General features: G+C 41.8%; 22 protein-coding genes and 2 long non-coding RNA genes across 61 annotated transcripts in view; 15 read left to right on the top strand and 9 right to left on the bottom strand.

Annotated features, from left to right (window-relative positions):
• The first annotated feature begins 24,681 nt into the window (after positions 1–24,681).
• On the top strand, positions 24,682–35,401 carry cops8 (COP9 signalosome subunit 8). The gene is made up of 7 exons (XM_030429002.1): positions 24,682–24,843; positions 25,529–25,599; positions 26,501–26,549; positions 27,895–28,027; positions 33,503–33,610; positions 33,786–33,848; positions 34,770–35,401. The coding sequence occupies exons 1-7, from the start codon at positions 24,772–24,774 to the stop codon at positions 34,847–34,849; spliced, it is 576 nt and encodes a 191-aa protein (XP_030284862.1). The 5' UTR covers positions 24,682–24,771; the 3' UTR covers positions 34,850–35,401.
• On the top strand, positions 28,062–31,190 carry LOC115588390 (E3 ubiquitin-protein ligase TRIM63). Its single transcript, XM_075488182.1, has one exon. The coding sequence runs from the start codon at positions 29,712–29,714 to the stop codon at positions 30,762–30,764; it is 1,053 nt and encodes a 350-aa protein (XP_075344297.1). The 5' UTR covers positions 28,062–29,711; the 3' UTR covers positions 30,765–31,190.
• Positions 35,402–57,843: 22,442 nt separating the features above from the next.
• Positions 57,844–118,383, bottom strand: col6a3 (collagen, type VI, alpha 3). Of its 3 annotated transcripts, none has more exons than XM_030427962.1 (45): positions 118,102–118,383; positions 108,991–109,105; positions 107,848–108,480; positions 105,670–106,266; positions 103,199–103,792; positions 101,632–102,258; positions 100,936–101,523; positions 77,526–78,137; positions 76,695–77,315; positions 75,802–76,407; positions 75,043–75,651; positions 74,578–74,912; positions 73,880–73,958; positions 73,611–73,756; positions 73,428–73,520; positions 73,259–73,312; positions 73,060–73,131; positions 72,917–72,943; positions 72,772–72,816; positions 72,552–72,605; positions 72,333–72,395; positions 71,974–72,039; positions 71,791–71,844; positions 71,666–71,701; positions 71,499–71,561; positions 71,196–71,258; positions 70,620–70,682; positions 70,222–70,284; positions 69,779–69,829; positions 69,416–69,451; positions 69,239–69,301; positions 68,886–68,948; positions 68,271–68,303; positions 68,112–68,148; positions 68,004–68,015; positions 67,399–67,895; positions 67,186–67,288; positions 66,077–66,778; positions 65,158–65,263; positions 65,003–65,058; positions 64,439–64,699; positions 63,650–63,724; positions 61,107–61,166; positions 59,965–60,150; positions 57,844–58,712 (listed from the first exon to the last, which is right to left on the bottom strand). In XM_030427962.1, the coding sequence occupies exons 2-45, from the start codon at positions 109,073–109,075 to the stop codon at positions 58,672–58,674; spliced, it is 9,330 nt and encodes a 3,109-aa protein (XP_030283822.1). In that variant the 5' UTR covers positions 109,076–109,105; positions 118,102–118,383; the 3' UTR covers positions 57,844–58,671. The 3 variants fall into 3 exon arrangements, with proteins under 3 accessions (XP_030283822.1, XP_030283823.1, XP_030283824.1); XM_030427963.1 differs by lacking the exon at positions 107,848–108,480 and adding an exon at positions 62,127–62,312; XM_030427964.1 differs by lacking the exons at positions 105,670–106,266; positions 107,848–108,480 and adding an exon at positions 62,127–62,312 and having other exon boundaries at positions 118,102–118,382.
• A 10,715-nt stretch (positions 118,384–129,098) lies between these two features.
• LOC115587705 (uncharacterized) lies at positions 129,099–133,320 on the bottom strand. Its single transcript, XR_003985142.1, has 4 exons — positions 133,168–133,320; positions 132,762–132,921; positions 131,647–131,785; positions 129,099–129,116 (listed from the first exon to the last, which is right to left on the bottom strand). It is a non-coding gene; the product is annotated as an uncharacterized LOC115587705 (long non-coding RNA).
• Positions 133,321–140,869: 7,549 nt separating this feature from the next.
• Positions 140,870–181,678, top strand: mlphb (melanophilin b). 3 transcript variants are annotated; one of them, XM_030427393.1, is made up of 15 exons: positions 140,870–140,964; positions 143,513–143,679; positions 154,428–154,649; positions 156,254–156,393; positions 163,062–163,114; positions 165,044–165,136; positions 165,693–165,834; positions 167,202–167,437; positions 173,403–173,486; positions 175,676–175,933; positions 176,834–176,983; positions 177,097–177,165; positions 177,300–177,348; positions 177,742–177,836; positions 180,255–181,678. In XM_030427393.1, the coding sequence occupies exons 2-15, from the start codon at positions 143,555–143,557 to the stop codon at positions 180,279–180,281; spliced, it is 1,743 nt and encodes a 580-aa protein (XP_030283253.1). In that variant the 5' UTR covers positions 140,870–140,964; positions 143,513–143,554; the 3' UTR covers positions 180,282–181,678. The 3 variants fall into 3 exon arrangements, with proteins under 3 accessions (XP_030283253.1, XP_030283252.1, XP_030283254.1); XM_030427392.1 differs by having other exon boundaries at positions 163,059–163,114; XM_030427394.1 differs by lacking the exon at positions 177,742–177,836 and having other exon boundaries at positions 163,059–163,114.
• Positions 181,679–188,953: 7,275 nt separating this feature from the next.
• Positions 188,954–192,178, bottom strand: LOC115587631 (ras-related protein Rab-17). Its single transcript, XM_030427554.1, has 5 exons — positions 191,697–192,178; positions 190,359–190,510; positions 190,146–190,271; positions 189,947–190,040; positions 188,954–189,775 (listed from the first exon to the last, which is right to left on the bottom strand). The coding sequence occupies exons 1-5, from the start codon at positions 191,875–191,877 to the stop codon at positions 189,645–189,647; spliced, it is 684 nt and encodes a 227-aa protein (XP_030283414.1). The 5' UTR covers positions 191,878–192,178; the 3' UTR covers positions 188,954–189,644.
• A 3,244-nt stretch (positions 192,179–195,422) lies between these two features.
• lrrfip1a (leucine rich repeat (in FLII) interacting protein 1a) lies at positions 195,423–240,916 on the top strand. Of its 16 annotated transcripts, none has more exons than XM_030427852.1 (29): positions 195,428–196,005; positions 214,753–214,839; positions 221,278–221,295; positions 221,447–221,518; positions 223,058–223,099; positions 224,019–224,069; positions 224,293–224,328; positions 225,755–225,823; positions 225,912–225,953; positions 226,041–226,097; positions 226,729–226,788; positions 227,451–227,534; positions 227,681–227,725; positions 228,090–228,152; positions 228,665–228,742; positions 229,904–230,041; positions 230,554–230,580; positions 230,668–230,793; positions 231,237–231,308; positions 231,940–232,110; positions 232,240–232,332; positions 232,553–232,645; positions 232,827–232,919; positions 233,075–233,219; positions 239,059–239,108; positions 239,288–239,360; positions 239,497–239,576; positions 239,671–239,775; positions 239,865–240,916. In XM_030427852.1, the coding sequence occupies exons 1-29, from the start codon at positions 195,916–195,918 to the stop codon at positions 239,970–239,972; spliced, it is 2,268 nt and encodes a 755-aa protein (XP_030283712.1). In that variant the 5' UTR covers positions 195,428–195,915; the 3' UTR covers positions 239,973–240,916. The 16 variants fall into 16 exon arrangements, with proteins under 16 accessions (XP_030283702.1, XP_030283703.1, XP_030283699.1 ...); XM_030427851.1 differs by having other exon boundaries at positions 195,430–196,005; positions 239,288–239,408; XM_030427853.1 differs by lacking the exon at positions 231,237–231,308 and having other exon boundaries at positions 195,430–196,005; positions 239,288–239,408.
• Positions 240,917–242,468: 1,552 nt separating this feature from the next.
• Positions 242,469–244,630, bottom strand: LOC115588740 (tRNA wybutosine-synthesizing protein 5-like). The gene is made up of 3 exons (XM_030429511.1): positions 244,555–244,630; positions 242,872–242,988; positions 242,469–242,722 (listed from the first exon to the last, which is right to left on the bottom strand). The coding sequence occupies exons 1-3, from the start codon at positions 244,622–244,624 to the stop codon at positions 242,469–242,471; spliced, it is 441 nt and encodes a 146-aa protein (XP_030285371.1). The 5' UTR covers positions 244,625–244,630.
• A 488-nt stretch (positions 244,631–245,118) lies between these two features.
• On the top strand, positions 245,119–261,470 carry LOC115587829 (collagen alpha-3(VI) chain-like). Of its 5 annotated transcripts, none has more exons than XM_030427881.1 (12): positions 245,119–245,306; positions 247,279–247,393; positions 248,654–249,247; positions 250,189–250,815; positions 250,924–251,511; positions 252,570–252,653; positions 252,759–253,346; positions 258,130–258,179; positions 259,830–259,902; positions 260,039–260,118; positions 260,212–260,316; positions 260,405–261,470. In XM_030427881.1, exons 2-12 carry the CDS (start codon positions 247,309–247,311, stop codon positions 260,474–260,476), a joined length of 2,946 nt encoding a protein of 981 aa, XP_030283741.1. In that variant the 5' UTR covers positions 245,119–245,306; positions 247,279–247,308; the 3' UTR covers positions 260,477–261,470. The 5 variants fall into 5 exon arrangements, with proteins under 5 accessions (XP_030283741.1, XP_030283740.1, XP_030283742.1 ...); XM_030427880.1 differs by having other exon boundaries at positions 245,123–245,306; positions 259,830–259,950; XM_030427882.1 differs by lacking the exon at positions 252,570–252,653 and having other exon boundaries at positions 245,124–245,306; positions 259,830–259,950.
• Positions 261,471–262,084: 614 nt separating this feature from the next.
• On the bottom strand, positions 262,085–265,681 carry tyw5 (tRNA-yW synthesizing protein 5). Its single transcript, XM_030427934.1, has 8 exons — positions 265,514–265,681; positions 264,462–264,616; positions 264,298–264,367; positions 264,163–264,207; positions 263,942–264,079; positions 262,982–263,069; positions 262,723–262,839; positions 262,085–262,573 (listed from the first exon to the last, which is right to left on the bottom strand). The coding sequence occupies exons 1-8, from the start codon at positions 265,592–265,594 to the stop codon at positions 262,287–262,289; spliced, it is 981 nt and encodes a 326-aa protein (XP_030283794.1). The 5' UTR covers positions 265,595–265,681; the 3' UTR covers positions 262,085–262,286.
• Positions 265,682–265,864: 183 nt separating this feature from the next.
• Positions 265,865–268,887, top strand: maip1 (matrix AAA peptidase interacting protein 1). Its single transcript, XM_030427939.1, has 5 exons — positions 265,865–266,228; positions 266,871–266,942; positions 267,250–267,376; positions 267,844–267,994; positions 268,086–268,887. Exons 1-5 carry the CDS (start codon positions 265,914–265,916, stop codon positions 268,162–268,164), a joined length of 744 nt encoding a protein of 247 aa, XP_030283799.1. The 5' UTR covers positions 265,865–265,913; the 3' UTR covers positions 268,165–268,887.
• Positions 268,888–269,764: 877 nt separating this feature from the next.
• Positions 269,765–282,531, top strand: pgap1 (post-GPI attachment to proteins inositol deacylase 1). Its single transcript, XM_030427887.1, has 26 exons — positions 269,765–270,069; positions 271,951–272,104; positions 274,021–274,196; positions 274,760–274,931; positions 275,053–275,213; positions 275,457–275,509; positions 275,594–275,660; positions 275,827–275,932; positions 276,125–276,183; positions 276,343–276,426; positions 276,533–276,582; positions 276,694–276,745; positions 276,827–276,904; positions 277,730–277,805; positions 277,891–277,964; positions 278,050–278,101; positions 278,180–278,246; positions 278,323–278,428; positions 278,517–278,555; positions 278,670–278,854; positions 278,933–279,163; positions 279,264–279,399; positions 279,784–279,834; positions 279,918–280,129; positions 281,547–281,651; positions 281,746–282,531. Exons 1-26 carry the CDS (start codon positions 269,908–269,910, stop codon positions 281,882–281,884), a joined length of 2,847 nt encoding a protein of 948 aa, XP_030283747.1. The 5' UTR covers positions 269,765–269,907; the 3' UTR covers positions 281,885–282,531.
• A 9,196-nt stretch (positions 282,532–291,727) lies between these two features.
• On the top strand, positions 291,728–334,868 carry hecw2a (HECT, C2 and WW domain containing E3 ubiquitin protein ligase 2a). 4 transcript variants are annotated; one of them, XM_030427857.1, is made up of 30 exons: positions 291,728–292,435; positions 302,438–303,103; positions 306,979–307,086; positions 307,411–307,505; positions 308,098–308,164; positions 308,254–308,423; positions 308,515–308,654; positions 308,786–308,886; positions 308,965–309,809; positions 310,872–311,172; positions 311,291–311,341; positions 311,987–312,137; positions 312,267–312,373; positions 312,619–312,743; positions 312,984–313,169; positions 313,341–313,475; positions 314,268–314,388; positions 314,477–314,573; positions 314,858–314,941; positions 315,627–315,709; positions 315,983–316,103; positions 316,197–316,310; positions 318,225–318,377; positions 319,696–319,794; positions 321,079–321,208; positions 323,996–324,142; positions 326,370–326,484; positions 328,909–328,994; positions 329,898–330,010; positions 330,482–334,868. In XM_030427857.1, the coding sequence occupies exons 2-30, from the start codon at positions 302,725–302,727 to the stop codon at positions 330,591–330,593; spliced, it is 4,536 nt and encodes a 1,511-aa protein (XP_030283717.1). In that variant the 5' UTR covers positions 291,728–292,435; positions 302,438–302,724; the 3' UTR covers positions 330,594–334,868. The 4 variants fall into 4 exon arrangements, with proteins under 4 accessions (XP_030283717.1, XP_030283716.1, XP_030283714.1 ...); XM_030427856.1 differs by having other exon boundaries at positions 311,249–311,341; positions 314,286–314,388; XM_030427854.1 differs by having other exon boundaries at positions 311,249–311,341.
• A 1,182-nt stretch (positions 334,869–336,050) lies between these two features.
• stk17b (serine/threonine kinase 17b (apoptosis-inducing)) lies at positions 336,051–350,083 on the top strand. The gene is made up of 7 exons (XM_030427928.1): positions 336,051–336,665; positions 341,873–342,085; positions 343,440–343,578; positions 344,972–345,098; positions 345,489–345,537; positions 346,209–346,388; positions 346,479–350,083. Exons 1-7 carry the CDS (start codon positions 336,544–336,546, stop codon positions 346,714–346,716), a joined length of 1,068 nt encoding a protein of 355 aa, XP_030283788.1. The 5' UTR covers positions 336,051–336,543; the 3' UTR covers positions 346,717–350,083.
• Positions 350,084–351,382: 1,299 nt separating this feature from the next.
• Positions 351,383–364,151, bottom strand: c9h2orf69 (chromosome 9 C2orf69 homolog). Of its 2 annotated transcripts, XM_030427929.1 has the most exons (4): positions 364,013–364,151; positions 358,643–358,944; positions 354,254–354,492; positions 351,383–353,805 (listed from the first exon to the last, which is right to left on the bottom strand). In XM_030427929.1, exons 2-4 carry the CDS (start codon positions 358,937–358,939, stop codon positions 353,328–353,330), a joined length of 1,014 nt encoding a protein of 337 aa, XP_030283789.1. In that variant the 5' UTR covers positions 358,940–358,944; positions 364,013–364,151; the 3' UTR covers positions 351,383–353,327. The 2 variants fall into 2 exon arrangements, with proteins under 2 accessions (XP_030283789.1, XP_030283790.1); XM_030427930.1 differs by lacking the exon at positions 364,013–364,151 and having other exon boundaries at positions 358,643–358,970.
• On the top strand, positions 359,237–366,337 carry ftcdnl1 (formiminotransferase cyclodeaminase N-terminal like 1). 3 transcript variants are annotated; one of them, XM_030427932.1, is made up of 6 exons: positions 359,237–359,345; positions 361,017–361,136; positions 361,363–361,458; positions 361,880–362,035; positions 363,994–364,182; positions 365,304–366,337. In XM_030427932.1, exons 2-6 carry the CDS (start codon positions 361,022–361,024, stop codon positions 365,735–365,737), a joined length of 990 nt encoding a protein of 329 aa, XP_030283792.1. In that variant the 5' UTR covers positions 359,237–359,345; positions 361,017–361,021; the 3' UTR covers positions 365,738–366,337. The 3 variants fall into 3 exon arrangements, with proteins under 3 accessions (XP_030283792.1, XP_030283791.1, XP_030283793.1); XM_030427931.1 differs by lacking the exon at positions 359,237–359,345 and adding an exon at positions 359,406–359,913; XM_030427933.1 differs by lacking the exon at positions 359,237–359,345 and adding an exon at positions 359,939–360,118.
• A 2,155-nt stretch (positions 366,338–368,492) lies between these two features.
• LOC115587822 (nck-associated protein 5-like) lies at positions 368,493–449,082 on the top strand. Of its 7 annotated transcripts, XM_030427862.1 has the most exons (15): positions 385,847–385,993; positions 386,837–386,978; positions 387,278–387,414; positions 393,116–393,206; positions 394,827–394,994; positions 400,168–400,236; positions 403,618–403,656; positions 405,923–406,042; positions 427,652–427,831; positions 427,952–430,845; positions 431,189–431,303; positions 432,833–432,908; positions 438,553–438,939; positions 442,278–442,373; positions 444,616–449,082. In XM_030427862.1, coding segments are annotated over exons 3-15 (4,266 nt in total). In that variant the 5' UTR covers positions 385,847–385,993; positions 386,837–386,978; positions 387,278–387,385; the 3' UTR covers positions 444,618–449,082. The 7 variants fall into 7 exon arrangements, with proteins under 7 accessions (XP_030283721.1, XP_030283720.1, XP_030283724.1 ...); XM_030427861.1 differs by lacking the exons at positions 385,847–385,993; positions 386,837–386,978 and adding an exon at positions 368,493–369,287; XM_030427860.1 differs by lacking the exon at positions 386,837–386,978 and having other exon boundaries at positions 385,837–385,993.
• Positions 449,083–456,505: 7,423 nt separating this feature from the next.
• On the top strand, positions 456,506–471,560 carry LOC115587880 (ly6/PLAUR domain-containing protein 1). The gene is made up of 3 exons (XM_030427957.1): positions 456,506–456,681; positions 460,114–460,245; positions 469,971–471,560. Exons 1-3 carry the CDS (start codon positions 456,633–456,635, stop codon positions 470,204–470,206), a joined length of 417 nt encoding a protein of 138 aa, XP_030283817.1. The 5' UTR covers positions 456,506–456,632; the 3' UTR covers positions 470,207–471,560.
• Positions 471,561–472,394: 834 nt separating this feature from the next.
• On the bottom strand, positions 472,395–500,332 carry gpr39 (G protein-coupled receptor 39). The gene is made up of 2 exons (XM_030427912.1): positions 499,125–500,332; positions 472,395–473,380 (listed from the first exon to the last, which is right to left on the bottom strand). Exons 1-2 carry the CDS (start codon positions 499,906–499,908, stop codon positions 472,893–472,895), a joined length of 1,272 nt encoding a protein of 423 aa, XP_030283772.1. The 5' UTR covers positions 499,909–500,332; the 3' UTR covers positions 472,395–472,892.
• A 5,120-nt stretch (positions 500,333–505,452) lies between these two features.
• Positions 505,453–525,568, bottom strand: LOC115587847 (solute carrier family 35 member F5). 2 transcript variants are annotated; one of them, XM_030427910.1, is made up of 16 exons: positions 525,405–525,568; positions 523,455–523,559; positions 522,452–522,593; positions 521,316–521,465; positions 520,849–520,911; positions 520,266–520,347; positions 518,849–519,042; positions 517,837–517,918; positions 514,791–514,878; positions 513,974–514,038; positions 513,749–513,853; positions 512,669–512,828; positions 512,382–512,472; positions 511,932–512,086; positions 508,755–508,855; positions 505,453–507,126 (listed from the first exon to the last, which is right to left on the bottom strand). In XM_030427910.1, exons 3-15 carry the CDS (start codon positions 522,584–522,586, stop codon positions 508,774–508,776), a joined length of 1,452 nt encoding a protein of 483 aa, XP_030283770.1. In that variant the 5' UTR covers positions 522,587–522,593; positions 523,455–523,559; positions 525,405–525,568; the 3' UTR covers positions 505,453–507,126; positions 508,755–508,773. The 2 variants fall into 2 exon arrangements, with proteins under 2 accessions (XP_030283770.1, XP_030283771.1); XM_030427911.1 differs by having other exon boundaries at positions 518,849–519,039.
• An 18,207-nt stretch (positions 525,569–543,775) lies between these two features.
• LOC115587823 (uncharacterized) lies at positions 543,776–553,336 on the top strand. Its single transcript, XM_030427867.1, has 8 exons — positions 543,776–543,825; positions 543,935–544,062; positions 544,877–544,958; positions 547,704–547,757; positions 547,916–548,557; positions 549,004–549,063; positions 549,516–550,730; positions 551,162–553,336. Exons 3-8 carry the CDS (start codon positions 544,940–544,942, stop codon positions 552,919–552,921), a joined length of 3,750 nt encoding a protein of 1,249 aa, XP_030283727.1. The 5' UTR covers positions 543,776–543,825; positions 543,935–544,062; positions 544,877–544,939; the 3' UTR covers positions 552,922–553,336.
• Positions 553,337–560,583: 7,247 nt separating this feature from the next.
• On the top strand, positions 560,584–562,607 carry LOC115588739 (GTPase IMAP family member 5-like). Its single transcript, XM_030429510.1, has 3 exons — positions 560,584–560,602; positions 561,718–561,771; positions 561,930–562,607. Exons 1-3 carry the CDS (start codon positions 560,584–560,586, stop codon positions 562,592–562,594), a joined length of 738 nt encoding a protein of 245 aa, XP_030285370.1. The 3' UTR covers positions 562,595–562,607.
• Positions 562,608–566,839: 4,232 nt separating this feature from the next.
• The window catches only part of LOC115587888 (uncharacterized), a 12,187-nt gene continuing 2,310 nt past the window's right edge, over positions 566,840–576,716 (bottom strand). Inside the window, exons 2-3 of the long non-coding RNA XR_003985216.1 lie at positions 567,216–567,538; positions 566,840–566,977 (exon numbers count right to left, since the gene is read on the bottom strand). This is a non-coding gene — a long non-coding RNA (uncharacterized LOC115587888). The remainder of the gene's footprint in view (positions 566,978–567,215; positions 567,539–576,716) is intronic.
• The window catches only part of LOC115587828 (golgin subfamily A member 6-like protein 22), a 76,423-nt gene continuing 66,605 nt past the window's right edge, over positions 566,899–576,716 (top strand). For both annotated transcript variants that reach the window (XM_030427879.1, XM_030427878.1), the window contains exon 1: positions 566,899–567,925. In XM_030427879.1, the coding sequence (XP_030283739.1) occupies positions 566,914–567,925 (1,012 nt within the window). In that variant the 5' untranslated portion in view covers positions 566,899–566,913. The remainder of the gene's footprint in view (positions 567,926–576,716) is intronic.

Here is a 576,716-nt window from a genome sequence, read left to right as displayed (position 1 = left end):
ACATCATCATCCACTTGTGAGCATTTACTTTGGCGTAAAGAGGACGTGTGGGACCGTTCACCGCTCTGCTCGCGGTGAATTAGATGGGTCGACCTTCCTGCCTCCGTTCTGATGAGCTCTTCTGCTTCTCTTAAAGTGGAAGCTGATCTAATCAAAACGTCGTCCATGCAGCACCACGATCTGATTCGCTTCTTTTTTTACCTTTCTCACATTACCATTCTGTTTCAACACGCAACCCTTCAAGCCTGTTTCCAAGCTCGCTCTCTGGGGGTTCTTCCCTTCACCTTTTCATATGTCGCCCCATTAATTATGAATGAGGCAGAGGTCTCTGAGGAGAAGCGGAGGAGTGGGGATGGTATAGGACCGAGGGGAGGAGGAAACTGCGGGGTTGTGCACCTCCTTGAAGAGGAAATGGAGTGGAGGTCCTGCAGCGCTGCACGTCCAAGAGCTCAGTGTGATAAACATCAGGCAGTCTCTCTGTGGTGCAACCAGGCTTTCTCATGGAGCTCCCAGTAAAATGTCAATTCTGACTTATTACATAAAACTACGGGCTGGTCCAGATCTGCAGGGGCGCTGAGAGGATGTTAGAACGGAACAGAAAACTAATCTTGGACATAAAATAAAACCCTGACGGAAAATTATTAATCTTATGTCGACCTTTAAGAAAACAAAACAAGACTGCTAAAACCTTTAACTGCATTATTTGTTTACTATTTTATTTTTTGTTATGTTATTGTTTTTTCTTTGCGTATCTATGATCCATAAATTTGACATTAGAGATTTATTAAAGTCCGCAGAGAAGTTAATTTACTGAACAATGGAAGTGGCTGTGTGAGTATATCATAATATTCATGATTACTGTGATATTGAAAAATGAAACATTGATGTCACGATAATACAGTTGTGGTTACAAACTCTCCACGTACCCAAAAAAAGAGGAAAGAAAGCTCAGTAAACAGTCTTTAACTGTGATGTACTGTAACATAATTGTGACCTCTCATTTTAAATGTAAGTGAAGTCGAAGCCTCAGATTCAACCTTGAACTTCCCCCTCGCAGCGAGCAACGAGGTCACATCTCCTCTTTTCTGTGGATCCTCTGCTGCACGGAGGACCGACGCCGTGACACACTTCACTGTGCGTCGGTACGGCTGACAGGAAATGATTAATGCACCGGTCTATTTAAGACTCTTTGTAATTACAGAGAGAATAGAAGGAGAGAAACTGAACCCACAGAGGGAATAACCCTCGCAGTAAGACGTCTGTGATGAATCGAGGAGTGAGATGTATCACAGAGAAACGTTATAATATTTTAATGATGTTTGACCTCGTGGTTGAGAAACGTCTGTATTATATGTTCAGCTATGGCAACAGTACAACCGCAGTGATTATATGGGAATAAAAGAACCACGCTGGGAGTTCATGGTAATACGTTTAATTTAGTGGTTTTCATTTCATATTGATAACGCTTATTAAAGCACAATGGCTCCTCTCAAGATCCCATTCTCAATGAAACGACTATGAAATGACATTCACAACTGTCACGTTGTAACAGCATTCTTTAGTTTGAGGTTCAGACTTCTCTCGTTTTAAAGGGATATTCCGGTGTAAGTTTAATCCATGGTCTAAATCACCGTGAAACTGTGTTAGACTCCCTCTCGAGAGATCAAGTTAGCAGACTGTTAATTTACGGAGTTTTATCAACCTCAGAAACGACCGCACGACAACAATACACTGCAGTAAATGGATCCAAATATAAACCGCCACCAAAAAGCCACAAATAATGCTCAGAACACCGCCAAACTTCAGCAACAGAACAAATAGGGTCTCAGCACATAGTCCGGGGCATCTAACCTCCGCTAGCTTAGCTGGATTTCTATTGTGAAGCTAAAAACAGATTTCAACTCTCCTCCATCAGCTTCCGGGTCATGAAGTCCCGACAAGTCGATTACAGAGTGTGGTTAGAAATGCTCAATTCCGTTCTTTTCCCTGTCCGCTCTCGATAATAACTGTTATAAACTGGCAGGTGAGACACATATGAACTTTGATTGCTTTTCCATGGAATCATAATCATACATTTTCATCCATGAGCCGCGGAACTCTACTGCACTCGGTAATCGACTCGTCGGGACTTCCCGTCAACAGGAAGCTGCTGCAGAAGAGTGGTAAATTTAGTCAGCTTTTCAGTAGAAATCCAGCTAAGCTAGCGGAGGTTAGATGCCCCGGACTATGTGCTGAGACCCTATTTGTACTGTTGCTGAAGTTTGGTGCTGTTCTGAGCATTATTTGTGGCTTTTTGGTGGCGGTTTATATTTGGATCCATTTACTGCAGTGTATTGTTGTCGTGCGGTCGTTTCTGAGGTTGATAAAACTCCGTAAATTAGCGGTCTGCTAACTTGATCTCTCGAGAGGGAGTCTAACACAGTTTCACGGTGTGTTAGACCGTGGATTAAATTTACACCGGAATATCACTTTAATGACGCTGGCCTTTTAGACAAGATGAAAACACATTTACCCTCCTTACAGTGAGCAGTGGTGTCCACAAATCAAATCATCGATACATTTCACTTTTTGACTGTCTGTGAGATACATTTCTGACTACATTTGTCTGTCACGGTCGAAGTGATGCTGGATGATACCAGAGCGTCACAAAACAAGAAGTTACAGCAAAAGAGAAAGTACATTTGTTTGTGTGTGTGTGTGTGAAACCGTCACAAGGCCTCTGAGCAGCCTCCATTTTATTACACCCCTGTTTTTTCGAGCTGTGTTGTGTTTTTCTTTACTTTTGTGACCGCATTTTCAGCTGAAGGTCCGTTTTTTATGATAATCATCGTCATACGTTGCAAGAAACCTTCACCTGCAGACACCTGGACTTTTCTCGTGGTGGGATATTGTTTGCAGATGATGAAACGTCAGTAAAACATTATAATGTTAAATTGATGCAATAAACTAAAGACACCTGCAGAATAACAAGCACATTAAAGCAAAACTTTAATATCTTCTTAATGAAACAATAATATCACCACCAAGCCGCGAGTTAAAAGGAAGAATTAACGACCACATTTTAATTGTTTTATTTCAGCCCAGCAGCAGGTTCTGTTTGGAGATCACGGATCACATGACGGGCCGGTCCGGTGCAGAACCAAAGAGAGAGGCATCAACGGTAAAACTTGTCCCCGAGAGGCAATCTGGCTTACGGACAGCAGTCAGTGATAATACATGAAGAAGAAAACTGCAGCGAGTAAAACTGTCAATCAATAGAAAAATCAAAGAAGAAGAAGACGGAGGAGGAGGAGGAGGAGGAGGAGAAGATGAAGATGAAAGAAGAATAAGAAGACGAGATGTAGGAGACGATGAAGGAGGAGGAGGAGAAGATGAAGAAGGAGATGAAAGAAAAAGAAGATGAGATGTAGGAGACCATGAAGGAGGAGAAGAAGAAACAGATGAAAGAGAGGAAGATTAGAAGGAGGAGAAAGGAAAAGAAGGAGGAGGAGAAGAAGAAGAAACAGATGAAAGAGAAGAAGAAGATGAAAGAGAGGAAGATGAGAAGGAGGAGAAAGAAAAAGAAGAAGGAGGAGGAGAAGAAGAAGAAACAGATGAAAGAGAAGAAGATGATGAAAGAGAAGAAGATGATGAAAGAAAAGAGGACGAGAAGGAGGAGAAAGAAGATGAAGGAGGAGAAGAAGAAGAAACAGATGAAAGAGAAGAAGAAGGTGATGAAAGAGAAGAAGACGAGATGTAGGAGAAGATGAAGGAGGAGGAGGAGGAAGAAAAAGATGAAAGAGAGGAAGAAGAAGATGATGATGAAAGACAAGAAGACGGGATGTAGGAGACGATGAAGGAGGAGGAGGAAAAAGCAAAAGATGGAGGAAGAAGAAGAAGAAGAAGAAAAAGAAGACACAGCAGCTACAGACCAACTTGAAGAAAAAGCTCTCCGTACGTTCAGAGGAAAAAATAGATGAAAAATATCCAAACATAAAAAAGAACATGATATCTTAGAAAAGACGACCGTCAGGAATATCAGCCACAACTGAGTCTCATCACACAACATCCTGTTAGTCAAAGAAACACAGAACAGTCTCCCACTGAGCACACAACACAACCAGTAGTCGCGTTTTTGTGAAAACTAGATTTAGTCTGTGAGGAGACCCTGAGGAAGAGCAGAGTGAGGTGAGAAGCACTCACACAAACTCTCTGGTCTCTATTTGCCTAAAAATAACGTATAATAAAAGTGTTCACATGTGACAGCAGCCTGCGTGGAGCGATGATCACAATTAAAAGCTGAACCACTGAACTACATGTTCTGTGCTGTAACGGCCCCCTGGAGGCCTCGGCATCCTGCTCTCTGCGAGCAGATACAGTTTAATCAAGCAGGGCCGTTAATTGTAATGATTGTTTCAGCGCAGAGAGGATCTTAAAACTGGCCGACATGTTGGCGAAGCGTGCGGCGCGAACCGCAGCAGGTCACCGACTGAGCTCCTGACCGGCGGCCATTTTTATATCATACGTCATGATTAACCCCGGGGAGTGAACGCTGGACGCATCGTGTTCACGCTGCAGGAGTGAGCAGCAGCTATAACGCCGTATTGAGCGCTGAATAGGTGCCGTGTCAGCAGATCGCAGACGGACTTCAAAATAATCAATTATCAGTCCAGTTTGACACACGACGCTCGAGTAGAACCGAAGCTAATGGAGAGTGGAGTCTGATTTTATGTCCATCCAATACCATTACAATATACTGCTCCGTTCAGCCGGCTGAGGAGCCGATATATCATCTGTTCAGTTCAATTTTCCCTCAATAAACAGAACCTCTATCGCTAATTGATTAGCGTCGGGCCTGCGATAGATGGAGTATAAAGATGTCAGCGGCTGGTTTGACACTCTTCATTACACAGAAGTTGTTCCACCACGACATGCTGAGCCGGAGCAGTGAAGAGACGCTGACACACCAGTGATTCGACGTTTGGCTCGGTGTTGTTTGTGTGTGTTTTTTTTTAACAATTTCTACTTTTTTATCGGCCATATGTGAGCAGATTGTGACGTGACGTGAAAGATAAGACTCACTCTCTCACTCTCTCACCAGTGATGTGACGTTTGGCTCGGTGTTGTTTGTGTTTTTCTGCCAGATGAAGGTTGTAACGTGCATTTGTGCCCCATTTAAAGTGGCTCATTTAAACAATTTCTAGAAATATTAATGTATGAATCACTTTTTTATCACATTGTGACGTGAAGTGAAAGATTAAACCCTCCCCCTCTCTCTCAGTTGCCTGTGGACGATTTGTTTAACCGTTGAGAACAACTCGGGTGGATTTTCCAAGTGGCGACTTCTCCAAAATAAATCCTGAATCCGCTGAGTTATTCGTGGAAATATTCCAGCTCTACACGCCTCGTCTCAATGCCTCTCTTGGCTCCTCTAACGGAGAGCAACAGCAGCTAACATGAGCTTAGCAATGGAGTCTGCTAGCATTAACTAGCGAGCGTCTTCCAGGACGACACAGCAGGTCCACAGAGGGTCTTTAATTAGAAGAGTTAGAGTATCTAATCTGCCAGGATAGAACAAAAGTAGTCTTTTCTTTTTTACTATTCGGAAAATTCAGTTAATCAAGTCGTTCATTTGCGCTGCCTCTCGTCCAGATGGACCCACGTCGTGTCCTTGGAGTGATAAAACAATCAGGACAGGCTTATTTTTATGTATAATAACATAATATTTTTGTTTTTATTTGTTTTTGAGCACCTCAGCAGACGAAATATGAGTCTTAATCAGTCAATCAGGCCACAGTGGGACGTCCTTTCTGTTTTAAGACGGATGGTGAAGCGATCAGTAAAGGGACCCCTCATCCGTCCCTCCTGATGGAGGATGGTGGTGGGGGACGATGTGATGAAGATAAATGGCAGGAGATCTGGATGCGATGAGGTGGAGGAGGGTCACAACGACCCGCCACTCTCACTGAAACGACCGCCGCTCACAGCAGAGAGCAGATCAGATTTAGAGTCGGACGGCAACGACAGGATTGGTTGATTTAATCGTGGCTAAATGTGAAAACTGAAGCGTAGCTGAGAGAGCGTTGTGAAAGAACGTGCACAAGATAATCAACGCTGAGCTTTATTTGTGTTTCTGGTTCTACCCTTAAACGTTTAGAATGTCTGGTTCTGACCGGTTCTGTTCTCCTCCGGCCAAGTTTCTGGGATAAACAATCACATTCAGCATTTAAAGGGTTAGCAGGCGCTAATATTTTGCTTTGTTATCCTAAAGGTTTAAACCAGCTTTCTGGATTTTATTGATCCCTTCTGATCAGACCAGTCTCTACTGATTGATTTGGTTACGTGAGGCATTTTTGTTCTGATTGGGATATTATTCTGATTAATATTGGCAGACTCTGGATGTTTGAGGAGCAGGGGTGGAAAAATAATTAGAATGCAGGAGTTTGTCTCACACACACCTGTCTCCTGTAGTAGATGTACAAAGGAGTTCTTCTGTTTTTGGCTCTGTCTTGAAAAAAGAACAACTATAGTATAAAACTGGTGTGGAGCTGTCTCGAGACCGGAGCTGATGCAGGCCATATGTTTCTCCGCTCAGTCGGGATTCATTAAGTTTCTCTCTGGATGTGAAACAATCAGCCCCTGAAAACCTTTCTGCACATTGTTCACTCTGCTGTTTTTGAGGCAGCAGAGGATTCGTATTTACAAAAATGACACCCACGGAAACAGAAAACAATATTTTGCTTTGGCTCGTGCTGTTTGACGATGATGGTCGATCTAGTTTCTTCACACACCGCCGCAGCGCTGCACGACTGTTTACTGCCGCTTCAAGTGATCGTATAAAAGCAGCTTCCTTTGTCGACACGTGTGAAATAAATCACACTCTGCTCTGTTGGAGGATATCTGTCACCTTTTCTGTCGGATCTAAAGCTTCTCTCAATCTCCCCCGTAGCCTCTGTTGTCGTTCTGACTTCTTGAAGCTATTTCTGTTTTCCACATGTTGTGTTTACTCCCACATCCCACTGGCATGGTGTGTAAATAAATTAGCAATATGCACCTGCAGTGAGTCAATTTATGCGGCGCTAATATTCAGTCTGTGCTGCTATTTTGGGCGAGTTCACCCGCCGTGTTGTCAGATTTACATCTCTGCCTCCGAAGACAAACTCAGCATTCAGCAAGATGTTTGTAGAACGTGACACGACTCAAGTAAAGAGGAGTTTCTTTAAGATAATACAAAATATTAACTTCTCCGAGACAGTTTGAATATTTAACAACAAAGGAAACTCAACTCAAGGTCCAGTTCAACCAATTTTGTTAAATTCTCACCTGAGACAAAACACCTTTGGCTCTATCTGAGGGAGGCAGAGCTCCACAGAGGAGAGAGTGATGCAAAGACAGCCACAAAAAAAACAGTCGCCCCCCCTCGTGGCCCAATTGTTGAAAAACGTGTGCTAAAGTGCCCTCTTGGGAGTCAAAAAAGCGTGCCGAAGTGCCCTCTTGGTTGACATAACACACTAAACTGCCCCCTTGGCTGGTTAAAACATGATAAACTGCCCTCTTGGGAGCCAGAGCACTTGCTAAAGTGCTCTCTTGGGATCCAAAACACGTGCTAAAGTGCCCTCTTGGGAGCCAAAACACGTGCTAAAGTGCCCTCTTGGGAGCCAAAACATGTACTAAAGTGACCTCTTGGGAGCCAAAACACGTGCTAAAGTGTCCTCTTGGGAGCCAAAACATGTACTAAAGTGACCTCTTGGGAGCCAAAACATGTGCTAAAGTGCCCTCTTGGGAGCCAAAACGCGTGTTAAGGTGCCCTCTTGGGAGCCAAAACACAATCTAAAGTGCCCTTCTTTTCGCCCCTGCCCTTCAAAAAGTCTGTGTACGCCACTGCCGACGGGTACAAAACACAACAGCAAGTAAGAAAACTTGATCGCAACTTCCAAAAACAAGATGACATTAACCGGAAAACACATCACAATTTTGTCTATAGACACCGAACGAAATGGGCGGGACTTGTACTTGTTGAATCTGATTGGATAGATCAGTGGGAATGCGCGGAGGTCCACGCTGACCGGAAATCATACAGAAGAAGAAAAAGAAGACGTGCTTGGTAGTATAATTGTCCACATGGCGACATTTTAACGTTACTGAAAACATCATGAACGACGTGAGCTGTTGAGAAAGTCGATCAATGGATTGTTGTTGTGGCCACAAAAAATGAAAAAACAAAAGACCAAGTGAAGACAGAGATGATCTAACACGGTCAGGACTGCTCGGTCCGTTGAAGAGGAGAACTCCTGCTCCTCCACTCTCCCTTAAAAACAAGGTTATTACCTGATGGAGGAGCACAGAAGAGGGAGCAGGTAACTAACATCACTGAGCTCCACTGACCAGGATCATGAAGTGGATGAAGTGGAGTTAACTCAGGCTCTCCATTAGTGACCCTGAAGTGCAGCACGGCTCTTTCCTCAGTCCATCTGTCAGAACCTGGACATTTCAGTTACTGAACGGCTCTCAAAACGATGTTGGAAATATGATGGTCTGCAACCCTGATACCACAAAAGTCAGGATGCAATCATTCTGGAACAAACTGTGTTTACTGACGTGTTTTACCTGTGAGATGTTCTGTGGGCTTATAGAGACGGTTCACCATCAGCCACAGGAAGTATAAAGAACAGTCGTGGTTTGAACATGATGAAAATATATACACACTGTAGTGGTGCGAGTAGGAGGGAGAGAAACAATCAGCAGTTCACCAGGAAATAAAAACACAAGCTGTTAAACACACAGAGTAAGCCTCCTACACACCTCCACATCCTCACTGACAACATGTCACCGCGCTGCTATTTCTGGACATCTTCATCATTAATGCGTCTCTGCTTCTGAAGAATCCCAGCAGAGTTAAAAACAGGGTGTGTTTGTAAGACGTGACACATCTCGTAGTATTTCTCTCCAAGCGTTAAAGATCCAAACACTTAAATCACCGATGCGTGAATATCTATGTTGTTTACGAGGAGATGTTGAAGTGTGCGAGTTCAGATCAACTTGTGGAAGCACGCGTTCGAAACCGTAAGAAACAAAGAATAGTTCATGAAGATTTACAGATGTGTTGAGCACAAGAGACAGAAACAAGTCCGTACCTCTGAAGAGCTCCGGAAGTCTTAATTTGTGTCCATTCTTCAATAATTCATCCTCGTTTAGTCCTCCAGGGTCCTCTGATCAACAGAATCCAAAAAGGCTGTTGTGTTGTGAATATTATCCTGTGAAGTCCGTCGCTCAACTGAACAGGAGACGTATTTTCTTTTCCTCCTGCCTGCTGTTGGTTTTGTCACATTTCATCAAAAAAGCACACAGATAAACAACACACAAAGAGCTGACATCTAAATTCCCAAAAAACAAAAAGAGGAAGACGAAGTAAATCAGGAGGAGAGACACAAAACTGAAGACAAACCAGAAACCAGAGAACACAGACGAGCCGACGATGAGTGAGAGGAAAACACAGCGATGATTAATTAATGGAACGCAGCCTCGTCAGCGACAGAAAAGTAGTATAATCAGTATCAGTAATCACTCAAGTTACATATTACTTTCAAATGATAGCATCCAGTAATATGTAACACACGTATTTATATGTCTGAAACTAAACTTTAAAGTTAGGTTGGTCCTATTTTAAGCATTTGTTGGTGTATCACGGCCTTGTACGGTTAAAAATACAATAAGTTGTATAATTCACATTCGCTCTGTTAGATTCTGGGTTGGTAGAAAGCAGAAGTCTCAGCACTTTTGTTCCGGTAACTTTTGGAGGATTTGAGGCAGACATTCATGATTGGTTTTTATTCCTACTTAACGAACAGGAAGCAGAAAAACGGGGGCACCCGGAGTTCAGAGGAACCTTTTTCATTAACTCCAGTCATCCACAAAGCTTCCTGTATTCAAACAACCAAATGAGGAGGAAATCAAAAAAATGGTTGTTGCACACCAGTGTGCATTTTTGAATAGAAGGACACACAAACACACAACACGCAGCTCTGAGAATCAAATCTTTCAATGTGAATCATTTTCAGGGGACGTCTGCGCTGCCAGTAATTGGACGTCTGTCGGCGAAGTTACCTTCACGGAAAAAAGGCCCATTTTCAGTTTTTTTTTTGCAGAGTGCAGATAAGATTTTGCATTATTGATGCACTCTGAGAGACTGTCATCGGCTGCTGCGGCCGTCAACGCCGCCAGACGGCCCACTGACTGTAATCTACGAACTGATGCACGCAGACTTTGACTTCAGTTGACACACGCCGTGCTGCAGCGGCGACTGGCAGCCGACCAAAGAGCTTCTGTCTGGTTCTGCTGCTGGAACGTATAAAAATAAAACAGCTGCACGAGGAGCAGCGGTGACACACTGTACTCCACGGAGAGATGTAGATCTGCGGTGGCGCCGCTGCTGCATCTGCACATGTTTGGTACGTTTCTGTAGCTTGTGGAGGATTTGTTGTTCTCTGTTGCCAAAGGAAACAAAACCGGAGACTCCTTCTGTAAGAAACGCTGCATCCAAAGAAGGAGCGTCACGACAATGAAAACAAACCAAATCACACAAAAATCTTACTAATTACGCTCACTGTGCTATCTTTAGCACCACTGTCAGCATATTTAATGGATTATCTGTATGTCCTCATTTAATTACAGAGCATGAGCCAAGACTAACTACAGAGAAGAAAGAAAAAAAACAGCCCCCATGCAAACTGGAGCAAGGCTGCCACTGACACTTTCAGTGCACAAATTCGGGTCAGTTGCAAATCCCTGCTAAGCCACGGATCATCTGGTGGCTTGTTGGACGCTCTGGTGTCCTCAAATCCGGGCGATGCATCCAGCTGCCGCAGCCAGTCCCCTGGTAGACGCTGCCTGCAGCTCAGAGGGCTGAGGACGAGGCTCCGGACAGACTCTGCATCACGTTCCAGGGCAGCTTAGAGCGAATGAGGACTTTTATTTGCTTGATGGAGTCGCTGCAGAGGGATTTGATTTGACTCAGCAGTCGTCGGATGAGCTGTCTCATCTGAGGACTCGTCTGTGTGAACGCGTCTCTTCTTGTTTATACAGTTCTATGGCATGGATCTTTACAAGTTTTTCATGGATGTCTGCACGAGGCAGTGAGACCTGAATGTACACACACGTTGAGGGAAAAAGGACGTCACCAAAGAAATAGTTTGCAGTCAGGCAGGAGAAGGAAACCAAACTCAGAGAGCCTGCTGAGCTGTTTATAGACACTGAAGGACTGAGGACAGAATGAGATGCAGGTGTGTCAGCAGGTGTGGATGATTTGGGAGTGTAAAGAGGTGAGCAGGTGGATGAGGGAGTCAGGTAGGAGTCCCAGGGCATCTGGTGGACAGGTGGAGAACGGCAGCTCTGGGAAGATACTGGCTGTATCCCAATTCAGGGTCTGCATCCTTCGAAGGACCCGAGTCCTTCAGAGAGACCTTGTTAACCTCGTCAGCCGTTGTTAAATACGACGGTCTAGCCTTTAAAGCATTTCCTGGTTGCGTCACAAGATGTTTCATCCTTAGCCTACGTCAAGATTTCTGCCGCCAAGGTCTGTGAAAGTGACGATCTACGCCCACGATGTCGCCATTTTCTCTCTTTCTTTCTTCTTTTTCGGATCGTAGCGGTGCATCCTCCAAAAACAGGGAAACGAAGGAGCATTTGTGGGCTGCATCTGGAGGAGCCTTCGGATTGGGACAGCCTTTGTTCGGCGTTGTGACATAATTGGCCTTCAAATGCTCCTCCGAAGGATGCAGAACCCTGAATTGGGATAGAGCCACTCTGAGATGTACAGTGGGGTCGTCCTGGGGGAGGAGAGACGAGGCTGGAGGTTTTGGACAGAGGACAAAATAAAAGCAGCAGCACTACAGTAGTTCAGTTCCAGTCCATTAGCAATCTCTAAACCGTCCTTTCAAAAATAAAGAAGGCAGAACAAATACAAATAAATATTACAAACACGTCAGACTACTTCTGTGATTTTAAGATGTGGGAGTTTTGTGCTTGAGCGAGCTGCTGGTTCCGTCTCTGTAGAGTTTTAGATTAAATTTCCTCCTCCATTAAAGTGTCTTGTGTGGGAGTTCTCATAGTGGACAGATGTTGCTTATGATTTGTGTCCGTCACAACATGCTGGAACAAACTTGCTCAAAGTGAATCAGAAAACACAAAACTCAAAAGTTCAGTTTATCTCTCGTGAAGAAAACAACGGTATGACCTGATAACTGCGATGAAAGATGTGAGATGCATTCAAAGGGAATGTAGCTTTCGACGTGACCGAACTCTGCTTTATTGTAATATCTCTTGTGAGTCAACAGATGGTTTGTTGCTGCTGTTGTTGGACACTCTCAGCAAACACTTGGCAGCTGATTGGATGAACCATCTGTCTATCAGCGGCTTACTTCAATCAGTCAGATCAGCAGCGAGGGGAGAGCGTCCCACCAGCAGAACCAACTGGTGAATCAAACTCTCCATGAAAAGAAAAACACTTCAGACAGCTGCTGTTCCTCGCACGCTACGTCAAACTAGAAGCCTGACAGGATTGGTTCTCGCATGAGCTCGCAAATCCAGAAATGTAACGATAAACCTCCAGGATTCCTCGTTAACATTTGGCTAAAACTTTGCATTTTGTGCCTTGTTTGATCCCTGCGACAAATAATGTTTTCCGGTCGGCTCGGTGCAGTCAGAAAGATACAACATGCGAAGAAAACAGACTCCTCCTCCTCTGAGGACTAAAATAATCTCCATTGAATATACATTACAATTTTACGATATGCTGTATTATTTATATTGAGATAAAAACAAAAGCATGTAATGAAACAAGTCTGATTGTTTCCCAGCACGTCTTCTGCGGCTCCCTCAGAGACACTAAGCATTCAGTACATCGATGCATCTTTAGTTTTATATTCAACGCGGTGGTTGTTACTGTACCGGCAGCCCTGCAGTGAGTGAGGTCGGCTTTTATAGTGCAAAACACTGTAGAGTCAGTTTATCATCACGCTCTCACACCTGCAGTAACTTCAGACAGAGTTCACCTCTCTGTTCTGTCTCTTCTGATTTATGACTGCATGAGTGCAAAGAGTAGTCGGCTGCAGTTTTGAGGGAGCGACATCGTTACCTGTCATCGTCTGTTAGTGTTGGAGACACCTGAGACGCTAACTTTACTTTATCTACATTTAAGATTAGCTCAGCTGTGTTTTCAACAAGCAGGGCCGGAGACAGGATCGTCCTGAAGGAGTCCAGGTCCCCCCAACACAACCCCACCTCCCTCCATCTCCGTTTACTCAACCAGTTAACTGTTTAATTTATATTTTCGGTCATTTTATCATTTTATTTCCCTCCGAGGAGATACACATGTTTGAAATCTAGTATTACAATTTTATTTGGAAATACTGAATCCATTATTTGGCCTCGAGGTGGTGGATGTTTATTTTGAAGAGCCAACAAATACTAAAATCATCCTGTAAAATATCTGTCAGGTGTAAGTTTCAACTGAATGAATGTAGAGAAAGAGAAAAACACAGGGAGGAAGAGAAGAGGGGGAAGGTGGGTCAAAGTAGAAGGGTGGGAAGGGGGAGAAGAAGAAGGAAAGAGAGGGGAAGAAAAAGGAGAAGGAGGAAGAGGAGAAGGAAAGAGAGAGGAAGAAGAAGAAGAAGGAGGAGGAGGAGAAGGAAAGAGAGAGGAAGAAGAAGGAGGAGGAGGAGGAGAAGGAAAGAGAGAGGAAGAAGAAGAAGGAGGAGGAAGAGGAAGAGGAGAAGGAAAGAGAGAGGAAGAAGAAGAAGGAGGAGGAAGAGGAAGAGGAGAAGGAAAGAGAGAGGAAGAAGAAATAAGGGGAGAAGGGTAGAGAGGTAGAAGAAGAAGAAGAAGAAGAAGGAAAGAGAGACGAAGAAGAGAAAGGAAGAAGAAGAAGTAAGAGGAGAAGGAAAGAGAGAAGAAGAGGAAGAAGAAAGATGAGGAGGAGGAGGAGAGAGAGGGGCAGAAGGAGGAGCAGTGTCAGGTCAGCGTCCTGATAATCACATGAACGTCACCAGCAGCTTCTAAACTAGTTCACAACTTTAAGATTTGACTTAATTAAAACAGATTGCAGCTTTTATTTGTCCAAAACTTGATGATAATAAATGTAAAAAAAAGCCTTGAATATCTTTTTGACACAGATCAAAGAAAATCAGATCATTTTTATAACCATAATTCAGCTGAATCACATTTGCTGCATAAGAACAGTAATGAAATAAAGAAATCTCTGCTGGAACGCGTTTCTGATCCAAACACTTTGTGAAGTTTCTCGTCCAGCAGACCAGAAGAAACAAATCTGCTCACATTCTTTAAGTCTGTTGTCCGAAACCAGACGGTGAGGAGCGTCTCTTATTTTTAGAAAGCTTTGTTAGCACAGACCCAGAAGGCTGATCTGTAATAAACAGGCAGATGAAGTGTGTGTGCGTGTGTGTGTGTGCGTGTGTGTGTGTGTGTGTGTGTGTGTGTGTGTGTCGGTGTGTCCGTACATGTCTCGTCAGTGCAGTTTTCAGGTCACTATCACATTAAATCGAGCACAGCCGGCCTTCTGTGAGAGCTGAGAGCTTCACAAATAGTTTGAGTGTGCATGCGTTGGCTGCCGTGTGTGTGTGTCTGCGTGTGTGTGTGTTTTAGTCTTTGAAATAAAGCTGCATAAAATGTGTGTGCGTGTCCTCCACAAGCGAACCCACAGCGTGTGTGTCAGCTCCTACAGCTGAGTGCGTTTACGTGCTCTCAGGTATCTCTGCTCTGAATCTATATGATATTTAAATGACACAAACAGTAAACGGGTCATTTAAATGTGTGGATGAGGCAGATTGTAAAGTGCTTTGCATAAAAGCCTTGTGGAAATGCAGCCGTTAACCATTTGAAGAGAGAATGTGAGTGAACCTGTGTCAACACGCAGCATCAACATGTCGCCTGTAAGTGAGTTCATTTATATGTTGTGCAGTAAATGTGCAAAAATCAAAATATCATGCACAGACACTGAAAATGCTTTGATGGACGTACTGTTAAAAAAGAACATGTCGCTTCTGCTGGAAAAGAATCAGTTGTAGATGATTATGGGCAGGGTGGCTCTCCACCCTGCCCATAATCTGCTTTAAAATGTATTCAGATACACTCACTAAATACTAAATAATGTAGTTAGTAACCTAATCTAATTATCACAGTTTTAAAGGCGACATCTTCTGCTCATTTTCAGGTTCATAATACCAGAACAGGTTTAGATGCTGTAATGCTCAAAAAACACATCAGTATTCTCAGTCTGAAACACTGTTTTAGGTCTCCTGTCTCTTTAAGGCCCCTCCCTCTGCTCTGATTGGTCAGCTCACACACGCCTGAGTCAGCGTCTCTAACAACAACAGAGCAGCTGTGCTAAATCAAGTCCTGGAGCTCCAGACTAGCTTCTAGGCATAAATTATAAAAAATGTGTGACATGGTGACATAGTGTGATGTCACAAAGTCACAGAAATAAAGGAGGGACTACAGATGAGGCGTTCAGGAGCAGTGTTTTCTGTGGGAGAAAGGAGCTTCAGTTGGTGCAGACTTTAACTTTTTTACCTTTCAGGACCTTTTACATGCACAAGAACAAAAACAAAACACTGAAGAGAGAGAAAGGAAGGACAGGATAAAACGTGATAGTTCTCCTTTAAATGTAACTTGATTACTTTATTACTTTTGTATTACAAAGACACCGAATATACCCAAATAAAGAGAAAAGAAAGGGCAATTTGACTTTTAGCGATACATAAAACAGAATTTTTTCTGTAACTTTAAGGGAAAACAGTTACCTTTATTTAAATTCTACTCATGTAATCTGTTACATGTTCCATTACTCCCAACGCCTGATTATTAGAACATATGGAAAAAGCTGAATGTTCGCACTTCTATAGAAGCAGCAGGACGTCAACAAGAACGTGTGTTGTTTTCCCTCCACGTGCTTCTGTTCCGTTATTAGACGTCATTAACGCCTCCATGAAGAAAAGCATCCGTTCTGTTGTTCTGCCGATTCCGTTATAATTAGAAGCAAAGAGAATGAAATTGGAGAAATTGGATAAAACAATGGGAATGAGGCTGGGGCGATGCAACGAGCACAGCAGGGCGCCGAGCTGCAGGCCGACTGTGCTTTGTAGCTGCGTCGTCTCCCCACAGCGAGTTTCATCATCCTGAACTCAGCTGCTGTGAACAACACGGCCATTTTCAGTTTCTCCCTTCAAGCCTGCCAGATGATGTCTGCTGATATATTTTTAATTTTCAACGATTATTATGAGAAGAGTTAAACCGACAATGAGTTACCAACAGAAAATGTGCCTATTAGACGTCCTGGGGATGAGACTCAGCAACGTACTATCTTTGTGGTGCGTTCAGGAACAGCTGGGAGAAATCCTACTGATTCTTCCTTCAATATATTAATATTTTGCTGGAGTAAAGAAGTTGAATCAGTACTGAATCAGTCTGTTTCCACACAAGTATCTGAGAGCACATCCACACGGAAACGCTCTTTTGTGTAAACGCACATTTTTTTGGATTGTTTTGGCCGATCGTCCACACGGATCCTGTAAACACAGTGACCTTTTTTGGTGTGGGCCGCGAATCCGCATACTTTCCGAAACGATGCTGCCATCGCCCCGCCCCTCGACCTCTAGCCTTCGACTTCTGAACCCCGCAACGTCTCATAACAACAACAACAACAATGGCGGACTACATGCTTGTGTTCGTGTTTCTTGCAACTTACTCGCCTTGTAGTCAAGTGTGAGTCGCAGCAGCAGTTCGACCTCATTATCGGTCCACAAAAACGATTCTGGTTTCATTGCTCTAGCCATTCTCGTCTTCTTCTTGTTGTGTTTGGTGTCTCCATTTACTGTCTGTTTGTTAGTGATGGCTTGGTCGCGAACAAATCAGTTCGAACGAACAACTCTTTAACGTGAACGAACTGACCTGATTCCCCATTTCACTTCTGTCTCTCGTTCGTTTGTTCGTTCTCCCAGACTAGTCGCTGTGTTGTTCACTGTTTAGTTATCAGAGTGGTGAGGAGGACTGAGAGCCAGCCAATCGTATGCTGGGTCTAGGACACTGCCGTCGAATTTTAGCCAATGAGAAACAGGAATGCATAGCAACCGTTTCCATGAAAAAAAATAATAAAAAATCATTTCGTTCGTAGCTCTCGTTCTCGTTCGGTTACTGATTCCTCTCCTGTAATTCTCGTTCAGTCAGTCACGCGGTCTTGGCTAGTCGGCTTTAGCTGTTACCTGCTAACTGTCGTGTTCTCTAAAAGCACACATAATCATGAAGTTGCAGCTATGTATTGGCCATGAACTACAGTGTTATGTTGACCGTTAGCGCGATTGTTTGAGAACGAGGAGCTGAGAACTGTTTGTTACGTGATTCACCGCTGAACGACATTGTACCGGAAGTGCGACTGAACAGACGAACGATCGAACGAACTACATGAACGAGTCATCCAGCCGAACTGACCGACGGTAACTGAATCTCGACATTGAACAATGAAATCCACCTCTACTGTTTCATTACAGCTCGCGAGCTTTATGCGCATGCTCCGTCTCTTCTTCTCCGTTTTTGGTGAGTTTCAAGCGCCACCTATAGGCCTGGAATATGAACTACAGCGTTTTGAGTCGTTTTCAGTGGATCCGTCTGGATGCAGTTATTCTTGAAACGATGCCGAGGAAGACGGAGAAAAAAAAAATTGTTTTGGTACATGTGGACAAGGCCTAAACCTCTACTGGAGGAAAGGCTGTGTGGACGTTTGCCACCTCTGGAAAATACGGAATAATGGAAAAATGTAAACTTTTGACTTGTGAGATTTTCACATTCACAGCTCTCGGTTGTCTCTACAGCCTCGACTACACACTTAAAGTCTGTGTTGGACAAATTAAAAGCGAATGTGAAGCTGCACTTACACCAGCTCCACTAGAGATCGACCCAAACAGACGAGTGTTGACAACTGAGAGGAGATAACTGAGAAGATTGAAGTGCGAGGCGCCGACGTGTGAATTATTCAGATGTGTTCATTGTTTGTAGGTGTGTTTGTCTAAACTGCACAGATCTTTCACAACACACACACACACACACACAGATCATAAATACTGCATCGTTCCATCGCTTATGGGAATATCACAAAGATGTTGACATGCAGCCGCCCACCATCTGTGATTTTCACCTCTTAGAGAGAACTCGAACGGCGATGAGCGGCGCCGCTTCTTGGCGAGAGAACACAACAAACTGGAGGATCAAAGGAGTTCGGGGGTTGTGCCAGAGTGAAATAAGATTTAGCCGAGGCGAGCTTCATTTTGGATTTCATTCATGGGAAAAACCCTGGGAAACACACCAGCTACCGGGCAGCGAGGATCGAGGAGAAGTAAACATCTTTACCAGTTTAAAGGATCCACTAAGGAAAGTGAAGCAAGTCCACTAATTTTACACATTAAGTGTGTTTACAGGTCTTCAGGAGTACGACTGCACATGTGAATAAAGTCTTTTGTAGCTACTGAGGAAGCTGCATAATCTGATAGACGGCCTCCAGTGAGGTGCATTGTGGGTAGTGTAGGCACCAGGCTCCGATCACACTGTTGGACTCAGTATGGACAATTTATAATGAGATAATCAGAATCACTGCAGCAGATCCAGAGATATCATCGTTTTTAATCCAGGTGTTCTTCTTCCTGTTTATCACCTGTCGCCTACATTTCCCACAATGCAACTCTAATGTGCAAAATTGGTGAGACAGCAACTCAACACCAGGCTGAACAGCAGCGTTTCACTTTCCTCCACCCGTTGATGTAAAGATGGACGACAGATCCTCGAGAGGTGAAGCCGAAACATCTGGATCGACCTCTGCAGAACTGCTCCAAACTAAAAACAGTCAAATTTTTCCCAAAGATGATTTCTGATTTATTTACAGGGGAAGGGCTCCCTACAGGGCACTTTATTAAGTTTTATCTACCATTGGGGCGTCAAAGAGGGCACTTTAACTGTGTTTTTCATGGCAACAGGCCCCTCGATGTACTGAGACACCCTGGAGCACGCTCCTACGTCACGGCCCCACCACAGAAAATCAGAAATCCCTCCGGCAGCATCCTGTTTTTCTCTGAGGTGCGGATATATTTAGTTTTCTGACAGGTGTAGGTGACAGCCGCGGGGAAACAAAGAGAGAGAGAGAGAGAGTAAAGCAGAATACTTTTATTAATTCAGAAGAAAACTCTTCAATAAAACACTCTTGTCCTTGTTAGAATCTAAATTATACAAGCGTTGAGGTATAAACTTGAGATTTAAGGACCTCGGGCCCTGGTATCACTTTCAATGCATGCACACAAAAAGACAGAACAAAACAATTTCCTCTCGTCTTCTTATGAATAAAAAATAAGCTGTTTAGTGCATCTGCCTGTTTTTTTGTTTATCCTCCCCCCTCTTCCTCTTCTCCTCCACCCTTTCACCCGCCAGGCAGCGTCTCAGAAAACATCTCTAACACTGAAAATGTGGAGACGGACGGCTGCAGTAATGCGTGTTAGATTGAGATGACCTCAGCGGCGGATGTAAAGTGACAACGCAGCGTTTGACCTCATCTTTACACAAACAAAATGAGTCGCTCTGTCTAAAACACGAGAGCAGGTTTCCTCTCAGCCGGGAGCAGCAGTCAGCCTGTGATTTACAACAGGCGGATGATTTAAAGCGAGCAGAAGTAAACCAATCGGATGAATCAATAATATTTGTTAACGCAGCTTCCAGAGCTTGGAGCCCTCGCCTGGTGTTTGGTCACAAAGTCAATGGGTGGAAGTCAATTATGACGTTACCTTGTGTGGGGAAAAGGGGGGTTAGGTGCGTCTGGTTTAAGTGATGACGGATGGATTATCTGGAAAAGAGTCGACATCGTGTTCTGTCTCAATTTAGGAGCGATATTCTGCGCAGGTCTAATGAATCGAGCTGGGCCGAGACAAATGAGTGGAAGCAGGATGAATAGAACGAGCTGCTGTTCTTTGTTCGTTAAAACCAGAGGCGGAGGAAGTATTCACATCCTACATGTTCAGATCTTTAAAGTTATAAGTCCTGCGTTCAATCCCTGCTTCAGTGAAAGGATGGACGTTCTCTGGTGTTTTTAATATCTGTAGATGTTTCATTTTAACTCCTTTATGTTCTGTTGGCTGGTTTAATCTACAGCAATGCATCATATTCTATATATTGTGTTTGTGGCACAGCTGTCCTGTCAGAAACACGCTTTGTGGCTTTCAACTTTTTGTGTGGTGGCAGGAAATCACAACCCGATCAGACAGTAGGTGTGGGTTTTGGTTTGTTATTCTTAGCAGGAGAAAAATCAACTGCTTGCTGTAAATGACAAATGTTTTCCAGTTGTCCGTCTGTCCGTCTGATTCTTGTCAATGTGATTTGTCTATCTCAAGTACACCTCGATGGGGGATTTCTTCAAATTTGGCTCAAGAGTTGGAGGACGAAGTGATGAGATTGTGACGGTCAAAAGTTCTTTGTTACTCTCAACGTTGAGGCCATTTTCATTAAATGATAGATGGCAATTTTGTGTTGTGGTGATTGAAGATGGGGAACCCTAACATAAGTCTGGTTCACATGAGTTTTTAAAAAAAAATACACCGCTGTTATCCAGCTGCTCTCAGTATAAGCTAGATACAGGGTTCGTACACATTTTTCAAGGTCAAATTCAAGCACTTTTCAAGCACTTTTAAGGGTCATTTTTAAGATTTTCCAGCACATTATTGCTGTAAATTGCGGTAAAATATGTATCTAAAGGAATATATATACTTATGATTTTTTTCTTCACTTTTTATCACAATTATGTACATTGTATTGTGCTGTAAACATCTCAAATTATATTCTATAATAGCAAAAACTTCAGAAATTAATTATCCAGTCTGATCCCAATTTTGTGAAAGACACAGAGTTATAATGTCAAGCACTTTCAAGCATTTAAACTAAAATCCTTGAAAACCTTGAAAACACAACATTGTAATTCAAGCACTTTCAAGGATTTCAAGCACCCGTACGAACCCTGTAGATAGAAGTAGCAGCCAAGCAAAATGTCCAAGAAGAGTATAAATTCAATGAGAGACGGGAACACAAATACATGTTTGTGCTTCATGGAGTCAAGCTGGTATCACTTCTTTGTCAGGAGGCGGTGGTAGTCGACACTTTGACTCCAAACACAGAGACGTGCTAACTTTAGCCACCAAGAAAAGAAACAGACAGCCCGACAATCTGCGACGTCGACACAAACCGCAGCAGCAGTGATACGAGCGCTGCTGAGGCCGTAGAAACCGTCCGATCTTCAAAGTCTTTTTCAGAAGATATGCAAAGACGTTTAACCAGAAAACAGGCTGTTCGCAGAGTCAGCGTGTCAGCAAAGACCAAGTCAGGGAGCTCGTTAATTATGTAATATGAAATCAAGTAGATTCGTCTCCACCGTCGTACATTCACAATCAGCCCTCTGAGGGGAAACACAACGCTGATAAAAATTGAGTTTGACACCTCTGCAGCAAACTCTATTTACATATTCAGAGATCAGAGAACACCGTCAGCTATACATAGAACGAGCCGCATCACAGCTCCATATCATTAATGACCACACTTCTTCTACATGGGGGTTTTTATTAGGCTGCATTTTCCTTCACCGCTCCCTAAAAATCTGTTTGTGTTCGCTGCTCTCTGTTTTCTCTCTCTCTCTCTGTGTGTCAACATTTGCTTGGTTGTTCTAATGAACTCATTCTCCCGCTCTGAAACTCACACAACAGACTTGTTCATGTGTACAGAATGAACCGCGAGCGAGCTTTAAACTGAGAGCTGTCCCGCGGGAAGGGGAAGACCTGAGGGGGGAGCGGTTTCTGTAAAGGATGACTCGGTATGAATCCCATTGATGCTGCAGACTGTAGAGGCTAAACGCTCACATGCATCTGCAGCAGGAGAGGCTGTGTGAATACAAAAATCTGCGTATTAGAGATGTGTGTTTGTTATTTACATGTACAGCTGGATTTATTCTGTCTCCTCTATCGCCACCCTGCAGGCAGGCTGAGAAGAACGGAGGCTTTAGGAGGAAAATCCGAGGATTTGTCTCCCTGAAATGGCTGTTTTTATAAACTCGTGATCATCCCTCCATTGTAGGCCGCTCACGACTCCTGCACGGCTACGAAATCCACCGATATGTTCGTGCATTAATGTTTGATTGGCTCGTGTGTCTATTCTGTTTCAGGATTTTTTAAACTGTTTCTGCTTTGCATCCCTCTGATCCTCCTTTCTGCATCGGGACGACATCACAACAGGGATTCTGCTCTAAACACACTTTGATTAACCGAGATTGTGACCAGAGCGTCAACTCGATTATCTCAAGCACGAGATGAAGAATCCGATAAAAAAAAATGGGAAGATAAGAGAATGTAAGACTGGATGGTTCACAAAGTCTGCAGGAAATCAGAACTATTGTCTCCTCTTTCTAAACTCTTTGATGCTATTTTTAGTTTACAGTGTGAGACAATCGATGGTCTGCAGCGCGGGGAGGTCGAGGAGCTGCAGAACTGAGCGACACTGCTCGCAAGTGGACGACTCGAGTCATTGCAGAAATATGTGCAACACTCCTACGGTTCCCTCACAGTGCTGTCAGTAGATCACGTGGGTTATTTTAATAAAACTTTGCTTCACAAGACGTCCCATTTGCAAACGATGCCTAATGACTCAATCTGGCTTCCTCAGGTTGAATGTTGGAGTGTTTGAAGAATTTATTTCTAACAGCTTTTTCCTTCTTGTTGTGGCTGAACAGGCGCGGCAGGTTCCAGGAGCAATTCTCTTCAGGTGGATTGAGGCTTTTTGAAGTGCAGAAATGGTTTGAGAGCTCCTCAGGCTGCATGTTGCTTTTCACAGCGGGAGCTCGGACTGAGCCACCACCACCACCAGCGCCTAAAAGCACACAGTTTGTTGGAGTTGTCGAGTTGGAGCTCTGATTCTGATAGACACATCAAAAATATTTCCCACATGGTGAAATTACTGTGTCACTGTGACTGAAGCCACTTTTGAATTTCTATTTTGAATTTCTCGGCTCATAAAATGTAGTTTTAGAAGCAGAGATTCTTTATTGTATACATGTAAAACACTTGCTGTGGTAACATGAACAATATTTCTTTAATATGATTGAAATCATTATAATTATTCCAACTTAACTGCTTATAGGGACCATAAATGAAGTGATGCAATGTCAACATGATTCAGACGTTGATATTTTCTTATTGAATGATTATCAGAGGTTTACACCAAACTCCTACATCTGATTAAAAAGTAATTAAGATCAAATATATTTAATCTAATATCCTTGTATCAGATTTTCTGTCAATGAAATTGGTAAACTAGAATTGTGTTGTTCTTTTCTGCAACATCTACTGCACGTTAAGTTTCTATCATCTTTTTTATTATTCCTGTTAAAAGGTTCTGGTTTTTGTTCCTCGATATAGCAGTTTTTTCCTCACTCAAATCGAGGGTCTTAGTGTGAATTTGTGATTGTAATTTGGGGCTCTATGAATAGAATTGATTTGATTTGATTCGACCAGGCTGCATCGGGTCAGACGGGTCATAACTGAGATGGTTGCACGAGGTGTTATTATCATTGGGAGAAGCTTTTTTTGGTATCACTGAAAGTACAGTGGATCATATATGAGACAAACAAAAGACTGAAACTTAAAATAATGTGATTCTTTTTATTTAACTGTGTTGTTTTAAGCCAATAAATTATCACCATTCTGCAATAGAATATAAAATATGCATGGATTTTTGTTGTGATATCATTGCTGCATTCATGCGTATGTTGTATTTGCCTCTGAGTTGTCGTGCAGTGGGTGAATAAAGGTGCGTAAGATCAAAATACTCAAATAAAGTTGATTAAATTCACCCCACATTTGTATTTAAGTGCGCTGCACTCGCTGCAACATGTTCTCTCGTGCTGCCTGCAGAGATTCCAACACTTTAAAATGACTGTTCATGTTTTAATGTGTAACCAGGAGGAGACAGAAGGCGCACATCGTTAAACTGGAGCATCGTGGGGTGATTTTCAAAGACATTTCAAACAGCAGGTGGAGCATTATCTGGAAGAAACATCTGAAGAACTGCGACATTTTGAGAGGCAAATTAAAGTTTATGAGAAAGAGGTGGTGGTGTGTTCAAGGACCGTCTGAATACTATCAAACTCTTGAAAGAACAAATGAATACGTATAATAAATGGCTAAATAAAACATTACATTGAAAGACATTAAGAGGGTGAGGACCTAAAGCTCGGGACCAGATGAGAAGAGGATGCAGATGTTTCTCCATGGCAACTAAAACGTTGCCATGGAGAAACACAACTAATGGAAGCACGTTACAGCTCTGCCTGTGGAGCCTAGATGTTTATTTGGAAATGGCTGAGGAAAGTGCAGTTATATAGTAAACAACATCAAAAGAAAATGGAGCGATCAAACAGGATTAAAACAGAGGAATCCAGCATCGGCAGGCAGCAGAGGATCAATCATGGATTTAAGGAGGAAGGAAAAGTGTTTCTAATTTAATTTAATTTAATTCATTATTTAATCAATTTCATTAATTTATTCCTTCACTGTATTTATCAAAAACGTTATTAAAGTGGTGGTTAAAGGTCACATCTGTCGTTTGCGCTTCCTCCGCCTGGGGGCAGCACCGCCTCTGACGCGCTGCTCATCTACTGCTTTTACACAGACGAAGAAGAAAACGTTTCCGGTGCAACAGCTAGGCATCAACATGCCTACTGCTGTGATTATGGAGGAAAATTATGATAAATTGTTAGAGCAGTGTGAAGCTCAAGAGCTCGAGGTAAGCGTTGAGTCGCTCCGTATCATTGTGCCAACAGTAATTAGTGTCTTGCAGGCTGCCTGTCTCTAAAGGGATGTGTAGAAGAGTTAAATGTTTCTGACAGTTAGCTAACAGTTAGCTAGCTCATGATAAGTTCAGGCTAACATTGTGGCTAAGAAGCTAGCCTGACTTTACTCCTCTGGCGCTAGTTTCTCTTCTAAACACTGTTGAATTAAGCGAATTAGGAGTTCGCTCGTAAATGAGCCGAGAATCATCTTTATTTTGGCAGATTTAGCATCTATGTGCTGTTACTGCAGCTAGTAGCAGATACTAGCTAGTTAGCTAAGAGCTCTTCGTTCTGTTGGTAAACACAGCTACAGCTAGCACTTCTGTGTTGTTTTATAAACATTCCACAGGTCGTCTCACTGTATGTCAGTTAACATTAGGACCGACTGTTAACTATTACAGATATACGCTAGTGATCTTGTTTGGGATCGATGCTATTACATTAGCAGGAGCTACAGAAAATAATAATACTAGCTAACCGGCAGGCGAAAACAGCACAATCTGTATGTTAGCTCTTATTCATTAGCGAATAATCGTTTAAATATGCGACACAGATTGTTTATGGGAGCAACAAAAGCTTGTGTTTCTTCTTATTTTCAGCTTCAAACTTTAATGTTACACCTGCATGTATTTTTAACAGGCTCCAGGGGGCATTGCAACACCTCAAGTCTACGCTCAGCTGCTGTCGCTTTATCTACTTCACAATGACATGTAAGTCAAGTCTGTCTGTCTGCAGTGGTTTATAGGTTTCTGTGTCATTATGGGGGCATGGACCTGCTGTATGCTCCACATTTTGCAAAATATCCTGCTGTCATGCTTCCAAACAAACAGTTGGGATGATGTTTTTTCTCTCCAGTTTTCTGTGATATTCATATTTTAATGCAATATTACATTTAATCCACTGTGTATTAACCTCTCATCTGTGCAAACCTTGTTTCTTACATGTATTGCTGTGCATACACATAAATTCATTCAAATACTGCAACAACTCTGGGGCCATAATCCACGTATTCCAATGCTGTTTTTCCACATATTATCCGGCTGTAGACGTTCACTAGATGTTTGAGTACTGTGGCTGTTTTTGTTCCTATGCGTTTTATATTTAATTATACTTGTAATGGTGTCTTCCTGTACTGCACTGATCAGGAGTAGTGCTCGTATTCTTCACAATTATAGGAAAGGATTTCTATACTATTCTATTACACACATGCAAAACAACAGCCAAAGATAATATCCAGAAGTAAAACCTTGATCAGCAGTTATAGCTCTAAAGGTCACCTCTTGCAGGTGTTGCAGCTTAAACATACAGTCAGGCTTCATAATTCATCATAATTTAAATGTCCCTCAGAGCCATAATCCATCTGCCTTGTTTGAAGTGAAATGACACGACCTCCTTTAGCTGCTAGAAATAGTAATACCTTGAGTGAGCGTGTTCCCACAATAGCTGACTGAAATGGATGGCTTTACAAATAACACCCTTGGTTTAGGTAATGAATACATGTGTGGCACCTGAAGTCTCACTGAGAACTCGCTGCCTAGCTGTGATCTGTTGCTGACTGCACCCGTAACTTTATTATTTGTCTTGTCTAACTTGTTAATGTGGATCCAACAGGAATAACGCCAGGTATCTCTGGAAACGGACTCCCCAAGCAATAAAATCGGTAAGCATGCCCAAGCATATGTAGATGCTGTTAAGGAAATGCCACTAAAACTATTTCTGTGTAATGAATGTCATGTCCGACTACTGCTTGCTATTTCTTGCTTGTTTCCAAATACCATCATATCAACATGTGATGTTAATGTCCTGATTCTAAACTGAAACTTATGAGCTCAGTAGATAATAGAAGTGTGAAGAGTCTGAAGTCGGCCTGCACAAACATTTTGGAACAACTAACATTGCAATATTTTGAGTTTTCTATATGTATTGCAACATGGTTTATGGCTTTCAAGTGTACGATAAGAAATATAATAATGACAATGATAATAATAATATTGTAAGAAACTCAAAGTTTATATTCCCTAATTCCTACAAGGAGACATAAATAGGCGGTTCAGTATGTTTGCGGTGGAACCTCCCACTTTATAAATAGAGACCAGGACAAGGACTTGCTCCTCTCTGACTCCATAAACCTTCACCTCCTTCACCTTCAGCAGTATCATGATGAAGAAAATGTTTGGCTAATCAAAATGTTACTGTGCAAATACTTAACATGATTTAAAGCCTGTAGTTCCTTAAATCGTCTTAAATTCTATAAATATTGGGCCTCAGATGTTATTAATAAGTCTTTACATTTTATTTATGAGCTCTTAATCACCACAAATATTTTATCTTATTGTATTTATCCATCTTTTAATGTCTTTTTGTTAACTTAATGAGTCAAGTCCACATTTCAGGCGTAACAATTGATTAAAGCTGCCTCTGAACTTAATACTGTCTTTTTACTCTATACTTTAACTTCATTGTATAATAACCGTATTTCGATACAAAACCATGGATGAGAGGTGAAACATCTTCAGGAAACTGAACGTCCGGTTGTAATGGTGTACGTAGAATTACAATGACCCGGATGACTGAGAACCTTCGGCAACATCAACGTTCACATCGTTCTCTGGTTAAATGAACTGAACGATTGATTGCAGCTCTTGCTTCCTGGTAGTTTGTGGCTCCGGTCAAACTCTTAAATCCATAACGGATTGACACTTTATAAATAGAGGGCTGGATAAGAACTCCACTCCTCTTTGTCTGCTGTCTCCAAACACCCTCAGCTGTGAAATAACGATTAATCGTAATCAGTTCATAACTCCTTGACAGATGAGAAAAAGACATAACTTTGTAAACATAAAAGTATTTGCCGTATTTAAATGCACATGACAAAATGGAAGCACTGTGTTCAGTAGCTGAAGTATTTGGGTGTGACTGCTCTTCATAGTAGAATTGAAACCGCTGCCTCGTCAAGTGTAGCGTGCTGTACATATTTGAGATGCTTCTCCACTTCTTGTGTACAGGCGAACCCTGAATTAACAGCTATTTGGGCCGTCGGCCAGCGCATTTGGCAGCGAGACTTTCCAGGGATCTACACGTCCATCGCAGCTTTCCAGTGGTCAGAGAATATCCTCCCAGTCATGGAAGCCCTTCGAGGTAACAACAACAACAGTCACGTCTAATCCGACATTTCGCTCTGATTACTTTACATGCCATTTAGCTGTCGAGATGATGAAAACACTTGGAGATAATATTTATACGCCTTGCACATTTAACTGTTGCAACATGTCCTGCAGGGGCTCTGAAGTGATTTAAATATTTACATTTCGTCTGCAAGATGTGGAGTTGGAATCAGCAGGGGGCACCAGCTGAGCACAGTTTTAGCTATGATGCAATCAGCAGCCCAGGAGAAGTAACATGTTGGAAAATTAACGCTGAAATTAGCTGTTTTTATCACAGCAGTGTAACATGGAGGTATGATGAAGGCTCATTCTGGTGGACGAAACGCGATACTTTGAATGAGATGTAACTTAACGGACTCAGACGCACTGATAATCTTTCATAATGAAGCTGAATATTTGATTGTTTGTGTTGTGACTTGATTTCATACGTCACCTTCTTACATCAAACCTCCCTGTTTGAAATTATTTACATAATGCTCACGATCGTTGGACATCAGCGTGATGTGGCGGTTCACTTGTGTAACAGTTTAAGAATAGCTGCTACCTCATGTTTACTTGGTGTTTATCAGCCGCGCATGCTGACGTACAGTTATGTCATGAGACACTTGAGTGTGATAGTTTCCTCATAGTGGCCGTGGAAAGATCGAGTGTGTTTCAATCAAAATACAAAAATGTTCTCCTTTAAAAAGAGTTTTAAAGGCTGTTTAGGCAGCAAAACTTCCCATAAAGAGACTGTCTAAATGATGATGATAATGTTGAGTTTGGTATTTACGTTATTTGCACCAAAAATAACATTTTGCAATATAAAAAAATCGGATCACAGGCACCTGGCGAGTCCCAACTGCTTACTGGCCATGAACTTTAGCCTTTAAGATGAGAGAAATAACAACCAACAGATGTCACAAATGATTAGAGTCTAATTGATTATCTTAAAATGTCTAAAAATGTCCAAAAGTCCCAACATACATTTATAAATAAACAAAGAAAAGCAGGAGCATTTTCAAATTTGAGAAACAAAGAACGTTTGATATTTTTTCCTAAAAAACAAGTGACTTATGTAATTAACATAATCATCAAAACTGTCAATATTCTTTTGATTAATATCGTTGGTTAAAAAATTATGTTTTCAAAAGTACATGAAAACAATGAAGTAACTGTGTTTTCTGTAGTCAACAAATAGCATTCTAGGTAAATGCTGGAGATCAAACAGTCAAAACAACACTCGAGTTGCAGGATGTTGACATTGACTTGTTTACCATGAGACTGAGCTGCCTCCTCTGAGACGGTCACATGGACCCTGGTTGTCGCTGCCTGCCCACCGCTATCACTGCAGGAGGGTAAACAGTGCCCACTGGGACATGTGACACATGCAGCGCTGGGTAGGTGGGGGCCAATTCTTTGAAAAGATCCCAAGGCAGCAAGCCGGCAGGAATGTGTGCTCTGGTTGGTGGGAAGGATCGGGTGTCACCAGCTGTGAGGGGCTGGTATAAAGGACGGAGCTGCGAGCTCTCCACCAGAATAGATACCAGCATTTCACCAGCAACTGCACACACTGGGGATGAGTTCAGATTCTGGCCTCTTTGAAACCAGCTTTTAGTTTTCTCTTGTGAAATATAAGGACATTTACTGGTCTAATAGTAGACAAAGACTTCTGCATTATGGACGTCCAGAGGACAGGATCCACCATTCGGCCCCCGAGCCCCATGGATAGCCTAGAGAAGCAGCTAAGCTGCCCCATCTGCCTGGACATGTTCACCAAACCTGTGGTCATCCTGCCCTGCCAGCACAACCTGTGCCGTAGCTGTGCCAGTGACCTCTACGACTCACGCAACCCATACCGCTTTTCTGGTGGCGTCTTTCGCTGTCCTACCTGCCGGTTTGAGGTTGTGCTAGACCGCCATGGTGTGCATGGGCTCCAGCGAAACCTGTTGGTAGAAAATATCATCGACATCTACAAGCAGCAGCAGGAAGGCAGCGGCACTGGAAGCCCAGAAACCACCCTGAAGCCTAAAGAAGGCAAAGAACCGATGTGCCAAGAACACGAGGAAGAGAAAATCAACATCTATTGTGTGACCTGCCAGGTACCCACCTGCTCTATGTGCAAAGTGTTTGGCCAGCATAAGGACTGTGAGGTGGCGCCTTTAGCAAGTATTTACCAGGCTCAGAAAGGTGAACTGAGTAATGCTATTGATACCCTGGTGGCTAGCAATGGCCGCCTGCAGGCTCTGCTCAACCAGATGGAGGATGCCTGCCGTGCCGTGCAGGACAACGCTCAGCGTGCTAAACAAGGGCTAGCTGAACGCTTTGACCTGTTGTATGCTGTCCTGGAGGAGCGCAAGACCATTCTGCTTGAGCAGGTCGGTAAAGAACAAGATGAAAAGGTGGCAGCTCTGCGGGCGCTGGCCCAGCGTTACGGTGAGCGACTGCAGTCGAGTACAGAGCTCACAGATACGGCTGTGAGGGCGTTGGAGCAGGGTGGTGCTGCTGAGTTCCTGTTAGCCTCCAAGGGCCTTATCACGCAGACCAAAGATGCAGCCAAAGGCTCGCTGGGGGAAGAGAGGCCAGAGCCAGGCTTCGAGAAGATGGACCACTTCACTCTGTCAACAGAGCACGTTGAAACAGTCCTGTCAAAAATGGACTTTGGAATGGTCGATGATGATGAGTTTGAGGATGCAGAAGATGAGGAGGAAGAGGAGGAGGAGGAGGAATAATGAAAAGTGTTTACGGACTTGTAGGAAATCATCTAATGTGTGCTTTTGAAGGTTTTTGACACAAGTGTTCATGGCGGGGACTGATGTTGAAAGAAATGTAAGGTTACGGTGGATGTGGGCTGAAATGGCTTGCCCCTTTCTTTCAGTGCAATATTTAAATTCAACGTCTCATTCGTACTTTTTCGTAACTTGTTTTTATACTTTTGTACTTGTAAGCCATTTGAATGGAAAATGGGTCTAGATAAATGTAAATACGGAATGTCTGAAGATTGATTACACATCATTTTCCTCAAATGTAGCTTATAGAAATGTATTTTTCTCACATTGTTTAAAGGTTTTGTTGAATTGGCGGTCAGCTGATCTACCTGTAATCACCCAAATCTGTCTTTATTGGAACGTGGAATAAAGCTGCATGAAGTTAACCATCATTTTTGCTTTATTGCTCGACAAAGAAAGAAAACAAACGAAGATCTGATATTATTTTGGTCGTATGGAGTTTCGTTCGGGGGCTTTCCATCAAATTCTCCCCCGGTCTGCTGCTGCTCTTACTTGGCAATATACTGAATTTAAAAATAAAAGCCCTTGCCATGTCCTGTCTGCTTTGCCTTTGCCGGTGAAGAGTGGGGGGCTATTTTTAAAAGGTGAGAGGGTGAGAGATGATAGCGGCCCTGGAATAGCCCGTCAGGAAAGGACAGGCCAGATCCTGTTTCTCCTCCATAAAATATCCCGTCCTCACACTCATGGATGTCTTGCTCAGCAGCTCCAACCCCAACTGCACAGTGTCAGAAGGGCAAACTGAGAAAGGCCGGTCCAGTTGCCACACGAGTCATCTCCAAACGGTCAAGAGGCCAGTGGTAAAAATACACGACTGCCTGGGAGGTGGGAGGTGGGGGGTGAGGGGGGGGGGGGGGGGGGGGGATTACAAAAAGCCCCTTCAGATGACCTGCTTGTCTGTGTAGGGAACATTTGCTCAGAGACCTCATTTCTTTTCCAATGTGAAGCCAGTCCAGGTGCAGGAAAGTTGTTCCAACACCAGAAGCAGTTTTTATTAAGTGTGATCAGTGATTCACGTTTGAACAGATGGCAGTTTTCTACTGACTAGAGAGAGAAAACAACCTCTCTAGTTCTGTTTCAATGACAAAACAATCATAACTCATCCATATTTCTCTGTAAGCACCCCATTAAAGAAGTCTGCTTTAATCATCACAGTGCTTAAAGAACAACTAAATGACTCCACGAGCATAACTTTGATTGAAACCAGACCAAAATAAAACTTAAGTACCTTCAAACACAATGGATGCATAAACACAGCCTGACTGAGTTTCCAGGTTAATGTTTCTCCTCCTTTTTTCCTCCTTTTTAGACGAGTGCAATAACAGGGAGAACAGGAAGCTCCTTGGACGGCCGAATGGGAAAGTGCTCTTGACAAATCTCCGGCCTTCCCCTCACAGCTGTCTTTTCTCATCCCGCTTGTTATTGTTACCGCCGCAACAGACCGGGGGCCGACTGTTGGTACACATGAACCGTTGCTAGGCTATAAAACCTGAAAGGCCACAACCCCGAGGCTTTTACGTGACAGCCACAGGAGCAACAGCAGATACATGCCGGTGTACGTAGCCCCCGCGCTGTAGTGACGGCCCGGTCTCTTAAAGTTATCTCCACACACTGCAGCACCACGTCAAGTCGAGCCCGGTAAATGGGGTCAGTCGGTGCGTGCCGATAAAGACTCGAGTGGTTTGTTGTGTAAGCACCTCACAGCGTCCATGATTCATTAACAAGATCTATTATTAATTATGGAAGAAACAATCACAATCAAATCAAAAAGTTCGTAACAACAAAATGCCCCATTTGGTTCAGAACACATCCAGATGCTAACGGAACGTAGAGGCAGACAAACCAGACTTTAATTCACAATAGCTTCATTTTATTTAAATCCCAAACCGACTTCTGTGAGATGTTGAGTTGCTCGTGATTTGTGTGACTTCATAAACTCAAACACACAGAGTTACCAGCCTTAAAGAAAAGTTCACCCAATAATGGAAATAGAGTCATTATCTCCCCATATCCTCTCTGGAAGACCGGAGATCCCAAACTGATTTGAGAAGACATTGTTTGCACCCTCTTTCAAGCCGGAGCTTAACTGTAACTGCTCAGGATGTAAATAAAGTCCTTTCAAATCAATTTGGGATCTCGTGGCTTTCAGAGACTTTGACGAGCTGAATGGAGCCGTTTCACAAGGTTTTATTGTAATGTTGTAGAACAAGTCCCCAGCTGCTACTTCAGCTGAGTCCTTCGTGCTACATTTACAGACACAAACAGAACAACCTGTGTTATAAAATGAAGCGCTGATGATGAATTGTGGCGAAGGCATCAACCTTGCTCTGCTGTGAAGCTCCAGAAATGTTTGGTGGACTCTTAAACTTCATACGACTTGAATTTTACTGTCGACCTCGAGCATCCATTTGACATTTTACCAAATCACCTGTGACCTGTGAGGATCACCGCAGAGTCAAACTGCCCCGTCACTGTTGATTCATCGTCCTTCACAGTTTACAACCTCCAGCACTGTTACTAATTAGCAGCTGTGTTTACAGGAAACTTAACTCTTCAATTCCTTGTTAAATTTACAGAGTGAGCTGCTGCTGCTTCTGTGCACTGTATGCACTTTAAATAGAAGCAGACCGCAGCTGTAGCATGTGCTCCACATGTACCTGTCTGATATCATGTGTCCTTCACAGAGAGCACGCGACAGAGGGCGTACAGTCTAGTGGCCCAGGCGTACACTTCCATCGGGGCAGAAGACTTCGCTGCCTTTGTGGGATACTCCGTGGAAGAGGCAGTAAAAGGTGAGATTGAATGTACACCTCCTCAACCAGGGAATGTTTTCTAGTAAAATAAGAACAGCTGTAGCATTGCAGTGTTTCCACAGGGGCGTAATGAGGTCAATTTGTATTACATAAGCTTTAAAAACTTTGCTGACGAGGGTATTTTCTTCTCCTTTCCCACCTTCTTTGCCCAAAGGTGTGGTGAGCCAGGGCTGGCAGGCCGACCCTGCTACCAGGATGGTGATGCCCAAAAAGCCAGGTAGGTGGCAGTGTCGCTCTTTGAATTTTTATACCCATCATCAACCCCCTGTTCTGTCTCTCTTCATGAGTAACTCTGCACCCAGTGTCTTGTTACTATTCCTCCTAGATTTTATTACACACATAAAAATGTTGAGAGCAGGGATTTAAGAGTGAATTTAATCTGGATGAAAGATGGCTGACATTTCAGATTTTCCTAGAATCTCTTGAGAGTTCTGATTTGGTAAATCACTCTGATCCAGTTGCCATAATTCCAGCACTTGCCTCCATCTGTTCCTCTTCTTCTCCTGTGCTCCCTGATTTCATCAATTTGTTGTTTTTTTTTTAATCGCGTCATCACACGTCCTCGAGCCCAGAGAGTCCCTGCATTGATGCATCTCATTAGAGAAACCTACAGATTAATGTCGAGGAGGAGGAGGCCGCGGCCCGTCCTCCGCTCTGTAATCATCGGACGATGCTGCTGAAGCATCTGCTGCACACATGTCCTGCACAACACGCTAACCCCACTCACCAACCATCCTCACGTGTCGGCTTTTTCCGCCCCCCCCCCCTTTCCACACCTTAACATTGCCTGGTAATTTTGGTCATAGAGTTGATCTCACACAGGAAATCATTCTGCTTGGGTTCAAATGTAAAGTGTGTGTAATGATCTCTAGGCTGAATGTCTCACATGTTTCATGGGGGAGACTCTGTAGGTAGTGTTGTTAAACAGATCGGGGGAGGCGGGAGGCGGCGAGGTCACTTGAAACCAGCGACCTGCTGAGTCTCTCTGAGCTGAGGCACGTGGGCTGTGGCCGCCGAGCTGAAGCCGGGGAGATGCAAGAAGATCGATAGCACTTGGCAGCACGAGGAATCCCCGTCTGACTCAACTTCTCCTCTGTTTCTTTCTCCCCTCGCTCTCTCTCTCTCTCTCTCTCAACAGATCCTCCCCCCGTCTCATTGGTTCCAAATGAGCAGCAGTTGGCCAGACTCACCGACTACGTGGCTTTCCTCGAGAACTGATAACCCTCCACAACCACTGCCACCCATTTCTTTTTCGCTTGCTTGGTACAGAGGGGGAAGACACGTTTCGGATAGACTCTTCCTCCTTCCTGCAAAGACCCACTCCCTCGTAGAGACGTACCAAAAAACACACCCACCATCTCGCATGAAAGCTGCAAGCTCTTCTCCAACACCTGCATATTTATGTTCAATGACTAATATAAAGCTTCCCCCTGTTAATTCGTTGGTCATCTCTCAGACGCACTGTTGTATTATATTATTTTAAGCTCTCTTGGTCTCATTATGGGTCAGATTCTGAAGGAGGTATTACAGGAATTATGTTTCCCATCGCTGTCAGTATGTTTTTATCAACCTAACAAACCCTTCGCTCACAACACAAATGCAGACTAGCATGTACAGTACGTCCGTTCTGTTTCAGCACGCAAAGGTTGCCTTGAAACTCATTTGTCAGGTTGTAGAAGTCTTGGCGTGCATGCATCAACGTGTGGATTTCAGACCTCATATTTTGAAGTTTATGTTTTGACTGGTGAATAAATATTTTGCTGTTTCTAATTCCGTGCTATTTCTTTTATTCAAGAGTGCCTTCACAGGGCAGGCTGCGCTCAATCAAGGATGAATAATAATGTTCGGCCTTCGGGTGTTTTACCACGTCACTATTTGTCTCACATGAGAATTAGAACAGTGCCTGGGCTCCATTAAACACGTGCATGAGTCTGTCCACACGGGACGGCATTTCTGCTGCGGCACCAGATCTTTCTTCGTGGAGTTTGCCTTCAATAAGGATCAATAATGACGATCTGTGACATATTCTACAGATCTAAACATTGAGAGCTTAGTGAAGCATTCTTATGCTGTCGATATGACTAACCACACTGCTGAGAAATTCACCTGTGACGCAGAGAAATATACACGACTCCAAATCTGTAGACGGCCTCATGCAGGCTGTGTGGCTGCTCTACCTTGTTGACATTGTTGCTGAAATGATAAACAAGAGGATCAGTCATGCAGCGACTGGTTCCTGGGATCAACATTTCAACTTTTAGAAACATGTGCAGTGTAAGAGAGGAGCACATGCTGTCTGGGCTGTACCTGGAAAAACATGTTGTGCTGGTGACGTGTTGTCAGCGTGTCTCGGTGTGATCGGCCAGTCGCAAGTCACACACACGGGAAACTACAATGATTAAAGCCGCTAAATACATTTAGTACTGTACTTACATTCTTGAGATGCCTGTATCTATATTTTCTGCTACTTTATACTTCACTGCATTTATTTGGCTACCTTAGTGACTAGTTATTTTGCAGGTTTCATGAGGTTTCAGAGCCAAAGTAGCACATCTGTATATTATTTTATTAGATAATTGGATCAAAGAATACTTATTAAATATAAATTAAATATTGAATCAGATATTCTGCTTTTTTTGATTATCAGAATCACTTCTTTTAGCCTGATTGACGATAAAAATATCAAAATTAGCATTATTGGCTTTGATGCAATGTAATCAGTAAAGTAACTAGTAACTGAAGTTATAAATTGAGTGTAGTGGAGTAAAAGTACAACATTCACAAAGCAGCAGGAAATGGAAATGCTCCAAGTAAAATGCCTGCTTCAAAATTATAAAAGTATAATACTTAAATAAATCTACTTAGTTACTGTACTTTATGCTTTCATACATATAAATATATGTTATCTACTTTTGGTCGTAGTTTTGGTACTTTTAATATCAGATACGCGTATAAGAATTGTTCATATTGGTGAAATTTAACTTTATTAGTATTATGTTTTAACCTTTACCTTTACCTTACCTGTGCCTTCACCTTTACTTACCCAAGTTTGACTTTTGGGTACTTTCTACAACACTAGGGAATCTAATAATGCACGAGGAAGCACATTAATGCTGTTACAGCACAAAAGCACATAATGTGACTCAGAGCTGTTTCGGTTCAAACATGTTCACCTTAAATGCTCTGGATATTTAAAAGAGTTGCAGTTACATCCGCCTTGAAGTCCCGGCCCTTTTATGCAGAGATCTGAAATTGCTTTATGCTATTTTGCTTTAATTAACATCATAAAGAAGTGGTGGACATTTTATTTTGTAAAGGCGTGTCTGGCTGCCAGCTGTTCATCAGTTCTACAAAATAAAAGTCTGGTGGTTATTGTATTTTGTTTTGTTTTTTTCTGTCCCGACTGCATCCTGTTATGAAGAGGAATGTGAAACACGCTGCTTACTTACTTTGTAGTTATTTGATCTGCGGTGTAGCTCGACATTGAAGGGAAATGACGGACATTTGATGTGATTTAGTGTGAAACCACGTTCATCAGGGCCATCAGGGTCGTTCTCTGCGTGTCTGTGGAGGCGAGGAACTCATTTATTTCCTGACATGGTTGGCTTTGTTTTGAAAATAACACATTTGAGACGACCGCACACATGAAGAATCGACTCTCTGTTTTTATTAGCTGTGTTTGCGCTTCTTTCTTCCTTTAAATCTATTTAAGTGACAATCGAAGCTTCGTCTTCAGATATGAAAATGGAAATCTTTATTTTTGATAAAGCATCTTGCTGGTTCAGATTTCCCCTCTCCCTATATTTAGACATGATACAGCATATGTGTTTGTGCATTTGCTGTATCAACACGTGTTGACTCGACCCATCCGGGCATGTGTTGAAGCAGCATTGGCCCGCTGACAGACGGCACACAGCGAGCCAGGATCAGTCAGCACGAGCGTGAGGAGGTAACTGATCCTGATCGCTCTGCTGTCTGTGGCTCTGTTGACCTCCACTCTGTCACAGCGGCTCTAAATCAGAGTACAGCAGCACATGTACACACATACATATAGATACATATATATATATATATACACTTATCTGACTGAAGAAAGGCTGAGCTGAAGCTGCAAAACCAAAGTTACATCAGATTTTAACATTTAAACGAGAGTCTCTCCATGTTAACTGAAAAGGTGTCAGCAAAACTTTACATCTGATGTTAACAAGAAGTGGCCGGGTAAATAATGCATCCAATTAGTTAAAAGTGATGTTATTAATGAGACATCAAATGTGCATTTTTAGATTTATCAGATGTATAAAGTAATCTTTGAAGTGCCGTCATGAAAAAAGACAAACTGTATGTAAGCTAATGCAGAGGCTTTCTACCAGGATGTGAATGTAAACAAACATTGTGATTTGCGTCACATAAGTGATTATAATGCACAATAATTAAGCAGCAAAGTACCTAGAGTCTGAAGTTGTCATATAAATGTAGTGGAGTCAATGTATAAAATGGCATTTTACAGAAATACTGAAGTAAAGTACCTCAAAATTGTACTTAAGTAGAAAACTTGAGCAGTAGTTGGATTCCTGGACTGTGTGTCTGCACGGTTTATTGAATATATAGTAAATATCAAAGGGATAAAATAATTCCTCAGCGCTTCAGATGGACTTTAAACATTTTATTGAGGTTTGCACACTGACGACGTTCATACACACGGCTCCTGTTCAGCATTAAACTCCGGACATCTTCAAGGAAATCAATAAAGAGAACACGCTCATTTGGAAACTCTGATCTTGTACTTCATGTGGGTATAAATCAGTGTTGCTGCTCTTTGAACGCTCTCAGATCATTAATACTGAGTAACCCGATGCTTGTGGATAACCAGCGTCGTTTTACAGGTCTGTATGATATATACAATATGTCAGGGCCGCGTTGTGAAGCAGCTGGAGGAACGCTTTGAAGCGAGGACACGAGGTCAGGCTGCAGCGTTTTTTACTGCTGCGGGACCGGCAGCGACTTTAATAGTCGCATGCTGGTTGGTTCATTCGAGGCGCGCGAGGCTTTAGACTTTCTAAAATCGTGATCTCTTCTTCCAATGTATGCATGAGCTGTATGTCTCAGCCTGGAGGTAAAGTTCCCCTCGGAGGTAAACAGCGGTAAATACTGGCTCTCGTAAAGGCCAAAGGTTGCGTAGAGGTCGGGACTTCTGCGGGACAGAGTGCTGAGCTCCGGTGTGATTTTTCATTTTCACAGGTCGCTGCTTGTTTGTGCCAGACGTTCTGTAATCGATGAACCGAAGCCTCTGTTGCAAAACCAGCCTCATCCTCGCTGAGTTTCTCACAGCTCACCATACAAGTCTGAGTCATTCACATGTTTCCACTCCAATCTGCCGCCTTTCAAGTGGCTGAGAACACTGTTTTCTATTATTCCTACAATTACTTTTGTTTGCAGTGAGCCTCCAGACAGATAGCAGATTTTAGAGACGATTAACATGAGGATGGAAGAAACGGAGAAGCAGAACGTTTCTCTTCATCCCGTCTTTCCCTCTTTTTTTGTGGTATGTTTGAGTAAAACAGAACAAAGCTCTCGGGATCTCAGTGACCGAGTCAGTGTCCTCTGCGCAGATGCTCTCAGCGAGCCGGGGCTCTTCTTCATGAGGTAATGTTTTCCAGGGGTCAAAGGTTGACGTCTGCCTCGCCTCACGGAACATGCCACTGACATGATGTGACAGAGGCCGGTGAGGGTGGTGCGCGTACAGATACGCTAAAGCATTTGTTTTTCACCCCCACCCCCTGACAGCATTGTATTGTCTGTCTGTCGTGTAGCTGCGGGCTGCATCTGGAGCTGTTTGTTCTGTTTTTTAGCCTACATTTGTTTACAGTATGGCAATTTGGTAACTGTTAAAGGAAAAGTTCACCCAAAAATGAAAAGAAAACACCTCCTCCTTATGAAAATCATCCTGTTTTAAAGTTTTCTTCAGTATCAAAGTGATCTGAGGATTCAGCCAAAAAATAAAAATGCAGTCAGTATCAACTCTCCCTTGCGCTGACGGAAAGTCAGGTGAAGTTGTGAAGTCCACAAAACATTTCTGAAGCTTCACAGCAAAACAGCGTCAGAAGCATTCTCCCAAACAACTGATGCAGAAAATATCAACCAGAGGAAAACAAAACATGAGTAAAGGGTGCAAGTCACATCTTGTTTAATCAGTTTTAAATCTCAGGGCTTCTGGAAACTTGGATTATACCAGATAAGATCTGTTTAAAACAAGTCTCCAGGTACTGAAGTTGCTGCACTGTTTTGCCGTGAAGCTCCATAAAATGTTTTGTGGATTATGAAACTTCACCGACTCTCCATCACCATGAAGCCGAGTAGATAATGACTGAATTTTAATTGTTTGGATGCACTGTTCCTTTAAAAGTATGCTAAATTACCCACTTGTATTCCTGTTTGTAATGAACCCACGTATGCAGAGATAACTATCACTGGATTACTGTGATGCTGAAGAAAACATAAAAATGTGATGGATTTAAAGTCGCTCCTGCAGTTCTGAGGAGGAGGGGGAATCCTCTGAGCAGATTTACGGCTCCACATCTGCGCGCTCTGATTATGTTTTTGACCTATGATTCAGAGAAGTCTGATGAATTTTCCGGTAAACTGCAGCAACCGGACAGTCAGCGTTTTTTTTTAAATGATCTTTATCGCCTCCGTGTGCTGTGAATCACAACCACGGCTGCTCCTGACCACCAATGATGAGCAGAAGAAGAAGAAGAAAGCTCTGAATCTAAAATATTCTCATGTTTATCATTTGTTTTGCGGAACATTGTTCATTTAGAGCTTTAAAATCGCTCACATGAAGTTTTAGCAACACACTTTCTGGGAAAATGAATGAATTGGCACATGATAGTATGACTATATATACATTACACATCTATAATCTATTATCCTGACATGTGTTTGACAATGCAGATTATTTATGAAGTTGACTTTGTGCAGCTTGATGACACAGCTGTTCTGTCTGTGTACATCAGGTGGAGATAAGGTGGAGAGGTTTCATCCGACAGGAAGTTCCCGAGATGAACCAGCAGGGGGCGGCGTCCACTGACAGTCGGTGTGATCTCAGAGACGTGACACACACTGCTCTCTATTAGCAGATACTAAAAATGCATCTTAGAAGTTTATAAAACCTTCATCAAACGTGGCAATATTTGGATGAGAGGAGAAAAAGCTGATTTCCTGCTTTTTCCCCCCCCACCATCCACATTTTTTTTTTTCTGGTGGGGCTGGGCGGGGGCGGCGTTGTTTAAAATTTTCATTAACAGCAGTAAAAGCTCCCTCACATCCACAGAGAAAATGTTTCCATGTGGGATGATGAGTCATGAGCATGAGACCGAGAGCTGAGTCCAGGAGGATGTGGGAGACTGAAGAGAGAGAGAGAGAGGGTGATGAGAAAAAGAGGGAGATGGGAGAAGAGGAGGAGGAGGAGGAGAGAGGTAGTAACGAAGGGCCAGTAGGAAACCAAGAGAAGTGGGTGGGAGGAAGAGTGAAGGAAGCACTGCGGAGGCTGCAGGAGCGCCAAGTGGATGAATATCTGCTGCAAAGCGGATGTCAAACAAAGATGGAGATAGAGAGTTCAACGCAGCAGCTGAGGTCAAAGTGAATTTTCCAGCGAATGAAAAAACAAAAAAAAAAGTTCTGTAAGCACAAAAACGTGCAGCTTTACGACACGCTTTACAGTTTGTCTTATTAAAACCCAAATCCAAACACATTCAAGTTCGTGGAAGCATAAATCACACACGTTTGGCCTGAAAACTTTTTTTTTTTTTTTTTTCCACAGAAAAATAAAAGGTCCTCTCTTGTACACAGACAGAAAAACACAAAACAAATCTGCGCAGCATCGTCCGCGGGCTCATGAGAACCAACAGAACGTGAAAATTCATTCTCACGGACGGAGAATTAGATGCAGTTTTTCCCGCTGCAGCTGTTTTCCACGCCATGTGACCTCGGTAAGAGTTCCCAGATCATGACCACGGGCTCCTCGCATCTCTCATCCTGGTGCTTTCCTAATCCGCTGTTTAAAAAAAAAAGTCAAGATATCCAGCAGGACTCGATTTGGCTCGAGCTTTCCAGCTGCCAGCCAAAACTTTACCCCCCCGTGTGTCCTGCTGCTGCTGGAGAAGGAGGACACCTTTGTGTGATTGCAGGAAATGAAGGGCAGTAAAACGAGCACAGATCAGTGCAGAGAGGAGCTGCTCTTCTTTAAAAAGGAGACGTGGATGTAAGTTTAAATTTCCCCCTGGATGCCAAAAGTGTTTTTCAAATCAAGTCTTCTTCAGTGTTACATAACGGTTTGTGGAAAACATCGGGCCGCGGTCAAAGAGACGCAGCAGAGGCGGCTCCTGCAGCACGAAGCCTCGGCCAGCTGGATCGTACACATTTCTATTCCTTATTTCTTTTCTTCCTTTGCCTTCAGAAACAAAAGGACATTTTATACGTCTGGTAATGATCTGTATCTCCGTCTCACTGTCAGCAAATCCCATGAAAGCACTAAAACGAACCGTAAATAGATCCTCTTAACAAGTACGGTCTATCTGAAGCCATACGTATAATTTCTCTGAGCCTTAGAGCTCCGTTGTCGTCCAAAAAGATATTAATAAACCTCACTATTGTCCTGGTTGACACACACACTGTGTTTTAATTCAGACTCAGTCTAACAGACTCCTTTCTGCTGCCTCAAATACTCACTAGAGAACCAAAAATTGCCAAAATATACTCATATCTGTGGTTTTTACCCAATACTCAGCGGTAGAAATGCAGGTCAATTGTCACAATATTTCAGACGTTCATTGTCCTCTCAGGGTGATAACAACATACATTTGGTTTAAAGGGACAGTGTGTAATATATCAAGTATTTAGCGCCATCTAGCTGTGAGGTTCTACACTGCAACACTCCTTTGCTCACCCCTCCTGTTCTGAAGACGTTGGAGACGTTCCGGAAGCTACGGTGGCCCTGACGGACAAGAAACTCATTTTCAAAATATGGACTCTTTCCCAACAGCGTCGAGTATTTCTACTGATTCAAGTAATGAGGTAAAGATGTAGTTAGTTGTTGTTATTGTTAGTGACGAGCGCTTTCGCTGAGCTCCCTCTCAGTTCCGCAGTCAAGCTAGCTCTGAGCGAAAACACGTTTAGCCTTACTACGTAGTGTCACGTAGTGCTTTGTGTCCCTCTCGGCAGTCCATAGTTTTTTAAAACCAGAAAGACATGGCAGCCTCCATAGAGCTTGCCCGTGCTATGTATATTCAGATAGGTAATTCTTCGCTCAGGAGGATAAGTCAGATTGTTGGCAGAGGTAACTGTACACTAATGAGGACTTACTTATGAACAAAGACGCTGATTTGAGTTAATAAATTACTTAAATCGTTACACACTGTCCCTTTAAATTCCTGCCAAACCAGCGACATTCCCATCGGCTTCAGCTTTGAATTTAGAACGATACCAACTGGCTTCTTATCTAAGATGGTGAACAAGAAAAACATCTGTATTAAGTGAGCATTGTCATTGTGAGCATGACTGTGCAGGAGGGAACTGGAGTAAATGTTGAAATACGAATGTGTCAGTCATTTGCAGAAAAGTTAGGTGCTAGCATTTTATTCTATAGGTGCAAATTCAGTGGAGGAGTTTTAAGATATCGCAAGGACTTCATCACATTGTTGGTGTTGTTGCCACTTTCGTAGGATTTGTTGAAAATAATTAAACAGCCATAAGCTCGATTCCTGTTCCTTCAGGAGCACCGAAGCTCATCAGGCTCATCAGGACATTACTGTGCAGCGTAGCGTCTCTCTGCGCTGTCGGTTTCTTTAACTCACCATCCTGCAGCGTTCCCACAGGAAGAATCCAGCCGTCTCATTGTGGTTCGCAGCGCGCCACAGCTTCTCTGTCCCGTGTTATTATTTTTCACTTTCTCTGAATTCTCTGGATATCTGAAGGTACGAGTCACCCAGCGGGCTCAGGAGCGCGACGTCACGTTACGTCACGTTACACCGACACACAGGAAGTTCTATCTGATGTGAGGTTGCCAGATCTCTTCTCCGCCTCCCTTCTCCTCTTTGTTGGAAAGAAGATACGACCATGGAGGTTGTTCCAGTTCTTTAACCCTGGTGTTGAAGAGCTCGTTCTGCCTTTTTCCCTCCACCACAGGCTCCACCATGTGCAAAGGCACGAATCCAACTTCCTCCTTCAGGAAGCCGACTACAGTGCTATGAGTTTGATCTGTGTGCCACCTCAGGTCAGAGCATTTAACAGGAACCTGAACATGCTGAGAGAACATAATCTTTAATGTACAGGCTCACAGAGGAGGATAAACATTAAAGTTGCACTCTGCATATTTCACACATGTAGTTCAGTTAGCTCATCATGTTCAGTGCTACGCCTCAGGTTCTGGTGTGTGAGAGCCCGTTTCACCAACATGAATCAGTTGAGGTTTGCACACTGGACCACTCGGAGCATTTACATCCAACAAAAACTTGCAACTCTTTTACGTTTTGTGCATTGTGCAGCGCCCTCTGTTGTTGACGATCCTCGATTACAATGGTTCCACTCAAAACGGGTGGAAACGTCATTTTCTGTGTTGGATTTGTGCTCTGATGGTTTTTTTGTTTCTGTTGTGCTTGCAGAGCTGCACTGAGAGGCTGGGCGGGGTTTCCCCTCACCTGAGCTGCTGACACACACACACACACACACACACACCTGCAGCAGATTGCCAATCAGCACCTGTTAATAAGCTCTGGTCTTCATTCTACCTGCTCCCAGGTGACTCCGTCAGTACTGAGTGGTACATGGGCCCAAGAAGTGCTAATCTCTCGTCTCATGTTGCCTGTGTCCCAATTCAGAGGCTGCATCCTTCGAAGGACCCGGCCTTTGCAGCCTTTGAAGGTGAGTCCTTCGGAGAGACCTTCGAAGTCTGGGTCAAACGTTGTAAAATGGGACGGCCTAGCCTTTGGAGCATTTCCTGGTTGTGTCACCAGATGTTTTACCCTTACATCACGATTTCGATCTACGCCACACGATGTCGCCATTTTCTTTCTTTCTTTCTTTCTTTCTTGCTTCTTTTTTCGGGTGCGCAAAGAATCTTGGGATATGTGAGGCCGCGAAGAATAGTAGGGGCGCATCCTCCAAAAACAGGGAAAAGAAGGCTGCATTTGGAGGAGCCTTCGAAGGATGCAGCCCCTGAATTTTGGGATACAGCCGTTGTTCTATGTGCATGTTACTAAGAGATCGAACTTAGCTGCATTATGGGAAATGTAGGATCGAGCATTTTTGGAGCCAGATGATTCGACTGAAAGTCAAGATATCTCTGCTGCTTTGATTTCAGTGTGCCACCAGCTTGTCTCAGTTTAGTGGAATCATAGCAATATATTCAGGAGTATCTCTCTAAATCAACTTAAATTAAAGAAAAAGTAAAAAATTAACCAGACCAAAGTTTCAGGACTTTTTTCAGAAGGTTGTAGCTAATTTTTCCAGCTAAACTTTGGTAAATAATTAAGATTTATAAACTGTCGTTAATAGAAGCTGAATAAATGTGAAGAGTATCACGGAGTTTGTCTCCAAGTCTTAAAACTTTACACTCCTCGTGTTCACAGAGTGTCTGAGTTTAAGAGGTACAGCTGCTGAAGATACGAGTGTGTGCTTGTTTGTGTGTAAGGTTAGAGAATGTTTGTCTGAATCACATCTGTAGAAGTTCTGCTTTAAAACAATTACGGAATATGTGTTCAGACTCCCACTCTGCACAGAAGTGGAGACGACAGGAGGTTAACTCCCACAGACGAGGTCACACACTTCAGAAGACGAGGCTACTTTAAACAGTCCAAATGTAAAACACATTTTTATGTCATTTTCTATTTTTCCCTTTTAATTACGTCGTGGTCAGCGTGACTTTGATTGGTAAACATGTCTACGCCGCGTTTAAGATCAATCGCAGAATAATTACAATACGAGGACTCGCTAAACTGCTGCTCCCCAATTAAAATAATCAAAAATACATTAAAAACTTAAATATGTCTGTAGAAAGCAACTGGTTTCACAGAAAGGACATCTGGAAACATTTAGGTGTTGTGAGAAGTTAATTCCATCCAGTTTCTGCTCATTGTTTTTCTGCATTGCTTCATTCACTTCGTAACGTGTTAAAGACAAAGTGATGGAGCCGCGTGTCGAATACGTCACCTAGAAACAAACACCAGCAACGAGTTTTCCGAGAGTTTCCCTGCTCGCTCTAGTCCAAAAATTCAAGTCTGTTTCACGTCCAAACCCGTAAAAAACTCAAGATTAAATTTCCGCCATTCTCAGTCAAAAGAACAAACACATGGGAGTTGTTGTCTTCGTGTTACCACCAGCGGTGATTAAAATCTTTCTGACATCACTCAAGCAGAAACGTTCACAGGCGAAGTTTTATCCATGTTAAGTCACATTCGCCGACCTTCTTCCTCGTTCAATGACGCATCATCCGATGATCGATGTGACCCAATGAAACACAGATGGCTCTGGGTTTGGACATTGTTGGAAAGATTTGGGACTCATTCTCGTCTTATTTTAGACATTCAGTAGGACATCGGCAGCGGTAACGTCACGTCATCCTGGAGTAAACTTCAATATCGCTGCAGAAAGTGAAGTTAAACCCCTGGAGGTCAGCAGAGAGTCACTGACCCATTACACTCAAATCACACGGTCAGACTCACAGTGGATTTAAAAAAAAAACAATCAAAGGATCGAGCAGTGAGAGGAGATATCATCCTTCTTCTTCAGTGTCAAAATCTGGCACGTCATGACCCACAATGCAACTCGATCGCAAATAATATGCTCTGAGATTCTGGTGTGTTAGTTGCAGTCACACATGTGCAAAAAATCATCTACTTTACCCTAAATAGGACCATAATCTACTGAATGAACATGATGTGGTGATGAAGAAGACTTTAAACTAGAGTTTGAGACCATAAACTCATCAGGAAACTGTTCACTGAGGGAATAAAACAAGGGAGAAGTAGGTTCAGTTTCTCATAAGCTTACATAGATATCAGACCAATTTTGAAACCGGTGGCCATTGAAGAGACCACTTCTACACTGGCACCACTTTTCACTTTCATCCATGTTTTATTCAGGCGGTGTTGGCGATTAATTTATCCCCGAGCTTCAGGCAGCTGCAGACGTCTGGTTTCGCTTCACATCCGCAAATTTTTTTTCCAAACGTTTTATTCCTCAGCTGTAAACGCCATTTATTCAAGTCGCATCACTCGAGGACTCGATCTTCAACACCTGTAAGAAGACTTTGATGTGAGCGCATAGCTGACAGCTGAGCTAGCCGGTTAAATTGCTTTAGGAAATTCAATAGAGACAGAAATCTGGGCTGCAGACGGACGCTGCGAGGAGTCAACAGAACCTCCTCCAGAGGGTCGGCGCACACGTGACTCCACACCGGTCGGCAATCTGGCATCAATATCGCCGAGCCAGAAAACTTCAACTGACAGAGAGAGCTGGTGTTGTTCTCTGTTCTCTGTGTGCCAGTTTGCCCTCTTTGTTAGCACGATTGTTTCCAGTTGTGAATAATTCGACATCCCCCGACAAACTGAGGGCAAGTGTGGAAACCTGTCACTGACGTTTAATTTGTAAAGCCGATATATCTGCAGTCTCACCTCACATGAACTGTGACGTAAACGTTCACTCAGACCTGAAAATATTTGTCACGTAACACACAGACGGGGACACAGACGGGGACGGGACTCGTTATCAGCCCTCTTCTTTATTTGCAGACGGATAAAGACGTCTCGGATTAATCGCTTCATCTAATTAACTTCTCTGAGAACACGTTTCACGCCGCTGACTCAGGACGGAAAGAATGTTTTTCGTGAGGACTGAGGCTGAACTTCAGTTTTACTGCCGGCTGATTATTTTTTCCACGTCATGCTGCGGCGGTTTAGAGAAAAGAGAGACACGAAGGTGACACGAGAAGCATTTAAAAACAGCTGTTTTTTGGGATTGGGGATGGCAAAATTGCAGTGTAATTTGTTTTTAAGAGCAAATTGTTTTAAACGTGTCAAGAACCAGTCGACACGACACAGAACCGCCCTCTGTTCAGCTCTCACACACACACCTGTCATCTGAGTTCGTTGTAACTTTCCTAGTGGCCGCACTCTCACAGGTGTTTTCACTTCTGCTCAGCTGGGAGTTGGACAGAATTGTGCTGGAAATTACAGAGATCACCAAAAGTCCTGTTTCCACCGCGGGAACCTTTGGAGAAACTCAGGAGCAAAGTTTACACGAGCACAACATTCCTGTGTTTGCCCTCGTTCTGAAAAAATCAATACTCAGCCAATTTTCCCGTCTACATGCAGCCTCACGCACAGAATAATAACAGAGTGATGCACGTCCCATTAAAGCACCATGAAAAGGGAGTAAATTCCTTCATAGTGCAGTCGTGCTCCTCGTTGTAACCCTTCTGGAAGACTCTGCAAATCTGTGCTCGTCAAGAGATCCTGTTTACGGCCGTGCGCCAGAAAACACTCTGCAGCAGGCGGCCTCCTCTTTAATGATGCACGGCGAGCTTCCTGTAGAGATATTAACTGATGCATAAATGTACGGTGAAGAAGTTTGTATACTGTTTTTGCAGAGGCTCGTTTCAGTGTCTAGTAACTTTGTACACATGTCCAGAGGATGCTCCTGAAAAATGTTTCTCATCGGAAAATAATAAAATAGTCATATGTTTACATGCACACACCTAAAAAAAGCCCCTGCTTTGTGTGTAACGCTCCAAAAAACACTTTGGAATCTAATGTGAGCAGCCGGACTGAGACACATCTGTGGAGATCTGACCTGAACGTATTCCAAAACCGCCTAATGTGATCTGCAAAAATCTAATTTCATCCCTCTTTTTGTCTTTCCAGATTCACAAATTTAATCCTGAAATGCTATAAAAAGGAAGAAAAAAGACTTTGAGGGTGAAGAAACACCAGCAGTGAGTCAGTCAGGCTGTAAAGAAGCAACCGTTTATCTAAAACCACTTTATTTGAAGGTGAAGCTGAAAGTGGCACACGTTCATAAATCAGTATGTGCCGTGTTGTCATAACAGTATATAATAATTCATGGCCAAAACAATAAAAATAGCAGCTCAATTATAACAAACTGGAAATCAAAATCTATCACACAAACACAGTCGAGTCCAATCAGCAGTAAAAGCTTTCAGCTTCGTGTTAATACGACTGAAGAAGAAGCGCTGCTTGGCGCTCACACGCAGCAGGCTGTAGTGTTTTGTTTCCATCGTCTACATTTTCATGGCAACCTTCACACTCAGTCGAAGGATGTCGGAGTGAAAACATCTGTAGCCCTCGGGAGAATCTGAAGAATGCGCTCAGAAAAGATTCGTCTTATCAGAATGTGTTTTTAATCTCTCACTCTGGAGAACGAGGCTGAATTCCTCTCGCGATGACTCCCGTTACCTTAACTGGAGGTCAGGGGCCTCGAGGAGCCGCAGCGCCGCGGATAAACGGGAACCTCTTCGCGTCGCTGCTGCTTGAAGTCTCTTAACCGACCTCAGAGACGACAGTTCTCCTCACAAACATATGTTCAGGCCACATGTGTGTTTATGCTTTTTAATGTATGTGTTTTTGCCTTTTTTTTTTTTGAGGGAGCGCAGACAAACATCTTCTGATCTGTTCTGCGTTTGCTGTTGGAAACCTCAGCGGGAACTTAACGACGTGCAGATCATCGCACCAGACTAATAACACACGAACGTGGGAGAGAAAAAGAAATAAAAGACTGTTGAAATAATCCAATTGTACAGCGAGGTGTGTTTCACGGAGCGTAAAAACAATGAAGTATAAAAAAGTCCACGTCATAAACAAACTGACTGCAAACAGTTACCACTCGTCGATGTTTTCATGTTCCGATTTCAGAGTTGTGTTTATACTCTACGGCTGGATGAGACGCTTTTCACCGCCTCCCTCTTTAATTCCTTCAGCCACCTTCTTAAAAAGTTCAGTGTTGAGATCTTTGTGCATTTCTAAAGTCTTTCATAATGTTTCAAAGCAGGTGTGTTTCTCCCTCCGGACAGAATTATTGGCTTGTCTTGCGAATGCATCTTTTCCCTCCAGCTGTCTGTAAACAGGAGTGAGGCTGCGTGGCACAAACTGAAGTAAATACTCAGGATGAAACTGGGAAAGACTGAAGGTGTTTATATAGCGGCTCGGGTATCAAGAAGAGGTCGAGTTAAGATAAACAAGAAAGAAACCTGCAGGCATCAAGCTGAGAGGCAAGCAAATGATCCTGAGTTGAAGAGTGACTTTCAATTCTCACAGTTTCCCTCAACTGGGAAGAAAAATGACAACAAAATAATTATAACAAAGCCTCAACAGAGTAGAGTTTCTGTCTGACAATCTGTTTGGATGATGTCTGCAGCGTTTACAGAACAGAATCAGGATCAGAATCAGAGTGACCCAGGTGTTTCACTCCTGTCCTCTCTTAAGCTTTCACAAGAGGGCGTCATCACACCCTGATTGGCTGTGAGGGGAACAGGAATTACTGCATGTTAAAGGTGTAGATGACGTCTCCCAGTGAGGCTGTAATGAGCTTTATCAAATCAAATCAAATCAATTTTATTTATATAGAAGTCATTTTATGTTTTTTGGACAAACGTGTCTGAACCCTCAGATCGTGAGGCAGAGGAGGGAAAACAGCACAAGGAAACAGAGTTATACGTTTTTTTTTTTTATGGCAGTTTTATACCTGGAAACGTATCAAAATATTTCATTCATTTGCTCTACGCAGATAAAAATACATCCTACCCCCTCCCCAAGGCTGTGTGATGTCAGAAATCTGCTTCTTCTAGAAGTCAATGGATTTCTTTGAGTTTACTAACATGAATTCTGACTTTCAGTGGGGTTGCTTTGTCATTTTTCTTGCAGGAGGTCAGAAATGTTCAAGTCCAAAGATGTTTGGAATAAAAGAACAATGAAACATTCATACTACAGCCCTGTATCCTTGATATTTAAGCACCCAATCGTCTCCCAAACGGCTTCATATGTCCACAAAAACAAAATGAGGTTGGCTGCCAGGAGCGCAACAGCGTAGATGTTCTGCTGAAAAGGTGATTTGTTTGATTTGTTGTTTCAAACTGTCTTTAACACAAAATCTGCCTCTGCAGGAGCCAGAAGAGGCCTCGAGGCTGGAAAAGTCTCCACGAAACCTCACAAGAAGACGTCATGTTGTCTGGGCTGATACTGAATCCAGCGGTTTATGGTGGAGTCAGAACAAACTCCCTGAAAGTTGGCCGTGTTTTAACATTTCCTTCCGTAATGATTTGTCAGATAATACCAGAGCTGAGTGATAAGCTTCTGATAACAAGCCTCCTGGATTAGAGAGTAAATTAAGAGTCTTACATGAGAATTTGTGCGGCCAAAATAAAGAATATCTGTTTGTATTTTTACACCAGGGCCGGTTCCTGTGTTATTTTCTTGTTCTGCGGAGAAACAGACTAAAACAAGTATTTATTTTGTTTGAAAGAACTTTTGAGATCATGATGAAATCGTTGGATTTGCAATAAGCTTCCAAACATTCTCCAGGATGAATTTCATGTTCAATTTGGGTTGCATGCCGCCTGGATTTAATCACATGAGAATATTACAAGAAAAAGAAATAAAATAACATTTTCTGCCAACCGACAGATACTGAAAACACTTTTATCATGTCGTTGGATTTGAGTCATCCTGTGGGAACGTGCCGACCGTGTTGACCCTGCCGTCGCCACAACGTTATGACATTCTTGAGGACAGAACTTTTTTTTTTTTTTCCCCAGTCAAGCGACATCTTCTCCCTCTGTTCCCCTCAGATCATTTATGCCCTTTCATGTTTGACGTTTAACTTGGCAACACTCGGTCCGGGGAGATTTGCAGACTGCACGCTCAGCGTTTATCCCTGACCATGAATGGGCAGTAGTTGACAAGCATGTCGGAGATGCCACAGATTGCCCAGTTTTAGCTGAAGGGAGCCAGAGGAGGCGGTGGGAGAGGGAAGAGATGAGTCTGCTGGTGGTTTGCGCTGTGACTCAGGAGCTGCAGATAGTGGGAGTGCATTTACAGCTCTGCCGCTCAATGTGAAAGTCATTACAGGCCCCTGACTTTTATGGCTCTTGTGGAAAGATGCAGAGCCAGCGGTGTGAGTCATGGATGGAACGACTGCATGTGTGCAGCTACAGCAGTAAAAACCTCCTCGCCGCTCTCCCCTCCTCTTGTTCTTTTGGCCACATGGAGCATTAATCCACCAGCGCAGCTCCCACGCTCGTACTCCCACCTCGCCAAGTTCATCATTGGAAAGTAGTCGAGCAAAAACCGCAACTACACGATCCTCCACCGGCAGCTTCAAGGCCCCATAAAAGCCTCTTTTTCTTGGGTTTCCTCGCATCAAAACACAGTTTGAAACCCCAATTATTATTTCACTCGTCTACAGAAAACTTCATGCCGATGAAACCGACGCACTTTGGTTTTCAAAGTTTCTCCAGACTTGTTCAGAGAAACCGCTCATTTCTCAATTATGTCTCTGAACAGTTTGTGGCACAAAGCTCAGCGACCGTCTTTCCTCCGACAATGTTTACACTGGCACTCCCAGGACCTTATATGAATCATCGGCATGCGGAGGCGACCACACAACCACAGGTTTGGTGAAGGCAACATATGGGGGAACCAAAGGAGACTTTGAGTTTACTGGAAGAGATGAGAGCGCCTGTTGTCTGTTCAGCTCCTGATAATATGACGCTGTCACCCCGAGTAACAACAAAATAACAGTAATTCTCCAAATGAATATACAGTTTTGAGCTGTAATCTTACACGAGATGGTTAATTATAGATATTTCTACATGCTAAAAAACAATAAAATACAAATGGGTATACAAAGTGGGCTGTCATTAACTCTCAGCACCGTCTGCAGCAGGAGAAGCATCACAGCTGAGCACACGGTGGTGTTTGTGAAACACGTAGCAGAGAGAGTTCATTTTAAAAAATACACTCAACATTTTTGTTGTGGAAACGTCCATTATTTTACAAGATAGAGGAGACTTTGTGTGCTTTTTTTCCTTTCCTTCAGGGTGTTAAAAAAAAGTCCTGAAAAGCTCAAACTTCTCACCAACAGAAGCTCCTCCCTCCCACAGAAAAGACCGCTCCTGAAACACCTCGTCAGGAGCTGAATATAATACATGTAAAACAAAATATATCTACTAAACTAATGTTTTGATTTTGAGAGATTTGCAAGAATTTTTATGTGAAATAAAAGACAATTTTCTGGTTTTTCAGTGACAGACTTTTCATGACGTTTTACTTTTGACGTGCAAATTCCCATTTACCTTTATTTTGTTTCTACTTGTTGAGCTTTTCATGGTTTTAGTCTTCAATGTGTAATCGTGTAATCCCACTCTTGTTGTCCTGGAGCGTGTGTGACCGTATTTTATTTGTGTCTTGTGTGTTTGGTGTAACCGTTCTGCTTTTGTGCTGCCGTCTTAGCCAGGTCACTCTTGGAAAAGAGGTTTTAAATCTCAATGAGTTTTTTACCTGGTTAAATAAAGGATATCGAATATATTTATTGAATTCAACTGGAACAGCGACAGGAAACAGGATGAGAAAGAGAGACGGGAGGGATGATGTGCAGCAAAAGGCCACAGGTTGGAGCTGAACCCTCGGACAGCGAGGACAAAGCCTCTGTACATCAGGGGCGTCTACAGTATTTATTGCAATATTGCAGATTTGTTTTCACAGTGTGGCTAAGAGGACGTTGCACATGAGGACATGAATCTGAAATGTGTGTGTGTGTGTAATAGTCCGGCTCCAGATGCATTCAAACAAAATATGTGCAGCCTTTTTTCTTTTCTTTTTTTTACTTCAGAGCTCATATTCTTTATTTATAAAACACCCAAATGAAGGTATCCACCGGGAAATCTACTGTGGAAACTCTGAGCTGCGTTCACATCAGCAAAGATCTACAAAATGACTGGACGACCCCCAGCGGGTTATTATGTGAAACCGTGCGTACTGAAGTAATGGCCCAGAGTATCCAGAAACCGCCCCAACAATGGATGCAGCACATTCCTGCTCCCCAAGAATGTCCGACAGTTTGATAGAGAGGTTTGAAAGAAGAAAAAAAAAACAGCCAGAGAGAAATGTCGGCTTGTAAATGAAATAATAACGCTGGCGGTCGGGCTTGAAAGGGAGGAGAGGTTGGAGGAGGATTCCCGCTCTTTCTTTCACATGTTCTTTGTGACCCACTCATCACCTCACGGAAACCTTAATAACGATTCGCCCCGTTTAACGTCGCTGAGGTTATTTGTTTAATGCACATTCTGCTGCTGGGTGGCTGCATGCCGGAGGAGAGAAGGTGGTTTACGTTGGCATGTGCTGAATGCTTCGGCAGTGTACCACAGCGAGCTGCTGTTAGTCACTCGCTGCTCATTGTGGAAATTCTGACACAGAGTTACCGGTCGCTGTGGCCTCTGTTTTTACTTGTAAACGGGCAACTGGCAGGTTTTCTTTTCTTTTTTTTTCTGTATTCTCTCTGCTTTTTAACTCCTGCGGCTCAGACAGACTGTCACAACCAGGAGAAATTATAGATATATTTAAAGTGACAAGAAAAATGTCCTCTTGGAATGATGCAGTCGCAGCTCAACATCTGAGCGTTACTTCTGTCAGGATTGATGCTGATTATGTGCAGCTGAGCAACGTTTTAGTCGAGACATATTTTGGCTCCAACTCCAAATGTGCCATTTTAGATTTCTCATGTTACAGCTCGTAAAACTTATTTATAACCAGATATATTGTAGTAATTCAACTGTTTTGGCCTTGATCACGTTCAGTGTCAGCTTTTATTTGGCATATTGTTAACATGAAATACTGTGACTGCTAGCTCCAGCTTTGGGGGGGGGGGGGGGGGGGGGCACCATTTTTGTTTCTTTTTGCTTTAGTTGCTTGTCTGTCACAGTCACTCATGTTTCTGGGGTGGATTTGTGTTTTTTGTCTTGCAGACGTGCACTGAGAGGCTGGACGGGTTTCCCCCCTCACTGGAGCTGCTGACACAAACACACACCTGCAGCAGATTGGAAATCAGAGCCTGTTGATAAGCCCCGGTCACTCGCTGGCTGTGTCTCAATTCAGGGTCTGCATCCTCTGAAGGACTCGGCCTTTGAGGTCTTTAAAGGCGAGTCCTTCAGAGACCTGGTTGTGTCACCAGATGTTTCACCTTACGTCACGATTTCTGCCACTCAGGCCCGCGACAGTGACGATCTACGCCGTGCGATGTCGCCATTTTCTCTCTTTGTTTCTTCTTTTTTGGGCGCCCAAAGAATCTTGGGATATGTGAGGCCACGAAGGATCGTAGTGGTGCATCCTCCAAAAACAGGGAGAGGAAGGAGCATCTGGAGGAGCCTTCAGATTGGAACAGCCTTCGCGCGGCGTTGTGACTTAAATGGCCTTCAAATGCTCCTCCGAAGGATGCAGACCCTGAATTGAGACACAGCTTGTTCTTTTTGTCTGTCTCAACGAGATCTGACTTTGCTTTGTTTTTGCCTTCAGTGATCCTCCTCGTTTACAGCTACCTGTTTCCAGTGACCCAGCCCTCAGCACCTCTGCAGCCATCAGCTTTGCCCTGAGCTTTCCTGAGCCCATCACGCCACGCTATCCACCAGCGCCACCATGAGCTACTCCTCCTCCTCCTCCTCCTCCTCCTCCTCCTCCTCCTCTCCGACAGAGTCCCCAGCCAGAGCCTCTCTCTACTCTAACCTGCATACTCCCAGTGAAGCCTCAGTAAATCTCCTTGCACTCAGCTCCCTGCCTTGTTGCTCCTGCTTTTAGCCGAGATTCTTCCTGTTAAGTGCACCTTCCTGTTGAGTCTGTCATTCCTATTATTTAAGCTGCAGAGTTGTGATACCCTTCTGGGGTGGAGGATGGCTGTGTGTGTTACAATTTAACAACAATAAGGTCTGCGTTGGTGGTGGCATGTTGCCCCAGGTCAAAAGGAGCTCGGACATCTGGAGGGAGCTCAGAGTAGAGCCGCTGCTCGCATTCAAAAAGAGCCAGTTGGAGTGGCCCGGGAAGCTGATCAAGATCCTCCTGGGCGCCAACTGGGAGGCGACCCAAAACTCGCTGGAGAGATTACACATCTCCTCTGGCCCGGGAACGCCTCGGGATCCCCCAGGAGGAGCCGGAAAGCGTTGCTGGGGAGAGAAACATCTGGAACAACCTGCTGAGCCTGCTGCCGGCGTGACCAACCCCAGATAAGCATATGAAGATGGATGGATGGATTTGGAATGGTGATGACAGCAGTTGGTAATCACGACAAAGAGAAGTGTGTTGCTGATCAACCACCATGTCGGCCTACATGTTAACGTATGTTCGGTGTATAAAATGAGGTTTGCATGTGTGTACATGTCAACACGAGATATAAAAGTCCAAAACAGCTGTTTAGATATTCATCACATCTGTCCAAAAGAACAAATTCCCACCCACAGAGATGAGTACACAGCACAAGTGTAAATACGTCAAGTCTCACCACTAATTGGAAGCAGTTGTCTCGGTTTTGGTTTCAAGATTCGAATAATCATCTTCCAGTGTGAAGTTTTAATGTGTTAACGAGATTTTACTCGTTGCGATGTGGGACATTCAAAACAATGAGTCCCACAGTGCCGGAAGGCTTCAGCTGCTCACCGTGCAAAACCCAAACTACCAAATCAGATTTCTCACTCATCACGAAAGCTTTGCTCGTCCAAAAATTGTTCCACCCGTCTGTCATAAATATTTATATGTGCACTTCATGCTCATAAGTCTGTGGACACCTGAACATCTCGCTCCAAAACCGTGTGCAAAGTCAAACACTGATGTTTGGCTTTGAGGTCTGCCAGGTGGTCCAGGTCATCTCAAAGGTGCTGGATGGGGTTCAGGTCCAAACTCTGTGCAGGCAGGTCAAGTTTTTCCACTCAAACCTGAGAAAACCATTTCTCAAATGGACATCGTCATGTCGAAACACAAACGTTGACACTGAAATGTAACTGGACCTACTCACTGTGGACAAGTGTGTGAAAGTTTGAGTCCTTGTTTGTATCACAATATGATTTATTTACTCTTCATTACAAATGTCACAGTGTGTTCCACGTTGGGGGGGAAAAATTGACGGACCGTGGCGTCAGATGAAGTGTTGAAATTCTGAAGTGAAGTGATGATTTCAGAGGAAATCTGGTGAGTTTATTAGAACGATGAAGTCACTCAAACACCCAGCGGAAATGACATCTGGACGTTTTGCTGCTGTTGGACAGAGAACACGTTCCCAGGCTCTTAAAGTTTGAATTTACTGACTAAATATTTAATCTTCTCCTCTCCAGATAATGACACAGTTTCCACTTCTCTTATCTTGACTTCGACAGATTTAGTTCTGACCTCTGAGAGAATGTCTGCAGTAGATGTTTGTCCAAACCGTCCAAATCTTGAGTTATTGTTGCTGTGCCTGTAGTGACTTTTATTCAGCCTGTAAAACTGACCGTGGAATCAATGTTAATGTTTCAGGAGTAATGATGGCCGATCCTGAGTATTATGGCTGCTGCGAATATGTAGAGTTATGAAAGAAAAGGCCAACAAATCAAAAATGTTGAAACAATGTACTGGACTGTCATTAGAGGTCCATGAGGTCAGAAATTGTGGATCCAAATCTGGATGATATAAAGACACTCAGTCCAACAGACTGTTAGAATCATGAAGACCTCAACACCCAGTGAATTGTGGGTAATGTATGCACCAAGTTTGGAAAAGCAGTCCACTGGTCTAGCAACAAAATTGTTGTGGAACAAATGATCAGAATCGATACAGCAGAACCAGAGATATTACTTTTTTTTTATTCTACGTGTTCTTCAAAACATGTTGCCTATATTACCCACAATGCAACTGAACCACTGAGTGACATCACTGGAGTTACCCTTTAAAGAGTCTGGTATCAGGAGACCAACATCAATTCACTTAATAGCCAGAAAGATCATAATAACTCCACCTGAGGAGTAAAATAATCCTGAATAAATGAAAAATGAACTTTAGAGAAGTTTTATTTTCTGTTTTAAAAAGACTTTATCTCCTCTTTGAGCTCCACATGACGTCACATATCGTTTTTTTGCTTCTACAGTTCTGTAACTGTCTCATGTGTTTAATTCAAAACAAGAAAGAAAAGAATCAGTTGCTCATGTTTATTAGAAAGTCTAATTCATTTTTATTTCCCCTATACCCAGATGAAACACAAATTTCAGCAAAACCAAATGAAACAAAAATAAAAAAAACAGCTTGACAAGTACATTCCTCTTCTCGATGGCTGGAACGTGAGTGTGTGTTTGAGGCAGCGGATCCTGAAGTGCACTTAACGTTACGTCAATGATTTAGCATCCGAGCAGTCGTTTTAAAATACACACACCGCCGTACAAGACTTGTGTAAACATTAGTGTGGACTGTGTGACTGTAGCATAGTGAAGGAATGATTCCACAGGGATCAAGTGAGCTTAAAACAATATAAATCAATAGAAGCCGCTGTTGCTATGTGAATGTGGAATGTAAAAAAAAAAAAAAAACACAATACAAAAAAAAACGTTACTGCATCAATTAATGCCAGTCCTGCACGTACTAATTTATCTCTGTCCAAGATATTCATATATGCTTCTTGCTTAATCATAAAACTGCATTTAAAAAAAAAAAAAAAAAAAACTCATATGATGTCATTGTTCCAGGAAACTTGACTGAATGCACTTTTTTTTTTAACATCTCATCTGTAAAACAAACATACTATGTAGCACCAGTAGGTTAAAACAAATCATGCAGCAAATCGTGTTGCCTTCCTTCTCGTCGTGAAAAAGACTACTTCAAGAATTTTGGGGATAAAAGTCCATGTTTGTGGAATCCAGTGCAGCCACCATTGCTTCGGTATTGCATCCTGACAGTGCGGCCATTTTGGATGGTTCTCCTCAGAATCCCCTAAACGGAGGCGAAAGCTGGCCGTGCGTCACTTTGGTCCTATGTTCTTACTGCAGCGATGACGCCTTGGTTGATTTGTACTGGGGGTGAGTGGAAAAAAGGAAAATCATGGTTAGCCAGTTAATGGAAAGAAGCTTCTTTATTTACTAAGATGATGTCCTGAAAACCTTTTATGACCAGCTGATATCTGAACATGTTGGGCTGTGAAACTTTGCACAGCATTTCAGTTAATTAAAGGTGCTATATGTAAGAATTGGCTGTTGGATTTACACTTAAAAGCTAATAACTGTTTTCTCTTTATACATTCATGACTGTAGCTGCCATTAGCTGGTTAGCTTAGTTAGCTGAGCAGCCAGCTTGGCTAACTGAGCTGGACGATCAATCCAGGCTATCGTTGAGATATTCAGACAGTTTTACCTCTTTTGTGTTCAAACAGTTATTTCATGGAGGGACATATCGGACATTCACCAAACTATATAACATATATACTTGAAAAAACTTGAAAATCTCTTACTGCACCTGAGCGATTCAAGGTGATGATCTGAACACTTCACCTCAGTGTGCGGTTGTTTTTACAGAGTAATGTTTTAAATCTCGATATCATTGCTAAAATAAAGGTTTGCATTGGATTGCATTTGCTTTTGCTGCTGACAACTAAAAGACCAAATCTGAACTTTTTATTACTATTTTATAAACTTATCACATGGGTTTTCGTGTACAATCTTAGCAACTAAATTTGTTAAATAAATGTAGTGGATTGTACTTAAGTGCAGTTATTTTATGTTTATGTTTATTTTCTACTGGCAGATGCTGCGTACTAACTTGGTTTTACATCGTGCGAACAGATGGAACTTGTTTTTTACGGGAGACCAAATTATTACAGGTCACCATTAAATAGTTTTTCTTTGACAAATTAGGCTAATAGAAGACAGTGAGGCAGTTTTTGGCTGCATGACTCATACTGTACACAGTGAGTGCTGTAATTGTTTCCCCTGAGATGGTAAATTTGTTAATTCATGTTGGCAACTGTGCGTGCCAACTCAAATTGCATGATCTTAGATTATTTGGCTCACTGTTTCAGATAACTGCCAAAATAAGAATTGACAGCACAATAAAGTTTCTTTTAATATATTTTGTTGCAGGTTTTATGATGTTTGTAAATAAGATATTCCTCCTGATGGTTGATTGTCGGCTGTGTTTACTGTAACGTGTGTCCTCTACTGTGGAAAGGCCGCCATGCAGCTGTTTTCCCATCATTTGTCAAGCGTCCTGTGCTTTCACAATAACGTCTCACTGTCACTGGGAGATTATCACCATGAACAAGACACTCACCTGGTTTTCCACAGGCCTTCACACACTGCTCGTGCGTGTCGAAGCGGTTCTGGTTTCCGCCGCAGCCTCCGTACCAGAAGCGCGTGCAGCTCTTGCTGGGCGCGTCGAAGTGCCACTTGAGGACAAATTTGGCACACGTACCTTCCTCTTTGGGAAGCTGGCAAATGTCCACGGCTGTAGAGGCCGCTGTGGGGAGGAAGTGACGAAGAAAAACAATCAAGAAAAAGCACGAGAACACATGAGCGCACATACGTCTGGCAAGGCTGCCGCTAAATTAGATTTTTAGTATGTACAACAATGAGCGGTGCAATCAGCAGCGAATATATCATCACCATTATACATAATGAGCAGTAATGAAGACGTGATTGCAGAATTTAGCCGCTGACTTGTTTGTGTTGTGGGATGGAAATCAGTATAATCCTCATAAATGTTTCAAGGAAAAACCAAAAGCACTTCCATCCCCGCAAGACCTTTCTTCTTCCACAATCATGAGGTATAGCACATTTGGTTTAAAGCAGACTTCGTATTACTGTAAGCATGTCGTGCCAATTGCCTCCAACGCTGATGAGGCACTGACAAATTGAAGTTGCTCTGTGTGAGGACGGCTGCCAGAAAAACAATGAAGCAGTGAACAAGGCTTTCCATTCATTTTCTCCGTGGTTATGACTTGGCTCGCTCCTGTGACAAAAGCGTAACCTTCTCATTTTCCACGTTTGGCACTTCGCTTGTTCCGTCAGTCGTTTAGATCATCGGAGGGGCAGCAGAGGAGGAGGAGGAGGTGGAGGAGGAGGTGGGTGGGTTTTACACAAAGGAGCGGTTGTTTTTGCAAAGTGAGCAAAAGATTGTGGAAGTTATGTAACAGCGATATAACATGCAACACGTGTGGCTTGATATATGGCTGACATCTGGGGCGGTTCTGCAAGGTTTGATTCAAATTTTGAGGATTTGAGGATGTGGATTTGCTTGGAAGGAAGTGCTTTTTCTTTCCTATTGGCTGGCATTTGCATATCATAACACGTGCACAAGCATAATAGCCAGTTATGTCTTCAGAACCAGGAGCTGAAGGGAAGAGACGGTAACACAATACTGCAAGTCTACAGGAAACTATTCATGCTATGTGGTGACTGTATATCAGATCTCACCGGGGGCCGGGAGGATCTCCACCTGCTCAGTCTGCTGCACGTTTGGCTGAGGCTCCGGCTCTGTGGAAATATGAAAATAGCTTAAAGAAAAAGACTTTTACCAGCTGCAGATTTTTTTTTTAACATGTAATGCAACGTGGATCAAAATGACCACAGTCGTTTACACAGATGTAAACCTCATTATCTGACACAAGTGATCCGCGTTGGCAGGTCGCGTCTCTTTTCCGACTAAACTCCCCAGCGCACTTATCGCCCCTCTGTATTAAGATGTAATCCACATTTTCCCAATACCTCATGTGATTGGTGACAGTTGAAAAGTTATATCGGGAGTAAGATTTGGTTTCCTTTAGTCTCTATAAATTGTGTGACTGTTTGCCAAGCCCTGACTGTCGGTAGTTTCCATTAGAACAGATAAATGCATGTTTCAATTCTGTTTCTCTTCTTTGGTTTTTGCCTTTTCGAGTGGTATCGAGCCAAATCTCGAGTTTGCTTAGCTGTGTTTGGACTGTGAATTTCTGGGGGTTAAAGGGATATTCCGGTGTAAGTTTTATCCATGGTCTAACACACCGTGAAACTGTGTTAGACTCCCTCTCGAGAGATAAAGTTTGCAGACCGCTAGCTAACGTAGTTTTAGCATCCTCGGAAACGACCGCACGACAACAATACATTGCAGTAAATGGGTCCAGATATAAAACCGCCATCAAAAAGCCACAAATAATGCTTAGAACAGCACCAAACTTCAGCAACATTAGAAAGAGGGTCTCAGCACATATTTGGAGGCATCAAACATTTGATATCATTGCCGGATTTGTCGAAAAAGAAACAAATCTCACCTCAACACAGTTTCACGGTGTGTTAGACCACGGATTAAACTTACAACGGAATATCCCTTTAAGCAAACAGTCATTTGTCCGTTTCTGTATCTAGAGATGAAGCTTATAATGAGCTGCATTATATCACACCATCACACCAGGCGGAGGCTCGTCCCCTCAGAGGAACCTGACTCTGACAAACACTCACCTGACCTCATGCAGTTTTTCAAGCAGAGGGCCTCAGTGTCGAACCTATTGTCATTGCCTCCACAACCTCCGTACCAGAACTGTGTACAGATCCCGTTCTTTCTGTCAAAGAACCACTTAGCCTGATAGTCTTTGCACGGCATTCCAGGGTCATAGTCAAGTGAGCATGGGTCTGCAAACTCATTAACTAGAACATGCACAAAAAAACAAAGCAAAAAAAAGAAACAACAGCAGTGACGGAGGACAGACAGGGAGAGAGGATGAGTTTGTGTTAGAAATTAATGTACATATACATATCTGTATGAGGAAAACAGCAGTTACTGTGCGCTGGTAGTAGATAAATATCATAATATTAGAAGTTTAGGGGTTTTCTGAGGGGTCCAATGGGGTAAATGGGGTAGTACAGAGGAAATAGCATTCAGCATAACGACATAACATGCTGATTAAGGGGGTTTGGACAACTAAAAACTGACAGTCAGTGGAAGGAAAAGGGTTTAAAAACGGGTTTCCATGAGTGAATTGAAAAGTTAGTTTGTTGTAACTACAGTTTCTGCTTTCTGTTAGTTCATTCAGTCAGCCGGGATTTGAATGACTGTGTGGTCCAGCTGTGTTATCTGCATGGGACCAATTCAAGATATCGAACACCAGAAGTAATTCTCCACAGGTTATTATGATAGAAATCCTCTGGAGGTTTGGCTGCATGGTCAGTAAACTCCCTCCTGCTGCAGAGTGCTAGTAGAGAACATACTCTGCGCTCACACTGGAGTATCAAAGTACAGCACAAGACAACGTTGCTATTTTATTAATCAGCTGAATGATAGCGGGGGAGGGAAAAGCCGTCCTCCCTCCGTGTCTTTGTTAAGAAGCAGCAGCTGTGAGGCCTCACCCCTTAAACAAATTTGCGCACAATTAATCTTCTCCAGTACTAATAACACAACGCATTATTCTCCGAAGTGACTCGGATACTGCGACCTCAACTCTCCTCTTTGTCACAACATATTACAGAAAAGATTAAATCTACAAACCAGGACTCCGCGAGCTGAGCTGTAGATTTCGTAAGTTCTCCTGAATGAGCCACAGTATGTTTAGGCATTGTGCTAGTCGTGCTGATTAATAGCACATTTGTGTTGTGGTTGAGCTGAAACAATGCTGCATTAGAGCATAGCCTGTTATGTTCTTTGAGTTGAACCATCAGGTTTTATTTACATGACCAACTCTCTGCAGAGGAAACGCAGCCAAACACAACTCCACAGAGGCCATCAGCATTAACGCACCAGGCAGATACAGAGTAAATATTGAATAGATTTATATTCCTACATCTCTTGGATGAGTTAAATCTCATATTTACACTCTCAGAGAATCACTTCAAGCTGAAACACCCCAAAGTACAAGTTACTGGTCACTTCATATCAATTACATGAAGAAAACAAAACATTTTACAAGCTGTAAATATCAGTATATATGTTTACATGCATCTTTTCTACTAAAATATAAAAATATGCGCGTGCATGCACAGTCACTCACCAGTTTCTGGTTTGTCCAGTGGCGTGGTGTTTACAGTACGGGTGACTTGGCTGGGCGGCTTCACCGCTGCTGCTTCTGTAAAAGTGAAACCAACAGTCATGGAGCAGCTACAGTGACAGAGTGAAGGCGAGGCAACTGCCTGAGTGTTTTTAAGGAATAGTTCACCCAAAGTTTGTTTTAAAACGTCAAAAAACTGTCGAACAACACACACAAAAAGCCTCCATACAGTCTGCAGGAGCAGAAGTTATTTAGACTCTCAACACGTGGTTGTGCTGTGTACTCACGTCAGACGGGGTGCACGCTTTTAGCTTTGCAGCCACAGTGAAGACTTCATTAATATCTTTTGAAATCTGGGATATTAGGGCTTCAGAAGATTTGCTGTATGGAGCCAATTTATTATCATTTTTTGATTAGTTTTTTCCATTTTAAAACAAGTCCTCAGCTACTCTGTGTTTTTTAGGAGGATGCAGTTACACTGTTTTGCTCCAGAAGCACGAGGGTGAATACATAACAACTGAATTTACACTTTATGTACTTTTCCTTTGACGTTTAGGTTCGTTTTAGTTTAGTTTTGTGTTTAGTTCAGCTTTAGTTTACTTAATTGCAAAAATTACGACCCCTTCGCTAAAAAACTACAATGCATAAATAGGTAAAAGGCATGTATACCTCTATCTTTTGTGTCACGGGGCAGGAAAAATAATGCTTATCGCTGGTTTGCATATTATTATCATTTATCTTGTGGTATATAAAGAAGCTTACAACCTGTGTGTCGTGTGTTTATGCTCTTACTGGTAGTCATGATGCCTTTGCGGGTTGAGACGGCGTGACCCTCTGCAGTGTGAGCAGTGACCACGGCGAGATATGTTTGAGAACTCTCTAAGTTGTCCACGGAAAGCACGGTTCCTGAGACGTTGGTCTTCAGCACCAGGGCATGGTCGCTCAACCGTGTCACCGTGACCTCGAAGTAGACGAAGAGCTTGGGGTCCGGGCTGCTCCAACGCAGTTTCAAGCTGCTGGAGGTGACGTTGGAGATGTGCAGCACATCTGCATCTGAGGGGGGCGAGGCAAGGTGGTGTCAAGGCAGGACAAGGAGCGATACAAGAAAAGGAAACAACAGGAGGCGAGAAGCTGATGTGGATAAACATCAGAGCGATGGGAACGGTCATTTTAGAGTTTTCTGTTGCGATAACAAGTCTGAGAGAAGTGTGAGCAAGGGTGCTGACTGCTGATTTATGTGCAGCTAGTGTTAGCGGTTAGCTCTGTATGACTCATCGTAAAGAAAACAGTCCAACTCAAACAGCACTTTAAACCGACTTCGCCTGCTGAAGTAGTTAAATACATTCATAATCTTACCTTTGTGCTTTCTCTGATGGACTGCCTGGTGATTTTCATGATGTTTCTGGTGTTTCCTGTAAAAGGGCCAACGAACGGTGGATTAAACCATCAACGTTTCCAGGAAATTAACAGCAACCGATGATACGTCCATAAAGATCTCAGGATACACTTACTCCTGTTGCTCTGATGATGATGTGAAGGGGTTTTTTCGTGGCTGGTCGCTCTGGAACCACGAGCAGTTTTTGGAGACCTCAGGCGACATGTAGAAGGCATTTTCAACTGAAATGAAAAAAAAAACAAACCGCAGCATGTCACTCACAGTGACTTGGATTAACTATGCAGGATTTCCTCTAACAAGCTCATGACCGGTGGGAAGAATTTGCCGATGTCTCTCTCTGCCCTCTGCCTGTATTTTCTTATTTCCGTGCTGTTGTTTTTATTTGTTTTTTTGGTCTTTTGTGCCTTAAGAGAGACAGGAAATGGGATGATTAGGAGGGGGATGACATGCAGCAAAGGGCCACAAGATGAAACTGATCCTAGTCTGCTGCGGTGAGCACACAGCCTCTGTACGTGGGGTACACGCTCTACAAAATGAGCTCCTGGGCCGCCCTGTATTTTGCTGATTTAGGGATGTTTCTGTGACCTGACGGCCCAGTGGTTTGTTACACAGAACCACCTGGAAAGAAGCGACTAAAAGAAGTTTGGAAATCAAACTCTTACTGAAGTTTTACTTAAATCTTGTCCATCAGGAAAAGCCTTCAGTGCTGTTCTTTGCTCTTCAGTTAAGATATAACTGATGTTAGCATCTTTACAAAAAGCTCTTGAGGGGCCGCCATTAGTCTTTCAAAGTGAAGAAACTCATTAAAGAGTTTGACAGTTTGAGAGTTGATTGTTAAGTCTCATTCCCAGGCTGTCAAAAACCATCGCACTTGGTTTGCACACCTAGAAATGCTTACTGCACATTCGCATGGTGTGTTTACAAACCTAAAGGGAAAATCCTGCATAGCGTGGAGCCTGAACTTATAACTAAAAAAAAGTGAGCATAAAGTCATTGAAAATTGATTGAAAGATTAATATCTATCCTGAACTTACTGCTGATATACTTTGGCATCAGCTGGCCGAAGTTCAGCATGTGTTTGTCGTAGAATTGCGAGATGCTGTCCAGCCGCTTGAAGAAGACATCAGAAGGCTCGCTCGCCATGTGTGACAAGACACGAGCATCCTCTGCAGTCAACTTCTCACCCACACCCAGGATGACCAGGAAGTAGCCTCTGCACTTGACCTCAGTGGCGATACGCATCAGCTGCGCCTCCTCTTCCACCACGCTTCCTGTTACGAAGAGCACCAGGACTTTCCTGTCTCGTTGTAGAGGGGCCTTGTCAAACACCTGCTCCACTGTGGATTCGATAGCTGCTGCCAGTGCCCGGCCACCCTCCAACTGCGGCGTCTTCTCCAGCAGGAATTTGACAACGTCCTGACCTGAGTTGTGCTCGGTTAAACCGATATCCACCTGGATGGGAGATCCAGTTCTGTTGTTGATGAACCTGTAAGGTGCTTGCTGGATCACAGACACTCTGGCGTGATGAACAGATGATGTGGGATTTGAAGACACGTGTAGATGCTCCACTATGTGGGCTATGTAGCGTTTAATCTCTGTAAAGAATACTGGGTAGGTCGACTCTGAGCTGTCCATGATGAAAGCCATGTCGATGTCAACATCTGTGGTGGAAGATCTCCTGTCTCGGCCGGTCGACGGGGGCACGTAGTCACACATTTGGTCCGGAGCACAGGTGTCTACAAAAGGAAAACACATAATGTAACTTTAATTGCTACATTTCAAATCATTAAAAGATGTATTGAGATTTTCTTTCACCACCCTAAAGAGACTCAAAAATAAACTTTTCTTACAAATACGACCTGTAAGCTAATATATTGTCATACCCCTGAATTTTCTGTGCAACAGGTATGCAACATGAGGTTAAGAATATCAATAACATTAAGGCAAACTTTTCCTATTTTCCCTAAAACAAAAATTTGCTGCTTTGTCCATGTTTCTTCTTAAACAGGAAATAGAGTTACTACTGGATTACTGAGGCAACATCAGATCAGATCTTTAAAAAATGAGTACTCTTCTGTGTAAAACAGAAACTATAAGCTTTAACTGTGATGTCGGTGTTGGTGCACAGACACAGGGCTCTTACCCAGGCAGACATGGCAGTTCATAACCTTCTGGATGACTGAATCGTACTGTGCACTTCCAGGGTTGGGAAGGACAATAACCTGAGCCAGGGCTGTGTTGTTGACCTGGTGTAAATAAAAAAGAAGCAAAACATTTTTAAAAAGAACAATATGCATACAAATGTACGTAATGCAACTTCCCCTTTGTGATATCTGCCCTGTTTTGTTAGTCTTACCTGCAGTGCTCTGGTGAGTGCTCTGTCCTCACGATTGACCAAGAACAGAGTGGCGATGCCAGAATCATGGAGGCGAAGAGCTGCACTAGTGAGTGCTTGTGCCTGACCGGCCGACCCAGTACCGACGAAGAAGATGGCCACCTTCCTCATGAGGAAACCACTGCGCACTCTCTTGAAGGTGTTCTGGGCCAAAAAGTTCATGGCGTTGTCCAACTTGCGCTCCTTCCTCGTCTGCAGGGTCTGCAGTCCCTCGATTTGTTGCAGCAGGGCACGTTTCTTCATTGAATCAGCGAACCGGACCACGGTGGTCACTTCATCATTGTACAGGGTCAGAGCAACACGAGCTCCCCTTGGACAGTTGCTCTCAGAGATGGTGATGTCTTTGACGAGGCGCTGGACTGTGTCACGCATGTTGTTGAAGGATGGGCGTCCGTTGGCCTGAGAGACATCCAGGGCGAAGGCCAGCTCGGTGGGGTAGAGCGGACATTCCTGCTGACCTGATGGCGTCAACACAGATGATTTTACTCTCTATACTCGTGCATACAGTACATACACAGTCATGTAAACAGTAATTTGGCGATTGATAGTATCTTGTTTGTACTTACCAAAACAGCAAGCTGGTAGAAAAAAGAGACAAAATGTGGTGAGACATTTTTTTGTAACACTCGAACATTATTGCTTTTCATTGTGACAAGTTATTAAATCATACTTACGACAGTTGTCCCTGATTTTCTTGACCAGGTCACATTGCTGAGGACAGAGAGACATTTTGAGAAAAAAAGTTAAAAGATTTTGAAGAAGAGTTTTGCTCTGTTGATCAAATATAATCTAGTGAACAGTGTAATACAACAGTCTGACGTAAGTGCACGTACCACGACGCCTGGTCCTCTCGGTCCTTTCTGACCCTGTTGAAACAGCAGTAAAACTTGTGTGAACGGCTGAACACGCCTGATGCTTTATTCTTTTACATTTCTTAACATGATTATTTTTGTTCAGAACTTAAAGCTGCTACAAGGAACTTTCATTTTGTGTATATTCTGGCGGCCCCTGTGGACAAAAGTGGGATGAGCACGACGGCATCACGTCACTGGCCGGTGCATGCATTTAATTCGGAAACATTTTTTAGGGTATGTTTGCTCAGCGATGAGGTTTGTGAGATTACTAACTGCAATATGATGATGGTGAGACGAAGTTAACTTAAAGTTCTCAACATTTCGTTGTAATTTTATGTCTTCATAATAAGCTAATAGCGAGGTAAAGCTTGGTAGTTTTAGTTTACCCCTAAGCTACAGAGCTTTTGTTTTCCTCAGGGTGTAAGATATCTCATCATTTAATGATTTTGTTTGCTCATATAGAGTCATCAGTAAGCTTCCTTGTAACAGTGATAGTATCTATCATAAATCATATCCTGCTATGGTGGGACCATGTCAGTTAAATGGAAAAGAGTGTAAGCTGTTAAGAAAAGAGTGGAATTTAAATCTGCTTACATGTGGCCCGGGATATCCAACCTCTCCCTTCTGTCCGGGTGTACCAACATCCCCAGAGATACCCTGGAAAGAATAAACAGCGAGAGAAAAATGATTCACTGCATTAATAGTTCAAGTAGAGCTTGACTTTAACAACTCAATCTCTTCAAAGACTATTCCAACATGTTAATGCAGCCCGACCACTGCCAAGACTGCATACTATAAATCTGAAACAAATCCAGTCCTTTATTTTATTACCAAACATATGTGTCCAGTGAATTCGAGTCCAGTTGGATAACTTTAAGTGATACCATGCAGTACTGTACCCCTCCTATCTTCAATACATGAAATCTAACCAGGGTCTGAAAACATACCCTCTGTCCACGATTTCCTCTGGGTCCAGGTCCGCCCTTAGTGCCGGAGTCGCCAGCAGCTCCCTGCAGTGGTGGAAGTAAAGAGAATTATTGCAAATGACAAACATCAAAAGGAAGGCACGTTGCCAAAGTGTACAATGTAACAGTTTAGTTTGAATCCTCTGTGTTTTTCTTTACCTTCGGTCCTGGGAATCCTGGGAAGCCTTCATCACCCTGTGGAGGACAATGGATGCACACTTTAAGTATTAGCTACATCGTTATTGTCCCATTAAGTATACGTTTGCGCTAATACATGTATATTTAAATGGACCACAGCCAAGATCAAGGACTTTAGAGTCATTAACAATAATAGTCGTTACACTAACAATTCTATAACTCAGCTTATCATCATATCATTCCTGTCTGCTTCTCCAAATTCAATGTATAAATATCAATGGATGTTTGAAGTTAAATCAAATTGTAATTTTAACTTAAGAATGAAGACACAACTTTTGATTACCAAACATACATATATATCATTAGAGGTCAACATTCACTTGCCTTTCTTCCGTCAGGCCCTTGAGTGCCGAAGCCATCTCTGCCATCTTCACCCTATAAGAAAAAGAAATTGCTCTACTGATTTGTCTTTTTCAGAAGACCTTGTATCCAACGTTCAAGAGAGAGCTCAGCAACAATAACATTACCCTGATTAAAAACACACCACATACATTATCAGATATAAAACACAAAGCAACATAAGTCTTGTTTTAAACCGCACATGACAGCGATGCAAATGAAAACCTCCACAACTCGCAGGCTGAAGCAGCCGTTCTCCTGCCAGCGGTGTTCTCTTTCACAAGGACGGTTATTAAGTAGATCAGCAAATGACCGTCTACTACATCAGACAGTTGGTTTCATAAACAATGAGACTAACCATGCAAGTAATATTTTGGGTTAAGTCTTATTTTACAGTACATGCAGAGAAGATGTGGTTTAATTCTTACAGGCTCTCCACGAGGACCAAGAGGTCCAACAACACCCTTCGGTCCTGACTCTCCTGGCTCTCCCTACACAGGCAGAGATACAGAGAATGAGACAGAAATAGTTAAAAGTCGTTCCAAGAGTTTAAATTAAGAGTGAAATGTGACATTTTTTCTTTAAACTGCAGGGTCAGATTCTATAGATTTAATCTCATTATACGCGTTTTCTTTTCTTTCATTAAATCTCGCCTCAGAGCCTCGATGTTTTCTTACAGCCCTTTCATGTTTGCTCAAAGAGACTGCACATGTGTGTCCAGTAATGTGAGAGAGCGCGAGGCTTAGGCCAGCATGTTTTTAAATGAAACAAGGCTGTTATGGAAGAATATACTGTACGCCAGGCTAAGTTATCTTCCACTCAGTACCTTGCGACCAAGAGCTCCTCTCCTGCCCTTCTCTCCAGCGGGACCTGGGAGTCCTCCGGGACCCTAGAAAACACAACATTAGGACATTAGAAGACATTCCTTTTTCTCAACTTGAAATTAATGAGCAAATGATTATCAGTCATTTGAACCAGTGTGCCTCTGCAGCTGCAGTGTGTGGTCTGTGTCTGCTCTATGCTCCCCGTCTGCATCTAACCATATAAAGAAATGAATGCTGGCATGTGCTCAGTAAATATGTATGATTTGAATTAAAGCAACATATAAATAAAACGCAATACTTTACATGCATCTGTATTCACTGACACATGTTTTACAAAGTGTTTCCGAGCCCATGTAGTGATATCGCCACATCTTTGCATGTTCAAACTGAGCCTTTCGAGGCGGCCCAAACATTTTGCTGGCATCAAATTCAGAATAAGCAATTATTTACACAGTTCAATGAAACTGATGAGGTAAAACATTAAATAAACTGTCTTTTATCAATCGAGTGTATGTCACAAAAGATTTGGAAATGATCACAGACCTGATTTATAATAGAACTTTAATAGGTTCACTCACTCTGGGTCCAGGGTTTCCATCTTCTCCTCTGCCTCCTGGTGCACCAATCGGTCCAGGTGGACCCTGCAAGGAGATAAAAACCAAACACTGATGAGCCGCCAGTTTCTTTCTCATTTAACATGGACTTCAAAGAATGTAGTAAAGAATGAACACACATTTTCTAGATGTTTAAATAATCCAGCCCCAGTTCCGTCAAAACATTTTGTCATCTTGCTAAAAGCAGCTAAGAAAAATATCAACAGTGATGACAACATTCACTGTGATATATGTTTTGGCGAGTGAATTAAAGAATGGCAGACTTACTCTAGATCCTCCGACACCAGCCTCTCCAGCAACACCATCAGCTCCTGGCTTTCCGGGATTTCCCTTCAATGACATGCGAGCAGCACAGTGTTACTTACTGCAGTTACAAGAGTTACTGAAATACTACATAACAACTGTATTGTTGTTATCACCAAAACGAGACTTACAGCCTGTCCAGGTGGGCCTCTTCTGCCATCAGATCCCTAATGAAGTTTGAGTAGAAATAAATTAACAAAGACAGTGGCATCTGAGTATTAAGCACAGATAATGAACACATGGTACAAGTGTTTACCCTTCTTCCAGGTTCACCCGCTGTTCCCACCGTTCCATCATCACCAGGCTCTCCCTGTCGTTACAGAGCAGATATTAAAGTTAAACAAACCCACACAAACACAGTCGTGTGATATTAAACTTCCAAAGTACAAAATAGAAAAATTAATTGGTGGCAAGAAAATGTGTGAGGGGGAAATGTTACCGGTGGTCCAGCATCACCAGGGTCTCCTTTAGGTCCTGCGCGGTTGTTATCTTTTCCAGTTGCACCCTGTTGGACGGATATCACTTTGTCAATTACGGCTACTTTTAAACACCCTTAAATACTGTTTGTCCAGCAGAGATGAAAAGAAACATTCTTATTTATTTAAAATAACATTCTCAAGGATGGATGTTTACAGTCAGACACAGCAGTTTGTGTTGCTGGCTACTACTGAGAGTCTAGTTCAAGGCCACAACAGTCTAATCTGGTTTGGTTCAGGTATGCATGTTTAACACAATGTCACTTCAAAGACATTTATTAAGAAAGTAATTTGCATTATAACCAGTTCCCATCATACTCACTGGGTCTCCTCTGATTCCCATTTCGCCTTTGTCTCCTGCTTGTCCTTTGGCTCCTTTGGGACCCTGGAAGCAATGAACATGTTTAGTGAGCATTTGTCATTACTGGCCATTAGAGCTGCAACAGTAACTTAATTAATCAACACAATAGAGCAGCAAATCTGACCAAGATCAAAAGAAAACAGACAAAATGAATTGATAAAATGGCATCCAGACACTCACTGTTCTTCCAGGATTTCCTCTGTCTCCTGGGGGTCCAGCCACTCCACTTTTGCCCTGAAAGCATACATGAGATGCCAGTTAAAGCCCACAATCATGCATAAACCACAGCAGATTAACATGTTTTTGATATCTGAGTAAATATCATGTAAAAGTACATGATTCTACGTGTCCTCTAAAACAAATGGACTCAAAGACAAAATCTGCTGTAAAACACACTTACCTCTTCTCCGTTGATTCCATCGAGGCCAATTTCTCCAAATTCACCCTGCAACATGGAAGCAGTTGGTCAGGTAATCATTTTTTTTTACAGTTTGAATGTTTGAATTAATGATGAGAACTTTATTAAAACCAAGAAAAACACTCACCTTTTCTCCTGAATACCCACGACCACCCTGAACAGAGAAAGAAAAGAGTGTTGCATTATTATATTTGATAAATAACAAAACTGACAATTTACAAAAACAAATATGTTTAAATTGAATATTAATGTTAATATTAAAGTGCTTACCTTGACACCTCTCTGTCCTGGACATCCCTGGAAGCCCTGAGTTCCATTCACACCAGGAGGACCTCTCTCTCCCTGTAGTCACAGAGTAAGGACCATAAAACACTTCGACAAAATACAGGAGGGTTTTGATTATGGAGGCACATGAAGTGGTTTCATGGGAACATTGTCCACATATTATAAGCAAGGCATTCAAACTTACAGGTCCACCCTCGTCTCCAGGATGTCCTTGGCTTCCTGAAAATCCTGGACCACCCTGAAAGACGAAACAAGCAACTGTTAGCTTCTGATAATGATATGATTAAAGGAAGAGTTTTTGTATAGTTTAAAGGTGTTAAACAAATATGTTTTTCTGTTTTGACTTTGGGTACCTTAGACCCTGGAAGTCCAACTGCTCCTCTGTCTCCTCTGGTGCCAACACATTTGCATGGCACTCCACAGCACTCCCTCTCTGCAATATTGTCCTACACAGCAAAAAATTAGCAAATATTAAGTAAGGGGGGGGGGGGGGGTAAAGCTCCCCAAAGTCATCAGTCTGACTGATTAGTACTCACCAGTTCTTCCATAAGCTCATAGTCCAAGTCCATGATATTGACTCGTAGGGGTCTGGTGTACCTGAAGCCACGACCAAATTCCAGTTGTAGAGCCTCCTCAAAATTGGGCACCCGCTCCAGTCCGACCAGGATGAAACTCTTTACTCCTGTTTTGTACATAGAAGAATATCAGGACTAGATTTATCCTCACTGAGTATTTTAGTGTGATGTTGAAATAGTTTCACAGAGGTTTAAGGTTCAACGCTCATTTTGTGTCATCCTTTTTTTACCTGACTTCCGAAGTTCCTCAACTCGCCTTTTCATTTCAGTAGCTGGGGCATCAACACCATCAGTCAGGTGAATGACAACCTTCAGGGAAAAATCACAATTTAGTTTCATATGTTGTTATAATTCCCATTAATCTTCATTGATAAATTAAAACTAGAGATATCCTGAGGTAGATTTTTTTGTTTGTTTGTTTGTCCTGATACAAGTCCTTGAATAATTCCAGATTTGTACTTTGTGGGACTTACTGGAACTATTGTAAAGAAACACTCCACTCACGCTGTACTGCATATTAACTCACAAAACATTGCGGAGACCACCTCAACTAGAGTTTAAATTAGAAATTAATCATAGCCTGCAATCAAAGTTATTCGGAGAATTACTACGGAGAATTAGCTGATACGGCCTGCCATCTGCAAAAGTTATGAAAAACAAAGAAAAGAGTCACTCTCAGGAACTCACAAATACATTCACATACACTAATCTTTACTGGCATGCAGGCAAAAAACAGAAGTGTGCAATCAGGATGTTATGATGGAGAGAAACATTACAATACTTGCATGCTTAGGTGGACTTAACCAAGGAGGATCTTCTATTAATTTGCTTTATGTATATTAGCAATTACTGATCCTTTCAAATATGTGGCTACCATGCTAAGGATTTGCTCAGGATATCTCTAGTTGAAGCTGTTTGAGTATACAACCTTGATAGCGTTGTCCTGTCTGGTTTTGAACCTATTGGTGTAGGCTGATATGGTCTTGCCATTGAGGAGAAAGGGGCCACGAGTCCGCAGGGCTCTGAAGGCCTCAAAGAGCTCATCAGCATTGTCTGTGAAGTCCAGCTGGACAGGTTCGGAGGCAGAGTCCATGGCCAGCATGCCCACTTGGACAGAGGGAATTTGCCCAGAAGTGCAACTGATAGCTGCCATTTTGGAAATTCTCTGCAGAATAGCACCCATCTTGCTCTGGAGGTTGGTCTGAGCGCTGAAGATGTTCTGGGCATTAACATCGAAGCCCACCAACACCTCTATGTTGCAGACTGTAAAACAGAGCATAGTTTTACTTTTGTGAACGACAGAAAACAACTTTTGCTAACTACTGCAAATTAAATGTAAAATACTTCAGCTATAATATCCATTGGCAGGAAAACATAATAATATGCCCCTTACTTTTAGTAGTATCTGGTGTACCAGTACACAGCTTTCCCTTGACTTCATCATCCAAAGTCTCCAGAATTTGCTCGTTGAGTTCTGAAAGTTCCTGAATGGTGCTTGCTCGAGCCACAGTAGTAGACTCACTTGCCAGGTTTTCTAACTCAGCCTGAATGTCACCCACTCCTACAGCAAAGACTCTCACACCCTTTTGCTTCAGACCAAGGGCTGCAGATTTGCTGTCATCAGCCGAGGGTCCTCCAGTGATAACCATCAAGATCTGAGGAGTTCCTTCATCTGCCCTACTGCCTCTTTCTTTGGTAAAGTGAACATTTTGAACGTGGCGAATGGCTGCACCGGTGTTGATTCTATTTCCACCTTTGTAGTCTGCTCGGCTAATGGCCTCAACAATGTCTTCCCTGTTCTTGTGCGTGTTGAGGTAGAAGACGTCATTCACATCTGCAGTATAATGTGCCAGGCCAAACCTCAGGTCGTCTCTCTCAGTGAAGAACAGATCGATAAGATTGGAGATAAAACCCATTACTTCATTGAAGTTGTTCCTGCCAAAGTTTATGGAGCCATCCACTAAAAACACTATATCAGCCTTTTTGGGTGGAGGTAATCCTGCTATGAGAAGGAAGATGATAGATTGAAGAGGAGAAGATGAAGAAAGGTGACAACAGCAGAAGAAATGAAGAAACAGTTATTCATTAGACCATATTATTAACATTTGTTTATTAAATATCTGTAATATAATAACATTTGTTCACAACTTACTAGGTTCCCCGTTTGTGTATGGGTCTGTGGGTTCCTCTGGAATGGTCCCACTGAACCTGGCAATAAGCCTCTCCTTGATTGCTGGCAGACTAGGGAATGCAGGAACCTGAAGGACATCGTCTGGGCTGGTAGCAATTTGTGTTAGCTGCCTAGTGTTAGCACCACCAGCTCCGACACCAATGCAATTTACGCGGTTGCCCTTAAGCAGAGGTCCATAGAGGGAAACATCTTGAGGGGAACGACCACCTGTGAGGACTACAAGATGCTGGGAGGCCTCATACGGACGAACGCCAGAGGAGGGTTTTAACTCATTGTCTATGACGTACTGAATGGCATCAGCCAGATCTGATGAGCGGCCACCCATCTGACGAAGCCTTTTGATAGCAGATATAACAGCGGGCTTGTTGTTGTGTGAGTTGAGTGAGAACTCTGTTTTAACTCTGTCTGCATACTGGACAACGCCCACACGGACTTGATCAGGCTGCACCTCGAGTTGTTGGACAATGTTGAGGATGAAGTCACGGATATGAGCAATGCCATCAGAACCTGTATTGTCTGAGCCATCAATAAGGAAGAGAATGTCCTTTTTCCCAAGTCTTAGAATGTCTGAAGAAACAAACACAACAAAGAAAAGGGGAGACTTTATTTTGAGGTAAACTGGAAGAGACTAGCACATTATTTTAAAGATCTACCACTTTAACTACATAACAGAATCAAGCTCTAGGGCTAAGTCGTGGACAGGAACTTTATTCCTGCACCAGTAGTGTGCCGTAATGCAGTTTTTTTTTTATTATCATAGAAAAAGAGAGAAATTAAAAGCTTGATAAAAAGCAAATGAAGAAAACAACCGGTTATCATAACTTGCAGCTTCAATACAGATAGTATTTTCTTACCTAAGTCCACTATGGGAGGTTCATAAGTGCTGATGTCAGCGGTGGTTATTGTTTTGACTGAATCGATGAGCTGCGACTCCACTCTTGGAAGCTGCTGGAAACTGTCAACTGTATATACGAGTTCAGGCTTCAGGGAAATCTGTCTCAGTTCATTAGGGTCAGCATTCCTTGAACCAATGGCAAGAGGAGCAACCCGGTTTCTCTTCAGTTGGTCAGCTGCAGTGGATACGTCATCTGAAGACTTGCCACCTGTAACTACAATGAGGAACTGGGGCACAGCCTCCTCAATGCGGCTTCCCGCTGATCTCTGGTAGATGGTTCTGGAGACGTACTCAAGAGCACGGCCAGTGTTTAGGAGGTTCCCGCCTTTGCTTCGAAGTTTCTGTACGGCCTGACGTACCTCTTCTTTAGTGGAGAATTCATTCAGAAGAAATTCTAACTTGGGGTCATCACTGTACTGTACCACTGAAACTCGGACCTTATCCAATCCCACATCCAGCTTGTCCACTACTCTTCTTATCATTTCACGGATGGAGGGAAACTCACTACGCACAGCTGTCGTGCCATCAATTAGAAATACGACATCCCTCTTTTCTCCTTCCGTGGGTTCTGGTGTGATTACTGCTCAGAAAGAATTCAAGCACAATAACATGGTATGATTAAAAACTACAGAGTTCCTAATAGATGTAAAGGATATGCATTATGACCAGAGAATGAAATATGAAAACTTCAATTTGACTTTTACACTTACTGTAGTAAAATAATTGGTGTGTGAGGATGTGATATGGCTGTAAATTATTTTTCAGACATTATCTGGTTGAGTAAAATTACCTTCAGGTGCTGGGAATACAGGTACCATCCTGGCGATATCCTCATCTGACAACTCTGTGAGAGTGGTGATTAAGTTGTCTTGGACTGTGTACAAGCCAGGGAGGTCGTCTACAGTGTAGGCAAAGTTGGGCACGTATGACACTACCCGGAGCTCTGAAGGGTTAACATCCCTGGTCCCGATGCTGAAGGGAAGAACTCTTGATTGTTTGAGGGAAGAGGCTGCACGACGGATGTCATCTGTTGCAGGCCCACTGGAGACACTAATTACAAACTGTGGTACTCCTTCTTGCTTCCTGCTGCCACGTGCTGCTGTCAGAATATCCTGGTTGACAAACTGCAACGCCTGACCCAGGTTACGCTGTCTTCCTCCGCGCCGCGTCATTCCCCTGACGGCATTCAGAACCCCCTCTTTGGTTGTATGTGTGTTCAGATACATGTCAGCATGAGGATAGTCACCATACTGGACCACGCCAATCCGAATCTTATTCTCGCCCACATTGAGAGTCTCCACGATCCGGCGGATAAACTCCTTGATGATAGGGAATTCCAGTCCAACACCATCAGATCCGTCAACCAGGAAAATGATGTCCTTCCGGGGGCCCTGTGGCTCAGCTAAAAAAGGAAAAGATATATGAATATTATGTTTTGGGGAAAAAAAGTATGGGACTTAAGGTCAATTAATCAATTTTCTAATGGCCAGAAGACCATGTAAATTGTGGTAAACAATGTATTCTTGCAGCATAAATGTATGATAATTGCTTGGAAAAAGTGTGGAGAAGTTTGTGTAAGGGTGTCCGAAGAATCTCACATCCTCCCCCTGTATTAGCTTGGACTGAAAAACATTCACAGAGATTCTGAATCTAGCAGTTTTAAGTTATATTTATGGCTATCTAAGGCAAGCAGTTTTGTTTTCTAACATTTCTCCCACACATACAAGAAAACTTTTTGTCAACGTCTATTCAAAATATAGGTGATATATAAAACGAAGAACTTCACCTGGAAATTGTAGTGTTTTTTATTGTACTGTGAAATATTTAGCCAGATTCAAGATTCAATACTTTATTGCAACGTCAGTGTAATAGAATTTATCTCGCAAACCCAAACACAGACAAGGGAACCACTCACTCAGAAAATGTAAAAATATATAAAAATCGTGTGAACAGATACGAGAAAAAAAATTCTGATAAAAACATTAATACAATAAAACGGTATGGACAGAAGCACACACACTAGAACCCATTTCAAGGATAAGACACCCCACCACCGACCTACTAGATAAAGTGCATCAAATGCATTAAGCGTAAAGGAAAGCAAAATAATTTGCCACCTGCCCAATAATCAAAACCTACTGAAAATCCTGCCGGGGTGACTTAACAGTCTAAAGTAGGCACACAGCTTCAGGATTTGTGCTTTTCTTAAATCTACTTTTTCATGTCTGAGTGTTTTTCAGTCTTTTGTGAGAGGGGAGGAAATTAAAAAGGCTGTTAGCTGGATGGGAGGAGTCATTTAGAACCTTAAGGCCCTTTTCTGGTAGTCTAGCATTGTAGATTTTTAGCTGGAGTGAAAGGTCCCACCCAGTGATTCTTCATGCAGTGCCCACCAACTTACTCAATCACCTCTCATCCTTTTCTGATGAATTTCAAAAGCAGACAGTTATTTCAAAAGTAATTATGATCTTGGTTGATCATTTCTACTGTCAGAAACTTGTTAGGCCCAAAAGAAAACTTTTTTTTTATTTGAAATAAACACTACAATAAATCATATAACTGCAGTGCATTACCCGTTATATTTGTTGCCCATTGTGTCTAATAATCAAGTCAGTTGGCCTTGAACAAACTGCTTCTTGCGATAATATCTGCTTTATTGTGTTTAGTTTAGTCTTGAAAATGGATGGGAACCTTTTGTTTGCTAGTTATATATACAGTAGTCATCATTCATCACTGCTTGTGCTGCCATGTTAAAACTATGGTGATGAAAATAATTTTATTTGAAAAGGAGAGGAACTGCACATTTGTCATTTAACTTTTCTGGACTACAGTTATGTTGTTCCTATTATGAAAACAAGGAAACCAGTTTTGGGGGCTAGTTGTGCATGGTAAATACACCCCTTAATCTGAGCATGATTCAAAAATAAAACCGCAAAAATAGGTTAAAAAAGTAAGGGGTATCATTTTTCAAGAACACACCGCCTTCCTGGCAATGAGTTACAAGAAACTGGAAGAACCCTAACCCTATAGTAGAAAATTGTTTTACAAATATATATATACATATTGTCACAGATTGTGATGTGATGATAAATAGAAAAAAACAAAAGAGAGATTATAATGGAACATGAATAAGATGAAAATTGAATAATCAGCTGCAGGCAAAGAAGGAATGTGATGAATAATCCATTCTTGAGCGACTGTGAAATGTCTGTTGATGAGACTCAGAATCAAGAGCATCCTCGGGATCAAGAATGTCCTCACTGTTTGAAGAGTAAAGATCTTGAATAATATCTTCATCATCATTCTTGACCAAGATAAGAACTATTTTCTTTGCCCAAAAACTTGGCAAATCATGTGAGTTATCAGTTTCAAAAATTCCACACATGGAAATTTGATGAGAAAAGATAGAAATTAATAATCGCAATAAAGTAAAATCAAATAAATACAAAATTGAGAGGTCATTAGGTGGAACAGTGATCCATGCTGAAGAGATGGATGAAGTGAAAAGTAAATCATTAATTGTTGTGATACAGATACCACAATTGTAGATGCAAGACAGCATCGCAATGCATTTCAAGAATACACCACAGGAATGTAAATGACTGATGATGTTGGACGGAAAGCCATTACATAAGGAAAAACAGGGATACAAACTGAAAGCTTGGCATACACTGAGAATAAAAGTAATAATTAACAGTTCCTGTGAAAACAGAGGTGGGTGTGATTAATCTTATGACTGATGTATGTTAAAATAAATGATAAAAGTTGAGGGTGCTGTTGAAAACCACAAGAAAATATCAAATTCGGAAACATGATCCAAGTGAAGTGAAAAATGAAGACAGAGACGTGACAAAAGTTTGCGATTTAAGTTGTCATGTGACTAAATATTAAAAATAAGATATTAAAAGAAACCCTCAAAACACTGTTAGAAAACACTGTGTGGAAGGACTGTTACTATCATTCATCAAGTGTATGAAGCAAGAATAAATTGAAATACCAAAGCCAAAACTTTCATGGGCACAGGGGGCCCCAGTTTGTTAACATACCAGGTTCAATTGACGTTTCTGGAGTGACATCAATAACCACAGCCCCCACAGAGGACTGAAGTAGCTCTTGGACACCGGCTAGGTCAGTGAATTCAGGCACAGTTATAGCACTGCGGGAATCGTGGGATATCCTCTGCAGTTCTCTCAAATCAGAGCCTCTAGTTCCAACTGCAAACACCAAGACACCCATCTGTTTCAGAGCAGTGGCTGGAGCATCCACTCTGTCATAAGACCTTCCACCACTTAACAATATTAGGACTTGTGGAACTCCTTCCAGGCGCCTGCTTCCAGCAGAAGCCGTGAAGACATTATCCCTCAAGTACTGGAGAGCTTCTCCAGTCTTGAGGGGGCTTCCGCCTTTGTGCCTCAAACCTCTGACAGTGTCCAGGATATCGCCTTTTGTTGTGTACGTGTTCAGATAGAACTGGACAGCTGGATCTCTGCTGTACTGAACCACTGAGACACGGTCTTTGTTGTCATCCACACTGAGTTTCTCTACTGCCTTTTGGACAAAGTCTCGCATAGCTTGGAATCCACGTCTAGTACCATCAGATCCATCCAACAAGAACACAACATCCTTTCCTAAGGGCTGTCTCTCCACTGGGGAACATAACATTTGAGATGTATTTAGTTTCATGTGACCAACCTGTCCTGTATAAAAGTTAGATAATGAAAGCTAACCTCAACATTTACACATGACTCTATTCATGCTAGCACACCTGTATGCTGAGGGCGGCACTGCCTTACTTGGACTTAGTAAAATAAACCTGAATACAGTTCAATGTGCGTACTACAGTGACATCGGTGTGTAAAAGTCAGTCACTTTCTTACCAGTTACTGTTGGTGTCAAGGGTGTGGCCCTCACTCGCACTGTGCCCAATACAGTGGAGAGCTGTTCCTGGACACCGGGGAGGTCAGTGAACTCAGGCACCGAAAGAGCATAACTAGGATCAGATGATATTTTCTGCAGCTCACTTCTGTCAGAGTTCCTTGTTCCAATGCCGATCACAACAATACCCATCTGTTTCAGAGCAGAGGCTGGGGAATCAACTCTGTCATAAGACCTTCCACCACTTAACAATATTAGGACTTGTGGAACTCCCTCCAGGCGCCTACTTCCAGCAGAAGCCGTGAAGACATTATCCCTCAAGTACTGGAGAGCTTCTCCAGTGTTGACAGGGCTTCCACCTTTGTGCCTCAAACCTCTGACAGTGTCAAGGATGTCGCCTTTTGTTGTGTATGTGTTTAGATAAAACTGGACAGCTGGATCTCTGCTGTACTGCACCACAGAGACACGGTCGTTGTTTGGTCCCACATTAAGTTTTCCAACAACTCTCTCTACAAAATCACTCATGGCAGGGAAGCCATTCCGTGTGCCATCAGAGCCATCCAGAAGGAAGACAACATCCATTTTGCCGGTGTCAACTGAGAAAAGACAGCAGGACAAACAGTTTAAAACCTTTGCCAAAAGTACGCTGGTGGACTACTCATCAAGTTGTTGAATATTGTTTTCAAAGCACCTAAGACAGCCTGCTTCAATTTTAAACAGTAGTAAAGCAGACCACAACCTCTCCTTAAATGCAAACATAGAGCTAATCAAGCATCACACTAAATTTCTTTCCATCGGCGCAGGTGAAATAAGTCGGGCAGCCTTTCAAGCCAGCAAGGGGGCGCGCTTGTTAACATACCAGTTTCGGTTGGCGTTTCCGGGGTGACATCAACAACCACAGCCTCCACAGAGGACTGAAGTTGCTCTTGGACACCGGCTAGGTCAGTGAATTCAGGCACAGTTATGGCATTGCGGGAATCGTGGGATATCTTCTGCAGTTCTCCCAAATCAGAGCCCCTGGTTCCAACTGCAAACATCAAGACACCCATCTGTTTCAGAGCAGTGGCTGGGGCATCGACACTGTCATAAGACCTTCCACCACTTAACAATATTAGGACTTGTGGAACTCCCTCCAGGCGCCTGCTTCCGGCAGAAGCCGTGAAGACATTATCCCTCAAGTACTGGAGAGCTTCTCCAGTCTTGAGGGGGCTTCCGCCTTTGTGCCTCAAACCTCTGACAGTGTCCAGGATATCGCCTTTTGTTGTGTACGTGTTCAGATAGAACTGGACAGCTGGATCTCTGCTGTACTGAACCACTGAGACACGGTCTTTGTTGTCATCCACACTGAGTTTCTCTACTGCCTTTTGGACAAAGTCTCGCATAGCTTGGAATCCACGTCTAGTACCATCAGATCCATCCAACAAGAACACAACATCCTTTCCTGGTGGCTTTCTCTCGGCTAGGGAACATCAAATTTGAGACATATTTAGGTTCATGTGACCAACCTGTCCTGTATAAAAGTTAGATAATGAAAGCTAACCTCAACATTTACACATGACTCTATTCATGCTAGCACACCTGTATGCTGAGGGCGGCACTGCCTTACTTGGACTTAGTAAAATAAACCTGAATACAGTTCAATGTGCGTACTACAGTGACATCGGTGTGTAAAAGTCAGTCACTTTCTTACCAGTTACTGTTGGTGTCATGGGCGTGCCCCTCACTCGCACTGTACTCAGTACAGTGGAGAGCTGTTCCTGGACACCAGGGAGGTCAGTGAACTCAGGCACCGAAACAGCATATCTAGGCTCATGTGATATCTTCTGCAGCTCACTTCTGTCAGAGTTCCTTGTTCCAATGCCAATCACAAAGATGCCTTGCTGTCTGAGAGCAGAGGCTGGGGTATCTACATTGTCAGAAGACTTTCCACCATTTAGCAGGATCAACATTTGTGGGACACCTTGCAGGCGCCTACTCCCGGAGGAGTTTGTAAAGACGTTGTCCCTAACGTATCGGAGGGCTGCCCCGGTATTGAGGGGAATGCCCCCTCTGTGGTTCAGTCCTCTGACTGAATCCACAATATCCTCTTTTGTGGTGTATGTGTTCAGATAGAAATTAACTTCTGGATCTCTGCTGTACTGCACCACAGAGACACGGTCGTCGTTTGGTCCCACATTAAGTTTCCCAACAACTCTCTCCACAAAATCACGCATGGCAGGGAAGCCATTCCGTGTGCCATCAGAACCATCCAGAAGGAAGACAACATCCTTTTTGCCGGTGTCAACTGAGAAAAGACAGCAGGACAAACAGTTTAAAACCTTTGCGAAAAGTACGCTGTTGGACTACTCATCAAGTTGTTGAATATTGTTTTCAAAGCACCTAAGGCGGCCTGCTTCAATTTTAAACAGTAGTAAAGCAGACCACAACCTCTCCTTAAATGCAAACATAGAGCTAATCAAGCATCACACTAAATTTCTTTCCATCGGCGCGGGTGAAATAAGTCGGGCAGCCTTTCAAGCCAGCAAGGGGGCGCGCTTGTTAACATACCAGTTTCGGTTGGCGTTTCCGGGGTGACATCAACAACCACAGCCTCCACAGAGGACTGAAGTTGCTCTTGGACACCGGCTAGGTCAGTGAATTCAGGCACAGTTATGGCATTGCGGGAATCGTGGGATATCTTCTGCAGTTCTCCCAAATCAGAGCCCCTGGTTCCAACTGCAAACATCAAGACACCCATCTGTTTCAGAGCAGTGGCTGGGGCATCGACACTGTCATAAGACCTTCCACCACTTAACAATATTAGGACTTGTGGAACTCCCTCCAGGCGCCTGCTTCCGGCAGAAGCCGTGAAGACATTATCCCTCAAGTACTGGAGAGCTTCTCCAGTCTTGAGGGGGCTTCCGCCTTTGTGCCTCAAACCTCTGACAGTGTCCAGGATATCGCCTTTTGTTGTGTACGTGTTCAGATAGAACTGGACAGCTGGATCTCTGCTGTACTGAACCACTGAGACACGGTCTTTGTTGTCATCCACACTGAGTTTCTCTACTGCCTTTTGGACAAAGTCTCGCATAGCTTGGAATCCACGTCTAGTACCATCAGATCCGTCCAACAAGAACACAACATCCTTTCCTGGTGGCTTTCTCTCGGCTAGGGAACATCAAATTTGAGACATATTTAGGTTCATGTGACCAACCTGTCCTGTATAAAAGTTAGATAATGAAAGCTAACCTCAACATTTACACATGACTCTATTCATGCTAGCACACCTGTATGCTGAGGGCGGCACTGCCTTACTTGGACTTAGTAAAATAAACCTGAATACAGTTCAATGTGCGTACTACAGTGACATCGGTGTGTAAAAGTCAGTCACTTTCTTACCAGTTACTGTTGGTGTCATGGGCGTGCCCCTCACTCGCACTGTACTCAGTACAGTGGAGAGCTGTTCCTGGACACCAGGGAGGTCAGTGAACTCAGGCACCGAAACAGCATATCTAGGCTCATGTGATATCTTCTGCAGCTCACTTCTGTCAGAGTTCCTTGTTCCAATGCCAATCACAAAGATGCCTTGCTGTCTGAGAGCAGAGGCTGGGGTATCTACATTGTCAGAAGACTTTCCACCATTTAGCAGGATCAACATTTGTGGGACACCTTGCAGGCGCCTACTCCCGGAGGAGTTTGTAAAGACGTTGTCCCTAACGTATCGGAGGGCTGCCCCGGTATTGAGGGGAATGCCCCCTCTGTGGTTCAGTCCTCTGACTGAATCCACAATATCCTCTTTTGTGGTGTATGTGTTCAGATAGAAATTAACTTCTGGATCTCTGCTGTACTGCACCACAGAGACACGGTCGTCGTTTGGTCCCACATTAAGTTTCCCAACAACTCTCTCCACAAAGTCACGCATGGCAAGACTTAGGTAAAATAAAACCTGAATACAGTTCAATGTGCGTACTACATACAAGTGACATCGGTGTGTAAAAGTCAGTCACTTTCTTACCAGTTACTGTTGGTGTCATGGGCGTGCCCCTCACTCGCACTGTACTCAGTACAGTGGAGAGCTGTTCCTGGACACCAGGGAGGTCAGTGAACTCAGGCACCGAAAGAGCATATCTAGGCATCATGTGATATCTTCTGCAGCTCACTTCTGTCAGAGTTCCTTGTTCCAATGCCAATCACAAAGATGCCTTGCTGTCTGAGAGCAGAGGCTGGGGTATCTACATTGTCAGAAGACTTTCCACCATTTAGCAGGATCAACATTTGTGGGACACCTTGCAGGCGCCTACTCCCGGAGGAGTTTTGTAAAGACGTTGTCCCTAACGTATCGGAGGGCTGCCCCGGTATTGAGGGGAATGCCCCCTCTGTGGTTCAGTCCTCTGACTGAATCCACAATATCCTCTTTTGTGGTGTATGTGTTCAGATAGAAATTAACTTCTGGATCTCTGCTGTACTGCACCACAGAGACACGGTCGTCGTTTGGTCCCACATTAAGTTTCCCAACAACTCTCTCCACAAAATCACGCATGGCAGGGAAGCCATTCCGTGTGCCATCAGAGCCATCCAGAAGGAAGACAACATCCATTTTGCCGGTGTCAACTGAGAAAAGACAGCAGGACAAACAGTTTAAAACCTTTGCGAAAAGTACGCTGTTGGACTACTCATCAAGTTGTTGAATATTGTTTTCAAAGCACCTAAGGCAGCCTGCTTCAATTTTAAACAGTAGTAAAGCAGACCACAACCTCTCCTTAAATGCAAACATAGAGCTAATCAAGCATCACACTAAATTTCTTTCCATCGGCGCGGGTGAAATAAGTCGGGCAGCCTTTCAAGCCAGCAAGGGGGCGCGCTTGTTAACATACCAGTTTCGGTTGGCGTTTCCGGGGTGACATCAACAACCACAGCCTCCACAGAGGACTGAAGTTGCTCTTGGACACCGGCTAGGTCAGTGAATTCAGGCACAGTTATGGCATTGCGGGAATCGTGGGATATCTTCTGCAGTTCTCCCAAATCAGAGCCCCTGGTTCCAACTGCAAACATCAAGACACCCATCTGTTTCAGAGCAGTGGCTGGGGCATCGACACTGTCATAAGACCTTCCACCACTTAACAATATTAGGACTTGTGGAACTCCCTCCAGGCGCCTGCTTCCGGCAGAAGCCGTGAAGACATTATCCCTCAAGTACTGGAGAGCTTCTCCAGTCTTGAGGGGGCTTCCGCCTTTGTGCCTCAAACCTCTGACAGTGTCCAGGATATCGCCTTTTGTTGTGTACGTGTTCAGATAGAACTGGACAGCTGGATCTCTGCTGTACTGAACCACTGAGACACGGTCTTTGTTGTCATCCACACTGAGTTTCTCTACTGCCTTTTGGACAAAGTCTCGCATAGCTTGGAATCCACGTCTAGTACCATCAGATCCGTCCAACAAGAACACAACATCCTTTCCTGGTGGCTTTCTCTCGGCTAGGGAACATCAAATTTGAGACATATTTAGGTTCATGTGACCAACCTGTCCTGTATAAAAGTTAGATAATGAAAGCTAACCTCAACATTTACACATGACTCTATTCATGCTAGCACACCTGTATGCTGAGGGCGGCACTGCCTTACTTGGACTTAGTAAAATAAACCTGAATACAGTTCAATGTGCGTACTACAGTGACATCGGTGTGTAAAAGTCAGTCACTTTCTTACCAGTTACTGTTGGTGTCATGGGCGTGCCCCTCACTCGCACTGTACTCAGTACAGTGGAGAGCTGTTCCTGGACACCAGGGAGGTCAGTGAACTCAGGCACCGAAAGAGCATATCTAGGCTCATGTGATATCTTCTGCAGCTCACTTCTGTCAGAGTTCCTTGTTCCAATGCCAATCACAAAGATGCCTTGCTGTCTGAGAGCAGAGGCTGGGGTATCTACATTGTCAGAAGACTTTCCACCATTTAGCAGGATCAACATTTGTGGGACACCTTGCAGGCGCCTACTCCCGGAGGAGTTTGTAAAGACGTTGTCCCTAACGTATCGGAGGGCTGCCCCGGTATTGAGGGGAATGCCCCCTCTGTGGTTCAGTCCTCTGACTGAATCCACAATATCCTCTTTTGTGGTGTATGTGTTCAGATAGAAATTAACTTCTGGATCTCTGCTGTACTGCACCACAGAGACACGGTCGTCGTTTGGTCCCACATTAAGTTTCCCAACAACTCTCTCCACAAAATCACGCATGGCAGGGAAGCCATTCCGTGTGCCATCAGAACCATCCAGAAGGAAGACAACATCCTTTTTGCCGGTGTCAACTGAGAAAAGACAGCAGGACAAACAGTTTAAAACCTTTGCGAAAAGTACGCTGTTGGACTACTCATCAAGTTGTTGAATATTGTTTTCAAAGCACCTAAGGCGGCCTGCTTCAATTTTAAACAGTAGTAAAGCAGACCACAACCTCTCCTTAAATGCAAACATAGAGCTAATCAAGCATCACACTAAATTTCTTTCCATCGGCGCGGGTGAAATAAGTCGGGCAGCCTTTCAAGCCAGCAAGGGGGCGCGCTTGTTAACATACCAGTTTCGGTTGGCGTTTCCGGGGTGACATCAACAACCACAGCCTCCACAGAGGACTGAAGTTGCTCTTGGACACCGGCTAGGTCAGTGAATTCAGGCACAGTTATGGCATTGCGGGAATCGTGGGATATCTTCTGCAGTTCTCCCAAATCAGAGCCCCTGGTTCCAACTGCAAACATCAAGACACCCATCTGTTTCAGAGCAGTGGCTGGGGCATCGACACTGTCATAAGACCTTCCACCACTTAACAATATTAGGACTTGTGGAACTCCCTCCAGGCGCCTGCTTCCGGCAGAAGCCGTGAAGACATTATCCCTCAAGTACTGGAGAGCTTCTCCAGTCTTGAGGGGGCTTCCGCCTTTGTGCCTCAAACCTCTGACAGTGTCCAGGATATCGCCTTTTGTTGTGTACGTGTTCAGATAGAACTGGACAGCTGGATCTCTGCTGTACTGAACCACTGAGACACGGTCTTTGTTGTCATCCACACTGAGTTTCTCTACTGCCTTTTGGACAAAGTCTCGCATAGCTTGGAATCCACGTCTAGTACCATCAGATCCGTCCAACAAGAACACAACATCCTTTCCTGGTGGCTTTCTCTCGGCTAGGGAACATCAAATTTGAGACATATTTAGGTTCATGTGACCAACCTGTCCTGTATAAAAGTTAGATAATGAAAGCTAACCTCAACATTTACACATGACTCTATTCATGCTAGCACACCTGTATGCTGAGGGCGGCACTGCCTTACTTGGACTTAGTAAAATAAACCTGAATACAGTTCAATGTGCGTACTACAGTGACATCGGTGTGTAAAAGTCAGTCACTTTCTTACCAGTTACTGTTGGTGTCATGGGCGTGCCCCTCACTCGCACTGTACTCAGTACAGTGGAGAGCTGTTCCTGGACACCGGGGAGGTCAGTGAACTCAGGCACCGAAAGAGCATATCTAGGCTCATGTGATATCTTCTGCAGCTCACTTCTGTCAGAGTTCCTTGTTCCAATGCCAATCACAAAGATGCCTTGCTGTCTGAGAGCAGAGGCTGGGGTATCTACATTGTCAGAAGACTTTCCACCATTTAGCAGGATCAACATTTGTGGGACACCTTGCAGGCGCCTACTCCCGGAGGAGTTTGTAAAGACGTTGTCCCTAACGTATCGGAGGGCTGCCCCGGTATTGAGGGGAATGCCCCCTCTGTGGTTCAGTCCTCTGACTGAATCCACAATATCCTCTTTTGTGGTGTATGTGTTCAGATAGAAATTAACTTCTGGATCTCTGCTGTACTGCACCACAGAGACACGGTCGTCGTTTGGTCCCACATTAAGTTTCCCAACAACTCTCTCCACAAAATCACGCATGGCAGGGAAGCCATTCCGTGTGCCATCAGAACCATCCAGAAGGAAGACAACATCCTTTTTGCCGGTGTCAACTGAGAAAAGACAGCAGGACAAACAGTTTAAAACCTTTGCGAAAAGTACGCTGTTGGACTACTCATCAAGTTGTTGAATATTGTTTTCAAAGCACCTAAGGCGGCCTGCTTCAATTTTAAACAGTAGTAAAGCAGACCACAACCTCTCCTTAAATGCAAACATAGAGCTAATCAAGCATCACACTAAATTTCTTTCCATCGGCGCAGGTGAAATAAGTCGGGCAGCCTTTCAAGCCAGCAAGGGGGCGCGCTTGTTAACATACCAGTTTCGGTTGGCGTTTCCGGGGTGACATCAACAACCACAGCCTCCACAGAGGACTGAAGTTGCTCTTGGACACCGGCTAGGTCAGTGAATTCAGGCACAGTTATGGCATTGCGGGAATCGTGGGATATCTTCTGCAGTTCTCCCAAATCAGAGCCCCTGGTTCCAACTGCAAACATCAAGACACCCATCTGTTTCAGAGCAGTGGCTGGGGCATCGACACTGTCATAAGACCTTCCACCACTTAACAATATTAGGACTTGTGGAACTCCCTCCAGGCGCCTGCTTCCGGCAGAAGCCGTGAAGACATTATCCCTCAAGTACTGGAGAGCTTCTCCAGTCTTGAGGGGGCTTCCGCCTTTGTGCCTCAAACCTCTGACAGTGTCCAGGATATCGCCTTTTGTTGTGTACGTGTTCAGATAGAACTGGACAGCTGGATCTCTGCTGTACTGAACCACTGAGACACGGTCTTTGTTGTCATCCACACTGAGTTTCTCTACTGCCTTTTGGACAAAGTCTCGCATAGCTTGGAATCCACGTCTAGTACCATCAGATCCGTCCAACAAGAACACAACATCCTTTCCTGGTGGCTTTCTCTCGGCTAGGGAACATCAAATTTGAGACATATTTAGGTTCATGTGACCAACCTGTCCTGTATAAAAGTTAGATAATGAAAGCTAACCTCAACATTTACACATGACTCTATTCATGCTAGCACACCTGTATGCTGAGGGCGGCACTGCCTTACTTGGACTTAGTAAAATAAACCTGAATACAGTTCAATGTGCGTACTACAGTGACATCGGTGTGTAAAAGTCAGTCACTTTCTTACCAGTTACTGTTGGTGTCATGGGCGTGCCCCTCACTCGCACTGTACTCAGTACAGTGGAGAGCTGTTCCTGGACACCAGGGAGGTCAGTGAACTCAGGCACCGAAAGAGCATATCTAGGCTCATGTGATATCTTCTGCAGCTCACTTCTGTCAGAGTTCCTTGTTCCAATGCCAATCACAAAGATGCCTTGCTGTCTGAGAGCAGAGGCTGGGGTATCTACATTGTCAGAAGACTTTCCACCATTTAGCAGGATCAACATTTGTGGGACACCTTGCAGGCGCCTACTCCCGGAGGAGTTTGTAAAGACGTTGTCCCTAACGTATCGGAGGGCTGCCCCGGTATTGAGGGGAATGCCCCCTCTGTGGTTCAGTCCTCTGACTGAATCCACAATATCCTCTTTTGTGGTGTATGTGTTCAGATAGAAATTAACTTCTGGATCTCTGCTGTACTGCACCACAGAGACACGGTCGTCGTTTGGTCCCACATTAAGTTTCCCAACAACTCTCTCCACAAAATCACGCATGGCAGGGAAGCCATTCCGTGTGCCATCAGAACCATCCAGAAGGAAGACAACATCCTTTTTGCCGGTGTCAACTGAGAAAAGACAGCAGGACAAACAGTTTAAAACCTTTGCGAAAAGTACGCTGTTGGACTACTCATCAAGTTGTTGAATATTGTTTTCAAAGCACCTAAGGCGGCCTGCTTCAATTTTAAACAGTAGTAAAGCAGACCACAACCTCTCCTTAAATGCAAACATAGAGCTAATCAAGCATCACACTAAATTTCTTTCCATCGGCGCAGGTGAAATAAGTCGGGCAGCCTTTCAAGCCAGCAAGGGGGCGCGCTTGTTAACATACCAGTTTCGGTTGGCGTGTCCGGGGTGACATCAACAACCACAGCCTCCACAGAGGACTGAAGTTGCTCTTGGACACCGGCTAGGTCAGTGAATTCAGGCACAGTTATGGCATTGCGGGAATCGTGGGATATCTTCTGCAGTTCTCCCAAATCAGAGCCCCTGGTTCCAACTGCAAACATCAAGACACCCATCTGTTTCAGAGCAGTGGCTGGGGCATCGACACTGTCATAAGACCTTCCACCACTTAACAATATTAGGACTTGTGGAACTCCCTCCAGGCGCCTGCTTCCGGCAGAAGCCGTGAAGACATTATCCCTCAAGTACTGGAGAGCTTCTCCAGTCTTGAGGGGGCTTCCTCCTTTGTGCCTCAAACCTCTGACAGTGTCCAGGATATCGCCTTTTGTTGTGTACGTGTTCAGATAGAACTGGACAGCTGGATCTCTGCTGTACTGAACCACTGAGACACGGTCTTTGTTGTCATCCACACTGAGTTTCTCTACTGCCTTTTGGACAAAGTCTCGCATAGCTTGGAATCCACGTCTAGTACCATCAGATCCGTCCAACAAGAACACAACATCCTTTCCTGGTGGCTTTCTCTCGGCTAGGGAACATCAAATTTGAGACATATTTAGGTTTAAGTCACATTTGTTACATGGTAAATTTAGAGACTTAATGCCAGTCTCAACCTGTTTTGTCAAGCTCATACTGGTTTACCCCAACTAATTTAAATACACGTTTTTTTACATCCTACATGGACATGAGACCAGTCACTTCCTTCCTAGTATCTGTTTATAATGGTTGTGCATATGGTATTCAATAAAAGTAGCTTTCACTTTTCTGGTCTGTACTTTACCATACTGGCAGTTTAATACTAGCTGCACAACTGGCGCCTGTTACTCTCATTCTGATAGATTAAACTTTTTGTCAAGATTGATGCAATGATTGCCAGCTTAAGGATTAAACTAGTAAAAGACATGTTTTTCTCCTAAATCTTGATCAAATTAAACGCTCAAAAATTAGTTGAGACAAGCTAATTTAGAGATTGGATAAAATAGGAAGGTACACTGAAATATGTAGAAAAAAATTCACTGACAGCTTTTTAAATTTTTGCAACACAGAATAAATCAAATAAATGAAATACTTTAATGTTCCTCTTGAAATATTTCCTATGACTAACACAAACATTTTATGAGTCAAGGGAAAGTGTATTCCACACTCCTTTTCTGTCAGTGGTATCAATACTTGGCAATACAAAACATTAAGTCTTGAGTTTTAATACTAGAAAAGAAAGTGGATGCACTCTTTGCTCCTCTGCTGCGGTTGGGTGCATCTGCACCTTTGACCTAAATAGTTCTGAAAATTCACTCATGTAACACTTGCTTTTTAAATTTTACAAATGGCCCTGTGTTGAATAAGGTTTGGCAAAGGACATTGAAAAGAAATGATTAATGTTTGGAAAATACTCTTACAATATTTGTCTGAATCATAATGTGGTGATTCTGTCCCTTTCATTACCTACCCTTATTCTACATATAAGAGTAAAGGACAAAAGTATATCCGAGAGTGAGTTTGACTCAGGAACCATGTATTCAGACAATGTTGGAGATGAAAGTGGTCTTAATCATGTTTTAGAAAGTTTGAAATACTGAATCACGAAACATACAGTATGTATACAATTATTCTTACCAATCACTTCTGTTTCTGAAATTTCACTTTTCAGTTTATCTTCTGTAATTGCAGCAACAACTTGCTCTTGTATACTTGGAAGCTCAGCCATTTCAGCAACTGATAAAGTGTAACTTGGAGCATGTGACATCTTCTCCATTTCCTTGTGGTCAGAATTTTTTGTGCCAATGGTTAATATTCTAACACCACTTTCTTTTAGAGAAGCAACAGGCAAGTCCACACTGTCACTTGATGCTCCACTATTTAAAACAACAAGAATTTGTGGCACATTGGCAGTGTTTCTGCTTCCTGAGGCAGCTGTGAAAACCTTTTCTTTTACATATTTTAGAGCTGCACCCATTTTGACAGGTCTGCCACCTTTGTGGGAGAGTCTTCTGACAGCTGTTAGGACATCTTCCTTCCTCATGAATGAACTCAAAAAGAAATTGGCAAGTGCTTCATTGCTGAACTGAATCACAGCAGTTCTGTCTTTGTTCGGTCCAATGTCAAGTCTTTCTATCACTTTGTACAGGAAATCCTGAATGGCTGAAAATCCATTTCTTGTATTATCCGATCCATCCAAAAGAAAAACTATGTCCCTTCCTTTTTCATCACTTTGCTCTGTTAACAAAAATAGATGTAATTCTTATTAAAGTAATCACAGTCATTATAACTAAACACAGCTAATTTTAATAATTCTTTAAATAATCTAAATTCTTACCTTCTTTAGTTTCTTCCTCAACTCCCATTTGTGTAAGTTGACTCATCAAACTTTGTTGAATACGAGAGAGATTTACAAAGTCGGGGACTGAGTAAGCATAATTTGGGTCAGATGAAATGACTTGCATCTCAGCTGAATTTGCCATTCTTGATCCAATTGCAAATGTGACAACCCCTGCAGCCTTAAGCATACGTGCTGGGCCTCTGGGAGAATCTCTAGATCTTCCACCAGCCAACATGACAAGTATCTGCTTGGCACCTTCATGACGTCGACCTCCAGCATTTGAAACCAAGACTTTATCCTTCACAAACTGCAGTGCTGCTCCAATATTCTGCGGCCTTCCACCTTTTGGTTGTAGGCTTGCAACATGCTTAAGAACATCATCTCTTGTGTTGTAAGTATTCAGATTGAAACTGAGTTCGGCATTGTTGCTATACTGTACAACAGCAACTTTATCTTTTCCTTGGTTCAGGTCAAAGCTGTCAACCATTCTTTCAACAAATTCTCTTACAGCAGAGAAACTACTCCTGACATCATCAGAACCATCAATGAGAAAGACAATATCTCTACTCACACTGGAGAGTGAACCTAGAAAAGTCCACAGTCATATAAACTGTGTTAGTTTACAATTCCATAGAAATCTGATCACTGGTAAAAAATTTAAATAAATGCAGTTTTCAAGATTTGAATAAATATATTAATAGTTAATTATTTTTTTTCACTCACCTACACCAGGGGTGACAGTGTCTTTGTGGGATGTTATGGTTGATAGTAACTGTTCTCTCACAAGAGGAAAGTCAGAAATCTCCTTGATAAAATACTTGGCTTGTGGACTGTGTGCTAATTGCTCTATCTCCAACCTATCTGCATTGTTGAGTCCAATGCTGTAAAGGATGATTCCAGCATTTCTCAGTCTGTCTACTGCACCTGAGACATCATCTCCTGACTTTCTCCCACTTAACAGAATCAGTATCTGTGGGACTCCCTGTTGGGCTCTGCTTCCAGATGAAGCACTGAACACACTGTTTTTCACATAATCAAGGGCTACACCGGTGTTCAAACTAGTCCCTCCTTTCAGATTCACATTGCTCAAATGACTCAAGACATCATCCTTCTGTGAATATGTGTTCAGGAGAAAATCAGTGGTGGGCTCTGTGCTGTACTGAGTCAAAGCAACTTGTACTTTGCTTGGCCCAATTTCTATTTGCTTTACAATCTCTCTAACAAAATCCAAAATTTGTCTTTCACTTGCTCTCATATCATTAGATCCATCAAGAAGAAAAACAATATCGGCACTCTGGAGTTTTAAATCTGAAATTGTGGAAGAGTCTGAAATGGATAAAAACAAACACTTTACAAATCAATATAACCATGGAAATCATACAACTTTTATGTTGATGTAGAGGACATCTCAACAATTTTGAAATGCAAATTGTGTTTCTACTTCTTACCAATTACAGTTGGAAATTCAGTTGTTTCTTTAACACCCCTCAGTGTAGCCTCGACAGAAGGATGTATGCTTTGCAGATTGTTAAAGTTTGTGACATGAAAATAATGAGCTGGTGTGAAGGAGATGGTTTGCATTTCCAAGGTATCTGCATTCTTTGTTCCAATACTGAAAGTCTTAATCCCATTTTCTTTGAGTGACTGTGCTGGTCCTCTGACATCATCTCCAGATCTCCCGCCACTGAATAAATACAGATATTGAGGGACTGATTCTGCACGTCTGCCTCCCACTGAAGCAGCAAAGACACTGTCTCTGACAAAATCAAGTGCTTTGCCAATATTGAGGGGTCTCCCAAACTTATGCCTCATTGTTCCGATGGAATTGAGCACATCATTCTTGGATGAATAGGAATTCAAATAAAAATTGGCTGTGGCGTCACGGTTATATTGGACAACAGCCACTCTGTCTCTGTTCTCATCTAGATTTAAGCTTTCAACAATTTTTCCAATAAAGCCTCGTATCTCTTCAAAACCATTTCTTGAGTCATATGATCCATCAATGAGAAATACAACATCTTGTTTCTTAGAATCTGCAACAAAGACAAAAGATGTAGAAACAAAGGCAATATGATTTTCTGCTGGTAACTTATGTCAGTCCCCATAATTGAGCCATACCCCTAACTACAAATCATCAGCATTTTTTGAGCTGAAACGTAAAAACATTACATCTTACCAAAGCTCTCAGATGGAGCAGTTTGCTCTACATGGTGGGAAGTCTCTCTTAACAATGAAAACACATCCTGCTTAGCAGTTGGAAGCTCCTCGTAATCATTAATTGAGAATGCATAATTGGGCTCATGAGATATTGTCTGCAGCTCCAGGGTGTCGGCATCAGTTGTTCCAATGGCAATCGAAATTACGCCCATCTCTTTCAGCATTCTGACTGGGGTTCTTATGTCATCTTCAGATCTTCCACCACTCAACAGTATAAGTATCTGTGGAACTCCTTCATGGAGTCTACTTCCTGAGTCAGAAGTAAATATATAGTCCCTCACATACTGGAGAGCCGCTCCAATGTTGTGAGGATAACCTCCTTTGTGACGTAGGCCTCTTACTGCATCAAGAACATCATCTTCTGTTGAGTAACGTCTCAAGTTAAAACTTGTCTCTGCCGTGTTGCTGTACTGGACCACTGCCACACGATCTCTGTTGGCACTAACATTCAGGTCCACCACCACTCCCTGCACAAAATCTTTAATATCTGGGAATCTTCGCTGAGAATCATCAGAACCATCGAGCAAAAAAACAACATCCTTCCTGGTGGGATCTGTAACAACACAGGCATTTACACAATTTGTATGATGAAAAGGGTTTTATTGCCACAAATGATAGTAGCTTATTGTGCACATGTTCTGCTATTTTAGTGGGCCATTTTGTTGTCAACACAGCGCAGAGGAGCTGGACTGGATGTAACTATCAAAACAACATGGTGGAAAGTCTAGTCTAATAATAAAGACCAAAATGCAAAGCATCATTTGCTTGGCTTGGTTCTCATTGTTAGTAAAAAAAAAAAAAAAAAGTTTCAACAACGGCGAACAGAAAAAATGGTTAAAAAAAACGGAGGGTAACATTTAATCATCATTAAATCAAAATCAACTATAATTAAAATGTTCACTCTCAAAAAACTCAAAAGTATTCTCTTTTGCTTGAATTAAGCCCAAATATTTCCTTTACAATGGAGCTTCCATTTTCACTTGCAACTCACATTTGTACAGACTGTCTGGCTACAAGGAGATTATGACAATACATTAAGTTGTGTATATGGCATACAACATGAAGTCATTACAGTCTTACCATACGATGCTTTTGTGACAACAAGGGTTTCACTCGTTTTGATGGCAGAAAGTATTTGTTCTTCAATGTCTGGCAGATCACTGGAATCTGCAGCAAAGAAGGCATGACTGGCTTCCTGTGGCATAGACTGAATCTCAAGGGTATCTGCATTCTTTGCTCCCACCACAAATACCATCACACCCATTTGTTTCAAGCCTTCAATAGCATTTCTGATATCATCACTGGATCGTCCGCCAGTAAAGAGAACCAAAATCTGTGGGACACCCTGTTGGCGCCTACTTCCAGAAGAGGCTGTATAAACATTATCCTTGACAAACTGGAGCGCTGCACCAGTATTACGGGGTCTGCCTCCTTTATGCCTCAGAACTCCCACATTGCCAGCAAGGCTCTGCTTCGTTTGAAATGTGTTCAGTGAAAATTCAACGTTGGGTTCTCTGCTGTACTGCACCACTGAAACACGATCTTTGTCCTCATCCACATTGAGTTTCTCCACCATTCTCTCAACAAAGCCAAGCATTGCTCTGAAGTCATTTTGCATTTCATCCGAAGAATCCAGTAAAAATACAATATCACGCTGAATGGATTCAGCTTGAACTGCAGAAACTGACACACAGATCATACTCAATTTTAGTGAGACATGAAGTGATATATAAGAAACAGATTAGGATAGATAGATAGATAGATAGACAGATAGACAGATAGATAGATAGATAGATAGATAGATAGATAGATAGATAGATAGATAGATAGATAGATAGTCTTACCTAGACCATTCTGTGCTTTCAGTCTTGGCTGCTGTCGAGGCACCCTTTTCACAAGTGACACAAGCTGTGGATAGATGCTCCCAACATTGTCAAATCGCATCACAGAGAAAGCATAGGAAGGGTTATGTGCAATCATTTGTTGCTCGAGTATGTCTGCATTTCTTGTGCCAACACAGAACGGAACAACTTTGTCCCGTTTTAGAGCTGCAGCAGCACTTGCAACATCATCTTGAGATCTTCCCCCACTCAACAGAATCAGTATCTGAGGAACACCTTCTTGATACCGACTCCCAGAGGATTCAGCAAAAGCATTGTTCCTCACATAGTCGAGAGCTGCCCCTGTGTTGAGTAGGCTTCCCCCTTTATGGTTCAATTGCTGGACAGCAGCAACAACATCTTGTTTTTCCGTGTAGGTGTTCAAACTGAAATCTGTCTGTGGATCTCTGCTATACTGCACCACAGACACATGGTCTTTGTTCTCACCAACATTGAGGGCATCTACCACTCTTTTGACAAAATTTTTCATTGCTGGGAAGTCACTCCGTGTAACATCTGACCCATCCAACAGAAACACTATGTCTCTTTGAGGGGACTCTAATTCAACTAAAAAAGAACAGGAAAATGTTGTTTTAGAATTAGACATATACCATATAATATATATTGGTGTAATCGTTACACATTAGATGGTAGGGAAAGCTGAAAAAAGCTGGTAATCGGAATTCACACTAATTAATGCACTAAACAAGATAGCTGCCAGAGCAATTAAGAAACCTGGTAAATGAAGAAATAATGAGACACTTGGAAACAACTACAAGAAAAGCAGCACATTCCACTTTCACAAATGAAAGATGGAGAAAGCTGAAAAAAAAAAAGAATTCAATAATCTTCAACTCCAATTCGGTCAATGATGTGATTATCATTGGCTCAAGGAAGAGCTAAAGAATAGAAAGAAAGGCTAATTGCTGATGTGGATCAGTCAAGGAAAGATTCTCCAGGGCACAAGACAAAAAAGGACAAGAGCCAAACAAGAGACAGCATAACCATGAAGTTGCCTCTAGCCAGCGGAGTCAGTTTGAGAAACATGAAACTGATCAACTGATATTCTTGAGAAGATGATGCAGTTTCATTGCAATTCAAACTATGAAGGATCAGATGGACTTAAATATAAGGGAGGAGAAAGTTTGACCTGCTAATCAGTGACACTTCTTACCTACAACAGTGGGAGGCTCAGTTTGTATTTCCGCCTTGACAAAAGCAGCTATCTCTGGTTGAATGGACAAAAGTTCACCAAAGACAGGAAGGTTGAAGACAAATCTGGAGGAGAAGGCAATTTTCTGAAGTTCTTCCTGTTTAGCGTTTTTCATTCCAATGGCAAAAGACAGAACACCGATTTGTTTCAGGCTTAAGGCAGCTCCTGAAACATCATCACTGGATTTGCCACCAGTAAGTAAAAACAGAATCTGAGGGACTCCCTCCAGACGTCTACTCCCAGAGGAAGCGGTGAAAACATGGTCTTGAACAAATTGTAGAGCAGCTCCGGTGTTGCGAGGTCTTCCACCTTTATGGCGAAGACTTCTTACAGCATAGATAATAGCCTTTTTGGATCGGTGAGTTTTAAGGTTGAAGTAAATTTTGGGGTCATCACTGTACTGTACGACAGCCACTCGAACTTTATCTTCTTCAATGTCCAGCTCTTCGGCCGTTCTTCTGATGAACTCTCGGATAGCTGGAAGTCCATTTCTGGACTCATCCGACCCATCAAGGAGAAACACTATGTCCCTCTTGTTGCTTCCTGTGTCAACAAGGTGATACATGGATAGATAGAGAATTCACGAACTGCGCGTTCAAGTCTTTTCTATGTCCATGCATATGTATTGCATGAGCAAGTTCAGAGAATGAACTGAGCGTGAAAAAGGAGCCATGGCTCTGAAAGAGTTATTTCAAGCAGAACTGCTAAAGAACCATCTTTTTATCAAAAAGATGTATGAAGGAATTTGTCAACTCATCTTCAACACTGAAGTGGACAATTGGAAAGAGTAAAAGAGGGATACATTATTGAAAGCCTAATATATATATAGAACAGTTTATGTTTCAACAGAATAGATTTTCTAGCAAGAGTAATCATGAAAGTCATGCAGCAGAACTGTGCCAAACATTTCATAATTGTTCATTAAAGAGTAAAACAAGTAAGAGCAAAATATTTTGAGAATAAATAATGAAATATTGCACTCTTTGAATTCTTACCTACTAAATCAGAGATTCCATTCAGGGTTTCCTCGGTGTCTTTGTTCATGTTCAGTGTAGCACCAAGTTGTGATTGGATTGAGCGCAACATTGAGAAATCAGTGACCTTGTATGTGAAACCAGGTTTGAAGGCAATCATTTCCAACTCTGATAGGTTGGCATTTCCCACTCCAATCCCCACTGACACAATTTCATGTTCTTTAAGTGCAAAAGCTGGGCCTCTCACACTATCAGTGGATGGTTTAGAAGTTAGAAGAATTAAAATCTGGGGCACTCCTTCTAGTCTTCTACTGCCCGTTGAGGAAGTGAAGACACTGTGCCTCACAAACTGGAGAGCTGCCCCGACATTAAGGCGCCTCCCACCCTTGTGTCTTAGGTTATCTATGGCATTTAGAGTGTCATTCTTTGCCTTGTGAGAATTTAGATCAAAGTTGACCTCAGTTTTATCAGCAAACTGAACCACAGACACTCTGTCTTGGCTCTCACTGACAGAGAGGCTCTCCACAATGCTCTTTACAAAGAGTTTTATCTCTTGGAATCCATCTCTTGTGTTATCAGAGCCATCCAGAAGGAAGACAATATCTCTTTTTACAGCATTGCTTTGTACTAAGACACAACAGATAAGATTCAGTCATTCTCAGAAAACACCAGAAACATCAGCAGAAACCATTTTCTGAACGCAAATCCACACGCCAAATACAAAAGAGTTTGTTCCTACCTTGCTGCAGGACGACTTCCAGCTGTTCCTTTGGAAGGCTCACATAGGTGTTGAGCTGTCCTGGGATGGTGCTGAGCTCACTGAATTCCTTCACATTGAAGGCAAACGAAGGGTTGTGTGAAATGGCCTCAATCTGCTTTGGGTCTGCATCCTTGACACCAACGCCAAATGGTACGACTCCCTCTGTCTTCAGTGAACCAGCAGGTTCCTTCACGTTATCCCTGGACCTGCTTCCACTCAGAACGATCAGAAACTGAGGGACATTTTGCGCAGTCCGGCTGCCCTGCCTTTCAGAAAAGATGGTGTCCTTCATGAATCTCAGAGCAGCTCCCGTGTTCAGACTACGTCCACCAGCCACGGACAAACCATTAACAGCTCTTATCACCTCATCTTTGGTTTGATAAGTGTTCAGGTAGAAACTTGGAGATGGCCTCTCGCTGTGTTGAACCACTGAAACTCGTACCTTGTCAATCCCAATGTCGAGTGGTTCGATTACTTTAATGATAAAATCCCGGATGTAGGGAAAATCTGCTCGGACATTGTCAGTGCCATCAATGAGGAAGGCAACATCCCGTTCACCACCAGCAACTGAGGGAAAACAACAAGAACAAAAAAACAAGATGTGTTGTTATGAACCAAACTGATCTATTTGTCACATTGATTTAATTAACAGAAACAGAGAAGTACTAAACTCACCAGGTTCATCAGGGAATGATGCTGTTGTCACATCTGTATCGCCGACCACTGTGATCAACTTTGGCATTACGAGTTCAGCCATAGCTGGTAAATTAGAGAATTGTGCGTCATGGTAAGCCAAATCTGGAACAAAGGCAACAGATTGCAGAAGGGCCTGATCTGCTTGCCCAGAACTGACTGTGAAGGTCAAAACACCAGCCAGAGCCAATTTATCCGCTACAGATTTAAGCTCATCCTGGGCTGGGCCACCTGTGATCAGAACCAACACCTGCTGGACTCCCTGCCTTCTGCGCGACCCAGTTGATGGCTGGAACATGTTGGAAAGGGCATAATTCATGGCAGCTCCTGTATTCAAAACTGAGCCTCCAGTCAGCCTCAGCTGAGAGATTTTATTCACAACATCTTGTCTGTTGCTGTAGCTGTTCAGATAAAATTCAATTCTGGGGCGCTCAGCAAACTGCAGGAGACCAATCTGGACCCTGTCAGGTCGTACATCGAGCTGGTTGACCACGTTGATGATGAAGTCTCTCACATAGGGAAAGCTGCTGCCAATGTAGTTTGACCCATCCACAAGGAAGACAATGTCTCTAACCACTCTTTGAGTCTGCACTGTGGTTATCTCCACCACTGAGAAAAAAGTACAAAAACAAACAATTATTTTGATATATGTGATATACCACACAATAACTTTCATTATTAAAATATTAAAATGATGCCCTCTGAAACTATTATCTATCTCTCCACATGTGGACAACATGTGGCCACACCCCAACATGCCCCTGATAGTGAGAGTCCTGTCTTTACAAATGGGTGTCAAATAAAAAAAAAGATGAGGTATTTTAGGAAAGTGTTGGTTGAGAACAAGCCAGTAAAACAGAGCTGCTTGTTTATGTGAGACGAGTGTTTTTGTGCTTGCTTGTGTTCTATTCTACTTAGGCCATTGACAGTGAGACAATGCTTGGATGCAGATGATGGATTTGTTTATAAAAATGTTTTAATGACTCTAAAGAGTCATGCTCTCTGGGTATCTACTCTGTTGTGCATTGTTCTGGCATCTAAGAAGCCTTCAAACCTTAAGAGTTGTCACTCAAGCTAAATGTATTTTCTGGTATTTAATGTAAATAAAACAACGCACTAGACTCACGTATGTAACTTCACTACAGGGTGCTGAATCCCTCGTGTAGAGAATGAGCACAATAAAAATAAAGGACAGCACTCCCATTAAACTGTTTATTCTTGCCACACGGATGTTTCGGGCAAGAGATGCCCTTCTTTTTATGGGGCACCAGTCCTCCAAAAGACCTTTCCTCTTTCCATTCCTTTTGGTGATGAAAGTGATGGAGAGTGCTGTCTAACATGTTCCTGGAAATTTTCCATACGTTTTCAGTTTGGTTGAGATGCTACACCTTTGTTCGGGAGAATCTGCATTTGTCATTTTTCCGCTTACTCATTAAAGATCTCCTTTAATTTGTCACTCATCTGTATTTCTATTTCATCAAAGATCAGGCAATTCATTCACTGAATTACTCTTGAAATTTAATGAATGTGGTTAGAAGACGACTATTACCTGGCTCGGTAGGTACTTCGGTCACCACCACCCCAGCTAGTGTTGAAAGTGAATCCAAAATTGCCTTTGGGTTACGAGGCATTGCACGGAAGTCCCTCAGAGCGAACACAACATTTTCGGAAAAGGCAATCTGCCTCAGTTCATCTACATCTGCAGTCTTGGCGCCTGCAGCTAAAGTCAGTGCACCCATTCTCAGCAGGGCCCTTGCAGGTTCTTCCACACTGTCACTGGATTTTTTACTGGTCATTAACAGTATGAGCTGGGGTACCCCCCTCTGAAGACGACTGCCTTTCTCAGGTCGCAGCATGTTCGTCCGCACAAAGTCCAAGGCTGCTCCAATGTTGACTGTCTGCCCGGGTCTTGGTCTGATGCCACTCAAAGCATTATTTATCTCATCCCTGGTTCCGTAAGAGTTGAGATCCATCACTAGACGTGGGGTAGTGCTGAACTGGGCCACACCCACTTGAACTTGGTCTGGACCGATTGGCATGACGTCGACAAACCGCTTGATGAAGTCACGCACAGCTCCGATGCTCTGTGTACCCATTGTAATGTCGATTAGGAAAATGACGTCTCGGTTTCCAACTGTCAAGACTGAAAAGACAAGAAAAAAACATTAACAGCTGATTTTTAGTGAGGTTCTAATAATAAATCTACAGAGGCTAACAGAGACAACCAATGATACGCTATGATTAAATTCACATTTTATATTTATATTGAATTATTTGTGTTATTTGTTAACTCATTTACATACTAGAAAAAGAGGGACGCCTTCTAAATGTTTTGTCTTGACGACATACAGATTCTCATATGTGTGATTTGCAGTCAGAACTGGAATGTAATCGACTGCTGCATATGTACACAATATATGGTACCCTAGGAGGTATCAATTATGCTTGGAATATGAATTTAATAAGTCAATAACATTAACAAATAGTGTAAGAGACTTTGGCTCATTATGAACAGCTGTTTCCATTGGAGACAGTTGGTTTGTATATATTGGTCTTTTATACGCATCACAAAATCATTTTACTCATTTTACAAAGGAAGGCCATGTATTTAAAGCTACTCCGAGGAACTTTGATTGGCGGCCACTGGTGACAAAAGATGATGGTGGTGAAACAAATTTAAGTGCCGCACCGCCACACTACAGAGCATCTTTGGAGACTTCTTTATTCCTCCCTAGCACTTCGCCATTAAACATAACAAAGTGTTAATTTCATGACTTATGACTCATTTGCAATTTCAGCCAGTTCTCACTCCCAACACACCAAATAGAGCTGCCTGGTCTGTGGCCCTACGCTTCAAAGTTTGACGCTGTAGCTACCTCTCTAGCACCTCCTGTTCAGAATCAGAATGAGAATCAGAAATCCTTTAATGTCCCATAGACGGGGAAATTTGTTTGTCACAGCAGCAACAGAATATTACAGAACGTAGCAAAATGTTGAAGCATTCGCCTAATGCAGCATCATAAAAGATTGAGAAAAAGTCCAAGTCAAGGTGTGGTTGGGGTGGTTGAATGGGCCACTGATCAAGCTGCCTAATTTCATGAGTTGGGAGTGCCAATTTGTTGGTAGGTCATATGGAGGCATCAGTATTAAACTGAGATTGTTGTATAACCAGTAAAAAGTTAGTTTTAGAAAGTTAACAGTGTTTTTGTTCGCATGTTTCTTTTTCAATATTTGCCAATGAAAACTGGAGGCTGCAAACATTTTGTATTCAGATTATGTCCACTTGGATACCAGAACTTGTAACTACAGAATACTGGAAACTTTATCAAGACATATTTTTGCTGTATATGATATGACATGAGTACAAACTATTCTGACGTCCTGTGCAGCTTTTTAGATCACTAACTTGAGTCTGGAGTCTTAGGCTGGAAAATAAACCCAATTCTGAAAGGCATGGTAAGGGCTTGTGTTCACATAACGTTATTTTCTGAGTGCCGGCATCTTTATTCAATTGGTCCTAATCAGGAGTGAGCATGTGAAAAAAAACGCTGAACCGCTTTTTTTAGAGCACTGTGTTTTTGTGCTGCCCCCCGAGCGCTTCTTGTTGTGAATCTCTGAGCTTTTCAGAAAGGCGCTGGTGTTTTAACTTTTGCTGTTTTTCAGGCAACCAATCATATATTGGATAGGGTGGGACTTACTAGTCACCCTGGTAACCAAGAAAAAATGATGAAAAACCTCTTTCAATGTCTTTCTGTTCGCGTAATATCTGTTAACCATGAGGCTGTTCACCTTTACAGTGTCTTAATGGAACTTTGTGGATCTATATATTTGCAGCAGTTTAGTTCAGAACATTAAGACTTGAATTTATGCTTCTCACTTTCACTGTGTTCTTGCCTCCTCTGTTTCAAGTTTAGCACAAGCATATCTTACCTTGCAATCTACGTTACATTCATTGTGAGCTTTTTATGGCCCTTACACAACCACAATGCACCACCAACATTTACAGAAAAAGTTACCTACCTTCTGTGAACTCATTCTGAACTATAATGGTGCGCTGGATCACCCCGTTAATGTATGGGAGCAGCTGGTCACCCATGTTTGCCACTGTTCTGAAATCAGGGGCTGACAGGACAAAACTTCTATCTGTAGCAATCGTTTCCAGATCTGCAGTGGCAGAGTCACCAATCGCCACGCCGAATGTGATAACGCTGGCCCTCTTAAGGGCCCGGTCACCGGCACCATAATCATCATTGGCTTGCCCAGCACTGATAACCACCACCATCTGGGGCACACCCTCTTCTGCTCTGCCCCCAGCTGTTTCGCTCAAAAGGCTCTCAGCCACTTCCTCCAAGGCAGCCCCCAGGTTAGCTGTGTCGCCCCCTGGGTAGGCCAGGCCCTTCACAGCCTCCAGGACCGATGATTTGCTGTCATGGCCATTTAGATAGAACGCTATCTGTGGGTCTGCACTGTACAGGGCCACTGCCACCCGAACAGTGTCCCTGCCCACATCAAGGCGCTCAATGATTCTCAAAACCAAATCGCGCACATAGGGGAAGTTTGCTGCTCCAACGTTCTGTGATCCATCAATTAAGAGTACTAGGTCAGCTGCATCTTCCGCTTTGAGGAGAGAGAGAAAACAAAACAAAATGGAACGTGTGAAAGCGTTAACATCGTGAGACAGAGACAAGAACTCGTGCTAGCATATCACAGCATGTGTCAAGTGACATTCAAAGTGAACACATCAATTACAACATTGCAAAACACATCATACTGCATGTAGGCTGAACCAAGGAGATTTCCTAAAGTGATGTGATGAGATTTATTTCCCCCCTAAATGTAGCTTAGTGTTTTTTTAGCTGATACTTTACCCTAAAACATACAATGATAACTTATGGTAAGCCAAGTGAATTTCACAAAAAAAGTGATTTTTCTTCGAAATAGCCAAAAAAAAAATATTCTAGTGAACAACTGTTGCTTGAACTTAAAGTATATTTTTTGATAAAACTTTTCATAATTGTTACACTAATTATAATGGATGTAGCAATGTTAATAATAATAACAAAACAATGTTTTATAAAATACTAAAATTGGGGAGAATAAACAAATATACTTATTACAACTGTAGGTCAAAAGAACAATAGAAAAATAAAAAAATAAAAGACAACTAACCAGTTTCTCATGAAACCTTTTAAAAAGTTGCTTTTTAAATCTGTGTGATATGTTTCTTGTATTTAAACTCCATTGCGTTCAGCCTTCCAATGCAGACTCTTGTTACGGACCTCAGATAAAGTGACCAGTCATGATCCTGTGTCCTATCCTTGGTGCCCACCAGCCAAAGTACTTGAGAATGTGTTTCCAATTTGTTTTTGAAGCAAATCTTGCACTAGTTTCATAGGAATGTACTTCATCATTCCATTAACTTCCAGTAACCTACTATAACATATTGCACACAATTCAATATCATCTACTTATGAAAACATTCTCAAAGTACTTCCTCTGCAGGTCAAGGATGGGATCAGGCAGGTTCATCACTGTTTCCATTACAGAATATTGCACATATTTTACACAGATAGACATTGTGACTGATAAAGACAAACATACAAAATGCAAGACACGTAAGCAGTTGTGCACAGTTAGCTATTGTTAAAAGCTCATTGATTTGACAATGTGATGTTTTCAAAGGGTGAACCATCTTGGAGGCAACGTTCTTCTCCAAAGGCTTTCCACAGGAATATTGTTAATCTGAGGTGTCACTATATGGATTTTATTCTTTTGGTGTAGCTGTAATACAGCTGTAATACAAACATGCATCATCTAAACACGGTGTATTAGATTATGACTGAGGTTACTGACACAGAACTCAAGTCTACCAAATGCAAAGGCACCTGGTACAGAATAGTTCTCTCAGTCCCAACTCATTGTATTTGTACAAGCATATCACACCCTACTTAGCACCATGAGATGCTGTAAGGGTGTCAATCACATGCAGATATCATTGTGATTTCAAAGCATTAGGGGCATATTAAGACAAAACAAGTGATGTTAATTTTGCAGGTAGATAGTGAAAGGTTATTGTGGTTAAAAAAAAATACTTGATTGTGTTAATTATAAAATCCAGTCACGGCCACATATGCAGCAACTCCTTCCTGCACATGTAGCCACATTAGTATGGTAGTGACACTGGTCCCATTTCATTACCTGTCCCTCTTCCAGCCACGGGGGCCTCGTTTGCCACAGGAGCCCCCCCTGACTGGGTCACGGCGCCGCAAAGCCCCACTACTAAATCTTGAATTATATCCCGCAACGATAGGAAGGTGTCTACACTGAAAACATGAGTGTCATGGGGCTGGCTAGCCATCTCCCTGAGCTCAGAGTCCACTGCATCCTGAACTCCAACCGCAAAGACTTTCACGCCTGCCAGATGCAGCACCTGAGCTGGCACGGCCACGTCATCTTGAGAACGCCCGTCGGTTAGCACCACCACCACCTGGGCAACTCCTTCAGCAGCACGGCTGCCCGAAGCAGAGTTCATGTGTGTACGCATCAGGAAATCCAGGCCCAGGCCGGTCCGGGTGCCCCCACCGCGGTACGACAAAGCCTTGATGTGTGCCAGGACTCCCTGTGTTGTCGGGTAGCTGTTGAGCTGGAACTCAGTCGTGGGCTTGTTATTGTATTGCACGAGGGCAAATTTGAACCTGCCTCCTCCAACCTGGTGAAGCGCTTGTGTCAAGGTGTACAGAAAATGTCTGACATGCTCAAAGTTCTCCTCTCCAATACTCCAGGATGAATCCACTAGAAAGTATATATCAGCTGCCAACCCGTGTGCACAATCTTTAAAAGAGAGTGGTTGGAGGACAGAAGTGAAGACCAGTAAAACGATGCTTAACCGTGGTGCCAAACAATAATGCAGTTGCAAAAAAACAACTGAAATGTTTTCGATAGCTTGACTGCATCAATCTGCTTTGTTTGTCAAGAGTATCTGACTGGACACTCCTGACGCGTGTCCCATACTGAGATACACAGTTTAAATCCAGATTGAGAAACAAAAAAACAATAACCAGTATAATAATATCCAGTTTAGCAACAGTGTACATTAGAGGTAAATATCTGTGTTACTTTATTGATATGAGTGTGTTGTGTTTTTTATTACGATGTCATGAACACAAAAGCTCAATTTCCTTCAGATGTAGATTAAATAATTTAAGGAGAGCAAAACATGAAAATACACCTCACTGAACAATGCTGAAAACCGGACAAAAAGTGTTTTCCAAACAGATCGATCATCTGCAAAAATGAGCACACCCTGCAGCCTGCAGCTGAGAGTGATTTGGTTCAACTTACCTTCCTGAGCATCAAGGTTAGGGAGGAGTCCTGCGAACAGGACGCCCAGGAGGGCGCACAGCGGTAACAACCGGTGCCGCCTCATCTTCTACCACCGAAACAGCAAAGGGGTCACCTGTAAAACCAGAAACAGACATGTAGGTGAACCAGCAGCGCCTGCTTTAAGTCGTGTTAAGTCTTTGTCTTACTGTCTATTGCTGCAGCACCTCTATTCACCCTCTGTCTGAACCCTCCATTTTATTACTTGTCTCACAGAAACCTCACTTTCTACAACATTGGAGGAGCAAATGTAAAATGTAAGTAAAGTAAAATGTTCTCACTGTGTGTTAACACAGTATACATTGTATACTCCAGTACAAGCTAGGCCTCCTCTAAGGTTTTCAATGTCCTGTTTTTCCCTATTTTTCCTGCTAAATATATCACATAATATTACATAAGCTCGTCTCATTGGCCAAGAGTGCAACATTTAATCTTCGACATGACACAGAAGAGAAAAATACGCCTCCTGTCAGCCTTTATCAGCGTGCGCCAGAATATCAGATATCCTCGTTGCTTCTGCTGCTGAGGCGTCACCATGTTCCACTTACGTAACACTGGGATGAGCATTTTTTCATTTTTCACATGAGGCAGTAGCAAACTTAAAAAAAAAAAAAAAAAAACTGGCATAGTATCTGGTTTTTAAATGCAGCTATGTTTCAATAAAACTTTAAATTGAATCAGCATCACTTTTCTAACCTTTTGCTTCTGTAAGTGAGGGAGCTGCTGTGTGCGCTGGTATCAGTAGCAAGACCTGCAGAGTGGTAATGATCAAAACCACCTGTTAAAACTGCCAGCCAATGTGCTTTAGCAATTGACTCTGCTTGGCAAGGACTGTATTTTCCAACTCACAAAATAATGTGTTCTCAGGAGGGGTGTTGGACTGGAAAGTCCGGTTCCACAGCAGGGGTGTGTGTTTTCTATTTAGTCAGATTTTCCCCCATTGTGATTTTAAGAAATGTCACAGGAAATTGAAGAAAGGTCACCATCGCTGACCTTTAAGATCTAGCTCACAGGGAAGACAGTGTGCATAGTATATCAACAGTAAGTATGTGCGGTTGAATGGAGAAAGATATGCACTTCAAGCAGGTTTCAGACACAGGGGTCCGTCAATCCTTTGCTATCAATAAATAATGTCTGAACCACAGAGACACTTGTTTGTTCTCCTATTGAGGGGCTTAAATGTCCTCATCACACTTTTATACTTGTGAGGACTCTTTTCTACATTATCCCTTCCATGTGTTCTTAAAGTCACACATGAAAGGTATACGTCAGCACCCAACACAACCAGTTACTGTAGAGAGAAGCTAATGTTCCTGTTCTTATAAACGCATGGAGCATCGTCGAGGTGAGTGAGGAGGTTGGCCTGCCGGGTGTGTGAAGCCAGTTTTGTTAAAAGACAAGTAAGTCACAAATGTTATAACTCTATCTGTTATACGGCTTCCAATGCACACGGTCTGTCCAAAGATTTTAACACAGTCGAGGTAAAAGAAAACTTCGAGATGGATACAAACGGCTTAAAGAGTTTCCACCATGGGGGGGCTGAGCTCAGCCTCACAGAGGAGATGACATCCTCGGACATCTGGTGAGAGCTAAGGGTCGAAGCGAGCCAGCTAAGGTTCTGATTCTGATTAAGAGGCTTCCTCAGCACCTCCCTTTGGAGGTTTTCTGGGCACAACCAACTTGCTGGAGGGATTACATAACTCATCTGGCCTAGGAAACCTCTGGCGAAAGCATTCTTGGTGAAAGGGACGTTTGGAAAACCCTGCTTAGCCTCCTGCCGCTGCAACCAGACCCCAGAATAGTGAATGGATGGATGGATGGATGGATGGATGGATGGATGGATGGATGGATGGATGAAGGAGACCTTAGGAACAAATGGACTTCAGGCTGACTCACTTACTCAGAAGGTGTAACTATATCCTCAATCTAAACCAAGTCTCAAACCTCATATAGCCCTTTGAGAACTGAAGGCTCCCCTCAATTTCCTCACTCTCTCTGTATGAAATTCACAATAATGGACAACCGAGGGAACAGCCACACATAACCTATTCAACTTTCAGACCACCCAGCGGTAATAAAATAGATCCAAAATGACACACGAGCAGCCAGAGCAGGACCACACAAGCAATTATTGGAAAAGGGGAAAAAAAGTCCATTTCAACAGCAACACTGTGATCTGAGAACAACAAATGGCACCCAAATACCCTCAACTTCCCACCTACCACTCTGCAATTAGGAACAATTTTCACTTGTACAGAGAAAGAATTAACAAAAAGAAATAAAAATGACCTGAGATGGCGCACACAGCCAGTAACCAGGAGAGTCTTTAAGCTAAGTGGAGTCACCATTAAACTAATGATGGAGTGAAGGTAGAAAACTTGTGGAGTCGCAGAGTCTTTAACAGCCTCTGTGCCTGCTGACACACACACACACACAATAAAAGCTAAGCATTAAGGGCAGCTTTAATGTGCACTGTAAGTAAAGTGGTGTGTTGGTAATTAGAGATTTACTACTTTAATGACAGCAGAAGAGGGAGAACTTCTTCTAGAATGTGCAACACGTTTGCATTTTCCAGTGCCAGACAATCTAAACAATGTTGTGTTTTCTTCATCCAGCGAGTTTTTATGATGACGGAGGAATGTCCTTGATGGAGACTGAGGCTGTGAATTAATAATGCCCTCTGGTGGAGGAAGTAGGTACAACATGAAAGGCAATAGATCCAGATTTATCTACAAGTGCAGCATGAAATTGTTAATTTCGGGCTGTTCATCTGGCGTTTATTAGATGGAAAAGGGAATAAATCACGAGGGTTATGCAACACAGAGAAGATGCCGGTGTGTTTGTGTTTGAGTGTTTGTGTGTGCGATAATCTGACTTGTGAGGCTGTAAAATGACGTGAATGCAAAATGTACTCTATTATTTTGTGCTTCTCTGATTCTCTGTTTAACCACTGAGCAGTTGTGGGTTCAGGTTCTTGCTCAGATGGATCCGGCAGGTCCAGGAATCCAACTGGCAACCCTCTAGTCATTAGAATGCTTCCCTAAACTTTAGGTTACTTCCATCAGCTCCCTGGAGAAAAACCTCAACAATCATATGAATACAACAAAATGTATTTGGGCACATAGATCCTTTTTTTCCATTCAAGTGGTTTTGATTGCTAATTGAGCTTCAAACTGCAGCAATTAAGAACAATATTGTAGAAACGAAGCAGAACCAATCACACTGAAGTGACTTCTGTTGACCTGAACGCTCTGATCTTGACTAAATGTGCACTTCAGTCCTTTTTAAATCAAATGATTTTTCTTCTTGCTGTGGAGTGAAAGAGACCCTTTCACGAGTTATAGGAAACTGTGGGTCAGCTCGGCTTGAATCAACGCCACAATACACAGCGATAATTAATTATAAACACATGGCTGTCGTACTTCGTGCAGAGCTGCAGCGAGTTTCTCTTGTTTGAGTCACCGTATTTAGACTGAGCTGGGTCCACTGTTTATGCAGACCGCTTTGCAGATGAGAATGATGAATTGGTCGGGGAATAAAAAATGAACAGTGTATTTCTGGTCACTTATTTAGACACTGACCAGACAAAACTTAACAAATAACTGCAGGAATGTTGGTTTCTGGACTGGAGCTACTGGACAGCTGTAGATTTGTCCATAAGTGCTCAGGCCTGGGTGGGGTCATTCTATAGGGTCCTACAGGATGGTGATAATTACACAACATAATGATCTTTTCCTCATAAAACAAACATGTAAAGTGCTTTGAGAATATGTTTCAGGAACATTTAGAAAGTCTCCTTCGACCAGAACTCCCACTCGCAGTGAGAAATGTTAATCCCCGCTGTCACCGTCCAGATTTAGGGCCCAAATCACCAAGTTCCCTCACTTCAAGGAAATCGAAGCTATCTTGGACACTGCAACAGATGTTTGTGCTCTCCACTCATGGTCATGTGATTTCAGGTCACTCAAAAGCCATTTCTCTGCAGAGTTTGCCAGGCCTGACCAGTGTGTCAACACTCTGGGTTCCCCTCACCGCCACAGAGGAAAACATAGTAGCACAGCGGAGTCCTGTTTTCACTGATATGAGCAGCCAAAACAATGGCAGCATGGGGTTGAAGAGGGAAGATAAAAAGAATGTAAAATACACAGCTTCCAAATCACTTTAATACCTTAAAACTGCCTTAATAATTCGGATTGAACGGAACTCTAAAACGAGCTGTAAATCACACACATGGCCGACATGTTGTTCACTACTTTTACAGACACGCAGCAACACTAGCATTTATTTGGACTTTGTTTATGGCAACCATTTGGCCTCCACTAACTCCTGAGGACACATCTGCCTCTGTAGCTGCTAAATGCTCCACCATGTTCACCAGCTAGTGTCTGACTGTGTCTGTCTGCTGTTTGGTACTGATGATGTCATTGGGTGTACTAATTGATCATTATCTGAGATTAAAGAGAGCAATTATACTGAACCAAAACCATAAACTTGCCCAAAAAAATCAAACGAATGAGCTAAAAGATGCAACAGGACTGTTTTAATAAAGATCAACTGCTGAGCTTGTTAAAATTAAATTACTAGATAAATGCAATTCTAATCTGTCACAGTTACTCGGGTACACATGTAATCAGATTACAGTTATTAATCTGGAGTTTGTGGATTCCTTTTATTCCGGTCAGCAAACTAGTGAGCCAGTTTGAGCACATCACCACTCGTTTACCGATAGAAATCAATGCACATTGCTCGCATTGATGAAACTGGTTGATTTGATTGATTGATTCATGTGTTCAACATGTAATTCGACTCTATATATTGTGTCAGTTTCCATCCAGAAGGCTAGATATTGATTTTTTCTTTTTAAAGTATTTGATAGAAAAGTAATAAAAAGTAATTGCATGTAATAAGTTACATGACTTTGATGAAGGGATTAAAATATTTAGATTATGATTGAAGAAGTATTGACTAGTGCTTTGATATTTTTAAATCAAACATAAGAAATAAGGGACAATATAAATTGTAAATAGCTTTTAATTTGCTCACCAATTAATTTTCTTACGTAACGCTGGAAGCTCTTTGGTATGAACTTCCTTTAAACATCACTGAATGCCAAATCATCTGCACCAAATCTGCAGTCTGGAATCCTCAATGAACTCAGTCACTCATTTTTAAAAGCTGTTCCTCTTTCTGGACAAACCTGTGTGATGAGCACCTTAAGAATTGAGTTTTTATTCAGAGAGGACTGAAACAATGACAATCACACATAGTTCGATCTGTGTGCTGCTCTCTGCTGATTCCAGATCGCTGCCCCTCGGTGAGATCCATGTGATTTTGTGTCTTTCTTGCTACCGAGCTGCTCTCACAGCAGTCGACCTGTCAGCATGTTTCTTTTTCCTCCTGCTGAGTCACCACTTAATCGTGTGTTATCCGGTCGCCACCATAAAGTGACGTGCTTCACAGAGTATAGCAGCAGAAGTAATGTGCAGTTTACATTATACAGTGAGCGGACGGTACAGCTCTGACACTGTATATAGCAGTAGATCCTGCTCAGGGGGGGATTATTTATAGTTTACGGTGTCACTTTGCGTCTTCAGAGCAGGACAGACGCTGCAACGTGCCCGCGAGCACTCTGAAGCACGTTTGCAGCTGGACCCCACACACTCATTTATAGCAAAGACCACACAAACACGCACACATAAACACACTCAGACAAGCTTACAGTGCAGAGCAGCACAAAAATCCATCGGTGTCAGACAGATAGCGCTGTTATTTACTGCATTTTTGAGCTAACTACGCCACCAGACCTCCCCACAAACCAAAGTTACCTAAAAGGAGGATTTCAGTTCATGCAGAGCAGCTTTTCTTAGGTGACAATGAACTGAAGATACAAGACAGAGAAGCTTGACTTCACAATGAAACATCAAGATGCATTTCTGACACACAACAGGTTTAAACAAAACTAGAAAAGTGGCTGCAAACAAAGCCAAAAATTCCTTCAGTGTTATATTAACAGTGGACAAAAGGACTACTTGTACTTGTGTCCAGCATCTTTAAATGTCCAGACCTGCAACTTCACTGTTCTGGTTCACCACTCAGCCCTCTCATCAATATGCAACATGCAACCAAAAACTGAAAATATAAATAAAAACACCATTCAGCAGCATAGTGCAGCATTTTGCAGTTTAAGAGATTAATATTTACTTCAGGAGTTAGTAGAGACTCACACAGAGCTGAAAGGAGAGTGAATATCAGGCATAGATTCACAGAATCATGCATCTAAATGAATTCTAATGCAGAGTCATTTTTTTGTTTCCACTGCCCCCGAGTGGCCAATAAATCAGACCTAACTCAAAATCAAATCCAGACCTGACCCATACACACTGAACAAACACTGGAACATCGCACCGATGCATTCTCCGTACACTGAATTAAAAATGTAACTACTCTGCATGAGTGATTATATTAAAACACCTAAAACTGTCATCATCAGTCCTTAAAGACGTCAGAGTTAACCCCTCCGACTTGCAGATGCTGTTTTGTTTAAATTATGTAATTTACTATAAAAAGTGTCACAAGTCCAGCTAACACACACAAACATACACACACAGATGAAACCACACAGTTTATATTTAGTAACTGGAATTCATCCAAAAATGCAAACCACAAGTTTTGCCTCTGGGCCTAATTGATCATACAGTCGAACACTTTATTACAGACTGAACTCTTGTACATATCAATTACACTGTCAGCAGCACTTATTGGAGGCAATATGCATAAATCAGGGCTGAGAGATCAGTTAAAATAGATAAGTGAAGGCACGAGGGACGTGAGTCATTTCTACTGATGCAGCTCCTGAGGGCGAGACAACTCTACACTGCCACTTACTGGCAAATGCGCGAGGGAACTTGTACGTACAGTGTGTCTGACTTTGCCTCCACATGTATGAATCAATCTGTGTGGAGCTGCACGGCCCGACCCGCCCTTCAGCTGGAGGGATGCTGATGTGACATGTGTGGTGCAGATGAGAAGGAGGATCGATGATGACTTTAAAAGAGGGAGTGGGGGGCGGCAGGTTGTGGGTTGGCAGTTCCACGCAGCTGGAGCGTATTAGCTCGTCTGACACCTAGCAGATGTGTGTTCGAGCACACATGGCCAATGTAAGCCTGCAAGGTTAGGCCTGAGCTCAAGCGCTGAAGTCTGTAAGATCATATAGTAAGGTGAGGTCATCGCTAAGATCTATTTTTTCCTCAGTCTGGTAGTAAATCAATCAATCGACACCTCGGAATGACCACGAAAGGGACAAAGATGACAGAAAATTGATGCCATCACCGCCCACAAACCTCGCTAATCAACACAAAGTGTTACAGAGATACTCCTGATTTAAATCTGTTGTAATTAAAGGTTGCAGCTTCCATTAAAAGGGAACATTGGAGCAGCAGCAGCTCACTGAGACGAGAGACCTTTCTGAGAAATGTTCCAACCTCCCAGACATCTGTGCTGCATCATGGAAAAAGTCTAAAAGCTGGAGAGAGTGGAGCAGTCATAAAACACACTGATTTATACTGTATATTTAAAAAGTCCTTTGTTATTAAGAATCGTCCTGATGAAGCCCTGCCAATAAGATTTTTAAATATAAGCCTCCAAAGGGGAGCTGCAGCATCGTCACAACGCAGCTAGTAAATTATGTGAAAAAGCACATAAAACCAAATCTGGAGCGCGCACAAAGTTTCCTCCTGCTTTTGAACGACGACCAACCTCTTCCTGCCTGTGTCATAGCAACGGGTGACATGCAAACATAAAAATACGTGGAAGCAGTAGCTCATGAGACGTATTCATGACAAATGTCCAATTTAACGTCATTAGTTGTGACTTGGAAGGATAAACTAACTTCATTTCCCCGTCAATCCCACATCGCTCACAGTGAAACACTGCAGTAAAGACGCTGAATTCCTCTGTCTTTACTTGGACGGCCTTGGAGGGAGAAGTGGAAGATTAACAGCTCACACCTGGTCCACTAAACCCTGCAGTCTACCACCACCACCACCCACTCCACCTCCTCAGTCCAATGGACCGAACCCCTCTCTGGTTCTCCTGGTTCATCTGGCCACAAGTGTGGAAAACACTTTCTTCACACTTTTCCACTCCTGTACTAGTTTCATAGAGGGTGTGGTTTTGAGGCTACTGCTGCAGTGGAAACATCTTCCCATCCAACTACTCCTCTCCACAGCTCACATGTGGGTGTGGAGATATTAAACATTTGGATTTGACTGTACCATTACTAACAAATTCCCTGTTTATCGTAATTGAATAAGCGATTCCAGAATACTAACGTGCAGAAGAATTAGCTCTTGAAAGACGATCAGTGACGTTTTCTTTTAGATAAGACACAGCTTTCCAAGCAGGTTTTGATATGAGAGTTAAATACGGTCTTTTCCATATCTGCTGTTTTTTGATGATCACATAAAAACGGCATTCTAGCACACAAAGTGCTTCACAAACCACCAATCAGTTACTCTGCGCAAAGCAGCTGGTTCACAGCCGTAACGCTGATCTGAGGTGACAGCTTGACACTTCAGAGCAATTTAGGGATTTTACATTTTTCCCTCACCACAGTTACTTAACACCTGTGCAGTAAATTAAACTTTGCACACACCGAGAATGTCAAACAGAAGGGCAGCAATTTAAGACGGAGAGATAGCGAGCATGCACGCCCCTCTCCACTCACATGGAGCGTACATAACATTGCTGAGGTCTCCTTCCTCTCCCTAACTGCGGCTCACCTCTTGCCCTTGCAGCACTCTCACCACTAAAGTATAGGTTGCAGCCATGCTGCTAAACGCATGCTGTCTGATATTTATGAGCTATACGCCAAAAACTCTGCGCAACCTTGTGATTATGACACTCATCATGTCGTGAGCAGAAGTTACTCTAAGGTCAGTGCATTATTTTTAACACACGGTGCAAACAAGGTGAATCCTTGAAGGAGTAAAAACTGAGAAATGGAGCAAGTACACATCTGTAAGAAGAAAGCAGAAACCTCTTTTTGCAAGAAGTAGAAGGTTTCGAACTTACCCTTAGCTGAAGTAGCTGTACTCCACTGTTTTAGTTTTTGAAGAAAAAAAGAAATTCAGTTATGTAAATTGACTGCAAGCTGGACTTATGGTCATTATCCTCCTGGTAAATTCCCCTTGCTGGCTTTTCCAGCACCTTCCAAGAGGAAGGCTGCCGTGCAAAGCAGTGATAAAGGTCACTGATGAGAGATGAGCAGAAAGAGGGGTCCTGAGTGAAGGGGGGAAACGGCTGAGAGAGAAAGAGACAGACACCCGCCCGGTCTCAAACCAGAGGAGCTGTGGTGCTGAGTTCAAGGCTGGGATGGGACAAACTTCCAAACTCCTGGAGTTCTGCCACCTCTCTCTTCCTCCTCCCACTTCTCTAAAGAAAGGGAAAAAAGAGAAAAGAGGAGGGAGAGCGGGGGGGGGGGGAGAAAAGACGTAAATGAAAACCAGACACATAGCCCTGTTTGGTCTGGACGTGAGCAGTGGGGAGGATGATGTCACAAATCCGGAGCGGGATTTTCTCCTTACCTTTTCCTACGTGTTGCCATTTCTCCATCTACCTCTGTGGGGCCCTTTTTCTTACATGTCAGCTGGTTTGAGATCCTTTTTCTTTTTATTAAAAAAAAACAAAACAAAGAAAAATAATCGAGGAGCGGCAGAAAACCTTTTTTCCAGCCATATGGTCATATTGTGGTTGAACTAACTCGCATTTTTCTGATAAAATGATTGAGGACATGCGAGTTTGTCAGTAATGCATACTGAAACACTTTCCTATACAATGATGTATCGTCTGTCAGTCTCACTAAATCAAACACTCACAAATCAGCATCCTGGGAGCTGCTGTGAAGGAGAAGCAGTGATGTGGTGCCATGAACGTGAGCGTCCCACAACAACAACATCAAATCAGCAAACACAGCCGATGACATCACATAAGAATTCACTTTTATTACCAAATCCCTCACAGAGCTGCACATTGCTGAATATATGTGCTATTTAAAAAACGTTATATGCTTGTAGGAGATCATTAAAGACTGGAGCTGTTTGTCACACTGGGACTAAAGAAAGTATATTCAAATATTCCAGAATTGCAGCTGCATAAATCAATATTTTGATATTTACGATGGATCACATGACCGTGTAAATAAAAGACGTCACTCATAGTTAAAAACTCTTGTGGAATTATCACCTGATGCGACTGAAGGAAGCCTTTCAGCCCCTTTTAGCTCATTCTTTTGGTTTTCCCTTCTGCGACTTTGCTTTCATCAACTTTGTTTTCGGTTCAAGTAGGATTCTGTTTTCAGTTTTAGAATAAATATATTTTTAAATCATGCTTTAGCTGGTGAACATAGTAAAGTGTTCAGCAGCTAAAGAGACATTTTAGTTTAAAGTTGGTGCAGAGCAAAAAAGAGCAAAACGAGAAATGACCATTTTGCTTTACTGCGTCTCTTTCATTGTGTCTGCTGCTCACATGTTTGCCATAATATCCTTAATAGGGTGAAAATGTGCAGCAAATAAAAGAATAATCACCTGAATATTCAAATCTCACCTGAGACTAACAGTCATTCTGTTTTTGTAACCTTGGACTGAGCCTTTTATATCTAAAGAGGGAGCAGATCCTCTTCAAGTTCGCCCACGGGTTCATTCAGGAAAGTTACTCAGTGGAGTTTGAAGCCAAAAAAGTTCAACTTCTACAGAATTGTGCACACTTGAGACTTCAGCCGGCCAGGTGACTAATTTCTGGTGAACTTGAATTAGAATAAAATAATAAAATGGTGTGACTCTTCTGGACTTTCCACAGTTATCGGACCTGAAGGAATAAAAAAAATAATAATAATGTCATCCACTGAGTCAGATTGGCTTCAGAGTCCAACACTTATACCCGCCATGTTTCTACGGTAGCCCAGAGCAGACAAACCAAACATCAAGAGAGGCTCTTTGTGTTTTCAGTGGCCACACTGCTCGAGGCCATTAAATCCTACACACTGGACCTTTAAACATGTCAGCTTATTATTTTGAACTTCTACATTATTTTGAACTGACAGTGTTTCTTTTGACTGCTGTTATTGTCCAATCATATGTTTGTATACTTTGTATAAATAATATCCTCCTCTATCAACAGTGTGCAGTCTAAATCATTAGTATAGAGCAGTATGGAAGGCTGTGAAATAAATACAGCTCGCTGCACAATACACTGACCTCAACAGGAAAGAAACCTCAGCAGCTCTATTAATTAAAGGAGGACGGCTGCTGTATTTTTCTACCACTGAGCTAAAACAGACTCGTGCTCCCAGAGGACAGTGTGCTGTGAAATTAACTCAGTTATATCCATGCAAATTAAAGTTAAAAGCTGAAGTAAGTGAATAACGGTTAATCTCTGATGCCTGACTGAACTATCTGCATCTCTACTGTATGTCTTTAGTCATCAAATGCAGGACAACAGAGTCCTGCTCGCACCATATGGAAGTATTTATAACACTGGCCAATCGCATCCATGTTCTGTTGTCTGTAGGTCATTACTCACGCCACCAATATTTCCTGCAAAGCGGGGCGCTGTTATGATGGTGCTAGGCAACCGCTGGTGTAATACTCATTGAGTAACAAGCTGTTGCATGTTCTGAGAGAACAAGATCTGATAAGCAGACGATTCAACCCCAAAAATGATGAACAATGATGCTTTTTTCTTGAACAGAACTCGGTCACTATATTTTTGGGATTCATTTGTGCTTTTTTTAGGCGTTCGTCTGCAGAATGATCAAAGCACGAGGCCGACTGATCGACCCGATCCAAATATTCCCTCATCGCTCAGGAAACATGTCTTACATACGTTCCCTTGTGAGCGAGCTCTAACCCGACACAGACCCTTCAAAATTAAAACCTTTCGCGGTCGCAGTGTCACAAGGACTAATAATGAGATTGTTGTGTGTTGTTAGCGTCACGCTCGCAGCTTCAAACGATTGCCTGAGATGTCGAAGCGGGGCAGAGCTTGACATCTGTGTTGAGGTGATTCTTCGATGCACACCACCAAGGTGACTTCATGGGGGTGGATGAAAGTACAGATTGTTTTCTTGCGATGCCCTGACTCGTGTGTCTCTCATTAATAACTGCCAGCTTTCATAATACAGACAGGTAATCGACACAAGACAGAATCATTCAACTTTTACACTTACGAAACTTGAACTACTGGACGCTCACTTCAGCATCTCTGTGATGTTTTTGGGTGTGGCTGTAATGTGACGAGTTTGTACAGTTTGTGGAAATTATGAAAAGCAAAGGAAATGTGTCCTGAAGCGCTATAAAACAGAGAACACACTCTCAGTGTTTATTCTATTCTCAAATAAAAGCAGGAGACTCCCCTCCACATAACTGGAGTATTCTTGAAGTTGCTTTCCTCGCCTGTGAAGACGTTACCATTAGGAACAAACTGTTCACCGGCCAGCTTCAGGGGAAAAAGGCATGTGTTGATTCCACCAACACACTTATTTCCATTGGAGCATAAGCAAATAAATGGGTGGAGATGCTTGGCCTTACCTCACTTCACCCGTGTCTGATGAGGAAAGTATTAATACTCCACAGCAACGGTAAATGTTCAACAGAAGGAGGTGAAAATAGGCGAGGATAACATTAAGCAGTCATCATTTTTAACTCTTCAGCCATAATCCAGCTCAAGACTAAAGTGGGTTGTTAAAGGTTGTTTCCTCCTGATCAGAGCCGGATTGAGATCTTTTGACATCACCTTTGACAGGTGTGGAACACAAGTAACTACAAGACAAATAGACCGTCGTTCTAAAAAACACAATCCAATGAATAAAGATTTTCTGATTCAAACCGGCAACTGACATTGTAATGTGTAATGGCTGTGGACACCATCCTCATATGGATTGGGTCGTTTTTACAACACCATCCGGTCTGCAAATGGGCTCCATTTATCCCCTCAGATATATGTTGGATTACACAGGAAGTGTGCAACCAAAACAGGAAGAGGCATTGTTTAACCCGGTCGCTATCCTCAGGTTAAAGGGGAACAACTGGAACAACTGGAATAACTGGAAATGTCAAATTTTTCAGGATCAAATTGGGATTCTTATGGTATTTTTTGATTCGCTCAGGCTGCTAACGGTAGCTAAGTTGCTGATGCTTTCTTTGCGACCATTTGGCTAACAGTATTACAACAGAGAAATGCTAGCAGGGAGGAAGGCTAAAAGGTTTCTACTTTAAGTTGAGGTGAGGAAAGTAATAAACACTTGTTAGTAAGTTCTTAAACTAAACGACCAACTTAATAACACTGTGGATTGTTTGGTAACAGTGGTGTGCACAAGGGGGGGCAGGGTGGGCAGTTGCCCCCGCTCGTGGCCCAATTGTTGAAAAACACGTGCTAAAGTGCCCTCCTGGGATCCAAAATGCATACTAAAGTGCCCTCCTGGGATCCAAAATGCATACTAAAGTGCTCTCCTGGGAGCCAAAACGTGTGCTAAAGTGCTCTCCTGGGATCCAAAATGTACGCTAAAGTGCCCTCTTGGGAGCCAAAACGCGCACTAAAGTGCCATCTTGGTTGGCAAAACACACTAAACTGCCCCCTTGGCTGGTTAAAACATGATAAACGGCCCTCTTGGGTGGCAAAAATGCACACTAAAGTGCCTTCTTGGAAGCCAAAACGTGCGCTAAAGTGCCCTTGTTTTCGCCCCTGCCCTTCAAAAAGTCTGTGCATGCCACTGTTTTGTAATATGGTTTCGAAAAACAGTTAAAGGCCTTGCAGCTTACAAATAGTCAGTTCAGAGATAAAGATAAGACTCCTGTAATCTGAGATCCACATGGCAACAGGAGTGAATAAAAGTCAGCATGTGATGAAAAAAACTGAGAAATGTGTGCACGCCGCCCTCCAGCAGGAACGAGTTAACGGAGTTCAGTATCAGAGGTCAGATGCCACATATTCCGCTTTACACTTGGCCAGGTTCAAAAGTACGGCAGAGCTCTAGAGAATTTAAATGAAAGCCAGCGACGTGAGTGGTGAGGTGGTCTGCTTCTCCTTCAGAGCCGGATCATACGAGCACTTACAGTCCAGGTCCTGATGGGGTGACGGTGCGAGCATGTGGCGCACGAGCAGCAGCTCCGTCTGTAGGTCTGTTTCACTTCTACAGAACAGTCTGTAATAATCATTATAATGGTGTGTTGTGTTTGACAAAACACCAGAAACACGAACGGATGAAACGCAAAGTCATAATCATCATAGTCAGATCTTTTCTCTGGCTGTTCGTGGTATAATACCGACTGGCCCATGTGCTGTACTTTCCACCGTCTCAATGACTTTGACTCAGTAACACCCAGTGACTCATAAAAATATGAAACAAGCATATTTTTTGGATCTGCGACCTCTTCAAGTTCACCGTGCAGCACAGTGATTTGTGCTTTCAGCAGGTGGCCGCATCCAGAAACCGAGCTACTGTTCATTTCCTGAAGGGGGATATAGCGATCACATCTGGCCGTACGAGCCGAGGCATCAGTCTAAATATGGAACTTATCTAAAGACAATTCTGTTGAGCCCCGACTTGAATGAGTGGTCAGATTATAGGCTTCATCCGCTGGAGTGAAATGCTGAGTAATCACTCCTGCTTTCCTTGACAGGGTGACGGAGGCCAAGCTGGTACTTAGGAAGCCTTTTGTTGTTGGAGGGGCAATTTGAGCGCGGCGTTAGAGCAGTAATCTCCCCTCACAGGGTTTTTGTATGTTTTTTCTACATATATAAACAGATTATTATAGACTTTCACACTGTAAGGTCACAAAGGCAGAGCTGAGAGAAGCAGGACAAACTTGTAAAGTGGCTAAATGAAAAAGTGTATTAATTACATTTAACCTCGCAGATTTGTGCCATTGTTGCTGATCTCTAGTGGCGTACACAGACTTTTTGAAGGGCAGGGGCGAAAAGAAGGGCACTTTAGCGCACGTTTTGGCTCCCTAGAGGGCACTTTAGTGCGTGTTTTGGCTCTCAAGAGGACACTTTAGCACTCATTTTGGCTCCAAAGAGGGCACTTTATTGCATGTGTTTTGGCTCCCAAGAGGGCACTTTAGTGCGTGTTTTGGCTCCCAAGAGGGCACTTTAGTGCGTGTTTTGGCTCCCAAGAGGGCACTTTAGCACGCGTTTTGGCTCCCAAGAGGGCACTTTAGCACGTGTTTTGGCTCCCAAGAGGGCACTTTAGCGCATGTTTTGGCTCCCAAGAGGGCACCTTAGCACGCGTTTTGGTTCCCAAGAGGGCAGTTTATCGCGTTTTAACCAGCCAAGGGGGCAGTTTGGCACACTTTTTTGGCTCCCAAGAAGGCACTTTAGCACGCGTTTTTCAACAATTGCAGGTTGAGGTTTCAACAAAGCACTCACGAGGATCTGGTCTTTATTGTCGACATCATGGCTTAAACTGAAATGCAAAGACCTGAGGCCAATATACCCAGGATGCATTTCTCCAGCTTTACTAGCATTAACAATTATATTCACATGAAGCTGGTTATCAACTCGATTACTGGCGACAGAGCAGGACACTTTCTGAAGAAGAGCTAACTATCAGACAAACAGAAGAGGAAGTTAAACACATGATCCAGGCGACAAGCAGCAGGAAGAGCATCTGAAAAACAATCACAGACTGTGTGAATGTGTAAATTAAAGGCTCATAATACCACCATCCATTCATTAAGCCAGGAGCAGATCTGACTAAAGTTATATTTGTGTCTCCCATGAAATAAATACGTTGCTTGGACGTATTCCTTCACTGTGTGTACAAAGAAGTGAAGCAGCTTCTTGACACTGAAAACACAGAGATAACCCTGAAGTTACCTTGATAACAAGACATCCTGTTTTAAAAGCTCCTGTTCTCTGTGAGCGCTGGAGTTTCTTTATTTTTCATTCTTGTCACCACCGTGTGTGAAGCAGAAAGAAGCTGTGAGTCAGCTGATAAGCCGGCTCTTTAGAAGTAACTGCAAACTCAACTGAGCTGGAAACACAAGTGATACAATAATAATGATATAAAAATCACAGACAATAGAGAGCTGAAGAAAATCTTTGGCTGGTATTGAAAGAAGAGATTTATTGATACTGTTTGAATTGTGTGTCAGTTTGTCAACAAATAATGAAACAAAAGATGGTGAAAATACAACATTATAAAGACGACACAGCCAACAGTGTTGTTAGTGACGATGTCTCGGTGAATGTTCACCAAAACCTTCTTTAGCTTCTTTTTCTGTGATGAGTTGGCTCCATGTTGGTGTTGGTGACGTGTGTTGAGCGAGATTATGTAGTTCACTGACGATTTAACACAAAACTTCATGATATTTTACTTTAATTACAGCAAACTGCAACTTTCTTGACTTGGAAAGTTACCTTTTAAATTGACAAACATTATATGTGTAGTTCATGACACAAGTTATTTGTCGCTCCACATTAAACTGTTGAATCATCTCTGTACTCTTGTAGTTGTCGGAGTTTCGTATGAGGGATTTGTGGACTAATATTTTACAACCTAACTTCTAAGATTGTGTTTATGTGCTGCTGATTCTGAAGACATGAGGCAAATTATCGAGCCAAAAGCTTCCAGCTTTCCAGACACAAACCAGATAATCAGCATATTTCTCTTATCAAGACTTTCCACAGAGATGGAGACATTTACCAGTCAGTGAGAAAACCCCCTACACTTTATCTAACATGGGCACAATGTAATCAGCTGATTAGTCACAGAAAATAAACCCAAACTTCCTGACACGCGACACGCCCGAATAACCAAAATACACATCGAACATCTCGTCTGCACTTAATCCAGTTTATGTTAAGCTGACAGGACGTGTGAACCCACAAGTCAAATCAAAAGGTAGAATCAGTTTCAAAAGCAAGAATCAGGAATAAAAACGCTGATTTGAAGACTTTCATAGATACATTTCTGGAACAGATGCAACAAAAACATGGAATGAATGTTGCTTGATGTGCTTCCCGCGCTGTGTCGAGCAGCAGCCAGCAACAGTTGCTTCCCTCGGGATAAATAAAGCTTCTTGAATCTTGAATCTTGAATCTTGAAACTGATCTTCTGTATGAGCTGACATATAAACACATTTCATCAGTTCACCTCATTTAGGATGAACATCACGGACACAGCAGAAACTCAAACATCTCTCACTAAGTTCACTCTGATGCTTTGATCTCCATTAGGCAGGAGATGCAGAACTGGACGCAGCTCTTAACTCTGACGGATGCACCAGATGTGCACCAGTGTGTGTGTGTGTGTGTGTGTGTGTGTGTGTGTGTGTGTGTGTTCAGGTGTTGAAACAAACTGCTTGCAGATGACATTGTAGGCAGAGCAGAGTGGGGATTGAGAGCGGAAGGCAGCGGAGGGGAAGCACACTCGTCCTCCGTGAGTTAGGAAACAGAAACTCGTCTCTCCCGTCACATTTCTTAAAAACCTTTCACAGTCTGCAGCGTTTCTTTCTCTCTGTAAATGTCATTTGTGCTTGAGAGTGCCATATTTGTGTTTGTGTCCAGGCTGCACTAGAGCATAAGAGTGTTTTGCTCTCCTTGTGTAAACCAATTTGGGTTTTAGGCCGTTAAAACAACAACATTTTTGTCAAGTGAGGTCATCCTGGCCAGACGGCGAGTGCTGGCTGCGCCTTAGGATTTGAAATAGATTTATCGAGGGTCAACAGGAGCATTCTTTCATTGATACAAATCTCACCGAAAACGTTCGTTAATATACCACCAGAATACTTTAATAGTTTGAATGTGATCTGATGTGCAGTGATGGGAGACGTAAGGTGGAGAGTTTCTGTATAACAATGATGGATTCAGCCAAGATCGCACCCAGGAATTTCTTTTAAATCAAACTCCAGCCATGTTTTCTTCCTGTAAAACGACATCATGCCATCAGCCCATCAATCAGTCCTTTACTTCAAGCGGAGAGCGAGAAGCACACAGCTAACATGTCATTTCCTCACTGATTACACGCTTTATTCTCCGTTTTGGGTGAAACGGGATCAATGCTTTATGATGACAATGTTTTCAGTTTTTCTCTTTTTTTTTCCCAGCATGTCCTCTGGCTGCTCTGCCTGAACTCCGGGTGATTTAAAGACCTTCCTGATGAACAGATGGCGGTGCTTGTTGCCAACGTAACCGCTAACAGAGGCTAACTGTACCAGGCCCAGAGAGAACACGGCCAGTGTCGGGACCAGACGCACCTCCGGCCAACAGCGACTGGCATGATGACAGGGAATCAAGTTCTGCAGTCGTTAACTGAGTTTAGCTGCTGTTAGAAGATAACCACTTGCTTGTTTATTCATGCAGCTAATGTTGGCGGTCCTATCAGCTGACTGACATTAGGCCCTGGGTTTACTCTTGGCAGGAAAACCACCTTGATACTGTGCTGGACTTGACTGCTACTTGAAATCTAGCTGACATCTAGCGAGCATTTTAGGTGCTGGTAGCTGGATTTTGCTGCCTCTGGACCGAGCCAGGCTTCATGTTTCCTCCTGTTTCCCATCTTTGCAATGAGATAGTCCAATCAGCTGCTGGCGATATAATTCTGTAATCTAACTCTCAGTAATAAATTCAAGCGTTGCAGGTGGAAAACGAGTGATATAGAGTAAGAAAATAACTGCGTGTGCGACTCATCTCTCCGCAGCTGATCTGCTTTTTTATATCTTATCTCGTCACAGAGTAGAAAACACGCCAGTTCTGCAACATACCGGGACAATCCAACACCATATTTTTGCTGGAAAAACAGAATATATCACATGTGCCGAACTAATAAGAAAGAACAGATAACTGAAAATGTATTGCAGACATTGTTTCAAACCAAGTTTATAAAGTTTCCCTTAACTCAGCAATCCATGAAGCTGTGATTCCTCCGGGGAGTCTGGGGCTGATTTGCAGCCGCCTGAAAATACGTACAGAAGAGAAAAGATCTGATCTCAACTGCGATAACGAGAACTAATTAAAAACACAGGGTTCGTACGGGTGCTTGAAATCATTGAAAGTGCTTGAATTTCAATGTTGTGTTTTCAAGGTCTGAAAAGTGCTTGGATTTTAGTTTAAGTGCTTGAAAGTGCTTGACATTATAACTCTGTGTCTTTCACAAAATTGGGATCAGACTGGATAATTAATTTCTGAAATTTTTGCTATTATGAAATATAATTTTAGATGTTTACAGCACAATACAATGTACATAATTGTGATAAAAAGTGAAGAAAAAAATCACAAGTATATATATTACTTTAGATACGTATTTTACCCTAGCAATAAGGTGCTGGAAAATCTTAAAAATGACCCTTAAAAGTGCTTGAAAAGTGCTTGAATTTGACCTTGAAAAATGTGTACGAACCCTGAGAACACCAGGTATGAATGCAAAGGCGAGATTAGACACAGAACCCTTTTAATACCGAGGTGTATCTGTCTGTCCTTGCTGCTCTGGTTGTTTTGGCGTTGCAGGTGCTGAATGATTGATCGTCAGCTGGACCGGTGTGCTCGGCTGATAAATATCTCCCTCAGGTCCGCAGCCCGTCACTCTCTGGGGGAGATTCCCGCTCTTCGGATGACCTCTCTGCAGCTGTGAATCCTTTAGTTAGTGAGATCTTCTGCTGTTGTAATTAATGAGTTGTCTTCGCTGCCAACACGTCTCGCTCCGCCCCATTTTTGTCACAGTCCTCTCTAAGCGTGGAAGCAGAAACCTGTGTGTGTGTGTGAGAGACTCCCTGTTTATGGATAAAGTTTTTTTCACTCTCTTGCGTGTGTTTGTCGGGGTTGCTAGGGGACAAACCCAGAAAAAAAAGGCCCAAAACTATTTATACAGGCCGTTTCCTCTGCAGGGATGAACCCAGCCCCTTAAATCTGCCAAAGACGTGACATTCTGTTGCAGATGAACTCATCACATTGTGCATCTGTTTAATCTCAAATCCTGCAAAACTGCACTTTATCTCTGTTTATTTGTATTTCTTCAGATCAGCAGCGATGATCGGAGAGAGACGGAGAGACTCGTGGCTTGTAGAGTTTTTCTGCTTCGTCGTCTCGAACATCTGAGGACGTTATAAACAAACAGTGAAACATGTCATTGTTACTGAGGTGGGAGGAAGGTATACAACAGTCTTTTATTTAGCTATTTCTGCTCAGTGGGAGGCTCCCACCTACCTCTGCATCTGGGCTCTGAAGTCTTTTATTTAGGCGTGTTGTTTTGTTTGTGAGATAAACAACGGCAACCATAATTGGAAAAACGTGCTGTTGGATATACGTGAGTAATCCATCATCTGCACCGAGCTGCTAATCACCCATTAACTGACTAAGTCGTAGATTAGTTTTGGTCATAAAGCGAGTTGCATGAAAGGAAAACATTATGGCTGAGAATTTAATACTAAAACACAGAAGGTTATTTATGTGATGTTGAGAAACAAAAGAGTATTTGCCGCATTGAATAATGACTTTTGCGATCAGTTTCGACACCCTCTGAGGGATCGCTACGAAATGAAGAAATTTTGAAAGACAAAATCTAAATAGGAAGCAGACAGTTCTAACAGCTGGCCAAGAAGAAGAGGGAGAAAAAAAAGAGCAAAAGCAAAAATGTTTTAGGCCCACGAGGAGTTATAAAATGGAAATGTGTTGCACACATGAGGAGCGCAGCTGCGTACCATCCGTCAGTGATCCCACTTCCTTTGATTTCCCTCACTCTTATCGGGATTAAACACTGATATGCTGGAATGAAACCAAGCAGTCCAGATGATGCACACTGGTGGACATCACAGTGACGTGGCCTCTCGGCTTCATACCTGGATCTTCATCTGGTCTGCCGTGGCTGCAGAACAGTAGCTTAAATTCAACCTTTTTTTGTGCTACTGTTGCATTGATACGCTTTTGATACTACAAAATTAGAGATTGAAATCATTCTACCTGAGCTTTGACATTATAAATCTTGTGGCACCGCTGCTCCGTCCTCAAGGAGCTCTGAGAACCACGGGTTTACAGTCATGCTAGCTGCCCTGTCAGAAGGTACGAATGCACAGCAATGCTAAGAGCTAAATGCTAACGTAAGCATGCTAACATGCTCACATTGACTGTTTAAAATACAGATGGAGCTTGTGAAGTTAAGTTCCTTAAAACCTGCAAAAAAATTTCTAACAGCCAGCAGGAAGCAACACCACTGGTTTCAAAAAGAAGTCTGATTCTATATGAGCTTATGAAAAAATTACCCTCTTTGTAGTTGATTAACGACTTCAGTGAACAGTTTTCTGAAGAGTTTTTGGTCTCATTTGCTAGCGTCAAGTCTTCCTCAATGCAGCATGATGTTTATTATAGTGAAATAGACGATTAAGCGTGTTAGCATGCTACTATACAAAATACATTTAAAGCTGATGGGAATGTCAGTCAGTTTTGTCCGTATTTGGTCACAAGTGGTGGCAGCAACCGGCATGAATTAACACATTGTTGTATTTTATATGCATTGTTATGATTTTTAAAACACATTTCCACATCCATTTAGAAATCTTACTTCAACAGCAACAGTTTAGCGTCTGATCATTCATGCAAAACACGCTGTTAACTAAAATAAAAGACTGAACTTTCATGTGTCTCTTGTCTGGGCTTTTATTTGGTCCGGACGGTTACTAATGCCGTAGAAAATGCAAGTCATCTCAATCCAAGTGTCATTACTCAATTATTTCTCTTTGAAATCCATTCACATGGCTCCACTGTATTTCTTTTTGGGGGTTTTTTTTACAAACCGCTTTGAACGAAAGAGCTCGCTAACATGGCCGGTCACATGACACGCACATATTTCCAGACTCATTTTGGGGTTTGGAAAGCCCTTCTGGAATATTCCTCTCTTAGTTTTCCCATGGCCAACCTCAAGCCCCCTGTTACACCTCCTCTTACATGACAACGGTGGAGCAACTAACCACACCTCCTTCCCACAGCACCCACTCAATCTCACTGGGAGGTAAACTAAAGAAGCAAAAAAACAGTAGTTACATTATCACGAGCAAATCCCTTTTAACTCGTCGACTACTTGAACAATTAGTGTTATCGATAGTTTCCAGGACAAACTTCTGATAACTCAAGGGAATACTTCGTTTTTAGTCTATTCTGCGAAAAAGTAGTTGCAGTTTCTTGGACTCCCTGTTCGTCCCCACAAAAGAGGCCGGGACTTGATGTCTTTCCAACACTTAACTGTTGCTGTAACTTGCTTCTGGTGTATCACATCTCCCTCTCGCTCTGCCAAGTGCAGCCACAGCCCCCCCTCCGCCCCTGGTGCTTCTCTGACTCACCAATCCGACTGAACAATGCCCACCATTGAACCCTCAATGGGTGTCTTTTAATTGACAGCTGGAATCTCTTAATGCTTTTAGCCGGTAGCCATGGCTACTCCACAATAAATTACATACGTACATATTCATGAATGAAAAATACATTTTCAGCCGGATTTAAGATGGAAACATGGTCACACTCTGTGTCATGGTCCCTTGATGTCCTGAAAAGGCCCTTCAGAGCTGCAGATGTTTAGAGGCTGACTCACTATACCGTCGCCTTTTCCACCCCGGCTCCATGAGTGGTATTTACCTTGAGAAGTTATAATTTCCATGATTTGGATAAATGAGTTGGCTTGCTCGACATCTGGGAGTATTCTTTCCTCATCAGGCTTATGGTTTTGTTCTCCCGTCTCTCTCTTAATGTCAAGCACCGTGCTGAGTCTCACACTCTGGAGGAAGCGATGAAAGGGGGGAATTAGATAAGAAGGCTTGAGTGCTGAAAAGCTCAAAACTGATAGGTATGCAAATCTGAAGCATTACGCACTTCAAAACTCAGAGTGTTTTCAACATGCAAAAACACTCCCGCTGCAAATGAAACTTAAATGGAGGCAACATGGCAGCCAGCTGTTAGCAGCTGGGCGAAGTTTGCAGCCAAACATGACTCAATTGACACAAAAAAAGGTATCTTACAATCTGCACCATGTAATCAAGAGAAGCCTTAACTATGCAGCAGGGTGCACAGTGTGGTGGAGTGTATACAGCCAAGCGTCTGACAGAGTGGAATAATGTTTAAGACTCTGGATGTTCTGCTTTACAGGTCTCACTCGGGGGAAGCAGCTGTTACGTAATGTCAGAGGCACGACAAACGCTTCAACATGGGAAGTAAAACAAACAACCACGTCGAAGGAATGCGTTGTCTTCTTCCAGAGCTGCGGCGCTGTATTTAAGAAAGGGAGAGCCGCTGCGGGATGGCGGTTTGACTGCAGGTCAAAAGGTCAGCGTCCAGTTTGGATAACTGGGACTTAAGTTGTCCTAATTGTGGTGCTTAAGTTTGTCACTGCAATCGATTATACACTCAATTTTCCATCTTCCTCATGCTTCCTCCACGCTCTGATTCTGAGTCCAGATGTGTTCTGTTGATATTAAGTTACTTCTTTACTCTCTTTTTTTGTCATCACCTTTCCTGCGTGAGCTGAAAACTGATATTATTCCAGGTGGTCTAATAGGAAATGAATTAAGCAGCTTCAAGGTCTCTGAAGGAAGCTTCCTAATGAAATACGCATTAACACCCAGACCACATGAAACACCACCTTGTTCCACCACTTTAAAGCTGCACTAAGCATGTTTTTCTTTTAAGGTAAAACACGTGACCTGCTGTGGTCGTTCACCAGGTCTCATAGCACCAGCTGTGAATCAACGCCTTACGTTAAGTATTTACATCCCTGAAGCAGCTTTCAGCTCATTGTTTTGGTCGTCTGGCCGAAGAGACCAGGATGTCTTACTGATGTTTCTCTGCGTCTTTGTTAACTCATAATAAGTTGATCTGGAGGCTGATTTCTCAGAGGTTGTCGTCGAGGATTTCTGGCTGTAAGGGGGGAAAAAAACGAACTAAAAGCTTTTAAGATAAATATCCACATTCCATGGCTTCCAAAAACTAATGAACCTGATGAATATAATGTAATACTGGCTGATTAGAAATAGGTTTCATCAAAATCCGAGGCCCACGATGTCGCCGTGATGTTTAGACCGAGCATTTCCAGCAAAGGCATGTCAGCAACATTCATTCACAGAACACTGAAAAGTGTTTTTGTGCTTCTCCAAGCTCAATTACCGTTAACTCCCTCTATTGATGACACAACAACAGAAATATCTCCCCGTCTGCAGCCGGTGCAGAAGGCTGCTGCCAGCCTGTTCACACACAGGAGATCGTATTACTCCAGTCGTTGCTACCCTTCACTGCTTGTTTGCCAATATTGGAGCTGATTTGTGCAACAAACACAGACTAATCACCAGAGATCTCCTGGCTGGGCCTCGCTGACAGGCAACTTGGAAGGAACGCTATGATGCGCACAGCTGTTGCCCCCGGTAACCCAATGCTTTTGGAGAAAGCGTTGGTGAGAACATCGAACCCTGAGGATGGTCAGTGACACCCAGTGTAAAGTGGAACATCCTTATATTTTCCCTGGTAAACTGCGTTCCCAACATAAAGCTGGTAGAAAACTGTGTTATGTCTTTCTTTGATATTCACAGACATTTTTGTAGCTGTTTGTAGTCTTTGAACATAATTGTGCCGCGCATCAGTGCTGCATTTCAAATTCAAGGCCACAGATGTCAGTCATTCCCGTCCTGCAGAAAGCTAACTGGATTCAATCAGCTGAACACGAGGGGTTGTGTGGTAGGAAACACCACACATCCTTGTTTCTGTACATTCATATACTTATGTCGACTATTGGAGAGTGTTTTCAATGTTTTAAAGCAACGCTCAAACATTTTGGGGATATATGGTTAGTTTCTAGAGATAGATGAGCAGATCGATGTCCATCTTAAATGCAATAGCAGCCTTTTATGTTAAGCATGAAGACTGGAACTGGAACATCCTCATACCTCAGTGACTGAATAGGTCAATTGGAAGTCAACAAGCCTGCCAAACGGACCACCGTAGTTCGAGAGGTGTTTTTCTGGGGACATTTCCAGCTGTTTTTGTGGCGACCAAAACCGGCTACTTTTTGCAGGAAGTCTGACCATCTCCATCCGTGATCATGGCGACTAAAACAGTGTGTTTTGTGTGCATAAAAAAACTTAAGCAGCATAAGCAGAGTACTGTGACAAGAGAGAAAAATAAAATTCAACCAAATCAAACCTAAAGAGAAACAGAAAGAAAATGTTCAGTTTCAACTTATCTTTGTTTCTCCTAGAAACATGAGCTAACATTTAGTCAGGCGACTGGTTTGACCAACGACAATCATCCCTGACCTTCGTTAATAACTTCAAAATAACTTCTTACTAATGTAACTTCAGTATTAAATGCCATATTCATTGCCATTTACTACTTTACTGCTACAAAACAGCCTGACAAAGAAAAGTCAATTGCGGATCGTGATAAGCTGCTTTCATATTCTACCCATGTGGCTGTTTTTCTGAGGACGGACTGTGTGTTTTTTTTTCCCTGAAGATAACAAAATCCTCCATCCAGAATGTCTAAAGCTCACGATGTGTGATTTATTCCTGCCGCAACAGCTAAGCTAACAGACTTCCAAATATTTAGCACTCAGATGAGAGTTGAAGATGGACGAAAGTGAGAAATGGCGTTTCCAAAAATATCAAACTAAACCTTCCTTTAGCACAGCAGAAAAGTGACACTTACAAGCTCTCAAATACTGAGTCAGTGCTGTTAATTCTGAGCAGGATACTATAAAAACCAACCAGACAAAACCAAGCAGAATTTTCTAGCAGTGAAGTCTGGGTTATGCAAGTCATCCAAACCAAACAAACTACGTCTTTTGTAGAACCCTGCCGGCGCCCCTTCTGGAACGAAGACGTCATTTTTCTGTCATTTGTCAGCAAAAATGAAATAGTCTTCTGATCCAACACCACTATGGTTAAAGTTTGGTGAGATTTAGGCACAAAAAAATGACTTGGTCAGGAAACAGTTGTGGTCGCGATTAAAAGAAACCAGCGCTGGCTGTTTGTAGGAAACATGAATCAACCAGTGGTCTCATGTGTCACAGTCCCACGTCTTCTGCTCCAGACAGATGCACAGACAAAAGAACAGACCAATTAAATTAGACTGAGGCTGCAGAAGATCCACGCTTCCTCTGTCACTTAATTCATTTTTCTGTCTTTGTCCGAATTAACACAAAAACTTTCAAGCAAGAAAAAGAGAAAGTGTGACAGCGGTAGTTTTTCCTCCATTGTATGGAACATTTGACACTCTATAAAAGAGCCATGTGTGCTGCAGCGCTTAAACTGTCTAAAATGAGCCTTTTGTCATTCAGTCCAAACAGCTTTCACATAAAAAAAAAAAAAAAAAAAAAAAGCTCTGCCTGCCAGCGATGCCCAGCTGGATGTGTGAAAGGAAACTTTTTCCAGGATGAAGCTTCCAACGCTTTGAAACAGGGGATTCCCATGAAACTGTCGACTCTATAATCCCCGTCAGAGAACACACAAAAGAAAAACCTCTTGAATGTAAATTTGATATCTCTGTTCCGGGTCCACGGACTCACATACGATGCAACGATTCAATAAAGTCAGTGACCACGACGTTACCGCCAATTAACGATGAAACCGGTCTCCACCTACCACGTTGGGAACAGCCAGATTTATGGGAAGACCAAAAATGTTTCAGGCACGCAGTTAAAAAAGAGTGAGACTGTGATGGTGTTACGGAACAACGTTGCGTGATGGTTTTGGGTCTTTTGAGTCTGGAGGGAATGTGACCATTTCCTGCTGTTATGGCTTCATCGCAGCATTGTATTGAAAACACACCCTCCTTCTTTGAAAAAGATTACTGGAGAGGAGGGCCAGAAGTCCAGTGATAACCCAGGAAGAGATAATCAGCAGGCTCATATCAGAGTGATTGCTTATTTTAATATGACCTCATCTTACATGAGGAAAAAAAGAATCAGGCAAAAGGCAGAGATTCCAAAACCACAGAATGATGACCGGCCAGGAGACGAAAAATGCTTATAAAATTTGTGGTTGAGTTGATTTCTTCGCTCATGCTTCGCTGTCAGGTCATGACACTTTGCTACATGAGAAGTTTCTTCTACAATCCTCACTGATCACATGTCTAATAACAGAAATGCAGATTATTTTTTTAATGAAGGGATGAGTAGAAATCCTGCCGATCCACTAGAGGTCAGCGTGTGAGGCGATAATGACTGAAACAACATGAGAAAGACTTATGGAAGGTGCAGGAACACAGTTTGAATCCTGTCTGATGTTTATAGTTACTACTATAACAGGCTTACATGCTTTAGTGCTCAAAAACACACTGGTTTTCTGGTATTCCTGTTTTTCCCCCTCCGTCTGAAACACTCCGTTTTAGCTCCTGTCTCTTTAAGGCCCCTCCCTCCTGAATACCCAGTCTGCTCTGATTGGTCAGCTCACACACGCCTGAGCCAGCGCCTCTAACAATAACAAAGGAGCTGTGCTAAATCAATTCTTACATGCCAGACTAGCAGCTGGGCATAAATTATGCAAATGTGTGACATGGTGATGCAGTGTGATGTCACAAAGTCACAGAATTAAAGGCGGGGCTACTGATGAGGCATTCATGAGCGTGTTTTCTGTGGGAGAGCGGAGATTCTGTTGGTGCCGACTTGGATCTTTTTAACTTTCATGACCTTTTTAGATCTGCAAGAACGAATGCAAAACAATGAATGGAAGGAAAAAAACAAAAAAGCATAATTGGTCTCTTTTAAGGGTACCGCTGAGAACCAGTTCGAAATCGTTAGATCTATCTGAATCGTATACCTCCAAGCTTATCAGCTCCTTTATTGTTGCCAGCAGGTTTTTGTTTTGACAGCTGTGCATTGCAAAAGCAAGACATTGACCTTGCAAATGTTAGTTGTAGTGTCTGTAAACGATCATTTAAATTAAGGCTGGACACGGTTGATGGCTGAAAGTTTCCTGTATGCATGCCCATAGAGAAATGCTGAGCTGTGTTATCTTATCTTCCAGTATGATGAACTGCTGTGTGGAGTTCGTTAACCTGCAGGCGAAGTCTCACAGACTGCTGCTGAGGCTGACTGAGCCAGGCTGTATCCGTGATGATGAGCCAGATTTGGCTGTTTGCCATTCTGATTGTGGCTGTAGCCATGGCAGCACTTTACTTGTTGTGATTATAGCTGCAACACATTAATTTATAATGGGTGTGACACCAGCTACACACACAGGCTGTGTGTGTGTGTGTGTGTGTGTGTGTGTGTGTGTGTGTGTGTGTGTGTGTGATGGTGTTGGCTGAGAGTTGCACTGAAGCTACTGTATTCCTGAACTCCTGTGGTTTATTGGTAATATGTCTGTCATATCTAATAGAGACAGATCAAACCCTGTGTGTCTTAACTTACAGTGCTGTCATAGCTCATGTTAATAAGAGGAGTGAAGAGTAAAGTGAAGAGTGAGGCCTTAGTGCATCATGTCACATGCGTCAACACTGTTCTTATAGATCAAAAGGAGTGGAAAAGTATTGTGAGGGATCCAAAACTCAATGCAAGGGAACACAAAAGGTATCGAGGGACTTGCAAAGGTCTTCTTGTTTTCTGGCCGCTTTGTTGTTAACTAACTTTTGCTCTTAGAGATCACCTGTAAACTTAAGACTGATGTTGTATGATAATTAGTTATCAAGTGATGTTTTTCTTAAAAGGTTTACAGACATGTATGCTGAAGACTTTAGTGCTCCTCTGTCATTTCTTCCCCCCCTCGTGGCCCAATTGTTGCAAAACGCGCGCTAAAGTGCCCTCTTGGGAGCCAAAATGTGTGCTAAAGTGCCCTCTTGGGAGTCAAAATGTGTGCTAAAGTGCCCTCTTGGTTGGCAAAACACACTAAACTGCCCCCTTGGCTGGCTAGAACATGATCAACTGCCCTCTCGGGTGGCAAAAACACGTGCTAAAGTGCCCTCTTGGGAACCAAAACGCGGGCTAAAGTGCCCTTATTTTCGCCCCTGCCCTTCAAAACATCATCCATCCACCTGACAGGTGTGTCATATCCAGCTGACTGAACAGCAGGATTAATACAGGTGTGCCTAAGGCCAAGCTGAAATGTGCAGCTCTAACTTGAAAAGAAGACATTTATTTGGCACTGGACTTTAGAAGAATATGAACATGGTAAACATGACATGCTAAATCATTAGCTTATTATCACTAGCGTAGTCTCTTATGTAATGCATGTGTGTGGTTCCCATACTTTTCTATTCAATGTTTGCCATCTTATCTTCGCTTATGCCTGTTTTAACAGTGTTTGCACACAAACCACAAAGATTGCAGCTGAAGTTTACAGATAATTCATTGTACGCTCACACATTTAACTGTATTATAAGTGGATGAATAGAACAGGAAGTAGTGACAAACATACAGACTAAGTACAAGTTGTATTCCAAACTGAAACATCAATTATAGGGAAATTAACATTTTCAAAAGTCTGAAAAGACTTTATATATGACAGCTCTTCTTGTGTCCTGCCGGTCAGCACAGTAATAATATAAAATGAAACCAGTTGATCATGTGTGTCTATATTTATATACACACTAGCCTGTTTGCAGTGGGTGTTAGCCAAGATAAAATGGGAGGAATTTAATGGTAACACACACACACGCTGGACGATAACAGCAGGAACTGACTGTGCTGAAGCCAAACCTTTGTTGTAGCTTTTTTTTCATAGAATTCAAAGCCTGTTTGAGGTTCTTGTTGTTTGAGGGGGAGTTCCACTCATCTGGCAGCTTGGACTTGTATTTATTTTGGGAGTAAACACTTTTGTACTCACTTGGATGAAAACCATCAAAGCATTTTTTGGTCTGAAAGTGGTCAGACAGAAAAAAGTTTTGAAAGTATATTGTCGTAATGTAAAAGATATTCTACTCAGTTTGACACCTGACAAACAAAATTACAGTTAAAGCTTTGTTTCGTCTTGTTTGCGTTTCCCTGTTTCGGTGTTCCATACCTGTCTCCTCCACCTTTCTCCTTACCATGGAGTGCGATGTGGGCGTGGCTTGTTGGTTCCTGCTGCAGCGGAGTGACGCATCTGACAGTCATCAGCTCATCACCTCCGCTGCATCACCATGACCTCTCCACTGCTCCGGTTCCAGACTGTTCCTTCTCATCGATATCGTTGCCGTCTCTCTGCTCAGTGATCTGCTCCATTGCCTCCACCTGCTCACCTGTGTGTCCTGCACCTTCCCGGAAACCCATTGAGACCTTTCAACCCTGGCTGTCGTCTCTACCAGCTCATACATCTAACTTAACACATTTTGATTAATGAGTTACCCACCTGATAGATTAGTTTCGATGCACCTCCATAAAACGCTGAACTGTGGAGTTCTCACAGAGTTACTGTGTGTTTACATCCAATCACCCAAAACATATTGTGTGAATCCTTGAATCCTTTAATGTATTTCCTTCCTCATAAGACATTCCTCAACAAACTGCTCTATAGCACTCCTGCTGGTCAAGCTTTCAAAAGCATTCCTTTAATTTAGTTGTGCAAGACGTACGTGCCTGATGAGCAGACAAGACTGGGAAATTTGCATTTTCACATGTGAATTTGATATTTTTCTATGTGAAATGCTCACGTGTGAAAGTAAAGTAACGTCTCATGTGAATAAAAAATGTCCACGTATGAAATTTACATGTGAATCACAAACATTTCTACATGTGGAGGTGACCTGGGATGATTTTTCTACAGTAGTTCTGCCTCTAAAGCAAACTTTTGCCTGAGATAACAAGTCAACAATTAAATTAAAGGTTTTTTAAAAGTGCCAACGGCTGTTTTCAGTACGTGGGACACTTCCCTGAATAACACGTTCAAATTAATTCACTAGAATGATATTAACTTGCAAAAAACTCAGGGGTAAAAAAAACAAAACAAAGTCCTCTGTGTGACTAACCTCTTCCAAAGATTATGTTTGTTTACTCCACAGGAAGATGACAGCGCCTGGTGGTTAAGGAAACAAGAAAATTGGATTGCTGGTCGGACACACAGCTCAATTCAACCTCTTGGAAAACATAAAAACTAGCGTGGGAGGAAATGGGAGCAAATCTGTATGTTTATGAGAAGAGTATAAGAAAAATACATTACCAGACAAAGATCTACTCACGTCTATAATTTGAACTGTCACATTTAATTTAATTCATTCCCATTCGCCCTAATCAGTGTCTGAGTGTAGATTTCTGTCACAATCAGTGGGGCGTTTCCTTTGTGATCGTCATCCTGACTCGTTCCAACTCTTCTGTCACATCATGTCGGTGTGATTGTCTTGCAGTGTGTAAACGTTTGGCTTTATTAACGGAACCTGATCCTCTCCGGGAAGGAAAACTGACCAACCCACTGTGCAAACAACCCGCTTTACAAACTATATTCTCCCTTTTAGTTCCCTTAATACAACACTGCATCAATTATTGACAGACAGGGATTAAATCTCACATCTCATGACGTTATTCCAGATATTCAGCATGTCACGTTTTTACCTAATAAACAGATCTGTGAGGTCATGCATCACTGCCCCTTCCTTCATCATCGGACTCATGACATGTGACTTTGGATTAAAGCCCAAGTGGCCTCTACATAACCTCATGATCACTGCACGCTTGAATACTGTCCAAGCAATCAAATACCAAGATTTACTGCTTCCAAACAAATTAATAAGGTGTGTCCCGACATAAACATAACATAAACACAAACCTATAGCGGTTACAACTTATGTAATGCCTCTGTCGATGAGACGAGGGGTCGAAACACGTGTAGTCAGACCCTTTGAAGTGAAGTGAAGGGAAGGCGGAGAGGAGGCTGCCAGACTTCCTCCTGGTTAACTAGACATGTGATTAGCATTGCTGTCTGCTACTTGAGTTTGCCCTGCAGTCAGCCTGATCTGCCTCCAGAGGAAATACAGCCTGAGGGTGACTCTGCCAACACCAAGGTAAGACATATTTATGTACATTAATCTACTCATGGTGTAAAGAGAAAGGTGAGATGTGTCTCTGAGGTGTCTTTATCCTGTTTTTGCTTCTTTTTTTGGATGTTTTTGCTTAAAAAAATGTCTGCAGGCAACAGTAGTTTGGCTGATTCTTACCAAACTGATGTCTGAGAGGTTTTTTGCTTTTTATTACAATTGTTGTATTTAAAATCTTTTAGAGAAAATGTAAAAGAGCTTTTGACAACGTTCCTCAATCTCCTGAAATGTTTCCACACATTTAAATCTCCATTAAAGTGAATGTTAAATGGTTTTAATTGGAATAAAATGTATGGTTTATCTCCACTGTTGTGTTCCTGGGAAAGCTGTTCAAGGTGTGTGTGTGTGTCCTGTTATCAGGCCAAACCTTCCTTTTGCAAACACAAGGATTCCTTCATTTGTGCACCTGTTGAGTTTTGTCCATCAACTGTGGATAAAAACACAGACAATCTCTGCTTGACCTCACGTGAGAAGGTTTTACTGGTTAAGGAATAAAGACTAAATAATGTAAAGAACATTTTAATGATATTTTAAAAGTGTGTTCACCTCACACAACAGGTGAGACACAGAGCTGCTCACACCCGCTAAGCAAATAGAGCTTTTGTTTACCGCTTCACGGTTCAAGTCTAATAATTCAAGTGTGAGAAAGTTTTAACTATTATTATATGTGGCTGTCTGAGTACAATGTTCTACTCAGATTCTACCATTTAGACGCAACTTGTTTTTAAACTTGCATGCTTGTCTCTTTAGCATCAGTGCCCACTTCCAGAGGCAGTAATTAGATTACAAGGTCAGTGGAAAACACAATTATGTGATGTTCCTGAGCATTCCTCTGGTCCTCCGTGATTATAAGAGTGTTTACATGCAGTCTGGTGCTATTGGCTACGTGTGTGAACATTTATGTGTTGATCTCATCCTCTGAGAACACTTAATATAAAACTGGACCGTCTCATATGTAGGGCAGGCTCCGTTTGATAGAAACTTGATTAAGTCCTTGCAGCAATGTGATGGCTGAACTGTGCCAGACCTCACCACATCACAGGACCGATGCATGTGATGGAGATGTTTTTACCGCCAAACTTAGCTCCAGGTCACTGACCCGTGATCAAGACTATCATTCTGGTCTGCAGATTACAGCTGTAGACTATCTGCTCATATGTCTGTTCTGATTGGCTTGTGTCCATCGTTTTCATATGGCGAAAGCCTCAATTGCTTAATGGTTCTGGTTCTCCAAACCCAATTACATCCATTAAGATTACCAACAGCAGAAGGCGCAAATAGTGGGGAAGTTTAACATATAGGCGCCTTCTTCCCAGCGTAGAAAACAAATAAATCTGAGGATATTTTCATGGCTCCTGTATTGTCTGCCGGACACTCACAGGAATGTTGGAGGTCAGGAGGACAAAATGAATTTACTTTTAAATCAGACAAAAAGTGAGACAAGAACAAACTAGCGAGTGTGCTACTACCGAACTGTAGTTTCCCCAGTAAACACACCGACCTCTTCAGCTGTCCCAAATTTAGTGTCTCTGGGCTGGTTAGGTGGAGCTGACCAGGCTGGGTGGTAGACCAGTGTCAGTGGCAGTGTCAGTGCGACTGACATAGCTAAACAATTAGAGGCAGATTAGGCGGGAAAAGCAGGTAACCCATCCAATAATATGAATGATTGGTTTGGTTTGTTTGAGGACTGCGGCAGCTACAAATACTGGAATTTTTTGTGTTTTCTGCTGCCTCAAAGTCTCCAAAAGAATCAGTCAATGCAGATTTGAAATGTTAAATAAAGAGTTTAAGTTTAAACTAGGCTTACGTCAAAGCATAACTTAACTTTAGGCTTACAGACAAAGATTTCTGTGTAAGATAGTAACCCTGGCTTGTCAAAGACTGCCACAATGAGCTTGTAAGAAATTATTTTATATTCTAGCTGTTTATTATTTAAAAAAAACAAAAAACAGTGAATGGTCTGAAATATGCATGATGACTCTTCTGTGAACGTCAGAGTCCAACCCTAACCCTCCTTCTGTGCAAATATGCCCTCTTAAGACAAAGATAATAAAAGGCTTCAGCCGCCTGAGTCGGTCAATTAATAAGTGGAGGTCTTCCAATGTATAATCCTTTTTAGTCCGACATTGTAATTATGTGTTTCATGAACAGCTTTTCCTGCTAACTCGCGTTTGCATGTAGGTGTTTTTTAGCAGGCCACAATTTAATTCTACTGTCAGGAGAAACCTGCTGGATCGGATCTAATTCATTTTCTACTGATGTGTGCAGACTTCAACCTTTGTGATGCCGTGTGAATTTGAACTGTGAACATGTGTTGACTTGCTGTAACCAACTGATTAACACCTCTGTCTTGAAGTTTTAAACTACTGTGGGCAGTGCAACACTAATGGATTATATCAAAAATGAATGCAAAAAAAATCCTTTTCACGTTGTTTACACCTCTCTCGATACTGTTCGTGCTGACTTATCCGTGCATCATTTGCAAAGATCTGATTGTATTTTTTCTATTACGCAGCACCGGGCAGCTTCCCAAATCACAGGCATCATATTCACAATCATGCCAGTAACCATGACAGGCAAGAAGCTGGATCTCTCCAAGCTCACGGATGATGAGGCCAAGCATGTCTGGGCAGTCGTCCAACGAGACTTTGACCTGAGGAAGAAGGAGGAGGACAGACTTGGGTGAGTTTGAACGTTGATTAAGTTAAAATAAATGACTTTTAAATGAGTTTTAATGGATACAAATAAAAACAAAACAGAAACACAACCCTTTGATGCAAGCGGCTTTAAGATGAATCTGGCTAAACGATCGCTCTCATGGCACACGTTTTATCAAACTGATGTTTTTGTCCATTCTTTTATGATTCAATCTATAACCAAATTATGGTAATCCAATAGTGTACTATATTGAATTCACTTCATATTATTCTCTAAAGTCAAATCTCTTTTACGTCATATATTTAAGCTTTTTCTCGTGTGTAACGCAGTATTTGTTTGTATCTTTATAAATATGTTTTGTACGTTCTTGGATTATAAATCTGACGTTATTATAAGATTATTCTTATTTTAGGGTCAAAAAACATTTATTGTAGAGAGGTGAAGCCCCTCAGGTGTTAATTTTCATTCTGAGTTATGATGTTTGTCATTTTTCAACTCGAGAAAGCCTCAGTTTGTAATAAAAATTATATTATATGATTAGACTGTGAAAGTAGCCTACACACCAAACACACACAGTGATGTTGTCTCATTTAACACTTGCCAGAACCCATAACTGACACCTTGTACAGTCGGTCCGGCTCATCGTCACCTTGCTGTGATGTAGAAACCTACTCCAGGGCCGTGTGACATCACTGGTGGGTGTGGTCACAGGTACAACAAAGCCCATATAAGGCAGTGCGCTTTTCAGCCCGATGTTAAGTTACTTTTTAAAGCAACACTAGCCGTTTTTAGACAGAGCACCAAGCCGCCAATCTGCCCGTCCTTTTGGCGGCTCGGTCCGCAGTTTTAGACAGAGGGCGGCAAATTGGGGGTCTGCTTTGGTCCGCCGATTTTCCGCCTCGGAGGGTACACTTATTTCCGCCTCGCCTGCTATCTAAAAACGAGGCGGCAATGTGCCGGCCCCTGCGTGAGGTGGGCGGAGGTGTCAATGACCTGCACTGTTGTGCGACCCACAGCCGGGTAGTTTTAAAACCAGGAAACAGCTGATCACAGCCGTCAGTCCATCATTTCATCCGCGGACGTCAAGATGAGCGACTGGACCGCCGCTGAGATCCAGGAGATGCTAGTGTCTCCTCGGTCTCTGTAGCTGTCTTCATTGTCCGCTTGTTGTTGTAGCGGCAAGCTGCTAACGCTCGCTACTTTCAAATTAAAAGCCCCCCGCTAAGAACCCAGTTCTAAACTCCAATGGGGTGCAATGTAAAGCTCTTATTTTGAAGACAAATTCTTTGTCACCATTCACAGCCCGACTTCGAGCTTCACGTCACGTCACATGTTTACGCCTACCTCAGAGGCGGCTTTTGGAAAAGGAGGAATATTACACCTCGGTTTTAGGAAGATAGGCCGGCACATTGCCGCCCTTACCTTGGAGCAAATGTTCCGCCTTTTCTATCTAAAAAGGGCTAGTGTGTAACTTCTGCAGAACAGCAGCCACTGTGGCCTTTAAACTTGTCCCTACATTACCCACAATGCAGCTCAGCCACCGAGACAGATTACATGTGGCTTCCTCTGGAGCCGCAGGAGGCTTCAAACTACTTTTTTCACATATGACGCTCTAAAACGACTAAACACATGTGTAATGTGTAATGTGTAAAACTGGGGGATTTACCCTTTAAGAATGAGACGATGGTGAATGTTAAAACAGAAAAACTAGAATATATTTCTTTTGTAAATGAAAGACATCTTTTATTTCGTCTTTTTATGTTACAAAGTGGGATTTATACACAAATCCGTGTATTCGACAGTCCATAAGAAAACACTGCGCTACACTTGTTTCCCATGCTGGTTCACTGCTCTGGCATCATCATATTATCATGTCTGCACAGACGACGCAGAGCGATCTCACATCGCTGTGAGCCAGTAATCACATATCCTGTCTGCAGAGGCCTGTAATGCTGGATAATTAAATATCTGCTGGGTTTCTTTATTGAGAGAAGATGACTGATCTCGTTTGGGTTAAATTTAGTCAAACTGAGCAGAAATGAAATGCTGTGCGTCACCAACAGACGATTCAGTCAGGAATAAATCAAATAAATCACCCAGCTACTGCTCACATGTTTCCTTGGCAATAGTGACTGATGGATGGTTTAGATATCAGGCTGCGGGAGGAAGAGGTTTACAGGGAATTTCCCTCCTTCCTGGGTGTGGGATCCATCTCGGATGGAGAGGATCAGCCAAAAACTGAAGAAAACAGGGTTTAGAGGAAGATTTACACCTGATATATTTATCTCTAATCTTTGATTGATATCTTAATTTGCCACTATACATCGCTATAAAACTGGTGATGTACGAAAACAAACTCCAAGTTTATGTTCTCTATAGTTTAATACATTATTCACTGAAACTTGCAATAGGTGCATGACGAAAATGGGTGCGTAAGATAGTTTGATTAGACACGTTACTTGTTTAGGAAGAGGCACCACATAATGCATGATGTAAACTGAAATAATAAAAGTAAAAGTAGACGTACAAAGCAAAAATGTTGACCTCAAATGAAACGGTTTGTAGCCTTAGATCCTGAATTGAGATGAGACGTGTTGAATGACTTTTCTTTGAATTGCTTCCAATTCTTATTCTTTGTATTTGTCATATTTTATAACGACATTTTGTATTTTTGTGTCTTTTCTCTTCTTGTTTGACCTTCATCTTGACTTTAAATCTCCCCCAATGAAATGGAACAACGCCTCATGACCCTCATTTGACACTCGTGACATCAAACTATCAATCAAGTCATACAAAACACGAGATAAATGATGATTAAACGTCCTCTAGCATGCCCCACTACACACATTTTTCTTTCACCTCTGCCCCTCTGAATCCTCCATCGGCAGCTGGACTTAAACTACCTGAAAGTAAAATTTCAGGCATCAACATGCAGGGATGGTCATGCATGAGTCGGCAATAACGATGTAACATTTGTTAGGAAGCTAGTTAGCCTCCAAGACGTCAGTAATCTGGTAGCGATTGATGCTTGTTATAAAGAAAAAGGTCCATCATGCATCAAAACGACAGAGTGTTTAAGTCTGGAGGGTCATGTAGCTGCAACATTTTGCCCTTTTCCTCTATCCCAACAAGAATCGGGATTTGGATTTGGCATCGGACTTTGTCTGTCAAAGCACTTAGTGGGCTTTGTTTTTGGTCAAAGGTTAATGTTCTCATTATTATTTGGACACAGGGCCGCTACAAGACAGGATGTGGAGGTTTGATGACACTGCAGGAGCTGCTTTGAAGCCCTTTAGAGGATTTAAGCAGGCACATTTGTAAGTGATCAGATCAAATGATCCTCTGGAGCCCCTGAGGCGTCTGAGGAGGCAGTTAGTAACCCTCCTTACTTATTGTAATCCAAGTTGAAACAACACACCCACAGTCCAGCCGGACTGTTGTTTCCCCTGGAGGACTTCAAATCTTCACTGTGACTAATATGGATTATTTTTCTAAGATTGCTATCTCAAACGTATTGATTTCTGTTTATTCATACAGCATTACAATTTCCAGTAATGAAATACAGAGATTTTACTTCTCGGTGTTGTTTCTGGGCTGAAAATCTCATCTTGACTCATCCACTTTAAAATACTTTCAAACAAATGTCATGCACTCAGAAGATTTGCTGTAGCTCTGTATTTCCCCCGAGACGGATTGTGTTTGTGTATCTGTATTTTTACACTGATTTATTTTCGTTACCACTGGAACCGTCTTCTCTCCAGCCTCCATTTTCCAAGGAAGCAATTTCTCAATATTCACCACTCCAGCTTCAGGCAGAGGAGTTGGTCTTTTCTCTGTAGGGATTCGAGCTGATCTGCGTTGGTGTGTTTCCTTCACAAAATAATTAGGACACTGCAATTTCAATTTCAGCCACTTAGGTTTCGTTTCCTGCCAGCGTTCTTCTCCAGCCGTTTGTTTTCCAGTCAAACGAGACGTTGTTTGCTGCTGAGGCAACTGTTGTTTTCTTCCAGGGCCTCTTCCGTCTATAAATAGTGTACGGATCTTCATGTGGTTTACATATAAAGCTGTCACGCCTAAATCTTGTAAAACCACATATGTTGGATTATAAAATGAAACAGCTTATTTTGGCATGGATTCGAAGTTTGTTTTGCTTGACCGAGTCCACAAAAACAACAGAGACGTCAATGAGATGCTTCTTTTTTGTCTTAGCGTTCACCTACCAATACTTAAAGGGGTTGATCTGTATGTTGAGTATCACTGCAGAAGAGTCAACCTGAAATTAAAAGACTTAACTATTTCCTGTTGTGGTGGAAGCCTCATTAGAGAGAAAATAAGGGCTATTGGAACTTTAAAGCTGCACTAATAAATGTTTTTTTAACATTGGATTGGAAATGTTAAAAGGGGCCCCACATAGTGAAAAACCCACAAGCTATTGTTCTCAAACATGTTCCTCATAACAATTATAAGGTGTCAATGAACACTCGTGCCATATATGGTTAGAAAGATGAGATTCTTGTGATTTGATTCGTGCAAACAGCTTCAAGATAAAACCGCGTCAGGCAGGTACAATCAACAAATAAAACAAACTAGCCCACACAGCGTTTTAGCAACTCACCAATGAAGCATCTGGCTGTTTCAGAAGTCTTCTTTTAATTCCCAAATGTCTATTAGATCCATTTAAGTGAGATATTTAGTCCAAACCACAGTATTCCATGCGTAAATGGTGAGAAATGTATTTTAAAATTATAAAAAACTTCATTATTTTATACAAAAATGCCATTAAATTGCCTTTCGGAGACACCAGGGACGGCTGCCGACCATCTGATCTATAAATTGAAACCTGATATGACCAGCTAATAGCTTCTATGCCCGCACTGTAGCCTGCAACAGCCAATGAGTGATCGCAAAGACTCGAGACCCAGTCTTTGTTCCAACCCTTCTCTCCTGAGCCACTTACCAGTACCAGAATCTTCAGCCAGATTCAGATTCAGGCATGTTGGTTGCCAGTGAAATTTCAGATCTGAGAGGTTTTATTTATGTTTATGTAGTTGATTGCATATTTAGTTTTCCACCTAAACACTTGTTTTCTATTCTAAATGCAGAAATTTAGTAAATAAGGAAATACAAACGACTACAACGAGTTTAATGCTGCGGTTATTCTCAAGAAAGGGTTTTTGAGCAGGCTCAGTTTTGCAATAAAGATTCTGATGTAGCTGAAAACATATTTCAGTGCGTTAATATGTCTGTGAACTTATTTCGACTGGCCCAAATGTAAAAAACAAAAAGAGAGAGACAGATTTAGTGAGAATTTCAGCTGCTTTGAATTCTCATTGCTTCTGGATTTGAGCGTTTGACCGTGTAGCTTCCTGCAGAGAGATGAAAATAACTTTGCCTTTAATTTTGAGACAGAAACCTAAATTAGGTCGAACTGCAGCGGATTTATAACTGTGAGTGATGTTTGTGTGTCAGGGCTGAATACAGATGGTTCTCAGACAGATGAGTCATGAAAAGAGGAAGAGAGAAAGAAAATATCTTTCCATCTATAGTCAGACCTCGCTCGCTAATGCTTTTTGTTCATTGATATCATAGTTTTATTTTAATAGACTTTCTGAAAACTGTCTTCAGTAAAATGGAAACTCAAAGCTGATGTGGAGCTGCTGTCTCTCTCTCTCTCTCTCTGGAAAGCATTATGTTTTAGCCCTGAACGTCTCTGTGTGTCGATGCCAGAGTCTGTGTCAGCCTCTCTTTTTGTTTCTCCCTCGTTCTCACTTTCAACAGCCCTGCGGAGTAAACCGCATCTTGTCAGATGTTGAGGCTGATTTAAGAGGGAGGTGAGGACGAGGGATGATGAAGTGAGGATGAAAGAACACCAGCTCAAACTGGGTTAAGACGTCCGAAAGTAGGAAGTTAATTCAAGCTGGGGAAGGTTTGATTTGTGCGGACAGTCATGGCGGGAGGATCACCATGTATGGGAACGCTCAGTTACTTTGGTCCTCTTTGCTGTCTGTGTCTAAGTGAACGTCTGGCTGCCGCACCCGGATTCCTCAGCTCTGCCAGTTAAGCAAATACTCCGCAGTACCTGCTTTTAATCAGCTATCCTGAGGAAAAGGGAGGATTTCAAGGTCATGCATACTGTAAGTGTGTTAATCGGTGAAACTGCCCAGAAAATGTACTTAATCATGTCAGCTATCCGTAGTGTGAAGATATTTTTATTCGGCAAGAATGAAGGAGAAAGAAAACAAGCTCTTCTCAGACAAACTTTAACACTTCAGGTACTTCAGATCACTTTGAAATGTCACATGTGCTAATTTCTATCCATAACTATTATGGATATTACTATTAAAAACAGGAGTTCTTTTACATTTTATGTATTGGATCAGTTTCCTGCCATAAAAATGATTAGCATAATACATTTCTTTAAGGTTTCAATTCAGAATTTTTTTTATTTACTTCCATGTGTTCTAGCTTTGAGTGGAATCTTGTGAGACCAGTATAAATGTATTATTTAGAACCAGATGTAGCAGCGCTGCTCAGCCTTACTTTTAATATTGTCAATTGGCCCAAGAAACGTTTTCCCCAAAGAGCACCATTAAAAACAAAACATTTGTAGAACTGTTGACACCTCAAAACTGCAAACAGGGTCAGTTACGACTCTTTTTAGTGAAGTTATATAAATCTGTTCCAAGTGGCTGAAAATCAATAAATGCAGGGTAACACTTTATGATTAATGTCTGTGGTAATTGTTAATCATTAATGTGTCCCAGGTCATTTATCAGATGCTTTTGTCCAACAGTAATTCATACATACATTCATACACTGATGGCGGTGGCCGACCAGCACATCAGGAGCAGTTTCAGGTTCAGTATCTTGCCCAAGGACACTTCAACATGCAGACCAGGGGAAGTGAACCAGCAACCTTCTGATAACAATAAGCTGGCTCTACCTGTGAGCCACAGCTGCCCGAGTGACTCTTTGAGTATCTTCAAGTAAAGTGAATCATTATAGTGAGTAGTTCTCCAGTACACACATTAGATACTTATTACTTAATCATTAGTTACTTTGTAGGTATCTTCAGGTAAAGTGAGACATCATACTGAGTACTATTAAATAATTACTAATTAATGAATCATTAGTTACTATTTGTATGTACCTTCAAGTAAAGTAACTTATCGTATTGAGTAGTTTAATATTAGACTTTTAAAGTGAGATAACAGAGTACTTACCCAGAAGACTCATTAAATACTGATTACTTAATCATTAATTACTTTTTTATGTACATTTCAAGTGAGACACCATACTGAGTAGTTACTGACTCATTAAATACTGAGTACTTAGTCATTAGTTACTTTGTGTGTATCTTCAGGTAAAGTGAGACATCGTACTGAGTACTACTAAATGATTACTAATAACTTACTCATTAGTTACTCTTTTTTGTGCACCTTAAGGTGAAGTGAAAGATAATACTGAGTAGTTACTGACTAGACTCTTCAAAAACGAATTACTTAATCATTAGTTACTCTTTTTGTGACTTTTTATAGAGTTGTTTACCATTAGATTTTTTAAAATATGGATTACTGAATCATTAGTTACTTGTTTTATGTACCTTCGAGTAAAGTGAGATAACAGAGTAGTTACCCAGTAGACCCATTAAATACTGATTACTGAATCATTAGTTACTTGTTTTATGTACCTTCGAGTAAAGTGAGATAACAGAGTAGTTACCCAGTACTCCCATTAGATACTTATTACTTAATCGTTAGTTACTATTTTGTGCGCCTTCAAGTAAAGTGAGACATTATACTGAGTGGTTACCGACTAGACTCATTAAATACTGATTACTTAATCATAAGTTACTCTTTTTGTAACGTTTTCATACAGAGTTGTTTTCCATTAGACTTTTGAAATACTGATTACTGAATCATTAGTTACTGTTTTTGTGCACCTTTAAGTGAAGCGAATCATAATACTGTGTAGTTAATCAATCAACTCATTAAATACTCATTACTTAGTCATTAGTTACTCTATTTGTACCTTCAAGTAAAGTGAGACAACGTACTGAGAAGTTCCCCACTAGACTCATTAAATACTAATTATTAAACCATTTGCTTTAAAGGTGTTTAATGTCTAACTGACTGCCAAAGAGAAAAGCAATAACGACCCAATCAACAAAGATCTGAGACTCATCTTAATCAATAACCCTAAAGTACCCCTGCAGAAGTCACTGCTGTCACTCAGACCGTCCCTCTTTTGTAAGCCGCTGCACTTGTCTTTGATTTCTACGTTTGCAAGCCGTGTTTCCGTGTTTGGAAGGCTTCAAGTTGCCTACAGCACACATCTTATTTGAATCATAGAAGGGCATCTTGTCTACCAGATTTGTGGGATTTGGTGTTTCAGAGGATGACAGATTTAACAGATATTACTTTTAAATCACGTCACTAATGTCCAGCAGCTGTTATCTGCCAGAGGTTATGGGATACTCCCCAAAGTATCCCGTTTATCCTGAAGATCTGGGCTCTGATTTAAAGAAGCATGACCTGAAAAGAGCTTTAATAAACAAAAGAGCATCCTCTCATCCTCGCCGGCTGATGTGCCAGACTCCACCCACGCTTTGTGACATTTGGGATTTGTTATCTGAATTTTTTTTTTTTTCTTTTTCCGCTACTGTCAGCATCTCGCATCGCTGAGCGTGGATGTTACTTTTCCAACAATCAGCGCAAGTTTGTTGAAGAGAATCGGTCTGACTCAGAGCGGTGAAGTCATTCTTGACATATGTGTTGAGGAGCCGACAGATTTGACTTTTCTTCTTGAAGTTTCTGGTAATAATCAGCTATCTGTAATCTTGTGGTGTCTCTTCTTCTGAGGCAAGTTCCTATCAACTGTGACCACATGGCAACAAAGTGTTGAATATAATTAACCGTTTTTTCCTTATTTATAACCATGGCACTAAATGTTTCCTGGAGAACTTATCCAGTTTTTTGTTTTTTTCTGCCTTTCCTGACTTTTTCCGTGAAACAAGGCTGACATAATATTTACACAAAGTTGCCAAAACGCAGCCATGTGTTACCGTCCGTTCACTGACATCCATCTCGTCACTCATATCTGACTGCCAGCGCTTTGACTCAGAACGTCTCTGCACACGAAAATGTTTGTTTTTCAAGCTGTAGAACCATAAAGTGAGTAAGACATCAGAAATGTCGCTTTACATGTACTCACCGACGGCTCAATAGTTTGACATTACAGGAAAAAGGTGCTTATTTGCTTTGAGAGTGAGATGAGAAGCTGAGGACATGGTTAGCTTAGCTTAGCATAAATACTGCATGGAGCCAGGAGGAAACCGCTCGCTTGGTAGCTCTGTTCAAACATACAGCAAACAGCAACTCCAAAGCTGTTTTTAAATGTGCAAATGACGATTGGTGTTTTGTTTTTGGAAGCATTTCAGCATCAGTACAGCCTCTCCAGCTATAAGGGGCCCAGTGCTGCTTATCAGATGAAGCGAGCATCATGTTGTACATTCAAAAAGGTTATTAAGTGATTATTTCTGCTGCCAAACTGTTTGTGTTTCTTTGTTTCTAAATTACAGCCATTTCTACTTTACTGTGATGTACAGGACTTCAGTCTTCATCAGTCGGACAGTAATCAACCCTCACATACAGACCTCGGTTACAGTTTAACCTGCCGTATACATACAAGATGGTGATGTTGGCACAAAGGAGCCATGTTGAGACATTTTTCTGTGACGCTGTGATGATGCCTGAAGTAAAAGTTGTTTGTTCTGACACAAACGATACATTAACCTGTGACTTGAGGAAATATTAACGGATAAGTTCACCCAAAATTGAAAACTCAGTCTTTATCTACAGTCAACCAACCTCATGTTGATGTAAAGTCCGGTGAAGTTTCTACAAAACATTTCTGGAGCTTCACAGCAAAACAGAGTTGCAGCATTCTTCAAAATGACTGAAGTAGATGGGACTAAAACTAGATCCATACAGCTCATCTGATGTAATTTTAGCCGCTGGAAGCTCAAAGATCCCAAATTGATTTGAAAAGATGTTATTCAAACCCTTTTTTTAAGATGAAATCGTCGCTGTAGCTGCTGAGATAAAAGTGTTAGCATGCAGCCCGTCTGAAGTGGGTGCAGATTTCAGGGCTTCTGGAGGCTTGGATCACGTTGGACGAGCTGTATGGAGGCATTTGAATGTTTTTCAGTTGTAGTCTTCAGCTTCTTCAGCTGTTTAGGAGAATGCTCCAACGCTGTTTTGCTGTGAAGCTCCAGAAATGTTTTGGGGACTAGAAACTTCACATGACTTTCCATCAACATGGGGGTGAAGAGATAATATTGAATTTAAAATTTTGAGGGGACGGTTCCTTTCATGTGTCCGTCAGTCACAGATTTAAGTCTTGTAATCACTATGCAAGACAAACTTTTAATTTAAGCGCCCTCACAGCATCAAAGTGTCCTATGTTGACTTTCTTATTGTTGCCTTGTTGCATCTTCACCTCCTCATCTCTCTTTTTATCATGCTGTCTGATTCTTTATTCATACAGCAGGTTTGGTAACGCTCTCTGGAGAGAAAGGGATGAATGACAGGAACCATTTGCATTTCTCTTGTTAATGATATGATGTCAAATGTGAAAGTCTTCATCTTTGTTATTTCACTTCTGTGAGCTGGTAGTTAGAAGGCCTCTCTTCCTTTTAATGCAGGTGACTATAGGGAGTATTTACTGTCTTCTATAATAAACTCTTCTGCTTCCAACCTTGTCTTTTTCAGGGACCTGAAGACAAAGATAGAAAAAGAAGACACCAAGAGAGAGCTGCTGGGAAACCAGAGCAGCCTGACCGAGTCGCACTGTATTCGATGTCTGCAGCCCTTCAAGTTCCTGGTCAACACCAAGCGTCAGTGTCTGGACTGCCAGCTCTACATCTGCAAGTCCTGCAGCCGCTACAACAAGAAGGAGCTGGGCTGGGTGTGTGATCCCTGTCGCATGGCCAGGTAGGAAATGACAACATTGACAAAAATTAACCCTGTGGTTTTTTAAAGTGAGTCCAGCACCACAGCTGAAAACTGAAAAATCTGTGTCTCCCAGAGATCCACTCAGAAAGTTTCAGCTTCTCTCAAACAAAAAGTCAATATTGAAGAAGAACATTAGCTGATGGTATGAAGAGGCAGTAAAGGTCAAGGATCACGAGACACCACTGCCCCTGAATTTTAATTGATCGACAGATAAATTAGCATAAATCAAGAGGTTTGTTGGACAAACACCACTCGTGGGCCGCTGTTCTGGGTTCACAAACTGGACTAAGATGGCAGCTCGTTTTTAAACTTTCTCTTGAATTACAAAAGGTCATGCAGCTGCAGAATCTGTCTTCATTTTAACTTGTGTCTGGAGTTTCCAGAGGTGTCTAGTCATGGTGGATGCCCTGATTTGCATAAAGAAGCTAGAGTTTAATTTTTATGCAGATGAGGTTTTGGGAAACACAACACACTGCTACACAACTTCCTGCAACCACAACACTAAATGCACGCTCATACTGTATAAGTTTTATCTTGCAAAGGGAGTCATAACACTGTCACTAATGTTTGATCCCCTCTTGCTCTTGCAGAGATCACATCACCGTAAAATGAGTCACTTACATTGCAAGATTTTTGCTAGTTTAGTATCCCATCATGCATCACAGGAGGGCTTCCTTACTCCACTACAACTGCGCTCAGTGTCAGGTGACGCCACATAATTCAGCTTCATGCAACCTTATCTGCACATCAGGCAGCCACATGTGGGGACGTGAGAGAATGGACCGAATCGTTTCCCTTTCCGGTATACTGAACGTTAAACTGTGTGACCAAACATAAGCAGTATTGTGATCCATAAAGGAGCGTAAAATAACTTGTTTTCAGGCCAAAATTAGTGTTTGAGCCTTTTTTCCTCTTTGCCTTTTACTCTAGTTGTAGTTAAATAAAACTTTGTCACGATCGTGTTTTGTAGTGTTTCCACATTAATTGTACACAAATGGTTTGAGGTAAAGTCAAAGTTATATCGAGCTTAATCAATACATTTGTGAGCTTTTCCAGCATCTAGCTGAACCAAGATCTGAATATTCGTTCAAGTATTTCTTGCCTGAAACACGCTCAGTCTTAGTAATAACAAATGTCGGCTACAGATTTCATTCAGCAGCTGAAGGTTCGGTGTCTCTCTCAGGTTTTGGCCGCACACGCAGCTTTGACGGACGTTTTGGCGGCTGTCATTTCAACAGTCACAGCTCAGATCTCCTCCACTGCACCAGTTTTCTCTTTGTTAGCAGCAACAGAATCTGATACAAGCGGCTCGTTCCAGCTCCATATGTTACCGTTATACTGTTGTTTGCTCAGATGAGGCGGCGCACTGAAAGGCCCCTTCACTGACCTCAGCCGACGTCTGGAAAACATCATGCTATGGATCTCGTGTTGAAACCTGCACTCCATTTTGGTTGTTCACCGTAGCAGGCTGTAACTTCAGGCTGTTGCTTTGCTTTTGTGACACAAGAGGCACATTCACATAAACTTTGTATTGTCTTCACTTCCATCAGCACCTTTTCTGTCTCCATCGTTTCCTTTATCAGAGTCCTGAAGATCGGTACTTTGGAGTGGTACCACGAAAACGTTCGTGCACGCTTCAAACGCTTCGGCAGCGCCAAGGTGATGCGATCGCTCTTCAAGAGGCTGAGCGGACAACACAGCTGCTCTCAGAGCGAGCTCGAAGGTGAGAAGTCCAACTTTTATAATCGAGACACAAGATACAGTCGCCACAATAACCTGTTGGCATTTTATGCCTATGGGTTAGGGTTATTAATATGTCCAAATGTGTGCATGTCATACGTATTATATTAACATTTCTTCAGAAGGTGTCATATCACGGTCACATTACATTTATATCAGCTGACTTTCATCAGGATGTGGAGGGGACGGTGCGTTCATGACAGCTGGGCAAGAAGGCCGATGGAGAAAGACCAGTATTCAAAGTGGCGGTTAAAATTTTGTAACATGAACTGAAGGATATTTTTAATGAGACATCGGACATTTTCATGCTGAGTTTGTCGCAACAAACCCCGAAATTCTTCATGTGAGATGTCAGGAACTTTTTACAACTGTGTTTGTGGCAAAAACACAATTTTTGATGAGAAGTTTCCAGCTGATTTTATGCCAACATGATCTTTTCCTAACCTTATCAAACTGTTTTTTGTGCCTACCAGACCATAAACACAGCGTTGAAAACCAGACCTAAAGAAATGTGAAGTTACAAGACAAAGATTGTATCTGTATTTAAAGAAATGTGCATTACCAACATTATTCCGTTAACCAGGTAGCAGGATAGCACAGTGGGTGGCTGTTGAAAGGTTTCAGAGGTTTCCCAACATGAATCTAACTGTGCGAAGTGATTTTTAAAACTTGCATCTGGAATGTTTTGATTCTTTTATCCCCTTGTGAAAACCAGTATGTGGTGAGAAAACGATTATCAGGCCTTTATACTGTCAGTGAGGCCTTTCAGCAAAGAGATTAACCCTGCGTCAGCTGACCGGAGCTGCTCACTGGTCAACAGTCAGAAACTGTAGTCGTTGTGTGCAGCTGCCAGCGGGAACGTCTTCATGAATGTGAAGCCGTGCTAATCAAAGGTTACAAATGTGGCTGAATGTCAGGCCTCAGGTCCGGGTTCCTTTGAAGGGGCAACCTTAGCCAATACGCATCTGTTCCGCTCATTTCTGTGCGAGCCCTCGGGAGGAGCTGCGGGTCAGGAGTTGAGCCGGCCGGAGTCACAGAGCAGCGCTGGAAGTCAGCTTGAGCTTACCGTAAGAAATCCTCAATAAATGAAAGGCTTCGAGGAGATTCAGCAGCTGCACACTGTACTGTAACTGCATGGAAAATGTGTATCAGCCTCTCGGATCGCACTCTGCCAACTGGAAATTGGTGAAACATCAGCATGAAGTTCAGCATCTGTGAATGGTGTCAGCGCAAAGTTCAAGCTCGAGAGCTGGACTGTGTTTATTGACTCTAAGCGAAGACATCCTATATCAAACCTATTAAAGAGGTCGGACTGAATGCAGACCTTTGATCATGTCGTTAGGAGACTAATTGGCTCATAAATTACAGTTCTGTCTGCTGCTGAGCACGAAAACAATCATTTCATTAAAGAGATTGAACACAGGCTGTTTAAGTCAGAGGGAATTAATTAGAACAGTGAAAAAAATTACCCACAACCTTCTTCTACATTTCTTTTGAATTGTGCTTTTTTTATGGATTGTATTTTATTAATTCATTAACAAGCATACTAGCTTAAAATCTCACCTCCAGCTCTCAGAGGAATAGAAAACCCAAGTTGACAACGTCTCCACACTCATCCAGACTACTGCAGCGAGTTGTTGCACCACGCAAATCTCCATTTTGTTTATGTCTGCTTCCCCGTTCGTTATTCAGCTTGGTACGATAATCTAATCTGTAGTGACGTGCTATTATTCATTATCTACAAAATGGTGTTCAAAGCGTATTAATATTGAAGGTTTTGCACGTCCAAACTGCGCTAAATTCGACACTGCACCTCTTTTGGTCATCAGCAAAAAAAGTTGCCAAGTGGGAAGTCGACCAAATAAACAGTTCTCGGGGTAATCAAAACACAGACAGACAGATAATTCTTTCTTAAGAGCTGTAGTGAGGTGATTTAAATCCAAAAAGAATTAAAAGGAGTTTGCTCAATCATAATAAACAATCATCCCATCCTCCCAGCATCAGCAGGGATGTGTCCTCGCTGTCCATATGCAAACCTTTACCCTTTGTCCTCAAGTCCAAGCCAGTAGCTTGGACTTCGATTGAATGCTAATAACCAAACCTCAGACGGATGGAAACCATGTGGGAGATTAGAGCCATCATAAATAACACCAAATCAAGGAGTGCAATTTGTAACCGAGGCCAGCACACTTGCACAATCTCTAACGGGGAGTATTGAAGCTGTTCTGGCAGATCCTGACAGCCCGACTCCTCGCTAAGTCTCTTCTGTCCTTCTTTAATTTGCCTCCCATCTGTCTCTGAGACCCTTCGTTTTTGTGACACTGACTCACAGGAATGGAGTTTCCTGCCTCTTTTACAGATAGTAAGAAGTCATCAGGAGGCTGCCAGATCTGTCACAGGGATTTAATCTCTTCCATCTTTCCTGTTTTTCCGACTCCGGCTCCTCACAGCTGTCACAGACCGGTCTGAATGCAGCTCCGATGTCAGGGATTTCTGACCAGTGGACTTATGGGACATTTACGCCGCACTGCTGTAGCTCTGGAGATATCATAACCAGAGATGCTAACGTGGTGAAAACTCCTGTTTATGTTTACAGCTGCGGTGTTTAAAGTCCGATGCAGTGATGGCATGCGGCTTCATCAAAACCTCTCCAGCACATCTTGCCGTCTTTTTGAAGTTTCTCCCCCCCAAACGTTTGCCAACATCCCCCGGCCACACCCAGAGCGTATCAAACATGTGCCCCTCGAAGCACATCGGCTCTCAGCGTTATTATACACAGCAGGTCAGAGTGAGATCATAGCATCAGGAGATCAATGAATTATGAGGAGACAACTCCTGGTACTGCTTACGCTGAGTCACCCTGGAGGATTTTGGGGAAGGGAAACAGAGGGAGTTGGTTGGCTGGCCGAGCCCAGCGGGTCTTGTGATCATCCAGTCACATGTCTCCCATTCTGAGCCCGGAGTCCGGCTGAGAACCAGAAGCAGAGAGAGACAGAGAGACAGAGAGAGAGAGGGACAGAGAGAGAGAGGGAGGGTGGGAGAACAAAACTTCTGTTTGTCATGTATTTATGTGGAATCCGTCGTGCACAGATGGAAGATGTAGTTATGAAACGCTGTCATAAATACGCACGTTAACAGATGCATTCTGTTCGAAACCATCAACAACTCGTCAGATTCGTGCGACCACCTGGACTGAGTTCACCATGCACGACTGTACACACACTCATACACACACTGTATGTTTCCCGGTGCTGTGGTCCGTCGGGCCCCCAAAGCTCGGAGGGTGTCATCCTCCTCGTACAAGCTGGGAGATGTAACACTGATGCTCACAACAGAGTCTTTGTTCACATACGTTACATATAAAAGGAGCTAAACTGAATTACTTGGCTGACTCCGGCTCCTCCAGTTTTAATGGTGTGACTGCTGCTTCAGATTATTGTTTTTATGTGGAAAGTCAGGACCACCTGAATTATCCCAATTTGCCGAACCACTTCTTAAAGTTGCATAATGGCAAAATTAGAAACCTCGCCTCTCTCATTTCCAAGATGAGAGTGAGAACACATCAGATCTGGTTCCTGGGTGACTTTTCGTTACCTAAGAACGAGTCCAGCATGTTGCACCTCCATGTTTCTACAGTAGCCCACAAAGGACAAACTGAACTCTGGCTCTAGAGAAGACCTGTAGGTTCTCCCACACACTCACAGGGGAATCAGAGGGGCATTCAGTTGGATGCAATCTGCAACCTCACCGCTAGATGTCGCTAAATCCAACAAACTGTTCCTTTAACAGTTCTGCGCTTTAACCAAATCTTAATCCAAGTAGCCTTAAAACAAGACGAAGAGTTTGCGATCATGCTAGCAGCTTTTTAAGACTGTATTTATAAGACAGCATGTGGTTTGAGCTAAATGCTAATGTGAGCATGCTAACAGTCTGATTTACAAGGTTGATTAATTTATCGTTGAACAAGATGAGGGTTACAAATCAAACTTATTTTTTTAGCTACATCACAGAACAAGGAAAATGAAAGCGCTCTGGTGTCGAGCACCGACGTAGAGGAGGTGCGACTGCCGATCCAAAACCTTCTGAGGTCTGTTTGAGTTTGTGTTGTTTAACCTGAGCATAGTGTGAAGTTCTCCAATCAGCTTGAAGGGTGAGATCGCGTTGAATGCCAAGCTAAAGTAGCTGTTGTTACTGTCAGTGTGTGTGAAGACAGAGGGGAGGGCAGTGGATACGGCATCCTCTGTGCATCTCTTGGTTCTGAATGCGTACCGGTGTCGATGTAGGCTGTTGGTAAAGGCCCGTCATTGGAAGCCTGTTATAGTCTCTTCCGTCTGCTATCTTTGAGTTGGTACGAGCCCAAACAAGCTAGCAACTCTTAACTTTTCTTTGCAGGGATTTAGCTGTTTTAATGCCATCATTTGCAAAACTAACATGGACGAGTGTTGAAATAAATGCAGAAACTTCTGTCAACCAGAGCATTTTTCACCTGGACCAGGTAGCAGACGGACCGTCCTTCACCACTTCAGCACTGTGACAGATCTGGCTGTGTGTAGCTATAGCATGCTAACGTGCTAATCCTTTATCTGATCTGCCATTAACTGTCTTACTAACTTACTTTACTTTGTTTATAGTCATTCCCATCTCCCTGGCTAAAGTTCTAGCGTGGCTAAAATCAATTAAACGACTATTTGTTGCAATATTATAATTTTGTTTTATCAGTTTTTGTGATTATTATCAGATGGGACTCTTGAGGAGACTCATGACCTCATTGTGTGACTAATCCAGGAAACAACCCTGGTCAGACATGTTCGGTTACAGTTTTCTGCTCTAAGCTGTTCACATTAGACCATTTGTGCACTAATTTTCAGACATGTTGAAACCATTTCCAGCGTCTGTGTGGTCGAGGATGGATTAGAAAAAAAACAGGCGGATTACACCGATCAACCCAATAATTTGATTGGGAGTTTGTTTGTGTGTTTCCATTAAAAAAAAATGTAATAACCTGTTGTATTGTGATGATAATGAGCCCTTCATATTCCTAAATAAATATGTGTTTCGCTAAATTACCACAAACAGCGGTCGAGTGGTTCAGCCCACAGATTCTGTTTCCCTCGGGGCCGCTTAGAAGCTTAATCCAGCCGTGTGTGTGGTCCTCGTTAGATCCACTGTGAGCTCACATTAATGTTTAATAACTCGTATGATGCCTCGTTCACTTACAACACAATTCAGTCAGAATATTCAGTGACTTGTGAACATAAATACGATGTTATTTTAAGGCTCGTCCCAGCGTAACACATTCATCATTAGACTTTTTCAATGATTCATTTAGACGGTGAAGTTTTGAGGGCCTCCCACAGCGGGAACAGTGGGTTTGGGAACTGGCCAGAATGTTCTGGTGATGCTGGTACAGTCAGTCAGCGCTCGTCTGGTTTCTATTCACATTGGCACATCGGGAGAAGAAGAACAGATCCAGGGAAGTTTTAGTCAGTGAGAGTCAGCAAGGCCCTAAAGATGCACTTTGTAAGACATGGACAGTATTTAAGTTTAATTTAAAGAAACAAACACAGCAGCTTGTTTGGAAACTTATTCTTTTATTATAAAATCAGCTCGGTGATTTGTGTTTCTGATGACATTTCAGGCAAGAAATAAATCATAAAGTTACAGAATCTTTCTTCTTTAACTTTAACTTTAGTTTTTAAAGCTCTTCCGGAGTCTCTGTAAGCGTTTCCCCGGACGCCACCGACAGAATTAAACTTTATACAAATAAGTAGCTGACATCACGATGCTCCATCTCTCGTAACGCCGCGCTGCAGTACCACAATGCATTGCACGGCTTTCTAATATAAAGACATATAATGAGCTTTAGAACGCAGGAAAATCCAACCGTACACCTTCTGAATTCAAGTTTCCTTCTTTCCCCGACTAACTGACTCCACGGCTAACTGAGTGATGAGCTAATTAGCTAACGTTAGCAAGCTACAGACAATGATAGCTAGCAAAGAGCATCAGGTGTCGCTGACTCAGGTGATTTGCTGTCCTCTATGTTTTTAGGGCTACCTTTGAATCCAGGCCGTATTCTACAAACACCACCTTTAAAACGAAGTATATAAGTGGCTTTTCTTATTGCTGTTATATTATTATCACAGTAGGTAGTTTCAGAAGTTGTATAACGGTATTTTTTCCGTAACCGTTCACAGTTGTTTACTGTCATGTGCGTGAACCATGTTGTTGTTCTGCGTCAGCTTTCAACGTTTATCACATTCTTGAACTTTTGCTTCTCCCTGCAGCCCTTTTTTTTGTTCCAAGTCCCAACTGTTATGTAGAAATGCAAGTGGCTCATAAACGCTCCCATAAAGAGGTGCTGAAATGTGGAAAACACACAATGTTCTGTCTCAGGCCTCCTCGCACTGTACGCGCTCAGCTGGGACGGAAAGAAAGGAGCGTTTGATTTGCTGCAAGAGGAACAAAGGTCGTCGGGGGTTAGGAGTCGTCCCGCGGGTTCGAAAGACGTCTGGTTGACAAATGCATGCACATATAGAGGAATGCCACATGATTTTCTTTTTTTGGACTGCATCGCTTTCCGGACATCAGGCGCTTTTTGTCTGCCAATATGTATATATATACAAACATGTGTGCTTCCTTTCTCAGCAGATGGATACGAGGAGCACAGTATGGACGCCACAGATTCACAGCACTACAAAGAGGTAACTCTTTTTTTTTTTCTGGTTCTTTCTCTGTGTTTTCTGGTCAAGAGCATTAAATAACTCGACGGCCTGCAGCTCATTTTTAGGTGCTTAACTTTTAATTGAGCTTGTGGAGAGCAGAGCAACATTCCAGCGTTCTGCATCATAAAACAGGAAGCAGATATCAATTTGTACCCACACAGCGCAGCGCGAGTGGTTCTGGAGCATTTCAGAGCTAATTCATGTTTAGACATCAACTCGTGTTTGTTGACTTGTTCCTCCCCACCCCCGACATGTTGCCTGTTTCTTAATTAGAAATGTTTCAGAGAGGGCGAATCAGAGCTCATCTGCAAATCAGAGCTAGTTCATTCATTCACGCTCACATCAGCAGACACACGTGTTATTCTGCTGTGTTTCGCCTCCTTCCTCTGTCGAAAAGCAAGAGGTGTTTCTGCGCGATCTCACTCGTCCTCAACGAACAACTGGAGCGCTCTGACAGCTCGTGACGGCTGAGGTTAGGCACGGTCCAGCCGGCAGTGGCAGCGGTGTATTGTGGGTAAATACCAGGCTGTCATACATAATCGCAGACATGAAAGAGGGCGAGCGGCGTGGAAGGAGCCTCTGATTCGAGTCCTGAGATTGTAAAAAAAAAAAGGGGGGGGAACTCTGGAGTCCACTGGAATTCATCATAAAAGCTAAACTACTATTGTTTACACCTCAGTCTCTGTGTAATGTGGGAGCAAAGCTTTGTTTATTTTCAATCACTGCAGCGGAGAGAAAAAACGTCGACAGGACTCTCGGGCTCTCCTGGGTCGCTGGATGCTCCGTTTCCAACGTGACTACTGCAGTTTTATTTATATAATATATGACAGGGCTTCTGATGGATGCTTTAAACTACAGGGAGGCAGCGTGGAGTTCCCTGCATCCCTGGTGTGAATAGACTTAGACAGAGCGCCCTCTACTGGTCCAGATGCAGCACTGCCTCAAGAGGAGGTCATTTTCAAACTCGGAGAGGTCTTTGGAGCCTGAAGGGGTTCAGAGTGCCTCGTTTAAGATCCTCCTCGTTCTTTAACGAGGGTCTTAAAAGAAATTACTGTCTTTATAGGCCACACAGTCAAATAGCAAAGCAGATGTTCTCCTGTAATAACATTTTATTTAAGTCAGAGTCTTCAGCGTCTGGTTTTCTGGAAAAAAATCCAGATATCCAGTGAATGGAATTTTCTGTCCTTTGCACAATTTGCAAAGATTTTTAAGCCTTTTTCTCAAATTGTGCCACTTCTTCAGAGACTATTGATCTCAAATTAGACATCCGGACCCCTCAGAGGGTCACAAGATCATTTCCAGGTGCTGCAGATGGTTGTAGAACTTCACAGTCAGTTATGGGTCGGAGTACGTTGGCTACACTGTGATTAGTTTGTGATAATGAGTGTGAAATATCTTGCTGTGGTGGGGATTTCTTTTTGTTCTGAATGCTCCCCCTCCTCTCTTCGGGTCCATTACTCTTTCATTTGAGTCTCCTCTCCTCTCTCCTCTCTCCTCTCCTCTGTCCTCTCTCTTCTCTCATCTCCTCTCCTCTCTCCTCTCTCCTCTCCTCTCCTCCTCCTCTCTAGGCTCGAGGAGAAACTCTAAGAGACAGTCTTCCGAAAGCCCTTCTCTCCTCTCCTTCTCCTGCTCTCCTCTCCTCGCTTCTCTCTCTCCTCTCATCCTCTCCTGTCCTCTTCTCTCCCTCTCCCTCTCCTCCGCTCTCGCTCTGTCCTCTCTCCTCTCCGTCTCCTCTCTCCTCTCCTCTCTCCTCCTCTCCGTCTCTGGTCCTATCCTTCTCCTACTCCTCTCTTCTCTCTCTCCTCTCCCTCTCCTCTCTCTCCTCTCTCCTCTCTCTCTCTCCCTCCTCTCCTCCTCTCTCCTCTCTCCCCTCGGGCGGTGTCGGTGTTTTCTTTCTGCTCTCCAAAGATGAAAAAGGCCAAAAGGCGGCTGACTGTCGACCCCTTTGATTTCGAGCTGGGCTGTGACTACCTCATCGAACCCAGAGGACGGTCAAATCAGGTAAATGCTGGACCCAAAAAAACAAAACAACCCAGAACCGGAATTTCATAGCCCAGAACCAGACTGATCTGCATGCAATCACACAACAGTCCCTCTGTCTGTTTCTGCTTCTGCTTGTTTCTGTTTTCTGTCTTTGCCAAACATTGTCTGATTCAACCAGACAGTATGTTATTAGTGCTGAGCCCCGTCGTTATTCATTCTGGGATCTGGCCACAACGCGCTCGTTGTGTACATCCAAATGTGGATGTTTGTGTGCAACAGATGCTAACACATCCTGTCAGCTCATCAACAGAATCGTCTGACAGGACAGAATGTAAAGAGTGGCAGGAACCCGAGACACGGTGGCTGTTCAGTTGAGGAAAAATAGATCTAATGTGCTTAAAAAGCCAATTTATGACGAGCAGAGAAGATGTTTGAGCCAACACACCAAACTACTGCCATTTAAAACATCCAATTAAGAGTACTGTCACCTCAGTTTTGTGGATTTGTTAATGTAGATCCTGTGGTTAGCTCCTTTGTCACAGTAGCTCTCACCGCTCTCCGTCCTCGCCCACAGGCCCAGGTCTCCCAGGACATCATGGACATGGACGGAGGCAGGAGGGAGTCGATGCTGGCGGAGGCGGACATGGCTTCTGTTTTCTGCCAGATTCTGAAGGAGCAGCATGAAGGTCTGGACCTGAGGAGGGCGTCACAGCAAGGTGAAGAAAAACACATCTCAGCTCCAACAGACTTTGTTAAAAATAATAACAACAGGAGGAAATCACATGTAAGGAGCCTTGCTGTAGTGTTAGTGACACTGTTGACCTACTTGTGACGTGTAAGAAAATACAGAGATCTTTTAGGGTTAACTAGCTTAACGCAACTTTTAAAGAATTAGCCCAAAAACGACGACACGTGTCTCTGACAATGAAAAGGCAATTTTTCTACATTGAATGTCTTCAATGTCTATATTTCTTTAGATAACATTTCTCACATTTTTTGCCAGAATTCACATAGAATACTTGTAGCGTTGAAGCTAACGTAGCTTTCTTGTGGTCAACTTGTCCAGTTTAGTAGCTTGTTGGCTAGTTGGAAAACTAGCTAACAACTTTTAAAAATCTGTCAGTTTAAGGAAACACACTCACATATTCCTGGATACAATACAATTAGTGTTTTTTTCTCTTTAATGGCACCAAGTCATAAATCCATCTAATTCCCCTCATAAGCTACCGAGCTGATGCTAATGGACGTAGCCACGTGTTTCAAATTGTTTGCTAAGTGAGAAAAAAAGAGATAGTGATCTGCTCTCAGTGTGAATGTTCCTAGTTTTGTTGAGTTTCCTTCAATGTTAGTCATTGTAGACTATGAAATCATAAACCTCTGCAATAAAGTCCATCAGTCGACTGTTAGTCGTCATCTAGTGGTGAAAACCTGCAGTACTCCACCAGAACTTTAAGAAAACAGAAGACGTTCGCAACGAGGAAAGTTTGTCTTTTAACTTCTTTGCGTTGTGTAGGTGGACATGAGATGTTTGTGATGTTTGTGTTTGTTATTTTTATAGTTTCATTTATGACATACAGCTTGATGGACAGAGCTGATGTACAGTTAGCAGCTGCAGCTAACATGTGGCTGCGCTAATTCAATCAGTTTTTATCATTATCGATCAGAATACGATTGTGTTTTATTACGTGTTTTAACAACATTATACATCGTAACAGACGTTATCTGAGTGAAGCCCATCAAAACATTTGTTAATACAATATTTCATGTTTCATTTATGACACATCGTCTTCCACCACATGAGTTTATCATTGTGGACAAACGTATTATTCCAAATTAAATCAATAAAATCATATTACTCACTTTTACTTTTAGCTTCAGAGTTCTTGTTTACTCTTCGTGATTCACCTTAAAACAGTTTCTGCAACACAAAGTAAGTTAATAGCAGAGCTGGATAACACGGATCAGAACTCTGTGCCAAAGATTGTCTTTACTCTGATATCTGAAATTGTCAAACTCACACATGAAGACAATCAAACACCAGCACGTCTCATTAATCTACTGATTCATCTCATATTTCCTCCAGATGAGCTCGTGTTCACAGACAACAGGACGACTCCCTCTCGCTCCGTCTCCCGCCTCAGTTACTCCTCCGGCGGCAGCGGGAGCGCCTGGGGCCCCCGGAGCAGCAGCTACCTGCCCGGCCCCGACGACTCCGAGGGGGAGGACGACCACGACCAGCTCTACCCGCTGTACCAGTCTCACCTGGGCTTCACCCACACCTCGCAGGAGAGCCTGAACTCAACGAACCATCCACCGCAGGTCTTTAATATCATCCATATTATTATATTTTATCATCACATAAAAACCTCTGACTTTATATATGTTTGGCAGAAGCTCAGCGACACTCATGAAAACATTTTTTCTTGTTGTAAAACAGCAGTGGATGTTTGGTTGGGTTGAGAAAAGTCTCTGGGGGAATTCTGCACTAGTGTTGGGCAGATCAATCCCAAACTTACATTTTATTTTGAGTGTAAATATAATTTAATCAGTGCCAAAATACTGGATCCACCTCATGTTGGATTACGGTCTAAAAACACGAACACTCCTTTCCTTTTTCTTCCCTTTTAACTGTGTGTAAATGGACATTGGACATTTACCGATGAAGGGACTTTGTACGGATGCCTCATGATGTTATTAACATTTTACAAATTGGCTACAACAACTGCCCAAATAGAAAAGGAGAAAAAGAGGACAAACTTGATGATCCACAGTTTCAAGCGGTGAAATACGGTGTAAATTACTAATTAGACTTTAAAGTGAAACTCTCGCCAAAATGCAACCGAGGCTTTTTTTGTGAATGTACTCGAGTCAAACCTTCGTGTAAAAGCACAATTACGACGAAAGAACCACTTTTAAGATTTACTGTATTTTCGTTTTTTGGGTCAAACTCATTTTCAATGGGAGTTCTACGGGCACTTTTACGATAGCATCAAAATCTCTATTTTTAGAACACTAAGAAGTCTCGACACAACATGAAACTTTGCTGGTAGTATCACCAGGGTCTCTACACATGAACACGAGCATTGAGAACATTGTTTGTGTACACAGAGTTTACTAAAAAGAAGGTATTTAGACAACTCACGTTAGCAGTAGCTTGTTCCGCTAGCTGTCGTCATGGCAGCCCGGACGTGCTCGGGGATCAACATGTCTGGGTCGAGTGTATGTGGTTCAGTTGAGCGATGTGTAGAGACCCTGGTGATACTACGAGCAAAGTTTCATGTTGTGTCGAGCCTTGTTACTGTTTTAAAAATAGAGATTTTGATGCTAGCGTAAAAGTGTCCGTAGCACTCCCATTGAAAGCGGCTCGTAAACGAAAATACGCTAAATCTTAAAAGTGCTTCTTTCGTCGTAATCATGCTTTTACAAAAAGGTTTGACTCATATTCAATCACAAAAAAAGCCTCGGTTGCATTTTGGCGAGAGTTTCACTTAATAGCTATGAAGCAAAATCAACCAATAGCTGCATTTAATCATTACAGAGCAGTTACATTAGTAAAACAAGTCACACACAGAGGGTTAAAGTGACTACAATGATAATATGAATCAATATGAATTATGGTTTTCTTTGACAAACATCTTGGTCCCTCGAGGGAAACTGTATATGTTTATGTCAGATACTTTCCAAAGCTGAAACTCATCTCTGAGAGCAGCTGAGATATTTTAGCGAGATGCTAACTTGTCTGCTCCCAGTACTTCATTGGATTTGTGTGAAGGTTGGATAAATACAATATAAACATGTGTTACTTTCTCATTAATTGCTCTTGTGTTAGTAAACATGCATTTGATTAAGTATTTAAGAAGTTATTGAAAATTAAAATGAAACAGCCACGTCTCCTCGTTGCCTTCAGCTCATAAATCATCTTTTACTAATAAAAAGTATTTATTTCAGTGATTCCTCTCCTGGTTTTAGTTTATTTCTGATCAAAATCAGTGTTATGGCATCGTCCTCCTCGTTAACACGCACACACACATTAGGAATTACAGATAAGACGTTCATAGTTCGCAATGTTTGAAACTTCTTACTCAATCGGTTCCCATCACTGCACAGATATTCTGTCTGATATCAATCAACGAGCCATCTGGATTTTTTAATGACGCAACATAAAAGTTTATTGTTTCCCTTGACACAGTTTTGGCACAAAGATTTGAGATCAAGAGGAAACCAATCAGTTTATTTTCAAAATGCACAAAAAGGGGGTTGACGTGACTGTCAGTGAGATTTCTGAAAAAGTTCATTCAGGGGAAGAAATAATGATCAGAAAAATATTAACTCGATTCGACCCCATGGTGCAACTCTGAGCTCTTGGAAGGAATCTGTTCGTTATGAAAAATTATAAACTTAATGTTGATTATCTGCAGGACGACAGCTACAGTCACACACTGAGCTCATCCGGGCTGACATGTTGAGTGATGTCGGGGCGACAGCTGCAGATCAGAGGGCGGATACATACGTTACATCAGGGTCTATTTATGTGTTTGCATACAGCTCAGTCCCTGGAAAGGATCACAACAAGTGTTCACGTGGAGCAGATAGAAAACAGACTCTGTTTACTGTGAAATCAGTCTGCGCGTGTCCTCGTCCGCCCTCCAGGATCCACTTCCTGTGTTCTGACACACTGTGGGCCTTAATGTTTAATTATTGAGGTGAAACGCGGATTATCTGATTCAAAAGATGTCCTCTCCGTGGTTATTAAAGATAAGAAACGTGAAAACAAGGGAAGCGATTAAGCCGTGTGGTGTTATCAGTCCCACCTGGCCACCTTTGATACCTTCTGTCACGCAAGAATTCACGGTTGGGGCGACACGCTGCGAGAAACAAACGGACCCCGCATGTGCCTGTCAGACATCAAACACGGCCGTGATGAATCCCATTGGCTGCTCGCTCGGATGCCGGTGACTCATCGGGAGCGTTCGGCTGTCGCTTCCTGTCGTTTGATTTCCGATTTGGCAAACATTCGTGCCGCCGAGCGAGGCTAAAAAGTCGAGTGACGTGTCCAATCTGATCGTGTTTGTGGAAGAAGACGTCGGGATGAGAAACAAGATGTTTGATGCATGTTTACATCTTTAATATGCAGACGACCAGCAAACGAACCCTCCTGACAACTTTAATGTATTAATGCACATTGCATTCATTTTGCTAAATGTCTAAATGTATTACAGGCAGCTAAAACCCATCCAAAAAAACAATGCATCCCATCTTATCAGGCTTTCATTCTGTGGTCCTGGATGAACTTTTGTAATTTTTGCTATTTTTCACTAGATAGGGCAATTAAATATCTCAAAAACTGCCATAAAAGTACGGTGTATATATATTAAGTAAATGCAAAATAACTATTTTTTGTTGTTTTCATTGTAAAAACAGTGGCATCATGTTGACAAACTGGAATTGAAATGTGTTAAAATCCTGAAAATTAATGATATAATTATAAAGTTGAATTTATAAAGTATTTTATGGCAGTTTTTGACATTTTTTCATTTATTAGGGGTTAAGATAAACAACCTGAGTGACACCTGTGGAGGCTCCTGAAGTGTCTGTAGAGGCGTTGGAGCTGTGAACAGACATTTGTAGTCAGTATCTTGCTCAAGGACGATTCTACATGCAGCTAAGAGGAGCCGGGATTCGAACCAGTGACCTTCCGATTACTAGATGACCCGCTCGACCTCCTGAGCTTCAGCCGCCAAAGTCTTCTTTGGTCTGCTGTGTTTGGCTCTGAGCGGAGAAGCCTTCAAGTCATTTGTTTTTGTCCGAGGCTTTTATTGCGGTGATACGACTCCTGCTGCATGCCGTCTGTTCTGCTCAGACCTCTTTGATTGATTAGTTGTAGGGACAGTTATTGATCACCTTAAACAGGCTGTAGCCCTACAGCATGAAGTGATCCCCAGTCACTGTGTCACACACTGCAGGACCCCCTCATGTGCCACAGTTTCACAGCATGATAGAATATTTAACATTCTCTCAAGAAGAAATGAAGGCTGGGAACCAGTAAATCCTCCCGCTGTGAGAAAGTTGAAGGGAAGGTTAGGTTATGTAACAGTCCAGCATCGGCAGGCGGGACGGAGGGAGGAAGGAAGGGAGGGAGGAAGGGAGGGAGAGCTCAAAGAACGATATCAATCATCCCGACAAAACACTAAACACAGAGCGAGTCTGTTAGAATAACACCAGATCCTGCAGGTGAAAGCAAAATGAGCGAGCAAAGAAGAAAACCACAGCCAGCAAGCTGACCTCACTTAGCTACGAAAGCTAGGAGCAAGCTAATGTTGGGTAGCTGATGCCGAGCTGAACCGAGGACTGAATGCATGTAAGAGTCACCCTGCTGTAAAAAAAACAGTATAGACCAGCACCAAAACCAGCACCAAAGCACAACATATGCTGGTCTTGCTGGTGACCACCAGCAAGACCAGCACATGTTGTGTTTTGGTGCTGGTCTATGCTGGTTTTCCCAGCAGGGCGGACAGCTAACATGTCAAAAAATCCAAACATGTGCAGCCAAGAGCATCACAAACAATCCTACAGTACGGTCGGGTAACTTCAAATCAGAAGTATTCCTCTAAAACATTAAATATTCATGACTCAGGAACAATCAGAGTTAGTGGTTTTTGTTTTTCTGACAGTGATGAGGCGGACAGGAAATGGAAAGCGACAGAATGAGTGCACAACATGCAACCATTTGGCTGCCGAAGCGCTTGTGTGAGTTTTGAAACGACTCATAATCTCCACTAATCTGCCACATCAGGGCCGTGTTGATGCCGCTGGACCAGATGTGATAAACAGTGGCCTGGAAACAGAAGTAAACAACTCTCAAATCTCAAGTTATTCAACTTGGATCCAGTCTTTTGGGGGATTTACAGGAATATATGACATCACCTTTTTGTTAATGCCGTCTCGCCCACTTCAAATCAGTGAGAAGATAACAAAAGACGAAAAAAAAGAATTACAGAAACGTTCCATCTGGAAAAAACTAGATCTGGTCTAAATTTAGCGGTAAACTGTGTTCATTTATATCCCTTTAACTTTTAGTAAGAAGCTGGATGGTAAAGTTGTCAGGGAGTTAAAACTAGCAAGATGCAACCAGTTAATGTCTAAGTTCTGCCAAAACACGACAAACAGTCGAGGAACTACTGCCAGAGAGGCTCGACTTCACATCAAAGATATGTCTGATGAATCGACTGTATGAAATACAGACGGAGCTTCCAGGTCTGAAAAATGAAGCTGACGTCAAAGTGCCTTAAACCTGCATTATTTCCAGCAGGAGGCAACTTAACTGGTTTCAAATGAAGCTTATGAGAAAATGACCCAACTTCTCACTTAATTCCTCACCACAGAATATGTTTTTCTGATGTGTTCATGGTCTCGATCTCTAGTTTCGAGTCTTTTTAAACACGGTATGATGTTTTCATTTTGTAATTTATGATCCAAGTTATTGTAAAATAGACGATAAAACACGGTATGCTTTAAGGCGTGGCTACTTTGTGACTGACAAGCCACTCCCACGACGTGTTCTGAGTTCTGATTCGGATCCAGTCAGGATATCCTCCCCATCTCCACCCTCTCATCCAGACATGGTCACTTCTGGCTCCAGAAAACAAAACGGCAAAGCTGTAAAGCAATTCTTGATGCTTTGAAATGGTCGTCCATCCCAATGATGTGATGTCACAACTTGTTTACACCTGATTGGTTCTCATTCTTCGGTCCATCAAATAAACCAGCGTGTTTTTACGTCTGGGAATCTGAGGAATGAGGGAAGCTGGATGTGTGCAGATACAGTGTGTCTGATGTCTGCTTCTCTTCCTGATTTGAAAATTAAGCCTTCCTGCGTCGTGACTGATTATCAAAGGGAGCACTTCCTTTATTTCACATGTGCCGTATAATTTTCCATAATTTTCGTCGTCTCAGAGAGCCTCTCGGTTACAGTGAAATCAGATTTGGGGATGAGGTGATTTGGCTCTGAGCTCAGACTCTGATGAGAACATGTGAAACTGCAGCACGAGGAGAACGGACTGACGGGCATCCGTCTCTGAAAGATCCATTCCTGTGCCAGTTTATTGTCTGATTTGCTTCCTCTGAGGGAAATTGGTATCAGATGAAATGCTTTTATTTGGGTGATTTAACCGTTCGACCGTCCTGTTTATGTTGTTTGACGAAACTGTTCACTTTCCTTAATACCTTCAGTCGTCTGTGCTTCTGATTTCTGTCCTATTTGTGTCTTCTCCTCGTCTTTCTCCAGATCAGTGACCTGAACAGACGTGTCTCAGCCATTGAGAACCTCCTGAACCACTTAGAGCAGAACGTCATCTCAACATACGACCAGGTAAATCCATCAAATCACACAACACAGTTACCAAATAATCATCCTCATCATCTTCATCATCACCATAATCATCAAACTTCAGTTAAGCTTCCCTTAACACACTAATGATGGATGCACGAGCGACAAACATTCAGTTTCCTTAATTTTTATATGATATATGAACCTTAACTGGCCACAAAAATGAATGTAACCAAGCAAAATGTAAAGAAAAAGTCCTGTTCTGTTCTGCTCACACAACTGATGTTCATTAAGTCTGAGCTGACAGGATACATACCGGCCTCATCCTCACAGACTCCTGACTGACTGCCATGTTTCCGTACGGATTCGGTGGTTTTGGGCTGTTAAAGAAATGCAGCTTCATGCGTGGCCACATATGTTGCGTGCTGGACCAGTGATTTGCATTTTTGTCCCTCCTGCTGCTCACAAGCCAGAGCTGGTGAGGAGCGACGAGTGATATTTATTAGTAGAGCTGTTCGTGTGATTGGATCATTAATGGCTCTGGTCCGTTTTAAGAGCATTCCTGCTAATAATTAAAAAAGAAAACAACAAAAACATGTGGTGTTAGGTTTAAAGGTGCAGCAGGCAATTCTGGTGAAAGTTATTCAACCCACAGGTTGATCACGTTGGAGCGTCTTTCAGCTGATTGTTTTAGTTTGACTGACTGATGTTTCTCTGTTGGGTTCAGAGTCAACACTGCCATCAAGAGGTGGCAGAAGTACCCACATTCCTCCTGTGCAAGTACAGATACTTCTGCTGATTCAACCTCCAGTAAAGTAATAGATTACAGGCTCTGAAATGTACTCAGAGTATCAGAGTAAAAAGTCTCCCTCTGAAGGACGTTAATAGAATTCAAAGACATCTTAAGACTCCCAGCTGTTCCTGAACGCACCACAGAGACAGTTGATTGTTGAGTCTCATTCCCAGGACGTCAAATAGACACATGTTGGGTTGGTAAAGCGTCCCGAGCAGCAACAAAGAGAGAAAATCAGAAACTCTCTGCAGATACGAGACACTAACACGCCTTTTCTCCACATTCCAGTCTCCCTCTCTGTCTGTTTACGGCTTCTTACATCTTTTACGTCTTTGTTTTGTCTCGCTACGTCTGAAATCAGTGATGTTGGGAAGGCGTCGAGCAATGTTGCAAAATCTAAATAATCCATAATTCCCCTCAAGTGCATCAAACTAAAGTAACAAGATTGTTTTGAAAATGTGAGGAGGAGAAAGTTCAGATGTTTGTGTTCAGAGTGTAGAGAGGAGAAGCCAAAAGTTGTCAGAAACATAAAGTACAGATACTTATCACAACTTTATGTTTTACATTAGTAAAACACTCTCTCATGTCCATCCTCCTCATTAACAGCGATGTCTCATGTGGGTTCGCGGTCTGTTTTTGCCGAACGTAAAAACAGCAAACCCTGAATGAAACACAGAACTTTAGCTCATCTGGTAATTAATGACTATCGAGCTTCAAATGGAGGAAAATTTGACCGCCTCGTGCTTTTCCTCTTTCTTGTGGCTGCAGAAGTCTGCACGCCACACGTCCGTGTTCACGTCCATATGATCGCCATGGTAACAGGAGAGTTCAAATGCTCTCAGTTTATCATTAGACACGTTTCTGCAGGAAAGCTTTTCAGGAACTCAGCGGCCAATTTTGAAAATCTGCAGCTGAAACTAGTTTTTCTTTATTTTACAATGTGCTTCGACACATTAACGTGGAGTTAGTGAAGAAAGCATACGACAGATGGACCAACGACACTTCGTTAGTTGCGTGCATAAATTACGTAGCTTGTAAAAAAAAAAAAAACAGCTGTTTCTTTTTTATATATCATCGGAATAATTTGCCAAACCTATGTTTGTCTTTACACCTTGGTGGAAACACAGAAAACAAAATGACGCTTTAAGTTTGTTTAATGAACAAGAAGCTCCAGTTACTTTGGGTGGAAACGAGGCTAAAGCTAAAAACTGCTTGTCAAAGTCAAAAAAGCGTGCGCTACTGTAAAACTTCTTCTAGATAATGACTGAAGAAAAAGTTTGGAGCTTCTGTCCGAGGCCGCCAGCACACTTTCATCCGTTTCTCTTTCTTGGAAACACCCAGAAGCACCATCACATCGCCTGCCTTCACTCAAACAAAGACACACACTACGTTTTTCTCAGCCACATATTCTCTCCTCTGTTCCTCTAAACCCAACCAGGCTCCTCCGACTCCCACCAGCTCCTCTCCTCTCCCTCAGTGGGAGGAGGTGGACTTGGAGGAGCAGCAGCTGAGACAGAAGCTGCACGAGATGACGGACAACATCAGCGACCACAGCCTGAGCTCCGACGAGGAGGGCTCCGGCAGGCCAGAGGTGGAAACCAAACCCTCCAGACTGCCTACCAGACCCACATCCAGATCCAGCATCACCGTCTCCAGACTGGAGGAGGAGCCGCCTCAGCAGACTCACCCTGAGAAGGTAGCACTGAAAGAGCAAACATCAGCAGAGGGAGACACAATTCTTTGTATTAACACTTCATTTGATGCCAGAGAGTTCATTAGAAACACTCATTCTGCTGCACATCTGGATCGCTGCACATTCTGTGCTTTAACAAACAGCCTGGCTCAGGAAACTCCATACCACCTCTTCTGGAATCCAGTTCAAGCACACACTGTAGTCGTAAATCAGGCCACTCAGCCCGAGCGTTTATTTTTCCTCTGCAGCCATCAATCCCACATTTTCTGAAATGCAGAGTTGGCTAGAAAAAAAGCTGCTTCTTAGAGGTCTGAACTGTTTCTTCCCCTCTAAAGTCACAGAGCCACAGCGCTCAGGAGAGCAAAGACACTGTGGTTTTCTTACATAACTACCACCGTCCTGTTCAAACTGCATTTCCCCTCTCCGAAGTTTTTAAAGGGTCACGTTACTACACACTCCTCTGAAGTCAGAACCTGATAAGGCCCAAACTTGTAAAGCTGACTGTTTTGTTTCCATTACGCCCGAGGAGGACGAAGGTCAGCGTGTTTTCTGTTCTGCTTTTAATCAGACAGAAAAAAGCTTTTGCGAGCTGCGATTACACGGACAACATGTTTTCAGTTTTCTGCAACTGAAATCAGTCTGATCAGAGGTTCCAACACGTTTACATGGACGCTAAATAAAGTGATGTGGTTCATGAAGAAAAAAGGAATAAAGAGCATATTGAAATCCCTCAAATGGCACATTTGTGAAAAGACAGGACTTTAAATTATTTATAAAGAGTGTGATCAGGGTTCCTGGAGGTCTCGGAGTCACCATCTTCCATCTTCTCTCGACTATTGATGCTCTATTAAAAGCATAAAATAGCCTTGATGGAAAAACATTTTTTGAATTTGTCTCTGGCAGACGAACGTCTCAACGGAGAGCCCGGAGAGGAAGTGGCGCCCTCTGGAGGAGGGATCGAAGGAGAGCTTCAGAGGCTCAACAGCCATACTGGTGGAGCTGGAGGGCCAGGTGGCACAAGCTGCGGCCAACGTCCAGAGCGCCCAGAGTGAGGTAAGACAAGAAGACCGAGGCTGATCAGAGCTCAGCTGACATATTCAATTCATTCTGAAGAGACAGAAACAGCAGAAGTGCGCAGAGTCACGTTCTCTCTTTTCACTCTGAAGGTTTCTTACATAGAGAACAGGATCGCTGCCCTGAACGCTGCCGGGATGCCAGTGGACAGACGACGAAGGGTAAAGACATTTAATTACACTTGATTTTATTTTTAAATCCAGAGTTTCGGAGTCAGAGTGCACAGGAAGCAGAGATACTCATAGGGAAAATTTAATCTTCCTGCTTGACTCAGTGACTTGTTGTCTTCTTCCAGTCTGCGATCCCGATCCAAGCAAGAAGACTTTCCCACAACTTTCCCACAAGTAAGAGCCGACACTGCTGCCCTTGAGCCTGATCCCCGGGGCCTTGTCAATGACTCAAAAACATCTTAACCTTGTTAAACTCGGAGAACATGATGATCCGTTTTGAGAGCTAGAAAACAGTGTGTCCTATTGTGCTGCAGCTTCACTTTTCCCATCTGTACATCACATACTTGGATTCTCAACACGCAGGATTCCCACAGGCACACTGAGCTATAAATGGTGGAATAATCTGAGGAGAAAAGTAGTTAAACTGAACAATTTTCAGAGTTTTATTCTTGTCATGCTGCTGAGAACTCAAGTAGTAACATACCTGACAACGAAGTGAAATATGAAACCACAATCTGCTAAGTTTAAAACGAGAGAGTATGATGTGCATGTACAATATGTTTCCAGACCAGGTGGACAGGTTTGTGAGGAACTCCCTCTACAGGGGCTCCCTGACTCAGAGGAACCCGGTGGCCAAGCCCACCCCCAGGGCTACCTCGGCGGTATGACCCCCCCTCAACGGTGCTGGGTGCAAAGAAGAGTTCAGTTCCACTTCAATTGAAACAAAATGAAAAAGCTTATCATTAGAACTCATAGGAAAACTAAAAGAAAATGTCTGATCTTCGATTGTTCTGTCTCAAAGGAGCAATTTGTGAGATATGGCCAGAATTTTGGTTTTAAAAAGGTCCAAAAATGATTCTTTAAAGTGAAACTCTCCCCAGAAAGCAACCGAGGCTTTATTAGTGATTGAATATGAGTAAAACCTTCATGTAAAAGCATAATTACGACGAAAGAGGCTCTTTTAAGATTTACCGTAGTTTCATTTCACATGAACACGAGCACTGAGAACATTGTTTGTGTACACAGAGTTTGCTTAAAATAAGTTTTTTAAACAACTCACGTTAGCAGTAGCATCTCCGGTGCGCCGCCGTCATGGCAGACAGAAAGTGTTGATCCTCGAGTGCGACATAAAAAAAACCTTCTTTTTAGTAAACTCTGTGTGCACAAACAATGTTCTCAATGCTCGTGTTCATGTGTAGAGACCCTGGTGATACTACGAGCAAAGTTTCATGTTGTGTCGAGACTTCTTACTGTTTTAAACAGAGAGATTTTGATGCTAGTGTAAAAGTGCCCGTAGCACTCCCATTGAAAATGAGTTTGAGCCAAAAACGAAAATGCGGTCAATCTTAAAAGTGCCTCTTTCGTCATAATTATGCTTTTACACGAAGGTTTGACTCATATTCAATCATTAATAAAGCCTCGGTTGCTTTCTGGTCAGAGTTTCACTTTAAATAAAAGAAGAGGACACAACAGTGTTGATGAAATGTCAAATACATCTACGTAGCCAGTTAGCATGACATCCATGGCATTCTGTCAGTCATAGACTGTGTCAGAGCTGCTGTAAATCACCTCCATATTCCCTGAGTTGGTCTCGGAGGCCATGTTCAGGCCCAGTCCAGTGTCCGGCCTCATTTACTGTCACATCAGGCTGCCCAAATCCTGTTTCCTGTGGTGATTGAGGTCCCAGTCCAGCCAAACTCCGGCTGCTGATTAACTGAGCTATGAGCTAACTAGCTAACGGTAGATATACCCAAGGATAGTGTGGAGTAGCAGTTGTCAGGTACTCTGGTGACATGCTGCAAATCAAAAACTGGCCATATTCTACAAATTACACCTGAAGGATATTTAATTTAAAGATAGTCTGATATAAAAATACACTAATGAGAAGATTGATGCCACTCTTAAGTCTGTGCGCCAGGCTTACTGTTTCCCTCTGTTTACATTCTTTATGCTAAGCTAAGCTAATTAGCTGCTGGCTTGAGCTTCATATCTAACAGATGGACATAAGAGTGGTGTTGAAATAAGCAAATAAGAGCGCGGCACTATTGAGTGAGCCTGTCGTTGGAAATGAACTCTTCGTTACCTGGTTACACTGGGCTTTGTCTTCTTCTGGCATCAGGTGTCCAATCAGACTTTGTGGTGGTTTGAAATAATTGCGTTTGATTTGATTCCTGCTTCTTCTTTTTCAGTCAACTAACAAATTCTGTGCACTTGTTGCATTACTGAAAATGTGCGCCACATGTGCCAGCTGGACTCAGAGTTTCAAGTTATTTCAAACTATTTTAAACAAGTTAATTCACTGTTTACACACATATTGAAACTAAGAAATATGTGCACATGCTTCAGTGTTTAAATAAAGAAGTGCTGCCAAAAGCACCATTAGAGGCTGAATTATCTGAGAGGGAAGAAAACAATGAAAATGAAAAGTTGCTGCGATCTTTAATAACCTACCATTTAAAACACGTGTGCTGTTGCATCACACAGATTTGACTGAAGGGGTGTCTTTGTCTCAACAGCCAAGATTTCTAAAGACTGAAGTCGTTAAATGTTAGTGATAAAGGTTTGAGACATAGCCGTGAAATATAATGAGTGAATGTTTTGTTTAAAAAGAAATGGTTTCAGCTGAATGAGACTCTTTCTGCAGCTCTGAAGCTTTAATTCATGTGGAAGCCAAATGTGTCGGAGCCGAGTCCAGAAGTCCTTTTTGTCTTTTGATTATCACTATTTGCTTCAGAACCACTTCACACAGTGCGAGGTTATTAATGTTTTTAATTTTGATTTCAAAACCAATGAACACCAATCGTTTGAAAGATGATTATTTTTGTTCTTTGAATCTGTTCTGAGTTTCCTGTTAGTGTCTTTTCTCCATCACGTCTCACGATAACAAACGATTCACGAATCATCGACGTGTTTCTAAATCCGACAGATTACAGACCTGCCGTCGTTCCTCTTTTGTCTGAGTTGCTATTAATGATTTCATGACTAACAATGGTTTAATTAACCCGATCTGAGCATGTTATGATTGATTAATTATCGATCGAACAGCCAATCATTGTGTCTGTTTCTCTCTCTCTCTGCAGAAGCCAGTAATGACTCAGGGCTCGTGAGGAGGCGGCTGAGCATCATGTGATGTTCTCACAGTCTGTGAGACGAAAGAGATTCATATTTATAATTCATGACGCTGTTGAGAGGACGGGAGCACTCACATTTATTTTGTAAACTGTTTCCTTGTTTTTTGTGATTATTATTGTTGTTATTTTACAGGGCTAGATCCAAACTATATTTATATTTACAGTAGCTGTTGAATGTTACACATCATGACAGGCACTAACTCTGCTGGACCTGCATACTGATGTACGTATAACTAATATACGTTAATCTGCAAGTTAATCACTTCACCTTAATGTGCAGAAGTGTTCACATGTGCTAATCTAAAATCTGTAGTGATTTATTCAGATGTTCACATGGTACAAATGAAAACTACATTTTAAATTATGCTTTCTTTCTTGCACAAGTAGTCAGCCAATCCAAAAGCTGATTGAAATACTTTTTCTTTCTTTTTATGTCTTCGTTAATTATCTTAGCTCCTCTCACTAGAAGAAACATTACATGTATTGTAAAATGTGTTTAGTTTGAGAAATCTGGATGTATATAAATCTAATTAATATAGACATTTTTAAATGTTCCCTGTGTTTATGCATTGGTGCACAATGTATCTGATATATGTAGTTAACTTTTATTTATCTTTATATATTGACACCAATAACAGCTTTAAGCATATTCCATCTTTTTTCTTTTCTTCTACGTAATCAGTCGACTAAATCATATTTATAAGGCTTTACAGATGTGAACTCGTATTTCGTTTGGAAAAACGTCTTAAATTTGGACTTTTGGTTAATTTTTTTAACCCACAAGTCTCATATACATCATCATTTAAAGCAACATTATGTAGAAATTGGCATTTTGTGCAACACTACTGTTATAAACTCAAATCCCAGGTCTGTAAGAGTTTGTCAGGCTTGACGAAAGGTGCCGACTACAAACAAAACTCATCATCATCACGATGTCATGTGTTGAAAACTTGTATGTTGAAGTAAACATGTCTTGTCATCTTGTTACAAGAAGCTTAACCATCTATTATTGTTATTTCAAAGTCAAAAAGTTGCGTAATGTTGCTTTAATTATGATGATCACAAATCTTTATCCATATGTTTTCTTTCTTACTTTATGAATTAACTTCTGTGGTACAAATGAAAATGTTTCAGATTATATTTCCTCTCTGTGTTAGTCAGTCAAACTATGAATCAATTTGTGGTAGTTTAATTTTTGTGTTAAAATCAGCTGTATTATTTGAATGATATCATAGCAAGCCTATTGTTGTTAGTTAAAGGTACAACAATGAATGTAAATCAAATAAATACAGACATCTATGCACTTTCCTTATGTGTGTTTGTATTCATGGTACAATATATAAACGATATTTATAATAAACTTGTGAATTTTCTCTGTCTCTTTATATTCAGCCATTAAAGCTGAGAAGGAAACACCTGAAACACCTGAAACACCTGAAACATCTATACCAGACGAGAACTCAAATTTTACTTGAAAATACGTCTAAAATTTGGACTTTTGGTTTATTTCCTAAATCGACGAATGCAACATAACTTGTTATTTAATACAGTTTTCTTCAAATCTTTCAACAGCACAATTGTCTGACTTTTTGTTTGAAGACGGTTTAATTATGATTATGAATTATGATTTGATTTTGAAATGCACAAACAGACAGGTGACAAACTGAAGGAACAAACAGAATTAAAGAGTGGACAAACATTCAAATGTTGGGCACAGAGACACTGAACAGTTTGATGAGGAATATGATGATTTAAATCAGATCCATCAGACTTGTGGTCACAGATTTTCCTTTGATAAGTCACCGATTGATAATCAATTCAGTTTTATTTTGTTATACAGTTTGAGATCCAGCTGCTGAGAGAATAAAACCCCCTGCAGCAGCAACACTGAGTCAGGTCTCAGTTCAATTATAAACGTATTTTATTATTTATAATTATTCACACTTGTTTCATTGGTCTTCAAACCAAACTATGACTCACATTTTCAAGTCAAGTCTGTTTCATTTATGCAGCCAGAATCACAACCACATTTCCTCAGTTGGGTTTACAATCTGGAGAGTTAAACGACATCCTCCGTCCCGAGACCCTCGATTCAAGGGAGGAAAAACTTCCCAGACACAATAAAAAAAAACCTGGAAACAGGGAGAAAAAACGTGGAAGAAACGTCGGTGAGAGCCAAACAATTCACTGTCATTTTATCAAAAGCTTCCTGGAACGTTTTGTACTTTTGATTCACCATAACCTGAACAAATCATGCATTTATTGTCTCGTTGACACACTGTTGGCAGCCGCTGAGAGCTTTCAGACGAGCCTGTTATGGTCATTTTGTGTGGAATCACCTCACTGTCCTCTTCTTATATGATACATAATATAATCTTAGCTGTGAGTTGTTTTGTCAAGTCCTGTTTCTACCTCAGATACACAGAATGCATCAGTGTGCACTCGCCAGACGCCTTCAAGGTCGTTACAACAAGATCTGTTAGAAAGTAATCACAATATTAAAGCAGAAATACACAATATCTTATATGTATATGAATATTTTGGCATTAAAAGAGGCGGCTGCTTTTACAGACAGAAGAAAAACAAAGATCTTAATACAGATCGATGTTGCCATGGTCATAAAAAAGTCTAACAAATGACCTCCGTCAGTCTGAATTCTGACTCTCTTACAGCGTCCAACAACAATAACTCCTCATTACTGCTCCAGAACTTTTTGGATTTGGAGGTCGTGTTCGTGTTCTTCTGTCACGTTCCAGTATTCACCAGGTCAAACACACTGCAGTGCAGTGATGTGCACAAGGGGGCGGGGGGGCAGTCGCCCCCCCTCTTGGCCCAATTGTTGAAAAATGCGCGCTAAAGTGCCCTCCTGAGAGCCAAAACGCACGCTAAAGTGCCCTCCTGAGAGCCAAAACGCGCGCTAAAGTGCCCTCCTGAGAGCCAAAACGCACGCTAAAGTGCCCTCCTGAGAGCCAAAACGCACGCTAAAGTGCCCTCCTGAGAGCCAAAACGCGCGCTAAAGTGCCCTCCTGAGAGCCAAAAAGGCATGCTAAAGTGCCCTCTTGGTTGGCAAAACACACTAAACTGCCCCCTTGGCTGGTTAAAACATGATAAACTGCCCTCTTGGGAGCCAAAACACGCTCTAAAGTGCCCTCTTGGGAGCCAAAACGCGCGCTAAAGTGCCCTCTTGGGAGCCAAAACGCGCGCTAAAGTGCCCTTCTTTTCGCCCCTGCCCTTCAAAAAGTCTGCGCACGCCACTGCTGCAGTGAGCTCAATGAGAAAATATAGTTCATATTGTTCTTGGCTGTGACATCAGCAGACCAGCACACCGCTGCCCCCTCCTGCTGGAGTATAAAGTGATGATGCAGGTGAGAACTCCCTCACTGACAACACCTTCCTTCTTCTTCTTCTGCTCTCACTAGTTTACTGGATTGTGTCCAGTCACTGGGATTTACAGACAGCTGTCGTTTCACACAGAGAGAGAAAGAAAAAAGGAAAATCCTGCACCTGTTGAGTCTCACCTGAAGACGGTGAAGCAGCCTGTGAAGTTTGATCATTCTGCAGTTCAACAGTAAGTCGTCATTTGTTCAGTATTTCTACGATTCTTTTAAGTTCTGATGATTTCTGGATCAGAATTAAAGCCAAAGTTGAACCAGGAAGTGAAGAGGAAAAGTCTGAGAATAGAAGAAATGTGTGTAAGAGTGATCCAACGTGCAGAATACATGACTCTGATCCTTCTTCTGTCTTCTGTCATGCTCGGGCAGTTTACATATCTTTTCTGCCATTCAGCGACTGTGATAGAATAAATTTTGAGGCTGTGACGTGATGAATAAGATTACACTTAAATAAATGTATTACAGCAGCACTACTCTCTGTGTTGTGTTTAAAAAGTACCTAAAAGTCACACTTGAGTCAAAATCATCAGTACGAATAGTGCTAGAGTAAAAGTCTTAAAGTATCTGATATTAAATGTACTTAAGTATAAAAAGTGATAGTAAAAGTTACATTTATATACGTTTACATGCATGTGTAAGCTGTTTTTTATGGGTCAACCACTGGGAAAAGTATTGTAAGAACATAACAATATTCAGTGTTTTTATCTGATCGTTGGTTTTAATTTTCGTTGGTAGAGTAGCTAAAGAAGGTATCAAATAAATGTAGTGGAGTAAAAACTACAATATTTGCCTTCAAAATGCAGTGAGGTGGAAGTAATTGGGAAAATGTACTTAGTTACATTCCATTACTGGTTCCTCTGTTGGTCCATCATATCAGCTGCACACTGACATGTGACACTTTATTATTGGCAGTGATGGAAAGTAATGAGGTGTTTTTATTCAAGTACTTTACTGAAGAAGAATTTTGATGTACTTTTATAAACTTTTACTCTTTACACTGTAACTGCACCAAATATTGTATACTTCCAACTTCACTACATTTATTTGCCAACTTTAGTTACTTAATTATACAAGATATAATAAACAAAATGAAATATGATGTAGTTTCAAGTGACGCCACTATTATCAGCTGAAGTAACATAGGAACATATCAATAATTATAGTAAAATAATGTAAAATATATCATCATAATTGTACTTTAAGTATATTTTGATGCTTATATTTGTGTTGTGGTACTGCTACTTTTACTTCCTCCTCCACTGATTCTGTGTTGAACGTGACTGACTTCATGTCTGCGGTCTCGCTGCAGGTCCGGCTGTCATGAGGTCGTGTTCGGTCCTCTGTGGCGTCTTCTTACTGTTGTTACTGAGTCAAGCTCTCAGCGGAGCTCATCGAGACGGATCCGTCATCATCAGAGGTGAGCGTTCACCTGGGATTATGTTTAAACTGCTTAAATTTATTGGCTGTCACTTTCATTTAATTACAGTAGTTTTATATTATAGACTTCACATTTTCCAAAGTTATTTCTGTTTATTTTATAAAGCCACTTTTCAACAGGTCAGAGTCAGTTAGCTGAAGGACAGTCGGTTTTAAAATTAGACTTTTTTATGAAGAAAAATAACTTTTGGAAAATGCATTTTTAATGATCAAAGAAGCTGGAGATGATGTAACATTAGCTGCAATAAAGAAATTATTATAAATGTACTGTGAAACCTTTTTTTCTCTAATATTCAGACCGCAAACTTTTACTAAAAGAAAAACGTTTCTACATGTGCATCGTCATCAGAGTCTCTTATTCTGTGGGCTTCGGTATACTTTGGACTTTGTTCCTTCAGTTTTTTTTTTATCCATCAAGGTTTGTTGCAGGGTTTTGGAAATAGTGGTCGTGGAGATGTTTGCCTGTCTCTTTCCAGAAGTTATGACCCGGTTAATCAAAATAATCCACAGAGCTTGTTGCGAGAAGCTTCATTTCTACCAAAACCATCTAGATGGATAAATAGCTTTACAGGTAGAGAGGTGAACTGTCCCTTTAAGTAAGAAAATGTTTGTATTTTCTAATCTGGATGAATTGCCCTTTAATCTGATTAATATCACTGAGCCAAATTATATTTTAATCATTAATCATCCATCATAAAGAAGTAGAAGGAGTCTTGTTAAATCCTGTTTAAATTGTTATGTAATCATTCTGGTTCTCACTCAGACTTCCACGGTTTGTCGTCACGCTACAGTTTATTTATGTGACTCACATGTGGGATTCGTCTTCTCCTTCTGACATCCGTTCATCATCCTCGTCGTCCAGATCCAAGGATCGATGCCTCCTGGTACACAGGCAGAGGGATCAGACCTGTGGGGAGATTTGGCCGAAGGCTCGCGAAGAGAAACGAACATCTGGCTTTCATCACAGCCAGAGTTTACAGACCAGCAGCTGACAGTAAAAGCACCGTTTGGATCACACAGTAGAAAACGCTGTGGATGACTGAAGATCTGCTGTATTCTCCTTTCACAATGTTCATATTGGATCCAGGGGGAGTTAGACTCTGGGTTTTCTGACATATTGCATGACTTGACTCTGTAAATATTATGTAAATTATTTGGTTGTTTTCTCAAATATGATATTGTGGATTGTTTTAAGCATTTTGCTAATATTGTTGCTCATAACAGATCTATAAAAATGTGTTGTACGTCAGTCAGTCATGGAAAAGGCTCCTTTTGTAAATGGACTACGTGACAGAATAAAGTCAGAATAAAGTCTGATTGATGTACATACTAATGCACTGAATATTAAAGTGCACTCTGACATTTTCTGCTTAAAACAGCTGCTACACTTGTCAAGGCGCCATGTAAATATCCCTCCACTGCTGATCTAGGCTACAAGTAATGAGAGGGGACGACCTTATAATGTCTTGGGATTAATTCATCTTCATATTAAAGCTTGTTTTCGTGAGATGTGAATGAAAATGATCTCGCTTTCTCGGGATACCAACATTTATTACTCAGTAATGACACAAATGGCTCATGAGCTTGGAAAAACAAACACAATTTACCCCTTCTCACAGGAAACTTTGTGTTTGACCCATGACTGTTTAGTCTTTTTTATCTTTCTTTCAATCAACACATCTAGTGGGCTAAATTTGACCATATTGCAGGCCGACTTTGGTCCACAGTTCCCACTTAAGGCAGCCCTGATCTACATGAATCCACTAGTTTTAAAAGAAACTTTAGATGCAGTGAGAGGAGAGGCATTGCTGCAGCGACCTTTATGGGTGACAGCCAACAGCAACCGCTCTGACATAGCATTGCATTCTTGTCAAGTTGATAAGTAGGTAAATAGGGCATAAACAACCCAATCACCAGAATAATTGTTAAGCTCAGTACATTTCTGCAACACCTCAGAAAAGTTTAAACTGGATGTTTATTAATGTTTTAACATCATGTTTGTTTAGTTTGAATTTTCTATTTCTCTGTTCACATATGAGTAGAACTCCAAAAGACCTATAAACACACTTAAATGTGGAAAATTGGTGGATGTGCCCTTTTAAAGCCCCCTTCAATACATAAATTACTTCTTACCATTTGATTAGATCAAGATTGATGCTTTAGATATTTTCAAGAAAGAAAAACTTGAAGAAATAAAGTATAATGAGATCCCTCAGCACGCTCGCACAACATCTGCGCAATCTGATGGTTGGTTGTTATTCACAAGATTTATAGACTCATTCTACAACAGAATCATCCTCCATTATATTCTGACTCCATTTCATCTACTCAGCGTGAGGTGATTCTTTGTTTCTGCCGAGTCCAACGAGGCCCAGCAGGCCCTCGGGCCCCACAGAATCTTGGTTTCAATCAGCACAAGAAAAAAGCTTTGTTTCACTGACGATTATCATCCAAGATCTCAGCAATGTTTTAAATCAATGGGCAGTAAAAAGTCCACATTTGAGCCGTCCTGCAGAGAAAAACTATGTGTGTGCATGGAGAGCACATGAGAGCCTGTTGTGCAAAGAGCGAGTGATTGACTGCAGGGGAGAGAAGTCGTTTAATACGGAGGCTTCAACCGGCCAAATGAAAAAAATCAATAGTATTTTACCAGTGGAACCGTTTCAATACTGCAGCATTGGGACAATATTTCTGGTAATTTATGAGCGTGTTGTCATGCAGAGTAAGTGTAATCCAAAGTCCAACACATTCCTTTGTATCACATATTTACAAATAATTATACCAGAACAGAACACACCACAGCAACAGTCTCTGGTCAGTGGAGTTAATACAGAAGGATTCATGCAGCTGTAAATGGTGTTCATTTAGTCTTTTACTGAATGGAAATATACTAAGTGCCGTATCGTAGGCGACTGGACTTTTCAATTCTTCAGTTCCTTAAACATGTTTCACCTCTCATCCAAGAGGCTTCTTCAGTTCTAACTAACTGGAGGGGAGCAGCAGGCTTTAAACCATGTGTGGGAGTGTCCTAACAGAGTGTGGGAGTGTCCTTACTTAGTGCAGGGGTGTCCTTACATAGTGTGGGAGTGTCATAACATAGTCTGGGAGTGTCCTAACAGAGTATAGGAGTGCCCTAACTGAGTGTGGGACTGTCCTGACAGTGAGTGGGAATGCCCCTACTTAGTGCAGGAATGTCCTTACTTAGTGCAGGAATGTCCTTACATCGTGTGGGAGTGTCCTAACAGAGTATGGGAATGTCCTCACATAGTGCCGGAGTGTCCTTACATAGTGCGGGAGTGTCCTTACAGATTCGTAAGGACACATGTGGGTCGTTGACCCAACCGGCCTTCGTGTGGCTAGCTTGGGTTAGGGTAAGGCTATAAAAGTTCTTCAAAGTTAAAAAGGTAAAAAGTCAGCACCAAAAGAAGCTCCCCTCTCCCACAGAGAACACTGCTCCTGAAACGCCTCGTCAGTAGTCCCGCCTTTAATTCTGTAACTTTGTGACATCACACTACATCACAATGTCACACACATCTGCATAATTTACGCCTAGCAAATAGTTTGGCTCGTAAGAATTGATTTGATACAGCTGTGCTGGTGTTGTTAGCTGTTCTGGCTCAGGCATGTGTGAGCTGACCAATCAGAGGAGACTGGGTATTCAGCAGGAGGTGTCTTAAAGAGACAAGAGCCAAAAACAGAGTGTTTCAGACAGATACTGTAGCTAGACAGAATGAGAAAACTGACGTGTTTTTTGAGTGTTAGAGCATATAAACCTGTTCTTGTAGTAACCAAAAGTAAAAATAATCAGTCTGACAATGATCAGAATATGTCTCCTTTAATTCATTCATTCTGTTAGATTATCTGGTCGTAACGGAGATGTTGGCGGTGTCAGAAGATCTTGATCCGGGCCAGCTTAACGTATCCAAATTCCATATTTTGCTAAATGTTGACTTGTTTCTTTAAAAAACAACAATCTCACTGGTACAATCAACCAAGTACAGACACAGAGTGACATCAAGTATAAACAATAACTCTGCCAGACACATTTATGTTTCACCTCAGCACTTCTGTGACTCTGCTCCCCCAAATGAAGTCACTCCCCCACAGTGTGCTGAGTGTGAACACTCACAACAGTTAGACCGTCAAAATGCTCATCGTCTTTATTAACACTGACACGGACTCTGTTGTGTTAACTCAGCGGGACGCTGCCTGGGGGATCCACGCTCAGTTTGATCACTGATACATAAAAACAAAGGCAGGAAACAGTGTATGAAAGTAATTGGTATCAGTTCAACATCTGGTACAAACAGAGACTGGGGGAGTTCATCGTAAACCCACAGAGGAATTATCAGATCCTTGTTTAACCTCTTCTCATGAAGTTAAAGCCCAGTTTCAGAATTTACAAACCTTATATTTGATGTTTTGATCCCTCGTGTTGCCTCGAGTAGCTCTACAACGACGAATACAGACAAAGACGGGCAGAAAAATGCTTTTTGACAGTCACTGAGGGTCAGGGTCCGACTTTGCAGCAGGATGCGAGAGGATTGGATGTGTTTCGATGATGCATATGCACAAACGGTGTCTCCTGCCACTCCGACAGACCTCCCTGCTGCGCTCCGATGCACTCGTACACTCTGTGGGCTGAATCGGAGCTCAGTTACCAAACACATCACACTGATATTTAGGAGTTTAGACTCTGACAGCCTGCCAACTATGTTTAAACAGACCATGAGGAACCACATTTGCTCCTTGTGTTGGTATCTACTGCGCTCTACTGGTGCATGTATGTATGAATCCAGCACCTTCACTTACCTACATCCAGAAGCAGCTCACTGATTTGTTCCCCTGACAGCGCTGATGTCTCTGTGAAGAGTAATCCCTTCTCATCGGCCAGATTCTGTCCTTCCTGCACGATGATAGAAAGAAACCAGGGATTGCATATCATAGAATAAGACTACAGTAAATGTGACTGTATTTACTGAAGTTAAGGAGGCTGATTTTGTCTTTGTACCTGTGCTGAGACTTGTCGAACCTCTTCCAGATCTCCCTTGTTGCCCACCAGCCATATGACCGTCGATCCTGGAATGTAATGTGTCTGGAGCTCTTTGAGCCAAACCTGAGCTCTGATAAATGTTTCCTACAAGCACAAAGACACACAATACGATTATATAATAATACAAGATAAGAGAAGTAGTTTCCGTGTTCAGGTGTCTGTTTCTTTTACCCTTTTGCTGATGTCGTAGACCAGCAGCGCAGCGTGAGCTCCTCTGTAGTAAAGTGGGGTCACGCTGTGGTATTTCTCCTGACCGGCCGTGTCCCAGATCTCAAAGCGAAGGGTGGCGTGATTCAGATGGACCACCCGGGTCAGGTAGGCACCTGAGGGAGCAGCCAGAGACACCAGAGAGGGATTAACATGTTCACTGCTGAGCCTTTACAGATTGCCCTGACTGGATCAAACTTTACTACATTTGAGAATCAGTCAGTCAGAACACGTTAATTAAATTGCTGATGTTAAACTACTAGATTATCATTTTATCAATCTATGATGAATGACAATATATGTTAAATGTCCAACATTCTGTTCGCTATCAGGTTCAAATTTTATTTTCGTTGTCTACTGGAAAATGTTTTTTTTAAGACTATATAACAGTCAATGATTGAACTGAAGAGAGGCCCACTTGACAATCCTGGACGGCGTGTCTATAAACAGCGAGGTCCAAAGGACAAAAAACAGAGAAGCTCCATAAAAACACATTACTACACAACAATAGTTGTTTGCTGACATCTGGGCTAAATATTGTATTTTGGCTCTTTAAGGAGCACAATCCTGAGAAAGCACAATCTGCTCTGATTGGTCAGCTTTCACAGGCCTGAGCAGGGACCACCCACAGTGTTTCTGCAGATACATAACTGCCTACAAAAGAACAGCTTTGATTTTATACTTTGATTTTTTTGTTTCGATTAAAGAGATCTTGTCAATCAGTAACATTTAGAGGAGCTAAAGACTTTTTTTTCTATTCAGAAAGAATCAAATTCAGTGTTTTCACTTACGGTCTTTATGCTAAGCTAAGCTAACCATCTCCTGACTGTAGCTTCAGATATGAAGACGTGAGAGTGGTATAGACCTTTTAATATGAGAAATTTAAAGTTCAGCATTTTGGGCAAAAATTAGATTTAAATGAGAGGATCGATTAGACTCAAATTTGTGTTCGCTACAGCCAGGAGACGTTAGCCTAGCTTAGCATAAAGACGAGGGAAGGAGGTAAAGGTTAAGAAATATGCCTACTAGCACAAAACAAAGCTTATTAACATTTTTATCTTGTTTGTTGTATTTTACCTTCCTCTCTGTGAAACCACATCTTGTTGTTATTCAGCTCACACTTTAATTTTTGTTTGTTTTAAATAGGTAGATATTAATAAGAGAAAGTTATCATCTCTATCTCTGGATAGAGCCACATTAGCTGTTTCTGCCTCTAATCTTTTTGCTAAGCTATAGAAAGCTAACCATCATTTTACTGTAGCTTATATAAACCAGATAAACATTATTATGTCATGAACTCACAGCCTACAGTCGGTGATGTGTTCCTGAACTCATCCTTGACAAATCGCAGTGCCAGACTGGACTTTCCCACTCCAGAGCTGCCCAGCAGAACCATCTTAACCCTGAAGGTCCGAACTGGTCTGCTCAAAGTGTTCCTGTGGAGCTGGGCTCCTCCCGGCACCTGTTGGTGATCGTCCCCCATCAGCAGTTCACTTAACTCCAAAAGAGTGAGAGAATACCGATGGACTGGATAGAAAAAAGTCCTGATCCTGAAGGTCCTGAAGTCCTGAAGTTGTGAATCTGTCCTGTGAAGAAGCAACAGCTGATCCAAACTGTGCAGCAGAGTGAACGCGTCTTGTGCAGCTTCACCTCGTGTTAGAGAAAAATAAAAGTAAAACCAAAGTCCAGTCTAGACTTGTAAAAGGCCAACGGCTGAATTTCACTTCCTTGTATTACCAGCCATAAAGGAGCCATAAAGGCTTCCAGCCAATTAAAAGTGAGCAACACATGCATGATGTGTTCTCATTACACCTCACACAGTGTGAGCGGTAAACTGATGCTCTCACTTATTGTAAGTTACATCTGGGAAGTTTTTAAAGCATGCAAACAGAAACCAAAAGTGTTGTGGGATTTCTTGTATTTCCTGTCTGCTCAGCTGTTTAAATTCAACAGCTGCATGTCACAAACAAACACAACATGTGTTCACTTTCTTTTACCAGCATCATCTACTCAGACAGTCAGTTCAAGGGCTTGATAGTAAAAAAAGAAGTTATTATCAAATGTATAATCATCATTATCGTTACTAGCAGACTTTTAATGTGAATTTCCTGTATCAACACATATTCTCTCAGAGAAGGAGAGTCATGTATGTCATTAGACATGAGACACAGACACATCCTCTTTCTTTAAACAGAAAACCACACAGCGATTCTGCATAATGTTTTCTCCCCGTGTGTCTCCTGCCATGACGCTGCTTCAACACAGGAGGGCAGCATTGTATATATCAAACATTTCAATGTTGACAAGCCACATGCAGAAAACCACATCAAGCCCAATTAACTCGACAAACACAAAATGAAAACATTAAACAATACAAACTATATAATTTCAGAATATGACTGTGTATAACAGCTATACGAGCCATGTTCAACATATGTAATCCAAACTTTTGAAATTACAAACCACACTGAAATTAATCAGATATATAAAAATGAGAATATATAGGGGAATGTTTCAGAAATGTTTCTATCATGTTGAATCAATGTGAATACATTAAATAACTTATTCTGGTTGAATTAAATCAACACAAACTTAATAAAAACGTAGTAGAGAAACATAAACATAATGTGTTTCAAATTATTCGGTCTAGTAATTTCATTTATACACTTTGACTCGACATGATAGTAAAACTTTGCATTGAACCTATATAGAAGAATTAGATGGAAAATACATGTAATTAAAATACTTGATATTTTTCTTGATTGTATTTATCTTATGCCTCAGTTTGCGAGTGCAGCACCTCTGCACCATCAGCCTTTTATTCCTGCAAATAAATGAATAAGACAATAAAACACAATACATTTTGAAGATACTATATGTAAGAATTGTCCACCTTGAAACACAGTCCAAATACATTAACGCATATTTCCTCCCAGAGATATTTTTTCAACAAAGATCTAAATTAGCAAATACGTCAAATATGTCAGTAAGGTTCCTGACAGTGTTATAAACTGACAGTTTTGAATGTTTGAAAGTAAATTTCTTACATAGAGCTCCTTTAATTAAACTGCGTGTGTATCAAATCCCTTTTCACAGCAACAACAGCATGGCATTTAGATGGAGGATATTAAAATAGCACAGGAAAAAGTTTTATACATCATTGTCGTCACGAATGATTCAACAGTGATGCCGCAACTTATAAAAAGGATCAAGTGAGGTCACCGTCAATTATCCGGACCGCTACACCGAGATAATGCGATCTACATTGTGCTCATTCAAACTGAGCTCTTGTCTATCTCTTTAAGAAAGTCCAGACTGTTTTTAGAGCTGGCTGGTCATCATTAAAAATAGCAGAGGGGTGTGAGAGAGTGCGATAGCCTGAGCAGGAGCTGTGGTTTCTGACTGCAGCTCAACACTGAACATGTATGGAGTCCTCAGACAGAGGTTGGTGCTGCGTTCAGGGACTCTGCGTAAACTCCAGACTCTAAATAATGTCATAGGAAAACTTTGTTTAGGAGGATAGATGCAGTGATGTTTAAGAAATTGGCAACATTTATTTATTTTGATTCATTTAATCAAGTACTGTATTCAATTTGAAATACTTGCAGGCTACTTCCCTTTAATATTTCTTCTCATACAACTTCATACCTCTAGTACATTAGTTTATTGATCAATTGAGAGAATTAGAATTAATTGGTAACTCATTTGATAATCATTTGTCATATTTCATGCAAACACATTTCCTGGTTCCTGCTTCTCAGTGTGAAGAGTTGACCATTATGAAAGTGTCACTTTGTTATCAGGGCTATTGTGACAGCATATTTCAATATTGTCGGAATTTTTACTAACCTAACAATCCATCAATTAATTAATGGAGAACTTATTCAGAAGATAAATCCATAGGCTAATAAAAATTATAACTAGCTTCACATTAATCAACCAACTACTGTAAGAGAGTAGAATCCTGCTTATTCATTTATACATGAGTAATAATAATGTAATGTATAGTGGACAGAGAACATTTTCAACATTAAGTAATTTTACCTTTTTAATCTTAATTATATTGTTTATTTTTTGCTATTGTCATTGTTTGTTTGTTTTTGGTAATATTCTGTCCTGTGGCAAAACATGTCCCCGTTTGTGGGACAATAAAGGAATATGACTGACTGACTGACTGACTGATTGATTTACCTTTATTCTTAATACTGAAAACACATTTTCCTGACTATATATATATATATATATATATATATATACTTTATAAATTTTCAACGCTGGACTTTTACATCAAATATTTCCACAATGTGGTATTTGTACTTTGTCATCGGACATCCGAGGTGTTCAGGTGGGGTCCAAGTGTACAACAGACAGATATATAGGTAAATTAATATCTGGGTAGCCGCATCTCTATATACTTTAGTGGACCGTCTACTTCTTCCAGAAATGATTTTGTTTTATTTGTCCATTCTTAGTTACCCTTAAAATCATTTTGATATTCAATAACAATATTAAAGGGGAAGACAAAAACTTACCACCTTTAGATTTCTGTATCAAATCTGCATTTTCTTTTGTTCAGTTCGCTAAACTTTTTTTTTTACTTTATAGCTATTTGTCACGTTTTATTTTGGTTGACTTCTAGTTTAATCTTATTAAAAGAAGGCTCGTAGGGGCACTACGTAGTTTTGGAGAAGAAATTCAAACTCAGAATTTTAATATTTACAATATTAATGAGGTAATAATCCAAACTCAGATATATTTATTTTTTCCATAAGTAAATCAAAAAGCTATTTTCTCAGAGGAAATAAGGTCCAGAGAACAGTGTTTAAAGCTAGAAAGGTGGCAGGGTCCTCCAAATCTAAACAAATTAAAACAGTATGAAATTCTGTTGTCCTTCAAGGTCTTTTATTATTCAGTTTATTCAGTCGTGAAAAAAAAGAGTTTTATTCCACAAAAATACATAATGCACCATTAATGATATGAGTTTCTGGTGTAACCCACATTTCCGACATCCCGTGAATGCGTCTTGAAGGAGCACAGTCTGAAGTTAGTGAGCGTCAGTGAGTGACAGGTCTGCTGTTGTGAGTCCGTCTGCTGCTGGAGTTTAACCGCCGCTAGCTGAACACAAAACACACGTTAATAACGATCCTCTCGGTTCAATTCACGTTAAATCTTTAAATATCGTGTGTTTGTTTAATTTAAACGCACAGACTGAAGCTGTAGTAGTGAGTCAACGGTCCCGGACCGTAAACGCATCAGAAGCGCACGTGGGGGCAGGAGCCGACAGCCACCAACGGCTCCGTCGCGAGCGTCGTTAGAGACAGACAGGAAGGAGAAGGAGGCATGGTGACAGCGGAGCGGAGACAATGAGCCCCCGCTTCATTTCATCCCCCCGTCTTTCACTTTAAACATCTCACCGACACATGAGAGTCGCTAACTAGCTGCCGAACCGCTCCGTCTGGATTATTGACTGTGTGCGCTGCCGTCGGACCGCAAGTGACTTTATCTGCAGTGAAGAGGAAACATGGGGACTCAGGGCACCGGACGGAAAAGGTCCACCAAGAAGGAGAGGTCGACGGCGGAGGACGATGCCCTCAATCTCATAGCGAGAGAGGTGAGTGGAGTGTCTGTTAAACGTCAAATAAAACCATTTCTTTACCTCCAGAAACTTCATCTTCAGCCGATATAACCCCCCAGAACCTACAAACTGACAGATGTGTTGCTAAAGAAGCTAACATTTACTGATACACATCAACCAGTTTTGTCAAAACTCACGTCAAAATGTATAATTCATCCAGAATTTCACACCCGAATGGAGAAAAAGAAGTACACAGACAGAAACAGTTCAACACTTCAGCCAAATAAACAACATCTTATCACTTCCTTTTAAGTGTACAAACTTTTGTGAGACTCCCTGAGATAAGAAATCACATCACAGTCACTGGTGTTCATTTTCAAAACAGTATCTGACATTTTTAAATCGATTTTCTACCTTCCAGGCAACAATTGGTGCAGTTTTTATGTCAGTAGAGAATAAAAATGATGTTACACATGTAACAATTGTGGCAAAATGGCTCAAAGCAATATTTAGAGCCTGACCGATATGCAGATTTGGGATCAGTACCGATATTATTGATCTGATGTCGATATATGGGCCAATATACACGCACTTTTTGGAAAATTTCTTACAGAGGCAGAATATTTAACAGTCTAACAATTTATAAATGGGTTAGGGTGGGCAACATAATCAAATATCATGTTATTTTTGACCAAATACCTCAATATCAATACTGTGACCATACGCACTTTTTGGAAAATTTCTTACAGAGGCAGAATATTTAACAGTCTAACAATTTATAAATGGGTTAGGGTGGGCAACATAATCAAATATCATGTTATTTTTGACCAAATACCTCAATATCAATACTGTGACCATATAGTATTCTGGTAATTCTTGATTAATAATCATCAGTAACGTGGATATAACACGCTGGCAAGAGCATCAATTTAATGTGATGCAGCCTTAAAAACCAGAAAAAGACGTCACATGTAACGATATCACGATGCCCATATTCTAGGACGATGTATAGTCTCATATCATGATAACAATGGCATATGTATGTATTGCCCAGCCCTAAAGAACAGTTGGTAAATCAGTCCTTTCAGTCCAACACCTGTTTGGACAATTACATTGATAGGTTATAAATTGTATGAAGACAATAACTTTTACTGCAGGGATGTTTGTCCTCTCAGTGTGATGACTCAGCTGGACAATATCCTGTATCCAAGTCATCCAACACAGGGCCACCATTGGCTGATATATTGTACGTGCCCTACCATGTCATTCTTGATAAACTGGTCAGTCTAATAAAACAGTATGACAAAGTTGTCTTAACGCTACTGTTTGTAAGTTTGCACTTTTTGGATTCTTGTAATTATAATCTGCATGTAGGCCTAGGTTGGCAGTATATTACATATCCTCTTTAACAATATTGAATTTTTATTGAAGTTGGATTTTTGTCAACAGAGCTCAAGAGTCCATTTGATTTATTGTTTTGGTTGTGGGATTTGATTTAATTTTGATTTAATCGAACATTTCTTTCACATTCCGAATCCATTGTGAATTAAACGTTGACTCTATGGAAGCGTGTGACTGGAGTGGTGCGCTGTTATATTATTATTTTATTAGTGGCATAAAATTGTCTTAAAATGACAACAGTTTCAGAGTGTAAATTATTTCTGGGACAGTACATGCCCAGGCAAACTAGTCATGGTAACAGTCCTTTCTGTAACCGCCAGCTTATCAAAATGGCCTACAGTACCAAAGAATAAGCCTTCATGTACTAACCTGCAGGGATTGTTGGGCTCCCCCTCAATAATGCAAGACTGGAGCTGGCAGCAGTCACACGTAGTTGTTTCTTACAGATGCTGAAGTCATGTTGTGACAGGTCCACACTGTTTAAAGCTCCTAATCTCTTTTATGATGATGAGTCTAGTGTGGGATAAATGAATGTTTTATGGCAGGAATAATGCCCACTGTGTCGTCAGGACTTAAGTCGCGCTGTTTGAAGCGGATACCCCTCACGCTTTGTCTGCACTTGTGCCTTTGAGGTGTGAAACACAGGCTGAAAATCAATATTTGAAGGTAACATCAAAGGAAAATGGCAACAATGGAGGAAACACAAAGAAAAGCCAGATATTTATTGTTCTGAAGAAAGGTTTGGGATCCTTCTGTGAGGATGTTATCTGTATTTTTGTGGAAATACCAAAGAATGAACGTTAAATGTTGCCTAAAATACATTTCCAAGTTAATCACTGTGGATCGTAGTCTTGAGTCTTTCCCTCAGTGAGGTGTTGAGCATGAAATCCTGAACGTCGTCGCCAAAGTATGATGATGATTTGGGGCAGTTGCAGTTGAGAGGAAGTCGGGTCTGTGCTAACCCAACCCGGATGTTTCAGCAAATTTGCATGTCACCGTTAACTGACAAACACACACCCCATTGTCATCACGCTAGCTGTGAATAGCCTTGGTACCAATGTCAGGCCTGCAGAGGTTTGACTGTTTGAATGTTATCTTCTCTTAACTGCTTAGCTGACTATTGACTCTGCAGTAATGTATCTGAGGTTGCACATTCCTGTAGCTGGAAGTCTTGTTGTAGTCTATTTGCGGTGGCAGCAATGTTCCTGCAGTTTGTCAGAGCTTATGTTCGCAGCAGCAGATACACTGTATCTAAGCAGGAGATTCTCTGATGACTGACTGATCTGCCACTTGTGGTAGTGAGCAACAGCTTTAGTAGTAGCGGAGTAATTGTGGCCTGTTTTCTGTCACATCTGTGCAGTGATGAGAGAGTCTGGGCCTTTAAGTAGCGGAGGGGGTCACGTACCTCGCTGGCAGTCCTCTGACAGGACGGTATGTCAGCCCTGATGAGTTGGCCTGTTCCGCAAAAGAGTTTTTAAAATAGACGCTCCTGAAAGATCAGCTGTTGCTGCACCCCAGTTTTAGATCGGGTCTGTGGGTGGGGGATGGGGATGGAGGAGGAGGAGGAGGGGTGTGGCGACCAAATGGCCATCCCACCAGCATGGAAACATGGAAACAGTAATTTACTTTGGCACAGTTGCACAGAGTTTGTCTGGGGAGTCAGGGAGTTCAAGCTGCTGTTTTAGTCGCTGTACATTTCTCTTCCCCTCCCCTCTTAGTATCACAGGTCTCTGATAAACTGTCAATAAACCTGACTTATCCTGGACCAAATGGGAGAAGACCACACAGCAAGAACTATCAAGAAGAAATGTCAGCATGGAATACCAGTGTTCTTAATGCTGTACTTTATAGAGTTGCTTCCCTACTGATGTCAAACAGTTTAAAACCAGTTGTAAACATTAATTTGCATGCCTTCAGCTGACTATAGATGACCTGGGCAGAGCCTGGACTCTATTTGAACTGTTCTTTACTCAGATTCTTGGTGGAAAATATTTATGGATATATGTCTCAGAAATTATTTACACAAACATTTTTAACATTTTTTGTTAATGAAGGCAGGCTTTTGATGGAGTTCATCTGACTTACTCTGCACCATCACATATAAATCACCAATCCAGGAATTTCATGATGTCATTCCACTCTGTTAAATCCAGTCCTCTTTAGGTAGTTATAATTTACAAGCTGATTTTAAAAAGAATTAATCATACTGTACATACTAAATTACACAGTAGAACAAAACAATGAGCAGAAGAGTAATATATCAAGCAAGGACCTGAGCTCATAAGAGCTTTCAGCCGAATGATGTAATTCAGAGATGAAGTAGTAGCAGCGTTGTGTGGTGTGTGATTTTAAGATTATTTAAGGCCCCTACACATCCTCACATGTGTTTGAGTTATCCTGTCTGAGTAAACTAAGCTAGGAATCACATGAGGTCACCATACTTCAAGAACTAAGTTAATAATAAGGCTAAAAGTATGATAGGTCTTTTTCAAATAAGATGTTTAGACATGTCACAGTAGAAACATCACAGATTTTAATGATTGATTAAATTAAATTCCATTTACATGACAAAATGTCTACAGGCCTTTATGACAAAGGCCTAAACTGACTAAAAACCACCAGTGTGGGCTTATCGTGGCTGTGCAGGGTCTTTAACCTTGTGTAGTAATTGTTGATCGGCAGCAGCAGCCTCAGCCCACACCACTGATAAAACAAAACCACCACCAGTTGTGATTTCCAGTGAATGACTGCCTCTGTTACACCATTCTGAAATGCAAATGAATTCAGTGACTGAAAGTCATTTCTGTTGTGTGGAGAAATACATTAGCCCAGTAGACTGTGGCTGAAGAGAGAGAATTGAAGTTATTAGCCATGTTAGCAGCTTCACTTCAGTTCCCATCCGTGGTTGGTTGGTTGGTTCATTCCACCACTTTTATCCATACTGCAATATCTCAACAATGATAGATGGACTTTAATGAAATGTGCCCATGGTGACCAGAGAACAGAGAATACTTGGTCTAGTGAGCCACCATGAGGTTGACATTTTAGTTTTTTTAGTGTAATGCCTTATCTAATAAAGTAAGTAAAGCTGCTAAAGGCTGTTTACATTGTGCAAGTGCATACTCTGCATGCTTTTATAACTGTCAGTCGCTTTCATTGGACATTTGCTTGTCTTTTTGTCTGTTCATGTTTGTTGAACCAGTCAGCTGAGGTATTTACCCCGATGAGCAGGAGGCCAACTGCAGCTTTTGGTTTGGTTATTTACCAACCAGTTAATCATAAAGCTCAGAGGACAAGAGGACAGTTTGAGAAAAAAGGATTAATCAAATCCCCACATGCTAGATCTCAAATTGTATGGCTTTATTTTATTATGAGTCTGTTCATCTACATCAGTCCATCACAGATACATGTGTAAAGTATTTCCTATTTTCTACATCCCTTTGGTTTTACACTCATATTGCTGCATGTGTTTTTATAATGAATTAAATTGTCAGTTGGTGTGCAATAATGAAAAAGATTGTTTTGGTTTGAGTGGAGATAATTTATATTGTATACAAGGAAAATGAAACAATGTAAACACATCACACTTGTTTATTAAATGCTCAGTAGATGTCTTTAGGTTGTTACTAGGTCATACATTTCTGGGTGTGACAGCTTCTGTAAACCACAATTATGTAGCTGCAAGTAATGAGAGAGAGCATTAAACCTAAACAAACAACTGGGATATGATGGTAAGCCCACTAGCTAGCAAGTAATCTTGCAGTTTAAAACTAACACTGCTTGCAACCTTTAACCACCTTTGGCATATCTGACATCATATTTCTAGTGTGCAACGTATATTTACAACCAGTCAGTCAGTTGAACTGATTGTTGCTTGGTGCTGGCTGACACTGACTCAACAAAGTCACCGTAATGATAATGGCCCTGGAATCTGGCCCGAGGCAAACTCTCATTTTCTTGAAGCTTCTGGTAATGATTGTGTCCCAGTTTGAATCACACCCAATGATCACATCCTGAATAATGAGTCACAGTGTAGATCTAGCACAGTTTGTTCATAAGCAGATGCTTTGCTTGTGATGTTGCTGAATTTAACTTGACAGCACCCTTGATAAATATTGATGTGTAGCTGAAGTGTTATGTTCCCATGTGTTGGAAAGTCATAACAAGAGATACTATTCTGAAAAGTACAAGATTACAGTCGAGGTTATTTACCACTCACACACACTCCTCTTCACGTAGAATATAGCATGTAATTGTATTTTACCATCACATGTTGGTCATTACAAAGACACATAGTCTTTACTTTAGATTACAGATATGATCCAGTCATTTTTGATGGATTTTATTGTCTATAAACAGGTTATGTTTGCTCCAGTGCAAGTCATCGCTTCGAAACAGTTGAGCCAGTCAGAGTGACGCATGATGACAACAGCGACACAAACAGAAAGATGCATCTCCAGGAAATCACGTAGTTATCTAGATGGTGCAGATGGGGCATGATGTGAACACACATGAAGTAAGATAGAAGACGTAGTATAGGTTTTTAATACATTTTTACAATGATTTATCGCAAAAAATGATTTTAAAAAATACAGCAGTGTGAGCATGATTATGCATTTCAAGAATAAAACATAAAATGCCATTTTTGCGAAAAATGAAATTTGGAAAGGAAACAGTAGCACTCAGGAGTGATGAGCTGCCTTTATCTGGCATCTCCTGCATAAAGAACAGAATGCCAAGTTAAAGCCAATCAGTCTGATCTGTACAGAGGTGTACGGGGTTATTCTGAAGCAGCCTGGTGTTATTTTCACATGATTTGATAAAGGTAAACAGAGGAGATGGGTGTTTATGATAGCACTGTCTTCTGGTTCAGCACTTCACATTTAGAGGTGTAATGGTGCAGCCTTTTTAAACTGACTTTTTTGTGTTTTAATAATAAACTGAATGTTTGGTTCAAGGAATCATAGTCATCATCATCATACAGGTCGACACATATTTTATAAAAAAAAAAGAAAAAAAAAGAGGTGTTTTATTGAGGTGAACAACATTGAAGGTAGATATTTAACCTGGTCTAATGTGCCAGAGGTTAATTGCTCTTAGATACAATTTAATAATCATTGTATTTGGTTCAACAAGAAAAAAAAGGTAGTAGAAGCTCTTACTGTGTTGGTACTGAACATTTTATGTTCTGGCTGCTGACTTTCACAATATATACACACTGATATTATGCCTTTCCTGGATCCTTGCCAGTAGTTTAGTTAAAAATGTTGTGTTTGTTCTGTTGTGGCTCTGGAGGAAAGGCCGTGAGGCCAGAAGGGCCTTTGGAGCATGAATGTGCTCGGTTTATATTTACGTTGTTTTTGGTACAAGTAGAAATTTGTGTTGATCATTAGAAATATTAATATGTAAGGGGGTAAAATAATGAAAGTCATTGCTGTAGTTGTTGGAGCATTTTAGTGATCCTTTAATTTTCCCTGTGGGGTAAGGGTGCCCAAACCTTTTCCCTTTTGAGGGACAACATTGAAACGTAATGGTGGGTACATGCCAAAATCATACGCCTGTGTTGTTAAGATGCAAAATGCCACTAGGGTCTCAAGTTCCCTTAATTAACTGACTCCCTGCACAAAGTGTTACTGTCAGCTGTTAGAGATCCTTCAGAGATCTCTTCATTGAGAAAACAAATTAATCTCACAAACAAAAAATGGCGATTTGTCTTGGACCAAAGCACTAAAATCGACCGAGAGACTGATATCGTCATTCTTATAGGCTCCACTGTTAGCAAGGTATCTTAAACCTTATTGGGACTTGTGGTTTTTAAGGTTGAAGTGCATTCACACCTCTGCAAATGGTTTATTTTTAATAGGGCTGTCATGTGTTGTCTAAGCTGAAACCTGTTCAGCCAGCACTGGCCTTTCAGATACATGGTATCTGAATTTCTCAGAATTTACTTCACAGGCAGAAGAAGCTTGTGAGAGGGTAACCTGTATTATATACCAGAAGAATTGTTTCTTCTTTTGCTCCTGCAAAATCAGCTAAATTAAAAGAGTGCTGTTGTGTGTAGCCCCAGTTTTTAGCATTAATCCTCCATCAGTGTTGCTCACTCAGCAACAGCTCCTCAGGGTTTTGCTGATAGTCTTTTCTGTCACGCTAGTTTGAGGAGACAACCTAAACTGGGGATTAAGTTTCCGGGTTTGCGCAGGGTGACTGTCAGAAGCTCAGTGAGGCGTTGAAGAGAATTGAGTATTTAGAGTGGATTAGTCTGGGGCTTGACGTCGAGGAAGGGGAAGCCCAGCACACAATCCCCTTTTCATTCTTACAGTCATCTAGGGAAGAAGCCAGAAAGCCACAGTCCCTCGTGAAGACATAGCCGAGTTAATCTTTAATGCTGGGGACAAGCAGCACACATTTACACAATGACAGCCAAAAATTCCCCCTGAATAAACAGTGATGTTTTGTAACTCATATTCATTAAGATGTTTGAATGTTCTCACTTCTAAACACGACATTTAGGTGAATCAAACCGCTGTGCCACCCAGAATGTGTCCGGAACTGATTGAGATTTTCCAGTGAACACCCATTATGCCATGAAGCACTTAAACAAACATTAATGGTCCAAACAATTACTCGTGCATTTCCTGATATGTGTGTATATACAAGCGACTGGCTTCAGTTCAGCTTGGCTTGCCCGACTCGTGTCTCCTTAAAAGGAAGTGGCTGTGTGTGTGTGTTGGCTTCCTCTTGATGACATCATCACATGCACAGCCCATGCAGATTGTTATCACAAACTCTTTCCTGTTTATTCACCATGGCTGAGTTTCTTCCAAAGGGGAAGGGAACATAGGGGGGTGGGGCTCAGTGGGAACTGACTGCAGGTGTTAAAGTTTATCAGATCGGGTAAAAATAAGAGTGACAATGCACTGATAAACCAAGCACCGATGATGCTACAAGCATCAGCAGCCAAAATATGACTGATGGTCAAACACAAGTTTAACCACTTCCTGACAGCAATAGGTTCCCGCGTGATCAAAGCAGCAATGAACCAACACTGCTGAGTTTTTGAGCAGCCTTTTTTCTTTTCTGTGGGCAAATGTTACAATAGTGACCCTTCATTTTACTTGTCCTAACACTTAGGTCTCTGTTCTCTCAGCCTTTTAGATGCAGCCCTTTTGTGAAGCAACAATTAAGATTCAGTTCAGGCACAGTGATACCACAAAACAGGCTATATACAACAATATGAAAATGTTGGAGGATGATATTCAGGTCACTTAGGCTACACACACACTAGGCTGTGGTGAGCTGTTGGTAAACTTCTCTGGCCCTAGTTTTTGCTGTATTGTACTACTATACCGGCACTAGTTGACTTGTCTCGCCTGTTCGGCTGACCGAATGTGTAGAATTGAAGGTGGAGCGTGTCTGTGAGAGAAGTCAGTCTGATTGGCTCTTCAGCTAGGGTGAATTTGTGCATTATTAGATAAAAATAAAAATAAATGGAAAGCCCCTTCAAGCTCGCCATATTTTTGCCTCTGCCTCTTCTTCTTCCACAAAAAAAGACTTCTAAATCCCTCGATTAGAAGAGGCTATGTTGGTGAGAGTGGTAGGTAAACTTTGTTTTATCATAAGAATGGTTTGTATAACTGTAGAAAAGTTTTGCGGTGTGCTCAAGAAACAGATCGAGACACAGGCGATGTGCAACTGTACAACAGTTGGCCTTTGTCACCGCTAGGTCTTTGTTGTTGGCATGCATACAGAATAAAAATATAAAGATTCTCACAATCATACCAAGGTCTATAACGTTACATAACATTAATCTGGTTCCGAAGCGCTCTCGATAATTAGATGAGCTATATGTTATCCGAAGTTGGAAGTGAGACCTTCCCAATCAACAGCTGAAAGCATTTTCACAGAGTGAGCTGCAGTGCAAGTTTTAATTTCATAAGAATTTAGCTAGAAGTGTGAGCAAGGGCTGTTGAGGATTCATCTGAAAAGTTTGGAATATATTCCACCACTGTGAGGCCAGGAAAGAAAAGGGCCATGACCAAGATGAGCATCCACAAGGATGGTGTTGGGCAGAGGTTGGGGTTAGGGTTTGACCACAACTCTGAGGTATGAAGGAGCAATTCCTGTCACTGCCCTGCAGTCCTGGACTTGATGTGAGCGGCAACATGGAGCCAGCGCAGTAACTTGTGGGGAAAGAGGATTGAAGCACTCCTGTGACAAGTAAATAATAAAAATCTGTGGCATTCCCCTGAAGTCACGACCTGTCACTGTCTCCTTTACCAAACCTGTTTGCTGTGCCCATGAGCAAGGCATGCAACCCCTCCCTTACTCGGGTGTAACTGCCCAGAGGCAAGAAGTAAACAGAATATGTTTGAATATAGCATGAAGGAATAAATCTTTTGGATATAAACATGTCAAAGAAATTCCTCTCTGCAGCTGATCTCCTGTTATTCACTGCGGTGCTCACAGAGCTACATTGTGTAACTTCCCGTGAGGTATTGCTTACTCCCATCATGCTTCAGTCGCAGTGAGAGTTGCAACATAAACTCCTGGTGCCTGAAGCATGATGTTCAAGCCACAAGAAGCTTTCTATTACTTCCATGAGGAAAAACAATCAGGGCCCCATGTTGGACAACCAATTGGAAACATGTGGGTAACCTCAACCAAAATATCTCAAGTGATGGTCGTATACAGTATGAGACAGTGTTGTTGTGGTGGGACCCACGGCTTCTTGAGAAGAACAGCCCAGTATCATGTTTGTTGACTGAATGGTTGAGGGCTTATCTATAATCCAGTGTCTTGATTGTGAATAATATTGATGTGCTGGACATGAAACACTTTGTCGTTATGGGGAAAAGAGTTTGCCACTGTAATGTAGTCTTTCTGGTTACATTACATTTCTTCACTGTTCAAACCCAGCTGCCTCCCTTGTTTTATTTTTAGAAATGTAGATATGTTTGTTTTACTCCTGGCCTGATGTAGCCCCACATACTTTGCTGAGCTGCTAACCTGTTTGTTTGCAATGCTGAGAGCTCCACAGCTGTTCAATGTGTTTGTGGTGCAGCCTGAGGTTTAGTTGCATGGCTGAGTAAAAGGAGGCAGGAAGGAGTGTGTCTTTGAGTAACCAGCAGTTGAAGATGTTTTAATGAATGTGACGAGGAAGATGAGTCTGCATTGATCAGTGTGGATCTCTTAAATCACTGCGGCCTCAGCACACATACATGGGGTGGGTGTTCAAATATGAGGTGCATTTTTTCTTGTAGCATTGACGTCTATGCCATTGTTTAAATGTCCATTTTCAAATTATTGTTTAAAAATATATATGTATACCACAGTGTACTTACATAAAGTCCAGAACTTTACCCAGTGCATGTTACGGATTTTCTCAAAGAAAGTCATGTCTTAACTTTTGTTAAATTCATGAGACCTGGCAAAATCCCAAAGCTGTACTACAAATATGTTTTAAGGTCATTTTTTTAGTTTGGCCCTCTGAGCCAAATTCTTAGCATTTTTGTGAATATGAGCTAATTCTTCACTGGATTGAGTTGAAATTTGTCCTGAACACAAAAGGAGACACTAAGGAAACTTGGCAACATGTATTAATTCAAATACTTGTTGTTAAATGTTAACAGTAGCAGGAAGTCTTTTTTTTTTTACCAGAATGAAGAATCTGTCATTTGCAAAAATTGATTGTGTTGATATTTATTGCATTAGTATATAAAAAATGTGAAGATGTTATGTTACCATTTCATTGTTTATAAATCTTTGAAGAGACTTGTATTCCTTTTTCCCCCCCACAAGGTAAATTAAGTACGACATAAACTTGACACTCTGACGATTCCCTTTATCTTCATTAACTTGAAATCAATCCAAAGGACCACTTGTTCAAGTTCAGCAGTTAACTTCAACAACAGAAAATGTGGTACAGAAAATTGTCCATTCCAAAAGTTATTTATGACTAAAGCAAGAATCGTTCCACTGCTAGAGGTCAAAAGACTGTCTGGTTCCACTCTCTGCCAGACTGCACAGGGTAACCACCTGGAAAACAAAGCTATTATCACCAGACTTTCAAAATAAAACAGAGCAGTCACTAGGAACTGATAATCATAGATATCTACTTCCAAAATATTACAAATGCAATATAAGTGAGATTTTACACATTTTTATGAACTGTGGCATTAAGAAGCAAGTTTATGAACACTTGCTTCTTAATGCCTTTAAATTTCTGTTATACAAGTGAACTTAGATTATTTAATGTGAATTACGAAAACATCAAATAGACTGCATTTAGGCGCCTACACTGTAGTTTCTGTAGGTCTGTAGCTTTCTTTGTGAGCATATTCGAATCATTTTTTGCAACATTTTGTAAGGATTTGGAAACAAAGGCTCAATTTATCCGTTTCTGCTCCTTGTGCGAGTTAGACTTCCGTTCAGTTGACTCATGTCTGTGGCTACAGTGTTAGCGAAGTGTTGTAGCAGCCACTCCCTTTTAGGCAACATCTGTGAGGTTTATAAGGTTTTACAAAGAGGAAGGAAACTTTTTTTTTCCCTTACAGCTAGTCATCATAACCTTTAACTTAATACTGAATACTGTGTGTGTGTGTGATCCACTTAATGGTCCCACCTCATTTTATACACAGAAATCAGACCTATTTCTGTATGCTCCCTTTGTCCAGCCTGTCAGCACTCATCGCCATTAAAATACCCGTCCATTTTGGTTGCTGACGACTGGCATTCAGGGCGTGGGAATTCAGCTTGCTGGTAACAGAGTCTGACCAGGCTGGCATTTAGTTCTGGTGTCTATCTGAAGGCACACTGCCCTTAGAGATTGTCAGAGTAGACTCAAGGGATCAGACTGACAGAAGCCAGCTCTGTCCTTTGTGCTCACCTCAGTGTGGTGCACACACTGTTTAGTTTTCGATTTAAAACCACTATTAAAACCACTATGTGTAGATTTGTGTATGTGTTTTTAATAATTGTGACGAGATGAATTTTTGTATGCAGTTAATTTAATGAAGAATTAGGAAGCTTAAGCACTGTCTTTTGCCTCTTAGCATAGCTCTTGATGATAAAGTGCAAGTCAGGACTCGGAGGAAGGAGAACATAAATTATGTTACAAAATCTAGCTTTACACAATATGTTTGAAAGTAGCCTTCCCTTAAATTATCTTTTTTCCTGTTTTTAGCAGCATTTAAACCCTTTCAGATGTTATCTCTGTGTGACACATCATGTTACAGAATCCGTTTTTGTAATGATCTAGCACATTCTCTCTCAGGAGGACAGTCACCTCATTGAAATTGTGCTGAATTAGAGCAGTTTTTGATAGAACCCAGGACCATGTAGGTCATTATAAATAGCTGTAACGGAGGAGGAAGGAAAGATGTGTGATTTTGTATTTTGGCCTATTTAGATGCAACCTTCTGACTACAGGCTACAGTGTACACTTGCAGGTAAAACATGAATGGACATAAGGGTGTATTTTGATAACCGTAAGAAGGCACTTTTATAAAAGAATGAATTGTAATCCAAACCCAAAGCTAAAAGTTTTTAAAGTTACATATTGTTGATGAACTTTGACACATCGATGTAACTCAGATGGTGTCAGATAATTAAAAAAAGAGTGTAGACTAGAGCTGCAAGAATTAATCAGTTTTCAACTATTAGATGAATCACTATCTATTTTTATAATCGATAAATCAGTTTCAGTTATAAAAGAAAAAAACGGTCAAGTTTCTCTGATTCTAGCTTCTTGAATGTGAATATTTTCTGGTTTCTTTCCTTCTATGACAGTAAACTGAATATTCTTGGGTCATGTGCAGAACAAAACATTTGAGGACGACATCTTGGGCTTTGAATAACACTGATCAACATCTTTCACCTATTAATTAATCAATAATATAACAACAGATTAGTTGACAATGGAAATAATCATTAGTAGTGGCCCTAATGCTGAATGCTGACCTGTACAACGCCTTTTATTTATTGTGGTGTCACACATTTTCAGCCTCTTCTATCACATAATATACAAGAAGAAAACGCTCAATATTACTGTTAAAGATACTTTTTAAGATGACTGAATAGTAGCATTGGTTGTCAGGTGTGCAGATTACTGTTTTTGTCTGCTTTGAATACACAGTTTTCCTGACTGTTTGTACAAGTCAGCGTTTTTTTTAATTACCTTAAAGTGTGTTTTTTAGCCAACACAGCACTCCCACCCCATAAAAAGGGAGGCAGTAATGTGTAAATGATGAAATAATTCACACCTCTCTGTGTCAGGAGGGGTTTGAGGAGCTGCTACACTCAGACATTTAGTACTGAAATTACCAGTAAGGATGCTGACAGTTTACAAAATGGAAAGTTGTATAAAATGTTAAGGAGGCAGAAATGTATTTTTAAATTAAAGTAAACTGTTTCAGTCTCTGCTGGCTGTACATTATATGTTGTACTTATCATGCTGGGCTGCGGTCATGCACCAGTGACCATGACCGCTTCCTGTTACATATGACTGCCAAATCGTTCAAATTCAATATGCTGTATGTAATATACCTGTAATGTGTTGTTCCAAATTATACTATATTTGTTGGCGCTTGTTTAGACTTATGAAGGATTGGAAACTCAATCTCATTTGATACCTCTATTGAATTGACTTGCTCTCCATGCATTTCTGTGTGTCAGGCATTCCTTAATTTTCTATATTACCACACATAGCTACTTTTTCAATAATCAATGCAAGCAGTCATATAAATCTGAACTCTCTTTTTATTTAGAAAGTCATGAAATATTAATGTGTTGCCAGATGTCTACCTTCAAAATACTAGGTGTTTCCAACATCTCCCAACATATAAGTAATGTTAGCCTAATTTTTGTCCATAATTCAATACAAGAGAGTGATATTTTTGCGAAGGAGTTGCATGTTTGCAACGTTTTGCTTAATTGTTCAATCTAGGCCAGAAATCTTATGATCTAGAAATTTCCACCTGCGGTGTCGGTGCAAAACGATATTTAATATAACTTAACCTGGTCCAAATAAGTTGCCTGCAGTAAAGACTAAATATTGTGCTGTATTTCTACACACAGTCCCTCTCACACAATTCTCTGTATATCTGGACAAACTTTCTTGGCCATAATGTTAAGTCATGTCAAAGTTTCTTCTAACAGCGGATTTGTTGGATTTGTTTGAATCAGCTTGCTGTTATAAATTGTGCTTAACCGCATCCGGATAATTCAGAACATGTCAAGTAAGTTGTCATTCACAGGAAGGTCTAATTCAGTATGATATCATTGTGTGCATGTCCTGGCACTCATTGTATTGTGTTGTGTTGCATTGTATGTGGCACTATGGTACCCACCCATCTGACACCACAATTTATAAACGGCTGTAAAGAATATGTGCCAGTTGTTTCCACCCCTGGCTGATTGTAATGTCTGTCTTTTCTCTCGCCGTCCTTCTGAATGAAGTCATTAAAACATTTTGATTATACTGATGTCATATTACTCCTCTGATGCGGCAACTTTGTCACCTCATCCAGAGTTCAGGGAAGATTAGTTTGAGAAGAGGGATCCTGAACACATTGGGTTCAACACAGTAACAGCATTAGATTTTAAGAGCCTCTTTTATGTGTGTTTGAAAGCCACGGGCACAAATTTGAAGAATCCCAAGGACAATGACCAATCACTGACTGAGAGGAAATGCCATTACAGCAGTCAGTGAGTGAGCTGCAGGGAGAACAGCAATCAGTGAGGACTATTTCTGGAACACCTCCTTCATCGCACAGTCGACTGTTATGAAGAGCTTTTTGTAACTTGCTTGATTAGTTATTTGAGTGTTTACTGAGGACAGCGCTCTCTTTTTAAGAATGTCCTGGTTCTCATTCACACACATCTCACTGCAGGGTAAAAAGCATCTCTACTGATGCAGCAACAAACCTGCTGTTCCAACATTTCAGGCCTCTGTCGGCCATTTATCTAACGCTGAAACACTTTAAAGCAGATCGAGGCAGATGGCCGTTACGTAAATCATCCTGCAGACTTCAGAGCTCACAACTTGAATCGTGCCTTGGTAACTTAAAGGTTGTCGACCACAACCATCATCACTATCGTGTGGAGTTAGATGCTGTCTAATTGTGATCACAGCCCACTTTGGTGCAGCTTGGCATAATAAAGATCTGCAATGCTTGTTAAATAATCGATTAGTTTATCAAAAGAAAGTTACTGCCAACTATTTTGTTAAGCAGTTCATCTTTCACTCAGTTTTTAGAAAAAAACAGCATTTGCTTGCCTCTTAAAGAAATGAGGATTTGCTGCTCCTATTCATCATTCAGGACAGTTTTGCTTTTGGTCTGTTGGCCAAACAAAGCAATGTGAAGACCTAAACTTGGGCTCTGGGAAATTGTGATGAGCATTTTTCACGATTTCTTGACATTTCGCAGACATGGTACAGCACAGAGACAAGTAATCATTTAATCATGAAAATAATCTGCAGATGAATCGATATTCCAAATTATCCTTAGTTGCAGCCCTGGAACGTAATTGTGATGTGAAGGGCTGAACTGCACAGGATGTGAACAGGACAAAGTGTACCAGTCAGCTACAATCAAGTGGTGGGGACAAACTCACCACACAGGAGAGCACACAGGGCTGCCAGCCCAACATCACACACATTTACATATTTAATAGAATATTGATCACATAACATGGAACATGTGGATGAAATAATTTCATATATATATTGTGTTTATCACTTTATGATATCAGTGAGAATTTCACCTACTGTATTATACTGAACTTATTAAGTGCATTTATAGTTTTTCATAGATAAATTGAGTTTGATGTGTGCGTGTGTGCAGGAAGATCAAACGTCTGAGACCTGCAGGGGCTCTGGTTCAGTTCCTGACAGCAGGGTCTCCAGTCTGGTAATATCATGTAACCAACACAGCTGGCAATGTTAATGGGTGGGAAGCTGGTGGGGGATGTTGTCCTGGTTTGTGGACTTCAGATGTTTGAACTGCCACAAGTAGTGTCATGATTCTCCAAGTCCACAAATCAATTTGACTTTCGATTTAAAAACATTTTCCAGCGCTGATGGCCTTTGCTATTGTTAGACTCCCATCTGGATTTGTAAAGATCATCAGATGGTTTTATGCCCTCACAACTGTCATGTACATTGATACATTCTTCTTTAAAAAGATTGGAGTATGTTAAACCAAATTTTGACTTTATTCTTGTGGCTTTTTTGCAGGTTCAGATTAGGCACATTCCAAATAATATTGACTGAAGAGAGTTCAACAAAAAAATACCAGCCCTTCTGTGATTCAGCAATAACCAAAAAAGGATAGAATTTCATTTTGTTATAAAGTTTGGTCTCAAATCTGTCCTGGGTAAATCCATCTTTCCAAGCAAATCAATAAAGGATCTCTGGCAGTTCAGCTCAGTTCATCTCCCACGAGTAAACCCTCTTTCTCAAAGAGATCAGTGAAGGATTGTAGCGGTCAGTTTTTGTCTTCGTTCACAAAGGATACAAATCCTTTGTGTCTGCAACTGTGGCTGCTGGCTATCAGTAAGCTAACTGCCTCGACCGAAGTCTTTTTGAAGGTTTTTTCCCCTCTTTTTAGATGTGATGGATGTGCACAAGTCAACTCATCCAGGGCCATCGCTGATAATGCCTTTCAATTTGATTTTCAAAATTGAAGGCTCATTTTGATAGATTTTTTATTCTGAATGGAAATCGTGACATCGCTGACAGGCAAAGTGGGGTTCCTGATGCAAACATGTCTTTAGTGTGAATACACACAGGGATCGTAACAATATTTACGTTCCAACAGGGATTTTTAGCCCAGGATTAGTTACTTATTAATTGAAATGAAAATGTGAAACCAGATCTGTTTTTCTGATAGAACGCGGGCAGAGGACATGCTACTAAATTCCCCAAAAGTTGTGTCAGCCTTTTCTTTCATCTGGTTTTTGTCCTGTATATGAAGGAAATTCCTTTAGCTACAGGAACATGTTCTACTTAGTCATTATTTTCCACTTGCCAGACACAGTGATAAAGATTTTAAAAGTATGTGAAAATGTTGAACTGAGTCATGACTGAAAGTTTCAGTGTGTGAACATGTTTTCTTTGAAGCCGACTCTTTTCTTTGTCTGTCTTTTCCTGTTACTTGGTCATGGTGACTGACAGTAGGGAAATGCATTAGTGCGATGATGGGAGGGCTTCAGTGACCCCGCCTAGAGGCGAACAGACTGCAACCACACAGTGCCTACCACAACGTTAGAGGAAGGAAATGCTTACACACACTCATACAGTACGCGCTCACAGAGAGGTCCTTTTAAGGAAAAGGCCCTGCTCTCCTCTGAGTGCTGAGTGGAGCAAAGGCAATGCCTTCAAACACAGAAATATAAATACATACACACATTTACACACTGTTGTGACTGCATGTCTGCAGGGGTCTGAAGATTTCTCACAAGACTGTGTATTTATTAATACGGTCCACTACAGCTATTCAGAGTTTAAAGGACACCTGATATCCTGTGTTTATAGACACGGCTAACACTGCTAATCCAGTCTACTGTGACAAGGAACATGATCTGTGAGGACTGAAAATGTTTTAGGTTCTCCAACTAAAGATTCAAAAGGATATGTTGATATAACGTAAGGCTGGAACAAACAGTTATTATTTTATTGTACGTTAATCTGTGATTATTTTGTGTTTATTGATTATTTGTTTGGTCTATAAAATGTCAGAAAATTGAGAAAAATGTCAATAAGTGGTTCCTAAAGCCCAAGATGTCATCCTCTAATGTCTTGTTTTGTCCACAACCTAATGATATTTAGTCCACTGTCATAGTTGAGGAAAGAAACAAGAAAATATTCATGTCACAGGTCTTGGAGTACTACTACATATGTGGAAGAAGTCGTATAGGGTGTTTTGTGGCTCCAGAGGAAGCTGCATGTAATCTGAAAAATTTCAGTTTATTAATTACATGCAGCTTCTTCTTTATACTACCTTTTTCCACACATGCAATAGTATTCCCGAGACCTTTAACCTAACCCTTATGTGTGAAATTGGTAGAGTTGGTCTTTAAAGAAGCTGCAATCCAAGAATTTAGATTTTATTCTTAAGAAACATTACTCAAAATCAATCAATTAATTTTTGTATATGACTATAAATCCCTGGGTCTTTAAAATAGGGTCATGTTGCTGAAACCTTTGGTGCATTCACTTCCCAAACATGTCTGGCAAATTTCACATGTCTCTGTCGAGGAACTGGACCTCGATTCACACGCCTGTACATTTATAGATGTGTAGATGTGTGTCACAGTATCCCAGCTACAATTTCTGCTGTTCTCACTTCTCTTTTTTCATTTGTTTCTTGATCTGTTTCTCAGGCCGAGGCCAGGCTAGCAGCCAAGAGGGCAGCCAGGGCAGAGGCCAGAGAGATCCGCATGAAGGAGCTGGAGAGACAACAGAAAGAGGTACAAGTCAAGATGCATTCATACATTTGAAACTATGAAGACAAGATGCACTGTTTGGATAACCATTAAAGAAATCATTGCTTGTTGTATGGCCTTGTGACACATGTTGGGTTTAGAGTTTTATTCAGGGATCACATAGAGTTTACGATTTCTTCGGTACTTTAATTAAGCCAAAACTCAAACATCTTAAGGTCATCATATTTTTAACGTTTGTAACACCGAGTGCTATTGTGTGCCACATGGCTTGTTTATGCATGACCCTTCACCAAGAGGATTTCCGCGGTCTTGTTGGTCCTCTGTTGGCGCTCTGGACCTGAAGCATTTCCTGTCAACATTGCTTTACGGTCCTAAGCTGGGACTCTTAAATCCTGTAGGTCATAGGTCGGAGGTGTAAACAGGGTGCAGCGCTGAGGAGCACTGCTGTTGATTTCCTCACAGTCTATTTGTTGTACACAGAAAGTTCAGAAAAAAGCCTGAAAAACATGGACAAGTTGATTCAGGATGAGCAGATAAAAGTCACTCCTCCTTATCAGTCAGTTCTGCAGGAAAATATCATTACCAACCAACTCTAGACCATGTGGGTTTCATTTTGAATAACTACAACTGCAGAACTTTATCTGAAAAACCTGAGTTTTACAGAGGCATTTCATTTTGAATGACCGGTTAGTCTAAGAGGCCATCTGAACATGGAATTTCTGCCATTAGGGCTCTCGCAATCAAAACAATCAAAACAAAAGATGTAGTTAATTACTGTTGGATCATGGGAGCTGTTGTCATTGTTAAATAACCACCATCGACTCAGGCAGGAAGTTCAGTCACATGAAGTCCTATGAAAGGCAACCAAATAAAACGCAGTGGCCCTTTGAATAACAGTATTTATTTTTCTGGTTTTAACATTATTGGAAACATTTGGAATAATGTTTGTATACAATGTAACAAAATATATATCAGAGATTTAGTCATATTTAGACATTTTATACCTTTAAAATAATGTGAACATATCTCGTTTAAAGGTGATGGAATATCACATGTGCAGCTCATCTTGTTTGTCTGGGCTAAAGTGAATTTGTGTTAAAGTTTTTGTTCCAACTACACAACAGTATCTTAACCACAGCCATCCATTGGTTTAGGAAACATTTAGCAAGTACAAGGTAGGTAATGAGCACATAAGGTAAAAAGATGAGAAAGCAGAGATATTTTGTTTGACAGTGCAGCTTCCAACTGTTTAGCACACAGTTTGCCAAAGCGATGAGATGAAAGTCCTAAAAGAGGGTTTGAACGTTTTCCAGTTAATCGCAGGCCAAACGGAAAAAATGTTCCAAGACTTTTGAGACTTCATGGAAACTTTTCAATTCACATTTGAGAGACTCTGAAGAAAAAACCCAAGGCACCCTGTCACGTCTGCTACTGTATGTTGGCGTATTTTAACCAGTTCTTAAAAACAAAATACAACAGTTATTGACATTCTGTTACCTGTGTTATACACGTGGATAAAGACGTTTATGATTTGGTTTCATCATGGTTTTTGGGTAGTCCTCCCTCTTTGGATAACTACATACAGTATGTAGTACAGCACTATTTATTTACTTCTCTGCTTGGCCACTGTGGCTGTTACCTGGAACCCTCCAGAAATGTCAAGATGGAGACCACAGAGGCTGATACCTCCAGTGTCAGCGTTTCACTCTGATTTGTGTTGAAGCAGGTGCACAGCTCAACAGTCTGTGTGTTACTGGAGTTTCTTTTTGTCTAGGTTAGCACCTCTGATCTGAACTGTGGGGAGTCCCACTTTCCCCAGCTCGCTATTTATAGCCTGGAGTAATCCCATACACACAAACAGACTTCTGCCCGTCACCTGTCGAAACAGAACTTATAAAGGTTGACTCATTTCTGAGTCCAGAGAGGATTGTAAATTTAACCCTGGGGACCTTCGACCTAAATCTCTTTCTCAACTTTCTCATGACGACCCCTCTGTGTAACCTAAAGATGTTTTTTGTTGTGTGGTTGGGACAAAAAATGTACAAACAAATTGTACCAATAAATAACTAAAGATAGAAAGTCAGTTTTTTATAAAGTTTGGTTTCTCTAATGTGTTTTAAGTAAACCCTTTTCCCAGACAAATCAATGTTTCAGACCCTGGTACCTCTGATACCAGTCAGTCGATCATCTTTGTGGAGAACTTTAAAGTGTTCAATTTTTAAGTTTAGTTTGTAAATTTAGTATTGAACTCGTGGCAACCCTAATATTGATATGTATTGCTTGAAATAAAATTGAGAAACACTTTGCTGATAAAATTTATTAAACAAATCCGGTTAATTAAATATCAGGAAAGTTAATGGTACTTCAATGTGTTTTTGCAAAAATAACATACGTCAAATACAAATATGAAGAAATCCTTCTCATGGATAATCAACAGCATCTACAACAATAATGAAAGTGTTACAATGATGAATAATAAAAGTGATAGCTACTATGCCTCAGGTATTGACCATACATCTCTGGCTGCATTTAATCTGACAACATATATGTTCACACATTTAAAAATAACCACTTGATATCCTACTGATCCAATTTACAGGAGAGATCTGCTGCTTGTTATTATAGCCATCCCTTCTCCCATTAAATTATAGTGGGATAATCACCATTTCAGCCCAATTATTCTGCAATCAAAACACAGGTGCTGAGCCCAAACAACAACAGTCTGCACGTGAACACACACATACACCAGTCATACTCACCGGATTAATGGTCATTGTTAAGCCGAGTCTGGTCGATGTGTGTTCGTGTATATGTGTGTCTGCGTGTGTGTGTGTGTGTCCCTTAAACCCTTTAGCCGAGATCTAAAGTAGCTTAGCAGGTTGCACTCCTTGGTTCAGCCTACAGTGGACCAGTTTTCGTTGTTGCGGTGTTGTGGACATGAGCGATGGGTCGCTGCGCTCACAGCCACCTCCGGGACTTTTGGATGTTTCCTCACACACTGAAGACAGGGCTTAAAGCTGGATTCTTAGCTGTGTAGCGGTGAACAAGAACCGTGTGGTCGCCTCTGTTGTTCTGAGCTCATTTCTCTGCGCTCCGTTCTGCTGTGATCCTGCCTACATGACCGCCCTTGGTCTTACCTGCTGACTGGTGAAGGATGCAACCTGTCCTGGCACCCTGAGGGCAGCAGGACGGCCGGGCGTCGGCTAGCAGGGAGGGGGCTGAGGGCTGCCCTCACCGGGCGCCCACAAACCCCTCCGATCAAGAAGGGGAACTTGGTGAGTTGGACAGAAAAGGTTCAAACATACGTAAGCTGATTGTGTAACTCATTTCATGAATGGGCTTATGACGGCGTCTGGCGCACCAGCTAATTGGGCGTCCAGACGCATAATAACAGATAAGTACGCAGACAGGATCCCTCTGGTCAGTTTGTGTTATTAATTATGAGTTTCTGTAAAATTATGTAATAACAATCAGTACTAATGGTCAGTATGAGTGGAAAAGACATATTGCGCTGTAGAATCATCCTGTAGGAGATGTCAGATGTGGAGAGGGATGAAAGGTCAGAGCTCATGTATTACAGGTACATGAAGAAACTTTGATTTAATTTGTGGGACCTTGAAAAATCCTAAAGCTGTACTCTAAAAGACTTAAAAGGTTATGAATTTCTGAAGTTTAGCCCTTTGAGCAATATTTCGGCATTTTCTAATCATTCGTATGTGCATTTAAACCTCAGCAGTTGCTTTTTTTCACTAGATTAGGTTGACATTTGTCCTAAACATCAAAGATACACTTTTTTTTAACCAGAATTGTGGTTCTGTGTAGTATTAATGTAGTTCTATCACATCTAGAAGTTAACATAAAAAACAGAGTGTCTTTCTAAATAAAGCTTCAGAGCTTAAAAAGCACACTTTCTGAGTTATTTTGACTGTTGATTTCTCCATGAAGGGTCATTTTACTTTCCTTGAAATAGGTTTATGTAAAAGTGTAAATATCAACTTATAATATGTTATATTACTCCATCATTTATTAAAAAAAAAGTTAGCTACCTTTCTGACTTTTCCCTGGATGTAATGTTACATTGTGTTACATAATGTTACAGTGGTCAGGAGCAAAAGACAGCCAGTAACTGCTCAGGGTTCAGAGAATAAAGGCAAACAGTGTGTTTCTTTTTCATTCTAGTAGTGGAAAAGAGGGGATACGTTATGCGGAAACAATGTGAAATTGGTGTATTACATTATTGTTGTACTTTAGACACTGTAATGTGTCCCTCAACTATTCATTATAGGCTATTTTAGAAAGTATGTGGCCTCTACAACTAGAGTAGAGGATGACTTCATGATTAGACGAGGTGCAGTCTGCAGTTAGAGGTCGCCAGCGTAAGGACGTGACCTCTCATCTTGACTGAACCTATAGATTAAGAGCATTGGACTAGTGAGGCCAAGAGGTTGTGCTCCAGTGATTGTTCAGGAGTGTTGTTGTTCCTAAAGGGATGCAGAGATCAGCTGCGAATCAATTTCTGAAAGCCAGAATTACAAAGCAGCCAATCCGTATATTGGGCAAGCACACAAGGGAGACAGTAGTAGTAAATCTGGATTAAAGTGCTGGACCGTTGTGATGGAAAGTGCAGCAGTCAGGGTGGGGTGTGCTTTCAATGTGTTGGATTGGATCAGATGTGGTGAGCTCAAAGTGCTCTTATATTTAAGTTAACAGCAAATGTGTTTGCCTTGTTATTAAAAGCAGCAAAGTGTCTATGAGAACAGCTCCGCCAGACAATACTTTGATTAACTTAACTTCAAGTAGCTGTCAGATTGATTCAAAATCAATTTTATTTATATAGGCCAAAATTACAATCACATTGCCTCAGTGGGCTTTACAGTCTGTACTGTGAACGACAGCCTCTGTCCTTATACCCTCGATTCAAGTGAGGAAAAACTTGTCATTAGTTGGGATATTACAGTTGAAGGGCAAATGAATGAAAAGACCAAAGAAAACATTATTCCATCTAACATAAATATACATTTGGGTAATTGGTTTATCTGTGTATCAAAAATGAAAACACTTGTAATTGGCCATAATGGATGTACTTCCGCAAACATTCCACATTTTAGAGAGAGGAGAACCGGCCTGCCTGGCTCGAGTCGTTGTTCCCACAACTTCAGACTGAACCGGGGAGGTTAATGGAAATGAGTTGACATATTGAGCAGCAGTCAGAATTCATTGAAGTGAAGTACCCCTGCTCAAGTTTACTCACAGTACTGATGAAGAAAGCTATACAGATCCAGATGTTTCTTTAGGTTTGTTGAATCATAGTGGAGTGTGTTAATATTGTGCAGGTTCCCCTTGTGCAGCTAAAAAACCTTGTACCTACCAAGCTATGGTCATAGGACCTCTGGGGGTGTCCTGTGGTGTGCGGCACCGGGACGTTTGTAGTCGATCCTTGGGGTCCTGTATGTTGGGGGCTGGGGCCTCCATGGATCGGACTTGTTCCAGCACGTCCCACAGATGCTCGATCAGATCAGGGTCTGGGAAATTTGAGGGCCTGGTCAATGCCTCGGGCTCTTTGTCATGTCCCTCGTGCTATTCCTGAGCAGTTTTTGTGGTGTGTCAGGGCATTAGGGGTCATCACCTGTCAGTGGTTTTAAAGTTGTGGCTGATATATCCATGATACGATTGGGTTCAGAGAGCTACTGCAGCTGAGGAGTGTCTGCTGTTGGGGTTACAACGAGATCTTGGATTGCATCTTTGAACAGGGTCTGGATAGCGTTTTGCTGATTTGCCTCTGATTTGAAGCTTTTGTCTGCAGTCTACAAAAATCCCTGCTAAAGCGCTGTTGTGTCTCCTCACAATAATCTAACTAGCTACAGATTGTAGTTTCATAATGCACACACTTGACATTGGTATCAATCTTTTCATCTATCTACAGGAAAATTACTTTGCAAAACGTTTCCCCGAAGTGTGGAATTATTTGTTAACAGGCAATTTAACAGGAGTATTGGATTCACTTTATTTGAACATGATCTCAGCTCATAGGCTCTGAACCAGGATGTGTGAGAGGCCAGTTTGTCACAAGACTCAGCTGTGTAGTCATGGCAACACAGACTTTAATGTGACTGTGTGGCAGTTGCACATTTTCTTCCACTGATACCAACCTAAAGGAACCATGGGAAACTACCTGGTGACCCAGGTCTTGTACAAATCTCCTTTGAACTTGTGTTGTTGGGTCAGTAACTGTTGGTCCTGCAGTGCAGCGGGGGACTGCACATTCCTGAGCTGCTCTCATTAGCAGAAACCTTCGTCTCTGCATGCTGTCTGTCCTCATCTGTCACTTACTGTAGTTAACTTTATGTTTTTGAGAGTTTAACTTCGTGTCTGTCTTCATCACATCTTATTTTTTATTTTACCTTCCTCTTTTCATGTTTGATATCCTCCAATCTTTCTCCTCTCCTTGGTGTTGGTGTGTAGATCTTTCAGGTGCAGAAGGTAGGCCTCCTCTTCCTCATTTCTACTTTGCATATCATTTAAATTATCATCGGTGTGTGTTTCAAACTGTGCTAAGGAGAATACTGGAAATCTTTATCTGTGCTCTGTTTCCCGAACTTTTATCTTGCCCTCATTTCCTGTCTTATCTTAGAAATATTATGGCTTGGACACCAAAGTAGACGACCGATCGGACAGCAAATGGGGAGATATTGAACAATGGATGGTACAGTTTCTGTGCTGTGGTGACACTAAAACACTAATGCATGTGTCTACTTGCTTCTGTACATGTTTGGAGGCTTTTATTTGTGTCTGTTTGGAAGCTTTTTCAGTTCTAGATAATTCCTGTTAAGCCTTTTTAGAAAATAACGGATTATGAGGAATCAAAGCTTGGCCATTAATGATAATCCACTTATTCAAAGGAGCTGGGTGCCCGTTTGGCTTTGAATCAGCGTGGCCATCTGCCCCGTTGGTGTGAGACTGCATGGGATTTACTGTTGAATTCATCACTTTAGTTACTTACTTTGATTTGCCTCAGACCATCAGAGACTTTCAAACACAGTGATGTAGATCCATAGTGAATGTGACTTGTAGTTCCACTAACCACAGTGTGTTTTTGTACTAAAGTATTGTACTTACTGTGTCTTGCAATTTGAGGTGACAGTGTTTGTGCAACATGGGTGTTTCACTGGTCTGCTGGATGGATTTGCTGGTTCACTGTGATGGTTTTAGGAACATGTGTGACTGATTCTGCGAATGAGTGTGTACTTTAATATCCAGTAAACTTGTAGATTTGTTGAATGGAGGACTCGAGGCAAAAGCACGTGATGTATCCTAGTCTTTGCTTTCGTGCCGTTCAGTTTATGTGGTGTCCAGTTTATTTACATGTGTTCATTGCTACCAAATATCAAATATGTTTGATTAATTGAAGTATATCACAACATCATTATCCTAAAGTCAAATTGAAATTATGTTTTTAGGGACTTTTAACAGTGTTTGTACGAAGTCTCTATATTGGCTATATTATCATGGTTAGAAAAATGCTTGACTTTGAATACACTCACACAATTTATTTTATTGTCAGCATAATCTTGGGTAGAGTTGCAACAATTAATTGAGTAGTTGTTCATTATTAGATTAATTGCCAGCTATTATAGTTATTGATTAATCATTTTAGACATTTTAAGGGAGCAAAGTCAAAATTCTCTTATTCCATCGTCTTAAATGTGAATATTTGTGGTTTATTTACTCATCTGTCACAGGAAACTGAACATGTTTGGGGTGTGTACAAAACAAACCATTTGAGGACGTCATCTTGGACTCTTTGTCACCATTTACTGATATTTTATAGAGCAAACAACTACTCAATCAAGGAAATAATTGACAATTAATCGCAATGAAAAAAATAGTTAAGATGGTGTTTCATCCACACAATCACTTATGAACATCAAAAATGAATCAACTTATTGTCATATTCATTTGTTTTCTGGAATTGAAATTAGCAAGGATTAAATGATCATGAATTTAACACTTAACAAATGTTAAAGCTTGTTTAAAACAAAGCTGTTTCAGCTGTAGTGAAAACATGCAAATTCTTCTTTAACTGGACATCGCTGGATCGGTGGAAAGACTGAGCACTGAAAGTCATTTTTTACCTTCCTCCTCCATCTGTCTCATTGATCTTTGACATCTCTCTCCTCCTCCTTCGTTATCTCCTCTCTTCTCCATCCTCACCCCTCCCCTCCCTCCCTCCTTCCTCATCCAGGAGGACAGTGAGAGATACTCACGTTCTTCACGGATACAAACGGTTTGTAGCCCTCCATCTGTTTCCATCTCTTCATGCCTTTCCTCTGTTACCTTGTCCTCCATCCTGCAGAACCACAGGGAGCAACTCGGTGTCTCGATTTAGCAGACCCCGTGCAAAAAATATATTTGGTGCATGTTATTTGGATCAAGCTAATATAAGAGACGGATCACTTTTCTGTGTAATCTGTTTTCTGATCTGTTCCTGTTTTAATTTGCTCTCGATGACATTAGTTTTCAATATTAACTCAACACCTTCTCCTTGTTTAGCCTTTGTCTTGGAGAGCTGCAGGGATTAGACAACTTACTAATTAGTCAATACCATAAATAAATAAATAAATAGGTAATTATGATTGCTATTTTGATAATGGATTATTTGTTAAAGTAATTTTTCATGCAAAAATGGCAGAATATTAGGTTTTCATCATATTAAATGTGAATATTTCCTGCCTTTTCTCTGTTTTATATCGTATTTAATTGAATATTATGGTGTTTCGGACTGATGATACAAGACATTTCAAAGAATTAACAATGAATCGATGAATCTAAAAATTGATTGATAGATAACTCTATAATCAAAATAATCTTGTACATTTTTATAAACCTATAAAGTTTTGTTTGAGAATGTGGCACCCAAAGCCCTGATGTCATATCGAGATGTGATGTGATTCTTTGTATTTGCTTTTGTGTTTTTACACTTTCGTTTTCACAAGAGAATATCTAGAGATGTGGTGTTTACTCAAGGTCACATAAAACCTCATGAGATGTGAGGAGAGAAAACACCAAACTGAACCATGTGTCACTGCGGCAGAATGCTTACTATCATTATCCAACGTTCGTGGTCATTGTTGACGTAAATCACACATTTTGACCATTTTCCACAACCCTAACCATCCATTTCACTCTCTCGCCCTCTCACGCAGCACTCAGACGACGATGAGCGGATGTCAGTGGGAAGCCGGGGCAGTGTCAGGGTCAGTATCACTCAAACAGCACATGCAATTAATCTCCAGAGACTTTCTTTAAAACACTTTTATTCTTGTTTACGACTCTCAAATACACAAATGAGTTTTGATCCACAAAGATGGACCTTGTTCCCTTGAACCTCTGGTTATGTGGAGGCAGTGTGTCCGTCCTTGGTAACTCAATAAGGTGCAGTGAGTGGGTTGTTGGTGATGATGTTGTGTCTTTGTGCAGTCGGATCTTGATGCAGTCGGGGCTTACGGTGGAGGGGTAAGGGTTGATGTTATGAATTTTTAACCCTGCTACCTGAAGATTTATAGTGTGAATGACTCGTTGTTTGACTAACAGTTAGATTAAAGAACTCAAAGCATGGAGTTAATCTGTTTTATCCTTGTGGGGTTTACACAGAAGAAATAAGAACACCTTTATTTAAAATACAAAGCATGTTTGTGTGCTGTGATTTAAATGGATTTAAGTTTGAGTTTATATTATTTTTACTGTGCGCAGGATGAAAGTGAGTCAGTGATTGTATAGTTTGTGATTGCAGAGGAACATCTTATGTGTGATTGTATTCGGTCGTGTGCTTGTTTTTGTTGTTGTGAAGGAACATTGACTACCATGGACTCAGATCTGATTTTGACTGAAAGAACAGGGTGTGTTATGGAGCTACGGGGCTCCAACCAAAACACACTCGACACTATTTTAGGCTGTGTTATGTCTCAAAATGTTGAGTGCTATTTCTTCTGTGCTGTGTAATGTGGAAAAACTCTTCATACTAATCATTCTCGTGGGCACACGAGATCCTGGAAATCTGGCTCACTCAGTTTTTTTATTTATTCATTTTTTAGATAAATCGGTTAGTTTTGGCAATTTAATTGCATGTTAAAAGATTGTGGTCTTTAGTATGCATTTCACCCATGTATAAAAAGACCATGGTGCATGTGTTTGTTGGTTTGGTTTTCCTTTTATTAGTAACAGTAGCTGTGGTTACATGAGCTGTATTTCTTGTGTCCGACTGAAATCATTGTAATTAGAGGTTCCAACTTTGACATGAACGCTAAATAAATAAGATGTGCTTCACATACCCTGAAGTAGCGTTCTTCCCACTGTGAAGCATCTAAACTGGCAGAAACATAACAGCAGAGGAAGAAGTTTATCTCCAACTTTATTAAGAAAATTAAATTACTGAATTAATTCACTCTGCCCTTTCATACAATTTACTAGATTGACGCACATCATGTCTTGGGAGGAATATTTGCATTCTGGAGGCGTAAGGAGGCATTCAACAATCTTTAAATCTTCTAAGACCAGCACAGACCAGTTCTGTTTTGTTAGCGTCATCTTTCTCTCCCTGCCAGAAGTAACATTGCCCCATTAATTCCAACCAATTGAGAAATTATGGGGTTTAAGCATTTACATGTTTATTTGGCACTAAGGGATTATCAAAGGTTTACACCACCACTCCTTATGTGATAGAAAGTTCATTCAGATCAAGCCAAATTGGGGTGTATACATGAGGTGTTTTTATTCTGATTGTGATAATTCTTAGTGGAAGGTTAGGGTCCATGTAAACGCAGTGATTTATATTAGTTTTGGATTTACATGTGTGCTGTGCAAACAGCATTGTCGATCTGATTTTTGGATGAGGTTTTGCGTGTTTTCACCCTTCACCGTTCTCCCACTCTTCCTCTCTAAGGGCTCCTCCTCTTCTCTGTCACTTAAGAAGTCAAAGAAAAAGAAGAAGCATAAGCACAAAGACAAAGACGTATGTAAAAGCTTGAACCGTAAAAGTACAAAAAGCCTGCATAGGAACAGAATCAGTGTTTCTCACTCTTCACGTTCTTTACTCACAGAGGAACGGCTACGATGATGATTACAGTGTGATATCCAGCAGGGTCAGTAGCTGTGTGAAGGAATGCTTGCAAATTTATAGACAATCTGCAACCTTTCACTCATGACTTTCCTCTTTCTCCTGCTGTCAGAGCTCCAGAATCAGTGATGAAAGCCGAGCGTCTCGCTCCTCCAGACTAGACCTGACGGTGCGTTTAACTGCGTGTCATCCTTATCGCTGTATAGCTATGCAGTGATTGTCCAAAGTATTATATAGATGAACATACTGTTTGATGAACAAGATACATCTGCATTGTGTTGAGGGGAATTGTTCTGTTAAGAAACATATCTATGCAAACTTATTTAGGAGGCAGAAAATAAAAACTTTTCTGGATTGTTTTGAGTCAAACTTCAGTGGTTTGGAATGAAATTTGGTTGCCAGGCAACTTTGATTGGCTGCGTTATTGTGGTGTGGTTGAAACAGGATATCACAAACGGCTCATGTGAAAGGAGGAAAATGTTCTCATAAGTTTGATAATCTAAAAGTACAATCTAAATTCTTTCTTGACCTGTTTACTCCCTAATGTTGCCACAGCATCAGCCCCGAATATCAAGTACCGGTCATGCTGTAATTACTTCTACTTCTGTCATATTTGTTTAACTACACGTCCAAATGTAACAGATTTGCAAACCAGTAGTTATGTATCAGTCTGCTGAAACAGCGATGTGTGTGTGATGTGTCAACACGATCTCTGTGATGTTGTATTAAAGCTGTGTGCTGTCAGACAGATGTGTTGAGGATGACATGTAGTTACTGTGGTGTTGGTGTTTGACTCTCAGAGCTCCAGATTAAGTGATGACAGCCGGCTGTCGCGTGCCTCCAGATCAGACCTGCAGCCGGTGGGTGGCTCTGCTCTGCACACGGTTTGATTTCTCATACCACTAACGGTCTGTGGTGTCACTTCCGTCTAAAGCTGTGTTAATTAACAAAATGAGTTGTTATTCCAGCTGCTTCCAACCTGTGAAAGTTTGGACTGTTTTAAGTGAAATAACCTTTTTACTGAGGCATGAAAATATTTTTCTAATCAAGCTGAAAGAACAAACAAGATGCATGGATTTTGTCTTCCTCGTTCTCATTGTTGGGGAGTGTTTGTTCCCAAATATGTCACAGTGGAGTTAGTGTGCGACATGTGACATGTACTGACAGGCATTTTGGAGAGTTGCCTTGTTGTTATGTGTATTCAAAACAAGTCTCACTTAAGACATGGATGACTGTGCACTATTGGAGTTTTCCTGGGAAGTGCCTGTTGGACAGCATGGGGTTCAAAACTGAAATTGTGAAGGCTTGGCTTTAGGTTCAAATACAAGGTACAAAAGTAACAGAGATAAATTGTTTTGTGCATGTGTGTGATCCTCACTCGCTGCTGTTCACTTGCTAACAGGTGCAAGTTGCACTTTTGGCGACAGATTACAAACGATGTCTCTGAACTTCCTGTCCCTTTCCCTCATTCCCACTCTCCTTCTCGATACTCTCGCTTCCTTATTCCCTTTCCTCATTTCAGGCCTCTTATGCTTCCTCTGACCTGTACAACCTCAACGGTCTGTCCTCTTCCAGAAACACTGGTTCAGCTTTCAATGGTTACCAGGTCTGTATACAGACAAATGCTACCTGACCCTACAGCTCTCTGTGGAGAGAGACAATTGAAAAGAGAATTGCTCATGCTTTCACAACCTGTTCCATCTGCAGCCTTGTAAACCTCATTCTTACTCCCAACTTCATCCTGTGTTGCAGTTCTACGGGTCACTCAGTCAGATCACCAAGCAGATCTATCGTAGGGTTGGTTCCAGTCATTTCCAGCTTACCTTTTGTCCACTCTAATCTCCACGCAGTGATAAATGACACCTTTTATTCTCTCACAACAGCTTTCTACAGAACACCTGATACTGACCTTGGTTGTCTTAGAAGTTGAATTCTTATTTTTGGGTGAACTGTTCCTTTAAGAGTAAAATATTTGATTATTACATCGAGGGCTTTCAGTTAAATGTTTTCTCACCTTTGGAAGTCACTTCTGGCATTACAGGCACCTTTAAGTAGAAAAGCATGGAGTAAAAACACAAAAATATCATTATCTGTTCCCACATCTGAAGTATGAGCAAACTGCTACTATTTACACTGTGTGTGTGTGTCTGTGTATGTGCAGAGCTCCTTATATGAAGACAGTCTCCACAGCGCGTCACGGCGAGTCGTTAGTTCGACTTCTCAAGTAAGATTTTCTGTGAACTGCGGTTTTGTTGGTTTGACTCACCTGAGATGTGACATGGTCGCGTGTGGAAAGTGTTTTATGCTCCTGGATTGTTAACTGTGCAGGATGATCACACTAACAGTGACTGAGGGGAGTGAGGGAACAGTGTGGATTAATGGACTGGGCCATGTGTGAAGTTTGTATTTGTTTTCTTCTTACATAAATTATGCTGCTGCATGGGATGTATTTGGAATTTAACTTAAGTTTATGAAATTTAAGTCTAATTCAAAACAGTCTTCCTCTCAGGAGAAGAATCACACAGCTGTTTAATGTTGATATTGTGAAAAATACTGCATATGATGGAAGATATTGTGATATTCGTCAACAATATTGGATAGCGGCCCAGGCCTGGATTGTGATTTAGTTATCTCCAGCATGTGTTTGCTACTCGTACTGTAGGTGTGAGTGTGTGCACGTTCGTAAATGTTTGCCTCCACGTACAGACAGAAACATGACATGTGTTTTCTCTGCAGCCTTTAGACTACACTAGTTATCGCAGCTCCGGTTCCAGAGTCTCCTCCAGGGCCAGTTCGGCCCGAGCCAGCCCAGTGGTGAGCCTTCCCTCCCCAGACATCCTGCTACTAATCCCAGGGTTTAAATCACATTAGGCCTCTTGTATATGGTGCTCTGTAACTACAATGTTTGGTTTATGATTCACTCTTTGACATTAGAGGAATTTGGAAGTGTGCAAACATTGTTGATATAAGCAGGTATTTCCTGGTGGACCTGTACAACACAGTCATTGCAGGATGACACTGTTCTGTTTTATTATAAGTGAGCCATGAATTGGAGCCCACTCCCTGATCGTGACTCAGGTTATGAAAGTCACATTTATGCCTGAAATGTAACGATGAAAGTCCAATGAGTGTTTGGTCGCCAGTCCAGTTCACTGAGCCACAGTACAGTCACTGATTGGAGCCATCTGTTACAAGCCTGAGGCAGCAACGTGAGGTTTAGCTCGTCATTTATACAAAAAGCTGTTTTAAGATATTATCTTTTGGATTTAGACGTCCATTCATCTATCTGTTGCCAGGTGAAGAAGCATTACTTACTTTTGTAGTAAATGATACTGCTGTATGATGTCAGTGATTGACAAGGAATCACCACAACAGAGAAATGTGACATATTACATAAAATTGTGCTGAAAGGATGCATTCATTCCTGTTTTGGTGCTGGACAGGCACTTTATTTCATACATGGAAGTATTTATTCAGAATAATGATTAGTGTCCAGTGTTTTAACAACTATTAATAAGATAGTCTCCATATAAAAAGAACCCGAGGCATAGCAAGTGTATTAATGTAGCAGCAATGAGATATAAGGCAAAGTGTTTTACAGAATACATTACAAATATGACATTAAGAACATTTTGTAATTATATGATAAAGACAATAAAGCAAAATACTAATAAGTACATATAAATAGTTAAAAGACAACAGAAACAATAAGTAAATCAATAGTCACAGATTAAGAAGATGATATGAATGTGATTATTTGAAACCCACAGTAAACTGTAATGTTTTAAGCACTGATTTAAGGTTACATAATGAGGTTTAAGAGTAAACTTTAATGATCTTTGATACGTGTAAATAATCATCTCCTCTCCCAACTTCACTTAATTTCTAACTGGCTGGTGTTCCTTAAAGTTTCGACCTGATCTTGAGTGTTTGGCCTTCTTGCTGTTCTGTTTCGCCCCCTGGTGGTCGATGTAGGACAACTGCGGCTCTGTTGCCAGTTTTTTGAGGAGTGCGGCCAGCAGCAGTGGTCTCCCGCGGGACCTGGACGATGTTACTATTCCCGACTTTTCTGATGTGAGTCGCTCTGCACGTACAGGAGGCCGCGGCTGTGATGTGAGCTGAGTTCCTGCTCGGTTTTGTTGGTTGCTTCCTTTACGTGCACGTCATCCTACAAAAGGACCACTGATCACACTCTGTGCTTGTGTCAGAGGTTAATGTGTGTGTTGACTATGGAGACAACCAGCTTGTCTTGTGACAAGATTGTTTTTCATGTGTGTGGTGTTTCATTGATACTGATGATCTGTAGTTGAATGGACGGCTGTGTCAGACTCATTTTTGGTTGGAGATTTTATTTTCTGAAGGAGTTTTCGATTCCTTCTATACTAATTATCTGCATGGTGTTTAATATAAAAATAAACTTGTGCATTTCTGAGTTTGTTCATGTGTTGAAAGCTGGTTGAAGTTCTTGCGAGTATTGTTTTGGCTGTTGCTTTCTCGTAAGGTTATGTCAGGATAAATCTTCTTATAAGTGCTGAGCTGACTTCCTTCCTTCCTCCGTCAGTTGGTCCTCTTGGCTGCTTTATTGTCCTTCGTTTGTTCTGACTGTAATTCATTTGTCTCAACAGGTGGAGGACAGAGATTATCTTGAGAAGGTGAGTTAGTCAGCTCAACAAATGCTGATATCTACTCTGCCAGTACCAGTTGATGCCAAAGAGTACTAATAAACATTTCTTCCTCAGGGGTCTCGAGCAGCTTCGGCCTTAACAGCAGGAACCCTCACTTCTTTAGGCGGGTCCTCCTCGCGGAGAGGAAGCGGCGAGACGGCTATTACTGTAGATGCAGAAACGTCTATACGAGAAATCAAGGTACTGCTGAAAGAGAGGACATTTTCCTTGTCGTTTTAAGGTATCATACAGGTTTGATTATCATTTTGATAAAATCATCTTGAAAACAAGAATTTATGTCACATCATGTCAGAAATCAGAATTCACAACATTTGGCAAAAGTTTTCTGCAGAAACTTTTGCCTTCAGGCACTATTCATTACTGTACCCAGACATGCTTCATTAAATCACAAGTCTCAGGGTCTAGAAAAAATAGATCATACTGTTTTATAATAAAAAAGATGAAATGCAACAGACAGAAGAAATGTTTCTGTGAAGGTCCATGCTGTCATGTCATTTTCATTCTTTCTGCGAACACTTGTGTCGCTCTTATCGTTGCCCGCTCACCAAACTTTCTGCTTTTCTGATGCTGATGTCACGCTGCGCTTCTCTGCTCACTGCTGCTGCTGCTTCACTCTTCACCAGGAAATTCACGAACTGAAGGATCAGATTCAAGATGTGGAACTCAAGTACACGCAGAACCTAAAAGAAGCCAAGGTATCAGCCTGAGACCCTCACAGACAGAACCCCCAACTCCAGACTCACTATTTACTAATAAGTTTGGTGTTTCTTACTTACTGGTTATTTTCCACTTGCTACTCATAGTGGGTGAAGTGTGCAATAATAGGTGCAACCTGTTCACTATTATATTATCCAAATAGTTGGCATTCCTTTTGCCTGACAGATCAATAAACCAACTGATAATCTGACAATAACAAGTCTCTCCATGGAGTGTTTTGAGAGCAGTACTGGTGCTCTAGACTCAACACAAATATCATTTTGTGTCTCTTTGAGGCTTATTTTTCTTTAATTTTCAGCTGGGCAGATGTTTTTTTGTGTGTGTAAACTTGCAAACTAGCGATCTAACTGTCAAAGTTGCATCTGCATGTTGCTGTTCTTCATATTAATGTGTGCGTGTTCTTGTTAGTCTGCACTTCTTTACTTTAAAGTCAACTTACCAGGACTTACAGTTGTTTTCTTGCATTGAATTCTCTGCCAGCTGTTCACCTGTCACCCCAAACATAAAGTTTATCTAAACTACTTGAGAGGAAAGTATGACTCTGCAGCCTCAGCTGCTGAGCCCCAGCACCTGTTATATTCTTACAGTCTGTTTATGTGATGACATCAGGATGCATTAACAGAAGTGGAGGAGAAATATCGTAAGGCCATGGTGTCCAACGCCCAGCTGGACAATGAGAAGAACAACCTGATGTACCAGGTGGACACACTCAAGGACTCACTCATGGAGCTGGAGGAGCTGCTGTCTGAGTCTCAGCGGGGATACGAGGAGAAAGTCAAGGTATGGCAGACAGACAGACAGACAGTGATGGTCTGTAAAACTTAGAATATAGTAGAGCTAAGCTACATGTGATTTGTTTGACCTTCAAGTCAAGTTATATGTTGTCAAGCTGCCTCTTGTTCCTCACAGGAATTCGAAAGAGAGAAATATGCCCACAGTGTGCTTCAGTTCCAGTTCAATGAAATGAAAGAGACGCTAAAACAAAGTGAAGAGCTGCTAAATGTGAGTATTTGTGTGGACTGTGTGGAACAGGGTGCCTAAATGGATTAAAAAGAGGGATATTAAGAAAGACGAGACTGTTTGCCAGTAAGAAAGGTTGCATGTTTCATTTCACAGCTTTCTTTTCTGTTCACACACTGTATATATACATGCATGCATCATGTTTCTCTTTGTTCTTTCTCTCTCTTCATCTCAAACTTTATTTCCTTTTCCTGCTGTTCAGGAGATCCGTCAGCTACGTTTGAAACAGGACGGTTTTATTAGAGAAATATCTGACCTGCAGGAGACGGTGGAGTGGAAGGATAAAAAAATCGCGGTATGGCCGATGAGCCCAAGCAGTTCTGTGTTTTATTATCACGTTCAGCCTTTTCTATTACTCATATGAATTCAGTATCTTCTTTGCATGCAATTGAATGCCAACTTTCACTTCTTTTTACCTCTTGTACATATTTCTTTTGACTTTCTTTCACACTCTTCCACTTCTGGGCCCCGCTCAGGCCTTAGAGCGACAGAAAGAATACACAGATGCGATCCGAATTGAGCGAGATGAGCTCAGAGAAGAGGTGGTGACGCTCAAAGATATTCTGAAGGTACTCAGTCAGTGTGTGGAGTCTTATTTTAACCTGTTGTGGGACGTTTTGGGGAGCAAAATTGAAACTGGTTCCTGGTTCATTGAAGGTATTTGTGACACTTGTAACAATTTGTATAATCTATTGAGTTAACGTTTGACTTTTCCTTTGTCTAGAAACATGGAATAGTACTGGGACCTGATCTAAACATTAATGGAGACATTGGCGTGGCAGAAGTTGATGGGTCCCCCAGTGCAGACCCTTCTTCACAACCAGCTCCAGATTCACAGACAACCCCGACGGAGGGGAACAGCATGCTCGGTAAAACACACTGTGCAATAAAAAACACTGCATGGCTTAGCATAAAAACTGTCTGAAGACCTTCACTCCAAAATGCATCATCCATCAATTAAAAAAAACAGGAAAATCAATGCTGAGCTTCTAGATAACAAGATTGCGCTGACATCTGAATTTCTATTTTTAATTTTTAATTTTGGAGTGAAGTGTTCAGTACCCTGGGTTGTGCTCCCATAACTGATTTGCACTGACCTGAAAGGGTAAGTCTGGTGATATTCTGTATTTTTTATGAGACTGAGAGTTCATCCTTTCAACCCTGGAACAAACGGTTTCTTGCAAACAAGAAATCTTTGAAACACTTATTTGCATCTGAGCTTATCTAATACATTCATCAATGAACATCAAATTCATGTGTCTACGCTGCTGGAAACTTGCAACAGTAGATTTCTTCTTTAACTAAAAAAATCTAAATGAAAATGTATGCTGCACAAAAATTCTCTGATTTCCCTGAAGACAAATGTAGAGAAACACCAGCCTTATCCTTTAAACATCTTGCTTTGCATCTAATAACTAAGATTCCACTTACAAACTCGGCACACGCCTCACTTTGTCTTCACTACTCATGTGATGGCTTGTATCAGGTTTCCTCTGCACCTTTTTCAGCTACTGGCTGTTAGTTCTGAATCTCTACCAGCTGTGTCAGTGCAGATGATGCTGTTGTGTAAATGCTGTCAGGTCTCTTCAGGGTCGATGGTATAAAGCACCTAGTTATATTGCAAGGAACAGTTTGGATTATTACATTCTGTAATACTTCTGGTCCGCTGGCTTCAGGCTTCTTCTCTTGTCACGTTGATGTTCTGGGGATCAAGATCTTCACTTCGGGGTTCCTCCTGCCTTTCTTCATCTTCATCTCCCCCTTCTTGTGCTTCTCTGGGTCACCTGGGCTCTGTGCTTCCCTTTCTGGCTACTGAATCAATCAGGTGTCCTGCCTTACCTTGACTTCTGCTGATGCATCTCCTTATCAAGATTTTTGAAAATGATATCTTAAGTCGACATTATTTGGCCCTCTATCACCGTCTGCTCTTCATGATCTCTCAGGCAACACAGAGGAAACTCAGTTGAGAAGTAGCGGAGAGGAAGAGGTGGATCCAGAGCAACATCAAGAAATGTTTGAGGAAGCCAAAGAGAATCTCTTGAGCTCTGATGCAATCTGCGATGTTGCTGGTGTGCCCGCACTGGAAACCCCTGTTGAACAAGAGCCAACAGAAGAACAGCAAAAGAATACAGAAGAATACAATGTTGATGAAAGTGTCCTCAGCAAGGACTTAAACATGGACGTTAAGGACAGTTCAATCAAAGAAGCCACAGATATAGTTGTTTGCAGCGCTGGACTTCAAGCGATAACAAGTTCTGAGGAAAATGCTCCAGAAACAGGAATGCCTGAGGGGGGAGATTTAGAGGAGACAAGTAACGTGGAGTTAGAGGAGACAGGAACCGGAAGCAGCGGTGTTGACACTCACAGTGATGACATTAAAAAGTCAGATAACAACGTTTTAGAAGAGCAAGAAAATAAAAAGGAAGCTGTTGAGGAAAGTCATTTGAGAAATGCAGAATCATGTCATCAGCAAAAAGTCACGCAAGATGTTAAGAAAGAACCTATAGAGTCCATCCCAGCTGTGTCAAACAAAGAGCCTGAGCAAGAGCCTGAGAATGCCGAAGAGGCAGAGAACGATGAGGCGGAGGAAGTATCAAGTAAATCTCAGCCTCAGGGTGCTCCTGCTTCAGGGAAAAAGAAAAGAAAGAAGAAGAGAGGCAAAAAGAAAGGAGGCGCAAACGAGGACAAGAACCAGAAAAAAGATGAAACGGATAAAGAAAAAGTCAAAACAGAAAAAGACATTGAAGCCGCTACAAGAGACAATGGGCAAACAACAGAACCTGCAAAACCTGACGTTGATGGTTCTGTAAATGAAACCCTTGAGGAGTCAAAGGTGAATCAAGTAAAAAATGAGCAAGACAAGCAAGAAATTCAGGAGGTAGATGGAGTAGAAGCAGTGAAACCCACTGAAACCTTTTCTCACAGTGAAACTCTCAAAGAATCAAGATCTGATCATGTTACAGATGAGCACGACAAGGAACAAACTGTGGGCAATGTAGAAGTCGAACCTGTGACAACTACTGAAAGCTTTTCTCACATTGAAATAAGAGTGGATCATGTTACAGATGAGCCGGACGAGGATCTAAGTTTGGAAACAGAAGCAGTAGAGGCTGTAGCGCCCAGTGAAACCGTTTCTTGCGTTGAAACTTCTGAGGAATCCAAAACAGATCTTAAAACAGACGTGCAAGACAATGAACAAACTTCAGAAGCTGAAACAGTAGAACCAATAGAGGCAGTGGCAACCAAGGAAGTCTTCTCTGACCTTGACTCTCTTAAGGAATCCAAAACAGACCCTCAAAAAGATGAGCAAGATGAGGAGCAAAACTTGGAAACAGCGGAAGTAGAAGTGGAATCTAAAACAAGTTTGGTTTCAGAGGCCAACCCCTGTAGTCATGATCTTATTGGCAACTCCAACGGTGCAGAGAACTCTCAAATGGAAACTGACACCTCAACTAATGGGGATGTCGTCCATACTGAGTCTGAAATCATTGATAGTGCGGAGAATGAAGTTGGGTCTATAGATGAGATGAAATCTGAATGCACAGTTAGTGGAGAGGTAAACACTGAAGCTGAATCACATGTTCCAAGCAATGATGACATTGCTAATGATGAATCTGACTCTGCAGACAATTCAGAGAGTAAAGATAACTCGTCAGTGTCTCTCCCTTCTATTGATGGCTTCACTGGTGGTCTCAAGAGATTGTCTGGCTGGATATCTGCAGCCATGAACTTGGACAGCAACAGCACTTCCAACGAGGTTTCTGATAAAGATCCCGAGGAGGCAACTGAGACAGCCAAGAATGATGAAGAGGCAGCAGCAGAGACCGAACAAGAATCAGTTCCTCTCAGTCATGACGAGCTTGACAAAGACTTGATGGATTCTGAAGGCTTAGCTGAGCCCAACAGCTCCCCACGTAAAGAAAAAAGTTGTGAGAGTGAATCACTAACAGAAAACACTGATGGAGAGTGTGCTATCGAGCAAGACCACTGCCCTGAAGAATCAGCTGTTGCAGAGGATCCAGAACATCAAAACAGTCAAAATGATCAGAGTGAGACACTTCTTGAGCTGCATGAACCCAGCAAAGACAAGTCTGAGGATAATGGTTCTTCTCAACCCATCCTGCAGGACAGTGATGAAGAGAAGCCCGACAGCTCCTCATGTAAAGAAAAAAGTAGCGACAGTGAATCACCAACAGAAAACACTGAAGCATCCGAGACTGAAAAGAGTCTAGAGACTGTAACGCAGGGTGAACAACTGGATGATGCAGGAAGCCAGATATTACAGTGTGATAGTCAGATTGATGAACCAAAAACAGAAGTGTCTTCAGAGACAGAAGAGATCAAGGACCACTGCGCTGAAGAATCAGCTGTGGCAGACAATCCAGAACATCAAAACAGTCAAAATGATCAGACTGAGACACATCTTGAGCTGCATGAACCCAGTAAAGAGTCTGAGGATAATGGTTCTTCTCAACCCATCCTGCAGGACATTGATGAAGAGGATGGTGAAGACGAGGAAGGGCAGTCTTTTGATTTTGATGACATGGATATTGAGACAGCTATAGCAACAGATCCCACTAAAAGTCCAAAACAGGAAGATATTGAGGAGGGGGTTGAAGTCATGTCAGATAGTTCAGGACTGTGCCAAAGTAAAACTGAGTCAAATGAAAATACACAAGTTGAGCCAGTTGTAAACAATGAGGACAAGTGTACGGTTGATGGGGGTAACCAGGATGATACACTAGATAAAGAGACCGATGCTGTGCCTGATGAGGAAGCCATGTCTGAAAAGGGGGAAAATGTATGTGGAGAGCAGAAAAGCATGCCTGAGGAAGAAGTAGTTGTAGCAGATGAGCCTGTAATAGAGGTAGGAAAGGTTGTAGAGTTGGGTGATGGTGCAGAGAACATAAACCAGGCAACGTCTTTGCCTGTAGAGGAAGGATTAGATGCCATTAATCAGGAGCTACAGGCTGAAGATTTGGCTTTGCAAAACAGTGCAGATAAAGAGCAACCACAGACGAGGAAAGATTCGAAGAAGAATGGCAAGAAAGGCAAAGGCAAGGGCAAAGAGGAGTGTAAGATGTCTTAGCTTGTAGAAGGTAGATAGTATAGATATATATCACTAGATCTGCCCTTTACTAGCATTTGCTTAGCTGTTTACGAGGGGTGTCACAATTCTCCAAATCACAGACTTGATTTGATTTTCAATTCTAAGGCCAAGATTCGATTCGGCTAAACATTTGTTGAAGCACTGACGGCTGCGCCATTGTTACACCATCACATGTGGATCTGTGAAGATCTTTTACTCAATCTTCTAAAGCTAGGAGTATTTTTACAACAGGGTGGCTTTATCCTGTTGGCTTTTAGAATAGGCTTGGAAAAGTTCAAATAATAAAGATTCCAGACTTCAACACAAATACCACCCTTCAGTGATTCAACAAGAAGCAACAAAACAAAGTTCTGTTTCTCAGATGTCTCCTAAGTAAACCCAAGAACATCAATAGGGAATCACTGATCATTCTCTCTGATAATTGAAATTTAAAGCTCATTTCGATTTTTGATTTAGAATCGAAGTTGTGACACCCCTCATGTTTACAAAGTGGTAGAACAAGTATGTGCAGACCTTTACAGCACCTTGAATCTTTTCCAATGAATATTGTTGTACGTATGTGTATTCCTCTAATTAATCCATATAAACAATCCACGTCCAGTTGTCACTGAGGTCATGTGTGCAAGAAAGATAACATTTGTGGAGAGATAAGAATGTAAACTGTTGGGTATCGGTGTATTTTTACTGTTGGACAATACTGCACTTGCTATATTTTGTTATCGATGCACATTAATTACGCTGCTTGTGATGTCTCATGGATGATATCACTCTGGTATCATACACAATGTTTTCTTGTTACAATTAAATGAACTCATTCATGTATTAATTTCATGTGTGTAGAATGAAAAAGAAACATGTTATTTGCTAATTCTCATTAAGAATCCGGCGAACTAGCTTTGATATGTTCTAGCTGTAAAGTTAACGGTTAAAATGAAAATTTGTGTGAAGACCCTGTTTCGGTTCTCAGGGATGAATACGACTTTTGATGGACTTAAAACAAAGACATTTTGATCTACGAAGAGACTGAATTCTAAAGCACAGAAAATAATAACTGTATGTTTGCATTTTGTGGCACGTGATGGCTGAAGATGAATGTGGAGCTTCCACATTGAAATGCAAATAAATGCCCTTTAAAATGTTGATCTAAATGCATTTGTTATCGATATAATGAAAAGCGAGATACGAGCTTCATCCTTATGATCGTATCTTTATAATAGAGTCCTGTGTGGTCATAGTGTGAATGTGTTCCTAGCAGCTGTGTGCTCCTGCGTTGACCCTCTCCTCCACAGTTTTGCATGCTAACCTCCCCCCTCACGCTCCATCACTCTCCCACGGATGCCTGCTCTGTTGCATGCATCAACCTCCCACCCTGACCCAGCCCCCCTCCCACCATCTCCTTGGCTCCTCCCACCCCTGGTATGTTAACTTCATTTTTCTCTTAAAGATGGAGTTGTTGTTCGATAATTGTTGTGGGAATTGTTGATGTACTGTGGCCTTGTGGTGCATGACGTTCCATTTGAATTACTCAGCGGAGACTCGGTTGCAGACGTCAAACGAGACATTGTTGTCTTCACAAACATTGTGCTTTATCTTCTCAGAGATCCGCCTGAGGAAACTGGTGGATGAGCGTGAGAAAATGATTGAGCAGGTGAGACGGTGATGTTGCTGTTGGTAGCATTTACTTCAACATACTACATAAATGGGTGAAGTGGCCAACCCGACAGTGTAAAATGCTTAAAACAAATCCTCAGTGGAGACCTTGTAAATGTCAGTTTGTCATATGAAGAGTTTATTTATCTTGTGGTGTGTTTTTGGCTCCATCTACAGGTGAAGAAACTAAAGGCTCAGCTGGAACAGAAGACTCAGAAGAACGGCACGGAGAGCAACTCAAGCCCAGATGGTGAAATCCTTGAAAACGGCACCGATCCAAACATCATAGAACTGCAGAGTGCGTTTCCATATAAATGAAAACGGACAAGAAGCTGCATTTCTCTACTTTTTTCAACTAATATTTGCCTTTTCTTAAAAATTTACAGGAGACTCTAACAGACAAATAAGTGACTTGAAGTTCAAACTTGTGAAGGCGGAACAAGAAGTCACTGCTTTGGAACAAAACGTAAAGCTGACAAGAGTAATTATTTCATAAAGTACCTAAAAATATGAAAACATAATCACTTAAGAGCTCTATTTCCTTTTTTTTTGGTTCCCAGGTGACCAGACTTGAAGGTCAGGTGGTGCGATACAAGTCTGCAGCAGAGAACGCAGAGAAGGTGGAGGACGAGCTGAAGGCGGAGAAACGGAAAATGCAGAGAGAGGTAGAGTTTCTCACACAGCAAAACAACCATTGTAACATTTCAACACAGGTTTTAATCGCCACACATTCTGTCTTCTTTCGATTCGATAGTTGCGATCAGCGCTGGACAAAGTTGACGAACTCGAGTCGAACAACAGCCACCTTTCCAAGAGACTAGAGAAGATGAAGTCAAGTCGTGGCATGGCACAGACTCCATAGAAACTCAACAAATCTATCCACCTTTTATCCAGAACTGGCTGATCACTTGGAAAAGAGTCGTCCTGCATTCATGGGTTTCTCTTCCATCTGCCTGATAGCAACTGTAAGAAAAAGAACAAAAAAAGAAGAAGCTTAGTTATGATATCCACTGAAGCAACGTGCCATTTCTGTTTATTTTCTGTATGATGAGAAATCTTCGTAGCGTCGTGCACACACCCAGACAGTTCATGAAGTGAGGGGATGTTTGTGCACCTCGTGACTTTGGTTGAACCTCTGCACTGCTGAAGGAGGGAATGGGCCACATGGAGGGACTGAAGTAAATGTTGCACTGCTGCCTCTCATCCAGACTTGAGATATTCACCTGCCTTGCTCACACAGAGGACAGAGAAACTAAAGAAACAGTCCCAGTGTCCACAGCCCAAGACTGTTAACCCTCACCGCTGAGAAGACATGAGTGCTTTGTGTGTGTGTCGTGAATGAAAGAGCAAAATGAAGTGTATTTTCTGACCCATTTCCTCATTTGCATCCAAAGCCAAACTATTTTTAGAATTGTAAATGTTTGGGTGTGTTTGTCTCTTGTGGTAAACCTGAAGTTTTTACAGAGCACCCCCAAAGAAACATCATCATCATCATCGTAGTCAACAAGAAGTCTCCAGCTTGCAGTCGTAGTTCCTTCAGCCTGTAACCGTCCTTCGACTGAGATCCCGTCACGTCTCCGAGCTTCTTTTCCTGCTTCACTGGTCGGCTCTGGTGCGCACACACACTTTTATTTGCTGAGACTTAACTGAAGAAATGTGACGACGGGGACTCTGAGCAGTGTTAGCAGGAGATACTGAACACACTGGGGAGATGCTGCTGCTGCTTCACTGTTTACAACGCTTTAACATGTTTGTAAGGAAACATAAAGAACTGTCATCTTTGTGCAATAAAAGTTCAAACCATATTGGTATCTGCACATGTGCAGTGTCGTCCTGGACTCATCAGTCAGTGGCCACGGGAGGTTTTAATTGTTTCTCCACAGAACATGCTTTATTTATTTATTCTCTAAATGTTTGTCTGTTTCAGTCATCAGCAGTGGTGTGCACAAGGGGGGGGGCAGGGGCGGTCGCCCCCCCTCGTGGCCCAATTGTTGAAAAACGCGCGCTAAAGTGCCCTCTTGGCAGCCAAAATGTGCGCTAAAGTGCCCTCTTGGTTGGCAAAACACAATAAACTGCCCCCATGGCTGGTTAAAACATGATAAACTGCCCTCTTGGGTCGCAAAAACGCGTGCTAAAGTGCCCTCTTGAGTCGCAAAAACGTGCGCTAAAGTGCCCTATTTGGAGCCAAAACGCGCGCTAAAGTGCCCTTCTTTTCACCCCTGCCCTTCAAAAAGTCTGTGCATGCCACTGGTCATCAGGAGGACAGAAGAAGAACATGACAACTTCTGTGTATTTGCCATTTTCTGAGACATTAAGGTTCATCTGTCATCTAGAAATTAGCCCAATATTGGTGTTTAATTATTTTTTTAAGTTTAAGACATTTTATCCAAAGACAGTCTGTCATAATCACATTCAACTTCCAAGCTGAGATTCAGATGAACATAACAAAGCAGAAGGGCATACAGGTGTTTAATCAGTTAATTCTCTGGACCCTCATCCAGGTTTGGTGAACTGACTTGTGGGTAACGTCACACTGTTGCAGTACGTCCTCTTCTGGATGCGCTGAATCATACGTCATCTGTAAAAGTAGGGGTGGTGAAAAAAATCGATTATTGATTAATCGCGATTATAATATTGACGATTATGATTTGATTATTAAATTTCCAAAAATAGATTTAAAAAAAAAAAATAAATTTTTTTTTTGTTTTGAAATAGAAATACAAACTGGAGTCCTCCTCTTACTGGCTTCCGCTACATGGTCCACAGTCTGGAGCCAAGATATGTTATTCCATCCTGGAGCTTTTTCACACTTAAATCGATTCCAAATCTTTACAAGGAGACAAACCTTTCCGTGCAAGTGTCCCTCAACTCTGCTCACAGGGCAGCAATAATCTGCGATGCCTGGACATCCAGAGCTACAGTCTCATATGTGACTGTTACAGCTCATCATGTCAGCAGTTAATGGAAGCTAATGTCCTACGTACTTCAGACGAGAGCTATGGATGATAGCCACAGAAGCGCAAATATGTGTGAGTTTCTGAAAGCAATGGCAGACGAGTGGGGAATAGAGAAACACGCCCTGGTTCTCGTCACCAACAATGCCTCTAACATGAGTCCGGCTGCTGAGCTTGGCAGCTTTCTTTTAAAAGTGAAACACTACATTTAAAACAAATTAAAAAATAATAATTTTGATATTACAGTTACACTATACAATATTGAAGGTGCTGTGAGGTGTTACTCAAAAGATAAGTAAAATAATTCAGCAGCTGACTGATGTTAAATGGAAGATCAATAATCGTTAATAATTGAAAATCGAATCGATAATCGTTAGTAATCGAAAAGTAATCGAATCGAGACTTCAATAATCCGAATCGAATCGAATGGGGAAATTGGGCTGATTAACCACCCCTACGTAAAAGTCCCGATAATCCGCTGGGAGTTCGTCCAGAGTGTGTAGCGCTCTCTCCAGCGCCTGAAGGGCTCGAGTCGCGGCTACAGGGTCTTTGTTACCATACGGGTCTTTTCTGTCGTAGCTGTCTGCAGGTAGATGCCTCCAGAACACATTTACACCCACACCAAACTGCAGCGCCACGGTGTTGTGGAACCACAGAGCTGAGAAAACTGAGACTTTCAATCAGGGCTTGTGTGCTACAGTTTCCAGAGGTGGTTTGAGAGTTATATGAGAAGAACTGACATGATGGTATGATGAGATATCTGTAGGTGGGACTGCAGGAAGATGTGGTTCATGTTTTTCATCTCACCGGGGATAAAAAGCAGATCTCCGGGCTCCAGCACACACTCGTATCTCTTTGCCTTTACAAAGTCAGGAAACCGCTTCAGGTCCGGGGAGTCGATGTCCACGACCTCTGATTTATCACCTGATGGGTTCAGTTTACATTCAGTAAGAATATTATTCCAGGCTGTTAGAAAACAGATCAGTTAATATCAGAGTGTGTAGGATTTTTAATGGCCTCGAGCAGTGTGGTTGCAAATTACAACCCTGCAGTGGCCACTGAAAACACAAAGGGCCTCTCTAGGTGTTTGTCTGCTCTGGGCTACCGTAGAAACATGGCAGTGCAACACTGCTGTGACAGGGATCAGTGGCAGGGAATCAAATGCACAACTTGTCACACAGAATGATTCAATAAACTCAAATGCATTAAGCGAGGCAAAAACTTGACTAGAAACTAAGAACTGCTGGCTTGACTTGAGAACTCACAAGAAACACGGCTGGGACGCTCAACAAGACGAACTGGCAAAGACAAACACTAAGCACAGGACTTAAATACACAAGGGAAGGGGGAGACAAAGACACACATGAAAACAATCAGCACACAGGAGAACACGAGGGCAGGAAGTCAAGACACCTGAAATGAGAGGAAAGGGTAAGTATTACAAAATAAAACAGGAAGACCAGAAACAAACAGAATACCTTAACCAGGACGAGTCTCTACATGCTGACCCTCAGTTATAAGTGTTGGACTCTGAAGCCAATCTGACCCGGTGGACGCAAAGATTATCTTATTTTTTTGTATTCGTTCAGCACCGATAACTGTGGAAAGTCTAGAAGAGTAACACCATTTCATTCTTTTATTCTAATTCAAGTTCACCAGAAGTTGGAAGCCACTCGGCCGGCTGAAGTCTCACATGTGCACGATGCTCTACGGGCCCCGGGATCCCGGTAGAAGTAGAACTTTATGGGCTTCAAACTCCACTGAGTAACTTTCCTGAATGAACCTGTGGGTGAACTTGAAGAGGATCTACTCCCTCTTTAGATATAAAAGGCTCAGTCCAAGGTAACAAAAACAGAACGACTGTTAGTTTCAGGTGATATTTGAACATTCAGGTGATTATTTTTTTATTTGCTGCACATTTTCACCCTATTAAGGATATTATGGCAAACATGTGAGCAGCAGACACAATGAAAAAGACGCAGTAAAGCAAAATGGTCATTTCTCGTTTTGTTCTTTTTTGCTCTGCACCAGCTTTAAACTAAAACGTCTCTTTGGCTGCTGAACGCTTTACTATGTTCACCAGCTAAAGCATGATTTAAAAATATATATATTCTAAAACTGAAAACAGAATCCTACTTGGACCAAAAACAAGGTTGATGAAAGCAAAGTCGCAGGAGGAAAAACCAAAAGAATGAGCTAAAAGGGGCTGAAAGGTGTCCTTCAGTCGCATCAGGTGATAATTCCACAAGAGTTTTTAACTATGAGTGACGTCTTTTATTTACACGTTCATATGATCCATCGTAAATATCAAAATATTGATTTATGCAGCTGCAATTCTGGAATATTTGAATATACTTTCTTTAGTCCCAGTGTGACAAACAGCTCCAGTCTTTAATGATCTCCTACAAGCATATAACGTTTTTTAAATAGCACATATATTCAGCAACGTGCAGCTCGGTGAGGGATTTGGTAATAAAAGTGAATTCTTAAGTGATGTCATCGGCTGCGTTTGCTGATTTGATGTTGTTGTTGTGGGACGGTCACGTTCATGGCACCACATCACTGCTTCTCCTTCACAGCAGCTCCCAGGATGCTGATTTGTGAGTGTTTGATTTAGTGAGACTGACAGACGATACATCATCTTATAGGAAAGTGTTTCAATATGCATTACTGACAAACTCGCATGTCCTCAATCATTTTATCAGAAAAATGCGAGTTAGTTCAACCACAATATGTTTTAAAAGAGTCATTTCAATCTAACTACAAAAAGGCTGGAAAAAAGGTTTTCTGCCACTCCTGGATTTAAATGTTTTTTTTTTAACAAAAACCAAAAAGACTCATCATCATCAGACATCATCCTCCGCACTGCTCACGTCCAGACCAAACAGGGCTATGTGTCTGGTTTTCATTTACGTCTTTTCTCCCCCCCCCCGCTCTCCCTCCTCTTTTCTCGTTTTTCCCTTTCTTTAGAGAAGTGGGAGGAGGAAGAGAGAGGTGGCAGAACTCCAGGAGTTTGGAAGTTTGTCCCATCCCAGCCTTGAACTCAGCACCACAGCTCCTCTGGTTTGAGACCGGGCGGGTGTCTGTCTCTTTCTCTCTCAGCCGTTTCCCCCCTTCACTCAGGACCCCTCTTTCTGCTCATCTCTCACCAGTGACCTTTATCACTGCTTTGCACGGCAGCCTTCCTCTTGGGGGGTGCTGGAAAAAACTAAAACAGTGGAGTACAGCTACTTCAGCTAAGGGTAAGTTCGAAACCTTCTACTTCTTGCAAAAAGAGGTTTCTGCTTTCTTCTTACAGATGTGTACTTGCTCCATTTCTCAGTTTTTACTCCTTCAAGGATTCACCTTGTTTGCACCGTGTGTTAAAAATAATGCACTGACCTTAGAGTAACTTCTGCTCACAACATGATGAGTGTCATAATCACAAGGTTGCGCAGAGTTTTTGGCGTATAGCTCATAAATATCAGACAGCATGCGTTTAGCAGCATGGCTGCAACCTATACTTTAGTGGTGAGAGTGCTGCAAGGGCAAGAGGTGAGCCGCAGTTAGGGAGAGGAAGGAGACCTCAGCAATGTTATGTACGCTCCATGTGAGTGGAGAGGGGCGTGCATCTTTTAGCTCATTCTTTTGATTTTTTTTTTGGAAAGTTTATGGTTTTGGTTCAGTATAATTGCTCTCTTTAATCTCAGATAATGATCAATTAGTACACCCAGTGACATCATCAGTACCAAACAGCAGACAGACACAGTCAGACACTAGCTGGTGAACATGGTGGAGCATTTAGCAGCTACAGAGGCAGATGTGTCCTCAGGAGTTAGTGGAGGCCAAATGGTTGCCATAAACAAAGTCCAAATAAATGCTAGTGTTGCTGCGTGTCTGTAAAAGTAGTAAACAACATGTCAGCCATGTGTGTGATTTACAGCTTGTTTTAGAGTTCCGTTCAATCCAAATTACTAATGCGAGGGGAACCCAGAGTGTTGACGCATACACTGTTCATTTTTTATTCCCCGACCAATTCATCATTCTCATCTGCAAAGCGGTCTGCATAAACAGTGGACCCAGCTCAGTCTAAATACGGTGACTCAAACAAGAGAAACTCGCTGCAGCTCTGCACGAAGTACGACAGCCATGTGTTTATAATTAATTATCGCTGTGTATTGTGGCGTTGATTCAAGCCGAGCTGACCCACAGTTTCCTATAACTCGTGAAAGGGTCTCTTTCACTCCACAGCAAGAAGAAAAATCATTTGATTTAAAAAAGGACTGAAGTGCACATTTAGTCAAGATCAGAGCGTTCAGGTCAACAGAAGTCACTTCAGTGTGATCGGTTCTGCTTCGTTTCTTGGATTTTGTTCTTAATTGCTGCAGTTTGAAGCTCAATTAGCAATCAAAACCACTTGATAAAAAAAAAGGATCTATGTGCCCAAATACATTTTGTTGTATTCATATGATTGTTGAGGTTTTTCTCCAGGGAGCTGATGGAAGTAACCTAAAGTTTAGAGAAGCATTCTAACGAGTGGAGGGTTGCCAGTTGGATTCCTGGACCTGCAGGATCCATCTGAGCAAGACTCTCCTGGTTACTGGCTGTGTGCGCCATCTCAGGTCATTTTATTTCTTTTTGTTAATTCTTTCTCTGTACAAGTGAAAATTGTTCCTAATTGCAGAGTGGTAGGTGGGAAGTTGATGGTTTTTAGTTTTTTTTTAAAGTTTGCTACTGCCTAAAAAATGCTCATCCCAGTGTTTCGTAAGTGGAACATGGTGACGCCTCAGCAGCAGAAGCAACGAGGATATCTGATATTCTGGCGCACGCTGATAAAGGCTGACAGGAGGCGTATTTTTCTCTTGTGTGTCATGTCGAAGATTAAATGTTGCACTCTTGGCCAATGAGACGAGCTTATGTTATATTATGTGATATATTTAGCAGGAAAAATAGGGAAAAACAGGACATTGAAAACCTTAAAGGAGGCCTAGCTTGCACTGGAGTATACAATGTATACTGTGTTAACACACAGTGAGAACATTTTACTTTACTTACATTTTACATTTGCTCCTCCAATGTTGTAGAAAGTGAGGTTTCGTGAGACAAGTAATAAAATGGAGGGTTCAGACAGAGGGTGAATAGAGGTCCTGCAGCAATAGACAGTAAGACAAAGACTTAACACGACTTAAAGCAGGCGCTGCTGGTTCACCTACATGTCTGTTTCTGGTTTTACAGGTGACCCCTTTGCTGTTTCGGTGGTAGAAGATGAGGCGGCACCGGTTGTTACCGCTGTGCGCCCTCCTGGGCGTCCTGTTCGCAGGACTCCTCCCTAACCTTGATGCTCAGGAAGGTAAGTTGAACCAAATCACTCTCAGCTGCGGGCTGCAGGGTGTGCTCATTTTTGCAGATGATCGATCTGTTTGGAAAACACTTTTTGTCCGGTTTTCAGCAATGTTCAGTGAGGTGTATTTTCATGTTTTGCTCTCCTTAAATTATTTAATCTACATCTGAAGGAAAGTGAGCTTTTGTGTTCATGACATCGTAATAAAAAACACAACACACTCATATCAATAAAGTAACACAGATATTTACCTCTAATGTACACTGTTGCTAAACTGGATATTTTTCAATTATTGTTTTTTTGTTTCTCGATTTGTTTTTAAACTGTGTATCTCAGTATGGGACACGCGTCAGGAGTGTCCAGTCAGATACTCTTGACAAACAAAGCAGATTGATGCAGTCAAACCAGTAAACAAATCTGCACTCCCAAGTCATCAAATTAGGCAGCTTGAACAGTGGCCCATTTAACCACCCCAACCACACCTTGACTTGGAGTTTTTCTCAGTTAAAGACTGAGAAAAAGCTGCTGCACTAGGAAAATGCTTCAACAAGAGATGCTAGAGAGGTAGCTACAACATCAAACTTTGAAGCGTAGGGCCACAGACCAGGCAGCTCTATTTGATGTGTTGGGACTTGCAAATGAGTCATAAGTCATGAAATTAACAATTTATGTTTACTGGGGAGAAATAAAGAAGTCTCCAAAGATGCTCTGTAGTCTGGCGGTGCGGCACTTAAATTTGTTTCACCACCGTCATCTTTTGTCATCAGTGGCCGCCAATCAAAGTTCCTCGGAGTAGCTTTAAATACATGGCCTTCCTTTGTAAAATGAGTTAAAGGACTTCATGATGCGTATAAAAGACCAATATATACAAACCAACTGTCTCCAATGGAAACAGCTGTTCATAATGAGCCAAAGTCTCTTACACTATTTGTTAATGTTATTGACTTATTAAATTCATATTCCAAGCATAATTGATACCTCCTAGGGTACCATATATTGTGTACATATGCAGCAGTCGATTACATTCCAGTTCTGACTGCAAATCACACATATGAGAATCTGTATGTCGTCAAGACAAAACATTTAGAAGTATTGTATGTAAGTATCTAGTATGTAAATTAGTTAACAAATAACACAAATAATTCAATATAAATATAAAGTGTGAATTTAATCATAGCGTATCATTGGTTCTCTCTGTTAGCCTCTGTAGATTTATTATTAGAACCTCACTAAAAATCAGCTGTTAATGTTTTTTTCTTGTCTTTTCAGTCTTGACAGTTGGAAACCGAGACGTCATTTTCCTAATCGACATTACAATGGGTACACAGAGCATCGTAGCTGTGCGTGACTTCATCAAGCGGTTTGTCGACGTCATGCCAATCGGTCCAGACCAAGTTCAAGTGGGTGTGGCCCAGTTCAGCACTACCCCACGTCTAGTGATGGATCTCAACTCTTACGGAACCAGGGATGAGATAAATAATGCTTTGAGTGGCATCAGACCAAGACCCGGGCAGACAGTCAACATTGGAGCAGCCTTGGACTTTGTGCGGACGAACATGCTGCGACCTGAGAAAGGCAGTCGCCTTCAGAGGGGGGTACCCCAGCTCATACTGTTAATGACCAGTAAAAAATCCAGTGACAGTGTGGAAGAACCTGCAAGGGCCCTGCTGAGAACGGGGGCACTGACTTTAGCTGCAGGCGCCAAGACTGCAGATGTAGATGAACTGAGGCAGATTGCCTTTTCCGAAAATGTTGTGTTCGCTCTGAGGGACTTCCGTGCAATGCCTCGTAACCCAAAGGCAATTTTGGATTCACTTTCAACACTAGCTGGGGTTGTGGTGACCGAAGTACCTACCGAGCCAGGTAATAGTCGTCTTCTAACCAAATGGAATTAATTTCAAGAGTGATTCAGTTAAGAGATTGTCTGATCTCTCTATGAAAAGGAAAAATACAGATGAGTGACAAATTAAAGGAGATCTGTAATGAGTAAGCGGAAAAACGACAAATGCAGATTCTCCCGAACAAAGGTGTAGCATCTCCACCCAACTGAACACGTATGGAAAATTTCCAGGAACATGTTAGACAGCACTCTCCATCACTTTCATCGCACTACCAAAAGAGGAAAGGTCTTTTGGAGGACTGGTGCCCCATAAAAAGAAGGGCATCTCTTGCCCGAAACGTCCGTGTGGCAAGAATAAACAGTTTAATGGGAGTGCTGTCCTTTGTTTTTATTTTGCTCATTCTCTACACGAGGGATTCAGCACCCTGTAGTGAAGTTACATACGTGAGTCGAGTGCGTTGTTTTATTTACATTAAATACCAGAAAATACATTTAGCTTGAGTGACAACTCTTAAGGTTTGAAGGCTTCTTAGATGCCAGAACAATGCACAACAGAGTAGAATACCCAGAGAGCATAACTCTTTAGAGTCATTAAAACACTTTTATAAACAAATCCATCATCTGCATCCAAGCATTGTCTCACTGTCAATGGCTTAAGTAGAACAGAACACAAGCAAGCACAAAAACACTCGTCTCACATAAACAAGCAGCTCTGTTTTACTGGCTTGTTCTCAACCAACACTTTCCTAAAATACCTCATCTTTTTTTTTATTTGACACCCATTTGTAAAGACAGGACTCTCACTATCAGGGGCATGTTGGGGTGTGGCCACATGTTGTCCACATGTGGAGAGATAGATAATAGTTTCAGAGGGCATCATTTTAATGTTTTAATAATGAAAGTACATACGTGTGGTATATCACATATATCAAAATAATTGTTTGTTTTTGTACTTTTTTCTCAGTGGTGGAGATAACCACAGTGCAGACTCAAAGAGTGGTTAGAGACATTGTCTTCCTTGTGGATGGGTCAAACTACATTGTCAGCAGCTTTCCCTATGTGAGAGACTTCATCATCAACGTGGTCAACCAGCTCGATGTACGACCTGACAGGGTCCAGATTGGTCTCCTGCAGTTTGCTGAGCGCCCCAGAATTGAATTTTATCTGAACAGCTACAGCAACAGACAAGATGTTGTGAATAAAATCTCTCAGCTGAGGCTGACTGGAGGCTCAGTTTTGAAAACAGGAGCTGCCATGAATTATGCCCTTTCCAACATGTTCCAGTCATCAACTGGGTCACGCAGATGGCAGGGAGTCCAGCAGGTGTTGGTTCTGATCACAGGTGGCCCAGCCCAGGATGAGCTTAAATCTGTAGCAGATAAATTGGCTCTGGCTGGTGTTTTGACCTTCACAGTCAGTTCTGGGCAAGCAGATCAGGCCCTTCTGCAATCTGTTGCCTTTGTTCCAGATTTGGCTTACCATGACGCACAATTCTCTAATTTACCAGCTATGGCTGAACTCGTAATGCCAAAGTTAATCGCAGAGGTCAACGATACAGATGTGACAACAGCATCATTCCCTGATGAACCTGGTGATTTTAGTACTTCTCTGTTTCTGTTAATTAAATAAATGTGACAAATAGAACAGTTTGGTTCATAACAACACATCTTGTTTTTTTGTTCTTGTTGTTTTCCCTCAGTTGCTGGTGGTGAACGGGATGTTGCCTTCCTCATTGATGGCACTGACAATGTCCGAGCAGATTTTCCCTACATCCGGGATTTTATCATTAAAGTAATCGAACCACTCGACATTGGGATTGACAAGGTACGAGTTTCAGTGGTTCAACACAGCGAGAGGCCATCTCCAAGTTTCTACCTGAACACTTATCAAACCAAAGATGAGGTGATAAGAGCTGTTAATGGTTTGTCCGTGGCTGGTGGACGTAGTCTGAACACGGGAGCTGCTCTGAGATTCATGAAGGACACCATCTTCTCTGAAAGGCTGGGCAGCCGGACTGCGCAAAATGTCCCTCAGTTTCTGATCGTTCTGAGTGGAAGCAGGTCCAGGGATAACGTGAAGGAACCTGCTGGTTCACTGAAGACAGAGGGAGTCGTACCATTTGGCATTGGTGTCAAGGATGCAGACCCAAAGCAGATTGAGGCCATTTCACACAACCCTTCGTTTGCCTTCATTGTGAAGGAATTCAGTGAGCTCAGCACCATCCCAGGACAGCTCAACACCTATGTGAGCCTTCCAAAGGAACAGCTGGAAGTCGTCCTGCAGCAAGGTAGGAACAAACTCTTTTGGTTTTGGCGTGTGGATTTGCGTTCAGAAAATTGTGGAGAGCCTCTCTGTCAGTGACAGCCACGACAGAGTGTCTGTGGTTCAGTTTGCTGATAAAACCGTGGTCAACTTTGATCTAAATTCTCACAAAGCAAAGAATGACACTCTAAATGCCATAGATAACCTAAGACACAAGGGTGGGAGGCGCCTTAATGTCGGGGCAGCTCTCCAGTTTGTGAGGCACAGTGTCTTCACTCCCTCAACGGGCAGTAGGAGACTAGAAGGAGTGCCCCAGATTTTAATTCTTCTAACTTCCAAACCATCCACTGATAATGTGAGAGGCCCAGCTTTTGCATGTAAAGAACATGAAATTGTGTCAGTGGGGATTGGAGTGGGAAATGCCAACCTATCAGAGTTGGAAATGATTGCCTTCAAACCTGGTTTCACATACAAGGTCACTGATTTCTCAATGTTGCGCTCAATCCAATCACAACTTGGTGCTACACTGAACATGAACAAAGACACCGAGGAAACTCTGAATGGAATCTCTGATTTAGTAGGTAAGAATTCAAAGAGTGCAATATTTCATTATTTATTCTCAAAATATTTTGCTCTTACTTGTTTTACTCTGTAATGAACAATTATGAAATGTTTGGCACAGTTCTGCTGCATGACTTTCATGATTACTCTTGCTAGAGAATCTATTCTGTTGAAACATAAACTGTTCTATATATATATTAGGCTTTCAGTAATGTAGCCCTCTTTTACTCTTTCCAATTGTCCACTTCAGTGTTGAAGATGAGTCGACAAATTCCTTCATACTTCTTTTTGATAAAAAGATGGTTCTTTAGCAGTTCTGCTTGAAATAACTCTTTCAGGTGTTGGTTCTGATCACAGGTGGCCCAGCCCAGGATGAGCTTAAATCTGTAGCAGATAAATTGGCTCTGGCTGGTGTTTTGACCTTCACAGTCAGTTCTGGGCAAGCAGATCAGGCCCTTCTGCAATCTGTTGCCTTTGTTCCAGATTTGGCTTACCATGACGCACAATTCTCTAATTTACCAGCTATGGCTGAACTCGTAATGCCAAAGTTAATCGCAGAGGTCAACGATACAGATGTGACAACAGCATCATTCCCTGATGAACCTGTTGAGTTTAGTACTTCTCTGTTTCTGTTAATTAAATAAATGTGACAAATAGAACAGTTTGGTTCATAACAACACATTTTGTTTTTTTGTTCTTGTTTTCCCTCAGTTGCTGGTGGTGAAAGGGATGTTGCCTTCCTCATTGATGGCACTGACAATGTCCGAGCAGATTTTCCCTACATCCGGGATTTTATCATTAAAGTAATCGAACCACTCGACATTGGGATCGACAAGGTACGAGTTTCAGTGGTTCAACACAGCGAGAGGCCATCTCCAAGTTTCTACCTGAACACTTATCAAACCAAAGATGAGGTGATAAGAGCTGTTAATGGTTTGTCCGTGGCTGGTGGACGTAGTCTGAACACGGGAGCTGCTCTGAGATTCATGAAGGACACCATCTTCTCTGAAAGGCTGGGCAGCCGGACTGCGCAAAATGTCCCTCAGTTTCTGATCGTTCTGAGTGGAAGCAGTTCCAGGGATAACGTGAAGGAACCTGCTGGTTCACTGAAGACAGAGGGAGTCGTACCATTTGGCATTGGTGTCAAGGATGCAGACCCAAAGCAGATTGAGGCCATTTCACACAACCCTTCGTTTGCCTTCATTGTGAAGGAATTCAGTGAGCTCAGCACCATCCCAGGACAGCTCAACACCTATGTGAGCCTTCCAAAGGAACAGCTGGAAGTCGTCCTGCAGCAAGGTAGGAACAAACTCTTTTGTATTTGGCGTGTGGATTTGCGTTCAGAAAATTGTGGAGAGCCTCTCTGTCAGTGACAGCCAAGACAGAGTGTCTGTGGTTCAGTTTGCTGATAAAACCGAGGTCAACTTTGATCTAAATTCTCACAAAGCAAAGAATGACACTCTAAATGCCATAGATAACCTAAGACACAAGGGCGGGAGGTGCCTTAATGTCGGGGCAGCTCTCCAGTTTGTGAGGCACAGTGTCTTCACTCCCTCAACGGGCAGTAGGAGACTAGAAGGAGTGCCCCAGATTTTAATTCTTCTAACTTCCAAACCATCCACTGATAATGTGAGAGGCCCAGCTTTTGCACTTAAAGAACATGAAATTGTGTCAGTGGGGATTGGAGTGGGAAATGCCAACCTATCAGAGTTGGAAATGATTGCCTTCAAACCTGGTTTCACATACAAGGTCACTGATTTCTCAATGTTGCGCTCAATCCAATCACAACTTGGTGCTACACTGAACATGATCAAAGACACCGAGGAAACTCTGAATGGAATCTCTGATTTAGTAGGTAAGAATTCAAAGAGTGCAATATTTCATTATTTATTCTCAAAATATTTTGCTCTTACTTGTTTTACTCTGTAATGAACAATTATGAAATGTTTGGCACAGTTCTGCTGCATGACTTTCATGATTACTCTTGCTAGAGAATCTATTCTGTTGAAACATAAACTGTTCTATATATATATATTAGGCTTTCAGTAATGTAGCCCTCTTTTACTCTTTCCAATTGTCCACTTCAGTGTTGAAGATGAGTCGACAAATTCCTTCATACTTCTTTTTGATAAAAAGATGGTTCTTTAGCAGTTCTGCTTGAAATAACTCTTTCAGAGCCATGGCTCCTTTTTCACGCTCAGTTCATTCTCTGAACTTGCTCATGCAATACATATGCATGGACATAGAAAAGACTTGAACGCGCAGTTCGTGAATTCTATATCTATCCATGTATCACCTTGTTGACACAGGAAGCAACAAGAGGGACATAGTGTTTCTCCTTGATGGGTCGGATGAGTCCAGAAATGGACTTCCAGCTATCCGAGAGTTCATCAGAAGAACGGCCGAAGAGCTGGACATTGAAGAAGATAAAGTTCGAGTGGCTGTCGTACAGTACAGTGATGACCCCAAAGTTTACTTCGACCTTAAAACTCACCGATGCAAAAAGGCTATTATCTATGCTGTAAGAAGTCTTCGCCATAAAGGTGGAAGACCTCGCAACACCGGAGCTGCTCTACAATTTGTTCAAGACCATGTTTTCACCGCTTCCTCTGGGAGTAGACGTCTGGAGGGAGTCCCTCAGATTCTGTTTTTACTGACTGGTGGCAAATCCAGTGATGATGTTTCAGGAGCTGCCTTAAGCCTGAAACAAATCGGTGTTCTGTCTTTTGCCATTGGAATGAAAAAAAAAATGCGAAGGCCAGGGTACACCCTGGATGAGTCGCCAGCTCATTGCAGGACCCTTACTGATGAAGGAGAGGCTGCCCCACAGGGTGCCAACTGCAATTATGGGGTTCAGTATCCTGCTCAAGGATACTCTGACATGTAGCTCAGTCCCGGGGAGCTGGGATTCGAACCAGTGACCTTCCAATCAGTGGTTCATCAGCTCTACCCACTGAGCTACAGCCGCCCCATGCTAACAGGGTGTCCCACAGATTTTGGTTCTCTTTACTGGCGGACGATCCAGTGATGATATCAGAAATTCTATTGAAGGCTTGAAACAAATGGGTGTGATGGTATTTGTGGTGGGAGCAAAGAATACCCTTGAGTTTCAGTCTATGCCACAGGAAGCCAGTCATGCCTTCTTTGCAGCAGATTCCAGTGATCTGCCAGACATTGAAGAACAAATACTTTCTGCCATTGTCACCCTTTTTCTGTGTCGTCAGGAAAAAAGAAGTCTAAATCTAGCCGTTTTTAGACAGAGCACCAAGCCGCCAATTTGCCCGTCCTTTTGGCGGCTCGGTCCGCGGTTTTAGACAGAGGGCGGCAAATTGGGGGTCTGTTTTGGTCCGCCGATTTTCCGCCTCAGAGGGTACACTTATTTCCGCCTCGCCCGCTATCTAAAAACAAGGCGGCAAAGTGCCGGCCTCTACGTGAGGTGGGCGGAGGTGACAATGACGTGCACTGTTGTGCGACCCACAGCCGGGGAGTTTTAAAACCAGGAAACAGCTGATCACAGCAGTCAGTCCATCATTTCATCCAGGGACATTAAGATGAACAACTGGACAGCGGCTGAGATCCAGGACATGCTAGCATCTCCTCGGTCTCTGTAGCTGACTAGTTGTGTTAGCTTGTTGTTGTGTTGGCAAGCTAAGGACGGTCGTTACTTTCGAATTAAAAGCCCCCGCTAAGAATCCAGTTCTAAACTCCAATGGGGTGCAATGTAAAGCTCTGCTTAGAGTGAAAAGAAACCTCCAACCATAATAAGAGACTGACAATTACTTTAGTAGAAAAGTAGAACGTGTATTGTCAAAATTTTAACCATTCTCACTAAAAGACTTGACCCAAAAAAAATTGTTTCACAACATGGACATGAACAGAAACAAATGGAACAAAGAGGAAAAAAAATCAGTTGAATGACATCTGTTACCAATGAGTTATCAGTTTCAATCATGTTCATTTAGGTTGTTCTCTTTTTTTTCCTGCAGTTCTTCACACTGTCCATGTCAGTTTATCGCACTCAGTTTTTTGTATGTGTGTGTGTGTCAGGCCTGACCCAAATAAAAATATATATAATAAAAAGTCTGAGATTTTAGATTTAATAAAAAGATACGCAAATCTTCCAAAGGAAATGGGAAATCTGTTTTTCTTGTCCTACCACCCTCCTGGAAAACAGGTGGCCATCAGACCAAGAACGTCCTTTGCAGACTCTTAAGGCAGAATCCAGTCCATGGATAGCACTGCTCATTCTTTAAAACGATTCTATCAACGCAAAAAACCAGCCTGCACAAAACATGCAGAACAATTGCTCAATGTGCAAAATAAAATGTATAATCCACCAAAAATTAATTACCTGCATTTAGATTTCAAAATAATAAAGAATATCTTGAAAGGGATAGTTCAACATTTTTGAAAATGGGCCCATTGCCATAGCAGTAGGTTTGTTACCTTTAACGTTCCGTTATTATCTCATAGCGTGGTGAATGTGCAGGTCACAACTTGTCCACCACATCGTTTTGGAGTTTTTTGGTTGTGTAGTTGCTGAGTTTGATGAGGGAAACCAAGAAATTCCATTAGCCTCCGTAGCGTAGCTGCGCTGCTCGGCTCCGCCGATCCAAAAGCAGCTTGGACCGACAATTAAAGATAACAAACCTACTGCTATGACTAGAGGGATCATGGCAATGGGCCAGTTTTCAAAAATGTTGAACTATCCCTTTAAGTCAGAAATGCTGTTTTGCTTCAAGTTGTCATAGTTACTGGCCAATAACAATACTTTTTTTTTTTTTTTTTATCCAAAAGCAAAATAATAACACAATAAATGACCAGTGGAACAAATAAAAGTGCATATCAAACTTATACCGGGTTCACAACATCACTCCACACAGCGTGTGTTAGCTCACGTGCAGTGCGTCTGCTAAAAAACACCTGTAGGTGTGCTAGCTGAGCTTTTCACTGCAAACACAGCTAACAACTCCTTTGCAGCTTAAAACAATCATTTCCCCACAAAAAATGGCATATCCCGTCTGGTTTTATAGTTTAAGTGTACACTGATCCACACTATGTGTTCATACATTCGAGAAACAGGCTGCTAAATGCATACATTTAACACTCACCAGGATATTCTTCAACAATATTCCACTCTTCTTGGCTTAAACCATCACAGGACTCGCCCATATCACTTTACAACTCAAAAAAAGGACATTTTCAGTGATAAAACTGTGTGTTTCTTCTCCCAGTCGTTTCTCATTCAAACTCTCAGAGAAAGTGAAGAAAGTTCTCTCCCTCTCTAACTGAAGCTGCCGTGTGCAGTCCTGCGGTGTATTCATAGTAAATTGGAAAAAACAATACTTAGCGAAAAACTGCCTTTTGCGGGACTGTGATGCATTCATTGTACATAGGAAAAAACAATATCTGGCAGAAAGACTCACATTAACTGGAAAAAGGAAAATAAAATAAAAGTTTTAACAATAAAATAACACTGGGTTACACCATCAAAACAAGTGAAACCCTTGTTGTCACACAAGCATCGTATGGTAAGACTGTAATGACTTCATGTTGTATGTCAATATACACAACTTAATGTATTGTCATAATCTCCTTGCTGTAGCCAGACAGTCTGTACAAATATGAGTTGCAAGTGAAAATGGAAGCTCCATTGTAAAGGAAATATTTTTGCTAAATTCAAGCGAAAAAGAAAATATTTTTATTTATGGTTGATTTTGATTTAATGATGACTAAATGTTAGCTTCCATTTTTTTAACCATTTTTTCTGTTCGCCATTGATGAACCTTTTTTTTTTTTTTACTAACAATGAGAACCAAGCCAAGCAAATGATGCTTTGCATTTTGATATTTATCATTAGAGTAGACTTTCCACCATGTTGTTTTGGCAGTTATATCCAGTCCAGCTCCTGTGCGCTGTGTTGACAACAAATGGCCCACTAAAACAGCAGAACATGTGCACAAAAAGCTACCATTATTTGTGGCGATAAAACCCTTTTCATCACATTACTCAGCGGAGACTCAGATTCAGATGTCAAACAAGACATTGTTGTCTCCTCAAACATTGTGCTTTATCTTCTCAGAGATTCGTCTGTGGAAACTGGTGGATGAGCGTGAGAAAATGATGGAGCAGGTGAGTCGGTGACGCTGCTGTTGGTAGTATTTACTTCAAACTAGTGCAGTGCCCGTAGGAAGTATGTATTCCTATAGAAAAGTGGGAGGTTAAGTAGCTTTTTCATGGATGGCCAAATGAGGCTGTGTTTGAAGGTGGGACGTCAGGGATATTTAGGTTTGTTGAGAAATCCGATATTCCAGGGTAAAAAATTTTGCCATTATATTTCACTTTAAAAACTATTTACTTGGTGTCATTATTTTCAGCTCAACCTCACATGTGTGACTGTATTGTTGTTGTGTTTTTTTTTGACATACTGTATTAACACAATGGACCTAAAATCACAAAAAAACATAAAATCCGAGTAGAAAAAGTTAGATTTTTTTTACTGTGAAAACCACAAATATGTTTAACAAACCATTTTTTGTTACTTATATTGCAAATATAAATTGTTGTTTGCTAAATATGTGCATACATTTTAAAAATTTACAAAGTTATATGTAACTATTTACATTTAAATGCAGGCAATGCTCAGGTCTGCCTGAGCTCCTTCCAGCTGAATGAAGAGCTGCACTGCCTGCTCCACATTCAGCTTCTCCTCATTGTTTTGACTCATTAAACAAAAAAACGACATAACACTACATAACACACTAACTATACACTCCAAACACGCTAAATGTCACAAATCTCTCAACTCTCAATATCGCTGTCTATACACCGACCGTCGTTGCCTGTCAATCATCCGCCTCTGTCCCTCCCACAACTTCCTGTTCCTCAACAACCAAACTTGCTGCTCGGACACTTTCGTGACAAAAGTCAGTTTTTACCGTTTCTTCTGCACCAGACACAAAGCAAACGTGACGGCAATGTTTGCGAAAAAGCGTAGTGGACATTATTTACACTAAGTCCGATTTTGGACGTGCCGATGCGTCCAGTCCGTCGACTTCGGAGGTGGGCCGTGTGGGTGGGCTAGCGGCTAGCAGCTAGCTACACACGAACATCCACAGATTCCGATTCCACTTTGTTGTCCGCGCGTCTCCGGATCTCCTCAGACCCAAACAGACTCGGTCCGGACTCGTTTAGTCTCATTAATCCACAGCAGTCAGTTTAGATGCCCAGAACAGAACGGGACCAAACGCCAGCAAAATCCCGGTCCAGCTCGCACCGCTGCAGGTATAAATCTGCTTGTTTCTTAAAGTGTGTCGTGGGCTTGAGCTCTGCAGTGATTGGCTCTGGTGCGCACGTGACTGTGGTGGCTCCGGTGGACAATGCTCGCGGAATTGGTAAAGCATTTATGAAATAATTTATTAATGGTATCATTGTAGTCCAAACAAAACCGACGTCGCACACCCTTAGACCACGCAGCAGCCATGTTGAAACTCTCAGGTCAGTCTGATCCTGATCCGCAGAGATATTTGAGGAACGCACACACACAGACAGACAGACGGACAGACAGACAGACAGAGATTCCTTGCTTCTATAGAGAGTTTACACTGTAGTCTCACAGTGAATGTTTTTTTCTTTAAACGCCTAAGAAGTTTTAAAGTCTTCTGTCAACCCTATAGTGTAACATGCTTAAAACAAATCCTCAATGGAGACCTTGTAAATGTCAGTTTATTATATGGAGAGTTTTTACATTTATCTTGTGGTGTGTTTTGGCTCCATCTACAGGTGAAGAAACTAAAGGCTCAGCTGGAACAGAAGACTCAGAAGAACGGCACGGAGAGCAACTCAAGCCCAGATGGTGAAATCCTTGAAAACGGCACCGATCCAAACATCATAGAACTGCAGAGTGCGTTTCCATATGAATGAAAACAGACAAAAAGCTGCATTTCTCTACTTTTTTCAACTAATATTTGCCTTTTCTGAATATTTTCCAGGAGACTCTAACAGACAAATAAGTGACTTGAAGTTCAAACTTGTGAAGGCGGAACAAGAAGTCACTGCTTTGGAACAAAACGTAAAGCTGACAAGAGTAATTATTTCATAAGGAACCTAAAAATATGAAAACATCCTCACTTAAGAGCGCTATTTCTTTTTTTTTGGTTCTTAGGTGACCAGACTTGAAGGTCAGGTGGTGCGATACAAGTCTGCAGCAGAGAACGCAGAGAAGGTGGAGGACGAGCTGAAGGCGGAGATACTGAAAATGGAGAGAGAGGTAGAGTTTCTCACACAGAAAAAATAACAATTTTAACGTTCTAACAGGTTTTAATCGCCACACATTCTGTCTTCTTTCGATTCGATAGTTGCGATCAGCGCTGGACAAAGTCGACGAACTCGAGTCGAACAACAGCCACCTTTCCAAGAGACTAGAGTAGATGAAGTCAAGTCGTGGCATGGCACAGACTCCATAGAAACTCAACAAATCTATCCACCTTCTTTTATCCAGAACTGGCTGATCACTTGGAAAAGAGTCTTCCTGCATTCATGGGTTTCTCTTCCATCTGCCTGATAGCAACCGTAAGAAATAGAACAAAAAAAGAAGAAGCTTAGTTATGATATCCACTGAAGCAACGTGCCATTTCTGTTTATTTTCTGTATGATGAGAAATCTTCGTAGCGTCGTGCACACACCCAGACAGTTCATGAAGTGAGGGGATGTTTGTGCACCTCGTGACTTTGGTTGAACCTCTGCACTGCTGAAGGAGGGAATGGGCCACATGGAGGGACTGAAGTAAATGTTGCACTGCTGCCTCTCATCCAGACTCGAGATATTCACCCGCCTTGCTCACATAGAGGACAGAGAAACTAAAGAAACAGTCCCAGTGTCCACAGCCCAAGACTGTTAACCCTCACCGCTGAGAAGACATGAGTGCTTTGTGTGTGTGTCTTGAATGAAAGAGCTAAATGAAGTGTATTTTCTGACCCATTTCCTCATTTGCATCCAAAGCCAAACTATTTTTAGAAATGTAAATGTTTGGGTGTGTTTGTCTCTTGTGGTAAACCTGAAGTTTTTACAGAGCACCCCCAACGAAACATCATCATCATCATCATCATCATCATCGTAGTCAACAAGAAGTCTCCAGCTTGCAGTCGTAGTTCCTTCAGCCTGTAACCGTCCTTCGACTGAGATCCCGTCACGTCTCTGAGCTTCTTTTCCTGCTTCACTGGTCGGCTCTGGTGCGCACACACACTTTTATTTGCTGAGACTTAACTGAAGAAATGTGACGACGGGGACTCTGAGCAGTGTTAGCAGGAGATACTGAACACACTGGGGAGATGCTGCTGCTGCTTCACTGTTTACAACGCTTTAACATGTTTGTAAGGAAACATAAAGAACTGTCATCTTTGTGCAATAAAAGTTCAAACCATATTGGTATCTGCACATGTGCAGTGTCGTCCTGGACTCATCAGTTGGTGGCCAAGAAAGGTTTTAATTGTTTCTCCACAGAACATGCTTTATTTATTTATTCTCTAAATGTTTGTCTGTTTCAGTCATCAGCAGTGGTGTGCACAAGGGGGGGGGGCAGGGGCGGTCGCCCCCCCTCGTGGCCCAATTGTTGAAAAATGCGCGCTAAAGTGCCCTCTTGGCAGCCAAAATGTGCGCTAAAGTGCCCTCTTGGTTGGCAAAACACACTAAACTGCCCCCATGGCTGGTTGAAACATGACAAACTGCCCTGTTGGGTCGCAAAAACGCGTGCTAAAGTGCCCTCTTGGGTTGCAAAAACATGTGCTGAAGTGCCCTCTTGGCAGCCAAAATGTGCGCTAAAGTGCCCTCTTGGTTGGCAAAACACACTAAACTGCCCCCATGGCTGGTTAAAACATGATAAACTGCCCTCTTGGGTCGCAAAAACGTGCGCTAAAGTGCCCTATTTGGAGTCAAAACGCGCGCTAAAGTGCCCTTCTTTTCACCCCTGCCCTTCAAAAAGTCTGTGCACGCCACTGGTCATCAGGAGGACAGAAGAAGAACATGACAACTTCTGTGTATTTGCCATTTTCTGAGACATTAAGGTTCATCTGTCATCTAGAAATTAGCCCAATATTGGTGTTTTATTTATTTTTTTAAGTTTAAGACATTTTATCCAAAGACAGTCTGTCATAATCACATTCAACTTCCAAGCTGAGATTCAGATAAACATAACAAAGCAGAAGGGCATACAGGTGTTTAATCAGTTAATTCTCTGGACCCTCATCCAGGTTTGGTGAACTGACTTGTGGGTAACGTCACACTGTCGCAGTACGTCCTCTTCTGGATGCGCTGAATCATACGTCGTCCGTAAAAGTCCCGATAATCCGCTGGGAGTTCGTCCAGAGTGTGTAGCGCTCTCTCCAGCGCCTGAAGGGCTCGAGTCGCGGCCACAGGGTCTTTGTTACCGTACGGGTCTTTTCTGTCGTAGCTGTCTGCAGGTAGATGCCTCCAGAACACATTTACGCCCACACCAAACTGCAGAGCCACAGTGTTGTGGAACCACAGAGCTGAGGACACAGAACGACATGGATAGACTTTTAGTCAGGACTTGTGTGCTGCAGTTTCCAGAGGTTACATGAGAAGAAACGACACGATGGTATGATGAGATATCTGTAGGTGGGACTGCAGGAAGATGTGGTTCATGTTTTTGTCTCACCGGGGATAAAAAGCAGATCTCCGGGCTCCAGCACACACTCGTATCTCTTTGCCTTCACAAAGTCAGGAAACCGCTTCAGGTCCGGGGAGTCGATGTCCACGACCTCTGATTTATCACCTGATGGGTTCAATTTACAGTCAGAGAGAATATTACACCAGGCTGTTAGAAAACAGATCAGTTAATATCAGAGTTTGATATGAAAGTGAACGTTGCTGATTGAGTACTTTTTGAGGATTCAAGCTAACAAGCAGCCGCTCACCTGACAGGTAGAGGTGCAATGCATCCTGGGGGCTGTAGAGAACAACTCTCTTTGTCCCCGTCACCTGAGCCAGCAGGTTATCCATCACCTGAAGGAATGAAGACGAGAGAGAGCTAATAAAGTCGACTGCAAACAAGTAAAAGGAACAGTTCACTCAAAAATAAAAAAGTCAGTATTTTTCTTTATACTGATGGAAAGTCAGGTGAAGTTTCGTAGTCCACAAAAGATCGGATTCAGTGAAGATTTTTGGCTTATAGAAGGGTGCAAATAACCACTTTTTTAAAAAACAATTTTGTATCGAGGCTCCCAGAGACATGGATTATGTTGGACAAGCTGTATGGAGCCATTTTACATTTGTTTTAGTTGTTTTTTAACTCCAGTTCTTCAGCTCTTTAGGAAAATGCTGCAACTCCGTTTTGCTGTGAAGCTCCAGAAATGTTTTGCGGACTTCAGATCTTCACCTGACTTTCCATCAGCATGAGAGTAGATAATGACATTTTTAGATGAACTGTTCCTTTAATTGTTATTGATTAATGTATCTTTGATATACGTATCTTGAGGATGTTAAGAAAAAGAAAGAAAAGGTTGTTTTTTTTAAAAAAAGTCAAGAACAACAAAGTAAACTGATGAAACAAAAAACAATTTAACTGAAACTGTCACTAATGTCTATAAGAGAGGAACATTTATTAGTTTCTGAAATAAAACACTATCTTATATCTTCATGACTCTAAAGCTGCTCATCACACAAACTGGAAAGATTTCACATTAAAAGATTAAGAACTTAAGCAAATTATCCTCCAAACGAAATGTACTTGAATATCATATTAGGACATAAAGAAGGAGAAACGCCACCTGCAGCAGAACAGGTCTGAGGTCAGTGCTTCACTCAGTGAGACCGACAGGTGACAAAAACAAAGACAACCTGAACATGTAAACAGAAACTAAATGCAGAACACTGACGTCGTAGTGCGTCCACAGCTGCAGACCACAGGAGCTGATGCGAAACACACTGGAGAAAAACTGATCGGCTGTGAAGAACTGCGGGATGTGAAAGTCCTCGGCCAGGACGGGGAACTGTTTGCTCAGATCAGCAGGTTCCTGTCAGAGAGACGAATGGTTTGGTTAAGAGCCTCCGCAGAGTCAGACTGGAGACCGCTTTCTTCACATTTTTATCTTTTTACCTTTCTCACGTCCTCCCCGAGTGATCGAAGATAATAACTCTCATCCTGAAATAAGACAAGGACTTTGTGTCATTACAAGATAAACATATTGATGAAACAAAAGTACATTTTATGTCCTTGTTTTGTGATCGTTACCTCACAGAGGAAGAAGTCAGAGTGTTTCTTTTCAGATGCCCTTTTCACAAATTCATTAAAAGGCAGAGTCCTGTGGATAAAGAGGTGCAGCTGACAAATCTGCAGAGAGAGTATTGTTCCGTGTGTGTGTGTGTGTGTTGATGTGTTTGTGAGAGAGAGCTCACTTGTACGCAAAGTTTTTGTGCAGAAAGTCCATCTGCGGCACGGTGGATACGTGGATCTTCACCTCCTTGTCTCCACCGTTCTGTCCAAGATATTCAACCGTCCACTTCTCTAGGCAGGGGCCGAGAGAGACGCCTCTCAGCACGGCCGGTCTGCGCTGGGAAATAATCACATTAAATCACTTAAATGGAGATCATTAGATTCAGCTCTTCAGATCTTGGGGGAAGCTCTCAGCCTGTTGTCAATGTCAGCTGCAAAATGAGGTCATACAGTTTAAAAGATGTGGCAAATACCAGACTGGAATAGTCTAATGACTCATGGAGACTTAAAGTCAGCACATCTTGAGTATTATAAGGGTTTTCTTTTACCGTTGTAAGGTTCAGACGCAGCACCCACCTCAGCCAAATGAATGTAAATCAATGTGAAGAGCATTGAGAGCGTAAATGACAGATCTGACGGTCGTAGTTAGTCCCCAGCAGAATTCTTTAGCAGGATTTGTGGGTGCTGATTGTGTATAATCTGCTCCAGTTTTTCCATCTTTTAATTTACAGATATGGTCACAATAATGGTATAAATTCATGTGAAATGTGCTCATCATTTTAATTGAGAAACATACAATTTTCTTGGGGGAGGACCCTCACTCGCATGCCAAATTTGTGCATCTAAGCCTTCCACAAACTGGATAAAAACAGTTAGATGGTTTGACTTTGATTCTTCTGGTCCACAAACTTCAGCCTGAAATAAACCTTCAAGACACTAAACTTAGTGGAAGCTGCTGGATTCAGCATTAAAATCAATTTAACAGCACTTGAATTGTATTTAATGTTCAGTTCAGTCTTTAAAACGGACAGTTAATCAAACTAACCAAGTCAACACTTAAAGATATTTAGTTTACAGAGATCTTAAACACAGAGAAGCAGAAAATCCTCAGATTATCACCAGCTGTTTAAAATGTCAGATTTCTAGCTGCAGTCTGGTGCAGTTGGTACTATAGTGACCTGCACCTGCAAACATGGAGACCAACACTTGTTGTCAGGTGACGAAGTAATCTTACCTGTGGATAAATATCGCGCAGAAAGACTTCCTTTTCCACTTCTGTGAATATCGGCACTGCTACTTTTTCCTGAAGCTCCATTTAACATGATTTACTTCAGATATTCACCTGCAACACAAGTAAACAGCTCTGACTGGTCCGGGTGTCACATTGTAAGCGTTCCCCGTAGGAACAAAAAGATTACGAAGTGAAAATCGACTGTAAAAAAACAAACAATGTGGATGATAAATTCATTAAAACTATCATCAATTTTAAAAAGGAGATTTCATTAGTAAATAGTCAACTATATATTATATTTTGACTAGTGTGTAGGGTTATGATCTTTATTTTTAATATTCGCTATTTGTTCCTCATCGGACGATACAAGTGCACGGACAAGAGGACTTCCGAGGGAGCAAAGATGGCGCTGCCCATGTTAAGAGGTTGTTACAGAGTTCCATCAACATTTAGCTTCACTCGCTTGTTTTTAAGTGAAGGTATTATTCTGAACCGGTGCGCCAAAACGCGGCTACCGTCTTCACCTCATGCCGCCGTGACAGCAGCGGTCCGCCCGTACAGCTCCGACCCGGGCGGGCAGAAGCAGCACCAGAAGATGATGGTGCTCGGCATCCCGAACCCTTTCATTTTGTTCCGCACCAAAATATACTTCTTCCTGATCAGAGCTTACTTTGACAAGGAGTTCAGCATTCAAGAGTTCACGGAGGGAGCGAAGCAGGTGTGTAAATACCTAAATATATGCAGGAGGTGTTGTTAGCTAGCTAGCGACAACTTCAGCTGCGAACGGATTTAACGTTGTTTATTTACACTGTGTAATTTCTGTTTCTGTTTCTCTTTGTGTCAAAATGTCAAACAACCAGTGATGAAATAAACCAAAGTACGATACCAGCGACGTGTTACCAGTCAGATGTTGTTGTGTATGAGGATGTTGCTTCAGAGCTAAAGAAGCACATTTTTAAATTAGTTTATTTTTTAGCTGCAATCTGACAAAGAAGTCACAGAACAAACTGATTATCAGCCCCGATAATCAGTCAACACTTATTACAGATAAATCTGATAAATTTCTTTACCCTCACAATCAACTGATTGTTTGATTTTTAAAAGTGCTGAAAATAGAAATAAATCTTGTGACAGCTACTCAGAAGCTTCATTACACTCGTTGTGTTCAACCAACAAACCAAACGTGACAAAATTATTAAAAATATACTTAAGTAGTGCACCCCAGCAGCTCAGTTGGTTGAGCTTGCAACCCTCGTCCAATTTGAAAGTCAAATAAAGTCCAAGAAACTCAGATTTGTGGCTGAGTAAATGTACTTTTCTACACCGCTGGTTGCTGAGGACGCTTTGTTCCCTCCTGCAGGCCTTCTGTCATGTTTCCAGACTTCTGTCACAGTGTCAGTTTGCAGCTTTGGAAGGACTCGTGGCTGAAGACGTGAGTACCAGAACCCAGAATGTGCAGTATACATCATGTTAGTACAGATTCACTACAGGTTCAATTCATTCGAAACTCCACAGAACATACTGATTCTATACAATATTTATATGTTGTCCCAAAGGTCTTTTTGTGGAAGAAACCAATAACTGAAAAGAAGAATTTATCATACACATCAGAATCTAATACATTTGTACATCAACTAATTAAGAAATCAATCAACCATATTGAAGGTAAACATGGAAATAAAAACAGGCGTAACCTCTCTGCTCATGTTAAGATTGATCTCGTGTTCATCTCCTTGCAGTTGATTGCAAAGCTGCAGGAAAAGTGCAACCTGCTGCCGTCGAGCCACAAGAAAGCGCTCTCTGCAGACTTTGATGAGATCATGTACACAACAACAGGAGACGTGGGAATCTACTACGACGATAACGGTCAGCATCAAGTGTTAACTTCCCAAAATATTTAAGATTAAGCCTGCTGATTTCATTCTGTTTGTCCTTCTATTGTTCTGTTTTTAGCAACAGATCCCATTTAAAGACAAATATCTACAATGGGTTGATCCTGCTGACAAGTATTATGTGTATCTTCAGCCAAATAAAGCTTCTTCCTCTGTGTCATAGAGCATCTATTGTTGTCCACGAATACACACTTTTGTCTATTTTGATTCAATCCTATATTCTGTACTCTGTCACACTGCTGTAAATACACACTAGAGCACCAAACATGGATCGATCCGCTGCTGAAAATAGTCCCCAAAAAGGGAACACTCATAAAAGTGAAAGCACATATTATTGAGCAGTTTGTTAACGATCAGACAGACATGTTAAGTGTTACAGAATGGAGTGAGTGTGTGTATCTGCAGCTTTACAAAGTGTCTTTTTGTGTGTCATTGTTCCAGGGAGAAAGTTTGTCAGTATTCTGATGCGTTTCTGGTATCTGACGAGCGCTCGTATTCCTGAAGATGGCTTAAAGGGAACCCGCGTCTTCCAGGTGTCCTTCGGTTCAGATGAAAAACCAGAAACTAAGACACTGCTAACTGCAAACTATGAGTGAGTACATGATACTTAAAGTGTAACGACTTGTGCAAATAAAATATTTCACATCTTTATTTCCTGATCTTTCTCTTTGTTTTTCTTCCAGATTCCAAAGGGAGTTTACTCAGGGAGTAGCTCCAGACTGGACCATTACGAGGATAGAGCACTCTAGGCTTTTGGATTAAGCTGCTGTTGTTTTGAGGCAGTTGTTCCTGTGGAAACTAGTCAAGACTCAAAATTCTCCCCAGTATTTTCTTTGATTAAAATGAAGAAAATTGTCTCAAGATGATCCACAGAGGGGAAACCAAGATGCATCTCCTCACTGGGAAGTCAGAGAAAAACACCAAGACACGACTGGATTCATCTACTGGTCACTGTAGAAGAGACACATGAGCCAAACACACATTCTCATATTTACTGTCCACATCTGCCTGCAGTTTGTCTTTGTTTGTTATCATTTTGCTCATCATTGCTGATATTCCCCCATAAATCAGTGATTAAATTTGACGAGGTTTGCAAAGTTTTGTACATTCAGGATCGGGGCCGGAATAATTAAATGATATTGATTAATTTATAGCCTTATTTTAATGATTGTAACATCATATGGCTTCCTATGTATGATTTTATTTGGCACCTGTTCTGTCAACTTCTCCCATCTTCTCTCATTGATTATTGTCTGATACTGACAGTGTGGTATGATGATGCTGCAATTCAATGTGACAGATTTGTTTCCTGACAAAAAAAAAACATGTTTTTTGTTTTTCAAACTAAATCTGTTGCAGGTATCTGACAGGGAAGTACATGCTGTATATGTACCGTTTGTGTGAACATGTGTTTGCAAAGGCTAAGGCAGCTCGATGCAGCTGCAGCAGACTTATGATTGTTTTATTAAAGAACTGAAAAATGAAGAATGGGCCACTTATTTCATGGAGTATTTCCTAGTAGACAGACCACTGACCTGGCTACAAACCCTGGTGACATGGGTATAATTCCTTCATATATACCTAGACAGGATGATTGCACAGATGATGGGATTTATTTTACTTTTTGGCTACACAGTTATTCCATATATATATGCAATATGGCTACGTATGAATTGCAAATCCTGCAATTATTGATAAAGGAAAAAGGTAAATAATATAATACAGAAAATTAAAAAAAAATGTATGTCATCAACATTAAAAGAAAATATTGTGTTGCAAAATGTCTCATTCCCTTCAGTGATTTTTGTTGTCATATCAAAATATAACCAAAGCTGGAGAAGCTATAATTTGCATTTACTAATATATGTAAATATATACTACATATTAGCATTTTCTAATATGTATAATATATATATATATATATTATATTAGCATGTCCTAATATGTATAACACAATTATATATTAACATTTTCTAATATGCATTGTATAATATATACTCATAATTTATATATTATTTATTATAGATATATTACATCTATATATATTTTATTTCGCTATTCTTGTTGTTTTTTTATTTGTTTTTTTAATTTTTCAACAGCATTCAGAGTTGATCTTGTCACTGATTTATTTATATATGATAATAATATAATACACAAAATTTAAAAAATGTATGTAATCAAGACTTGATAATAATTTTAATTATAATATAGGTAAAAAGAGGAGAAATTGAAATAAAAAACTAATCAAAGTTAGCAGAAGCAGCTAAAATTAGCATTTCCTAATTGTATGACAAGTCACTGTATTCCTGCTCTCCTATTGGTCTGTTTCCTAACGGTCCCTCCTCCCATTGGCCGTCAGCTCTGCCAATCAGCGGTGTTTGTAGAGTGAGTGGTTCCTGTTGTGAGGAGGCTCCAGCAGCCGGTGAGAGTGAGGAGACAACCTGTGTGGAGTCTGAGGGACACACCGGGGGATGAGCTCCACAACATGGACATGAAGCTGCCGTGATGTCCGACACACAGAGTCCGAACCGAACCATGAAACTCGCCGCTGTGGCCTTTTACGTGTTCGCTGCTGGGCTGCTGGCGGTCGGCCTGCGAGAGTTGCTGACTGGCTTCGAGGAGAACAGATGCAGTATGACCTACATGTTTGAATACCCGGAGTATCGAGTGAGTAGCGCGGCTAATTATTTCACCCAACACCGCTTACTATTACCACAAAACTAGCTTGTAGCATTCCGTGTTGGTTAGCACATGCTAGCGTTACAGTACCCTGCTAAATCATGTCCAAACACCGCGAAGCACATCTGTTAAACCTAACCAGGAAACATTAATTACCCTCCTTCTATTTTTTTAAAAAGCTATTTCCTGACACCTGACAGCTAACATGCTAACACGCAGACTCACCTGTGTGTTGTGTGTTTGGCAGGTGTGCTGCTGCCTACACGTTGAGGGATCAGATTAGCCAAAATTAGCCAGGTTTTAAAAGCATAAATCAGCTTATGGATCCTTGAATCCTCTCAGCAGATCAGCTACAGGTCAGGTGTGAACAGACATGTTGGTATTGTAATGTGTTGTAATGTAATGTAGGTCGTCCTGCTCTGCTTTAATGTGCTCATCTGTCCAGAAGTGGAGCACAGCTGGAGGCAACACACTTGTATGGGGCATCGACCATAGAACAGACAGCCTTTTCTGTTGTGATATATAAGAGGGAGGGTGGAAGGAGCTCCCATGTATCTGAAGGAAACATCAGCTTTGTTTGTGTTGTTAATGGACAGGATCCATTGAGTCACAGCTGGAGGGCTTGTGGTGAATACAGGATAGACGAGAGAGGAAGTATTATCTGGAAAGGGTTAAATAGTTCCAGCAAGGAGAGGGGGGAAAAAGTCAGATTTGATAGATTAGTGTGACAAATCATAATGTGAAATCATGGTAATCAATTGTTATTATACTGTGATGCAGCTCAGTTTTCTTGCCCTTCTTGACTGTAAGAAGTTTTAGCAACATGGGCTGGAATGGAAACACTATTTTATTTGATTTTGTCAGTATTACGGCTCGAGATGCACGACGTAGATGAGACAAAACAGAAGCCAAGCTGCTTTTGTTGATTTAACACGTGCAGCATCTACAAATAGAAGGTGGTGGAATGCACCTTTAAAGTTGTGCTGTGAGCGGCCAATAAAAATAGAGAATAACAACAACAAATGCGCGCTAATAACACCGAACTGCTGCACCTGTGAGCCACACAGGTTGTCACAGGTGTGGATGTTGTTTTACAAGAACACGACACCATTTCTGTCACTACATCTGAGCCTGTCTCACACTCAGGTGCATAAATTACAGGTTAGCAATTTATTTTACAATCAAAAAAAAATATTAGTCTCTATTATCTGTTATTTTCTCGGCATCTGCAGTGACAGTCAGGTAATTAACGGTTATCGTATCAGCTGAAAAGAGTCTTGCATCCCTGATTCTGCAACTCAGTCTATCAATTTATGTAACAACTTTCAAATGAGTCAAATGCAGCTCAACAAAGGATGGGATGTTTAAGAATAAATCTGGATTTAAAGAATAATGCACACACACAAATAAACAAATCAACAAATCAACAGACAAACAAACAAAAAAGCGAACAGACTCGGGTGAAAGCATAACCTCCTCGACAAAGGTGATTATGAAATTCTACTTATAATAAATATATTACGATAAAAAAAATTTATCAATAGTGACCAACAGAAAAATATTGATTGATGTTTAATGTGAATAAAAAATATGTCCTTTAAAACTTCACCCAGCCCCAAATTTACAGCAATAAAAAAACGGATAAAAGCAGAAAATCTTCACATTTGAGAGAAACAGTGAAGTTCTTCACTAGACGTTATTTATTAGAAAACTCTCTCACTGCTTCAGTTCCTTTATTTTGCTTATAGTGAGACTGTTGATGACACTAGTAAGAAACATTGAATGAACTGTGTGAGGTTAAAAGTGATTTTGGTACTTGACCTCCACTGACGAGGATTAGTGTCTGTGCTGTTTGTGTTGTGTCGACAGCGCGTGGCTCTTCCTCGCCGCGTGGCCCGACTCTACCCAGCGTACGGCCTCTACCTGTACGGAGAAGGTCTGTACGCTCAGGAGACACGAGCGCTCAAACTCACCGGTGCACCTGTGCTCTTCCTGCCCGGGAATGCAGGCAGCTATAAACAAGGTAAGAGCGCAACGTTAACGGAGGGTTGATAAAGATTGTTTGCATTTCACTCAGCAAACGAGAGAGAACAAGGTGAGAGTTGTGTGTTAAAACTTTGGGCAGTAAAGTCACTCAGTGGATGTACTGAGGTTGTTTGAGGACGTTAATGTGTGGCTTCATGCTTTTTGTTGACTTTTCCTGAGCTGCAGTCAGACTTGATTGTCCTTCACAATATTACAGACAAACTTATCGTTAATTTAAGACTGAATATGTTGGAGAAAAATCAAGTTTCCACATTTTGTTTTTGCTGGAATTCACACGTAAACAGTAGAAGAGTTACTAATCTTCAAAAACTGGCTTTTGCGACCATGTTTTAACAGTTTGTTTGCTTTTTGTTTTGCATATTAAGTTGCTGTGATATGGTTCGTTACATTATACCCAGAGTTATCCACCTGTACTTATGAGAAAAGGCTGTAGACATTCTTTATCTCTTATTCCACAGTTTCCATCATCTTCTTCTGTTCCTTCATTATCATGAACACACACTCTTGTTTATCTCGACTCCATCCCACGTACACCGTCCTGCTGCTATAAATACTCACTTAAGCACCACATTTGTGTTAATCCTCAGCTGAAAATAGATCCCAACAAATCACTATTTCAACCTGATTAAGTAACATTAGCTAAGAGCTACACAGTCCAGCATTGATGTCCTGATTGTGAAATACTGCACCTAAAACTAAAACTGATGTTTAAAACAGCAGTTTCACTGATAGCAGATACTGTTGGTTTTCAGGACAATCGTTGATATTCTCCCGAGTGACTCGACAAAACTGTGCAGCTCATATTATATTGTATATTTTGATGATTATCACGATTATTTGGCAAGAAAATGTTATATTATATCATCTCATTCGTAACACTTTCATCCCCTTCGCTGTAAAGTTTCCCATCATGTGACTAATAAATGATTAATGTTTCTTTTCCTACATTACAAAGTAATGGCAGGACGTCACGAGCCAGTGATACAACAAACAGACATTAGCCACTGACATCAGTGATTGTCATCGTAATTGCCAATAGCAGTTTAACAAGAAGAATATTGTTCATTCCTTGTATTCAAATGTTTCAGGAAATGGCTTCACCTCTTTTAAAAAATCTATTTTTAAAGATAAACGTCCTCAGTAGAAACGTCTGTGCGATAGTGAGTCTTATGTATTAAAAAATGGACTAACAGATTGTTGGTTTTGGTCTTTTCTTGAGTGTTGTTGTCACAAAGTAAAGTATCCTAACATGTTGTAAATATATTTTATTTTTACTTCTATTGGAGTAATAATTCTGTCTGGGTGAATCGAACCTGGAACCTTCTGTTGACCGGATATTCTCTCTCTCTGATAACTCAGCGATGCTCTGAACGACACAAATCCTTCATCAGATCACTCCTGCTGTCTGTTCTTGTTATCAGTCGTGTGTAGGAGGAAGACACCCACGCTTTTATTCTTCTGAATACAAACACATTTACAGTAACGCCGTGATGTTTGTGACGATGGACCGTGTTCACTATTCCTCCACGTTTCTTGTCCTACATTTAGATTCTTCGAGCTGATGTATTTTTACCAGCTTGATGAAGCGCTGGTGTCAGATGAGATCAGACTGTTGCTGCTGAGTTTCTCTCATACAGGAAAATGTTAGTCAATGTAAATTTAATGATTTCTTTAGCAGTGAAGTGAGAGTTTTCTTTGTTTGTCATGAGGATCTGCCCGAGGATCAGAATCATTAGACGACTCTGATCAATAATTCAGAATATAAAAACATAATTTGCACACACGAGCTGTGCATTAATCAATATTGCAGCATTAAAACTGAGCATATGGTTGTGATCAGATTATAACCAGCATTGACTCCACATCTGTTTTGATTTCCTCCTCTTCTCGCAGCTCGCTCTCTGGGCTCCGTGGCCTTGAGGAAGGCTGAAAACATGGAGGGAGGTCTCCACTTCAACGTGTTCACCGTGGACTTCAACGAGGAGCTGGTGGCCCTGTATGGCGGCAGTTTGCTCCGGCAGACGCACTTCCTGCACGAGAGCATTAAGGCCATCCTGAGGCTCTACAAGGTCAGGCCTCAAATATCATCCGCTCGTCAGACTGGGTTACTTATACCAGATGTCGGATGCTGCTGGTGGAGTTGTGTTTCAGTGTGTGTGTGGGGGGGGGGATGCACATCACGCACATTTCGTCACCTCTACATTGAAGTAATCCCTCTGACATGTACACTATGCTGACACAGCACCAGCAGAGTAAACTAAAATTCCTAAAATGCAAAGATAAGGCGCAGCTAACGGTAAATATTCTAGTTTCTATTTAATACTAATACGTCTGTCAGCTTGCAGGGATAATTGTCAATACATAACATGGATTAAAACAGTTAAATATGCAGTTTCAAACACAGCTACAGAAGTGGTTTCTAATAGGATTAATGCAGTTTTTTGTCAGCAGTAAAAGCAGCACGAGACAACTGACAAAGCTCCAATTATGTCAAATAACTTGCAGGAACTAATTCATTTAAGGATCAAACACAACAGGCTCAAAAACAGAGACATGGATATACTTACAATGCTACAAAAATGCTACAAAAAGGTTTAACCATCTCTTTTCCTTCTGTTTCTCCTCCCTGCAGCACCTGAAGACGCCTCCTCAGAGTGTGGTGGTGGTCGGTCACTCCATGGGTGGAGTGGTGGCCCGGGCGCTCTACACTCTGCCCCGCTTCAACACCAACCTGGTCAGCCTCATCATCACCCAGGCCTCCCCTCACCTAGCTCCAGTGCTGGCCCTGGACCCGTACCTGCTGGGTAAGGACAAATGTGACGGTGGCTTGTTTGTAAACAGAAATATAGACAGAACTTTTTTCAGTGTCAGATCTTTAATATAAAATATAGATTCGGGTGAATGTGAAATCTTTGCTCCGTGTAGATTTCTACTCTGCAGTGAGACAGAAGTGGCAGAACCAGGCCAACAAGCTCCGGAACGTCACAGTGCTGTCAGTTGGGGGTGGTTACCGTGACTACCAGGTCCGCTCCGGCCTGACGTCCCTGTCTTGTCCTCCAGGAGACCCCAATAAGCTGTCGTTGGTGGTAAGTGTTGTTTCTGAACTGGTTAGGAGGCACTTGACCCTCCACCACTGCAGGAACTTCTCCAGGAAGGTTTTTTAAGAACTGAAGAACTTAAGTTTTCATTTTACTCACAGGATTTGGTTTAAAGTTGTATTTTTTGCTCTGTTGGTTTCTTAGTTCTTAGTAAAAACATTTAGTGCTGAAGGATTCTGTGAATTGTGTTTGATGCTGCATTACTCTTCAATTTATGTTTCAATGTTCAAGGCAACTGCAGTTCCCAGGACCTGGGTGTCGACTGACCATCTGTCCATCGTTTGGTAAGAACACGGCTTTATGTTTCGGTCGACAATTGTGTGTAAAAATCATGCAGATTACTGAGATGAAGTGTGTTTGTGTCCCAGGTGCAAAGAGCTTGTTCTCGCGACTGTCCGGGCGTTCTTCGACCTCATTAATCCTGAAACCAGACAGGTCAGAACAACAAACATGTTTTCTAAAATTAATCTTTTCTGGGAAGAAATATGAAGGGAGAAGAGAGATGTTATTGCACCAGAGCCTCGGGGGAATACGTCATGAAATATTACATCTACAAACACGTGTCGTCTGTTTTTCAAGCTAAGCATTATGTTTTTATTAGTTCACAGAAAACCCAGAGAAGAAACTGTCAGTACTGAACCATCACTTCATCAGACACCCTGTCAGGGAGGTGGGAGAAACTCAAGACACCTCCATCTCCATCTTAGGTGACAACTCACCACAGAGAGGCTGAAATATACAGAGAAATTTAGGGCTGCAGCAATTATTTTCATTCTCAATTGTTCTCTTAATTAATCTATTAGTTAGAAAATGGTGAAAACTGTCCACCAGGTTTACTGTCATAGAAACCAGAACATTTACGAAGCTCAAATCAATTCTGTCTTTCTTTTGTTCTCCAGATTTCCCTGAAGCGTGGAGTGAAGTGAACACGCTGCGTCTGGCCTACAGCACGCCGAAGGTACCAGACTTTGTCCTGATATAATAAAGGAGCTCCTTACGTACAGTCAATAAATGCATCAATGACCCTAACCCTACCCTAACCCTATGAAAAAAAAGCTCTGATACAGACAGAATTATAAATGTAGCGGTCATCCTCAGTGTTGCTCTCCTCCTGCAGGAAGGACAAGTCAAATACTTCCTGTTTGCTCTGTCGAGTCGCAGGAAAGCTTACAGCCACTTTTACTGCCGGAGCAACAACCTGGTGAGTGTCCAGACGTGTGATTCATAGAGATGTATATCTGCGAATGTAGTAAAATGAAGCAGAAAGCAGATTATTCTTGACTCTGATTTATCGTTGTGTGCAACAGGAGATGACCAGCTGGGTCTACGGCTGCACGCACAGGAACGGTTCTTCGTGGTAAGATCAGGATTATATCTTTTTCTCCGTCTCCTGTTTTCCCCTTTCGTGATCATTTTGGATGATAAAACAGTTTCCTTACTCTTCATTCATGCTCTTTGGATTTCCCAGCGTGCATGCGGTGGATCTGTCCATGGGAACCGAGCTTCTGCCTCCGTACAAGGTATTTATCCTCTAAAGAGACGTCGTCCAGTCCAGTCTGAGCTGCTGCAGGCTGATCACAGCCGTCTGTTCTCCTCCTCAGGTCCTGATTCTCAGCCTCACTGACTTGTCTTCTGTTACTCATCTGGTTGTTTCGGCCTCCAACCTCAACGGCAAACAGGTACAGAGACTCTCTGATGATGAGATTCTTCCTCTCCTCGTCTTTCTGTTGTCTGTCTCTGTTTGTTTTGCTGGTCTTGCCTCTGCTCAGCAGTGCTGCTCTCCTGGGTGCACAGTAGACCAGAAAAATCAATATTCCAACATACAGCAGGATCCGTGGAGTGACGTAACTTGATTTTACAAATTACATTAACAACAACAAGGAGCAAACCACACATTTCACATGTTGCATCAGTCAGTGAATCAGATGCAGCTACAAACATTGTTTTTATTGTATTTTTTCTGTAATTGTGATTTTCTGGCTGATGTGAAAGAAGTTATGTCAAAAATGTACTTTGCAAATTAAAAGATACATAATGAAGTTATAAAGTACAGCTGAGGAAGATGAGAATGTCTGTACTTTTGTCTGTATTTGGTCATAAACTAGTGTAATGACCAATTAAAATCTTGAAGAGATATTACAAACCTTTCTAAGGGGAACGTGAGCGTCTAATCCAGATTTAATGTCAATTAAATGCTAATTTTTTCAGATATCGTGAATCTTTAATAGGCCGGTATCAGCTGATAAAATTGGACAACCAATATTGAGTTGTTGTTTCACTACAAACCAAAATGTCAACCTCATTGTTCAGGAAGAAATCAGGGGATTCATCATCTGGTAACCACGAATGTCTTTACAATGTTTTGTTGTTTTTTTACCTCGGTTACAGCTGCTGGTGTAATCAGAAATGAAACTGCTTTAAAAAGTCTTTAGGAAAAGATTAATCTCACTTCATCGGTTATGTTGATTGTACAGACGGCATTAAAATGTTAATCTGGTCAACAGTTCACGGTGGAGTGCGAGTGGCAGAGACAAGAATCTCAGACTCAGTCCGTCCCGGTGCCGCATGTCTTGTCCTTCGGTGAGTTGTCGCACTGTTGGCGCTTTATCTTTAAAATCTAGAAGAAGTAAGCACAGATTCCTTTATAGTAATTGTTGTTTTTCAGGTTTGACTGTCAGCGATGTTACAGTGAACTCGTCTGGGCTTCTTCACACCATCAAGCTGCAGCACTTTCACCAGGTAGCTCTCGTCGCCTCACCTGCTTGTTTCACTCAGTGTCTCTGTTCCTGCTGCCTCTAACGTCTGAGCGGCTCTGTGTCTGCAGGTCTATCAGGCGTTCAGGATCACAGTCGCAAGCCAGTGTAAAGTTCATAAAGGTAAGTTTGTCTTCTGATGCACAGTCCGGCTCATGTGCACATGTTTAAAATCAAACGATAATCTCTGTCTGTCTGCAGATAGACTTCCCAATGTGTACAGAATAAACGTGCCGTGGTTTCGAGAGGATTCTTTAACCACAGTCAGGTGAGTTCTGCTCTGTTGTTTCTTATTCTGGCACATCTACGTGTCGTACTCAGTGTTTCTGTCTTTCTGTTCTCAGCGTGCCGTCAGTGACTGAGATCTCAGGGATGCTCCACACAAGTCGTCCAGACAACAGCTCAGGTGTCCTCCTCCAGCTCCACACTGCCCCCAACTGCCAGTATAAGGTATGAATTCACTATGACTAATGTTTTAATCATCAGTACGGAGGTTAAAAGATGATCTGTTCTGATGTCCTCTGATTTTTAACCTCAGGTGTCAGTAAGGACTTCATTACCCAGAGTGCTCGGACAGGTACGACTTTCTTTGTCTTAAAAGTTTGTTATTCTTATGTTTCCTTTTATTTTGAGCGCACTCTGACACTGGCACTTCAGGATAAACACAGATCTGTGTCATCCTCTCTGACAGATCCTGAGGTTCTGTGGGCCCATGGTGCCGGTGTACACGGCTGTAACCCTCCTCCTGGCCTGCGGGGGGCAGCTGTCCACCATCTTGAAGACGAGGCGAGCTGCAGACATGAGCCAGGTGGTGGGCAAAGGCCTGCAGCCTCACAAAGTCAATCTGCCCGTTTATATCCTGCACATCTTACTGAGGTACGCTTCGAAAACGTGGAGATTCATTCTTGCTCTTGGAAACAGCATAACTGTAACTCCTCCTCCTTCCTCCCTCAGCTGTAGCTGGTTTCAGGAGGTCTGGTCTGGTCTCTGCCTCCCCCTCATGGACTCGCTCCCTCCGACCACCCCTGATGCAACATTTAACGAGAACGCGGTCCCAGCTGAAGAGTGGCCTCACTTCCTGTCCCCTCTGCTGTACATCTTCGGGGCAGCTGTCGCGTACTGGGGCAGCGCACTCCTGCGTCTCATGATGCGACTGGTCTCACTGGTTTTAGCTCCGCTGCACAGGTGAAGCTGAACAGTTAAAACATCGAGGCATTTGATTTGAAGCGTCCTTTAATAGTTGTGTGTTCTGACTTTTGATTCTTGTTTTCTGTTTTCCCTCCAGACCGTCCGTCTCCAGAGACTGTGGCACTCTGAGACCTCGGACGCAGCTCATCATCACTCTGTGTCTGACTGTTATAGGCGGGACTTCCTGTGGAGCGCTGTCGATGTTTGTAGCCTTCCTGCTTCACCTCTACAGGGTGAGTTTTAGGACATACTAATAGAGCTTTACAATTATTTTCTTGATTATTCCATTTGTTTTCTTGGTCGGGAATGTCAATAAGTGTTTCACAGAGCCCGATATGACGTCTTGTTTTGTCTACAACCCAAAGGTGTTAAGTTTACTGTCAAAGTGAAGGAAAGAAAACAGAAAATATTCATGTTTAAAGAGCTGGTATCATAAAAGCTGTGACTTATTTTGCTAAATACAAACACACAACCTGAATAATCGATTGACAAAATGATTTAGAAGTTGACGGTATCGTACAAATGAAGACCTTTCCAGTCAATTTACAGAGAAGCATCACTAATTCAGTCATTGAGTCTGTTGAATCTCTTCACACTGTGTTTGTTTGCATGCTCAGGTATTAAGGCTACAAATGACAGAGAGATCTTTGAGTCACATGCTGAATCTGGTAAGATTTTCAGTTTGAAAATGTAGCCTGGTTCGTCTCAAACTCAAGCTGAAATTACTTAAAGTGTTCAATCATCCTTTCAGGCACCGGGGAAGCACAAAGACACTGAGAACGGGAAAGTCGACGCCGAATCCTTAAGCAAGTCTAAAGAATGTAACGGCGCCCCCCTGCTGTCTGAGTGCGCGCTGCAAGAGGTGAGGGACGACTTACAGCTGCACCTCTGCCTGTCGGCGCTGCTCACGCTGCCTCTCATGCTCATCGCACCGTCACTCATCCACTGGATCCGCAACCTGAGGTACAGTATCAAAGCACAGAGCGTGTGGGAGAGTCAAAGCTCCCGCTCGGCTGTGTGTATTAAGAATGCTAATTAGCGTTAGCTGTTAAGAAAAATGTCTACATGTACATAAACAGGAGCGGCCACAGCGACAGTTAAGTACCTGATTTGTTAAGACCAATTATGCAAATAAGGTCGAGGACAATTTTCCAGTTAGACCTGAGATGCTTTCATCCCGACAGGCTGCGGCTGTAATCAGGTAAGAGAGCCCGCTGTGATGCTCGCTGTGCAGCGTAGAAGCTGTAGAGACGAAGGAACAATGACTCACTTCTAAATCTTTCATTTATATTTATGTCATCTACGACAAAAACACAGCAGCACTTTCTCTAACTAGCTCTGGCTATGAGTTAATTGCTCAGCTGATATTTGCACCTTCAGGTATTTATGACGTTCTTTGCTTCAGTAAATTGAGTTTGAATAACAACAACCTCAATTTCAAAGTGCATGTAAGTTGTCAGATATCAAATATAACATACCAAAGTCTTCTCAGCGTCCTCCACGTCTAATCCAGACGTGGTGCAGTGGGAAACAGTAGCCCTTTTTTACACAGCGTCTCCGCGTTATCTCCAGAGCGCCAATTCTCTGCCGATGGTGATTCACACAGAGTGAAGCATCTCCGCCTTACCGCCTGTAATTCTCGCTGAAAGCCGGCGCTGCGGCTCCTAAAGAGGCGTGACAGTACACGTCATGTTGATGACGTCGGTGTATCCCAGGTGTTCCCCCTGTCAATCTAAACCCCCGGACAGTTTATAATCATATGGATGCTGTTATAATGTGTAGTGATTGAGATCCTGACCCACCAAATATCCTGGAAAGTGACAGAGTGAAGTTTTTCGTGCTAAATTACATAATTATACATAATCACCATCAGTAAACAGGACGCTGTCTGACTCTGTCACTCGCAGGGACGGAGGCTGTTTTCTCGGGCAGAAATGTGACGAAGAGTCAGTAGGACAGGCGGGAGGACGACGCTTCTCCACGTACAGCTGTTATATTTGTTTTCCTCATATAAGTTGCCAAAGACAGTTACAGTTACTACGTTACTTTTGTTCGGTCCTGTAACGTTGCTTTGTGGGACATTTCTCTGTATTTAGTTGAGTGAAGGACCTGTGCAGTTATCAGACTGTCAGACCGACACGCCCTCGCTCCGCGCCTCCGGATTATCCGTTCACACTGGGACGGTTCACCAATAATGCGGCCCTGATACTACCTCCAGAGGCGGATCAGCGCCGGAGCGAAATTTCCCCCCTCTCCGCATCTGACACTTTCACACAGACTTTCAAACTTTGTGGAGAATTGGCGCAGGATCCCCGCATGCAAACGGCAGTGTGAAACGTGTCTGTATAACTTTTGATTTTGTCGTTCTGATCGTCTGCAGGTACTCCGCCCAGTTGGATCCGGACCCTTGCTGGCCACACTTTGTGCCTGTAATTATTGTGTACACGCTGCTTATTAACTGCAACACTTTAATACTCAGCAACAGGTGAGAACGCATCACCACCAGCACAGAGATCGACTCGTATAATCACTATAGTTTCCGGGGATTCTGCTTTAACTTCCCTCTTCATCTCTTCCAGTAAACTCCTTCATGTGACTACCTGCCTCCCTCTCCCCTTGGCCGTCGCCATGGTGACCTTCTCTCCGCTCCACCTCTACAGAGTCACCTACTTCCTGTTGGCGGCGCTCGTCCCCCTGGCCTTGTGTTGTCTGCTCTGACGGTACCTGACCGGTCTCAGTCCACATCTCCACCATAACAAGCCTTTTCTCTAGATGAAGCTTTACTCTCTGAAGCTGGTTGATCCGTTTTCTCGAGGAGACGTCCTCGGCCCGGCTGCCATGGAGCAGAGCCATAGACATACATAGCTTTGGGGAACTGCCTGCTCGATGTTAGCGCTAAAAGCTCCATGGTAGTTACACTGAGTTTTAAAGAGAGAGGATGTAACGGCCTTGGAACATTTGGTGCGAATATGGCTCCGAAGGATCGACCCGAAACCAAGTTTGCCTTACTCTGTATATCTATAGCTCTGCCTTCAAGGAGCGACCACTCCGCAACCAGTGAAGCTACTGATACTAGAGATTCACAACAGGGTGTTACTGTTCGTATGTCTGTTGTTTGCAGTGTCTTCAGTGGCATTGTTCACTGTGGTCACTGCGCTGTGAACTCCTACACTGCCTACTGCTTAGCGATGACGTGAAGCTGTGTGTCGTCTTTACTGTTGACTGTCGACCATCAGAGAAACCCAAAGGAATCATGTTTACATCCTCCCCTTAATCACCCCAAACACCCCGTCTACACCTGGTATTAAAGGGATATTCTGGTGTAAATTTAATCCATGGTCTAAATCACCGTGAAACTGTGTTAGACTCCCTCTCGAGATATCAAGCTAGCAGACCGCTAATTTACAGAGTTTTATCAACCTCAGAAACGACCGCAAGACAACAATACACTGCAGTAAATGGATCCAAATATAAACCGCCACCAAAAAGCCACAAATAATGCTCAGAACAGCACCAAACTTCAGCAACAGTACAAATAGGGTCTCAGCACATAGTCCGGGGCATCTAACCTCCGCTAGCGTAGCTGGATTTCTACTGAAAAGCTGACTAAATTTACCACTCTTCTGCAGCAGCTTCCTGTTGACGGGAAGTCCCGACGAGTCGATTACCGAGTGCAGTAGATTTCCGCGGCTCATGGATGAAAATGTATGATTATGACTCCATGGAAAAGCAATCAAAGTTCATATGTGTCTTACCTGCCAGTTTATAACAGTTATTATCGAGAGCGGACAGGGAAAAGAACGGAATTGAGCATTTCTAACCGCACTCGGTAATCGTCACGTCGGGACTTCCCCGACCCGGAAACTGATGGAGGAGAGTTGAAATCTGTTTTTAGCTTCACAATAGAAATCCAGCTAAGCTAGCGGAGGTTAGATGCCCCGGACTATGTGCTGAGACCCTATTTGTACTGTTGCTGAAGTTTGGTGCTGTTCTAAGCATTATTTGTGGCTTTTTGGTGGCGGTTTATATTTGGATCCATTTACTGCAGTGTATTGTTGTCGTGCGGTCGTTTCTGAGGTTGATAAAACTCCGTAAATTAGCGGTCTGCTAACTTGATCTCTCGAGAGGAAGTCTAACACAGTTTCACGGTGTGTTAGACCATGGATTAAATTTACACCGGAATATCTCTTTAAAGTACAATTGGACACGTTATCTGGATAAGAAATTAAGGAGAAACATGTCGGAGATTTGCCCATTTATTCATGGCGTCCTCTACAGTTGTCAGATATTTGGAGGCCATGTTTATGTCCGCACCACCAAAGCCTTTATCCACAGTTCCAGCTGATTATCATCCTTGTATCTCTTTGTTGTTATGAGACATGGCATCATAAATTCAAAATTGCAAAGGGAAGAGGAGACGCACAAAGTCTGGGATAATTGTTAAATACTAAAATATGTTTTGCAATTAAAATAACCAGATCTCGCACATTATACACTCGTCTGTCCCGCTGACTTCATGCACCGAAGGTTTAATCTGCCTATTAAGATTCCTGTTTGTTTTGTTTTAAATTATAATATAATTCCCACTTTTAACAGTTCAGAATTGATTATAATACAGCCCCAGTGGGCAGATAATTACCTTCTGCATTTGTCAATCACAGAAAGAAAACATTTAATCTAAATTCTTACATGTTATTTAGTTTTAGTTTCACAAACTGACACTATTTTTATACAAACAAAGGAAGAACTTGATGCGTTACATTTGCAGAATTTACAAAATGTGACGAATTAATAGAGTTTATACATTTTCCTCAAACTCAACAACTCTCAAAGTTGATTCTGGAACTGATTCACTCACACAGGTTTAGTTCTGGAGACTGGATCGTTTATTATCCGGATAACGTGTCCAGATACAGATTCCATTTTAATACCAGGTGTAAATGAGGTGTTTGATACAGAACAATGATAAAGACGGGCAAAAGAAAGAATGAGACCATTCTGATCTAATCCATGTTCTCTACAAAAAAATGTCATTTAGCCAAACAACTTCCACAACTTCACATAATTCTCTTTTCGTCTCTCTTCTTCCCGCGTCGCCTCGTGACGTTCACTCACTCTCTCGTTCACTCATTAAGGCAACAGTGACTGTTAAATGAGACGCCGGCCGAGGAGCTAAAACAAGCATCCTGCAGCCGCGTGGTCGTAAATAACAGTTTAAAATATTCTCATACTTGAATTAAACGAGCCAAGAACTCAAAGAGAAAGGCAGCAAGGGAAACATGTCAACACGTCTGACTCATCTCTCCATGCAGTCGCTTCCATCAGTGCCGTGATTTTTCCTTCATCGCTGTTCTGTGTGACACTGTTCAGGAAACTTCCTGCACACATGTTTTTTCAAATTAAAAGCATCCCAGTGGGTCAGAGAGCCTTAATCCTCCCTTTTCCTCCAAGGCTTTTAATTTGAAATTTGTTTTCAGTGACTGTAGCTTGATTTTGACTGTGAAAACAGCAAAGTAGAAGCTAAATGTGTTACTCACTCACACCAGATTTATGATTTATAAAAAGAAACTTGGTCGTACTAACAGAATTGATGCTGTTTAAGTGAACGTGACGTGACGTGTTCAGGTGTGAACTGGTTAAACAGGATTACAGCAGAAGTTTATTGGGATAAATGAGCTAAACTGACAAAATTAGCATCTGATGATGAGCTGAATCATAAATAATCTCTCAGTTTTTCATGTTATTGACTCATAACGACTATAATCACTTGTTGTTGTTGTTGTTGGTACTTTGACACAGACGCTGTACGTTGTTCTCGGTGAAATTTAAAAGCAGATTATTTATTCACTTTCTATAAGCCTCGGATTTATGTTCAGTGAAGGATTACGGGACGTCTGTTCAGTATTACAGCTGATACACATTTACAGTATGATTAAAGATTCAAACTTTAAGCTCCTGGCGGATATTTTAAACCCTCGCATTGTGATTATAATTTTCTTTCTTCGCGCTGCTGCTGGTTGAATCACGGTTAGCTGTGCTGTCGGCGGGCGTACAGGTGAATATTAATGACCGAGCAGCTCGTCACCTTTTGTCTTACTTTTGTTTGTTTGAATTTAAACTTGATCACGTGTTCTTTTACAAATTAAAGTCAGCGACACACGAAGCAGAGCAGCAAGTATTCAAGTTAGAGCGTCAAAAAATCTTGTGACAGTTTGAATGTTTATTTTTCTTTATATGAGAAGATTCTCATATAAAGATTCGAGTGTGCTGAGTTGTTTTGACTTCTGATTTTGTTGCCAATTTGTTTTTTTAAGCTGGTTAGTTTCACGAATTCATGTTTATGGATCCCTGTAATAATGAAAACACGACTACAGACGAGAGATTTATATTTTCTGTTGCTTGAATCTGCTCCAGCGTCACCAGATTTCGACGTTCTCGTATATATTTTCTGCCTCTTTGTGTTTAAAGCTGTTTTATCGTACCGCTCTGTGTCACATCCTCGTGTCAGTGAAGCAGCTGCTGTGCCTTTCTGCTTCCTCCGGCTGTCGGATTGAAACCATTCAGTCGTCAGCAGCAGGGTGTCGGCCACACGATGACGGCCTGCGGTGGATGTGAGAGTGTTTCGCCGGTTCTTTACTTGAAACAATATTCATTCAGCGCCGTAGTTTGATTCTAGTTTGGGCGACTTTTATGATAACTAGATACTGAAGATCATTTGGGACCAAATCACTCCACAAACACACGTAAACATCTTCTGCAAAGACGCCCGCTGTTGTTCCTTCTGTGAATGTACCTGCACTGTGTGTGTGTGTGTGTGTGTGTGTGTGTGTGTGTGTGTGTGTGTGTGTGTGTGCGTGTGTGTGTGATCAGCTTTTTTTCCGTGCACTCGTCCGTCTGGTGCACATTTTTGTTTTTCAGCTCTTTGAGAACACACATCGTCCGGCTCCTCGTGATGTCGTGGCATTCACTCGACTTTGTAGATGAAATTAGAAGAAGGAGAGTTTTTGTTTTTTTATATATTAATATAAATGTGGTTTATATCGGTGTTCACTGTGATCATGTCGTAGTTGCAGAGTTACACGCGACGTTTTTTTTCTTTCACACTTTGAGGGGAAGAATGTGACGTTTTGGAATATTTTGAATTGAGGCGACTTTTTGTGTGTTTTTGTCTGAATTTTGAATATTTTACAGGAAGATATGAAATAATCTTGAACACATTTCTTCCTGAAACGTTCCTCGAATACGTCCAGTTTAAGTTCTGTATTTAATTGAATCTTGATCTTTGAACACTGCCATTTAGAAACCGGTGTAACAGACTGTGGTGCTGCTGCTCTCTTGTTGTTGCGCAGCAGAGAAAAATGTCTCCATCATCGACCCTATTCTTTTATTTTTATATCCGGCTACATAGTTTAAATTCAGACGAAGGGATCTTTACATTATTCTTCCAATTCAACATTATTTAACTGTGTATGTGGAAAAAAAAAAGTAAAATAAAGTGTTTCGTTTATAACTGCAGAGGAAGCTGCAGGTAATCTGATTTTAATAAAAACAACAACAACAAAACCCTCCAGTGATGTCACCCAGTAGCTAAGTTGCATTGTGGGTAATGTAGGCGCTCTGCACTTCATTATAACTGTCGGGCTCGTTATGTAGAGTTCAAAAACAAAAGATCACATTCAATACAGCAGAACCAGAGATATCAGCTTCTTTTTATTCCACACGTTCTTCTTGCGTTTGTTAAAACCTGGTGCCTACATTACCCACAATGCAACTTAGCCACTGAGTGACATCTCTAGAGGGAATTTATCAGACGACATACAGCTTCCTCTGCAGCCACAGAAGACTTTAAACTACCTTTTTTTTCCCCACATATGCATTCAAACTCCCCAAGACGTGTAAACACACTATAATGTGTAAAATTGGTGGAGTTTCCCTTTAAATTACCGTTTCGTATCATCCTGAATGTCATCAAAGGGATTTTCTTTCAGTTGATTTCCTCTCTGACTGTTTCTGGTTTCTTGTTTTTGAATTACCTCGTCAGTAAAAAGTGCACATGATGATCAAAAACGCCCTCAAATATCTAAATCAGCAGTTTATAACAGATTTCTCTTTTTTTTTAATCACGTTTCCTGTTTTTCGAGCTGTTTAACATTCAAATCAAAGCACTCAGAGAAACTGATCGTCTGCTTCATTTGAATTGATCACTTTAAATAAAAAAAAACAAACATGTTTAATGATGTGCAGCTGCCGAAACACTTCAGCTGCTGTTCTGACTGATCAACCACAAAAACAAACAGGTAAAAAGTTCTGTCAGACCAGAGTCCCTTTAAAAAACAAGCATTTTAACAGATACAGTTTAATGTCGGCGGTTCTGATTGAAAGCTGCCTGTGAAAATCTTCTTCTCGGTTTGTTTGTGTTCATTATTGATTAAATCTGATCTTTTCCGGTGTTTATCTGGTGGTAGGGAAGTTAAAAAATCACATTAAATGTCTCGACTGTCTCTAAGTGCTTTAACGTCTGGTAACCGTATCAGTTTCTTTATTCTGCTTCTGCCTAGAGTGACTTTTAAAACCTGTAACCTCCTGCTAGCTGGTCCGTGTCGTGCAGAACTAGTTAGAACTTGTGTTAATAAACAGAACCGGGCAGGTGAAAGAAAACAAGACCACGTCCGACGCTAGTTTCTTTTGTTTCTATTGTGCGGTGAGGCTCGAGTGTGGAAGAGTGTTTTCTCCTCAGGTTTCAAGCGTTCTCGTGTCAAAATGGGTTGCTTTGATGTTTTTATATCTCTCACATTTTTATTATCTGATGTCATTGTAAATGGGCAAACTGTGCAATTTTTTGGCACCATCGTTGTTGCAATAAAACCAAGAAAAATACACGTTGTTGGTTTTTCTTTTATTATTTTTAAGTTGTAGAATGAAATGAATGTGCAGCTGGAAAATGTCCTGATGTCACGTCAGAAACACCAGTTATTTGTTGCCACTAGCGCAGTAAGAAAAATGTCCTGGTGTCTTGTCAAAAATATGGTTTTGTGCCCCGACGTTACATCACAAACATCAGGTGTTGTCGCCTCTAACACAGCTGGAAAATGTCCTGACTTCTCAGCACAAACATCTGATTTTGTTGCTACAATCACGTCTGGATAAAATCTAGATGTGTCAAAAGTATCCAGTTTTGTCACCACAAACAAGTTGAAAATGTCTAGAAGTTTCATCAACGTGCCGTTTTGTTGGCACTTACTCGGCTGTTAAGTTTTGTTACCACAAACACTTTGAAAATGTCCTGACATCTCGTCAACAATATCTAGTTTTGTTGCCAAAAACATGGCTGGAAATGATCCTGATGTTTCGTCAGAAATGTAGGTTTTGTTGCCTCTAGCACAGTTTAAAAAAATGTCCTGATGTCTTGTCAAAAATATGGTTTTGTGCCTCGACGTTACATCACAAACATCAGGTGTTGTCGCCACTATCACGGCTTGAAACTGTCTTGATGTCTGATAAATGATAACTGTTTCATTGCCGCTATCACAGCTGGAAAATGTCCTGACTTCTCAGCAGAAACATCTGATTTTGTTGCGACAATCACATCTGGATAAAATCTAGAGGTTCTGTCAAAAGTGTCTGGTTTTATCACCAGAAAAAACTTGTCAAGATGTCCTGACATCTTGTTAAAAAATATACATGTTTGTTGCCACAAACACGACTGAAAGATGTCCAGAAGTTTCATCAACATGCCGTTTTGTGGCCTCTAACTCGGCTGTAAAATGTCCCAATGTCTCATCAGAAGTTCACAGTTTTGTTGCCACAAACACTTTGAAAATGTCCTGACATCTCGTCAACAATATCTAGTATTGTTGCCTCTAACTCAGCTGGAAAATGACCCGTCTTATCAAAAATGTGCAGTGTTTTCATGATGTTGAAACACCGTGTTCAGATAATATAACAGAGGACTAGAGAACAGATAAACCCTGTAAACTAAACGTCTCCTGCAGATTTAGTTAAACTGCTTCATTGAACGAACATCCGAAGGATTGTGCAGCTGATCTGAACTCTTCAAACAAGTGTGAACTCATCTTTTACTCTCTAACAGCAGTTTGCTTGTCTAAATTATTTATCAGATCATTTTAGTTATCACGGCTTAAAAGAAAACAGCTTCTCCGAGAGGTAAAAGTGACCAATAACTGGTGGCAAAGTGTAATAATATAGTTTGGAGGAAAATCTTTTCATCAAACCAAACCACGGCTGGGAGCTTCAGTTGTTACTGGTCGTGTGTTCAACAGGCGGCCGGACGGAAACCTCGACGACAGTGAGGAGTTTTTCTCTTTGTTTGTCGTCTTTCTGCCTCCTGCTGGTCGTAAAATGCTCCCTGCAGCTTTAAGACAGTTCAGACGGGCGGTGTTAGTCGATGCTGCGGAAATAAAACTAATTAGCTCAGAGTTTTATGTTGTTTAAAATGTTCACAGGAGAGAAGATCTTAAAAGTTATTACAAGTACACGAGTACATATCGTGCTTCAGTTAAAGTATATTTAAAATGTGTTTACTTTTAATCACGTGTACTTTAAGTAAGCAAACAAACAGTGTATTACAGAGTACCTGACTTCATTATAAGTGTGTTTAAGTTTACATACAAGCTGTTAAAGTTCCTCGAGTGATGTTTTTCTTCAGTAGCTCGTCTCCTGCACCTCCGCTGACTGTCCAGCAGAGGTCAGTGTTTCCCTGCTGACAGCAGCTGGTTCTGCCTGCAGCTCACTGAACAATCATCACAGCTCAGTGAACGAGTTTCTGCACTTCACTCATGTTTGCTTTAATGTTTCACTGTGGAGGGAAGAGTGAATGGGAGTCACCAGAGTGCTGACTCAGCGTATTTACTAACAGCTCTTAACCAGTGATGGAATGTAACTGAGTAGATTTACTCAAGTAACATTTTGAGGTACTTTACTTGAGTGTTACTCCACTACATGTCTTTAATAGCTTTAGTTACTAGTTACTTTGTAGATTACATGTTGCATCAGAGCCACATTTACATTTTTATATTCGTTTCATTGGCAATCGAGTTTAAATTCATTAATAATGAGGAAAAAAATTTGAATATTGTGGGAAATGTTCAGGTTCACAGAGTCTAAAGTGACAAACAAGACTCTTTTTTTATTTATTATCTGTCATAAATGATAAAGAAAAGCAGGAAATCCTCAAATTAAAAGGAACAGTTCACCAAAAAATAAAAATTCTGTCATTTATTCGCTCACATTCATCCAGAGACTCTTCAATTACTGTCAGAAATGTCAAAGAAAAACAGAATATCCTCACATTTAAAGGAAACGTTGACTCCCAAATGGAACATTGTTATTATCTCCTCAGCTCCATGTTGATGTTAAAGTCAGGTGAAGTTTCCACTAAACATTTCAGGAGCTTCACAGTAAAACAGCATCGCAGCGTTCTCCTAAACACCTGAAGTAGATGGAGACTTGTTTTAGAACGTAATAATAATAATAATAATAACGGCTGCATGCAGCTCGTCTGGTTCATCATCCACGTCTCTGGAAGCCTTTAAATCCCACATATGATATTTAAAAAAGATGTTATTTACAGTTTTTGTAGAGCAAAAATCTTAATTTCAGCTGCTGTATGAAGCCAATTTATAGTGTTTTACTTTGTAATATTGTTTTTTGAAAATACTTTATTTACACTACTTTTACATCAACATCTTGAGCTCAGCAGCAGCCGTGAAGATGTTGAAGAGTCTTAATAAGATCTTCACAGATTGATTTGTGATCGTGACGGTTCTGGAAACTTTGATTCTGCCAAACGAGCGGTAAAGAGCCGTCTTATGTTAGATTTATTTCACTGGGGTTAATCTCCAGGTGCTTCAGGTGTTTAGCAGAATGTTGCAACACTGTTTACTGTGAAGCTCCAGAAATGTTTAGTGGAAACTTCACCTGACTTTATATCAACATGGAGGTGAGGAGATGATGATGATGTTCATTTTGGGGTCAACGTTTCCTTAAATGTGAAGATATTCTGCTTTTCTTTGACATTTGTGATGGTAGATGACTTAATCTTTTATTTTTGGGTGCACTGTTCCTTTAATGTATCATACTGAGCCCATGTTTCCTTTATAAAACGATCACCTTCACAGATGACGCAGTACAACTAATAATCACTTTTATTATTGATTCATTTAGTCAATAATCAACATGTAGTTTTAAAACAAGTCTCCGTCTTCTGACTGAATGACTGAGTGTATTTTTGGGTGAACTGTTCCTTTAAGATGTCTTGAAAGCTTCTGCTTGAAAACCTGAGATGATTAATTTCCTTCCAATCGACCGATCGATTAGTCGACTGATCGCTGCAGCTCCAGTACAGAGTGCACAATGTACTCCTGAACTGTAATAGATTACATCTCAGAGTATCTGTGCAGTGGTTCTACAGGTTGACTCTCTCTCTCTCTCTCGTGTCACCGCCCACTCTGTTTCCCACATTAATATGCAGCAGTGTGTGTGTGTGTGTGTGTGTGTGTGTGTGTGTGTGTGTGTGTGTGTGTGTGTGTGTGTGTGTGATCATCTCAGCCTCCTCAGTCTCTCTGATTAAACCCCTCCAGCACAGGAGAGTCTCTCCTCTGCACATCACCAAACATTACGCCATCCTCCTCCTCCTCCTCCTCCTCCTTCTTCTTCTTCTTCTTCTTCCCCTCTTCTTCTTCTTTTCTTTTTTCTTGCAGCGCTCTGCAGGCTCACATTTCGTGCAGCTGCCGGTGTGCTGCTGGTGGGAGGACGTCGGCTCTGACTGCAGCGCATTGCGATGCAGGAGAGGCAGAAATCGGGATGTCTGTGTGAGCTGCACGCCTGAAGCAGCAGCAGCAGCAGCAGCAGTGCAGGAGAGGAAGGAAGGAAGGAAAGAAGAGAGGAAGGAGGAGAGGAAGGAGGTGCTGCTGGTGCTGGTGGAGGAGTCTCTGCGCACACACCTCTGGACGCTGCTGCCGAAGGAGGGCCGTGGTGCCTCTCTGCAGAGGGAAACCGTCTCGGTACGTGACTCCGAGCCCAGATCTGCCCTGGCTGTGGATCTGAGAGGGAGGGAGGGAGGAGGAGGAGGAGGAGGAGGAGGGGGGAGAAGCAGCGCGGCACCCCGCCCGTCTCTCCTCATTTGGACTGCAGGGATAACGACCTAAAGCGTGATATACCCCCGGATCAGGATCAGGACCGGGATCGGGACCAGCAGCGGGAGCGGGAGCAGGAGGCAGCGCTGTCACCGTCTCCACCTCTGCGCCAAAGGTAAGCCGAGCGCAGCGCCTGGACCTGCCGGAGGTGCGCTCATGATGATGATGATGATGATGATGATGATGATGCTGGAAGAATCTGTCATTAAAGCGCCGCAGCAGCGGCAGCAGCGGCAGCGGCAGCAGCTGCGGGTCCTGCGTGTTGAGCGTCTGTCGCCGTTTCTGTGTTTGTGATTGATCGATTTTCATGCGCGCGTCTTGTGGCGGCGGGGAGAAAAAAAAAAGGGACGCATAGAAATAAAATGACGTAGGGAATTCCCACAGTAATCCAATAGCGCGCGCTGACACCTGCACGGTGCGGTCCGTGTGGCCTGCTCGCTCACGTGCGCGGCCTCGGCAGGTGGACTCTGGATGATTAAAGTTGGAGACAAACTGTTATGTAACGTGATTTCGCTGACGTGATCTGAGCGCGGAGCGGAGCGGAGCGCGGGGTTACCTTCACGTCCCGGCCGCGCGTGCACGGCCTCCTGTGTTTACACTCACCTCAGCGCGAGCTCCCCGTCCACAGCCTCCTGCAGCTGATCTCAGATCTGCCACTTCTTCTTCTTCTAGTTTTCTGTTATTTTTTGTGCAGAGCTTTCTCAAAAATATGATCCCCGGACAGAAAACGTGTCACCCGAGACCGACTGGGACCAGCGGAACCAGCAGAACCAGCAGAACGAGGGTTCAGTTGGACTCTTGTTCGTGCAGATCATCAGAAAATACAAACAGATTTCCTCAGTTGACAGAATTCGACACAGCCTGAGACTGTTCGGTTCTGACAGCCCGGTTCTGCAGCTGTGACTTGATATGTGATGATGAGTTCAGGTGCAGCAGATTCTGCAGGACTGGAGGGTTTAAATGTTCTCCTCCTGTGATCACTGATCGATTTTCACCCTATAAGATGCGAGAAAATCCTCCCAGAGCCCAAAGAGAGGTCTTCAGGTCGCTCTTCTGTCCAAACAACAGTCAGAAACCCAAATAATCTGAATTTACCGTCACAGATCGTCACATTTAAGAAGCTGGAACCTGCAAAAAAGTTTGATATTCTGCTCAAAAAACCACTGAAACGATTAATTGATTATAACGACAGTTCGATCAACTCGTCAGTTAAAGACTCGTAGTTGCAGATCTGCTTGTTCACCCAAAAATTAGTGAATACAGGTAAAGTAACAATGAAAAAATCGCCCAGAACCCAAAGAGAAGTCTTCAAGATTCTCCTTTTGTTCAACCAACAGTCAGAAACCCAAAAACTCTTCATTTACTGTCAGACAGGACGAAGAAAAGCAGCAGATCTGCACAGTTAAAAAGCTGGAATATGCAAAAAAAGTTTGACATTTTGCTCGAAAAATTACTGAAACGATTCATCGATTATAAAGAAAGTTTGATCCGCTCATCAGTTTAAAGACTCGTAGTTGCAGCTCAACTTGCTTCGATTGATTTTCATGACACAGAATGCAGGAAAATTGTGAAAAAAGCTCCCAGAGTCCAAAACAAGTTGCTCCTTTTGTCCAACTAACTGTCAGAAACACAAATAATCTTAATCTACTGTTTATATTTAAGAAGCTGGAACCTGCAAAAGAGTTTGATTAATTGATTATAAAGATAGTTTGATCGGCTCATCAGTTTAAACACTTGAATTAAAGGAACAGTTCCCCCAAAATGAAAATGTATGCTTCCTGTCTTGACCCTCGTGCTGATGAAAAGTCGGGTGGAGTTCATCGTCTACAAACATTTCTGCAGGAGCTTGTTTTAAAGCAGCTGGCGGTTTGGAGTTTTTGTGTTTTCACTGCCAGCACAGGAGCTATTGGATCAGAACCTGGGCTAGCTGGTTAGCATGCTAACTTCAGGAGCTATCCCTGCAAAAACATACAGATGCCATCATTTCATCACATTTCATGGTTATTTTAGTTATTTTTTTTAATATTTGCAACAGAAACTCACTCTTTGTCTCCACCATCATACACGTAAAACTACAATCTCCCCTCTGAACGCCTGAACATGAATGAGCTGCCGTCTTCAGCTCGTCTCAGACTCTGCAGTGATCAGAGTGCAGGATTAGAGCGGAGTGAAGGGTCACTGTGAGAATCCATCACAGCGTCTCCGGACATGAAGAGCAAGACGTCCTCCGGTCGACCTGACGGGGACTTCAGAGGACGTTTGATGTGTTTGAGTGCAGAGGAATTAACAGATCTCGATTATTATTATGACTTTTTGAAGCTCCTGCGTCTTCACACAGGTGTTTTCATGTAGTTTATCTGATGACACATCGTCTGTGGACTCCTTCCTACAGTAGTTTCACCTCTCAGAGCACGGCAGCGGATCGTTGTCGTAACTTACTCACTTGAGAATACATGTGGGAGGGCAGCCTTGACATTTTCACTCCTTATATTAAGTGCAGGTGTGTTTAATAACACAAACAATCAAGTCCCAGTAAGATCTGCCCCCAAAATATCAGAATTCCTCTCTGTTTGCACCTTTAAAGGAGACATTTCATACCTTTTATTTGTTTCCTTTCATTCAGTGTGTTGTTAATATTCTTGTGCATGTGAGAGATCTTGAAAAGGTCGACAGCAGCTCCCCTCTCCCACAGAAAACCCTGCTCCTGAACACATCATCAGTAGTCCTACCTTTAAAGCCCCCCTCCAGCGTCTTCTGGTATTTTTATGATATTTCATATTTGGAGTCCTTTCCTGAGCCACACTGTTTGCCAAATATTTTTGGGTGCTAAAATGGAATAATGACGTCTGAACACAGCAGAATCAGGGAGTTTATAAAAGCAGCACTGCTCCTTTAAGAGACAGGACAGGTAGCTAAGGTGTTAGCCACCGGAGCAAAGAGGGAAGCTCATCAGAAAAAGTTGTCTAGTGGCTGTAAATCTGCGGCACATGTTACAGTTTGACCACGAACAAACTCTGCAAAACCTCAACAAGAACCTCTGTTTGAGTGACAGCTGTCAATATTCATGCTGCTGCTCCATGCTAAAATGGGAGCTAACGCTAATCCATGCTAGTGTTGTCGATAGTCTGGTTGCGATGGTAATAACTACATATGACTGTTAACGACACTGTCGTTCTCTGTTAGACAGGATGAAAACCCGACTGGAGGAGGAGGGGCTTTAATTCTGTGACTTTGTGACATCACACTGTGTCACTGGAGGAGGAGGGGCTTTAACTCTGTGACTTTGTGACATCACACTGTGTCACTGGAGGAGGAGGGGCTTTAACTCTGTGACTTTGTGACATCACACTGCGTCACAATGTCACACATTTGCATCATTCATGTCTGCAGCTAGTTTGGCACGTGAGAATTGATTTAGCACAGCTGCTCGGTTGTTGTTAGCGGTGCTGGCTCAGGCGTGTGTGAGCTGACCAACCAGAGAAGACTATTCAGGAGGAGGGTGGGCCTTAAAGAGACAGGCGCTAAAATAGAGCATTAATTTAATTTAATTTGGCATTAAATTATGTAAACTTGTTCTATTATTACCTGAAATAAAATGATGAACCTGAAGAGGAGAATGTCTCCTTTAATAAACCTTCTTTACGAAAAACATTCATATTCCCTAAAGTAGCTCAAAAAGTATTATTTTTAAAATACTATAATTAAGAAACTATCCACATTTTAGTATTTTGAAATGTAAGTCATTGCGCCCGTCATTCATCAACATTCACTGTGCTTTAAACAGAGCTGTGTAGTGTGAGTGAAGTCATTTCTTGCTCTTCCTAGACTGTAATTTCACTGTAACGATGTGAGAACACGTCTAATTATCAGCTCAGAAGCCGTATTGACTCAGGTGACTTTCAGAGGTCTCTCTGACTTTACCGGCTGCGAAGCGTTTATTAGAAACTGAATCAGCCAATGAGTCAGGAGTTAAAACGGGATGGAGGGAGCAGTGATGTCACCGTCTGCTTCGTGCAGAGGTCATTATTATTAATCCATCATTAACCCCTCCATCACCCGGGCGTCCCCTCAGGTCGTTTTAAGGTTGGTGGAATCGTTTTGTTCCTCACAGTCTGACTCTCTGCTGTGTGTCGTCTGTCTGGGTGTTGTAGAAAATGAACACATTCTTGATATTTTGTGCTTTATTTGATTTACATTCCCCCAATTTTCATCCTATTTTAAGAAACTTTGTGATCTCCTCTCGAGTGTGGGTTTGCTCGATGTGTGCTCGCTCCACAATCTAAATTTATAATGGCCGACCGCTCAGTCGCTGCTCCAGATATGACTGATGATTCTTTCAGGAACAGTTCAACCCCAAAAAAGAAAATTCACTCAGTTTCTGCTGTCTGGGTTGTCTGATTTTCTCTCTTTGTTGCTGCTCGGGACGCGTTACCAACCCAACATGTGTCTGTTTGACGTCCTGGGAATGAGACTCACCAATCAACTGTCTTTGTGGTGCGTTCAGGAACAGCTGGGACAAATCCTACTGATTCTAGGATACAAAACTGATTTGAGGCATCATGTTGAGAAATATCTGCTGGAGTTAGCATGCTAACCAGCTAACCTCGGCTGGTCCTGGTCCAAAGCAAACCCGTGCTGGCGTCACCTGGTGCTCACAGCCCGGACCAACAGCTCCATTGCTACCTGAGCTAACAAGCTAACGGTGGCTACTGTTAGCAGCATTCTGATTATTAATTCCACATGTGACAAATTCTTACGTATTGCACCTTTAAATAATTATGACGTAGATCTCAGATTTAAAACATTTATGGTCCCTAATTAGTTTCACGCAGATTCTCAGACTCCTGCTGTTCAGTGTCAGTTTTGGGAGAAAGTTTTAATCCATCATTTGATTTACATTCCCCCCCCAAATTCATCCTGTGATATTTTGCTATTTTTAGAAACTTTGCGGTCTCCGTTTGAGCTTAATATACCAGAGTGTGGGTTTGTACGACGTGCGCTTGCTGCACAATCTAAATTTATAATGACTGACCGCTCAGTCGCTGCTCCAGATACGACCGATGAGACAGAAGAGTCCGTCTGCGTGCTTTAGTTCGTGTCAGTGTACAGTTTTTATGCCTGTTATGAATCCACACGCAGCACCCACACTCCCGTTTATAGAAAAGGTCAGCGCTCTAAACTCAGAGAGGCCGATATCAATCAAGTCTTCCAGCGTAAATGCCATTTTGGACGCGGCGAGGCCCGTCATTGGGGGATACCTCCCGAGCAGTGACTCATCCCAGACATGTACACCCAGGGCGATGTGTTTGGAGAAATACCCCGAGCGCTCTTTCTGGTAAAGTAGGAAACGCTGTGGCTGCAGCCCTGTCGGCCTGTGTTCCCTCTGAATGACTCACGACGCTGCAGTGAGTCGTCGTCAGGCGGAGATCTCAGCCTTCACCCACCGGCCTGAACGCTGCTGCTGGAGGAGAGAGAGCGCTCTGCTTCTTTGTGCTGGTTGTGTGTTTTTGTTCCTAACTTTATGTGTCGGTGAGGCACACAGTAAGACCTCAGTGCCAGTGTGTGTGTGTGTGTGTGTGTGTGTGTGTCTTTGTGTGTGTGCCAGCTCCCCAAGGTGCCCGTTCTGTCAGGCTGTAAAGTGCAGCAGTCACCTCCACGGGGGCACAAAGGGGTGCCGGTGCTGACACTGACACACACACACACTGACACATACACACACACGACAACACACACACACACACACACAGCCAGAAAGGGGAAGAGAGAACGGGATGATGGGAGGAGGAGGAGGAGGAGGAGGAGGAGGAGGAGGAGGAGGAGGAATCCCTGTACTGACGTCACAGCATCTCACAGTACAAACAAAAAGGGTTGAGACTAAAAACGAGCGACGCACCTTCAGCTCTGTGACGATGCATTTTTTTTTTTGCATTTTCCAGCTGATCCACGAGGATTTTTAAAGCGCTAACTCACCCGAAGAAGGACGAGAATCTTCTCATCACATAAAGGAACATCCCAAATATTCAGCAGCGGGATCTCACCAGCTGCGACCTGCGACCATCTTGATCCGTTTGTGGTCCAGTTTGGACATCTTTGTTTTGTTTCCGTCACCACATTTGGACGAGAGGTTAGAGGAGGGGAGGATATATCCAGATTGAGAACCCGAGGAAACGTTGTGATCGTGTGAGTACTGAGAGTCGTATCAGAAGAAGTTACCAACTCTTTAAATACTGACGCTTTGGGACGGATCAGTAGCCCCGTTCACACTTTTCAAGGCGGGAATCTTGCACCAATTTTGAGCAAAAATCTGTGACTCGCAGTTTCTTTGTCGTCTTCCACTATTGTGTTGTTTTATTTACCATCTCTGGCAGCTTATACAGAACAAAAATCACCAAATTTAATGAGGAAAAATAACCAAGAAAACCCGGAAAACAGCATCCCACTCCGCGACTGAGAGCCAGACAGGGTCTGCTGTTTACTGATGGTGATTATGTGACGAAATTTACAGCGAAAAACGTCTTTGTCACTTTCCAGGACGCATGTAGGGTCAGTATCTCAATCACAACACTTTATAACGAGCTCCATATGATAATAAACAGTCGGCGGAGACATTTACAGAGATTTACAGACGGAACTCAACATGATGTTTACAGCACCGCCTCGTTTGGCTGCTTAGTTCAGTGTGAACAAACGAAGGCGGTGTTGCAGCGTCTCTGTGTGAAAAAGGGCTGTGAGACATCAAAAATCTACTTTTCTTACAAGTAGGACCTTTAATGTTTGGGTTAGGATCTCCAGAAAGTGAATGTACGCCTTTAAAACGTCCCTGGAAGTGACTTGAATCAACATTTTTATGTGTTGGCATGTCTTGGTTGGAGGTGTGTGACGGGACGTGCGGAGCCGTAATGCTACGATGGAGTCTGTCAGTCACGACACTTTCTGCCTTCATAAAAACACACCTGTCACACGGAAAGGCATCGCTGTCATTCCCAAATACCTGGAAGTCCTCTCTGCCCTCCTCTTCCAGGGAGGAGAAAAGCTTTGTTACAGCAACAATCGAGCACGTTCCGCCGCCCCATCAGATCCTCCGCTGCAGATGTGCCTCTCTTTAGTATTCACCTCACAGCCGTGCAGAGTACAGAGTATTTGGTGCCTCGTGACAGAACGGCGCTCGAATGACAGGAGTCAAATTCAACATCCTCCCGGAGAGTTTCATTTTTGGGCGTTCTCGTATAACACCTTGTTTATCTGCGACCAACTTCCTGAGAGAATCAATCAGTAAATCCCCTCAGCGGGTCAGAGCGGGTGGAGTCGGGATTATGAAGGGAAATGCAGTCTTTTTTAGAGGAGGAGGGGGAAAAACAACAAAACACTTGAGTGAGTCCAGATTGTTGGGTGCCCTCTCCCGAGGTCATGTTATGGTGTGTGCTCGCTGTGTTGGAGCTGGTTTAGACAGACGCCTCATCTCCTGCTCCACATCAGGGTTAGACAATGCCTGGCGAACATGATGGGGAGGGAGGAGGAGGAGGAGGAGGAGGAGGGGGACGGACGCTTGCTTGGACCACAGGAACACTTACATAACAACTCAGCAGTTACATATACACTTATTTTTGTTTCTTCTTCTGCTTGTTTGTGGACGCTGCCCCTCCCCTCCCCTCCGCTGCTGCTGCTGCTGCTGCTACATGACAGAGTATGAAGCACACGTGAGCAGGATTTACGTATTCCTGCGTCTGTGATGAAGGTTTTATTCTGTCATAAATCCCTGTATGCCGTGCATGCATGGGGCCCGCGCTCTGGTAATCTTGTCGACTCAGGAGCGTCCAGGCTTTCCCCATGTCAAATGCAGCAGATCTTATTTCAATATCAGGCCCCCGGGGGGGGGTTTATTTGGAAACACGGCCGATCCACATACATCAGCTCAGAGGTTCATTTCTGTGCAGTCAGTTCAAAATGCAAAGTGAAATTGATCGTGGAAGCTCACGCGGTCGTATATTCAGTAAATTAGACAACGTGTTTCATGTGAGTTGCTGCGCGCGAATCGCTTTTTTAAAAAAATTATTTATATCGCACACAATCAGCCTGTCCGCTCTCTGCGTGACGAACACAAATCAGCCCGTAGAGAAAGAGCGGTTTGATATAACTGAACCACGACAGCGGGATCTCGCAGTTTTTGTCACTTTGATGGACGACGCAGAGAAAGTTGTGAACGTGTGCAGCGAAGGAAAGCAAATGAACAAAGTACAGAACAGAGATGACGACCAAAAGTCTACATGAAGGATGGAAATACGTATCAAAATGTTTAAATCGACCGGACTGTTGTAATACGTGTTGTTGAGTTGTGCACTTACATGATCCCAAATGTTTCCTACGATGCTCAAACAAGAGAAATTCACAAGTCAACTCAACGTAACGTCGCGTTTAATTTGGTCGCCTGTTGCTGCAACTTTCAGGAAACGAGAAGTCAGCAAACGAAACTGAAAGTAACGTGAAATAAACTTTAAAAATGTCTTCTTTTTCCACCTCTCCTCTCTGTAAACGCTGCGTTCATGAAGTAAAGATGATCGCTGCCGCAGTCAGGCTGATAAACAGGAGCGAGGATAAATCCACTTTTTACTCCCGGAAGTTAAAAAGTGATCTCTGAGCTCTCCTCCCGTCGGTAAACTGCTCCGAATCAGATCAGATCAAATCCAAACCTGCTGAGAAGTCAAAGAAGGAAGATGCTTCTTATATCTGCAGAACTTGCCTGAGAATTCTGATATTTTTAAGTTTGAATCGCTGTCAAAGTCATGTAGTGATAGTTATCTGTACATCCATGGGTATATTACAAAAAGGAACTGATAATAGCTAATTCGGCTATTATTATTATACTTTTAATTGTGAAAAACGTGTAAACAGATATAAAGAACAGATCAAAAACATGGCTCAAATTGAGGAGAAGTCCCTGCAAATGACTGCGCTAACTAGCAGTCCGTGTTAGTGTCATATTGACCCTGCTGGTATCAGAGAGGTATTGATCAGAGTGTTTCTCCAAAACGACTCTGGAGTGACGTCTCACACTCGTGGGGTTTTCAGTTCCTCTCATTTTAAAAGGCTATTAACTTCACAAGCCGAACGTTTTTTTATTAAATACGGCGATGCGCACAGTGCAGACCGCACGCTGAGACCTGCAGAGGAAGCATCAGTGAACAGCTCAGCTTTTGAGACGTATACACTCACTTAAAATGCCAAAGATATCAGGGCTTAGCTCAGACTGCAGCCCACATGGTTTTCCAGTGACTGCACCAGGCGCATATTAGCTGAATATTACCAAAGCTATTCACCGACGGGGGAAGAAAGAAAGAAAGAAAAAAAAGAAAGAAAAAAGGAGGCTCGTCTAAAAAACCAGCTGCCTTTGGCGAGATTCTGGAGTCACATGTCGTCCTTCCTTTAAAAACAAAATGGCTCTGGTGGAGACTCTGCCTGCTCTCTCCAGACTGTTTCCTAAACTGGCATCTGCTGATTGAAGAGCTTCCTGTGAGGCAGATCCAGCTGCCTGTCTCCTTTCTCTGTTTGTACAGAGGCGGCCTATACTGACAGAAACCATAGAAACACAGTGCAGAGACCTGTGTGTGTGTGTGTGTGTGTGTGTGTGTGTGTGTGTGTGTGTGAGGGTGATTTAAAGATTTCTTTTTTTTTCCACTGGTCACGTAGAGGTAATGGATTTCAAATTAGATGATTTCACTCTGCTCGGAAGGTCTGTTTGTACCACCAGGAGGAACATATAAGCTCTCATTAAGTGTTTCATTAATCATTCAAAGAAGTAAATGTTGTGTTTACTCCTCACCGCTCCGACACTGTGAACTAATAAATATAACTCGAATAAAGATAAAAGGGAGTCGAGCTCGGCTCTCATCCATTTCCTCTGTCATTAGAAGGCTTGTCGGAGCAGAGAGGATGGAGCGAGACGCTTCTGCCGGGTTATTTGTGTTGGTGACAGGTTCTTTGACAGCAAACAACCCCCCTGGTGACTAATGCCTGTTCAGTCATTTGTTGATTGCGACTCTCGGCGTGCAATCATTGCTTTTGTTGTGCAGCAGCAGTTTTGTAGCTCACCGTTTTCTCTCTCCTCCTTCTGCATCTTTAGGTTTCCTTTCCGTCGGATCTCATGAAACCAGAGTTGCAGATATCGTGACTGTTGTTGGATCTTCTACTTCGAGAGTTCTGATATGATGCGGGAACCAAACAGGACTGTAACTGGAGCCTCCACACATTATTTCTAAGGCGAACCAGCTCTGGCTGTTCAAACATGAGGATTAAAGTTGACTCAACAGGGATGAAACCATAAGATGCGTCATCACTTCGACGACCATCCCAATCTTTGAGAGGTTCCTTCTCATCAGCTGTTAGTTGTCTCCTCACTGATCGTCCAACATGCGTCCTTCCCTCGCCACAGCGGTCCTCCCGCCCAGGACGCGCTCACACAACCCGCCCAACCTCGCAGTTGGGGGCCGGGAACACCTCTCCGCTCCACGGAGGCGCAGCCCTCACCTCCGGCACACCCTCAGCCCGGAGAACCTGCGCACCCTGGCGGAAAGAGGCGGTGCTGCTGTCGATACCGTCTCAGTCGTCAGCAGCCCGATCGGACTTCCACGGGCCAACAGCGACACGGACCTGGTGACCTCACAGAGCCGGTCGTCGCTGACGGCGTCCACTCTGGAGTACACGCTGAACCGCGGCCAGAACCTCGTCATATCCTGGGACATCAAGGAGGAAGTGGATGCTACCGACTGGATCGGGCTGTACCACATCGGTGAGATGATGATTCTTACAGATGTAGCTGCTTTTAATTTCCTTTAACTTCTTCCAAGTCGACTCACAGGTCTTCATAAATGGCCTGAATGCTGAAGATGCATCCACACAGATTCATCTTGAGGCTGTGATAGTGTTCACTGAACCCTATGCATGGTCCTAATAATAAATATGCAAGGCATGCAGCTATTCAAGGTCTGCCTGTTGCTATGCTAATTACTTTTTAATGCTCTGGTTTTAATAGGTCAGAACTTGTTCTTGCCTTCAAAGGCCCCTACAGCTTTTTTTTCAGGTTCATCACATGTCACGCTGTGTCGGATGGGTCCAATAGAATCACAGCTGCATTAAATACTGTCAGACGTTTGGATACTGCAATACTTCTTTCATGCTACGTGTTTAAAATTATACTTTATCCACATCGAAAGTATTGGTGCCATAAAAAAACAGCTCTCAAATCTGATTTTAACCCAAGGCTGCACAGATATTAGAATAGTTTATTATCATGGACTGTTTTTCCTTTTTATAGTTTTTTTTTTCTTTTATTATAGTATCGTGTCAAAGTTTGAAATCCTGGTATCTTGACATCCTTTGTCCCGTAATGTGTCACAATCAGATTGTTCAACAAATGCCGAGTGAGTTAAAGAGAACTGAGACAGGAATTAGTGAGCTAGCATGCTATTTCCTGACTGTGTTCAGTGGTTTTCTGCAGTTTCTTTCGGTGAAGTTGACAAACAAACGTCGTAGCTGATGCAGCGGCTTGTGAGCTGTAGTCTCCCCGGGAAACAAACCGACACCTTCGGCTGTAAAGGCTGCAGTGTCTCTGTGTTTGTTAGCGGACCAGCGGACACCCGGCCCGTCTGCTCTGCCACAACTAGAGTCACTCTGGCAGCAAAGAGTTGCAGAGAGGAAGCAGCAGCAGATCGGGAAAGAGCTGAAGAGGTCGGCATGTTTACTGGGGAGACTACAGCTTATAAAATATTGTATCAGAACCGTAAGAAGCAGAGGCAACCAATCGTGGGCAGAGTAGGCGGGTCCTGCAAGAGAACCAGAGTCTGATTGATAGCAACTCAAATACTATTCAAAGGATGCTTCATGATGTTTTGCACAAACGTGATCAGAATCAGCAGAACAAAAAGAAACAAAAGACACAATTCTGATTATTTTCTCAGGCTCAGTTCCTCCATAAAGTTATTTTTAGCTTTTTCCCCCAAATTCATTTTTGCTGAGGTATTACGGAAACTTGCCGACATCCTGAGCCGCCTCGACCCCACCTGTCCTCAAAGCTTTTCAGCTGATCCAAGTGTTTTGTGACTGGGGGCTGAGAATAGCCGGTGGAGTCTTGTGCAGGAGCTTCCAACTCTTAACGAGTCAATACTGCAACAGGAGCCGAGACTTTACTCGGGACTGGAGGCTGACTCGACATGTAACGGCTCTGCCTCGGTGTACAATAACATACGCACCATCACAAAGCCTGCACGTGTTCGGTGGTCTCCGATAATGTAAGCCAGTCCTGCTTAGAGACAGGAATTTGACAGGGGAGGAAACACTTTGACCCGTGTGCTGAAGAAGGCCATCGGGCTCAAAGTGTCCATCGCGGTGAAAAGTAATACAGCAGTGATAGTGAACAACCAGCACGTTCGTGTGGTTCGAGGATCTACTACAGATTCTGCTGTCAGAAGTTTCTCCTGTGTGTTTGTTGGTTCTGCTGTTGACTTAAACCCCACAGAGGTTCAGAGCTTGTGGGAAACGCTGCGCATTAAAAGCCACAAAAGCAGAAATATTTAAAGGGCGCTCCAGCAGTTTTAAACATAAAGGTCGCCGTAGTCATCACGAGGAGCCTGTAAAAACAGCTGTATCATGTCTTCTGTGGCTCCGGAGGATCTTTGTCAATGTCAACGTCTGAGCCTGGAGACTAAACATTTCTCACAGAGAGCTTTTGTTACAAACTGGGGGCACGAGGTCGGAAAGAGAGTTCAGTGTTTTTGGAGCTCAACTCTGCCAAAGTCTAAAAGTTTGTACGTGTCGATGGAGTTGAGCGATGTCGGCTGAACTGGCATATGTCGACGTCACAGCTGGTTGTAGAGACAACAATAAAGAGGATTTGGAGACGTCACATTAGCGTGTTAAGCTGCACCAAATTTATTTTCCTTTTCTCTCCCACATGTCACAAACAACAACAAGGGTTGGTAGAAGGCCTGACCCACGTCTGGACCTGTTGCTTTGCTTTAGATTATTCTTCACTGGTCTCTTAAGAGTTTGTAAATCAGTGTAGTAAACCTTTAAATTAATCGTCTTCATCGAGACGTGTGGAGTGAAACGCACCACGTACTGGTAGATAAATACAAAGACTTGATTTTTTGTTATTTGTACGAATGTAAATGTGATTTTTGAATTGAACAGAAAACAGACGTTCTTGTTTTTTCCATTTGATTTTTATTTACGGAGCGCCCACTCGCACCTGGATGAGATTATTCATTCGACAGGAATTTGGCCGTTCACACCTGAAGCTCCAGATGGTTTGATTCCCGGATCCATCTGGAAAGGAACAATTACAAACTGCTTGGAAAGAGTCAGGCGCTTTCAAGAAATACTTTGCAGATGACAGGATGATCTATCTGTCTGTTTCCACCTGTGACGACATCGGTCGGTTCACCCACGAGGCTGGAGTCCACGCTGCCTTGTTTTCAGAAGTGGTTGGTTTTGGTTACATCCAGGCCACAGAAATACCTTATTTGTTTGAGGAAGTGATTATGGTTTGGGTACGAATAGCATCTGCCTTTATGTAATCATGTTGATTCAGACCAGAGCTGCTAAATGCCGCTTCCACTGGCTTCACCACATATTACAAACAGCTCCCGAAGAACCTAATTAATGATTTAAGAGAAGATTTCAATCTGCCGTCAGTTCGGCTTCTCCCCCGTCATGATGGGTACGTAACATTACCCTGTGAAGTTTTCTTCTGTACACCAGATAATTGCTGGTTTAACACACTGACGCTCGGAGGGAAATCACAGCCCGGGAGCTGTTTATAATGATGTATTGTGTGAGTAATGGATAATGGATTTCTGAAAACAATGTTTGTCTTTGACTCGTGAAGAGGAGGTCAACCTGCAGCGCAGAGAGACGCTCGCAGTCGAGACGCTGTGAGGTTATTTCATCAACGAATCTAGTTTAAAACTACCAGTTTTGCTTCCAGTGACCTTTCAGGAGGTAACTCGTCCGGATTTAGTCGACAGAATGATCCAAACTGGTCGGCGGGAGGAATGCTGTGTGGGAGAAAGAGATAGTGTAAACTGCTGGTGCCAGGCGGAGCGTCGGGTCACTTCATATCGATCATAAGGCTGCCAGGACTTCATTACCTGCTCCGGGGTCTTATACCCCAGAGGGGCTACCGCTTTCCTCGACTAAGCAGACATTCAATGATAAGCAACCTGCCCTCCCCTCCACACACACACACACACACATGCAGAGCACACACTTCTCCCTGGACTCAGCTGAGTTTGGTGCTTCATTAATCTGTGTGTGAAAGTGCTACGACCAGCGGAATTCCCCCTCCCTGTTTTTAACTCACGGGAAGTTTGCTGTTTGTCCTTCTGCTTAGAGGTTGTGGGGGGGGGGGGGGGGGGGGGGGGGAGAGAAGCTATTTTGAGACTGGATTTCACTGATTAAAGGCAAACTTGTGTTTTGGAAAAAGTGTCTGCAGACTAAACACGCTGGAACAGATGCAGCTTTGTTGGAAGTTATTCATAGCCGAGGAGCGACGACCCCGGGCGCTCGAGCGCCGTCGCGTTGTTTGATTTAACGTTCCTTTTGGTTTGAAATCAGGGTGAATGTAAACAAGGTGATCTGTTAACTGACAGCTCTGTTTGTGTCCAGATGAAACCAGTCCGTCCAACGTGTGGGACTGTAAGAACCGAGGGGTGAATGGCACCCAGAAGGGTCAGATCGTCTGGAGGCTGGAGCCCGGGCCCTACTTTATGGAGCGTAAGTCACCGAAATCGATCACGACTGAGAATCGATTCATTCTGCACTTCAGGAAAAAAAGATATTGATATTGTACTCAATCACTTTAAAGATATAATGTTGATATGATGAAACACACACGCAGCTCGAAGAGAAAGATAGTTGATGCCAGATCGTCAAATACTCACACTTTGCGTTGGCGTCCGACCCGAACAGCCGGCCCAAAGCGCCAGTATTTGACGATCGAGTTGTTCCACAGTGTAATTTCATTTTTCTGGCCAACAATAGGCAGATAATCTCTGCACCGCTTCCACATCCCATAACTCTTCTCTGCTTCCTCTGCAGCCGAGACAAAGATCTGTTTCAAGTACTACCACGGAGTGAGCGGAGCGCTGAGAGCCACGACGCCCTGCATCACCGTGAAGAACCCTGCGGTCCTGGTCCGTTTGAACCGGTTTTATATTTAGACGCTTTAGAGTCTCAGGTTTAGCTCCATCAGTGCGGTTAAAATTAGGCATCAGAGGTGAATATTACACCAAAGAATTATAGATACTTTGGTTTATTTTTAGATTAGAGTTTGTGAGACTCATTCACGCACAGTTTCGTTGATTATAACTTTAGATGTTTGTTTCTGTTGTGAGCCGACACCGACGCGCAGGGCCAAGTTTACTGATTCAACTTTGCTGGAAGTCTGTTTTATTTGGACAGACGTGACTATAAAACAAATGGCTGCCTGGAAATCTCTCTGGAAATGTGCAGAGGCCTTTGAGAAAAAATGATCAGTGGTCCTGTGAAGTGAGCGTAATGAAGCCTCGCTGTGGTTCAGGCAGGCACATAAATCAGAGTTTGTGTACGGTGTTTCGTGCCGTCCTGCTGATTGACGGCCAAATGCTCGATTTATCCCAACATATGGACCTCCTACTGTTAATCCCTAACATCCGTATGAATAATGTAACTCTCTCTGCCACCTCGGCGACGAGCAGTCAGCAGCTTCCAGTCCGTTTAGTATCGTGGTCGTCTGATCTCTCTCAGGTGGAGGGGCTGGCGGAGCAGGTGGGCGTTGAACATCCGCGAAAACTGATCAGCTTCACCCTGACAGGTGAGTTGGAATCACTCTCTTGAAGACAAACTTAACGGACAGAACCGTCTCGTTCTCACCGGCCTCCCGTTGCTGACGCTTTCTTGCAGATCTGCGCGCCACGGGCCTGAAGAAGGGAATGTTTTTCAACCCCGACCCGTACCTGAAGATGTCCATCCACCCGGGGAAGAGGAGCGTCTTCCCCATCTTCAGCCACCACGGGCAGGAGCGACGGTCAGCCATCATCGCCAACACCACCAACCCCGTCTGGCATGGAGAGGTGACGATCACTGTCTCACTGCACGACACCACACGCTCTCTGACATCAGCAGGACGCGCCTGAGAATGTTTTTGACTTTGCCTCTCCGCAGAAATACACGTTTGTGGCGCTGATGACGGACATCCTGTACATCGAGGTGAAGGACAAGTTTGCAAAGAGTCGACCGATCATCAAACGCTTCCTCGGGCAGCTCACGATCCCTGTGCAGCGGCTTATAGAGAAAATACCAGGGTAGGTGGGAAACACACAGACGTAAGTTCACACAGAACGTACGTTACGGATCTACAAACAGCTGCAGCATCAGAAGTGACATCTCGAGTGATTCAGTTTGAGGGTTACTTTCTCGTTGTCTGTCCGTCCAGAGTCCAGCCGGTGAGCTTCCCCCTGTGCCGACGCCTGCCGACGGAACACGTCAGCGGTCAGTTGCAGTTCAAAGTGGAGCTCACGTCGACCGGGCCGGATGGTAAATCTGACTTTAAATTGTATCAAAATTTGCTGTAACTTGTTCCCCCGATAACTAATTGTTCCCCGCCTGCTGTAGGTGCCTCTCCTGATTCAATCATTGGCATGTCGTCCTTGAACGGAGCTCCGGGGACTCCCTCTGATGATGAGGATCTTCCCCACCATCTTCCCGGAGTGGTCTCCTCGAGCCTGTCTCCGACCGGCTCCCAGGGCTCGCAGAGCTTGTGGGAAGGCGCCGCCGCGGCCTTACCGGATAAGGACCTGTCTCTTGTTGGAGCTGAGGCCAGATTTCTTGGGCCGGCAGGTTTGTCAGGTCATGAAATCCTCCAGCGGTCCCTCATGGAAGGCCTGGATGCTATCGAGGCCCCCAAAGGCCCCGGTGAAAGACCCCTGGGCGCGGCCTCACCTAAACTGCGCTCGAGCTTCCCCACACACACGAGGCTCAGCGCCATGTTGCACATCGATTCGGACGAGGACGAGGACAGGTCCGGGGCCAATGACATCACCCCGGTGCCGCTGTCACCGCTGCTGTTTAATGGGGAACCTCCCGATGTCGCAGAGGAAGAAGACCCGTTTCCTGAGCTGCAGCCGGGGCAGCTGGAGGCGTCGGTTCTGGAGGAGGAGCTGGAGGGGGCGGTTGGTGGGACAGAAGACGTGCCGCCGGACGCAGAGGCGATCCTGGGGATGGGACTCGGTCTGGACCTGGACGATGTTGAGCCAGACGTCTTCTCCGAGGTGGACGAGGCTCCTTTCACAGAGGCTGTGTCCCATGCAGCTCCGCCGGAGGGTGGAGAGGTGCCCGAGGACGGACGGGGGCCTCTGGAGGACCCGTCCTCCGACATCGACACCTGCTCCATGGCAACAGCCCAGCAGACGGTCGTGTCATCGTCAGAGAGCTGTCCGATCACACTGACCACCGCTGTGGTGAGTTCACTGACACTCAACTCTGTCTGTGTATCAGTCTGAAGTGTTTCCCTGCAGATAAAGATTATTTTTATCAATCGGACCAATTAATTGTCTGCAAGATAAAATCAGAAAATACAGAAAGATGATCCCAGAAAACACAACATTTATTAGCAAAGTCACCAAATGTGTGATTATTGGTAACTGAGGGTATTTTATAGATATTTTATAGTTTAAATTGCCGAGATTTTAGAAGGCGGGAACGAGATCGCTAAAAGTTTCTTTGTCTTCTTTTTCATACAATGAAAATAAAATATCTTTTTCTATTCACAGTGATATTTTAGCATGATATCTTTGTTTTCACTCAAGTCTGAATTTGAGGTGTTTTTTACAACACTGTCGGCAGGTTATCGGGTAAAATACAAATTAAAATGATGCATTTTTTTAAGGTTTATTGTGTAAAAGAAGCACAAATCAACAAGACAGCTGTGAGTTGAACACCTGCATCACTAATCAATATCACAGTGAGCAGGCTGGTGAACTCATAATCAGCTCGTCTGTTTCTGTTTTTGTATTCTGATGATATTTCTCCGTCGTCAGATGTCATTGTACAGTTTCTTTACCTCGTCGCACTGAGCGTGCAGCTTCAGTCCACTCTGAGTGTCGTTACTGTCCCCACAGTGTACACACTGTACCGAGCAGCCGCCTCCGCTGGGTCCTAGCACCAGCTGGATTCCCGTGACACTGCATCATAAAAATGTACTGCAGCAGCGTCAGTGCACGTTCACACCGGGCTGTTAAATAACAAGTTCTGAAGCAGTCAGCGGGTCGAAGATGACGTGTAGCACCGACCCGCTGATCTGTGTTTCATCAGACTTTGAGACAAACATTCTCTGCTTTTAGCAGTTACTCCCACGCACCAGGACATTTTTGCATGAAGTCAAAAGTTTCTCCGTTTTCTTCCGTTGCCGTGGTGATGGAGCCGGTGTCGACCCACTTCCTGTAATTCACGCATATTTTGTAGCAGCAGGTGTGAATGTCTTTGTGTATCAGTGTGTTTGTGACAAACATCCTCACCTGTAGGAAGCGGAGGAGGGAGCGGAGGCGGCCATTGATCCGGGGGGAGACGTGGTGTCCCGCACTCCTCCGACCAATCAGGCCGTAGACGACGAAGGAGGCGGGCAAGCGGCCTCCGCTGAGTCTGAAGGAGAAGCGCCTCCACCGATCGAGCAGGTGGAGTTGGAGGAGATGGGTCAGAGGAGGCTGAGCATGCAGGCTGCAGGGGGCGTGGCCGAAGAACAGGAAGGGGAGGGGGCCAAGCCACAGGAGGGGGCGGGGTCTGCGGATTCAGAGCAGGTCACCACGGAAACAGATGGAGAGGAAGGTAACCAGCGTTTGTCTGGGGGTCGTTTTATTTACCAGCTCCACATTGAAACGTTATTTTTGTTTTCTGTGCTCAGGATCTCACGTTAACGGTCATCCTGTGCGTTCGCTCCCTTCAGTCCGTCACGACATCCACAGATACCAACGCGTGGACGAGCCGCTGCCTCCCAGTGAGTGTGTGTGTGTGTCTGCATGCTGCATGTTTGTCTGGTGTGTAGTTGTCTGTGCGTAGCAGTGTGTCTGTGTTTGTCTGCATGAAGTACATTCACTCAAGTACTGTGTTTTAGTTACACTTTTTGAAGTACTACGTATATTTTAATTGAGTATTTCCATTTTGTTTTGCAGATGTAAGCATGCTAGCACTCTACATTAAACGTGCTAAACATGAGCATGTTAACGCCTAAATGTTAGCATGCTCATGTTAGCATCTGGATCCTAGCTTGTCTGTAGACTCTTGTGTTAAAGCGAAACTCTCGCCAAAATGCAACCAAGGCTTTTTTTGTGAATGTACCCGAGTCAAACCTTCGTTTAAAAGCATAATTACGACCAAAGCAGTAGCTTGTTCCGCTCGCCGCAGTAGAGAAGCGACGATTTCCGAATGCGACGAAACATGGAGGAGAATTAAAGCCTAGGTTGCATTTTGGAGAGAGTTTTACTTTAATGCTGACAGAGACAAAGAATGCATGAATACATTTTATCCCAAATTGGATGCTTAATTAAAGATTTCTTGTTGCGGACGCATTAAGAAAGAAGTCTGGAGTCGTGTGTTTGTTTCTTCATTAATCACCTCCTGTCAATTATCGATCACCGCTCAGACTGGGAGGCTCGGATCGACAGCCATGGGAGGATCTTCTTCGTGGACCACGTGAACAGAACCACCACATGGCAGCGTCCCACCGGACCTCCGGCCCCGCAGGGCCTGACCCGCTCCAACTCCATCCAGCAGATGGAGCAACTCAACCGCAGGTTCGCTGTGTTTGTTGTTTGTTTTACCTCTATTTTAAAAGACGCCCTAGAGAAACTAGTTTGGTAAATATTTGCATCAAAAAGACAAAAAAAAACTGTTACTAACTTCCTCTTGACTGTGGCTCTCAGGTACCAGAGCATCAGGAGGACAATAACCAACAGTGACCGGGTGGAGGAAGCCCCGGTCGACCTGCTCCCCGAACCAGAAAGTGATCTGATGCCTCACTCCATCGCTGGTCGGTGTCAATAAACCCAAAACAGACAAATTACCGGTTTCATTCACAGAAACAAGAAGAGAAATATTTGCACAATCCAGTGACTCACCTCTCGAGGATGATTCATCTCTTGAAATGCTTGTTTACACACAAAGCTCTCACAGTCTTTTATATCGCTGACACCGAACGCTTTGATATGTCATTTAGAATTGTGTTTTCATGAGATGAGCCGCTCTCATTAGTGTGACGGCTTGTTTTTCCTGCAGAATACCGACGAGACAGCGCGGTCGCTCACTCCAGCGGGCGGTCGCGTCTCTCGCTGCTGCTCCAGTCGCCCAGCGCCAAGTTCCTGTGCAGCCCCGACTTCTTCACCATGCTGCATTCAAACCCTGTACGTACAACACACTTCCGTCTACATACAGACAAACATACTGTACTCATAAACCCCAAAATCCACATTCCACATTGACTGATTTAAAGGAAAGATTCACCCAAAAGTGAAAATGTAATCATTATCTTGTCAGGTGAATTTTCATCGTCCATCTCGAGTGAATGAAAAATGAAAATGCTGTTCTGTCGTGTTGCTCTCGTCCCTTTCTGATGACATCACCTCTCTCCCGTCTCCACCCAGAGTGCCTACCGCATGTTTACGAGCAACACCTGCCTGAAGCACATGATCAGTAAGGTGCGTCGGGATGCTCATTACTTCGAGCGCTACCAGCACAACCGCGACCTCGTCACCTTCCTCAACATGTTCTCCAACAAGCAGCTGGAGCTTCCTCGGGGCTGGGAGATGAAGCACGACCACACTGGGAAGGTGTGTGTTTGTGTGAACGCCTGACTTTTCACATTTGACCTCAAAGCTAAGACTGTAATCTCTGCTCAGTCCTTTTTATAATCTTTCCTCTCAGTGCGAACGTCTGTTTCTGTGCGCACACCGTGGCGTTCATTCCTCCCTGACTGTGTCTTTTTCCATCTCGATCCTCAGCCTTTCTTCGTGGATCACAACTGTCGCTCCACGACCTTCATCGACCCTCGGCTGCCCCTCCAGAGCTCTCGCTCCACCGGGCTGCTGGCCCACCGCCAGCACCTGAGCCGCCAGCGCAGCCACAGTGCCGGGGAGGTGAGAGACCAGCCGCCACTGCGCCACTCGTCACCGGGAGTCGGCTTGAAGCTAGCAGAGACACTGCGATGTTTAGAGAGGCTTCTTGAGATTCAGGCGGGGTCACGAGCGATGACATCATGGCTGCTTGAAATTCAAGTCAGCAGCAGAAAGTTAATGCAGTTCATTTAACAGCTGTGATATTTTACATCCTTTAGCGCCAAGAGACACCGAGCCGTTTTTACATCCTAGTCGGCAAAGTACGTGTCGGCAGTAAACATGTCTGCAAACCACAGATATGTGGAAGAATCAAGCTTCTTTAGATTTAAATTTCCATCTGTGTCTTGACAGCTCTGTGTTCAGTGGTTCTGGTTAGGTTTAGGTACAAAAACCACTCGTCTACGGCTGGAAGACGTCGTGTTTTGGCTTTAGATGACCAAATTTTCTTGCATCAGACACAGCTGGAGCCGTCCTGACATCCTGTCAACAATATCTGTTATTGTTCTCGCAGACCTGAATGGAAACTGTCCCGAGGTCTCTCACTCACACATGTTGCCGGTGCTGGTGTACAGACACAAATCTGATGAAGGACAGTGGTGTTTAGCTCCCTGAAGAAGGAATTGCTTCACCTTTGATTACTATTTCTATACCATATAATATACCTGTTATACAAATGTACATTACTAAATTGAACAGACTTAAATGGAATAAGAAGTTAGAGATTTGTAGTCATCAGGAGAACATACGGGTGGGTGTTGGCCGATGACTGTTGGGTAAATCGGTGTCAGAACTAGGATGCGACCTGAACCGTAGTGCCTCCTCTTATCACAGGTGGTGGACGACTCTCGCCAAACCAACCCGCCCGTCATGCCCCGCCCCTCCAGCACCTTCAGCGGCTCCACTCGGAGTCAGTACCAAGACGTGGTTCCTGTGGGTGAGTCGGGCTGAATCACATGTACACAGAGAGACACCAGGTGTAAACACTCACACATTTATAATTCCACTCTCCTGATTTTCTCCAGCCTACAACGACAAGATAGTGGCGTTTCTACGGCAACCCAACATCGTCGAGATCCTGCAGGAGAGGCAACCCGAGCTCGCCAGGAACCACTCGCTCAAGTACGTCTGTGTTTACCTCCTCTGTCCTCCTTCTGTCTTCTTCTCTCACTCTCGCTCTCGCTTCCTCGCAAGCCTTCCTCGCCTCCATTACCACCATCGTCATCATCATCATCATCATCATCATCATCATCAGTCACCCTGAACACACAGTTAACCTTTAATCCTAATGGATTGAGTCAGTTTACCCCCTGACGGGTTTTCTGTGTGTGTGTGTGTGTGTGTGTCTGTGTGTGTCTGTGTGTGTGTGTGTGTGTGTGTGTGTGTGTGTGTGTGTGTGTGTGCAGGGAGAAGGTGCAGTTTATTCGCACTGAGGGAGTCAACGGGCTGGCTCGTCTCTCCAGCGACGCCGACCTCGTCATGCTGCTAAGGTGAGTCCTGTGTGTGTGTGTCTGTGTGTGTGTGTGTGTGTGTGTGTGTGTGTGTGTGTGTGTGTGTGTGTGTGTGTGTGTGTCAGAGGCTGATTAATGGTCACTATCCAACGGGCCGCGGCACGTCGATGAATACAAGTCTAGTTCTCATTTTACCCCCAGATGCTGATGCTAAACTGTTATATGGCGTAGTGAAGTGTAACTAAGTACATTTACTCGAGTACTGTGCTTATATATTCAGGTATTATATTGTTGTGTAAGTGATCAGACACTTGTAGTAACAATCTCAGTCTGTCATTGACAAAAATAAACACTTTTAATGGACGTTTGATCTTTGATGGTCGCAGTTGCCCCAAAGGATTAAACTGCAGTCCTACTTTTGAGAAGAACGACTCATTTATACATTAAAACATGTTAATATAGGGCGCAGGTTTAAAAATACAGAAGTAATTCATAGTGCTTCTACTCTGGTACATTTCAGAGGAAAAATTATAATTCTTCACCATGTGTTGCCAAACTTGTCAATTTCAAATGTTGGTGATGAGCTGAGGGATGAAGTGTTTGTTTGTTGAGATAATTCTCCTCCTTCGAAAGCTAAATCAACTCTTTTCAAACCTTCTTAGCTGGAAAAAATGCACCGTCACAAAGCTGTTTTCTTCTGACACCGCCTCTCTCTTGTCTCCAGCTTATTTGAGGAGGAGGTGATGTCATACGTACCACCATTACTCCACCCGAGTTACAGCATCGCCTCTCCGCAGAGCTCCCCCGGTCAGTCTCCGTCTCCGTGGTGACACAGACTCTCTCTCTCTCTCCTCTTTATTAAAGTCTTACCTGTGTTATTAAATTCCACCACGAGGTTTGTTTACATCGTCTCACTAAATAAAAGAAGCAATTTCATTCTACCTCCATATAAAACGCAGGTTAATGTTGACATTGAACTCACGTACATCAGATGATGTGTCTTCTTTCAGACTCGTTACTGTGTCGTCCGTCGTCTCCATCTTATTCTTTCTTCCCGTGACTCTGTGATTTATATCTCAGGCACCCAGCGAGCCAACGCCCGAGCTCCTGCTCCCTACAAGAGAGATTTTGAGGCTAAACTGAGGAACTTCTATCGAAAGCTGGAGACCAAGGGTTACGGACAGGGACCGGGGAAAGTCAAGTAGGTTTACACTCCAATAAAAATAGAGAATAATAGATAATCAGCTGGACTTTTCGCTGTAGTCACCATATTTTCCTGTGTGTGTGCTCTCAGACTCATCATACGCAGGGATCACCTCCTGGAGGACGCCTTCAACCAGATCATGTGTTACTCCCGTAAAGACCTGCAGAGGAGTAAACTCTACGTCAGCTTCGTGGGCGAGGACGGGTGAGAAAGACTCATTTCGGTCCAAATTCATCTTCTTATCAGGATTTAGTCAGAGAAGTTTTCGTTACATTAAAGGAACGGTTTACCACAAAATCAAATATCCATATTTTACCTTTTTACTTAGAGATTATGTAAGAATAGAGCTGAATTACATTAATCAAACAGTAGTTCAGTGATGCTCTAACTATGGACCTGCACTCCAAACTGGTAACAGTCCATTTTCGCTAACTTTCCTGTGGCACACGGTGCAAAATCCATCACATAAGTTAGATCTTTCAGTTGCCATGAGGCATGATTTACAAACACATGAATAATCTTCTGGTTGCATAGAATATACACACAGAACTACGTGGAAACAAGCCCGTAACGTCAGCTGTCTAAGTTAGATTTGTTAGCTAAACTCTTCTCCATGAGTAGATGCTCGCTTCCTTCTATAATATTGTTAATGTCTGTAATTTCCTAGAATAAAAATAGCTGCTACATGAAACTGCTCTGTGGATTATCTTGAGTAATCGGCTCATGATTTCCGGAGAGAGACAGTTTTTCAAATGTAGTTATTGGCGCCTTGATCACCACAAGCCGAGTGCCATCCAGTTCCATTACATACGAGAGAACTCAGACATCTTTATGGTTAATATCTCCAAAAATCTGCAACTCACACCAGAAACAATCTCATAGATTAAAGGGATATTCCGGTGTAAGTTTAATCCATGGTCTAAATCACTGTGAAACTGTGTTAGACTCCCTCTCGAGAGATCAAGTTAGCAGACCGCTAATTTACGGAGTTTTATCAACCTCAGAAACGACCGCACGACAACAATACACTGCAGTAAATGGATCCAAATATAAACCGCCACCAAAAAGCCACAAATAATGCTCAGAACAGCACCAAACTTCAGCAACAGTACAAATAGGGTCTCAGCACATAGTCCGGGGCATCTAACCTCCGCTAGCTTAGCTGGATTTCTATTGTGAAGCTAAAAACAGATTTCAACTCTCCTCCATCAGCTTCCGGGTCGGGGAAGTCCCGACGCGACGATTACCGAGTGCAGTTAGAAATGCTCAATTCCGTTCTTTTCCCTGTCCGCTCTCGATAATAACTGTTATAAACTGGCAGGTAAGACACATATGAACTTTGATTGCTTTTCCATGGAGTCATAATCAGACATTTTCACCCATGAGCCGCGGAACTCTACTGCACTCGGTAATCGACTCCTCGGGACTTCCCCGACCCGGAAGCTGATGGAGGAGAGTTGAACTCCGTTTTTAGCATCCCAATAGCTTCCCTAGCTAAGCTAGCGGAGGTTAGATGCCCCGGACTATGTGCTGAGACCCTATTTGTACTGTTGCTGAAGTTTGGTGCTGTTCTGAGCATTATTTGTGGCTTTTTGGTGGCGGTTTATATTTGGATCCATTTACTGCAGTGTATTGTTGTCGTGCGGTCGTTTCTGAGGTTGATAAACTCCATAAATTAGCGGTCTGCTAACTTGATCTCTGGAGAGGGAGTCTAACACAGTTTCACGGTGATTTAGACCATGGATTAAATTTACACCGGAATATCCCTTTAATAGCATGACAGGTACAAGGAAAGATGTGTGTTTTTGGTTCTGGGGTGAAACGTCCCTTTAAATTTCAAATTGTGCAGCTACACAGATCTGCTAACATCCCAGTGAATCTACAGTCTTGTGGTCGATGAGCAGCTGGAGAACGTGGGCGGGAGAAGAACTACTACTGAAGAGTATTAATAGTAGATTTATGTAAACAAACATGACAGATGATTGACAGCGTCTACGCCGTGTTTTTGTAGACGGTAGAATGAGTCACACGACATCCTTTGTCATCAGAGAGTATCATCTCGTGTCTTCAGCGCTGACGATTGTGTAGTGGTTGATTCATGATTCATTCTCCCTGCAGGCTGGACTACAGCGGACCCTCCAGAGAGTTTTTCTTCCTCGTCTCCAGAGAGCTCTTCAACCCGTACTACGGCCTGTTTGAGTATTCAGCCAATGACACGTACACCGTCCAGATCAGCCCCATGTCGGCCTTCGTAGACAACCACCATGAATGGTAAGTCTACAGTCCGCTTACCGTCTGTTTTCTGGAAGTGACAGTAAAGAGTTCACGTCGTCAGCTCCGTGCCGATCCCGGAATAGAAGTCGTTTGCGGGGTGCTGTGTGGAAATCTGGATCGGCCATTTGTCAGTCGTGCCTCATTGACACCGATTTGTTGGACGGATGCACGGTTGGATGATGGATGATCAGACTGATGAAAAACAGGCCAGACAAGAAAATGACAGTATCAGAGGCTGGATGAAGAAGATAGAACATGAAGTCTTCAGGGTTTTATTTTGTCATGCTGGATAAACATGGCGGCAGGAATGAACATGCGTCTGGAGTGACCTCTTGTAATCATATATCACTTCCCCACTCTATATGCAAATAAATGTATAAATCACTGGGGCAGAAACAATGTTTTTATACAAAGAAAGACAGAACTTATTGTTTAATATTTGCTGAATTTACAAGAAGGCCCAAATTGTTAAGAATTTGTTGTAAACAGTGTTTCACAAAGTTTATAAAGCTTCACCTGACTCAACAACTCACAAAATTGCACAATTTCTAAAGGGACTCTGGGGATATTGTGGTTAATAGTTCAATGATTGGATCGGTTGAAACAGACAGTGTGTTTACAAACATCTGCTGCTGACATTGGCTCGAAAGAGAGCCGTAGTAATCTTCTTCTTCTTCTTCTTCTTCTTCTTCTTCTTCTTCTTCTTCTTCTTCTTCTTCTTCTTCTTCTTCTTCTCTGTGTACTCATTGAAAGAAAGTGGCCCCATGACCTCTGAACTATTCCGAGTGATCCGATCTCAAACGGGTCCTCGGTGCTTCTGGGAGCTGTTCACACCTGTGCACTTGTGATCGGGTCGCTCAGGAGGGACGTTGGTACCGGGCCTGAACAGAGCCGCAGAGTGTTTCTCCAGACAGTCAGAACAGAGAGTCATGTTTAAAGTGTGAGCTGGGTGTGAAGCTCCTCGTCTTCCCTGTTGGTTCAGACTCCGGCTCCGTTGTGACTCAGTTTATTGTTCTCACTGCGAATCCTGGGAGGATTTTGTTTATTGTCTCAGACGGTGTCACCATCTGGTGCATCCTCAGTTGGAAACTGATCTTCAAATTTCACTTAAGCCTCTTAAATGCGACATGAAGCGCAACAACATGTAGGCGCAGGCCGAGAAACGTCCACAATGTTTATGTGTCTGCAGAAAGAAGATTTAAAATCTGTCAGCATCTTAAAAGAGTAAACCCGCTCCATCTGGTGCTCACAGCAACTTATTTAAAGGGGCCAATAAATCCAGTTCTGGTGCTGAAGCTTCCTGTCTTGTGTCCAGGTTCCGTTTCAGTGGGCGTATCTTGGGCCTGGCTCTGGTCCATCAGTACCTGCTGGATGCCTTCTTCACCCGACCTTTCTACAAGGGGCTTCTTCGCATGTAAGTCCCTCCGCCTTCCTGCCTCTTACTTCCCGCTCCAAAACCAGCACTTCCAGTCAGATCCCCCCTCCCTGCCTCCAAGAGACTGCTGAGAACACGAGTGTATCAGTCAGATCCTCTCAGCCGGCAGCTGGCTGGGTTTCCCATCAGTCGGAGCAGCGTCCTTATTAATAGCTTTGTCCAAACAAGCTCAAACTCTGCCAAATGTCTGCGCTAAGGACAGATGTTTATGTGATATTAAGAGCGCCTAACCTTCCCCGCAACAGGGAGCTTTTTTTGGCTGCAACATTATCGTGCAGACGGTTTGTCAAACAAATTGAAATGTATTCTAAATTGTAATAACAAGCACGTCAGATATTTCATGCAGGCTGACAGCAAAACGAAGCACGCAAAAAAATAAAGACGTTATTTAAGGTCATCCGAGTGACTGAACATCCAAACTTCTCATGATGCAGATTCACAGAAATATGAAGAAATATAATGGAGGTAAAGTTAAAAACAGATAACATATCATCTTCATAGCCGCCCTATACAGTAAACTGATGCCTCAAGAAACAAAAAACAATATAAGTGTTTGAAGTTAGTAGAAAAAGCTTCTATAGTTTTACAATATCAGCACATAAATTGACATAACTAAGGCTCAGAAAGTCTCGTCAACATGATTCTTATATCTTAAACACTGACACTCTCCTCTTTTCATGATATCTCATGTCATTTTTTTAAAGCCTTTTTTTCTGTAAATAATGTCCTTAACATTCTGACAGTATTTGCTTTAGGACCTGGAGCATGTTTAGTATCACCAACATGCTAATCTGAAAATATAAATATATTGCATGCTGAGCAAAACATGTTGTGACAGTGGAAAAATGTTGTATTTCATAAACATTTTAAGCGTTTGAAAATCCTGTCTTCACTAAAAGGACTGTCACACAGGCCAGAATAAAAAAAACAAAACAAAAGAGATGGTCAAAGAGGTCATATTGACATTTAAGGTCGGCTCATTGATTCACAACCTCAACACATGCTTTAAGTAAGAACATGTTGTCTTTATTCATTATCTGTGTGAATCTCAGGGGTTTTATCTGATACGTAAGGAATTTAAGCAAACGTATGGTCTCGTCCTGAATCTCTCCCAGTCTTATCGTTTATTACCTTTAGCTTTCTTTATGGAAAGCTATCCCACACTGGCAATTAACCTTTGACCTCCCTCCTTATAATCAGCCGTGGTTTATGAGTAGGGCGACCCGTCGATACCTCGTTGACCCCTCTGCCTGCTCCCTGCAGCCCCTGTGACCTGAGCGACCTCGAGTTCCTGGACGAGGAGTTCCACCAGAGTCTGCAGTGGATGAAGGACAACGACATCGAGGACATGCTGGACCTCACCTTCACCGTCAACGAGGAGGTGTTCGGACAGGTGTGTGTGACTGCAGCCTGGTTGTAGTTGTGATGCAGCCTGTTTAAATCAGTGACTGCAACCTGGTTAATTTTGCGACCGCAGCCTGTTTCATTTGAGATGCAGTCTGGTTAAATATGTGACTTTAGCCTGGTTATATTTGTGATGCAGCCTGTTTAAATTAGTGACTGCAACCTGGTTAATTTTGCAAATTTAGCATGGTTAAATGTGTGACTGCAGCCTGGTTAACTGTGTGATGCAGCCTGGTTAAATGTGTGACTGCAGCCTGGTTGATTTTGTGACTGCAGCCTGGTTAAATGTGTGACTGCAACCTGGTTAATTTTGTGAATTTAGCATGGTTAAATTTGTGACTACAGCCTGTTTCATTTGAGATGCAGTCTGGTTAATTTTGTGACTTTAGCCTGGTTGTATTTGTGATTGCAGCCTGTTTCATTTGTGACTGCAGCCTGGTTAAATATGTGACTTTAGCCTGGTTATATTTGTGATGCAGCCTGTTTAAATTAGTGACTGCAACCTGGTTAATTTTGCAAATTTAGCATGGTTAACTGTGTGATGCAGCCTGGTTAAATGTGTGACTGCAGCCTGGTTGATTTTGTGACTGCAGCCTGTTTAAATCAGTGACTGCAACCTGGTTAATTTTGTGAATTTAGCATGGTTAAATTTGTGACTACAGCCTGGTTGTATTTGTGATTGCAGCCTGTTTCATTTGTGACTGCAGCCTGGTTAAATATGTGACTTTAGCCTGGTTATATTTGTGATGCAGCCTGTTTAAATTAGTGACTGCAATCTGGTTAATTTTGCGAATTTAGCATGGTTAAATTTGTGACTTTAGCCTGGTTGTATTTGTGATTGCAGCCTGTTTCATTTGTGACTGCAGCCTGGTTAAATATGTGACTTTAGCCTGGTTATATTTGTGATGCAGCCTGTTTAAATTAGTGACTGCAACCTGGTTAATTTTGCGAATTTAGCATGGTTAAATTTGTGACTGCAGCCTGGTAAAATTGTAACTACAGCCTAGTTAAGTACGTGACTGCAGCCTGGTTGAATTTGTGACTGCAGCCTGATTATATTTGTGACTGCAGCCTGGTTAAATTTGTGATGCAGCCTCTTTCATTTATGTAGCCTGGTTAATTTTGTGACTCTAGCCTGGTTGTAGTTGTGATGCAGCCTGTTTAAATTAGCAACTGCAACCTGGTTAATTTTGCAAATTTAGCATGGTTAAATGTGTGACTGCAGCATGGTTAAATGTGTGATGCAGCCTGGTTACCTTTATGATGCAGCCTGGTTAAATGTGTGACTGCAGCCTGGTTAAATGTGTGATGCAGCCTGGTTAAATGTGTGACTGCAGCCTGGTTGATTTTGTGACTGCAGCCTGTTTAAATCAGTGACTGCAACCTGGTTAATTTTGTGAATTTAGCATGGTTAAATTTGTGACTACAGCCTGGTTGTATTTGTGATTGCAGCCTGTTTCATTTGTGACTGCAGCCTGGTTAAATATGTGACTTTAGCCTGGTTATATTTGTGATGCAGCCTGTTTAAATTAGTGACTGCAACCTGGTTAATTTTGCGAATTTAGCATGGTTAAATTTGTGACTTTAGCCTGGTTGTATTTGTGATTGCAGCCTGTTTCATTTGTGACTGCAGCCTGGTTAAATATGTGACTTTAGCCTGGTTATATTTGTGATGCAGCCTGTTTAAATTAGTGACTGCAACCTGGTTAATTTTGCGAATTTAGCATGGTTAAATTTGTGACTGCAGCCTGGTAAAATTGTAACTACAGCCTAGTTAAGTACGTGACTGCAGCCTGGTTGAATTTGTGACTGCAGCCTGATTATATTTGTGACTGCAGCCTGGTTAAATTTGTGATGCAGCCTCTTTCATTTATGTAGCCTGGTTAATTTTGTGACTCTAGCCTGGTTGTAGTTGTGATGCAGCCTGTTTAAATTAGCAACTGCAACCTGGTTAATTTTGCAAATTTAGCATGGTTAAATGTGTGACTGCAGCATGGTTAAATGTGTGATGCAGCCTGGTTACCTTTATGATGCAGCCTGGTTACCTTTATGATGCAGCCTGGTTAAATGTGTGATGCAGCCTGGTTACATGCATGATACAGCCTGTTTAATGTGTGATGCAGCCTGGTTTAATGTGTGACTGCAACCTGTTTAATGTGTGACTGCAGCCTGGTTTAATGTGTGACTGCAGCCTGTTTAATGTGTGATGCAGCCTGGTTAAATGTGTGATGCAGCCTGGTTACATGCATGATACAGCCTGTTTAATGTGTGATGCAGCCTGGTTTAATGTGTGACTGCAACCTGTTTAATGTGTGACTGCAGCCTGTTTAATGTGTGATGCAGCCTGGTTAAATGTGTGATGCAGCCTGGTTACATGCATGATACAGCCTGTTTAATGTGTGATGCAGCCTGGTTTAATGTGTGACTGCAACCTGTTTAATGTGTGACTGCAGCCTGTTTAATGTGTGATGCAGCCTGGTTAAATGTGTGATGCAGCCTGGTTACATGCATGATACAGCCTGTTTAATGTGTGATGCAGCCTGGTTTAATGTGTGACTGCAACCTGTTTAATGTGTGACTGCAGCCTGGTTAATGTGTGATGCAGCCTGGTTAATGTGTGATGCAGCCTGGTTAAATGTGTGATGCAGCCTGGTTAATGTGTGATGCAGCCTGGTTACCTTTATGATACAGCCTGTTTAATGTGTGATGCAGCCTGGTTTAATGTGTGACTTTACACTCAGATGTAAGTTTTCCTTGCCTGCGTGTGATCCTGCAGATCACAGAGCGAGAGCTGAAGCCGGGCGGGGCTGGTATCCCCGTGTCGGAGAAGAACAAGAAGGAGTACATCGAGCGGATGGTGAAGTGGCGTATAGAGCGAGGAGTGGCCCAGCAGACGGAGAGCCTGGTCCGAGGCTTCTATGAGGTACGGCACTGAACGTCGGTGTATCAATGAGTCACTCTTGAAAGGGCAATAAGTAAGATTTTCTTAAGAGCACAAACTGGCTGAAACTCTCTGTGATCAGTGACGCAGTGTGGTTGCGTCATTGCATCAGGTGCTGAGATTTTCATGTTTTTATAACTGAAGACCCCGCGAGCCTCCTTCCACCCACACCCCGACTGACATCTGGCATTTTCAGCTTTGAGGAAAAAGGCTAAAAACAGTTGTGATGAAGCCGAAGAGAAAATGACAAAGCAGCATTTTGGTGAACGCCATCATGACTCATCGCTCTTCATCAGACATCTGGGTTCGATCTTTGCTCTTTCTGCTCCTGAGAGCCGGCCTGTCGTGATGATTATCGACTCATCGTCCGCGTTTGGTCGCAACGGATAAGATGTGATCAGGACCGTGTTGTCAGAATACAAACAATAAGTTGACGGCAAATTATCTGTTAACTCGTGAAAAGTGCGTCTGACGTTCAGGGTTTCTGAGACAAGATGCAGGAAGAATTTATTCATTTTTATTCACATTAAAAATGGAAGATGCACATTTTGAGCGTCCTTTGATTAAAAAGCCTCAACAACAAAACTTACACGAAAGCAATTAATCGTTGTAAAGTCAGACTGATATTCGATTTTTGACGTCAGTGCCTGTACCGATATTAGGAATATACAGAATATATACACAGAATGTTATCAAACACTTGTGACAAACATTTGTAACAGAGGAAGGATAACTTACAGGTTAACAATAAACTTTATTGTCTTTTTAATATACACACATATGGATAAATCAACATGTTGGCGATTTGCAGAACAATGTTCTCCTGGAGCTTTAATTTATTCAGGATATTTAAATATTATTTATGCTCTTTGAAAGGTTGTAGCACTATTATGCCATTATATTATTATATCAGTGGCATAAACTGATCTTAGAATGATAACGTCAAAATCAATTGTCAAATAAAGTTTCTTCCAGTCACCCCCCCCCCCCCCCCCCCCCCTCACTGTGATCTCATTTCCTGTCATCGCTAAGCTGTCCTATCAAAATAAAGCCATAAAAGGCCAAAACAAACAAAACAAAGAGATTCCATAAAACACAGGAAATTCCAAATAAAACACAAGAATTTAAGGAAAAAAAACAGGAAGAGATCAAACACAAACACAAGAGGCATGACACGAAACGACAAAATGAAACATTTTACAACAATACATATTTCGTGCTCGACTGGAATCAGCGGTATGTTCAGGATTTATTTTCACAGTGTGTGTTTGGGTTTTGCGCGCCGGTCGGCTCGGGACACGCTCCTGCCGAGCGTGCCTGCAGAGGTCTGTTCAGACTCTGAGTGACGACAGATAAACATGTTTGTATTCATCTGACATATTTGTACGGGCGAGAACTCTTTCCAGTTTATAACCGCGAGTTGATGAATGCTGACGCCGGCCCTCCCTGCTCAGCGTGACAGAGTGAAGCAGGAGCGGACTGTAATCTGGACCTCGCTGCTCAGATTCTGCTTTTTCCCTCCCCGTGTGTTTTCACACCTGGTAAAAAAAAAAACACCCAACACCTTGTTTAACTCCCTCACCTGGCAGGATGACAGACCGTGTGTTGGTGTGCGTTCACAGGCCAAATCCAACGTTTACAGTCAACAAACTGATGGAGACTTTCCCCACGATAATGTTTGTCCTCGGGATCAGCAGACGTGTTCAACCGCGTTCTGGCTCCTTTGATAACTTTGTTAGTCGGATAACAAACCCGTTCATTAGACAGTCAGGAGTCCAACATATTACTTCCTCCGTGTTTCCTGTGATAACGAGATGGATCACGACTTACTCATGTCATTATCGAAGAATAATTGATGTTCTTTGTTTGCTTGAGATCTTGAGAAACGAGCTCTGCCTCGACATGTCTGACTGAAGGCGTCGGGAGCGGAGGAGGGAATTTACGAGAAACGTTCTGACGCCCTACTTAGCCAGAATTAAAACAAGGTGTTTTGTTTTATAACGTGTTAAAAGTGCATCGTTTTAACTCATCGACGGTCAGACGTCTGGAATGTAAACGTGCGGCCTCTTGGTGTTTCTCTTTATCATAAATCTGTGGCCCTCCAAATAAAGTATCCGATCCAGTAACTCCCTCCATCGATGATGGATGATCAACAATACTCATTCTGTGTGTGATACCATGTGTTGGATCTGTTTGTCTGTGTTTCCAGGTGGTGGACGTGCGGCTGGTGTCCGTGTTCGATGCCAGGGAGCTGGAGCTGGTGATCGCAGGCACTGCGGAGATCGACCTGGCAGACTGGAGGAACAACACCGAGTACAGAGGAGGTACGTGAAGCTGCAGGGAGGCAATGAGGCAACGGAGCGGAGATGAAAAGCGTTCGCGGCACGCTGACGGCAACGTGGGGAAACTGGCAAAGCCAAAAATGGGAAAACACAGCCGACGTGTTCATCCACAAGCTGCGTGTGTGTGCATCCGTTAACTCTCGGAGGGATTTCCAGGTTTTTTTCCTCAACCGGTCTGAGGATTAAAACCCAGAAATCTGCCTGACTTCTCGGGAGATGTATGAATATGAATGACGGATGTGAGATAGTTTATTTCACACTGGCTCATTCAGCTTCATCCCTCAAGATCCTCTGACTGAGCGTGGCGGCGTCACATGTCGGGTCTGTCACAGCTCAACAGCGAGGATTCAGACGTAAAAGTCACGTTAATGTTCTGAATCGAGGACGTTGATCAGCCGTAATGTCATGAAGATGATTTCTACGACTCTCGTGTTCCTGTGAGAGGAACACTTTGTCTCAAAGATATTCATGAAGGTTGGTTCAGTATTAATGAAGTTATTAAAGGTCTATTAAAGGATATGACAAAATCTGCTGGGTTAAATATACATACAGTGATTCTGATATTTGGTTAAATGTCTCCGGGCCGTCCACGAGCTTCTGCTCGTCCTCTGGACAGAATCGGTGAAATTCAACTAAATTTCTCTTCGTTTCTTCAGCACAGTCCGGATGTTCTCGATGGGGAGACGATCATTTGGGATCAATTTCCTGCTGCATCAGAGACCAGATCTTCCGGCTGATGATTTGAGCTTTTCCTGAAGAATTTGGAGATAATCCTCCTTCTTCATCATTCCATTTACTTTCTTTAGAGCAGCAGATCCACTCGCAGCAAAACAGCCTCACAGCATATAATCCTACCAGCACCATGCTTGGCAGTGGGTTTGCTGTTGGGTCCAAACAACTTTTGTTTCTTTTGTTTTCCTCCAGAAGGTTTTTCTCTTTGTCCGTGCGATCAGCAGCAAACTTCAGTCGAGCTTTCAGGAGATGAAAATGATCACGTTGTCAGAAGAGCTGTAAGAAAGTCACCACTGAACCAAACTTCATGAATGTTTGTGGACGTGAACTTTAGACCACGACTGTGTACAACACAGACTTACCACAAGCGTTAAGGTTGTGAATCGATGGTATTTGCTTCCGTAGAAGCCGCGAGTTTGTGTGATATCGATCTATTTTTCAGAAAAACATTTGTTATTCACGGCGTTATGGAGAAAAACTACAATATCCCCAATCCTAAAGTGTGACAGCGGCGATTGGTGCCAAAGGAAAAGGCTGTCTGACAACGTAAAGCGCCAAAAATGTTCAGAATTTATTTTAGAAGGCTGAAAAACCTCTCGCTGTTGGCTGACGGTCGTCTCCTGCAGCTAACACACTGACTAGAGATAAGTACCTCATAAAACCTCACATCAGAAGACCCCAACTATCACTTTAAAGAGAAAGGCACTAAAACAGAGCTTTCACAGGATGCCCACAGTTTGTTTTGCACATTAAAGCATGTAAACAAACCAAAAATACAAATATGAACCTGATACGGGACCTTTTAAAAAGGAGTTCAGCCGCAGAGGATTTGTTCCCACGCTGATCATAAATGAGCTCCCAACTTTCTAATCGCTGTGCTTGTTAACACACACAAAAAAAAAGTCAGCAACAACAAGTCAAACAGCGTGAGATATTTGGCTGCTGAGGAACAGATGGAGCGCTTCTGAAAAGGCTTCCAGTTCACATTGAAACTGTGACGGAGACGCGATGTTCCAACACCACCGAGAGAGCGAGAGAGAGCTGCATCTCTGCTGGACGAATTTCAACGCTGCAACACGGAGTTTGAAGTTTGTTCCTCTCAAATTCAAACTAGACGCTTGAATTCTCAAAGATGAAACCAGTTGATTCACGTCTGGTTTCCTGAAAGGATCTAAAAAAGGTACTTTAACTCCTTCCTGCACATTAAATAATGAATCCTCAGTCCGAGAAATCATTTCATTATCTGAAATGTGCCGTAAAACGAGCCCTTGAGAACTTTGGGGAGTTGTTTCTATTAAATCATATTGATACGCGTTGTGTTCAGTGGCAGCATGCAGGCTCCGGTGTCCAAACCATTTACAAGACATCACATTAAAAGGCTCTTTAAGGGTCGGGCCAATGCAGCTGAAGAGCGGCCAGCAGCAGCAGAGAGACAAGGGAGAGAACTCAAAGCGACGTTCGGGCCGTGACTCAGTGTGAAGCTCTTTTAATAGAGGAATCGACAGAACGGCTGCAGACATTAAACATTAAACAGCAGCAGCTCATTCAAAAAAAAAACCCATCACAGAGGAGGAGGAGGAGGAGGAGACAGTGAGAGGAAGAGCCGGGAGGAGCAGGGCGACACGGTTATTCATCTGACTCATGCACCATCATCCTGTGTCATCTTCCCCGCAGGTTACCATGACAACCACATAGTGATCCGCTGGTTCTGGGCGGCCGTGGAGCGGTTCAACAATGAGCAGAGGCTCCGGCTGCTGCAGGTACGGAGGAGGCACGTGGGGGACCGCATGCACGCGGGGCCGCCCTCGTGTGGAGGCTCCGGGGAACAGCAGCCCGCTGCAGAGACACACCGGAGACCGATGGAGACTTTAGACTTCAGTCTGTGGTGTCTCTAGATTAAAGAGTTGGGGTTCAAGGTTTCTGTTTTTATGTTGAAGTTAGAAAACGTTCAGGTAAAAGTAGATCTTTGAGTCTCGTCTAAAAACTGACATGATTGGAGGACGTGTTATTATAAGAGTGATAATCATGCAAAAGAAAAACTGCATATTTTGTTATTACTTTAATGGACTGAATGGTTCTTTTTAATGTCATTATTTAAGTTTCTATTTCATTTATTTCATGTTGTTGTGTATTATTTTTTTACGTTTGCATTTTACATACACTTTACAAACTTAACATTTAATATTTAAGATAATAAAACAATGTATTTGTAGTTTCTGCACCTTTGCACATCTTAAAATAGTTAACTTGTTTACAGTACAGTGGTTTATTTTGTAACTTTCCAGCTCACCAGTAAGTCGTGATAGTGGTTGTGTTAGAAATACGACGGACAGACGGTGACGCTGCTCAGGGCCCATCGCTCTCTCCCAAAGCCTCAGTTCTTGACAATTTTGGTAACCCAGGGCTGCATTATTATCTGACTAGTTGGGAATGAGACTCAGAAATCAACTTTTAGGTGAGACACTACAGATAAACAGAAAGACGACATGTTCATGAAGCCAAAAACATCAAACATGACTGATGCTTTAAAACATTTAGTTTCACCTGTATTCTCTCTTTACATCAATTTAAAGTTTTCAGGTTGCTGCTTTCATACTTGTCCTGACTTTAATAGCCTCCTCCTCCTCCGTCTTCTTCTTCTTCTTCTTCTTCTTCTTCTCTAGTTCGTGACAGGCACCTCCAGTATTCCCTACGAGGGGTTCGCCTCTCTACGGGGCAGTAATGGACCCCGCAGGTTCTGCGTGGAGAAGTGGGGGAAAATCACCTCCTTACCCAGGTAAGATGTCACCTTCAGGGACTGTGGGGAATTATTGTTTTTTAAGACAAGATATAATAGGATAATGGTTTAACAGCAACAGAGGAGAGAGCAACAATAGTGAGCGTCAGTTAAAAACAGTTATAGTAAATAAGTAGAAAATATAAAGAATATCAGTAGAACAATCAGTAAGAAGAATATAAATAGGAAATGAAAACTGTTCTCAGAGGAAAATAAGGTCCCAGAACACTGTTTGAACCTAGAGAGGTGGCAGGGTCCGCCACATATAAACAAAGTGAACCAGTATGAAACTGTGTCGTCAGTTTGTTCATTCAGTCATGAAAACAAAGAGAGTTTGTTCATTTTGTCTGTTTCTCTTCTGATTAAAGTGTCTCTCCCTAAAACTACAGACTGCTCCTTTAAGACATCCCGTCTCACAGGTGAGTGATGATCTGATAACTTGTCTCTCTCTCTCTCTGTGTGTCTCCACAGGGCTCACACTTGCTTTAATCGCCTGGACCTCCCTCCTTACCCGTCCTTCTCCATGCTGTACGAGAAGCTGGTGACCGCTGTCGAGGAAACGAGCACGTTCGGTTTGGAGTAACCTCGAACGGAGAGAGAGAAGCATCTGGAGATCCACCGCTCTTCACTTCGGAGAGACGTGGAAAACAAAACTAATATCCTCAAAAGGCAACTAACCCCCCTCGTGGAAAACTCTGCTGTTTTTCTTTTCCGACCGGCTTTTCGTCACTCAGCACGCAGGCTTGGCTCCGATCCTCCGCCTCTCTCTCTCTCTCTCTCTCTCTCTCGTCAAAGCGAACACCTTCTGGAGGAGAGGCGGAGAATCGGAGGACGGTTTGAAAAGCTGTACAGTTTCTTGTTTTCATGGTTGTTCATCGAGCCACATGTGTGCTTTATCTCTTCAGTTAATGGCCTTGTTTACTGGATTTCTAGCACCTCCTCCTCCTCCTCCTCCTCCTCCTCCAACCTGCACCTCAGAGACAGCTGCTCTTGAACCTCGACGCTCCCTCCTCCCTCTCCGGACCTCTAAACTGTGTCCTTTCTGCACTGGGGCTGCAACGTTATGAACTATAGTACACACACACATGAATCACCTTTGCACAGAACACACACAAGACATGAGACATTTTGTTTTTATCGACGGTGCAGACCAGTGTTTCCCCCTCAGACTTTTTTTTATCAGCATTGAACGATGAGACATTTTAGACTTAAAGCTGGATGTTGGCTGGTCCTCCTTACCTGTACGAGAGCTGGGGAAACACTTGTGTGCACGAACACACATCAAACATACACGAATAGCGTAAAAAACAAGACTGAAATATAGACGTACATTGAAAAGTGAGTCTGATCGGTGAGGGTTGTGGACAGTGTGCTGGTCGGGACTGTTACCTTCGATACTGCGACATCAGAGCGATCACACGACCGCGAGAGGCTCAGACGACATGCACATCCTCCTCGACAAGGACGCCCCGACCGCCTGGCGCTCTGGGCGCACTTTCTTACAGTTCAACACATGCACTCGCTCCAGTATACAGACGCATCGACAGGCTCACTTCGGTCGAAACAGAAGTGCACGGCCCCCTTCGAACTGTTCCACACATACATCACGAGTAATAGATGCATTTCCTCACACAGACAGATGCTCATAAATATGACACACGACGTCCTTCTCACTGATGTAATCGCCTCCCACCCTCTTAGAGTGATGAATGTACCAAATAAGTGACTGAATGTATGAACCTCGAGCAACTCGGCCGAAGAGGAAACGCAAAGCGGATGGAAAAGGGGAGTCAGAACGTGACGCGGATGAAGAAGACTCGAGCCCCCCCCCCCCGCCGGTGACGTCCGGGTGCAGCGGTGGGATCGTTTTTAGTGCCTCTCGGGTTTTCCTGACCATGAAGTGAAGTTTCATGAGGGAAGCTGATTTAATTCCCCCAGATCAATGTCCCACAAATCAAAGATGGTGGAAGTTAAGGAGCTGCGGGTTTAAAGGAACAGTTCATCCAAATGTGAAGATTCATGTAAGGTCAGGTGACGTTTGGTGGTCCACGAAACATTTCTGGAGCTTCACAGAAAAACTGTGTTGCGGCATTCTCCAAAACATGTGAATTAGATGAGGAATTGTTTTAAAATGTAGAGTGCATACCTCCGCCAAGGCCCGACAGTCCCCTTTTATACTCACTCACTGATACCAGCAACTAGATACACCTGATTTTTGCATTATTCTCTGAGAAATTAACTTAAATATTGACACCCTACAGTATCTCACAGTGTTAAAGGAAGTGAGAATAAAATACGTGGATCTGTCCCTTTATCTGGATCCACACTAAAAATTACTGGGGTCTATTCTGGGCTGAGACACATCCTCCGTCCAAACTGCGAGGAAATCCGTTTTGTAGTTTTTGTGTAATCCTGTTGACAAACCAACCAACCGACCGACTTCCAGGGGTGAAATCATGAAAACATAAAATGGCTCCAGCTCATCCAGTCAAAGTTTCAGTACGTTTAGGTGCTAAGCTAAGTCTGAAGTGGGTGAACAAGCCCGACCAGACAGTTCTGTTTGTTTCTGTTTTAAAACAAGTCCCCAGCTATTTCTGTTGATAAGGAGAACAAATGTTGTGTTCAAAACCGTCTGTTCCGTCCAGATGATCTGGAGACGTGAAGGGTTTACAGATCCAGTCTTAATCCAGACTCATCGGGACGCCACAGCGTTTGAAGGCACACGGTGCTGCCAACAGTCAAGCCCTCGAGGCTAATGTCAGCTAGCATACTACTGTTGACGGTGAAGTGCAGAAACAGTGTGTTGAGTGCGTCTCCCCCCCCCCATCCAGACTCATTTAATATTCTGCTTTTGTTTTTTTTTCTCACTTCTTATTAAAGTAAATGAGGTCACGTCTCACGCAACCATCAGCTACCATGTTTAAAATCTGTGGAGTTCATGCGTGAAACCAAAAAACAAAAAACAATTTCAAAAATGTAGGATTTCAAAAGTCCTTTAGTAGTCTGTAGAGTGCTGAAGCCACGTCCCATCTGCTTTTCGCTCTTTATGTAAGTATGTGTTTCCAAATTGCACCAATTCGAAGCTTCCTTGGGCTCTTAGCAACAACCCTGGCAAGTGTGAAGTAGATCAGATAAACGTTTCTGCAGATATGTGTAGAACAGACAGACAGACAGAGCTTCCTTCTTCCTTTGCAGTTCAATGTTGAGATGCTGTTATTGCTGTGAAGCTCCAGAAATGTTTCGTGGTCTACGAAACGTCACCCCATCATCACGAGGGTGAGGAGGAGATGACGAGTGAACTTTCAATTTTTTGGGTGAACTTCTCTTTTAAATTTCCCAAAACTAGATATCACCACAAGGGGGCAGTAAGGTGTGCTGAAGGCAAAGAAGCTGTGAGTGTCTCCTTTTCATGAATGACCTGAGGAGGTGTGATGATGATGATGATGATGATGATGATGATCAGGAAGCAGCACCGGGCTGTAGGGCTGTCTGGATATCGTACTTTAGAACTTTTTGGCGTACACGTCCATGCAGGACAATAGTTTTGTCTTGAAAGCATGTGATTAAAAAACATTAACTCTTAAGTGCACGACCCAAAACCCTGATCACACACAAACACACACACACACACAGACACACACATACACACACACACACAGGCAAACACACAGACATACTACTCGTTTTCTATGGGGTGCATGCAAGATTACACCTACTGTACAGAGTCCTGTTGGAGCTAGACCACAGGGGCTGGAATAGAGCTAGAGAGCCCCACATGTGATCAACATGTGGAGGCAGACTTCCGTATCCCAGCCCCCCCCTCCCAGTCCAATACTGCATGCGGGATCTTCCCGGTCAGCTCTGTGAGCCGTGCCGCGGGCAGAGACCCCTAGATGGCGTTGTGTTATAGCTCGATATTGCATGCTGAAATAGTGCAACACACTGTCCTTACTAGCTTTTTTTGCATGGGGATATCGCTATCCATTGAGAAAAAAGGGGTGAGGGAGCTGGTTAAGTTGTGTCACTTGAGGCATGCGGCCTTATGCTTACCTGGCACTGTCATACCTTGAGTGTGAAGCTCATGGGAACAGGGTGTAGGGAATAGGTGCTCTAGCCACTTAGTTTTAGCTCTGGGAACGGACACGGTGTGAATGCAGTAGTTTGTTTTCTCTATGACAGTGTAACGGCGAGTATCTCGGCAGCATGTTTCAAAAAAAAAACGTTGTTCCTTTCACATGTGCGTGTCTGCCTATCTTAGTAATAGGTCGATGGTTATGGTTCATTGCTCATGAGTCAGTGGTGAATCAATAGGGCTGTTTTGATTTTGTGAAACGTGAGAGCACATGTACGTGTACCATGTGTGAGGTCCTGTTTGTCTCTTTGTATATAAATGTATACGTATGTCTGTCCTGTTGTGTGTATAAATATATATTTTGCACCGAATGTACCAAAGGTTTGGGGCTTGCAAAGTCAACCATTAGGCCTGCTCTCTCTATTTCAGTCTAACAAAACACATCCCACTCCAGAACATCACCTCATGTTTGCTTGACGGGCAGATTTTCGTGGCATGGGCAACAACAACAACAACAACAACGACAATGCTTCACGTTAGGGTTAACACTCACTCGGTCAGTTTTTCATATATCGAGGCTTTTCTGCTGCAGAGCACTGGTAAGATTGATTACTCGCTTCACATCCAGATGAAGACAGTCGCACCTCTCGTCTTTCCTCCTACATTTTCTGACAGGACCCGGCTCCGGTTTTCAGAATTCCACTCTATGCAAAGCTCCTGTATGTGTGTCTCCATTTCACCCCGATGATTGTAATAAAAGAGAACAAATGGAAAATTTGAGATTAACGACACGTGAGCCTTATTTATCTTCTGTACCGGTCGTATGAGTAAATATCAAAATGTGTCATCTTTATAGTTTATTATAAATCACAGTTCATTAAGACACATTGTTAACCTTTTCCAGGCAAATGGGGAAAAATGGAAAGAAAATATGATAAAAGGTCTCTGAATAATACAAATTTTAAAGATAATATGGGAAAATATACTTAAAATAATCAAATTTTATAATTATCCCTAATAAATGACTTGTACACGTTATACTGAGGCTTCCAGGCCGTCCACATGATAAACAAAATGTAGCTGTGCACAGCAGACAAAAGAATTACATAAATGTAAATATATTAAACATACTAAACAATGATTACAACATAGTAAGTGATGTCAAAAAATATGATTACAATGTCAAGATAGGAAGTAAGGGGACACGTAAGTATGAGATAAACATAATCATATTTATCTAATAATTTTCACTTTCTTACTTATAATTTTCCTTTTTATCTCGTAATTTTCTGCATTTTTTCTGATAATTACCTTTTTTTAATATATATTTTTGAGTATCTGTCCCATATTGATTACTTTTTTCAAATAATTATGACTTTTATCACATAATTTTGAATTTCTATGTTATAATTTCAACTTTTTCTCTCATAATTATAATTTTTCGCTCATTATTTTGACTTTTTACCTCATAATCATGACTTTGTTGTCGTACTTAACACTTTTTTTAACCATGTAATCATTTTATCTCATAATATCTACTTTCTATCTACAAAATGATTCCTTTTTTGATAACTTTGACTTTCTCCCTCATAATTTTGGCTTTGTATGTCATTATTATGACTTTTTTTTATCGCTTTGACTTTTTATTTACTATGTATTACCTTACTTTCATACCTTTTTATCTCACTATCAGATTTTTTTCTCTTATAGTACATAAGTTTTCATTTTTTCTCAACAAAATCACAATCACATAAAGATAATCAATAAAGATAAACAATTTAAACTTGACAGATGTGGTACTCCAGATGTGGGGTGGAGGGGTGGAGTTATATTTATAAACCAGCTGATGAAAGTCTTCCCTCAGTCTGTTGTCGGTGTAAACAGCTCCTCCAGGTGTTTTCCTGCTGTCACACTGAGCCTCCAGGTGACTCACCTGTACAAACTTCACTCTCCCTTCAAATAACTGCGACCTCCTTCTATTCAAACACAGCCGCAGTGCGCATGCGCCGGGCAGTGACGTGTCGAGAAAGTGTCAAACAGAGAGGATGTAAAGATGATCGAAAACTCTCCGGATCGACTTATTAGGATATTTAACGCTCGCTCGTCTGGATAGTTAACCCGCTAGCGTCACCTGTAGGGTTAGATTTTAAACACGGACTGCTTCTCTTCAGTTGAGTTGAGGAAAGTCGGTTTAATTCACTTTTTGAAGCCGCGACATTGACCGTTGAGCTAACTTAGTTAGCGGCGGTTGAGCTAGCCGGAGTCCGTACGGAGCGTTAGCATGGGCAGCCGGCGGAGCTAACACTTAACATGTAACTGTAGTGCAGCCGCTGGTGTTAACGTTAGCTAGACTCGTAGCTTTAGTGTGGTCGTGCATCTCTCGGTTCGGTAGCGTTCAGCGCGGTCGGTCGGTCGGTCGGTATCCAGCTGGCAGCAGGACTGAAGCCTGAAAGAGAGGACCATGTCTCGGAGACGGCTGGACAGTCGCAGCGGTCTGTCCGCGGGGCTGCTCAGCGAAATCCAGACCCCGATCAGCACGGAGCCCGTGGAGAGTGTGTATGAAATCACCGGGGAGCTCGGCAGGTGAGTGAAATGTTCCCCTGAAAACTCTCAGAGAAGTTCACACAGTCTCCTCTCTGTCTGCGAGAAGCCTTAAAAGTTCAGTTAAAGACTCATTTCACTGTGATCTCTGCCAAAAGTATCTGGATTGTTGATTAGAAGTCAAACTGGCATTAACAGGATTAACTGCATTACAAACATATCTCCTTTATTAGATCATAATCCCACTATGAAATACTGCATCAGCGTGGAAACTGTTGACTGACAGTGCAGGAAAAGTTTAATAATGCAGCCTGAGTGTGTGTCAGACATTTCCATTTGTTATCACAGTCAGCTCTCTGATATCAGGGCGCTGGATTAGCACCAGCAACCAGCCAAGTGGAAACAAGGGTGATATTTGAATATTCACCACGCATTTGGGTAATTTTTGCACCCTGTAGTGAACTTTAAACTCATATTCTGTATATATGTATGATACTTTTACCAGCCCACATTGTCACTACGGGTTTAGACAACATTGGACATGACTAACTTGTGTGTTGGGGGATTTTCTTACAACTATATATAATTATGACGACATACTAGTATTCACAGATATATATGGGTATCTGTGTATGTTGTCAGACAGTGTTGAGCAAGTTACTTTCAAAATGCAATATATTGAGTAATAAACTTTAAAAACCTTTTTAGGAAACCACAGTATTTCGTTGTTCACACAGTGACACGGATTGTGTCGCTGCTTTTCTGTAATTTTGCAAAGTTTAAATGACTCCTTGAATCATTTTGTTGATAAATAATTGATGAGTGATGGAGCTGTTTGTCAAATTATATCTGGCATAAGTAGTTTCAGATAAACATGTACAGAGTGTTAAACCAACACATGCTGTAGAGGTTGTTTTGCATGGATATTGCTCTTCCTCGTTCCTCAGTTTGCTTACAACGTTCGATTAATTGTCAGCTATAAAACAATCAACAACTATTTTGATCAAGAAAAAAGCTAAAATTCTCTGATTCCAGCTTCTTAATGTGAATATTTTTTGTTTATTTTCTGTCATCTTTGAGTTGTGGATAAAACAAGACATGGCAGGACGTCATTTTTCACAATTTTCTGACATTTTATAGACCAAACAGCCAATCGATTAATCGAGGATCTTATCATTGTTTGGATCACGACTTAATGTGTTTGAAACTTGTGCCAGAACCACAGAGTACAGCGTGATGTTTACCAAAGTGTGACTACCGATTCAGACATCATCAGATGAGAGGAATAACACAGAAACCACATATCACATTATCACAAACATTTGAAGGGAACCTGAAAAAATTTCCTTTTATGGCAATGACATGTCCTTTATCTAAGCAGCTCTAAGAAGGCTGCAACACTTATTTGATTAGTTGTCAGCTTTTAAACTAATCAGCAGCTATTTTCATTACTGATTAATCGATTTTGACTTGTTTTCTCAAGGAAGCAAGTCAAAATCGTCTGAATTCAGCTCCTCAAATGTGAATATTTTCCTTTTTCTTCCTCCTATTTGACAGTAATTAGTTTTTACAGTTTGAGTTTTATTTATTTTTAACTTTAGGAAACAAACAGACAATGAATATAATCGTGAGTTGCAGCCCTGTTGTATAAAGATGATACTCGTGCCAGCACTGCGTCACTACAGTTTTAGACAACAAAAGACATGAGGGGACAAATGCAATAACCACATATCACATTGACCGTAGAAACACTTTTTAAACTAACCAGTTTTCATACAATGTAACCTCAAGTTTGTTTTGTCTGTAATGTTTACTTGGAGAGCACACAGTCAAATAATTCAATACACTAACGTTAACTTGGCGTGTGGACTCTGGACCGTAAGCTTCAACCACTGTTCACACACGAGCCTCGCCGTGCCAGGAGACCTGACTTCATCGCGCTACAGTAGACCTTTGTCATGTGTTTGGCAGTGTGTGTGTGTATGTGTGTGTGTGTGTGTGGGCACCATGGCAACAGCTGATGGTGGATGGTCATATCCTAAGAACTCTGAGGTGTGTTTGAAGTGATGTGTCATGCGGCGTGCGCTGTGTAATTCGGATGTCAAAACAGGAAGAATGAAACGAGTACATGTGGAAACCAGACTGTAGAAAGAAGAAATGGCACAAGCCGCTTCTGTTTCGCGTATTTCTGTGTGATTTGACAAAAAAAAGGGAAGTTAACATGTGCAATAATTTCAAGGAGATGATAATGTACGTTCTTGTTCTAGTTAGCTACATTTTCCTTTGAAGGAATTCATATTAATGAGGTCAATAAAAATGACCTTTAGCTGTGGAACATTCCGTGTCATCGTGTCGCCCTATTTCTCACGTCAAACTGCAACTATCAGTTAGATTTAGAATCGATTAATCAGTTTTATGTGGACTTGGTTAAACATTAATCAGTATTTTCTTTATTACCATCAAATTAAATGAGTGCATATTATGAGAAGAGTAGGTCAAAGCGCCAACCAACTCTGAAGTTCTTGTTTTAGCTCATTGTTTTAGATTTACAGGCCACAAATTTAATGTTGGCGGCTGTTTATTACAGCTCGCCTAATATATTAGTTTTCCTTTCACAGATTTATCGGTATCTGTAATTATTGTCCAACATGCAGCGATATTAGATTATAATGCAGCAAAATAAGCTTGGGATGATTTATAATCATTAAATTCTGAGTTGAGTTTAATGTTTCAGTGCACTGATTTAATTTCGAACAATAAAGTTTATTCTTAAACTGTAAAATATTCAACCTCAGTTACATGTTTGTGTTGCGAGTGTTTGATAACTACATGAGAGGGATCACTGCAAGAAAATGTCTGTATATCTGCTGATATACACGTCTCAAAATTAGTTAGGGGTGTTGGGATATGCATTAAAAATGAATCAAATGAAATGTGTTACATTATTTTTGGGACCAAAAATATTGACAAAACACACAATAACAATTTGGATATGTCACAGCACAATAATCAATTGAAATATTAGAATATCCCAGTATTACTCACTCATTCTGAGTGTGCATATCTCAAAGTTTTTATGACCCATAAAATCAAGTATCAGTCAGACTTTTTATTGTTTACAGCAAAACTGCTCTAATAAAACAGCTGTATGTTTCCTGCCAGGCTCCCAATGTCCGACAAAGTTGGTGACACGCTCGTTAGCATAGCATCCAGGAAGCTAATGAGTCAGAGAGTTTTGGTGTCGACTGAACCACGGCTAATGGAAGGTAAATACTGGACGTGAGAAACAGCTCAAAATAAATGCCGGTGTGTCCACTGGCTTGTTGGGTGAAGCTGTTGTCATAACAACCTGATACGCTGTTGGTTTGCGGTGGACGTGTCTCTGGTCACCAAAAGTGGATCCGTGTTAGTTAATAAAGGGGCAATAGAACGATTTAATACGTGAAGACGAGTGAACTCATCGTGAGGAGTGTTATTCAGTCTGGAACAGCAGCTGTACGGCAGCTGTCCTCTGTGGTGCTGGACCAGCTTTGTCAAGAGGAAATAACCCAGATGATGTGCTGCAAGACCACACGTTTTATTTTTATATCATGAGACATTAACCTTCTCAAGTTTGAAAAGGTGCAGACATTTACTGATGAAGGAAGGTCTCAAGAGTAACTACAGTTCTTTAGGGCTGCAACTAACGATTATTTTTATCAATTTATCTGAAGGTTAATCTTCACCAGTAATCGATTTATTACTGGTGTCCTAATCACAATTTCCCAGAGTTCAAAGTGACGTTGCTCCTTGTAAAGCCAATAGTTCAAAACAAAAACACTCTTTATTTTCAGACATTTAAGAGGCTGGAACCAACAATTGTTTGACATTTTTGGTTGAAAAAGTCTGTGTTTAATTTCCCTTCAGTTGACTGATCGTTAATAGACCAGTCGCTGCAGCTCTTCTGTGTTGCATTATTGGAATTTAATGATCTCGTTTCATGATCGACATCTGCTGCTTTGATTATGACCTACTTTTGTGTCTGCAAATCTCATAACTTAACTGAAGCGCAGTACTAAATTGCTGGACTTCTCCTTTTAATAAATGTATAATTAAAGTCAGGAATAAAGAAAAATGTCTGCCACATGTCAACATACCCTTAAACTGCTCCACTAGTGTGCAGGGGAGTGAACATTTATTGATTAAACAGCTGCTGGGCAGATACCACAGGAAGACACAGACATTTAAAAAAGCAGAAGTCTCCCCAGACTTCCTCAGTGTCAGCCTCCGCTGTCAGCTCGAGCATTTCACACATTTTGTTTATCAGATGTATGAAAATAAGACTGTAAAAGTGATGGGTGGTGCTGCTGCGGTAGGATTAGTTTAGCTCAATTGTTCTATTCTTTAAGAGAAGTCCTTCTGGGACCGTAACCTTCACAGCCGTTGCTCTACGGTTATTTTTGGATATTTTCTTTTGTGGCCTTCGTTGCGAGGCCTTGTGGAGAAGTGTTTCCATGAATTGCATAAAATATCGTCTGGATGCCAAAAAGTTGATGGTTTTTTTCAGTGAGGGCGGCGTAGGTTCAGTTCTAACAACAATTTGAGAGTCAATTTGTGATGTTTCTTGTTTACGTATTGTTTTTTGTGTCCTGTCAAGTTGTACAGAGAGAGTGAGAGCACAGATGGATATAACGGCTTCAGTTCCCACATATAAAGCATTCTGTCTGTGCAGAGAGTTATCAAAGTTCCAAGTCACCTTTATCACACTGTTTTTTACAATTTGGTGGTTTTTGTCATGAAACAAAAGGCGATGACGGACAAAAACATGTAACAGGTCCGTCACTTTCAGGAGTTGTGACATGACATCTTTATTTGTAGAGCGCCAATTCACAACGAAAGTCATCTCATGACATTTAATCAAAGAGACCCAACATTTTCCCCATGAGTAAGAACTTGGCGACAGTGAGAGAAAAAACAGCCTTTTAACAGCCATGATTGGTGCAGAGCCAAATCTCGTTCCTCCAACAAAAGAAGAAAAATGTACTGACGTGCAAAAACATTAAGACGAGGAGGCACTTGAATTTATATAATTTATTGTGTTTTATTTTGAAAGTATTGTGGAAACACGTTGACATATTTTTGTTTCTGGTTAACATAATAAAGCAATTGAGATGTAGGGGGTGTGTGTGCTTCCCATGACTCTAATGTGACGAACCAGTTAACATGTGATTAACATGTGATTTTCCATCCTCATGCTTTTATTGTGATAGGGGGAAGTTTGCTGTGGTCAAGCGCTGCGTGGAGAAGGCCACGGGGAAAGTGTTCGCAGCAAAGTTCCTGCGGAAGAGGAGGCGAGGTCGTGACTGTCGGGCCGACGTCACTCACGAGATGGCCGTCCTGGAGATGGCCCGCAACAACGCCCGAGTGGTCAACCTGCACGCCGCATACGAGACCGATCACGACATCGTCTTGGTGCTGGAATAGTGAGTTCACGGCAACAGCAGTTACACGTTCTTTCACCTTTTAGAATCAGTTTATAATTACATTATATAACCGGTCTAATGCCACTTATGCTGACTAATTTTTTCTACCTCAAACAAGCAAAAACACGCTCACGGCCGGCAGTTTGATCCTGTAAGTGCCTGCTAAAGGGCAAAGTCCCGTTTGTCCAGTCTTCAGGAGCCGCCACACTCACTGCTTTTTATGTAATCCTCATTCGTCCCAACAGGTTTATCAGGATCCGGTTCAAAACGAAAAGACTCATGTTTGTTGAATTACAGTGGAGTTTTATCTGAAGCTCCAGATCAAGATGATGTCCTGATGTCTTTACCTTTCATCAGTTTCGTTTCAAACGAACTGTCCTTCCTTATCTGACAGATCTTTTTATTTTGTCTCATCAAAACAGAAGGAGACTTAGACTGGAAGTACGAGAGTGTTTCAGCAAAAAGATTGGCTGTTCTCAATGTCTGTCACCAGATCGAATTTTAAATTATCTATGTAGGGTAGTAGGATTTTTTACGTGGACTGCTGAGATAGATCGAGGAGTCTCACAGCCTGAGGAAAGAAGCTGCTCTGTAGTCTGGTGTTACGACACTAAAACAAAATGTACTTTGTCTGACCTTGTTACGTTTTGTCCAAAGAGGCCCCAAGAATCAACAAAGAAATCAAAATAGGCAGAATCTACACCTGTGGTGCGTCACGTCCACAGAAATCATGTCAGAAAAACTTGATTAAAATCTGAACAAAAGTGTTTCTAAAACCTTCTACAGTCGAAAAAGGTTTCAGTAGTTTTCTGTCCACTGTAGTGAACACTGTGCATGAAAGGGTTAAAGTGGCTCGCTATGATTTTCTAACCACACCTTTTAATACTTTGTTGTTGGAGACACTTAAGTCCTTTCCTGAAAGCAAAGACAACAGGAACACCTCACTGTGTTGACCTAAGACAGCCTGCACGATTCAATAAGAGCTCAGAGGAACAACACAAAGTGGACGAACCTGAAATGTCATAAAATCAGGTGAACTTTGTCCTCTGGCCACAATTTTAGGGCTTTGTGTCGACTTTGGCTGGCGTTCTTACCGACAGTACTTACCGGTGAGTAATCAGGAAGCTGGTTTGAGGTTGATTTCTTGCTCAATAACACTTCGTCGAAACACGCAGGATCAAACCAGCGACCTTCTGACTGAGGGTTGGCCACTAAAACCACCAGGAAACCAGCAGTACATGAACACATCGTGTTTCTGTTTCTCTCGTTGAAAGTGCCTGATATTTTACCTGAACAGCGTGTGTGTGTGTGTTTGTGTATTCACAGCGTGTTTGTGTGTTTTATCTTTGCACAGCGCGGCGGGTGGAGAGATATTTGACCACTGTGTGTCTGACGAGCTGCTGCCAGAGGCCCAGATCACCCGTCTGATCAGGCAAACACTGGAGGGAGTCCACTACCTCCATCAGAGCAACCTGGTGCACTTAGACCTGAAGGTCTGCACACAAACACACACACACACACACACACACACACAGGAAATCACAAGTGTAGCCGGAGCCGAGAGAGTCTATTTTTACATGCCCACTCGCTGCTTCACCACAAACTCGCCCCTTAAGTGCTCGGCTGTGAATTCCCTTTTTGTGCACCAGAAAACCCCAATTTCCTTTTTTTTCGTGGCACAGTCGAGCTCAGAGCTCAGACTTCAGGATTTTAGGTGGTAACAGAAACTTTCACTCAGGGCAAACAGAGGAAGCTCTACTGAAAGGTGTCACGTAGGTGATTTTTACACCACTCCTGAAACATTCACCCACACCTTGAAAATTTAAAAAATTCCACCTCCTCCCCTCAGTGGGGCTTTTCCATACACTCTCACTAACTCAGCTCAGTTTGACTCAGCGCAGCAGGGATTTCCTGTAACGATAAAAGTCCCTCATTATGTAGTTATTGTAAAGCTTTTATTATGAAGCAGCAAAACCAGGAAATGTTAACACGACTCCTGACACGGCTACAAGCAAACTTTCACCCCTTTGTCTCACATGGCGAAGTTCAACTGGTAATGAAAAAGCAAATCAGAGCCGGTGGAGAAGCCTGCAGGTCTCCCTCTGGAGCCTCCCCACAAAAACACTGTTGACGTCATATTTGCATAAACAAAATCAAATTGCAAGCGTAGCATCCACACACACACACACACGCACACACACAGATACAGGAGGTGGTTGAGGTCACGCTAAAAATAGTTTTTGCGATTCAGCAATAAAGACAGCAGAAGAACGAGGATAACAAGTCTCAGAGTTATCTATCATCGATTGTCAATACAACGTAGATTTTAAAACCTGAACTTATCGGTGATCATATCAGTACCAGTCATGAAAAGCAGGTGATTACTGGTTATCAGTGTCAGCTGAAAGCAGTCCATGTTGTGCATCTACCAGCCCTGGCTCTAACTCCAGGTCGTAAAGTAAATGTTTTGTTATCTGACATCAAGACATTTGCAGTAACTCCAGTGTAAACTCTGGCTGCGAGCGTAACATGACCAGTTGTGACTGTTTGTGCTAATCGACATCAGAACCTGTGCAAACAGAACAAAACAAGCACAAACTCAACCGTACTGTACGTTCTCCTCTTCTGTAAGATGATGCAATAACTCAATAATGCCCGTGTTTAATGTTTCTACAGTGTCATGTGGTCGATATATTTCCAGCACTTGAACAAATAATCCCGTTAAGAGTACTTAGAGAAAGTTAAACACCTCTCGCCGGCAGGACAAAACATGATTAAGTGTTCCAAGAGATTTAATGTGTTGAGCACAAGTTCAAAGTACGTCTCATATTTCCAGAACTTCTGCTTTCGACATGATGTTCACCCTGTTGCCTCTTTGTTTCTCAGCCGCAGAATATCCTCCTGACCAGCCTGTCTCCTCCAGGAGACATTAAGATCGTAGACTTTGGTCTGGCACGCAGGCTGGGCGCGGTCGGAGAGCTCCGAGAGATTCTTGGCACGCCTGAATATGTTGGTGAGATGATGTTCATAAAACACACTGATTACTCACACACACGAGGCAAGATATCACCCGCAGTAAAACCACATTAAAGTTAAGAGTGAACCCTATCTGGTGTTGTGCTGATAGAAATGTTCTTGTAGGTCTCAGAGAAACTCACAAATGATCAGCAGTTCATTATCAGAGTGGTTAAAAAGCAGCTGCTGTCACACAGAGAGCTCTGCCTGCTCCTCTGTCAGCTTGATCTGCTCAGAGAAGTGGATGAAAACACAACAGAAAGTCATTAAGTAACACTCAGAATAGGGGAAAAACAACAACATGAGGTATGAGACAATACAGGAAATTACACAAAGACATTCTTGTGATATTGAATGAAACCTGACTTCTTCTTTCATGTCTTTTCAGCTCCAGAGATCTTGAATTATGAGCCAATCACAACAGCGACTGACTTATGGTGAGCACGTTTTTGCAAAACCTGCAGTGAGTTTATGTTGGAGGATGTTCAGCCGTTATCAAAGTCTTCGTTGTGGAGATTTAAAGTAAAATAAAGATGCTGGTGGCATATTTTCAGATCGGTCGGGGCTTCGAGAAGAAGCTTGTTCAGGCTGTGCTCGTCTATCCTGAGATTTATCAGACGGAAACTTTGATAACGGAGACAGTTGTAGGTGCAGACTGTGTCGTCATGCCTTCTGTTACCATAGTGTTAGCAGCTGTCAATCAAAACCAACGTGCTCCGTTTTTACTTTCCGTGCACAGTCGGCGTTTGTCTGCCTGTCTGTGGACCCGAGCCCTCCCACCCGTCTGCTTCTGACCCCTCCATCCTCCATTTGTCACTCTGACCGTCAGACGATCTTTACCAGGGATTTTATCTCACTCTCATTTTTACTCTTAACCCAAATGATTTGTAAATGAAACCGAAGCCGATCCATTTCAGTTTGTAAAGCCACAAACAAACTCTGCCACGCTAATAACTGTTTACAGTCTGGGTAATTATTTTAATGATCACCTTTGTTCTCAGTGAAATGATGAAAGCAGGACTTGTGTTTTCTCACAGGATTATTAACTGAGTGAGACCTTGTGAGCGCGTCTCCTTCATCCGTGTGTGTGTGTGTGTGTGTTCCTCAGGAGTGTGGGTGTGATCGCCTACATGCTGGTGACGGGCGAGTCTCCGTTCGCCGGAGACGACAAGCAGGAGACGTTTCTGAACGTGTCCCAGGTCAACGTGGATTACAGCAGGGAGGCCTTCTCCAGAGTGTCAGAGCTGGCTGTGGACTTCATCCGCAAGCTGCTGGTCAAAGCTCCAGAGTGAGTAGAGCCGGAGTCTGAACACTCACATGATGTATGTAAAAGAAATCAAACTGGATTCTGAGTGTTTCCGTTGTGTTTGGACCTCAGGGACCGGCCCAGCGCTGCCGAGTGTATGAGCCACCCCTGGCTGTGGCAGCAGTTCTGTCTGAGCCCCGACCCCGCCGCCGCCACCCGCACCGTCCGCGAGAGGAGCTGCGGCACCAAGTGGGCCGCCCCGCCCGAAGACCCCGAAGACAAGGAGAACTTCCTGGAGTCGCCTCACTCTCACGCAAAAAGGTTTCGCTTCGACGAGGAAACGCCGGCTGCTGTAGACGGTGACTTTTGAGCAAGTCAAATCTAAAAAGGGGAGAGGGAGCTTTTAAAGTCTTTTAAGCCTCCAGAGTACCAGCTGTCTGCTGCCCGCCACTCAAAGTACTTATGATGTTTATATTCCACTAATCTGCAGAAGATCGACCACTCAGACCAAAGATAACCAGCTAAATATTCTGAGATCCGTCTCTGATCACCGCTGTTAAAAAGTGTGAAAATTGTACAGTATGTTGCGATTAATGCGCCGTGTTTAACCTGAAGTATTTAATACGATTGATTGTTAAAATCTCTAAAAAAAAAAATTCCTGTGATGATGAAGGCTAGTGGAGTATTTGTAGGGAAATCTATGCAACACGTCTCTTAATTTTCTCACAACGCGTAAAAGTTAACGACGCTCTGCCTTAAAACCAGAAGTGTTCTTAGTGTTGAGTTGCACTTGTGCTTCAGCAGAACAGAGTTTCTCTGCAATGAGGAAGTGTGATAACATCCTTATTTGCATTTTTTTGCTGTCTGCATCGCAGCTCCGTCTCGTTCTACCCGCGCTGTTTCTGTAATTCACGTTCAAGCTGAACAGAGGCGAGACGGGAGGCTTCGTTACATTCCTCGTATGTTTCCCTGCAGTAGCACAAGTGTTTAAAACTAGCTCAGGGTTTTAGATTACATTCATTCCCCTTCCAAAGAACCGAGAGGCTGTTTGTGTTCAGGTTATCATCACATTTATTGGCTTAAACTGCAACAAATCTTCACATTCATGACATTTTGAGATAGAAACTTTAAACTGTAACGGCTCAGAGTGTCGGTGAGTCATTCCACCGATCAGCAGCCACACCCGCTCTTACTCAAATGATGTCCTCACCCCAGCGAGCTGTTGGTTCCTCTTTGTTAGCTGGCAGAGGAGAACACCATATTAGCACTTCTTACTTCAGCAGCACACGTACAGAAGTATTTCTAAAAGTCTGAGAGGTTCACCAAAGCCATTCAGAGTGCCGTGTCTATAAAGCTACTCTGGTTCTGTCGGGTCCGGGCGCCTGAAGTGATTTATTCCTGTTGTTTTCATCTCAGGGCATGCTGCTCACTCTCCGCTCACTGTGTTGTGTATTCTTAATGTTAGAGGCCTACTATTATTATTATTATTATTATTATTTATGTGCTGGACTCATACTTTATATTTTTATGTAAATAATGTGCTCACGTGTCTTATAAGGAAGTGTTGTGATTATATCGGGAGACTTCAGATGATTAAGGTGTTTATTTAAAACAAGACGATGCTGTTAATGAGAAATAAATGGAGATGTTTGACCGTCGAGGAGTGGGTGGATGAAAGGACAGAGGATTTAAGGTGGTGCTGGGAAGTAAAGCGAATGTGGAAGTGAGTCAGATGGTTTAGTCAGAAGGAGGAAGATGAACAAAGTCTTTGATGGAGTTGGGGATGTGTTGGGCGTGAGAAGAAGCGTTTAAAGGGACAGTTTGGAAATTACGTAAAAACTGTTCACCCAAAAAATAAAGATTTAGTCGTTATTGACTCGGCACAATGCGGCTGGACAGCTGGGTGACGTTTCACAGTCCACAAAACATTTCTGGAGCTTCACAGCAAAACAGTGTTGCAGCATTCTCAGAAACAACTGAAGCAGCTGGGGACCAACATGGCTCCTTACAAGTCGTCTGGTGTTAACCAAGTCACCTGAAGCCCCCGAGGTCCCAAATAGATTTAAAAAAAACGGTTTTTTTAGACTCTCTTATGAGCTGAGATCTTCACTGTAGCTGCTGAGCTAAAAGTTAGCATGCACTCAGCTAAAAGTGAGCTGTAGCTGATCGTCAGTCATGTTAATCCAACTTTCTCTGTTGACTCGTTCCGTGCTGTCAAATGTTGGTGCGTCTGAGCTCGTGCCGTCTCTCCTGAGGTGTTCAACACTTGTAGCTTAGCGGCTACGGTGATGATTTCATCTTACAAAACGGGTGTAAATAATGTCTTTTCAAATCAATTTGGGATCTCAGAGCTTCTGGAAACTTGGATTACATCCTACAAGCTGTATGGAGCCATTTTGTTTCACCAGCTACTTCAGAACGCTGCAACGCTGTTTCGCTGCGAAGCTCCAGAAATGTTTTGTGGACTACAAAACTTCACCTGACTTTTCTTCAGCATGAGTGGATAATGACAGAATTTTCATTTTTGTGCAAACTGCTCCTTTTAAATACTTGGATGGAGTTAGGAATGTGTCAGTGTTGTAGGAAGGGCAGAGGAAAAAGTTCAGTCTTTGGTAAATATTTCCCAAAATGTTGAACGATTATTCCTTTAAGTTGTGACGTTGGGAGTTAAGATATGTAGACGTGAGAGGATTTTAGGTGATGAGAAAGTGTAAACGATGATTTCAGTGTAGAAAGAGCAGAAGCGTAGAGAGCCGCTGTGTGACGAGGTGCTATTGATTCACGGGATTTGCCTTCATTGAAACGACCTCACCTCCTTAAAGTGCAGATTCTGATCGCTCTCAAACCTCCAGAGAAACATTCCTCTTCTTGTTCCGAGGGGCCAAACAGAATCGGACCACATTGTGTGTTTGTTTGTTTGTTGTCGTCAGCAGCTGGTACAAAACAATGGCCTTTGTGTCGGAGCTGGGCGTCTCCAGCCACGGCCATGCTCTCATCTGTATGCTGTCATCCTTCAAAACTGGAAGATTTTCATCTCGGCCAGTCGGCAGATTCTACTCGCGCTTGTTGTAGAAGCAGCTGGGAGGCGTATCTGTAATGAAATAAGCTTGAATCTCGCTTCATCTCAGTTTCTTTCAGGTGTCGGCGTCTTGAAATAATCTCGATCCAGGCCGAAATGATGTCACTTGAATCGGAACATTTCTCAGATACAAGTTAAGCTTCTTTTTCCTGTTCCTGTTGTAAAAACAAGATTTTAAGACTTGACTCGTAGCTGAACCTCGAGAGAAGACGGACTCGTTCCGCAGTGACGTCACTCATTGTCAGTCTGTCACTTGAACATGACTGATGCAGCGCCGCTGATCTTGTTATTTTGTACATCTATTGTACTGTTATCCTCAGCAGCTACCAGTCTGAGCGACATTCAGGCCGCCGAGACGCGGAGCAGCAGTGACATCAGGCGACTGGTATCAACAACATTCCTGTTTGTCGTGTGCGACTGAAGGAAACTGTAGGTTGGAGTCAAACCAGCAGCCACAAGCACAACGAAATGTTCACGAGATGTTTGTTTATTTTGCATTTTATATTTTTTTAATGTATGAGCATTCTGATTGCATCTGAAATGACTAAAAAAAAAAAAAGAGAGAGACATAATCTGTATTGTATTCTGATCAACTGCAGGCTAATATGTAAGCATCACAAAGCAAACTGAAAAAGCTCATTAAAGGTTGTAGAAAATATCTGATGGAGTGTTTCATGTCTTGTTTTTGAGCCATTTTACTGCAGATCAGATGTTTTTAACACTCTGCTGCCACCTGCTGAAACAACCCGCTCTCCATCTTTGGTTAACAGCACAAACAGCATAGTGACATGCACACAGGTTAACAAGCAGATAATCAACAACACTTCATGTTACATTGGCTGAACACTTGCTACACAACTTTTAAAGAAAGTTCACCTTCTCCGCCCAAAACATGGAATGATCTGAAGTTACATTCAGCAGAACGAGTTACAGCCGTCAGTTTAGTGCAAAGATGCTACTGAGTGCAAGCTCACAGAGATCAGACTGGAATACATCGCACACAGATTAACACACATGCTGCCACATTCTCATACAACTAGCAAGTATTTGTACTTTTACATATTGCAGTCAACAGAAAGTAGAGTACAACATGTGCGTTTCTGTCACAATGACAACACAAAACAACTTTACATGAGAGAATTAAGATGTAGCGTCTTGTTAATTCATATTTTCAACTTGTTCGATTTTAACCGGAGATGTTCAGATAACGATTTTCCTTCTCAGTTTTTGAACTTGGGTATCTGCCTGAGAACCAATCTGTACGGAAGCCCTGAGGGTCAAGTGAGGATTCTTTCTTTTTAATCTAAATTACCTATAAATTTAAACTATTTTATTTTCTTCTCTTGTGTTTAAATGAAAAATGATTCTCTTGGGGAAAAGACAAATCCACTCAACACACAAAAAATATGCTGCCATGCTTTTTTTTTCTCCATTTGGTCTAACACACAAAAAAATTTTCTCCTGTAAAAGAAAATGAAAAGGTCTCATGAAAAATGTGAAAAAATTCTCCTACCACTTTTTCTTTGTTTTGGATTCACACATGAAGAAAGAAAAGGGAAGAAAAAATTCTCTCACAAAATGTTTGGTTTTGCATGTTTTCACACAAGAAAGAAGAAAATTCTAAAGAATAAAAGAAAAAGTTTTCATGCATGAAAAACATTTTCCCCTAAAAAAAAAAGTCTTCTCTTGGTTTAACATGTAGAAAAAGAAATTATCCTTAAAAAAAACATACAACAAAAATCACACGAGAATTTCTATTTTACGTGTTTTCAATGATAGAAAAAGTTCTCGTATTTTTTCACAGATGACAATAAAAGAAAAAAAAGTTGGTTGTAATGTAAAAAACAAAAATTCTCCTGTGCAAAAAGGAAAAAAAATTTTCTTTTTTTTTTTTTCAGAACCCTAACCCAAAAAATTAAAATTCTTCCACAAAATGTTTGGTTTCCATTTGGTATCACATGTATCAGGGAGAACAATGTTTGGCATTTTTTCACACATGAAAAAAAATATTTTCACTGGCCAAACTTTTTAATTGGTTTCATAAATAAACACAAAAGTATTCAAGTGGGAAAAATTTGAATAAAAAATATTTGGTTTCCATTTTGTGTTTGGTCGTATGGGGGAAAATGTTTGGCATGTTTTCAAACATGAAAAAAAAAATCTTATGAGAAAACTTTTTCATTGGTTTCATAATTAACACAAAAGTGGAAAAAATTTTAAATTCTCCCACAAAATGTTTGGCTTTGCATGTTTTTATACGTGAAAGAAGAACATTTTCAGCAGACTAAAATAATCTTGAAAAAAAATTCTCCCATAAAAATTCTTCTCTTGTTTTCACAAATGTAGAGGAAAAAATCTGTCCTAAAAAAATTTCACAAGATTTCACAAATATAGAGAAAAACATTTTTGATAATATGAAAACAAATTCTCCGGGGGGAAAAAAGTGAAAAAAAGAATGGAGTTCGAGAGATTATTGTGTCAAACCTGTTTTCTTCAGTTCTTCAGTCATAATCACAGGAGTGAAAATAATTTAAATCACTCTAGACTTTGAAAATGGATCACCAGAAAAAAAAAGAAAAAGTCCTCACTCGACCCTCGGGGCTTCTGTAAATCTGCTACCAGTGTGTTAAGTTATATTTATATTCCATTTTTAAACCCTGTATGAATGAGATTAGACTGCTATCATTGTTTAGCCTGTAGTAATACTACACAGTAAGTGCTTTACACGTTTCCTTCATTTTCTAGTTTGACAGTCAGAACTGAAAAACAACACAAAAATCAACACATGAATGTTGGCTAACATGCAAACAAGTTGCTTGTTGTTAAATTGCATACAGGTGTATGTTCTGATGCTAATCAATTACACATATATCTGATCAGTAATCCAACATTTCAGGCCGTATCAGAGGCATTTCTGATACTGATGTTGGTTTTGGAACAACGCTGATTTTAATCAGAAACCTCTCAATTTATAAAAACAATCATTTGGTGTATTTTCAACACAAAAATGTACAACAGGTGAGAAAAAGATCCAATCAAACAGCAAATTAACATCAAGTGCAATAACAAGAGAAGTGTTAATAGCTATTAACAAGTTTAACAAATTATTTCTAATCTAGAATCTCTCACCTCAAGGTCGACGTGATCGAGTGTTACGCAGCTCAAAACAGATCATGTGATCAGAACGAAAGCTCCAGAACAGTTACTAAATGGACCTTGAGGTGAGATAGTGTTGTTATCTGAAACTCTAACTATTAGAGAACAATCCACTACTGGGATTAAACTAAAGGAATGACAACAGAACTATAATCTAAACTCTGACAAAGTTAATTAAATAATTAACCGGCCACACGTTTTAAATACAATCAAGAATCACCGCTGAGAGTCCGACTGATGAAGTCTGAAAGTTTAAAGTTCAGACGTTCAAACATTCACTCGTCTAAAAGTAGCTCAACACGTGCAGGTATGAGGAGAATGTAAAAAGCTGCTCTGCTTCAGGCAAACAGACATTAAGATTAAAATCATAGCAGAAAGTCACAATATTACACTTTACGTTACATTACAGACATTAAAGTCATTCCCTCCAACTGAGGCAACATGAATCAGTCATGTTTCAGCAGCTCTGCAGCCGCTCGAACACAGAATCAAAGGTAAAAGGTGATATTCAGCCTAAAGAATAAATAAGGAGGAAGACCATTTTCATACCTGCGTGTTCCTCCTCGTGGCCACAGGAGAGCATCAAGTGCGTTTAGCAGTAAAAGTCAGCATCATCTGTCGAACGCTCTAAACTCTGAGCCCTTAATCACAGAAAGATGAGGTAAGACCAGCGATTAAGACCCTCACTCTGTACTGTGGAGACATAATCTACAGCGCTCAGAGACGTTCAGGTGATCAGCTCGGACTCAGAACTCCTGGATGACCCTGAAGTGGTTCTCGATGGACGGGGGCTCGTCCTCGAAGTGGAGCTTCTTACTGGGACAGGCTCCGAACTCGTCCAGGGTCTTGATGAAGTACCCGTACTCGCGGCCCACCCAGGCCCGCATCGGGTCGCACACCTCGTACGGGGTCACGTGGGCGTGGATCGACACGCCGCTGGAGGCGAACTCCTTCAACACCTGCTTGTCCGTCACCCAGGTCTCGCTGCCTCCCGGGTGGCCTCCATCCAGCCAGTACATGTCGGTGATGCGTTTAATGAAGTGGGACAGCCGCGGGTCGGCGCGGGCTCCCGACAGCTCGTACACCATCTGGTTCAGGACCACGCAGCCTTTACTGAAGCCCACCAGCGTCAGAGCAAACCCTGAGGGGACGCTGTCAGCGCCTCCCTGTGGCTGGAGGGGGTTTGGCAGGTTGGCTCGCTCCATGCCGTGGCTCAGCAGAGACCTGCGATCAGAAACGGTCACACTGTTTTAACACAATCACCGCAAAGTTTTAGTAAAGCTCACACGGTTGAGGTGTTGATTCTGCACCACAGTCATGTTCGATGATGGTGGAGAACAAAACAAGAGCTTAAAGAAAATCAGTCATCATGTGGACATACAGACACTCTGAATGAATGATAATGTTGAGCAGCGGATGTGTGAATAAGCAACAATTTGCCAACGTAACATCCTGTATCAACTTAAAAGGTGATAACGTGTTCAAGATTTGTTTCTGCTGCCCTCAAGTGGCCAAACGCAGGTTAAACAGCTGAACTACCAGATTATGTGTAAGTAAAATTATATGTTCAAAATAATTGACTGCACTTGAGGTGGGGAGGCTGCTGGAGTTGGAACAACGTCATCTCACACTTACTGATAGTTGGAGCAAAAGGGTCAAACATCGAACATACCTGAGGTGTCGGAACGCTGCAGTCTCAGGTGAGTACGACGAGTGCTCCGGAGCCCCGAACATGTTGCTCTCCACGAAGTTGTGGTAGCAGCTGAACTTGTGCAGATACATTCGGGAGGCTCGGACCACCCAGATGTGTCGGTCGGGGAAACGCTGGCCCAGAGTGAGAGCGACCTGCTCCAGACTCCAGCGGAGCCACTGAGCTCCTTCAGGCTGCACGGACATCTCCTCCTGGAAGTTCTGACCCAACAACAAGCAGGAGGAGACGGTTTAAAGCTGCAGGACAACTTTCACACACTGAACAACATCACCGTGACGAGTGGGGGGAAAATTAGAGTGTCGACTCTTTTTATAAAAGAAATTTCCAATGCAGCGATTCACACGAAATTCAGACCACACGTTTGTACAAACTCAATAAAACTACTCGCATAAAGAAATTATAGAATTTTAGCTGCAATGATTTATAGAATATATTATTTAAGAGATGTGTGTCTTCTCAGTTGTGCAATAAAAATGTTATTAGTGTTTGAAAGGATAATTGTGACATTGATCGGTATTGGACCTTAAAAACAATCATTCGTCAATCCCTAGACTGAACAACGATTCGATAAATTGAGAAAAACAATCCAAAGATTAATCGACAATGAAAGTATTTCTTAGTTGTAACTCTATTTCACTCCTTAAAAACTTTATATGCAATAAAGTGAGATGACACAGGAATATAGTTTTGCAATAATATGGACAATAACTTTTAAAAGGTTGGTGTTTTTTATCTCTCAGCATCTATTTATGTCCTTAATATTCAGGTATGTGCATCCACAAAGCCCACAGTTTGCCTAAAAAGAGATGTTTAGTCATCGTGGTCATGACGTTTAGAGCACAAGGCTTTGAAGGATGAAGTGTTGTGGCATAAAGTTATCTAACTGGCGAGCAGAGGAGTCGCTTTGGCAGCGTTATTGGCCCTTTAAAAGCTTAAAATCTAAATGGAAGGATAAAAAGTCAGAGATGTCTGCCAAAAAATAAATGTTCCCTTCTCCTGACAACAGCCATGGTGAGAGTGTGAATGAAACACACACACACACACACACACACACACACACGTCCATCTCTGACACACTACATTAGTTCCATCAGCAGCATCCTCTCAGCGTGCCGTCAGACTGTGTGGTCTCAACACAATGACCTCATTCTCCGTATTTACATGGAAACATCAGCGTGACGGCATCCTGTGCATACGAACGTCTCCTGGCAGTCACCGGCACACTGTGGGAATATTAACACTTGCCTGGAAAGTCGCCCGATGAATTGCAAATGAGGACAAAGAAAAGAGGAGCTCTGATAAACGAGGCCACTTCTTAAATTCTTGAAGGCAATTAGAAAAGAAAAACAAACGGGCGACGTTTAATCTTCTTTCACTCCTCCATATTTCTTTACACTTGATTAGTGACGTGCCCGTCCACTTACTAAAAAGCCTCTGAGGCAGTTTGGCATAATCTGACAGCATAATCTGGCAACTGCTGCAATTAATAGGTTTGGCATCAGATGAAGAGACTCGAGCGTCTTTTCTTTAAAGAAGTTTGCTCAGAACTGCACACATGATGAGAAACACCTCACATCTGTGATGCTCACGGAGTCTCAGAGGGGAACAGAACACAATGTGCTGGTTCTCCATCAGGAACAGAGTTTAGTTTTAAGTGTTCTGCTCTAAAGGAAAAATAGTTTATTAGTTTTGATGTTCTCCACATTAATTTTGACCCAAACAGCTTCCTTCCGTGCGGTGACACGTTGATGGTTGATAAGGGCTGAAGTTAATAATAATAATAATAATAATAATTGTGTAACGCTGTAAACTATGATACCAAGAAACCTTTACATTTCTGAGATAGTTTTCATGATGTGAAAACGTCATGCTGTTTCAACCCTCGTCTCGCTTTTAGTGGCAATGGTTATTTTTGCATTTGCATTTTTGCCTGTCTGTAATATTTTGAATAGCTGAGCAGCCTTGGGGTGTAAAATTGCAAATTTTCCAATAAAACTCGACTGCACAGAAGGCTGGGAAATAAAGTGTCAATAACTCAATATATCATCCATCATCAATATATCATCATGTCACTGTGTGTGTGTGTTTGGTACACAGTTTCATCTCAGTTGTTAAATAAATGTTATGAATAAATACCATATACGACTGGTGCTTGATTTCTAATGAACGATCTTATGTATTTTATTCCTTACATAAAAGTCTTATTTATAATTTACTGGGCATGTTTGTGTGATACAACTGCCTGTGTCGTTATAACATCACTATAACAGGCAAGGTGCACATTAAATCCTTCCTACTCATAAACTCTTTAAACAATGGAATTGTGGGAAATGTAGTCTGGTCAGCTTCAGCTCCCTGTGTTTTTAACACAAACAGGAAGTGCACTTTATTCCTGCAGCACAGCCTCCAATCATGATCCACTCTCCTCCACAGGTAGACAGGCAGTGATGGTACCTGTGCACCAGTATTCGCTCAGCTTGATTTGCTTGGCACTGGAAAGAGCTCCTTTCAGTTTAATTTACTACTTAACACTCAGCAGTGAACAGTGTAGTTCACTGATGAAGGTCTGAACAGTATAAATAAACTTAACTTGATATCAACGCAGAGCAGCCAAGTGTGTCAGAGTCAAATATCAGCCCTCGTAAGACAGAAACCTCTCAGACTGACTGATTTTAATCTCCTGTTGCAGATTTCTCTGCAGAATGAACTCCACATGCTACTAAAATAATAAACCATCATTCTGATGCAACTCAACCCAAATGTGCTGCCTCATGTGGAAATTAACATGCAGGTGATTTCTCTGGTTTAGTGAGTTTTTTATGAAGCAGTGAAACAAAGAATATAACCTCTCCTCTCACCCACGAGGTTTCACATGTTGTATAAAAACTATAAAACCTCTTTACGACTGAAAAACACATGACAAATGTTAACTATATGTCGTAATCTTTCAGAGTACTATGAGAAACTTTTCTCCTTCGTGTAGCTTTGCAGTGGTTTAACTTCTTCCAGTGAGACTATCGATGCTTTCTAAGCAGCTTTCACAACACCTGAGGAGAGTGAAGCCATGTGGACGCATGAAAACATTTTACAGTGACACAAAACGTACAGCTGCTTAAAATAGTTTTAAACTGCAGGAACAAACTAAATAAAAAAAGGAGAAAACAAAATATGATGGCTGCAACTTTATTTTCATTGTCTATTCTACTTGACAATTGTTTTGTTGATTAATCAATGAGTTTTTTCTTTTTCAATTTATCAATCTTGTCTTCATACATTTCCATGACGTCTGTATTGGGTCTGAGTTTACAATAATTTAATGTTTGTACTCTTGTTTTCCCACCAAACACCAAAATTATCAGTTTTCTTGACTATTTGTCATTTTGTTTTGTTTTTTAAATAGGTTTTATTTGAACTTTTTTCTATGGATACATATTTTTTTCTTTATATTTGTACAGGAAATAATATTTTTTAAATTTTTAGAAAAAAATTCATGAAAAACTTAAATAAAAAGGTTTCCAATTAAAAAACAAAAACAAAACAACATTAAATCAGAATAATAGTGAAAAATGTTGCTCAGTTTATCTCAAAGCCCAACATGACATTCTGTTTACTTTCACAGAGGAAGAAAGAAACTAGAGAATATTCACATGTAAGAAGCTGGAATCAGAATATTTAGTCTTTTTTCCCCTTAATAAAGGACACAAGCCAATAATTGATTATCAAAAATAGTTTATGAGTAGTGAAACAGTCGACAACTTATCAAACAGTCATTGCCGATCTTTTAAAAGTGTTTTGATGGGCAACATGTTGTCTTTGCCAAATAAAAATATTCTTCAGTCTTTCTTTTAACATTTCTATGACCATATGAGCTCCATGGCAGTTTCTGCATTTTGCCTCTCATGTGTCTGAATTTTTAGTGATCGTGTGTTTATATTCTGTTTTTTGTCCACAGCCCCAAAATATTATTTATCACCTACTGTCACAGAGGACTGAAGAAACCAGATAATATCACATTTAAGAAGCTGGAATCACAGAATTTCGACCTTAAAAACAATTAACAGGTGAATCCATAATCAGAATATCTGGTGATTAATTGACTGATCTGACAACTAATCCATTGATCCTTGCATCTCTACCTCCAGCTAACAGTTTGCTTATGAACCCTAACAGGACTTTACTCACCTGTCTCATGATTATTGTAGGTGAGAGTTAATTGAAATAATATTACATCTCTGCGTCTCAGTAGCAGCTTTCAGTGATTAAATCACAAGTTAGAACAGTCATCTTCTTTCTGTTGATCTCATTGATCCCCTGGGCCCCTCCCTGATCAATACACCTCCCCGCACTCACCTGAATGTCCCCGTGGAAAAACACCACATGTCTGTTACTGCTCTTCTCCTTTGACTCAGCACCACTCTGACCGTCTGTCTCAGGCCGGAGGAGCAGCAGGTCGTTCACTCGGCTCGGGTTGTATCCAGGCACCGCCAGCAGCTTCTGGAGCCTCTGCCGCGGGCTCCCGGAGCCTGCATCCCGGCTGGCTGATGCATGCAGTCCCCGGGTCTCGGAGGATGTCGCTGCCACGGAGGTCATCGTTTTGGCCACAGCTATCAGAGTGAAGCCCACCGCGACTGCTCGGGCAGCTAGCATGAACTCTAAAATAGGAAAATGAGTCGGCGTTTTTCTTTATAAACGCAGTTAACTACACCATGCTGCTGCCGCTGCTGACAGCTAGCTAACCAGCTAACATCTGCTAGCTACAGCATCACATTATTAGTAGCTAACGTAGATACAACTAGCCTTTAAGTGGCTATAACCGATATATTTATCAGTCTGCAGTGCGTTATATCCGTCGTGTGCCTCACATCGTCGCAGTTTAATAACAAATTCTGACTCTATTAATCAAATTCTGTCAGTTTTAGGTCTTCTTCTATCCACGGAGAGGCGCTGTTTATCAAACAACACACCCGCCACTCTGCTAGCTGCTGCGGAGCAAATCAGAAGCGCTACTGCGCATGTCTTCTTTTTGGACTCCAGAGATACTCCAGCGTGGAAGGTAGTGGGATGATACACTCCTCCACATTCCGGTTTTGAAAACACCACACTGTTTGGCCAGTTAACGGCTTAAATAAAGAAATATGGGAAAATTATAACAGACAAAAACACTTAGAAATGAATAAATATAAATATTGCAGACGTTATAAATACATATAATTAAGTGAATACATACATTAGTGAATTCTTGTTGAAACAAACACAATCTAAACTACTTCATTAATTTCTGTAGATGCAAATAATTGTACACACATCATTTATAAAATCGATACAAACAAACAAACAAACAAACAAACTAATATAAAAAGGTAACCGGATACTACATTTTGCTAGCTGAAGAAAATAAAAAGGTTTACGGGAGTGAACTATCTTGAGCTGACCACTCTCTGCTTTAGCCACACATGCTAAAGTCTACTTGTGCACATTGTCGTGGATCTAAACGTGGATGTTTTGACAGCAGCTGCATTAAAGTTAGTGTTGTGTCGGTGTTTACGTGCAGACATCAGTGGTACAGCACCAGAGAATGAAGTGCACATGTTGGTGCTGAGAGAACTGGCATTATAACGCAAGTATGCCACTTTCTGGACCAACTGTTTAGTTACTGTCACATGTTTTTGACTGCATGCCACAGATAAAAGTAGAGTTTACTCAAGTTTGGACTTTGAACATGTTCAGTCAGCAGTCAGCACTGATATGGAGAAAGCCACATGATGTACAGGACGACTTTATAAACTATTAAACTGCTGAATTATTTAACTGTGAGTAGCAGTCTAGGTAAGAGGAGACTCCTTTCAGTGAGCTATTGTAGAGATTTCTCCTGCAGATATTACATACATCCATTTAGTTTCTGGAACTGGTCTTGTCATAATGTTAAACTTTGCAGATTACTATCATTATCATTATTATTATTAGTAGTAGTAGTAGTAGTATTTCTTGTTATTTTATTGTTCCTGTTGTCTAAGGCAGCTCCACAAACTAACTGTAGATGGCATCATCATTAAAGTCTGACCTTGGAACTGTTGACAATCAGCATTTACTAGCTTATTGTAACCACTTAATGTAAAATATCCAAAATAATAAGCTTACTAACACAGGTGCTGATTTAAAGGTGCAACAAAAACAAAAAGGGAAGACAAATTATGATTTGTGCTCAAAAGTGAGCGAGTGTAACCGTCGTTGAACAGCTGGCAGGATGTAACATCATGTTAAACGGGTCATTCCACTCCAACTCACCGAGAATTCAGAACTTTTTTATGTCATGCATTTCCTCAAAAAAGGTCATGTCATAACTTTTGTCAAATTCATGGGACACAGGATTCCTTGATTAATCCTTTCGCTGTGATCCAGTGAAAAAACAACTGTACAGCCAAACATAAAAAAGCATCTGTATTACAGCTGTAGTTATGCACAGCTATATTTGAAGAGTTATTATTTATTTAATTTAAGTTTTTTCATGAATTAGGCAAAGAAAATCCTTGACATGAGCTTGGAGGGCCTGTGTGACTTCGTATAAAAAGAACCTAAATGAAAATAACAATATCTACCTGAAGCTTGCAAACAGTAGCTCACATTAGCCACCATGAATTACTCATATCAGCCCAAGTAAGGCTGTCGAAGCAAAACCTCTAGACTGTCGTTTAATAGTTAGTAATTAAACTTATTGCTGTTGCAGAAAACATGGCCTCGTGTTCTTTGGGCAGCAGACTGGTGGCTTGTCTTCTCAACGTTTCTGAGGCTCGCAGGAAAGACCTGGTGGAGACTGTGGCCAAGGCTGCTTTATACAACACGGAAGGCAAGTCGGATTTTGTGTGACACCTTAAAATAAAGAAGTCTGGGAAAAATTGTAACAAAAACATGTATTTGATCGAATCTGTCTTGCTAAGAATCCTCCATGATGCTGCTAAACATGGTTCCTAGGAGTTTTCTGACGCCTCTGTGGATGTAACCTGAGGAGTCTCTTTATCTAAAACACCATCTGAAATGTATTAATACTCCTGTTTTTAATTATTCTGCATCAGGTGTGAGACGAGAGGGGACAGCAGTGCTCAACATCTTCAACGACCATGACTACAACCGCTCCGTCATCACCATCGTGGCGAGCATCGACTCCATCAGTAAGTCCCGAAGCGTTCACACATTTGTAGTGAAATATCTTTTTCATTCATTCTCCTGAGGGAAGCGTCGAGTCAGCTACTTTGCTGCAGCTTTGCTTCTACTGCAGGGATTCAGTTCCTGTCCCCTGCTCTCCAATCCTCTGAGAGGGGAAAAAAAATCCTTTAATAAGCTTTGTCAGGGATTTAAACACAAAAAAAAATTCAGGATGAACATTTTTCTGGCAAAGATCACAGAGAAAAGTTTATCTCGTTGAGCGCTCGTTCCGAACACGACGTCCTGACAAAGCAGACAAAGCCGGCGAGTGTTTGTCCTACACTCACTCCTCAACACAAATAAATTGGATTCTTCTGCTTAAATTGACCAAATCCTAGTCTTTTCTGAAGGATACACAAAACTATAAATGTATGCATGTTGTTTCAGGGGAGGCGGTTCTGTCTGCATGTGAGAAAGCCTGTGGGCTGATCGACATGCGCGCTCACAAGGGGGTTCACCCTTGTATGGGTGCCGTCGACCTCATACCCATCTACCCCCTGGGGGAGGAGGTGGGAGTGGAGGACTGCGCTAAAGAGGCTCGGGGTGAGATGTTATTTGTGCATGTATGTGATGCCTGAGTGCAATTATGAATATTGACTGTCTCTGTCGATTAAGTTGATCCATGGTGACCATTTTCTCACTCAGGGGTCGTACTGCTGCGTTCGAGTTTGCAAGTCTGATCGGCTAAATTTAGGAAATCTGACACATTTGTATCATTTAACCGCTTCCTGATTGATCAGGGACGGAAAAGACAATAGAGAGTGAAAATCTGGAGGGACATCAGGACATATTTCAAGGAAAAACAACAACTTCCTCGCTGACGTTCCTGTTTGATAGATAAAACAGAAAAGGCGTGAAATAATTCTAAATTGTCAATACAAATTTATTTCAACCTGGAAGTGAAACGGTAATGTTAGCTAGGAGGCGATTCAATGCTAAAGTTAGCTAACAGGTTATCGATTATGTTGTTTTACCCTGAAATATGGAAAATATACCCATCATACTTCCATCTGCTGATCAGTCAGAAAGTGGTGAAATAAAAACTATTTGTCAGATTCTCTACATTAACTACTTGCAGCTTCACATTCATTATCCCAGTGTGTGAGCTGCTCACCGTGAGCGCGACACGAGAGGAAATATGTGTGTGAATATGGTCTATTAGCTTTCAGGGCACAGTCATTACTCGTGCCTCTTGTTTTGTATTCAGTGCAGCGCCTGCTCAGGACGGAGACGAACATGTTTTGACTCGACTCAGTGGCTCAAATATAATTAACATCCAGCGTGTGGGCACACAGACGGAGGATAGCTCGCAGACTGTGACTGGAAATGTTCCCTTTTCGAGTGTAAACTACATTTTAAGTCATAATATGTAAGAAATATGCATTAAAATGTCAGAAAACGATGAGATTCAGTAGAGAGGAAGAGTCAGAATCATCGAGCTGCCATCAATAAATTGATTAGTAGTCAGTTATTGAATTAATCGCCTTCTGTCCCAGTGAGCACAAACCAGGTTTCAATGTAGATCTGAGTTGAAACCTTGTTAAAATTTCTTTTCAGCGTCTTTTCCATCGTCTGAAGTGAAGTTACAACATCAACGTGTGACAACACACAAATCTGTGGATTGATTTTTGTGATTTGTAGGTTGAATGAAGTCGATGATTAATAAGAAGGTATTTCTCCAAACTCATTATTGCAATAGCGAGTGAAATGGGAAATGTGATCTACACAAAGACGTCAACACATTTCATTTTCCATATAAAATGTCTTAAGTATTGAACTATTTCATCTGTGTACTGCTAACAAAAAGCCTCCAGGACATCTTAATGCACAGCTCGGCTCTGCTCAGGAGCAGCTCCATCACGGGTGCAGCTCGGCTCAACGACGCAGTAAAACTGGTGATGGAAAAGCAAATTGGTTCGGTTCAGAGTGACTCAGCGCGGCCAAAAGTGCTGATGAGCGCTAAAAAAAACATTCACCGTCATCTCGGTCTTTGGCAAACTCTGATCAACATTTTTCATTATCGATCGTGAAAGTAATCGCCAGATTGATCGGCAGTGAAAGTAAACGATAGCCTGCCTTCATCTCTCCCGACAGACTGTAAATGTAAATATACTGTAACGAGCTCCTCCACAGTGTCTATTGAGTCTCAGGCTGATTATGAGACATCTTCAGCTTCCTGTGCTGTTGATTAGTTTCACAGTTAACTACATGACTTAGCAGCCACATGTTTTGCTGATAATGAGCAGCAGCTCAGCATGGGACCTGCGTGCACTCTGTATGCTAATCTGTGTGGTGTGACTGCAGAATAATAATCAGCGAACTCACTAACGAGAACTGTATTTATGCATGCGTGTAATAAAATGCTCCGTGTGTCCATATTTCCCCCCTCAGTCTGAATGAAACCCCTCAGGTGTGTTTTGTCTGTCCCGCTCATATTGCCCTCGTGTTTCTGGATCTGTGTGCATGTGATAACTAACATGTGTGATGTGTCTTGTGCTCAGCTGTGGCTCGGGGACTCACAGAGCGGGTCCAGGGCACCAGCGCCTTCCTGTTTGGCTGGGCGGACTCGCCCCTGCAGCGGGGGCTGGCTCAGAGGAGGAAGGAGATGGGCTGGTTCAAGAAGACGCTGGACTTGCAGCAGATCAGGCCCGACGTTGGGACGCAGCCACAGAAGCAGTTCGGCGTCACAGGTGAGCAGAGCTGGCAGAGAGAGGAAGATAGAATTTATATGCCGGACGAGCTTCTGTGGGTTAATGTTTTGAAGCCTGAAAGGAAGGTTAGACTGTCTCTGTGTGAGGATTATACAACGCAGGTGACTTTGTGTCTGTGTTTACAAAGCTGTTTGTTACAGCTTCAACCACAGGCCACCTCTCTCCTCTTCTGTGACCTTTCAAAGATCCAGTGTGTGGGATTTAAATGGTTTATTAGCAGAAATACACTATCCATACTTGTGTTTTCAGGAGTGTTTAATCACCTGAAGAATCGTTGTTCTGGTCACCTTAGAATGAGCCTTTCAGTGTGTACTCACAGAGAGAGCGAGTCACTTTTCTCTGCCTGCCGTGTTTCTACAGCATCAGCTGCTTTAATGATTCATCTCATCCATACAGACTGTGATGCGTCCTTCCCTTCCACTTAACCTACATACTGTTTGAACAACCACAGACTTCCGAGGCTTCATATTAGCTCCGGCTGAACTTTCGTCCTCCAGTTTCTTACAGTGAAGTGGCAGCAGTGCAGGAGGGAGGCAGCTCCACGAGGCCATTACGGACTTTTTTCTGTGTACATATGGCGTGTGAATATTTTATTGAGACTGACCTGAAAAAATCTGAACCAGTTCTTTAAAAGCAGCTGCTGGTCTGATCTGCCCTCTATTATCTCTGTCCACTCTGTTATTTAGTGCTGTAAACATCATCAACATGTTTAGATTTTTATTTTTAAGACATTCACCATCTCAATCCATCACAGTTCCTATGTATGAATGGAATAAATGCCAATTTCGCCACCAACTGGAGGGTCAGTAAACTATAATGCAATATAACAACACCACCTTGTATTTTTACACAAGGTCCAACGTTTTACTTTACCGGGGAAGGCCTTCATTCTTAGTTTATCTCATATTGCCGTGTTGGTGTTGTTCATATGTGGTTAGTATCTCCTTCGGAACACATTGTTATACATTCCCTTTAATATTTTCACACTTAATGAGTTTATTTCCCTTTTTCTAGTTTTCTGTCACAGATAAAATCTAATCCAGAGGATGTTGAACAGTTTGAAAGTGTTTTTTCAGCTCGATTTGTCTGATGTCCTGCAGGAGTTGGGGCCAGTCCGTACGTCATGAACTGCAACGTGACTATCGACACTCAGGACATCAACATGGGACGCACCATCGCCACAGCTATCAGGGAGTCGACCCCGGGAGGACTACCTGGGGTGCAGGTTCTGGCTCTGCCACATGAGGGCGCTGTTGAAATCGCCTGTAACGTGGAAAGCGTGAAGGGGAGCCCACCTGACCACTCTGCAGGTGAACCGTGGCCGTCTTTCACCATCGGTGGACAGCCGTACTGTCATGTTCCAGCCTCGCTCATCACGACGAGGGTCTCGGAGCTGGCAGGGAGGGACGGCGTCCGCACGAAGGGGACCGCGCTGGTGGGGTTCACCCCCCGTGAGTGCCGAGGCCTGGCAGAGTTAGCGCTGTCTCGAGGGATCGCTGAGTTCTGGAAAGAGCGGAGAAGGATCCGAATGTGAAAATGATTAATCGCCTAAACCAGTGAAACCTCGAGTAAAAGAACATCATCTTTGTTTATGTCACTTTAATTACAATAACATCTGTTAAAGTGTGCCGTCCTCTGTTACCACTGCTGCCCCCATGTCAAGCTATACATCCAACTGCAGCATGTATTCTTTGCTATGACGACGACAAATTCATCACTCACAATTTTAAATTTTCTAATTAATACACAAAAGCCAAAGTAAACAAATAACGAAGTAAAAACGTGATTTTAAATGTCTAGCAAACTTCTGCTAGAAGACTTTACTAGTTGTAGCTAATGTTAGCTTAAGTTGTAGCTATAGTAAGCTAAAGAAATCCAAGACTTGATAGCCTAATGCTAATTGATTGTTTACAGCATTTTAATCAGAACAAGTAACCTGTTTACATACTGTATGTTGATCAGTGCATTTTATGTAATTTACCCACATTTCCTGACATTTGATCTTTACTATTACTAACACTCATTAAGGTCACGAATCACTACATTTGTAGAGATTTAATGTAATTTTTAATTAATTTATATAACTGTGTTTTACTACAGTTATACTTTAAATAAAGAATTTATCAATAAAATATTTCCATCTTGTTTTTTTTTCACAAGGGGAGATCGACTTAAACTGAAGCAGATACTTCCACATCCTCTGCGACACACCTGTCTGCTCGGCGCCTTGTTAATCTGACTCTTGCAGTGAGAGAGATTTGGGTTTTTATTTCTGAGTTTCTTTTCTTCCCAACCAAGACAGAAACTATAAAAAAACCCAGCGTGTCGTCCTCCAGAGTGGAATTTAAATTTTTCTTCTATGTGTGTGTGTGTGTGTGTGTGCCGTTTCCTGTTTGGAGCAAATGGGCCACTTGTGTTTACTGATGAGTCTCTGCTGATGAGTCTCTTCCCATCATTCTCCACCATCAGCCTTACCGTGCATGACTCTGTGGGAGAGTCACCATCTGTGTGTGAAACTGCTATTTTTACCACGAGTCATGGCCTGAATCTTTGAGAAACATCAAGCGTTTTTGGCTGCGTTTCCTTGAACATGTTAGAGTGAAACTCACTTACAACCCAGCCATAGTTGTTTACCATTTAGTGTAAGCTCGTGACGCACGGGATTAACCATTTATTAACACGGGGACGAGTTTGGCCAGAGGACAGGTCAGGAATTAACTGGGGCGAGATGATTCCACTCATTTCTTACATAAGGGGAGTATAATGCATTGAATAGCGGCACTTTGATGGAGTAAGGAGGTATAGATTTGAGTCATTAAGTATTAATAACTTGAGCTGTATGGATGGGACACAAAAGCAAGGTCAGAGTGAGGCTTTACATCCAAAAACTGCTTTAAAAAAAATGCTCAATTTTGTCCTTTTTGTGAGGAAAATGAGCGATTGCAGAGTTTATAATCCACACACACAGAGAAGGTGCCAATCCAATTCACAAAATCTTCCACTTTCAATGCCTGAAATTTACTCCCCTTTCATTTTGGTGTGTGATTTCTCATCTTCCTGCATTAAACTTACATAAGGTTGCCTTCTGAGGCAGAAGCTGTGCGATTTTTCATCAGTGTGTGCGCGCTTCTTTGGATAAGCTCTCTTACTGCGTGAACATTCACCTCTTTGTATGTCATCCAGCTGAGGCCTTTAGTCACACAAGCGACGCAGCCATGCAGCTCCGTTTCATGCGTACATACACAACAACGCTCTGCCTCCCTCACACACACACACACACACACACACATCCTTTCTCCCTCCTCCTCCTCCTCCTCCTCGCTGCTGTCTTCCTCCCTCTTCTGCATCTACACACACATGCATTTACTCTATGGATGGCACACACACACACACACACACACACACTCTGCCTGCCAGGCTTGGGAGCATCAAGGCCTAATCTAGGTCACAGCATAAGCCCAGAGGTATCCTCGTCTCCACACACACACTCACACACACACTCGTACTTGTGTTTTTTTTTTTGCATATAAATTCTATTTTGACTCGACTAATTTTCCCAAAAAATAATTCTCATTTTGACACATTGCACCTCCCATGAAAAAGAAGCTAAAAATAAAACCGGTGAATTTCATATTTTTTTTTCCACACAATCCCTTCTTCCCCCCCGTCTTCATCTCCATGTAACCTAATTGGTTATGTGGCTCAGAGTCTAATGGCTCTTATGATCGTCACAAGGCCATCATGTCCCTGATTAAAATGCACTTTGGGATCTTTCTGCAGCGAATCACTGAATCAACATCCATTTGGGATGATGGCTAAATCTATTTTTTTTTTGCGCTTGGATAAAGACATGTTCCTGGATGTTCCTGCATGCTGCTGCAGACGCACCATAGGATCCCTTTGATATGACTTAGCCTGACAGCTTACCATCCGAGAAGCGACCGTGTGTCACAGCACCGAAATAGAGGAGCTTATTTCTTTACATCAGTCTCCAGCCTTCTATAAATATTCCAAAGCTCTCTGTTCTCTCCTCTTCCTCTCTTTCTTGCTGCTTTCTCTGTTCTCCCCCTCCCCTCTCCCCTCTCGCTCTTTCTGTTTTGTCCATTTTTCCCCCCCTACACACTCTGCCTCCCACGTCTTCCCTTTACCCTCTGCTCCAGTCGGATAATGTAGAGAAGTGTGTCTTGTCTGTCTTAGAAAGAGGCAGGAGTGTTGAAGCGGGGGGGGGACAAAACCACTCATCGTTTCTGAGCCCTCTGACAGTCCTGCAAGAAATCACATCTAGAAATCAGCTCCTCCACCACCACACAGATTTCCAGCACTCTCATCTACGACGGCTCAGGTTAAAAAATAGGAACGTTTACAAGGAATAAAGAGGCAGATTTTTATCTAACTGCCAGTTAGACGTCGCACAGTGCCATCCTCCCTAACCTATCAGTGTGGGAAGTAAGCGTGCCACCTATGAAGTCAGCAGTCCCCAACCCCCACCCTCAACACATGTTCAACATCCTCTGGGCACAGGCTGAGCAGAGCACTGAGACACAGCTGAGAATTAGAGAGGGAGAGGGGGAGAGAGAGAGAGAGAGAGAGAGAGAGAGAGAGAGAGAGAGAGCAGTGAAGTGGAAATATGGGTGAGCATCAGAGAAAGACAGAAATAGAGCGATAAAGCAGTGAATTAGGCAGAGGCAGAGAGAGGAGGAGGAGGCACACCGAGAGTCCTTCGCTGAGGCGCTGATGCTTCGTGCAGACATTGTGGCTGCTCTGTCTCGTCGTGCGTGGATGTGAGGACCTTGTGGATTTGAATCTCTGTGGAATTCATTACATCCGGATCCGAAACGGGAGGATGCGAGCTCGGCTGGATGCCGGGATCCATGTGGGCCTGTGACGTCTACCTTCTTCCCCATCAGGATGGCTCCAGCAGCACTGACCCAGATTGTGGAGTCGTGGCTCTTGGCTGCTCGCTGCCCCTCGGGTGGTCTGTGAATGTGATGCGGACGAGGCGTGCTGCACACCTCGGCGGAGACCGCTCAGCCCGCTGCCTCTGCTGACATCTGTCTCCGTGGATACACGCAGCGACCGGCAGGGTAAGGATGCTCGGCTCTGACCCGCACGCTCAAATGTCACGGTGATGGGTTTGGTTTGTGTGCACGTGCCTGTGTGTACGAATACATTAGAAATCACTACAGCCATGTAGATCTCATTTCTGTCCCTCCTTCTTGTAAACATAGGTGGAGGAAAATATTTGGATTTCCTTCCAGAGGCTTCAAACAGAACAACAGTGTGGCTGTGACGAAGAATTGCGTGTGCATGCACTATGCAGAATAGCTCCATGTATAATGTATGACTGAGGAGATATCATGGAGAGCAACAAGTCACTGCGTTTTCCCCTAAAGTGCAGACGAAAGTAGGCTAGGATGGCACAGACAGAGACCTGAATGAAATATTTAGTAAAGTCCTTGTGGTGTTTGAAAGCACTTGGCTTCATTCTGCTCAGAGGAAAAACACAGACATGAGCAAAATGTGGTCCTTCACACTGGGAGGGATGAAGAAATTATATCCCATCTGAACCCGTCTGATAAAGACAAATTCAGCTCAGTCAGTTCATCCTCAGTGTGGTCAGCTCAGCTCAGCTCAGTTCAACTCAGGTTCAGTTTACGTTAACATAACTTAATTTAACTCAGCTCCTTGAAGAGGTTAATAAGACACATCACAGATCAGTAAGTGTTCAACCACAAGACGAATGAGAGGCTTTAATTCCACCAGAGGTCACACAGAGGTCGGTATCTTACCCAAACTCTCATTTCTTTCAGTCACAGAGCGGCAGGGATGATGTATTTTTGGATGCTAACCCAAAAGTTAGCATCACTCTGGTTCTATTGACAAAAAGCCTGTTTGTTTTTTTTCAGATGGATTTCGTGTTACTGCCAAAAATAAACTCTGAGGCGAACACAAGATTAGGATACAGCGAGATAATCTTCACAGATGGAAACGATTTTTGTGCATTTTGAAGCATAAATGCAACCGCTAGAAGCGAACAGCTAATGTCGGCTATAAATAGCTGCATGACTTCAACGTCACCACTTCACTATGTATTTATCAGTGTAAGAGTTGTACAGTTAGAGCTGGAATAGTTTGCAACTAAAGTCAGCGTGATGAGTCTCCGTGTTCGGTGTGATGATGTTTAATGTCCCAGACAACTTCTGTAGTCTCATGTAGTCACTTGTTAGCAACCGTCTTTTTTAAGACACGTACTCGCTTTTTCATTCAAACAGAAGGTGTTAATCAATGTATTTTATGTCCAAGAACAATACAAGAACATCTCTCAAGCTTGTGTTAACAGAGGTTAGTTAAAGCTGCTTTAAGTGTTGTCGTTGTTTCAGCTAACTTCCCCTCCCTCCTCTCTACGTCGACCACACTTGCACGACTTCTTTCTGTTTTCGAGGCAGCTCTTTTGCCGTCAACCAGGAATTGGTAGCTTTTCCTGTTCCACCATTGCCGGTAAACAGGAAGATCCTGCTCTCTGCATGGACCGCCTCTTCATGGAGTTCTCTGTCCTGATTGGATAAAGTGTGCAGGGATACCAGAAAATAACTTTCTCCCTTTTACTGCATGAGTAGGGCGAGAGGAGACATGGATTACTGACCAGACACTTTAACAGCGATTACTGCTGGAATATAGAGCTACTTAACACGTACTGTATTTTAATAAGAAAATAACACTTTAAGGAATCTAATGATTACACAGCCAAAAAAACCCCACTGACCTCGAGCGAGGGAATGTGTTGTGCAAAAATGCTAACTCACTCACAGGTTTTAGGACTCCGTGAGCTATTCTAGGATCTGACAAGCACTTCTGAACCTGACTGGTGTTTAAACATCCAATCATGACGTCCCATTATTGTTCCAAAATAGTTCCAAACTGGAAACTGTGCCAAGGTTGGGGATGTTATCTGGCTGTCAGCTGAACGTCCTTCCTGGATGTCCTAGCATCACTGAAATATGATGTTATCACGGAGGTGCTTATTCAGCTACGCTGTACACAGAAAATCAGTCAACATCGACTCACGCAGGACAAAAACCCCAATCTCTTCTTAATGTGGAGACTTTATCATGATCTGGCCTTCTGGTAGAGACCCTGAAGTCTCACATATGCAATCAAAGACAGCTTGGATGAAGACTTTTGGCCCTGATAAGCACCAAACAATGAGACATGAATACATTTTAGCGTATTATAACTGAGGGCAACTGAGGTTCCTGGTTGGACCATTACTGTGCGTGTTAACTACATCACCAACTGACCATCTGCCTCAGCACCACATTGAAGTTTTGGCACCAGTTCAAGGACATTTTTTGGCAAGGAACAAGATGCTTAATACATTTTGTTAGTTCACAATGTTTGAATTTCAAGTCCTTAATCATGTCACGTGTAGATTTGAAAGATTTCTTCAGATTATCCTTTTTACTCAGTATACTTTAATATTGTTCTATTTGTAGGTTTACAGTTCTTCTAATATGTACTGAACGCTGTATCATAATACTCCAAACCATCTTAGTCACTGAATACTGTGGTTCAAACACCATCAATAAAGGGAACATATCATGTTTACCATCTTGTTGGTACCACCAGTGCCACTTACAGCCCATTAAAGCCCAGCAGACATTATGTAATTATTAATTTCAGTGGGGATTGACTTTGTTTGTGTTGTTGTAGTGCAGTAGTGGCTACAGTCACCATTGTAAAAGACTGCTCATCAGACTGTGTGGTGGAGGAGGTATTCAGATGCTTTACTTATGTTACAAGTACCACACTGTGTAAATACTCGACTAAAAGTAGAAGTCCTGCATTCAGCACCTTACTTTATATATAGTAAATACTAAGTAATACTATATATAGTACAACAATGTAACTACTATCAGAAGTAAAAGTAGTGACTGTGCAGTAAATTGTTCCCTGTCAGGGTTTTCCTCTTATTCGTGTTTCTGGATTAATATGAATGTGTATGTGTCATTTTACTGCTGTTAATATTTAAGGTTGAGCTCAGTTTAACTACTTTATTTACCGTCGGCCAATTCTGTTCAAATCTGTGTACAAATAACATTATTTTACATTTTGAAGGACAGTAAATACAAAAACAGTACATGTTTGTGTTCGACAACTTTAAGAGCCAATCTCTAGTCAGGTGACTTGTGTTGTCATCCACAGTGAGGGTTGATATTTTGGGTAGTGTAATCATATTCATCAGATGTTTGTAGCCTGGCTGTCCTGTAAGAACCACGCATTTGTGTTGTCAGCTTTATGATGATACTTTTCCAGCTAATACAAAAGGGTTTTTTAAAGAGTTCACTTATCTGAAAAGGAGAATTTTCTCAACACATAGTAACACTTAATCCTTCAGTTCATCGCAAATATTCAACATCAACACATCTTGAGAAAAGTGTTGTAAAAAGTACACAAAAGTCAGACTTCAGTAAAAGTCAAAATATTGCTTAATGTATTACTTTGGTAAAAGTGAAAGTCGCCAATACTTATAGCAGTATCTGATATACTACATGTACTTTTCTGGCAACAAATGTACTTTAGTGTCAAAATTACAAGAAAAAGCAAATAACACATATATTTAAATGTCTATACTGTTTACTTTTGTTGGACTGATAGTCTACCTGGCAGCTTATCAGATTCTATATTCATCTTTTTTTATGTTATTGCCAATCAAAACATAATCATGAAATGTGTTCCTTGGGCTCTGATGCAGCATGCACTCTTTACAGGTGCTATTTGTAAGAAAAGCTGATTTCATGAGTCTCATTCCCAACTCGTCAAAAACTGACGCTTTGGTAATGAGACTCATAAATCAACTTTAGTTACACATGGCACCTTTAAAGTAACAAGTAACTGATGTTATTAAATTACTATAGTGTACAAAACTGTACTCATGCACAGAACTTAGTTACATTCCATCATCCCATTCCAAAGATATGAAAAACTATAGGCTGAAAAGCAACTCCTAAGTAAAGCTGTAGGAGTAATGTAGAATAAAGTTAAAAAAAATACTGTCTCGCAATAAATACAATAGAGTACATCCCACCACTGACAGGGCTGTATGCACAACACAGCAGAATGAGTTAACGAGAGTCAGTGGGGAGCTGAAGCGGATGTGACAGCTGTGAATTACAGTGAATAAAAAACAAGTGAACAACTAGGCCCCGTCCCTCGTGGCAAAAATTACCAAACAGAATCTGACCTGTCACATTAAAGCTGCATTGACACGACAGTTTGAAAAACAAGAGTTTGGTCGAAAACATCACAATGTGAGTATTTTGACAGATATTGCGACTGCGATAAGATTCACGATTAGTGGGAATGATCAATTTTGCATCACAATTTTCACTTTCACAAAAAAAAAACCCATGACATTTGTTGACATCTGTACCAAACAACTATCATCTTGGAGAACAAGATTTGTAGGTCAGGACATCTCTCCAGCCCTATTGTGATAATTTTCCTTTCATTCCACTGTGAGAGCTTCACTCCATCCACCTCAATTACCTCCCGAACATACTATGACACTCAGAAGTTGATAGTCTCATTCAAGGGGAAACAACATCTGAAAAGTGTTATCGCAGCAACATGGCTGACCTGACCTCGATGTAGAAAATGCCTTTAAACAGGAGTGGATGTACAGTAGCTCAGGGCGAGGGGATAACCATTGTCTGTTGCTGCATCTATTCCACGTTTGGTGCATTGAAGCAGATAGTCTAATGCATTCGATTGGGAGACTGGATGATGGCATTGTGCAGCCACATAAAAGGGGTCAGTGGTAGCCTAAAGGTTAAAGTACATGAGAGCTACGACTGGAGTCTCCGTACTGGTCAGGATATCATGGGTAAGAAGAAGTGAGCGCGGTAATCAATATTTTTGAAATTAATACCAAAGGGATGACTTTTTTACTGCTTTGAGCTCATTGTTTGGTGTTAAGGATGTAATATTTCTGCATTATAACTGTGAGAGTTTGACCACAGGATCATTTTTGTTTTTGTGCAACTTTAACATTTCGTTTTATTCATTTGTATTTAGTCATTATTCACAAGGTTATAGGTTGTCAGAGTGTCAAAATACTGTTTTAGGGGCTCTTTTACACTGTTTGTCTAGATGACATATTCAAGGCCTGTTTATACCTCCCAAACAGCCAGATTACTTTCCTGTACATTAGCCGTAAACTAGCAAGCAACCTCCCACACCGGGTCTGTATGTGTCAAATCAACCTCTCACTGTAGTCAGCACTCAGCAGAGACTCTTCCTCTTCCCGTCTCCTCTTTGTAACATTACCTTCATGTAGTAAAGAACATTTCTCCTCCAGCTCCAGTCAGCTGTCAACATTACAGAACATCAACACCCGACAATGGAGGTCGTCTCCACAGATCACTGCTGCAGTCAGGTTGATAAACAGGAGTGAAGATAAATCCACTTTTTAATCTGTGAGCTCTCTTTTGAATCAGAGCAGAATCCGATGTGTGTGATTGTGTTTATTCCTCCAGAAGATCTGCCTCTGGAGTTTTGTTTTGTTTTGATTAAGAGATCCCGAGCGGCAGAAATTACATATTGCGGTTCCTATCGACCTCTTTGGGCATCCGATGAACCTGCTATAAACCACCTGCCTTAAACTAAATGGCAGACAGACTGAGTCTCTAACTGCTGAAGGAAGTTCAGCCTCCATTCAGATAAATGCCAAGATAATTTTCTTAAAAGTTGGTGCAGACAAAACAAACATCCAACAATTTTTTTGCTTTAGACAATCATTTGCAGGCAGCTTAGACGTCATTAGCATGTCATATTGGTTGGTTATGTGCTGGTTTTGATGTTTTTCTACTCCAAAGTGGCCAAAATGAATAAATACAAGGGATATTACATTTTCATTTTTATCTTTAATCAGCTGTGAAAACAGATTCAGGCTGTTTGGGTGCAGGGGTGTTAAAAAAATAGCCCACCACACAAAAAGTCATGATGCATTTGTGGTGAAACACTTCCAAATCCTATTCTAGCATGTAGGGCAGCCTATCTGGCACTGCAGCATGTTTTCTCCACTGAAAGGGAAGCCTGGAGGGGTTTGTTGCACATTGGGCCACTGTAGAGGAGACCTGATCGTGTTTTATAAACCACAGGGGCTTCCATTAGGGGACTCTTGCAGCATTTTTCTACCAGAGTCCACAACAAGCAGTTGAAAACAGCTTCACAATTATGAAATCACAGTTGCTCCGCCATCTTTGTTAATGTGATCTCACACGCTCTAATATTATAGGCCAATGTTGCTGCTATTTCTCATCAACCTCAGTCCAAATACCTTTTTTCACTGAAGTCATTTTGACATGCCATAGTAGCAAAATACCAGGTGTAAATAATCAAATAAATGATGGCTGAATTCCTGTTAGCTGCTTCAGTTGCATGGTCCTGCCATTTGGCATGCTAGCTCACTGAGTCATTGTTTAAGTTAAGAGGGGAATTTGTGCTTTTTCTACTATGACAAGTCTAAATACTTATTGAGAAAACTGCCTGCTGTCTTTTTGGCCACTTTGGGAAGCAGAGAGGGGGATTCTGGCACAACTTCACTGACTTCCAGGGTGCATGGAGACGGGAAAAAGTGTCAAAGAGGTCAACAAGCTCCAGCAACACCCCGATGAAGGCCACGAACCAAAACGTGTCCAGAAAAGCGTCGGCTGACCACTGGGATGACGCTGCATGTTGGTTTTGATTGACAGCCCTTAATACTATGATAACACAGGACTGATCACACGGTTTGTAACAAGCTTACAACACGTGGGGTGATAAAAGCACAACACTCTCCAGCAACATTCAGTGTTCAGACAATCTGCTCCCACAAATGGACGCCTCTGTGTCTGTTATGAGAGTTTCCATCTAATAAAGCTCAGGATAGACAGACAAAGCCAGAACAAGCTTCTACTCCGTTGTCTGGACTACCAGGGCGACGAGTGACGAGTCTGATTGATTGAAATATGATTTGTAGCCTGAAGAAAAGGGACGGTGACGCCATCAGCGCCTTTCTGAAAGGTTGTGACATTTTAAACTCGAGGCGCCCACATAAAAAAGGCGAAGCACTTTGAAGAAAGACGTGGGAACACAGAAAAAGAACCTATGTGGACACGGGCCTTAATAATGTTGTTCAATATACTGCAAGTGTTGTTGGAGCTTTTTGACCTTTGAGGACAGAAGAGCTGCACAACCAACTGATAGATGCTAGCTCGAAATTCGCATTGCTTTTCTAACATGTTTGAAAAAAAGTTATCTATTTGAACATCCAGCAAACACAGACAAAAATTATATTATTTGCCTCCAATATTCAGTTATATTCCTTTCTAGCTCTGTTTTGGTTGAGCTTTTAAACTCTAAACTAAAAATATGTTGTCCTTCAGCTGCTAAATGCTCCATTATGTTAACAGTTAGCTTAATTTTCTGGGTGTTTTTCAAATGCATCAACATTTTTTCTTTTTCTTCTCTTTCATTTTCTACTTAAAATGTTTGTTTTTCAATCCATTTCTATGAGGTCATTACTCAAATCCATGGGTTGTTTAATGGGCAAAATACAGTTTTAGGGGCAACCCCAAGATACCGAGTGAAAAAGCCAGCACAAATCATCATCCACTGAGCCTCAAAAACAATCAATAACAGCACTTGATCGCCTCTATCACAGGTTGGAGGCAGTGGAGCTGGGAAAAAAAGTCCGTGTTTCTTTGCTGAATCATTCCTTGAATAAATTAAAAAACAATCTGTAATAAATAGCTCTTCATCAAAGATCGAACTTGTCCGTTCCATAAAAATTTGCTGTAGCACCAGATTAGAGCGGGATCGACAGAATGGTAACAGCATTACAGTCAGTAAGAACCTTTGCAACTTCAAGGACGCATAAAAAAATAGCTTTGTGCTAAAAATATCTCAACCGAGGACTATTTATGGAGCGGAAGCAGAGAGGGATGCATAAAATTTCCATGTTTGCCAGATATACTCAAACCTCACAGATGCTTACGTGGGCGAAACAACAGATTAGTTTGTAGTTATTTTTGTTTTTCTGGACATTTTAGTATTTCTCCATCATGACATAGGTGTAGGGCATCTTCACCTTACTGGTGACGGGTTATGTGAGTGATTTCAGCTGTGTTATAGTTTAAAGGATAGTATTGTTTGTTTCCTGTTATTTGAGCTTCTGTCGATGCGCTGAGTTAGTAAATCTGTCTTTCTGAATTCTTGGCTTTTAGATGTGTGTTGAGTTTTTGCTGCTATACTCTCTGTCAGTCTTTGGTCCGGACTAAAATATCTACTACAGACATGTTAAACAGACAGTCATGGTGCCCAGAGGACGATGCCTACTGACCTTTGTGAGGCTCTGAAATTTTCTCTATCAACACAATAAAGTTTCAAAGTGAAATATCTTGACAATTATTGGATTGATTGGATAATAAAGGTCAACAGAGGATCAATTCTGAAGATCTGAGTGATGTGCTGCCAAGATTTCCAGCATGTATTCAGTGAAATGCCACAATAATTGCTTTATAGAGTATCATCCTGTTGATAAATGGTAATTCTGATTATGACTTTTGCCCTTCTGATATCAGACGGTTGACCTTTGGGTTGGTACCTAAATGTCTCATAACAATTTCCTTTAATTTCCTTGTGATTTGGCACGGACGTGTACAGTATAATTCCCACAGGATGAATTCTAATAATCTCATTAACTCCAAATGGAAGTTTGTCTGATAGGCTTATATAAGAAATACTTGGAGAAAAATCAGGCTTTGTGTTTATTGTTAATTAGTAAATGTGTTGTGATGAAATATGTTTCATATCGACACATCGTACTCTCACTCACTATGACAGTGAGGGATACAAGCTACACATAAGAAAAGTAATTTAATGCACAGAGTTGTTTTTGTGTGTAAAAGTACCTACATTAAGAGCTACATTTCCCTCATTACTCATTTCCCAGTGGGAGTCGTATGTACAGTTACAAGGCCGGCTCGCCTGTATATCAGCAGGATGTGATTTGGGGGAGAAGTATGTAGTCATTAAATACCCAGGGGGCAAAAATCTGAGTGAGCTCCTGTCCTAATTCATTCCAACATCAATGCCAGCGGCTGAACTGCTGCCTTGATTATACCAATTTACCCTCCCACCCGCCCAAAAGGAAGACATGTAATTACACTATTTACACTGGAGTGCTTTCCTCTCTGAAAGGTCTCAGAGTAAACACACGAGAGCTTTGTTTCTCCTCTGCGCTGGAGTCATCGTGATTGAAAAGTACAATAAATGTCAGGCTGTTTAACTCGGTGACACTGATGTAGAGAAACATTAACAGCTCTCAGTGCATCAGGATGTGTAATAAAGGCTCTAATGTATCTGACTAATGTCATCTAATGGAAGGGCAGTGATCAGTGTTACATCACAATCAGATTAGAAAATGTTGTTCAGATGATTCAGATCAGTTTGTTTGGACTGCAGACAACTACATCAAGTATCTATGAATCTTAAAGTATTAAAATAAGTAGATACTCTGACTGTTTTTAGGAGCTGTTATTCAATGCAAGCTCTCTCGCTCATTATGACTTAATAATTGAGGATGTCTAAATATAGAAGAAGTCTTCAAAGGTTTTAAACGGTGCCTGGAGATCTCAAAGCTCAGCTACGTACAGGGAGAAAACACAAGCCAATTAACACACAATCTTCAACACTTTGACAACATATACGTCACACTGGTGTCTATAAAAAACCTGATGCAAATTCATAAAACAGGAGCAAATTCAAAAGAAGGGTTCAACTTTTTGGCAGTCTGTTTATTTGCTTTCTGGCTCAGCTGCCAGAATAAAACGTTGGCAATTGAAAACACTGATATGATAAATCTGTAAGTTAATATGCATCTTCTTCGCACTGGACCTTCGCTCACAGTCTGTTTAGGTTTAGAGACATTATACAAGTGAAAAAGTAAGATAACTCGCTGTCATCTTCTGGTTTCCTGACATGAACAGCAGACTCCTGGATGAAAGTCCTGTTTCTGTTTATTCCAACCGTCCACCCGACCTCTTCCCAATATGGACAAATATTTTGTCGCTCCTCATACTACTTCACCTGACTTCCTCCTTTGCTGTTGTAATAAATACTAGAGGTGATAGAGGTCACTATCTATCAAGAAATGTAAATATTGGTTGTCAAAAGCCTCCATAAACTCCCTTTCAACTAGAGCAAACCAAGTACTGGATCTGGGCTGGTGCTAGTGCTGGTTTGGAGTTGGTTCAACCTGTTCAACTCTTTAAAGAACCGGTTTGATTTTTCATGGACATGAGAGCCAATATAGAGTCAAATCATTCAGTCACTGTATCTAGTTTCCCAGCATTGCTCGGAATACCTATGGTCGATTTCATCAACTCGGGTGACAACTGGGTCATTTTAGAAAGATGCTGGCACATTTTCCAGCCATTTTAGTGGCGACAAAACTGGGTCCACAAAGCCAAAACATGTTATTTTCCAAACACTTAAGAAGTAGTTTTTGTGCCTAAACCTACAGTTTCCTGCTCGCACGCACAGCGTTGTAACAACATACAATTGAAATGTTAAGAAACATAAAGAAATGTAAAGTTTCAGCATATCCATGCTTTGCCGAGAATGTAAACATTTATTCTGGTAAATGGGTCAGAATGAGATAATAGGAACAACATCACAGTTGAGTCTCAGCTCATTGTCTAGCTGTCTGGATCTTAACTTTACTGTTCTGGTTCACTCACAGTGTTGTTTTGGCCACAGTTGGCAGCTACTGTGGCAAAATTAAAGCTTTTAAACTTTCTAACTGCTTCACATCCAACAGCATATCAGCTCGTTGCTAACTGGTGAACATATTGAAGCTTTTAGCAGTTACAGAGCCAGATATTTCCCTCAGGAGCTCGTGAAGACCAAAAACAGAGCAAAAAAAAAAAAGTGAATACCTGGCTTACATTGGTGAAGCAACTGGAAACTCAACTCTAAATGATTGCTAATGTTGTTCAGTGACTATTGGATGTGTAAATTAGCTGTTTGCTAAAAATATCAACTAGCAATGTCAAGGTATGTTGAATCCAAACGTGTTTCTGAAGCACTGTAGCGCCCCAAAAATATGAATTTTGAATTGTTGATTGACATCACAGGAGATACTGGGCAGACTTAGCGTTAGCATTGTACTGGAAGGCCTCTTCCACAGCAGATAGTTTGTCTGGTGTTCATGCTGCTCTCTGTTTCACTGTCATGACTTACTAGTTAACTTTGATAGAACAGAGTCAACAACATTAATGTTATTAGTGACAAATGTGCTTTTCCTGTTATGAATGTCTGCTGTACAGGAAGAGTTTTTACAGAAGATAATCAGCTGTTTGTCTCTTCTGGAATCTTCTGATGGGAATGTTCTATTTGCTTGTGGCTTCTGTATTTTCAGCGCGTCTCTTTAAACTGACGTCAGTTTTTGTCAGTTTGCTTGAGTTTTACTTTTTGTTTTGTATGTGTTATCACAGGGGTAAAGATGTTTTATTCATTTGCATTTGCTTCTATTTGTCTGTGCTGTCTTCAGTTGTCAAATGTTGAGCTTTCTGGGTCACAGCAGTTTCCTCATCTTGTTATTTAAAAAAAATCAAGAGATTGATAGTAGCCTGTAGGCTGTGCTTCATTTCCCGGTACTTTACAGTTTATGCTACTTTGAACATCTACTCATTTATGTTCAGGGACATGTTGAACTTTTCACTCTGCTGGGTAGTAAAGTCAGCATTTTCTGATTATTGGTATTTGTGATTTTTATGTCAGATTGCCAATAAAATACATAAAAAATGTGCTACTTTGGCTCTGATGCAACATCCTCTCACACAATGTCCCGCAAAGAACAATATCTGAATGTGAGCACACCACAAATTACAGCCTGCAGACATGGAATAATCTGAATCTGCAAAGTTATCAGATGAATGTAGTAGAAAGGAAGTATAAAGAAGCAGAAAAAGGAAATACTCAAGTAAAGTACTTCAAAGATGTACTCAAGGGCAGTATTTCGCTAAACTGTACTTCCAAATCTAGACACTAAGATTTTCAGTATTGCTGGAAATGAATGTCGAGCCAAAATATCGATTTTCAGTCTCATTCATTTCTAATAATTGGTATCAGCCCTGAAAAAGCCATATCGGTCGACCCGATAACTGATTAAACTGACTCATCTTTTGTTTCTTGTCACTGAGCATTTTTAGACTGATGTTATTATCTTATTATCTGAATCCTCTCTGGGTGTCACAGCCTGAATCCTTTATGTTCTTGTCTCCATTGTGAGTAAAAGTCTTTGTTTCTCATTCTCTCCTCGGTGAAGACATTTGAATGAATGAATGAATGAATGAATGCATGAATGAAACCTTCCACTGTTTGTACTCAGCAGAAACAAAACTGACCTCTGTCGATAAATCAGCACACTGGTGAGATCTTGTCCAAAGAACCGCTTGTTACAAAGAGGATGAAGACTAAACAAAGAGAGTGGACCCTTCAGTGTCATGGCTGCATAATGATGTCAGTTACAGTAGCTGGTTGTAGTGAAGTATTTAATGGAGAGTGTAAGTGTATACTTGACATCCTCATATTTATCAAGGGAGACAAAGAAGAGGTTGATCTATAGAAACAACACCACCATGGGTATATATTTTGAGAGGTTTCAATTCTCAGTGATGCAACTGCTCTTTACTAAATGATTCACGGTAAAGAATAAATAAAAAAGAACATTTTAATTAATTTATCACACATCTCTGTTAAGCTGAATGGGAAATGTCCGAGTCAGGATTTGAAATCTAGTAATCTAACCTCTAATTTGGCTCTTAAAGACTTATCTTTACATTTCCACAGCTGTTAAATTTCTATATTTTTAAACTAAGATTTGAGAAACCTGACGCAGAACCCCCTTTTTCAGAGCGGATCATCTCATGTACGACTGACTGACGTATTTTCCTTCCAAAATAGATGTTTGTGAAGAAGCTGTCACATGACTCCTTTAGAGGCTCTGTGTGACTCAGCCGACTGAAACCGACGCTTCTAATTGAAGGTGTAATCCGTCTCTCAGACGGGGGCATCTTCTGCTGTTTGGGCTTTAAGAAAAACAGATGTTCAGATAAACAGACACACACACACACACACACACACACACTGTGTGACTGTGTGAGGCAGGTGATGGATCCAGATGATGCAACAGCACAGAGGAAAATGAATTAAGAACTCCATCTACTGGCCAACTACTGAGGAACACATTCGTGCTTTAAATGCAGAAGAAAATCAAATAGGAAATTTAAAGGGAGCGTTCAACAAAAATACATTTGTGAGGCCAAAATACAATTACGAGATTACCACGAGAGAGAAGCCGCACGTGGGAGAGACTCCCACGTGCGGCTTCTCTCTCATGGTAATCTCGTAATTGTATTTTTAATACGTTTCCATGTTTCATTAGATTTCGGCAATTTGATCAGGAATCTCCTCTGTTGAGTCTGGCTCTGTCGGAATATGTCTGTCAGATAGACTTTTTTCACGGCTGATATTTTGACCCGTCACAGCAGAAAACACAGCCGTAACTAACAATGAATGATTGCTCCTGCCCATTAAGTGTCCCAGTAAAACCAGGGTGGACTCTGGACAACACTGTGATGGATTACAGCTGTCCTGAGCTAATGTAATATACTAATATCATTTATACAATCACATGTTTCGCAAAGCGGCGACCCCCTCCCCTCGTCCTTGCTTGTGATCATGATAGTATCACCCGTCACCTGTGTACCTGTGGAATAATCCAAACAGGTGTTTTTTGAGCATTACACAACTTTCACAGTCTTATTTTGCTCCTTGTTTGAAACGCGTTGTTGCCATCAGATTCAGTATCAGCACAGTTACATAAACTGACTTTGTACTGTGAGTACACGTCAAATTGGATTAGTAAACTATTACATTCTGTTTATATAAAGTCAATACAGTCCCAACTTTTGTTAGAATCAGGGTTGTAATGAAAAACCTCCTGCTGTGAGTGACGCGGGGGTATTATGGAGACTTTTAACAGAAGTGTTCCAGCAGAAATGACAACAGCTTTATGGATTTTTGACAGCCCTTTGATAAATTAGTTGTGTGTGTGTCCTCTTTTTCTTTTTCCTCTCATGTCCTGTCAAAGTTTTGGATTGTTATTGTTGATATAGTCATATAGTGTTTTGCTGAAAGAGACAAAAACACTGTTATCAACCTACTTTGCTCTTCTGGATACATACTGTCGGTGTGATTTACACCAGGGAGGCTGAGCACATGTCCACACTCCTATTTGAAATCATCAATTTTGCCCCCATCATTCATAAAAGCATCATTAACCTGGTTACAAATGTGCTAAAAAAAAAAAAAAGCTTGCGTCAAGAAATGTTGATTGACACGACTAATTAAGTCTCAGGAAACAAAGTATCAAGCCTCCATTCTCAGCAGACCGTCTTCACCTGGTTTTCATAAAATGACCGATGTTTAAATCTCAGATTTTTAAGCACTTTAAGGACTTTTTCCAACGTGATTGCTTAACGGTCCTTTTTGTCAGATAGTATATTTTTTTGAGTCCTAACTCGTCAAACATTGACGCCTCAGGATGGCGGCGACCCGACCTACATTCCCAAGACTCAATGAGTCAAATTTTACAAATAGAACCTTTAAAAGTTGAATTTTCATTATTACAGATTTTATCACCATACCTGTGTACAAAAGGTTAAAAAAGCAGATGATCAATCAAAGAAAAAAAGCTTAATGATAAAATTTGTCCACTGAGGACTAACTATACAAATTAAACTACTTTAACTAAAAATTTAAGTAAATAGTTTTGATTTCACATTTATGCTGCATTCATTCCGGTAATAATCTGTGATCACCACTAGATGGCAGCGCTGATTCACAGTTCACATCCTCTCCAGGTCCCTTAAACCATTTAAATCAGCTCATATTAGGATGATTTTAATGTTTTTGTCCTTGACTTTGCATCATAAGAATTTTAATAATACGTTCTTTTCTCTCTCTCTTTGTTGAAGTGAAAACCTGCTGTTATTAACTGTGTTCACATGCTCTGCTGGGTTGAAGGGGAGATAAACAAGCAGCAAAATCAGATATAACAGATCCACTAAAAGGAAACAAAAGGATAGAAAGTGGTGTTGAGTGCTTTAAACACTGATAAATGTTAGTTTTTCTATTTTGTCCCTGACACTGAGGATGATTCTGGGTGAGTTTTTTACAATACTGACTTCTTTCCTGATTTTGCAGTAATAATCCAGTCAGCAGTCAGTTTGGCATGACTGACTTAATCTTCCAACCAGCTCCAGATCTGGACTGCTTATTAAAATAAATCCAATAACTGTTAATTAAATGAACTTTTGCGACGACCCCGTTGTCTTAGTTTGCTAACACAAAGAAGAAGAAGCCGCCAAGTGTCGGTGTCTCGACATCTGTGCTACGATGAACGATGAATACATTTCAGTTAATTGGATACCGTTAATTAAGAATGTGAGCATGTTTGACCTGACAGAGTTTTGTAACACATCCGTTTTAACTAAGAAACTTGGAAAACAAGTCTGCATTTTTGACCAAACCTTTAATTGAAAGAAATATATAAAAAGAGTCAGTGTTCTGAAAAAATCTGACTGAATAAAAGAAAAAGTACTGAATGAAGACAAAAATGTTCTTTTCATTCATAATTTAAAAACAGGATTTTACTGTTATATGCTGCTGAGGAGGAGCTCATTTCATAGAGATAACCTAAAAAAAATCAACTACAGATTACAGATTATATACAAGTGTTTACAGTTTAAAATACAAACTGTGTTTTATATGAATATTCAATATAAATTTAGATATATCTCATAGTACATTACCTTCCAAGCCACATACATAACCACATACTTCATGTATGTTAAGTAATCTATTACATTACCCAGCCAGTATTTATTTAAAGGTGTCTGTATTTGTTTTGAAAGTAATATAATAATTAATTTCCATTTTATGTTATATTTCAACTTTAGCTTAATTGTTTAAGCAAATAATGTAGTTTTTACTAACAACATTTATCAGATTACTTTATTTACTAGTTACTTTACAGATTACTTTACCTCAGAGCCTAAATTAACACCTTTTAAATGAATTTATTTGTCACTGAAAATAAACACTGATAATCAGAAATTGATGATTGTTGAATATTGGCACTAACTGGTTGATGTTGCTGTCACACATTCACAATAACTATAATAGTGGGCGTGAAAGTAGTTTGAGACATTTGGAAAATAAATTGCAAGCAATCAACTCTCTCTTTAACTTTGTGTGTTACCTGTGTTTTAATATTTAATTTTTTGAAATAACAATAAAATAGTCGGATGCCACCATGCAGTTTATACATATATATGTAGGCTTATGATTGACTTTTACTTGTACTTTTGATTCTTAAGTACATTTAATATCAGATAAATACTATTCATATGGGTGACTTTCACTTATCTTTAGTAATATGTTATGAAACATGATATCTTTACTTTTATCATGTCAGGTACTTTTTAGAACACTGGTACTGCCCTGACCGTTAGTTAGCTAGCTAGCATTAGCGCCGTTAGCTAGCTGCCGTTAGGGATGGAATGTTAGCAGCGTTAGCAACGTTAGCCACAACAAACTGGCGGGCACTTGACGATGCAGATTGGGACATGACTGCGACGGAAGGATGGGAGATGAAACGCCACACTTAATGAAGGCTAAGGTCAATAACACCTTTCAACATTTAGACAGTTAAACACCGCTCCAGACAGGGATTAGCCACATTAGCCGAGCAACATGCTAACGCCTGTTTCAGAAAATAAAAAGTAACTTAAAAAAACATAACATGGCAAAACTTACAGCTTCCAGGTCTGAGGTCAGCTCACAACTCCATAAGGTTAATGAAATCCACACATCCTCCGGCTTGTTAAATAGCCTCCAACAGTTTTCCAGTTGTTGTGGTCATGTTTCCATCAATATAAAGTGAATCCACATGGTGTTGACCTCCTCAGATGAGAGCAGATAAACATTTTCTGTTGATTCTTGCAGCCAACAGCACAGCAGCTAGCTCCTGTTTTTAGCTCTTAGCTCAGTACAGATTCTCCTCATGTTGAATATATCCAGTTTTTTTTTTTTTTTTGCTTACAAAGGTTGAACTTGAATTCAGACTTTGTAGAATTCTGACCTTTTTTTAATCTCAGAAATATGATAGAAAACTCAAAATTCTGAGAGAAAAAAAGTCAAAATCTCTTAAAAATGTCCCTAGTTGTATTTCTTACAATACAGAAAACTGGATAGGATGTCCTGTTTCACAGTTTGTGGGTTGGCGGGTTCCACAGATACCTAAAAAAAGTGAGTTTTTAATAATATGTATGCTTCTCTTCATGTAAATTCCTCGTTTTCTACTGTGTGTAATGTTGAGAGACGCTTAAATACTGGAGTCAAACCACTTGTGAACAAACACTGAGCCAGCCAATAAAGCTGATTCTGATTCTGTATTGATGTTTATCAGGGTCAGCTGACAATATTGACAGTTATTCTGTTTTCAATCCATATTTACTGTCAGTCAGTTTCAGTGGAGTGACGTTCAGACAGGTGAACACCCAAAGGTCCAGCCATGCGGTGATACAGTCATTAAAACATCAACAACACCTGGGCGTCAGCTGCAGAACAGCATGAGGGCAGCCTTGATTTTCATAGTTATGCAGGTATTTTGTCCCACAATGACAAATTTACCACTCGATCCCTTTGTAATGTCATGAGCAGGCAGTTTATCTAACCTACGACCTGTCAGCTGGGTGGCAAACACACATGTGGAGGCTGATTCAGACCCGCAGTGTGTGAGCACAGGTGAGCAGAGGCTCCTGAAGTAAACTTGCTGACAAACTGTCCTATTTATCGGCAAGGAGAAAGTGAACAGCTGTACTGTATCCTTGAATTCTTCAGTGGGATTATAACACGGAAGATTAACAACAAACTAACTGTGTTTACTCGTCTCCCCCTGCAGCTACGCCATCGACGCTGATCCATAATAATAATCCCCCAGCTGGAGAACAAACAACATCTGGGCGTGGAGAGACAGGAGAGGGTGAAGTCTCAGCAGGGTGGGCGGCAGATGGTGACACTGCAGCAGCACTTCTCCAGGTAGCTCCTCCACCACACCACAAATGCAGTTAATACAAAAACCTGACAGAGGATTTTTAAATCAAACACTGACGTCTCAGAGCGTAACGGGGAGCTCTATCGATTTAACGCTTACAGATCGTTGGAAGGACCTCTGCGTGTGTGAATAATGCTGAATAAAAGCCGTGGTTCAGAGGGAGCTGCGTTCAGTATGAGGGTGTAAAAGTCTGTACAATGAAAGAAGTCCAGTAGTGTGGAAAAGAAGTGAGGCTCCAGGCTGCATTATCCAGCACTAACACAGCACACCTGAATCAGCTGAGTTGCATTTTGGGTAATGTAGGCAATACTTTTTGAAAAGGGGGAAGAAGAAGCTGTTCCAGTTCTGCTGCATGTTTTTTTTTTTATGTCTCCATCATGAGTCAGACAATGTTGACATTTCAAATAGTCACATTTAATGTATTGCTTTAACTAAATAATAATTAGTGCAGCTTTAAATTAGCCCACAGTCTTGTTAGCTAGCTGGGAATAGCAGGAAAATATTGTTAAACAAGCGAATACCTCAAACTAGTCTACATCTTAGCGCAAGTTTGGACTAAAGATCATTTCATGGGCGACTGTCAGCTAATCTGGGAACTACTCTAATATATCAGTTTACTTTTATTTATAGCTTATAGACATTTATCCCGAGTAAATCTAAGTAAGTCACAAGTAATTATATAACCTTTTCCTGCCTAGTTGGTGAACAACCATTTCTCCAGTTGACCTGTATGACACAGAAGTGCAGGAGACAGTTTCAGTATTGAAACATTTCAAAATAAAATGTCACTACTTCACTGTTTATTTGAATGAAACCTATAAGACACTGTGAGGTTTGTGACCCCTCTATCATCGGACCTTATATCTTAAAAGCCAGTCGACTCAGTGACAAATCATCCAAACGAGCCACAGACTTAATGCATCGCACACATCGATCAAATACCAAACACCAGATGTGACGAACAGCTCGGCTATTGTGTTGACTTCCAGTATTTTCATTAGCCTGAGAGCCCGCTGCATGTCGAGATCGCCGTATAAAGACAGAACCCACTCAGTTTTATTGGAGCACCGATACTAGAACCCGGCCTGAAGTGTCGACCCTCCGCTGCGAGAGTCCTCATTGTGTCCTGCTCATCTTTTCCTCCCAGCATGCGATAAAAGGAAATGATAACCACACATTATGTCCAGCCAACTGTTGATGCCCACCTCCTGACGCAGGTTCAATCCCATCTGCATGTGCTCAGCCAGGTGTGAGATGAGATGAGACTTTAAGTTAATTCACCCCTGACATGCTGAAGATATCTGAGCTACTGGTTCATATTTAGGAAATGTACGAACCGGGTTTGTTAAGAAGTTGACGTGTAACTAAAACCTATAATTGAAAAAGACAAATCTAAAAACACAACTCTGCTTTTATAAAGCTGCTAAATTGTGGTTTTGACTAAATTGCATGTTTTGTTGAAATCGTTTCATTCTCGTTTATTTTTTGGTCCATTTAATCTTGTCACATGCAGCGCCTCATTTAAAGCAAACCCTTACTCATGATTTGAAAAAAATCTTAATTTTCTGGTGAATTGCCTTTAAAAACTGGCCTCAGAGGAGCCTGATGTCGTCTTTATTTACAGAACAACTTCCAAGTTTTTAGATATTTTCCACATGAAAACATCTGTGAAGCAGAGCTGGAAAAAGTCCACGCACTTTGTCCTCCTGGAGAAGTTCAGATACGTCAGGTAAAAGTAGAAGTACTGATTCAACTTGTTTACTCCAGTAATAATAGTACAGGCTCTGAAATGTACTCAGAGTATCAGAGTAAAAAGTCTCCCTCTGAGGGACGTTTGTGGTCAAAGCTAACTGAAGCTCACGTCATATTAATAGAATTCAAAGACTATTAAAGTTAAAAGTAGAATCTGTAGGATTTGTCCCAGCTGCTCCTGAACACACCACAAAGACAGTTGATTGTTGAGTCTCATTCCCAGGACGTCAAACAGACACATGTTGGGTTGGTGAAGCGTCCCGAGCAGCAACAAAGAGAGAAAATCAGAAACTCTCTGCAGATACGAGACACTAACACGCCTTTTCTCCACATTCCAGCCCCCCTCTCTGTCTGTTTACGGCTTCTTACGTCTTTGTTTCGTCTCGCTGCGTCTTTGCACTGATGACGCAAAATAAAGAATAATCCATAACCAAACATCCGTCAAACTAAAGCAATAAGCCTGTTTTGAAAATGTGAGAAGGAGAAAGTTCAGATATTTGTGTTCAGATGTAGAGAGGAGAAGTCGAAAGATGTAAGAGAAATAAAATACTCAAGTAAAGTACAGATACCTGAAACACCTACTGAAGTACAGTAATAAAGTATTTTTATTAAAGATTCTCAAACTGCTTTGTAAACTCACGCCAACACAATCATGCAAGATTTATTTGTTGCATCATTTGAGATGCTACCAACATTTTTCTTGTTTAACTAAGTTCAAAAAAACAACTTTTTTACTCACACAAAATGATCGAGAACAAAAAAACTGATAATTTAGTCTATAATCAGTTTCTTTCATCTTATAAAGTAGATTGTTTAATGCACATTAACTCTGTTATCACTTAGTTTTGGGGCAGAAATGCTACATAGGTGGCATAAATCACGATTTTAAAAGCAGATCTCCTTTTCTGTCTTCTGTACGTAAGTCCTTTAATAAACTACAGTAACAGTGAGTAAGTGGGTGTAGAAAATGCAGCTAAACAGTAATATATACAGCTGACTCATTCATTACTGAAATATACATTTGGCAGGTCTCTCTTAAGACTGTGTGAAGTGAAAAGTATTAAATAATATCTGACAGTAATGAATAATTTTCTTTCAACATGAAGCACGATTATGGGATAGATTAGTTGTTGCGGTGACAGCAGAATGAGTTTATATGATGAATAAGAGTGTTTGTCTTTAAGGATTTCATGTTTAAATAAACCTGATTATGTCAACGTGCTGTAAATAATAGAAAAGAGAAGAAAAGCCTTCAGGAGGAAAAGCAGCGAGGCGCTTGTGTTTGGTTCAGTCGTCACCGAAGGAAGGAAAGCGGTCACGTTAAACGGGAAACTAGGCCATTCATTCATTCATTCATTCATTCATTCATACAGCGCAGTGTAAAGTGTAGCCTGTGGTTAAATGTCACAGAGCAGCAGAAAAGCCCTCTGGTAAGAATTAAAGGGTCGTTTCCATCAGAGACAAACGTCCACACAGTATACAGACTCACTGAAGCTCGTATACAACACAACACATGCATGAGAGCCGGTGAGAGGTGGAAGTCAAAAGGAGGTCGGCGGGGAAACGATCACAGATGATATTTGAGGTGCTCGGCAGAACGAGTGTGAAGAATTAAGTGTCATAAAAACTGAGATATTATCGCACACGCGGGCAAAATACAATCAGAGGTCGGCCTGTGACGTCATCAACAAAAACAGGCTGCACTTTGATGAATCTGAAGGCATCTGCATTTCAATTGGACGTCAGTTGGGACTCAAGTTGACTCTCGCTCACTGACCTCAAGCGACTGGCCACAAAAGACGGAGACGTGACTGAACTTCAACAGGTCACGTTACAGATCACGACTGCCTGATGAAGACCTGACCTCTGTGCTGACTGTCCCAGCTGTTCCCGTCAGGCTGAATTACACGATTAGCAACAGAGTGACGCAGTCTGTAGTCCCAAAACCTGGAAATCAGTTAGCATTGTTGTACGTCCCGTTCCCTCGTCTCAAAGTCTGAGTTTTTTAAAAATGAGGTCTGGTAAAACATTTTCACGTTCTACGGCATAAAATACATCATTAAATGTCCGACTAACTGAGACTACAGAGGATGTCGGGGACGTTAAACATCATCACTCACCAGTCCGTTTTTAAAGGTCGACTTTAGTTACAAACTATTCTAACTCAGACTTTACAACTTGGACATTGATCAGTTTATAGAAAACGTGTATAGTAAGTGTGCAGTGAGACGCTTAGTGGCGGTGATGTTGAAGTCATGTGACCGTGATGTCGTCTGTTTATACCCTAACATCAGCTTTTGACTGCTTTATTTATGCCATGAGATGAGGTTGAACACAGACGACGAGTCAGACCGCAGACATCAGTCCTGTCAGACTGCAGGTCCGACAGTCCGAGGCTCCTCGTTAGGGAGCTTGTTTTTCTTGAGAGCACTCAGCTTCTCGTTATATCCCACATGGTCCAAAGAGAGACCAAGAGACCCAGTTTACCGTTTTACAGAGTGACTAACTCTGAGCTGAGGACTCGTGTGGTCAACCTCAGTTCACATGGCCAGAACCAGGAGAGCAGCGTGGGGCGAGGGATGAAAACAGTGGAGGCGATGAATGATGTTATGATGCAGAATAACATGAATTTTAACAGGAATGTGGTGCGACTCCCTGAGGAGCCGGCGTGATGAGCCAGAGCTTTAAGGAGAAACACCTCACGATGAGATCAGTTTGACTTTTTCTGGACTTTAAACTCAGGCAGACCGGTGCTCCTCCTCCCCGCTGTTTTCACTTAGTCGGGTTTGTTTTCAGGTCAGCGGCGCTGACTCGGGGCAGGATGCCGATGGTGTTCCCAGTCAGCAGTCAGCGCTAATGGCTGAGCCACAAGCATCAAGCAGGAGGAGAGCTGCTGCGGAAGTGACAGTTCAAAATGTCACCGCGCTCAACATTATGGAGAACATGCTCGGTGTCTGTCAACCGTGTGGAGACAATTACAGGATCACAAGGCGGGACGACGGTGAAACAAACAAATGTCAGCCGAGGTTTTTATGTTTTGAAGCCTTAAATGAGGGCGACTGAGGCTCAGGGGTGCAGCCAGCATCTTGTTATCAGAAGGTCGCTGGTTTGATTCCCCTGGTCTGCATGTCAAAGTGTCCTCGGGCAAGATACTGAACCCCAAACTGCTCCTGATGTTGCTGGTCGGCACCTTACATGGCAGCCACCGCCATCAGTGTATGAATGCATGAATTACGTTAAGTAATTAAGTTAAGGAATTAAGTAATGTTCTGCTGTCAAACTAAATGTTGGAGGTTTCAATCAGATAACATTTAACTGGCAGATTTATTTCCTTATCTGATAGATGAGGTGTTTGTTATAACAGTATTAAATCATCACCATATTAAATCCCTTGCCGTTATCAGTCGAGGTGGTGCGATTGTTCACGGATGTGTAAAAGTCTGAAGACTGGAGGTCGGGTGAAGTCAGGAGCAGCTGATCAAGATGATCGTCGTTAATTTGTGAAACTCCATCAACAGGTTTATCTGCCTCACATTCTCTCAGTTGTACCTTTGCATCCAATTATCGACTTCATTACTGTTTCCACCGAGCTGGAAAAATTACACCGTTCTGCTGCCGGTGTTAATTTCACCACTCAGCGTCGGCTTGTCATAAACTATTACATGAAGGTAAATCTGGCCGGTGATCCGAACGTAAACAGGAGCCGATCACCGCCATCAACATTCCAATTAGAGGATTGGACTCCCGAGGTGATCGGCGTGAATTTTGATACGAGGACTGAGAAGAACGAGAACTAAACAAACCCATATTTTCAGTTCTGACCAGCAAAATTAGTTTTCTTACTTTTAAAGAGTAAATATTGTGTTTTATGAAGTTTATGATTCTCTGCTTCTTTGGCTCTGACCAGTTTTCTTCTTGTCTTCTTGAACGCAGCATGGAGGAGACGGTGCGAACGCTTCTACAGAACCAGGACTCACTGGAGGGGCCCAAGGTGGACCCACTGGACCTCATGAAAGCATACAAGGTACCAGACGGACCTCCAGGCTCCACTTTACATGTTTACACTCAACCTACGAATTATACAACGTAACACTTTCAAACAGTCGCAGTACAAACGCCAAAATACAAACTTTCCCAACAAGTTTCACAGAGAGCGGATCCACAGGTGTCGACGTTCAGGCAACAGAACTACTTGTTTAATTCAGTTAACACCTGTGTTCAGTTTTAACTTTGTCATGACGACGCTGTGTGTATGGTTTGGTTAGGCTGAGGCACAAAAAACACTTTTGATTTGATTAGATTTGATTTGGTTAGGGTTCGGTAAAGATTCTGTTTTTGTTTACCTGGTTCTGTCTCCACAAAGACAGCCGGAAATTGTCCCGATGTCTCGTCATAAAGATCCAGTTCTGTTGCCACAAACATGGCTGCTCTCGTACAGTCTCAATTATCATACGTACGAAAGATACAAACTTAAAAAATTATGTTTTCTTGCACCGGAAGAAAGTTTTCAGAAAGTTAAAGCTGAAAGTTTTGTTTTATAAGTGTTTTAAAAATGTAACCTTACCAAAGACGTGTGAGCCTCCCGAGTCCTCACAATGTGACTACGAGGACACAGATCAGCTTTGATGTAGTTTATTATTTATATTAGTGTTAATAAAACCATAAAACCAAAAGCAAACAGGATTTATAATCTCCTAACACTAATTATTTATGAGTCTTGTGTAAGTAAATCTTATCCGTCTCATGCTGCCGAACGTCTGCGTCTTTTGTTTGAGTCGAGGCTTTTTGATATTTGGTTTCGGCAACAATAATCATTAATGCAAAGAAGTGTTAAATCATGCAGCATTACATCACAGGGACGCAAACATCTCTCCGCACATAATCTCAGGCAAACAAACGTGAAGCTGCAGTCTGAGAAGATAATATACGTCAGAGCCTGAAATAAAGAGAAGAGACGGAGAAACAAAGATGACACGTACCTGAAACACAGAACAGACATGAATCATCCTCCACTGTATAAAAGCACCATGAGATCAATCTTTGCATTATGTCGTGCTTTGTTGTTAAAGTGCACTCTGAGATGAGACGACGGACCGTCAGAGACGCTCCATGCAAACCATTTTAATGAATCCTTCTCCAACCAATCACTGCGTTTGAATCAGCATCAAAAATATATTTTAATGAGATTGAAGTCTCACGTCAGAGCTCTGAGGTTCAGTTTGTGTCTCAGTACTAATATTGATTCTTTCTCATTTAAGCTACAAATTCAGCAACTGGTCAGAAAACTGAAATTTAAATTTCTAGTTAGAAACAAGTCGTGCTTTTTGAGCTGGTGTCACTGGATGAGGAAGGTGATTGTTAGTTACCTGACTGTGGATGTTTTTGTATTTTGATGAATGTATTTTTGGTATTTTGTAATTTATTCTTTGTTATAAATTGTTACACGTTCACTTCACGTCTGAAACTGTGTAACTGCGCTGCTTCCTCCTTCCTGAATAAACTCAATGAGACTGAACTCCTGGTTTAATTGAGGTGAAATGAAATGTGGTCTCCATCTATGAATTTATATGAGTCATTCTGGGGATGATGAGAAGTTGTTCTTCATTTCTTCATCACTCTGAGGCGTCTTTGATCTGCGTTTCAGGACAAACTCCTGGAGGAGATGTGGAAGCAGCAGGACAGTCTGGAGGGTCCCACGGCCACAGCGGCAGAGAGGCCCGCCTCGCCGGAGGCCGGCGGCGGCGGCGGTGGAGGGTCAGAGGAAAATTCGAAGGACAGCAATCCCCTGCTAGAGCGACTCCGAGCCCTGGAGGTAAAGTGGATTGCATGGTCCACTTCTTACCTTTCCTCAGCACTTTTCCTGTTCACTGTGTCCTCTCCTTTCAGCCCTGAAATGAAAGATTGATCGATATATTGAGAGTACAACATGTTTTATTTAATTAAATGTCTTTCACCTGATATTGAAGGAGACTAAAATAAGAGAGCAGCTCAAGGACACAGTGAATGAGGCTGTTTTTTACAAGGACTGAATATAACTGTACTGGTTACATGATGGTTTTGTTCCTTCTTTGTTTAACAGGGATTAAAGAAACTCATTAAAATCATGGTGTTAATTCATCTGTAACACTTTGAGGCTGTTCACAACCGGCATTAACATGCATCTCGAGTGACAACTTGTGATCAGATCACACATCCCCTCTCTATTTATGCAAGTAAAGGACAAATAGATGCAATGTTTTACACAGATAATGAAATATCCTCATGTAACATTTGCAGAATTAACAAGAAAGGCCAAATGATTAAGAATTTGTCAGAGACAGCGTTTCACAAAGTTTATTAAATGTCTTCTCGCTCAAAAACTCTAAAATTGAGCGTTCTTTTAAGGGAGTCTGGGAACTTTCTACACGGCTGTCAAAGCAGTTGTCTATAATGGTTACTGTGTACTTTATTTGTTGAATTTGACATGTTTACAGTCAATAAAATGTTGTCATCTTTCATAAATTTGGTTTAAATGATGAAATCATTGAAACAGTTTGTTCAAACAGCCAAACATGAACAAGATGAAACAGACAGGCTGGTACAGCAACAAACTGACACTATTTACAAGGAAAGAAACAACTTGTGTGTTGTATTGAATTTAATGCTGAATTTACAAGTAGGCCGAAATAACTAAGAATTTATCATATAACGCATTTCACAAAGTCTATAAAGTTTCTACTAACTCAACAACTCACAAAATTGGACGTTTTTTAAAGGGAGTCTGGGGGAATTTCAGCACGGGTGTCAAAGGAGTAGCGTATATTGGTTAATATTTACTGTATTTATAAAATCTGCCATGTTTACAGCAATAAATTGCATGGCATTGCGTGGAAGGTAAGACGCACTTTAGACACAGAAGCAGGAAAAAAGAAACCACATAATGTTTTATATGTGATGCTGAATTTACAAGAAGACATGAATGATTTTGAATTTTATCATAGCAAAGTTTTGCATAGTTTGTAAGAACCGTCCTCACTGAACGATTCTTAAAATTGTGCTTTTTGCCAAGGGAGTCTGGGGATATCGTGATTACTAGTTCTGTTGCTGGATCAGTTGAAACAAACATCTTGAGCTGTCCACTTGTGATCGGCTCACTCAGGATGGATGTTGATACCAAACGTGAACAGCATCCTTGACAAACCCTCGCACAGTCAAATCTTAACTTTTTCTTGCTGGTCCTCAACAAAACCTTCACACACGTCTGCAGAAATCTTCTGCAGACGTCTGTGCTATCACTCCAAATTGCTGTTTTTTGTGGTATCACACTGTGTTGTTTGCTGAAAATTGCTAGCTGTCGGCTAGGCTTTTTTAAAACCATTAGGGAAATCTAAGATTCCCGAAAATAATTCAACAGCTGCCTAAGGTAAACTCATAATGATCAGTCGAACGCAAACCCATCAATTCATATCAGCATACAAAATTAAAAGCATCTCTTAAAAAAATAAATGAAACCTCCGTCACGTGTCATTCATGGCAGCTTCGACTGGAAACACCATGAGACGTGAGGATGACAAACAAGTGCAATCAGCGTTCCTTCATGCCTCCGTCCTTCGCTGAGTATCTCAGAAAATGAGACTCCATTATGCTGAAGATCCGTCCGAGAGGCAGGAAAGAAAACAGGAGCAGGAGACAAAGGAGTTATTCATATCCAGGAGGTGATAATTAAATTGCTGACAGGGTAGTTAACATTTGTAGCCAGTGTTCCAGTGAACGCCTCTCTGTCACACCCTCTCTGCTCAAAGGTAGCGCGACTCACCATCTGTTGGGAGGTCTCACACACACACATTATTGATCACACTGCACTGTAGCCTAAAGGTGAAACACACCTGAAAACACTTCACTTTGTTTACTTGTTTTGACTCTGTTCAACATGATTTTGTGATGGAACCACTGACATCGTTGACATCATTACAGTATGACTCGCTGCAGGAGTGAGTCCTCAAACTAAGATATAAGTTAGCATTTTTTGCATTTCCAGTTCCCTCGATGTACTCGTCCAATGGAAGAATCTCACAGGCTTTTAGTTGAGGGAACAAGGGTGATGCAAACTTAAATAAAACATCATTCCTGCTGCATTCTATTAAAGAGGTCACATCCTGCTTTCTGGGTTTCTTCTTTCCCTTCATTGTGTCATAAAGTATTTTTGTGCCCACAGAAAACGCTGCTAACAGGCCTCAAAATCATATATATTTATATATTTATTATAAAATATATACGGCTGTACTGCAGCAATGCTTACCAGCCGTAGCTCGTTATTTTAGATCACACTACCTGGCTCGGCATGACTACTCTGATTGGCTACATCCTGCCCGTTAAGTAAAGCGCATGTGAAATATTCACCAAAGATTGAACAGAGTTGAGATGTCTCACTCCGTAGCTAAAACAAGAGGCAGTGCGTAAAGAGATGCTGCAGCGATGCATCATGTGAGAAAATCATGTGTTTTTTGAAAATCAAAGTATGTGAATATTCTACTGGGATCCAAAAATAAAAGTATGAACCTGAACATTAGCATAATATGTGATACTGTCTGCAGCCTGCAGCTCCTCATGTGAAATCTCTCACGGTACATTCACAAGTCACAAGTGGTCTGACCACATTATGTAAAGAATCCCTCCAGACGCCGTCATTAACGACTTCTTAACACGCCTGTAAATTAAAATCCGATCAACAGATTCAGATCAAAACTCCACAAAGAGCAAACACACTGTGAGTTTATCAATATGTTAATAAATGAGTTCGTGCAGCACATGTAATTATCACCGTGTGTGCATCGACTGAAAAAAACCCTTTAATGTTGGTTCCTGATTACGTCGCTTTAATTATGTTCAAGTTCATGTAATTAGCAGCGTGAGCGCTCGGTGGATTAATGGAAACGACTGAACATCATTTCAGTGATATTTAAAGTCGAAGAAAGTCGTCCTAACTGCTCCGTCATTAGTGATGCTCTTTCAGAATAAAGTGCCTCCTTAAATTACATCAATTTTCTTGTCTACTCTGTTGACCCTAATGGATCTTTCTGAGTGTGTTCGTGGGTTTTTTGTGCCGCTGCCTTCTTCTTCACGGTGGCTGCCTTTATTTTATCCACACTTGTAATTAAACTTTAACGCTGAACTGGAGAGACATTACAAGCTTTTCCATTTAGCTGGAAACTGCTCTCCAGTCATTACGACACACTCGGGTACCTTTCGCAAAACCTGCCGTGGAAAATGACAAAAAAAAAAAAAAAAATGTGTTGCTCTAAGAGGCACAAATATGAGTTACAGGATAAATCTTACAAATCAACTGAGCCTGCTGAGCGGTTTCTGAGCTCCTGGACCAAACGGTAATATTCAGTGGAGTGTAACAGTGAAGCCTGAAGCGATGATTAATGTGACGCTCGCTGCTGATCAGCCATGTTAACTCCGCAGAAACAAGGATGGAGGAGCACGCTGCCAAACGTCTACATCCTCTTTACACTCATGATCACTCTCACTGGTGTGACACAGTGCGATGATCCAGAAACAGATTTTCAGCTCATTTGTTAAGCACCTTATGACCGTCTTTCTATTTAGTACACTTAACTTACTTAATTGCTTACTTGATTTGGTCTGAAAGTCTTCATATTTTTTGTTTTCTGTCAGTGCTTTTTTAAATTCCAAGTCATTGGGCTCCTGTGGGGATTTATTTATTATTTATTATTTACCAATGTATTCCAGTCCTGTGCTATAACTGCCTGAAGCGTCTGGTGTTTATACTTCTATCCAGTGGTGGAATGTAACTAAGTACATTTACTCAAGTACTGCACTTCAGTACAATTTTGATGTGCTTGTACTGTATCGTGATTAGAGTATTTATATTTTATATTTTCTGCTTTAACTCTGCTACATTTTGGATGCAAATTGTACTTCTTACTCCACTACATTTAATTTATAACTTAAGTTACTCATTATTTTGCATATATTATTATATTCATATATTTATTTTTTTCAATTAATTTATTTATCAGGGAATAAAACGGTGATTCCGATATTTTTATTAAATAAATAAACAAAATAAAGTCACAAAATGTCGAGAAATCTGATTGTTTTAGACCTAATTTCTGTTTTCTTGCTCTATCTCTTTTTTCTGCCTCGTGAACTCATCGTTAAACTTCATTCGAACTCATCGTAAACAAAATAAAGCTCACCTACAGTCGTGGTTTGTCTCCCTGTCTCCTTTGTCTACAGTAAGACGTGAAGATATTGCAGGTCGTTCTTGTCTGTACAGTACGTTGCTGGAATGAGGGTCGATTGCAGTTTCATGACCAACATGTTCATCAGCACATTTGTTCGTGTGATGTTCCGTCACATGAACGATGAAGTGTGAGCTCAGATAACACGTCCTATAAAAGGCTCAAACACTTAAAGTTCAGACTCGTAACTTTGACTCTTCTGACCTTTAAACACACGACGGCTTCAGGCTGATCTGTGGCCTTTCAAACACTTTCTAAAAGTTTCCTCCCTGAGTCAAACAATCCAAACTCTTCTTGTGTTTTCAGGACATCTCAGGATGTAAATCAGACTCTGGCTGTAACCTTGGGTTAGTTCGGATCATCTACCTGCTGCCCACAGCGCTTCAAGTGAAAACAAGACATCTCAGGAAGCTTTTAAGATTTACTGGATTAATAATTTCCGTGGCGAGTCGCCTCCTGAGTTCCAGAATGCTTTGTGCCTCCTGCCCTGTGAAAACCTCTGCCAGTAATAGAATTACACCTGAGAACCTCTCGGAGCCTTCAGACACGTCGGAGGTCTGGAATTTAAAGCGTCATTCATTTAGGAGAAAAAAAACACAACTTCATGTTCTCCAGTGAAGCTGCAAATCCTCCGGTGCTGCAGGCAGACAGCTTCCTTTAAGATATCTCTGCATCTCTTTCAGGAGTAATTGCAGTAATTCACGCAGTTTATCTGTCTGTGTTTTGTCTGCTCAGGCGGAGAACTCGGCGCTGTCGATGGAGAACGACAACCAGAGGAAGCAGTACGAGCGCTGTCTGGACGAGGTGAGTGTGAACGCTCAAGCCAGATCAAACGTGTCTCTGTGTCAGGAAAAAAATATGAGTTCCTCTCCACGCTGAAGTCTCACACAGACACATTTATCTTTCATCTTGTGTTGGAAATGATCCGTACTGGTCGTCTGTCATGCAGAATTGACACCGAGCAAAAATATCCCTGCTGTCATGCGGAGCTCGTAATTCACCTCATGAGCTCCAGAGAGAAGGTTTTATTTTTATTTTATCAATTTGACCTCCATGTTTTGTTTGCATTATTGCACATCAGCCTTTGATATGAAGAAAATCATCATAATGAGACATCCGTTATCATGTTATTGGTTCCAGCCAATGAAAGCACACAACACATTTTGTTCAACAGGAAGAAAACACAAAGGATGTTATATCAAAATATAAAGAAATTATTGTTTTTTTATATGTCAAACTGAAATATTTTTCCCAGGAAAAATATTCTGGACCTCCTCAAAAGTTTTCACACATTAATTATCCAAAAACATTTTTCAGGGGTACAAATCATGGCTATCTTAGTGGCTTATTATTGTTATTTCAGAAATACTTTGTTAGCTTTTCGTACTTTAACACATTTATTAAAAAACAAATGACACTAAATGTTTGCGGGGTCTTAACTCGGACCATACAGATTAATGACTACGCCTCTCCCCCCGATGTAGCACCATGCTAGGGCTAGCTGTTCCCCTCTGCCTCTGGTTTTAATGCTTGCTAGGCTAACCTGACTGCAGAGACAGAACAACAGATACGAGTGGTATCAGTTTGGTCCCTTTAAAGAAAAGTGAATATGCAAAAGTTTCCAAAGAATCCTTAAACTTCAGGCCAGACAAAGTTATCCGCTGGTCACTCAGGACTCGGACACTCGAAGGCGACCGTCTGCGGTTCAGCGACACACTGAGTCTATCATCTGTGGCGTTAGTGGCGTCCACAGAGGACGGCGAGGAGACGAGACCTTCTCTAATTGAAGCAGACGGACATCAGAGCTCGAGGCGATATGAGAGTCAGAGCTGGAGGAGCCTCGGCGCTCAGGAGGACCGACTCCAGCTCCTGCATCCCTCTGATTGTCTCCACACCTCTTTCCTCATCTCCCCTTCATTTCTCTCCAGCCGGCTCCGCTGCTCCACTTTAGCTTCCTTTTTTTTTTTTAGCAGGCTTTACTAATGGCCTTGTTACCATGGAGATTGCTGCCCGTGAGACTTTAACATATTCCGGTTGAGGACAGAAATTTGAGAGTATCTGCGGTGGGATTCATTCCTCTTCTTCTGCTTTTCAGTCTTATTATGCACATTAATCTTTCTTCAGAAGGCTTCCTGTCGTGGTCTGAATGAGCGGGAGGCGAGTCGTTCTGATGGAAAGATGAAAGAGGTGGAGGGGAAATCTTTTTTGGCGGCACACAAAAGTGGGAAAGATAGTTATTATTCTGGTGTCAAGGTATAATGCATGCTTCCGCTTCAGAAATCAAAATAAGTGGGAAAGGAGGCTTTTCAGACGACGCTGTTTCATATTCACAACAAGGGCGGCGGATTCATCTGAGAAGCCGCAGGGTAAAAAAAAAGGAACTGAAACAAAACACAGCTGCTGTCGAGGAATTTAACAGAACTGATGATTAAAATCTTCAAAGCAGCACAAACGTGACAATAAAAACCACCAGGATCTGATCTCACACCTGACAAAGACGAGGAGGGCTGTCGATTGTTGTGGCCAAACAAATTCAGGATAACGATTTTATCTACACGAGTCGACAGATGAGACTTTTTCATATCTGATCCTGATTATTAGAAATCACAGACAACGAAAACTTATATTCATTTGCAGTAAAAATGAGAAATGTGTCAATAATAAGTACAATTTACCGTGATTCTGTTCTTAAAGTAGTATTTTCATTTTCTGTTACTCAATACTTCTCCGCTTTATTTATTTGATACAATAAGTTAACAGATTCAGATTTCTCAGCGTTTACAGGCTAATAATGGTGACATGTTCAGTTATTGTCGTCAGATGTTGCTGTGGGCGGGACGTTGTGTGAGAGGATGTTGCCTCAGAGCCGGAGCGGCACAATTTTTAATACATTTTGTCAGGATTAGACAAAAAGGAGTCCAAACGTGAGATGCACAAGCAGGCAGGTTAAGAACCAAACACAAGGTTTATTAGATAAAGCTGAAGAAAAACTAATGCAATCTATAATCCTCCCCTCAAAAAGGGAAACGACACAAGACAGGAAAGTCCAAGAGACAAAGGCAAAACAAATTAGAATCCAGGAAAACACCACGGGGAGACGGGACATGGAGACAAGGGAACAGACTCGGGGAAACTTCAAACTAACCAGACACAGAAACACAGAAAAAGTCCAGGAAATCACACAAAGGGAAGAAATGAATAGCGAAACATGACACATGAGGGCAGAACTTAAACAAATAAAACAGGAAATGGCAAAATTACTGCAAGCTGAAAGAAAAATAACTGACTGATTATCGGTAAATGCTCAATAATCTGTCCTGATAATCCGGCAGGGTCGATAATCTGTCCATCCGATTCTCTTTATACAATATATCTACCATCAAATCTATTTTTACAGTTGTCCACTGTGTGTTTTCCCTCAGTAAACAAGTGTAGAGAGGTGGAGAGAGTGTGTGACCGTGACTGTCAAGAGAAGAGCACAAAAAGAACAGCTACTATCAATTCCAAGTGAAAAGGCGAACAGATGAACTCATAAACAAGACGCACAAGGCCGAACATCTTCACTGGATCCAAAAAATAAAAGAGAGATTCGAAGTGCATTCATTAATACGAGAGTACCTGTTGTTGGACAGGAATGACTGAAGCGTCTTTGTAACGGGAGAGTTACACAGTGAACGGTGAATTAAAGGAGTTTCAGTTTCGGGGGTGTAAAGTTTTCTTCTGGCTCTCTTGATTCACAATAAAACACAAAAACTGAACTTTTCTCTACTTTCTGTAAAATAAAAAACAACACAGGATGAAAAAAAAGATGCTCCGAGGTCAACGGCTAAACTCAAAAAGAAACATTCTCTTAAAAGCTGCAGCTGTATTTTGGTGTGTAGATAATAGATGGATTTTATTCTGGTTTATTTATGTGCCGAGAATAAAGTGAGATGCTCTGACTGCAGGCAGCCGCTGTGTGATTTCACTAAATCTGAGTCTGTGATGCAACACGCTGTCAATTTGTCCTCACAGCACATCTTACACGCCTTTAGATTCTCTCTGATGGTGTTTTGTACTGCGTGGCCTTCTCCATTTACTCTCTGTCTGCCTCTGATCTCCACAGAATGTCCTCAAGTCCACTCGCAGTATACATTTTTAACTTGTTTTCTTCTTCTTCTTCGGCTGTTTTTCTTGTCTGCTCAGGTGGCGAACCAGGTGGTCCAGGCCCTCCTCACGCAGAAGGTTCGTCTTTCTCTCGATAGAAAATGATGACTGTCACTAACCAGGACTCAACTCAAATACATTGTGTTCACACAGCACCAAAATCACAGTCACACTGGTTGATACAGGTTGATAAACGAGAGTAATGGTAAATCCCAGGGTGTTTGTTCGGGACAGTTTTCAACGTTGATGAATTTAGGAGCTAAATGACCCTTTAAACACAATAATATTACATTTATAAGCAGAGAATAATGTAGAAGAACGTAAGAAATAAGAACAATATGGAAAATCAAGCGTAGTTATAAAGAATCCAAATGTAACAGGGAACAATCACATGATCCAAATAGATTATAAGCAACAATTCAACATCAGCTCCTCGTTTAAATCGTTAGGATTACGATTCCCTCTGTGATAAAAATCTTTGTCACCGCCTCTTTTAAAAAGGAAGTTTCACTGCCTTTGAATTTAAGGGAAAACACATTCAACATACACCGTGTCCGGTTGCATGTCAACACGACGAGGCTAAAGAGGAGTGATGACGCGGAGAAGTGGAAGGGGTTTTCTAAACAATGGACACTCAGGATCGTAAACATCACTTTTGTCTGCTCACATCCTCTTTTTCTGGGAACCTGAACGCCTCCTTCACGACATCATGGAGGTCGTGAATACTGTCACGTCTCTCCGTCGAGTCACATCAATAATTCCTGAGGCTGATCTGACGTGAGCTGTGACGTGAAGAGAAAAAAAAAGAAAATGTGAATGAGGGACGTTGTGATTCAATCAGCTGGTTTGGCGCAGATAAAGTAAACAGGCTCATGAAGCGCAGTTGTTCCTGAAGTTAGAAATATAAGGGACTTTACATTTTACTGCGACAGTCGGCCCAAAGAAGAAGTGGAAGCAGCCAGGAAACAAAAAACAAAGAGCGGTTGTTTTCCAACTGTCAATAAGCCTCAAAGAAGAAGAAACAAAAACAGTTGCCTCGTCCATCTGTTACACAATGTGGGAATTAATCTGGAGATGGCAGTTTTATAAGTGAGAAGATGCCAACAGCACAAACACAATCTTCTTCTTCTTCTTCTTCTTCTCTCAGAGTGAAAACAGCTCATCAGTTAGAGAGTTAAATGTTCGCTACTGCAGAAAAAGTGTTTATGTCTCCAATGACGCAAATTAACTATTTGATTATAAACTACAGAGACCAGATTAACAACGAAATAACAAAAAAAAAAAAACTTTCTGAAATCTGATCGACACATCAGGACTCGTTTAGGACACAAAACACCAATTTTAAGACTTGAATTCTTATTTGTGACTTTCAGATTCAGATTCCTGATTTATTTTTATATTTACTCTTCATTTCCATGGCTACAAACACAAAACACAACCAGAATACAAGAGGAAGATAGCTGAATTGACCCAAGTCCAAGTTATTTTAAAGAAAAATCCTCGGAGTTACAATCTTTTGTTTATCAGTGCACGTTTTAGACGGATCATCAACAGTATTTTTGCAAATACTTCTTTTTATTATCAATGATACTTAAAACATGATATTCATCCTCCCGGCGATTGTCATCACATAAAGCACACAATCTTTTTTTTATCTTCCTGTTATTTTAGAAACTCTGAGATTACAAATATTAAACTGAATGTTCAATTCAATGTATCGATCAAATGACGACAGACTCTGGAGCTCATGATGCCACAAAACTGATCTTTTAACTCTTTGATCCTTTTATTGGGGAAAATAATCTGCACATTCTGTAGTTCTGTCAGCTGCGAATCATAACAGTTCTTCTATTTCCTTAAAATGTTGTAACCCAGGCTGTGATGGCAGAGGGAAGTTAGGATAATTTAACTTCTTTACAACTTCATCCACGTACTTTTGTAAATATGTTTCATGTTTCAGTTGTGAAAGCTAAAAAAAAAAGTGGAGAAAAAAGCATTTAAATTTCAAGGAAAGTAGAAGTCCGTCCCCTGGCACTTGGTTGACGTACACGGTATATATTTATTTATTCACATCTGTTTATGGTAAATTAATGTGCCGGACAACATATTGATATTTTATACGCCTCTGCTAAAGGGAAAGCACTTCTGTAATATGACTCACCTGCCTTTTGTTTTGTTTCCTAACATGGTCGACCAGGTTTCACTGTCATGTTCATGTCACCTGAATGCAGCATTGTGTCGTGTTCCTGTTAAATTAGCATCTGATACACGTGTTAGTTCTGTGAAACGTCCCCGTCAGCCACTGTTAACCGTCCATCTGTCTCCTCTTCGGGGTGTTTTCCAGGACTTGAAGGAGGAGTGTGTGAAGCTGCGGACCCGTGTGTTTGACTTGGAGCAGCAGAACCGCATCCTGAGCGTGCTGTTTCAACAACGTGTCAAGATGTCCACGATCCCCGTCTCCCAGGTAGGAGCACACGGCGCCGTGGATCCAAACACACACCGACAGACCCACACTGCTTCGAGGCTCTTTGAATTTTACATGAGCGGCGCTTCTACTTCTAAAGGTTACTTGCTTTAAAAAAGGACCACAAAGAGAGAGAAATCCACCCCGGATGCAATTTAATTTAAATTGTAAAGACGTGCGGTTTAAGTGTCGGATTTAGAATTGGAAAACGGATTAGTTTGGGCCTTTTATTCTTCCACTCCTAACTAGTGTAGTAGTCACGGCGGCATGCTCGAGTGGCTGTAGGTCATCAAACAAGCATTACCAGCCCTTACCGGCGTCCTCTTTTATGCTAATCATGTCAGAATTTGGGCTAATAGCAAGCCAGGCCTCTAATCCAGCTGTAGCCGGGAAGTGACGGTGCAGAAATTGGGAGACGGAGCTGAATATGTTTCTCTAATTGGAAGGCTCTCAAGCGAAGAGCGTTTGGGATAATTGGTTAAAACCTGGACTCTCTTGTAGCTTTGTTAGCCATCATGACAACTGATTGTTCGGTTGTTGAGCTGCAGCACTAACTACACTGGAGAGCCTCAGAATTAAATGTTGATTAAACTGCTGGAAGTGATGAACAGAGTTAATACATAAAGTTCCTCTCGGCATCGTTAAGATCATCGTTTTAAACTCAGCCGCCACAGATTTGTGAAAACTTTACCTTTATATTACATCTTTAATGTTATGTTGTCATAGCACTGTGCTCATGGTCTGGTTAGGTTTATGCACGAAAACAGCGGTTTCACGCTTACTAATGTTGAAACGCTCATTAAAAATATTCAGTGGTTTCACGCTGCGACAGTGTCTCCAAAAATGGTCTCTAATTAAAAAATACCCAGTGGTTTTACTCATACAAATGTTGAAATGCCATCTCCAAGAATGGTCTTGTTAAAACTCTTGAAACAAATATCCAGTGGTTTCAGTCTTACAAACGTTGAAAAACTGTCTCCAGCAATGGTCTCTCGCTAAAAATATCCAGATTTGAAGCCTCACACAGCCGTAATCTTGTTAAAAAATATCCAGTGGTGTCATACTGACAAATGTTGAAACGTTGTCTCTAACAGTGGCCCCTCACTAAAATTATATTTAGTGGTTTCATGCTTACAAATGTTGAAATCTCTAACAATGGTCTCCCGCTGAAAATATCCAGATTTGAAGCCTCACACAGCCGTAATCTCGTTAAAAAATATCCAGTGGTGTCATACTGATAAATGTTGAAACGTTGTCTCTAACAGTGGTCCCTCGCTAAACATATTCAGTGGTTTCATGCTTACAAATGTTTAAATCTCTAACAATGGTCTCCCGCTGAAAATATCCAGATTTGAAGCCAAACACAGCCGTAAATCTTGTTAAAAAATATCCAGTGGTTTAATACTGACAAATGTTGAAACGTTGTCTCTAACAGTGGCCCCTCACTAAAAATATTCAGTGGTTTCATGCTTTCAAATGCTGAAATGCCATTTCCATCAGTGGTATTGTTCAACCTCTCGCAACCAATCTCCAGTGGTTTCAGTTGTACAAATGTTGAAATACTGTCTCGAACAATGTTCTCATGCTAAAAATAACCTGATTTGAAGCCTAACACAGCTGTAATCTTGTTAAAAAATATCCAGTGGTTTCGCTTTTACAAATGCTGAAATGCCGTCTCCAGCAGTGGTCTCTCATTAAAAACATTCAGTGGTTTCATGCTTACAAATGTTGAAATCTCTAACAGTGGTCTCACGCTAAAAATATCCAGATTTGAAGCTTCACACAGCCGTAATCTCATTAAAAAATATCCAGTGGTGTCATACTGATAAATGTTGAAACGTTATCTCTAACAGGGGTCCCTCGCTAAACATATTCAGTGGTTTCATGCTTACAAATGTTTAAATCTCTAACAATGGTCTCCCGCTGAAAATATCCATATTGGAAGCCTAACACAGCCGTAAATCTTGTTAAAAAATATCCAGTGGTTTAGTACTGACAAATGTTGAAACGTTGTCTCTAACAGTGGCCCCTCACTAAAAATATTCAGTGGTTTCATGCTTTCAAATGCTGAAATGCCATTTCCATCAGTGGTATTGTTCAACCTCTCGCAACCAATCTCCAGTGGTTTCAGTTGTACAAATGTTGAAATACTGTCTCGAACAATGTTCTCATGCTAAAAATAACCTGATTTGAAGCCTAACACAGCTGTAATCTCGTTAAAAAATATCCAGTGGTTTCGCTTTTACAAATGCTGAAATGCCGTCTCCAGCAGTGGTCTCTCGTTAAAAACATTCAGTGGTTTCATGCTTACAAATGTTGAAATCTCTAACAATGGTCTCACGCTAAAAATATCCAAATTTGAAGCCTAACACAGCTGGAAAAAGTTCTGTTGTCTTTTTAAAAAATATCCAGTGGTTTCACTCAAATGTTTTAATGTTGTCTCAAACAACCCTTGCTAAAAATATCCAGTCCAAAAAAAGAAACTGGTTCTGAACCTAACTCACTTGAGCCGGACCTGAATTGCCAAACACATTAAAAAGCACCTGAAGATGAATCTATGAGAACGCTGCTGCTGCCTGAGATAACTTTCCTGTCATCGCTGCTCCTCATTTGTCTGTTTCTATCTTATAAAAACACCAAAGCTAAGAGGAGTGAAGAATCCTCAAGACTCATGAGTTCACGACCGCATATAATGAAGGCTTGTGGACGAGGAGCACCGTGTTCCTATTCAGCAGCACACAGTTTAAGTGTCATGTCTTTGTAATTGGCCTCGATAAGCATATGTGTTCCTGCTGGTGCAATGACAGTGAAACATCCTCAGTGCAGCTCAAGTGTCTGTCAGTTACAGCTTACACTTTAAAATTAAAGGCTAACAAGCTGAGCTCGATCATCCATTTTAGGGCTTTTCTTCCAAATAACGAATCATCTGTCCATGAAAAGTGTCACCCATCATCAATTAGTCACAGCAGAGCTGGACAGTTTACATCCATCAGTAAGTTTCACCTCAGGAGATTTGTTCTCCGTCTGTGACATCTGCAGAACAAGTGTATTGTTATTTTTACAAGCAGGAGGAGAGCGCAGAGGTTACTTTTAACTTTCAGGATTAAAGAGTGCATTTATCTTCATTCCTGTTTATCAACCTGACGGCAGCAGTGATCGCGGAGATGACCGTTGTTGTCGGGTGTTTATGTTCTGTGATGTTGACTGAGTGGAGCAGGAAGGAATGAAATGTTCTTGACTACGTGAATGTAACGTTACGGAGAGGAGATTGAGGAGAACCAGAGTGTGTGGTGAGAGCTGAGTTCAGTCAGAGGCTCAACTTCAAACACAGACACAAAAGACTTCTATAGAAGAACTAGATAGCAGATGCAACGATGGCGCCAATTCAAACCAATGAGAAGTTCTCGCCAACAAGGTTTTTCTGTCTTCCACGTTTCCCCCACTGGTCCCGCCCACGAGTTCCCACTCAGCCCATAGACTTTACATTGTGATGATGTCACACATGCTTTTTTCAGCATATTGAAAGTTTTACAAATATTAAAACTCCATAGATCAAAAATCTGTATTAGAAGAGTGAAATACAGGACGGCATTCATCACAAAAAGAAAATTACTGTATGTACCGAAACTCCAAACAGTAACTATTAAACCTTAAAGTCTGTGCACCATCACACCCCTGATAGATGTGCATCAGTTCACCATTCACACTTTGAGCGTCCATCAGATCTAACTGGATCTGATCAGTTTGAAATGTGTCCATCCGCCTGTGCAGCATGAGAGCAACGCTGCCTCATTATTGTGCGACGCTGATCAAAGCAGCACAAACGTGGCCGTCAGCAAGGTTACGTAAACAAATCTACGCTTCAAAGGATCGCTGGAGGAAAAGGTTAAAAGAAAATTAATCTTTACAAGGTGCTGTCATACTGAATATCACTGCTGCACAGAACAGAGGGAGGGTAAAACACAGAGTCTACCATGTTGGCCTGAAAGATGGAACAGAAATGTTTTAAAAGATACATGAGGGTCAGCGAGACGGTAAACAATACACTTCATCTGACATTTCAGAAATAGAGAAAAACATTCTTCAGTGTTATAACTTCCCTGAATACTGCCTGAACTCACTCTTGCTGTCCTCAACAGACCTTTTGCTTAAAAAAAAAAAAACCTCAGTCAGTAGCCCGTTTTAAACAGCCTCTCCGCATTATCTCCGGAGCAGTCGTTTGCCCATTCTCCGCCGATGGTGATTCACACAGAGTGAAGCATCTCCACCTCACCGCCTGTAATACACACAGAAAGCCGGCGCTGCGGCTCCTAAAAAGGCGTGACGGTACACGTCATGTTGATGACGTCAGTGTTTCCCCAGGTGTTCCCCTCTGTTAATCCAAACCCGCGGACAGTTTATAATCATATGGATGCTGTTATAATGTGTAGTGATTGAGATCCTGACCCACCAAACATCCTGGAAAGTGACGAAGTTACGTTTCCGCCTAAAATTACATAATTACATAATCACCATCAGTAAACAGGACGCTGTCTGACTCACTCACTCACGGGGACGGAGGCTCTTTTCTGGAGGACAGTTCACTGAAGTCTCGGTCCGGGGGGCTGACGGTCGCTGTGATTTATTTTCATCACAAACACTCGGTCAGTTAAAGTTTTTGCCGTTGACAGACGCTGTTTTTCGGGCAGAAATGTGAGGAAGAGTCGGGAGGACAGACAGGAGGACGACGCTTCTCCACATGCAGCTGTGTTTTTTTTCCTCATATAAGTTGCCAAAGACAGTTACAGTTACTACCTTACTGTTGTTCGGTCCTGTAACGTTGATTTGTGGGGCATTTCTCTGTATTTAGTTGAGTGAAGCACCTGTGCAGTTATCAGACTGCACGACCAACACGCCCTCGCTCCGCGCCTCCGGATTATCCGTTCACACTGGGACGGCTCACCAATAATGCGGCCCTGATACTACCTCCAGAGGCGGATCAGCGCCGGAGTGAAATTTCCCCCCTCTCCGCATCTGACACTTTCACACAGGGGAGGGTGTGGAGAATTGGTGCAAGATCCCCGAATGCAAACGGCAGTGTGAATGGGGCTAGTTTGTGATGTCTTGACGTGGTGACATATCTCGCAACCACGACTATGTTGAACCTTTATGTTTCTTTATGTTCAATTTTTAATGCTGTGTTCGTGGTCTGGTGAGGTTTACACAGAACAACAGTGGTTTCAGGCTTACAAATAGAACAAATAGAATAAAACGCCATCTTTAAAAGTGGCCCTCGAGAAAATGTTCAGTGACTTCATGTTTCCAAATGTTAAAACAGCCTCCGACAGTGGTCTCTTGTTAAAAATGTATACGTTGTGCCACTCTTACAAATGTTGAAACGCTGTCTCCAGCGGTGGACTTGTTGGCCTGAGTACTAACTCTACTGACTTTTGCTGAACTAAACAGACTATTTGCGAAAGAGAAAAATCCCTCAGTATAAAAAGTTCTCAGTGTGTTTGTGCTAAAACAAAGACTTGTAACTGCTTTCCTGTTTATAGATGAACTTCATGACAACTCCAGCGTGTGCACACTGTTAATTGTCTGGATGCTGCACCACCCTCGCAGATTAGTTCTGCCTTTTTTGTTCCATCAACATCACGTTACTCATTAACATTTAGAAAATAGATTTTTGACATTTGTGGATAGATTCTGAATTGTGGGAGACAAGAATCATGATTCTTATTTGAATTATTAGCAATTTGTCTCTCCAACAATCCCAAACACCTTCATGAATGTTGAGTTTTGCCTCCCTCTTTTAGGTTTTCATCCCTTGTAACGGTCAGATTAATGTTTATTAATTATTATTAATTAATTAATGATTCGGGGTGCTGGAGGAACTTTATGAGAGACTTTGTTGGATTGATGAAACATCTTCATGGAGTCCATGAAGTTATTTTAAAATGAACAGCAGAAAACCTTCTCCACAGGCACGTTTTACAATTCGCTGTGAAGTACTGTACGACTGACAGCTGAGACATACGCTTGAATAATAGCTTGAATGCAAAATGTGCTGTATCTGGTAGTGAACACATTGATTTTCACGTATTAAATTTAGATTTGTATTGACTCGCTTTTCTTCGTCTTGGCTACAACTTGATCCATAATTGGTCTTGACGAGAGTGCTGGTGAAATTTCAGCCAAAACTTTTCTGAGCTACTTAAACTGTCATGAAACTTCTCGCTCTGGCAGAATCACAATCGTTATGCAGAAGGCAGGCGAGAAGTTGCTTTGTTTCTCAAGGTCTCTTTGGAGTGTCGGGGTTCTCAGCGTGATTCCCCTTCCTCTGACAAACTCAAGCCATCTGTATTCAGGGGACCAGCTCGATAATACAGACAGAATTGGTAATTAACGTTTATTAAATAATATTTAATAAACTGTATGAACACTGGAGACATCTCCAACTTCATGGAAATTGTCATGGAAAGTCGAGGAATTCCCACACCAGGTCATTAAGTATGCTGCGAGCCCAGCAGAGCAGGAAATGCTGTCCTTCATCTATAACCTTTTCTGTAAAAAGGTCAAACTCGCAGACTCGACTAGAGGAGAGAGCCTGTCGGTGTAGAAAAGCTGGTTGAATCGCTGCAGAGCTGGAAAGAAGTGTTGTACTGACATTTTAATAGAGCCTTATTAAAAAAAGGTGTCATTGTTCATTTGACTTAGAAGATAAATTCACCCTCAGAATCGACTGAAGTCAGGTGAAATGTTGTAGTCCTTTGTGCTTCACTTCAAATTTAAAGCCCTCTAGTGATTCATTGTTGTGAAACATCAGGAACGTGTTGTGGAAAACTTCCTGACATGCAAGGCTCTGAAACGTGAATACTGAAAATGACCCCGCTGCCAGCTTTTCTCCAGTTTCACTCGGCTAACTTGTTAAACAAGTAGAAGACGTTATTGTGAGGAATGAAAACATGACAGGGTGCAGTTGTCCTGATGGACTGTAGTGCTACTGGCTTTCATTGTTCCTCTCTGGCTGAGCCTTGTGGCGACATCTAGAGGTAAAATTCTGTGTTACCCGTCCGGTCCAGTTTCAGAACCTTATATCAAGCCAGTTTGAAAATGTTTAAATCAGCTCAACCCTTAACTCAACCGTTATCAAGCCGCTTCAGTGATGATTTCAGCATAAAAAAATTGTAGAAATCACATCTTTAAGAATCAATTTTGGATCTCATGGCTATCAGAGACTTGGTCTCCAGATGAGTGAAATGTTCCTTTAACATTTGTTTGTCTTGTTGGAAAGCAACTTAGATAGTTATGTGTAAGTTTTGAGACAAAACTAAGCAGAATAATTACACTTTTTTTAATGTGTTGGGTTGTGTTTTCTGTTTATTGCTTGAGCTGCAGGCAATTTTCATTCGAGTCAATTCCGATATGCAAAACATTGCTTCATGGAGCATTAAGTAGTTTATATATATATATCATATTTCAGATATAGCATTACATGTTTTTATCTGCAGTCGGATTCTCTCCTGCTTTTCATCCGAGTTTCCTCTGATTAAACTCTCAGTAAAATACTTATTGGATCATTTTCAGGCTTTATTGTCATCTGTTTGTTACTGTGGAGTTCTTACTTCATTGTTTCACCAGGCATGATGGAGCAGAAGAAAAAATGTCAATAACACAAAATCGCTGGCAGCATGAGAGAAGAAAAAAGAAAATCTTTTATGTGCCAAATGCTGTCTTTGATTCACTAATGCAGCGTTCCCAGTTATCCAGGAGGCTACATTAGTCGTGTAAGATAATTATCCCACGCCTAGAGCCTGAATATTAAATACGGTTGTTATATTTTGGCTCCAGTAAAGTCACAAACAAAAGTTTTGAGAACGGGTCTTGCATTTAAATCCCTGATTTCAAAGTCTGTGTTTTATTTATTTTTTATCGCTGGCTGCTGGAGAAAAGTTTGAGACGTGATTTCCTGCTGTGGCAGCCTGCCGCGCAGCTAAACAGCAGTATGTTTTTAGTTATGGATTCACTGATGTCGGGGAGGTTTTAGGGAGGTTTGGGGATTTGTAGGTGAGATGATTTATTCACAAAATGGTACACAAAATGTTTAATTAAAGCAGCATGCACTGATTTCTTTGACAGTGAATATGTTGGCAAACCGATGCCCGTCTACTTATCCAGCAGACGTTAGCACTTTTGTTTCTGTCTCCCGGTCCAATATTTGTTCCTTTACGCTCAGTTTTGGTCTCCACCACCTCCTCAGGGAGACTGGGAAACGTTCCATTATGTTCACCAGCTAATTGACACTGGATCTGCTCTCCGCTAGTTTATTGGGAAGGATTGGTGCATCACCTGCATGCAAAATTGTGCCGAGTTGGGAGATTATACCCAAAACATTCCTATATACTGTACTGTGTATATATAAAAACGTATTTATTTCAGCATAATGAAATTATTAGACATATTAACGGTGTCTTACCTCACACATCTTTCTGTGTAGGAACACATTCAGTATGCCAGACATGGTATGATGAGCCTGGTCTGAGATCACATGAGCAGTGTGATTACCACAGCGACGGATCACGGCCTTTGTACTACAGTGAAGTGGGAGCAAAGAGGCCAAAATCCATTAGAGTCCACGCTCGTGTTACAGCTGCAGAGAGTGCTCGAAAAAAAATGAAACACAGGTCATTTCAATGTCCCCATCAGTGATCATCGATGGAGGGCCCTGAGAATTGGAGACACAACACTCTGCTTGTGTATCAATTTGCCAGATAACACAGAGGTGATTATGTACAAATTATTGAAATGGAAAATTTGTTTTTCAGTGTGAGTTATGCTTGTTAGGCTCCTTAATCACTGTGACAGCACACCTGTTCCCAGTCACGTTGACTGACTCTGCGTGAGGTGACACCGAGGTGTCGTGCATCGCATTAACAACACACAAATGAGTCTAAAAAAAGACAGAGATTGGAAACAACTCTCTGCTTTATCTGGTTGTTTTCGGTGTGAGGACATGAAGAAATGTGCACAAAGTCACCTGCGAAGAAAAGTCTGTTGGTTATCAAATCAAAAAACCTTTACTTCTAAAACTAATCAACATTTTGTTGCAGCCGGCTCGCAGGCTGAAGATTTCTCCACATGCCAAATCTTAACGGCTCTTAAGGTTTTAGTACTAGTTTGGAGGGTGGTGTCTATTTTATTTACGCTTCCATTATGTTACCGTCTTGCTCTTTATTGGATTTTACACTCTGTTAACCCGTACCTACCAAGGCTAGTCTTCTGTTTGTCAAGCATTGTTAGTCTTCATTCTGAATTTTTAAAGGGAAAACATAGATTTGAACAACATGGTTACCGTTAGCAAGAAAAAAGAAGTCAACATATGATTTCAAGAACAAGTTGACCCACGTTAGGTAGTTGGTCAAACAAGTTTATGTTTAAGGTCGAAAAAAAAGCCACATTTTCCTTATTATGCCCCGTGAATTAAAAGTGGATTTAGAAGTGAAGCGAGTGTTAGCTTTGTGTCATTTGTGAGAATTTTACCACCTGGATTGTTTCCCAAACAGCCAAGAACCAACTGTACAAACGTTAGCCGTAAGCCTCTATTGGCTGTTTGGGCCCAATGAGCACATCTACTGGAAATACCAGCAGGGACCAGCACCAAAACCTGGCGCTGGTCTATGCTGTTTTTTTCCAGCAGGATATACCACCTACACAGATGTTAGCTGTGGCTAGCCGCCCAAATACTTTTAGTTCTGTGGGAGTGTTTGGCTAGCAACGACTCCACTCAGCAGAAACTCCAGTTCTGTCCGTTTCCTTCCAGTTTCTCCTCTTGATGTTTTGGCTGGTTGGACTGTGTCTCTGGGCCAGAGAGCCGGGCTGTTAAAGGAGTGGTGGCTCTGTGACAGGGTCGTTTGTCACAATGTTATTGGATTTCGGTGGCAGAGCAAAACACTCGAGAGACTCGGGCCTGCGAGCTTTTTAACAGCGGCAGGTGCCTCCTTCCTCGGATAAACCTCCTCGGAGGGCTGCAGTTAAAAGATAAAGGCAAATATATAATAAAGTCACATTTATTTGGCCCTTTGAAGTGCTTTAAACAGCATGTGATTTTGTTGCTGTGTGGATTTATGTAACAAAGTCAGATTTATTTACCCTTTTTGAAGTGTTTGCCTCGCAGGGAGATTTACAGCACTGATACGATGTACACCACAAACAACTTCTCCTCACCGGCCTCTTACATAAGGGCCACATACACACACTTTTTTTTGCCTGTATGCTGTAAAAGAAAAGATTAGACTTTAAATCAAGTTATTCAAGAGCAGAGTCTACTTTTCTTTAAGCCTTTTTGAAGGGGTTGAGGGGGTTGTTTGATGTACTTTTCCATAGTGTATGAACTATATGAAGTAGATGACCTTTCTGACAGGAAAGTGAAAGTTACATCCATCGTCTCTCTTCAGAGTCACCACACTCTGAAAAAACATTCTCATTCTACCTCGCAGAACACAGAAGTTGCTCGTCTACCGCTGCCTCGATTGTATTATGTTATTTTTGAGTTTTTGTGTGGCTTTAGGGTTTTGAAAGGTTAGTTCAGATTCACAGACGTTACACAGTAACATAAACAAACAGATTGATGTAGCTGTGGACCAGTGAATCCTGTGTCCACATGTGAAATTACTGTTTTTGTCAAAGGAGTCTGGTGGTATTGGACAGAACGTGATGAAGGTTTCAGTTCCCCGCCTGAAACAGCTGTCTGACAGCAAGGTAACACTGTGAATGCAGCTTAAATAAATATATAAACACTGTCCACAGTTTATTGTGTGGCTTCTGGGTGTCATGATTTTGATTCTAAACAGAAAATCAATCGAATCAGCCTCAATGTTTACCATTGAAATCAAAAGTTTGGGTTTTCTAGCTGTTTTCTTGGAACTACAGTCAAACTTTGCTCACTGTTGGTCAATATAACATGAAACAACCACCAGTGCTGATGAAAATCTATCTGATGTGACTGATGTAATGTTTTAAAGGTTTCCTTGTGTTAAGTTTGGTCTCATTCACTGAAGTAGAGAACCAAATGAAATGCACCGTTACCTTAAATAACCTTAAGCAATCATCGAGTTTTTCTCAGACATTTTTACAACATATTGTCACACATTTATCCTCAAATTGTCATGACTGTAGATCTGTCTGTTGTGTTCTTGTCTGGTTTTGTCTTGTGTTTTCTTGTATTTGATTTCCATGTCTCTGTATCTTGTCTTGTGTCTTGTTTTTCCCATGCCCTCATGTGTCCTTTAAGTTCTCCTGTGTTTTTCCTATGTTCCCTCTGGCTCCCTCTGTCCATTGCCCTGGTCCCTTCATGTTCTCATGTGCTCCTCCCCTTCGTTATCTCACCTGTTGGTCCACCTCACCTGTTCCTCGTCTTGTCATCAGTGTTTGTGTACTTAGTCTGTGTGTTTCCCTTCACTCCCTGTCTGGTCACTGTTCTTGTCAGCGTCCGTCCGTCCATGCTCCATGCTCCATGCTCCATGCTCCATGCTCCTGTGCTCCTGTGCTCCTGTGCTCCTGTCTGTCCCTTGTTCCCCCGTCTCTGGTATGTGTTTTCGGATTTTGGATTTTGCCATTTGCATTCTTGATTTGAACTTTGCCTTTGATTTGTACTTTGTCTTGCTGTTTTTGTTGCTACTTTGCCTTGCTTTCTTTTGTTACTTTGACTTTTGACTCCCTTGGTTTTTTTTGAAATTCAGCTTTTGTTAAATAAAGCTCGCCTTTTGTTTCTCCACGCCTTGCCTCTCGTGTGTTACTGCATTTGGGTCCACCTTCCCCTTTCCATAGTCTTCCCTAAAACCCCGACCTGACAGAATGACCAGACCTTATAAAATGGACCCAGCAGTTAATGGCTTAGCAATAATTCGATGGTACCAAGACTTCATGACTAATCCGGCTAGCAGGGCTCGTCAAATTGCTGCTAGCAACCTTTTTTTTCAAGCCACAGCCAAGCTACCAGCTGAAACCCATGCCACAGTCACAGCCAAGCTACCAGCCCCAGCCCCAGCCCATGCCGTAGCCGCAGCTCGGCTACCAGCCCAGGCCTCAGTCTCAACCACAGTGTCTGCCAATCCTGAAATGTCCCCTTTCTGGGGAACCCGGCTGGCTTACAAGGCCCCACCGAGAAAGCGACGAGCCCGTCCACGTCCTGGCTCCCTGAAGTCAGGCCCTCAGTCGGCGGCCCGGTCGACACCTGCCAGTGGCCTTCAGTCGGCGGCCCGGTCGACACCTGCCAGTGGCCTTCAGTCGGCGGCCCGGTCGACACCTGCCAGTGGCCTTCAGTCGGCGGCCCGGTCGACACCTGCCAGTGGCCTTCAGTCGGCGGCCCGGTCGACACCTGCCAGTGGCCTTCAGTCGGCGGCCCGGTCGACACCTGCCAGTGGCCTTCAGTCGGCGGCCCGGTCGACACCTGCCAGTGGCCTTCAGTCGGCGGCCCGGTCGACACCTGCCAGTGGCCTTCAGTCGGCGGCCCGGTCGACGCCTGCCAGTGGTCTTCAGTCGGCGGCCCGGTCGACGCCTGCCAGTGGCCTTCAGTCGGCGGCCCGGTCGACACCTGCCAGTGGCCTCCAGTCGGCGGACCTGATGGCGCCTGTTCCTGCCTGTGGCCTTCAGTCGGCGGACCTGATGGCGCCTGTCCCTGCTCCTCAGTCGGAGGCCCGGCCGAGGCCCGTCCCGGCACCTCGGTCGGAGGCCCGGCCGAGGCCCGTCCCGGCACCTCGGTCGGAGGCCCGGCCGAGGCCCGTCCCTGCACCTCGGTTGGTGGACCGGCCGAGGCCCATGCCAAGTCCCGTCCCTGCTCCTCGGTCGGAGGACCGGCCGAGGCCCATGCCAAGTCCCGTCCCTGCTCCTCGGTCGGAGGACCGGCCGAGGCCCGTCCCTGCTCCTCGGTCGGAGGACCGTCCGAGGCCCATGTCAAGTCCTGTCCCTGCACCTCGGTTGGTGGACCGGCCGAGGCCCATGCCAAGTCCCGTCCCTGCTCCTCGGTCGGAGGTTCGGCCGAGGCCCGTCCCTGCACCTCGGTCGGAGGTCCGGCCGAGGCCCGTTCCTGCACCTCGGTCGGAGGTCCGGCCGAGGCCCGTTCCTGCACCTCGGTCGGAGGACCGGCCGAGGCCCATGCCAAGTTCAGACCCTGCACCTCGGTCGGAGGCCCGGCCGAGGCCCGTTCCTGCACCTCGGTCGGAGGCCCGGCCGAGGCCCATGCCAAGTTCAGACCCTGCACCTCGGTCGGAGGCCCGGCCGAGGCCCGTTCCTGCACCTCGGTCGGAGGACCGGCCGAGGCCTGTCCCTGCTCCTCGGTCAGAGGCCCGGACGAGTCCCACGCCAAGTCCAGCGCCTGCACCTCGGTCGGAGGCCCGGCCGAGTCCCACGCCAAGTCCAGCGCCTGCTCCTCGGTCGGAGGCCCGGCCGAGTCCCACGCCAAGTCCAGCGCCTGCTCCTCGGTCGGAGGCCCGGCCGAGTCCCACGCCAAGTCCAGCGCCTGCTCCTCGGTCGGAGGCCCGGCCGAGTCCCACGCCAAGTCCAGCGCCTGCTCCTCGGTCGGAGGCCCGGCCGAGTCCCACGCCAAGTCCAGCGCCTGCTCCTCGGTCGGAGGCCCGGCCGAGGCCAGTACCAAGTCCCGTGCCAAGTCCAGTGCCAGCTCCTTGGTCGGAGGCCAGGCCGAGGTCGTCTGCCGCCAGCGACCCTTTATTGGCTCACAGGCCACCAGCTCCCTGCGAACCTGTTGGTGGTCCGGCCAAAGCCCAGGAGGGTTTCCCAGTCAGCGATCCGGCCTCAAGAGGGCTTCAGCCTTCGCCTCCGCCGCCGGCCTCCAGTGGGTCCCAGCCCACGTCTTCGCCGCCGGCCTCCAGTGGGTCCCAGCCCACGTCTTCGCCACCGGCCTCCAGTGGGTCCCAGCCCACGTCTTCGCCGCCGGCCTCCAGTGGGTCCCAGCCCACGCCTTCGCCTTCGCCGCCGGCCTCCAGTGGGTGCCAGCCCACGCCTTCGCCTTCGCCGCTGGCCTCCAGTGGGTGCCAGCCCACGCCTTCGCCTTCGCCGCCGGCCTCCAGTGGGTGCCAGCCCACGCCTTCGCCTTCGTCGCCGGCCTCCAGTGGGTGCCAGCCCACGCCTTCGCCTTCGCCGCCGGCCTCCAGTGGGTGCCAGCCCACGCCTTCGCCTTCGCCGCCGGCCTCCAGAACGCCTTCGTCTTCATCGCCGGCTTCCAGAGCACCTTCGCCTTCGTCGCCGGCCTCCAGAACGCCTACGCCTTCGTCTTCATCGCCGGCCTCTAGAGCGCCTTCGACTTTGTCGCCGGCCTCCAGAGCGCCTTCGCCTTCGACTTCGTCGCCGGCCTCCAGAACGCCTACGCCTTCGTCGCCGGCCTCTAGGGGGTCCCAGTCCACGTCCCCGGCCTCTAGGGGGTCCCAGTCCACGTCCCCGGCCTCTAGGGGGTCCCAGTCCACGTCCCCGGCCTCTAGAGGGTCCCAGTCCATGTCCCCGGCCTCCAGTGGGTTCCAGTCCTTGCCTCCATCCTCCTGTTTGTTTGGACCTTGGCCCTCCTCCAGACCCCCTCCACCCTCCCAGGCTCACTTGGACTTATGTTTTGAGGGACATCTTGAAGCTGTCCCTTGAGGGGGGGGTACTGTCATGACTGTAGATCTGTCTGTTGTGTTCTTGTCTGGTTTTGTCTTGTGTTTTCTTGTATTTGATTTCCATGTCTCTGTATCTTGTCTTGTGTCTTGTTTTTCCCATGCCCTCATGTGTCCTTTAAGTTCTCCTGTGTTTTTCCTATGTTCCCTCTGGCTCCCTCTGTCCATTGCCCTGGTCCCTTCATGTTCTCATGTGCTCCTCCCCTTCGTTATCTCACCTGTTGGTCCACCTCACCTGTTCCTCGTCTTGTCATCAGTGTTTGTGTACTTAGTCTGTGTGTTTCCCTTCACTCCCTGTCTGGTCACTGTTCTTGTCAGCGTCCGTCCGTCCATGCTCCATGCTCCATGCTCCATGCTCCATGCTCCTGTGCTCCTGTGCTCCTGTCTGTCCCTTGTTCCCCCGTCTCTGGTATGTGTTTTCGGATTTTGGATTTTGCCATTTGCATTCTTGATTTGAACTTTGCCTTTGATTTGTACTTTGTCTTGCTGTTTTTGTTGCTACTTTGCCTTGCTTTCTTTTGTTACTTTGACTTTTGACTCCCTTGGTTTTTTTTGAAATTCAGCTTTTGTTAAATAAAGCTCGCCTTTTGTTTCTCCACGCCTTGCCTCTCGTGTGTTACTGCATTTGGGTCCACCTTCCCCTTTCCATAGTCTTCCCTAAAACCCCGACCTGACACAAATCTCTGTCTGTGGTCACATTCGGATGTGTTTTACCATAACTACTGCAATCCTTTGGTGCACTTTACTTGGTTTCCACCATTTTACTCGATTCTCCGACACCAAAAGTGAGCAGCAGTCGATCTCGTCAGAGTCCAGCCCAGCAGGCAAAACACTGAGCGGCAGCGAGGAAGAAGGAGGGCAGAGGAGGTGAATGTGACATGAAAAAGGAAGACAGCGAGGTGCAGATGAGCAAGAAGTATTAATGACCAGGAGCCTGAAGACGGGGAGGCGGAGGAGGTGGTGGTGGTCGGCGCGTGTGATAATGAATGAGATGAAGATGGCAGCTAGTAGAGTGGAGAAAACGTGTGGTCCGAGGAGCGGTGGAGGGAGTGTAACCTTGCTTCAGGCGGCTCGGGGGCGACGCATGGACGAGTTCTGATGAGATGGTGGAATTTAAAGTGAACTCCACAGAAGCTTAAGTGCATTGTCCTTGTGTCTGCACGCTGTGTTGGTCAGCAGCCTGGTGTAGTTGCAGTGAATCCGAAATTGCTGCTTTAATATCACAAACAAGCCGTAATTTCACACTTTCCTCCTCAGGATCATGCAAATACATTCAGTGTTTTTTTTGGGGGGGGGGGGGTAATCCTGCTGATTAACCAACCAGACAACCTGACAATGACAACAAACCTCCAAAGTGTCTTTTATCCTTTTAAAATCACTGGTTGTGTCACCTTACAGCTAAATGCTGACATCCTAAAAGTGGGAACTTTCAGTATAGTTGGTAGAGAGATCTCCAGAACTGCTGGGGTTGGCAGGTAGATTTCCATTTCTAAATCTTACATAAAAATGTATGAAGTCATGGTGCTGTCAAGTGCCTGGGATAAAAGCATAATAGCATTCGCTCTGTGGGGAACCCCTCGTATGCTGCAGCCCCACCGGTTGGCATGCTGCTGTATTATTCTGATTGAGACGCCGGCTGGATGCAGGGATCTTATGATTTATTTAGACCAGCCTCCGAGCCTGTCTTCATGCGAGGGTGTGTCTAAGGCCAGGAAATATAGACTGATGTAAGTGGATGCCTTCCCCATCATGGAGCTATTGTAGGAGTTTTCTATGAATGCACCAAAGTTAGGAGACCTGCAAGAGAGAGGTGTTGAAAAAAATGGACTCTCAAATGGGTCTCTGAACTATTGGATGCAACGTGAAAGCATCTTTTTCTTAAACCCTGTCTAGCCTGGTAAACGCCCAAACATTTAACACTCTATACACCCAGTTTGTAATGCAGGCTGCCTTGTAAAACATGAATAGTTCCCTTTAAAAGTCTCATTATACTTCCGCTGTTTGAGAGTGGAAAGATCGAGGCACGTAACCATTTCGATTGTTGCTACTTTTCACTCCGTCTCACTCATCACCTAAACTTTACCTCCTCTACGTTCCCCAGTAAATTGGTTCAGTCATAAGGAGCTTACAGCCCTGTCTTAAAAGAATAGTTACAGTCATAATGTCAATTTAAGTCCAGACACAACACGTATGACAGTTCCTAAAACTACATGACTGTTGCAACGCACCAGTAACAGACTTTAGTTGTACTTGCTGAAGAAAACATCTTGGTTTGGGTTGTTTTATTTATTTTAAGAACGTAATTGACATTTTTGAAAGTTACTTTATGTAAAAGATGTAGGGCTGGGCATTGAACCAAATAACCTCAATACTCTCAAATATTGAAAAATGTCTTGTCACTAACCAGATTTCAGTACTTTTGGAGTTGCAGCGTGCTTGTTGTACTTAGTGCTGGTGAAAAAAGTAGGTTTGAGAAACAAAGTCAAGGTTTCGTTACATTAGTTAAAAATACCTTTTGATTTGAAAACCTCCTTCTGTGGACTTTTGCTCTCCCAACTTCCTCCTATGCTGCGTAATATTTACCACGGCCACTAGAGGTCACCGCCTACGAGAAACGTGAATGTGGGTTGTAGTAAGTTGCTTTCATGGTCGACCTGTATAGTTATTTTTCTGATGGGGACGAGGTGAATTTGCTGTTGATAAGTAATAATAATTTTATGAAGTAGACAAGAAAATACAAATGAATGCAGTTTAATGTGCGTCACAAAGTCTAACCAAGCATCAAAACCAAGTCATTTAAAGATGTGTCTCACACTTTCTCATTCACTTACTTTTCGTATAAAAATATAAAAAGTATAAAAATAGAAAGAAACTTGTGATGATCTCGTGTTCTTTCTGTTTACAGAAGATGTAAAGCATCTGAATGACTAAACTGTAAATACATGTGTACATGGATACCATCTTAAAATAGATGCAACACTGCCACATGTTTGATATTTGAAGCTAAGTACATCGAGTATGATTCATACTTCACTTCATTTACGTGCAAAACACAAATCACAAACAGACTGGATAAATGAAACCAGAGAGCTGATGACTTCTGTTGCCCCCTCAGATGGTGCTTGTTCTGATATTTTTCAACAGTCTGTTTTGTTTTTTTACATTAAAAGTATTTTTATGTGACTTTGGTGCTGCTGCCTGTAAAATAGTCACGTCTGAATTTTATGCAACAGCAATGAGTCATTTCACTAAGTGGGAAAACATTGAAATATATGAAGGGGACACGCGTCTCCACAGCTCTCGACTCTGCCCTTGACTTTAAGCACAGCGGCACTCTGATTGAGGGTTTTGTTGAACTGTATCGCTTGTGTCAAATCTGAGATACCCCTCGACATGCCGACTGTAATTAGTTCCCAGATTAATCCGCACACGCATGGTCAAATGTGGCCCTCTCCCGCAGTGCTGGTGAAATAAAGACGAGCGCGGATAATCAAATAATAGGTGAATATCAATGAATGGACAAAATCACTTCAGTCCCAAGCTCCCTTATGCAATTATTTCCTTTTCACATTAATTATAGCTAACAGATGACACTAACGACTTTGAGAGGAAGCTGGCCGCGGCAGCCATGCAAACGATCAATGCCGTTTTAAATGGGGTCATAACACCTGACACCTCTGGGTCTTTCTGATTGGAAATGGCACCGATGCAAACAGCATCTGCAGGATGCCGGTGAAGAGTGCCAGCAGCTCCTAATAACAGAGTTGGCTTCACACAGCGGACCTGATTCCTTCAAGATAAGTGGATGACCCATGAAGACATTAAATGCTAGATGTTTCTAATAGAGAGTTGTTGCACAGTCTTAGTACATTCTGATACCTTTTAACTTTTCACAATCTAAGGAGTGCATCATTTACATGTTAAATAATCATAATCAAAGATGACATTTTCGTTATGTACCACTTAAGGCTTCGTGGGCATTAACTGTTCATACTTACACAGACATCATTTTCTCACACCTCCACTTTTGTCCATTTTCAAAAACTGCAATATTGAGCTCACATGGTTAACATGTGATTGGCTTCATATAGTTAATAACTGCATATTTAATAAATCAAATGAATTTTTCGCCGGAAATGACTGAGCTGAAATTGAAAAACCATGTCTGCAATAGTTCCTGTGAGCAGCTTTAAAACAATAAGGCAAAATGATTTAAAAAATATATTGGTTAAGTTTGATAATATTAATATTCAAGAGATTGAATCAATAGACCATATTGACACGGCGGCCATTTTCCTCTGAGGAAAGCTCAAATGTTCTGCTGTGTTCTATAAACGGGAAATTGGGAATCTGACTAACTGTTATAATCTCACCACTGCCTGATTGATCAGCAACTGAAAAGACAGCAGATAGTAAATATCTCGAGGTAAAATAACATGTTTGATAACCTGTTAGCTAACGTTAGCATTCAACCTCTCCATAGCTAATGTTACACAACCACATCCAGTGTAAACATCGTCCGGTGAACCCAATGGGACCTTTTTATGGAAAACATTATAAGGTAGTGAATGAAGAAAGACAAGTTATTTTTTGATCCTGTTTGAATTGTGCCACAAATTACTGACTTGAAAAATGATCCTTTAAATTGACAAATGTAAAATTCATAGCGCTATTCAAACAGGAAACCCGTTAGCTAACGTTATATCAATCTATATCAATTCCAGGACATGCGTTGATAATTTAGATAGTTGATACTGAACTGTCAACAAGATTAACTATTAAACTAACGATCGACAGAGGCCAAAAATCCGTGCTTGATTATCCCAAGATAATTATCATGTATCATTAAAACTATGTAAAAAAAATTTTTTTGTCGCGATTATCTTAAAAAACTGTATATTTTGCGGCACCCCAACACGAAATAGCTTCTCAGAAACACTTCACTCCCTGGACATGATATCAGAGGAAAAAGGCGGCCATGTTGATGTGGTTTAATATCTGTGATGACGAGGCAAAGTTCTGTGGAAAATAGTTTCTCAAATGAATAATGGAACAGACTAAATAGACACTTCAGCACAAACCTAGTGGAGTTTAATTGAGTTTTATATTACAGTATCGGGGTTACAACAGAGACGAGGTTATGAATTCCTCTTCAAATTAGAAGCACACTGGAATAAATCAACCACACGATATGAGAAAAGTGTCCTTCAGCTACGGCAGCTAGTTGCAACCCCTTTCGTGTTTTCATGTTTGAATTAAATCCTGCGTATATGCGGTAACTGTGATGTAAAAGTTTAGTTTCAGATGGCAGCTTGTTCCCCCACAGGGAACTCCGGTGTCACACAGAACAGGAAATTCTTCTCCAAGATAAAACATGTGCAGTGCAGAGAATCAAAACTTTCAAGGCTATAGAGAAAATGTGTGAAATCTAGTGTCTTTAATTGTTATCTAGTATTGTTACACTGAGCTATTAAATGAAGAGATTCACACTTTTCTTTCCTTTGTAACCTACAACACACAGGCACAGTGTAGGCACATCGTTGCTTTCAAATAACTCCAGCTAGTGAAAGATGTTTTTTAGAACCAGCTGAGTCACAGGAACACTACGTGACTGTTCTGGTTCATACTGAGACTCTGACCAACATAAGAGCATCATCAGCTACCACGTGTCAGCCGTTGTGCAGTTATGTTTGAATTATGAATGAAGCCGGCACACCAAGAAGCTCCACACTCAGTGGAGAGCCTGCCTTTATGTCAGAACAGAGGCATCGCTTTAAAACGTCTCCCAAAAAAGTAATCCTGGTGCACCTGCATGAAAAAACCCATTGTGTTTCACGACAGGAATCTTCTAATTAGTGGAGTAGAAAATGTTATTCTTTTCATCAGTTAACCTTTGGTAGGAAAGAGACATCAGTGTTTCCAGTATATTGATTCTTTGAGATCTGTGACAGAAATAAATGTGGAGCTATGGGGCAGTCTCACAGGTTGTGTGGATTGTTCAGCAGGGATCAATGTATTATAATGTTAGAGATTAGGTAGATTAACAAATGTTGTAAACTATAATTACAATATTTGTCTTTGCTGATGAATTAAATGTGTATCCGATGTATCTTCTATTGTCAGTGGTGTCAAACGTAACCTGCCACGATGTCGTTTGACATTTACTGGACTGTTTTCATAAATATAGAACTTTCTGCTGCTGATTCCATTTATTTTTAGTGTTTGCTCAAAGCTAAAATAGACAATGTTTTTAACCCTCACCCTACCACTGTTTGCCCATGTTACTACTGTTGGCGCCATCGTGACAGCGTTCGCAACATGGCTTTGGTTAGGAGTTAAAATTAAGAATTAATTATGTACTTTACGTTATTGAATGAAAAGTATTAATATGTTAAGCCTGTGGTCACCAGAGACCTTATTTCAGGCATTTAACCGAAGACCAACTCAAAAGCCCAAAGACTTAGAGATGAGGGAACATTTTTGCATCTTGTTACTTCCTGCTCTAGTAGAAAGAATGCCAGTTTTAATCCACCTCGAGTCCTGGTGGTAAGAGGAAACACGAGTGAATGCCTGTCCGATCACTCCTGTTTTACCTCGATCCTAGCTCAAGCCCCATCCCTTTTTGCATTCTTTGCCTCCTCCATCTACGGCGCTCATCCTCTTTGTAGCACCGTTACCCGAGGACAGCAAATGGGGAAAACAATGTCTCTTCCTGGTTTTGTTTGTCATAATTTGAACTTCATTTTTACAAGAAAAATCAACCCCAGTGACAGACTGAATAGCGTAGTGAAGGCAAATTTTATAGGGAATCAATCCCAACGAGGACGGTGTCATTTTCTACAGCCATTACACAGTGCAATCAGTATTTACTTCAAAATGATAAGTTAAAGCAATAAACTTTTCAAACAAAATTCTTTTGCCAGTTTGATTTCTGTTGATTGATTACATTATTTATATTTTCCAGGAGGTCCAAAGGAATGGAAAAGCGGGAATTCCTGCAGGAAGGTGGCCCAGCCTGCTGAGTCTAACATGCCCACGTAGTAGCGGTAGCGGCAGTGGCAGTGAACTGTCCCTATCCAGTGCTTGTAGCGAGTACTCCAGTGGCTCCCATACTTGGGCAGAGGGACGTGGGTCCTCCAAGCAGGTTGGTTTCATTCATCTTCAATTTGAAGTATGCCCAAGTTGTTATAATAAAGCATTTGTTTGTGTCTTAGTGTAATTTTTGGTTAAAACAAGTGATCCATCAGTAAATGTCATTTCACAGAGTGCTATGAGCCGGGACAAAAGGATGAGTGCTGGTTCAGTATCCAGCAACCACTCTGCACACATCGAGACAGAACTGGGATGGAAGGAAGGCCATATCCTGAAAGGCCTGAAGCGTCTCCAAATGAGTGGCTCCAAAGAGGCATCCTCGTTTGCATCTGTACCACACTGCAAAGACTGTATGACCTCCAATGAGGGCATATACTCTTTTGGTGTCAAGTTTGGCCTACAGGGGAGTACAGCCAAGCAAGTAGCCCCAACAAGTAAACCATTCAAGGGCAGTGCAGGGGTTGCTGGCCTAGACTCTGATGATGCAGATGATGAATCACCTAAATTACAAAGTAGGGAATCCAGTGACCAACCAACAAAAGAGCTTCTTTGCCTGGAGAAACTGGATGTCACAAGGGATGATGACAACAATTTTCAAGAAGTCCCTATAAAACTTGAAGGGAATTCTGCTCATTTCCCCTCTCCTGTCACAGACAACTTCGTATTTTTGGAGGGCCCTACTGTAAAACCTGGTGTGAGCCCAACAGATAGCCTTACGCATCTGGAAGAGAAAAAAGACTCGCTAGAAAAACTCAAGCCTTCAGGCTTGAAGTTAAGTGACAGAAACAACAACCAGGAAAGGTCAACTGACCGTAAATCCAGACTTGATCATGTAAAGAGACAACAGGGTAGACTTTTAGTCAAGGACGTCGAAACAGGGACAAGTGATGTGAGCTCTTCTATTCCGCATTCTGCAACAAGAGCTTTGAGCTGTGAGAGTGTATCCAGACAGCGTAGCTCCTCAATGGAGGTTCCTCATCGTAGAGACCAGGCAATTCAAGCTGGAAGCGAAAGCCAGAATTACACCATCTCAGAATATTCGCAGAGGAAACCGAAACCTCAGCCTTGTGAGTCAGCGAGAAAGGCTTTCATCCTGCGGAGCAAGAGTGCGGATGGAGGACAAGAACAACAGAAGCATACACACTCTCCTCTCCACCAAAAGCTTATTAAGGGTCACAGGCCCAAAGGACAGCCAAGCCCTGCTGGGCAGAGTGTTCCTAACAAAAGGACAAACCTCAGTAAAACACATGATCCAAGCAAGGGAGCGCTGTCTAAAGTTGAGAAAGATGAGAACAGTGTGCTATCAGCAAGTTCCAAGTCTCTCAAGAGTGTGCAACAACGCTCTCCACTTGCTTCCCCAGTGAAGAATGCCAAGACATTCAAACCTCAAATGATCAATGAATCCTCAAAGAGCCCAACAAAGTCACCCTTGCAAATCACCAGGCATCAATCAAGCAGCGACTCTGTGGAAGAGAGCATCTATGACAACTTACCCTGCTCTCCACGAAAACAACGACGCCAAGAACAGCACTGTGATGCTTCCCGTTCAGAAGTTAGGTCCCCGTCGCCACCGCTACCCCCAGGTCGAACTTCTTCACTTTTTCTTAGACCCAGTTCTGACATCCTACCCAAAGGACATTCATCTACAGGTCAGGCTCAAAGCGCTACTACTGGGAAGATGACATCAAGCACAACCAAGCAACAATCCAATCTTTCTTCTATTTTACAGCCTCAAACAGCCAACGCAACAAAAGACAATCAAATGGGTGCCGAAGGTAAGGCAGTGAGAGACACCCCTGCCAAAGTCTACCATGCCCACCCATCTAAAATACCATCTGTCCCGGTTCAAGAGTCGCAACCTTCTGAGTCAGTACAGTTATCTATGGACAGAGCTGCCATATGCCATGAATGCCATGATGGTGTACCCTGTATATTACCAAGTCAGAGCATCTTACAAAGATCCCAACAGAGCATCAGTGAGCCAAAACTCTCAGAAGTCTTGCCTCAGACTTACTCCAATGTTTACTACCATGGGATTCCCAATAATCTTCAGAGTTCCACCTCAAGAGCTATAAAAATGGCTCTTCCTGTGAATGCCAAATCTCATGAGGCAATCTCAGGACAGGACACCTTCCTAGTTTTTGGCAGACAGAACAAAGATGACGCTACAGCTAAAAGTGTCCAGACCTTTCAGACTTTCACATGTGATCCACAGATGATGCATGAATGTGGTGCCAATGACAAAGCCCGCCGAAAGATTGAAACTCGCTGTAACTCGTTGGATTCTGAGCCCTCGGTTCAACCTGTTGCATCAGACAGCGGTGTGATGTTAGATTGGGGTTATGACGAGGAAGGTTGGCTGTTTAAAAGGTCTGTGTCTGTGTCAACCAGACCTCCCCTGAAGCCGGTAATGGGCATGAATGGGGCCAAGGCTCGTAGCCAGAGTTTTGGTGCCCGCTATATGGACAGACCGAGCTTCAACAGAGCTGGAAAGGTCCGTACCCAGATCAAAACACACTCAGGGAGCTCCTTGAACTCTCTTAACGACGTCCTCCCAGGAAGTATGAGTTGCTCCAGTAGCTACCATTGCCCAATGAATCGATCCCTTTTGAACAACTTCTTAATTGAAGAGGGCCTGACAGTTCCCTCACAATTGGGGTCCTCCAGCGAGAGACTTCAAAGTCTTAAACTACAAAGAGAGCAGGCTAGGCGCCTTCAGATTGAACAGCAGTTTTCAAGCGCCTTTGGAGAGCCAGTTTCTGAAGAACCGGAGAGACAAAGTACCATAACCACAATTGAAGAGAAGGTGATGCTCGGCATAGAGGAGAACTTGCACAAGACTCAGGAACAGGAGAGAAGCGTTGAAGTGAAGCAAAAATCTGGCTCAACTCTGGCAAATTGGTTTGGTTTTCGTAAGAGTAAGCTTCCGGCTCCGAGCAGCAAAAAGACCGATCCACCAAAAGGAAAAGAGGAGAAGAGGGAGCAAAAGATTACATCTCTTCTGGGTGGAAAGCAGACAAAGTCAGACAAAAAGAGAGACAGAAGAAAAAGCGATGGAAAAGACTGGTAAGAAATCTTTATCTTTGCTTTTAAGATCCTCACTTTCATCAAACTTTATCTCAGCGTTAGACCTTGAGTGCTTGTTCCGGCAGATATTCCTCATAGTTTATTGCCAATGAAGTAATTTACTGCCTCAGATGACTTTGGTCATTTTTATTAAAAGTGGCCTTGGACACATCTGTCAGTGTCCTTAGCCCTGAGACCAGTTGAGACACATTTCATACAGAGGATCACAGCCAGGTTTCAAGAGATATAGGGTAATCTATCAGCTGAATCACCCTGGGCATGTTGAGTCAATATCAGACGACCTCAGAATGTGGTGGTTAGTTGACAAACTGCTTTCTTTCAGCTCTGTGGGGAGAAGAGAGTCTCATGATGCAGTGCGGGCATGCATCTCAATGCCCTGTCCAGGAATGTCCCTGAATGACATACAAGGACATTCTGACATCATCGGGGACCCAAAGGTAAATTAGATCATTGCCTCAGTCAAAACGGACATAATGTTATTGGTGAGCTGCCAGATTTAGTTCTAATCACAAAAATGTCTTTAAATATGTGCACTCCAACCCTGTTTTTATGTGCACTATGTTTGTAACAGTGATGGAATTTACATTTACAGTTCTTAGGTATCTTTTTGAGGTTCTTGCACATTATACTACTTAATACTTCCACTCAACTACATTTTGCAGATATTGTACTTTTCACATAAGTACTATTTTGTTAATTTAGTTACTTGTTACATGCTACACCAGAGCCAGAGTAACACATTTTGTATTTATTTAATCAGAAATCAGTACACAGTATATAAATACATGCATATATATGTATAATTTAGTTTTACTTGTACTTTTGATACATAATTAAGTTAAATATTAGCCACATTATGACTTTTAAAGTTCTATTCGTATGGGTGACTTACACTTTTACCATAGCACATTTGGACAATATCTTACCTTTAGCTCAGAATGACTGTGGGTTTACTTGAGTGATTTTTTGTGATCCGACTGCTAAGTTTGCAAAGACCATGAGAGATATAAACAGCAGATGTCACTATGCCCTCATCAATACCTTATTGGGCCTAACATTTATACAGGATATGTACGACATCCTATCTTGTGAGGTCAGAGTGTTCTGGACTCTAGATATTTCTCCCACATTAACAAACAATGAATTACTTTATAAACCATTAAGCAATTGTTTATTGGGAAGTTACAACTGATGTTTGCAAAGCTTAGCAATTGCTTAAGAAATGTCATTGTTTAACAGTGAAATAACTTAAGTTTATTAACTATAAAATTACTGTTTATTATGAGCGCTAGCAGCAAATACTGAAGAATGCGTACATACTGTTTAGGTTTGTGCTGTAAATGATTATAAAATAAGTAAAGTGTGATCAAATAAGAACAGACAAACTCAAAGTTATATAACTGTCTTTACAAGTGAGACATACTTCAGGCTAATTCAACAATCTGTCCGTCAAACCCTCTTACGCACAGTTTCATCATTTCAGCTTTTATTATCAGAACTTTCTTTCATTTTCCCCTTTGTGTGCACAATTTTATTCATTTATTCTCCCAAAGAATTAATCAAATATTCAACAAATTATCACATTATGTTTTCAAAAGTACAAAAACACTCTTTACATAAACATCTCCGTGGGGGCGACGACCTGAACTCTCTCGTCCTATCTCCCGAACTCTCAAGAGCAGGTCAAGCTTATATAGTCCGATGCATCAGACAAAAGAAGTAATGCTGGTGTCATGATGTCAATTAGATGAAAATGAGGGTTGGAGGCAGAAGCACAATGGAGCAGATTCATTAATTAGTCACATTATGACTCCGACACTGTCAAGGTTAGGTGTTCATTGTCAGCTGGAGCCACGCAGGGATTAGTATCTTCTGTATGGTAAGGAACTTTACAATGATACTGTGTGTGTGTTAGTTTAAAAGAACATGTGAGTAACTTCCATTTTTGTCCTACATAAACACAAAGATGCAGATGGGGAACCTGAGAGCTGACGGTGAAAATGGATCCACAGTGAAGAGCCCCAACCAAGACTCTGTAATAGGTCAGATATTTCTATTCCCCGATGTCGTGTATAATGTAGTAACAGATTCCCCTTAAACATCTTGGTACCTGAACAAACTAAGCTAACTTAATAGCAGTGTTAGCTGTGTCTATTCAAGCATGCAAGCCTTAAGGTGTTATCTGTGCTTACCATTTTGCAGTTTGCAGACAGAAGTGAAGACCAAATATGACAGATATGTGTAAGTCATAAACATGATGAATTTGCTACAAGCAGTCAAACAAACATGCAAAATGCAGAATCTCGTCGGTGTGTGCTTTCTCCTCCATATTTTTATGTTCATTTTATTTGTTCTCCCTCTGCATTGGTTTTTCTGTCTTTCGGTGGCAGTCTGAAAACAGGGCAAATATGAACCATTTCACCCAGAGTTTGCCCTTTAATCTTGATATTGTTTATGGCTTTGACTGCTCATCCTCACAGATCCATGCACTCAAAGTTTGCATGCACAGGCTTCATCCAATCAGAATGAACCTATTCATCCATACGGGGGGGGGGCCCGAGCTCCCGCCTGGGCAGGGGTAGTAGAAAAAGTGGACCCCCACTGCTGCTGGGAGATTGACTGGATTGTTCCTGCACTGAATCAATTGTGCTTTAGCCGTAAAGTGATAGTTGGGGGTCTTTTGATGGGAGGTTGTATAAGGCATTTATCCCAAGTCAGTGTGTTGCAGTAGATGACCGTCAGCTCTCCCTCTGTGTGGAGAAGCAACGAGTAGCACCGACAGGAACCAGCAGCAAGACGTATTTTAACCACCTAAAATAAATCCCACCTAAAAAATATATATATCTGTTTACGTGTATGCTATGTATTGAACTTTTTTGGGCCTTTACTCCTTCAACCGTACAACATCAACAACATTAATTATGATGTTCCGGGAACAACACCAACACGGCAATATCGGATCATGCTTTTGATATTATGCTGTAAATCGCCTCCTTACTGTACCCCCATCATTGAGCGGACACCTGTCTGTCTGAAGGGCTGTCTTCAGACCCAGTCTGGTGTCCAGCCGTGTTCACTGGGAGGCCAGTTGAGCCAGTGGTCGCTGCAGCGAAGAGCATAGTGAGCCGCAGTCAGTGGTTATGCTGCCCCCTGTAGTTTTGGAGCTACTTTGAAATTGTGTCCATTTCTTGAGTGGTGTTATCTCAAGTTGGGCTCTTTTTGGTTTGAGATCAACTGATCCTGGGTCCCTTTTAGATTTATGTGTATCAGGTTTAGGAAGGTTTTGTCACCAGTTTCTTTTAGGTTTGGGCCAAAACTTTGGAAAATGACAAGTGTCTTAAATAATTTATAACACTCAAGCTCCCTTTGGTTTATGTCAACATGTTCCTCAAAAACATTTTTGCTGCAGATATCACTATCATTACTGCCATGTTGAAACTGGCAGTCAGTCACATCACAGCAGGTAAGACAGTGAAACTCGACAGGAAGTAAAACTTTATTTGGTTCTGACTTTGCTGCAGTCACTTTCTAAAATAAAAATAGCAGCAGATAAAACTCTCCACATGTCTCAGGTCGATGGCCGCTGACAGACCCCCTGCTGAAGTTTTATTGACCAGAGTGACACCATCGGCAAGGCGCCGCAAATATCAAGCACGTTTGATACGGACGGACTCCTGCCCTCAGGAGTTAATCACCTCATTAAAATTTCAGCGCTGCACCGAATAAGCACGCTCATCCAAGCCACAACTGAGTCAATTAACTTTGCCTTCAGCTGTGAGCTGAATTATTCCGTCCAGATTGAACTTGTTGGGCCTCATGTAGAGTTGATAGAAGTTTTTAACTCGATGCTTTAAAATAAGGAGTGACAATCCAGAATATGTACAGTAAGTAATGCATGTAGTTTTACATTATACAGAGAAACTACATCTTTTAGGCTGTGGATTTAAAGTTATTAATCTTCTGTTTTCTAGTTATGTCTTATCAAATTGGACTTCTCATCTTCAAGGGACATTCACACCAAGACAACAAGTTCACTTTCAGAGCGATGAGATGAATGATAGAAACATAGACAGCCAATCAAAATCCATTTGACTTTAAACGGCATCACATTCACAACTTACTGAACAATTATAAGCCGTGAAGATTTATTTTTGTTTCTCTGCGCGATGCACACCAGTAACGGGTCATTGATGATGTTTCCTTTACATTACAACTTTATCGTCACAATGCTAATGCTCTAGTTAGTTTCACGCACAAAAAACACTTGGTTAGGGTTAGAAATGAATCATGGTTGGCTTGAAATAACTGACCTGTTACAAATTCATAACTTGAATGTAAAACTTTTGTCAGCAAGCTTCATTTTTAAAGTCTAACAAGTGTCATAGTTTTGAAGCTGCTAGCAAAGCTGCAGCATTTGACAAATTGGGAGTGAGAACAATCTAGCTTCACATCACTGTTTAAAGAACGTTTTCTTCGTCAGTTTGGATGCTCACACCGTTATTATGATGGTTATTATGATTATAGTTATCGTTCTTGGTGTGGACAGCACTTAACAACCAGCTGATTGAACTGTAGACAGCACACGGATCTAATAACCAGTTGGTACAGCGCTAGTTCTCTGTCAAACATCAACATCATCCTACAACAAGTACACCAGTTTCTCTTCTTACTATTGTTATGTTAAACAGAAACCCAGAAATATATATCCTTTAAAATATCACTAATCAGAAGTTATTGATTGATCCTGGTACAGATGTTACAGACGAGGAGGACACAAACTTTCATCGTCCACCTCAAAGCCTTGTTAAGACGGATCAATCCTTAACCTCTGTGAAGACTGTGTCACAGCAGTCCAAACTAATCAATAATGTCTCTGCTCTATGTCTTCTCGATTCATTTATGTGTTCTTGTTTACAGCAGGTTGAAAATAGCCTCTCAAGTGGTGCCTCACTAACAGACACTCAGAGCTCATTTTGCATTTCACATTGATTGAATGAATTTCTCAGGATGTGTCGCTAACGCTGAATAAAGTGTCTGCGAGCAAGTGAGATGTTTTAATGCTGTTTACATCTTGTTTTTAAACTGTTACTATAATACTGCATGTCTGTGTTTTCGTAGCTCAAGACCACAATTTCACGCAAGAAAAACTTTATTTGTGCATTTTGAGCTTGACTCTTCCCATGTTTTTTTATTGGTTAGCATAGCATGACTTCTAATGTGACGAACGGGGAAAAACTCAATTAATTTGAGCACTCTGGCTTCAAAACCAGATAGAAAAAGGTGAAGAGAAATGAGCTTGTAGAAACCCAGAAGAGGGTCTCATGTGTGCACGCCTTAATTAATAAAGGGGGAGCAGCTGTTGCTTTTGCTGCAGTGTGTGATTGCCGACAGGTTCCCTGCTTCAGGGTACATATTAAACTAGCAGCCAGCAAGGCAACAGCTTGAGGATATCTTTTCTTATTTTGATTCTGTGCTCACGGGTCGGATGGCTGCTGTGATACATCTTGTTTTTTAAGACAGCGTGTTGGAAGATTTGTTTTGAAAGATAGATGACTCTCTGGTCCAAATGGAAATGACACAAACTCAAAAGGCTTCGACGGTTTATCAGAGCAAAAACTGTGTTGTGGTGTTCAACTCTGGAGGCACGATGTCAGACGTTTGATTGAGTAATGCAAAACTCTGCATCTTTAAAATCTTAAAAGGATAAGTTCATCCAAACATGACATTTCCAGGCATTATCTACTTATCCTCATGCTGATGGAAAGTCAAGTGTTTCATAGTCCACGAAACATTTCTGGAGCTTCGCAGCCGAACAGTGTTGCAGCGTTCCTCTAAACAACTGAAGTAGACAGAAGGAGACCAGGGACGGGCATCTCAAGCTAAGATGCTGTTCGAAAGACAACAATTGTTCGATTATTATTAAGATCTGCTGTTTGTACTCTTGCATAGAGCGGCACAGGAATATACTGCAAAACAAGGGGAAAAACAAAGTAGCATGACTCAATTAAAATATTCTTAAAGCAGTGGAGATATAAAAAAAGAAAACAAAAGGACAAAAGCTCTCCTGTGTGATCCGAGTCCCTAGAAGCTCTGACATCCGAAATTGTTTCAAAATTTATTTTTCAGACAGAATGTGCACTGATGCTTTTAGCTGAGCAGCTCCAGGACAGATTTTTGCTTAAAAAAAGGGAATAAATTAAGTCTTTTAAAAACAATTTGGGGTCTTGGTGCTTCTGGAGACTTGATATACCCTCGAGGAGCTGTATGGAGCGCCAAAGTCACGCGTCTTCCACTGGACCCAAGAAAAACTTTGTACGGTAGTGAAATATTGTTTTGATCCCGCTTGAGTTGTTCCATGAATTCCCCATGTGATGTTTGCCAACTTAAAAGATAATTTTCCAAGTGAATAAAGTCTCAGTTCGTCATGAATAAAAATAAAACATCATGTAGTTTTGAGTTAAATCATCAGTGAACTACATCGTCTCGCTCAGCACACGTCACCAACACCAACATGGAGCTGACTGGGCTCAGAAAAGGTGCTGAAAAAGATGAAAATCACAATAAATCTGCTCATATTGACGACTGCAGTTATGTGAAAGGAGAGTTGGTCAGCTCTGTGAGGTGCTGATATTCAGGAGCAGCTCGACAATGTTTAAGTTACGGGTTTTGGTCTGATATTTCATAAGTTTGATGACAAAGCGAGACTTTATTAACTCGGAAAATGGTCTTTTAATTGACAATTGAAAATGATTTGTCTATCTCAACTCACTATCAAGGATCCATGAGGGAATCCGGAGGGGGCATTGTTGTTGTTGTTGTTGTTGTTGTTGTTGTTTTTAAAAAAGTCCTGATCTACTTTAGCTGAAGCTCTAGAAATGTTCTGTGGATCCATCAGTACCATGCCGAGTACGTACTGACTGGACTTTTTTGATGTTTTTGTGAACTGTTCCTTTAAGGTTGAGAAACAGCACACACACCCACAACATAACTGTACTTGTTCTGCAGTTATGTTTGAAGTACTTCATCTAAAATACACACATTCGGAGTGTATTTGAATTTCATGTCATTCACCATTCTGTACATTTCATGTCCACACGTGTGATCAGTGCATGCGAGTCGTCACACGCTCATTAAAACAGCATCTGTAATACAAAGCAGTGGTTCAAGTGGGCTCGATCTGCACGGTGGCAGGGCTGCACGTATGCTGTAATTAGCTAAACAAATCAGTTCCCCGCCTCAGATAATTAGATTGGACTGAACCACCAGTTTTCTACTTTTAAGAGGAAATCATCACCAAGTTAAAGAGTTGAGAGTAAAAGATAAAGAACAGACTAACCATCTGTTGCATGACTTCTTTGAAAAGGACCAAAACAAAAACACTCGAATCAGCTCAATAAAACAAAAGTGAGGACAACATGGCAGGAATAACAAGGAGGCACGAGGGAGACGATCAATTATTGATCGATAAAGCTGCGCTCGTTTGAAAGTGACAGCTCTGTCAGGGAGACGCATCATTTCTAGCACAGAACGAGACACAGTTTATTCTCCGCTTTCTCTCGTGTACGTATATTTAAAAGGTTTTCCTCAGCGCCACTTCAACCATGGTTACCCTGTTGTTTCATTCCTCTGTGCTCCCTCTCTTTCCCTCGACCCTGAGCCACTTCAACTGTTCTCCCTGTGCCGCAGGCTTCGGCTGCAAGATGCGAACGTTGGACAGTGGGATCGGGACCATCCCCCTTCCTGAATCCTGTTCCTTCTTCTCCTCCATCCTGCACCTCCTCCCCAAATCCTCATCAACCCCAGAACAGTCCCTCAGTCCTCCCAGTGTCCCCGGTTCCTCCAGCGAGGACGTGTCTCCTTCCCCGTTACCCCGGTGGAGGATACCCTCCAGCTTTAAGGACAGCAGCCATGCGGGGGTGCCGAACTCTCTGTCCGACTCCTCCATGACCCATGTCCAGTCAGTGCCTTTCCCCACTGTGGCCTTCCTCCAGCCCATCCAACCCCAGTCTCAACCCATTGTGACCTCTGCCAGTGTGTGTGATACCCAGAGCAGGCTACCCAGAGCGCCACCAGGTACGGTAACGCCACAGGAGCTCCACCAAGAAGCATGACGTGTGGACTGCAGGTGTAGACATGATGCTCGTTGGGTTTTCTCCATGTAGTGATATGGACTCATGCAAGAATCATATTTTAAGTGTCTCCTTCTCTGTGAGGTTTACTTGTTGGATCCTGACTCAAATTTTCACATGTTTATGTGTGTTAATGATTCATATTTACCAAAAGTTTTCGAATCGGTCCTGTTGGAGTGCGACATGACTGCAAGGGCTGCCATGTAGTCCTTTGGGGCAACTGCAACAGTCAAGTTATGTCCTTTTAAATTGTTTTTGCCGCCGTCAGGTTGAGGTTGTAATTCTGAACTTCTGACAACATTATTTAAACAATACGATTCTTCTTGTAACCAGAAACAAGAGACTTACAGAGAAGTCTTTAGTTGACGAGAGGAGTTTGGAAATAAAGTGCTGCTGGCAATTCCAAACTCAAAGTTGACTATTTCTCTGATTTTGACAATAAAGATGAGCGAGACTTGTGTTTCTGGTCACAAAAAGGGTCTTATTATCTTAAATAAAAGGTAAATCTCCATTGGAACAGTTTCAGTAACGTTGTCAGACACTTAGAAACAAACTTCTGCACGTCAACAAAAACAACAAACAAGTGGACGTAACTTTGACAGTCGACGTTGCCCCCCCAGGATTAGTGTTCGAGTTTCAACTGCGCAAATTTGCACTAAATCCACCCGTTTAATAGTTTATAAATATATATCTAACTTTATAAATATCACTTCCTATTCTACTGTACTTCAAAGCTGTACTCTACTGTACTGCAGCTTTGAGTTCTGCAGTTGGAAAGTATTTAACAATCCAGCCGTGTCCGTCGTATCAGGAGATGCAAAGAAATGATAAGATATCAAAAGCCTGATTCCAAAAAAGTTAGAACACTCTGTGCAATATAAATCAAACAGAATATACGATTATTCGCACATCTTAAATCGAACTTTAATGATTTTTGTAAATATATGTTGATTCTGAATTTGACGGCAGCGACACGTTTCAAACAAAAGGCTGGGAAAGATGTGAAACACTCTAAAAGCAGCTGTGCTGAGTTGCTCCTCAGAAAGAAGTTGAATGCCAAAAAAAAATCTCTTCCGTGATGGACGAGTGAAACATTCTAATAAAGGTAATAAAGACACTGAAGTATCAAACTTGAGGGGAAACAGTCAAACATTATTATTTTACCTGTTAACCAGCAGCATATCTTCAAAGTTTTCCTCTTGATCCTGAGGATATCTCGTGTCAGTCTTGAAGGATATTCCAATATTTCTGCAGATTGCACCAACCAGCGGATTAACGAATGTCTGCAGAAAAGATATTTTATCATTCAAGACGGACTGCAGACTTCTGTAAGATCACCAACTTACATTTAAAATGCTGTAATATGCTGCTGGAGACAGATAAGAATGTAGAGATTCGTATACATGTAGAAAACAAACATCTGTTCGTATAAATGTTTCTTGCATGAGGACCATGATATTGAGACACTTTAATTTAAGGTTTTTCAAAAAAATTGCATTTTGTATTGTGTCATACTCGTCACCATATTAGATATTTATGTTTTGAATATTTCCAATCTACAAATTTGCAACAATATTGTCAGTATTTGTGTTCTGTGTATCTGTGGGTGGCAACAAACCTGCATCATGGACAAGAATTAATATTCAATTACAAACTGAAATCAATATGACAATAAATCGTAATCGTACACTTTCTAAGGTCGTGCCTTCTAAAACTGCTCCAGAGGTGGAGTTTAATAACCAAATTAATTTAAAGCTCTTCAACTAAACTCGAGTTAAAATCTCAAAATGAGGATTAACATTGACAGTGAAACTGAAGGAGTAAACTTTATATTACAGACGACGGTGATGTGTCATCACCGCTCTGTTGGACACATTATGGACATGCGACCTGCTCCGTGTGCTAATCAGACAAAATGTGCCAAAGAAAAACTCTTATTGTCACTGTCACGAGGAAAGATGTTCTGGTATGTGTTGGTGGCCGTAAATGAGTCGTGTTCACCAGCAAAGTTTCCATTTGTGCACGCTAGAAATTCAGTTAGAGATACTGGTGGACGATTTCCAGCTGCATTTTGTTTTAATTTATATAAACTATGGGACGTCCTTGGTGTTAGACGGTTAAATAAAAGCAGGTTTCTCATTTTACAGCTGCAGCTTTGGAATAACTCCTGCAAGCAGATTTTATTAACTGAAGCAAGCTAGCTTATTAAGATAGCATTAGCTCTAAGAGGTCTTTTAAAACACTGTCACTGACTGTTTTTAACGTTCACAGCTAACTTGTCATAAATAATCACTTGATGGCTACATACATGATAATCTGCAGACAGACTGAGTCTAAAGCTTCATGTGTCGCTAATACTGTTAGCATCTGCAGCTAATGATGTAAAACATGGAGAGCTAGCTCATTGTGTTCTAATATAACTCTGTTTGGCCAACATAAGAAATACACATTCTTTATTGTTCATATTTTAAAATAAAAGGCTTCGAGGCTGAATGCTAAATGGCATCTTTGCTAAACGTATTAACACCGTTATGTTGCTGGATGGTTACCTAAATCTAATTAAAAGTTGGATAGAGCTGCATAAACTCTGACATAGTATCTAGAAGAAGGTCTAGTGAGCTTATTTCTAACCCAAAAAGATTTACCTAGTTAGCTAAATGCTCTACTCTTCTACTGCTGTAGTTAGTAAGCTAATTAGCCCAACATGCTAACATTTGCAACTTGTGTTACAGCAGATAAACGCTGTTAAATTCATTCCTCATACTATTTCTTTAGTTTTTGGTTTAGGAAAGATACAAACAATCAAAACCTTTAGCTTCGGTAGAAAAGAAAGTTATGCTAAGCTAAATAGCATTCTGGCCCCAGACACAGTGCAGTTTGCTAAGCTTGCATCAGACTGAGAGCTTCTTTAGTTTTTGTCCCCTGAGGCACATCTTTCTCACAAACACTGAACACTTTCAGCTGTTTGGCAGTCTGAACTGTGTCTCCATATCTGGCAAACTAAACAGTTTTCTCAGTACAGTTCAGTGCAGGTGGTTGTCACTTGAGAGTCAGATTTATAAATTTGTCATCTGTCAATTTGTCAAGGCGTCAGCCGCTGCTCCTTTAGTGTCATTAGATCTGCTGCCACTTTGAATTCAGACAGATAATCTCGCTCTGTTTGAAGCTGTCGGGACGTCAGTGTCGTTCTGTCTGCCTCACTCCACATCTGACTGCTCTGCTTGACAGGAGAGAGAATCGAGTCTGACTGCTGAGAAAACCTTTATTCTGTGGTTTTTCCAGGTGGATTGGAACCAAAGAAGATGACCTATGTCAAATCGAAAACACGAACCGCTCCGAGCCAACAGAAAGAACAGACAAGACTGCAGCTTGCCAACTGTAAGAGCCAATGAAACAGGTTTATTCTCATGTAGGAAAACTTCAGGCCCAAACTGATCTGTGCCCAGCCAGTGTGTTTTTCATGTTTTCATTCTGTGACTTCAGTGTTGCGTCTCGTTTCCACACAACGTTGTGTACGCATGCGAGTCCGTCAGAACTTCATTGATTCCCACGAGGACCACAATAACATCCAATGTCTTCTTGGTCCACAACTCATTTTGAAGTTAGCAAAAACGTTTGACGGCATATTTCAGCATCCTCATCAGAAATACGACCATTTAAGTCAACTGTGAAATCAGATTATGGTGTTTCTTGTCGGGCGGCGACCTCTAGTGGCTGCAGTAAATCTTATGGCAGTAAAGGAGGAAGTCAGGTGGGAAATTCTGCATAGTAGAAGGTCAAAGATGGATAGTCAGGTCAAACAAGCACCAAACTTTTACCCGTAGTTAACGTAGTAAAGTTGCGTTATGAACCTAATGTAACGTACGTACGTTTGTAACTGAAGTTAGCTACATAGTCATTTTAACCCAAACCACAATGTTTTAATAAACCTAACTGGTGGCGTCTCTGTCCATCTGTAAATAAATGTTTCTCCTTGCTTTGCACACGAGTGGTTAATGTCTTTAATTACGGATATGAGACAAAACTGCAGAAACGAGCTGCTACACAGAGGAGGTTTCTGAAAATGATCTTCAGGTTACATCTCTGAAAGTCAAAGTGTCTCGACTGAATGAGGAATTTCTTTATTTCAGACAAAATGAGATAACAACAGTGTTCCTGCACCATTAAAATAGACGAGTTTCTAATAATTACCTCGAGCTGTGGCCTCGGAGAACACAAAGAACACTCGTCAAATTTAAAAACTCTTAAATTGCTGAGGGCAAAAAGACGTTTTTCTTACAAAAACAGGATCCCAGTTTTTTAATGATTTGACCCGGTGAAGGTTTTACTGGTTTCTCTTTTCACTGACTGTAACAATAAAATGCTGAACTGGCTTCCAGCGGCCTTGACAGACACATTCAAACGAAACCTTTCCAAGCCGTCCCTGCAGCAGGTGCCGCTTCACATTGTAAAAACAGCACATTTAAACTCAAAACAACAGCGGAAAAATGCAGCACTTTCCCGTGAAACTAATTTCCATCCCCACTGAGCAGAAACTAAACTTAATGGTGGCAACTTAACACGGCTAACACGAGTTTCCCAAACAACATTTGCATCTTACTACAGTACATTAACGCTGGCGTTTATAACTTGTGTGTGTGTGTGTGTGTGTGTGTGTGTGTGTGTTGGATCGTCTGACGTCCCTGTGGGTAAAAAAAACGATCCATATAGTAACTTTGAAGCTGCTCATGAGCATCAAACACAAAACACAAAGACTTCTTGTTGCCTTTGGCTCTTTAGATTAATGGTTTCAGAGATTCATACAGTATTCAGTCACAATCGGTATCCTGTGAATCACACCTGAGCAGGTGGAGCAGCTGACTGTATTTGTGTAGGAGCTGCAGTTTGGTCACCATGCAGGGCTGCAGGATCCTTCACATATCATCTGTGCCCAGTGCGATCACATCTCAACGTGTCTGGTTCTATTTGCATTTAAACCACAGCAGCTCGTGCAGTAAGACGGCAGCTGATACATGTTAAATTAACTTCCAACAACACTTTAGCGCTGTTGAATTCCCCCGTAAACAGTAATTTAAGGTGCTCTGCAGTCAGCGGAAAGAATGCTGACTTTCCTTTGAATAAAATTGCTTGTGCATGTTGCAGGTTCGCACTGAGGAATTGTAATGTAATACGTGATTTTCTGGGGCTGTAAACACAGAATCATTCTGACTTTACTGACTCGTTGGTCAGTTTGCTCCTTTCAGATCAGCGGGGGGAAAAGAACTGTTTAAAATACACATTAAGGTGATTGTTTTATTTCAGATTTCTGCTCTGGACATTCATGAAAATCAACATATATTTAATTGGATTTGCATATTTATTCATAAGGTATTATTTTTAAAATACTTGCTGTAAGTAATTAACCTGTTCTCACTTCCATCTTCTATTTTCGGCTCTAACATGTCAACGAAATGAAACAAGAAATTAAAAATCTGGCTTTCTGTTTCCTTTTCCACAACTTTATAAATAATGTATCATATGAAACAGCTTCTGTTGCTTTTCTGTGAAAGCCAGGTAATTTATTTTTTGGACAGCGTTTGTCCTGCACCGTCCTCACGCTGCTCTGCCTCTTCTGTTTCAGAGTTTATGAAGCCGAATGCGTCAACGTGAATCGAGGAATCGGGCAATCAGCGGGATTTATCACTGAACACACACACGGATGATCCCTAAATCCCACCGTCTGCACGCTGAGTCTGTGTATCAGGATGAAACTGGAAAACAAGCCAGCTCGGCGAGCCAGGCTTCCACCTGCGCTCAGTGTAGTGTTGAGATACTGAGTAGCCTTTCAGGTGTAGTAATGAACCTTCTGGCAGCCATTTTGGAGGTCTGCAGCTCGTTGGCGTCAGCTGTGAGCTGCTGATTGCATTTTTCTAAATGTAGCTAAGACTCTGCTGTCTCACAGCACAGCAGGTGAACACACGCTCATTTTGTCTGCTGGTTGTTTTTTTGGTTTTCCTTTCTCTCACCGTGGAGAAAAAACAACTTTACACAAACAGAAATGTGACGGATTTGTTTGTTCGTTTGTTTGTTTGTTTGTTTTAACAGCATCAGGTGAACCACTGTAGCGCCTCCACGGCCACCTGAAATCATCATCATCTTATAAACACATCTAATAAAAAGCGTAGGCCCAGTTTAACATAACATTAACATATACATTACTATGACATAATCATACCCGTTAGCTAACGAAGCTAACTGCGCTCAAGCTACTGGACAGTTAGTACACCAAGACAGCTTCCTGTGTTTCAGTGACCTCAACGCAACAACTTCAAAACTAATCTGCGAAATAAATCGATCTGCTGCTGCAGACGCCGTCACTTAAAGGATATTTCTCACATTACAGCTCGAACACTGTTTTGCACTACGAGTACAGCAACAGTGTAACAACCCTGTCACCCACAAATCACATCCACAAACAACTCATTTACGTTGGCGAGGACATTTTGGAGGGAAATATTTGGGCTCTTGGATTATTTGTATCAACCAAACAACATAAAATCTATTCTCCTCTGGTGACAAGAGAAATTTGACGGTTTTTGATTATAACTCAAAGCACAGTGTAGGAAACATGGTCGTCTTAAAGGTTAAATATTGGGCCAACGAGCTAACTGGCTAACGGTCGCTAGCTAGAGTAAAAGAAAGCTCTTGCTGGCAGAATTCAACAAATCACATCTTTACATCAAGTTTATAAGTTTCTTAAGTTGAAGTTAATAAGTAGCATCATTAAAGGACTCATTATGCAGAATGGCTCCTTCCACAGTATGAGAACATCACATTATTCTGTTTTTATCAATAAACACACATAGAGCATTTTAATATTGAAGTTTAAAAATGTGGAGCAGATTTTAGAAACCACACGACTGGATGATAGATCAGCAGTGTTAAACTGCATTATATCATATTTCCATATTATGTTTTTGATTGAAAAGAAACTAATAACTACAGCTGTCAAGAAATATATGAAATATCATGGAATATAAATTAACATATAAAATGGTGGACAGTACTTGAGTAAATACACATTCTACCACTGGATTTATGTCGTTATTTGACACTATCAAGGATTTTTTTTCTGCTTTTGTTAATTAAGTTTTCTCACTTTGGAGCAAAACGTATACAAAACACAGCGACACATGAAGCTACAACAGTATCGCCTTAAAAATCTGTTGTAGCTTCATGTTAGCACACAGACACGGAGCAACATTAGCTTCCAATTTGACAAATACAACATTCAAAGTAGAATGTTTTATCTTTTTTATCTCTGTTTTGGTCTCCACCAACGCTTCCGCTGTCGACAACACGAACTGGTGTAGCATAATGTGTGGCTGCAGCCATAATAGTGAACCAGAAGATGCTAAAAATCATCGTTGAACTCCATCTTATCATCAGATATATTGATTAATGCAGGTATGAACGTTTGAATATCACCACCAGACCTCCATAATGGCACCGGGTCACTTTTAGAGACTGAGACACCTCCACAGAAATCCTGCTGAACAAAGATCATTTAACCACTTTCATTTTGAGATGTTCATGTGAAGATCTGTTTCTGTTTCAACGTACTACGTCTCTAAAACTACAATAAATATGTCGGTAATTTATTTCTGGAGCAAATCGTCTGATGGAAACTTATAAAGTCGAGACTGCAGACTTCCATCCTTCTGTACAGCACTAACTACTGATCGCCATTCATGAGCTCTGTACCTGACTGAGTAATGTGATTCTTTAAAGTGTGCACTATCTTGTTGGAAACTGTTTGTTTTTTTTATAATTGTCACAATGTTAATATGCATGCGACGAACCCTCTGGCTTTCACTAACCACAGAAATACACCTGGAATCCAAAACGTATGAAGAGTTTCATCACAAGAGGTGGAAAATACTGAGCTGATAATCTGTCTGTTAAAGGGGGATTCTAGTATTTCTAAACTTGGACTTTATATTTATGTATTTAATATGTTTGTTGTGTGTCTAAATGATCCATATTTATCAGATTTTTTAGATCTCCTGAGCTTGTAGCTGATACATGGCTCCACTGTTCTCCTCTGGGGCACTCTGACCGTCGATGAAAGTGTCTGTTTGACCACTGACAGACTGAGTTTTTGATTCCAAGTGTCTGAAAACATCATGGACACAGTTCCTGAGGAGATGGACCTTTTTTAAAACATAGTGAAGTAGGTCTTGCTCTGAAAACTCACAAGAGGTGAGGAGAGTTTTTGCAGGAAGACGATGATGAAGTCGTCATAGTGTTGGAAAGAGGCGTTTAAAGTTAATACAAGCTTGGCTGAATATTTAACAGATTTTGACAATTTAGACAACAATTGTAATAACTCAGATTTCAGAGTGAGGCGTCTCCTCGAACGAGATGTGTTTCTCGTTACAAAAAGGATCTTATTGCTCAACCCGACTGCCAGAATGAATGTTAGCTAAGTAAGTTTCTGTAAATCCACAGATAAGTTCAAGCTAACTTGATAAAAAAATAAAAATGCTCTTTTGGTGGCCACAAATGTCCCAAAGTCTCCTTCAAACACCTGGTTCTGTTGCCTCAGACATGGCTGGAGGTGTTGGGACCTTCTGAGAAAAAACTTGGACGTATCTTTGGTTTGCAGGGACGTTAACAGCTAACATTACATCCTGGTGACTGGGTTGTATTATTTAACAGGTCTATCTGCACAGGAATCATTCCTGTAATGTTGTCAGATATTTAAAATATCATCTCAACCTGTCAGTGGCAAAAACAAACACTTTACGTGGACGTAACTTTGACGGTCGCAGTTGCCCCAAAGGATTACACTGCAGCCATGACGTATATGTAAATATGAGGCCCAGGTTTAAAAATACCACCTTTTGTTTATATCATCCATCTTGACTCTTGTACTGACACCCTTCATACGTGACCTGCATTTAACTCACGTTTCCACAGTTATGACGTCGAGACAAAGCAGTGAGTTTTGCATGTGACCTTAGTTATGAAGCACCTGCTGTAGTAGGCACATTGTAGACATTGTTGTGCTATAGCTCAGGGAAAATACCATTAATTGTCTCTGATCGACGCTGTGGATTTAATAAGTCAACCTCAACTTTAAAAAAAAACAAAACATTTCACCAGATTTCACCGTGACAGTTTGAGCATATTTACCTGAACTCTTGTCGGTTTTTCGTCTGTACATTTAACTGTAAGATATCCCACCACGGTTGCTCGGTTTCTCTCTCTCTCTCTATTACGTATGCTGTGTCCTATTAATAGTAACGTTTTTGGTGTTTTGAATGCATCCAGACATATTTGACGGTTTTAGCTGCTTCGCGATGTTTCTCCCCTCCTTTCTCACAACCTTCGTCGGCTCCTTTCGCCTTTTCATGTGTAGATATTTTTGCCAAAATCTTTGCATATTGCCAAACACAGCTCTGAGCTAATCACACACACACACACAGAAAATGAATGCAACTGAATCTACATATCAGACTCATCATGGTGACTATAGCCATATTCTAGACAGTTTAGCGTGACGTAGAACATAAGGAGCACTGTCATGTTGCACAATATCATCCGTCATCTTATTGTATTTACCTCCTCTTTGAATCTTTACTGCTACATGTGTATGTTGAAAATTAAAGTGGCGTTCACGACCTAAAGCAACACGCGGGTTTAATAAACGATGTAGCGTTCGCGGCGAGGCGAGGCGTTAACGGATCAGGGAACAGATTGGCGGTATCGATACGGGTAGATGGAGCATGGCGTCTGTGTTTTTAAAAACGACTCACTCTCACAAGAGTATTGTATTTTTTTAACATTTAATCTAACGCCCTGTATTTGTACTCAGCACTGATGAGTGTAATTTACCATTTATTGCACATATTGTTACTCACTATTACAGTAATCCTCCTTCTAAATGTCTCTTTTTTTTTTTCAGAACCCAATAATAACAGTGATGTTCTCGTGTGTCGGTCACCTTAACAGTACGATTTGAGAATTGTATATTACTGATATTCTTTGTTTTATGTAAAAGAAGAAAGAAAAAATAAACTATTTCAATACTTATACAACATCACGGATGCTGCCGTGTGGTGAGTCGTGTTTCCTCTTAGATCGAGTGTCCAATTCAGACCGAGGCTGATGGAAACTCTCTTACTTCTCCAGCTCTGTGACAACAACAAGTGTTGTTTTTCTCATTAACTTCAAAGTAAACAATTCGCGGAACCAACACGTTGTGGGCTCTGGACCAAGGTTTGTCAAACTGGAAGCAAACCCCTGCTGAGCTGCCAGACTGTGTTGTCAGATGGGAACTTAAATGAGAAAAACACAAATGAAAATTGCTGATTCTAACCCTGACAAGCATGTAGGTAAATACAGTGAAGCTGAAAATGTATTTGTATAAGAAGTTCTCCTCCACACCGACAGTCCGGGGTCGCGACTCCCATCTTCAGGTTGGTGTTGACATTTTTATGGTCCGCCCACAACACGAACCGCAATCTTCCTCTGACCCAAAGCAAACAATGGTTTGACATTTCGAAAATTATTTGTTTTTGGCTGAGAGTTAGATGAGAAGATCGATACCACACTCATGAAGCTGGAGCCAAGAGATGGTTAGCTTAGCTTAGCTTAGCTTAGCTTAGCTTAGCATAAAGACAGGTAGACTGATCCAAATATGAAGCTCACTAATTAACACGTTTGTCTCGTGTGTTTAAAGGGTAGAAAAAACGAAAAAGTGTAAAAACAACAAGTCGCAGAAGGAGAGAAAAAAATCCTGGATCCATCCTTCATCCAGCTACGCACCAAAACTAACAGTTATTGAGGTCGATTCCCATCCGAGACCATCGACTGTATGAAAGACTGGAGCCAACGTGACGCTGGTAACATGTTTATTTCTGGACTTTAACATGGACTGACTCAACTTGCCATTTGAGGAGCTGCAGTTTTCTTTATTCCTGCAGTGGCTTCATGTCTCAGCCCCAGAGAGACCGAGACCCGTCCTCCAGCTTTTTGTGTAATCTGGCTAACTTTGTTTCCAAGCAAAACCGGTGCATATAAACATGATTGATATGAGATAAAGTTGGCAGGAACAAGGCAGGAAACAAGCTCAAATAAAACTTCACTGCAGCAGCCGAGGGAGCGTTTCTGCTGCTGTGGGAGATATTCAGGCACTGAAGGTCTCGGGCCATCTGGTCCGGTCCAATCTCTGAATACAAAACAAAACTTTAAACTCTATAACAGAGCCAGTATCAACAGCGCAAGGTACCGGACCAGATCTGGACATGGTGACTTATATGAGAGTGCAGCTGAACACCTGATTAGTTATACTGCACCGTCTAAGCTGGACATCAGGCTCTTGTCCTTGATTATAACAGGCGAAACTTTAAACTTCATCCTAAACTGTAAATCATGTAAGCAAACGGCCTCTCAGGAAGTATGAATGTTCCTGTGACCTTGAGCTGTCAGCGTTAATGCTTTAAGTCCTGAAGTCTTCCCGTCTTTGACATAATGACTCCCTTTTGATTTATAGGCACTAATTTAATGAGAAGGATTCTGATCCTTCTCCAGAAGACAGAAAACGTCTCATATTTCACTTCATTTCGGACGTTTTGCTCCAAAAAGCCGAGCCTCCCCCCTCTAAGACGCAGGCCAACATTATGTATGCAGGAGGTCTGATGGTCAGTCATCCTTGATTAGTGTTGCTGTTTTAAAACGCTCCACGCATTATGCCTCCTAGTGTGCCATCACTCATGTTGTGACACTCTTAGTCAGGAGCTGCCAGAGAGAGAAACTACAGCTCGTGCACATTTAAACTCTCATAAAAGCAGAGCTGCTCTCAGAAGTCTGACTAAGACTGTTTTTAATTTTAATGCATGAAAAATAAAGTTAAAAGTCTCAAAGTTGATGGCGAGAGAGCTGCCAGGTGAGACCGATGCTCGGCACTTCAAGATGTGTTAGTGAGAATCCAGCAGAAATGTTTAACCAGCTGAAAAACAGATATTTTTTATGAGATGTGAGACAGTTTTCAGCCCAGTTAGTGGAAAAAAACCTGAATATTTCTGATGAGATGTTTGTGGCCGCAAACCAGATATTTTTAACACAATGTTGGGACGTTTCCCAGCCTGGTTAGTTGCAACAAAACAGGACATGTTTGACGAAACAATGGGATAATTTGCAGCTGAACACCAGACACTGACTGAATATGTAACCAGCTGTATCAGGAATACTTCCAGCCTTGTTTGGGGCAATAAAACTGGATGATGTTTGGACAATTTTCAGCCTATTCATAAAGAAATAAAGTTTAAGTCTCAAAGTTGATGGCGAGGGAGCTGCCAGGTGAGACCGCTGTTCTGTACTTCAGGATTTGTTAGTGTGAAACCAGCAGATGTGTTTAATAAGACGTTAAGACATTCATGATAAAAGAAAACTGAATATTTCTGATGAGACGTCGCAACAATTTCTAGCCACAAACCAGATATTTCTAACATGACGTGGGGACATTTTCCAGCGATAATATAAGACATGTTGGACGAGACGTTGGGATCATTTGCAGCTGAACACCAGATATTCCCTGAGTGTGCAACCAGCTGTATCCGGACAACTTCCAGCCTTGTTTGGTGCAATAAACCTGGATGTTTCTGACAAGACGTCTGAGCAGTTTACAGCCAATGCATGAAAAAATTAAGTTAAAATCTTAAAGTTGGGCCATTTTTCACTTTAAATACTGAATCTTCTAATCATGTGACGGCTTCAACAGCTCCCCATTATGTCTTTTTACTTTCATACCAGCAAGGTTTCACTTTAATTATCTTCATTTCTGACTGAAAAGCTCGTTCTGAATCTCCTCATCGCCTGGAACCTAATGTAAATGACCGTCAGCCCATTTAAAGTTCGACCAAAGAAGGGATTCATAACATTTAAGTGTGTCTTAATGTGTAATTATCCAACTTCCAATTAAGCTGATTAGCGCAGTAAATCACAAACAGCTTCCCCGCAGCCTCTCGACGCAGCGCTGACACAGTGCTTCATCCGCTAATTAAAACAGGTTGATCACGACGACTCGGAGTGAAGCCATCGCAGGATTGAGACTCAAATCTGCTCCTCTGGAGACCAGTAAACAATGACAAAGCATAACAGGAGCCTCCTCTGCTGCAGATCAGCAGTTTGCCCTCATCCCAGTTTGTCCCGCGCTCAAATCCTCTTTTCTTCATGCAGCAGAGCGCCGGTAGGTGTACTGAGGCATGTACACTGTAAATTAGTTTGAGGAGAAGGTTGATACGGAGTCGGGATCGACACCGAGGACCACAGTTACACAGTTTCAGCCCAACATGATAAATTAGCACCAAAGAGACTAATCCATCTTTTGGATTTGTGAAAGAGTATCTGAGCGTTTTTTTTTACCCCCCAAACGTGTTGCAGACGTTGTTATTAGTCTGTGAAAGGTGCCTCGCTTCACTTCAGGTGTTTGTGTCACATGCTGCCGCGGACACACAGCGGCGAGCGTTTGTTTACCTCGAGCTTATGATGCATTTCACTGCCTGCACTTCTCTCCTCGGGCGCCTGTTGTTTTAAAGTCTTGTTTTATGGTTTTATTCATGAAAAGAAGCCGTTAAGAGGTCCCACGATAAAACTTGTGGTGGTGAAATCATAAAACAATCAGGCAGTAAAATCTATGACACGTAAACAAAAAACTTTTGTCCAATCAGAAAAAATAATCCTGGAAGTCCCTCACACATCGTGCAGGTCAGCTACGTCGTCTGAAATGAGGATGTCAGTGCTGTGCATTTCAGATTTTCATTTCTTGGCAGCTTCAACAGTGAAGACGTGATTATGGCAAGTAAATTACATTAAGATTAGGCAGCAAAAAACGTACAAAGTTGTGAAAAGATCGTCGTTACTCTCAGTAAAGATAAACTTTGATCGCAGGTCAGTGAGCAGCACACTCACCAGAGTGAAATGTTGGCATTTCTGCAAACCACAAATACTTTAAACTTGTACATTTCATATATATCATGACAACATTTCCGCCATTTGTCTCGTATCAGGTTCAGATTACATTTATATGAGCTGACTTTCATATCAGGAGATGTTTCAACGATTGTAACCCACCGCATGTTTTTCAAATGGACATATTCCAGCCATGTTTGTGGCAACACAGCTGGATATTTCAGACCAGATTACAGGACGTGTAACAAGCTTGTTAGTAGCAAGAAAACCAGATATTATTGATGAGATGTCAGGAAGATTTGCAGCTGAAAACTGGATATGTCGAGACATTTCCAGCCTGTTTATGGCAACAATATCGGATGTTTTTGACAAGACATCAGCACAATTTGCAGCCGTAAACAGGATATGTTCGATGAGATGTCAAGACATTTTCCAGATGTTTTTGGCAACAGAATTAGATATTTTTGACCAGACAATTTGAAAACGAAAAACAGGAGTTGGGACTTTTTCCAGGCAGGTCAGTAACAACAAACCACATATTTTAGGGGAAGACGTCGGGATGAGTTACAGCTGGAAACAAGATAATTTTCATGAGACATTGGGTTCATTTCTAGTTGTGTTTGTGGTAACGAAACTGGATGTTTCTCACAAAATGTTGGAACAGTTAGCAGTCAAAAAACTGATATTATTAATGCGACGTCAAGACATTTTCCATTAACCAAAACTGGATATTTCTAACGAGACGTCAGGACATTGTGTTTGCCTCCAAAGAACCAGCAAAACCAAAAACCTGATCTTATCTGAAGACCTCCATACTTTCACTTTCCACCCTGCTGAGTAAAGATGAAACAACTTCCTGCCCGAGCACTGAAGCTAAATCATGAGGGGCAGAATCATCTAATATGGAGGTGATTCTTAGAGATCCTCGGCTGGATGATGCTGGTTATATTCTCTATTTTGAGTTTCCCATGACGAGGCTCAAACCAACAGCAATTACTGAATATCTTACAAACAAGTATTGTCTTTGTACTCAAACCCTGATATATCTTATTCCTCCGTGCCAGAGTTCCTCAAACTAATTAAAAACACATCAGTCAGTCACACTGTTGCACTCGGTGACACGTTCCTTCATTATCATGAACACACACACACACACACACACACACACACACACACACACACACACACACACACACACACACTGTAGTTTAGACTTAATCCCACACACACACCATCCTGCTGCTGTAAATACTCACTGCAGCAACAAATAGATAGAACGCAACAAATGCAAAGTTTACTCCTGTTTAAGTAAAGTTTGCTAAAAGCCACAGTGACAAGGTTATTTTGCCGTTAACAAAAATGAAACTTTACATTCGTGACATGTTTTTAAAGATTTCAGTCTGTTGTTGTGGTGTTTTATTGGGATTCCTCCGATGAAATAAAGGCTGAAAGGCAGACTTCTACTGTTTGTCCTTTACACCCTGTATCCTAACATGAGTTAAAAACGTTTTACTTTGCAGCACCTTTAAGCCCGTTTGCTCCTGACTTCTGATTCTCACATTAAATGTAAAATAACACTTTAATAACAAGTGCGTAGATACTGTTATCTTTAATAGACTCAAAGGGGGACAGCAGATAAAACCGAAGCATGTTAATAAAGTCATTTTCAGCCCGGAGATTACTGAAGCTGTTATTGGAGTCTCTGGAGGTCAAAGCACTGAATCTGTCCTGTCAGTTTATAGTTTAATTACGAGCCATAAATAGTGAAAATAATGATTCTGGAGTTATTTGGCCACATGAGGAAGATTTACAGTGTACGGATGATCCAACATTTATGCTTCTTCTTGGGAGTTTCTCAGACACCAGACTGATGAATGTGTTGTAATGAATTAAATTGTATAGGTTTACGTGGTAGAGGTGGTGGTACTGGTGGTGGTGGTGGTTGCAGTAGTAGTGGTATTAGTAATGATGGTGGTGTCAGTGGGGCACATGGCCACCCCTGGAAAATTGCTGGCCACCCCACTGGCCCCCCCAGTGCTCCCACCAATTTCCCTGACTGACTGAGGCGCTGGCTCAATAGGGAACTGTAATTTAAATCTCCACCTGTGGGGGTGCTAATGTGCTGAAAGGCGTGCAGTCTGATGGGAAGTCAGCGCAAGAAGCAGAAGAAGAAACAACAACATTTTTGTGTTTTTCTGAAATGTTTGTGTGTTTCTCAAACTTGAGGTAAATGTGTTGGATGCATATTGTCTTTAATGAAAAAGAGTCAAGGGGAATGCAATACACAGCTACAGACTGGAGCTGAATCTGAGTTGCCGCAAGAAGGACCATTTTGGTGTGCCACCCTAAGATTTTCACTGGCCCCATCCGGCCCCCCCTATGAAAATGTTCTGGGGGCGCCACTGGGTGGTGTTGGTAGTGTTGGTGGTGATAGTGGTGGTGGTAGTTGTAGGGGTATTAGTGATAGTGGTGGTGCTGCTGCTGTAGTCGTAATGGCGGTAGTGGGGGGTGGTGTTGGTCGTATTAGTGGTTGCAGTAGTAGTGGTATTAGTAATGATGGTGGTGTTGGCAGTGGTGGTAGTTGTAGGGGTGTTAGTGATAGTGGTGGTGTTGGGAGTAATGGTGGTGGTGGTATTTGTGGTATTAGTAATGGTGTTGGGGGTGTTGGTGGCCTGAGTAACTGCTAACTGCTGCTGTATTCTGTTTATACATCCTCGACTGCAGTTAGCTGGACAGGATGTAGAACAAGATAAAGTAAAGTTAGCTAAAGACTGTAGCTTCTGTTTGCTTGTTAGCTGTGTTGCTAACTTGAGTGTTAAACACAGTATATAAAGGTGGGTATTGGCAAGAACCTCACGATACGATACGTATCACGATACTTTGGTCACAATACGATACGTATCACGATACTTTGGTCACAATACGATACGTATCACGATACTTTGGTCACGATACGATACGTATCACGATATCACGATATTGTGATATAAATAAAGATAAAAACACAAGTACCTGTATATGTAAATCAGATGATATTGATCAGAGGACAAATTGAGTCAAAACTATTTCACTCAGAACAGCCTCTCCATTTTATTAATTCCCATGAAATTTCCGAGCAGTAATATTCTCTTTGTCCAGCTTCCAGTGCTTCCAAACGTCAACTTTAAATTGCGGAGGCGTTGTAAACTTGCCATCCATTTTGCAAAGACCTCAGCCACTCTCTCTACTACAGAAATACACCCACCGCACAGCAGAGTCGCTCTTCGGCGATATATCGATATCTGGAGTAGAAAAATCAATATTGTATTGGGCGGCAAAGTATCGCAATATATTGCCGTATCGATATTTTTGCCCACCCCTAATATAAACACAAACAACACAAAGTCAAACTGTTATTTTCTTCACATTCTGTTGATATTCACTTTAATCATTTAAACTGAAGTATTTCCATATAAAACACCTTAAATAATGATAATAATATGAACACAGAGACATCAGGTGAGAGCGCCTGTCTGGTCACGTGGTGCTCTCTACAGTCGCGCTCGTGCGTCAGCGGAGGATAAGAGCGAGGTGAAGCATCATCGCAGGCGGTGTTGAGGCTCACCATGCCCGGCTGTGAGCTGCTGTGTGTGCGCGCCCTCCGCCTCTCATGTTCGAGCGCGCAGCGACAGTAAGCGGACCATGCGGCTGTTCACCGTCTCAACTTTGCTCCTGTTCTTCTTCAGCTCAGGTGAGGACACACTCCGCTTTATTCTGCGGGATTAAAAGGCGACTTTCACGCCGAAAACTTCAAACCAAACCTCGTTCATGTTTTGGGTTTTTTTTGGCTCTGTTCTTGGAGAGAAGGAGCGCAGCAGCAGCGGTGAGGGTGGTGAGGTTTTGCGCACAGCTTGGAGCGATCTGATCCGATCCAGCGGGGTCTTTGTGTAAAGTTCAGCAGGTTTCTGATGATTGGACGGACAGATTAAAATGAATTGGATGTCCTCAGATTAAAAGGTGCCACACCTTTATATCGATTAGAGATTGTAGTCTGATAAATCTGCGCTCCTGTGCGTCTGAGACGATGCAGGTAAGTTTAGATAAAGACAATAGAGACAGTCTGACTTCACTTTAAACTGAGAATCATCTCCCTGAATGCGACTTGTTTTATTCTGTGCTGAAGATGTCCTGCATTAATCGAAGTGGTGCAGTGGAGAGGAGTCTGCTGGTGGCTTTTACTGGATCAGGCAGTGATGGAGCAACAGACCAGCATCAATAATGTTCAAATACTGAGTCAAGGAGTAAAAAAAATACAATATTTCACTCTGATGTGGTGAAATGGATGCATAAATTACTGTAGAATGAAAATAGTAATGAATATGTTTCAGGTTGCGTCCCACTACTTAACATATTGTCAATAACTTGCACTACTAGGTGTATTAACCAGAACTATACACTTTATGTGTTCTGGCTGTTTTACTGATGCTGGTTGATGAATTTGTGCATTAATTCTGCTGTTCTTGCTCCTTTTAAACGCCAGGCGCGTGATTTATTCTGCAGCAAATTCAACATTCACTCTCATTTCTGAAGTAACAGCCTTAATATGGTCTTCAAAGTAGAGCCCGATCAATATCAGTTGATCGGTCAATATCAACCTTTCACTGGTACATCGGTATCGCGTATATGTGGTCTGACATGCACAAAGATGTTTTTAGAGATTATAATGCAAAAAAAAGAAGCTTGTGGTGATTTGTAATCTTTGAATTTGCAGTGAAGTTTATTATTTCAGTGCTATGATGTCATTAAGATCATGAAAGTCAATGTTAAAGGTGCACTGTGTAGTTTTCTTTGTTTATATCTGCAGGAAAAAACTATTTTCAGGTCCGTACTGCTACTTTCTTAATAATGTAAATATTACCTTTTTGTACGTAATGCCCCTTTAAACTGTATCGGTCAGACTCGAGTCTTATTTCTCTGCCAGTTTTGAGAATATTAAAAGATTCTTGGACCTGATCCCTCAAAACATAATCAATCACTGTGCTGGAAACAGTGCGCATGCTGTGATTTAGCAACGTTTACCAAATTAATGATCCTGCAGAAACATCTGTAGTCGCGTCTCAGTTCTGTTACAGAGGTGGTTTGATCAGGTGCCGTCTCAGCAGCTCAGACGCTACTGATGGATCGTACAGCCGTTACAGGACTACGATCAGCATCCGACCGGCAGCAGTGCGTCTCTGCAGCCTCCAGGATCAAATGTTGGCAGTTAAAGCAACATTATGTTACTTTATTTTTACCTTAAAACAACAGCGTCAGAATCATGTTGATGGTTCAGAGTTTGTAACAGACTGAACGGTGTCTCTGTCGCTTGTTTCTGCTCTATGTAACGTCCGTGAGACGGCCGCATCACATCTTTACAGACCAGTTTACTTCAACACGCAAGTTTTCAACACATTGTGATGACGTCATGAGTTTTGTCTACCTGAGAACTGTGGGGGGCGCCAGATCACACAAAATGCCGATTTCTACATAACATTCACATTTAGCTTTTTTTTCAAAGCGACCTAAAATAAGTACATTTGTCACAAGAGAGAAATCACGACATATCAGCAGTGCGTCCGCAAGAATAAAAGAAGGCTGCAAACTAACAAACTTAAAGGTTTTCACGACGGCCAAATTTTACTCCATGCAGCTGTTTTCTTTAATTTTGAACCACAAGAAGTTCTTCACATGTCTGCGAATATAAATACACTTTAAAAAGTAAAATTTTAACCATGTAAGTGCGTCACCTGGACATCGGTAGTAGACGTTGAAAAGACGACAAAAGAGCTTTCCTTCCGTCGCTCCACTGGAAGTCTCTTGGATATGTTTTGGCTCCGTGATCTCGTGGGGAAGCAGACGTAAACAAGAAGGAGATCGGCGTGGTATAACAACTATGAACTGGAGGTGAGTTTTTAAGCTAGTATGCTAGCTGACGTTAGCCTCAAGAGCTAGAATGTTTACCGTTGCTTGGCAACACCGTCAGCTGCTCGAGTATGCCTCTCTGATTGGTTGTTGTGGTCCAGATCAGAAAGTATCGATCATCCAGATTTTAAATCGTGAATATCAAAACAGTTTTGATTTTATCGGGGCAACGATGAGTCTGAGCGGTTCATGAGGCTTCAGACTGGATCTGCAAATCCCTCACTCACAGATTAACACTTAATCTCGCTTCCTTTGCAATGTAAATTTATGGGAACAGTCATTTTTGGGCCACAGTGCATCACGTGACGATGTAATTACGCTGTTTGGCCACTACGAACGTTGTCTTCAAAGCCTGGCGCACTTTCTGGTGGCTTGGTGAGACAACACAGACAAAAAGATGCTGCAAATAAATTTTAAAAAGTTGAGTTTTTAGAACACAGACACAGATAATCTGAAAAATGCTGATTATTGGCTCCAATAATCGGTCAAACCTGAACAAAAATGATGCACACACTCGAGCAGCGCCAGGGGATCCAAACACATCATGCCAGGTGTGTCGCTCAGAACCTGAAGAAGCACAGTGTCAGGTGTAATTTTGTTTGATTTAGCTTTTCTCTGCAGCTGCAAGCCGCAATTCCACAGACCAGCAAATCTGCCTCTTTAGGGGGGGCCCTGCACAATAGCACACCTGCACCTGCACACCTGCAAGACGACGAGGGGGAAGGCAGGTTAATGACATTAAAAGCCAGAACACTGAATCACTTGATTGAGAACAAAACAACCGATCAAATTATCCAGTCAAGATGTATCTGTACTGGCTGAATCTGAATATATTTGAGTATTTTGAAGGAGTGAAGTGAAGCAAGTTCTCAACAAACAACTCAGTTGTATGTCCGAGATATTTAAACATCGACTATCAAAGCGCGACGTGATGAAACCGTGCAGCAACTCGCATGCAGATAAATAATTGAAGGGTGTCTGTCACGTCAATTCGGAACGGTCAAGAAACCAGAAGTCTTCCAGAATGTTCACCAAAATGAAACTGAACTCGGCGTCGAGATGAAACCGGGTCATTTTTTATTCATGAGATCGTAAAACGGAGGATCTAAATGAAAAGCGTTACGGCTGACGGAGGAGGAGTGTAACCTGCTGCCGAGAATCATCTGATGGAAGGAGATTTAATAATTGACTGTGTGTGTGTGTGTGTGTGTGTGTGTTACAGGGCTGGCTCTGCAGATTCAGTGCTACCAGTGTGAGGAGATGACACACGACTGCTCCACGCCGGACTTCATCGTCAACTGCACCGTCAACGTGCAGGACATGTGTCAGAAGGAGGTGCTGGTGAAGGAGGACGGTGAGTCGTCACACCTCCAGCTGGCTCCTCGTCTCCGTCGCCATTAATGTGTTTTCATCTCTGATCGTTTTTTTCCTGTCAGGACGTCACGGATTGGCCTCGATCCAAGAAAATGGGATTAGACTTTGGTGGCGATATGAGCGTGAAATCGAGAGTCCCCGAGCGCCGTCTAGTTGTCGTGGGAGCCGGATTAGTTTGTGTGTTTTTGCAGTCGCAGTATCAGAGTTTGCATTGTTGTTGCTCGAGGAGTTTTCTGGTGTCTTGTTTCCCCGAACAAAAGAAGAGCAAGAACCCGGTTACAGTTTATATTGTGGGCATGTTTGCAGAAAACAGAGAGAAACGCAGAGAAGACAATCTCTCCAGCCAGAAGTCATCAGAGTGTCTGTGGGCTGATCTCGGGTCAGCAGGGAGCTGCCCTTCACTGCTGTGTTACAGGATGAAAGTCTGAGCTGTAGATCAGTATCTGAAACAGCAGTCATGGATTTCAGCTGAGGAGAGAGCATCAGCTCGCTGTGAGCGCAGCGGCAGGTTTGTGTTCAGGCCTCCAGTCACACAGGTTTCACAGTCGAGCCGATCGATCGATATCAGCTTGAATTTTTATTTTTCTTCCGGACATCCAAACACAAACATCTAAACTTTGTCCTCCTCATATTGGTACTTTAGTTTGAATGCACCTGAAGGGAATCGTGGTTTATTTTTGATCACAGCAGACGTAGACGAGATGAAACAAAGACGTAAACAGACAGAGAGGGAGGCTGGAATGTGGAGAAAAGGCGTGTTAGTGTCTCGTATCTGCAGAGAGTTTCTGATTTTCTCTCTTTGTTGCTGCTCGGGACGCTTTACCAACCCAACATGTGTCTGTGTGACGTCCTGGGAATGAGACTCAACAATCAGCTGTCTTTGTGGTGCGTTCAGGAGCAGCTGGGACAAATCCTACTGATCCTACCTTTAACTTTCAGAGGGGGACTTTGAGTACATGTCAGAGCCTGTGATGGTCGCAGCACGCGGTGATGTAATTACACAGTTTGTCCGCTACGAACGCTCGGCGCTCCTCCTGCGATGTTGTTTGGGAGGTTGGTTTGTGTCGAGAGCAGCAACACGAGGTTTCCCAGCGGAGCGTTTCACTGTGGTGGGGTGGACGGTGTTTCTGTGTTTTCTCAGCTTCACCAGTCGTTAAGTTTTCACTGGAAGGAGTTGAAATTTGTCCTGAACATCCACGAGACCTTCAGGCAACATTCACTCTTTTGAATAGCTGTTGCTGATTGATTACATTAATCAGTTAATAACAGAAAGTCATTAGCAAAAAGTCACATCTCCACTAGTTTTCACTTTCTTACAAACAAAGTCTCGTTCTTGTGTCAGTTTTTTCCTTTATTAGCCACGAAAATCGCTTTGTTTGACAATTACTTTTTTTTCTTATTAATATTTATTGTTCCTTTTAATTCCTGTATGCAGCAGACACGAGTGCTTTAAGTTTGTTAATATTTATATCTCAATTTGCATTTAATTTGCATCATCATCAGTGTTAGTTTAGTCTCGCACTGTTCTTTTTAAACTTTATTGAGCGATACTTGTTCTGCTGAACAGATAAACTTCCTCAGTGTGCACAAACTGCAGCATGACGGCTCAGAGCTCTGATGGCTTTTTATTCTTATATTCTGTTCATTTTCTTTTTATATCCGTGTTACATGTTTGCGTTTGTGTTTTCCAATATCCATCCATCCATGAGCGACGTCACTGACCTGATGTAAACATCTGTCCTCGCTCGATTTATCTCCGCTCCGGTTGACGTCTTCTAATCGCTTCTGTCTTTTATATTCATTAAATCAACTTTTCTTTTTCGTTTACACCAAGCGAAGACGCAGATATTTCCCTGCGGTTTGGCCTCTCATTTACACAAAAACCCAGTTTTTATCACAGTAAACGATTATTTCTAAAAGTGGAGATTTCTGATAACGCCGTTATGTGTTGCCGTGACGACTGGGAGAAACGGGGATTTAGGTACTCAAACGTCACATTATGCGCCAGAAAATGCTTAACGTCATGTGAGCGCCCTGTGTTCACAGTTTGTTTGAAAGGAACAGGAAGTCGCTCGTGTTATTCGTTGTTGTCGATTCTGAGGATTCTGATTGGCTTGCATGGCTTCATCCTTCTCCCTACACTGCCGCCCAGAGGACCGGCATAGTTATAATGGTGCTCGACTGCGTATTTATGCGGGTTGATGTAAATGACATCTTTTTTGAAAACGATGTGTGCACGATGTTATTATTGAAAACGGAGGGGAGGAATATTTGTTTCTCTAAATATCCGGCTATGTGTAAATGCGGCCTTAATCAGTGAAGATTTATAACTTCTGTGCACATCTGAAACCTTGTTTGTGCTCACAGACTTTAAGTGCGAGTATTTGAAACGCTTTTGTGTGTAAACGCACATGTTTTGCATCATTTTGGCCGATTGTCTAAATGGATCCTGTAAATGCACTTTTCAAACCTGGTCTCAGGATGGAAACGTTTCAAAAACACCGTCCTTGTGTTCTCGTTTAGATGGCGAATCTGCATACTTTGCGTATCGATGGCGCCATCGCCCCTCGACCTCTAGCCTTCGACTTCTTAACCCCACGACGTCTCATCACAACAACAACAACAACAACGGCGGACTACATGCTCGTGTTCGTGCTACAGAAGATATTGAGCCTTGTAGTCGAGTGCGAGTCGCAGCAGCGGTTCGACCTCGTTTTCGCTCCACACCAACGATTCTGGTTTCCTTGCACTCGCCATTTTTGTCGTCTTTTTGTTGTGTTCGGTTTCTCCGTCTGCTGTCTGTTTGTATACAGAATGCAAGCTTTATGCGCATTCTCCGTCACTTCTTCTGTTTGTGGTGAACTACAGCGTGTTTACAGTGGATCCAATTGGACGCAAATATTCTTGAAACGATGCCAAGAAAGACGGAGAAAAAAAGAACGTGTTGGTACGTGTGGACATGACCTCAGTAATGAATAATGTCTCTTGTGTGTTCACGAGCCTGTTTTGCTGCCGCCCGGTGAGAGCTCTGACACTGAAAGGTCACTCTTTACGCCCCGGGTCCACTTCATTTTCACACGCAGCGAAAATTAGGAACAGTTTTTTTTTCCTCCCCTCCTCTCTGCTGCTGATGAGCGAAAGCAGCGAGCTCCTGTCTTTGTAAACGTGGCTCCTGATCCTAACGGCGCTGTCGAGTCGACAGTTCCTTAATAAGAAAAATTTCCGCATGAATGCTCGCGTACGTCCCGGCCTTTATCTCCCGGTGTGATCATTAATGCCGCTCTGCATGAAGAGGAGGCTCAGAAACCCGGCTGACCGCACGGGATCACTACTTGACATGCAACACATACGTCCACGGTTGCACTGCCGCCTCTGTGCAGTGTGCTTGAGCGACGAGATGTTTTGAGAATACTTGCCCTGTGATCTGCTTCACATGCAGCTCCGTCATGTGGATGTAAAGGATGTAGAAGTGCTAATTAACATCCTGACCTGGACTATTTTCTGTTTCTTCCGTATCTGGAGGGACGTGCACAGTCCGTCGCCAGCGATCGATCTCTCCAGCTGAGAGAGAAAGAAGCCGCCTGGCAAAAGTTAAAGGGTGAAAATCCTCCGACAAAAACCATCAAGAGCAGAGAGACACGTGCACGACCTCCACTACGTGACGGCCACTTTTAGGTTAGGTAGCAAAAGACAAGCCGGGCTTCCATCTTCTCTCATTAACATCATCATCATTTCATGTGATTATGTCTGCAGACATGATAAAGGACTGAGCGAGCAGCGCTCCTCTCCCACTGTCTTTAAAGGAGGGATGATTGCGACGCTCCGGCAGGCCACCTTTCATTTCAACGTCCTCTGCCCTTCTTTTTTTTTAAAAAGGCGAGGGGGAGGAAGATGTACGGTGGCGAGGGACGTGAAATTGGCCTCCCTTCAATTTTTCAGGGGCAATTTTTCCAGGACAGTGACTAAATTAATGTAAAAAGCAGACAAAGCCACATCCAAAGAGCGGAGGATTAAAGTCTGCTGCGATCATCTTGCATCTCGTAATGAATGAACTAGTGCAACATGAACACAGCCGTCTGCTTTTCTGTTTGGAACATATCATATTTAAATCTGCACTAATCAATATTTTATATTAACAATAAATTAACACCTGGAGGAGCGAACACTGACGTTAACTCTGTCAGAAGTGGTGGTTTTTACACGCAATGTCAATCTGTACCAAACAGCCAGAACACTTTAATGAACATTAACCGTAAGCAGGACATTTGCTGTGTCTCAGTTCAGGGTCTGCATCCTTCAGAGGAACATTTGAAGGCCGATTACGTCACAACGCCGCACAAAGGCCGTCGCAATCTGAAGGATCCTCCAGATGCTCCTTCTTTCCCTGTTTCTGGAGGATGCACCGCTACGATCCTTCATGGCCTCACATATCCCAAGATTCTGGGCGCACCCGAAAAAGAAGAAAGAAAGAGAGAAAATGGCGACATCGCGCGGCGTAGATCATCACTTTCACAGGCACTGAGGTCAACGCTCATTCGGCGGCAGGGCATGTGAGCGGAGCGAGCGGAATATAGTCGGAGCGCAGAGCGGGTTTTAATCCAAAGGCCAGAGCGATGGTTCCGTTTCGCTCCAGTTCCGTTCCGATACCGCTCTCCACAAGTCTAGGGCATGCACAAGTCCACACAGACTCACGTGTGCCTTCAAGGAGGTCATTCGTTGAGAGATGGAGTTTGTAAAGTATTTCGAAAAGCAAGCAGACAGCTCATATAGGTGCAACGTCAGGAATTGCTCCCTCTTTTAAATTTGAGTGAGCGTGGAGCGATTTCACCGGAGCTGAATGAAATTTTAGGTGACTAGGGAGCGGTCTTTGAGCGGAGCTGTCTGGTTTAACTTTGAGTGAAGGAGCGAAAACCCACGTAAGCGGGGAGCGGAAATTCTCGCCGCTCAGCTCCGCTCACATGCTCTGCTCGGCGGAGACTCTGGTTCTGGTTCTGGTTCTCTCTCTCCTCTCTGTAGCGTTACATTCACGTAGTAAAGTATATTTCATCCCCTCCAGCTCCAGTCAGCAGTCAACATGACAGAACAGAAACACTGCTGCAGTCAGGCCGATAAACAGGAAGGAGGATAAATCCACTTTTTAATCCCAAAAGTTAAGAAGTCTCCCTCTAAACTCTCCTCCTGTCAGACGTCGTCCGGATCAGAGCAGATTCTGGGTGTTTATTCCTCCAGAAGTTCTGACTCTGCACACGTTAGAAATGTATTTTAACAACCAAATATTTATGATCGCTTAAACGAGTCAGAATATTGTGAAGTTCCTTTGGTGTTTCTTTAGAAATGTAATTTTCAGACTCTTTTAATCAGTAAACACTTGAAATAATCCACCACAGAACATTAACTGACTCACTCTGCGCTCTGATACAACACATTTAAGTTTTCCTGACGTGCTAATTAATAGAAAAGTTGAGGAGATAAAGTCTATTATCTCTATACAGCAGGTTAGAAAACATCCTAATTAGATTACGATGTTAATTATCTGATATTTGATTCATCACCTTGAGATAATGCATCGCCAGGAGAGCTCTTCTAATTGAAATTCAGCACAAACTTCATCTCTGCGACACGGCGATTGTGTTCCATATGTGGACATAATGAGCATGAAAATCTATGCAGCGCTGCAGCGGCGAGCAAATATCTGCAGAACGAATCCCAGAAAACACAACAGGGAAACACTTGGTAACGTCCGGGGAGCTCGAGGGGGATTTAATTTCATTTATGCCTGGGAATTCTGAGATTCAGCACTTCAATCTAAATTACGCTGTTGAGTTAATTTACGAGGGAGGAGGAGAAATTTCTTATCAAGTTTCTGAGAGAACTTGTGCTCTTTAGTTTAATGAGAAGCATCACGGTCGGCTGCTCAGGATGGAGGGAGCCGGGCCGACGTGTCCGAGCGTCGGCTGCTCCTCTAAATTAGATTTAAACTGAATAAATCACCAATCAGTGACACTCGTTTCACTTCTGCGGTCCTGACAAAAACAAGGAGGAGTATCGACACAAGCTGATAGTTAAAAATGGGAAGTTAGTGCCGGCTGATGACCGGAGACTCAGTTGTCTTTTAAAGAAAGCATTGTTTGATTTAAATCAGCGGTTTCATCTCAGACTGAGCGTCAGACGTGCATCAGTCTGATCTGAGGAGTTTATTATTCGTCTAAATCAAACTCGACCGAGCTGTGAAATCAGACGGCAGTCGGTATATAAAGATGTCAGCCAGATAAATGCTCAGCAGGGACATTAAAGCTGTAGTTTTTTTTTTTTTTTTTGGAGCAATAAAAAGCCTGAATTTCATTAAAGAAAATAAAAATTTTGATCGAGCACTTAAAGGCCGATAACTCTCAGAGGTGTTGGATCTGTCAGGAGCGTTCAGCGAGCCGAGAGCAGATGCTATCCTGACCGCAGAGAAATGTTGGTTTTGTTGTTTTTTTTGAAGGTTGAACGCCGACAAATATTATAATATTAATACATTTTATTCATATAGCACCTGTAACTCATGCAGCTGATAAAAAGTGTGAAAAATAAATAACTCGGAGCACATTTAGTTAAAAAAATTGTCAAAAAAACACCATAAAAATACAAATATTCAATCAGTTTCAGGATGTAAACCCTTTAAATACCTGTTTGTTCACATGACAGCACTATATCGATTTATAGTATTTTAGCTCCATTTCCAACGTTACTTCATGACATTATTAGAAGGTAGATTGAGTTAACTTTTGTGTTTTATTAACATTAAAACGTCCTCTGCTCCTGGCGATCTGTCGAGCGGACGGACCAGTAAACCAAACTCCATTCTAAAAAGCAGCGATTTTACGGTCAACCTTATTTTCCACAGTACAAACTGTAGTTTTAACTTTATAAAGATGCTTTGTTGATTCGTTTCTATCTACAGACACAATCGGCTCACGAGTCATTCACTCAGTAACATCATTAACTGACCTGTGAGGAGCTGTTTGACCCAGACGGACACATACTGACCGGTCGGGTCTCACGGTTTTATCATTTTCATCCTCTCTGGACAACCTGAGGCCACAGATCTCGTCTTTAGCTGCACTTTATTCTTTGGGGAGGTAAATAAAATCATAACTTTGGAGATTTTTTTATTGTTTGAAGTGAAAAATGCAACACAGCGTTTTTTTTATGTTGCACGCTGCTGTTTTTATCTGCCGGCGGTTCTTTCACAGCGTTTGTTCTCTCCCAACAACTGTAGCAAAAAAGTTTATATTGAGACTTAATTAACCACATGAAGACGTTTTGAAGCCTTTTAGTTAGTTAACAGTTGTCAACTTCAGTGATGCATTCAAGACCACAAGTTGAAAACTCGGAAAAACAAAAGCCTGTATGTCAGAATGTCTGCGGTGGAAGTGAAGGCTTAAACCTTTGCTCAGTTTCACCATGACAGACTGTGAAATGTGATTTTAAATCAGCCCGTAAAAGTAAATCTAGTCGGACTGTTCAGCCTCGTTTTTACCTTTGACAACTTCAAGTTTTCAGCTGAAGAGCAAAAACTGTTGTTCTTTACTCACCGAGGATCAGAGAAAGTGAAATGTCGTCTGAAGTTCAACATCTGAAAGCAGTAAAAGGATCCGTTTAGACTGAAACTCAGCCAGAGCTGCAACTAATGGTTATTATTTTATCAGTAATTCAAAGGATAAAAAATGTCGATCAGTGATACTTAGAGCCCAAGAGGACGTTCAAGTGTCTTGTTTTGTCCAAAACCCAAAAGATTCTGAGATCACGGTTGATGAAGAGGAAATAAAACCAGAAAATATTCACATTTGAGAAGCTGAAATCACAGAAGTTTCAGTTTTGTTCCCCCTTTAAACATTCCTCAATCTGATAAATCAATTATCAGGAATCATTGGTGAACTGTTGCAGCTCTTAACTCAGTCGACTGGAGACGATACAATGTTGGTATTTCATGTTTCTGCAGGTCAACAATACCTTACATGAACATTTCTACTATGTGCATCAGATTACGTTCAGATTACATTTTAATTCTGTTATCAGTGTGTTTAACGAGATGTTTTTCAAGACATAAAATTGAAAATTCAGATGTTAAGTAACGTAAAAGTTTCAGCAAATCTGTGTTGCAGTTTACAAAAATTGTGAGAAGCCCAAAATGCAAGACACACAAAAGCAGTCGGGCTGAAAACAAAAGCTGAAATAGAAGCTTTAATAATGAAGCCGCTGTTTTAAAATCAACACCAAAGAGAAATTAAAAAACAAACCAGAGGAAGAACAAACGAGAAGCTCGAGGCAACACGAGCAGGAATCCAGAAACACCAGGACAGAAAACAAGAAGTTAAATCTACATGAGGCTCATCAGCACCATCAAGACAGGAAGCAACACAACATGACACATGAGGACGAACCTTTCAAAATAAAACAGGAAACAATAACCAAACCAAAAGCATGACAATCTGTGGTTTGCAGAATAAAGAACAAAATCAACATTTATTCTGGGTTGGTTGAAATATCGGTGGATGTTGAAACTGTAAAGAGCTGATCTGAACAATCTGCAGGAAGTCCATCCCTTTTTTGAATAAAATACAATGAGTGGTTTAAAGTTTAGATGTTTCTGGATGAAAGTAGATTATTTCTGATGGTTTGAGGCGAGAAAAGTCATCAGATCTGTTCTCTGCACCTCGTTTTCCACCGACCGCTCGTCTTATCACCTCTCGTCACTTTCCAGGTAGAGCTCGAGATAAAAACACCAACAGATTATGTGTCACAGCCACAGTTTACTGTTTAAGTCGCGTTAAAATCAACGGTCTTCTTAAAGGTTTCGAGCAGAAGTTAAAGTAGAGATATAAACTCAGTGTGAGTCGGGTTTTTAATCTCCGGGCTGCGTGCTGGTGAGACGGGACATTTCCCTCCAGAGCTCGGCAGCATTTCACACTGTGTTTCCTCTGGATTACTCAACACCTCCCGGGACCTCCGCTGGTATTTGCGGTGCATGTAAGACATGGCAGGATGCACAGTTTAAATGAACAGGCGGGTCTTCGGCTGTATCGGTTGCACCCGGGTGGAGTAGAGGACTCGCACATTACGAAGGGTTGTTGGAAGTTCATGCGCTCGAAAAATCTGAATTTTTCTCCGAAAGGAAAATGTCAGCGAAATGTTACGGCTTCCCTCCACTAATCCCACCCACAAACACTCTTTAATCAACGCTTTACAGTGCAGAAGAGGAAAAATAACCCAAACTTATTACAGCAGGTGGAGGAGAGTCAGTGTTTCTGAGGCGGAGAGCTTTTCAGAGGAGATAAGAAACATTGGAAGTGACTGTAAATGTAGTTTTTAGTGTGTTTTGGTGTTTTTCTTTCACTAACAGACTCAGAAAACATTCATTCGTGCACCGATTTATAAAAAATCTGCCTTATTTACAAAAACTGGCAACAGGTGTGATGTGAATGTAGGCGTGACGATTTGGTAGAAACACAAGATGCCAACATGTCACTCTGGGCTGACAGAGCTCTGCAAAATGGGCATTAACCCAATAACACGCAGCTGTTGAGACGTTTCCCTTTGAAGAAAGAATAGATTCATCCTGAATTACACCTCCGTCTCTCTGTTTCTGTCTTTGTTCCCTCTCTCAGACTCTAATCCTCTCATTACGAGACTAATTTGTCCCTTTTCTGTCCTCGTTTTCAGGGATTCACTACCGGAAGTCCTGCGCCTCGTCCGGAGCCTGTCTCATCGCCTCCTCTGGCTACCAGCAGTTCTGCACCGGCAAGCTGAACTCGGTGTGCATCACCTGCTGCAACACGCCGCTGTGTAACGGGCCGCGGCAGAAGAAACGCCCCTCGCCGTCGGCCGGCGTTGCCCTGAGCACCACATGGCTCCCTGTGTTCTCCCTCTACGTCCTGCTGTCCTCCGCCCTGTGCTGACAGAGTTGACGTGAAAATGTTGTGACAGCGGCGACAACGTGAACTGATCTGTCCCAGAGACACTGACGGATACGTAGATGTAAAATTCTGTGTACAGTTATTTGTTCTTCGCTCTCTGTCGCAGCTTGTCTCCAAACAAACACCCACCGGGAACCTTTTTCATCATCACACGTGTCGTGAACATGATGGCGGCGGTGCAGCTGGACGAGGTGACGTTAGAGGACGCCGCCGCGGAGGAAACGGCTCCTGGCTTTCGTGTCGGGCAGCAGGTGGCTCATTCTCATCCGTCCTTTGTTTACTCACACGACAAGGTCGAACACGAGGCGCGTTGCAGGAAAACTGCAGTTCAGATCCGTCCGTCGTCGTCTGAGCCCGAGGAGGAGCTCTGCGCATTATTCTAAATCAACAACCTGAGACAATTGTTTTACTGCATTTATAAGCTGAAGAAGACGATGTGTGATGTGTCTGGCAGTGATTCTGCAAAGACAGGTGCAGTCGGATGAAGAGAAACATTCGCAGCAGTGGTGATGTTGAAGCCTCCAACAGCCCTCCGGCCGTCCAGAGCTCCAGTGTGAATCAGACTGACAGCCAGCTGAAAACGGACGAGATCGCAGTGGAAAACATGACAAAAACGTTGAATTTGTATCCAGAAACTTGTGTGGAAATTCTAATCAACATGTGAAAAAGTCAATCATCAATGAAATTCACATGACGAATGTAAATTTCTCATGTGGAAAATAGACAATCACAGTTAAAAGTGTGTGAAAACGTGGAAATCACATGTAACGAGGCAGATTTCCCGTGATTTGATGTGCAATCTTTATTTTGCTTCACATCTGAACGGGCGTAAGTTATGTGAAAATATAATTTAACTTGGAATTTTAATCATGTGAAAATATTTAGTTTTACTTTATTTTCTAGTTCAAAAGTTGGCAGAATGTATCATCATGTTTAAAATGTAACTCAGATGTGAAAACTGCTAATTAAATTGTGTTAAAATGTAGATTTCACATGTGACAAAGTAAATTTCACATGATTTTATGTGCAATGTTTTTTTTCTGCATGAGGAAATTCTAATTCACATGTGAACATTTTTATTTCTTAGGTCGCAATTTTCAGTTATATGTGGAAAAACTCACTTGTGAAAACGTCCCGTTCACATGTGACATCATCAAACTTTGGCAAAAAAAATGTGTTTCACATGGAAAAAAAAGCCAAATGCATGTGAAAATGTGAAATTCACATGTGATGAAGCAAATTTCACATGATTTTATGTGCCACGTTTTGTTTTCACATGTGGAAAAAGCCAATCACACTTGAAACATGTGAACATTTTCATTCTAATTTGAAAAAAGGCCAAAACATCCGTGAAAACTTCAAGTTCACATGTGAAAAACTTTTGTTGTTATGTTAAAATAAAATGTGTTTAAATGTTGAATTCACATGTGAAGAAGCAAATTTCATGTGTTTTGTTTCCACATGTGAAAATTCCGGTTCACATGTGGGGGGAAAAAAAAACATCACGTATATAATTAAAATGTGAAAATGAAAATTTCACTTTGGAATTTTTCTTTTTACTCATGTGAAAAGTTACTTTTCTCAAAAAAATTTCAGTTCACATGATTTCATGCACCGTGTTTTGTTTTTCAACATGTTGAAATTATAAATCACACGTGAACATTTTTATATCTTAAGTGGACACTTTCATTCAGCCCAGTTCACATGTGAAGAAGCAGATTTCACATGATTTTTTGCCTCGTGGTTTAAATTTAATGTGTAAATTTTAATCGTATAGTTTAAAAAAGCACTTGAAATTATCGAATTAACAAGTTGCAGCAGGTTTAAAAGGTTACTTGTGATATTCAGCGTCTCTCTTTCACATTACAACACAACACGCTGTCGTTCGAGTCGTTGCCAGTTTGTTGCACTAGCTAATGTTGCTAACGCTACCTTAACCTTAACATTGCTAATGCTAGCTAGCTGAGCACAAACTGTAGAACTTACCTGTTTTCCCCCACAAACTGGCAACAACCAAAGACCTCATGAAACCAACTACGTTATATAATTGATTCACAAACTTGGTAGAAGCTGCAAACCAGCCGTCTGAATTCTTACATAGAGACAAACAACAAAAATATCTTGGAAGCGACAAACATTTTAAAATGAATGATTCACAATCACAACAATGTTTCAAGGTAAAGATGTTTTATTCTGCACCTTCCAACGAGCTCTGTAGATGTGTTATTTTTAAATGAATGATTTGTCAATGTAAAATGTTGATATATATATTTAAGCGTCGACACATGAACTCTCTGACGACAACATGCAGGATACAAGAACTACTTTATTTCTTATGTCAGTTAACATATTTAGACAAACCATCTCACTCCCGCTGACCTCTCGTGGATCGACTGAGCTGCTTTAGCGCCTCTAGTGGTCAAAAACTCCTCCGGGGACGTTTAACTTTAACTAGAGCTGCGGGAGCTTCTTGCTTTACTGAATATTTGAGCTGTGTTTTATCATTTTCTGAAGTTTAAAGTCTGCAGAGTCCCGTCCAGCTTGTTTTTGAGCGTGATCTATCAGTGAAATGTCCGACGCAGTGACATGTACCGTGTTTCCTGTGTATGAGGAATATCTCTGTTGGTTTTCTGCACCTTTTGTTTTTTTACTGTGTTGCATTAAAGGATTATATTTCAGACTCTGATGTGTGGTGTGTGTTTGTTCTGAGAGTCAAATTGGACTCTTCAGTCAGAGTATTTGAAGCCACTCCGGAGTCACTCTCCTGCCGAAAGGTTATGAAGGTTGGAGCTTGTTTCTCCTCTGGGACGGTGGAGCGGTTAGCCTTGCTGCGCCGCAAAGACTTCATCAGCAGCGGCTGCAGGGAGCGCGCGGAGACGGCGCGGGAGGTCCGTACGTTTCGCTTGTTGACGTGTTCGATGGTGAGGCGGCACCGCAGCACCTGGACGAACACCTCCCGGAACTGTCTGGAGGAGAGGTTGTAGAGGAACGGGTTGATGACGGAGCTCAGGTAGAAGAAGGTGTCGGCCACAGGGTGGAGAATCACGTAGCTCCGGAAGAAGGAGGTAGTCCAGCGGGACTTGGGCACGGCGGCCATCATGAGGCGACGGATCTGATTGGGAAGCCAGCAGACCATCAAGGATCCGACGATGAGACCTGAGGAGGAGTCAGAGACACGAGAGGTTAAAGATCTGACGTCTCATTTGTTTAATTCTACTTTAATTTTAGGGTGAGTTATGTATCTCTTATGTCGTCAATATGAGCAGATTTATTGTGATTTTCCTCTTTTTTAAGACTTTTTCTGAGCCCAGTTGTCGGCCATGCTGGTGTTAGTGACGTTTAACACAGTTTAACACAAAACTAGATGATATTTACTTTAGTTATGACAAAGAGTGACTTTATAAACTCTTAAAATCACGTTTTATATTATCTCAAACAGGATCACAGGTCGTCAACGACTACCGTGCACATTTAGTCTTGAAATAAGTTTCAAGTGAGCACAGTTGACAGAGCGGAACTTCACCCTCTGTATATAATGAGTCATACGACCTGTGATGTCACAGTGATGTCAGCAGGACTTAAGACTGTTAAGTGTTTCGTGATTCAGTATGAAGTCATCTTGTGGGAGTTAAAGTGAAACTCTCGGCATTTAAAAGCATAATTACGACGAAAGAGGCACTTTTAAGATTTACCGTAGTTTCGTTTTCAGGTCAAACTCATTTTCAATGGGAGTGCTACGGGCACTTTAGCGATAGCATCAAAATCTCTATTTTTAAAACAGTAAGAAGTCTCGACACAACATGAAACTTGTTCGTAGTATCACCAGGGTCTCTACACATGAACACGAGCATTGAGAACATTGTTTGTGTACACAGAGTTTACTAAAAAGAAGTTTGAACAACTCACATTAGCAGTTGTGTTTTCCGAGAAGTATCGACAAATATCCACGGCTTTTGATTTTAGTATCGTTTCTTATATGAGGCTCCTTTTTCAACTTCAAGGTCAATATTGTTTTTCAGCTAACGACAAAACAACAAATTATCCTGCATTTATATGGAACTAAGCTTTAGGAGCGTTCCACCTTAACTGTCCTCCAGGTTACGTCACATTCTGAGATCGACACTTCTCCACTGGCAGGACGGCGGCGAGCGGAACAAGCTACTGCTAACGTGAGTTGTTCAAAAACCTTCTTTTTAGTAAACTCTGTGTACACAAACAATGTTCTCAATGCTCGTGTTCATGTGTAGAGACCCTGGTGATACTACCAGCAAAGTTTCATGTTGTGTCGAGCCTTCTTAGTGTTTTAAACAGAGAGATTTTGATGCTATCGTAAAAGTGCCCGTAGCACTCCCATTGAAAATTAGCTTGCCCGAAACTGAAACTACAGTAAATCTTAAAAGTGCCTCTTTCGTCGTAATTCTGCTTTTACGCGATGGTTTGACACATATTCAATCACAAAAAAAGCGGTGGTTGCATTTTGGCGATAGTTTCACTTTAAGCTGACTGACCAGATACTAACAATTATCGTACATCAATGCAAAACTGCACATTTCTGCTTCCATCACATCATCTAACATGAAAAAATAGGCCACTGAGGTCTGTTTTACTCTGACTGAGCATCATTGTTAATCATCAATTATCACTTCTAACACAGTTAGCGTCAGTTCAGGTGTTTTCTCCTCCCTCCTCCATCAGTTTCCTCCCAGCTATCGTCAAGCTGCAGACGGCATCCATCTTTAATTCTTCATCATATAAACAGCGTCTGCCCCTCGACTACGCTGCCACTTGAGCCCCGGTGCGTTGACCTCCAGGACGGCCGGCTGACTCGTCTCCTCTGTCACGTCTGACTCATGAGTCTTTAACTCTGTGGACGAACTCATCCTCGTCTCTAATCTGGTGTTTATCCGTTTCCCCTGCAGTGTTTTTAATGGGAGCCACGCTGCGACTAAACAGCCTTACAGCATCCACAGGATTATCATCGAGTCCTGCTGTGGAAACACAGATACCAACGCGTTTGCTTACAATACGCCGTCCAAGACTGCCGAGGGAATTATTTATCTGAGGAAAGGAAGAAGCAAACAGAGGCGGCGGAAACGCGTCTTCGTGTTTCTTTTCATGTCGGGTTTATTATAAGTGATAGGCTCCTACAGTAAGATGTTGGCTCAGGTGTTTCTTCTCTGTTGGAAGCCGTCACTCTCGCTTCACTTTAATCCGAAGCGTCGGCGAGCTTTGATCACGTCTGAGTTTGTTCTTTTCAAAGACGGAGACGGCGTTCAGTTCCCACTGACACCAACAACGACCTGCCCTCAGGAAACCAGAGGACGCCGGGCGATTTTCAGAACCCGGATTGATTTTAGAAACGATTTCTTCAGACTTTTTTCAGACTGTGTTGGCGTAATTTTACAGACAGTTCACCCAGAGTATCCTGCAGAAACACAACTCTGATTTCCCTCCTTGTCTGCCGGGTATGAGTTGACAGTGTCGGCTCACGTGTTAGCTGCAGACATCACGTCTCCTGCGTTTGTTTTGGAGACTTTCTGCCCTGAAAGCTGAATCACCAGCTGAGAAAAGCAGCTACCTGCCCCGGGCCGACGAGCCTCGAAGGCCACCGTGTGTCACAGACGACTCGCTAGATTTGTTGGCTCCAATTTGCAAATATTGTTGGTAATTTGCACCACAAGGAGGCTCATTGATTATCTTCGGCACGGAGCTGATCACTTCAGTCCTGCTTCACTTCGCAGCTTTTTAAAAAGTCCAGTTTTCAACCCTGTTTGGACGTTTGGCTTGTCATCTCCATCCTGCCTCCCTTATAAACGACACTAACTTGCCCGAACGAAGATATAATCAATATCACACACTCCACCGATCCAGCCTCAATAAAACCTTGGGAGGGATGATGCACGTTTGGTCGTTAATTCTGGCGTTTAAAAAGATATAAAAATGTTTAAAAGGCCACTAAAGTGTCACCTAGAGGGATGTCGCAGCCTGTAACTGATTAGCCAACGAGGCCGTCTTTATTACGAGCCGTCCGACTCTGATCAAGGAAACAGATCGTGTATGAAACGGCCGAATCGTTCTTTAAGATGGATTCTTTTTCTTTTTTTTTTTGTTTGGTTCTACCTGTCACGTCGGATCATTGATCACAGTGAAGGCGTTCATCTGGAAAATTGCAACTGAGTCAGCAAAGATCAGTAACGTCACCGTAAAGAGAGTGTGTGTGTGTGTGTGTGTGTGTGTGTGTGTTCACCTCAGTTGAAGGTGTGTGTGTGTGTGAGGTACCTACATGTTGTGGATACATCTTTAATATTTTTGTTAATATTACTAAATTTCTGCTGTACCCTGCCTCAAAAATGCAATGTGAGCTGACGGTGACGATGTTCTCAACACTCACACACACACACACACACACACATACACACACACACACACACACACACACACACTTACTGCCTCCCCGCCACAGGCAAAATATAAACTGTCTGCTAATTAGAAAGCAATTAAACAAGATTATTGGAACAAAATAATTGTCTGTCTTCGCTGTAATTGGAGTGTGTGATGGAGCTGCTTAGCGTCCCGGTGCGGCAGAAGAGGGTGAGCGAGTCGCTGTTCTGAGTAAACATCATTTACTTATTGTTTCAACACGAGAAAACAGACTAAAGAAGTCCTCGTGAGGTCCTCAGCGTCACCTGCAGCCGTTAAAGATGAAGGTAACAGTGCAACGTTTGACTGAGGGGTTCATCTTTACTTTCCCTTGAATATAAGAACTTCATGTAACGCAGCTCTGGATAATTTACTCTCCATAAAGTGATTTATTAGTATATCGCAAACATCCCTTGTGTTAAAATGTCTTGCAGCTTATTTAAACCCATATTCATGTTGTTAGGCGGCGACCTCTGGTGGCCATCATAGTTATGACGGCAGCAAAGGAGGAAGTCAGGTAGTTTAAAGAGCACTTTACCCCGAATATCAATGTTTGTATCATAGGAAAATAAATTCTGGCTCTTTATATGCTAACCAGGTGAATTAAATATTGTGCGGATGGTCAGACTGTTCATGCACATCTGTAGAAATCAGGATGCTTGAGATGGAAGGAAAAGAAGCTCGGGAACAGACGTATGTGTGTTTTTTATAAATCTGATGAAAAGATCGCTTATGCATGTTTCCTGTTTAGTGTGAACACAGATTTCTATACTTGGCCCTCTGATATTTCATATTTCAAGTCACAGTATTAATGTTTAAATGGTTAATCTTTACTAAAATGTGTATTTAGAATATCTACTGCAGGAATCAGGTTGTGCCGCCGTCCGAACACGTTCAGATTCAACCGACCGAGACACTTAATGTGTCACTGACTGAATATTCAGCATCACACGCAGACGTCTGACTCTCTGCAGCCGGTTCGATTCCTTCACTCGACTCTTTGTGAAAAACAGGCTGTCGGCTCCAGAAATGTCTCCTCACACCTGCACGGCTGCATAAACCTGCACATGAACATTCAGCAGGAGGTTTTGTGAATGCAAAATTTATTTCATAACTCAGAGAGGAACTTGTCAAATAGAGGGCAGCAGCACGTACCGACGCCCTTCATTTCCATGATTGGAAACGGCTCCGTAGATTCAAACTGAATCACCGAGAGAAGCGAAATGGTTCCTCAGACACGACCAGACGACTGGAGACTGAAACTCCTCCCGCAGCCAACACGGCTGCAGTCGTCTTGATTGCACATTGAGTTATAACTCTTATACAATCATCAGAATGAAACGTGTTAATGAAGGAGAAGACAAGCGTGAGATGAAATCAGTCAGATTTGTTAAATGAGTGGAAAGTTAATGAATTAGCTTCGATGCTTCTTGATGATTATGATGATCACAGATTTCACCCTCAGAAGCCGTTAGTGTCGGATTTACTGTCGTGTGAGCCAAAAAAGTGAATTTATCAAAAGGCTACTTCTCTGAAAACAACATGTGGATTTAACCCCTTTTATGGGACGATCAGTAACACTTTGGATTAGTGATTTACTCAGTAACAATATCATTTGTTTAGTAATTTAACAGCATGTGATTCTTAACGTGTGCGTGTCTGTGTGTCGCTAACTTGACAGAGCACGCTTAGCAACATTCGTTTCAGCTAAATACTTCAACAAAACTAACATAAAACTACACAAGCAAGTACATGAAATGTTTATAATCCATGCAGTAACTGTAGTTTGTTGTCGCTTCACAGTGACTGACTTCACAGCAGTTTAAACGCTTAAACCGCTAAGCTAACGCTATAAACTTTAGCAAGCTAACACGATTCCACTGTATCTTCAAGGAACACGTTGAAATCATTATTATAGTTATTCTGTTGTTCTTGATATTTCATACATTTGTGTGATATAATATTACGTCAAATTAACAAATTGTTGTTCATGTTAGCTTGCCAGCTATCAGTGCTTCAGGGAACTTAAGCTAGCGAGCTTGTAGTGGTGTGTCAGTGACGTATTTCTGTAGGCTAACCCTGAAGTTAGCAATCACTCTTGTTCCCTCAAAAAGAAGCGTACGATTTTTAATTTGTACGCTGGATTATCACAGAAAATAATCTCTCTGATGAACAAAAATGTATCACAGATCACTGATGAACACCACTTCTGTGATTTTTGACGCGTAAATTAAATCGCTAACATTTAAAAGTTAATGTTAGGCTGTAAACAGATCACACTGCGGTCGCATGACTTAAACGCCAACACCGCTGAGCGTCTTCCTACACAATTACTATCCAGGTTTTCTATAAACTGATCGATGTACACGTTGTAAAGTCAGAGTTAGAATAGTTTGTAACTAAAGTCGACCTGTAAAGACGGACTGGTGAGTAGATGAGTCTCCATGTTTGATGGCGTTTAATGTCCCTGACAACCTCTGTAGTCTCACTACTGCCATTGTTTTTAGACACATAAGAGCTTTATGATTAAACTGTGGGACATTTAATGATGTATTTTATGTTGTTGAACAAAACATGTAAATATCTTCAGCCTGAGGGAACCACAGGTGCAAAGATGCTGACTGATTTCAGGGTTTCAGGACTACAAACTCACATAAAGGCTCCAAATGATGGATGAACATTAAAATCTTTTTATCTTCTTTTTATCCAAAAGCAAATAACTGTCATACGTTGCCAAAACTGAATTCAGGACGCTCCATTATGTGGACAGGAGGAGAAGAAAGAAAAAGGACGGCGATACTTTGATAAATAATTGAATGTGTGCTGAGACTAAAAAAGAAGAAAACTAATAAGTTTAATGAGCCAGTGAGAGATAATAGTGTTTTATTTGCTTTTGGGATATTTCTTTTTCACGCCGTTCTTACTTACTTATTGTTGCATTCGGTTGTAACACGACACAATAAACTGCAATCACTTAAAGTCTGTGCCGGTGAGGGAAATGAGAATAAAATAAAAAGAATCAGAGCCATTAGTCATCCAGCCGCCTCCTTATTGATCTGGTTGGATTTTCCCGTCAGACGTGGGATGAAGTTGTTAAAAAAAAGTCTGTCCCGTGGATAAAAAGCAACCTGCGATGAAGGCAAACACTATCAAAGCCGATGACAGCGAGTACAAATATGCCTTGAACCCGCACACACTGTCAGAGGAGAGCAGACAGAAGCACCGCCGTTGATTTTCACCCACCGAGAGTATAAAGGAGCTTTTTGTCCACTGGGATTTTGGCACATTTGCTGCATAATAATGAGTTTTTGAGTTGCCAGATGTCTCCGATTGTGGCGTGTAGACGATCGATCACGTGAAAAAAAGTGCATCCTTAATTCAAATAGTCAAACGTCGGCTGATAATTCTTTTAATCTTCCGGCGTTAATTGTGTTGTCCCTCACGGCAAACACCCACCTGACACAGACGGCGGATTTAAAACCATGAAGAGCAAAATGTGTTTGTGACTGGAGGTCAATTAAGGTTTTTCTCTCCCGGCTCTCTAACAACTCTAATGAATTTACTACAACTTTATCCACGAAAGCCTCTCAAGACGGGGAGAATCTAAAGTCATTTGTGGATCTGTCAGACACAAACGGAGTGATTTCCTCTCTCGCGGCAAACAGAGAACGTACGTGACTGTTTGTAGCGTCGGACTAAATCCAGGAGGAGTGCGAACGAATTAATTTGAAGGCTAACAGAAGATTCTCAGTCATTAAAGCATTAAGTAAAAAACTTGAGTGAGTCGCGGAGGAAAATTATTCATAATGGATTTATTTTAGGAGAGATTTTCTCACAGAGACATGGCCGCCGCCGCCGCCGCCGATAGATAATCCGGATCTGGAGATTCATGTTTGTTATCCTGTAAACTTTAAAGAAAGGAAGCTAATAAACATACACAGATGTTCTCGAGCGGAGCTGCATTTTAATAAAGCGGGAGGGAAAAACTAAATTTGGAAAGATTTGAAGAAAAAGTTTTTACGCTTGCAGAGGCATAAAAGTAGTTTTATAACTTGCAGATGTGCCGCGGAAACTGGATAAGCTAAAAAGTCCTGACGTACGTGAAATGTGAGGCTTTTGTTTTCACATTTAGAGGTTTGACTGGTGGTCTTTTAACTTCTCTCTTCTTCTGCAATGTTTTAAAGGCCTCTGAGAATTAACAGCACCAACTTTTTAATCTCAGGTTACTTCACTTCTAATATTCGCTTACTTGTAGTCGATAGAAACACAGATTAATTAGGATTTTTTTTGTGCAGAATTCCTGGAGCCTCGTTTATAAAAATGTTGGTAGATTAATATTTAAGTCTTCAGATCATTTCTGACGAAGGTGTGTCTTAAACCAATGACGCGTTTGTCTCATTCGCCGCAGAACTATCGAAGAATCACCTCTAACAAAGCTTCTTCACAATAAAAGCCTTCTGTTATTTCTTAATTAAAAGCTTTTATTATGAAGCAGTATACAGGAAACATCGTGTGTCATGTTCGAGGAACCAAAGAGATTCAGTTAGAAGCTACAAACGTACCGACAGCTGAACACACTGACTTTTAAAAACATCTTTCTCTCAGGTTTCCTGCGCAAACGATTTAAAGGGACAGCGTGTAATATATCAAGTATTTAGCGCCATCTAGCTGTGAGGTTCTACATTGCAACACTCCTTTGCTCACCCCTCCCGTTCTGAAGACGTTGGAGACGTTCCGGAAGCTACGGTGGCCCTGACGGACAAGAAACTCATTTTCAGAATATGGACTCTTTCCCAGCAGCGTCGAGTATTTCTACTGATTCAAGTAATGAGGTAAAGATGTATTCAGATAGGTAATTCTTCACTCAGGAGGATAAGTCAGATTGTTGGCAGAGGTAATTGTACACCAATGAGGACTTACTTATGAACAAAGACGTTGATTTGAGTTAATAAATTGCTTAAATCGTTACACACTGTCCCTTTAAGGGGGTGACGGTTTGTTAGAGACATCAGCGTCTGTAAAACTGGTACCAAACTGTGTACTGGAGCAGAACCATTTTAAATGTGTCTTTCTTTGACTTTCACTCAGGTAACACATTCATATCATAGATTCAGAGCGAGTCAGGTATTGTCTCCTGTCATGTTTTAGTTGCTTCTGAACGCTCGTAAAACATCTGTTCCTGGTGGCTTCATGATCTCATAACTAATCGTTTTATGTATGCAGATGATGTGATTATGTTCTCCGCCTGCAGAGCTGGTTTACAACATCTGTTGTGTGTAAGCTCTCAATATGCCGCCAGCTGTACGTGACATTAGATTAAACGCTGAGCGAGGCACCGAGGTGATGATCGGCTGTAAAGAGGACGGAGGACGTGTGTTGACAGAGCTCTGCTGAAGTGGACGAGCTGTCGGTGCGAGCGGTCAAATATCTTATCGACGAGGTCGTAAATGATGCGGTAATACTAACACACCTGAACTTTGTACCTGTTACATGATAAACTGATAAACTGTGTTTGCTTCTCGAGTCTGGAGTCCGGACCAGGACCAGGACCAGCGTGAAGTTCTCCAGCTCCGGACAGAACCTCACTGAATTTGATAGCTTTCTGTAAATTCAATAAAAGTGTTCTCGTAACATCCCCGTTCAGCAAACCTCTCACCAGCCTGCGTCATATCACATTACAGCTGGAGAGGATTCAGGACGTGGAGCAGATGTTGGTTTTTACCTGATTAAATTACAGCTCACATAATACTTCATTAACTGGGTGAGAGGAGAACAGCGACACAGAGCAGCAGGAATACAAAGTCACTCGATCCGCTTCATGGACGAACCCGACTCTCTAAAAAAACTTCTCTCAGCTTCATCTCCTCGACTCAACTTTATTATCATTATTAATTCCATACTGGCGCTGAAACTCAGAACATCTCTGACATCTGCGACACCTCTCTGATTCTCTGAACTCAGTCGTCTCTCGTTGAGCACCTCAGATTATCAAAATGTGCTTTTCACTGTGTTCTGACAGCACTTATATTATCAGCGCTGTCGTTCGGCTGAAACGACACTTCAAGACTGAAACTATTTTTTTAGCCGTGTGATAATTCCCCACTTAAATCCTGAATGCCAGATGCAGATTCTTAAAGATATTCAGCCCCATTCACCCTCGTCATGTCGAGTGTGTTTACATTTACATTTAGCAGACGCTTTTGTCCAAAAAACTGCTATTTGTCAAAGATCCTTTAAGTGCATAAGTGCTCTGATTGAAGCGGTAACGATTCAAACATACAAGTGCGTACAATTTTTAATTTTTTTTGGGGGGTGTGGTCGGTCATGCTGTGCGGGGTCGAGGTGAAGTCCGGACAAATGAGTCTTGAGTCTTTTGCAGAAGATGGAGAGTGATTCTGCTGAGCTGGTCTTCGCTGAGCGGGCTTTGTTTGCTCTCAGCGATGGCGGTACCAGTCGGCCAGCCGACGTAGACGAGCGGAGTGCTCTCGCTGGGGCGTGAGGTCTGACCAGCGTTTGGAGGTAGACAGGCGCAGTTACGTTGACGGCCTTAAAGACCAGCACCATCGTCTTGAATCGGAGGCGGGCCGCAACAGGAGGGGGGTCACATGGGAGAGTTCTGGAGGATTGTAAACGAGGCGCGCTGCAGCCAAGAAGGAGTTGCAGTAGTCCAGGCGGGAGATGACCAGCGCTTGGACCAGGAGTCCTGCTGAGTCTTTTGTGAGGAAAGACCGGATCCTGCAGATGTTGTAGAGGGCAAATCTGCAGGATCGGGCCACAGCAGTGATGTTGGAGGTGAAGGAGAGTCTGTCGTCGAAGATTACACCCAAGTTCCTCGCCACCGATGAAGGCGATACCGTGACGTCCTCGACAGTGACTGACGGGTCCATGCGAGGGCAGTCATGAAGAGGAGTTCAGTTTGACTCAGGTTGAGTTTGAGGTGATGCGCAGCTGTCCAAGCAGAAATGTCTGCATATGTATTTGAATAAAATCCAGATGAGATAAAAGACACTTTGATTCATACTTTCATACACAAATAAATGAGGAACTTGAACCTGGAAAACAAACTTAGAGACGTGATTTCACCGGACAACTTCTTCAGTCCAGTTAAGAAACTGTTTAGTAACCGCAGACAGCAATTAAATAAATAATGTATGAACTATAGACGTTTAGTGACAATAAGCTATTGTTTGTTGGTTCAACTATTGTTAGTTAACTAACAAAACATTTCATTGTCTTCTCAAGCTCTAACGCGGACTCATCTGTACAGATCATTCAGCAGTTCAACCGAGTTTTTCTTGTTACTTCAAACGTACAATATGTGATTTCGGCCATCGCTCGCTAGTTTACGGATAACGTACACTGAAGTAATCTTGCTGGTTGGAGCGAATAAACACTTAAAACACAAAAGATCCCAAAGTCAAAGGAAGAAAAACTGCTTCACAACTGCTCAGCGGCCAAAAAACCCCAAATGAATCTGTCATGACTCAGACACAAATGTTTAAGAACACGTGTGTGTTTTAAAGTATTATTCACTTTTTGTTTAGTCTTGTTCATCGACTTCTTTCCTCTCTGATTATCCTGTGAGTTATAACAACAAGCGAACAAGTAAACTGTATGAATTTCTCTGGTTTGAACATCGTTGGAAGTACTCAGCTCATTGTGTAATTTATAACAGCGGTTTAATTGTTTTTAGACACTTTAATGCGTAAATCTTACATGTTATAAACAACGGAACAAAACAGAAAATCTGAGAGAGTTCTATCGTCTGCGTACTGATGTAGTTTCACAATCAGAGGATTAAAGATCTCGTGTGCGTCTTTTAGAGACAAGATGTATTTACAACTTTACAACATCTTTTTAGAAACATTCACACTTCACTTTCTTGAGATCGTAAAGTTATCTGAGCGATGCACAAAGTAAACTCAGCAGAACTTCTACCTCGTGTTTTATTCTATTTTCACAGATTTCTGCCTCATGACGTCCGACAGGTTCGGTCACAAACACAGAAAGTGTGACAAACAGAAACACGAGATTGATTATTATTCCCTGTAGTGGTACACAACTCTGGACGATAAATCCAGACTGAACGGCTCCAGTGGATGAACGCACATTATCCTCATTCGCCGTCACAAATTAACAAGCTAGCAGCAGGATGACGACCGCAGGTTCTCATTACAATCCTGTCTGTTCCATGATGAAGGTTTACAAAGGTTGGGTTTGTTCAGCCGGCCATCTGTTATCTCTGCGCAGTAATAACGTGACTGTACCTATTTAACCTTCTTTTGAAGGACTCGTTTCTCTTCACATGGTTTAAAAGTGTTATCAGAGGTTGAGCTAACACAGCCGAGTGGCTTCGAGCTGTTAATTTCACCCCGTCACAGCCTCTTCACAGCTGCGGTTGTTAAGACTAAATAATTCAGGAGTGAAAAGTGATAATTGCTGTTCGGACTGTGATCAGAGAGGTGACGGTGCCGGACACTCTGAAGGAACCAGTTTGATTCCGGACGTGTCTGTAAACGTCTCGGTAAAGACGAGTGTTATCTGTGTGAGCGGTGTCACGACACTGTGATCACGACTGACGCTCATTACCGCGCTGACTTATATTGTCTAGAAAGATTTGGGAGGAAATCAAACGGACATCTGCGCGAGAGCTTCACAAACCCGAACGCGTTGTAGCTTCAGGATTTAATGACAGACTGCTGATGGAAGATTAAGGATTCTGGCAACTTGAAGCAAGAAAGCAAATAAAAGTCCGATCCACATAATTAAGACCGGCAGTCAGAAATAGATTAAAGACTTTGCCAATAAAGGAGAAACTTCACATCTCTGATAAACGCTCAAATTATGACAAGATGTCTGTTTTTCATTTAATCAGCCTTTCTTGCAGAAGACATTTTAGAGGAAAAGGTGTAACTGATAAGATTAATGGCCGAATTCCATTTAGCTGATCCAGCTTTAAGGTTCTGGTACCGTCCGAGCCGGCTCGTTAATCTCAGTGCTGATTAACACCTGAGAGATGTAAGTCAGAAATGTTCCCTCTCTTTTTAGCTCAGTCTTGTCAGACAAAGACGGAGTTTGTAACTTCGAGCAGCTGCTTGTAAAGTCTCGTTATCTTCTGTTATTTAATCTTATCTCAGTGTGAAGAAGTTGCTGTATATTAGAACAGACGCCTGGTGGATCATTAATGTCAAACTCAATCAACATTTTTCTTCATGGCTGCAACACAGCAAACATCACAACAAAAGAGGGAAAACAGTCCTTTTGTAGCAGCGGCGTGTCGCTGTGACTCATCCTTCATGCTACGAGGCACATCCTCCACGTTTTAATTGCTTTTAAGAGTGAACGTGATAAAACATGCCGGTAAGCTTTGATTGAAGCGCTGCGTCCCGCAGGACATTAAACAGCTCCTCCGACCCGACCTGCTCGCTGCTGCGCCCGCAGCCTCACCCGCAGCAACATCCGGCATGACAAAGGTCCCTCGTTAGGGAAGAAAGCAATTTCCCAACTTCAGTGGCGCTCTGATGGATTCCTGGAGAGAGGCGGCTCTGCGGCGCTCAGATGTCCAGCTGAAAACTTGTCTTCAATCAGTTCCTCATCTCTCGCTCTGATTGTTCATTTTTAATTGAAAGCATTTTGTGTCGGTGGTGCAGGGAGGGTCAGTTTCTGCACTGACCAGCATTTGTTTCACCCGCGGGAACAAAACAAGACGTTCATCCGTCACATCTGCAGGGATTAGCATCTCCACCACAACTGGGCTCCCTGACTGAGTCTTAAGCCAAAAACATGCTCGTCCCGATCTCGAAAAACAGGTTTTATTTCCTGTACACCCTGAAATTATTTTGTGTTTTCAGCAGCAGCAGTAACGAAACACGACACGACGGCTGAGAGTGAAACACGATGAAACAGTAAAATACAAAAAGAACAAACAGGACCAGAGAAACTAAAGAGATTCAGTTAGAAGCTACAAAAGTACCGAGAGCTGAACACAACTTTCTCTCAGATTTATTACATGAGCTGCGTGTCGCGGCGGAGGCGGCTTGGCCCGACTCGCAGCAGGTCCAACGCTCGGCTCAACTCGCCGTGGGTGATCAATACTCTGTCCGTCTATTGACCATCAATCTAGCATCAACCGGATCGGTTTCTCTCTTTTACGTTGTACCGACACATTTGTGTTTCATCAGTACCTGTTCATGACATCACTCATCACCACAAACCTGCAGCACCTCAGTATCTCCAGAGGCGTTTTGATGTAAGATGATGCTCCAACAGTATTTATCAGAACCTGATCTTGGTTCTAATGAGACTCACTTTTATGTATTTTTCCGTTCTGGTTAAATTTCAGCAGACACACAGGTGAATATCATATAAATCTAAACATCCCCAGACGTATTTATTTAGTGATCGCTGATCTGAATTGAATCTTAAAAGCCGGGCTGTAACCAGGATGTTACGAACGCGTCACGAAAGGCTCCAGAACATCGTGAAATATCACTTACAGGAGAGTTTGAGGCTGACGAGCCTCCTGCAGAGTGAGTTATGTGCCGGAGCGCCAGTGAGTCACACGTCTAATCCCTCTTCAAGGTTTTCGTCCTGCATGCTGCGTTGAAGCTCGGATCATCACTGCAGTCTGTACTTCAGACGTCTGTGGAGGTAAATCAGATCAACTTCAAACGTGTCCGAACATCTGCTCGTAAAAACTGCCGATTCTATTAACGAGACGTGTATATCGGGATTATAATGTTCAGTTTGCAAATGAAGTAAAATTCGTTGCACTAATCAATACTTTCACGTTGACAGTGGATCAGACCTGTAATGTTTGGAACATTTGCTGTGTCTCAATTCAGGGTCTGCATCCTTCAGAGGAGCATTTAAAGGCCAATTACGTCACAACGCCGCGTGAAGGCTCCTCCAGATGTTCCTTCTTTTCTCTGTTTTTGGAGGATGCACCGCTACGATCCTTGGTGGCCTCACATATCCAAAGATTCTTTGCGCGCCCCAAAAAGAAGAAAGAAAGAGAGAAAATCGTAACATCACGTGGCGTAGATCGTCACTTTTGCGGGCCTGGGCAGCAGAAATCATGACCTAAGGGTAAAACATCTGGTGACGCAACCAGGAAATGCTCCAAAGGCTAGACCGTCACATTTAACAACAGCTGACAAGGTTAACAAGGTCTCTCTGAAGGACTCGCCTTCAAAGACCACAAAGGCCGAGTCCTTCAGAGGACGCAGACCCTGAACTGAGACACAGCACCCGACTGCTGTCTGACTTCCTGTCTGGCTCGAGCTACCGCTTCCGTCAAAAATAGACGCAGCACGTATTGTTTGTGGAGCAGAGCGGAGAGCAACGTCTGGAACGGCCGCGATCAGCTGCAGCAACACTATCTCGACCGTAACAGGTCCAAATGTGAAGTAAACACGCGACTCGTTATTGTGGATTGTGTCAGCAACTGTTCTCAACAACTTTACAAAGTCTTGTTGTGTTTGCAGACAAAAATCAGCTGATACTGTTTCAGGGATCCAGTCTGTGAGAGTTTCTTCCTCCCTCGATCCAGAAATGACAAAAATGTACGCGTCGATTTTCATTTCGAACTTCTACAAAAATGTCACAAACTTCATGCTGAGCCACACTCTCGTAAACTCCGCGTCACATGGGAGGAAAGTATCTGTATAAAACTTGGAACCGATCAGCTCTCATCATGCAGACATCACTCAATCCCAGAGGCCGAGCGCCGGCGTGCTCCGGCCTCTCGGGGTGCAGCGTGGTGCTGTAGAACAGATAAGTAAAACACACCCACGCAGTGAAACCGGTGATTTCCCCACAGAGCGCTGACACGACGCGAAGCCACTCAGTCGCCCTCTCAGCCATACGCAGGATTGTCTCCCATGCGGGTCGCTGAGTGCAGCCTGTCACTCGCTGGACGGTTTGCCTGCAGCTACGCTGGCTGCCGAGGGGCCACCGGGCTCTGGAGCTTATTACTAAACTATGTAGCTGTCAATCAGGCGGACAGCGAGGAGAGCGAAGACGGCGAGGGACGAGGGAGAGCTGCCCCGACAAATCCTCCCAGAGGTTTTATTTTATATTTGATAGTAAAAGGGTTTGAAAGAGGCCGCCGAAGCGTCGTAAACACGCCGACGGGGAGTCAGGATCTGGTCAAACACAATAAATAAGCCCCATCGATCCGGAGGAGAGAGGTTCATGGGTGGCAATTGGGCTGTCGCTGCAGTTCATGAGCTACGACTGCTGGAAGGAGGCTGATGAGAACAGGCAGGACAGCAGGAAGAAGAAAAAGTTATGAATCCAAAACCTCTTGATTCTCCCGCACGTTTAGACAGAATCGATTTATAATGAGTTAGTTTGATAGTTAACATCGTTTCACCTCGATGCCCAGAAGTTCAAGCGAGACGCGACCGCGGGACGAGAGGAGGAAGTATTTACGATGGCTGAACTTTTTGAGGGGAGGTTCTGCGAGCTGGTGAGAAGTTTCAAACATCTGTATGATGTTATTTCACCGAGACAAACAGCTGGAGGGTGTCTGTACAAGTTTGTCCGTACGTATCTATTCTCCTACATAAAGGAAGCATTAAAGAGCCTTAACAGATGAAAGGCATCAGAGTAGAAGGTACATTTTTCTCATTATTGATCTGTCAGCTGTCTGAGCATTTTATTTAAATGCCTCTTTCTTTGGTTTTTCCTTTTATTACGATAAAAGGACTCTTGTTCCTTTTTTACTCCCGGCTGACACGCAGGCTGCAGAGGTTCAGATGAAATACTGGTACATGTTTGACTTTTACTACAAAGCATTCAGCTCTCTTGTATTGTTTGATACTCGGTGATAACGCCGGTGAAGACGGTGGGATTATCACAGCACACGTCTTGAATAAAAAAAAGCGTTGTGGAATAACAGAAGAGCTCCCTGCCCTTTTCTTTTCTCCTCCACTCACTCCATCTTTTCACGTATATTCATCCTCGGCGAGCGTCGACATCACAAGCGGTTCTGCTGAAGTCAGAGGTCACCGGCCAAAGGCTGAAGGCAGAAAAACAGAATTAATATTCATCACCCAGATGCCGGCTGCCAGCGATTGGAGAAAAAAAAATCTGAAGCAATTAACCTCCTGTCCTGGACGTGATGTGTGGGCTACTTAACGAGGATGTTCTCTGCTTTTAATTACTCTCCAAAGTCGCCGAGCCCAACCAGGATTAAAAGTTATTTCAAGGTAAAGTGGAGGAGGTGTCGGGACCGCGGCCACGCCGCAGATAACGGACATCGCCGCCTACAACAGGAACGCCTGTTTTTCTTCCGACGGGCGCACCAGAGTGGAACTCGACGGTCTTTTCTTGTCTGCCGACCGCAATAACAATTCCACTCATAATCACATTCGAAGTCGGATCGTCCTCGCAGCCGAGTAATCCAGCAGTCAATAAGGAGGAGAGAGAAAACTGTCGGCGCCAGCAGACTGTGTCGTGACCCTCCGACTAATATTCAGTCAGATTTAATATTCCATTACAAAGGCGATGGAGTCCGGTGCTGCCGCTCGAGTTGTTGTTTATGAGCACTGAACTGTTATGAATTATGAAGCGGATCGACTCGGTAATGTGGCTTTGAGGATATTATGACGCGGCTAACGAGCAGCGGTGGAGGAAGTGTTCAGGTTCTTTACTTTAACTGGCAAAAGACAACTTTGTTTTTGATTTAACTTCAGATTCGGAGGTAAAAAAAACCCACTGATGGTTGTAGAGAAATGACACGTCCATGTATAGATTGGTGTATGTCTTGATTTTAGGGACGTTTCTTCCAGTTTCCATCATCTGACTTTCCTGTTTGAATTGTGTCATGATTCACACACGTTTGTCAGTTTAAAAGATGATGTTCCAGGTCAATAAAGTCTAAATATCAGACTGTGAAAATACGTCATTATAAAGACGACACAGTCGACAGTCTCGTTAGTGACGTCGTCTTGTTAAATGTTCACCAAAACCTGTAAATTAAACATTGTCGAGCTGTTCTGAATATCAGCAGCTCACAGAACTGATCAACTCTCGTTTCACAGAACTGCAGTCGTCAATATGAGCTGATTTATTGTGATTTTCATCTTTTTTAGCTCTTTTTTTGAACCCAGTTGGCTCCATGTTGAGCTGTTTAACACAAAACTAGATATTTGACTTTATTTACAACAAAATCAGACTTTCTTGACTTAAAATCTTCTTTTAAGTTGACAAACATCTTATGTGTGATTCCCAACACAACTCAAACAGGATCCAAAAATGATTTGTCTCTTAATTCACCACATTATGTTTTTCCAAATTAATGGACGAGACTTCGGCTGTCTTATTAGTTTTACTTGACGACAGCTAATGAATCCCGCCGTCACAGACGAGCCGCCGGCTGCAGCGACAAAAGAAGATTAAGAAAAACACCTGGGACAAAAAGCTGTCTGAGTCGAATTCAGGTGAGAAACAGCTTTCTGTTTTATAGTCAAATTCATTAATTAGTCAAATAGGAAGAATTGTCCTGTGATTCAATTAAGAATTATGTGTGTGAAGTGTGAAAAGAGTTTCAATAAAATAAGAAAATCCTCAAAGAGTCTGAATATTTCTGAATGTATTAAACAGCCTCGTTGTGCCGCACGTTTCTGAACATGTTTTAATTGGACCTACGTTAACGTAACGAGTTACCATCGCCTGAAGCGACATCTTCACGTCTCTGTCCTCTGCTCTGAAACTAGCACAACCGTAAATAAGAGCAGATAATCTTTTATTAGTCGCACAACGGGGAACATTTGTAATATAACAGCAGCAGAGGGGAAAGAAAAAAGGTTCAAGGGCATCAATTATAAATGACAGTGAACACAGGAAAGACTTGTTTTTTTTGTCGAACCACTGAACGTTGAAGGTTCGGTTCCCTCTCTTCGTTTTTTCCCTTGTTACAGATGAAGTACAAGGACGGCGTGATCGACCCTGAACACAAGTTGTCTTTGTTACATTTATCAGAAACAACCATGAACCACTGTCAGCTACAGACCGTATCTGAAGTGTGGAGGGCTTTTATTCCTCCGTAGTCCAACAACAGGCTGATAAAACTGGAAACATCTTCAATATTTTAACAACCTGAACTGACCTGCGAGGATAATTTGACTCCACCTGAATCACCCGGCATTAAAATGAAAAGAATCTCGAAGCCACTGTTTTAAAAATGGCAATATTTTGGTGTCAGGCCTTTGAAACAAAAACACATTTCAGAAGATTCTTTGTGTGTTTGTTGCTCAGCTTCACTTTCAGCTGGTGTGGAATTCAAAATCACGTTATTGTCTCCTGTCACTGAGCGACGCCGTCCGGTCGACCACGCCGCCTCCACAAACATCTTCATCAAACTCACAGATTCATTTACAGCCGCGGGAGCAGTTCCTCATGACTGTGATTATTATATCCTCAGACTAAAATGCAGCTGACGTTGGAATTAATTACTGTAAAGGTTAATTTGGATTCCCATTAAATTCACCAGAGATTATTTGAAGAGTGCAAACCTTCTTCACCTGTAAGTCTTCCCCCAGGTGTGTGAGTTCAGCACTTTTTGGCAGCTAACTTTAAATGTTCATATTCATAGTTTTATTTGGGGGTTCTTGTAGAAAAGGTTTACAGACTTTTTCAAATAACTGGTATCTTTAAACACTAGATAACGATAATATACCAGTAAATAATTAAATACATTGATGGCAAAGTCGATTCAAACTGACAGTACAATAAAGTTTGAGATCTTTCAGGTGATAAAAGTAATAAAACATGATATATTTTGTATAATTTATTCTCAGTCTGTCCTGTTCTATACCTGAAATGTAAATAAAAGTAGTAAGTTGTGGTATTTATAATAGATTTAATGTAAAAAGAAAACATTCAGCTGAAAGATGCTCAGACCTTCGCTGTAGTCGGCTTCAGATCAAACTTCTCTCTGACTGTTCGACAAAGATCATCTTTCTTCCTCCAGTTCTTCGTCTGCCGCTCTTCATCATCATCCTCCCACCATGTTCCATAAATACCATTGTCACCCGCTCTCACTTCTTCCCTTATTAACACATCACTGTCACCGCCCTCCGCCGACCCTCCTCATCGAGATATGAGTCATCATGACACCGTCCTCATCGGTCGACACCAGCGGAGGTGAAACGTGAAAAACAATCAGCAATTAAGCTGCAAGTGGATTGTGACTAATGGATGAAAACTCCTTTTATTAGCTGGCTGTGATGCATCTGACCTCTCCTCTCCTCGTCTACGTGAGGTCATCAGAGCGCAGAAACTCAATCTGAATCAACACGTCGTCCGACACTCAAGTGTTGAGGACGATCGACTTGACTGGTGATTTAATCAAAGCACAGCTGGAGCGCTCCTGAAGGAAGCGGTGAGGAATTACACGGATGAGTATGATGTGGAATAATATGCTGGCTGATTAATTATTTTGTTTATGAAGAAGAAAGAAAGAGGAAGAAGTTAGATGACCTAATTTGTCGGAATCGTATTAAAAGATAAACTGCAAAAGAGTAAGCAGAGAGTCGGCACGAATCCATCATGTGTTTTTCTTCAGGACGCCGCGAGGCTGATTAAACGTCTGGGTGACTCTCAGCAGCTGATACATGGCTGTCCTGAAGGACCGCAGCTCACTTACACTCACAGCTTCAACTACTCAACAGAGTAGAAGACGCTTCTATCAGAGTGAAAAACATCTTCAAGGGCTGAATCTTCCAAAATTAAAAGAAAGATCTGATATAAAATAAACAAGACTGATGAAAATTCCTGTGTTATATGTTCACGTTTCAATGTCATGACGTTAAAGTCACTTTTCAAACTAGTTTCCGTAGCTGCAAACAGGATTAAATGACAAAATTAGTCATTTGATTACCCTTAAAAGCAGTTTGGTATTAGCTCTAGTTTTCATTTAGAAACTCCAGATTTGATTTATGATTTCTTAATAAAGATGAAGTCAAAATACGACTGATGGGAACCAGAATTAGAATTAGAAAGAGGAAAAACCTGAGGGCCGAGTATTGAACCCTGTGGAACACCAAATTAAATATAATTAGAAACATACACACTTTTTTGTATGTGTGAGGAGTGTATTAGTATATTTTTTTCTTTTTTCCTGCTTTATTTACTCGAATAAAAATGAATCTTAATTCAGTATTTGCCTTTTTTTACTCCGATGTACTTTTGTTGTTAACACTTTATTAATGCCCTGAAATCCTTGTTAATTAATATGTAATAATGTCCTCTACGACAAAAAAGTCTACATAAGCATTAATAATAGCATCATATACAAATTTATTGTTAGATTATAAGACATTTTATAAGCACGTCAAAGAAGCAATCATTGAAAAGTGGCTGATCAAACGTCTGGGTGACTCTCAGCAGCTGATACATGGCTGTCCTGAAGGACTGCAGCTCACTTACACTCACAGCTTCAACTACTCAACAGAGGAGAAGACACTTCTATCAGAGTGAAAAACATCTTCTAGGGCTGAATCTTCCAAAATTAAAAGAAAGATCTGATATAAAATAAACAAGACTGATGATAATTCCTGTGCTATATGTTCACGTTTCAATGTCATGACGTTAAAGTCACTTTTCAAACTAGTTTCCGTAGCTGCAAACAGGACTAAATTACAAAATTAGTCATTTGATTACCCTTAAAAGAAGTTTGGTATTAGCTCTAGTTTTCATTTAGAAACTCCAGATTTGATTTATGATTTCTTAATTAAGATGAAGTGAAAATACGACTGACGTGAACCAGAATTAGAATTAGAAAGAGGAAAAATCTGAGGGCCGAGTATTGAACCCTGTGGAACACCAAATTAAATATAATTAGAAACATACACACTTTTTTGTATGTGTGAGGAGTGTATTAGTATATTTTTTTCTTTTTTCCTGCTTTATTTACTCAAATAAAAATGAATCTTAATTCAGTATTTGCCTTTTTTTACTCTTGGATGTAATTTTGTTGTTATGACTTTATTAATGCTCGACAGGCATGCCGATACATTAATATGTAATTAAGACAAAAAAGTCTACATAAGCATTAATAATAGCATCATATACACATTTATTGTTAGATTATAAGACATTTTATAAGCACTTTAAAAGGAGCAAACATTTAAAAGTGTTGATAAAAACCTTACAAGTTTATCATATTTTGAGTTTTTTTAGTTTAACCAACACATTCTGTCACCGTTACACCTTAATAAGACTTTTTTGTTGCTTTATTAGGATTAACACACCTTTTTTTAATGTATTTACTAACAGTTTACAATCCTTTTTGCAGCTACTGGATATAAAGCCTGAGAACAAAGCCTGATTAAAACAAATAAAATCAGTTAAATTGTGTTTTTGCGCCATTAAAAATATGCCGAATTATCTATTATCACTTCCTGTTTGCTGTGTTAACACTGATGTGAAGATACGTGTCACTGGATTACTTCGATACAGAAGCAAACTTTAAAACGTGAAGATTCTTAGGCAAGTTCTGAAGTTATAAGGAGGCTCATTTTATATTTCTAAGCAGGTTTAATCATGACGGGTACAAAAGATGTGACATCCTTAAGAAGTGTCACTCATATTATCTTCCCCAACTTCAACCTGTCATATCTTACAGTCTAAAAAGAAAATGTAACTTTCTAAAAAATGATGTTTTGAGTTTTGACATTTCACGTGAATCTGCAGTCAAGATGAACTGTGTTTCAAGGCAACATGACAAAGAGCATGTTTTGTATTTTAGTGATTACCCAGCCTTGCAGGTAAGAACAACAACTGAAAGTAATAATCACATACGAGTTCGTGTTTCATCGACCTTGAATCCCCGTCAGCAGCCTGGTTATTAAATCACTGGGCTGAAAGTTTGAGATGTGAGAAAACACAATGAATTCCAATGCCGTGATTCACACCAATGTGTTTGTATTTGGTGTTCGCTCAATGTCAGACTGATACATCATGAGTGAGTGTGTTTAAACAGTGTGTGTGTGTCAGTAAACCAACAGGATGTGGAGTGACGGTCGCTCTGGAATGCAGATAAGGACGTTACGAATCACATTAAGATCGCACTCGGACATCAAACTCACGGTAATCTGTTACCAAAACTCACTACATATGCTTCTTATATGCACCACATTCTTCAGATATCACGGCTCCTCTGCAGCAGACCTGCCTGCACCACCTTAACAGTCACGAGCCCACCGATCTTTAAAAACTGTGGCCAGCCATCAGCTGCAGGCGGCAGCTGTGATGTAGATGACAGGAATCAGGAAGCTGCAGGTAGCAGAGCTTCTTCTCAGCGTGACGTCGTATTCTTTAGAAATGTTTCCCCATCTGTAGTCAGAGGCAGGATTTCAAATGTGCTACGAAAAGAAAGTAAGAAATAAGAACATTCTGTATATGTTTCTTTCCTTAATATTTCCTCAATATAATATTTTAACTTTCTGCATTAAAAGGCCGTCTATCTGTTGCACCACGTAAATATCTGTATCTGTACTCGGAATGGGCGGGGCTTCAACTGGATGTTAATCAAACTGTATTAAAATTTGGGTCAACAAATTTACAGAAAAGCCTCTGAATTGAGCTTCTGATCAATGTTTTTGATCACAACAGAAAGAAAACTGAATGAATAAACTTCAGTCAGCTACCAAGAGAGAATTTTCATCACGAGCATTATCCTTAAAAGCTCCGTTCAGCTGGAGGTCACAGCAGACACACCTTTAATATTAAACAGCCATTTGATTCACTCATATCAGATATGTTGATTAGTGCAGCTTCAAAGGTTGTAAAATACATGAATTTCCGTTACAAATAAACAGTTTTGACTGGGAGACGTCTGAACATTAACCAGGGAGCCGCAGTGAGTTCAGTTTCCTCCTCCGCGTCTGGAGTTCAGTTCCTGCGTCCTGCTTCTTGTCAGCGTTGTGTTTATTCATGCGGTCGCTCTCTGTGACCGCTCTGCTGTACGACTGAAGGACTTTGGGAGTTTGCCGGCTGTATGTTTTGGTGTGTCTCCTTCCTCTTTTCTATGTCGGCCTGTCTTGTTGTGAGACATGTCAGAATCTGTTAACGTCTCAGAGTCCCTATCTTCTCGTGTTCGATGCTAGCTGACGTCCAATCGGACCGAGGCGACGCCGGTGTCCCCTGGATGTCCACCCCCAACGCTCGCTCTGTTTATCCTGCAAATCTTCTTATTAAAATTGTATCTGACTTGGACGACTATCGGCTGTTTTGGCATCCGTTGAACACCTGGAAGGGGAGTCGATCTCTGTGAGGTCTCTTGTGAAGTTTCTCTCTCTTTCTTGTCTTGATGTTTTCTCTCGAGTTGAAACATGGACCTCTGATATCGTAAACAGCGGCTACCGAACAGCATGAGAGAACCGAACACAGCAGTCGCAAACAAACTTAAAGGTCTGATGTGAAGGATTTAGTGGTATTTAGTGGTGAGGGTGCAATTCACCCCTCAACGTCTCACCTAACAACAGCCTGCTAACAACACAAAACATGAAAGGTCGTCTGGAGTCAGCTGCCGTGTCTCAGTTCAGGGTCTGCATCCTCTGAAGGACTCGGCCTTTGTGGTCTTTGAAGGCGAGTCCTTCAGAGCGACCTTGTTAACCTCGTCAGCCGTTGTTAAATGTGACGGTCTAGCCTTTGGAGCATTTCCTGGTTGCGTCACCAGATGTTTTACCCTTACGTCACCATTTCTGCCGCCCAGGCCCGCGAAAGTGACGATCTACGCCACGCGATGTCGCCATTTTCTCTCTTTCTTTCTTCTTTTTGGTGCGCGCAAAGAATCTTTGGATATGTGAGGCCACCAAGGATCGTAGCGGTGCATCCTCCAAAAACAGGGAAATGAAGGAGCATCTGGAGGAGCCTTCGGATTGGGACAGCCTTCGTGTGGCGTTGTGACGTAATTGGTCTTCAAATGCTCCTCTGCAGGATGCAGACTCTGAATTGAGACACAGCAAATGTTTGGTTTGTCCTTTCTGGGCTACTGTAAAAACAAGGTGGTCCAACATGGCCGACAAAGTCACGCTATTATTTCTATATAAGCTGCTCGGTGATGCCAAATGAAGCCAAAATGACTCGACTGCCTTCCGCATAGCTTCTGTATGAGTGAGTGCTACGGAGACTTCCACCGTCCGAGCCGGCTAACCTGCAGCTAGCCTGAGTGGGGATAAAATAATTGAATGGTGCAGCTCTTGTAGACTTTCCACATGTTATTGGACCGAATGAAACGAGTCATTTCGTGGGGTTGCGACGCCCAAAACACGTGATGATGTCATTTGTCCGCCATGAAAACTGGCTTCAAAGCCTGGTGCTCATTCTGGGGGTCTGTGTGCAAGAAGAACCGCTAAAGATAGAATTCTTCAGCCCGTCAACATCAGAAAAAAGACCTCGTAGTTCAACAGCAAAAGCAGCTAATTACAAACCATATTTATGTTTCTTGTAGCGACCCTCTTGGCAGTGGCCACAGTTAAGAAGTACGGCGGCGAGGAAGGAAGTGAGGTGACGGAGCTCAAAGAGCGATCAGGATCGGGGCAAAACCAGAAAAATCACTGTCTACGTTTATGTCAAACCAAAAGTTTTATCACAGACTTATTTTAACATCCTAATGTAGTGAACTTAACGTCACAAACACAAGTTAATCCTACCAAATCACACCTCCTCTTCAAATTGATCTAAAATAAAAACTAGTACAGCTCAAACATTCATTCTGTTTTGCAACAGGAACACGTTCGACTGAACATCTTGTAGGTGATGGCGTCACGTGGCGTAGTTTGCAAAACATGTTGAAAACAGGTTGTACAGACTTCAGGGACACGAAGCATCTGAATATACTCAGGAAATACCAACGTCCGCACTTACGTATCTTAAAACCAAACCACGATGTGCAGGGATGAGAGTGTGCTGCACTTATAAGATGATGATTGAAAACATACTTCTGAATATTATGCTCCTCTCGCTTCAGTCCTACTCGCTGGATGTTTGAACAAACAGCAGCGAGACGGTTTATCTCCAGTGTTTCCGAACACGCCCTCAAACAAAAGCAGCATGTCTGTGTGTGTCTGTGTGTCTGTGTGTGTGTGTGTATGTGTGTGTATGTGTAAAATCAATCACTTGAAACATTCACAACATTGTAAATAAGCTCATGTTTGTGTTTTTTTTTACTTCCACTTGTGGCAGACAGTCAAAGTGGTTCACTTAACAGCTGGTGTAAACAGATGAAGAGGCTGAGAAACGTCCGAGCATCCCGAGCAGCATCACACACACACACACACACACACACACACACACACACACACACCTCCACACACACCTCCATACAAAGTGGGGCAAAAATAACACTATTTTCGGAGGTTTCCTCTCTCATGTGTGGACACGTCGACCCCAGGAGGTATTAAAGCTCGGACAGCAAACAAACAGACAGAGAGAGGGAACTTTTTTGAGAGATAAAACAACAACGTACCAAGAAAAATGATGGTCTGCTTCCTGGCCGTCTTGACCTTTGCACTTTGATGCTTGGAGGCTCTTGGAGCTCCGTTGGCGTCGCCGTCCGCGGCAACCAAAGGCCTCCGGAGCACGAGGATGATGGCGCGGCACATGACGGCCACGCAGATCAACACGATCATGTAGATGATGAAGGCGATGAAGATGCTGCTGCGGTACATCACCCAGCGCTCCCGCAGGTTCGTGCAGAACGTCAGGTTCTGGACGGGTGTGTCTGAGCGGACGGGAATGTGCCCCTGAGTTCCCGTCGCGATCAGCAGCGGCAGGGCCACGAGCACCGACACCAGCCAGGCGAAGGTGATGAGGGCGGAGGTGCGTTTCCCGCCAAGTGCTTTGAAGCGAAACGGGTGGCAGATCGCCACGTAGCGCTCGAAACTGAGCGTGGCCACGTTGAGGATGGTGGCGTAGCTGCAGGCTTCGAACAGGAAGTTGTAGATCTTGCAGGAAACGTTGCCCGAGGTGGACGAGAACGGGAACCAGATGGCGCTGTAGAGCTCGACAGGCATGCCGATGAGGAGCACCAACAAGTCCGAGCACGCCAGGCTGACCATGTGGTCCGTCACGTTCTTCTGCAGGTAGCCGTTGCGCTTCAACACCTGCGTCACTCTGATAGTGACCGAATTACCCACAATACCCGTCACCAGGATGAAGCTGTAAAAGACGGTCAGGAAGATTTTGAGGGGGTAGTTGGGTTCCAGCTCCTTCCAGTCTTTCTCTTCTGATATCTCCACTTCCTCGCACATGGTTGCGGTGCACTGAGCTCTGATTTTCCTGCTATTGATTCTTTGCTTTTAGCTTATCAGCTCTGCCGGGCGCAGTCGCTGTGATCAGAGCCAAAGATCCAGAGGTGAGCAAGATAACAACTCCCACTGAAACTTTTCTTTAGTCTCTAACAACTCCTGATTCTTCGAGGAGAGTAATCCAGCAGGTGAGAAGCTCCAAATCACAAGAGGTGAATCATTTCAGGACACAGCACAGAAGTTAACTATCAGGATCCTTCAGCTGTTTCTTCTGTTGCTTTGAATATTTAATGTCTCGTCTCCAGAAGTCGGGTGTTTGGCTCCGAGCCCGGTCCGTCTCCTCCCATTCCTGATGGTCGACTGGGATCCCAGAGAGCCCGCGAACTGCCGATCCACAGTCGAGTGGTTTCACTTCAGTCTGAGCAAAGTGTTAGCCAACACTCGACTCACTCAACTTTCCTCCTCCCACCTGCGAGGGCAGGGCGGTTAAACATTAAACAGGGCCGCCTGAGTGCCGCTAAATCAAACCAGCAGAGATTAACAATCACTGGTTTTGTTTGGAGATAACGGTGAAGATAAAGCTGGTGAACCTGCGTGACTCTCACCTTAAATCAAGAGAGAGAGTTGAGACGTAAGAGGGGAAGACAGAGCAGTAAAACGTGGACGAGGTGGGGGAAGTTAAAAAGTTCAAACGGGGGAAGCAAGGCTGAGAGAATCCAGACGTGCAGGTGACGAGGACGTGGTTTCCTCTCAGTTCAAATCGTGAGGTCGTCCACAGATTCAACAGGAACTCCGACAGAAACTGAGTCATGATAACATTTGGAAGGATGATAAGAAGATAAGCATATTTTTGCTCTTTGTAGCTGTAGAGTTATTAATCATCTAGGTCGTTTTATTCTGACACAAACTGACTTTTCATTTCTTTTTATTCTCCCAAATATAAATTAACTAGCGGCGCTCGGCTTGTGGTGCTCAAAATACATTAAGAAATCTCAACAGCGAAGTCTATGTGCAGAAATCTTCATGACCCAGTGACTCCAGATAATCCACAGACTGTCGGGAGAAGTTTCATGTATGAAACATGGAATAAAAAGTCAACTAAGCTCGGTCGAGGAGGCAGCCATTAAACCGGGGTTTTGTTATTTTGCTTGTGTTTGAGAGAAGCCAGTCGAAACTATGTCAAAACTTTCTCACCCCTCTTGTCGTGTTTTTGGGGGTTTAGTTATTTCCTGTTTTATTTTGTAGGTTTCATCCTCATGTGTCACGTTCTTCCTGTCTTTGTGTGCTTCCCGGTGTACCAGAGTCTGTTTTAGTCCTCGCTTCCTTTCTTGTTTCTTGACCGTTGTGAAACAAAGTCAATCTTTACACTTCAAACACGCCGACTCACAATCTGCATGAACAGCACGACCGGTAGGAGGTGAAAATATGTATGAACTCCCTTTGACACGCCATCAGTTTGTCATTCTTAAAAGAAACACTTCACCAGGCTGGTGGCTGCTTCTGCTTCACCAGACAAAGCTGACATTACGTCTCTGATTAGATTAAAGCGTGGAGTGGCCTCTCGCTGTGATTGAAACATTGTCAGATACCGTCAATTATCATCGCGCTCGGCGTGCCGTCACACCGTCAGCCAGATGTGAGCTGTCACATGTGAGGGAAGTAAAATCAAGGTTGATTGCTCCGTATGAAACCGGAGCCTCTTAATTTACGCCTCAGATCACATTTGAATTATGTCTTCATATAATTGCATACAGCTTGACATTACGCTACTTATAGCTGGATAACGAGGCGCTCGTGTGTGAGAGAGACTTCTTTGCGTGACTTTGAGATATAAACACATCATGTGTCGTATTGTGCCGCGCTCCGAGTCACCGACAGCTGCTGGATGTTAGAGGAAATGAGCCGATGTTAAATAGTAGACAAACATGAGAAGGAGCCTAATTATATACGTTATAAAAATCAGTCATGTGTTTGAGCCGTGAGGGCGACTGTGAGACGGCGCCGAGCGGGAAGAACCATTTCTGCTGAGAGGTAAATAGGTAAACAGGTAAATCCTTATTGTGGGTTTAAGAATTAAAATTATGAGTTTAAAAGTTGAAATAATGAGACAATAAGTAATTATGATGAGATAACAAACAAATTATGAGTTAAAAAGTCACAATTATGGGTTTAGAAAGTCTGAATTATGAGATAGAAGGTCGAAACTATGAGTTTAAAAGTAAAAAATATGAGTTTAAAAGACACAATTATGAGGTCAACAAAAAACATTAAAAAAAAAAAAGTCAGAATTATGAGTGAATGAGTTTACAATTTGAAATCATAAGTTTAATAGTTAAAATTACGAGGTAAAATGTGAAAATTATGAGGAAAACAGTAAGAATGTGGATAAAAAGTCAGAATTTAGTTAAAAATTGAAATTATGAGTTAAAAAAATAATAAGAAAATAAGTAATTATGATGAGATGAAAAAATAATTGAGTTAAAAAGAATTACGGGTTTAGAAAGTCAAAATGATTATTATAAATTAAAAAATGATCAGGTTAAATGTCAAGATTGAGGTTAAGTTAAAATCATGAGTTTAAAAGTAAAAATGGTTATTAAAAACTCAAAATAATAGTTCACAAGATTATGATCGTAAAAAATTTAATCATGAGTTTAAGAGTTAAAATTATGAGGTTAAAATGTCAAAATGATTATTATTAGCTAAAAATTATGAGGTCAAATGTCAAAATTAGGATAAGAAGTCAAAATTGAAATTGTGAATTTAAAAGTTAAAATAATGGGGAAAAAGTAATTATGATGACATAAAAAATTATGAGTTAAAAAGTCAGAATTATGAGGTAAACAGTAAAAATTTGGATACAAAGTCAGAATTATGAGTTAAAAATGTTAATTATGAGTTTAAAAATTGAAAACATGAGTTCAGAAATTAGAATTATGATGCTAAAAGTCAAAATGATTATTAAAAACTCAAAATTAAGAGTTTAAAAGTCAAGATTATAATTAAAAACTCAAAATTATAAACTAAAACGTTTAAATTGTGACATTTTATCTCATAATTGTGACGCACAATAGGAATGTATTATTGTACTCCTGGTTTTCTCTCTTTTTTGTCCTTAATGTGTTTCCATAGAGTCGTTGTGTTCCTTGAATATAAAGAATGAAGGAAATGAAAGGAGAGAAAGTCACTCAAGACACTGAAAAGATCTTTTTGGACTTAAACTGCTTCAGGTGAAATTTATTGTATAAGAACATATAAAACCTAAAATGTGTCCTGCTGAACATTCAGTCTGATTACGAGCGCTGTTGGCGACGCTCGCCGTCCTGCCAGACTGTTTTTAACGTCTATTATCTGAATTCAAAGCCGTCACGCAGCACTATTCACTGAAAGGAACAAAAAAGCTGTTTTTAGTGGAGCGCATAATGTTTTCATACAACATTATGAAAGAGAATATTTTGTGGATCCTTTTCAAAACGAATCTCTAAATGAAATCGAGGCGCTTTGTTGTGACTCGACCTGAAGAGGTCTCCGCTTCTTTCAGCGCGGTCGGTAATTGGACACCATCAACTGTCTCTTCTCCCTGTGTGCACTTTTATTTTTCTTCATATTTATGTAGTTTCTGATCAAATGTGAGTCGTAACAACTATTCCAGAATTAAAAATGAGTGATCACAACTCTCCTCTCTGCCATTTTGAGTTTTCGTCTTCTGGATATGTAGATATTGTGGCTTAAACTGGCGAGAGAGAAGCTTCTGCAGCGTAAATGTTGATTGCACAAGTTATTGGATGTAGAATAATGAAAACATCCGTGTTTAGATTGGTGCCCTGTAAATCCTCCAGTTATGTTTGCAGGCTGGCACCGATTCCGTCTGCTTTCATTTCTATAAAACACTAAACAGAAACGATCCAGTTGTCTTTGCAACAAGACATCATTTATAACGCCACGTTGAAACACTTGGATGTGGGAAACGTCGTCTGTTGCCACTTTAAAAATTCAACAACTGAACGAAAACGTTCTGCTTGCATCCCAAAATTCACTTCCACGTTCTATAGATGTAAAAAACTACTTCACATGTACTGAACAAAATCTGTTAATACATCCACGTGTTGGTTTACATATGATCGTCATCGTAGTTTAGCCAATGAGCAGGCAGACATTTATAACGTAGGCTTAATATGATCTAATTAACGTTCCTCGTCAATGGGAGTGCTACGGGCACTTTAGCGATAGCATCGAAATCGCTATTTTTAAAACACTAAGAAGGCTCGACACAACATGAAACTTTGCTCGCAGTATCACCAGGGTCTCTACACATGAACACGAGCATTGAGAACATTGTTTGTGTACACAGAGTTTACTAAAAAGAAGGTTTTTGAACAACTCACGTTAGCAGTAGCTTGTTCCGCTCGCCGCCGTCCTGCCAGTGGAGAAGTGTCGATCTCAGAATGTGACGTAACCTGGAGGACAGTTAAGGTGGAACGCTCCTAAGCTTAGTTCCATATAAATGCAGGATAATTGTTGTTTTGTCGTTAGTGAAAAACAATATTGACCTTGAAGTTGAAAAAGGAGCCTCATATAAGAAACAATACTAAAATCAAAAGCCGTAAAAGTCACGTGAGATATCGTGTGGATAGTTGTTGCTGGAAGACAGAAGTTCCACCTTAACTGTCCTCCAGGTTACGTCACATTCAGAGATCGATACGTCTCGGAAAACACAACTGCCATCGTGAGTAGTTCAAAAACTTTTTTAGTAAACTCTGTGTACACAAACAATGTTCTCAATGCTCGTGTTCATGTGTAGAGACCCTGGTGATACTACCAGCAAAGTTTCATGTTGTGTCGAGACTTCTTACTGTTTTAAAAATAGAGATTTTGATGCTATCGCTAAAGTGCCCGTAGCACTCCCATTGAAAATGAGTTTGACCTGAAAACGAAAATACAGTAAATCTTAAAAATGGGACTTCTGTTGAAATTATGCTTTTAAATGAATGTTGGGTACATTCACAAAAAATGTCTAGGTTGCATTTTGGCGAGAGTTTCGCTCTAACTTGTAAAACTTGTGTTCTGCAAGTGTTCGAGTTTAACACATCTTGATAGAGCAATGGGTAATAAATCAGATACATGTGAGCCTTTTTGACCCTCAGTGGTGCATAAAATACAGGTTATGAACTTATTACAAATACAGATACAAACATGTGAAATATTATAGGTATTGGCAGATAAAATCCATATTGTGCATCTCTTTGTGAGCAGGAAACAAACCTGGCTGACGCTGGTGAGGTGACATCAGGCTAACTTGATGCAACATTAACAAACCTTTAAATGTTAGCTAACTTGTTAGCGAGTGTTTTACAAGCATCCACAACTTTCCCTGTCTTTTGTTGCTGCTGTCTGAAATAGTTTGAAACGTTTTGCTGCCATTAAATTCAGAATAAGCATACTTTTGAGGTAACACAGTGAATACTTCTTACTTCTTCGTCCTGTTTCCGTTGAATATATCGCAGACGTTCTGCTGCTTTGACACATCGTACCAACATTTACAAGAGATTTAAAAAGATACATTTTAATAGTGCAGTGTAAGTATGAAAACAGGCAAAATAAAAGCATGATTCAAGAGCTGAGGTTGATAAAAAAAAAGGAAAGTTACTATTAGTCTTTATATCCTGGCCTTTCTTTTTTAAATCTTACAACACCTTCATTAATGACATTTAAAGACAGAAATAAATCAGATGCGGAAATAAAAACATGACAAAGAAGAAAGAGAAACCTGAGAAAGAAAAAAAAGATAATCAGAAATAAATCACACAAGCACCACCGGTAAAAGAAGCATAATATGAATTATCCTTAAAAAGAAAAAGCTTTCATTCTTGAAATCGTGGCAGAAGGAGGACTGATTGGCAATAATGAACAAGAACAAGTTTAAATCTGTCACTTAAAGTGCTCAACCCATTCATTCATTCATTCACCCTCACAGGCTGCTCATCACTTCCTCCACTTCATATCAACTCGCAGTAAAAACACCCCGTAAAAGACGAACAGGATGAGTGGACTAACATTTACATTTCACCTTCAGCCGTAGAGTTCGACAGAAAACAAGAGGCTGCCGACAGAAACGCTCTTTTTCTCTTCACATGAAACCACAAAGTAAATAAATCAGAGAAACAGAAGATCATGTACAACAGTCCCGATAAGTTTCGCAAGTAAAAAGAGGAATTTGGCAGTAATTCTTTACAATGATACATAAAATATAATCTCATAGCAGGAATCTGTCTGTAGTGGTCATATGAATTTTCACAAATAAAAACATCAGAACTTTGTTAGTGTGTCGCTGTGTACAGTATTTACAACCATATTTAAAAAGAACCGTTATTGCAACAAGGCTTTTTTTTTTTTTTGTAGCTTATAGCGGAAGGCTTACGATCGAACGCAAAGGTTATGTCTTCTATCACAGTTTGTCTTCATGATCCAGCACAAGAGAGTTTGTTGTTGACTGCTTTCTTTTTCTTCATAGCCGACTTATAAAAGAACATCAAGATGAAAAAAAACAAACAAAATGTGGAGTTTCTTTTTGTTAAAACTGTCCAATTCTACCTGGCGAGCGTCAGGATCAACAGGAAGTCGATACGCAGCGGTTCTGTCATCACCAGCTCGGCTGACACGAACCCATCGGTGAGCAGATGGTACCGAAGACCCAGATGTAGAAATTAGTGTCAGAGCTGCAGTGCAGTGTGTGTGTGTGTGTGTGTGTGTGTGTGTGAAAAGCTCCGCCAAAATAAAACCTTTTTTCCGCCAACTTGTCTGGCGGATCTGTGAAAAGCAGCAAGGCTTCAGAAAGGCCGACAGACAAAACACGAAAAAAAAAACAAAAGGTGACGTGAGCTCGCTGATTTCTGATTCCGTCTCCGTTAGTGTTATAATCAAGTTCAACTCGTACCGTTTCGTTTGGTCACATGACGCCGTAGTTATCACCGATAATGTCCAGCACCTCGAGCACCATGAAGTTTCTTTTTTTCTTTTTTCTTTTTTTTTAACACAGAAAAACGAGTAAAAACAGAAATCTCTGGTCTGTGACGACTGAAATGTGAAAATAAAACATGAACTTGTAGAAATGGATGCTTTCATCTCAACACTGTAGAAAATAAATATATTTAATATGAGGCACTGGGGTAGTTTTAATGTCTCTGAGAGCTTCCAGATTGTCTGCAGATCCTCGTCCGACACCTGAGGGGGACAGATTAAAGAATATGATGAGAAAACTGGACGCTGAATGAGACACAATAATCAATATGTTAGTCAGTTAAACAGATTAATCATCAGATGGATCCTCGCTTTGATGCGAGCAGACACACATATACACGTGCTGCTTTATTTGCTCCTCCATTTGACGCCACACACCAGCAGAAAAGCTCAAGTCTGCTCCAAACTGTCGCCTCTGTTAGAAACCACATGCTGCGCTCAGATTCTCTCTCGGCCCCGCTGGCGATTACTCTGCAGGCTGGATGAGAAAAGCTCGACTAAACCTATGAATAGTGAAGAGAGACGCAGGCTTTCGCAGACTGGGTGGCCAATCGCTGGTCTAAAATATTTACGTGATGATCATCCTGTCCGGCTCGTTTCAGTCGGCTCCAAACACTCGACAGATGTTCACAGAGAAACAACCGAATGACAGGAGACAAGATCCTTGTGAATGGGATGTAAATCTACCAAATTGTTACGTTAGGATTCATTCAGTCATGTTTCTGGCCACTTAACGCCTGCAATTCTAATATTCGCTCTCCTTTTAGCTCTGTTTTTTGTTTTTCCACCAACTCCTGAGAGAAATGTCCTCCTGCAGCACGACGTTCACCAGCTGGTCCTCAAATATCTCTGTCTGCTAGTAGCTTCTCGACGAGTGATCACAAATATTTATCTGATATCACGCGGGTTTGCAACAAAACAATGACTGCGAAAGTCTTTTTAACTTCCAGATTTCCAGAACCAGATGAAAAACAGGCTCAGTCGGTTTCAGACGGGCAGAAAGCCTTGAAGTCAGCCAGAACAAATATCTACTGATGAAATAAAACCTCAAATTGGCTAATTTAAAAAAAAAGATCATAAACGATGAAGGAGTAATAAAACACCGTTGAATTTTTTATACATATGAAATGAATATTAACACTTTCACACACTGGAGTTTCAAGGAAGATTAAAATAATCCTTCTTGGGAAAATCTACAGTCAAAACAAACCATAAAGTCGAGTTTTTCAGCTCAGAAGCTGCAATTTAAAAAAATCTGAGGCTCTAATTCAGCACGAAATAACTTCTAGATGTGACAGAACTACATTTATACGACACAGAAGCTAAATATGGTTGAAAGACAGTAAAAACTAGTGGAGATATGAACTTTTGAAAATGACAGATTCTTCAAAATGACTTCCTGTTATTAATCTGATTACTGTAACCAATCAGCAACAACTGGTGAGTCTGAGAACACACATACATATTTGAGAGAATCACTAAAATGCTCCAATTTATCTTAGAGGGCCAAAATTTAAAAATTCATGACTTTAAAAGTATTTGGAGTACAGCTGCAGGATGTTCACGGTCCTGTGGATTTAATAGAAGTTTTCAACATGATTTTTTTCCAAGAAAATCCATGACATGAGCTGGGAGGCCGAAGGTGAGCTGGCATTGAACGACCATATATATATAGAGAGAGAGAGAGAGAGAAAGTATTTAAAATTCTGTTCTGGGATTTTGCCTGAGACCTGGCTGACTGAATGCATCATCCACGTTTACACATGCACGTAAACAAACACACCAGTGAACAACACGCAGGTCAAACACGCAGAGTTGAGTGAATCATTTACTTTGTGCTGGACGGCCGGATCACGAGCAGAAGCTTCCTTCGTGTTGGGAGACGGCGTGGAGAGGAATAAGGCTTTCGCACTGCTCGCTGTCTTCTGGCAGTCTGTGGGCGAGAGGAGCGAGCCGGCTGTCAATCATCATCACAGTCATCATCTTGACAACCGTCATTATTATAATCATCCCTCAGTAACAAACGGGGGAACGAGCACTCACAGAAGAATGGAGAGCATAACCGCCGCGGAGAGGAGAGTCAGTCGAGCATGTACATCTGATTACAGACTTAAGTTAGCGAGGCTGCGAGACACAAATTGAGTCTATTGTCCTTGTGAGAATGTAAGAGAAGAAAAAAGAGTCTGAAGTGTGTCAGGGAGTCAAGGTCAACTTATTCTTAATATTCAGCCACACGTCACACTAGAATAGAACCGCAGCTCATCGTCTACTTCAAACTTTAAAGTGAAACTCTCGCCAGAAAACAACCGAGGATTTATTTGTGATTGAATATGAGTCAAACCTTCGTTTAAAAGCATAATTACGATGAAAGAGGCACTTTTAAGATTTACCTTAGTTTTGTTTTCGGGCAAGCTAATTTTCAATGGAGTGCTACGGGCACTTTTACGCTAGCATCAAAATCTCTATTTTTAAAACACTAAGAAGTCTCGACACAACATGAAACTTTGCTCGTAGCATCACCAGGGTCTCTACACATGAACACGAGCATTGAGAACATTGTTTGTGTACACAGAGTTTACTAAAAAGAGAGTTTTTGGACAACTCACGTTAGCAGTAGCACCTCCGGAGCGCCGCCGTCATGGCAGAAAAAAGTGTAGATCCCCGAGTGCGACCTAACAGGCCGGAGGTCCACCATCACTCTCCTGCCTGTCAGGTCGCACTCGGGGATCGACACTTTTTGTCTGCCATGACGGCGGCGCGCCTGGTGATACTACGAGCAAAGTTTCATGTTGTGTCGAGCCGTCTTAGTGTTTTACAGTAGGGCTGGGTATTGTTAAAAACCTCACGATTCGATTTGATTTTGCTTCTTTAGGTCGCAATTCGATTCAATATCGATTCGATTCAAAATTTACTTAAATGCTTCGATATCAATTCAGTAATAAGTAGTAATAAACTAATAATTCATTAAAGTACCTGTTGATAATTTTTTAATTAAAAAAAAGTTGTTTTAAATTGTAAATCTTTCCTCGAGGAAGTTCTAGTTCGAATTGAATTGTAAACAAAGGTACTCGATGTGTTTAGTTATAAAATAGTGCAACCATAGTTAAGCTGAGAAAGTGCCATTGTTTCTGGGACTGCATGGTACGGTGCAGTCCCGGTGCAGCGGCCAGGGTGAGACCGGCTGCGCTGGGAGTTTACCGTCTCCGAAAGAGCGGTGCATCAGACATCGCCTACCCGTCTCTGCAGCTCCGGCGGTGTTTCCGCGGCGCATCACCCTCTGACCCTCGAGCGAGGTCGCGGGCGAGACGCTTCCAGCTGCTGGAGGCGGAGACCGAGAGGTCCGGCGAGGGACTGCGGGTGGTCGCTTGCCCGAATCGATTCAGAGGATTTTATGAATCGATATTGAATTGGGAAAAATATATTGCAATGCATTGATGAATCGATATTTTTACCCACCCCTATTTTACAAATAGCTAGCTATTTTGATGCTAGCGTAAAAGTGCCCTCGCACTCCATTGAAAATTAGCTTGCCTGAAAACGAAACCACAGTAATTGTTTAAAGTGCCTCTTTCGTCGTACCTATGCTTTTTACACGAAGGTTTGACTCATATTCAATCACAAATAACGCCTCGGTTGCTTTCTGGGGAGAGTTTCACTTTAAAAGCTTCAGCTTTCTTTAAAAGCCTGGCCCGGATGTTAGATCTGTCACAAACTCACTTGAGTGTAAATTAACTTTTTCTGCTGCTGCCGGCTGTGTGTGTGTGTGTGTGTGTGTGTGTGTTTGTTCAGAAGACACTTCCGTTTGCCTTTAACACGTGGAGCTCACAGAAGAAGCATTTTCAGCCATTAAGCATGTGCGTCTGTTTACACTCCCTTTGCAGTTGCGTCACAAATGCCATAGTAACCACTTGTGACGCTACTGAGGTGGCCGGTGACTAACAACCTGTCTGAGAGACGAGAGACACCTGGAAATGAGTCCTGCGGTGAGGATGGAGTCATTGCATTAGTCCGATGAGACGGATCCACATCCTGTGTACCAGTGTTTTTGCACGCCTCAGGCCTTAAAAAGTCTACTAACATATTATCCCATTAACAAAATAAAGAATAGAAGTGCAGCTGCAGCAGAGACTGAAATCTTCATCACCGTGACTGATAAACACTCCCTGTTGGCCCGAGGAGGTCGTACAGCTCGATGAGTTATTAGGAACATTTTACTGACAATTTAAATAAAAAATTAAACACTTTGGCTTCATTGTGAAATCATCCCAGATGTCCACTGTCCATATTGAACATGTTTACGGCTCATCTAGAGGTGGAAACAGATGCTTTTGGCTGGACTTTACTCGGATTAATTACCGTACAACTGCACACTGTGTTGCATCTGCATCTCCTGAGAGGTGATTATTATCTCCCTGTTTTTGTCGCCTCTCTCGCCAACTAAGCACCTTGTGTAGAAACACAAAAAAAACTGTTTTGTTCTGGAAATAAAATGGATCATAATATGATTTTCAAGCCAATTGCAAAGATATACAGATATATAAATGATGATAAAACTGTTTATTGGCCATATTTAAAAACTTCTTTAAAAACTGTACATCTCTTTTGTAGAATCAAAATAGTTCCGTCTGTAAATGTTGAATATAAATTGTCATTAAATGCAAATTAATGTTAATTGTAGAGGCTAATCTGAAGTAACTTTCAAGGTCCTTTTTATTCAGCTGTGTTTGTGGTTTAGCTGCAACATTTTGTGAAACCAGATTCTAAAATCTCAGTTGTTGGGGTGTCCTTCAATCGAGTACAAGGCAAAAGCTTTCACAGTAACACCAGCTTGTGTAACCTTGCCTTGCAGTATTGTCTGTCAAGGATTATATCAGCAGCTCCAACAAGTTAAGTGTCATTTGTACACTGAAAAACAAGAAATTCACCTAAAAAACACATTTTCTGAGCTTAAAACTAACAAATTGTCGATCACAGGGTGTCTTGTCACCTGTAAGTCAAACTGTTTTTACCTGTGAATACGTTGTTTCCTGCATATGAAGACGTAAAGTCTCCTCAGACCCACCAGGACGGGGTCCCAGTTGTTGTAGTGACATAAGAGCGCGGCGATGAAGAAGGAGAGGAAGACGGGAACCGCCCCGGCAAAAAACAGCCACGAGAAACGTACCTGTCCGCACACACGGAGGAAAATACATGTTACTATCACGTAACTATCGTCAGGTTCAGTTGTCAGATATTTAATTTATTAACATTTCCATACAGAGTTTTGAGCAAATAGAGATGATAACCACTGCTTACATTAGTGTTATTTTGGTTATTGTGATATGATTTCCTAGATTATCAGAAAATGCTTATGTACATACAGTAATGTAGCATACCCAGATATACCATAACATGATGTAACGTTATCTATATAATTACAATATCATCTTTTTTCAAAGCACCAGGAGCGGAGAATTCACCTTCTGCATGCAAATATCTGCCATGATAGAGAGCGGGATGGTGAGGCTCAACGCCAGAGTCCCAATTAGAGATGATGTGAGGAAACAGCCCCTGTGGACAGAAACCAGCATCACCAGGTGCTGAATTAACACCTACATACATTTAACTGAAGATTGTTTACATTTGATCCATTTAAATCCATCAGAGTGAGTTTCAACTGCTCAAATAAAAGCATGAAAAACGTCCCCGTGCACAATCTTGATGCCAGAACTGTGACCTGTGAATACATTACGCGTCAGGTGCTCACCAGAGCCAGAGGAACTCCGAGAGGACGGTTCCGATGAGGCCGTTAATGAGGATGTACGTCCACACCAGCTGGCTGGGAAGCTCGAAGGCCTCGAAGCCGGTGTAATGGAGCAGCAGGAAGCCCGGCCACAGCAGCAGCAGGTTGAACAGACCCACAAACCCTGAGAGACACACAAGCTTCAGCTCAGAGCACACCTTCTGTCAGCCCCAGTAGGGAGAGTTCTCCAATATTGCTAATGACTGAAGTAACATATATACTGAGTAGGGCTGTAACGATACACGTATCGAAGCTGAAATCGCGACACTCAGATCCACGAACCTGTCTCGCACTGTGAGAAGGCAGAATCGCGACACAACTTCCAGTCCAGATCAGCACTATGAGCTGTAAGTAACACCACATTAACACCGCAGCGGTCGTTCGCCAATTCTCCGCCGTTGTTCGTTCACACAGAGTGAAACACCGCTGTAAAGACGAACCACTGCGTAATTCAAACAGAAAGCCGGCGCTGCGGCTCCTAAAGAGACTTGACGGTACACGTCATGATGATGACGTGTGTGTGTTTTCAAGGGGTTTCCCCGGTGTTTCCCCTGTCAATCAAAACCCGATAGAGGCTGTCTTCCGGGGTAAAGTTCACTGAAGTCTGAACACTCGGTGAGGTAAGGTTTTTTTGCCGGTGACAGACGCAGGGCAGAAATGTGACGAGGAGTCTGTAGGACGGGCGAGAGGAAGGACGCTTCTCCACGTACAGCTGCGGTATTTTCAACTTGTTGCCAAAGACAGTTAGAGTTACTAGGTTACCGTAGTTTGGTTCTGTAACGTTGTTTTGTGGGACATTTGTCTGTATTAAGTTGAGTGAAGGACCTGTGCAGTTAACAGACCATCAGATAGACACGCCCTCCACAATACTATCAGACAAGTATCATATACATAAGTTATAGAAATGTTACAAAAATAAAATGTTTAATTTAGAAAGAAAAAAAACAACGAGGTTTGTATCGAACCGTGGGTCAAAAATCGTGATACAAACCGAATCGTGAGTTTGGTGCATCGTTACAGCCCTAATACTGAGCATTTCCTCACCAAAGAACATGGGAATGTCGAGCTTATCCTCCCGATCCACTCGTCTCTTGATCATTACGATGTAGACGGCGTACAGCACCGCACCAGCCAGCGACCACAGAGAACCTTCATTAAAATTTAAAAGGTCAATTACATTCGGAATGAAGCTTTAAAACTGTATTAATTCAACACCATCAGGCAAGAAGTTAAAGCACGATTTTCACTGATCACTGTCTCCATGTTTACCTATGACGCCTTTCTCGTCAGGGTTGTCCATGCTGGAGAAACTGACGAGGGCGACGCCTCCCATGCTGAACAAGAGAGCGACCGGATGAAGTGGTGAACAAATTTGTCAACTTTACAATTTAAAACAAGATCTAAATCATTACAAAAAACCCCTTCAATGTTCATATATTCCAGCTCAGTGCGGATAAACTCGGCTCAAACTTTATATTTTGCTCCGAGGCAACGGCCAAAATATGAGTAGTTATCCTTCTGAGGAGAATATTACAAAAGATTTTCTTATAATCCGGCCTGTAATTGTTCAGACACATTAGTATAAACCACCCGCGAATGTAGAGAGACAGAACATTCATCACCCCTCGAATACAGACGTCATTACATGATTTTAAACCCATTTCTTTGTACAAGCCTGTGTTGTAAACAGACGAAAGAATGAACCTTATTACTTTGAAGTCACGGAGCATAATCACGGTAGCTGTTTTGTGTTTACACTGTTTGGATACTTATCATATCATACGAGAGGAGAAAATTACTTTGAGAAAATTACATTGTCTGGGTTCAGACTGTGATCGGCTTTAATACGCCGCCGGAGCATTCAGAGGAGGAAATCTCACAGCGGATACACTGACTGCTCATCATAATCACTTCAATTTCAACTACGAACTTCTCCAAAGTCGGCAGATGAGAAATAAAGAGAATAAAAGCACAGAAGCACATTAGGCAGACACAAATAACATTTAACAATATACACACTCAGGCAAGCTGAAACTTCCCAACATGCCCTTCTCAACTCCGAACAACACTTTCTTTTAACTCTTACCTCAGAGCCACGGCTAAGAGTTTGGATAAGGTGAAGCGGTCGGTGCTGTTGCTGGGAAAAATGGCGGCTAAGATGAGCGTGAACAGGCCTGAAGAGGGAGAAGAGGAAGAATCAGACCACAGAAAGCAGCAGGTCAACTTCTCTTTAAGTTGAAGGGATAGTTCGGGTTTTTGAAGAGGGGTTGTTTGAGGCACACCATTATCAATTTAAGTGTTTGATATATTTAGAATATTTGAACAGCTTTTCCTTGCTGTCAAACAGCCGTAAACTGTAGTAATTTTAACACTCTCTAAAGCCAGTCAATTAATTATTTTCATTTCATTGTTTGACTTTGTTTAATCCAAACGAACCCGTTAAAACAAACTGTACCCACGCAGTAACTCAAACAAACTAGCCAATCGAGGCACGAGTAGGCAAGCAACTTCTGTAACGCAACACAACACAAGGTAACGTATTGCAAGGAAATAATGCAAGATAAGGTAACACAACATAAGATAACGTCAGGTAACAACAGGTGGCAAGCGTAGCAGTATACCAGCAACTTCCTTGTTCTGCAAGGTAAATTTATGGTTTTTGTAAAAGGAGTCTGGCAACATTTTAGAGAGCATAGAATGATTTAGTTTCTGTTGGAAAGGGCTGTCTGACAGCAAAGTAAAACAGTGAAAATACTCTAAATGTAATATGTTACTTATACCCTTTTTTGGGGCCCTTGTTAGCTAAAATATGTTTTGCTGCCCTCAGTCACAGCAGCACATTGTCTAGATTCAGTGCTCCTGTCTGCTTCTTCAAAGTGGATGCAAGCAAACCGATGGTAATACGATGACAACGGATAAATACCTCTTACAATTCCACTTCAAAAACCTGAACTATCCCTTTAAATAAACATCTGCTCTCTAACACGATCTAAGATATGGAGGACCAAACCTGACATAAGTATAAATAAATAAAATAAATAAATAAATGCATAAATAAATACATAAATAAATAAATAAATGCTGAAATAGATGTATAAATAAATGCATAAATAAATACATGCATAAATAAATGAATAAATAAATAAATGCTGAAATAAATGTATAAATACATAAATAAAAGTATAAATAAAAGTATAAATGCTTTTTATTTATTTATACATTTCTGTTCACCTACATTTATTTATTTCTGTATTTCTGTTCACCTACATTTATTTATTTCTGTATTTCTGTTCACCTACATATATTTATTTCTGTATTTCTGTGTCCATATGTAAATGAGGAGGTAGGAGGTCCTAACCTCAGTCAAGAGCATGATTGGTTACAGGAGTGTGCTCGATGAGGGTCTACTACTTCTGCCTTACTAGCAGCGCTGATTCCTGTAAACTGTACAGGAATGTTGCTGGCTACCAGCAAGCCCGCTCAGCTAACTGTTAGCTGCAGTTGTTGACATTTGTTCATGTAGCTATGGTATAGTTATGAATTTGACTGGCGTTCATTTTAACTTGCGAGGGTCCCAGGTGTGCTGGTGGTGTGGTTTGAGAATCCCGTCTGGAGAGAGAGGGGTCCTCAGCCATGTCCGCTAACCAGGAAAAACGTTCTGCTCATCGCTCCAAGTCATGTATATGTGTATTCTAGACGAGCGCTACAGAGCACAAATCGTCCAAAAGTGCATGTTGTCGGTCTCATATCTTTGTCGTGAATGTCTGTACTCTCAAATAACTCATGGGTGGAACAGGCTGAGGCATTTGTTCACGCCGAGCGGCTCGAGAGCGGCGTGGAGACCCCTTTTAGCTCTTATGTTAGCTGTTAGCTGCTCGCTGTAGCGCAGCGTCCAGGCTACCTTGTGACACAGGTTACCATCGGGTATTTTTCATTCCGCACTGTTCAAATGGTTACTTAAAGCCATCGTTCCGAGCCGCATACATCGTTATTAAGCTGACGCTAAGTCGGTGTGAAAAGTGTACACTGTCATACAGCCTGCTGGTCAAACAGTCTGCAGAGTACGTTGACATCCAGCCCGAGCTCAGCGTGAGGTCAATCAGCTGTGGCAAATCGTGAGACGTCCAGATCAACCTGTGATACAAACACCAGTAGCGACAATGGTTCATAGGAAAGCCCAGACATGTATCTCACTCTCGGTGGTAACATGTGTCAACAGTTCACCTGGACGCTACGCTCTTAGCACTACAGCGAGCAGCTAAAAGCTAACTAGCAGCTAACTGCTAACAGCGGTGTCCACGCCGCTCTCGAGCCGCTCGGCGTGAACAAATGCTTAATACTGTTCCACACATGAGTTGTTTAAGAGTACAGAGATTCAAGACAAAGATATGAGACCGACAACATGCACTTTTGGACGATTTGTGCTCTGTAGCGCTCGTCTAGCAGTGGTTTGCAAGTCGCAGCCCCGGCATCTCCGTGTGGATAGAAGTGTTCAAGCCACGTCAAAACGAATACACATATACATGACTTGGAGCGATGAGCAGAATGTTTTTCATGGTTAGCGGACATGGCTCTCCAGACAGGATTCTCAAACCACACCACCAGCACATCTGGGACCCTCGCAAGTTAAAATGAACGCCAGTTAACTTGTCACACTGGTCGAGGCCATTAAGCTAACCGGAGCTGGTTTACAACGTTACAGAGAGCGAGGCTTGAGATCAGGAATCGTTTGCTTTTGTCTGGCTCTCCGATTTGACCAATCATGCTCTTGACTGAGGTTAGGACCTCCTACCTCCTCATTTACATATGGACACAGAAATACAGAAATAAATATATATAGATGAACAGAAATACAGAAATAAATAAAAAGCATTTATTCTTTTATTTATATTTTTATTTATTTATTTATACATTTATTTCAGCATTTATTTATTTATTCATTTATTTATGCATGTATTTATTTATGAATTTATTTATTTATACATTTATTTCAGCATTTATTTATTTATTTATGTATTTATTTATGCATTTATTTATTTATACTTATGTCAGGTTTGGTCCTCCATACTAACAAGGGGTGATGTAGGTAACAACAATCTGATCTTTACAGAGAGAAAGAGAGAGAGAGTCACCTGAGGTGGATGACAGAATGTTGACGATGGCGACTTGTGTGTCGGATAAAGCTTCCTGATAGGACAAGTTAGCCAGGAACCACTGGAAGAGAAACAGAGGCGGTGATGATGATGTCACCTTTCGATACAACAGCCCTCTCCTAAACAGCATGTACCTTATCTAACATTTTAACATGTTTTAAATCAGCTTTGCGTGACGAAAAACAGCAGGAAAAAAGCTGTAAGTAATGTATTTTCAGACCTAGTAGTAAAGTGAGCAGTTTAAAACCGGCATCAAACACTCTGCTTTTTATTGCCGAGTAGTTTTTTTATTCTGCTTCTCGGGGACGATGAGTCACAAATTAAAAGCAGTTCATCACATGAAAAGCTCCGTGATTAATGTCTTGCAGTGTTGGCGCTCATAAACCTTCACTTTCTGCCTGATTACATAATTCATATGTGTCAGAAGAACCTTTTTTTTTTTCCTTTTTAGTACCAGCAAAACACATTAGTTGCCAACTGACCAGCACAAACCACAAAAGTAATAAAAATCGTCTGTTATTAATGATGCTTTAAGAAGTTTGTTTAGCTCCTCTTTCTTTCTTTTCAGTCTGCTGAGGAACCAAAATAAATACGTGGTTCCTCAGCTGCTAAATGTTCCACTGCGTTCACCACTTAGTCTCTAACTGTGTCTGTCTGCTGTGGAGGCAGTGTTTCGTTTTAGAGCTTTTTCACTGAGAACAGCTTCCTGCCGTGACCGAAAACGAGTCTATTAGAGTGCTGAGACTGAACAAAAATGGTGAAGTTGCAGCCAGACAGCTAAACAAAGAGAGAAGATGGAGATTCAGGTGATTATTTACTGGATGTTCATCACTTTTGATATGTTTTGAGGCTGTGGCTTGAGGCTATCTTCTGCCCTCTTACACAAAACCGAGTATTTTTCAGATCTCATGTTTTAAACATCAACATCGTGTCTATAATTTGATGCAGAGGTGCGTATGAAAAGCTGGAATTCCTGCTGACTTTTACTTACCACAAAGCAGAAGAAGAAGCTGATTTTAGCCACGTCAGTGATGGTGAGCTTGCCCACCGTGCGCAGCATGGCCTCGTGGTCCTTGGCAGCGGGGTAGGACATGCGGGACAGTTTGGCCTCCAGGGCCTGCGTGGAGGGCAGCTGACGCACCTCCATGATATTACTAAAACGCACCCGCTGCTTTTTGGAAGCTGCTGGGAGGTACAAATGGAGAGAGAGGAGGGAAAGGAAAAACAGGTTTTATTCAAATGGAAAAAAAACACATTTCCGGACTCACATTTGTATTTTGCCGCAAGACAATTTTGTTTTAATAAGCGAAATATCCTCCTCATCAGGTGCTAATGCACGATGATGCTGTTTCAAACACAAGTGCTAAAAACACAAAACAAACCCGACAAACCCTCGTAATCTGCCTCGGAAGCTTTCCTGTGTGGCCTTGGACTTGAAATTGAGGTCAGTTTTTCCTGAACAGCTTCACGAGAATCAGAACAACAAAAGACTATTCAGATTTTTTCACCACTCTGCAAAATAACAGCTGAGAGTGACGTCCTTCTGCTGAGAGTTTTGGTTTCATTATGACTGAATGTGAAAAGAGGAGATGAGAGAAAACAAATGACTCAGTTTGAGAGTCTAAAAGTGTTTATGTTGAATACTGAGGCGCTTTCAGACGACTCTAAACAACGACTATGTTTTTTTATAGCTCACCACTGCACGCTGTCGATGACTAAATCAATGGCGGTTAGCAATCACAAATCATTTAAAAACGTAATATTTAGAACTCCAGAAGGAGAAAAACAATGTTGAAAGGTTATTTTTTAAAACACAAACAACATCAACTGTTGACTGTAGATAAAGATGGATGACAACTCACAAATCACAAGGTCACAAATCGTCCTTCTGTTAGCAGAAGAGAAATATCGTTTCTGTCATCTCAGGTCCTTTTTTTCCAAGTGTTATTTTTCTGGTAAGTTTGGTTTAAAATTGATTAAACTTCGGAGGTTTCAGGGAAAAAAGCTCCATAAGCATATTACTTTTTATTGTTTAATAAACTGAGTGATTTAAGTTAAGTTAACCAATTCTATAGAGGACGTCAAATGTGGTGTACTGATTTATAACATTTACCTTTGTGCATAAAAAACGTAGCTTATGTAGAATAATGAAAGAATACAGATAACTACTGGCTTTTTTTAACCAACAGCAACCCTCTGTTTAATGTTACAACACTATGAATTGTGGGTAATTTCCTTCGGTAAAGTCTGCAGAAAAGCAGACTTGCTGAAATTCCCTTTAAAAGGACTCAAAATGAGCTCTCAAGATGTCAGCGCTCATCTCCAGGATATTTTCTGGCATAATTTTTGTACAATGAGAGGAAGTAAAGACACGTCGCCCATCTGAATACGTCATTCTGTGTACTTACATGATTCACAGTCTCCCATTAAACAGTTCGAATGCTCTGCAGGAACGTCCTGGAACTTCACTGGGACGTACAGCGGTTCACTCTGCACAGGAAAGAGAAAGTTAAACATGTATAGTAGGGGTGTTTTGAAGCTTACTGTTATATTAATACACCTAAAAATACTGTTAATAATACACATGATACTGTGAATAAGTGTGAATAATGGTGCAGATTTCTTTATCAGTTCAGCTGTTTGACTTTTCACTGTTTCATTGAGTGAAATTGTTCTTTTTGTACACTCTCGTGAAGTTATAGTTGCTGACTCTCTCTCCACACTTACTTGTGAGTAACTTATTTGCCACAAAGCGAGACAGAAAACAAAGTTAAAGATAAATTTGGCTGATAGTATTACAATAATAGTGTTCATATTTTATAAACCCACCCAAGAATTTCTCTCAGTATTCGTGTAAGATTGTTACGGTCTTTGCTTCATCAGCATTTACATAATTGGGTCCCTCGACTGCTGACACGAGCAAACAATAAAAACCTTAAAAAAAACTGCCTGAACATGAGCTGTTATTGTTTCTGTGATTAAACCACGTACCAAACAGTTGTTGACGGTGGTGTCAGTGGTGCAGGGTGCAAAGTAGGCCTCAGCATCAGCAAACTGCAGACACAAGCAACTCAAACCATCAAATTACAGACAACAACAAATAATTCTGGTTCTGTCTTTCCGCTGCAGTGACTGACTTTCCTCAAGAGTCATTTACAACTTTATAATGTCCTAAAATGATCATCGTGGCTTTATTCTGCCTGCAGCAGCCTCTAACTGAGCTCAGGCTGAGTGCACTTCTGCCAATTAAAATCTCTTATAATCCATCATTTCTGTGAGATTTTCCACAACATTCTGCTTCTGCTGCACATGAAATTAAAAACATTAAGTCAGTAAACCCGACAGAATCCACGGTTTGTGATTCTGCATGCCTGAAGTTGTGAAATATCAGAAAACAGACATTTAAAACATTTAAACACACTGCCCCCGTGTGGTGAGAATGTGGCTTAACTACTTACAAACGCTGAGTGCCGGCGTTTCAGAGAGCCGGTGCACTGCTGCCTCCACGGCCGCCACAGCAGGAAGCCCAGCAGGTAGAGCACAAACATGGAGGTCTTGGTGAACGTGCTGAAGAAGGGTTTGTTGTACTCCTGTCTCTTGAAAATGTACTGAAGGAGGAATCAACAGGAGGAAACTGTTAGGACACCAGCTTTTATTGGTTTAACAACACGTGTTGCAGGATGGAGAGTCGACACTTTGATGTGTTCAGGCGCCACCTTTGGTTTCACTCTCGGAACTCATGTTTACTTTTTTGTTTTGCATTTCAAGTTTTTCAAGGTGAATACAATTCAACCTAAGAGCACAGGAAGAGGAGCGTAACAGAATATATTTACTCAACATAATGTGACACTTGATACTGTGACTGCTCTACATTTTAAAAGGGTGATTGTGCCTTGTACTCCTTCCCGTGTATCCGATGACTGTAAGTGTTTGTGTCTTTGTTTAGTTATTCTATTGTGAACTATAAGAGGCTATAAGTTGTTTATGTTTGACACAATTGACTTGTAAAGACGTCATTTACACCCTCTACGTGCACCGACTTTAGACTAGGGTTGTCAAAAGTATTGAAACTCAAAAAAGTATCGATACTAAAATGTTGTATCCGGATACGATACTCATTTTCAAAAGTGTCGATACCAAGGAAGCCAAGGAAGGAACATTTAAGTTAATTTAGTTTTTATCAGGCTTGCCTAATATTTAGATGTGCACAGCATACAACCTCAAAATATTGTTCTAATTGTTATTGTTTATTTTATTTATTTATTTTTTCTCACTACCTCAGACCTGAAACTTGTAATCATAGTTGCAGTTTCTTTTTGCACAACTGTTTTTTATTATAAATATTTAACGTGTGGTTCTGTTAATTGTTACATGTTGTAACAGAGGTTATTTTTTCCTTTTTTTTGTTAATAAAAATATTTCTTTTAAATTTTGGGGTCTTTTTTTATCCTTGTGGTATCGAAAATGGTATCGAGTATCGAATATTTTCCTGAGTATCGGTATCGATCGTTTAAGTTTACCAACTTGAAGTTAAGTTAAGACTTTTTCTACCAGTCAGTTTGTTTTCCTCACAAAGGGTTGATAAAGTCCTTACCGAGGTCAACTCAGAGGAGGCGACCCAGATGACATCCACCAGCAGGAGTATCACCACGCCCAGGGCCATCCGCCTCCGCTGGGCTGCAGAGCTTCCCTGAGAGCTCATCCGGTTCATGATGAACACCCACTCCATCGGTACACTGAGGAGAGATTAACAAGAATGTGTTCAAGGTACAAGACATTCAGAAACTTGCTCACCGCCGGAACAAACATCTACAAATCATAAATTAATCAATGACGTCAGAAAGCTCCGTGTCTCATATGTTGCTCAAAATGAAGATATCATACAAATATAACGCACGACTTTATATATGTAATGTTGAATAACCAATTAGTCATTGACAGGAAGTGAATCACCGACTATTTTGATAGTCAGTTGAGTCATTTATTAGGGGCAGATAAACATTTGTGCCAGCTTCTTTAATCTGACGGTAAACTGCTTTTCTTTGTGTTTTGGACGGTTGGTCTGACAGAAAAAAAGGCATCTTAAACGGGCTACTATGTAACACATAGTAGCCTGTTTACATGCGTCAGTCACTTTTTAACTGGCTTAATGTGAGCAGATTCAACGTGACGTGAAAAGTGAGACCTTCCCCGTCACGCCTGCTTGCCTGTGTTTGTTTAAGTAGTTTAATGCTGCTGGACTGTGGATTACTTTGTGAAGGCTTGATTTTCTGTGACAGTCCAAAGGAAGTTACTTTATGTGCGTTCTCCAGTGCCTCATAACAAAAACAAACAGCAGCTTAGTTTAGAAATGGATGACCGGCTTCAAGCACAACACGGAAGCTCCACAGAGCTACTTTCTTACATTAACCAGTTTAAATAAGCTATTACTCTATTAGCTATTAGTCATATTAGCCCTTACTAATCATGCATAGCTGTGACATCAAACACAAGAAAGTACAAATCTGTCAGACTGCCTGTTTTTCAAGAATCAACTTTGTCAGTAAACTAACTGAAGTATAACGTTGTCATAACTTGTTTTACATTGACATACAAACCTGTTTAGCAGCCAACTCTACAGTCTGAAATGATCTTCTCAGGTCAGATTCACTGTTCAGCGCAGAGAGTGAAGAGCAACCGGAGGACTCGCACTTTACAAAAACCTGCAACAAAAAGAAAGACAGTAACATTTTTACTCAAGTATGGTACAAAGCGAAGGTACTGGTTCGTCCATTATAATTAAAATGTATAATTCTACTCCACTTCATCTCTTAAAGCAAATATTGTTCTTTTTATTGCTTAACACTGGTCTGACAGCTTTAGTTACCTTTCAGGATAAACTTTTTTAACTCTTCCCATTCGATAAAAACCACATACAGTATCTCTAACTTTTCTGATAAACTGAAGGATAAAGAGTTCCTTTATGTGTTGATAAAATTACTTTCCTTTAACAAATAAAAACGTTTAAAAACCCTCTCGTATTTACTGGAAAATTCATCTTCAGAAACCTGAAAACACGTAAAAAGTTTAAGTTTTGTGATGATCTTATAGAATATAATGCGTTGACATAGATTAAAATATCAACAGTATAGACTGGAGTTAAAAATTAGATCAACCTTAAATATCCACAGAACTAAAATGACAAATAAACATTAATGGAGAAGTAACAGTAATATAAAAACATCAGATATAAAAGTACTTTTGATCATTCAAATAATAGTATGAAAGTATTATCTGCATAATGTAGCCAATTCAAGGAACACTATGTAGTTTTGGAGAATAAATTCAAACTTAAAATGTCAACATTTATTTACAATATTAATGAAGCAATAATACAAATGTAGAAATATTATTCTTTCCCATATGTGAATTAACAAGCTGTCCTGGAAAATAAGGCCTTAGAACCAGGTGGCAGGGTCTGCCACATATAAACAAAGAAAGTATGTGTGAATGTCCTTTAAGGTCAGTTTGTGTATTCAGTTTATTAGGCATTAAAACAAAGAGAGTTTGTTTATTGAGTTTGTGTAGGCATTTAAAAAAAAAAAAACTCTTCTGATTAAAGTATCTTACCTAAAACTACGTAGTGCTCCTTTAAGGAAGGTTTTGCATGACTTTTATTTCCAGTGGCGTATTTTTACAGTGTGGTATTGATATAAAAATATTTCAGGTTTAAATATCAGGAGGACAGAAAAAATATATATATATATATATTTGCAAATGATAAACAGCCTAAAGAAAAAGAAATACTTGACGACTGTGTTTACATATTCATAAAGAAGTGAGAAGAAGTCACTGAATGATAATTAACCAGCTTCCTTCATGGTCCTTAACTTGTCTAAATATAATATTAATTACCTTTTATCTTTGTCATACAATAATATAAAGTCACAACTGAAACAACATCCTTATCATATATATAAATAAAGTAAAGGATCTTAAGACGTGTTCCAACATCAGTGGAAACTTTCTTATGAGTGACAGTAAGAAGCTAAAGCAGCTTAATTAAGAACATATGTTTATATTTATTCTTTCCTGGGTGTTAAATAAGAGTAAATAAGTAAGCAAAGAGCTATTTAAGTTAGCTAACTGTCACCTGTGGGTGGTGCATAGTAAACAACTACCTGTTAAACACAGCTGCACTGCACGATGCTATTTAAATTAAAGAGTTAGCTTGATTAACACATATTTATTAGCCGTTTCTGCAGCCTCTAAAAACTAGCAAAACAGCTCTAAAGCTAGCTTATTTACTAGCTATTAAACTGTTCCAGCCTGGAGGAGAACAAGTCGTGCTAAAGGTTGTATTTAAATGTAAAGGTTACGTTAGCTCAACTGCCAGAAGTCGCTTCAGGTGCAGCTAATGTGTGCAAGCTAACGTGAACAGGTAGCATCGCTGTGCTACGTTTACCTGGCAATCAATATTAGCTGGATAACTAACGTTGGTGAGCTAAGCGCTAACAAGCTGGCTTGATTAAGTGATTAAAAACGGTTAATTAAAGATGTTTTTTTACCTGAATGCAACAGGAGGTCATTGAGTTTGCTCCATTGTTCACTGGACTCTTCACACGCTGCTGAAATGTCGAATAAATCGCAGTTTTTACGATAAAATCATTGACAGCACAGTGGTTGTAAACATTAGCACACCCTCCCTTCGTCTTCGCTATCAGGTGACATCACTTATGACGCGCGGGGGATTCTGGGATATGAAGTCTTTTAGAGGATAATATCGTTATTTATCAGTTCTGTCCATTTAAACGCTGATTTAAGCACTTAAAGAGTTAAAACTGAATATATAATTACACCAAAGCTAAATACATGACAATATGTGTGCATATAATGTTAAATAGGCTGGTAGAGGGACGTTATATTGTATGAAGAAGACATTTACAAATACACTTACATCTAAATTATTCTCTTTAATTATCCAACTTTTGTGGACAGGGTTGGAAATTAAACTGATACTGAAAGCTTTTAACATCTATATGGATGATTATGCAAAACAAAGGGTATGAAATAGTAATATCTGCATTCAGTTGAGAAATATTTAATTGTCACTGATGTAACAGGATTTTTTTCTATAGATTGTATTTGATGCATTGATCACATTGATTGGATATCAGTTGGTTTAGAAGGGGTCCATCTTCTGTCTGCACTGAGTAAACGTCCAAACATGTAAAAATGTATGAAACAAAATAATCTTGTTTCTTGAAACCAAAAAAGATCACAGTATTTCCAGTTTCAATGTTTCCAAAATGTGAATTATATTTCTTAGATATCAAAACCTTTTAAATTAATGCCTATTAACTTTGTTAAATACTAAATAGGATGATAGTTGAAGACAGAACTTTATTAATCCCAAGGGGAATTGTTAGGCAGCAGCTGTCAGTGCATATTTTTGCACTTACTGTTCTATTTATAATTGCAAACAACTTTCCGTGTGTGTGTGTGTGTATGCATGGGTGTGGTCATTTGCATAGGAATATGCAGGGCTGTGTATGCAAATATGCATGAGTGAATGTGGATGTATATGCATGGGTGTGTGTACACACTTGTTGTTGGTGTTTAACAATTTGTATGGATCTTTTTAAGTACTTCCAGCTCAACCACTGAGTAAATCCCACAAGCATCAGTCTAGTACAACCAACATCACATGATTTGTCTTCAACAAGGTTAATCAAGTTGAACCAACTTAATTTTAATTTAAAAGTTTTGGTGTTATTTAGTAGTCAAATAAGTCAATTTAAGTTATTCCTACTCATTTATTTTGCTTTGATTATAGTCAGAAATGTATGTGCAAATTCTTACCTTTATCTGTGCATTATACCTTAATTCACCTATAAGTCAAAATAAATTACACAAAAAAATTACATTTTTAAGATGAAACTGTTTAATAAAAAACAGCATAAACAAATGTCTGTAAATGATTGTCAGCATCTCTGCAGAAAATAAAACATGCCCACTTCTAATAATAAGACAAAAAAGTAAAACACACCCATATGAATGTTAACAAAAAGTGCATACTGAAGCTTGAAATAAACACTTTAAGTTTAACATATGCAGGCTTTTAACAGGAAGTTGCCCTTAAAGATGATTTTAAAAAGACATATTCTGATTATTGCTGTTGGTTTTTCAGGACTGCTCCCCTAAACAGAATCCAGAGCCGAATATCAGAGCAGAAAAATATTGATTGTATCTTCATTTACATCGTGCTTTGTGCACATTGCCATGCTTCTGTTTAGTGTTTGCCATTTAATTTAGTAAAGGGAGACTAACTGTTCAACATCTAAACAGCACACAATACAGTCAAAAAGCACAAATCACAAAAAGCGACCTCAAAATGTAAAACCACTTCTGTACAGTCTGAAATACACTGAGCATTTTCACATTAAACTGTTGAATTACGCTGCATCATTTTTCAACTTGGTGTACCTCATTAACTGCCAGCTAAATAGAGTGCAACTGCTTTGTGTTGCTCAACAAAACTTTACAAAAAAAAAGCTTATTTTTGAGAAACATTACCTTCCGGCTCGAGGAATATCTTATAAAGGTTCTTTTGGGTAGCTGAAGGTTGAGACTTGATGAGCCTCATTAGCAAGGCAGGTGCTCTGGGTATATAAAGATCCATGTATTTCTTTGCTTACATTAGGGTCATTATCATTATAATTATCATAATGCACACTGACAAACATATTTACAGAAAACAGTAAAAACAAGGGTAACACCTCAAGAATCACTGAAGGGTTTTAAACCCCTGACGTAATCCTGACACAATACAGTGTGAAAACAGCTCTAAAGAAAACATTTTTCAGAATATGTTTGCCAACCATCACAGTATTCAGACTGAGTCTTTTCAGTCTGAATACTGTGATGGTTGGCAAACATAATCTGAAATCTCCTAATAGCAGCTGTAAACACTTTTAGAGGGGTGTGGTCGGGATGCACTATCTTGCAGCTAAGTACTCTCTTCGCTACAGTAGCCCTAAGTGGCCATGCATTCATACATTTTATTTCCTCCGTTTTCCGTGATAACGAGTTTATTTCCTCCATTTTCCTGAGATAACGATATAATCAATTCGAGATATACTTTCAATCAAGGCCTGACACAGGCTGACATAGCATTATGCCTTGCTATTATAGATAATATTCACATTAATGTGCGTAATCTAAGAAGACGGTTAGCAAGGCTTCAGCTATATCAGTGGCGCAATTTAAGTGGGCCTGATGCTGTTGTAGCATCCCCGCTGAAAGATAGTCAGACTCTCTAACTGATGGTCCAAAGTGTTTATTACAGGAACCTTGTGCACTCGAACACACCTTCGGATACACCGTAAGAGTGTGAACCCTTTATCAGCCAGGTGCACAGTAAATCATTTCATCACGTTCAGCAAAAATCATGCAGGCACACTTCAAACACGCACACACACGATTCACAGGAACACAGATGTTCTCGGTTCACAGCAAGATGCTTTCAAAATAAAAGTCCCGCATTTAGTGTCTAATATAATTAATGAAATAACTAAATGAAAACAAGATGTTCTTACAATTATCACATCAAAGGTAATTTACAGTCGTTACACTAACTGACTGACTCATCTCATCTCATTTCTCATCGAGAAAATTATCTCGTTATCTCAGGAAAACGGAGGAAATTAACTCGTTATCACGGGAAAACAGAGGAAATAAAATGTATGAATGCATGGCCGTTTAGGGCCTCTGTAGATTTAATATACTACACTATCGTTTTGTTTTCTCAAATTAATTATATCGTTATCACGGGAAAACAAAGTTTTGTTATCACTCGATCTCTAGAAAATTATTCCGTTATCTCGGGAAAACTGAGAAAATTAACTCGTTATCACAGGAAAATGGAGGAAATAAAATATATGAATGCATGGCCGTTTAGGGCTTCCGTAATTTGCTGCTAATAGCAGCTGTAAACACTTTTACAGGGGTGTGGTTGCGATGCAATCTCTTGCAGCTGAGTACCCTCTTTGCTGCTAATAGCAGCTGTGAACATCCCCTGTTGGACACCAAGGACAGAGGACCCAGCCAAATAGCCAGACAGCCAGGAGACCACCGCCGCTGAAGGAGAGCACCCACACCTGAAGCGCAGCAACCTGTGTCTGTTCCACGCCTAGGTGAACAACAGGATGTTATTTCCCAGGAGTGTTGTTTTGAGTGCTGAGCGGTAGACACAGAGAAGGCAGGCTGCGGGGCCAGGTGGAGGAGGAAAAGAGTAGAGTAGGTGAGTTGGTGTGTCGGATGAGAACAGGTGGCTGTATGTTTCTGCGTCGTACAGGCAGACTGTGAGAACCGTGGGAACGGAGTGTGGACTGCAAGCGAAGAAGAGGGTGACTTCCATCACCGGCCGGAGTTGAGGGGAAGCACCGTGGGCTTGTAGAGGGGTGTGGTCGCGATGCACCCCTCTTGCGGCTAAGTACCCTCTTTGCCTATTTTAACAGACCAGTTGGATTTTTAACCAGGATTTTAGACCCTGGGGATTCTCCTTTTGACACTGAATGACTCTAGTTCTTGACTGGTTTTATTCCTACCTCACAGATCGTCACTTTCTAGTAAGTATGGATACATGTTCCTCAGGAACGCATGAACTTAAGTATGGGGGGCCCCAAGGATCAATTTTAGGTCCAATACTTTTTAATTTATATATGCTTCCCCTTGGGGAAGTCATCAGAAGGCATGGCATCAATTTTCACAGCTACGCTGATGATACACAGCTTTACATCACCGTGTCTCCTGATGACACAGGGCCTATTGATGCCCTTTTAAACTGTATTTTAGATATAAAGTCATGGATGGTAGAGAACTTCCTACAGCTCAACCAGGACAAAACTGAGGTTTTAATTATTGGTCCTGAAGGCAAGAGAGAGAGAAACTTTTACCAAAACTAAATGCTTTTAAATATTCACAGTGCGTAAAAAACCTGGTGCGTTCTTTTCGACTCCAAGCTCGTTCCTTACGTTACATTGCTAGTCACGCGCCTCACACACAAGTCGATAATGGAACAGTGATTGGTTGGGGTTTGGCACGAGGTATCTTTCACTTGGTTAGTCGGTTGGTCAGTCGCCACCCGCAAGGGGAGATGGGATAACAATGGCAGAGTCAACAACACGAGCAGAACATGCTGCTACATGTGACTTGCCTGAAGTCCCCCCCGCTGCGTAAAGCCACTTTTGACGGTTGATGATACAAACATTACTTTGAATTTGTTGAACGTAAGGAAAACAACTTGACTGTAAGGTGCACACTTTGCCCCTGTTGGAAACTTCTCCCCACCGCTGCTAACACTACCTCAAACTTAACGAAGCATCCGGAAGCACCTACAGAGACAGCACGCACACACACAAAGCTTGTTGCTAAGGAACCGTGGAACAACATGAATGTAATGAGTAATGTAACGAGTAATGTAACTAATTACTTTCTTCAGGGAGTAATCATGTAATGTAAGGCATTAGTATTTTTGACAGTAATGTGTAATGTGTAATATATTACTTTTTTGAGTAACGAGCCCCAACACTGCTCATTTATGCTGTCCTGTCATTTTTCTTTGTCCTTTAATTTTCTCTTAAAGGTTTTATTATTCATTTACTTATTTATTTATTCATTTATTTATTTTTAATGCTGCTTTTACGGGTTTAGTGCTTAAAAGTTATGTTTTGCTCTTAGTAATTTATATTAACATTAATTTATGTTGTTTTAGGAGGTTTTTCGTTTATTTTAGCACTTATTTTATTTATTGTCTCTTAGTTTCCAGCTCCAGTGTTCTCCTCATGGGGGCCCTCCACTCCAGGAGCTCTGTCTGACCTGCCTGCGGGGGTACCGTCCTGGGGGTTGTCCGGGCCTCGATAGTTGGGGAGTCCTGCCCCAGGTCTTTATGGCCGTGGTATGGGCCCCTATCTGTCTGGGTTGGGGTGGTCTCTGTGGTGGCGTCCCCTGTAGTCGTGGGCTTGGACGGCTCTCGGTGGGGATGGCTCCCATAGGATAGTGTTTCCCCACTTGGTCTATCAGTGCTCAGCCATACTCCATTTTATCTAGTGGGGGGGTGGGGTGTACGTATCGGTGTAGTATACTGTGTGCTCAAGGGTGTGTGTATGTGTGTATGTGTGTGTGTGTGTTACATGAATGAGGGTGTGGGGAGTGGGGATGTTAAGGGGGTTTGTTTCATGTTCTTTTCTTTTAATGTAAAGCACTCTGGGCTGCATTTTTACATGTATGAAAGTTGCTTTATAAGTAAATTTGATTTGATTTTGATTTGATTTAGTTTGACTATTTATCCCGGCTGATTCTCTGCCCCCTCTCGTCTGCCACTGGTCCGAGAGCGGGGCTATCCAGAGACTGTGGGATCCCCAGGAGAGACTTTGGGCTGGGTTTATCTATTTTAATTATAATAAATGTTGTGTACACTGTCGATTTGACTTGTGGTTTTTAACTCTGCTCAACCCTGATTTTAATTAAAGGTATAGTTCAGGTTTTTTGAAGTTGGGTCATATATAGTGCGTATCTATACTCTCTATCTATTCCTAGTCGATCTGATACGGAGGTTCTACCGTTGAGAAAATGTAGTGCCAAAAGAAAGGCCGGTCTGACGGCAATGCGAAGCGCTGTGAATTTTCTCTATACAACTTACACTTGAATTGTTATAGATTTTTTTACGTGAGCCTTGTTTTAGGTGGTTAATTTCGCTTTTTCTCTGGACCCCATTCACTGCAGTACAAAGCTGAGCGTCTGGGCTGGAGCAGCTCTCTACTTCTCCAAACTGAGGCTGCGCTGATCGGAGATTACGGTAGGGAACAGATCGACTATAGGTATGTGCTTTATATGACCCCACTTCAAAAAACCTGAACTTTATTAGGAGTCCCAGGCTCTCAAACCTAGGTGGCGTTGTCGGCTTTGTTTCCAATTAATATCATCCAATTACTTCTTTTTAATGTATCATTTTAACTTTAGATTCTTTCAGCTTCTCCACATACACAACCTGATGTGATGACTGTAAAACATCCCTGTACTGCTGTTATTCTTTTGGGGAGATCTCATCAATCTTTTGTGGTCCTCATTCTGATTTAAGTGCTTTAAAACTGGGATCTGCCGATAGCTTTTCATAGGAAACATACAGATTTGACAGGTTTCCTTTTGAGCAATGAGCAATAAATGAGCAAACGGAAAATGTTAATTTAAGAAGGGTAGGCAAAATAAGCTGATGCTTCAGCCTACACCTTTTCGGTCAAAACTTATTGCTTGTTGTGTTTTTGTTTTGATTTGTTTTTGTTATTGATTTATTTTGTTTTTGTTTTGTTTTGTTTTGTTATGTTTTGTTTTGTATTTATACTTTTATATTTGTCTATTGTATTTGTTTTTTTGTTTTTTTTCTTACAAGACCGAAATAAACACACTAAACTAAACTACGTCTGGATTGGTCAGATAACAATTCAAGATTTCAGTAGTTTCTTCGACATAAGACACACTCAGTATGTCTGTGTGTATGTTTGTGCGTGTGTTTATGTTTCCTATGTGGCAGCAGCAAACATGTTGTCAGTTGAACATTTGATGTATTTTCTGAACATTTTATTCTCTCTTCAGATTCTCAAAACCAGCCGTTGTTTTCCAGTTGAACGAGTCTGATTTTTCCAGCAGAGTGACATCATGGCGACTGCAGACACAGGTGAGATCTGTTTATTCTATAATTATTTCTTACTAGACAAAAAGTTATTTGGTGTCCAGAGCTCCATGAAGAGCTTCTAGCAGATCACCAGCAGAGGGTGACAATCATAGGTGAAGGTTTTTCAGACTGTTCCTTGGCCCATGTAGTGATATCCAGCTGAGACATTCAATAATGATACTATCTTCTGTTACCACTGAACCTGTTCAACTTACACAATAAACACATATTCACAAAAAATATAGTTGATAAGGTCTAACATTGAATATATGATCTTTGTACTGTCTTCAATTGAATATATGTCAAAAAGAATAGCAAATAAGATCATTCACTTGTATTAATGTTGTACATAGCTTCCCATTGTTTAAGGAACCGGGGTTGTATTTATCTAATAACAACAGTAAGGACAGTAAGAAATCACAACCCCACAAAAATATATGACCGACAAAACTCACACACAAGACTTGAACCCAAGCACACAACTCAATGACAGTCTTCAGAGTGTATTTGCCAAAACAGGTACAGTCCACAGGAAAAACAAGAAAGGAGATCAGGCAAACAAATCACAACGGCGAGGCAAAAACAGGGTCGAAAATACGAGTAGAATGCAGAATGCATGCTTGCTACTAAAGACACAAAGACGAACTGGTGACAAGACAGGAGAGCATGCAGACTATTCTGGTGCTAAGACGCCAACTTCCCACGTAGCCAGTGTGGCATGTTAGTGATTTAACCAACCCAACAGCTTTTTCCATTAAGTTGATTTAAAGTTGGAAAATATATCTTTCTACACGTCTGATATTCACATGATTTTTACACCAAGTGAAATACATCAAACCCAAGACTTGTGTTGTTTATGTTTATGTAACATTCCATCGTCAAATGAAAAGATTCTCAGAGGACTGTGGCAGTCACACGTTATGTACCTACACACCAAGCAACATGGCCCTAAAACAGTGCCCTGGTATATTCAGGCTTTATCGTGATGTACAATATATGTCTCAATATTTTCAAATCTTTTGAAAAGCAATTCATAAATTGTCAAGCTGGGGTAGACTAAAAGGTGAACCCAAAAGCAGACACACAGGAGGCAACATAGGGTAGAACAAAAAGAGAGCTTTATTTTCCCAAAGCTGGGCGACAAAAAACAACAGAAAAACCAAAACGGAGTCACCACGACTAAAACAGCAACTAGGGCCAAAACAAAGTACCACGACAAAGGCAACCACTGCATCGCGCACACTCTCTGAGCCTAACTCTGAGTTTTCAGTTCCAGAACAGCTGATCTGAGTTAGGTAAGCTGACTCTGAGTATGTTAACTCTGACATCTGTGTCCTAACATCCTGCTGAGTAGATGAACATGAAGTGGTGCTCACCTCCACCTCCAGCACGTCTGACAGAGGCAGAGGAGCTGGTCCTGAGTCAGGTCTCTGGGTGACCAGAGGCTGAGGGCGTCACTCACCCCCAGGACCCGTCATTAGAGGGAGACACACACTTACTGTCTACAGATTGAACTAGAAGTCATTTAATCCTATACTCAATGAGGCAGCAAACTAGAAACACAGACTTTGAAATTATGTTGTTGGAAAAAATACAATAGGCTATACTGATGGTTACTTTTGTAGTTAAAATAAATGACGGACTGATGAGAAGCGGTCTACTGTTCAGTCCTTGTCAGGGAGTGAGAGCTCATCTAAATGAATCTAAATTCTCCTCCTGGTGTAAAAACTGCTTCAACATGATTGGACTGAGAAGGGAAGGACAGCCGCTGTCAGACAGCTCAGTCAGACTCAGGGTTTCTACAGGTAAACCTGCCAGTGAGCAGGTTAGGTTCACAGAGTAAGTTACCGCAGTAACAGACCCAGAGTTTAAGTTACCTCTCTTTCTGGAACTGAAAACTCAGAGTTTCTCTCTCATCTCAGGGTTAACAAACTCAGAGTTTTCAAAAAACCTGCTTTCTGGAATACCCCCCAGGAGACACACAAGGAAACACAGGGGGGAACAACACACACACACACACACACACACACACACACCCACCACTGACGAGGGAGGAGGACAGGTGAGATAATGAGGGAAAGACACAGAGGAGAAAGAGGAGCTGACGGAGGATCACCTGGAGCCGGCGGCCTGGAGCACATGGACCACTGGCAGGTGTCTGGCTGGCCCGGGAGCTTCCAGGGGGGCTAGCTGCCTGGCTATTACCAACCATCTGGTCTGGTTAGAGGCTGAAGGACAGGTAGTTGCCAACAACCCGGTAGCCTACGCCATGCACTTTGTCCAACCGCTCCCTCAGTCTCTTAGGCTCTGAGAAAAGTTTTGCTAAGTCCAGATCTTCTCTCAGCGCTATCTAAGAGTACCATTTCACATCTTAACAAAACAATAGGTACCTGGTTTTGGCCTGTGCTCCACAATAAAGTTTCATGTTTGGTCTTCCAGGGGAAAAAGTTTGGGCACCTGTGGTCTATTAAATAATAATGATTACAATAATAAGTTTAAGTATATTCATATAGCACCTTAAAAACAGAGTTACAAAATGCTTTACATGCAACATATCAACAATGAGACACAAAATGTAAAAGTAATTGCGGTGTCAAATATAAACAGATGACAGTGTAACACAGGGAAATAAAATAATTTTAGTCACCAAAAGATACAGAAGAGCAGTTAAAATAATGCCTGTAGATGACTGCTAGTCTCCCGCCACACACAGAATCTATGTGTATTAGAAAAATTAAAAAAGGGTGTATGGATTCAGAGATGTGTGATGTCAAGTAAACTTCTAAATAATCAGAAGTGTCCCTTTGATTAAAGATAGCATGTGAATGAATCTGTTCTGTATCCTTACTGACAGGTGATCTGACACCACTGAAGTGGAGCAGCAGCTACAACATGTTGCCACCTCACAGTGAGTTAAACTGACCGGAGTCAGAATTATTCTTTTGTATGTTTAAATTAGAAAGGAAAATTAAAAGGAAATCTATCATACCCGGAGTTTTTGGTATCGTTACATCCCTCATAAATAGTAATACATTAATATTACTAAAATAAATATTTTCCAATGCTAAATCATTCACTGGACATTAAACAGTCTATACTCTGTGAATATTTAAGTAACTCCATGTCTTTATATTATACAGGTGCTGATGAAGAACAGAGTCCAGAGTGTCTCAGGATTGTGCTGTTGGGGAAGACTGGCTGTGGGAAGAGCTCTACAGGAAACACCATTCCAGGAAGAGACAAGTTTAAAGCTGATTTTAGCCAAACATCAGTCACCAGACGTTGTCAGAGAGAACAGACTGTAGTTGACGGTCGTCCAGTCGCTGTGGTCGACACTCCTGGTCTGTTTGACACAAATCTGTCTCATGAAGATGTTTATGAGGAAACAGTGAAATGCATCAGTCTTCTGGCTCCAGGACCACATGTCTTCCTGCTGGTGATACCAATTGGCAGATTTACACAAGAAGCGAAGGAGACATTAGAACTTATCAAGAAAGGCTTCGGGAAGAATGCTGAAAACTTCACCATCATTTTGTTAACTGGAGGAGATGCAGATGCAGAACATGAAGAAGAAATGGAAGAAATGAAAAGAAAAATGGAAAAACAGAGAGCTGAAATAGAAAATGAGAGAAAACTGAGAGAAGAAAAACTTAAAGAAAAGGAAGAAAACATCAACAGAGAACGTGAGAAGAGAAATAAAGAACAGGACATGAGGGAAGAAAAAGACAAGAAGAGAAAACAAGAGGAAAATTTTCAGAAACAGGAGTGGCAACAAAAAGTTAAAGCTTTGGAGGAAAAAATAAGATCAGAGTCAGAATCAAAGGAAAACAATCAGAGAAAGCTGGAGGAGAGCAGAGAAGAGATGAGCAGAGAACGAGAGGAAGAGGATAAAAAACAAAAGGAATGGTGGGAAAACCGACGTCAAGAAGATGAACAGAGACAACAGGAGGAAGAAACGAAAATCAAAACACTGCAAGAAGAATACGAGCAAGAAAGAGTTAAGGATGAAAAGAAAAGAAAAGAAGAAGATCGAATGAGAAGAGAACAAAGGGGAAAGTGAAAAAAATCATGGAGGAGAACTATAAGCAGAAAATGGAGAATCTGACAAAGACGCATGAGGAAGAAGCCAGAAAGAAAGCTGAAGAGTCCAATGAGTTCAAAGAGAAATATGACAAGAAGTTTGCAGATCAGAAGAAAGAACATGAGAAAGAAATGGAAGAAGAAAAACAGCAATATGACTTCTTAAAGGCACTTCATGCCCACAATGAAGAACTGATCAAGAAAAAAGAAGATGACATGAAGAAAAAACATCATGAAATGTATGAATTGGTGAAACATGTGACTTTAGAATTGAAAAGTCTGTCGAAGATAAATAAAATGCTGACAGAGCATGAAGAAAAAATGAAGGGAATTAAATCAGAGAAGGAAAAGAAAAATCTGCAGCAACTACATGAAGCAGAAATCGTCAAACTTACACCAGAAACTTTGAAAGACGTCGACACATCACGATGGAAACGTTTAGGATACTTATGCTCTTTACCATTTTCAAGTGACAGTCAATGTCCAGCAGGGAAGACTTAACTGTAATTTGCGGTGGACTTGCAGACATGTGTATCACTGACACAAGGAACACTTCTCATTGGCTGACATTCAAATCAGCATCGCATGCAATAGGACAAATCTCTGTGATGTGACGCTAACAACCACAGTCACCTGATCTAAAGTGACTATAAACACTTAAAAGAATCAGTAAGTCAACATGGTATCAGAGACAATAATGGAGTCTAAGGCGTTCTAATATGGAGAAGATAAAGTTCTACTCAGTATTCATCAGACCCTTTTGTTGATTTTTACTTGATCAACTTGTGTGTATAGAAATATATTATCAAGTCATAATGTTGTCCATCAGGGCCCGTATTCACAAAGAATCTTAAGGCTAAAAGTAGCTCCTAACAGGTGAATTTAGGAGCAACTCCTAAAAATAATGGGCGTGTCAGATGTAACTTTAGGACTCCTAATTTTTGAAAATAAGAGTTATTCACAAAACATTTTAAGCCTAAAAGTAGCACCTAAGTCTGGGAGACCTTAGAAGTAGTCCAGAGGACTCCTAACTCGCTAAGACCTGGTCACAGCCAAATGTTTGAAGATGCTAAATAACAGGGAATTATTAAAACGATGTCGGATGGACCGTGAAGGGATTGAAGTTGTGGTTGAGTTGGTGAGGGACGCAATAACGTTCCCAACCAACCGAAACAATCCAATAACGCCGGAGTTAAAATGTTTGGCAACACTCCAGTATTTGGCTACGGGGAAAATGCAACTCTTCACACGGGACTAATATTACCTGGGGACCTCAAGTGATTTAGAAATTATCCCACCACGTCTGTGTTTCGTGCGGCGCATTCGCACGACATAAGAGAAGTCTGTGTCTTAACTTGAATTTACTGACATTATCCCCCGGGTCGATCGCACCGGAGCCCTTGCTGGAGCAGCACAACGGTTATATATGGATATTTTTAATATAATAACTGGTGAGCCTGTTGAAAGATGGAAAAATGTTCCTTACCGCATGCTGCCATGCATGTAATCCATCTAATCATCTTTCGAGATTTCGCTCTTCTGATGAGCCTCCTGAATTTGCACCCAAAATGCTGTCAAAACTTTCATTCATAATTCCCAAAGCAGCCTCCATAATTCTCGACCGGGAAAAAAGGCAGAAAAAAGGTGGAAAACACAAAAAACCTTAAGAAAAACAAAAAACGACCCCAAATCACAGAGATGCCGATTTGCACAGGACTAATGTTATAACATGACCTCTGTGTTTGGTGAAATATGGTAGGTAATTTGCGGTGGAATTTTTACTTTACAAATTACGAACGTGGCAGATTCGCACGGGATTAAGACCACAGACGACCTCCGCAATTATTACAAATTACTGGAGGTCCCAACTCCCCACGTTATACTAGTCCCGTGCCAATAGGGATTTTGTCAATCGGAAAAAGTTGCATTCCATCAATCCACAAATTGTCTCTGACGCATGTTAAAATATACTGGACACTGTTGCGAAATGGCCCGGATCAACACACGATTCCTGAATTTTGATGGAGAGTGGTTTGACGCAGCTTTTCGAGCAAATGCCACTTTTGTTGGCAATTTGCGTTTTTCATCTTAATCTTCTAATTTGCAATTTTTGACATGTTGTTTTTTTCTGTACTGTTCAGAACTAACAATTCCCTTTCTCTTCTACTGTTTCTTGCACTTTACCACATTTTTGTGTGACAGATGATAAGATGTTTTAATTTCTAATATGAGAAATAGTGTTTGTAATGTATATTAAAACATTTAATGTAATTCACTGTGTTTTAATTATCGCAGAAAATATTAAATATTAAACCACCTCTTTAAACTGCTCATCAGATAATAACCATACATAATTACATTATAGATTGCATGTTTATATTTTTCGTATGTTAAATAAAAATGCATTCTTTGATTCTCTGATTACGTCAACTTAAAACAATTCAGATAAATCATAAATTGTTCTGTATGTGATCTTTGGTGTCTTTGTCATTCTAAAAGAATAATAAAGTGTTTTCCTGTAGTTCCATGTGACCGCTTTGTTTCTGCCTGCAAAGTGATGGAGCTACTTGTATTTTACACAAGTATTTTCATTTTCTGCACTTTTCACTCCACAACTTTTTTTTAATAACTTAACACTCTTAAAACAGATGTGTTATTATTAACACAAGTGTCAATTCTCAACACATTAATGTGTCTATATAAGGACTACACATTTTGTGTTATATTTAACACAATTACTGTGTTTGAAAAGCCAACACAATCTTGTGTTGAAACTCTTAACACAGTAGTAGTAGTGTTACTTTAACAATAATTTAACAATAATTGAGCAACACTTCTTAGCAGTGGGCTCGTCATTATGACACAAACTTACAGCAACCATAAGCACACACAAATACAAATAAACAGTCTACCATGACGACAACAATGCCACAGTCATAAACACCACGTCTCCCTGTCTTGTCTTTCCCCGATGTGTTTGCCATAAGAGCTGCTCCCCCCGCAGCAACTGTAACTTACAGTGATTATAGTCTAGACAAGTGTTTTAATAGCACTCTGATGGTGACGTGTTCATAATTCGAAAACATTAAAACAAGCCAATGTGGAGTTACAGGGTTGTAACATAAAAATACAACGGGCAAACAGCTCTAGTCCCAAATGTTGGTAGTTATTTGGTCATGGTTATAAAAAAAACTTAAGTTAAAAATGTAGGCTAATATGGCTTACGGTATGAGTTTAGCCGCGCAATAAGTAACCTGCATCTAACAGTCTCTGCCTTTCAAACCCAAACTCCGCGGTTCACCTGCTGTAAAATGGCGGCGTTAATGTTAATGAATTGCTGTTGTGTTGACTTCAAACCCAGTCAGCTAAAGTTATTTGTTCACCTTTCATGCCGACTTCACCGAAATGAGCGACTGTTTACTATACTGTCCTAACTGAATTTTATGTTGTGTAATTTCGGTAGTTAGGTAGAGATGAATAAACTAGAATTAAACTTCAAAATCACAGTGGAAGTTAGATAACATTTGGCTAACGTTAGCAAACGTTATGTTAATGTTAGCTAGGCAGTATGCTAGGCAGCCTTGCTGAATGAAACGCGATGTTCATCATGGATTTTCTTAGAAATACAATTTAGTTGGTGGATTATATACATGCCGAATTTACCCAAACACTTTACAGTCTGGTGAGATACATTTATATAAACTAGTAATGGATACTTACTGAAGGGTCAGGGAGTAAACCAAGCACACCGGGAGATGCAGCCTCCATCTTGCTTTCTTTCCTTTGTCTTCTTTGTCTCTGTGGCGCAAACATGAAGAAAGGGCGCCACCTCCTGCCAGGTAAAATAACAGACAAATTGTTTTAAAATGTGTTAAGCTTTTTAATCTTTTTTTTTTACACATCTTGTGTTGAAATCCATACATGTAACAACACAGTTTTGTGTCACTTTTTAACACATCCTTTCTAAGACTTCAGTTACTAGTAACTTTACAGAAAACAGTTTGCATAAGAGCCAAAGTAACACATTTTTAAATTAATTACCGGTACTTAACTTGAATTTTTGATACTTAAAATTAAGAAAATGGATTGGATTCTCAAAATTGAACTTCAGTACAGTACTTGAGTAAATGTACTTAGTTACATTCCCATTGATGGGTAATGTTACAGTTGGTTGAGGTAGAGCTTGTTTAAATTCTTTTGTGTAATTAAATCTAAAACACAACATCATATTTTATACACTGATTCCATGTTTGTTTGTGTAAACTTGACATCTGAAGAGTAACTAGTAACTAAAGTAATCAGATACAAGTAGTGGAGTAAAAAGTTGAATATTTGTCTCCAAAATGTAGTGGAGTAGAATTATGAAGAAACAGGGAAAAAAAAGACTCATACTTCAATGCAGTATTTGAGAAAATGTCCTTAGTGCTGTTGGAATGTAACTAAGTACATTTACTCAAGTACTGTATTAAAGTACAGTCTTGAGGTACTGGTACTCATATTTAACAGCTACAGACCAGTTGCTCTCACTTCACACCTGATGAAGACCCTGAAGCGTCTGGTCCTCGTCCATCTGCGCTCTCTGGTGGGTCCTTTTATGGACTCTCTCCAGTTTGCTTACCAACCTGGCATCGGAGTGGACGACGCCGTCATTTTCCTCCTGGGCAGATCACTGTCTCACCTGGAGAAGTCTGGAAGCACTGTGAGGATCATGTTCTTTGATTTCTCCAGTGCTTTTAACACTATACAGCCTGCACTCCTGAGGGACAAGCTAGAGCTCGCAGGGGTGAACCAACACCTCACATCCTGGATCCTGGATTACCTCACTAACTGGCCACAGTATGTGAGGACTCGGGACTACGTGTCGGACACAATAATCTGCAGTACAGGGGCCCCGCAGGAAACGGTCCTGGCCCCTTTCCTGTTCACCCTGTACACCGCAGACTTCTACCACCAATCCCCTCACTGCCATCTACAAAGTTCTCTGACGACTCTGCTATCATCGGCCTCATCAGGGACGTATGTACAGTGACAGAGTACGTACGTGACAAAGTACGTACGTGACAGAGTACGTACGTACAGTGTGTTTAAATGTTTTAAATGTCTGTTTTCTGTTATTTTACAACTTCAGGCATGCAGAATCACAAACCGTGGATTTTCATTCATGTCACGATTCTATTTTTCTTTCCTTTTTAATTATTTTGTCTATTTTGCTATTGCTTTGTCTTGTAATATTCTGCTGTTGCGACAAATAAATGTCCCCGTCTGCGGGACATTAAAGGATTTCTTATTCTGGTTCTGATGAAAGACTTCAAAAGCGTTTTTTCAGTTCTTTTGGGTAGCTGAGATTGAGACTGTAGGTGAGCCCCAAGGCAGGTGCTCTGGGTATATAAAGGTTCATGTATTTCTTTGTTTACATTAGGGTCATTATTATTGCAATTATCATAATGCACACTAACAAACATATTTACAGAAAACAGTAAAAAAAACAAAAAAAAAACCAAGGATCACTGTTTGATCATAGTGAAGGGCGCTTTAAATCCTGAAACGATACAGTGTAAAAACAGCTCTAAAGAAAACATTTTTCAGATTATTTTTGCCAACCATCACAGTATTCAGATTGTACGGAAGAGGATTAGGGCCACACATGAATTTTTTTTGTAGTTCTGACTTTAAAGTCAGAATTCTGAGATTAAAGTCAGAATTCTGAGAAAAAAGTCAGAATTCTGAGATTAAAGTCAGAATTCTGACTTTTTTCTCAGAATTCTGAGATTAAAGTCAGAATTCTGAGATTAAAGTCAGAATTCTGAGAAAAAAGTCAGAATTCTGAGATTAAAGTCAGAATTCTGAGAAAAAAGTCAGAATTCTGAGAAAAAAGTCAGAATTCTGAGATTAAAGTCAGAATTCTGACTTTTTTCTCAGAGTTCTGAGATTAAAGTCAGAATTCTGAGAAAAAAGTCAGAATTCTGAGAATAAAGTCAGAAGTCTGCACATGTAAATTTTTTTTGAGTTCTGACTTTAATCTCAGAATTCTGAGAAAAAAGTCAGAATTCTGACTTTAATCTCAGAATTCTGACTTTAATCTCAGAATTCTGAGAAAAAAGTCAGAATTCTGACTTTAATCTCAGAATTCTGAGAAAAAAGTCAGAATTCTGAGAAAAAAGTCAGAATTCTGAGATTAAAGTCAGAATTCTGAGAAAAAAGTCAGAATTCTGACTTTAATCTCAGAATTCTGAGAAAAAAGTCAGAATTCTGACTTTAATCTCAGAATTCTGACTTTTTTCTCAGAATTCTGACTTTAATCTCAGAATTCTGACTTTTTTCTCAGAATTCTGACTTTAAAGTCAGAACTAAAAAAAAAATTCACATGTGGCCCTAATCCTCTTCCGTAAGATTGAAAAGACTGCATGCATTGAAGTTAAAGATGTGTATCAGTATGCACATTCTCACACTCTTCGATTTTTTTATACGTTAAGAAATTTGCGTGGAAAGTGGCGGTGTAAAATCTCCACCACCATCCTGGCATAAGGAGGTCAGAAACAATTCTAAGATCTATTAAAGAACTAAACTACAGTTAATAGAAATGTAAGTTAAGAAAATGATATATGCCAATTTAAATAAATCTGCCCTGCATTGACTCAGATCAGAGGAGCAGCAAACTTAGTAGGCTGCTTCACTCACTCCAAATTTCCCTCTGTCACATTGTCCTAAAAGTCAAAATATTGATTTGTTAATCCTCGTGTACAAATTAAGTATCTGTATTTAACCCATTTTAACAGAAACACACAGTCATGAACAGGCGAGGCCCGATGACACAGTGGCAGAATCTAACATCATATCTTGACTATGACACCCCTCCTGTGGTCTGTGCAATCCAGTCAGGGATTCAAACCTGCAACAGTCACAGATTTAAATGTTTATACCATCAGCAGAAAGTGTAGGGCTAAGATCTGTGATAGATGTTTTTCAACATACATAAAGGAAAAGGAATAAACTGTAAGAATGTTTATTGCTGAGTTGTACATGTACCAGGATTCATAGTTCCTGGTGTTAAACATTACCTGTCTAACGGCCCTGGCCCTGCCCACTCTAAAAAGAAAAGGTTGTCTCAGGTGAGTCGCCCTTCAATGTGACATTTGAAATTTCACCGATATGCCTGGCAACAAAAAGGATCTCAGCTGGTGAGTACACAGACCTGAAATATACATTTAAAAAATCAAACGTAAAACTATAAGATGGACAAAATTCTCAGATTGCTGAGTGAAACTGATCATTAAGTGTTTGTTTTAGGATTGGTGATTTTCTGGATAAGAATCATTGCTTGTATCCACATCAACCAAGCTGGAAATAGCATACACACTTCCAAAAGTCCATGATGGGAAATTGACAACCAAAGATAATAGCAACAGTCATCTCAGGTAAGTCATGACACGGAAACTACGTTGAATATAATGTTCTGAAATTCAAGATCTCTATGAAAGAAAATCACCCCTCGAAGCTATAAAGTTTCTACTGAGTCCAAAGTTCAGCAAGGACGTTTGATTATATGGTGATGAGAGCAGCTATGAAAGAGCTGTAAAATCAAGATTACAATCGTGGATTTCACAACCTGATAGGAAAACTTTGATACTCTGATAACATCTGAACTACATACACTATGAAAGTGTCATAAAATAACGATCTCGATCAAAGTCTATACTTTTATCAGAGTTAGTTTTAACCCATCCTACGTCCGATTGAAGTGCTCATGAGTCTGATGGTGTGTGAAATGTAACTGTTTATACCAAAATATCTTGTTTCTACACAACCTGATGTGATGACTGTAAAACATGCCTGTACTGCTGTTATTCTTTTGGGGAGATCTCATCAATCTTTTGTCGCCCTTATTCTGATTTTAGTGCTTTAAAACGGGGATCTGCTGATAGCTTTTCTATAGGAAACATCCAGATTTGACAAATTTGACTCGTTTCTAAAGGATCTGAAGGGTTGGTACCTTTGAAATACGTCTGGATTTGTCAGATAATAATTCATGATTTCAGCTCAGAACAATTCTAAATATTATCATTATTACTGTGTGGAAACAGTAATAGGTTGTGTTAAAGTAGTAGTTTCTTAGAAATAAGTATAAGACACACTCAGTATGTCTGTGTGTCCGTTTATGTTTCCTATGTGGCAGCTGCAGACACAGTTGAACATTTGATGTATTTTCTGAACATTTTATTCTCTCTTCAGGTTCTCAAAACCAGCCGTTGTTTTCCAGTTGAACGAGTCTGATGTTTCCAGCAGAGTGACATCATGGCGACTGCAGACACAGGTGAGATCTGTTTATTCTATTATTATTTGTTACTACACTAAAAGTTATTTGGTGTCCAGAGCTCCAAAGAAGAGAGTCTAGCAGATCACCAGCAGAGGGTGTACACACTTCAGAAATGGAGCCAATTCTTTCAGACTTTCACTCCACAATAAAAACATAACATCCCATACAAAAAAGCTGCAAGATAGATGAAAAGAACTGCTTGGACAAAGCTCACACTGTCTGGCCCTGATTCCCAAAAAGTTGTGGCACTGTGTTAAACATAAAAAACACACACACAAAAAAAAAAAACAGAATGCAATCATACAGTTTTACAAACTGTTCCTTAGCCCATGTAGTGATATCCAATAGAGTCAATAAATCATGATACTGTCTTCTGTTACCATTGAACCTGTTCAACTTCACAAGTCTTTGTACTGTCTTCAGTTGAGTATATTTCAAAAAGGATTGTATTTATCTAAGAACAGTAAGGACGATAATAAATCACAACCCCACAAAAATATATGACCGACAAAACTCCTGAAGCGCACAACTCAAGGACAGAGTGTTTGGATTGTACTTGCAGATACAGTCCACAGTAAAAACAAGAAAAGATATCAGAATGCATGCTTGCTACTAAAGAGACAAAGACAAACTGATGATAAGACTGGGGAGCATGAAGACAGAGGTGCAACACATCAGGGCAGGGTGGACTATCACAGTGGCAGGAAGGGGTCTGAAACGAGAGGAGAGCTAGACACAATAAACAGGAAACAGAGAGACTTAACTAAAGATGCATGAAAAAATTACCTAAACTGACGAGACATGACAGTGACTATAATAACAATAACAATGCTGATTTTTTCGTGGCCCCCTGAGGTCCGGACACAACTCCAGGTCTGCTTGAACTGATTATGAAAGAGTAACTGAGTCAACAGAAGTCAATCGAGAGAGGCTTAAAGGACAACAAACCTAAATATTAAAATCCCCAGCTATTAAAATTAAAGCATAATAAGAGACAGAAGCCCTGAAAGTTCTGAGGCAATCTTGGCATTTTTTTTGGAATGTCTCAAACAGGGTCGTTCAAATGGGCCCATGCATCTCCCATTAATCATTACTGCAATGTGGATGATGAATGATTGGCCAACAAGTGTCATTAAAAGCAGTTTGAAACAAGTGTGTCACTTGTATAAGAAGTATTGCTACAAGCAGTGTAAATGATTAAACATTTAAACTCAAACTGCTGCAAGCCTGTGTGTGTGTGTGTGTGTGTGTGTGTGTGTGACACAGGCAGTGTTGTTGCTGTTTACGAGTTTGCCTTTGATAGCCATCAATAAATATGATGAAGTGATTTTGCTTTATCACCGTTCAAAGAGTGAGAAAGTGTGCAGGGATAAGAGAGGGAGGGAAATAGAGCCCAGAGGACAAAAACTGCCCTTCACCTGTCTTGTGTATTCTCACATAAGATAATAATGATAGAGATCAGAAAAGAAAGAGTGTGTGGATTCAATAAGGGGAATTAAGTCACCTTCACGCTGAGCCAGGTTTCAGGTAAAGAAAGGAATCAATTTGAACTGATGATGTCATGACAAATAAAGGATTTTTTTCAAGAGGGCCCTTATGTAAGAAGTGTTAGGGTTATATATGGTATTATGTAGTCTTACTATCACAACCATGTGCATAAACAGGAATTACAGGAACTACTCTGTAGTTAAATATCTCAGCGTTTACGTTAAAACTAAAAATTGTGTCACAATACTCATAATAATCTTGTTTTAGAAAATGAAATATTGATATTGTATTAATAATGTTCATATGAAAATATCCTTGTCTCTCAGTTCATCTGGTAACTTATGGTTACAGACTCTCTCTCCAGCCTGCACTCCTATCTTGAGTGTAGTGTTTGCCAGAAACGAGTCAAAACACGCAGTTAACATATTGATACATTTCATTGTTAGCATATTTTCCAAATTTCTATAGATATCATGATTATATTATTGTGATAAATTTGTCTGGCCACGTTGATCGTGTCATGAAAGTCTGTTATTGTGACATCTTCAGTCATCTCCTGCTATGAACAGGCAGTGAATCGAATCAAATCCACAGCCTGTGCTGCTCCATTCATTTTCTGCTCAGGCGAATTTGATCTAAGCACACAAAGGAAGCCAACCTAACAGAGTTAACCTTGTATCTCAGTACCTCAGATTTATTTGACGTGTTTTCCAGCATAATCTCTATTACCATTTTTTCACACACTTATTATTTAGCATCAGTTGATTTTGTTTTGATCTGTTTTGATGAAACAACTTTATACTCTAAATTTACCTTTGCTTAAATCTAAGGACAAATTCATATTAAACTTTGGAAAATTAAGTATCCATCATCCTCATTATCAATCATAGTCTACTTGATGTGCATACATGACTCAAAATTTGTTCACTTTACCTGAAATTGTGCAAAAGATTATATCTTTCAGCTTTATAAATACCAAAGTACTGGTATCCTCGGTCAAGGGTGAAAATATTTATTACCTGGGATAAAATATTTAAATGTTTCTCAGATATGTGTGATGTCGTCAGTCTATCTTCTCCATGTTTCTCCACATGTATCTCAGTGCTGTCTCCAAACTGTGTCTGGACAAAAGACAGAAGACTTGTTTTTTTTACTAGTTTTGACTAAAACAAGTCAACTTCTATATAATCAGAAGGGTCCATTTGATTAAAGATAACGTGTGAATGAATCTATGTTATGTATCCTTATTGACAGGTTATCTGACACCACTGAAGCGGAGAAGCAGCTATGGCTTGTTGCCACCTTACAGTGAGTAAAACCAGAGTCAGAATTATTCTTTTGTATGTTTACATATAGAATATAAGTCTTCTATTGGCCAGCTACCATTGCTTAAAAAGCTGTGACACAGCAGTTACAAATTTAATTTAAACTGAGGAGGTTTTTCTAAGTCAGTGTTTTCTCTCCAGTGTCTGAGCTGAGGGTGGTTCTGCTGGGGAACAGCTGGTCTCAGAGGAGTTCAGTGGTGAACTTCATACTGGGAACAAATGTGTTCAACACTGAGGAAGAACCAGGCCGCTGTCTGAGAGTCAGTGGATGGGTAGAGGAGAAACACATAACTCTGATCAACACCCCAAATCTGCTGCATCCCAACATGTCTGACAAGGAATTGACAGAACATGTAAAAACCTGTGTGGGTTACTCTAAACCTGGACCTCATGTGTTCCTGCTGGTTCTGCAGCCTGAAGACTTCACTGAGGAACAGAAACAAAGGCTGCAAACAATCCTTGAACACTTCAGTGATCAATCATTTGATCATTCACTGGTTCTCATATCAACACCCAGAGAGGAGAGTCCAGGTCTGATGGAAAAGGTCTTGGAGAGCCCACCACTGATAGACATGAAGAAAAAGTGTAAATTCAGAAACTTGAAGCAAAAAAACCTTCAACACTCAGAGCTGTTAAGACACTTGGATAAAATCGTAGAGGAGCACAGTGGAGATCATGTCAGCTGTGATGTGTTTGAGGACAAAACATATTCTTCACCTGCTGATCAAAGCACCAAACAAAAGCAAACTCAGAAAACTGTCATAGACTCTTTTAAAGCTGCTGGTAAGTGCAGAAAATTCTGACAATGACAACTCAGTTCACACAAATCATCTTTGATTATAACAAAATTAAGCTGCAAGTGAATGTTTAAGTGCTGTATCGTAGTCAACTGGACTTGTTACAATTTCTATAACACGTCTCTCCTCTCATCCAAGAGACTTCTTCAGTTCTAACTAACTGTTGAGCAGCAGGCTTTAAACTCTGTGTGGGAGTGTCCTGACAGAGTGTCTGAGTGTCCTTACAGTGTGTGGGAGTGTCCTTACAGAGTTGTTAAGGACATGTGTGGGTTGTCAACCAAACAAGCCTTCATGTTTGTTGCTCAGGTTAGGTGAGCCCAGGTGTGAATGGTTGTTAAGCTGTCTGGAGATGGGAACTTAGTACAGCATTGTAGGTGGGTGATAAGTATTTATATATATTCTAACTTTTTTTATATTATAATCTTTTTACAGGGAGAAGTGTGTTCAAAGGAATCGCTGATAAAGTCTCAAGGAAAAACCCTTCGACTGACAGTCAGTACATCCAGTGTTATGTATTTTCTCAAACATCAACCCAAACACGTTTCACAGTTCTTTTACCACATCAAAGCAATACAGTTAGAAAAAAGAATCTGAAATCATTTCACATAAGTATTTAGTATCTAGTCTCTAGTCTTAGCTGGGTATCTGTTACATTCATTTGGCTACTTTGCATTTGTAAAAAAAAAAAAATATATCCATATGTAGAAATTGAGTATTTCATATAATGGCTCTGAACGCTGCCAAAGAATAATTTCAATTGCCATCTAATTTTCTCTAAAATTGGTTATGTTAAACAGTATATGAACATAGTTTGGTTGTGAATAACAGAATTTTGACACAATGAATTGAACCTGAACATTTGCCAAGCAGATGACTTTAAGCGATCTCCGTATGTAAAATGTTATGTTTGAGTCATTTTATCTTCTCTCTCTGTTGTATTACAGCATCTGGATTCAGGATTTCGCTGCTGGGAAAAAGTGAGGACGATCAGACAAAACTTGGTAACCTCATCATCGGGGACCAAGCTTTTTATTACCAAAAAAACAAGACGTGTGTGGCCACATGTGGAGAGTGGAAAGGAAATCCTCTAACTGTAGTTAGAACTCCAGACATCTTCAGTCTGTCTGTGGAAGCTGTCAGAGAAGAGATGAAGAGGTGCATCAGTCTTTGTCTTCCTGGACCAAATGTTCTCCTGCTGTTGGTGAATCCTTCTGATTTCACAGGGAAGAAAAGAGAAAATCTGATGAGCATCCTGAGTTTGTTTGGTCAAGATACTTTAAAACACTCAGTGGTCATTGTGACATGCAAGGAGACTAAAACAAATCAGTTTGTGACACAGCTCGTTAAAGACTGCGGAGGAAGATCCTACAGCATGTCTGAAAAAGATCAAACGTCATTAATGCAGATTATTGAGAAGATTGTCCATGAAAACAGAGAAGCCTTCCTCACCGTCAGTAAAGAGACCATCAGACCAAAGTCTGACGACATCAGAGCAGCTTTAAACCTGGTTCTGTGTGGGAGGAGAGGAGCAGGGAAGACTTCAGCAGCTGAGGCCATTTTAGGTCAGACAGAGTTTCTTTCAGTCTCCAACTCATCAGAGTGTGTTCAGAGTCAGGGAAAGGTGTGTGGACGTTGGGTTTCCCTGGTGGAGCTGCTTGCCTTGTGTGGAGAACCTCAAGAGGAGGTGATGGAGGAATCACTCAGGTGTGTCTCCCTCTGTGATCCTGAGGGCGTCCACGCCTTCATCCTGGTCCTACCTGTGGGTCCCCTCACTGATGAAGATAAGGGAGAGTTAAAGACCATCCAGAACACATTCAGCTCTCGAGTCAATGACTTCACCATGATTCTGTTCACTGTGGAGTCAGATCCTACAGCTCCAGCTGTTGTTGACTTTGTAAAGAAGGATAGAGACATCCAGGATCTCCTTCAGAGCTGTGGAGGAAGATATGTTGTTCTCAACATCAAGGACAAGCAGCAGATCCCAGAGCTGTTGGACACGGTGGATAAAATGAGACTGAAACCCTACAAAGACAAACTGTGTAGCTACACAACAGAAACATTTGCACATGCTCAAATAGAAAAGCTCAGAGAACAAGAGGAGAACATCACCAAACTACAGGCTGAACTGAAGGACCTGAGAACAGACAGCACTACCAGCTGTAAGTAAGGGATGTAATTATACCAAATTTCACAATATCTACCATCCTATCGTGTTTTTTTAACATAAATTTCATGGATCTCAGAAGGGAAATAGGTATGAATGCGTTCTATTCTCATCTTCTCATTATATTGTTCTGTTATACTGCTCGTTCTCATAAAACCCGCTTTAGTCTGCTTCTGGTTGGCTTTGTTGGTTTCATCTCAATGGTACTGTTGACTCACACAGACGCTCTGCTGATGTCTGTTTTCTTCTTTTTATTAAAAGGAAATCTGTCATACCCAGAGTTTTTGGTATCATTACATCCCTCATGAATAGTAATGCATTTTTTTTTTTATAATATTTTCCTATGCTAAATCATTCACTGGACATTAAACAGTCTATACTCTAACTGAGAATATTTATGTAACTCCATGTCTTCATATTTCACAGGTGCTGATGAAGAACAGAGTCCAGAGTGTCTCAGGATTGTGCTGATAGGGAAGACTGGCTGTGGGAAGAGCTCTACAGGAAACACCATTCTAGGAAGAGACGAGTTTAAAGCTGATTTTAGCCAAATATCAGTCACCAGACGTTGTCAGAAAGAACAGACTGTAGTTGACGGTAGTCCAGTCGTCGTGGTCGACACTCCTGGTCTGTTTGACACAAATCTGTCTCATGAAGAGGTTAATGAGGAAACAGTGAAATGCATCAGTCTTCTGGCTCCAGGACCACATGTCTTCCTGCTGGTGATGGAAATTGGCAGATTTACACAAGAAGAGAAGGAGACATTAAAACTTATCAAGAAAGGCTTCGGCAAGAATGCTGAAAACTTCACCATCATTTTGTTAACTGGAGGAGATGCACTGGAACAGAAGAAGCTGTCTATTGAAGAATACATCGAAGAGAAATGTGATGATGCCTTTAAGAAGCTGATCGCTGACTGTGGAGGAAGATACCACGTGTTTAATAACCATGATAAACAAAACAACAATCAGGTCAGTGAGCTGATCACCAAGATCGACACCATGGTGAAGACAAATGGAGGCAGCTGCTACACTAACGAGATGCTGCAAGAGGCCGAGGCAGCGATACAGAAAGAAATGGAGAAGATCCTGAAGGAGAAGGAAGAAGAGATGAGGAGAGAGAAGGAGGAGCTTAAAAGAAAACATGAGGAAGAAATGGAAGAAATGAAAAGGAAAATGGAAGAACAGAGAGCCGAAATAGAAAAGGAGCAAAAACTGAGAGAAGAACAACTTAAAGAAAAGGAAGAAAACATCAACAGAGAACGTGAGAAGAGAAAGAAAGAACAGGAGATGAGAGAAGAAGAAGACAGGAAGAGAAAACAAGAGGAAATACTCCAGAAAGAGGAGTGGAAACAAAGAGTTGATGCTCTGGAGGAAAAAATAAGATCAGAGTCAGAATCAAAGGAAAACATCCAAAAGAAGTTGGAGGAGAGCAGAGAAGAGATGAGGAGAGAACGAGAAAAAGAGGATAAAAAACAAGAGGAATGGTGGGCAAACCGACGTCAAGAAGATGAACAGAGACGACAGGAGGAAGAAACGAAAATCAGAAAACTGCAAGAAGAATACAAACAAGAAAGAGAAAATGATGAAAAGAAAAGAAAAGAAGAAGATCGAATGAGAAGAGAACAAGAGGAGAAAGAGAGAAAAATCATGGAGGAGAACTATAAGCAGAAAATTGAGAATCTACAGAAGACGCATGAAGAAGAAGCCAGAAAGAAAGCTGAAGAGTTCAATGAGTTCAAAGAAGAATACAACAAGAAGTTTGCAGATCAGAAGAAAGAACATGAGAAACAAATTACTGAAAAAAATGAGAAATATGACATCTTAAAGGCACTTAATGCCAATAATGAAGAACTGCTCAAGAAAAAAGAAGAAGACATAAAGAAAAACGAAGAAGAAATGAAGAAAAAACATCTTGGTGAAATTTATGAATTGGTGAAACTTGTGACTTTAGATTTTAAAAGTCTGTCAAAAATAAACGACAAGCTGGCAGAGCATGAAAAACAAATGAAGGAAATGAAAACAGAGGAGGAAAAGAAAAATCTGCGGCAACAACATGAAACAGAAATCATGGAACTTCTACCAAAAAGTTTGGAAGGGGTCAACACATCACGATGGAAACGTTTAAAATACTTGTGCTCTTTAACATTTTTCAGTGACAGAGAAGTTCCAGCTGAAAAGACTTAACTTTAATATTTTGCAGACATGTGCAGACATCTGTATCACTGACACAAGGAACACTTCTCATTGGCTGGCATCCAAATCAGCATCGCATGCAATAGAACAAATCTCTGTGATGTGACGCTAACAACCACAGTCACCTGATCTAAAGTGACTTTAAACACTTAAAAGAAGCAGTAAGTCAACATGGTTTAAGAGACAATAAAACTCTAAGGTGTTCTAATATGGAGAAGATAAAGTTCTGCTCAGTATTTATCAGAACCTTTTGTTGATTTTTACTTTATCAACTTGTGTGTTTAGAAATATATAGTGTTGTCACGATACCAAAATTATGACTTCGATATGATACCTGCCTAAAATATCTCAACACCGATACTGAAACGATACCACGGGGGAAAACTAAAACATCATCAAAATAATGGAATAAAAACATTAGATGACAGAATGTGGAACTTAAAATGATTTATTCTTTTTATTAATTAAAACACTTTAACTTAAAAAGTCAAAATAAATTATATATTTGTGTAAAAGCTGCTGAGCTTTATAGCGTCTGTATCCAAGAAGACAAGTGTCCTCTTGTTTTCTTCATTTGTCTTGTTTGCTCTCAGAGATTAAATAACCTGCTTTTACAATAAAAGCTCAGTGCTTGTAGTAGAAAAAAATTAACAGCACATTAACTACAGTTTTATTCAGCATAAAAATAATGAACATAAATGACATTAACTGTAAGTCTGGCAATTCATAAAATAAGATAATACTTTATTCATCCAACAAAGGGGACATTTGCAATTTGCATTTCATGTTGATGAAGTTCAAACCCTGGATTATTAGCCTGCAAACTACATTAGTGCACTAAAGTACAACACAGATGACCCAGACCTGGTGGAGGTCTGTGCTCTAATCAGACCATTTTCTTATCATATAAATTAAAATATATATTGTAAATTATTGACAAAAATGTGCAATGTGCACGCAAATATTCTTGAAACGATGGCGAGGAAGACGGAGAAAAAAAAGATAGTTTTCGCCTGTCTGGACGGCCCCTAAAGGGGGCGGACCGACCCATTTATTTCAGCATCTCAAACAGACGCATGTATCACAGTGTTGTTGTTCACTACGAGATGCACAAGGCCGCTGCAGCCCAAAAACACGCTATAAAGCAGCCGACATTAGCGGAATCATTTAATCATTGTGTCCCGTATGAGCAGAAAGGGTCCGGGTGGACAGCAAAGACATGCTGCTCATATGTACAGTGGAGCCGGAGGTTCATCCACATGCTGAAAATGTTCGACCCCAGGTTTGTGTTAGGAAGCCACAACGGGGCATGATGTCTCAAGCCAGAGGAAGCAGACAGGCTCGTCTTTCTTGCCAAAAATGTGTAGAACAGACAGCAAGCACGCACCTCATGTCCTGTACATCTACCAACATGTGATGTTTACTATGCAATGCATGCAGATGTTTAATTTTGTTTACATATCTTCAGGGATATAAAATACTTTTTTGTAAACAAAGGCACCTTTTGCAAAATAAAATATTTAATGAAAGTAATGTTAACACTTTATGAATACAAATATGGAAACTGAACTGCTTTTATAATAGCAAGCAATCTGACATGTTAAATGTATGTTGACAAAAGCATTTTATCAAAAAGGGACACATTCTTTTCAAAATAATGCACTTTTATATATTTTTTTCAAGTGAGTTTGAAGCTGCACTGTTTACAATGGCAGGGCAAATTTGTTGTAAATCATAGTATTAAAATAAAAGCAATGCTTTTAATAATTTCTTTGTTATTTGAAGTTTGTTCTTGAGAAGAAAAAAAATCAATTAAAATCGTAAATCGAGTTTGGTGTGAAAAAATTGGAGATTCAATTTTTAGGCCATATCACCCAGGCCTACTTTCTAGTATCAGTTTACCGTGCAACACTAGAAATATTTTATGAAGTCATAATGTTGTCCAACAGGATGTTAATACAGAATGCAGTAACATTTGTGAAAGCATCCGTCAGTTGGTTGTCTCTTTTTTTTTATGGTGAGTGAAACTCTTTAAATCACAAAATGCTGATGATGTTTTGTCTCGTGATAAACGAGGCGGCTTTTAATAGCTGATTAACTCAAAACATCTACTATTATTTGTTTAAAACCTCTGGTGCGTATTACTGGAAATACTTTTTAAATGTGTAACATTCAGGATATTCTTTGTTTCAGTTTGTTTTATTTACATTGTGTACAAAGTCAGCATTTTATTGTGTATGCACTAACCTCTGTTAGGTTGATTATTGTAAAGAAAGGGTCGGCACAATGAGCTGCAGCCGACACATCATCAGTCTTTAAAACAATATGACATGTTGTTTCTTTCTGTACTGTTTTATTGGGACAAAAAAAACAATTTCTACTGTTTGTTTTTTATATTTAACCACATTTTTTGTGTGATAGATAAGATGTTTTACTTTCCAATATGAGAAATATATAATATAATATAATATATTAAAACATTAAATGTCACTCACTGTTTTAAATATCACAGAAAATATGAAATATTAAACCACCTCTCTAAACTGCTCATCAGATAATAACCATACATAATTACATTATAGACCAAATATTTATATCTTTCTTTGTTTTCTTACATGTTAAATAAAAATGCATTCTTTGATTCTCTGATTACATCACCTTAAAACAATTCAGATAAATCATAAATTGTTCTGTATGTGATCTTTGGTTTCTTTGTCATTCTGAAAGATTAATAAAGTGTTTCCCTGTAGTTCCGTGTGACCGCTTTGTTTCTGCCTGCACAGTGCCAGAGCTACTTGTATATTACTTGAGTATTTTTCTGCAGTGCTCGTCATTAGGACACAAACTTACAGCAACCATAAGCACACACGACACCCACAAATAAACAGTCTACCATGATGACAACAATGTCACAAACACCACGTCTCCTGTCCTCTCTTTCCCAGATGTGGGAATGAGAGCAGTGATTATAGTCAAGTGTTTTAATAGCACTCTAACAGTAACTTGTTCATAATTCAAAAACGGTCATGGTTTGGGTTTTAAACCTAGGTTAAAGCCCCTGTACGGAGTTTTTAACTGGATATAGAAAAGTCTCTGGTTTCTGCTGATGTGTCTCTGTTACCTACAACAGCAAATGAGCCCATCAGCGTGAAGATACGCTTTTTCTAAGTAGTCTAATTCTATACCTCTGAAAGGCATTGGTCGGGTCGGACCACTGACGAAACGATTTACGGCAGTCACACCGGAACTGACGACATTCAGGATATGGCCAAAGTGATACGGCATAGCTGTTTTGTTGCTACACTAGCCAGTGCTAACCGAGCTAAAACTTTTGTCATGGCTGATAATGAGACAAAGAAAAGAAAAAGAATTCGAACCGAAGACCAACGAAAGGCCAAGAGGGAATCCGATCGAGCTAGGGCTAAAACACGGATAAACATTGGCGATTCCTTCCAGAGATGGAGAGAGTTGCGGGGCTTGAAGGGAGGGTCGGATCCAGAATTTGCCCGATTCCTCCTAGACAGGTTTGTACATTTTATTTCATTTATGAAATGTAATGCGGGACGTAGTTTACAGCAATACATGAATTTATGTTGTTACAACAAAGCTGGCTAACGTTACCACTAGATTAACTCTAGATACTACACTCGTGAAAACGACAACAAACGTCTTAGATCACGCATCCATTTCAGCTGTGTGATCAGCAGCCGACCTGCAACGATGCATCGGTAATATCCTCTGTCATTATAAATGATTCAGTTTCTTACTTAGAACAAAACATCCATCACAATCACTGTGACTTTGCTGTAACGCTAGCTCTGTAGCACCGTGGGTAATATATATAGCTGGGAAATTGCAGTGCAACAGCAGCATTACTTTGTTTCACCGGCGGCATATTATATTAAGTAGAAATACAAATAGACACATTACCTCGTCAATATGCACGCTGCAGATAGCTGCTAAAAAATAATAATAATAAAAAAAAAGTTTTCAAAGCAAGTCCCGTCGTCTTTCCGACGTTTCCAAAACAAATCTACACGCGCCGGCCAGACAAACGTCTTCACGACAGTGGGCGCTAGAGCTCATGGGAAATGCAGTCTTCATTCCGGCAAAACACTACCGCTTTCGTCCAGCGGGGCCGCCAAAATCAACACTAAATGAAAAGTCTGTACAGGGGCTTTAAAACACAACAATGTGGAGCTACAGGGATGCCGACACCCGACCCCTGACACCGGGGGAAAAGACAACGAGCGACAATCAAAAACTACCGGAGGCGGAAAACCAATAAAAGCACCGTTAAAAACACACTGACCTGTTCTTGCAAGCTCAATGGAGTGATACTATTGAAACAACACATCATCAGTAGGGTAAAACTAACCTGTCTCACGACTGCCTAAACCATCCGAAACAGGTGGTAACCACACGTTAGCCCGTTTTTTTTTTTTTTTTTCAGTCTAACCTTATGGTTAACACACAGCAACCATGACTGTGTCAGTGTAACGTAAAAACACAACGGGCAAACGGCTCTAGTCACAAATGTTGGTAGTTATGTGGTCATGGTTATAAGAAAAATGTCCATTCAAAATGTAATATGGCTTACAGAATGAGTTTAGCAACTTGCATCTTCTCACGGTCTCTGCCTTTCAAACCCAAACTCCGCGGTTCACCTGCTATAAAATGGCGGCGTTAATGTTGATGAATTGCTGTTGTGTTGACCTCAAACCCAGTTAGCTAACGTTATTTGTTCACCTTTCATGGCGACTTCACTGAAATGAGCGACTGTTTACTCTACTGTCCTAACTAAAATTTATGTTTAGTAATTTTAATAGTTAGGTAGAAATAAATAAACCAGAAATAAACTTCAAAATCACAATGGAAGGTAGCTATCGTTAGGTTAACGTTAACGTTAGCTAGGCAGTAAGATAGGCAGCCCTGCTGAATAAAACGCAATGTTCATCACAAATTTTCTTAGAAATACGATTTAGTTGGTGGATTATATACATGCGGAATTTACCCTAACACTTTACAGTATGGTGAGATACATTTATATAAACTAGTAATGGATACTTACTGAAGGGTCAGGGAGCAAACCAAGCACACCGGGAGATGCAGTCTACATCTTGCTTTCCTTTGTCTTTGTCTCTGTGGCGCGAACATGAAGAAAGGGCGCCACCACCCGCCACGTAAAATAACAGACACATTGTGTTCAATTGTCAAACACATGAAGTGTGTTAAGCTTTTTAAGCTTATTTACACATCACACCAGATCCGTTTCTTGCTATATGCGGGTGCATAGGGCTCCCGCGCCACTTGGGGGCCCCCTCAAGTTGCAAGTCCAGTCTCAATGTCTGAGGAGTGACCTGATGGAAAAGGTGTGAAAAGTACCTGGCACCTGGCACCTGGCCCGCTGATTGGTCAGATCCGGTGTCTACTGCGCCCTGTTGCTATGATGACCAGTACAACTAAGTGAGGAGAGGCAAGGCGAGTTAGGCGAGTTGCGCTGAGCCGATGGTACTGGTCATTTACGGCATGGTGTCAAAACGAAAGTATTCACCCAGTTCCGAAAAAAGAAGAAAGTAGATGAAGAAAAGAACACTCACAGGATAAAGGTAAGGTTTGTTTTTCATGATGCGGGGTAGAGGGGGAGCTGATGCCGAATCTTTAGCTAGCTCAAGTGTTTGCTTTAGGAAAGGGCTAAAATAAAATGTATAGGCTATGTCACATGTGAATGCCATCAGACTGATTCACTGTAGTGACACCTACTGAATTATAGCAGGTCCAGTGTGTTGGCATTACATTTGTGAGGGAGGGTGTGTTGTTAGGCAGAAGTCTGTCATGACTGCTGGATCCTCGTCCAGTGGAGCTGCTGGTCCATCATAGAACTCTTCTGATGTTAAACATTTGCCACATAATATTACTTTAGGATTATTTTTATGATTAATTTATCCATTTTTGTGTTCTTAGATTATAGGTCTCTAATGTGAAGTGTGCTAAACAACAATAATACATATTCGGCCTATTGTGGATTATTATGGACTATTGTGTTGCAACAGTATGGCAGTGGATTATTGCTCTGAGTGGATTATTGTTAACTCTACTGAGTTAGTTAGTTACGTCTTTCTTTACCACATTTATTAGAATATTTATTGTGACAATATAATTTGAACAAATTTGCCAACATTCCTACAGTTTAGTTATGTTTCTGATGTATTACTTTGTCAAATTAAAGTACATTTAAAGTAAACTATATATGACCGTTAGTTCTGCCCACAGAATATAGGTTAAGACCAAATCATCAGTTAGGCACAAGTAGTCCACTTCGTAATACCTGTGAAATATACACAAAAATATTCCTCCAGTATCACAAAGTGCTCATCAGTCCTTTATCTTTGTTTTATAACTCTAACAAGTACAATGTGTCGAAAACTGCTTAACAGTGACAACTCTGAAATTGGGTGCATGTTTTTTCTGCATTAGTGTAACATAACTCAATTATATAGTATGAATATTTGTTGAGGATCTATTTTGCTTGCTAACCTGAGGAGTTTTGTCTTTACAGGAGCAATACTGAAATATTTTGGAGACATGGACCAGAAAGCAGCACCGCCGTCTTCAGCACCACAGGACCAGGATGTTTAATTTTAAATATGTTTTACAATTTAAAATAAAACATTTTGAGGAACACTGTATCAGTTTCGTATTGACATATAGAGGATCCCCATTGTTTACCTTGTATTATCATTTTCTATCAGTTCAACTTGCTTGGATGGGTCAATTTAAGATGTTTCATTTTAATTTGAGAGAGGTTTTCACGACTCTTGCCTGCTTTCCTCTTAAAATGTAATAAAATGTCGCATCTTTGTGGATCACCTAAGAGAGTTAGGAATCTATCCATCGTAGTTTGACAAAATAGTGGCCCCCGAATAGCACATTGCATAAGGCCCCCAAAAAGACAGAAACGGCCCTGGCCCCGCCCACTCTGAAAGAAAAGGTTGTCTCAGGTGAGTCTCCCTTCAGTGTGATGTGAGTAATTTCACCGATGTGACTGGCAACAAAGAGGATCCACGCTGGTGAGTGCACAGTCCTGAAATGTAAATTCAAAGAATAAAATGTGTAAAACTATAAGATGGACAACATTCTCAGATTGATGAGTGAAACTCATCATTAATCCTAAAGTGTCTGGACAAGAATCCTTACTTGTATCCACATCAACTAAGCTGAAAATAGTATATACACTTCCAAAAGTACATGATGTGAATTCAACAACCCAAGATAGAAGCGACAGTCATCTCAGGTAAGTCATAGCTTTTTTATAGGAAACACCCGGATTTGACAAATTTGACTGATTTCTGAAAGATCTTGAGGGTTGGTACCTTTGAAACACGTCTGGATTGGTCAGATAACGATTCATGATTTCAGCTCAGAACATTTCTGAATTATCATCATTATTACTGTGTGGAAACAGTAATAGTTTGTGTCAAAGGTTAGTTTTATGGAACTATAAATGTGTGTGTGTTTGTTCCCTATGTGGCGGCAGCAGACACAGTTGAACATTTTATCTATTTTCTGAACATTTTATTCTCTCTTCAGATTCTCAAAACCAGCAGTTGTTTTCTAGTTGAACGAGTCTGATGTTTCCAGCAGAGTGACATCATGGCGACTGCAGACACAGGTGAGATCTGTTTATTCTATTATTATTTATTACTACATTAAAATAATAGAATAATATTATAATAGTAGTAGTAACAATAATAATAATAATAATAATAATAATAATAATAATAATAATAATAATAACATAGTATAATGTTTTTGTACTGTCTTCAATTGAGTATATGTCACAATGGAATAACATTTGGATAATTCACTTGTATTAATGTTGTACACAGCGTCCCAATGTTTAAGGAACTGGGGTTGTATTTATCTAATAACAACAGTAAGGACGATAATAAATCACAACCCCACAAAAATATATGACTGACAAAACTCACACACAGGACTTGAACCCAAGCGCACAACTTGGAGACAGAGTGTTTAGAGTGTACTTGTCAAAACAGGTACAGTCCACAGCAAAAATAAGAAAGGTATCAGAGAAATCACAAGGGCGAAGCAAAAACAGGGTCAAACCCACATGAGGAAGAATGCTGGAATGCATGTTTGCCACTAAAGAGATAAAGACGAACTGGTGATAAGACGGGAGAGCATGCAGACTATTCCAGTACTAACACGCTAACTTCCCACGTAACCAGTGTGGCATGTTAGTGATTTAACCAACTCAACAGCTTTTTCCATTGAGTAGCTTTAAAGTTGGAAAATATCTTTCTACACGTCTGATAGTCTCATATATATTCTGCATCAACTCTTCACTTAAACCACATGATTTTTACACCAAGTGAAATATATCAAACCCAAGACTTGTTTTTTTTTTGTTTTATATATTATTCCAGCCATCAAATGAAAAGATTCTCAGAGGACTGTGGCAAAGTGCTTTACATGCAACATGTCAACAAAGAGTCACAAAATGTAAAAGTAATTGCGGTGTTAGTCGCAAATATAAACAGCTGACAGTGTATTAAGTCATCTTCATTCTGAGCCAGGTTTCAGGTAAAGAAAGGAATCAATATAATTTGAACTGATGATGTCAACACAAATAATGAATTTGTGTTAAATGTAAATAAATGTTTCTCAGAGATGTGTGATGTCATGTAAACTTCTAAATAATCAGATGTGTCCATTTGATTAAAGATAACATGTGGATGAACTTATGTTCTGTATCCTTACTGACAGGTGATCTGACACCACTGAAGCGGAGCAGCAGCTTTGGCTTGTTGCCACCTCACAGTGAGTTAAACTGACCAGAGTCAGAATTATTCTATTGTATGTTTACATCTAGAATTGAAGTCTTCTATTGGCCAGCTGCCATTGTGACACAGTGACACATCAGTTATAAATTTAATTTAAACTGAGGAGGTTTTTCTAAGTCAGTGTTTTCTTTCCAGTGTCTGAGCTGAGGGTGGTTCTGCTGGGGAACAGCTGGTCTCAGAGGAGTTCAGTGGTGAACTTCATATTGGGAACAAATGTGTTCAGTACTGAGGAAGACCCAGGCTGCTGTCTGAGAGTTAGTGGACGGGTAAAGGAGAAACACATAGTTCTGATCAACACCCCAAATCTGCTGCATCCCAACATCTCTAACAAGGAATTGACAGAACATGTAGAAACCTGCGTGGGTTACTCTAAACCTGGACCTCATGTGTTCCTGCTGGTTCTACAGCCTGAAGACTTCACTGAGGAACACAAACAAAGGCTGCAAAAAATCCTTGATCTTTTCAGTAATCAATCATTTGATCATTCACTGGTTCTCATATCAACACCCAGAGAGGAGAGTCCAGGTCTGATGGAAAAGGTCTTGGAGAGCCCACCACTGATAGACATGATGAAAAAGTGTAAATGCAGAAACTTGAAGCAGAAAAACCTGGAACCCTCAGAGCTGTTAAGACACTTGGATAAAATCGCAGAGGAGCACAGTGGAGATCATGTCAGCTGTGATGTGTTTGAGGACACAGAATCTTCTTCACCAGCTGACCAGCAAAGCCCCAAACAAAAGCAAACACAGACAGCTGACATACACTCTGTTAAAGCTGCTGGTAAGTGCAGAAAATTCTGACAATGACAAATCAGTTCACACAAATGATCTTTGATAATAACAAAATTAAGCTGCAAATGAATGTTTAAGTGCTATATCGTAGTTAACTGGAGTTCTTTTGGTATTGGTATGGACTTCTTCGTGGCTTGTCAGGTTACCGGTGAAGACGAGAGTGACAGTGGCGAGGCGTGACGTCTGCTGCTGAGCAATGGCATTGTAGTGGTATGGCGTGGCGAGGTCCGTCTCCTCGAGCATAGTCACTAGATGAGGAAACACAGGGGAGCAGGCGGCAGGTCCACAGGCAGGCGGAGGAGAGGCAAACACAGGCTGCTAGGTTAACACTGCAATCTGAGGCAAAGTGGAAGAAACACAGAGGTATTAGCTACACAAGCTAATATGCAGGAGCACAGAGTCAAAATTCAGGGTGGAGTCAGGAAGTGAACAACCATATATACTGAAGCAACAATCTGGTGACAAGCAGGAGAGAGTCCAGAGATTTTATAGGGAGCTGATTGCAGAGTAGATTCACCTGGCTGCTGCCTGTTGGAGAGAGAGACCACGCCCACATGCATGCACACACACAGAACAGACAGGGAGAGAGAGAGACACAGGAGGAGCAATACAGACAGGGGAAACAACACAAACACCAGGACGAAGGCGGGGCTGACATGATGGGATCATGACATTCACATTAGTATCTAGTATTTAGTCTTACTGAGTATCTGTTACATTTGTTTGGCTACTTTGCATTTGTAAAAAAAATATCCATATGTACAAATTGAGTATTTCCTGTAATGGCTCTGAATGCTGCCAAAGAATAATTTCAACTGCCATCACCTCTTCTCTAAATTGTAATTTGTTTTGTTAAACAGCTGTATATGAACATAGTTTGTTTATGAATAACAGAATCTTGACACTATGAATTGAACCTGAACATTTGCCAAGCCTGTAGATCAGGGGTGTCCAACCTTTTTTGACCTAAGATCTACCAGTCCAGTGTCAACATCGCAAACCCACACACATCGTTTCCAGCCTGCAGTAACTAACCTCACAACCACTAGACATCACATCACAAACCCTCCCTCTCACAAACACACACACACAAATTCCTCTCACACAGTTGCCAGTTTGCATAGTGCGCTGTAGCACAAACCTGCTCTCTCTGCTCCCCTCTCTCTCTCACACACACACACACACACACACACACACACGCCAATCTGCATGATGAGCAATAGCCATAACTGACCTTAATATGAATCAGACAGAAAAATACACTAGACAAAAACAGGTAGATCTCTGAGTTTGAAAAAAGAAAATCACTAACTACCTTAGTGGGAGACCTAGCACTGGGAGGAGGAGGCTAGCTTCTCGTAGTCAGGAGTGTAGGAGCTGGTTGCAAGGTGGTCATCCGTCATTGTTGATCTGTACTTGGACTTGATGATTTTCATGTGCAAGAAAGCAGACTCACACAAATAAGTTGATCCAAAAAGAGCTGTCAGGTTCAAGGCACATCTTCTGAGATTGGGATACTTCTCCTCCATCAGTAGTTTCCAGAACACTACATGCTCTCCAGGTGAGCGGATGTTGATCTGGCTTTGATCTCAATGTCATTTAGCAATGTCAGAATCTCATCCTCAAGAGTGGAGCTTTCCAAGTCGAAAAGTGATTTCACTTTGGTGGCAATGTCACCAACATCAATACTTGCACCAAATGGATAACACATATAGCTGGCTACAGGCTCGATGGATGCAAAGTCAGTAAAAGGCCTCACAAACTCTGACCAAATGTTCTGAACATGCCCTTCATAGCGTGCACTGTCAAGCTGTGACACACCTTTACAATGACGTAGTTCTGCTTGCATTTGAGGGAAGTTGCGCAGATCACCACGTTGCAGCCTGCTGGACATCAGCTGTAGCTTGCTTTGAAACGTGTTCACTGAACTCATCATGTTGACTACATCTTTAGCCTTACCCTGCAGCTCTAAATTCAATTCATTGAGCTCGCCAGTGAGATCAGTGATGAAAGATACATTTAAAAGCCACTGGTGTTCCTCTAGCTTTGCATGGTAATCCACGTTTTGAAAGCTTCAGGAAGTCCTTGATTTCAGTTAACAACTCCATAAATCTGGCCAAAAATGTACCTTTGTTTAACCACCTAACATCCGTGTAAAGCAGCAGGTCTGTGTGCTCAGCATCATTCTCCTCCAAGTGAGCACGGAAAAGCCTTTTCTGCAGACTCCTGGCACAAACTGAACACACAATCTTCATTGCGATATCCATAACTTCTTTCATATTTAAATCCACACAACGCTTGCTGGTGAATTATACAATGATAATTCAGGATATCCGGGAGAAAATCACTTTTGTTGCACAGTGCAACGAACCCACTGGTGCAGCCCAACATAGCAGGTGCCCCATCAGTTGTGATGGAGATCAGCTTGAAGAGCGGCAGTTTTGTCTCGCCAACAAATCCCATGAAAGCATTAAAGATATCCTCATCTCTGGTATGTCCTTTTAATGGCAAAATGGTGAGTAGCTCTTCCATGGCGCTCATGTCTTCAAAAACCATCCTGATGAAAACACACAATTGTGTCACATCCACCATATCAGTTGACTCGTCAAATTGGAGGGAAAAGCACTCACACGCATCAATATCCTTCCTCAGTTGCTCCTCCACATCCACAGCCATTCCCTCACATCGCCTTGTAGTAGTATTGAGAGAGAGTTGCACTTCTTTAATGGCCTTCACGATCTGTTTGATTTTTAAAGTCGTCAAAAAACCTATCCGCTGCCATAGAGAAAGGCTTCCTTCACAATATCGCTGTCTTTGAATGGCTTCTTGTGTTTAGCAAGGACGTGACTGACGTGATAGGAAGCCTGGGTCTTCGGCTTGGTGAAGATTGACTGCCGTGCTGCAAGCTGTGCTTTCAAATCCCGCACTTTTGAGCCACTTTAAGGCGTTTTTGGGAAATCACTCTTGTAGCTCCCGTGTACCGTTTTAAAATGCTGCTCCAGATTCCTTTTCTTTGTCAACGTTTGCCGAGCCATCTAGTAACGAAGGGGTGGAGACGGTTGAGACTCAGAGTGGGGGTACATCTCTATGAGCGCACGTCCTGACCGGTGTGGCTTCATCTCCCCCCCGGCTCGTGTGCTTGATGGCCCGGGTCCCTGCTCTAGTATCTTCTTGCCATGGAATGGTGATGTCGAAGGCTGGGCTGCCGGTGGTCCTGTGAGAAGGGATGGTGGAGAGAGAGAGGGTCTGGGGGGGAAGGGGTTATCAGAACTTGCGACGAACGGGAGAGAGATGGTTTGGCTTACCTTATGTAGGCTTCACAGGTGATGAAGTCGGCGTGGAGGTGGTTGAGTTGATTGGGCGCAGGTGGTTAGGTTGATGATGCGGGTGGTTTGATTGGCTGGACCTGGGTGGCAGGTCAGCGAGTGGATTGGCGTGGTCCTGTTTCTGAACCCTAGCTATAATAACTCCATTTAAACAAACAGGCTTTGAATGGCGATAAACAAAAAAATACTCTTCCTCCCATTCAGGGTGAAAATGGTAGGTCTTGGCTCGTTTCCCCTCAGCCATGTTAACATTACGTAGTGCGTAACCGCTCTGATCGCTAGCTAGCTTCTACTGTTAACAGCTGTCAATTTCGTGTTACGCATGTTGTGCGCTGCCGTATAGTGGAGCTGTTAAGCACAATAATATTGCTTTTTGTGAAAGAAGCATGAAACTTTCAGGGTTTGTTCTTGATGACCTAAGCTTTAATTTAAGATGTGGAGGCATTCTCAGTGACCTACGTTTTTCTTTTCCCCTTTTTTAAATACTTTTCTTGTGGATGTGTTTAAAAGACTGATGGGTTGCGCAGGAAAGGAATCAGGATTGGCTGTAGTGTAAAAGTGTAAATTTAATAAAAAATATAACACACACACAAAAAAAAACTGTATTATTATTATTATCTTATTTTTATTTTTTTTTCCTACACCCCTTGCGATCGACTTGGAATCAGTCCAGTAGACCGCGATCGACTGGTTGGGCACTCCTGCTGTAGATGACTGAAGAGATCTCTTTATATAAAATGTTGTGCTTTCAGTCTCACAATGTTCGAGTCATTTTATCTTCCTCTCTGTTGTATCACAGCATCTGGATTCAGGATTTTGCTGCTGGGAAAAAGTGAGAACGATCAGACAAGACTCGGTAACCGCATCATCGGGGACCAAGCTTTTTATAACCAAAAGATCAAGAAGTGTGTGGCCACATGTGGAGAGTGGAGAGGAAATCCTCTAACTGTAGTTAAAACTCCAGACATCTTTAGTCTGCCAGTGGAAGCTGTCAGAGAAGAGATGAAGAGGTGCATCAGTCTTTGTCTTCCTGGACCAAATGTTCTCCTGCTGTTAGTGAATCTTTCTGATTTCACAGGGAAGAAAAGAGAAAATCTGATGAGAATCCTGAGTTTGTTTGGTCAAGATACTTTAAAACACTCGATGGTCATTGTGACATGCATGGAGACTAAAACAAATCCGTCTGTGACACAGCTCATTAAAGACTGTGGGGGAAGATCCTACAGCATGTCTGGAAACAAACACAAGTCTTTAATGCAAATTATTAGGAAGATTGTCCATGAAAACAGAGAAGCCTTCCTCACCTGCAGTGGAGAGACCATCAGCCCAAAGTCTGAAGACATCAGAGCAGCTTTAAACCTGGTTCTGTGTGGGAGGAGGGGAGCAGGGAAGACTTCAGCAGCTGAGGCTATTTTAGGTCAGACAGAGTTTCTTTCAGACTCCAACTCATCAGAGTGTGTTCAGAGTCAGGGAGAGGTGTGTGGACGTCGGGTTTCCCTGGTGGAGCTGCCTGCCTTGTGTGGAGAACCTCAGGAGGAAGTGATGGAGGAATCACTCAGGTGTGTCTCCCTCTGTGATCCTGAGGGCGTCCACGCCTTCATCCTGGTCCTACCTGAGGGTCCCCTCACTGAGGAAGACAAGAGAGAGTTAAAAACCATCCAGAACACATTCAGCTCTCGGGTCAATGACTTCACCATGATTCTGTTCACTGTGGAGTCAGATCCTAAAGCTCCAGCTGTTGTTGACTTTGTAAGAAAGGATAGAGACATCCAGGAGCTCCTTCACAGCTGTGGAGGAAGATATGTTGTTCTCAACATCAACAACAAGCAGCAGATCCCAGAGCTGTTGGACACGGTGGATAAAATTAGACTGAGACCCTACAAAGACAAACCGTGCAGCTACACAACAGAAACATTTGCACATGCTCAAATAGAAAAGATCAGAGAACAAGAGGAAAACATCACCAAACTACAGGCTGAACTGAAGGACCTGAGAACAGACAGCACCACCAGCTGTAAGTACTGTACAGTTTAAATATAAATAGAAGAGATGTAATTATACCAAATTTCAAGATATCAACCATCCTATCATTTGTTTTTTTGCTTATAAAGTTCATGGATCTAAGAAGGGAATGAATGTATTCTATTCTCTCCTTCTCATTGTATTGTTCTGTGATACTGCTTGTTCTCTTAAAACCCGCTTTACTCTGCTTCTGATTGGTTGGCTTTGTTGGTTTCATCTCAATGGTGCTGAAGACGCTCTGCTGAGGTCTGTTTTCTTTCTTTTTATTAAAAGGAAATCTATCATACCTTGATTTTTTTCTATCATTAAATCCTGCATAAACAGTAACACATTATATTTTTTTTAAATAATATTTTCCTATGCTAAATCATTCACTCGACATTAAACAGTATATACTCTAACTGTGAATATTTAAGTAACTCCATGTCTTCATATTTCACAGGTGCTGATGAAGAACAGAGTCCAGACTGTCTCAGGATTGTGCTGTTAGGGAAGACTGGCTGTGGGAAGAGCTCTACAGGAAACACCATTCTAGGAAGAGACGAGTTTAAAGCTGATTTAAGCCAAACATCAGTCACCAAACGTTGTCAGAAAGAAGAGACTGTAGTTGACGGTCGTCCAGTCGTCGTTGTCGACACTCCTGGTCTGTTTCACACAACTCTGTCTAATGAAGAGGTTAATGAGGAAACAGTGAAATGCATCAGTCTTCTGGCTCCAGGACCACATGTCTTCCTGCTGGTGATGGAAATTGGCAGATTTACACCAGAAGAGAAGGAGACATTGAAACTTATCAAGAAAGGCTTCGGGAAGAATGCTGAAAACTTCACCATCATTCTGTTAACTGGAGGAGATAAACTGGAACAACAGAAGCTGTCTATTGAAGAATACATCGAAGAGAAATGTGATGATGCCTTTAAGAAACTGATCGCTGACTGTGGAGGAAGATACCACGTGTTTAATAACCATGATAAACAAAACAACAAGCAGGTCAGTGAGCTGATCACAAAGATCGACACCATGGTGAAGACAAATGGAGGCAGCTGCTACACTAACGAGATGCTGCAAGAGGCCGAGGCAGCGATACAGAAAGAAATGGAGAAGATCCTGAAGGAGAAGGAGGAAGAGATGAGGAGAGAGAGGGAGGAGCTTCAAGGAAAATATGGAGAAGAAATTGAAAAACTGAAAACAAAAATGGAAAAACAGAGAGCTGAAATAGAAAAGGAGAGAAAACTGATAGAAGAAAAACTTAAAGAAAAGGAAGAAAACATCAAAACAGAAAAAGAGGCGACAAAGAAAGAACAGGAAATGAGAGAAAAAGACAAGAAGAGAAAACAAGAGGAAATAATTCAGAAAGAGGAGTGGAAACAAAAAGTTGATGCTCTGGAGGAAAAAATAAGATCAGAATCAAAGGAAACCATTGACAGAAAGTTGGAGGAGAGCAGAGAAGAGATGAGGAGAGAACGAGAGAAATGGGATAAAAAACAAGAGGAATGGTGGGAAAAACGACGTCAAGAAGATGAACAGAGACGACAGGAGGAAGAAACGAAAATCAGAAAACTGCAAGAAGAATATAAACAAATGAGAGTAAATTATGAAAATAAAATAAAAGAAGAAGATCAAATGAGAAGAGAACAAGAGGAGAAAGAGAGAAAAGACATGCAGGAGAAGTATAAGCAGAAAATGGAAAAGCTGAAGAAGACACATGAAGAAGAAGCCAGAAAGAAAGCTGAAGAGTTCAATGAGTTCAAAGAGAAATACAAAAAGAAGTTTGCAGATCAGAAGAAAGAACACGAGAAACAAATGAAAGAAGAAAAACAGCAATATGACATCTTAAAGGCACTTAGTGACCAAAATGAAGAAATGTTAAAGAAAAAAGAAGATGAAATGAAGAAAAAATATCATGAAATTTATGAATTGGTGAAACACATGACTTTAGATTTTAAAAGTCTGTCAAAGATAAATAAAATGCTGACAGAGCATGAAAAACAAATGAAGGAAATGAAAACAGAGGAGGAAAAGAAAAATCTGCAGCAACTACATGAAGCAGAAATTGTCAAACTTACACCAGAAACTTTGAAAGACGTCGACACATCACGATGGAAACGTTTAAAATACTTGTGGTCTTTAACATTTTCAAGTGACAGACAAGTTCCAGAAGGGAATTCTTAACTGTAATATTTTGCAGTGAACTTGCAGACATGTGTATCACTGACACAAGGAACACTTCTCATTGGCTGACATCCAAATCAGCATCACATGCAATAGAACAAATCTCTGTGATGTGACGCTAACAACCACAGTCACCTGATCTAAGGTGACTATAAACACTTTAAAGTATCAGTAAGTCAACAATAATAATAAGAGACAATAATGAACTCTAGGTGTTATAATATGGAGAAGATGAAGTTCTACACAATCATAATGTTGTCCAACAAGATGTTAATACAGAATGCAGTAACATTTGTGAAAGCATCCATCAGTTGGTTGCATCTTTTTTCATTTTTTATGGTGAGTGGAACTCTTTAAATCACAAAATGTTGATGATGTTTTGTCTTGTGATAACTCAAAAGATTGATTAACTCAAAAGATCTACAATTATTTGTTTAAAACCTCTGGTCTGTATTAATGGAAATACTTTTAAATGTGTAACATTCAGGATCTTCTTCATTTCAGTTTGTTTTATTTACATTTACATATTTACATTAACCTCTATTAGGTTGATTATTCTAAAGAACGGGTCGGCACAATGAGCTTCAGCCGACACATCGTCAGTAGGGATGTGAATCTTTGGGTGTCTCACGATTCGATTCAATTCTTAGGGTCGCGATTCGATTCAAAATCGATTCTCGATTCAACCAATTCTCAATTCAGTAATTCTCAATTCAACTGATTCTCGATTCAAAAATTGATACAATGCATAGTGTGTTAAGGCAAATTATGGCATCAAAACAATATATGTCATGATCTGGGTCCTGGCAGTGTCGTCTCTCCCTGTGTTGTCTTTCTCCATTGTCTGTCTGATCCTCCTGTCTCCCCCTCCCCTGTCTGTGTTGTCTGTGCATGGGCGTGGCTACTCTCTTCTGCAGGAAGCACCAGGTGGGACGCATCCAGCAATCAACTCCTCCATAAAGCCTCTGGACCTTCAGACACTCATCGCCAGATCTTACTATCAGTCATAGCGGTAAACTGAGTTCTCGATAGGGGTGGGAAAAATACTTGTTAATTGACAACGTAATGTTGACGGAACGCAAGAGGCGGAACTCAGAAGTGCAGAAGTGCAGCGCCCGGACAGTTGACGACGTGCACACAACAAAAAACATGGGATGTGTCGTGAATGTCTGTACTCACAAATAACTCATGGATGGAACAGTCTGAGGCATTTGTCCATGCCGAGCGGCGCGAGAGCAGCGTGGAGACCGCTGTCGGATGTTAGCTAAAAGCTGATAGCTGTTAGCTGTGGCGTTGAGTGCGCAGCGTCCAGGTTAACTTGCGACACCTGTAACTAACTATCAGGTATTTCTGTCATTCCGCCGTGCGTTCAAATGGTTACTTAAAGCCATCGTTCCCAGCCGCATACATCGTTATTAAGCTGAATCCAAGTCGATGTGAAAACTGTACACTGTCAAACAGCCTGCACACTAGGCCTGGGCGATAAACCGAAAATTTACCGATACCGAAATTTACAACGATAACCAACGTCATTTTGGCCATGTTGGTATATTCGGTGTCATAGACATAACATCCACTAGGGACAGGGGACATGTTAGGTCCACTTGATTAATCTACCCCAGCGTATACCGATGTGCTTATTTTACATTACTTTGATTGCAAACTCCGCCCGCTGATGCAAAACCAGCTATGCCAGGTTAGTAATCAAGTGAACCCACTCTCGCTGTGAGTCGTGGACAGTTTGTGTAATGATGCTGCGTTCAAAGGCTGCAACAGGCCACTGTCGGCCGGCCGGTCCATTGATCAAACCTTTGTGTTTTGTTTTTTATTAACTCAAAATAATGACTGTATTTCCAGCTAGAAAACGCGCAACTCTCTCCTCCCTCCATTGTTGTTTGCATTTGTGTCTCTGCGTGGTCTGACACGTGAGTGTCCTCATGCTGAGAAACGTGACTTCTCGCGTACGTGACGTCACTCCCCGAGACGCGAAAAGAAAGCAAAAATATATATTTTTACTATTAAAATGACAAAACTAGTAACGCGTTACCAGCATCACCGATTGTGTAGCTTGCAACATGGAGCATGACGATGTAAATTAAAAAATAAAAAACAGTAGAATTAACTTTGAGCAAGTGTGGAGGAAAGTCGGAGGTGTGAACCCATTTTAATCAAGTTGTGGTCCGTGATAATAACATTTGTTGGCTTTGTCGAGTGCATTAAGTGCGCACTTGTGTAAGATTTCTGTAGTTCAAACAACTTGCAATTGTAGTCGAGAACGTCAGTTATAACAGTCCACGTATTAAACAGTTGTCGGGTTTAAATCGGTCTCGGGCTCATAATTGCATTCAATGTGTCGGGCTGGGCTCGGATACAACATGCACGGGCTCGGGTCTGGCTTGATTCTAAGCTCTACTTGGGTCCAGCCGCGACTTTACTGAGGTTCACCAAGTGTGAGCAGCAGGAGGACGGTTAGCTCACCTCCCAGAACATGACACTGAATCGCTGGAAACTGATTTAGGGACTGTCATCGAATTACTTAGCATAAATATATTAATACAAAATAATTGCAGTTCTTTCAATATCTTCCATGTCATGTGACCCAGTGACTCCAGCAGCAGATTGTATTAGTAAACTGGACGAATGAGACACAGCTATGTTTATTGTACTTTAGTGCTTCCTCTATTTTATATGAATATTAATATGCAGAAATCTTGATTTTTTTTTCTCAATAGCTTCCATGTCATGTGACCCACTGACTTGTGAAACAGATTCTGTGTCTATCAAAAATATATAATGATAAAGAAAATAATGGTAAAAAAATGTTCTCTAATGCGCAAGAGGTCAACATATTATTAAGCAGCAATGTCAACTTCTCTACTATTTTGTCTCATGTCTTAGATTCTGAAGTCCTCAAAATGTTTATTTATTTACATCCAACCTCTTCCACCACCTGCAGTACAACCACGTGATTCAATTCGAAGAAATAAAAAAGTGAGAAGCGAGAAGCTTAGAATTTGTTTATAAGGGACTGTATATTTTATACTTTTAAACCTGTTCAGTTGCTGTCATTTCAAGTAATCTGTGCTTTTAAGCTGTTCAATCGTGTGCTCATCAATTGTTCTTAACTACTAAATAAATAATAAAAATCTTAACTACAATGTAGTTTTACAGTCCTTTAAAGTGGCATTTCTGTAAATACACAGGATTTGTTTTCCTTTTTTTTGGGGTGCGGGGGGGGGGGGGGGTTACTTATCGTTCATTTATCGTTATCGAGGTGAGTTGCTCAATATATCGTGATATTGATTTTAGGCCATATCGCCCAGCCCTACCACACAGTATGTTGAAATCCAGCCTGAACTCAGCGTGAGGTCAGTCAGCTGTGGCAAAGTGTGAGACGTCCAAATCGACCTGGGATTCAAACACCTGTATCAACCGTCGACCAGCTGCAGCTGTATTAATGTACTACATGTATGCTGCTACAGGAAGACTTTTCTTTTCCTTTTGGTTCTTTGCAAAGCTGGATGTTTGCTAGCAAATGTAACCTTCCAGTTGACTTGCCACATTTCTTTCATTTGTTTTATTAATTAGATATATTGGAAGTAAATTAAGTATGGATCATTACAAATACTTTGCTTTAAAAGTACCAAGTAGTCACACAGTGAGAAAAAAGTGAAGGAAGTGATTAGCAAACTAAGATTTAATTACTTTATTTTTTTTTAAATCGTGCATGGAAATTTACATAAGAACTTGCTGCATCGAGATGAATCGAGAATCGATTAAGAATCGAAACGTTGACCTCTGAATCGGAATCGAATTGAATCGTGAGGTGCCAAGAGATTCCCACCCCTAGTTCTCGATCCTGGCTCCTCGTGTTGAGTTCTGCTCATTCGAGTCATTAGCTTGTGTAGCTTTGTTTGCTGACCTGCATTTCCTTGTGTCACAGTCAGTGCGTTTACATGACACTCAAGAAAACCGAATTACTGTGTTAGTCTTACTATGAACGGATTTTTAAGATGCATGTATACACCTTTGTCTGACTAAAATCGGACCAGATCGGATTTCTCATAGTCGAATTACACCACATAGATTATTCGATTGAAAGTCGCATTACTCCTGCATGTATACATTTCCAGCGGATCGGATCGGATTTTGCTTTCTGCGCAGGCGCGAGATTTTTCCCCGGGGCCGTGAGCCGGAAGTAGATGGACGGCGAGGGCGGCGGCGGCTTTCCTCCATAATCACCGCAAGAAAGAGCGCCAGAGTGCATCTAGTTTGTGTAATTATCATGTACACCATATACGAAGTGTACAAAGATGTAGCTTTGTCTCGCTCTTCGTACGCCATCTTTCTTGAATGCCGAGGCAGCTGGTGACGTAAAGAGGTCAGCCAGGGTGCGCTGTTAACACTAGTTGAAATGGGTACAGCGCCACCTAGCGTACCGGGGTATGACATGCTCCGGACAGTAATTCTATTTTCTCACTGGGATGTATACTCGGATAATTGCAGTTGTCCGATTGAGCAGCATAGTCGGACTATGGCTGTAATCTGACTAAGCTGTGCATGTAAACGCACTGAGTGTTTCAACTGTTCCTTCCTGCCTACCTACCTGCCTGCCAGCCTACAGCCCCTGCCTACGTTTTGGTCGAACCAGCTACATCTACGTGCCCGTCCAGGCTCCTGTGCTTCCCTACCAAGCCGTGTAGGCTCCACCACTTACCGGACCACCAGCGGGACGCGAACCACATGGCTACGCGGCGCCGCCATTGCCTCAAGGGACGCCAAACCAGGAGTCGTCAGTTCTGTTACTCACTACGATTCTTCGTCCTACAATAAATATTGACTTTACTATAGCTGCCTGAGTCTCGAGTCGTGCATTTTGGGTTCCGCCTCTGTTGATATCATAACAAATATAGTTTGTATAAGATAATGTGATTTTTAAATAAAGTGATTCCAATGATGTAATCACACAAAGGCAAACTTAAGACAAAAGGTAACATCTATCTGTGGTCACATTATGCTATATAAGAAATGAGATCTTCTCTCATGAAATGCGCAACAGCACAACTTTAATAGCGCAATCTGCTGCAGAATGAAAAAAGCAAGCCCTAAAAGAGTGTGTTTTGACTAGATAAATATGGGTTTTGAAAAAGTTGCTGTATCTCCGCTTGGAAGGAAAGTGCTGGCTACACTGTGTGTGGATGTTATGACTAGTGATCGACCGATTCATCGGCTGGCCGATTTTATCGACCGATTTTAGCGTTTTTTACATGAATCGGCATCGGCTGATGCCGGCTGCTGCGTTCGCCGATCTGGCATTATTTACAGACAGGCTCCACAGGCAGCTCTGTGAAGTTTTATTTAGTGACCACCTGGCTGGAGGTTTGAAGGCGTATGTGTGTTTCTCTCTCCCTCTCCCTGACGTTACTTGGAGCGGGGTGTGTGTGTTTCTCTTTCCCTACTTGGAGCGAGGCAGAGTTTGCTTGCCATCGCCATGATATCCTAGCACAACCCCCCCTCAAGAAGAGCTTTAGTGATGAAAGATAATATTGAATATTAATCTGTGTTAACGTTTATCACGTACCAGACAAGTGCACTGTAATGCCCTTACTAGTGTTTAGAGCCGTGTGCACACGTTAGCATTAACAATCCAGTTCAATGGTGGTTAAGTGTTTCAGTCAGCGTCAGCTACCAAACAGAAGTTCGTGTGTGTGTGTTTGTGTGTGTGTGCGTCTCACTCAGTGGGACACACATGCATCACAGCGATGGGAGAGCTGCGCCGACTGAAGGAGAGCTTTTCAAACTTTGAGAAACAGTTTTATACTTTTACAACGTTTGAACAGTTTGTTGCTTAATGCGCATCTGACATCACGTTATTTTCCTCTGCTGATTTATGTTCTGGGGTTGCCATTCTGGCAGCTTCTTTTACATTTTGGTTTAGACCTACTAGTTTGTTGTCTTTGCATATAAGGTGGCATAGTAGCCTAAGACATGCTCATTTCATTTTATGTAGAACAGTTGAAACCATGGCAGTCTTAAATTACAAATTAAGCACTTTATTTCAATGGCTGCTTATTTATTTATTGTTTATTGTTTGCTTAAATTATTCAAATGTGTTGACAAAAGACGTTTTGTGATGACCTGATTATATCAGCAAACAATGCATCATCAAGTCTGAGTTATATATGTGGAAGCCTTTTACCCTTGCACAGTTAACCATATGCACCCATCCATATGATGCACACATAATGTGGGTGATATGAATGTAAGATGATTGCACAAGATTGACACTCATCTGTGGTTTTGTTTATTCTTTTTAAAGAAATGGCAGAGCAGAAAACCAATCCAGTGTGGCAGCATTTCACAGAGCCTACTCCTGGAAAGGCTCGCTCTACCTCACCTGTTTTTAATATTTGTTAAATACTGTTTACTTGTTCTTGTTCTAACTCACCCTTTTTAATTTCAATAAATGTTTCTTTTTTTTTAAATTGAGACTTGTAACATTTGTTATCATCATTGTGTAATTTTTATGATGTAAATTGAGGGAGCAAAAGTAGTATTGGCTCCAAATATCGGCTCAAGAAAATCGGCAGTCCGTACCGGTCATCGGCTAAGGC

The sequence above is a fragment of the Sparus aurata genome, chromosome 9 (genome assembly GCF_900880675.1).
Source record: "Sparus aurata chromosome 9, fSpaAur1.1, whole genome shotgun sequence".
In the NCBI taxonomy this organism is placed as follows: Eukaryota; Metazoa; Chordata; class Actinopteri; order Spariformes; family Sparidae; genus Sparus; species Sparus aurata.
This window is presented reverse-complemented; position numbering and strand designations above follow the sequence as displayed.

Coding starts and splice junctions, on each gene's coding strand:
- cops8 (XM_030429002.1), top strand. CDS start 24,772: ATGCCTACTGCTGTGATTATGGAGGAAAATTATGATAAATTGTTAGAG. Junction 26,550..27,894: donor CTCCCCAAGCAATAAAATCG/GTAAGCATGCCC, acceptor TCTTGTGTACAG/GCGAACCCTGAATTAACAGC. Junction 33,611..33,785: donor CGTGGAAGAGGCAGTAAAAG/GTGAGATTGAAT, acceptor CTTTGCCCAAAG/GTGTGGTGAGCCAGGGCTGG.
- LOC115588390 (XM_075488182.1), top strand. CDS start 29,712: ATGGACGTCCAGAGGACAGGATCCACCATTCGGCCCCCGAGCCCCATG.
- col6a3 (XM_030427962.1), bottom strand. CDS start 109,075: ATGAGGCGGCACCGGTTGTTACCGCTGTGCGCCCTCCTGGGCGTCCTG. Junction 108,481..108,990: donor TAACCTTGATGCTCAGGAAG/GTAAGTTGAACC, acceptor TCTCTTTTAAAG/ATTGTGCACACGGGTTGGCA. Junction 101,524..101,631: donor ATCATTCCCTGATGAACCTG/GTGAGTTTAGTA, acceptor GTTTTCCCTCAG/TTGCTGGTGGTGAACGGGAT.
- mlphb (XM_030427392.1), top strand. CDS start 143,555: ATGCCAGTAACCATGACAGGCAAGAAGCTGGATCTCTCCAAGCTCACG. Junction 176,984..177,096: donor TCCAGAGCGCCCAGAGTGAG/GTAAGACAAGAA, acceptor TTCACTCTGAAG/GTTTCTTACATAGAGAACAG. Junction 177,166..177,299: donor CAGTGGACAGACGACGAAGG/GTAAAGACATTT, acceptor GTCTTCTTCCAG/TCTGCGATCCCGATCCAAGC.
- LOC115587631 (XM_030427554.1), bottom strand. CDS start 191,877: ATGGGGGACGATCACCAACAGGTGCCGGGAGGAGCCCAGCTCCACAGG. Junction 190,272..190,358: donor TCTACGACATCAGCAAAAGG/GTAAAAGAAACA, acceptor TTGTGCTTGTAG/GAAACATTTATCAGAGCTCA. Junction 190,041..190,145: donor TTCGACAAGTCTCAGCACAG/GTACAAAGACAA, acceptor ATCATCGTGCAG/GAAGGACAGAATCTGGCCGA.
- lrrfip1a (XM_030427838.1), top strand. CDS start 195,916: ATGGGGACTCAGGGCACCGGACGGAAAAGGTCCACCAAGAAGGAGAGG. Junction 225,824..225,911: donor ATAAGCACAAAGACAAAGAC/GTATGTAAAAGC, acceptor CTTTACTCACAG/AGGAACGGCTACGATGATGA. Junction 228,743..229,903: donor CGGCCCGAGCCAGCCCAGTG/GTGAGCCTTCCC, acceptor TGGTCGATGTAG/GACAACTGCGGCTCTGTTGC.
- LOC115588740 (XM_030429511.1), bottom strand. CDS start 244,624: ATGTGGTGCCATGAACGTGACCGTCCCACAACAACAACATCAAATCAG. Junction 242,989..244,554: donor AACGCAGCCGATGACATCAC/TTAAGAATTCAC, acceptor TGAACCCATCAG/GTGATAAATCAGAGGTCGTG. Junction 242,723..242,871: donor AGATCTGCTTTTTATCCCCG/GTGAGATGAAAA, acceptor CAGTTTTCTCAG/CTCTGTGGTTCCACAACACC.
- LOC115587829 (XM_030427880.1), top strand. CDS start 247,309: ATGAGGCGGCACCGGTTGTTACCGCTGTGCGCCCTCCTGGGCGTCCTG. Junction 249,248..250,188: donor CGAAGTACCTACCGAGCCAG/GTAATAGTCGTC, acceptor CTTTTTTCTCAG/TGGTGGAGATAACCACAGTG. Junction 250,816..250,923: donor ATCATTCCCTGATGAACCTG/GTGATTTTAGTA, acceptor GTTTTCCCTCAG/TTGCTGGTGGTGAACGGGAT.
- tyw5 (XM_030427934.1), bottom strand. CDS start 265,594: ATGGAGCTTCAGGAAAAAGTAGCAGTGCCGATATTCACAGAAGTGGAA. Junction 264,617..265,513: donor TGCGCGATATTTATCCACAG/GTAAGATTACTT, acceptor ATTATTTCCCAG/CGCAGACCGGCCGTGCTGAG. Junction 264,208..264,297: donor CTGACTTCTTCCTCTGTGAG/GTAACGATCACA, acceptor GTCTTATTTCAG/GATGAGAGTTATTATCTTCG.
- maip1 (XM_030427939.1), top strand. CDS start 265,914: ATGGCGCTGCCCATGTTAAGAGGTTGTTACAGAGTTCCATCAACATTT. Junction 266,229..266,870: donor TCACGGAGGGAGCGAAGCAG/GTGTGTAAATAC, acceptor TCCCTCCTGCAG/GCCTTCTGTCATGTTTCCAG. Junction 267,995..268,085: donor CTGCTAACTGCAAACTATGA/GTGAGTACATGA, acceptor TTTTTCTTCCAG/ATTCCAAAGGGAGTTTACTC.
- pgap1 (XM_030427887.1), top strand. CDS start 269,908: ATGTCCGACACACAGAGTCCGAACCGAACCATGAAACTCGCCGCTGTG. Junction 276,427..276,532: donor ACTGCCGGAGCAACAACCTG/GTGAGTGTCCAG, acceptor TGTGTGCAACAG/GAGATGACCAGCTGGGTCTA. Junction 277,965..278,049: donor AGCTGCAGCACTTTCACCAG/GTAGCTCTCGTC, acceptor CTGTGTCTGCAG/GTCTATCAGGCGTTCAGGAT.
- hecw2a (XM_030427854.1), top strand. CDS start 302,725: ATGCGTCCTTCCCTCGCCACAGCGGTCCTCCCGCCCAGGACGCGCTCA. Junction 303,104..306,978: donor GATCGGGCTGTACCACATCG/GTGAGATGATGA, acceptor GTTTGTGTCCAG/ATGAAACCAGTCCGTCCAAC. Junction 326,485..328,908: donor CAACACCGAGTACAGAGGAG/GTACGTGAAGCT, acceptor TCTTCCCCGCAG/GTTACCATGACAACCACATA.
- stk17b (XM_030427928.1), top strand. CDS start 336,544: ATGTCTCGGAGACGGCTGGACAGTCGCAGCGGTCTGTCCGCGGGGCTG. Junction 342,086..343,439: donor ATCGTCTTGGTGCTGGAATA/GTGAGTTCACGG, acceptor ATCTTTGCACAG/CGCGGCGGGTGGAGAGATAT. Junction 346,389..346,478: donor CTGCTGGTCAAAGCTCCAGA/GTGAGTAGAGCC, acceptor TTTGGACCTCAG/GGACCGGCCCAGCGCTGCCG.
- c9h2orf69 (XM_030427929.1), bottom strand. CDS start 358,939: ATGCTAGCTGCCCGAGCAGTCGCGGTGGGCTTCACTCTGATAGCTGTG. Junction 354,493..358,642: donor TTTTCCACGGGGACATTCAG/GTGAGTGCGGGG, acceptor TTGTTGGGTCAG/AACTTCCAGGAGGAGATGTC. Junction 353,806..354,253: donor GCAGCGTTCCGACACCTCAG/GTATGTTCGATG, acceptor TTCTGATCGCAG/GTCTCTGCTGAGCCACGGCA.
- ftcdnl1 (XM_030427932.1), top strand. CDS start 361,022: ATGGCCTCGTGTTCTTTGGGCAGCAGACTGGTGGCTTGTCTTCTCAAC. Junction 361,137..361,362: donor TGCTTTATACAACACGGAAG/GCAAGTCGGATT, acceptor ATTCTGCATCAG/GTGTGAGACGAGAGGGGACA. Junction 362,036..363,993: donor CTGCGCTAAAGAGGCTCGGG/GTGAGATGTTAT, acceptor TCTTGTGCTCAG/CTGTGGCTCGGGGACTCACA.
- LOC115587822 (XM_030427861.1), top strand. CDS start 387,386: ATGGTGACACTGCAGCAGCACTTCTCCAG. Junction 406,043..427,651: donor CCACGATCCCCGTCTCCCAG/GTAGGAGCACAC, acceptor TATATTTTCCAG/GAGGTCCAAAGGAATGGAAA. Junction 432,909..438,552: donor CAACCAAGACTCTGTAATAG/GTCAGATATTTC, acceptor CCTGTGCCGCAG/GCTTCGGCTGCAAGATGCGA.
- LOC115587880 (XM_030427957.1), top strand. CDS start 456,633: ATGCGGCTGTTCACCGTCTCAACTTTGCTCCTGTTCTTCTTCAGCTCA. Junction 456,682..460,113: donor CCTGTTCTTCTTCAGCTCAG/GTGAGGACACAC, acceptor TGTGTGTTACAG/GGCTGGCTCTGCAGATTCAG. Junction 460,246..469,970: donor GGTGCTGGTGAAGGAGGACG/GTGAGTCGTCAC, acceptor CCTCGTTTTCAG/GGATTCACTACCGGAAGTCC.
- gpr39 (XM_030427912.1), bottom strand. CDS start 499,908: ATGTGCGAGGAAGTGGAGATATCAGAAGAGAAAGACTGGAAGGAGCTG. Junction 473,381..499,124: donor GCAGACCATCATTTTTCTTG/GTACGTTGTTGT, acceptor ACTCCTCCTCAG/GTCTCATCGTCGGATCCTTG.
- LOC115587847 (XM_030427910.1), bottom strand. CDS start 522,586: ATGGAGTGGGTGTTCATCATGAACCGGATGAGCTCTCAGGGAAGCTCT. Junction 514,879..517,836: donor CATTCTGTCATCCACCTCAG/GTGACTCTCTCT, acceptor CTCCCTCTTCAG/GCCTGTTCACGCTCATCTTA. Junction 512,829..513,748: donor CGACATTCCCATGTTCTTTG/GTGAGGAAATGC, acceptor TGTGTCTCTCAG/GGTTTGTGGGTCTGTTCAAC.
- LOC115587823 (XM_030427867.1), top strand. Junction 547,758..547,915: donor TGGCTTGTTGCCACCTTACA/GTGAGTAAAACC, acceptor TTTTCTCTCCAG/TGTCTGAGCTGAGGGTGGTT. Junction 549,064..549,515: donor GAAAAACCCTTCGACTGACA/GTCAGTACATCC, acceptor GTTGTATTACAG/CATCTGGATTCAGGATTTCG.
- LOC115588739 (XM_030429510.1), top strand. Junction 561,772..561,929: donor TGGCTTGTTGCCACCTCACA/GTGAGTTAAACT, acceptor TTTTCTTTCCAG/TGTCTGAGCTGAGGGTGGTT.